Source organism: Dromiciops gliroides, chromosome 1, assembly GCF_019393635.1.
Source record: "Dromiciops gliroides isolate mDroGli1 chromosome 1, mDroGli1.pri, whole genome shotgun sequence".
In the NCBI taxonomy this organism is placed as follows: domain Eukaryota; kingdom Metazoa; phylum Chordata; class Mammalia; order Microbiotheria; family Microbiotheriidae; genus Dromiciops; species Dromiciops gliroides.
Window position 1 is genome coordinate 735748554 of NC_057861.1, and position 576716 is coordinate 736325269.

At 38.5% G+C, this 576716-nt stretch overlaps 2 protein-coding genes across 3 annotated transcripts; both read right to left on the reverse strand.

Annotated features, from left to right (window-relative positions):
- Positions 1 to 50468: 50468 nt before the first annotated feature.
- SNTN (sentan, cilia apical structure protein) lies at positions 50469 to 70225 on the reverse strand. The gene is made up of 4 exons (XM_043977785.1): positions 70093 to 70225; positions 69324 to 69358; positions 56180 to 56319; positions 50469 to 51581 (listed from the first exon to the last, which is right to left on the reverse strand). The coding sequence occupies exons 1-4, from the start codon at positions 70200 to 70202 to the stop codon at positions 51423 to 51425; spliced, it is 444 nt and encodes a 147-aa protein (XP_043833720.1). The 5' UTR covers positions 70203 to 70225; the 3' UTR covers positions 50469 to 51422.
- A 19099-nt stretch (positions 70226 to 89324) lies between these two features.
- SYNPR (synaptoporin) lies at positions 89325 to 484389 on the reverse strand. 2 transcript variants are annotated; one of them, XM_043978574.1, is made up of 6 exons: positions 484097 to 484389; positions 483840 to 483905; positions 227369 to 227493; positions 157247 to 157445; positions 100321 to 100512; positions 89325 to 91007 (listed from the first exon to the last, which is right to left on the reverse strand). In XM_043978574.1, exons 1-6 carry the CDS (start codon positions 484112 to 484114, stop codon positions 90750 to 90752), a joined length of 858 nt encoding a protein of 285 aa, XP_043834509.1. In that variant the 5' UTR covers positions 484115 to 484389; the 3' UTR covers positions 89325 to 90749. The 2 variants fall into 2 exon arrangements, with proteins under 2 accessions (XP_043834509.1, XP_043834510.1); XM_043978575.1 differs by lacking the exons at positions 483840 to 483905; positions 484097 to 484389 and adding an exon at positions 283243 to 283640.
- Positions 484390 to 576716: the final 92327 nt, after the last annotated feature.

Here is a 576716-nt window from a genome sequence, read left to right on the forward strand (position 1 = left end):
TCTATTTACTTTGAACCTGCTCAAATCTCACTGAGAAGATCCCAGAGTCTCCTGAAGGGAGACCAATTTCCCTTTGAAGATCATAGTTAAAGAAATATTGCTCTAACTGGATGTGGTACTCCCTCAAATAGACTTAAGAGAATTTGCATATCAATCATTTTGCATTCCCTTCTCTGCACTTCTCCCTGGGACAAAGGCCTATGGTCTTAAAAGCAATATTCTACCCCTATTGTTATATGGCTGTAAGTCATGGAACACTGCAGTTCCCGAGGAATTTAAAATGAATATCCCTTTAAGCACAAAGGAGAGGCATATGGTAGGGGAGAGCAGGCTTCAGCACATAGCAAATAAGCAATTACAAAGAGCCAGAATAAAATATATTATTAAAGAAACATCTGATTAAAAAGGAAGCTGGGAAAACCTATGGACAAGCTGACTGTTTCACCTATCTCCTTGCAATGTAAACAGCGTGAGGATGGTCCCTGGCATGTTTTGTGGACATGTGGTGGGGAACTTACAGTAGGCATGGATGGGATGCAACCTGCATCACTGGAGGGTTTAGCCACACTGATCATAGAGTGGTTTCAATATTTGAGTGTGACATGATATTTAAATATATAATCCATTTCAAATCTTTGTTGCTGTGATCAAAACAACTAGCCTCCTGGGACTTTCTTTTTTTTTCTTAAGAAGTTCAGTATCTGGCTTATAGTCTTCATCTCCATTTACATCCCTGTCTTCATACATAAGGTCTTTGATAAACATGTTGATATCCCCCCACCCCCCACCCCAAACACTTTGACCTACCTGGTTTATTAATCTCCATGACCTACAGCTTCACTTCATCTTAGCCATCCACAGGGATGGTCATGTGTGAGATCTCACCCTTGCTTGGAACTATAATCATCTTCATGATTTTGAGCTCTGAAATTTCTCTCCTTGATCATAATCACCTGTCTTTCCATTTTCTGTTGTCTCACTCCTCTTAAACCTGTTCTTTGTCACTATAAACTCTAAGCTCTTAATTCATGAATGTTCTCCCAGTCCATCACCCTACTTCTGACTTCATTTACCTCCTTTCATAGTCCTAATGCTATTGTTAATGAGGTCAACTGTATAACATCCTATTAGAGAGAGAGAGAGAGAGAGAGAGAGAGAGAGAGAGAGAGAGAGAGAGAGAGAGAGAGAGAGAGAGAGAGAGAGAGAAGAAGAAGAAGAAGAAGAAGAAGAAGAAGAAGAAGAAGAAGAAGAAGAGAAGAAGAAGAAGAAGAAGAAGAAGAAGAAGAAGAAGGAGAAGGAGAAGGAGAAGGAGAAGGAGAAGGAGAAGGAGAAGGAGAAGGAGAAGGAGAAGGAGAAGGAGAAGGAGAAGGAGAAGGAGAAGGAGGAGAATATGATGGTGTAATGGGGGAAATGGTTGGTGTGGGAGTCCTTAGGTATTCTTCTTTAAAGAATCACATCATCTCACACACAAATCCAATTAGAATAAAATAATATTAGGGGGCAGCTAGGTGGTGCAGTGGATAAAACACTGGCCCTAGATTCAGGAGGACCTGAGGTCAAATCTGGTCTCAAAGACTTGACACTTACTAGCTGTGTGATCCTGGGCAAGTCACTTAACCCTCATTGCCAGAGAGAGAGAGAGAGAGAAAGAGAGAGAGAGAGAGAGAGAGAGAGAGAGAGAGAGAGAGAGAGAGAGAGAGAGAGAGAGAGAGAGAGAGAGAGAATGAGAATAAAATAATCTTTTATTTAAGTGCTAGAGAAAGGAGCCCTTGAGAGGAGTCTCATGGGGAGATGGCACAGAGATGATTCTCTGAGATACCTAACACCTCAAAAAGGAGAAAGACCATAGCTTTTTTTTCTTTCCTTTTTTTTTTTAGTGAGGCAATTGGGGTTAAGTGACTTTCCCAGGGTCACAAAGCTAGTAAGTGTCAAGTGTCTGAGGCTGGATTTGAACTCAGGTCCTCCTGACTCCAAGGCTGGTGTTCTATCCACTGCACCACCTAGCTGCCCCCTAGACCATAGCTTTTATAGATGATCATGGGGTGATCACCTGAGCTCTTATTGGGAGTGGGCTTGGGGAAGTTGGGCGAGGGGTAACTGCTCAGATCTCTAGAGCCATCTCCATCCCCCTGGTGCCACTCAGGCAGCAGCCATGCCTAATGGGCTTATCTCTCTTGCTTCTCAAGGTTTGTTTGTCCTTCAGTCTAGCTTCTCAAAGAGAGTTACCCCACACCTGTGTCCTTTAGTTTAGCTGGCCACTTTAAACTTCAATCAACCCCATAACAATGGGAAATAAGAAAAAAGCCCGAGTTTGTCTAGAAATATACAGAAAGATGGAGAAAGATGAGGAATAAAACATGAGATGATTTAGAGTAAAATTAGTAGAAGTAGAACCTTATACATATTGACCACAGTTGAACAAATAGAGGTAGTATAATGACTCTGCATCTGGTTTTCTGGTCTTTGCCACCATGACTCAGCTGCCTTTACCCTGAAACATCTCTCAGAGCTTAAGGGCTTCTCACCCTGAAACATTCCTCTGCCATGCCAGGCTCCTTCTCTCATTGATGAATTCCTTACAGGAATCTTCATTTTGTGGATGGGCCCAGACCAACCAAGCTTCATTCTCCTCCTAGCTGTGCTTCTGACACTCCAGACTTAACCACTATGCCCAACTATAGATACCTCTCCCTCTTGTTTTGTTCTCTATATTTATTTCATTGTTTTTTGACAGTTATTGTTTATAATCCAAAAATTTGAATAAAGCCACAATATTGTGAATCCGCCATCCTCTTTCCCATATCTCAGTTCCAACCTAGTATCTATACTAGCTTCCTTCACTTTCTCTCCACTTAGTCCCATCTCAACCTCTTTCAGTCTGGCTTCTGACCTCACCCACTCTTTTGAAATTGGTTTTTCCAAGGTTATGGATGACCTCAAATGCTATAAATGAAGACTTTCCCTCTTTGTCTTCCTTGACTTATCTGTGGTTGTTGATGGTGTAGACCATCTTCTCCTTTTGGGTTCTCTTTCCTCCCTTGGCTTTTGCAACACTGCTTTCTCCCGAAACTCTTGCCTACATTATAATTGCTTTCTTGGACTTCTTTTCTAGATCTTTATAAAATTTCTACCCTCTTGGTCTGGGTGTGGGTGTCTTTCAAAGCTCTGCCCAGAGATCTCAGCTTTTAAAAAATCTCTCTCTGGGAGATTTCATCTACTCCCATAGGTTCAATTTTCATCTCTTTGAAAATAACTTTAAAATCTGTATATTGGGTCCTAATATCTCTCTTGAGGTTCAGTCCCACATTGTCTATTGCCTGCTAAAAATTTCCTAAATCACAATATCGATAAGTTCAAATCAACAGTTGCTGATTTGCATTGAACTGAATGTAAATGTGTTGGACAAAATGTTATGTGACAGATAAAACTTATATTTCCATATTTATAGAGGGTTACTATGTAATTAATTGCAATCTGAAAAAAATGTTATAAACTAATAGTTAATGAATCAATATCATTAAACCACAGAGAGGCAGTATGGTGCAATGATAGGGAGCTGTCCTTAGAACTTTCCATCTCTCATCAGTGGCTCAGCTTGAATTGATTCTACAAGAAGACCATGGATCCCATTGGATAAGATGACTGCCTGAAGTCAAATCTCCATGAAGATTGACTCAGTCTTTGATATTCAACATCTTCTTAATTTCCTCAGTAGTCTCTCTGTGATTGGAGGACTGGAGGGTACAGCAATAAACTCTCCCAAAACCTTCCTTCCTTTATAGAAGGCTCAGAACTTTCCATCTAACTCTCCATTTTCCATCAGTGGATTTTCTTCATTTCCACTTCACTGAATATCATTTCCCTGTGGCAGGAAACCCTTGGTGTCACCCCCTTTAAGCTTCCTTTTGTGTATTATCTTCTTTTGTTAGAGTGTAAGCTCTTTGAGGGCAGTGACAGTCTATTTTTTAATATTCATATCCCAGGGCTTAAAGGCACAGTACCTGGTACATAGTAGGCACTTATGGCAAAATGAGGAAGGAATAAGCCTTTATATAGTGCCTATTATGTACTAGGCAATATGCCTTTATAAATATTATCTCATTTCATCCTCACAGCAACCCAGCAAGGTAGGTAGTTATCTCCATTTTTCAGTTGAGAAAACTGAGACATACAGAGGTTAAGTGACTTGCTTAGGGTCCCACAGCTAGTAAGTGTCTGAGGCCAGATTTGAAGTTAAGTCTTCCTGACTCCATACCTGGTGCACTATTCACTGTGCCACCATTGAGTTGAATTGAATTGAGAACCAGGAAGATCTAGGTTCATGTCTTGTCTCTGACATGTTGATGTATACTTGCTTTGTGACCCTGGGCAATTCATGTCACCTCTCAGGGCTGCAAGTAACTCTCTTAAGACATTTCAGAAAAGGTGAAGACCTTCATTGTTAGACAAAATTCCTAACCCAAAGCTCTCTTGCAGAAATTAAAATTTGAGCTGAGTCCTTACAGGCTCATTAAAAATAACAGCAATAAAGAACCAATGAAATGAAACGTGGAAAGGTTCTTTTTATTTCTTTTCTTGTTTTTTATTTAAATTTAAAATGAATTTTAAAAATTACAAAAAATGAGAACCTATCAGCTTTCATGACGAGAGGAAATTGCAGGTAGATTTGGACTCCATATAAAGAAAAATGGCCTAACAATTAGAGCTGTCCAAAAGTAGAGTGGGCTGCCTTAGGAGGAAGTTGATCCCCATCACTGAAGGTCTCTGAATAGAAGTTTTATGGTTATTTTGTTCAGATATGAAGGCCCTACTCTATCTGGTCCCAATCTATCTTTCCAGTCTTAATGTCTATTATTCCCTTTCCCTAACTTGCTATCCAGATCAAATTGAATTTTCCTGATCATCTCACACAACTCTCCATATCCAATATCCATTCCCTTGTACTGGCCACCTCTGAAACTTGGAATGAATTCACTCCTTATCTTTATATCATGAAGTCCCTTCCTTTATTTAAGATTCATCTCAAGCACTTTATTCTACTTGAAGTTTTTACTGATGTCAAATCTGCTGATGTTTCCCCTCCCAAGTTTACCCTGTAATTTAACTACTTTGGATTAATTACCTTGATATTTATGCCTTATTTGCTTTTATATGTACTTGCTATATCCCCGATTAAGAATGTTTCGTTCTCTGTACTTGTATCCCTAGCACCCTGGACAGTGCCGGGTAAATAGTAGGCCCTTTCTAAATAATTGTTGATTGATTGTTTGATGCTGTAAAGGGCTTCCTCTGCATGTATAGGTTGCACTTGATAGCGTGTCTGGATTTCCTTCAAATATCTGGATTCTGTTATTCTATTTTTATTGTTTTGAAATTGCTTTCAGAATCAGTTTTCAAGCCACACAAATTGGTCCTGTTGTTTATCGATAGACCTCATTCCTCACCCCAAAGGGTGTGACACAGCTTTGATCCTCTGCTATATTTTGATTTGGGTCAGGGAAGTTGGTGGATTTCCTCATAAATTGAAGGTCTCGCAAATTTCAGAAAACGTCTCTACTATGCTTGTTTTGGAATTATTTGGCCCCCCAAAAATGAATACTTCAGTGGTTGATGATGATGATGGTTATGCAGAAGAGCTAAAGTCAGGGGAGTCTGAAGATGTTTTAGGGGAGTCCACTTGGAAATAATAATTTGATTTATCCTTATACAGAGGCTACTGGGGCTTCTTATTTCTGGCTACACATGAATAACTTCAGGTAGAAAAAACCTCTTTGAGGAAAGCTGGCACTGAGTCTAGGGCTCCGTGTTCCTCTGAGGCTAAGAAACTTTAGAATCATAATTATAGCATTAGTATGAGAATGCTAATACTTCCTTATTTTTATCCCTTCATCTCAAAGAGGGTTTTTGTTCCCTTGGAAATAGCCTCGGTACTTGAGGCAGTGAAGTAACCCACAAGAGGGGAAGGAATGAGGCAAAGCCTCTTATCCGACCAGAGCCAATCTGGCAGCAGCTAAGATATGGATGGAATGGAAAATCCACTGCTTGACCACTTGAAATAATCCCTAGCATTTTTAATACCACTTTATCCTGTTCAAAGTGCTTTTGCGCATACATAGCAAGGACTTCAAATCTCCTTTCCTTGGCTGGATTCTGTACTGTTCCACCACTTACCCTTTTGGAGGTCTTTTATGGAGCAAAACTGGGGTTATTTGAATGATATAGCCTGGGAAGTGGGAGAGGAATTCAGGGGATAGGAAAGGACAACTGTGTTCTCCTGAACTCTGAGCCCTAATGGAGCAGTAAGAGATAAATCATTCACTTGGGGAGAGAGGAGGAAAACAGCGTCAACTTTCTATCACTGTCCATGAGGTTGAAGAGAGATATTCAGAGAGCAGTGAAAGCACTAAAGATTGCTAGCCCTCTACCCCTTCTCCTAAGAGATCAATTGTGTAAGTTTGGGAACTTCAAGGACAGTGCATCATAGAGTAAAACACTGCAGTTGGAGTCACAGGATTCCTGCTTTCCTTTGGACAAGTCACTTAATCTCTTAGTTTCCTTATCTGTAAAATGAGGGAATTGAACTCTGATCTCTAAAGTCTCTTTCAGTTCTAAATCTATGACTTCATAATGATTTAGAAAAGAAAACTGAAAAGTAACAGAGAATCACCTTTACTGAACCATAAAAGAAACAGCTTTATAGATACAGATTGGCATAGTAAATAAAAGTTTAGGCTCTAGCATTGTAGAATGAAGAGATCTGGCTTCAAAATCCATCTTGGACATCTATCATGGGTAAGTCACCTGACTGCTCAGAGCCTCAGTTTCTTCATTTGTGAAATAAATATAATAATTCTCTCACTATTTGCCTCAAAGGGTTATGAAGGAAAGAAAAAGCAAAACCCCAAAGCATTATGAAAATGGAAGTTATTATTTTGTTGTCTTATGCAGTCCAGGTGGGGCAGTGGATAGAATGCTGATCCTGGAGTCAAAAGGGCCTGAGTTCAAATCTCGCCTCATACTCTGGCTGTTTGACCCTGGGCAAGTCACTTAGTCCCGATTGCCTTAAACATCCAGTGCTGTCTCCTGTTGTCCTGATATATATCTTGCCACTGGACCCAGATGGCTCTGGAGGAGAGAGTGAGGTTGGTGACCTTGCACAGCCCTGTCTCATTTAAATCCAATTCAATGAAAGTCATGACATCACCTAATGTCACAGTCCTCTTTGAGAATGAAGGACAAACAACAACAACAACAATATGCAGCCTATGTTAGTGAGCTGGTCCCCTGGAAAAGAGCATGCCTGCCATCTTCTATAGGAGATCTGAAACACAAAGAACAGTGAGTTGGGCTACACATGATAGAAATGCTGAATCACCACCTCCTGGAAGCAGAGGAAGAGGATAATGGAAGGAAATTCTAATAAAGAGCAGTGGCACCCACTAAGAGAGGAGGAGAGCTGAAGGAGGCAAAGCAGCATAGCACACATAGAGGAGCCATGGAGGGGAGCACTGATGTAGAATAACAAACTTGACAACATCCAAATGGAATCCCACCCAAGGTAGTACTCTAAGTCACAGAGAAGCCTTGCAGGGTAGGGGGAGGGTTGTTCTTTGGCAAGAAGGGTATTCTGTCTTTCTGTAGGATCTGAGTCTGGTTTCTATGAACTTGTAAATAAAACTATTCCTATTATGTGCCTTGTAATCCTATGTGCTTTTAAGAGGATCTGAAATTCTCATATCATCTGAGTGGGGGCAATGAAACAGAGAAGTAGGAGATATCCAAACTATACTGGGTCTCTTTGCAGAAGGCCTCTGACACAGGAACTGCATACATTATTTGATGCTTAGAAGAACCCTGTGAGGTAGGTGTTATTAATTCCATTTTACAGGTAAGGTCACTGAGACCATCATGTTACCACATGGACCTTGCTGCTAGTCTTAAACCTTCTAAAACACTTTTTAATTACAAATCAGCTTCCTATGTCTCATTTTCTTCTCTTCCATGAAATTCAGGGCTTGTTTTGTTTATTGCTTTAGTGTCACTCATTACCTGCCCTTCTCCTTCCACCTACATTGCTCTCCAAAAATAAATGCAGACTTCTAACTTCTATTCCACTCAACTATTTCTAAAACAACCACCTAACTGTTAATATTTTCTTAGAATTTTAACTAATAATAACTATAGGGAAAAAGGCAGGGATTTAGTAGCCAATGACTCTGGTCACTTCCATGAAATATTTTTTGTTGTTGTTTTGTTTTTGTTTTATGGGGTAATGAGGGTTAAGTAACTTCCCCAGGGTCACACAGCTAGTAAGTGTCAAGTGTCTGAGACCGGATTTGAACTCAGGTCCTCCTGAATCCAGGGCTGGTGCTCTATCCATTGCACCACCTAGCTGCCCCTGGAGTATGATTTCTTTACCCATTGTTCATCATTTGGGTTGGTCACCTTGTGGTCTTCATGGTGGGCATTCTCACCATTGGAGCAGGAGTCAGTGGATGTCCTTCATTCCTGCCTCTGGCTCTTGCCACCTGTATGACCTTGGGTAAGCATCAACTTCTCTGCTTTAGTTTTTCATCTGTAAAACAAGGGGGGAGGGAAAGGACTAGATGAACAGTGAGTTCCCTCACAAATTTTGATCTATGATGAACTTATGACAATCAAGGAAGTCTTCACGGGAGCTTTGGAGCTGAGTGTCAAAGGAAGATCAATAATCATAAAAACAGAAGGTGAACAAAGCATGCATTCTAGAAATGAGGCTAGCTTGTGTGAATATATAGAAAGAAGTTCAGGGAATAGTAAGTACCCTAGTTTGGCTATAGCAAAGATTAATAAGGTGAGCCATGGGGGCAGCTAGGTGGTGCGGTGGATAGAGCACTGGCCCTGGAGTCAGGAGTACCTGAGTTCAAATCTGGCCTCAGACATTTGACACTTACTAGCTGTGTGACTCTGGGCAAGTCACTTAACCCCAATTGCCTCACAAAAAAAAAAAAGAAGCTGAGCCATGTCAAATAAATGTGAAAAGGTAGACTGGAATCTCAAACTCAAAATGTCCAAAACAGAAGTTCTTATCATTCTCTCCAGGGCATGCCCTCTTCTGAACTCCCCAATCTCTCTCAGTTATCACCCTTCCCATAGTCACCTCAGTTCACAACCTTGGTATTTCCCTTTGTTACCCTTGCCAACCCTCCATAACCAACCTGTTGCCAACTTTGCCATTTCTACTTCTACAATATCTCTTGCATCTGGCACTTTTTTACTCAAACATCTAAGACCTCACATTAGACACTCATCACCCCTTGCCTAGATTATCACAACAGCCTCCTAATTTGCTCTCCTTGTCTCCAGTCCCCCACTGCTATAGTTTATCCTATGCACAGCTGCCAAAGTGATTTCCTGGGATCACAGATTTGACATTTGATTCCCTTACTCAATCAAATCCAGTAGCTTTCTATTGTCCCTAGAATCAAATATAGACTCCTCTTTTTTTTTTAATTTATTTTTTTTAAGATTCCTCTTTTTAGTTTTAAAGCCCTACACAGTCTGGCTACAACTGATCTTCTCAGTTATATTGTCCGTTATTCTACCCTAATATGTGCCATGCATTGTGGAGGACTATGGGAATACAAACACTCCCCAATCTGCAATCTAGACCAATTGGTCTTCTCTTTCTTTCTCATATACAACACTCCATGTTCCATTTTCAGGGCTTTGTATTGCCTAGTCCCCATATCTGTAATGATGCCCGCCCACTTCTCTTTTCCTTAAAATCTCAGCCAAGGCACCATATTCTACAAGAAGTCTTTCTTGATCTGTTCAACTGCTTTGGGGCAGCTAGGTGGTGCAGTAGATAAAGCACCAGCCCTGGATTCAGGAGGATCCGAGTTCAAGTCTGGCCTCAGACACTTCACACTTACTAGCTGTGTGACCCTGGGCAAGTCACTTAACCCTTATTGCCCCCAAAACAAACAAACAAACAAACAAACAAACAAACAAACAACTGCTTTTGCCTTCCTCCTTCTCAAACTCCTTTGTGCTTAGGGATTTCCCATTTCTTTGTTTTATTCATTTTAGATTTGGTATGCATATACACCTATATGCCTTTGTTGTCTCCTTCATTACAATGTACCTTATGAGTATGGATTGTTTCATTCCTTATAGCCTAGCACAGTGTGAAGCACATAGTAGGCACTTAATAAATGCTTGTTGATGGGTGTGAATGCTGGGTGTACTTTATTATTGAGGTAATAGGAAATTACTGATTGTTCTTGAGGAATATGGTAATGTTCATGCCTTAGGAATGTTATACTAGCAGCTGCTTGAAGAATAGAAAGAGGGTGATTAATACTCATTGTTAAAAAAAAAAAAAACCTTTCTATTTGTTGTAAAAATTGATGCTGGTGGAATTAATGGTGGCCCAAATAAAGTCCATAAATTATCTTTGGATTTTATTTTTAACACTGTTTCTTTATACTTAGATGAGCCTCAAACTTGTCCATCCTAAGCATATGAAGATTTCTCCTGGAGGAAGAGGTATAAGAATAGTAGTGGATAAAGCACTGGCCCCGGATTCAGGAGGACCTGAGTTCAAGTTTGGCCTCAGACAATTGACACTTACTAGCTGTGTGACCCTGGGCAAGTCACTTACCCCTCAAAAACAAACAAAAAAAGAAAATGAAGGACAAACAGTAACAGCAACAGCAACAACAACATGGGAATCACACAATTTCAGAGCTGGAAGGGATCTCAGCCCACCTCTATCTTACCAAAATTCCTTTCTCTAATACTTCTGGGAAATAACTGACTTTCCAGTCATTGACTGAAGACCATAAGTAAAGGTACATCCATTCATCCAAGATAGTCCATTATGTTTTTTGAATAGTACTAAGTATCAGGAAGTTTTTTCCCTTACCTAAAAACCTAAATTTTCCTCTTTGCAACATTCAACTTTCACTCCTAGTTCTGCCTTCTGGAGCCAAGGAAAATAAGTCTAATCCCTTTTCCCCATGACATCCCTTCAAAACTTGAAGATTGTAAAATATCCTTCCTCAGTCTTCTCTTCTCCTGGCTAAGCATTCTTAATTCCTTCAAGAGATCCCCATATGAGATGAACTGAAGGCACTTCATTATCCTTGTTGCCCTTCTTTGGACATTCTCTAGCATACCAATGTCCTTGTTATCCTGTGATATGAGAATTGAACATGGAGTGTGATGAGAAAATAGTACAATGGGACTACACACATCAGAGATTTGGAGCTGAAAGGGGCCTTCCAGGTTGTCTGCTTCATTTTACAGGTGAGAAAACTGAGACCCAAGTACCAAAGAGGTTAAGTAACTTGCCCAGGGTCACACAGCTTATAATTCCAAGTCAAGTCAACAAGCATTTATTAAGTGTTTACTATCTGCCAAGATCTGTGGTGGAAATGTGATAACAGTGCCTGCTTTCAAGGAGTTTACAATCAATGTGCAAACAGCTATGTACAAACAAGATGGCTACAGAATAACTTGGAAGACTTTAACCACAATGTCCTCTGACTTCAGACCTGACAATCCTCTCACTGAGCCATGTAGTATAATGTAGACTAAGATTGCAATCACTCTTTTTTTTTTTTTTTTTTTTTGCTGGGTGATGGTGGTTAAGTGACTTGCCCAGAGTCACACAGCTAATACGTGTCAAGTGTTTGAGGCCGGATTTGAACTCAGGTCCTCCTGAATCCAGGGCCAGTGCTTTATCCACTGTGTCACCTAGCTGTCCCAGATTGCAATCACTCTTGACTGCCATAATAAGACTGATGGCTAATAGTGACCTGGTAGGCCACTATAACCCCTAGCTCTTTTTTTAATGAACTGCTATCTAACCATTCTGACCCCATTTTGTACTCTGAAGCTGATAAGGAAAAGTACCTCACTCTTAATCCTAAAAAAAAATTGTTGAAGAGCAGACTATATATTTAAACCTCAAAACAAAAGCAATGATTATAAACCTGTCTGACCTATATATGGAAACAATAGGCACTGTTTTGGGGAGTTGATGTTAGGGAACTGTTGCTCAAAACTTCCCAGCCACTCAGCTGCTGAAATGTTAACATTAGAGTTTCATTTACACAGCAACCCCTCTTCCTTAATAGGTATGGATTCATTAACTCATCAGGAGATCATTTCTAAGTGATGACTCTTTAGGAGTTGGTGGTGGTGGCGATGATGACAATGATAATGATACTGTTGTTGCCAAAGGACAAATAAATAGATTGGAGAAGGCAACCTTGGGTGATGCTGACCTGAGAAGTCAGAGGAAGAAATGATAGTTTAGAGTGCCTTGGACCAGAATGAAGGAATATGGGCCACTGGAAGAAGGAAGAAAGAGAAGAAAAAAGGAAGGAAGGAAAGAGGGAAGGAAGGCACGAAAAGAAGGAAGGACAAAAGGAAGGATAAAAGTATTTATTAAATGCTATGTGCCAGGCACTGTGCTAAGTGTGGGAACTATATATACAAGCAGAAAACCAGCCCCTGCTCTCAAGAAGTTTACATCCCAACTGGGGGAGGGGGGATACAACAAGAAAAGGTTCAGGGCAGGGAATGAAGAGACCTGTCTCAGAAGTACAATACCAGAAAATCAGGAACAAGACTGGGAAACAGAAAGGAGGAGGGCATCAAATCTACTGCCTGATCATAGGTTTGTCCAGAAAGTCCCCAATGATAAAAATAGATTGAGCATGACTGTCTCAGCGTTTACACTTTCAATACCTGAAATGGCATATGGAGGAATTAAATCAGGTTCTTAGAGTACCTCATTTACTTGAGGTGAAAAAAAATTCTGAGGGACAATCCAGCCATATTTTGGATTTGTTCTTGCCCTACCTGTTTCCCTTTTATGACCTGTCTATAGTATCCTTCTGTTAATCAAGACTGATTTTGAATGAAATGGGCATTTCCATCATTATAAATATAGCTCTCCTAATACAACCTCATAATAACCCTAAGACATTGCTTTTTTAAAGATGAGGTAATCAAGGCTGAAGAGTTGTAACATGTCCATGGTTACACAGTGTGTGGGACAATTATGGATTTGAGTCAGATTAAATTCTGAGGATGGAGTCTGAAAGATACCTATCCCGCCCCGCCTCCCCCCAGAATAGCTAGCCTCTCGTTTTGCCTAAAAGTTAATAGCTTGTCAAATTCTCACTGTCTCCTTTAAGTTTTATTGTTGAGATGATGGATTTGGGACAGTTCTGTAAACTTTGGGGATGGGGTCTGGGAGATATCCAGTCCCCCACTAAGTTTTATTACTTGTCACAGTTCTACCAATTAGCACTATTTACTTTACTTCTGCTTAGTTCCCACATGCCAGCTACACCTTAGTTTATGGCTTTTCATAAACCAGTCGGCTTACTCTTCTCTCACATGTCAAAACCCCAGTCCCTGTCGTGGATTAATTGCAGTCAGATAAGGGAGTGATTTCTGCCTCTCTCTTTCTTTGACATTCCTCAGACTTGTACCCCTTCCCCTTCTCCCCTTTGTTCTTGGACATGTCTCCATACATGGATCATGAGATGGGCATGCACCTTGGGTGAGACAGGATTGGATGTTAGATTGTGAGCTCATCCACCCTAGGTGTACGTGGGGACAGTCCTTTTCAAGATGACTATAAAAACCTAGAGGATCGGGCCTATCTTTGCAAGACTTCAATATGTAATTGGGTTTTGCCCGTCCTCATGAGGATGTAATTAATCTGTCTCTGCTTGACTTGGTGGTCTCCTCAAGTTATTTGGGTAAACTGAGGCAGTTTGTCCCAACAACAGTGAATAGAATGTTCAGGATAGGATTTCAATCTAGGTCTCACCTGCTTTCAGGCCCACCTGTGGATCCTTGCTGCATAGCCCATTCCCTGGTTACCAGTGACTGTTCCCTAGTTAAGGGGAACAAAGTCACAGACTAAAGGATTCCAGGTCTAGAGCTGGAAGTGATGGTAGCATGCTGGACTTGGAGTCAGGAAGACCAGAGTTTAAATCATACCTTTCTCACTTACTAACTGTGTAACCCTGGGCAAGTGACTTAAACTCTCAGTTTCCTCATCAGTAAAAATGATGACTTCTATGCCCCCTTCTAGCCCTAGAACCATGATGCATCTAGTCAACCCCCCTCGTTTTAGACTGGGAACTGAGGTCAGAGAGACCCAGAGAGGAGTAAATTACCCAGGGTCATACAAGTGACAGAGATTAAAGGTAATATTTTAAATCAATTCTGATGACTCCAAAGTCATTGGTGTGCTGAAGCCCAGAAACTGGACGTAGTGGGAGGCCTAGGGCACAAGTAATGAGGTTAGAGTCAGAGGACCTTCCCTAACTCCATCTTTTGTCTTTATTTGTTTATTCTCCATCTCTCCAAGTTCCTTCTCCTTTGAAAATCTGGGGCAAGGCATTTCCTAAAACACTAGTAAAACTATCAGGAGCCAGCTGGTCTGTTTTTTCTCTCTTCCTAAGCATCTCTGGCTACTTTCCTGCTTGCCCCTTCCCCATCTCCATAAACAGGCAAGATTGCAGCAGCTCCCCCTGGCTGCTGTCCTAGTGTTCAATGTCCCCAGGCTTCAAATGTTCCCCCAGTCCATCACCAAGCACTCTGACAATGAACTTGGTGATCAGCAAACAAAAGCATGCCAGGGCCTCTTCCTGTTGACATGGCAACATAACCACTAGCTGGCTCCCACTTGTCAAGGCTCAGCATTTTCAGCGACTAGAAGACTTCACCAGGGGCACCTGATTACCCAGGGAGGCCTTTCTCAGCCACTTCTAGGATTTAAAAAGCACTTCCTTTGCTGCTTGTTAAAAGATAGAATGAGATCCTTCCCTCCCTCCCTACCTCCCTCCACACCCAAACAAGCACTCCATTGAAGTCTAGTTAGGGCACACCCCTGATCATTCCCCCAGGGCCTCCCTCCAGACAACTGCTTAACCCCAGGCTGCAAATAATCTCTGCTCAAAGTCTTCACTGTCTTGAAGTTTCTGCCTGGCTGCCTTTCAAAAGCATTTCTCCCCTACCCCTCTGTTACATCCCATCAACTAAGACCCACTCATCAAGGACTGACAGGGAGGAATAATAGTGGGTGCAGGGCATTAGGCAACCACTTCAGACTGTCTGAAAGCCAATTTTCTTGGGAAAAAGAAATAGCAACCTTGAAGGTTTCCCTCACAGATCTGGGCTGGGGCGGGACACCTCCGGCTCCTAGTTTCACTGATGCCATTTTGGTGGCTGTTCCTGAATAGAGAAGAAGCACTGTCTCTACTTGCCTTAGCAGCTACAAGGTGACATCTTTCCAGTCTGCTTCTTTATGGCCACCCTGGCTTCTTGAGTGATTGCTTAGCATGGACTCTATTTAGGTGTCTGCTCAGCTGATGGCCCCAAACTGACACTGACATTTAGCCCCCAATCTCGTTCCAGTACTGCCCAAAGTGGCGGGGTTTTTAGTTTACTTTTATTTAGTAATTTTTATTCTCAACTTAATGAACACCAAATCAAATATCCATTTCCATACATGAAACTGGAAATTGCTTTTGGCTATTCTTGCCTTGCTGTTTTCAAAGCTAAATGACATGATGAAACCCAACTTCAATGGGGAACAAAGCTACCAAAAATGCAATGGTAATTAATTGCTTTGTGTTTTTTAAATTATGGGTCTTGGAGACAGCTAAGTGGTGCACTGGCTAGAGGTCGGGACTTAGCTCAAAATCCTTAGTCAAACACTTTTGACTCCATGACTCTGGGCAAGTCACTTAACCTTCCTGTGCCTCAGTTTCCTCATCTATAAAAATCAGCTTAATGTTAGCAACTACCTTAACAGGGCTGTTGTTTTGATCCAATGAGAATACATATAAAGTTATGAGAACTTTAACATACCATATGCATGGTATTTATTATAATAATATTTATTATGGTAAGTTAAAGCTACTTGTTAGTCCAGATCTTTATTCTTAATATAGTTTGTCTAACAGAGAGAAAAGAAAGTTAGTGTTCAAGTCTTCCTTCTAGGATGATCTCTAGTTTATGTGTCACATATCTTGTTTATACTTACCTATTTTCCTGTTGTCTCCCTTTTTAGGTTTATGACCCCTTTGAGGGCAGGGACTGTTTTTACCTTTCTTTGTATCCCCAGGGCTTAGCACAATGCTTGGCGCAAAGGGGAGGCTTAATAAATACTTGTTGGCATTTGACAAAGTACATAATAACTTCATTTGGTAGCTTTCAGAGATGCACCGCTTGTCTATGCTTCTTTACAGTTTTCTTTTTGTTTAATTCTCTGACTTTAAGAGAGAAAAAGATGCCTTAATGATACTCTGATTTATTTTCTTTTTTCCTACCCTATCATGCCAATTTGCTTCACCATCCTTAGACCCCTTAATTTGAAAGAGAAAAAGAAAAGAAAAACAAGACCCTTGTAACAAATACACAGAGTGAGGCAAAGCAAATTCTTTAATTGACTGTGTCTGAAAATAAATATGATGTCACACGTTGAGCCAATCACTTCTCTGGAAGGAGGTGCGTAGCATGCTTGAGCATCAGTCCTCTGGAATTGCAATTGGTTGTTACATTGATCAGAGTTTTCAATTCTTTCAAATTTGTTTTTCTTTATAATGTTATCATATAAATTTTTCTCCTGATTGTGGTCATTTCACTATGCATTAGGTCATATAGGTCATATCAGATTTCTTATGTCATTTCTTAAGGCATAATAGTATTCTCTCAGGGAAAAGAAAGAAAACAAAAACAAAATAAAACAAAAACAGAAGGGGACACAAAAAAATTTTAAACTACTTTGTTGAATGGATGAATGAAGAAAGTATTTATTAAGTGATTAGTATATGTAAAACACCATTTTAAGCACTGGGGATACAATAGAAAAGACAGTTCCTGTTCTTGACCTCACATTCTAATTCTGCCACAACCCTAAATATTGCAGTCTGTATGCTGACTATTATGGGATTAGGACAGGAGTCTGAAGTAACTCTCTTTGAGAAGACAGACACACCCGGAAGCAAGAGAGATATGCCTATTTGGTGTGGCTTCTGCCTGAGTGGCCCCAGGGGGACGGAGATGGCTCTAGATATCTGAGTTTCTCTCCAAACTTCTCCCAGTCCACCCCCAGTTGGGGACATTCCAACCTCTGGTGATCAACCCCAATAAGGGAACTTTCCACAGTCAGATGATCACCCCATCTGTCCCTCTACCATCTATCCTCTATAAAAGGTATGGCCTTTCTCCTGTTCGGGGAGATAGATATTTTAGAGTATCATGTCTCTGTGCCATGCCATCTCCCCTTGAGAGAAGTCCAAGGACTTCACTCTTGGTTCCTTTTCTCTAGTGGTTAAATAAAATGAAAAAAAAAATTCTAATTGGTTTTATGTGCGCGTTAAAGAGGACCACATCATCAATTTCCATGTGACACTGATGTTGGCAGCTAGATGGAGTAGTGGATAGTTCACTGGACTTGGGATCAGTGATATCAGAATTGGAACCTTGTTTCAGAGACTTACCAACTGTGTGACCCTGTCCAAGTCACTTAAGGTCTCAGCCAGTTTCTTCATCTCTAAAGTGGTGGTTGGTGATAGTAACCACACCTGCTTCACAGAGTTGTGAAAATCAAAGGAAAGGATTTATAAGGTTGTAAACTTTACAGCACTCTGTATGCTATAGTATTATTGTTAATAAAGATAATTGTTTGTTTCTTAAAAACCAAATTTTAAAAAAGAAAATGAAATCCTGGAGGGCAGTTTACAACAGTAGGAGTAGTTCTGGTCAAAATCCTGAAGTAGCCTGAATTTGAATTTCCCTTCCCCCCAGTTCCCTTTTCATTTCCCCTTCTCCTATATCAGCTTAGCTCATCCCAGAATGTTAGTCTTTCTCCTCTTTCTCCCCTGAGCCTGATCTCAGATAAGACAATACTGGTTCTTTCCAATGCTGTGTGAATTCCAGGCATCATTGATTTAGCCAGAGTCAAAACCTGCCTCTCAATTTACAAAGGTTTTCCCCCTTCAATTAATCAATTAATTTAGAAGGCTCTCCCTCGCCCCTTTCAGTTAGAGAGCTTGGTGATACAGTGGATGGAGTTGCTAGGTCTTCAGTCAGGAAGACTTGATTTCAAATCCAGCCTCAGATATTTACTACTTGTGTGATCTTGGATGAGTCATTAACCTCTATTTACCTCAGTTTCCTCAACTATAAAATAGGGATACAAGTGAGGATCAGATGAGATAATATTTATAAAGGTCTTAGCATAGTACCTGGCACATAGTAGGCACTATATAAGTGCTGGGTATTATTATTACTGTTAATTAAAGAGAACCCCAGGCACCAGCAAGTAAGTAGGAGAGATATCTTATGTGTAAGAGATGTTTTCCTGCATCCTTGAAACTCTCTCCAGAAGGTCTACTCTTCTCAATAGAAAAACCTACAGCCCCCTTCTGGAGAAGCGAATTGGGTTGATTGGGCATACGTTTAGATTTGTCCTGAGACGTTACAAGATCCTAAAATGAGTTTTCTTTGTTTTTTTGTTCCTCCCACAGTATTTCCCAACATGTGCAATTACAGGAGCATGGCAAACTTGGAGCTTTGGAAAAAGCATTGTTGTTTCCAACTATTATCTTACTTATTTAAAGGAGATTTTTCTATCAATCATCTCAGGAGCAGCTCACGATAACCTCTGCCTCATTAGTTACATTGAAAGTGGAGGAGATACTTATGAGTGAATATATATATTTTTTCCTTCCCCAAATAAAGGCTTAGGTATTGCAGTATTTGTCTATGAACTAAGAAGTACCTGTATAGTATCTGGAGCGAAACGAATTTTTTTGTGCTAGGAAGTCATCTCATTCACTCCATGCCCCACAATATAACAATGAGAGCACTGGGGCCTGATTTCTGTTTATGGCATTTTCCTCACTATCCCAACAGGCATCAAAATCTAATTATAAATTATCATGCAATATAAACACATCCCCAATCCTCAAGACACCACAGGGACCTAAATAGATCATTTACCTGGGAGATATTTATATTCATTTCACAATACCAAACCCTTACAATTTATTATTTAGGGATTCTCTTCCTCAGTGAGCAGTTATTTAGCATTTTCTGGCTCTGACAACTTGTGCAGTATTATCAACGTATGCTAATGAGCTCTTTTCTTGAAAGGAAGACCTCGATGTTCATCCGCTAGCTTTTGTTTCCTTTTTATTTAATTTTTCAATTAGAAAGCATTTGTTTTTTCCTCCTCCTATGTCCATTTCTAATTTAAAAGAAAAAAGATGTCCTGGTAACAAGTATGTATAATCTAGCAAAATTGGCTGTATCTGAAAATGTATAGCTCATTCTGCACCTGGACTTTATCACCTCTTTGGTGGAAGGTAGGTAGCTAGCTTCATCATCAGTCCTTGGTTGGTTGTTCTTACAATATTGTTGCTGTCATGTGAAATGTTCTCCTGATTCTGTTCAGCTCACTCTGCATCAGTTCAAATGAGTCTTGCCAGATTTCTCTGAAATCACCTCTTCTGTCGTATCTTACAGCACAATAATATTCCATTAACTTTATATATATCTACATACCATAGCTTCTTTCCTAATTGGTGGGCATTGCCTCCTTTAAAAATGTTTGTCATAGTGGGGTTTAGTGGATAGAACACTGCCCTTAAAGCCAAGAAGGCTTGGGTACAAGTCCTGCATCTGACCTATGCTTCCCTGAGTGACCTTGGGCAAGTCATTTGATCTCTTAGTGTCACAGCTGACACTCTAACAGTTTAAGTTGCAGAACAGGCTCCAATTAGTTATAGGAATTCTCAACTACCCATCATTCATTCCTAGTCCCTTTATACCTATATAAAGACTCATGACCTGAAGTCATGGGGTGGTGGGGATTCTTTCCCACTAAGGGGTCCTGGAGTAAAGCCATCCAGGTTTAATGCTGAGTTGAGTAGGACCCCAATATGAGGGAATCAGGCTTTTCTTATATACTCTGGTTCATTACAGCCCGACCCCAGAATCTTAGGGAAAAAATACTTTAAGGCTTAGGTTATCAGAAAGATGTTCAATACGTAAGGAGAATCAGGTATAGAACAACTATTTATTTCCTCCCTTGGAAAATAAGTGCTTAAGACACAAAAAGCTCATAAGTATATACTAATAAACACTTACATACAAAGGCTTTTTATGCATCTATTGAGATAATCATATGATTTCTGTTGGTTTTGTTATGGATAATGGTCAATTGTGCTGATAGTTTTCCTAATGTTGATTGAGCCCTGCATTCCTGGTATAAATCCCACCTGGTAATGGTGTATCAACCTTGTGATATATTGCCGTAATATCTTTGCTAGTATTTTATTTAAATTTTTTGCATCAATATTCATTAGGGAAATTGGTCCATAGTTGTTTTTTCCCCTCTGTTTTGTCTCTTCCTGGTTTGGGTATTAGCAACATATTTGTGTTGTAAAAACAATTTGGTAGGACTCCTGCTTCATCTATTTTCCCAAATAACTTATATAATATTGGTATTAATTGTTCTTTCTTTCTTTCTTTTTTTAAATAATACTTTCCATCTACTCTGTATTTATCTTATGTGTATTTATTTATTTATTCCATTCATTCATTCATCCATCCATTCATTCATTCATTTTTTTTAGTGGGGCAATGAGGATTAAGTGACTTGCCCAGGGTCACACAGCTAGTAAGTGTCAAGTGTCTGAGGCTGGATTTGAACTCAGGTCCTCCTGAATCTAGGGCCAGTGCTTTATCTACTGTGCCAATTAGCTGCTCCTAATTGTTCTTTAAATGTTTGATAGAATTCACTTGTGAATCCATCTAGTCCTGGGGATTTTTTGCTTAGGAGAATGACTTGTTCAATTTCTTTTTCTAAAATTGGGTTGTTTAAATATTTTATTTCTTCTTCTGTTAATCTAGGCAATTTTAATTTTTGTAGATATGCATCCATTTCGCTTAGATTGTCAAATTTATTGGCATATAATTGGGTAAAATAACTCCTAATAATTGTCTTAATTTCCTCTTCAGTGGTGGTGAGTTCACCCCATTCATTTTTGATACTAGCAATTTGGTTTTTTTCTTTCTTCTCTAAAATCAAATTAATCAATGTTTTATCTATTTTACTGTTTCCCCCATAAAACCAGCTTCTAGTTTTATTTACTAGTTGACTTGTTTTCTTACTTTCAATTTTATTAATCTCTCCTTTGATTTCCAGGATTTCCATTTTGGTGTTTAATTGGGTTTTTTTTTATTTGTTAATTTTCTAGGTTTTTTTTTAAAGTTGCATTCCCAATTCATGGATTTGTCTTTTCTTTATTTTATTGATTTAAGCAGTTAGAGATGTAAATTTTCCTTTAAGTGCTGCTTTCCCATGAATTTTGATAAGTTGTCTCCTAATTTTCCTTAAAGGAAATTATCAAGTATTTCTATGATTTGTTCTTTGGCCTACTTGTTTTTTGTCTATTATTGAATGTAATTTTTATTGCATTATGATTTGAAAGGGACATGTTTATTATTTCTGTTTTACTACATTTAGTTGTGGGGTTTTTAATGTCCTATAACGTTGGGTAGGTGCCACATATTTCTGAGAAAAAGTTATATTCCTTTCTATTCCCATTCCCATATCCCATTTTCTCCATAGATCTATCATATCTAATTTTTCCAGAATTTTATTCACTTCCTTAACTTCCTTCTTATTTACTTCATTATATAATAAACTACCATGCCTAATTTACTCTGCTGAGAGGTTGACTTAAATCATTCAATTATGAAATACTTTGTGGTATTGCAGAAGAGATATTTCACTTTCACTTTGGACCTATACTATCTAAGCCATTCATTTCAGGTCCATACCTTCTGGCTAGCAAGATGTGCATGACATCCTCTTGGCTGTGGTAATATTCTCCTCCTTGAAGAAAACACTTTGTGTTGCCAAGTACCCAGGAACTCCCAAATTCTCAAAATCACAATGTATTTGGAGCAGCTAGATGGCGCAGTGGTTAAAGCACTGGCCCTGAATTCAGGAGTACCTGAGTTCAAATCCGGCCTCAGACACTTGACACTTACTAGCTGTGTGATTCTGGGCAAGTCACTTAACTCCCATTGCCTGAAAAAAAAAAATCACAATGTAGCCACCAAGGTTAGAAACTTGCATTTCAGGATTGCTCTCTGATCACCTATGTTGGGAGAAATAAACATAAATCCAAAGAGACAGTTAAGTAGAAGCATTTTAGAAAAACATGGAAAGGCTTGCATGAAATAATAAAAAGGGAAATGGTAGAACCAAGAGATCAGTATATATAGTCACAGCAATATTGTTTTAAGAATGACTTCGGGGCGGCTAGGTGGCGCAGTGGATAAAGCACTGGCCCTGGATTCAGGAGTACCTGAGTTCAAATCCGGCCTCAGACACTTAACACTTACTAGCTGTGTGACCCTGGGCAAGTCACTTAACCCCAATTGCCTCACTTAATATTAAAAAAAAAAAGAATGACTTCAAGTGAATGTCATTTTGTATATTACAAATATCCAAATTATCTATAAAGGACATGTGAAGAAAGACATTATCTACTTCCAGAGAAAAATGTTAATAGAAGTAAATATAGAATAGTTATCTATAGGTATATATCTATATATGTGTGTATGTATATGTATATATGTATATGTGTGCTTGTATGTTTGTATTCCTATTTGAGTCTAATGGCAGTCATCTGTAGGGGGGAAGAAAAAAAAGAAATTTACATGATAATTTTGTTGTATATCTGAAAAGAATTGCAAGTTGTGCACAGTAGATTTGTGGTTTCATGTACACTCATCTTTTTTTTTTAATTGTACTATGTTATGGAAATTTTTGTTTTATTCCATAAACTAACATTTTTCAAACAGAGACAGTTAAGACCTTGGGCCAGGCTCAAGTTCATCTAGATGATGCATATTCTCACTGACATGGGCAAATGGACACCAGAGCTGTTGGAGTGAGAGGGAGGGGAAAGTGATTCTCTGGAAGTCTGAGGGAGAGTTTGAAAAAAAGAGGCTGGAGCTGTTTTTCCTTTTAAGCCTACTGAGTGGATGACTTCTCTTGGCTCATTGGCCAATTCTCTTTGGCACAGCCAGAGAGGTTTTGACTAGCTAAAGGTTACAGAAGCAGTAAATATCAGAGGTACGATTTGAACCCAGCTCATCTGACTCCAGAGCCACGAGCTCTCCCTACTTACCATGTTAACTCACCAAAGCCCTCATTTTGCAGATGATGACACTAAGGTCCAGGAGGTCAGGCAACTTGCCCAAGGATTCATCAGTATTAAATGTCAGAAGTCAGCTGTACCACACTGACTCAAATATCAAACCACTGTGTGACCTTGGACAAATCACTTACCCTCTGAGATCCTTTGTTTCCTCATCTGTTTTGTTGTTCTGTTGTTTTCAGTCATGTCTGACTCTATGTGACTCCATCTCGGGTTTTCTTGGCAAAGATAATGGAATGCTTTGCCATTTTCTTTTCCAGCTCATTTTACAGATGAGAAAGCTGAGGCAAACATGGTTAAGTGACATGCCCAGGGTCACACAACTAAGTGAGGGCCTAAGGGTGGATTCAAACTCAGGAAGAGTCCTGACTCTGACTCCAGGTCTAGCACTCTGTCCACTGGGCCACCTATTTCAATCTTCCTCATTTGTAAAATAAAGTTAATGTTGAGTCCTGGTTCTTTTCTTTTTTGTCTATACATTATTGTGTGTGGGATCTCTGTCAGTCAATGTTAATATGAATATATGGATCACCTGGATTTGATGGAGGTACCTTATTATCCAAGCAGAGTTTAATGAAACCCCGGATTAATAGGAGCAAAATGTCCTTCAACTGAACTCCAAACCTGAACCAAGATAGCTAGCAGATAAAAGACCTTACCTAGTGACTTCTTTTCCCTCAGGATAGTAAGTCCCTATCTTATGGGGACATCTGGGCGTCCTCATCCTTGCCAAACCCTTTTTTGGAATCCTGTAATCTTATCATGATGCTTCTATATTTCCTCCATACTCGTTATAACTGAAATTGTTAAACTGCTTTTTGCTTCTGGGTTGATTTCTGTATCATACTATTGAAACTGAAAACACCCTGTAATCACTGGACTAAAACCATATATACTCTCAGAAATGGGGAGTCCCCCAGCTTCTCTCTTAGGAGGGAAGTCTCCACATGATCAAGTCATGTTTTCTTTCTTCTGGGGACATAAAATATTAAATTGATATTATTTTTTGTCTGTCTCTGATTTGTTTTGTAGGAGGACAGGTATGGATATCATGTTCTCTTTCTAGTTAGTGGGAGATATTATAAGATATTGTAATTTCTCTGATCTGTTTATTAATTTGTAGGAGAAATTAAACATTATTTCTCTGATTGGTTTGTAGGAGACAGGCAGATACAAAAGCTATATTTTAATATTCAATATCAGTCAGTCAGACAGTCAAAAAGCATTTATTAAATGCCTACTATGTACCAGGCACTGTGCTAAGCACTGGGAATATAAAGAAAAGCAAAAGATAGTCTCTACTTTTAAGCAGTTCATTTTCTAATGTGTCAATTTGGCATCTTAGCCCCACAGCTCACAAAGAATCCACAATAACAGTTTTTAAAAATTATGTTACAGTATTGAATTATTTTAAAGTTGATGAATCCTTTACTTTTCTATAATCATCATAAAAATAAGATCAGCATTAATTCTGAAAAGATTAACCACAGTGAAGGAAATTTCAGATCCTTTCAGGTTTGTCCTTGTCAATAGCTCATAGGACATCTTTTCAAAGTCATTTGGAGGAAAAGCAGCTGGGGGAGTGGCTCTTAGAATGATGCACCTGGAGTCAAGTTCAAATCTCTCTTACTGTTCAAACCTACTGTTTGTGTGACCCTGGGCAAGTCACTTAACTTTTCAGTGCCTCAGGCCATTCTTTAAGACTTTAAGAAGCCAGTACCAACTTGCCCTGTAAGTGAATTTCTTATTCCACTGCAATTACAGGTTAAGAAAGAAAAGGAAAGGAAAGAAAAGAACAAACCTATCCCCCAGTGTTGTTGTGAAGCTTAAGTGAGATAATAAATGTAAAGGATTTTGTGAATTTTAAAGTCAGGTATTAATATCAGTTGATTTTTGGGGTGGGGGCAATGAGGGTTAAGTGAGTTGCCCAGGGTCACATAGCTGATTGGAATCTGAAGATGGCTAGGACATGGGTTACCTAATTAGGGTCAAAGTCTGGAGAGTCAGAATCAGAGTCAAGAGAGGGATGAAAGATAGGTGGCCCGGGCACTTCCTCAAAATTGAGGTTCCAGGAGAAACTCACCATTAGGAGAAGGATACCACAGGAGAGGGGGCACACTGATGCATGAGAATGAAGCTGAGATGTGATGGCAAAGTTTGGAGGTTTGGAAGCAGAGCTGAGAGAAAAATGGAAGATAGCTGGCCTGAGTCCTTCTCAAAATGAAGGCTTCAGGAGAAACTCACCAATGAGAGGAGGGCAAAAGGATGGAAGGACATTCCAGGGCAAGAAGGCTCCAAAGGATGAGGGAGCTTCCAGTGTGAAGAGGGTACATGCTCTGCCCTATCCCCAGGACAGTAAACTGTAGAACAGCAGCAAGTGGCTTTAGTTGAGGAATCTCTTCACCGGTGTTTCCTACACCCATAAAATCATAGGTCCAGACTCACTCCCCAGCCCCCAATTGTGAAGAAGTTTTTTCTGACTTCAAATCTAAATCTACCTCTTTGCTACCTTTGGACATCACTCCTGGTTTTATCTTCTGTGGTCAAGGAGAAAGTCTCATCTCTCTTTTGTGTGCTGGGCCTTTAAATACTTGCAGGGAGCCTGCATGTCCTCTCTGAGAGAGATTTCCTTCTTCCAGTTACAACATCTCTAACTGCTTCACCCTGTCCTTATATGACATGGATTTGATCATCTTGTTCACCTTCCTCTGGTTACTTTCCATATCATCATTGTCCTCTTGAAGCTCTGGCTCCCAGAAGTAATTATTATTATCTTTGGGGGATTAACTTCAGGATCTGAACGATTTACTGACTTTTCTCAACATACAACAGTACTGGGTGAGTGGGCAGTGATGGAAACTCTGTTCAGAACGAGTCCAGATCTGACTTAAATCAGTTGTATTTACTGCCACTTTTTTATGGGGCAATCAGGGTTAAGTGACTGGCCCAGGGTCAAACAGCTAGTAAGTGTCAAGTGTCTGAGGTCTGATGGAACTCAGGTCCTCCTGAATCCAGGGATGGTGCTTTATCCACTGAACCACCTGTTGCCCCTGTTACCACTTTATAATCTCTACGGAATGGTGTCTTAAGCATCAGGTTTATAATAGCATTTAACAGTAAGCACTTAAGTGTTTTTAAAAATGGAATTGAATTGAAACTACAAAGGAAAGATAATTGACGTTCACAGAAATGATCTAAAGGCAATTCTGAATTCATCAAGCAACCATAGTGCATTATGTCTAAAAGGGATTTTAGAGATTTAATCCATTCATTTTACCGAAGAAAAATTTGACAGCCAGAGAGTTGAAGTTACTCCACTAAGGTCAAATAGCAAATAAACAGCAGCATCCTGGCCTTGTGGCTGAAGTGGAGGACTTGGATTTAGGAAGCCCAGGGTTGGAATCCTGCTTCAGGCACTCACTAGAGTTGTGTGATGAAAGGTGAGTTGCTTAACTTCCATCAGCCTCAGTTTCTTCCACTGCAAAATGGGTATGGCAATACCTGTAACACAGCTCCTGGAATTATTGTGTGAATAAAATGAGAAAATATCTATAAAACACTTTGCAAACTTTTAAGCCCTGTTTAAATACTTGCTATTATTAGTATTATCTTGGACTTGAACCTAAATCTTCTGATGCCCAGGCCTTTCCATTATACCAAACTACATTGGTATAGTTTTATTTTAAGCATATTCTTCCCCCCGCCATTGCAATCAGTAAATCAACAAAATATACTTCAAGATACCAGAATGAGGGTGACAAAGAGTCAGTGGGTTATAATGGAAAGAATGCTTTCTATTGGTTAGAAGACCTGTATTCAAATCATGCCACTGTTGCTTACTATGTAACCTTGGGCAAGTCATTTAAATTCTTTGCACCTCAGTTTTATCATTTAACAAAGAAGGAGCTGGAACAGATGACCTGTGAGGTCCCTCCCAGCTTTAGATCCATGATGCTATGAATAACATATAGTACTTTCCCTCTAGGTCTAATCGAGGAGGTAATAATATTGATAGTAACAATAATGTGCTTTACAGTTTGCAAAGTACTATACACAAAATGTGTAATATACCTATCATATATACTACATGCAATACATACACATAATATGTATAACATGTACATATAACACACACAAAATAGTATATAATATACTACATATAATATACACATTATGCATTATCTATATCTAACTATGTCATCACATATATATTTATGGTGAAAATAATAGCACCTACCTCTTAGGATTATTGTGAAGGGCTAATGACATAATATATCTAAAGCACTTTGCAATTCTTTTTTTTTTTTTAAGTGAGGCAATTGGGGTTAAGTGACTTGCCCAGGGTCACACAGCTAGTAAGTGTTAAATGTCTGAGGCTGGATTTGAACTCAGGTACTCCTGAATCCAGGGCCAGTGCTTTATCCACTGCACCACCTAGGCGCCCCCACTTTGCAATTCTTAAAGTGATAATGCGGCTGCTAGCTATTATTATTGATAATCTGACAATCTGAACCTTAGGATAAATTGTTTATTTTCTAAGCAAATGATTTTGAGGTGAATTAGTTCAGGAATGAAAATGGTATCTCTTTTCCCTTCTGGCTATTTTTTTTCTTTATTGCAGAATTACAAATGAGGGAATTACAGCATGTGCTTGCATATTGAGAGGAACGGGAAGCTAATTTTCATACCCAGCATCCAGCCTTCCAGGGTCTGCCCTCTTGTAGCTGTTTGCCCCAGAAACTTGGGGAGCAATTTCCCTTCCAGGGCTCAGACTGTTCCATGCATCATCCTCCCTACCCAGGGTGGATGCAATGGCCAGTCATTCAGTATTTGGCTTTGAACCTATTTGAAAAATTTTAATTTGTTGAGTTTTCAGATTGTGATGCTCCGTGGATACCCAACCAGGCACTGTGCTGTGGGCTCATCCCACTAGGGCCTGCATTATGAAGTCAGACAGTAAAATTTAATCATGAAAAATCCCCTACAGAACAATATTTATATAATTGTTGGAGCAGTGTGCACCTCTGAGGAATTCAATAGTGACTTTGAAAACAATGCATTATTTATTACCTGGCAATATAGTTGTTAAAAGTGGATATATTTGTAGGATTTCACCATTTGAGGGGCAGATTCTAAATCAGTGTTGCTCTACTCTAAGAGATGAGCTGATATAAACGCAGTGTTCAGAGCAGAGGAAGATCAGCAAAATCTTACAGTTCTTGAATATTAATGACAAGATCATATTAATGACAAAATATACTGTATCACCCAGCTGCCTCTGTTGGTTGACAAAAGACCTTATTGCCCCCATCTTTACCTTAGTTGCAAATACATCAAAGAAGCATAGCTAAATTTGCTTTTTTCCCTCTAATCCCTCACTTTCACTCCTCCCATCTTAAGTCAATTGCCAAATCTTAGAATATCCCCCTCCCCCACAAAATCTCTCATTTACCTCCCCTTCTCTATATACTCACAGCCACCTCCCGAGCTCATAGGCCCTCATCATTTCTATCCTGGACCACTGCATTAGCCTACTCATTGGTCTCCCTGATTTAAGTCTTTCTCTACTTGGATCCATCTGTCCTCAGCTTCCAAAGGGACTGTTGAAGCAGACAAATGAGCAAATCACCTCCCTACCCATTAAATTCTACTCGTTCCTTTTTGCCTTCAGAATCATTTCTGCATCCCTTTGTTTAGCATTGAAAGCTCTTCACAACCTGGGCCCTTCCTACCTTTTTAGTCTCTTCTTCCATTCTACTTCCCTCCATATACTCTAAGATCTAGTCATGCTGGCATACTCGCTGTGCCTCAAATATATTGGATCTCCCATCTCTATGCCTTTGTAGTTGCTGATCATCACCACAAATTCTTTCTCTACTCCTCCAAATCTTGGAATCTCTTCCTTCCTTTAATACCTAGATCAGCCATTCTTGGTTCCTCCAGATGCTAGGTCTCTCTCCTCTAAGGCTGCATTCTAATTTTTCTGGATTTTTCTTATATAGTCTCTACATGTTTCCTCCTTGAGAGTAGGGATATCTATTGTTTTTGCTTTCTTGGTACCTCCAGAATCTCACACGGCAGGTAGACTGATACAGTGTATGTGCTTAGTGAATACTTATTGATTGACAATGTAGTTATTTCCATTGCTCTGCAATTCAAACCCAAGCACTGACTGGTTGGTCTGTCATCATTAAGTGGAGGCTTGACAACCTCAGGTTGGGGATTTGTGGAAGAGACTCTCAGGCCAATTCCTTCTCTTCTCTGAGCCTCAGTTGCCTCATATGTAAAATGGGAATAATAATATTTGCAACAATTACCCCATAATGAGCAAAGTGCTATAGAAATCTGAAAGCACTACACAGATGTCATTTATTTTGGGTCAGTGATGGATTAGACTGGATTCCCACTGGGCTCTTTCCCAGTTCCTAGATTCCATCATTGTCTGGAAGGGAAGAATCTCCTACTTAGGTTATTTAAGGAGTATAAGCCAAACCAGAATCTTTAGCACAAACCTTTCCTACATAATATCACCACCACCACCTCTACCATCATCATCATCATCAACAACAACAGTAAAAGCAGTGGTGGTGATGACTAATACTTATATGGTGCTTTAAGGTTTACAAAGCAGTTTACAAATGATTGCATTTCTCAGTTCTGCAGCCCCAGTAACTTTTAGACAAGACCAATAGAGTACTTTTTCCAGGACCCACTCCCACTTTTGGGGGACCCAGTCTCCCCAAAGAATCACACAAGTTAGACCCAAGCCTCACACATTGCGTCCCAGCCCCTTCCAATTCATTGCTATGGATATCTCTAAATGATCCTTTCTGAGTCCTGTCTTCCCATGATGCTGGCAGCCACTCCAGATCACCAGCAGTGAAATATTCCCAGATGAATTACCTACAGAGAACCCAAACTGACCCCTAGACCATACTGCCTCATTCCCATGACCACTCTAGTGGCAGGGACTGTAATTTTCTCATCCATAAAACTAACCTGACTTTTTCCTTTCAAGATTTCTTTAAAATTTTTTATCCTTTTTAGTTTTAAAACCAGATTGTTCTCTAGGTAAGCTTCCTTAAATGTCACACATCAAATTATCATCTGTCTTTTTATAGAATTCAGTGGTTGATTGCATATTCAATGACAGTGCTGAATAGCTTCTTCCTGGTTCACATCAGAACTGATGGTGTCTCCAAGCCTAGTGGCCTCAGGTGAAATCCATCCAGGGCTTTTCTTCTGAAGCTTTTTGTCCCTTTGGGGAGTGAGCAAATAGCAGTGTTCAGTGAAGTCTTTTTTTGTCTCTGAGGTGAAATGGAACCTGGAAGGCCTCTTGTGACAAGTGGATCAAAAAAATGGCCTTTAGCCTAAGGAGTCAAGAGACCATCTCCTCAGCTTCCTGCCTTTTGGCCTGCTGAAGTCTGTCAGAGATGATCATAAAGCCTAATTGTCAGTGTTTGAATGTGACTTGGATGGAGAAGCAGGTAAACAGGAAGATGCTGAAGAAAGTGGCTGTTTATTCTTTACTCAGAGGCCACAGAGACTGTCCTAAAGTGCAGGTGACCGTGTCACTCTCTTGTCCCATTGAATGCCAGTAGCCTCCTATTGATTACCACTAGTATCAAATGTAAAAATTTCCATTTGTAATTTAAAGCTCTTTGCAACATGGTCCCTTCCTGCCTTTATAAACTTCTTAAAATTTATTCCCCTTCATAGATTCCATGTTCTAGGGATGGTTGTCATTCTTGCTGTTTCACAAATAAGATACTCTATCTCCTGACACTGTCCTTTCCTTGGCTGTCCCCCAGGGCTAGGATGCTCCCCCTCCTCATCTCTGCCTCCCAACTTTCCTGGCTACCTTCAAGATTCACTTTAAGTCCCTCCTTCTTCAAGAGGCCTTTCCTAGTTCCTGCCTCTTCCCACCTCTGGTGCCCTTGTCTTCTCTCTGAGATTATCTTCATGTATATCATCTCTATCTCTGTCTCTATATTTAGCTAACCATCTTTAAATAATCTCTGTTTATCTATCTATCTATCTATCTATCTATCTATCTATCTATCTATCTATCTATCTATCTATCTATCTATCTATCTATCATCTATCTATTGTAACAATTGGAGTGATGCCACCTGCTGGAGAGTTACTATAGGAAAGCTCTGCCATGAGGAGAAGGCATCTGAGGGCAAGCCATGTAGCTTGGGAGGTCAGTTCCTTGGCGCCAGGAAGTGATGTTTGAGGTTTCTGGTTTAGACAGGAGGCTGATGGGACGAAGAAGGGGTGAGGCTCACTCTCGCTTTCTTTTGCCAGGACCTCATGGGGAGTGGAGCTAGAAATGCTGGCTCCCTGAGATAGATAGAGTTAGGCATCTAGGCCTCTCTCTCTTCACCAAATTCTTATGCTCCTTAATAAATGCTTAAAAGTCTAAAACTCTTGCTAAAGCTTCTAATTTATTGGAAACCACTCATTAGATATTTTAGACAGTATAGCTAGATAGCAACCTTACATTATCTATCTATCGATCTATCTTTTTTTTTTTTTTTTTGCAGGGCTATGGGGGTTAAGTGACTTGCCCAGGGTCACATAGCTAGTAAGTGTCAAGGCCAGATTTGAACTCAGGTACTCCTGAATCCATGGCCGGTAATTTATCTACTGCACCACCTAGCTGCCCCCTATCAATCAATAAATCAATCAATCATTCTATCTATCTATCATCTATCTATCTCTGTATCTTGGTCTTTTGTACATATATAGTTACTTGCATATTTTCTTTCCCATTAGAATGTAAGCTATTGAAGGCACAGCACCTGGAACATAGTAGGCATATAATAAATACTTGTTGACTGACCAAAATAATGGGGAAAGTTGATCATAGGTAGGGCCTCATAAATCATCATCTCCCTCATTTTATGGAGAAAGAAACTTATCCTTGGATGCTAAGTATTATACTATCCTGTTGGAATTAGTAAGTTGAGACAACTATCTTCAGATAAATCAGATCATAAAAAAATGTCCATTATAGATTGCTTGGCCAATGTGAAAGAAATTGTTGAAATAATTGATTTTTAAAATTGGAAGGGACTTTTAAGTGAACAAGTGAATGAAATTAAAAAGCATCTATTAAGTACCTACTATGTACCAGTCACTGTGCTAAGGATTGAATAATAAAATACAAACAAGCAAGATGGTCCTCAATCTCAAGGAGCTTTTTTTTTTTTATTTAGTCATTTTTCACTGGTCAGAATCTTTGTGACCCCATTTGGGGTTTCCTTGGCAAAGATACTGGAGAGCTTTGCCATTTCCTTCTCCAACTCATTTTACAGATGAGGAAACTGAGGCAAACAGGGTTAAGTGACTTGCCCAGGATCACCTATCTAGTAAGTGTCTGAGGCCAGATTTGAACTCAGGAAGATGAGTTTTTCTGATTCCAGGCCCAGCCCTTTATCCACTGTAGATCCAAGAGTCCCATAGCCAGTGTCCACATTTAAGTAGAAAGTGGATATAGAGGATGACATTATGTAGATGGCAAGGTTGAGAAAAGGCCTGAGAAATCATCTAGCCCACCCCTTCATTTTAAGCAAAATAATTTTTATTCATGCAGTGCACAATCATTGAGGTTTTTCACTAACAACAATTTTACAAGACATGTATTACAAATAAGTTGTAAGAGGAGGTGCCCCGATGATACCTCAGCAAAGGCCTAAGGAAGGACCTGCAGATCTGTTTTGTAAGACAGAGACATTGAAATAGAAAGGGGAAAATCTTTAGATGGAACATAGACATTCCCCATTCTAGAAAGGGTGAGAAGCTTGAATATATTAATATCACAAAGAGGCAAATGAGACAATGAACTTACCTTCAGGGGATAGATTATATTGTACTTTTTCCCTTAGCCACCTATCTACATAATATCCCAAAGGAATGTGGGAGGTGAAAATGACTGAATTGAAAGTAATCATCCCATGGCAACATGGAATGATTTACTTAGAGAGGATGCTTTAGAGATAGGAAGAATTTGTCAATTAGAGAGGTAAATTTTCTCTCATCTGCTGCCTAAAGGTGACAAATCACCTCAGAAGAGAGTCAAAGAGAGGAACCTTTTGAGTATCCTTAACTAAGTGTTGTTTTTCTTCCTGAAAGAGCTCTGTGGACCTCCAGCTGAAAAGAATATGGTACACTCTAGACAAAGGAACTATAGTACCGACTAGCAAACCAGCAGTTGAAAATGGAAAAAACCCCAAACAACAACAAAAACAAACTAGCTGCTTATCTACAGGAGAGATTGAGCCCAGGAGACAAGGAGACTGACCCATCTAGCAGAGATGCTATGCCCTGAAAAGTGCACAGTGGTTGAGCAACCTACTCAGTTCAGCTTGGTAGTAGCTACCCAGTAGCAGAATAATTTGCTCTTTCTGGTAACTACTGTCCACCAGCAGTGTGTCCCAGTCCAACAGAAGTGAATCTGGGGGAGGAGCCAGCATAGCCACCAAATAATCTAGTGTAGGCTAGAAACAGATTGGACCATCCAGCCAAGACATTGTATCTTGGGAGCAGCAAGGCAAATGTTGTGAGGACCATCTAGAGAAAGAAAGAACACTGAGGCCCTGAAGTTGTGTAGTTATGAATTTCCTTAGTCACGTATGTTCCCTTTCATGTATGCCTCACTCCTATTGTACTTAAAGTTAAATGTCCACTCTTCCCTGCTTATTGAATTCTGGGCATATTTATGGGAGAGTGTACTCTTGGTGTTGAGGGAAATATTGTTCTTGCTATGATATTTGAGTAAATATCTGCTAGAGAACTGTCTGTTGGATGATTGTTAGTCCCGACACTGGTGGGGACTCATGATTTAGAGTTTAGGAGGGTAGCCTCTCACAGAATTGAAGTCTTGAAATCATAGCCACTGGAAATATGAATTGGGTAAATGGGCCCTTAGAGAGAATTACAATTAGTATCCCCAAATTATAAACAAGGATGAACAAGAAACTCATACATTAGTTTGGGACTCAAAATGACTGAGAATCTGAAGGCTTGATAAGGTTGAGTATGTGATCCTACTATTTGGATGAATACAGTAGGATCATTGATTTTAGGCTCTGTAGATCTATACTCCCACCATGATGAAATACTGCAGGTTTGAATATTATATAACAATGGTAAAGACAAGAGTGACAGGGTGGTAGAATACTAACTACTTTTTCCTGCCTGGATTTCTCAAGTCAAGCCTCTGACCTACTTCCTTAGGCACAATCATGAGAAAAAAAAATCAGTTAATAAAATGTCTCTTGCCAACCTTTCTCATTCTCTCTTGGTGGGGGGAGGTTCATCTTTACAACAACCTGTGAGATGGCCACTAAAGATATTAGCCCTCATTATCATAAGAGAAAATGCTTTCTAATGCATAGACTACTAGATGACTGCTAAATAGAAACCAATCAATCAATGAATAAATGAAACAACAAGCACTATTTAAACCCTAGAGATACAAAGAAAAAGCAAAATTAATCCCTGCCCTCCACAAGCTTATAATTTTATAAGGGGAAACAACTTATACAAAATAGGTATATACAAGATACATTTGGAGTAGATGGAAGATAAGCATAGAGGGGAAGATATTAGCTGCAGGGGTATGAGCTATGGAAAAACCAGGAAAGGCCTCCAAGATTTGACTAGGTAAGGGGAATGGGTGGCATTGTGTTAACCCAATAACAGTGTTCTGGAGATGTTTATTCCAGATACATAAAGTCTTAAGATAAGACAAATTTGCGTTCAGTATTTTTTTAAATGGAGAGGTGCTAATAATGGGGAATGATTCAGGCACTTTCATTTAAGATAGATGACTATATTGCTAGTTTTCCTTCATTGTTTTACTTTGTTAGAAAAGATTTTTTATAGAGTGGGGATAATCTGTAAATGTTTGTACAGTAATATAAAAACACAACATCAATACAACTTTAAAAATACCCCTACTTTCACACACATTTGTTCTATCTATCTTTACAAAAACCCTGTGAAGTGTCTCAGTTATTACCCACTTCCCCATGGAGGAGGAAACCAAGGGGCAAAAAGGTCATATGACTTACCTGGTCACAGGTCACACTGGGCCTTTTTTTTTAGAAGTCAAGCTTCTCATTCCTAGTCCATTGTTTATTCTGCTCCATCCATTGGCTCCCCCCATATCAACTAAAAGATGTCTCATCCTTGAATCAGTAGGGCAGGAAAAATTTGCTTCTCATCAGGAATTAGACCTGGGTCTTTCAAACTTCCTTTGTTTTCTTTTCTTTTTCTTTTTTTCTTTTTTGGTGAGGCAATTGGGGTTAAGTGACTTGCCCAGGGTCACACAGCTAGTAAGTGTTAAGTGTCTGAGGCCAGATTTGAACTCAGGTCCTCCTGAATCCAGGGCAGGTGCTCTATCCAATGTCCCACCTAGCTGCCCCTCAAATTTCCTTTCTGAACTTTGTGGTTTTGTAAGGTGAGCTTGTTTGCAAGGGAGACTTGAGCCATGAAGAGAGAGAGTGTGGTCCCTCCTTTTCTAGGGATGTTGGACATTGTGTGTATGTGTGTATGTATGTACTATAGATTCAATATACACAAGAGTATCTGATTTGTATATATGTACACATATGTGTACATGCATAGAATACCCATATATGTTATACACACATGTATTTCCAAGTATCTATACAATACACAAATGTTCACATGCACATATAGCTCAGACATGTACAAACACACGTGCATGCATACATGTACTGAATGCATATACATATATATATATAGTTTGGATTTATACACAATAGGCAAGTATTATGTATAGTACACAGTACATGTATGTATATTTGTGAGGGTATACAGACACACACACATAAGTATATTGTATGTATTCTTGGACATATATGTGCATACATGTATATGTATGTGTGTATGTGTAGATAGGGAGGTCTTAGACATGGATACACATGTATGTATATGTATATATGAACAAAACAATAAATCAATCCTTTATTTGTAGCATTTGCTGATTTCTTAGGCACAAATAAATGCTCCTACTAAAAATTTAACAACCAGATTCTGTAAACTCATAGGAGGTAGCTCCAGCATACCTCCTGAATATTCTTCTTCCAGTATTTTCCACCTTTTCAAGGAAGGAAGAGAAGTACTTTGCATCTGTTATTCTCTGGGTCAAAGCTTGGTCATTATAAATGTGCAGTTCTGTTGTTCTTTCTGTTTATATTTGTTGTGATGAATATTGCTTTGCTGGTTCTGCTTCCTTCATTCTTCATTAGTTCACATAAATCTTCCCATAACTTTATGAATTCTTCACATCTGTCATTTCTTATAGCACAAAAATGTTCTTTAGATTCAGGTGCCACTATTTAACCATTCCCCAGCAGACGGAATCTCCCAGCTTTGTGACCCTGGGCCCTGGCAAAATACTTAATCTTATGGTGTTCTTAAGCAATTCTAAGACTCTAAGTTGCAGAGATGGTTTTGACCTTTGAGTATCCTATACTAAAGAAATCTCAGGTACCACAGGTGCAGTTCTAGTCTCAGTCCATTCATATACAACGATCCCTTAATCCATTCCCCAACTAAATGGGTACCCATTTAGTTTCCAGTTTTTTGTTACAGCAATAGAAATGAAATTAATGTTTTTTTTCCTTTCTGTCTTTCACTTCCTTCATATATGCCTAGGAGCAGAGCCAAAGGGCCTGGCCATGAGTCATTTTTTAAAAGAAAGATTTCAAAATTGCATTTAACAATGGATAGATTGGACCAATTTGCAGTTTCACCAAGTACATTAGTGCTCTTGTCTTCCCATTGACTGCTTTAATGTTTTGCCATCTTTGCCAATTTGTTACCTATAAGGTCAGCTCCAGAGTTTTGATGTATATTTCTGTAATTTGAAGCTACGGTATATAAGGTTATTAATAGTTTGTAGCTCTTATTTTCAGAACTGTCTGTACCATGGCTCTTTGAATATCAAGCCCTTACCAGTGTGGAAAAATAATGGAATTTGGCAGATACTCAAAGGCTCACCTGGAGATTAATCTAAACTGATTGAATTGAGTGACAGTGATTGACTTTGCTGATTAGCTTACTTAAAGTTAATTAGATTGCAACCACACCTGGCCAGCCCTTAAGAGGGTATTGTTCTCAAAGGTTAAGGACTTTGAACTCAACTGGAGACCACCTTCAAGTCCAGTGAACTAATGGGTTTGGATGATGCCTACCAATCAGCTTGAAGCAGTGTGTAAGGACTGCCTCTGCTCCAGACCTATAAAAAACTTCCACTCTCAGTTTGAGAGGAGTTCGTGATTGAAGCAGCTCCTGGTGGAGGACTTGAGGAAGAACCAGACCAGGCTGGAACTCTAGGCTAGATAGGCCTTTTCTGAACTTTCTGAACTCCACATGAATACCTGGTATGCTTTAATAAATGCTTAATGCCCGAAGACTGGTGCTAAAGCTTCTAATTTAAGGTGATCACACATTTAGATTTTAAACATCATACCAGAGATATCTGATACCAAGATTTTTCCAATTCTAAAGTTTTCCTTATCTTAGTTGTATTGATTTTGTTAAAGTCAAGTCAGATAAAATAGAAAAGCATTAAGGGCTTACCCTATGCCTGGCATTGGGCTGAGCACCAGGTATAAAGGAAGGAAAAAGACAAGTCCCCATCCTTGAGGAGCACACAAACAATGAGGGAAATGATGTATAAATAACTATTTACTAACAAGGTATATGGAGGATACATTGGAGATAATATCAGTGGCAAGGTTGAAGCATGACCAGAAAAGTCTTCTGGCAGAAAGTGGGATTTTGGTTGAGACTTGAAGCAAGTGTAGAAGTGGAGACATGGAGAGAGAAGATTTGAGGTCTGGAGGGATAGCTATTGAAAAGGCTTGGAGGAGGGAGATTGAGTGTAGTGTTCAAAGAGGGCTTCCAGGAGGCATTTGTGACTGGATCATGGAGTTTGTAGAAGGGAATAAGGTATAAGAAGCCTGGAAAGGTGGGAGGAAGGGAACATACATCTATTAGTGACTGACACTGTGCTAAGTGCTTTGTAAATAGTATTTCATTTGGGCCATGTTATAAAGGGCTTTAAAAGGTAAACAGATGATTCGGTATTTGATCCTTGAGGTAATAAGATGACACTGGGGGGCAGTGACATAGTTAGACCTTCATTTTAGGAAGATCAAATTGATAGCTAGGTGGATGATGGACTGGAGTGGGGAGAGATTTGAGGCAGGCAGCCCCACTAGGCATTGGGTGACAAGGGTGTTAGTGGTAACAGTGTCAGAGCAAAAGCTTTTGAATTTCATGCAATTAAAATTAAAAAGAAAAAACAATTGATTCCTGCCTTTGAGGAGCTTACATTCTGAATGGGGAGATAACATGAGCATAAATAAAACAAATGAAAATACAACATCAATGGAAATTGTGTAAAGGATAGATAAATGTTAACTTGGGAGGGCAAGACTGCAGCTGGGAATGGAAAGGGTTCAAGATTTTACTGGATGGGGGCAGCTAGGTGGCACAGTGGATAAAGTACTGGCCCTGGGTTCAGGAGGACCTGAGATCAAATCCAACCTCAGACACTTGACACTTACTAGCTGTGTGACCCTGGGCAAGTCACTTAACCCCCATTGTCCCACCAAAAAAATATATTTTACTAGTCAATGATAATAGACTTTCTGTTAATACAACAACAACAACATGTTTGAGACATTTTATTCCAGATCAATAGAATTTCAGGTTAGATTGGCACCCAACAGCTATATAAAAATAAGGCCCATACTATCTATTGGGTCCAATTCTCCCAGTCAAAGCTTATCCTTGTAAATCTAAAAAGGTCGGAATAAAAGTCTGAAAAATGAATCCTAATTCTCATCGGGAATCCATTTTGCTGGTTAATTTCCTTTTTGGTAAATCAGACCCCTCTTTCTGTTGAAATGTGTGGATCAGTTGGTGGGGTCAAATAAGATGTGAACTAGGGGTCAGAAGACTTTTGTCTTTTATGATTTCTTTTATCCCTCATTTGTGTCTTGCCTCTGGTCCCACTGCCCCTGGACTCTGTGTTGGTTTTGTAGGAGAGGTTCTTTATCCTGTGGCCTTTGGACTTCTTGCTGAATTTTTTGTGTAGGTTTTTTTTTTTTTTTTTTTTTTTTTTTTTAGCGAGGCAATTGGGGTTAAGTGACTTGCCCAGGGTCACACAGCTAGTAAGTGTTAAGTGTCTGAGGTCAGATTTGAACTTAGGTCCTCCTGACTCCAGGGCCAGTGCTCTATCCACTGCGGCACCTAGCTGCCCCTTTTGTGTAGTTCTGAAATCCAAGAAAGTGGAGTTTCTTCTTGGAATTCTTGGTCTTCCTTTTTTTTTTTTTTTTAGTCTGGTTTGATATGTGGGTGATCTGCCTCCCACTTGTGTAGCCATCTTTGCAGGAAGTTTGATGGGAACTTTCACAACAAAGTGACTATCCTTTAGAGGCTTCTCCCGTGTAGTTTAAGATGCTGGCTTAATTAACCCCATTAAAAAACAAACAAACTAAACTGATTTCCAGTTTTCCCAGCACTTCTTATCAAATGGAATTTTTCCTTGAGTGTTTAATGTTCCAGAATTTATCAAATGTTGGATTAATATTGTTGCACCAACATCTTGCACCCATATTTATTGGGACATATTGTGCATTATCAGAAGCAGCAGGGCATTGTGGGTAGGAGGTTGGCTTTGAAATGTGTACTATACTGATTCAAATATTGCCTCTGAAACATGGCGACTGTGTGACCGAGGATAAGTCATTTAACCTCTCAGTGGCCCAGGGAATTTTCCAAGTCTGAAAAAGGCAAACAAGTCACCAATCTGTATTAGTGGAGGGAGCTCTGTGAGCTGATGATATCACAGTCTTGTCTCTGTCTCTACCTTCTGAGCTCATAGATTCCTTCAATTCCCCTCATCCAGCTTGCTTTTCCTTTTGATCTCCCTCTTGCGCTAAATGCTTCATTCCCTTCTGGTCATCTAGGTTCAGAGGATGAGTCATTTGCCTTTCTTTGCAAGCATTTCCTAGTCTTCTCCACCCCCTTTCTTCCCCTACCTCCATCCAATTGGTGACTAGATCCTTTTGATTCTCTCCTTTACAAGGTCTTCCAAATCTGTTCCTGGTTTCCTCTCCAATTTCCATCACTGTGGTTCTGGCCCCATCTCACCTTTTGTCTGATCTGAGTGATTCTTCTGCCTGAAGTCTCTTCCGACTCCAATTCATCTTACCTAAAGACATAGCTGCTCAGCATTGACAGTGACAGAATCATTATCCCAATGCACTGTCCCCAAAATGCCACTGTTCTGCTCAGAATTCATCAGCGGGTCCCCAGTGACCAGAGAGTAAAATTCAAAGTACTTAGTATGTCAGTTAAGGCCTTCAATAAACTGTCCCCAAACTGAGCTTTCAGGCAAATATCCCAATCTCCCATAACTCACCTTCATTAATTTTTCATTTTAGTCAAATTGTATCCTTCCTTGTACACATCTTTTACTAAAAAAAACCAAAAAACCAAAAGAAACTACCAAAACCCCCCCCCACAAACAAACCCGAAAACAAATAACCTCTAGACTCATAACTATTCCAACTAATAGCTCAAATGTTTGCCCAGTGTTATGCCTACATCTTCCCATCTGAGTCTTGCAACAACCTTGTGACCTAGGTACTGCAGTTATTATTATACTTATTTCACAGATGAGGAAACTGAGTCTGAGAGACAACGATTTGTTCAAAGTCACGTGCTTAGTAAGTATCTGATAACACCTCTTAGCCTAACTTCACTCCATATTTGGCCCTCTACCCACTCACTAGGTCATGCTGCTTTGATTTACTTTTCCTTTGGAGATTGGAAGCTCCAATCTTTCTTGCACCTGTAGTTTCTTTACATGATCTTGAGTGGGCATGTTATTTTATCTTTGTAGAGCTCATTTTTTTTTTTGGTGGGGGAATGAGGGTTAAATGACATTCCCAAGGTCACACAGCTAGTAAGTGTCAAGTGTCTGAGGCTGAATTTGAACTCAGGTCCTCCTGACTCCAGGGCTGGTACTTTATCCACTGTGTCACCCAGCTGTCCCTGAGCTCAATTTTTTTTTTAGCTATAAAATGGAATTAGACTAGATGACCTTGTGTTTTTTCTGTCTCTACTATCAGATGATTTTTGATGTAATCTTTTCCAAACCCTACCTATCCTTCAAATGCTACCTCTTCCATGAAACCTTCCCTGAGGGCCACCTTCACCAATCCTTGCGGTTAGAAATGAGCTCTCCTTATTTTGAACTTTCATTGTGCTTTGCATCTTTTCTATAGACTCTATTATAATTTACATACTTTTCATCTCTATGGTCTATGTAATGGGGATGGGAGGTGGTAAATGGCTATGGGCTCACTGTGAGCCAATCTGGAGTAGAAAAAGCTCATTTGAGAAGTGCAAAAAGAACAAATATCCTTTGTGTGAAGGATGGGGGTTTGGGCTTTGGGCAGAAACCATGCAGGTTAAGTAGGCCAGAGGTACTCAATGCCTAAAATAGGGGAAAGAACAATGAGGTACAGATTGCTGGTCTTTTACCTTGCTAGGGCCTCTTCTAGGATCTGGGAACTACATATGTGTCTAGGAAGTCAAGGAAGGTAGTTACTCAAAAGGAGCTGAGCATCTTGACTTGGATTGGTAGGTTAAGCATTTTCAGGATCTTTTTGTTGTTGTTGTTGTTGAGTTGCTCTTCAGTTGTGTTGGATTCTTCATAGCCTCATTTGGGGGTTTTCTTGGCAAAGAAAGATACTGGAGCGGTTTGCTATTTCCTTTTCCAGTTCATTTTACAAATGAGGAAACTGAGGTAAACAGGGTTAAATGACATTGGCTGTCTAAGGCCAGATTTGACCTCACGAAGATGATTCTTTCTGGTTCTGCTCTATCCACTGTGAAACCTAGCAGCACTCTCAGAATGTTTTATCATGTAATAAAGCTGTTCTGAGTTCTGAAGCCTTATTAGACTGAATGCTTATGAGGGAAGCTGTTGGCATCCTTCATAGAAATGCCAGCTACTAACGGAAGGATGATGAGTCAGATAAGTCCCTAGAGTAAATAAAGGCCCAACATCTCAGTAGAAAACTTTCAACACAAGGATCCCATGTGTGTGTCCCATAATGCATCACACAGAGTAGCATGGACACATTGCATATGAGAGGTGCTCAATAGCTGTTGACTGACTGAATCCCAAAGGGCCATTGGCATCATAATCTCAGGTATCCTGAGAGAGAGAGTCAAGAGCTCTGTCAGCTTCCTCGCCTACCTGTCCTCCTCAGTTCTCTACCTTTCACCTCTGGCTGTGACTTTTATTATGAGTCATAGGCAGGCTAGGTCTACTCAGCACCGAAAATTTATTTTTCTTTTCCAGTGACATCATAGTATTCTTGCCAGCAACAACCAGCCTTGGGTCAATGCTATTTTTATTTTCTCAGAGGAATAATTAAATTTAGGCTCCTTTTCTATTCCCTAAAGATACAGCAAGAAGGAGTATACTGGATAAGTGGATGAGAAGGTAAACCTCTGGCAGAACAGGGCTAGGTCATCATTCCAGATGTTCAAGATATGAACACAGACATCTGAAGAAACTTGACCCCATAAGATAGGGTTCTTTTATACTAGGAAAATAGAGTGAAAGCTGGAAAGTGAGCATAGGGATTGTATTTAAAAAATTATTGCTACTACTGTACTTTATAAATTAATTGATTGCTATTAATTGCTATTACATCAAGTTTGGTGGTAAGCATTTATTATTAATTAATATTATATATCAGTAAAGAATTGACCATGTGTCACCCTAGCTTCTCATGGTCTCAGGCCTTCACACCTTCATTGTGCTAAGAGGAAGAGCACTCATCAAGAAAGAGCATTCAGAGTCAGGAGAGCAGGTCCAGAGAGGGCAAAAAGAGAGACTGACTCTGGTGTGGCCAAGGGTTTTATCCTCTTTAGACAGAGGTGGCTCATTATACATTGGTCCAAGCTAATTGGTTATAGCATCATTCAGTTCCATTGAATGACATGACTTGAGGGTGGTCTAAATTAAAAATGAACTCAAAGAGTATGCAAAACAAGGGTAAATTCCAGTATCTAGGTATGGTTCTTCATTTAGCTAAAAAAAAAAAAAAAAGGATCCATTTCTTTTGTTCCCTTGGGTTTGGCCCTGACAAGATTTTCTGAAGTTCCTCAAGAACTGGACTTTCTGGAGCTGGGGTAGGGGGTGGGGTGGGGTGGGTAGAAAGGATTGAAATTGATCTCTGGGTCGATGCAAGAAATTCATTATTTTATCTATCTATCTATCTATCTATCTATCTATCTATCTATCTATCTATCTGTTAAGGGTTAAAATTCTAGCTAGTCTGTCTAAAATATCTAATGAGTGGTCGCCAATAAATTATAAGCTTTAGCAAGAGTTAGACTTTTAAGCATTTATTAAGGAGAATAAGAATTTGGTAAAGAGAAAGAGAAAGGCCTAGATTCCTATCTATTAAAGGGAGAGCACATTTCTAGCTCCGCTCTCCGCCAGAGTCCAGAGGAAAGAGCGCGAGACTGAGCGCCAGTCTCTTCCTTCCTCCTCCCACTAGTCCGCGTCACTTCCTGACTCCTGGTCTTGCCCTCAAAGACCTTCCCTTCATGGGCAGAACTCTTCTACAGTAAGTATCCAGCAGGTGGCGTTATTCCAATCGTTACATATCTATCTATCTATCTATCTATCTATCTATCTATCTATCATCTATCTATTTATTTATTTATTTTTGCCGGGCAATGAGGGTTAAGTGACTTGCCCAGGGTCACACAGCTAGGAAGTGTCAAGTGTCTGAGGCCAGATTTGAACTCAGGTCCTCCTGAATCCAGGGCCAGTACTTTATCCACTGTGCCACCAGCTGACCCAAGAAATTCATTATTAGTAATTATTTTCTCACAGGTCATCTAGTTGAGTTCTTTCATTTTCCAGATGAGGAAACTGAGGGAGGTTAGGAGAGATAATTTTCATTTCCAAAGGTCACAGGAATGGTAAGAAGCAGAGTTGGAGATTGAACCCATGGCCAGTCATCTGACTAAAATTTAGCACCTTTTCCTTGGAGCCACATGGCTTGCTAGCCTTGGGATTAAAAGAATCATAGAACATTAGAATGGAAAGACAGTAAGTAACCTTAGCAGTCATCCAGGCTAACTTTTTCATTTAACAGATGAAGAAACTGGGGCCTAAAGATGGAAAGTGATGTAGTCATGGTCTTGGAACCAGATTATGGTTAAATTAGGACTATAGTTCAGAGGTCGCTCAGTTTAGAGCTGCAAGGCATCTTAAAGCCCATTGGCTCTAATCCCCTTCTTTTAGAGAGAAGGAGAATTCGGCTTAGCGTCAATAAGTGACTTGTCCATATTAAGTGTTAAAAGAGAGATCTGAATCTAGGCTTTCCTGACTTCAAGTCCAATATTTTAATCTGTTTCTTCCATTCTGATGGAGGAGGCTGAAAGGGTAAACAGATAACTTATCAACGGTCACTAAAAAGGGTTAACAGTTAACCTAAGACTTGATCCATAGTATCTAGAAGGGTTAACAGAGAAACCAAGATCTGAGTAAGTAGAGGGTTACTATCAACCTACACTATCAACAGAAACTTAGACAGTAACCAGGGACCATTAACCATTAATAGCCATTAATATTCTTAGATGACAGGACACCTAGAAACCAGATCTTAAAGTAAAAGAGATATCATAAACACAGAGACCCTCTGGCTTTGAGAAATTTAAGCATGTTTTCATGAACATGCGCAGAGAAGGTCAAATGTGCCCTTAGGTTACCTTATGATGTTTAAACCCCCAAAACACACCCCTAGTAAAAAATGTACCTGCTTGGAGGATTTCTCAGGACCCCAGGAAGTCTGAATTAGGGTAAGACCTCCCAGGAACCTCCCACAAGGAGGAGATTAGGATAATGAGGAGATAACCTGCTTTTTCTTACTATAAATATAACAATCTTTCTTCCCCCTATTCAAGATATCTTTTCTTTTCTCCTATGGTATTCTCCCTGTGGCCTCACGGTATTCTAATAAAACTTAGGAAACTGAATCACTGATTCTTATAATTATTTTGGGACACCTCATGATCAATTTGATCAATTAAATCCATCCTTCCATCCATCCCATCCCATCCCATCCCATTGTACAAACAAATATTAAGCCTACACTATATGCAAAGCATTTCTGGGTAGTAACAATGCAAAGATGACAAAGTACCCAGACCCTGACTTCAAGAGATTTACAGTCTGATCCAGGTCTTCTGACAGTGGAAAGAACACTGGTTCTGCAATCAGAGAATATGGGTTCAAATCCTGCCTCTGCTACTCATTGGCTGTGTGAATCATGAGTAAATCACTTAGACTCATTGCAACTCAGCTTCTTCAATTGTAGATGAGGGGATTGAATTGGACAGCCTCTAAAGGCCCTTCCAACTTTAAGCCTGATCCAATGATCCTATGATCCTATGAGTTGTACAGCCATGCTTTATTTACTCTATCCCACCTCCATATTGGGGTCCTGGTGTTCAAAAGTACAAGGGGGCGGGGGGAGCGGCAGCTAGGTGATACAGTGGATAGGGCACCAGCCCTGGATTCAGGAGGACCTGAGTTCAAATCCAGCCTAGGACACTTGACGTTTACTAGCTGTGTGACCCTGGACAAGTCACTTAACCCTCCTTGCCCCACAAAAACCCCAAACTATCCCCCCCCCAAAAAAAACTGCCTGGGTTTACTGATCTTATAGAATAAAGCTCCTACCATTTGGTATGGTCAATAATGGCGCTTTACTTGATTGGCATTCTTCTCTAATCCCCATTACTCCCAGGCTCAAGGATGAATGAAAAATTGATAAAATTCTAATAGGGACCTGGACCAGACCGTCCCAGCTCATCACAGCACTGGGACCAGCACCAGGGGTTCACAGTGGTTTCCTCTGGATTCTCTTCTCCAATAGCTAGCATCCTTATTTTAGAAAGCAGTGTGTAGTGGGGAAAAGCAGACATGTGGAGGCAAATTAGGCATGAATGCTTGATGAAAGCCTAACCCCATTACCATACTTCTAAGTGTCTGAACTCCTCCACATAGGCTATTTTGAAGACTCAAGATATTCTCCTTGGAGACATTTGGGCTCTGAAAAGTGTCAGAGAAATCAAATCTCCTCTAGATCAAGTGTATCTGATTTGCCTGCCTTGCTCTGGTTGTCCCAGTTTTAATTTCTTTGTTGATTTTAATTAATCTCTCCATAGGCACCCCAAGTTCCAGGAGCCTTTTCTTCAAAGAGAGAGCTTTTTGGCAAGGCAGATACTTCCAAGCATTTCTGGTCTCTGTCCTCTGCAGTGGCTATGAAATGATGAAATAACTCCCCTGATATCAAGACCCAGAGTTAATATAAGAGCTGCTAAGGCTGCTTCGGACATGTATAATAATAACAACACATAATAGCTAACATTTATAAAGTACTTTTAAGTTTGTAAAGCACTTTATACATGATCCCATTTGATCCTCAGGAAAAAAAAAACACCTCTATGTGATGAATGCTAGTAGTATTCCATTTTCTGGATGAGGGAACTGAGGCTCTCCGAGGGGTTAAGTGACTTGCCTAATGTCAAACAAGTAAACATCTCAATTAGAATCTAAGACTTTGTCTTTCTGACAGCTCTACAGTTACTATTAGATCTTGTTAATTCCCATCTAGTTCTATTCTGTAAGGATATTTAAATGACATTACTAAGGCAATGTGGCATGATACATAAAGAATTGACTTTAGGATTGGGAAGACCTGGGCTCAAGTCTCATCTCTGACACATAATGACTGAGTAACCCTAGGCAAGTAGTTTAGCCTCGCAGTGCTCTGGCCCAGATGTGCCAAACACACACAGACGGGGCTCACAATGCTCCCACACTGGACAGAATCAAATTAAAATGTAATAGGAAAATATTTAACAAAATACATAAATATACAACAAAACATAAGCAATATCAATATGTGGTTTTTTAAGTTAATATGTGGCCCATAGGGATCCTTATGTATGTTTTACATGGTATACATTTCTATTTGAGTTGGATACTGCTACTCTAGCTAGACTCTAGCTTCTTAAACCATGGATGGGGTCACATAACTGAATGTGGGGATTGTGAAAAATTTGGCAACAGTAAATGATTATGTATATCTATTTTATATACCTATATACCCAAGGTCACATAAAAATCATGAGTAGAAAAAGTTTAGGAAGCCCTGATCTGGGCAACTCTCTAAAGACTGCTGACCTGCATGGGTAGAGGGAGTTTCTCCCTACCCACACAAAATCACAGTTCCGTCCCTATTTAAATGCCATACTTACATGATGAAAAAATGTGCTATTCCAGTTTTATATGTATAGGAGCCATGGAGCACAGGGGAAAAAAGTAGAGACTCTGGAATCAGAGGACCTGGGTTCAAATCTTTCCTTTGATGTTTATTGGACAAGTCAATCACCTCCCTGGGCTTTGGTGTTTTCAACTGTCAAATGGATTTGAAGGCTATGAAGATCCCTTCCAAATCCTTTGAGAATCCTTGGAATCACATAATTCCAGAACCTGAAGGGATTTTTGATCCTGCCAGTCCCTGGATCATAGAACCAAGTGGTACCTTAAAGACCACCTGGTCCACTTGCCTCATCTTATAGTGGAGAAAACGGAGACCTAGAATGGATAAATGACTTCCCTAAGGCCTCCTAGCTAGGAAGTGGTTGAACTGGGACTGCCACCTTAGTGTGGGGTTTGCCCAAGTTCTTAATGCCTACTTCCACCTGGCACAACTGGGATGATTTGTATGGGTAGCTTCAGTTCAGCCCTGAGGTCCCAAGCTCATCTTTGCTCCCTCTTCATTCTAATACATGTTGTGTGTCTGGGTTCAGCACCAAGACAGGGTAGGACCTAGATTGGCCAAGTCATTTTAAAATGAGGGAGTTGGATTGGTTTCTGAGAGCCTGCAGAACTGCAGGCCCCTGATCCTGTCAAACTCTGTAAGCCTCAGCTTCTTTGTCTGGAAAATTAGAGCCTCTGAGGACCTTTCTAAATTTAGGATGCTAAAAAATTGAATTTAAGCTCCTGGAGGGCAGAGACTGTTTGCTTTTTATATTGGTATCTTCAGGGTCTGGAGAAGTAGTGTGCAGTTGCTAAATGTTGGCTAGTTGATTGATAAATTAAATTCTTGAAGGGATGGCCAAGTTCTGAGTGATTCAATCAACCAATCAGTGAACACTGATTAAGTACCTGCTTTGGGCTGGACACCATGCTAAGTATTGGGGACACAAGAGAGGCAAAAGATAGTTCCTGTCCTCAAGGAACTTCCGATCTAATGGGGGAAACAACATGCAAATAGATCTATACAAAGCAAGCTATACATAGGATAAATAAGAAATCATTAAAAGAAGGAAAGCCCAGGAATTAAGAGGGGTTAGGGAAGGCTTCCTCTATAAGGTTGGGACCAGAAATCCTGTATAAGCTGAATTGAGAGTCAAAAATACTGATACTCTGGGAGTCACAAGGCCTCCTTAACCTCCAGTGGCACTGAAGGGTGCTTAATCAACAGGCTGCTTGTGTCTTTCTCTTTCTCCCTGCCCTCCTCAATCCCCTCCTCTCCCCAACACTTCTTTTTTCAAGACTATTTAAATCCTGAGTCATGATCTCATACTTAGACCCATCTTGAGACCAGAAAAGAAAGAAAATTAGGGGGTTGTAAAATCAGTCCTGGTTCTGTCAAGCTCACACAATTACAAGGATGCTCCAGGCCCATGTGTGGGAAAGCTGGGTTATGCACAATTACAATAGAGATTTCTTGGTCAAATTGACATCTAGACTTTGGCTGAGGGTGTACCACATTTTACACAGTGAAGATGTGGCAGGGTCATTGTGATGGACAATGTGATGGGGTAGAAAATCCTGGGGAGTCAGCAGGCCTAGCTTCTTGGTCCGGCTTGGCTCTGTGTGACCTTGGAAAAATCATTATTATCAGTTACCTCATTTGTAAAATGAGGGGGGGGCAGCATAGATGGGCCTTAAGGTCCTTCCAACCCAGAACTGTCAAAGTTACAGGGGATAGTCTTATGTGGATGTTTTGATGCTGACTTGTCATCTGTGACAAAGCTGGGTTTGCACTGAATCATCTATATTTTTTCCCCTTTTCTCATTTGTGCTCAAGGGAATTTTCTTTTCTTTAAAAAATTCTTTTAAACAAATCTGAATTTAGAACCAGATAATGGACATTTCCATATGTATGTATGTATGCATGTATGCATGCATGCATACATACATGTATACACATGTGCATGCACATGCATATGTATATGTAGATGCATATGTAGACATATGCAAACACACACATACATGCATCACAACCTGGCTTCAACCCACCTTTCTGACAAGTTTCACGTGGCTTCCCTTCATGCCTTCTATGAACCAGCCAAATTGGCCTTTCTGACTTTTTCCTAAGCACTGAATACCATGTCTGTGCTTTTGCTGAGTCTCTTGGAGGGTAGTCTTTCCTCACTTCTTCCACTCATAATCCCTAGATCCCTTCAAGCCTCAGCTCTGGCTGCACATCCTAAGGAAAGGCTTTCCTATCCCTCCTTGTGCTTTTCTCCTTCCCTCTTCAGTGGATCTGGTGGTTACCTTTCTGTTTTCTTGTTGTATATAACACCACCACTGTTGGAATATATGCTTTTGAAGCTGGTGGTCATTTTTCATTTAATCTCTGCACTTCTCCCCCAACACTTAACAGTGTTTTGCATACAGTAGGCATTTACTCAATGTTTATTGAATGAATGAAATATTTTGTGGGTACTTAACTGCGTACTTGTGCCCACTAGCCTTCTCTTCCTCCAAGTAGAGTAGGTCAAGAATTATTTTAATTTTATTTCCCTCCCCTTTGTGTCTCCAGTGTCCAGCATAGTTTGAGGAGCCTGATAAATGCTTAATAAATGTTTATTGTTGTTGAGTTCCATTTTTTTTAGCCACTGTCTTCATTAAACACCAAAAGCAGACAAACAAAAACAAGTTAACAGCTAAACACTCAATTTCACAAAAAGACAGTTTTTACAATAAAAGTATTTCCAGCATTGCATAATTTGTTTCCTCTCTTGGGGGGGTAGGGTGGGGAAGGGACATTGTAACTGCCTGGTTAACTAAATTATATAGAGAGCTAGTCAGATTTAAAGACCCTCCCCGCCCCCCATCCCCAATTATTTTAGGTCTGAATTATTCAGAATAGCTAACGACAAGAGTCTAATAAATGAGAATATCTCAGCTCTGTTCACCCCTTAACTTTTGTGCTATATAGACATGATCCCTGACTCTGAGCTGGAAACTGTATCAATCCCTTAGACCTCCTGGTGCCACTTAATAAGGTATTAATTCAGAAATGATTTAATGTAACTTCTAGCTATGATGTGATTTATATTTCCTGAAGCTAAGTTAGGGAGCCTGGGGGCAATCATCTAGTCTCCTAGAGGCTCAGCTACTTTCTGGCATTAGTTTTATAAATTACTGCATCAAAACACAGAGTGAGGAGATTACTTGTGTCTAGAGCCTTTACTAGCATACAGTGACTGGGACATTCTCTTCTGTGTTCCCAATAGCTATAGCTTTTGGTGAAGTCAAGGTGAACATATTCTGGTTGTACCTTTAATTTTTCTAACAAAGAAGGCTCACAGGTTGAGAGCTGAATGGAACTTGGAGGTCATCTTCCTGATTTTACAGATGAGAAAAGAGAACTCGAGTCCTTTGGTTCCTTATCTAGCCCTGTTTTCCTATAACCCAGGAGAAACTGACACAGTAGAATACACTTGGAAACCAGGATCTATTTGGTGATAGAAGTCGCCTTTGGACTTCCACCATTAAAGGGAGAAAGAAGTGGATATGAGAGATGGAGCTGACATGTAACAGAACCAGCCTCATAAGGAGGCTTTATTTTGTTTTTGTTTTGTTTAAAACAGGTTTTACACCTTTGAGAAATTTGCAATTGATCAAAAATAAGGTGGTAACAACCTTAATCACCATCTTCTACTGCCCGGGTGTCTTCTAAGCCATTTTGACATGCTATTTCACTTGGTGATTTTTAATGTCCAGATTTCTTGGAGCAGATCTGACATCAGAGTAATACTTAAGAGCAAGATCATGAAATCTTCAAAACCCAGCTTACTTTCCATTTGCTCCTCAAGTTCAGAAAGGATCTCTTTGTACTTGGGTTTGTTTTCTTGTCCCTGTGAGAATAACAATTTTAAAAAGTCCTTAGAGCATTTTTGACATCCCATATTTGTAGGTGTTTATAGATTTTCCATTTTCAAAAATTTAATCTGCTTATTTGTAGAGCCAGTGCCTAGAAAGCACTCATATAGGTCTGCATTTCTGGGTTCAAGAATAGTTTTTTTTTTCATCTCCCATCTCCCCAAACCAAATATGATTGCCAAGAACTCTGAAATATAATTACCAAGAGAAAATATATGTGCTTTGGAAGACCTTCCATATTCAATTCACTCATAAATCAAATCCAAATACACAGTTCACATAAACAGAAAGATTGACGGTACAAATATGAATCACATTATTAATGGAGGGTCTCTTCAGATCAGACTATAACTCATGAATAATCTTTGCTGCTAACACTGCAAGCATTAAGGTCATTCCACTCAGTATCCCAGCTATTTGTATTCCCATTTATCATCTTTGGCTTAATCACCAAATGCTCACCCACATGGTAATTGTCAAAAATAATCATGATGATGACTAAAAAATAACTCCTGAAAGCCCCCAGAGGGAATAAAGCTTCTGCACGTAGGGTGGAACCATGTTTCTTGATTCCAATCAGGAACCACGTCATTGTCATTCTACTTTCACACATTTTCCCCATTTGTCCCTTTCTCTGTAGTCATAGTCTAAATTCCATCCAAGCTGTTCTGCTATCTGCTATCCCTGAACAATTTCCCATCTCTTTGCCTTTGCCTGGAGTGTTCCACATCCCTGGTATGTCCTCCCTTGAGAGAAATGATTATCAGTAACCAATGATTTGGGGAGATTCAGATTTCCCCTTTTTTCTTCTATCCTCATTTCAAGACCTCAGTCTCTGAAAGTCGAGCTAACTTTCTCCTCTATCCAGACCTCACCCAGTTGGGGCGAGTGGCCACTGTGCTCTACTCAGGTTTGGGTGGGGATAAATTATTTGAATAGATTGCCCAAGGCTGGAGGTAACAAATAATAAATGACACAATCAAAGTTCAGGTCCAGCCCCTTATTGTAATATCCATTCTTTCATTAACTGTTAACCAATCAGAGTTGATTGACACCCTTGGGAACACCCAAGGGTGCTTGGGAATGCCAATGGGCATATAAGCCATGAATCAGTCATCATAACTGTCTTTGGTCTTAGAGAGGGAGGACCAAATTACCATATTTTTATTAAAATGCTGGCATTATTATTAAGATGATTAAATTACTCAGAAATTATATCTCTCTAACCTTTTTTAATACCACACCCTCTTTAGCACCACTACCTCTTGGATTCTCTGGTGCCTTTTAAGACTCAGTTCAGATGATATCTCCTACTTGAAGCCTTTCCTGACCCCTTTCTACAGTTTCTTCTTACAAGTATGGTCTTATTTTGTATTTTGCTTCATATTTACTGATTTGGATTCAATAGATGGTAAGATCCTGGAGTGTCTGGGTTATTTAATTTTTTTTTTTAGGTCCAGTGCCAGCACAGCACTTTGTATTTAGTTGGTGCTTAATAGATGCTTGCTGAATGTATGGATGAAATAGACAAGATTGTTTTTTCTCCCTCTAAGACTATGGTTCCCCACAACAATACTGCTCTCTATGACTGAATGGATACATGGTGCTTGTTTCTATACTGACTGTGTTAAAATATCCTATAGACTTAGTAAAACAAATACAAGGAACTTTGGCAAAACAAAGAACTAAACATTGAAATAAAAAATTCAATCAGTTTCTTCAAAAGCCTAAGTCAGACTCACTGCCTGACATGATGTAGATGATGTTTGGTTGAATTTTTGACTGAATTGACAGGTGTTTGGGCATTGTTTGGAAACTCTGGGTTTTTCAAGCAACAAGCCAGTGGGGTGCCCTACTCACCTGTCTGATCAGAGAAGTATATCTTTTACACTTCCCTAAGGATCTCTTTTGTGAGGTCCTATGAAGAACTGGGTAAGGGGAAAACACATGGTATGATGATAAGTTCTGCTCTTTATAATTTTGTAAATTCTCATGCTTTATATTGGAATCTGAACAGGGTTATAGAATAAAAGGCAGGGGAGAAAAAGATTATTTACCAAGCCCTTTCCAATCTTATTTTTCATGAAGATGGTGGGTTGTGAGTTAGATTGCATTCCTAAGGCCATTTGCTTCTGGGAGTTAGTCCTAGGTGGTTCCTATTAGCTTATATTTCTTTCTTCCTTCCTTCTTGCTTGTAGAAGACACTTATTTTCAATGAAATAGGATACAGCTAGTACTTTAGACATTTTCACCACCACCACCAAGGAGGTCAAGAAAAAAAAGGGTCCTTTGGAGTACATTGAAATAGTTTCCTCATGTGGAAAGTAAGTCCAACATAATAGGTGGCATCATTAAATTGGATACTGTGTATATTTATTACTATAAAATGTGAGTAATTATAAACTCAATTTAGGTGATATCTTCTACTCACACCAAGGACATACTACCTACAAATCCAAAGAAACTTGGGATTGGAAGGGACCTCAGAATTCACTGAGTCTAATACATATCTAAACAGGAATCCTCCTGGCATCACTAATGAGTGGCCATCCAGTCTGTGCATGAAGCTACTTGTTAACTGGGAACTCACTATTACCCAAAGCAGTTGTACCATTGGACTATTCTAATAGTCTTTCCTCATACTAAACTTAAGCTTGCCTCTCTACACTTTACTTACCTTATTTACAGAAGCATAGGTTTAGAGATAGAAAGGACCTCAGAGACCAACTAGTCTAACCCCCTCATATTGCAGTTGAGGACAATAAATCGAAAAGAAGTGAAGTGATTTGCCTAAGGTCACATGGGTAACATCAGAGGCAGGCTTTGAACCCACATCCCATAGAGGCAGTGCTCTTTTGCATATACCATGTGATGTCTGTTCCTTTTCCTGTCCTCTTGAGCCAAGCAGAATAAATCCATGTTCCACATGACAACCTGTCAAGTTGTTGAAGATAGCAATCATGTCTCCTCCATCTTTGCTTCTCTAGGTTAAACATTCCAAGTTCCTTGAACTGATTCACACATGGCATCATTTCCAATCCTCTCACCATCATGATTACTTTATTCTGGACATGCTCTAATTTAGGGGTTCTTAATTTTTTGTGTCTGGACTTCTTTGCCAGTTTGGTGACTACTATGGCTCCCTCATCAGAATGATGTTCTTAAATATTTGAAGGAAATACTCAGTTTCCTTGAAATTGTTAGTGAAAATGAAGATGTAATTTTTTTAGCATCCAATTTCATAGACCCCCCCCCCACCCCAGTTTCAGAATTCCTGTTCTTGTATGCCACTGTCCTTTCCAAATTGTGGTGCCTAGTAAATGAAACAAAACTGCTCATGTACTCTGTCCAGGATGGAGGACAGCTGGACCCACACCTTCTTTATTCAAGCATCGCCATCCACATGTAACCCTTCCCCAACTTCTTTTATCCTCACTAACCTACTTTGTGTTTTGTGTTTTTTATGCATTCGGTGTGTGCTTGCATATGTGTTGATAGAATGCAAGTTCCTGGAGAGCAGGGTCTATTTACTTTGTACCCACTGACTACTTGGTATATATTTTGTATGTACTTGATGGTGTGTATGCTATCTACCTTATTAGAATGTGAACTCCTTCAGAGCCAGTATTGCAATTTGTTCCATTGGACTATACATATTTATGAGAAGGGGTTTGTTTTGGGGAGAACTGAGAGGGAGAGAAAATACATACTTGTTAATTGAAATTATAAAATAAAATTTAAAAGTGAGTTCCTTTAGGGGAGGGACAATGTTTTTGCCCTTTTTTTTGTACCCACAAGGTAGCACAGTTGCCTGTCATGCAGTAATAACTTTGTAAATGCTTGTCGACTGATGGACTGAGTAAGAGCTTACTAAATAATCGATTGATTATTCTGAATGCTTTTTGCTGCTTAATGCAGTCTAAGATCACCATAGCTTATTTGGTTGCCATGTCATATTATTGTGTACATCAAGGTTGTTTTTCTCTAGAATGCCTAATCCTTTCTCACTATGACCTGCTGTCTATTCATCCTTCCTCCATCCTGAACTTGGGTAGTTGATTTTTTGAGGCTAAGGGTAGGACTCTTAAATTATTCTAATTCAATTTCATCTTCCTGGAGTCCACTAATAATGCCAGCCTTGATTCTCAATAGTTCCTGTTTATATTTCTTGATCATCCTAATCTGTAATCTTGGATCTCTAGAGATGGTGATGAATACCAATAAGGCAATCCATCTAACTGCCTTCTATCATATTCTCTTGTTTTAAAAAGTCACTGAGGATTTGACAAAATATCACATAAGCGGCTTGCTCTGACTCACTGGAAACAGACACCCACTAGCTTCAGAATTAAGTAAAAATTTTAAAGGGCAAATATTAAAAGATATCCTCTAAGGAAAGTCACCCAAAGATAACACTTTCTGTCTACTGGTGGAAAGTTTTCCCCAAAGTAGTTATTCTTTTTACTATCTGTGAGGTGAAAGAAAAGCAAATCTTGATTTAAGATAGGAAATGTCCCTCTAGCAAGGCTATATTTGTGGCTCGGACACAAGCTATATGCTTTAATCTCCTTACCTGGATGAAATTAATAAACTGGGTCTTCAGTAAGTTTTTGGCGACAGATTTACTGAGTTTACCATCTGGGTCAGAAAAGTTATTATAAATCAGAGCTGCAGTAGCAAAGGCTTTCTCCAGGTCTGAGCCTTTCCCCAGAGCTTTAAAAGAGATTACATGCAAAGCTGTGTTACATGATGGAAAATGAGATCTAGAGATACAAAAAGCTATCCTTTCTTTTCTTTTTTGCTGTGCTTCTTTTATTTTTTCTCAATTACATGTACAATTAAAAAAATGTTCTTTTAAAAATATTTTGAGTTCCAAATTCTCTGCCTACCTTCTTCTCCCCTCCTAGAGAAGGCAATCAATTTGATATAGGTTATACATGTGTAGTCATACAAAACACATTTTCATATTAGCCATGTTACAAAAGAAAACACAGGCCAACCCCAACAGCCCAATAAAGAAAATATAACAAAATATTCTTTGATCAGCATTAAGACTCCATCCGTTCTTTCTCTGGAGTTGGATAGCATTTTTCATCATAAGTCCTTCAGAATTGTCTTGGATAATTGTATTCCTGGAAAAAGTTGATCATCATACAATGTTGTTACTGTGTACAATGTTCTCCTGGTTCTGCTCACTTCACTTTGCCTCAGTTCAGATAAGTCTTCCCAGGTTTTTTGGAAATTATATTGTTTGTAATTTCTTATAGAACAATAGTATTTTATACCAATCCCATAGCACAACTTGTTTAACCATCCTCCAATTGATGAGCACCCCCTCAATTTTAAAATTCTTTGCTCCACAAAAGAACTGCTATAAATATTTTTGTACATGCAGGTCATTTTCCTTTTTCTTAGATTGCTTTGGTATGCAGAGCTATTGGTGATATTTCTGGTTTAGAGGCCATGCACAGGCTATGTATGCCCTTTAGGCATAGTTCCAAATTCCTCTCCAGAATGATGGATATGTTCACAACTCCACCAAGAATGCATTAGTTCCCAATTTTTCCACACCCCCTCTAGGATTTGTAATTTTCTTTTCTTGTTATGTTAGCCAATCTGATAGGTGTGAGGTGGTATCTCAGCATTGTTTTAATTTGTATTTCTCTAATCAATAGTGATTTAGAGCATTTTTTCAAATGGCTATAGATAGCTTTAATTTCTGTTTCTTAAAACTATCTATTCATGTACTTCGACCATTAATCAATTGGGGAATGACTAATATTCTTATATACTTGACTCAATTCTCTATAAAATTTTCCCTCAGTTTCCCTGATTTCTTTCCGATCTTGGCTCCATTGGTTTTGTTTGTGAAAAAAACTTTTTAACATAATGCAATCAAAATTATCCACCTTATATGTCATAATTCTCTCTATCTCTTGGTTGTTTATAAATTCTTGCCTTATCCATGGATATGACAAGTAAAATTTTCCACACTTTTCAAATTTGCTTATGACATCACTTTTTATGTCTAAATCATGTATCCTTGTGGAATTTATCCTAATATACTTTGTTAGATGCTGGTTGATATCAGTTTCTGCCAAACTGCTTTCCAGATTTCTAAGCACTTTTTTGTCAAATAGGGAATTCTAGATTACTATAATAATATTCTACTATATATTGTGTACTTAATCTATATTGATCTATTGCTCTATTACTTAGCCAGTAACAGGTGATGGATGCCCTCTCCATGGGGGCATTGGCTACAGCTAGGTTGCACAATGGATAGAGCACTGGCCCTGGAGTCAAGAAGACCTGAGTTCAAATCTCACCTCAGACACTTACTAGCTGTGTGACCCTGGGCAAGTCATTAAACTCCAATTGCCTTAAACATCCAGAGCCATCTCCAGTTATTCTGATATATACTTCCCCCCCCCCCCATATATATTTTGCTATTGGACCTAGATGGCTCTGGAGGAGAGAGTGAAGTTGGTGACTTTGCACAGCCCTCCCTCACTTAAATCCAATTCAGTACAAGTCATGACATCACCCCTATGTCACAGTACTCTTCTAGAATGAAGGCCAAACAACAGTCTGTAACAGATTGTTTTGATGATTACTGCTTTGTAATACAGTGTGAGATCTGGTATGTCTAAGCCACCTTTCTACACATGTTTTTTCATTGATTCCCTTGATATTCTCAACCTTTTGTTCTACCAGAGGACTTTTGCTATAATTTTTTCTAGATATATAAAATAATTTTTTTTGGTAATTTGATATGGTACTAAATAAGCAAATTACTTTAAGTAGGATTATAATTTTTATTATGTTGGTTAGGTCTACCCATGAGCAATTAATATTTCTCCAGTTCTTTAGATCTGACTTTATTTGTGTGAAAAGTATTTTGCAATTGTGTTTATATAGTTCCTCAGTTTGTCTTGACAGGTAGACTCCCCAGTATTTCATATTGTATGCAATTATTTTAAATGAAATTCTCTTTCTTTCTCTTGCTGCTGGACTTTTTGGGTAATATTTAGAAATGCTGATGATTAATATGGGTTTATTTTATATCCTGCAACTTTGCTGAAGTTATTAATTATTTCAATTATTTTAGTTGATTCTCTAAGTATGTCATCATATCATCTGCAAAGAACGATAGTTTTGTTTACTCATTGCCTATTCTAATTCTTTCAATTTCTTTTTCTTCTCTTATTGCTATAACTAACATTTCTAGTACAATATTGAATAATAGTGGTGATGGTGATCATCCTTGCTTCACTTCTGATCTTATTGGGAAGGATTCTATTTTTTCCCTCTCACAGAAAAGGCTCTATTTATTCCTATGGCTTCTAGTTTTTTAAAAAATATGAATGAGCATTATATTTTATCAAAAGCTTTTCTTTCTTTTTTATTGAAATAATTATGTTATTGTTGTTTTTGTTATTGATATGGTTAATTATGCTGATAGTTTTCCTAATATTCAACCAGGCTTGCTTTCCTTGTATAAATTCCATCTGGTCATAAGGTATGATCTCTGTGATATATTGCTGTAATCTCCTTGCTAGTTTTGTTTTTACAATTTTTGCATCAATTTTCATTAAGGAAATTGGTCCATAGTTTTTTTTCTCTGTTTTTGCTCTTCCTGGTTTAGGTATCAGCACAATATTTGTGTCAAAAAAAGTTTAATAGGACTCCTTCTTTGCCTATTTCCCCAAATAGTTTATATAGTATTGAAATTAATTGTTCTTTAAATGTTTGGTGGAATTCACTTTTGAATATATCTGGTTCCAGTGAGTTTTTCTTAAGGAGCACATTGATGGTTTGTTCAATTTCTTCTTCTAAGAGGGTTTTTAAAGTATTCTATTTCTTTTTATGTTACTCTGGACATTGTATATTTTTGTAATTATTCATCCATTTCACTTAGGTTGTTAGATTTATTGGCATGTAATTGGTCAAAATAGCTCCTAATAATTGCTTTAATTTCCTCTTCATTGGTGAATTATTTTCCTTTTTGATACTGATAATTTGGTTTTCCTTTTCCCTTTTTTAATCAAATTAACCAATGGTTCATTTCCCCCCTCATAAAACCAGATATTAGTATTCTAGTTTTATCTATTACTTCAATGGTTTTCTTGCTTTCATTTTATTAGTCTCTCCTTTGTTTTTCAGAATATCTGATTTGGTGTTTAATTGGGGATTTTAATTTTTTGTCTTTTTCTAGTTTTTTTAGTTGCATGCCCACTTCATTGATCTGCTCTTTCTATCCTTTATTGATATAAGCATATAAAATTTCAGCTGGACTCCATAAATTTTGGTATGTTTTCTCATTGTTATCATTATCTTTAATGAAATTATCAATTATTTCTGTGATTTTTCTTTGACCCACTAATTCTTTAGGTTCAGATTATTTGGTTTCCAATTAATTTTTAATCTATATTTCCATGGTTCTTTATTTAATATCTTTTTATTACATTATGGTGTAAAAGGATGCATTTAATATTTCTACTTTTCTGCACTTGGTTGTGAGTTTCTTTTGCCCTAATATGTTATCAATTTTTGTGAAGGTGCCATGTATCTGAGAAAAAGGTATATACCTTTCTATTTTCATTTAATTTTCTCTAGAAGTCTATCATATCTAAATTTCTAAAATTCTATTCATCTCCTTAACTTCTTTCTTTTTTGTGGTTAGATTTATCTAGTTCTGAGAGGGAAATGTTGCCCCCCCCCCCAGTATAGTTTTACTATTTCCTCCTATAACTCATTTAACTTTTTCTTTAAGAATTTGGATGCTATGCCATTTAGTGCATATATGTTTAGTATGGATATTACTTCATTGTCTCTGGTACCTTTTAGCAAAATGTAATTTCCCTGCTTATCCCTTTTAATCAGGACTATTTTAGTTTTTACTTTATCTGAGATCATGTTTGCTACACCTGCTTTTTTTTTTTTACTTCAACTGAACCACAATATATTCCATGTGTGTCTCTCAGATTCAAATGTGTTTCTATTTTTAAAAAAATTCTTTTCTTTCTTTTTTTCCAGATGTGTTTCTTATAAACAACCGATTACAGGATTCTGATTTTTAATCCACTTTGCTACCCATTTCCATTTTATGGGTGAATTATTCCCATTCCCATTCAGAGGTATGATTATTAACTGTGTATTTCCCTTCATCCTATTATTTTCCTGTTTGTCCTTTTCTCTTTTTACCCTGTCCTGTCTCAAAAGTCTGTTTTTCTTCTGACCTTTATCTTCCTGTCCACTGTACAAACTTTCCTTTCGCACCTCTTTTAAAGGAGCAAGGGAGGAGATGGGGGTGCGATGTATTATGGACATGGTTTCCTGGGAAATAGCATGTGCTGGACTGGTTTGTCATTAGTCCTTTGTAGTTTGTTTGATGGGTACGAGTGGGTGCAGTGCTGGGAATGTTTTACTGACTCCTTCCATACAAATTTATACTCTGTGAATAGCTGATGGGAACACAGCACTGTTCATGTGTCAATTAATCAATCAGAATTTATTAAGAGCTACTATGTACCAGGCACTGTACTAGACACTATGGACACAAAGACAAAGAATGAAACAATTCTTACTCTTAAGGAACTAATATTCTACCAGGGAAGACACAAAGACATATATATATATATATGTATATATGTATGTATGTATATATGTATATATACACATACATATGTATATATACACATACATATGTATATACATATGTATATGTATATACATATGTATATGTATATACACACACACTAAGTATAAAGAGAATAAATACAAGAAAGAAAATAAATATATTAGGATGTCAGCTCCTTGAGATTAGGGACTGTTGCTTTTCTATTTGTACTCTCAACATTTAGCACATTTCTTTGCATACAGTAAGCTCTTAATAAATGCTTTTTTACTCATTCACTTATACAAGGTTGTTGAAAATGCTAAAAGCCAGTAGTATCAGAATTCAAACATAGGTCTTCCTGCTATAAATCCTTGGCTCTTATCACTGCATTTAACTATCTCTTTTTTCTCCCTACACTAAAATTCATGTGATGCCATGCAGGAGATATTATGGTGGCAGCAAATGGAATGTGTGCTCAGGAGAGACTGATGACAACTGGGACTTGAAAGCTGCAGCTTGAGAATGCCTGGCTTTTGGCCTTGGGTCTCATCCCCTTGTGCTATCATGGGCTACCTATGGTTATCTGTGCTAGTTCAGGGTCATGTCAGGCTGTACATGGTAGGTACTACAATTCAGGAATGAAGAAAAGATAAATGCTAGAGTTAGAGTCAGTCCAGAAGTGTCAGCTTGAATTGCACAAACTCAGAATGGTACAGTGAAAAAAGAACTTTGGATACAGAGGGGCAGAGGAAATGGGTTGAAAACTCAGTAGTGTCACAATGTTGGATTCAAGGGCCTCTACAGTCCCTTCTAGCTGAAAATCTATGGTCCTATATGTGACCCTGTGCAAGTCATATCTCTGAACCTCAGTTTCCTCATCTATATAATGAAAGATTGGATCTGATAGCCTCTAAGACCTTGCAGCTCTAAATGTATGATCCTAAATGTGACCTAGGACAAGCCCCATCACCTTTCTGGGCCTCATTATACCTATGAAGAAGGCTTCTATGTTTCTGTCTTGATCTAAAGTTCTGATGCCAATTTTCCGTCCCTATATTAGAGTGCCCAGCATCAGGCATACTTGGCACTGCTGCCTCATATTGACCTTGAATGAATTGAGACCACTGATTAATTACTCCTACAGATCCTGTCTCATCAGCTAGTCTAGACTACTCCCCATTAACCCTACTCTTTGGCTTCTCATCCATTCTCTATGTTCAGCCACAAAATTCCTATGATCCTTATGCTAATATATCCACTGCCCTCCCTTGGTTATGCCCAATACACTAATTTTTGGGGTGATGCTCTTGACACAGTGAATGACCTTTCTTTATTCACAGACAAAATGCATTGGATTTGACAGGTGTATTTCTGAATATATTAAGCAATACATTTCTGAATGTGCTAATTAAGAAATATAACTGTCAACGTCTTCCAAAAGGAAAGAGTTTGTCTCTTTATGTGTTTAATTTTTAAACTTTAGTATGTATAGAATGTCTGCAGTCCTAAGTCTGCCTGGCTGAGAGATGAGCTGTGCTTTATAAATAGATCAGCCTTTAAGAAGCAGACAGTTTCAGGAAAAAAAATCACTTCTTTGAGATAAACATGCTCTCCCTAATTGGCCTAGCAAGCCTCTTGTTTTGACCTGTTTTTAGGACTGAGAAGGTTGGTTGCTTTCATACCACTTGCAAAGGATAATTAGGCAGTGATCTAAGACCTGAGCATGTTGGAACCTGAAAAGTTCTTAGCGATCATGGAGTTGGAACCTTTCATTTACAAATGAGGAAGATGAGAACTGGAAAAACTCAATGATATAAGATCAGGAACTTCTAGTGAAAAAACTCCTTAAAGATTATCTTGTCCAGTCCTCTCCTTTTATAAATGAGAACTCTGAGCCCTGAAGAAATTAAGTGGTTTGCCAAAGGTCATTGGATCATGGATTTAGAGCCAGAAGGGGCCCAGAGACCTAGCTCCATCATTGAGTTTTATAGATGAAGAATTTGAGCCCTGCAGAAACTGAGAGACTTGCCTAAGATTATTCCAATTTTCCAACAGATCTGTGATCTCACCAGCTTGGATTCTTTCTCAGATGGTATAGACTATCATGCCTGACTATTGTGGGTCAATCAGTCAACAAGTACTTATTAATTTTAAAATGTTTAATCTGAAAAGGTGGGGGAGGGGTGTGCTGGGAAGTATATATATATACATATATTATATATATTTATACACACACATATATTTTGTGTACTTATGAGTTATTTAGGTATAATTTATATAGTAATTATATTTAAACAAATTTGTCATATATTATTTATATAAATTGATATGTATTTGTTATTTATGAAACAGTTATTTAAAGAATTAAAATACTAATTTATATGTATTAGAATATATCTAGGTATATCTAAACGTAATAATGCAGAAAATTTGAATCATATATGTGTCTTTGTGTATATTATATCTATGTTTTACATATGTATAAAATATAATTATATATCACAAATAAAATAAAAATACAAAAAAGTCCCAAGTACTTATTAAGCACCGACTATGTTCCAGGCACTGCACCGTGCTAAACACTAGGAACACAAAGAAAGACAAAAGACAACTCCTTCCCTCAAGGAGTTTCTAGTCCAATGGGGGAGACAATATGCAAACAGTTGCACACAAACAAGAGAAATGCAGGATGAAGTGGAGATATCTACCAGAGGTAAGGCACTGGCATTAAAGGAGATGAGGACAGATTTCTAATAGAAGGCAAGCAGCTCTTATATGTGTCTTCCCCTAAGTTCACCACAGCCAGGCTTGTCCACATGTTAAGGAACTTCTTTTAATTCTCTGGACATTTCAAGGATATCAGTGAAGCACACAAGTTGTCCATTGGTTATATGATTTTCAGTCAAGAAATCAACAAGCATTTATTAAACACCTACTATGTGCCAGGGACATTTCTAGGTGCTGGGATACAAAACCAAAGAAGAAAACAGTTTTTATTCTTAAGAAGCTTACATTCAATTGGGGAAGACAACATGTACATGTATAAGCATGTATAAAAGTCTAGACACAATAAATGTGGATGATTTAGGGAGGAGGGGCAGTAGAAGATGAGGGGATCATCTTGAGCTTGAGTTCATTGTGAAAACAGCAAGGAATTCTATGAGAGAGGGGAATGATGAGAGGAGGGGAAGGGAAAAGGGATAAACATTTATGTAGCACCTACTATGTGCCAGGCATTGTGTTAAGTGCTTTACAAATATTATATCATTTGATCCTCACAATAACCCTGTGTGATAGATGTAATTATTATATACATTTTACAATTGAGGAAATTAAGGTAAACAGAGGTTAAGTGATTTACTTAGGGTCATGTAGTTGTTGTTTGTCCTTCATTCTTGAAGAAGACCATGACATCGGCTGATGTCATGACTTGCACTGAATTGGATTTAAGTGAGGCAGGGCTGTTCAAGGTCACCAACCTCACTCTCTGGCTCCAGTGGCAAGATATATATCAGGATGGGGGGCAGCTAGGTGGTGCAGTGGATAAAGCACCAGCTCTAGATTCAGGAGTACCTGAGTTCAAATTCGGCCTCAGATACTTGACACTTACTAGTTGTGTGACCCTGGGCAAGTCACTTAACCCCCATTGCCCCACAAGAAAAAAAATGTATATATATATATATATATATATATATATATATATGTGTGTGTGTGTGTGTGTGTGTGTGTGTGTGTGTGTGTGTGTATCAGGACAATTGGAGATGGCCCTGGATGTTTAAGGCAATTGGAGTTAAGTGACTTGCCCAGGAATACATCATAGATAGTATGTGTCTGAAATGAGATTTGAACTCAGGTCTTTGTGACTCCAGGGGCAGTGCTCTATTCACCATGCCACCTAACTGCCTTCAGAGGTAAAGAGAGAATATATTTTGGGAATGAGAGATGGCCAGTAAAAAAACATGAAGATAAGATATGAAGTGTAAAAGATGTAAGGCCAGTTTGGTTGTACTGTAGAGACTTGTTTGAGGTTGTAGAGTTAGTAAATGGGAATATGAGAAGTAGGACCCAGAGGCCTGCTGCTTTCCCAATACAACTATTGAATTTTTGACTTCCTTAAAAGAGGGAGAAATAATCACTAGAAAACTAGAAAGTGTGCTTGGACTCTGTCCTTGGGATGAATTTGCAGAATGTCAGTTGTTTTGGAAGAGCTACTTCTACAGAGGGTCTCTAAATAATAACTGGAAAAGTTTTGCTAACATTTAGTTGTGTCTGACTCTTCATGAGTCAGTCCATTGTTGGGTTTTCTTGGCAAAGATATTACAATGGTTTGGCATTTCCTTCTCTACTGGATTAAGACAGAAATTAAGTGACTTGATTAGGGTCACAAAGCTAATGATTGTATGTGAGTCTGGATTTGAACTAAGTCCTTCCTAACTCCAGACCCAGTGCTCTATCCACTGAGTCATCTAGCTGCCTCAACTGGAAAAACTAGTAGTATACATGTATGGGAACATGAAAGTGTGATTTGTACAACCCTTTTAAGATATTTGAGTCAGATTGGATTCCAAGGGTGGGGAACTTCTGTTATAAGCACCCCTGACTTTCAGGGTCCTGAGGCAGCTCTTCCTGAATGGTTAAGTTTGATGGTTTCTGATTTTGAATGATGACTTCAGTAAACTGAACAGATTTCCTTTGAGCTCATGACTGGCTAAATTTCCTCTTGTTGCAAACAGAACTAACAAAAGTACTGTGAAATAACATAAAACAAGAACTGTATTGTCACTGTTCAGGAGGCACCTGGCATTTTGAATCTGATTGATTCTCTTTCTAGAGGGGTCATCAGAGTAGGTTGTAATAGGGATACATTCTGAGACATACCATAGGACTTGAAAGTCAGCATAGCCCAGTGGGCAGAATGCTGAACTTTGAGTCAAGAAAGCTTGCATTCTTTGACACTTGATACTAAGTACCTGTGTGACCTTGGGCAAGTCACTTAGCCTTCCTAGGACCTATCTGTGAAATGGGAATATAGGAATGATGATAGTTGCAGCATTATGGGACTATTGAGAGTTTCAAATGAAAGTGTTTTGCAAACATTATGGTCTCATGTACACATCAATTATTCATATGAAGAGGTTGGACAGGGGACCTCTGTTTTTAGCAGCTTGAGTACAAGTACTGTTTTTGCCTTTCTTTGTATTCCCAGTACATGGCACAGCATCTGTCACATCATCAACACTTAGTTGATCCTTATTCATGATTGATTTTATGCTTCTATTTATCTGCATCTAGGGTGACATAGGTTGTATATACCTAACTAGACAATGCAACTTATTCTCAAATGATTTTGGTGGGTTTATTTTGGTCCTCCATGGCTTATCAATTTAAAAATTTGTTTCTATCTTTGTTTTCTCTACTGATCGTGGACCTCTACTCTGAAAGGGAACAATAGAAAGGAGAGAAATCGACAGCCTATGGAAGGATGAGGGGACAGTGGAAGACAACAGAAAATTTGGTAATGAAACATGTCTACAGAAATTCCTTTGTTCTAAATCTTCAGGTGATACAAAAAGGTGAGGTTCTGCTGAACTTGGAATAGGAAAGAACTGGGTCCAACTCTTGCCATGTCAATCGGCCATTGTGACAAATTCAGTGCCCCAGGTAGTTCTTAGAATCTATATATTATGGGGTAGCTAGTTGGTGCAGTGGATAAAACATTGGCCATGGATTCATGTGGGCCTGAGTTCAAATCCGGCTTCAGACACTTGATACCCTCATTGCCCCACAGAAAAGAAAAAAAATCTATATATTACAAAGGAAATCCTGATCTGCAGAGGTAAATGGAGTTTCCATACTTTAAATTTCTTTTAACCAATGAAATCATAGATATAGCCCCCTGAGAAAATACAGTGCTTAGCATATAGTAGGTACCTAATAAATGCTTGTTAATTTTCTGATTTATTGCTACATGTGATAGATTACAAATATGGAAAAATAGAATCTTGTACTTATGTGATGAGACATTTTTACATGTAACCATGTTAGGGATGGGAATAGGACCTGTGATTCCACTGATAAAGGAACTCCCTGGTGAGGAAATAACTTCTACAATTGCAGGTCAGCACCTTTTCTGCCACTTTTTTTTTTTTTTGGTGGGGGCAATGAGGATTAAGTGACTTGTCCAGGGTCACACAGCTAGTAAGTTCTCAAGTGTCTGAGGCCAGATTTGAACTCAGGTCCTCCTGAATCCAGGACCAGTGCTTTATCCACTGTGCCCCCTAGCTGCCCCCCTTCTGCCACTTCTAGTCTTAGAAAGTTGCTGAGATTATGAGGTGGTTGAGTGATTTGTTCAGGATCACACAGCCAGTATGTGTTAGAAATGGGACTTGACTCCAAAACCAGAAAGGAAGGAAAGGAGCATTATTTAATTACCTACTATCTGCCAGGCACTGTGCTAAGTGCTTTACAAATGTTATTTCATTTGGTCTTCACAACAACCCTGGGAGGTAGGTGTTATTATCATCCTCATCTTACATCTTGAGAAAATTGAGGCAGACAGAGGTTAAGTGGCAAAGTCATAAAACTAATATGTGTGTGTGGGGGGGCAGCTAGATGGCACAGTGGTTAAAGCACCGGCCCTGGATTCAGGAGTACCTGAGTTCAAATCCAGCCTTGGACACTTGACACTTACTAGCTGTGTGACCCTGGGCAAGTCAATTAACCCCCATTGCCTAAAAACAAAAACAAAAACATAAAACTAATATGTGTCTGAGGCAGGATTTGAACTCACGTCTTCCTGACTCCAGTTCTAGCATGTTATTCCCTCCACTTCCTAACGGTCTCAGGTTATAAAATACATAGGAAAGGTCAGACAGAATGGCCTGATGAGTTATTCATAGGGTGCTGGGGGTCACTTCTACTTTGAGGAATCAAGGAAGACTTCAGGAAAGTGTCTTGGATGAGGGGAAGAATGATAACAGACAAAGATGGGACAATGTGGATGCTGTTCCCTCTATGAGAGGCAGCAAACCAAAAAGTTTGGAGGGACAACTGCTCACCCTTAAAAACAAATTCCCAACACAAACAATAGCTAGGACTTCATCATGGGCGTTAATCTCAAGATGACAGTCATATTTTTGTTAAGAGAAGGTTTGAGGCAAGTAGTGTGGTACAGTATAAAGAATATTAGCTCAAGTGCCATGGGAGCTGAGTTCAAATACTGCCTCTCGACAAGTCACCCAACCTCTCTGGGCCTCAGCTTCCTCTTTTGTTTTTGTTTTTGTTTTGTTTTGTTTTGTTTTGGGGGTGAGGCAATTGGGGTTAAGTGACTTGCCAAGGGTCACACAGCTAGTAAGTGTCAAGTGTCTGATGCCGGATTTGAACTCAGGTCCTCCTGAATCCAGGGCCAGTACTCTATCCACTTTAGCTTCCTCTTTTGTAACAGTAGGGGTTTGGACTACATAGCCTCTGACCTTCCTTCCAACTCTATCTTTGAGAACTTAAAAGAAATCCTTGGATCTAACTCATTTTTGCTGATCTAATGGAATGGGAATACAACACCCAATCAGTTCTTGATATTGTACAATGACCCAATAGTAGAACTTGCACGCTGTTTCCTTATACAGATATATTGGTGGCAGTGGTCTCACCTCTATGGAAATGTTACCTGAAAATCTGCATTCCAAAATCAGACAGAAAAGGTTTGAGGCTTCCCTGCTCCATTTAGTAGAGAGATATTTGGATTGATTGTGAGAAACCATGGAATCTTTGAATGTTAGAATTAAAAGGGGTCTTAGAGGTCTTTGAATTCAACCTGAGGCAACTGAGGCCCAGTGACTTGTTGAGACCACATAGCTAATGACTGGCAGAAGCAAGACTAGAACTTAGGGCTCTGGACTCCCATTCCAGGGCAGGTCTCTTTGGATTTGCTCAGGCTATTGCATGTAGCATACTTGACAATATTGGTCCCAGATTCTGGGTGCCCCAGAGAGTCACCCCTTTGCATTGCTCTAATTTCTGGCATGGCAGCATACTCTTTCAATCCAGAGAGGATTTTTTTATTAATAACACTTGTTTGTCTCTCTTTGCATCTTACCTTTCACAGAAGATAGTTGTTTGGATATCGGGATACTGTCAATGAAAATGAAAGCAACATTAGGATTCAGGGAGATTTAATTGGGGGATTACCATGTTAAAAAAACCCCAAACTATTAATAAGTTTCTGCTTTCTTTCATGTAAACCATGACATGACCATGACCAAATTTATATATGTATATGTATGTGTGTCTCTCTATGTGCCTGTGTGTCTGTATGTGTGTATATATGTATATATGTAAACATATATATTTACTTTTTTCAAAAAACCATGGAGCAAACCAGAAACAGCTTCCATTCTTAATGTCTTTGTTAAAGACAGTCCCCAAAAGGATAGGAGAAGGAAATGATTCCTTTCTCTCCCACTGTGGAGTCAATAGACATATTTTACATATTTGAATAGCCTGAAATAATTTCCCCTTGCCATGGGTCAGCTGAGATGGCTTGTTTACCTCATAGTAGATTTTCTCTGGAAAATCATTATCAAAATGCTTCAGCCTCAAATATCTCCCAAGAGGTGAGTTACATTAACTTGGGTTAATCAGATCATTCTCAGTTAATGGAGAGAAAAGTTTTTATTTAAAAAAAATTTTTTTCGAGGTCAAAGTTGCAAGATGGTCCTTGTGTTCTTTCAATTCAATTTAAAGGTGGATTACTGTGGTTAAAGGCTCCAAGCTTGCAATCCACAAGCTTCGAGGCCTTTGACATTAACTTTTGGTATTGGAGCAGCAGGCTAGAATGAAAATGGAAGTCAAGCGGGACCACTGACCTTTTCAGCATTGTCGGAGTCAGGGAGGTTGCTGTAGGGGATGCTGAAGGATGGGTTTCCCCTCTGGAGCTGGGCTTTTGATCCTTGCTGCTCACAGTACAGCCACACATTCTCTAGACTCTTGTTGTGCCTGATCATCCCTAGGCAACAGCAACTAAGGGAAGCTGATAGGAGTGTATGTGCTGTGGATACCATGGAAGAATAGAGGAGTGTGTAATGGGCATGCAATCACCTATAATGCAACTTTCAAGCAAGGGAAATAAATTCACAACCTGCCAACCTGTGCAATAGATTGGGGACAATATTGGAGACTAGTACAATAATAATGCCAGTCTGACCATATCACTACAGATTATAAATGCATAAGTACAGATCAGAGAGACAATATGATGTAATGAAGGGAGAGCTGGCCTCGGAGTTAGGAAGAACTGCGTTCAAGTTCTATTTGGGACATATATTGACTATATCCAGTGGAGCCCCTGAGCTGGCTATGATCAGTGAGATAGAGACAACTGTCAAATTTTCAGTGTGAACATTTATACCTCAGAAATTGGCAAACTTTACAAATCAGGGCTTGCTTTCTTATTCTGTTGATTGTCTAGAGTTAAGAAAGTCATGGAAAAATGTTAATGTAGATTAATTTTAAAAATGTGTGACATATACATCCCCTCCCCCTCAGTCAGTTGTTAAAGATTTAGCATTGTACCTCTCTACTAAGCATGACCCTGGGCCTGTTGAATAAGCTCAGTGCCCCAGGTAATCTCCCTGTGTCCCCAAATATCAGAGATATTGCTGCCATGCATTGGGAGAGGAGGTTTCCTCATATAAATGAAATTGGAATTCTGGGCCTATCCTATTTGTCCACCATGATTTCTTTAAAAAATGCAGGTAATGAGCAGCTTGGGGTTCTTGAAAGCTCTGCAGTTTCCCAAATGTGATTCAGTCCCATCTCCTCTTCTTTCATTCTGAGTACCGCTAATTGTGCAGCTGCAATTCATATTCAAGACATGCTCATGTCCACAAAATATTAAAAGGACTGAAAGACCTCTATCACACTCAATGGGTATTCTCCAGAGGATTTGTGGAGAGACTTAATGACAATTACACAGGATCAATCAATTGATCAGCAAGCATCTTTTCAGCATGGACTATGTGTGAGACACAAAGTGCCTGTCCTCAGGGTGGTTATGTTTGAATGGAGGAGACAATATGTATGTATATGAAGAATATATTCAAAATAAAAACAAGGCAGTTTTTGGGGGGAGCCAGTGCTAGTTGCAGAGTAGACCAGGAAGGCATGAGAAAATATGAAGGGGTTGAGACCTACACAAATGGAGAGAATGCCTGCATCAGGCTTAATGCATTTTACTCCTCTTCCCATACTCTACGGTCCAGCCAAACTAGCCTCCGTTCTGTTCCTTCCAGAATGGTCTCTCAGCCCCATGCCTTTGCCCAAGCTATTCCTCATGCCTAGAATTCCCTTTTTCCTCATCTTCAACTCTTAAGACCCCAAGCTTATTCCAAAGTTTAGCTTGAGTCCCCTTACTTGGTGACCTTTTTTTGTTCTTCTTTCTCCCACTCCCTAATTAGCACCATCTCTCTCTCTCTCTCTCTCTCTCTCTCTCTCTCTCTGTGGGGCAATGAGGGTTAAGTGACTTGCCCAGGGTCACACAGCTACTAAGTGTCAAGTGTCTGAGGTCAGATTTGAACACAGGTCCTTCTAAATCTAGGGCCAGTGCTTTATCCACTGCACCACCCAACTCCCCCTATCCATATCTCTTTGTCTATGTCTGTCTTTTTCTGTCTCTGTTTCTGTCTCATCTCTGTCTTTTTCTCTGTCTCTCTCTTGAAATTGATCTGTATTAAGTTGAATTTCCTTAGTTGCACAGAAGTTGGCTCCCCCTTCTCTGCCCCCTGCTGGTGTCCCCAGACCCTTGCACAAGTCTTGCACGAGATGGGGTTTAATAAGTGTTTGCTGAACATTTAAGTAGCAAGTTTCCCCTGTAAGCAGCAGGAGATAGTAGACATCATACTACAAGGCACCATGGCTTAAGAAAGACAGTGACTAACTGGATAGTATTTTGAGCAGGACAGTTAGGACAGTGAAGGGCTTGGAATCCATGTCATATGAGGAAATGGAATCATTTAGCCCAGAGAAAAGTAGACTGGGGGAGAGGGGAAGGAGTGAGTGCATGATGACTATCTTCCAAGCATTTGGATGCTGTTATAATGAAAATGCAAAGGATTTAGGCTTCCTTCATCAGCCTACAGAGGGCGGAGCTAGAAGCAATGGAGGGAAGTCGAGTAAAGGTGCATTTAGGTTTGATGTCAGGGTTTGTTCTTGTTTGTCCTTCATTCTCAAAAAGGACCATGGCATTGGGAGGTGATGTCATGACTTGCACCACTGGATTTAAATGAGGGGGTGCTGTGCAAGGTCATCAACCTCACTCTCTTGTACAGCCATCAGTGGCAAGATGTACTTCAGGATGACTGGAGACAGCCCTGGATATTTTAAGACGATGGGGGTTAAGTGACTTGCCCAGGGTCACACAGGCTAGTAAGTATCTCAGGATGAATTTGAATTTATGTCTTCTTGATTCTAGATCTAGCATCCCATTACTGGATGTGCCAATAGCTGCCTCCTGATGTCAGGAAAATCTTCAAACAGAGTTTCCCCAGATAAGCTGGGCTGCCTCCAGGTATGGTGGGTTTTCACTCAGTGGAAGTCTTCAAATGGAGACTGGATGATTACCTGTTGAATATTATATATGGAATTCCTTTAGAGTGCAGATTGGACAAGGCAGTCTCAGAGATCAACTCCAACAAATTCTGTCATTCTACGAGTCAGGAAAAAATGGATTTAAATCTTGCCTCTGATACTTATTAGTAGTGTTTTAACCCTGGAAAAATCATCTAATCTTTTTGAACTTTAGTTTCCCTAACTATAAAATCAGCATAATAGTTGTATGCACTTTGTAGGGCTGTTTTGAAGATCAATTAAGAAAACATATGTGCATTGTCTCTGGGGTTAGAGGTTCAAATCTGGCCCATAGTACTTACTACCCCTGTGACCTTGGCCTCTGTTTCCAAAACTGTAAAATGAGAAAGTTGGACTAAGTGGCCTTCTAGGTTTCTTGTAGCCCCAGATCTATGATCCTAATCAGCCTATATCAACACTTTGTAAACCTTTAAGTGTTACATAAATGTGAGCTGATAAACTTTTGGTTGACAGAATTCATCACAGGTACAATGTGGGCGTTTTTACCCTGAATGAGTCCCCTATTTTCTGGCCCTTGGAGGGAGAATAGGTGGGCCCATGCTAATAATAACTCACATTTCCATAGCAGTGTGCCATTACAACATACTTCACATACATTATCACATGCACTGGGTGGGTGGTGAGGAGGCTCTGTACTGATGCCCAGGATGTCCTCCTTCTCCATTCTAGTGGCCAGTTCCTCCTACACATGGGCAGGGAAATAGATTCATTTTGTCTTCTGGGAAGCAGCCTTGGCAATATTGCATTTACATATTTTATGCAAGAGTTCTACATCATTTTTTAATGAGCCAGCTGTTTTAAATTTGTTGTCCCGAAGCCATTGGGCATCATGGAAAAGGATTGAATGACTAGTGTCTAATTCCTAGGCCCGCTCTTTGGTTAAAGGACAAGGATCCCCAACCCAGCCAGACTGTGACTCTATGGCCCATGGCATGCAAAGAGACCAGAAACAGATGACCTGGGGAATTGACATGCCTTCCTGATCTTAGGGTAGCTTAGTTACTCAAAGATGATGAATAAGGACACTTCACCACTTTTACTCTCCTTGGATTTTAATTATCTCAAAAAGTAAGGAAAAAATAGCTCTTAATTTTCTGTTTAGGAATTACTCAGACTTTTCTGATCTTTTTTAGGGGTTTTAGCAGCTTTAGACAATCAAAAGTACCTTTTGGGGGGAAGAAGAGGCTTCACTTATGAATAAAGTGTGCAATGTAATTTCAATGATAAAAGTCAGCACATATACAGAATTAATGCTTATTATCCTATCAATTAACAGAGAAAATGAAACAGGAATCTAGTTATCTTCAGTAATCATCCAAATATGACTGGGTTAGTGGATAGGACACTGGACTTGGATACAGAGAAAACTAGGTTTGAATTTTACCTCTGACACTTAATAGCTTGATGATCCTATAAAAGTCACTTCAGTTATATGAACCTCACTTCCATCATCTGTAAAACGTGGATAATAAGAGTCCCTCCTTACTTCGAACCTACTTCATAGGGTTATCATGAGAATCAAGGAGAGAAAGCAGGCATTGTGAAAAGATCTTAGCTAAAAAGCTGGAAAGCACCTCAGAAACCAGTTAGTCCAGCCTCCTCTTTTTTCAGATAGGAAAATATGACCCCAGAAAAGTAAAGTGATTTATTTAAGGTGATACCAAATAGGAAGCATGCTTTCAGAGAAACATAAGAAGACATGAACAGATGCAGAGGTAATTTGGAGGAAAAAGCATTCATTTGGGTGTAAAAGATTAAATATAGTGGTTAGTATGTACCTTTTCGGTTTCTAAAGGGAATTATATCTAAAATTCGCTTCATTCATTCATTCCCCTGATAAGATGCAAGAGCAGAGGGCTGTGTTATCTACTCTTTGTATCTCCCCAGCATTTGCTTTTTTTCTTGTTAATATTTCCATCCACATTGTTGTAGTAACTGTATATATTATTCTTCTGGTTCTGCTTACTTCACAGTGTATCATTTCAAAAAAGTTTGATGATCCTTTCTGAATCCTTTACAGTCATCTTTTCTTATTACAGTTGTTTCTTCATTTTTAAGAGGACCAATGACATCATAGGGTGATGTCTTGACTTGGATTTAAGTGAGACAGAGTTGCACAAAGTTGTCAACCTCACTATTCCAGAGTCACTGAAGTCCAGTGACAAGACAAAAATCAAGATGATTGGCAATGGCCCAGGATGCACTGGATCATCTCGGTGTCTTCACTATCTGACCAAGCTCTTTAGGCTTCATGACCACTGGAACAAGTTGTCCTCATACGTCTTCACAAGCTTGGGATAGACATCTCTCTACCTCAATAGTGAGTAGATTACTGTTGACCTGGTTTAGCTTGTTTATTGACATGGTTTTACAGGGGCATGGTGTTGCATATGCCATAGCTTCTTGATCTACAGGTAGGAGTTGGATGGCAGGTGGACACCAAAAATGGAGGAGTAGCTCTGAAAAGGGTTCACCAACCCCTCATACCAGAGGTGCTAGGAATTATGTTTTAGGGGATGTGATTCAATTGGTAATAATATGTAGTTCATATAAAAATAATATTTCAAGGTTTACAAAAATATTTTAATACATTTATTTGACTTTCACATTAACTCTATAAAGCAGACCTGTATGATGGATAAGGAAAATGAGGGTTGGGGAGATTAGAGGCCTGTGTAATTTTCCAATGCTACTAGGTGGCAGAACTAAGACTCAAACCCACATTTTTTTTTACTCCATGTCCAGACAAATTTTATTTATAGTAGTTCTAAGTTTGCATAGTAGGGTAATTTTTAAATGTGAAGCTTGGAAGGGCCTTTAGGAAACATAATCCGTAGAAAAAGAAACTCAGAGTCAGAAAGTGACTTATCCAAGGTTACACAGTGATCTAGCAGCAGAACTGAGATTAGAAACTAGGTCTCCAGAATCTTACTCAATTACTCTTTTCCCAATAAGAAGAACAAGCTATATTTGAAGCACTGAACTGTACTCTGGGTCACATTTTCCACATGGCATGAATTGTGTCTGTGGGCTCATCATTTAAAAAAAATCATGGAAATAAAATTCAAAATGAGTGAAAATAGGTCTTTTATATTGGATGTTAGAAACTGGACAAAATAAATTAAAAAGTTGTAAATAGAAATAGCCCATCTTGAGACCAACAAAGACATAAATACTGCAGTGGATTCTGTCTTGAGGAATTCTAATTTCTATATTTGTGTATGTTTGCTTCTGGGATTTTTGCCCAGGAAAACTTAAAAGCAGCAAAGTCCATTACACTGCCTAGTACTTGTCACCATGATTTATTGTTGCACTGCACACTAGTTCAAGAAAAGCCCACCATTCCTTTTGAAATCAACCAATTCCTGTCTATATTTCAAGATGCACAGATTACATAAAAATGATACCCAAATGAGTGCTTCTTAATGGTATTCCCATTACCATCAATCACTATCCCTCACATTGGATGTGGATTTCAATTGGATTTCTATTTCTTCACATACCTTGGAATTTAGCCTTCTTTAAATATCTTGGTTGGCACAGCCTCCCCCATTATGTTTTATGGCAAGATGTGGTGAGACATTCTATTATTGAATGAGAGGGTCTCGAACTTCTCTACTTTGGTCAAGTACACCACTAGCCTTCCAGGCACCCAGGTGTGCAACCTCAGATTAATTCTCAATGCCCCATTCTCCTTCACTCTACAGATAGCAGCAATTGTCAAGGCTTGTTGATTCTACATCCACTATATCTTCCTCATTTCTTTCTCTGTCTCCATTCTTGTATCTCCCACATCAGTGCAGGGACTTATCCCTTTCCTGGATTCCTGCAAGAGCCTCCAAATTAGTGTCCCTACCTTGATTCCCTTCCTCTTCCAATTCATCCTTCACTTGGCCACCAAAGTGATTTTCATGAAGTACAGGTCTAACCATATCACTTCTCATTCAATAAGCTGTGGTCACTTTCTATGATTTTGTGTCAGATATAAACTCATCTCTTGGACAACGCAGCCTTTACCAAGTTGGCTTTCTAGCTTTGTCATACTTTAGTTCTCTTCAAATGTTCTACATTACCTTCAGACTGATTTTCTTTGTTCTTCAGTCATGACACTCAATCCCCCATCTCTGTGCCTTTGTACAGGGTGACCCTTATGTCTGACATATACTCCATTCTCACTTTTGTCTCTCAGAATCTTGAGTTTCTTTATCTTAAGCACCATCTCTTAGAAGCCTTTCCTGATCCCCTGATCCACCGCTCACCCCCAGCAGCTAGTGGCTCCCTTCCACCTAATTACCAATACATCTATCCTCATATATTTACATGTGTATTTGTAAGTTCCTCAAAGGGAGGCTTTATTTCATTTTGACTTTTGTCCGCAGTGCTTCAGACATATTTATTTATTGAGTGATGGATTTTCAGGTATTAGCTGTCCCAGAAATATATCATAGTTAACATTCCCCAAATGATGTCATCATAGAATACTATGATTTCAGAAGGATCAGAATTTCAGGGGAACCAAAGGGCAAAAGAAGGGTGCATGGTGAACAGAAGTAAATTGAAGCATATTGCCAAGTTAGATGTGTGGGAGAAGTGTAAAGGATATCATACTACCTCCACTATTTCTCCCAGCACTACCACATCCACTACTACCACCACCTCCTCCTCCTGCTGCTGCTGCTCCTCCTTCTCCACCACCACTATCATCAGCATCATCACCATCACCACCACCACCATCATCATTGGTACCTGCTTTGGGCTGGGCACCATGCTAAGTACTGGGGATACAAGAGAGGCAAAAGATCATTCCTGTCCTCAAGGACACTTTACAAATATTTCTCATTTAATCCTCACAACAACTTTGTAAGGTAGGGGCTATTATTTTCCATATTTTACGGCTGAGGAAATTGATGTTGAGAGAGGGTGAATGCCTTGCCCAGAGTCATATAGCCAGTAACTATCTGAGCCAAAATTTGAACCCAGGTCTTCCTGACTCAGCCCATCACTCTGCTTGCCATATAAGAACAGAAAGAAATGAGGGATATCTATCTATCTATCTATCTATCTATCTATCTATCTATCTATCTATCTATCTATCTATCTATCTATCTGGATAACAGATACATAGTCAGTTACAATGGTATTTATAGCATATCATAAGAAAAGGAAGACTTCCAGGGAATTGATGCCTCCTTTACAGGGAAAATATAAAAAAAACAACAAAGATCAGGAGACCACAATATTTGAATGAGTTATTTTTCACAAGCTGAGAGACTTGTAGGTCCCAGATTAGTGGAAATAATGAGTCTGCTGAAATGGTGGCATTATTTGAATGCACACTACACCTTTCAAATGGACTATAATCAGTTTGCATACTTATAACTTCAAATAGTACAAATTTGAAAACATACCAATACCCTAGGGAATTCATTATTCACACTATGAATGTCAATAGACATTTATTAAGTGACTACTATGTGCCAGGCATTGTGTTAATGAGAACCTACCTGTAGATCATTGGAGGGGAAGAACAAATAGTACATGTACATTTTTTCCTCCTGGAAACAGTAGACAGGACTATGGATAGCACTATCTTTAGTGAATAGGACCCTTTCCAAGTTCATCTCTTGTGTGAGTCTGTGTCTTCCTTGGCATCAGCCTATTTAGAGCTGTATGAGAGAAACTCACTTTATATGAGAATAGCTCCAAGTTCCTCTAATTAGACTTATGCAGGTAGGTAGATATTTGGTGCTCTTCCATCTCTACTTTTCAGGTACATCATTTAGGGAAAAAGATAGGATTTTCACATACTGGTTGACAAGTTAAAAATTAGTTCACTAAGTGTTTTGTTTCCATACCACTCAACAATCAGTTTGAGTGACTTCCCCAGCAAATTGTCTTGCGGGTATCTTATAGACCAGGAACTCTTAAACTGAAGTCCATGACCTTTTAAAAAATGTGATGACTGCATTTCAGTATAATTACTTTCCCTTATAATCATGCATTTTATTTTATGTATTTAAAATGTGATTCAGAGAAGGGGTTCACAGGCTTCCCTTGACTAACTGCCTAAGGGGTCCATAACACAAAAAACATTAAAAGCCACTGATATAGCTAAAACATTTTTTTATTCCTTTCTGGTTTTTTTTTTTAATTGAAATGGTACAAAGCGGAGCTGGATAGTTTACACAAAGAAATTTGTACAACTCCTAAGATATCTGGTCACTGGGGTTATGAGTAGAGGGAGAGGTATGATACAGTGGATAGAGTGCTGGGCCTGGAGTTAGGAAGATTCTGCTTCCCAAGTTCAAATCTGGCCTCAGGAACTTACTAGTTATGTGACCCTGGCAAATCATTTAGCTCTGTTTGCCTCAATTTCCTCATCTGTAAAACGAGCTGGAGAAGGAAATGGGAAACCACTCCGGTATCTTTGCCAAGAAAAGCCCAAATGGGGTCATGAAGAGTTGGATGTGACTGAAAGGACTGAACAACAATGTCCTTGCTCCTCAGTGCATTGGAATTCAAATGAACTGAATTCAAGAAGTATTTATTGAAGTTCTATTATGCTTTTCACATTCAGTTAGTTGCTATGGAAAGGAAAGTGAAAACCCCCCCAAAAGAACCAACCAAACAACAACAACAACAAAAACCTCCTACATTCTCCCATTGGAAGACTGATCGGGAAGTCAAAGGAATTTATTTATAGCTGTTTGCTACTACTACTAGCAGCAGCAACAGCAGCTACTGCTGCTGCTACTACTACTATCAATGTATTACTAAGTTTTTCTTTTTGCTTTTCAGTCATGTCCAACTCTTCAACAAGCCCAGTGCTCTATCCACTGTGCCACCTAGATGCCTTTATCCTAACACTGTATCACATTTCCATAACTATAGTTTGCAAAGCACTTTGGGCATATTATTTCATTTGAGCCTCACCACCTTGTTTTTTGTTTTTGGTAGGGCAAGGAAGGTTAAGTGACTTGCCCAGGGTCACACAGCTAGTAAGTGTCAAGTGTCTGAGGCTGGATTTGAACTCAGGTCCTCCTGAATCCAAGGCCAATGCTTTATCGAGTGCACCACCTAGCTGCCCCAAGCCTCATTACCTTGTGAAGCAGGGTTTATTCATTTTTATCTCATTTTATAGTTGAGGCAACTGAGGCTCAGAGAGATTAAGTGATTTGTCCACAGCTATGCAGCTAAGTGAGTATTACAGGTAAGATTTAGTCCTACGTCTCCTGATCCCAAGTTCAGCATCTTAAACACTCTCTCACACTGCCTCTCTACTATAGTGTATATGTGTTTCCCAATTGGATTCCTTTGGTACCCACATTATGGATTTACTTTCCAAATGATCTGTTCATTTCTTCTAGGAAAAAAAGTAATGGTTGACACCTCTAAAGGCTAAATCTCTCTCTCTCTCTCTTTCTCTCTCTCTCTCTCTCTCTCTCTCTCTCTCTCTCTCTCTCTTTTTGCTGAAGCAATTGGGATTAAGTGACTTTCCCAGGGTCACACAGCTAGTAAGTGTCAAGTGTCTGGGTCCAGATTTGAACTCAAGACCTCCTGAATCCAGAGCCAGTGCTACATCCATGGCCCCACCTAGCTGCCCCTGGGCTAGTACTTTTGAGTGGCTTTTAGTTTCTGGAGGGAATTCCACACCATTATAAGAGTCATTCTTGGATGTGTTTGGCCTGTGGAGAGAAAGAAATAAGCAAAAATGACACAGATAACATTAATACTTACCTAAAGAAATAAAGACTGTAAAAACATAATTTAAAAGTGCTAAATAAGCCAACATTAGACATCAAGGCTTGGAACTCAATGATGGAATTCAAGCTTTGGATCTTGAATGGCTCCAAGTTTCAGTGTTTTGACAAAAACTCTTCATGTCAATCATCCACAAGACCCTGTTTTCAATTTCAGTTTCTTAAGGAAGTTTGTCAGTGAGGAGTCCCAATGAGGTATACCAGTGGTAACAAGGATGATTCATGACACTGTTGTCTGGGGAATGGAAAGAAGACAAGCAGGATCTCTCGGAGGGATATCAGCTACTGTCACTCGTCAGTGCACATGACCTTAGAGAGCTATATAACTGTGGAGGATGATGGTGGTTGTGGTGCTGACTCGGACACATGCAATTTCATGGCTTGTTTCCATGCTTTGCCCCCCAAACTGGGCCCCATCCCTGGAATGCTCTCCTTTGGAAGAGGTGAGCATTCACCTCGTAGGATTCCCAGCTTCCTCCAGAGGAAACTCAAGTACAACCTCCTACAGGAAGTCTTTCCTAATCTTCTCCTCTTTACACTGACCTTCCCCCGTCTCCTATTACCTTCCTCATCTGCAATGGAAATTACCTTGGCATTTTCTATGTATATATTTTTATCCATGTATATATAAGCACACCATGAGCAATGATGCCTGAGGGTCCAGAGGATGTAACAGATAGGCCTCATGGTCCTCAGTCAACCAATAAATTAACAAATGTTTATTAGCTGCCTCACTATATACCAGACTCTATGGTGGGGGCTGTGGATACAACTATTTTACTAGAAAGGTCATGGTTTGTGCTTCCCTTCTCATGCAGTACGAGTGGCCATATCTTCTCTGTAAGGGGAATGCTCTGTCCAAGAACCCTGGGCTTTGTCATCTTCTCTGCAGCAGAACCATCTGAATTGTCTCCCCCAGTTAGAATGAGAACTACATGAAAGCAGGGTTTGTCTGTTTTTTTTTTTTCTGCTTGTATCTGCAGTGCTAAGCACAGTGCTTGGTTGATAGGAAGTATTTAATATATGCCTTTTCATTCATTCATCCTTTTTTCCTTCAATAGAGTGGGAAATTCTAAGGGCAGAGACAATTTTTTGTCTATATACCCCAAGCTCCTAGAACAGTGTCTGGCATGCCGGCTCAGTGGAGAGAGTGCTGGACCTGGAGTCAGGAACATCTGAGGTCAAATCTGACCTCAGACACGTATTAGCTGTGTGATCTTGAGCAAGTCATTTAACCTCTGTTTCCCTTAATCCACTGGAGAAGGAAATGGCAAACCATTCCAGTATCTTTGCCAAGAAAATCCCATGAATGGTGTGGTTCACAGAGTCACAAACAGTCAGACATGGCTAAATGACTGAACAACAACAGGTGATTAATAAATGCTGTCTGAATGGAATTTTCTATTATACATAATGTAATATGAAAAGCAAGGTGATATTCATAGGGGGAATAGATTGATTTTAACCTAAATCAACTATTTAACTCACTTAATTTTGCATTCTCAGTGCCTAGTTCAGTGCCTGACATAAGAGTTGAATCAATGTTTGCTCTCTCTCTCTCTCTCTCCTCTATCTATCATCTATATATCTACTTATCATCTATCATCTGTGTCCATCAATTATCTTTCTGCCTACTTGTACCTCTTTCTGTCTGTAGCTGCAACTGGGAGACAGGATGGGTAAGGGCATACTGACCACCCTGAAGATCCTAATCACTGGGGACAGTGGGGTGGGCAAATACATCCTTCTGTTGAGATTCACTGTTGACCCCTTTGATCCAGAGCTTGCAGCAACAATTGGTGTTGACTTCAAGGTGAAGACTATATCAGCTGATGGAAATAAAGCTAAGCTTGAAATATGGGTCTAGATAGCATTGACTATAATCCTAATTATAATCCCTCATGTTATTATCATAGCAGTAGTACCTAATAATACAACTGGCTGGTAAAATAACCAAGGTGCTCTAGGTTTTTGCAACAAGTCTTCTGTAGTTTCTCTTAAATGGTACCAGAAAATAAAGGCATGAATCATTTTTGATATAGAAAAAAATGGGGCAGCTAGGGGGTGAAGTGAACAGAGCATTGGCCCTGGAGTCAAGAGGATGAGTTCAAATCCAGCCTCAGACACGTGACACTTACTAGCTGTGTGATGCTGGGCAAGTCAGTAAGAATAACAATATCTACTTTTCTCTTAAAAGGCCTTCCTGACTTTTTTTTCTCTCTAAAGTACATTTTGATAAAATGACAGAGGCTGTTACACTTTTTCTGTATCTGAATTGAGGCCCTGGAGTGTTGTAGATATAAATAAAAAAATCTCATGAGGTGGGGAAGGAGGTGCTTGCTGAGTTGAGCTGCTTTTTCTCTGACTGGCTATCATACTGGGGGGGGGGCAACAAGATTTATTATGGATCTGGCTGCAGTAACAAGACTCCTCAATCCCACACAAGGTGCTCAACTGGGAGTTGCCATCGATTTCTCATAATAGGTTTGCAGTTACATTTTCTTTTGGGTAACTTGGACACAACTCCTGGAAATGTTGGGGATGTATTCCATTTTTCAAATCAGAAGCTTCCCTGGGTATTCTGTTCGCTCCTCTAATGATTCTGAATGACAACAGGAGGAATGGCTTTTTAGAGAGTATTTGATCTTTCACTACATGTCAGAATACACCTAATCCCCATATCCTTATTATCTACATCTCAGAACTCCCCAGGGGCTCATTTTAGGGAAATCCATCATGTAGTCAATGACTGCTTTCCCTCAAGTGAAACCTTTATTTTATTTCAATTAACAAGCATTTAATTTATCTCCCAGCTCCTGTGTAAAAAAAAAGAAAGAAAAACAAAATCTTTGTAACAAATATGTATAGTCAAGTAAAACAAAGTCCCATATTAAGTCTTAAACTACATTCCCAGAAATGTTAGCTATATAAACATTACTTCAAGGCAAAACTGTAACTAGCATGGGGAAAACAGGGTATGTGTCCCAGAACACAAATATTCTGAGAGGGGAGACTTCCTCCCCACTATTTGTTTCTGTGCCTCGACTCATGGTCTTCCATTGGGCTATACAGCTGTGTGTTATAAACACTGCCTGGACCATTTCCTTTAATTCCTTGGGCCCCCTTTGCTATGAATCCTTCTCATAGGGCCTGTCTTCCCATAACACCCAATGGCATGATGTGCCCAGTAGAGAGTAGAAAAACAATAATCAGCAAAATATAGCATGATAACATCATCAGAGGATCTTAGCAGGGCTGGGGCTTTGAAGGCAAGAAGTGACACACCATGCATGTAAACCCTTAAAAAATTCTAAACTAATTTATCAGTGATTTTAGTCATTTTCCCCCCAAAACTGGGTGGGGGGACAGATTAGAACCCACATTTAGAATTTTAAATTACACAGGAAAAATGACATACTCAAGATTAGTAATAGAGGGGGAATCTTAGTTTAGGTTGTCCTGACTACAAGTCCATCACTCTGACCATTGGGCTACATTGGTGTTTCATGGGACTAACTATTATGGAAGCCCATAGCTTGAGAATCTCCACTAAATCCCACTTCAATGCTAAATCAGCATGATCTGCAGTTTTCAAAGGAAATTGCAGTAGAGCACAGGTCCTATGTGTCTGGGAAGTGCTGGGGGTAGACCTAAGGAAGTGCTACTTGTCTGTTTCTTGAAGACCAGCCTCGTTCAAGATCATCATTAGATTGGCTGCAAGGACATGAAAATTTTGGCCACTGTAACCCTCAAAGACTACCCATTAATTTAAAGAGGGATTACTATCTGTGCTAGTAGATAGATTATCTACCCTGAGGAAATTACAGGCCCTTGAAGTGTTGAAGTAAAGAATTGAAATCTATGTAGAAAAACCCATATCCTACTTAAAACTCTCCCTAGAATCAGGCCCGAGCATTAGAGCACAAGAATTATCATTTAGGGAAACATGAGTGAAAAGTTCTAAAGAGAAATAGGTAATTACTTATGTGGAACTTTTCATAGCAGTTCCAAAAGGTGATATTGGGCCATTATATTGGGTGAAATGTGCAAGTCTTGGAATAATATCGCATTTTGATCCATCAGAACAGAGTTTACTCACTAGAAGATAAAATATGCAAGAGAAATTGCAGAAAGACCAGAAGGAAATATTTGAAAGCAAAGGATCTGTTGAGTTATATAACAGGAACTATTTGCTATTTTATTTCTCAGGGGTACCATGAGAGGTAAAGGTAGAAATAGGGTTGACTGGGATGACTTTTTTCATCAGAACACGTGAGATTTTTAAGGGACAAAACTCTGTTTAAGTTCCAATGAGCCAAGTATTCGAATTCACAGCATGTGTGAGCTAGAGGTAATGAAGCCACAGGAGGTCAAGTGATAAAAATATGAATAAAATAATAGGAGCCGAATGTCTTATTCTAGTTCAGCCTTTTAGAGCCTGTTAAGACTCATTACAAGCCACTTCTGGGGTAATGTGTGCCACTAGCTCTGGTACTGAGATGAAAGATGGCCCATCTAAAGGAAACATGCAACCCAATTTCTAATACGGGCCATAGAAACAAGGCTTTGGGGGAAGAGCCAGAGTTGCCCTGTTTTCCTATCTTTATCTTTTTTATAAATGGCGCATATTATTCACATGGGTGAATGAGTCTAATGAATCAGGGAATTACTGACACACTTTGAAATGTCAACTGTACAATGTCCCAATTGACTCTAGATCAAGAGTTCTTGGCCTTGTGTGTGTGTGTGTGTGTGTGTGTGTGTGACCCTTTTTGGCAGTCTGGAGAAGCCTGTGGATTCTTTCTCAAAATAATACACAAAATATATAGGATTACAAAAGAAATCAATTATATTGAAATAGCCACATGTGTGTGCATGTATACGTATATCTAGATGTGTGTGCATAAAGTTCATGGATCCCAGCTCTAAAGAATGTTCCTTCAGCCAAAAATGAATGCAAATTAAAAATCTATAAGAAGGTATTGGGATGGGATTATACAAAATCGGAAATTCATCATTAGTTGAGCTGGAAATTGTACTTGATCTATCCACAATCCAAAAGGAAATGAAATTCATTGACCTTGACTACATCTTCACATATAAAGAAAAGCCTAGCATTTAGGACTGGGGAGGCAATTCATTAGACTATATCTAGAGTATTGCAGTTAGTTCTGGACACCTTTATAAATGGAGAGTGGGCAAAATATGGCAATCAGAATGTTCATGTCACATGAAGAGTGATTGAAAGACCTTGACCTTGGAGACAACAGTGGGGGTGGGCAGTTGTGGTATGATAGCTTTCTTCTTGTATCTGAAGGACTGGCATGTGGCAGTGGGAACAGAATTGTTCAGTTTGGCTTCAGCGAGTAGAACTAGAAGGAAATTCCAAAGAAGGAAATTTCAGATTGGCGTAAAGGTGAACTTTCTAATGGTCAAGGGAGTATCCTGAAGTAAAAGGGCGACTGTAAAAGGTGGGAGATATTCCCTAATGAAAAATCTTTACTTGCTGCCTAACTTGTTGAGTTTATTGTTAAAGGGAACTCTGATTCTGGTTAGTGGGAGATTCAAAGGCCCATGAGATTTTTTCCTATTCTGACATGCTATGAATTTGCTTCTGCAGATGGTACCATAAAGGATCTCTAAATGATGGTACTTCTAGTTTTGGTCTAAACATTCAGTGCCATTTGGTAGGTATTCTGTTAAGTGCCTGAATGAACTCCACATGTTCAGAAAATATTGATTGGCCTGACTTTAGAAGTATTGTAATAACCATTGCCATTACCATTTGCTATTTTATATGTGGACATAGCTTTAGTTTGTATGTAGTAGGGGTTGGATTAGTGGGTGGGTGGGATCCTAGCCCCTAAATTTCATCACTGTGGGGAATTACAAGTATTTAATACACCCTCCACCAAAGATATTGACAACTCCTTGTAACTGTATTCTTAAAGACTTGACTGAGAGTACTAAGAGGTTGAGCGACTCCATAGTTTTAGTGTGTGTGTGTGTGTGTGTGTGTGTACATGGTGATTGCATCAGTGAGAGGAACTCTCTGTATGAAATATTCCCTCCATCAATTAATATGAACAACTCCTTTGTAATTTATAGTATTAGAGATGTCGAGCTACTGAGAATTGATGTGCTCAGGTTGTGTGGGTGTGTAAGGGGCGGGGGAGAGACAGAGACAGAACCAGAGAGACAGACAGAGAGAGAGGGGAGAGAAAAAGAAAGGAGAGAGAGTGAAAGTGATAGAGAAGAGAAACAGAGACACAGATTAAGACAGAGACAGAGAGGCAGAGAAAGAAAGAGGGAGACACAAAGAGGAGAGATAGAAACAGAGAGAGAGGGGAGAGGAAAAGAGAGAAAGGAGAAAGAGAATGAGGGACAGAGAAAAGGGGAGAGATAGAGACATAGAGAGGCAGAGAGAAACAGAAAGAGAGAAAAAAGAGAGACAGAGAAAGAGAAGACACACACACACACACACACACACACGAGGTGATTTCATCAGTTTAAGGAACTTCCAGTATTGAGATTCTCACCCAATGCAGGTCAGCAAATTCTTAATTTAGTGTCTTGCAGAGTTGCTCTGGGCTTTGAGAAGTCACAGTTAAGGTTAATGAACAGCAACAGGGCTGAGAAATGCTGGGTAGACTTCATGGAGTGATTGAAGCAATGAACTAGGATTCAGGATGCCTGGGTTCTACTTTGACTCTTGCCATCAACCAGTATTTGTGGGATTCTGGGCAAATTGCTTCATTTCTCTAAGCCTTACTTTCTTTATCTGTACACATCTCCACATGCAGCTTTGCCTCATCTGCCTTGCAGGTTTGCTACTTGGACCATGAGACTATGTCAGTGGGTAGCCCCGAGATGTAGAAGGCACTATGCAAATGTGAATGACTATACTGATGTCAGTGATTCAGCCCCTTCCCCTTCAGCCCCTTGACAGTTGCTGCTTTGCTGCTCTCTGAGGTTAATCAAGCTAGGGTGATCTCTGTGCATTAGAGTCTGCTAAAGTGCATGCCTAAAGGGAATGGATGCTGAGAACAATAAGGGTTAAGTAGTACTCCAAGGACCTATGTTATTCCTTCACTGATGGAGATAAAAGCCATCTATAACTTTAGCAGGTAAGCCTTACAGAGTTGCTTGAGGCTTTGAGGGGTTAATATACTGATGCAAAGAATTAATCATGATTTAGAAGCCCCATCTCAAGCCTCAGCTAGCTGGGGCTCAGGTGAAGTGCTCCACTCACCTCCCACTGATGCCTATGTGGGCCTGGCCAAATTATAATGATGGGAAGCCAGGTGAGGGCAGTCAGGTGACCTTCAGGGTGTGGAAGCTGGGAGGCTGGCCATTCTACAACCGTCTGTTAATTCTGTCAATCAGGGCTGCCAGCCAATTAGCTTCAGGCTGTGTGTGTGACCACCCTGTTTCCTGTGAGAGAGGGGGTTGCTGGTAAGGAGAAGGGAGGAGATTCGCCATTCTGGTTTTGGAGCTGGAAAGAGACAGGATGCAATCCTATATTCTGCTGAGTCCTGGGCGGTGGTGTGATTCAGGTCGTATTATCTTCCTTTCCCCATTCCTTTTTTCCCCTTTCCCTTAATTCTACTAATCTTACTTGTATTTTTAAGTTTGTTCTTATTAATAAACCCTTTTCTGTTTTTGAAAGAGGCTGTTAATCTCCTTCCTTGCCCCAATATTGCAGCGAGCCACCTAACTAACACTCCCCAATTAAAATTTGGCCCCTACAATGACTCAATCAATTTGGAGGCAGAGGGTCTAGATTCGAATCACAATGTTGGGCAAGTCTTTTAACCTCTATGGGACTTGGTTTTCTTTGTGAAATGAAGCTGTTGGATGGATGACCTTTGAGGTCCCTTTCATCTCTAAATTTGGAGTCTCTGGTATGAGAGTTAAGATTTTAACCCATGTCTTCCTCAAACCCATTCCAGGTCCAGTACACTAGCTTCTATAGCACACTGCCTCTCTTGACTCAAATGATGTGAAATTGAATTTTGATATGGAAGAGTGTAAGCTGATCTATATACTGAGTTGTCATACCTTGTGAGAGACAATGATTGACTTTTTTTGGATGGAATTTGCTTTTTCCTCTTGAAATTAAAAGTATTATCCCAGATGAGGAAAAAACTCAGCTGGATTATAATTCCTTTTGGCAAGGATACTATAAAATATAGAATCACCATTCCCCTTGAAATAGCCAGACATGGCTTTTCATTGATCAAAATCTAGAATGTTTGTTCTTTTGTAAAAACTAAACCTGGTAAAAAATAATGGCTGGTTACTAGACCTGGTACCCTTGAGGGAGTGCAAAACAGCAGGCTATTCTCCATTTGAACAATGCAAGTGGAAAGAAATTGAAATTAGCCACCCACAGTGGGGGCAAAGAAAGCACTGCCAGGAGTTTGGGAAGCATCCTTCTGCCAAGCAATAGCATATCTGAATCATAAAGAGAAAGGGCCATTAGAGCAATGGACACATTTTCTCATCAAAGAGTGTTATAAGCATTTCTTTGAAACCCCATTATGTAGCACAGTGCCTGGCACAAAGTAAATGTTTAAGTGATGCTTGTTGACTGACTGACCAATCAGCCAAGATGATGCCATGCATCTGGGAACACTGGACATTTTGCCAGAATGTTTTCATCATAGAAGGGTGGAATCACTTGACTTTACCATATTTGTATGCAATAACTTTATTAGAGTCAAATAGATATCACAATATAGATTCACCAAGTAGCCAGAAATTGGTTACAATTATTATATAAGATGCAATGTGGTTAAAATGCTTCCAACACTACAGATCATACAGTGATAATATATCTAGGAAGGTAGATACTTGTTTTTGCTAAACCTGCTTCGTTCTGGTTTTCAAATCATTTAGAACCCAGAGGTGAAGATTGCCATATTCTTGATCATGAATGGGGCAAGAGGAGACTTTATGAGTAATTCTTTTTGCACTGAAAAAATCCTTGTGCTCCCAACATTTCTAATCTATTGGTAGATAGAACTGCTCATTGGAGAACTGCAGTGAAACTTGGGAATTTTGACAGCTAGCTAGGTAGAACCATCACATTATGACACTGATACAGGTCTGTTAAGTATTATGAGTCCTGTGAGTCATGAGTATTTTACAACATCATATAGAGTCCAGGGGGACCTATTCTTAACGAAGTAACTGACAATCTTCACCTCCATCCACCATTGACAGAAATACCTCCTGAATTAGAGGAATCACAGGCTACTTGGTTTTTATCATCCATGACTCACATGAAAAACTTCACAAAAAAGCCAATTCACGTTATAATGGGCAAAACTACTGACTTTACATAGAGGGTATACATATTGGTCAGTTACAGTACACACTCTTAAATTCCCCCTAGTTGGGAACATACCTTTATTACAATGCTTTAAGAACTTGATTAGAACCAGAGAGCCAAATTCACAAAATATACACAACAGGCAGTTCATTTCCTTAAATGTATAATTACTAGAGTAGGGTACAATTGGGAAGTTTCTATAAACACAGTTCAAACATTCAGTTTGAGAGAAAATGCCAATTCATGCACTAAATTTTATCATCAAAGGGAAAAAAAGGAACAGTTATCTAAAATAAATACTTACAAAGATTCACAGACCGGCAGTGTTGTAAACTTAGTAGTAATATAGCATGCATTTTGTGGTCCACACCAAGTCATCGCTTAGAAATAATATTAAAATTTTGTTTCCCATTGAAATGGATAAGAAAACTCGATACAATTTTATTTATGTTCCAAATATGACAGACTCAAGACTTTAGGCTACAAAATACTTCTACTACCTTGGTACACATACAAAACTACTGTAAAATTATCTGTACATATAAGAAGACACTGTCCAATTAACCACCTATGATAAATAATAGATCATCTCAACTAATCTCAAAGTACCATTTATCACAACCTAGGGCCTTCCTTGTTTAATGAGAGCTAGGGAGCTCTAATATGCACGAAAGACTTTCTATATTAATATTTGATTCCAGCTCTTAATAAAAAGAAAATCCTTGTGCCATTGAATTATATCATGGTGAATGATCTCCAGAAGAAATCAAACTCTGACATATTAAATCTGATTGGCAAAGGAAGTGGGGCCACTAGGCTGCTGGCCAAACTCCTCAGCAGGTGGCCCCAGATTTGCTGGCTGGTTATACCCGCCACTTGGCCCATAGCTGTCTCGGTTGTATCCTCCGTGGCCATAACTGCTGGACTGCTTCTCCATTGGCTCCGAGAGATGCCTCTGGCCTGAAGAATGCCATCCAGTCTCCTTGAAAACAAACCAAATGTTTCCTGCCCAGAGAACAAAATTTAAGAAGCCAAAGACCTGAAGGAGAAGGAGAATATTAGATTACTGGGATGCATTTGATGATCAAAAGCCCAGAGTTTCTACCTAGAGAGATAATGTAGTGCAATGGCACATCCCCTGGCCCTGGGTTCAAATACTGGCTCTGCCACTTCTTCTTGAGGGACACTGAGCAACCTGCTTTTACTTCTTGGGGGCTCAATTTCTTCTTCTATAAAGATGAAGTGGTTGGATCAGATTGTTCTCAAAGGCCCCTCCCCACTATAAACGTGTGATACAATTTGTTACATACCCGAAGAACTCAAGAGAAAATTGAGGGAGGAGAAAGCATATAAAAATTAGTCTCTGGAAAATGTCCCTTGAACACAAAAGGACCTATCAGAGGATCATGTATACTCTCTCTTCTAAGACTCCAAATATTGTTTGTTTGTTTTTTTGGGTGGGTGGGGCAATGAGGGATAAGTGACTTGCCCAGGGTCACACAGCTAGTAAGTGTCAAGTGTTTGAGGCTGGATTTTAACTCAGGTTCTCTTGAATCCAGGCCGGTGCTTTATCCACTGTGCCACCTAGCTGCCCCTTTTATTTTTTATTTATTTAAAGTTTTATTTTATTTTTTTATTTTCTAGTTACATGTAGAGATAGTTTTCAACATTTTATGTATTTATTCATTCATTCATTTAATTAATTAATTAATTTAATTTAATTTGCAGAGCAATGAGTGTTAAATGACTTGCCCATGGTCACACAGCTAGTAAGTGTCAAGTATCTGAGGTCAAATTTGAACTCAGGTCCTCCTGAATCCAGGGCCAGTGCTTTATCCACTGTGCCACCTAGCTGCCCTCCCCAAAATATTATTAAATTTACCTCAGAAAGAACTTCAACTCATAACAGCATAGTGCTGGAAGGAACCCCAGTGACCATTTTATCCAATTGACTCCTTTTACACATGAGGCAATTGGGATCAATTGGCTCCCCCAGGTCACTCAGACAGAGCTGGGATTAGAACCTAGGGCTTTGGCGCTTTGCTACATGGCCTTTGGCACTTTGCTGTGTGGCCTGTTCACACTACTCCTTATCAGTGAAATTTAATTTTAGAATCATTATTTTAGTTGCGGTATCTGCTCATTATCCTCAATATTCTCTCATTACAATTTATTTTCTGCTCATTTCCTGTCCCCTGAATGTGGATAATCCATCTTCCATCTCTCTGTGTTTTTTGCAGACAGGCTGGCTCTCATGACTGGAATGCTGTCATTCTTCACCCCCTTCTACCTCCTGGAAGTCCTTCAAGCCCAAGTTCAAAAGCCACCTCCTTTAGCAGCCTTTCCTAATCTGTCCTCCCTCCCTGGGTATTAATCCTATCCCTCCCTCCTCATTACTGTGGATACAGTCTGTAAGATGTTTACTTATCTGGGAACATTTTTTCATCTCTCCAGTAGCACATCGGATCTTTGAGGTGAGGGATTGAGGTGAGGCACTGCTTTCTTTGTATCTTCAGGGACTAGCTCTGTTCCTGACATATGGTAAGTGCTTAATAATTTCTTTTTGATTAAGTGATTGGTATTTTCCATTCTTTCTCTGCCAGGGATATTATCATTATTGCTTTGGACTGGACCTGTGATTTCATTGATGTAAGGAACTCCTGAAGAGGAGAGTCCCTCTACCAATGTAGGTAGACTACTGTTCTCCAATGAATAGTGTCAGAAAGTTGCCTGCAGACATTTAGGAATGAAAACTTGAACCCAGGTCTTCCTGACAGTGGGATCTGGCCATTTATTCATAATGCCTGTTTTCCTAAAACCATGAAAAATACCACAGGCACACATAGGTGTACACACATGCACACATACACACACATACACACTTCAACAACAATATAGTTATCATGACCCAATTTTTATCCAGCTTAGAAACAAAGGCCATGGTGAGTAAGATTCAGGTTTCCTAAAGGTGTAAAATGGTTCACAAGGCAACTGTCATGGATATGTGAAATTTAGATGGAAACTCCTGTTCTTCCCAGGAGGGTGTTGGTGATTTAGAAGGCAGGTGCTACTTCTCTGCTTCAGCCCTAGTCATGTGATCAGTGTTCTGCTGGGAGCTAATGAACTGTTTCCTAAGTTAGGCTGAAAACAAATATCTCATTTTTTATTCTTTTTTTCAAGATGTGAATTTACTTCAAGAGTAAGGAACGCACAGGGAAAATAGGAGCATTTTTAGCATAAAAGTCCCCTTTTGAGGCTTAATGGATCTATTTCTCATTTCCTACCCAAACAGATCTCTAGGAAGAATTATAAATAAAAGAGAAAGGACTGGGGAGGGACTTTTGGCCATTAGGAAAAAAACTCACATGGCCACCCCTCCTGTGCAGGACCTTATCACCTCTTGCCTGGCCCATTGCAATAATCTGCTACTTGGCCATTTTACCTCCAGACTCTTTCTTCTTCAATGCATTCATCACTCGGCTGCCAAATTGATATTCTTAAGACAGAAGTAATCTTGTCATTTTCCCTGCTCAGTAGCCTTAGTGATGAATTATTGTTCCCAGGATAAAATATAAACTCCTCTATTTGGCATTTAAAGCTATTCACAATCTTCACTGAAACCTATATTTCTAGACTAATTTCACTTGGCTCCTCATGTACTCTACATTCCAGCTAAACTGGGACTATTTGTTGCACGCCATGATATTAATACCATCTCCTACCCACAATTCTTTGCAAAGGCTTACCCAGCCTCCTATGCTTGGAATGGTCTCTCCTCACCATCACTTCTAGGAATTGCTAGCTTCCTTCAGGGTTCAGGTCCAATATCACCTCCTACAGCAGCCTTTCTTGACCAGCCCTATCTCTCTTTACAATGCTCTAATAATTACTTTGCATTGACTTTGCCTAGACTTTTTAATTTCCCTCCCATTCAAATGTAAACTCTTTGAGAAGGGTTTTGTTTTTGTTTTTGTCTCATTCTCAGTGCCTAGGATTGTGCTTTTTCACAAAATAAGCATTTAATAAATAGGTGTTGAGTTCAATTGACTTATTCAATATCACCTATCAAAATGAAAAAAAACACAGGACAATGATCTATCTTCTGGATATTGGTCAGGTTAGCCATATCATTTATATGCATCCAACCAACCAATAAACATTTATTAAGGGCTGATTTGGGACAAGGTGCTGAGGATGACTCAGGAGGAGGTCAGCATTCTGATGAATGTTGTATTTGAAGTCAAGGGATCTGAATTTGAATCCTGGTTCTGATACTCCCTCCTTGTTTGACCAGATATACCATGCGTGATTTCTCTAAGCCTCAATTTCCTCTGGTCCTTATACTCTCCCTTTCCCAAGGTTATTGTAAAGGAAAGAAGTACCCTTAAAGTGCTATGTAAATGCAAGTTGCTATTATTTTTGTAGTCTCTTTGCCCTCCAGGGGATAATCCAGTATGCCTTAAATAATCAATCAATTAATCAATAAGCATTTATTAACCACCCAGGAGACGTCTATCATTGTTCTAGGTGTGAAAGTACCAATACAAAGAAGGAAGAACAATTTCTACTACAAAGAACTTTACATTCTAATGGGGAATACAATCAATTAACCTAATTAACTGGCACCTGCTACAATTTTTCCAGCAATAGAAGGATATTATTTTAGGAAGAATGGGAAAAATGACTTAAAGGTGCCCATTTGGGCATATCGAGATTGTTGGGGTAAAAGGTACTCTGTTGTTTTTCTTTACACAAAGAGATATCTGGCTCTCTTGTTTCCTACTCTCCCAAACAAGCAATTCATTCACCCCAGTATAATAGAACAGACTAACAAGGGTTATTGTAGATTATACATACATTTATGTACTGCCTATATGATAGCTTTGGCAGCTAGGTGCTGTAGTGGATAGAGTGTCAGGCCTAATCTGGACTTGGAATCAGGAAGACTCATCTTCCTGATTTCAAATCTGGCTGTATGACCCTGAGCAAGTCACTTAACCTCGTTTGCCTTGATTTCCTCTTCTGTAAAATGAGCTGCAGAAGGAAATGACAAATCAGCCCAATATCTTTATCAAGAAAACTCCAAATGGGGTCACAAAGAGTCAAATACAATCGAAACAACTGAAAAACAAAAATAAGAGCTATATACCTGACATTTCCTAGGCTCTAAACGTTTTCCTATTCTGTCTGGTGTGTGTGTGTGTGTGTGTGTGTGTGTGTGTGTGTGTGTGTGTGTGTGCGCGCGCGCGTGCGCGTGTGTGTATGACATGTAGGACCCTAACACTGAATTCTGACACTAGGTTTACTACTTTCTGATGGTGACAGTCAGATTACATTTCAATTTCCTTAAAGGACCCTTTTTCTTGAGAGAAAACACTTTCACAAAGCCAGGTAGACCCAAACTTTACCCAGAATCTGGCCATTTAAGCAGAAATTTCTTATAGTTGTACCTTCCTGTCCTGTGATTCCTCTGACTACTACTAATAAAATCTAAGTTCTTTGACACTAGGCATTGTTTCATTCCCTAATGGCTAGTACATTGCCTAGCTTACCACAGAGGCTTAATAAATGCTTGTGGATTGATATGTCTTTAAAGTTTGCAAAGAGTTTGACATATTCTTTCATTTTCTACAACACTCTGTGAGGTAGGTTTTAGTATTATCTCCATTTGACAGATGAGGACATTGAAACACAGAAAGATTAGCTGACTTGACCGCAGCTACACAGTTAATAAGTGCCTACAGTAGAACTTAAAACCAAGGCTTCCAGATTGTCAGTGCCCCTCTGTATCCATGGTGCTATACTTACTGCTACATCATATATGCCAGCTAACAAGATTAAAAAAGTCAAGTCAAAAAACTGAGACCCTTGTTCCACAGGCTGAGTATTGGGTGTCTGAGGTCAGGTAGAAAAAAAGCATTGGGCTAGAAGTTCTAAAATCTGGGTTCTAGTTCAGGTTTTATCACTGATGATTCACGTGATTAATTAGTTGTTTAATTCCCATTTCCTCATCTATAACAGAGATAATAACACCGTGTCTAGGGGCAGCTAGATGGTGCAGTGGATAGAGAACGGGCCCTGGAGTCAGGAGGACCTGAGTTCAAATCCGGCCTCAGACACGTAACACTTACTAGCTGTGTGACCCTGGGTAAGTCACTTAACCCCAACTGCCTCATTTAAAAAAAAAAAGACTCTAAAAATAACACCATGTCTACTTAATTCAGTCTGATTGTAAAATTACTGATGTGAAAGCATCTCCTACAAGGAGAAATTTATTAGTCAGTCACTAAAGATTGATTAAGTACCTACTATGTGCCAGGCTCTGAATTATATGATGAGGATACAAAGAAAGGCAAGAACATGGTCCCTACCCTCAAGGGGCTGACAGTCTAATGGAGGAGGTCATTATCTAATTATTATTATTATCCTATTATCTTACCTGAATAAACCAGCTGCCCAAGCAGCATATGGGGCCTTCCTTACAGATTTCATGATTAACCTACTGACCATTTACTGCATGAGTGTGGAGAATAGAGTTGCTTTGTTTTCTTCCCCTCGATCTCTCATTTGTAACTATAACTAGAAATTTTGGCCTTTGGGGACAGTAAAAAGGGGAACAGCTAATAGCTGACATTTAAATAGAATTTTAACGCTTGTGAAACATTTTGTGTATGCTGTCTCATTTGATCCTTCCACAATTCTGAGAGATGGGGGCTATTTTTACCATTATTTTACAGATGAGGTAACAGAGGCTGAGAGAGGTTTAATGATTTTCCCAGGGTCTTGCATCTAATAAGTGTATGAGCTGGGATTTGAACTCACATCTTCCTGATTCCAGGTTCAGTATTCTATGCAGCATACCAAGAAGCCCCTGGGTGGGGGCAGCTAGGTGGCACAGTGGATAAAGCACCAGCCCTGGATTCAGGAGGACCCAAGTTCAAATCTGAACTCGGACACTTGACAATTACTAGCTGTGTGACCCTGGGCAAGTCACTTAACCCTCATTGTCCTGAAAACAAAATGAAACAAAACAAAACAAAACAAAAACAAACAAACAAAAAAAAAAGAATACCCCCTGGGAAGCACCAATTTTGTTCTGACATAAAGTTAGAATTTCATAATATGAAAATAATTCATCAAGGGAACAATAGTAATTGCTGATATTTTATAACACCTTAAGATTTACAGAGTGATTTTACACTATCTTATTTGTTCCTCACAACAACTTTAAGGTATAGGTCTTATCCCCATTTTGCAGATGAGGAAACTGAACCCAAGTGAGGTTATGTGACTTGCCTGGGATCTGACATCTTCCAAGACTCAGGTCTTTTTGACTCTAAGCCCAATGACTTCTATAATGTTGGAGGAGTGAATATTTTATATTTTTCTGCCCTCTAAATTTGATGCCCCACTGAGCACCATTTGCCCTTCCCTGGGTATAGGTCTCTTCCAATTCCCACGACATCCGTTATGGACTGTTTAGAGATATTAGAAGTGGATTTTAAAAGGATTCTGTTGAAGGCCATAGCTTTTCTTGTTTATTGAAAGCCTTCCATGTGTATGTGTTTTTATATAGCCAAATAAATCTTCAAATTCTCCGTGATGACTTCTTCTAAAAGAAAAACATCCAACACTTTATTTTACTTTTCATAGATTTCAAGGCTCGGCTTGGATGCCACAGGCATCTTTACACACTGTGCATTAGAGAAATCTGTAAGCAAGGCAATAGCTTTTTAATGGCCCCCTTGAAGTTATTGTCCACAGGTGTGGTCAGGGATAAATGAAAATGATTGTCAACCCTAATACATAATTTATCTCCATAGCGACTATCTCCCAGAGACAGCATTTGCAGAGTCTAATCACTGAAAACTGTTTTGGAACTTTGTTCCTTCTTCAATGCATCCCCAGATTGAATCCCAGAATGCTGCAGGAACATAACCTTGAAGCAATGATAATTATTTTTAGAGGCTGTTCAGGCAGGTCGTTCCTTCCACAAACCCAGCTGAACTTGTGTAACTTTGCCATGCTGCAGACTGCATTTTGGACCAGGAAGACCCAAACATAGTTCTCTTCTCCTCCAGCCTCTGGCCCCACCTGTCCCTGATCTTTGTGGCAAAGCTAACTGGTCACCAAGTCTGGGTGAAGTTCAGGGCCCAGACACAGGTCTCTTGTCCTTCCTTTCTTTGCCATCCCTCCTTGTCACCACTAGGGAACTTGGCCACTAGGTTCAGATAAGAGTCAGAAAGCACCTCCTCACAGTCTCTACCCAGGATGAAAAAAACAATTAACTTTGGCTCTGGGCTCTATGCAAGAGCTGCCCTCTTTGGATAGGATGGCTGATTAAATCTCAGTTGTCCTTGCACACTCTTCTACATGAATTGGCTTATTATCTGCACCCTGTTTATGACATTCTGTCTCCCATCTGTCTTTTGCACAGACTATTCTCCATGCATGGAATGCCCACTCATTGTCACATCTGTCTCCTGGATTCCCAATTTTCCTTCAAAGTTCTTCATAACCTGACCTCCAACCTTTCCATGCTTCTTACGCTTTGGCCACCCTCAAGTTCCCCATGTACTCTTTGATGCAGTTCCTCAAACAAGACCCTCCACCTCCCAACTTTGGGCATTTCCACTAGAAGATTCTCCCTCTTCATCCCTGATTGTTGCCTTCTCTAGCTTCCTTCAAGTCACACCCAAGATCCCACACTCTATAGGAAGCCTTTCCCAATCTCTATGAATTCTAGTTAGGTGCAGTTAGGTGGTGCAGTGGATAAAGCCCTGGCCCTGTAGCCAAGAAGACCTGAGTTCAAATTCAGCATCAGACACTTACTAGCTGGGCAAGTCACTCAATCCTGTTTGCCTCAGTTTCCTCATATGCAAAATGATGTGGAGAAGGAAATGGCAAACTACCGCCAAGAAAACCCCAAATGAGAGTCACAAAGAGTTGGACATTACTGAGAGATACTTAGATTCTAGTGCCTTACCTCTGTTAATTATTTCCAATTTATTCCATCTATACTTTGTTTGTACAGTTATTTTCATGTTCACTCCCCCATTAGACTATGAACTCCTTGAGAATAGGGACCATCTTTGATCCTTCTTTGATTCTCCAGAGCTTAGCACAGCGCATGACAAATAGGTGCTTAATAAATGTTGATTGACTGAAAGACTTAAGAGCTGCTTTTCTCAATAGGCTCTCCTTTCTCTACCCCTCTTAGTGTTTCATGCTCTGAAATCACTTTGTGCTTATCTAGTTTATATTTTGTTGTTGACATCTGTGTACATGTTGATTCCTCCCAATAGAGTGTTAGCTCCTTGGGGGAAGGGATTACTTTTGTTGTTGTCTGCAGTGTCTAATATAGTAACTACTTAATAAATCCTTCTTGAATTGGATCAGATTGTTCTTATAGGCTATCTCTTCTATGTATATGACAGATTTTTAGAACTAACAAAAAGTTAATTAGAAACTAGAACTTCAAAACTAAAATGTTGACTTTGTGTTCCTGCCTAACTTGGGATAGTCTGAGAGTCATTGTTGGCTTATTCTATTTGACGATAGCATCCTAACTGGACTCATGGCTTCACTCTCTAGTCTCCCTTGGATTGCACAGAATTTAGTATACTGGGAAGAGAACTGAACTTGGAGTCCATAGCCTAGGATGTAACTATCAGTTCTAAGAGTTATGCAACCTTGAGTAAATCACTTCTTTTTTTTTCTGCCTCAGCTTCCTTATTTGTAAGACAAAGGGGTTTTTGTTATCAATCATTAGTTCCCTTCTAGCTCAAGGGTCTTATAATTTTATTTGTTGACTACTTTTCCAAATAACTCTTGCAATTATTACAAGCAGAAAAAACAAAAGTATGAATATAACTCCTTGTGTGTTTTTTAATTCCATGTATTCTTTTCAACACCCCAGCAGGTCTGAGAACTTTTCTCTAGGCAATCAATTGGACAGGTTCTAAATACCTGGAGTTTGAACACTTTTGTTTGCAGCCAATTTCTATGCCTTCAAATATTTCTTTCAACTTCTGCCAGTCTTAGACCTTAGCATTCACATTTTATATCCACTTCTGGGTGAGAATTTAGGTTTGATTTTCATCCAAGCAGTTGCTAATACCTGCTGGGTTCTTATTAAGGACTCCATAATTGGATATATTAAAGTCTCCACATTCTGACAATTTGAAGCTGGAAAGTGCACAGATTAATCTTCTTCATGGAATGAAATGTCAACTTTCTGATTGACCTAGTTTTGGAAAAAGAATTTCTTTAAGTTTTTGGAGATGGTGGTGGTTCTTGATTCAGTCACAAACAAAGGGTTCAGGGTCATACATACAATGAAAAATACTTACCACAGAAGTATTTAAGCTTGACATAACAGGGCTATGGACAGCCATGCACTTGTTGGACTGTTGTTTGCAAGCCGACATCAGTAACAAAACTTCCTTTGGATCAGTTGCCACCTTGACATCAGACAATCCTTTTGCCCAAGCCGATGAACCAACCAGCCACAGAAAGGAGAAGACTACAGTGACGATGAAATCCTAGAGAATGAAAGAAGGAGAAAAATGGTGTAAAGGGAAAAGGCAGAATTTATTCCAACAAACATGTCTTAGCACAGGGTCTGTCCTACATTGTAAGCATTTAATAAATGATTGTTGACTTGCAGCAGCTACTATGTGCAAAGACCACTGAACACTTTTCTTGAGGAGAATGCAAATCTATTGATTTCTTGTTTTCCATACATGACTGTGGTTGCTGAATGGGATTACAAAGCAGGGGAGTTGTCTGGGTGGGAGCCTTGATTTCATACATCCCATCAATTTTCATGGACTAGCTTTAATACTGTCACATAACATAGTTCGGTGGATGTGTTTAATTATGTTAGAATTTTGGTGCCCTTTCAAATTTCTGAATGAAATATTCAAAAGAGCTAAGTATAGTATTTAGAGATGAAAGGGAATCAAACTATGTGAAAAGGATGATGTCCCCATTATGGGTTTCCCCCCCTCCATCCTACTGAAACAATGGATCTTTGCCTTGCCCAAAGAGTTTCCATTTGTTCAAGAGATCCAGAGGGAATGCTAACTTCTTTTATTATCTGTGGACTTTTAGCAAATAGAGGGAGACTGACCAGGGAGAATCTCATTGGGTGGCCAAGGTTTGAGTTTTGTTTTCAGTGCTGAGTGAGACAATGGAAACTATGCTGTATTCAATGTTGCACCATGTTCTCCCAACTTCCTAAATCCATTTCAGATCAACTGTTCCTTCAGTTGGCACTATTAAGTCCAGTCAAGTCAACAAGTATTTATTAAGTGCTTACTATGTGTCAAGCACTCTGCTGTGCTAAGAATACAAATTCAAGAAGAAAGAAAACAAAACATCTGTCCAAGTTTAGACATTTTTTCATTTTCAATCAAAGCCAGAATTTCGAAGGTTCGGATATCATGAAAATAAAATCTCCTATGTGTCTGTGATAAGAAGATTTTACGGTGAACAAATAAATATTCCCAAAGACTCTGTGACCATAAAACGTAATAAAATATGGAGAGGAAACAATATTTCTAAGAGTCAATTAACATGAATCCAATATGTAGAGATTAATTAGAAGCATTTCATGCTAAGGTTAGGGGCTTTAAACAAGGAGATCCAGGTCTCCCTTCCATTCAATTTCCATTTGAATTCACATACTATGTTCCTGGCACCATGTTAGATCTTGGAATTCAAACAAAAAATGGAAAACAGTTCCTGACCTTCAGAAGCTTACATTGTATTGGAGAAAAACAACATTTACATAGAGAAGTCAATCAATATATATCTCTAAAAAACCTACTAAGCACTAGGCACTGTGTGCTGGGGATACAAAGACCAACATGATACAATCTGCCCTCAAGGAACTTATATTCTCTGTGTGTGTGTTTATTTCCAAGATAAATATATTAATGGAATGGACAGAATGCCAAACTTGAAGTCCTGATTTGAATTTGAATCCTATATCCCACACTTTTTAGCTGTGTGACCCCTGGGTAAATTGCATAATTTCACTCAGTCTCAGTTTCCTTATCTACAAAAGAGGGATAATAATAGCATCTACTTTACAAGTTTGTAGTGAGTATCAATTGAGATGACATACAAAAAGCTTATGCAATTGTAAAGGACCCAATAAATGTAGCTATTCCAATGATATTAATAATAAGACATTACAAAGTAATGGGAAGGGCAAAGCCTTAACAACTGGGGGTATCGGGAAAAGCCTCCTATAATGAGTGGCACTTGAACTGAGCCTGGAAAGTAGCTGGGAGAATGAAGAAATGGAGGTGAAGGGTAGCATGCCAGGCATGAGGGAAACATTGGTACAAAGGCATGGAGATGCAATGTCATGTGTGGGGAACATCCAAACATATTAGTTTATAACTAGTAAATGTAGACAAGTTATTTAAATCCCTTGGGTTTCTGATTTTTGATCTGCCAAAGCCATGGTGATGAAATGACAGTTCCCAGTGAAATTCATAGCTTAGTTTCTTTGACATTGTTGAGTTACAAATGTATGTAATATTGCTCAGGTAGTTCTTTGATCTCATCCTAGGGCAGAACAAGGATCTACCATGCTCTGAGAACAGTGATAAAATCAACACTACAGTTCTTGGAAAGGATTCACCAATCTATCGCCCAATGCCTTCAATCACCATCCCTGTGACTTCCCTGTCCAAAACACTTCTCCCTTACTATCATACCCATATAAAGTTGTCTTTATTGACTAAAATTTAAACTCCTTTAGGGTAGAGGTGTTCTTGCTTGCTTGAATGAACTTGAGCCATTTTTCAACCTGGATTCCCTTCTCTAAGACACTTTCCAACTTACCATCCTCCTCCCCCCCCAAAACACACACACACACACACACACACACACACACACACGGTCACAACTTTCCATTACTATATTCACTGTGTCTAGTACTTAGTACAATGCTTCCCATAGTGCTGTTGTTGCTGTTGTTTCAGTCATTTTCAGTCGTGTCTAACACTCTATAACCCCATTTTTGGTTTTCTTGTCAAAGGTACTAGAGTGGTTTGCCATTTCTTTCTCCAGCTCATTTTACAGATGGGGAAACTGAGGCAAATAGGGTTTGAGTGACTTGCTCAGGGTCACACATCTGTCTGAGGCCAGATTTGAATTCAGGAAAATGACTCTTCCTGATTCCAGGCCCAGTTTCTATCCACCATGCCATCTAGTTGCCCTGCCACATGGTAATCACTTAATGAATGCTTGCTTGCTTGCTTGCTTGCTTGCTTGCTTGCTTCCTTCCTTCCTTCCTTCCTTCCTTCCTTCCTTCCTTCCTTCCTTCCTTCTTTCAATGGCAACCTTATATCCACTACACCATACTCTTTCTCATCCCACTTTATGGAGAAAAAATTGAGGTCTGAAAGACTGAGCAATTGAAGCTATATCAACCACCCTAAAGCTTTGGATTTGGCTATTTTCCTTACAGTTTGGGGAAAAAAATACTATGGTTTTGGGGGGGGTAGATTATACATTGACTAATAAGCCAAGGGATTGTTGGTACCAGCTGTTTTAACTTACATATTGCTTATTTGGAAAATCCCATCATGAAACTGCCCATGCTTCTATAGCAAATCTCAACTCCTAAAATTCATTCATTCAACCAAAACATTGGGGACCTCCTACTTAGCCTCTTGTGTAAATTAGCACATATCCTCTGGAAGCTAATTTCTCTTTGAACTCAGCTGGAGAGCTGAGCAGGGAAAAGACACATGGAGGTGGGAAGGGAGATGGAAATCAGACTGAGCATTTTTTCCCCAATACCATCTGTAGCTGGGCTCAATTTTCCAAATACATTTGTTATTTTCCTTTTGGAGGTAAGCAGGATTCAAGCAGCCAATTTTTTGACCCCATCCAGATGCTAAGATTGCATGTTTCTCAGTGTTATTCATTTGGGAGATAGCTCACAGAATCTTAAATTTGTTTTATTTTTATCACTTAGAAATATTACTGCTCGCATCGTCAATTAATCCAGTTTTTGCCAAAGGGAAAAAAGAGGTAGATGACACCAAGATTCCTTTATTTACAAGGGAACTGGGTAATAATCTATCTTCTCTTTTCATGCTTGAGTGGCCCTGTTGATCCTTTGAGAACTGCTGTAGGATTTCATTTCTTTTCCCCTTCAGTTAAATTTGATTCTGATTGACAGACTGTACTTTTCATTTGCTGCTGTCTTTCCTGAACACTTTATCCATTGATTTGTGGTTGTGTAACTACATTTCTGAGGCCTCATGCATTTTCTTCTTTCTTTCTTGCAAACAGTGAAGTATCCTCGACATGCTTATAAACTTTCTGCACTGTTTGGTTATTGCTGATGCAAGTGATTTTATGATTATTGTGCAAAATGGACACCATGGATGGAATAGGACTCCAACCATACAGTTAATCATATGCAATAGACCCTACCAAATACTATTTTGGGGGAGTGGAGGGAGTGTTAAGCCTTATACTACTGTGGTATCAGACTCCACCAGTAAAGATCTCCCTTAATCAAAGCAGATCAGCCCCTTTCTCTGTAGCTCTGTCAGCAAAGCCCCACTTTGTTAGTATGGGTCACAGGCAGGATTTGAGTCCTAGTTTTCCTAATTCCAAAGCCAACTCTCTCCACCATGATATGTTTCCTCGTGCTTGATGTTATAACTCCAATAATAGCTAATATTTATATAGCTTAAGGTGTGAAGTGCATGACATATTTTATCTCATTTGATCTCACAACAATCCTGTGAAATAGTTCTTATTATGGATTATTATTTTATATTATTATTTTATAGATAAAGAAACTGAGGTTAAACAACTTGCCCAGGGGCACACAAGGTTTGAATCCAGAACCTTTGATTCCGTATCTAATCACCTAGCAGCCTAGCATGGTATAACAGGAACCTTACTAGACTGGAGATCACAATACCTGGGTTCTAGGTCTGCTTCTCCTATTTATTTGTGATCTTTTGTAAACTATTTACCTCTTTGGAATCCCAGTGCAAGCCAATAGGCATTGCTTAAGTCCCTACAACATGTAAAACATTGTGCTGGGTACTGGAAAAACCAGGACAAAACTGACCAGGATCCTTGCCTCAAGAAACTTACATGGGATAGAAGTGAGGTGGACAAGGGAGATGTAACATGACACCCAGAGAAGAGAGGACTTAGCTGGATTTGGTGTTACTGCACACGAGCTCAAATTCTAGCTCTACTACTTTCTTCCAGAGAAATTTTTGGCAAATTTCTTCATCTCTTTGGATTTCCGTTTCCTCACATATAAAATGAAGGGGCTTGGATCTGATGACTACTAAAGTTCCTCTGAGCTAAATCTGTAATTCATGCTGTAACCACTAATGGTACCAGGAAAGGTTTTCTACAGAAGATACTACAGAAACTCAGGGTTGGATTTTTGACCTTGAACATGCTGGCATTGGACTAGGTCAGGGCTTTTTAGCTTTCTTCATGTTATAGATCACTTTGGCAGTCTATACAGGCAGACCCTACATACGCCTTCTCAGAAGATTCTTAAATGCATACCAACAATAAAATACATAACACTGGAAAGGACTAAATTATTTTTAATTTAGTTATCAAATTGTTTTAAAAAACACCAAGTCCATAGACTCTAGGTTAAGAACCTCTGTATCACCAAATGATATTGGTCTCTTCTAGTTCTTCCATTCTATGTTCTATCCTTCTATAATTGATGAATCCTAGGACACCATGAACTTGGGAGTATTAACATGATAAAAAAAAATCATGGGACCACAGAAAGGTAAATAAAGAATATAAGCAGGCCAAATGAAACATGTTACCCAAGATAATTTGTGTACAAAAAACAATATGAAAGACATTACTGAGGACTTGATATGCCTGGAAGAGAAGAAGGTGGTCTAGGAATAGAAAAAAAAGTCAGACATAGCTGATGCATTTCTGGGGTGAAGATACTAAAAAAGCCAGAGGTAGGGCATTGGATAGATCTGCTGTGGTGGATTTCTAAGAGAATAGGGATAAGAAGGGAAAAGCATGAAATCGAAGGACTCACAACCTGCACTCTCAGAGGAGAATCCACATGAATAAAATCATTATTTCAGCAACACACCAAATTTAAAACTCACATTAAGTCAGTTTAGGCTCCCTGTTTGTCTTCTCCAATATAAACAGCATTAGCATTCCAACCTGAAATGATCACTCATAGTCTGGATGGCATGAAGAAAAATCCCACTGGGTTTCAGGATCATCAAGGTGAACACACAGAAAAGTAAATTGATGTAAGCAAATGGGTTGTCTTTTTTGAAAGGCCACTGGTCAGGTGTGGGGAAGGTTGTGTCACTACCAATCCAAAGCTTTAGCTGCATCTCAGATTAATTTTGAAGCCAGTTACTGCATAGAGTTCAGCCCTAATTCACACTGCATTTCTTACAGAAATGTTGAACTGAAGATAGAAGGATTTCCATACCTACAAGGTAAAGCCTCAGATCCATTTCTGTCCAGGACTCTGTCTTGGACACAGTGAATATATTATGGAAGGTTTTGCCCGTGCTTCACATTTTAGAAGGGACAAGAATAGTTGAGAGACAGTTTAGAAGAGGACAACCAGGATTGAGAAGGGCTCAAATTCGAGTCATATAATAATCAATCGAGAGAACTAGAGATATTTGGCCTGGAAAAGAGAAGACTTAGGGAGGATATAATAGCCACGATCAAGTATTTGAAAGGCTGTCCTATGGGGGAAGGATTGCACTTGTACTTACAAGGTTTAACGAGGAATGATGGCTGGGAAAAAAAAAAAGCAAATTTAGGCTCAACAAAATAAAAAAAAATACTAAGAATGAGAGCTGTCCAAAGTGAAATGGGATATAGTCATTTGCCCATATTAGAAGTCTGTAAGTAAAGGCCTAGATACCTGGGGATACAGGAGATGAGATGATTTTTCAGGTATGGAGGGAAGTAGATAAGTACTTCGTTCTTTCCAACTCTGAAACTGCGATTTGTGTTGACGGTGTCAGTGATTAATGACATGCTAAAAATAACCCTACTTCCCCTTAATAATCCATTATGGATTTGTCTGCAATTGAATTTATCAAAATCCTTGGAGAAAATATCCCTATTTCTATCCCACATATTATAATCTTAGAATAACATAGCTGAAAATGACCTTTGAGATCATTTAATCTACTCCTCTAATTTTATAGAGAGGAAACTGAGCCCACAGCAGTTCAGTAATCTAAGGGCGCCTGTCCAAGCTGCAGACTTGTGACTGGAGCCCAGGGCTTCTGATGACCCCTCATTAATTCAATTTAATTTACCTCACGTAAATCCAATACATTTTATTAAGTACCAACTATGGGAAAGGCACCATGTTAAGAACACAACTGTTCTTTTTTTGGGGGGGAGGGGGGGAGGCAATTGGGGTTAAGTGACTTGCCTAGGGTCACACAGCTAAGTAAGTGTTAAGTGTCTGAGGCCAGATTTGAACTCAGGTCCTCCTGAATCCAGGGCCAGTGCTCTATCCACTGCGCCACCTAGCTGCTCCCACAACTGTCCATTTTTACTCTCCCTTCTGTCCCCAAATAAAAAATGTGAAAGTTTTATGATTTTCCTGGAATTTGTTTAAAAAGGGAACTCTGTTATGCAGATAATTCCTTTTCACATAGAGATTTCGGGCTTAATTTCTTTCAAAGTTGATTGAATTTAAGAGATGAAGAAAGTAGATGTGGTTTTGGAGCTTAGTGGCAAATCTGTAAACCACTTGCCCCTTAACATTTATGTAAAACCTTCTGTTTAGAAGAAGAAAGTCTTCTGTGATTTTTCCCCTGTGCAAGTGAGCAAACTGCATTAACATCAAGAAGGTCAAGAAAGAAGCTGCGATTTTTCAAGCTTTTCTTATGCCTTATGAGAACGGAAGACTCATTACATTGCCATATATCAACCCATCTGTCAGTCCCTGGCAGATGGGTAAAGGGTAGCACTTATGGCCTACTAGAGATTAAATTCTTCTGTGCTGTGGTTGCCCCAGCTCCAGCTGAGTTTGCCTTCACTATAATCCCCCTGTCACCTTTCAACCCATAGGAAAAAACCAGAAGGGCTAAAAATAGTGCATTTGACTTTCAAACCAGAAGCAGGGCTTTAGGAGAGGAATAACTAGAAGTTGAATGCTGAAGTCATGTTTACTTGGCTGCCTCTGTTCCTTTCTGTTTACCTGATTATAGGTTAGAGCAGGTGTGAATGTTCTGGAACCATGTGATGTATACATTAAGTCCCACTAGGGTTCTAGAGATAGGGAAAGTATCTTTGACCAAAGGTTGTCTTTTATCTCCCATAGCTGTGGTGTTGTGGTATAGCAGGAGGTGGTGAGGCATCTGTGAAGAGAAGGCATACCAGGAGTGTGTGTGTGTGTGTGTTTACATGCATTTATGTATGTGTTTATATGTATGTGTATACATGTGGGTATGCATGTGAATGCACACACATGCACCTGCATACACACATGTACGTGAATGTACATTTCTATATGCATATGTGGGAGTATATGTATGTGTTGTGTACATGCATGTATGTGTGTATATGTACTGTGTGAGCATATGTGTGAGTATATGCATGTGCGAGTATACATATGTTGTGTGTATGTGTGTGTAGTGCTTTGGGGTGAGGGGGAAAAAAAGCTCTTACTTCCTAAAATCCAGAAGTATTAGGGAAGAAAATCCTTCCCTGAATTTCAGAGCTCAGATTTTCTATTTGACTTGGATTCCAGCCTCTCCGTGACCTCTTCCTTCTTTGACCTTCTGTTGCCTTTACATCATATACTGCAACTGACTGCAGAATTATATTATCTTGTATTATTTAATTACTACCTCATTACTGTGTGGGCAAGTTCCTTTGGGGATGTAACAGGAAGATCACCTAGAATGATAGGTGAGTGTCAGGGGCAGCTAAGTGGTGCAGTGGATAAAGCACTGGTCCTGTATTCAGGAGGACCTGAGTTCAAATCTGGCCTCAGACACTTGACACTTACTAGCTATGTGACCCTGGGCAAATCACTTAACCCTCATTTCCCCATTCCCCAAAAATAATAATAAAGAATGATAGGTGATTGTCACATGCCTTGCATATTTGACCAGTCTGTCTTCTCAATGAGATAGTGTTCAAGAATTTGTATAAAAAATGTTTTCTTTGTCTGGACCCATGATTTCATTGGCATAAACTAGGTACTTAATAAATGCTTGTTTCGTAGATGTAGGGAATTCACAGTGGAGGAACTTGACCAATTCAAATCCACCAAATGCCAAATGTAACTTAAAGTCCTAAAGAATCCCCAAGAGTCATGGAGGGGGAGGTAACTTGCTCTGGGCCACAGTCAGCAGCTGATGTCACTGGTAGGGCCAGAAGCGGCTTCTCTTTGCCCCTGAGTCCAGCTTTCTGTTGACTCCAATGCCTCTAAAAGCACGACTAATTAGAGCATGGCTTCTGAACATCTGCGTGGCATGGACCTTACTTTGGCTGTACTTAGTCTTATCTTCCCAAAATGATGGTGCTAAATGCAGAAAATGAAGTATGGAGGGTTAGAAAGGACACTCGGCTCAATGAAATTCTTATTAAAATATGCGCACACCCATGTGTGTGTCCGTGTATGTGTATATGTACATACCCATGGCACATATACACTGGATAGGTATAAAGCTATAATTAGAGGCATACACATGTACATATATGAACACACATTCATGTGCATGTATACACACACCAGCCTATACCCACTCACATTCAGGGACTCTGAGTTAAAGGATTAAAACCTCTGGAACGAGAAGTAGAGAAGCTGGCACCCTGCTTCTCTTTCCTAACTACTTAGTGAATGGCATAGACTTGAAGCCAATAGTGGCCTGGGTTTAGAGCTTTGCTCGGGTATTTTTTAGTTCTGTAACTTTCAGTTAGTTACTTTAAACGGCAAGTTTCAGTTTCCTTCCCTGTAAAATGTAGGTAACAACATGTACCATGGACCTCACGGGGCTCTTGTGAGTATCAGTGGAGAGTTAATATATAGGATATCAAGCCAATATATAGGATGTCAATATATAGGATGTCAATTATCCTATATTATTAAAGGATGATGATTGTTGTTGTTAAGTTCTTTTCAGTCATATCTGACTCTGTGACCTTATTTGGGGTTTTCTTGGCAAAGATACTGGAGTGGTTTGCCATTTGCTTTTCCAGATCATTTTACAGAGGAGGAAACTGAGGCAAATGGGGTTAATTGACTTGCCTAGTATCATACAGTTATAAGTGAGGTCACATTTGAACTTAGGGCTTCCTGACTCAAGGTGGGCACTTTATGCAATGTGTCCCCTAGCGGTCTTATTATGTAATAGTGGGTTATTTTAAGTTGGTCTCCAGAAGCAAAGATTTAGGAAACAGGAGTAACCTCATTTTAAGTATTATAGTTGATCTGAGATTTTATTAGTGGCAGATAGTTATGCTAGAATGACTGAGATGACTTGTGTGGTGTGGTACACGGAGAGTTGTCCTTGATGACAGGAAAACCTGCCCCACCTCTGACACACACACAGGCTTTGTGACCCTATACTGGTCTCTGTGCAGCTCTCTTAAGACTGAAACCAGTGTTGGTAATCAATGATTGATCAACACGTTGATTAAGGGTTGACTGTGTCAAGCATTTTATTAGATCCTGGGGATACAAGTACAAAAAATAAAACAGTCCTCCCTGAGTGCTCCCTATGCCAATTAAATCATCTTTATATCCCAGCAGTACCTGGTATACAGTGGGCCCTTAATAAATACTATTTGACTTGCCTATTTTAGGTTTGTCAATTAACACAGGACAATGACCACATTGGAAAACAATTGGCAGACCTAAACGATCTAGGTATTAGACCACAGTTGGGGGACCCACAGGGTCTAGGTATTTTGATGATTTTGAAAGATGGTGAAAGTTAATCTAGCCCTTGGTTAGGCAGGGACTTGGTTATAGAACTTAGAAGTTAATTCATCATGGGTATTTGTTTTTATTAAGCCTCTGTCAAAGGGTGCTCTTGTTACTGCTGCTATTGCTTTTGAGTGCTCCAAACTGGTTCTCTGTAATTGGCCCAGTCCCCTCTGGGAGGTTTCCCCAAACTCATCTCAACTGAAACACTCCCTTGATGCATCTCCATGGATGGATAGTGTGAGGGCATTCACAGCTGATCCACAGCATTTTGGCTTAGGGCTGAGTTGTTCTGATGCTACAGATAGAGAGCCTGAAGTAGAGTACACTGTCTGGCATTCACTTCTTTCACTTTCTTCACGTTCCAGGGTTGGCATTTTTCTTGCAGACATATACAGAATTTACAGATGCCCAGAATTTTTTGAATGCTATATTCTAAGCAGAGAGAGCTTTCTATCAAACTTATTACTTTGCGGGGGGGGGGTGTCAAAAAGATTTTGTCAATGTTTGGTCAGATTGTGAAGCATGAAGTAAGATTTGCCTTTGTTATTCTTGCCTTTTTCCTTTTTATTATTTTATTTTATTTTTGCCTTTAAGCATCTCTTCCAGGTGTCATGGTGGATAGAGTGAGGAAGACCTGTGTTTGAATGCTGCCTCAGACATTTACTAGCTATATGAGTTATTCAATCTCTCTGAACTTCAGTTTTTGCGTGTGGAAAATGAGATGTTAGATTTGATGACCTCCAAAGTCCCCTCCAATTCTAATATACAATCCTATGATCTTCTGCCTTAGGGAAATAGAACTTGATAAGCTAATTTGGGTCAGCTAGATGGCACAGTGGGGAGTGGTTGCCAGACTTGAAATCAGGATGACTTATGTTCATATGTTACCTCTGATCTGACTATTCTTTACCACTAAGTAAGTAGTACTTACTCAATTCTCTACTACTACTGAGAGTTAACATTAATATGCTTCCAACTCTTACTACTAAAAATGATAATAACTAACATCTATTCAGCATCTACTATAATATAGGTACTGTGCTAAGAACTTTATGGTTATTATCTCATTTGATCCTTATAACTACCCTAGGAGGTAGGTACTGCTATCACCCCCATTTCAACAATGAGGAAATTGAGGCAAAGAAAGGTGGAATGATTTTCAAAGGCCCACAAAAGAAGTAAGAGTCTGAGGCCAAATTTGAACTTAGGTCCCCCCCCTCTACTCCTTGACAGGGAATTTCTGGGTGCCAGCCTCAGGGGCAAATACAGGATGAGGTACTTGGGAATGGAAATTGAGAAGGGAGTTTTTAATGGAGTGTGATGTCAGGCATGCATGGATTTTTTCATGGATTTAGGACAACATGCTTTTCAATTAAGGGAAAAGAGTAGTAATGATGCCTAGCTAGTTGCCTCTCTGCATTTTTACCCTCCAGCTGCTTGGACTGGGCTAAGTGATCTAGGCTGGCAATGCTTTGTGGTACTTTCTGGTGTGAACTAATATAATTCCAAGTCCCTGCAGTTACTGATGGAAGGAGATCAAAGGCAGAGACATGAAAGCATGGAAGAGGAATCAGGGTCTAATCCCAGTTTCTGAGAAGGACTTTTCCAGAAGGTGAGACTCCAGCTAAGAGTCTATTTGGGTAAATTTCTAAACCCCAAACCCTTAAACTAATTTTATGAATGATTTTACCTACAAAATAGGTAGAGCACAGGGGAAAAGGTAGCCAGCTTTTTGAGAATGATGGAGAACCTAGTGTTATCCCAGTAAATCTTTGAATATTTATTAAAGAGTACATAAATGCTCAGGTAAACAAGTGAATGATAGCATTTTCCCCTTGTCATTGAATAGGATCAAGCAACAAATCAACAACATCTCACAGTGTTTAAATATTTATTTGTGTAAATGTTGCCTACATCGCATCACCCCCACAGAGTATAAATTTCTTGAATATTGATTTTCATTTTCTTTGGAGCCAAGTCCCTAAGTGCCTTGAATATAGGAGGTGTTTTTAAATACTTGTTGAGTTGAATTGAATACAGAGGACAAGAAAGAACCAGTGATAGGGAAACCCCCTTACCCAGAATATGCCCTTATGCCCCCAATATCTGAGTTCTTTGTGTTTTGTTAATAGGCATGGATTGGGAGCCCGTGTAAATTTCCTGGGCCCAAATATATCACTATGAATTTGGGAATATGCCCAGTACTTGACTCTAGGGTAGAGAATAAACACTATGGTATAAGCATCACCTGGGCCAGATTGAACCTGAGCTAAATTCTCTTCACACTAGATGCTTTGTCTGGAGATCCTTTTAAGCCCCAATTACCACAATTTCTCCTTCCCCCCTCCCCTCAGCACCAACCAAAGTCTTTATACTACTGTATCCCAGGTATTGGGACTGATGGGGCCAGAGATCACAGAATTTTAGATTTTTGAGCCTTAAAGGCCATGAATCTTAGCATTTCCCCTTAGTCCCTATGAAGAAACTGAAATACAAGGAGGTTAAATTATTTCCCCAGAGACACACAGTAAATATCTGAGGCAGAATTCCAAGCTAAGACTGCTTGAATCCAAGCCCCTGTACCTTATCCATTCCATGTCACTACCTCTCATGGGGACCATTAGAGAGGAACTTTGACTGCCAAGGGTCATTTAGAGACTGCTAAAATCTCTTTCTTTTTTCTAATCTCATGTATCCTTCAATGAAATTTATGCAAACACACCATGATAAGCATCTTACATCCAAATGTTGGTCATTTGAAGCTTTTGAACCTAGTACCAAGGCACTATGAAAAAAAAATCACAGGAGATACCCATATTTGACTGCAACTTGAAAGGATCAGTCTCTCAATCTGCTTGGTATAAACAAAATAGTTGATGAAGAGTTATTTTCAGTGAACTATTTGATGACTGGTTTGACTAAATCAATTTTGGCATAGTACAGGCAGGTTTGAGGTTTACATTATTTGGTACCATATAAACAAGCCGGCTGATGGGTTGTGGAAATCATCCCCTTTTCAACAGGTATTGTTGGCAGTGGGTATGCAGTTTTTAATTAGCATTTTCCCCAATTTATTTTGTTACCTTTAACCTCTTCTTAGTCTCCCACAGAACATGACTGAGTTAGAATTGTATTAGTATGAGTCAAGAATTGTTCTTAAAGTGTTTTGGGGGTTATATTCTTATTTACGAGGGAATATGATTTTTAGCGTTTTGGTGAACAAAAATTCAATCTTCTATTTGTCAAATAATGTGGTCATGTTGGCTGAGTCTTCTCTACTTTACTCTGGAAGGTACATTTCCAGTGACATACGGCTCTCTCAAATGACAAGCCCTTTTCTGAAGAGGTGTCTAGTTTGGGTGAACTTTGTTCATGAAAAAGTAATGAACACAGAGCTTGCTTTTTCTTAAATTCACTAACAACTCTGTTTCCCCATACTAAACGACTGTGGCATTCTTCTCCTGTAGCCATTAGAGGATTCTAAGTTCAACGGGGGCAGGGAGTAGCTATTCAAAAGCTGTAATAAAGGAGCTTCTTGAATAAGAATTTGTTATTCATTTTAATGTCTTCAAAAGGTAACATTCACTTCCTTCTCCCACCATGACTTTGAGTTCAAAAAAAGGGTGACTCAACATTCCCCATTACTTGAAATAAGTAATACACACTGCTTTTGAAACCAACTGGCAAAACAAACTGAATAACAAAAAGAGACTAAATTTATTTGTGCATTGTCTCTGTACTCCAAGTAAAGCAGAAAATTGAGACAGTGACTCTGGAGTGCTCCCCCTCTCCTCCAGAATCCTTAGCTTCCTTCAAGGTTGGATATCATCTTCTTTACTGACATCCCCAGCAACCTGTTCCTTTGGTTGGCTTAGATTTATTTCTTTGTGTACAGGTCATATCTTCCAGTAGAAGGCCAGCCCTTTCTTATCTCACTGTTCTTCTTACCTGTTACTCCCCATCCATGCAATCTATGGATCAGCCATTCGAGCTTATTTGTTGTTCCCCACATATCATGAGTGTATCTCTTCTCACCTTTACACTAACCATCCCTTATGAGGTCTGAAATCTTCTCTTTCCTCACCACTGCCTCTTAGAACCAATTGTTTCTTAAAGAGTTGACTCCAGGTATTTCTTCAGTAGGAGGAAGCTTCCTGGTCTCGTTCCTCACCAACCCCACCTCTCTGTCTTGGCACAGTAGAGAACCAGACATGTAGTCAGAAAGACCTGGGTTCAAATATAGCCCCAGAACACTTACTAGCTGTGTGACCCCGGGCAAGTCACAGACTGTTTGCCTCAGTTTCCTCATCTGTAAAGTGGGGATAATAATATTATCTACCTTGCAGGGTTATTATCAAGATAAAATCAGATAATAATTATAAAGCATTTAGCACAGTGCCTTTTAAGTAAAAATGCTATATAAATGTTAGTTATTATTATTATTAATTATTATTATTATTCTCACTTCCCCATTGCCTCCTTCTCTAAGATTACTTTCCATATACATATGAAGCCAGGTCCTAATTATTTGAAATTACAATTGTATGTAAAATATAAACATTGGTTCTAGTCCAGTGGAAATAGAGAGAGCAAATATGAATAATGTGGTTATTTCACAGGATTCATTACTGGCATTAATTGGCACTTAGTTGTATTCTTTTAAATTAAAAAAAAATTACATGTATTTATAATCTGAACTTCCAACTTGTACCCCCATTGACTCTATCCCCATTAAATAAACAGATTAACCAGCTAAAATCTCATAAAAATAAATAAATGTGTGTGGAGCAAAGTTTTACATTGACCATACCTGAAAAAACTTTTCTTTCTTTCTTTCTCTTTCTTTCTTTCTCTCTTTCTCTCTTTCTTTCTCTCTTTCTCTCTTTCTTTCTCTTTCTCTCTCTCTTTCTCTCTTTCTCTCTTTCTTCCTTCCTTCCTTCCTTCCTTCCTTCCTTCCTTCCTTCCTTCCTTCCTTCCTTCCTTCCTTCCTTCCTTCCTTCCTTCCTTCCTTCCTTTCCTTCCTTCCTTTCCTTCCTTCCTTCCTTCCTTCCTTCCTTCCTTCCTTCCTTCCTTCCTTCCTTCCTTCCTTCCTTCCTTCCTTCCTTCCTTCCTTCCTTCCTTCCTTCCTTCCTTCCTTCCTTCCTTTTTCTGTCTGTCTGCCTGTCATCTGTCAGTCTGTCTATCTTTATCAATATATCAATCATCTATCATCTATCTTTCTATATATGTATCTATACCTTCCTATTTTAAATTCATCAGATCTCTGGCAGGAGATGAATGGTGTGTTTCTTCTTTGGTCTTCTCTTCCATATATGCTTTATGTAACTTCCATCTACCTGTTTTTGAATATATTCTCTTCTCCATTAGAATGTAAGCTCTTTAGGGCTTGGACAATATTTCTTTAGAGAAAACTGGTGGTGCAATGGTTAGAGTGCTGCGCCTGGAGTCAACAGAATCTTAGTTCAAATTCAGCTTCACACATTTATTAGTTGTATGATCCTAGACAAGTCATTTAATCTTTGTTGGTCTCAGTTTTCTCAACTGTGAAATGGGGATAATAATGGCAGCTATCTCATAGGATTTTTGTGAGGATGAAATGAGATAATATTATAAAAGCATTTAGCACAGTGCCTGGCACATAGTAGGTACTATATAAATAACTTCCTGTCCCTCCTCTTTAGATATTTAATACAGTGCCTGGAGCATAGTATACATTCAATAAATGCTTTCAGGTTGATTTATTGATCATTTTTCTCTAGTAGAATGAATTCCCCTTGAAAGCAGGAAGTATCTCTCTTTTGTCTTTGAGAGAAATGCAGTTAAACTGGCTTGATTTTATTAATATGGATGGAAAAGGATAGAGTTTATGGGTTTGGTTAATGTAGAAGTCACTTGATAGGTATCTCAACAATTATTTAATCACTGATAACATACATTTTTTCACTTCCAAAATATTTCAAGACTAATGTACGTGTATATATCTATATCTATATGTATATAGATATAGATATAGATAGACAAAAAAGTGTAACTAAGTGCAGGCAGTAGGAGTATTAAATCAAGATGTTGAATTTACAGTTTACCTGTATTCCTTGAACAACATAAACACCTTGTCAGCAAAAATAATACATTAAACAGATAGTGTGTTCAGGGTGAGCTCCTCACTATGTCTTACACTGCTATTAAAGGTTTTTATGTGACCTCAATAAGATAATGCTCCTTTCACACCTCACCCCCTGCTCCTTCTCACTTAAATTACCAAATGGAAAATTTCCAAGTTAGGCTCTGTGTAGACATGGCTATAATGTCCTGTTTAAACATGATCCTTATAGATAGCTTTGATCTTCATGGGAGAGCAGTCATCATTATCATTCCTATTTTATAGAAGAGAAATTTGAAATTCAGAGAAGTTATATGAATTGCCTAAAATTACACAGCAAGTGAGTGTCTAAGGTGCTACACTAAATTGATCACACCTTACTGGACAAGGGCCTTCAGTTTAATTTAATTCACTTCAGCTAACATAATAAATTCAGCCTATGTATTTCTTTGGAGTGTGGCATAGCATAAAAAGCTGCCTATGGGTCCAAGATCTGTCCCTGATACATATTGATGATCTGACAATAGGCAAGTCATTCACTGTGATAACAGTTTGAAGGGGTGTTAAGGTCAAGTGAAGGAAATTTTGAGAATGAGGGAAACCTGGGCATGTTTATAGGCAGCAGTAAAGTGGCCACAGTGTAGGGAAAGGTTGAAAATGATGCAGGTAGGCCTTTACCAAAGTGAATCTTCTCAATCTACTATGTTTTTTTTTTTTGTTTTTGTGAGGCAGTTGGGGTTAAGTGACTTGCCCAGTGTCACACAGCTAGAAATTGTTAAGTGTCTGAAGCTGGATTTGAACTCAGGTCCTCCTGACTCCAGGGCCGGTGCTCTATCCACTGCACCCACTAGCTGCCCTTTCTAAATCCACTATGTAATAGATGAGCTCTGTCCCAAGACAAAAATTGACTTGCAACTTGAATGTTATCTGAGAGAATTCAATAAGTTCAGAAAATATTTATTAAACAATTGTTGTATACAAGGCAGTTCTCTAGGTGTGGCAGATATACAAATAGAAATAAAACTGTCTCTTATAATTCCATTGGGGAAAGCAATAGAGACATATATATATATATATATATATATATATATATAAATGCAAAATACATAATCCCATGGAGACCCTTATCATAGAAAGGAAGGGGAGGGAGAAAAAAAAGAAGGGGGGAGAGTAAGAGATAATGAGAAAGAAAAAAGAGGGGGAGAAATAGAGAAAAAGAGAAATAGAGAGGAATGGATAGAGAGAGGAGAGAGGGGGAAGGGAGGAAGGAAGAAGGAGGGAGAGAGGGATAGGGAGAGGGAAAGAGAGGGAGGGAGGTAGCGGGAAAGGAGGGGAGAGGGTGAGACAGATTGAGAAAGCAAGAGAGAGGAGAGAGACAGAGAGATTGAGAGAGACAGAGACAAGGGGGTTTAGGGAGGGAGGAGAGGAGAGAAGATTAAGAGAAGAGAAAAGAGAGACAGTGTGCTTAAATCCTAAACACTTGCGCACTACAGCTATTGGGGAATTTAGAACCTGGATGCTGGTTGTTTCCCCCAGTAGACTGTAAAATCCTTGGAGGCAGACAGTTTTGTTTTGTCATTGTATCCCTAGTGTGAACCTGTGATTTCACTGGACTAAAGGATTTTCAGTGAGGAAACTCCCTCTTGCATCTGTTCTACAACTTTTATCTAGGTTCAAAGAAATTCTTGAGAGTACGGAGAAGGCAAATGACTTTTACAGGGTCATATAGCTATGATGAGGTGAAACAAAAACCTAGGTTTTCCTGATTTTGAAACTAGCACCGTAACTTCTTCTCTCAGCTACCTTCTGTCTGGCAAACAAAAGATCCTTAATAAATGCTTGCTGAACTATGTGTCACTTACATCCAAATCACTTGCAAGTCGAGACCTCACCCTCTTGAAATCATTGGTCCTCTTCAAGAAAGGACAAACCAGAAAAGAGAATTGTGTAATCTGATTGCAGATTGAACCATACTTTTTATACTTTTGTTGTTTTTCTCTTTTTTGAGGTTTTCCCCTTTTGTTCTGATTCTTATTTCACAACATGACTAATGCAGAAATATGTTTAATGTGATTGTACATATATAACCTATATCAATTGCTTTCTGTCTTGGGGAGGGGGGAGAGAAGGGAGGGAGAAAATTTTCGAACTCAAAGTTTTATAAAAACAAATGTTGAAAAATATCTTTACATTTAACTGGAAAATAATATAACACTTTATGAGAAAACACAATAAAAAAGAATGAAGGACAAACAACCACAATCAGAATTGAATTGTAATGCCTTGGTTTTTTCTTTTTCTTTTTCTTTTCTTCTGATTGAATGTTATTAGTGTCCTATGGTCATTGTTTGCATTTCTGTTAGTGCTATGGTAACTAGGTTAGTAGGTTAGCTATAATAACTAGCTCTAGGTTTGTTTTAGAGTTCCCCAGTTTGATACCAGCATAAGGGCTTGAGTTTCATGAAGCTAGCAGAAGCTCCTTTTCCTCAACTAATCAAGCTATCGACCCAAGTCTTTGAAGGGCTGGTATTTGTTGTTGTTTGTCCTCAGTTCTCAAAGGGGACCATGACATCTGGAGGTGACATCATGACTTTCACTGAATCGGATTTAAGTGAGGGAGGGCTGTTCAAGGTCACCAGCCTCTCTCCTCAAAAGCCATCTGGGTCCAGGGGCGAGATATACATCTGGAAGGCTGGTGATGGCCCTGATTCAGTTGGAGAACTTCTCCTTTTTAAGCTAAGTTCTTTCTCAGGTCTAAGTTGTCTGAGGCAACACCCATTCAATGATTAAAGCTAGGTAAGGGAGGCAGCTAGGTGGTTCAGTGGATAAATCACTGGCCCTGGATTCAGGGGACCTGAGTTCAAATCCACCCTCAGACACTTGACACTTACTAGCTGTGTGACCCTGGGCAAGTCACTTAACCCTCATTGTCCCAACAAAACAAAACCTTGAATAAAAGAAAAAATTGAAAGAATGAAAGTAAAGCTAGGTAAGGAAGAATCAGGAGAGATGTTAATTCAAATCTCACCTCTGAAACTAGTTGTAAGACTCCTGGCACTTAATCCCTCCAACCTTTAATCATATGTCAAATGGAAATAATAACATCCTTAGGATAAACCAAGGCAAGATTTTGTGTGTACTCATGAATCAGATGGGATAAAGTGCATACTTATACTTCAGTGTCAGCTATTATCATTGGTCAGGCAAAAGACTGAGGTCCTCTCTGAGCTGTGACTCTGTGATAATGGGTCATCAACTTTCCCAGACATAATAGGTCTGACCTTTCAGACTAAGTCAACCTGCCAAATGTACAATTTTCAACCTCTCCTATTAACCCAATGGTCAAACTAGCTCTGTGTGTGTGTGTGTGTGTGTGTGTGTGTGTGTAGGGGACACAGACTATAGGCACAGCCCACATCCCTTCATCTTCAAAACAAAGATGAACAATTGGGCTGACCTGCAGGATTGTGGGTAAGAAAAAACAGAGCATTGGGGTGAATTTAAATTCCTGACCTTCAGAAAGATCTTGCAAAAGAGTTCTACTTTGGCTTACTGCCCACAGAAACAATCTCTCCATGGACCAAGGGGGAGGGTCTCTTCTCTTTCCTTGAGCCCCCAAACACTGCTGGGAGGCCATTAAGCTCATGCCAGTAAACAATGACTTTCAAGTACTTGGACAAATATCAGGTGCTATGTAAATGATAAATAGTCATTATAAAACCCCATGAATATTTTAGAGCTCATCATCCATGGAACAGAAAGAAATGAGCCCAGATGGTGAGGAAAAATTGCTCAACAACAAAGCATGGCTTCCAGTGGATATCTCTGCCCATTTGAGAGTTAGGACCATAGTGTATTATGGGAAATAAGGATAATAGCTTCTTTCCACTTATAATCCACTTCATAATTTATCAATTTCTTTACTCTTAACAACCTTGTGTGGCTATTATTATTATCCCCATTTTACAGAAGAGGAAAGCTGGGGCTGGAAAATGGCTTGTTAATAGTTATGCAGCTAGCAAGTGGCTAGCTAGGGGTCGAACCTAGGTCTTTGGATTCCAAAGACAATGATCTGATTACCATACCACGCACTGAAATATCCCTTTAATATGCCCTTCTAAGTACATATCTGTTAAAAGCACACAGCTGAGTACCTGTTTTGAATATCTTTTTGCCACATTGTGTCTATATCATTGGCGCCATTATGAAAATGCATCTCTCAAGTGCTATTAATTCAATGCAAGAGATAGCAAGGATAAAGAAGATGTGAAAAGATCAGTGGTTTTGAAGTTGGAGTAGTTGGCTTCAAGAAATCAAAATCAGATGAAGTTAAGTATTTCCTGCAGTTGGTACAGGGGATAGAGTGCTGAGCCTGGTGTCAAGAAGTCTTGAATTCATATCCATCCTCAGACATTTACCAGCAGTGTGACCTTGGACAAGTCAGTTATCCTCTTTTTTTCTCAATTTCCTGAATTGTAAAATGATAACAATTACTTCCCAGGGGTATGGTGACACAGGGTAGGCACCATACTTTTTTTTTTTAAGTGAGGCAGTTGGGGTTAAGTGACTTGCCCAGGGTCACACAGCTAGTAAGTGTTAAGTGTCTGAGGCCGGATTTGAACTAAGGTACTCCTGACTCCAGGGCCAGTGCTCTATCCACTGTGCCACCTAGCTGCCCCGGCACCATATAAATTTTAGCTATTATTATTTTTGTTGTTTTTAAGTCCTATCTATGACACTTTACCTATGGATCTTGGTGGGCCTCATTTGCCTTGTTTGCAAAATGAAGGGTTGGACCAGAAGCCACCTGAAATTCTTTCTAGTTCTAGATCTAATTTCCTATAAAAAACAAAAGAAAGCAACTAATCCCAAACACATTCTTTTTATGTCAGCCTGTGGCCTCTGGCTGTTGGCAAAAATAGTTTGCTAATGTAAGGGTGGCTCTGGTCTGTATTGTACCTGACCCTTGACAATCTGCTTTCTTCTCTCTGTGTTTTTACTTATGGTCTTCCCTCTGCCTGGAATGTATTCTTCCCTTTTATCTTCATTTGTACTTTTCTGATTCCTACCCATCCTTCAATACCCAACTTAAGTCTGAGCACTTCCATAAAGCCATCCTGAATCTTCCTAACCAGAAATGGTCTTCCCATCATCTCTATCCCATAGTGCTGGCTTTGTAGCCTTCTTAATGTGTTTTTTTTTTTTTTGCATTTTTCAATAGAGTACAGTCATAAAAACCTTTGGTTACTTTGGGTCTGGGTTAGGTATTTTGTTTCTGGCTGCCAGCACATTGTATATACATAATAAATATACATTGAATTGAATGACTTAAAGATAGGAAGCATAACTAACTCTGGAATATAGAGATAAAAAGAAAATAATACCTGCCCTCAGTGATCTTAGATTTGACTAGGGGGTGAAACAATATGAATGAAAATAAGGTGAGTCAAGGAGAAAGTCTTATAACTGTTATAAACAGGAGGTGATTGGGGAAGCTTAATGGAGGAGCCTTAATGGGGGTTAGAAAGATGGAAACTAAAGACTCATGGTCAGGAATGGAACCTAACAAGGAGTAGTAAGAATGTATCTACCTGGAGTTGTACAAAGTTAATGAAAAGGACTTTATATTGAAAAGGATGGAAATGGTCTTCAATCAAGGGCTGGATTGTGATTCATCATATATGTTGCAGAAGGGATACTTATTTAGGTATGGATTGAATTCAGTTTATCAGTGTCTCTTCTGAAATATGGCACCAGGATGAGACATAGGACACTCTATATAGTGTGTGTAAGGTAGAGTTCAGCATAAACACACACACACACACACACACGTATATATATATATATGCATGTCTCTTTGTGTGTATAGCAACTAAAATTTATAAAGAACCTATTATCTGCCAGGTACTGGGCTAAGCATTTTATAGATATTATCTCATATGATTCTCTGAATTTTTGGAGATATTATAATTACAATTTTACAAATGAGGAAACTGAGACAAACCGTGGTTAAGTGACTTGTCTAGGGTAATACAGCCAATAAGTGTCTGAGGCTGGATTTGACCCCAGGTCTTCCTGACTTCAGGCCTAGCACTCTATCTTCTGAGTCACCTAGCTCACCTTTTTATGTATTGTATTGTATTTTTATTTATTTTGTTAAATATTTCACAATTTCATTTTTTTGTTTTTGTTTTTTTGGGGGGGGCAATGAGGGTTAAGTGACTTTCCCAGGGTCACACAGCTAATAAGTGTCAAGTGTCTGAGACTGGATTTGAACTCAGGTACTCCTGAATCCAGGGCCGGTGCTTTATTCACTGTGCCACCTAGCCACCCCTCACAATTTCATTTTAATCTGGTTCCCCAGTACACTCAGGAGTTTGGCAGCATTTGATAACTCTGACTAACTCCTTTCCTTTAAAGGGAACTGAATCCCAGAGAGGGGATTTGCCTGGGGTCATTTAGCTAGAGAGTTGCTGAGCCAGAATTTGTACTCCACCTCTAAATCTAGCATTCTCTCCATTAGGATAAATCACTGGCCCTGGATTCAGGGGACCTGAGTTCCAATCCACCCTCAGACACTTGACACTTACTAGCTGTGTGACCCTGGGCAAGTCACTTAACCCTCATTACCCCAACAAAACAAAACCTTGAATAAAAGAAAAAAAATTGAAAGAATGAAAGTAAAGCTAGGTAAGGAAGAATCAGGAGAGATGTTAATTCAAATCTCTCCTGTGAAACTAGTTGTAAGACTCCTGGCACTTAATCTCTCCAACCTTTAATCATATGTCAAATGGAAATAATAACATCCTTAGGATAAACCAAGGCAAGATTTTGTGTGTACTCATGGATCAGATGGGATAAAGTGCATACTTATGCTTCAGGAATTCTTTTTTTTACTCCATTTATTTAGAATTCTATTTCCCCCCAAATTATATGTAAAAACAAAATTGATTTTAAAAACTTTGTGTTCCAAATGCTCTTCCTCCCTCCCTCCCTCCCCACCCCACTCAAGAACTCAAGCAATTCGATATAAGCTATACATGTGTAGTCATGCAAAACATTTCCACATTAGAAAAAGGAATGAAAAATTATGTTTCAATCTGTATTCCAACACCATTAGTTCTTTCTCTGGAGTTGGATTGCATTTTGCATAAGGCCTTCAGAGTTGTCGGATTATTGTATTGCTAGAAATAATGAAGTCATTCACAGCAGATCATCTTACAATATTGCTGTTATTTTGTATACAGTACATTTCACTTTTCATCAGCTCATGCAAGTCTTTCCAGGTTTTTCTGATTAGCTCACCTTTTTTTCCTCTTTTTTTTGGCAGGGCAATGAGGGTTAAGTGACTTGCCCAGGGTTACACAGCTAGTAAATGTCAAGTGTCTGAGGCCAGATTTGAACTCAAGTCCTCCTGAATCCAGAGCTGGTGCTTTAACCACTGTGCCACCTAGCTGCCCCTAGTTCACCTTCTTAATCCTGCAAGTTGCACCTCTCTTAATGCCATCCAAGATGATATTAGCTTTTTGGGCAGCCATATCAATTATCTATTCACATTGAGCTTGGAATCCACTAAAACCCCAGACTTTAAAAATTATTATATAACTATGCCTCCCCTATCTTCTAAATGTGAAGCTGATTCTTTGAACCTGTATATAAAACTTTATATTCATTTCTGTAAAATATTATCTTACATTCAGCCCAATGGTGCCCCAATAACTAAATCATAGTTCAGTGGATTTTGTTTGTTAAACATGTATAGAAGGCAGTCAATAAGCCTTAATTGATTCCTACTATGGGCCAGGGAGTATGTTAAGTGCTAGGGATACAAAAAGAGTAAAAAAGCAGTCCTTGCCCTCAAGAAGCTTATAATCAAATGCAGGAGACAACATGCAAACAACCCCAGAAATGCCTGTATTTTTATTTAGATAGGACAAAATGGTCAGAATCCCAGTGTTAGCCTCTACAAAACAGCTGTGTGTGCTGATTGGAGAGTCCACCCTTAAAAATGACTCCAAAAAGATTTGTGCTATTTGCAACAATTTTTTTTTGTTTTTTTGCGGGGCAATGGGGGTTAAGTGACTTGCCCAGGGTCACACAGCTAGTAAGTGTAAAGTGTCTGAGGCCGGATTTGAACTCAGGTACTCCTGAATCCAGGGCCGGTGCTTTTATCCACTGCGCCACCTAGCCGCCCCAATCTGCAACAATTTTAAAGCAAATGCAAAAAAGGGAATTTTTTTCCTTCTAAGCTTTTAAAAACCTAATGTTTTGTTGTTGTTTTTTCTCTTTAGGAAGAACCCTATATCCATTACTTATTAAACACTGGGAAACTGCCTTGGGAGACATCTAGAGGTCTGGGTTCATGAAGCAAGAATACACAAAGACAGAATAATATCAGATTCCATAATTACACCTTTTCATTCCTCTAGCACCTGGAGTGACATAGGCTTTGATTTGTACCAAGTTAATAGATCCATTCAGATTCAAATCTATTTCTTCAATTCTACTTAGCAGTTGTTAAATTTTCAGATGAAACAGATTACTGTTTCCTCAAATTTCAGAAGCCCCTGAGAAATGACTGAGAATTTTGTCTGTCTAAACAGCTAGTAGGCAGACATTTCCTTTCTGACCTCTCACCCTTAAAGGACTCAGGAAGGAAAGGAAAATGTCTTGAGGGTGAGAGAGTATTAGCTAAGTCCTAGAGGTGAAGGAGAATGAAAGGGAAATGTACTTAAGAAATGAAAGATGAATTTTTACAATGACATTAGAGCATACACCTGGCAAGCTAGTCAGGTAAGAGGCATGGGGAAGTAAGTGACAGAGAATCACCGTTAGTGGAAATTTTGTGAAAAAGCATGCAAGATGTATTTCAGATGGAGAAATTCAGTTTTGGAAATGCAAAGACCAACTACAGAGATTTCGAAGCTAACTGGAAGCAAAAGTTCAAATTGTTCTCATCAATTCTATCCCGGGTTCACATAGCTCTTTTGACTAAATTCATAACTTACAATAGTTTTGTTTAGGTTGGAAATATCTAGATGTTTTGAGCCTATACCCTAATGAATGTTCCATGCAGAAGGGACAGGACCTGAAACTGACCTGGGACCCTTCCTTGAAGAGCTCGAAGTGTTCCCTGATGCACTAAATTTAATGACAGGATGCATTGAATTGCTAGTGTTCCCTCTCTTTTCTTAAAAAAAAAAAACCCTTGATGTATATATTTAACTTTTTACATAGGGTTATAGATTTGCAGCAAGAAGATGAAGGTCATCTAGCTCCATCCATCAAGTCCAATTTATTTTGCTGGTAGTCTGTATGTAGTAGAATGTAAGCTCCTTGAGGGCAGAACCTAGTTGCTATTGTCTTTGTATAGCTAGCATCTACCACAGTTCATTGCTCAATGCAAGGTGCTTACTGAGTGCTTGTTGGATTGGCTTTCTATGTATATATTGGTTCTCTTCAATGCTCAGAACTCAAGGCATAGGACATTCCAAAGTCTGTGAGTAAGGGAAGATGAAGAGGCTGAACAGGGGCAGTGGATGTGCAGTCTTTCTATTTCTACCCTGGCTTTTCCACTAACTTTCTGTGTGGCTTTGGAAGCCATCTGAACTTTCCCTCTGTTGTACTGCAAAGGTTTAATGATGTTACTCTGCGCTCATGAATGTTATGCAAATGCTAAGTGTTATTCTATATGCCAGTACTTGTAGTGGAGATCTAAAGACAAAAAAAATGGACTCTAGCTATAGGACTTAATCAGTCAACAAACATTTATTAAGCCTTTTTTATTTTATTTTTTATTTTTATTTTTTGCAGGGCAATGGGGATTAAGTGACTTGCCCAGGGTCACACAGCTAGTAAGTGTCAAGTGTCTGAGGCTGGATTTGAAATCAGGTACTCCTGAATTCAGGGCCAGCACTTTATCCACTGCACCACCTAGCTTCCCCCATTTATTAAGCTTTTTATCATGTACCCATATTTTTTGTGAGGCACTAGGGATACAAAGACAAAATCAAACAATCCCTGACCTCAAGGAGCATACATTCAGTCAATTGACAAGCATTTATTCAAGACATATTAATTTCCAGGCACTGTGCCAAGAACCATGGATACAAAGGCAAAAACAATTCCTGCCCTTAAGGAGGTCACATTCTAATAGGGAAACTGCAAACAACTACATACATAGAAGGTATATGCAGGGTCAATTGGAGGCCCCCAGGAAAGTCTATTTATGCGTTGTTTGAGAGGATCATATAAAATTAAACCTCTCTCTTCCCAAATTCCTGTTACATTTATTCTCACATTTGGACTAGTGACTATGCAAGAGGATCAAATGATGGGGAAATGTGTCCCAACTTAGGCATTGGCCTAAGCTTCACCACAAATTCCTAGAAAAACTGAAGATCTCCCAACATAACAACTCTGGTGATTTTTGTTGCTTTTTATATTTTGTTATGCCTGGGATCAGTCTTAACCTCTTCCTGTATGGGGAAGGGGAAGGGGAAGGGGAAAGGGAGTACAGAGACTCAATTTTACTGGAGGAGCTGAATTATATAAACTTTTTCCTAATTGCTCAAAATTGAGAGTTCTTAACCTAGAGACCACAGATAAATTTTAGTAAGTCCTTGAGCTTGTATTGGAAAAAAGCACATCTGTATTTTATACTGAAATCTAATTGAAATTTTAGCATCTTCTTCAATTATGAATATAGGAAACAAACACTATTCTGAATAGGAACTTATTGGCTTCACCTGATTGCCAAAGGGGTCCATGACATATAAAATGTTAAGAACCCTGTCTCTAAAGCAAAAGAAAGCAAAAAGTGCTAGCTAAATGGAAAGATGGCTTACATGTCCTCCCTGAATAAGCAAGAAAAGGAAAGGGCAAAAATATTCTTATCATAAACTCAGAGACAAGAAGAAGCATTATTTGGGATGATAAATGCATATTATATATGTAGGTATGCACATATACACATGTATATATGTGTATTTACACATAAATACACACACATATATATAGATATAGATACAGATATATAGATACATATATAGATACATGATAGATAGATAGTTTTGTTTTTCAGTCATCTGACCACACTTGGGGTTTTCTTGGCAGAGATATTGGAGTGGTTTACCATTTCCTTCTCCAGCTCATTTTACAGAGGAGGAAACTGAGGCAAACAGGATTGTCACTCTTGTAGGGTCACATAGCTAGTAAGTGTCTGAGGTGAGATTTGAATTCAGGGAGATGAGTTTTTCTTCTTCCAGGGTCATAGCTCTATCCATTGTGCCACCTTGCTGCATCTCTCTCTCTCTCTCTCTCTCTCTCTCTCTCTCTCTCTCTCTCCCTCTCTCTCTCTCTCTCTCTCTCTCTCTCTCTCTCTCTCTCTCTCTCTCTATCTATCTATCTCCATATTTATTTCATGGGATAATTGATGGATGGTTATACTAATACTAAGTATTTGCAGAAAGACCACTGTGAAAATAGTTGCACTTTCTACACCAACATCAGTTAGTGAGGATGAAATGGTAGAGACTTGATAAGGACTCAAAGGACCCAATAAGATACTTAAAGTACAATTAACATTCATTCTGACATTTGTTGATTTCAATGCAAAAATGGGAAAAGGTTGGGTGGGGAGAAATAATGGGAAAACATGGTTCAGGAGGAAGGAACACGAGAGGTCAAAGACGTCATTTATACAGATGTTTTATGTCTTTATATCCTGACTTTTTCCAAGAAAAGAAATGGTAGGTGGCATTTATAGCCACCACGATCAAAATACCACCAAGAACAAAGTAGTATTATTTTAATGGACAAGGACTGCCATAATTGATGTGGGAGTTATCCCTGAGTTATCTGTCTGTATATAGTTAGATCATTGACTTGTTAGAGCTAAGATCAGAATTAGTTTTTTTTTAAGAAGAAAGAATAATGAGAAAATGATATGACATACAATAGAAATAATTTAAACTTGACCTATTTAAACAAGCAATTAAAACTCAAAAAATGGAAAAGTGACAACAGAAATTACATTGCCACTGGCTACAAAAGTTTTTATCCAGACGTTCAACCAATGTAAATTTAATTGTCAAAGCAAGGAGACCAAAAGAGCCCAGAAAATATCTATATCAGCAAAATTCTGACCTGCCAAATGGAGGGAGAGGAACGCTAAAAGCAACACTAGGTTAGACTATATAAACTTGCTTGTAGAACCTTACAAAAGAGAAGCACAGAGAAGCACTGGAAGGTAAAACTATTTTATGGAAAAATTGGCAAACTATCCAACTAAAGAAAATCATTCCAATGGTATGCAAAACAAGAAAATGAAAGTGTGACTAGAAACAAAAGAGAAATGGAAGACATTTGTGAGATTCATCATACCAAACTCTGCTCAATCGAGGATAATGGAATGGTCAGTCACAGACTCTAATGTCACTATTACAGATGTGTTTATAGAGGAGATATAAATGTTACTAAAGAGAACAAAGTTTTTTTTTTAAACAGCTAGATTTAGACATAGTATAAATAAAAGTGATACAATTGTCAGGTGTTAATGTTTTGACATGTGAAGTAGCTAAAGGGGAGAAGATGCCAAAGGCTTGGAAAAATGTTAGATCTTATTAATCCCAAAAAAGAAGTTGAATGAAAGACTATCAAAAAGAGCTCTCCTATCTATCTATCTATCTATCTATCTATCTATCTATCTATCTATCTATCTATCTATCTATCTATCTATCTACCTACCTATCATCTACCTATCTATCATCTATCTATAATCTTAATCTTTATAAGAGTCATCAGTGCATTAAGAAAGATTATTGTTGGGTTTTTTTTGCAGGGCAATGAGGGTTAAGTGACTTGTCCAGGGTCACACAGCTAGTTAAGTGTCAAGTGTCTGAGGCTGGATTTGAACTCAGGTCCTCCTGAATCCAAGCCCAGTGCTTTATCCACTGCTCCACCTAGCTGCCCCCCAAACAAGGTTATTCTTGATGAAGATATTAATTAGGAAAAAGTGGGGTTTCGCAAGGTATATTCAATAATTGGCCACATATTTACCATTTCACAATTAACCAAAAGATGTGGATAATTGCTTATTGGCTGCTGAGTATGAAAAAATATTTGATTTTGTAGAACAAAATGGCATCCTGAAACATTTTTATAGCAATGTCTCCCATACATACACACACACATATGTATATATAAATTTAAGATTCCATGAAAGATAGAACAACAGGAATGACCCTCTTCAATGATTCTCTTATAATAAGCAACATAACAGGGAAATAGATGCTTATTAAAGATATTTGTCCTTGTGATGGAGGAGCTTCAGTGTAGGGTTCAGTTTGAAGAGGGTTTCCCTGTGGACAGTGATGTCTTCCAAATGTTACTATTTGAATGATGGTAGATCAATAGGAAGGAGTATAATATGGTTCCCTCTCATCTTGGCCACAAAGAGCTTGAAAATACACCATACCAAATCCTGATAAGTAAATCTACGGAAAAAATTACAGTTAGGTATTTCTCTAGCCCTGAGCAATGCACAAAGAAAGATAAAGAGGTCAACAGACACTAGAGATGGAGTCTGGCCAGGAGTGCCCCTACTTGTAGTACTCTAATACCAAGGGATAAAAAGAGGACCTCAATCGTGAACAAGCACAAGAAGCATTGTGGTAGAAAAAAGTCCCAAATGGTCTGAAATAAAGTACAGTGCAGGAATAGGTACCATATGATGGCTCTGCTGCTCAGTGCCCAATTCTGGGTTATATATCCAAGGTGGACTAAGGAGGAGACGTGCTTATGGATGGCAGAAAGAAGTGATCATGGTCACAGGTTCTATTTGTACAGCGAGTAAAGAACTCATGCAGAAACAAAGAATAGCTGTGTAGGTCTGACCTCAAAAGCAAATCATGGACTGCACTTTAGCCTCCAGTTCAGACTGAAGCCTGCAGTAGAATAAGCAGGGCAAGAATTCTAAACTAAAGGAGAGACTGTAGTTTGCTCACTTTGAATCTTCAGAGCTTATCAGTAGACTGATAGTGGTTGAGTCCAATAATAGTCTACTGGATCTTTCAACTAGGGACAAGCTGACAGGCATCTTGCTCAGATTCAAACCTGGGTCAGCAACTTGCAGAATTCAGAACAGGAAGTCAATGAGCAGACTATGCCCTAGATTGCATCACAATAGGAGCAGTGGAAATGTGCAGGTCCTTAGCCTTAGTTGTGAAAGCAGCAGAAGGATGCAAGAAGACAGAAAGCTCAGCCCAGACTTCTCTACCAAAAGTCTATAGAGTCCATCCCTAACATCAGATCCAAAGTCAAGAAGTAGTCTGAAAGAATGAGCAAACACAAAAGAATTCTACCATAAGTAGCCATTATTGTGACAGGGAAGTTCAAGTTACAAACGCAGAAGGCAATGACTCCCAAACATCTACAAACAAAGCTTCAAAGAAAAACATAACTTGGGCACAAGTCCAATGGATTTCCTGGGAGAGATGAAGCAAGAGTTATAAAAAAGCTAAAAATATTTTAAAACTCAAATTAGAGTGGTAGGGGGACAAATGGGAAACAAAGTGAGAGCTATGGAAGAAACATATGAAAAGAGAATTATCATCTTGAAGAAGAGGTATGAAAAATTTCCCAGGAAAATAATTATGTAAAAATTGGTATTGACAAAACAGAAGCTAATGACCCCAAGTAATATTAAAAAATTAATAAAAGTAAAAGTAACAGAAAATTGAAGAAAGTGTGAAATATCTCATAGCAAAAACAGCTCTTCTGGAAAACAGAATAAAGAGAGATAATTTAAGAATCTTTGGACTATGTGAAAGCCATGACCAAAAATAGCCTAGACATTATATTTCTAGAAATGGTGAAAGAAAAATGCCCAGATTTTTTTAGAAAGAGAGGGCAAAGAAGAAATAGAAAGAGTCCACTCATGCATGGCCTCGTGAAAAACAAAATCCTGAATAAAAACTACCAGGTATATTACAGCCAAAATTCAAAGTTCCTAGGTCAAAGAAAAACTACTATAATCATCCAGAAAGAAAGAATTCAAGTATTGAAGAGACACAGTCAAGATACCATAAGATTTAGCAGCCACTACTAGAAAGGAGCAGAAAACTTAGCTTATTATATTCCAGAAGGCAAAATATCTAGGCTTCCAATAAAAAATAAGTTACCTAGAAAAATTGTATATACTCCTACAAGGGGGAAATAGACAAATAATGAAATAGAGGACTGAAACTCACTTTCATCTGAACTGATCAAAGGAGGAAATCATACATATACATATACAATTACGTACAAAAATACATTTCATACAGCAAGGAAACAGGAAGGAAAGGTGTTAAGGGAAAGGAGAGGGGACCAGTGGGAGGGTAGATTAAGGAAGGTGTTAGAAGCAAAACAAACTCTTAAAGAAGGTATGGGAAACAGAGAAGGCAATTCTAAGAAAATGAGATGAAGGGCAACCCACGATTAATCATCATAACTATGAATATAAATGGGAAGAATTCACCTATAAAATGGAAACAGATATCAAAGTGAATTAGAAACCATAATCCAATATTATGTGGTCTATAAAAACAATTTGAAACAGAAAAAATCTACATATAACTAGAATAAGGGACTGGAGAAGGATCTATTATGCTTCACCTGAAGTAAAAAAGGCAGAAAGAGTAATCATAATCTCAGACAGAGCCACAACAAAAATATAACCAATTAAAAGAGATAAATATGGAAAATGAATTTCACTGAAAGACATCATAAACACTTAATAGCAATACTAACCATATATGCATCAAATGCTATAGCATCTAAATTCTTTGAAAAAAGTAACAGTGAGGGACCTCAATTTACTCCTCTTACACCTTAATCATTCTAACCCCCCCCCAAAAGAAATGAAAGACCTGAAGAAAGTTTTAGAAAAGTTAGACATGATAGACATAAGGAGAATATTGAATAGGAAAAGAAAGGAAAATTTTTCAGTTGTAAATGGCACCTTCACAAAAATTGACCATATATTAGAACATGAAAACTTCACAAGTGGAGTTAAGTATAAATATAGAATTGAATAAATATAGTCCAATAAGTATAAATATGAAATGCATTTTTGTGGATCATAATGCAATAAGAATTATATTGAATAAAGTTCCTTTAAATCAAACATTAAAATTTAGTTAGAGATTAAATAATAATCCTTAAGAATGTGTGGGTTAAAGAACAAATCATAAAAAACAATAAGATAATGACAATGAGGAAGCATACCAAAATGCACTACTTAATTGAAAATTAATATATCTAAACACATCAGCAAAAGAAAGAGCAAATCAATTAATTGGGTACAGATTAAAAAACCCTAGAAAATTAATAAACTAAAACTTTCAATTAAACATAAAATCAAAATCCTGAAAATCAAAGAGGCCAAAAAAATCAAGAACAAATACCTCCACTGAATTAATAAATAAAACTAGGGATTAAAAATAACCAAATAAAATAAATTAGGTATTTGCTAGCTTGATTAAAAAGAAAATAAAATTACTTATGTAAGTAATGAAAAAGGCAAATTTACAAATAATGAAAAAATAAATGAAATTATTAAAAAGTATTTTTGCCTAATCATATGCCAATAAAACTGACAATCCAAATGAAATAGATGAATATTTACAAAGGTATAAATTTCCCAGATTAACAGAATTGGTAATAGAAAGCTTAAATAACCCTATATTAGAAAAAATAAATGTCATATATGAACTCCCAAATATTTCTGTTTGCAGATGACATTTCATCAAACCCCTAAACATTACGAAGCCTCTGAATGACATATCTAAGGACTCAACAGAATTTGGTCTATATATCTACATAGAAAAGACAAATTTGGATGAAAAAAAATCTATTATCCAGATTTCAATATGTATTTTGATGGCTACCCTATAGAATTTGTCCATTGGTAATTTATCAATGATAGACAGTATACAGGTAGACAAAAGGGTTGGATCAGAGTCGAACAGGGGAGCAGGCTCTATTGCTCTCAGGAAATTGAAAATCTCCTTTACTGACCTCAAACTTCCCATGAAAGCAAAGACTCATCTTTTTCAACATTAGCATTTTACTGGTACTGTTATATGACAGTAATACATGGAACACGGTAGCCTACAAAGAATTAAAAAGGAGAAGCACACAGAAATCAATAGAGAGGTGCATGGTGGGTGGGTGTAGCCTGAAACAGTCTAATTCTTTGGGTTCCACGAGAGGAGTTTCCATGAACTTTGTGTGATTTGAATTTCAAGTTTTTGAAATCTTATTATCCATAATTTAAAGTACCTTCAGGAAAATTCTAGGACTGTGTGGGAGATGGTGAACCTAGGTCTAAAAGGAATCTCCAAATCCAGAAGCTCTGCAGAGGCATATTTTGCGGAACCCATAGCAGCTGAGGCTGAGGTAAAGATACCACCTGCTCACCCCTGTCCCAGACCATCTGCTTGACACTTACGGGGCTCAGCCCCACCAGCAGTTTAGACACCCTGGGATGCATTCCATTATTTTGTTTTATAAAAACACCCAATAAATAACTTATCACACGGAACTTCTTTGTTGCCAGAAAGGCTGTTAATGGCCTTGAATCTCACTTACCAAGCATCAGTCAGATAGAACACAGCAAAAACAAATGACATACAGAAGAAAAAGATGAATTTCCAGCTAAGATGTCCTGTGGATTAATGTCTGTCTGGGGGATTTTTTCTTGGTAATTAAAATCAGAGCTTTTGAATACTTAAACATATCTTGCATTGAATTTTTGATATCCCCTTAGTATCCCAGGTTTCAAAGGAAATTATTTGATACTACTCTCCTCAAAGCAAGTTTTCTTCTCTGTAGCCAAAATTCTTGTTTCCAATCTCTGGAGACCTGTGTTCATGCACATGTCAGTGTCTAGTGGAGTACCCAAACATTTGGTTCACATTATTTGATGTAGATATTGGAGAATTTTGCTTAGAATGTATTTCATATCTGTTTCTCCCTGAAACACTGCTTAAGAACCACGGTTTATAATGACAAAAAGTCAATGAGGTTCTAAGGTAACCTTCCTTCACTTTGCTGAATGTGAGCCATTATATGGGCAGATTATCTTTTCCCAAAATGGAGGAAAATTTCAGATCAGGGGAAAAGGAGGATAAAAGGGGAGATGCAAGAGTGATTATTCTGAGGAACCTTAGAGTTACAGGAGTGGGAACCTTGCAATAACGTTGGAAAACAAAGTCTCACTTGAAATTCTAGTAGGTTTTGGGGCAGCAAGATGGCACAGTGGATAAAGCACTGGTCCTGGATTCAAGAGGACCTGAGTTCGAATGTGGCCTCAGACACTTGATACTTTACTAGTTGTGTGATGCAGAGCAAGTCACTTAACCCTCACTGCCCCACTTTTTTTTTTTGTGGGGCTATGAGGGTTAAGTGACTTGCCCAGGGTTACACAACTCGTAAGGACTACCCTGCTTTAAAAAAAAAAAGAATCTCTAGTAGGTCTAAGAGAGCTCACTCCTAGACTCAATGATCACCAGCACAAACTATAGACAGCAGTTGCTCAACTTGTAGCAAAGGAGAACCTCTCCTCCTTACCTCATAGGTGACTGTGACAGCTTCATTTCAGTCCCTGTTGATAATGACTTTGCATAAGATTGAATCTGCTGCATTGTGGGTTGTGTTATCTATTCCTACATTACAAGGGCATGGAGACTGGACACTATTCCTCAGAGGCCAGCAGGGACTAAATTTGAAGACTTAGGCTTGAACCTTCTGACACTTGGCAAGAGTGCCCATTCTTGGAGCATGTTGAAGGATATTATATATTATAGAGTTCCTTTGATGGAGAAAGGCCTGTACTCCTTTTCCCTCATAGATCTTTCTTAGTAGCTTTTCAAGTTTATCTATCTATCTATCTATGCATTCATTCATTCTTTTATTATTATAAACTTGGTTTTAAAGTATGTTTTCTAAGTAAAACACATGCACATTTATCTCAATATGTTTTTTTTCTTTCAGTATATGGTGTAGCCTGTGAGGAAATCAATAGTTATTGTTAAGATGACTAGGCAAATGTCAAAATTCCTTCTTATCTGGGGTCTGCATGCTTATTGTTTCAAATAATGAGAATACACCTTTGAAATTTCAGGTGAAATTCAGTGCAACTTGGGGAGGTATGCAAGGAGTTTCAAGCATGAGGTTATAGGGATTGTCCTGTCAGAATAGCAGCCAGGGATGTTGCCCCTGAGATGTGTTCTAAAGAAACTCCTCTGCTCCTTCTAATCACATCCCTCAATTATTACCACTCTGATCATCCATTGGAATTTATTCCTGAGTGTTCATAGGTTATTTTATAAGGGGCTGCCTTGTGTGTGTTCTCTTTAATGTGATGCTGTGCCAAATAGCACAGAAATGGAAGTGTCCTACTGGGATGAGGGGCTAAAGGGCAGCACCCCACAGTGATGGAGATGGCCTGTTCCAGCTTTATCCTGGTGTTTGGAAGTCTAATGAGCTGTGTGTATCAGAGCAAAACCTCCCCACGAGTCAAGCCACAAAGTGATGGTGGCTATAGAGCAGTTGTGTGTGCACGCGCGTGTGTGTATGTGTGTGAGTGTTTGTGTGTGTATGATACAGCTGTGGAATGTGTATATGTAGTATGTATTGGTTTGAGTATAGTGAGATACATATAAAGTATGTATCTGTTCTTTCAGTGTGTGCTGAAACATGTCTTTTGGTGGTGGTGGTGGTAGTGGTGTGTGTCTAAGTATGTAATGTACTTTTAGAATGCATGTAGGGGCAGCTAGGTGGCACAGTGGATAGAGCACTGGCCCTGAATTCAGGAGGACCTGAGTTCAAATTTGGCCTCAGACACTTAACACTTACTAGCTGTGTGACCCTGGGGAAGTCACTTAATCCCAATTTCCTCACCCCCCCCCAAAATAAAATTAGAATGTGTGTGTATACTGTTTAGTGGTGTGTGAATAGTTATGCATATAATGTTTGTTCTTTTGGTGTGTGCTGATATAATGTGCCCTGTTGGTGATTTGTGTGAATGTGAGTGTGTGTTTGTGTGCGCTATACAACTATAGAATATATATGTATATGGTTTGTATTGGTGTGAATATAGTGAGATACAATGCATATAGGATATGTGTGTATGTGTATACATTTGGTGGGTACAGTGGAAAGAGTGCTCAACTTGTAATTTCCAAACCCAAGTTTCACCTCCAGCTCCATCCCTTACTATTGTTTGGTCTCGGGCAATTCACCTCACATACTCGGGACTTTGTTTCCTCATCTACAAAAGAAGGGGGCTGGCCAAGAAGGCCTTTGAGCTTCCTTCTCCTCTAGCTTTATGGTCTTAGATGTTGCTACAGTGAACATGGTGAACATTCATCTCTTTATAAACACACATCCATAGATCTGCATACAGTGCTCAGCAGCTCTTATTGTTCTAAAGGGTGTGTGTGTATTATTGCAGAAGGTCTCTGTATTCTCCTAGACATTGTACACTGGTAGAGGGTATGTATGCATGTTCCTGTAGGGCATGTTCTCTCTGTCTCTGTTTCTCTCTCTGGTTGTCTACACACACACACACACACACACACACACACACACACACACACACACACACACACAAACATCCTACATACAATATCCCACCTTCTCCCTCCCTCCTTTGCAAGTACTGTTCCCTATAATTCCCTTCATGTCTACTTCTTGGAACCCCTTGCTCCAGTCAAAGCTCAACTTGAGTACTCCCTCCTATAAGAGGTTTTCCCTGCTTGTCCTCCCTGCTAGTCAGCTTCCCAACTCTCTCCTCCTCCAATCACTTTGTAATGACTTTACAAAATCCTTATATTTATAGATTACTTGTGTGATTCAATGGTGAGAGAGTTGGACTTGAATCTAGGTAGACTTGGCTCCAACACATGAAATCTGACAGATCCTGGTTGTGAGACCCTGGGGCAAAGCAAATCACTTCTCAGTGATCTAGATAACTCTCTAAGACTAGGATTTGCAGAGAATGTGGTGACTTGAATTGGTAGAGGAAGTTTTTCTCACTTGGGAATTTCTTATACCAGTGAGATCACAGGTTCAATCCCTATCCCTGTAATTTCTATTTCCATGTCAGTCGACTCATATTATTTTGCTGTCAAGTACAGTGTAAGCAACATGAGATAAGGAACAATTTATTTTCTGTTTTTATATCCTACCTAACATATAATTCATGCATAAAATTAAATAGGATTGAATTAAATGGGAGAGTCAGACACCTTGCTTGACTATATGGTATTTAAAAGACACTTTTTAATGTCATTTTTATGCCAAGTCACCTAGTAGTCCTTGATTTTTAAAAAATAGGGGGAAGGGTGAGAAAATTAATCCCTTCACATTGCTCTCAGTATTTGGAGGTTCCATTATCTGTTGACTGTAACCTTCCTTTTGGTAATCCCTATCACATTCTCAGATAATTGGTTTTAATTTCTATCAAAAAAGTGGTTCTGTCATGAGAAAATGGTGGCTTTAATTGGAAAGCAGATCTTTCAAGAACAGTAGATATAAATCTGTCATAAAAGGTTGTACTTCTTAACTTGGGCTAGATAATTAACCACATGTGTTTAAATGCATGGTGCTCTGGCATGGGGACTCATTTTCCTCTGTTCATCTTGATGCAATAATTCACCAAGCATTTATTAACTGCTTACTGTATGCTATGCACTAGGCTAGGCACTACAAATACAAAAATAATAGTTTCTTCTCTGCAGGGAGCTTACAGTCTCCAGGAGTATGATATAAAATAAGTATAGCACAAGGAAAATGGAGGGCAGGAAGGAAATTCACAGTGGTGGAACCAGATTTTTTTTTAAGAGTTGGAAATGAACTCAGCCTCCAAAATCCATTTCAGTTCCAAATCTGTGATCCTGGAATCTGGACCAACTTTCTTAATTTATACATGAGGAAACTGAAGTCTAGAGCTCCTAACTAGCCTTCATTTGAAGCTTTCCAATAAAGAGGGTTGTAGGCATCTCTCAAATTTGACTCTTTATAACTTCCATCCATTGTTCCTGGTTTTGCCTTCAGAGGCTGAACAGAGCAAATCTACTCCTTCCATGTAACAGTCTTTTAAATACTTGAAGACAGCTACCATGTTGGTCCCAATGCTTCCCTTCTCCAGGTTTAACATCCCAAGTACCTTCTACCTTTCCTCATATGGCATGGATTCAAGGTCCATCACCATCCTGGTTGACCCCATTTTCTTCTCCAGGCTAAATATCTCTAGTTCATTAAACTGATTTATTTTGGTTCATATACTGCTGAAACTGGAGCCCAGAAGGAATATGACACAGAGCAGACTTGTTTCAATATTGGGGAGAAAGGAAGGACAGGACATGAAACATTGTCAAGAAGGTTAGGCCAAGTTAGGCCACTTCTAAAGGGAATAGGGAGCTCAGATTTAAAGGGAACCAGATGAGGGCATCAGGCATTTGAGAGAAACTACAAGAGAATGAAAAAGATCATTTGCTGAAATGGATGCTAGGGAAGGTGTCAAAGATAGTTGTTTCATTTTTGTTTTTGTATCCCCAATATTTAACGAAGGGCTTGGGAAAGAGTAAATACTCAATGAATACTTATTGATTGCTTGGCAAACTCCATCTACTTCCTAAAGTTATCAAGGGTGGTTCTATATTCAATTTAGAGGAAGTAAGGAGGAGGTTTTGTTGCCTCTGGCCAATGATTTGTCCTGACATTGGATGTCAAAAGATAGTCAATTATCTCAAGGCTGTGGTCTCAAAGGATAAATACATTCTGTAGAGGATGGTTGCCCCCAAAACAATGCACATTGTTTTCTGCCTAGACGGGGTTCTTGGTCTTTGTGACAGAGCTTTTTCCTTTCCATTGTTAGGAAATGCTCCTCATATAACCCACAATAAAAAGATCCCATTGATTATAGGGTTGGTAGAGGTGTTTAGCTGTTGAGACTTTAAATACATTTCTTTTTCACTTGGTAGAGTACTGATACAGGCTAGTTAAGTATAGAGGGCTTATTGGTGAGTTATTAACCCCATTTGCCAAACAGAAAATACTGAAAATCTCATTGTGTGGATAATTACCCAAGCAGAATACTTTTCTTTACCTTTCAAAGTGAATGACTTTTCCCAGGGTGTATTAAAAATGAGTCACCTAGAATTGTTTTTATCTCTCAGGCTAGGCTGAAGAAATTGGCTCCTAACTGAAAAGTTAGTTTTCTCCCCATTCTCAATTTAGGACACAGATATATTTTCCCAACTTTTAAATAAAGAAAAACAAAAGAGGGAGAAAGATGTCATGTTGTCATTGATGGTTGTTCTCCCATTTTTTCTAGAAGAAAATGAGACTAAGTGAGAACAGGTGTGAATCCTGAGTGAGAAGCCTGATAACTCCTGTCCACCCCTATTCACAAGACATGTCATCAAGTACATCCATACTGGTTCAGATATTGTTGGAGCTGAAAATGACCAGTGGGATCATCTGAGACCATAACAACATAGGTGTATATTTTTTGAATTGGAATGGACCTCAGAGGCTTTTTAGTCCAGCTTTCTCATTTTATAAATAAGGAAACTGAGGCTCAGAGAGATGACTTTTGTTGAAAATACCAGATGACAGAGGCTGCTAAGTGGCAGGAGACAGCTAAGTGGCACAGTGGATAAAGCACAGGCCCTGGATTCAGGAGGACCTGAGTTCAAATCCTGCCTAAGACACTTGACACTTACTAGCTGTGTGACCCTGGGCAAGTCATTTAACACTCGGTGCTCCACAAAAAAAGTAAAGAAAAGAAAATACCAGGTGACACAGTGAAACTTGAGGTGCCATAGGAACTTGGTGCCTGGTATTTGTCATGCTTGATTCTAAGGGAAGCTCTTTGGGATCATCATGGCTCAGGAGAAAAAAATTTAGCCTATATATGAGACTTCAGAGAGCATATTTTCAGCAAAAATGATAATAATGATAATAGCTAGCATTTATGAAGTACTATAAGATTTATGTAGTAATATATGTGCCATCTCACTTTATCTTTTAGAATTATAGTATTGATAGTTAAAATATATGCCAGGAACTTTATAATTTTTATCTCACCAGATCCTTCCAACAACCCAGGGATTTAGGTACTATTATTATCCCTATTATGCAGATGAGAAAACTAAGTCAAACATGGGTAAAATAGCTTACTGAAGGGTCACATGGCTAATAAGTCTTTGAGGCTGGATTTGAACTCAGGTCTTCCTGATTCCAGGCCCAGTGCTCTATCTATTGAACTACCTAACTGCTCTATCACACCACTTGAATCTAAGAATCTCAGATCTGGAAGGGACCTGAAAGATCCCTGAACAAGAATTCCCTCTATAAGTATCCAAAGGGATGAATGTTAAGCCTCCCATGAATACCTAAAGTTACAGGGAACACATTAACTGATGAAGTGCTATATTCAAGTTTGGAACATCTCTAAGCATGGCCATTGTTTTTCCTTTCATCAAATAGAAATCTTTGCATGGCACTTTTTACTTGCTGAAATTAGCTGCACCCTCAGAGACAAAGGAGAATTGATGAACCAACCAATCAATAAAGAAATGTTTATTCCCAAAGGAAAGGAAGGGAGCAGATGTGCAAAACACTTTACAAATTTTGTCTCCTTTGAACCTATCAACAATTCTATGAAATAGATGCTGCTATCATCTCCATTTTACAGTTAAGGCAACTGAGACAGAGGTTAAGTTATTTTCCCAGGGTCACACAGATAGTAAGTGTCTGGGGCTGGATTGGAACTCAAGTCTTCTTGACCCCATGAAGTGCTTACTGCGTGGTCTTGCATGGTTTGAGGAGTTAGGGACAAAGATACAAAGGCAAGAAAGTATAAAAGCTGTTCTGTATCAATTCTACTATTAGAAAAGAACTTCTTGGGGCATTTAGGTGGCGCAGTGGATAGAGTATCGGCCCTGGAGTCAGGAGTACCTGAGTTCAAATTCGGCCTCAGACACTTGACACTTGCTAGCTATGTGACCCTGGGCAAGTCACTTAACCCCAATTACCATACTAAAAAACTAAAAAAAAAAAAGAAAAGAACAACTCTGAACTTCTTCTGCCATAATCAAATACAATAGCTAGCATGGTGCTGCAAGGCTGGCATAGTAGATCGATAGAACTCTGGCCTTTCAGTCAGGAGACCTGAATTCAAATCCAGTCACAGACACTTACTGTCTGTGTAACCTTCAGCAAGTCATTTAACATTGTTTACTTCAATTTTCTCATCTGTAAAAAGAGCTGGAGTAGGAAATGGCAAACCACTCCTGGATCTTTGCCAAGAAAATCCAAAATGGCATCACAAAGAGTCAGATATGACTGAAAAACAACTGAACAATCACATAGTACCACAAACATAGAGATATCATAAATTATAAAGTGTGTAGACTGCATATTAATTAAGGATAGATAGACCAGGTTAGTTTGGGGCACTTACCAATAATAGCATCATCTCTATGGCTTGTGTCCCTATGCAGGATTTGCTCCTGAACACTTTGACTTCACCTTGTTTATAACTCTCCTTTAGTTTCCTTAGAAACACTGAGTTAACAAATATGGATCACAGAGTAAGTTTGTTCCACAAAGTGCAAAATGCAAAAAGAACTCCTTCTCTGAGACCAAATACAACCAAGCAAACTTCCTTCTGATTAAGTCCCACTTTTCCTCGGGATCCCATGTCATTGTACTGAAGTTGAAATTTCACCCTGGGATTTGGACCTCTCAAATGAGGAAAGGATTTTGAGATTTCTAGATAATCTAGCAAATCTTGACTCTGGCATGTCCCAAGTTCTTTCACGGATTATACAGTCCACATGACTCAGGGAACCACTGAAGAGCAAAATCTAAGTTTGCACCTCCACATCATGTGTCTGGGACTTGCTAATCTTTGGCCAAGGACCTTTCTTCTTGCTTCACCTTCCATTCTTTTCTTTCAAATTTGAAATGCTCTGCAGCTGGTAATACTCCCTGAACTCTGACTTCACAGGGGCTTTTCATGGTATCATGTGATAGAAAGAACACCAGACTTGAAATCAGAGGAAATTGAAAATCCCAGCTCTGTCACTTGCTACTTATGTCACCTTGGGAAAGTCACTCTGGGCCTCAGTTTCTTGACTTGTAGAATGAGGGACTTAGACTAGTGGGATGCTGACATTCCTTCCAACTCAAAATCTGTGATTTACTGATCCTACTTCCATTGCTTTGGCTAATGCTTCCATGGCTTCTCTGGGGAAGTTCCTCACTTTTTAGGAAGACCATCATCTTGGTCAACATTTTTGGAGTGTAGTCAACATCCTTTTAGTTCTGTTGTTAGTTAAGCCTACTGGGATCCTGTAAAGAATTAATTTTTATTTGAGGTTTTTATGCCTCGGGCGCACACTGGCCTGGGGCTCTGCAAACCGCATGGTGCTCCACCCACTGGTTGTAGCCGTTGCCATGGCGCTGGCACCTCACATCATCACCACTCCCCGATGCCTACATGGGCCAGGCAAAATTATAATGATTGGAAGCCTAGTGAGGGTAATCATGCGACTGTCAGAGCAGCCATCCAATTGGCTGGGGGCTGTGGGGTTTCTGGGATTGGGGGAGGAGAATTCGCCATTCTAGCTGGATGCTGGAAGGTGACAGGAGCTCTGCTGTGTATTCTCCACTGATTCCTGGGCAGTGGTATTTCTTCAGGTTGTATAATTACCCTTTCCCCATTTTATTTCCTTTCCCTTGATCCTACTGACGCTGTTTGTGTTTTTTTAAGTTCATTCTTATTAAAATAAATCCTATTCTGTTTTGAGGGAGGCTGCCGGTCTCCTTCCTTGCCCCAATATTGCAGCGAGCCACTTAGCTAACACTCCCCAATTAAAAATTGGTCCCCACAATCCAAAGGAGTGGCTCAGGCAACTGTCAAAACCTCTTAACCCTTCTTTTTACTTATATATTCTCATAGGTAAGTAAGTTCCATGTAACTAAATTCCAATCACCTCTACTTTGCCTTGGAGTTTGACACAGCACTTACTACTAAGTCTCTCTGAGCAAGAACACTTATCCATTTCCATGTACCTTTCTGATTCCCATGATGCTCTAGTCCTAGATTCCTCAGACATTCATAGAATCATAGATTTAGAACCAGAAGGAACACTAGAGAAATCCTAATGCAATTCCAACATTTTTAGATGAATTTACTAAGTCCCAGAGAGATGAAGTAACTTACTCAGGGGCATACAGTCAGTGGAACAGTGGTGAAATTTGAATCCAGATCCTATAACTACATTTTGAATTCTTTCTCCATTGTGCTATGCAGGGGGAGGGACCAAGTTGGATATGACCACAATTATTTCTACTGTTGTGGGAAATCCCCATTTCCTTTTTAAAAGTACAGTGTCAAATATCAATAGTGTTAACAAAAGATGGGAGACCCTGTCTCTATCCTCACACAACTTATTTTGTTGCTGTACCCCCATGCCAAATACTTCTTTTTTAATTTTAAAATTTTTACTTTTTTATTTTTACTGGGCAATGAGGGTTAAGTGACTTGCCCAGGGTCACATAGCTAATAAGTATCAAGTGTCAGAGACTGGATTTGAACTCAGGTCCTCCTGAATCCAGGGCCAGTGCTTTATCCACTATACCACCTAGCTGCCCCTCCAAATACTTCTATTTGTAAAATTTGGACTAGAGCCATAAGCATGATCTTTTAGACTTGGGAGTGGTATGGACAGGAAGTGCCCTTTGAAGTTGGATTTTTGATCAAGGCTTTCTTGCCACCCAATCCTCTGGAGAGAAATAAAGCAAATAGTACAACTTATGAGTGACCTTCCCTTGGGCCCATCCATTTGGGGTTCATTGTAGGTGTTACTGAATTGAAAAAGGAGTAGATTCCTTTTCCCCCCTCTCCAGCTTAGTTCGAGAATTTCATTATGCTGTATCAGACACATTTCACATTTAATTTCCTTTTAAATTGAAAAATAAAGAAAAAAGGACCAGGAATGGCATCTTTGGGGTTGTGCCAATTTCTCTTCAGGAACTCAGTTTTCTAACTGAATTATAAGTCTCCTAAAATTGGAAGAAGTCTGACAAGATGGCTGATGTGCTGACAAGGCTTTTTACTCCCCCCTACATAGACTGGCTCCAGATGCCACATCACAGGGATATTGGTATGTGTATTCGAGTCTCAGCTCTCATTCCATGAGTAATTCATTGATGTTTTAAAGTCAACAAACCCCCAAGTTCAACATTTTTGTTCCATTTATCAACTGGGGAGAGTGCTACTGGATACATAGGGAGTTACCACTTATTTGAATTGTAATTAAAAACCTGTTAGTGAGGAAAAAAAATCCCTGGAAAATATCATGAAAATGTGCAGACTGATCAAAACTGTAAGTAAAAGATGTGATCTCAAATGAATTCCTTTAATCACCTCTAACACAGATGTTTATTATGAACTGTAGTTGTTTGTACAACATTTATAGTAATTAATCAGTCAATCAATAAACATTTGTTAAGTGTTTACTATGTGTCAGGGAAATCACTGGAATTAAGAGAGGTCAGAGAAGGTTTCTTGTAGAAGGTAGAATTTTAGCTGGGACTTAATGGAAAACAGGGAGGTCAGTAGTTGGAATGGTTGGAGGAGTATCATGTCAGGTATGGGGGACAGCCAGAAAAAGTACATGGATCGTGGGGGCGGCTAGGTGGTGCAGTGGATAAAGCACCAGCCCTGGATTCAGGAGTACCTGAGTTCAAATCCGGCCTCAGACACTTGACACTTACTAGTTGTGTGACCCTGGGCAAGTTACTTAACCCCCATTGCCCCGCAAAAAAAAAAAAAAGTACATAGATCTGAGGGATGGAGTGTCTTGTTTTGGGGACAGGCAGCAGGCCATCATCACTGGACTGAAGAGTTGTCTTAGAGAGTAAGGTATAAGAAGACTGTAAAAGTAGCAAGGGGGCTAGATTATGAAAGGCTTTGAATTACAAACAGTGCATTTAGTATTAGCTCCTGGAAGTGATAGGGAGCCATTGGAGTTTAATGAGTAAGGGGTGTATGACATCATGGTCAGGTCTGTGTTTTAGGAAAATAACTTTATTGGCTGAGTGAAAGATAGGTTGGTGTGATTAGAAATCTGAGGCAGGTAGACAGACCAGCAGCTATTGCAATAATCCAAGAGTGGGATGGTAGGAGCCTGTACCTGAGTGGTGGAAATATCAGAGGAGAAAAGGGGGTATATTGGAGAGATGTTGCAGAGGTGAAATCAATAGACCTTGGCAATAGCTTGGGTATGGGAGGGGGGTGAGTGATTGTGAGGAATCCAGGATCACTCCCAGGTTAAGAGTCTGGGTTTCTAGGAGTATAGTATTGCCCTCTATAGTAACAGGAAAGGTAAGAAGGGGGAGAGTGTAGGGGAAAAGATGATGAGTTCTGTTTTAGATAGACTGAGTTTAAAATAGGTCATGAGGGCTAGGGTTGAGAGAGGGGAGTCAACAAGACCTTCTCCCTTGGCCTTTCTAATGACAGAGCAGGGCTTCTTAAACTTTTTCCACTCACAATCCCTTTTTGCCTGAGAAATTTTTACATGACTACGTAAGTATCTAAAATAGGTATACATAACCTTTTCTTGTTGCTAAATATTTTGCGACCCCCACATCCAGTTACACCACCCCATGTTGGGTCGCAACCCTGAGTTTAAGAAGTTTTGACTTAGAGAATTTGAGGATTGAAGGGCCCTTCATGGTCCCCTGAGTCCATCTGGACATAAAAAGAATTGTCCCCAGAACGAAAAGACAAATGCCCATTGAGCTTAAATATCTATAAGTGGGGTAGCTAGGTGGCACAGTGGATAGAGCACTGGCCCTGGATTTAGGAGGACCTGGGTTCATATCTGGTCTCAGACACTTGACACTTACTAGATGTGTGACCCTGGGAAAGTCACTTAACCCCAATTGTCTCACCAAAAAAAATCTCTAAGTAAGGAAAACCAACTACTTTGTGTGTGTCCCCTAAAACTCTGGGACCACTCTAATGTTTAGGAAGCAGATAGGCAAATGCTCAGAGAATGAGCATTTGGATCCAGATGGCCAAACTCTGTGACTACCAAGATTTGATGTAATAGGAATTGTCTTGAAATAGAGGTTGAACCAGGTAGCCTCTCTGGTCCTTTGTCTCTCAGGAATCTTGTAATTCAGGATTCTTTGGAGGTGCCAACAATCTGGCACCCAGGACCCCTATTTTAGTCCCAAAGACATTTTTGCTTCCTTGCCTTTACCACATATTCTACATACTTTTTGCTTTACCATATTCTTAACTCTAGCCAAATTGTCCATTTGCTTGTCCATACACATTTGCTTATATGTGTGCGTGTGTGTGTGTGTGTGTATACACTCACATATATTACTTTCTGTGCCTTTGTTTGCACCATTCTTTCTTCCTAGAATGCCCTGTCCTTATTTTTGCCTCTTGAAATCCTACCTACAGCTCAAGCGCCACATCTTCCAGGAAGCAGTCTTTATATCTATTAGTAGAGTCAGTATCTATTAAGGGCCTACCATACATCAGTCATTTTGCTAAGCAATGAGGCTACAAATTCAAAAGTGGGCCAGTTCCAGTCTTAAATGAACCTACATTCAGAAATGTAAGTCAGAAATGATCTCTGTACCCTATGCCTCACTCCTTCCATATGCAGTTATCTTGTTGTCTTTTATATAAATGAGATACATTTCCTATCTGAGTTCATGGACCCTTGGAAACCTATACAATGACTTCTTGGAGGTCTAGGGACCCAGAATAAAAGCTCCTGTTTCTCCAGTATCCCACACTGTGCCCTTACTTAGTGGATACTTAAACAAAGCTGTTAAATTGAACTGCATTGCCAATTTGACCCAACATTTGTCAAACATCCACTGTACATAAGGAACTGGAGATACAAAGACAAATGGAAAAATAATTCCTGCTCTGAAGGAGTTTACCATTTGGGAGGGATGGGAAATATAATATGTAGATAGATACAACATGTAAAAAATAATAATTTTACAAAGTGAAAGCCAAAACATGTAAATACAAATATATAATGCTTTGAGAACAAGATGTAATCCAGGGATAAGAAAAAGAGATTTTTTTCACCTGGGTTTTGATTTGCCCATTTTAAATTATAGTGGGCAGCTAGGTGGCACAGTGGATAGAGCACTGGTCCTGAAGTTGGAAAGACCTGAGTTAAAATCTGCAACGATTGGAATGATGCCACCTGCTGGAGACTTACTGTAGAAAAGCTCTGCCATGAGGTGAAGGTCTCTGAGGGCAAGACCATGCGTCTTTTCTTTGGCATCAGGAAGTGACCTTTGCTTGTGGGAGGAAGAAGGGGGGAGCCTGGCACTCTGACTCTCTCTCTTTCCTGTGGTCTCTGGTAGAGAGCGGAGTGAGAAATGTTCTCTCCCTTTAATAGATAGATAAATGTAGGTCTTTCTCTCTCTCTTTATCAAATTCTTATTCTCCTTAATAAATGCTTAAAAGTCTAACTCTTGCTAAAGCTTATAATTTATTGGCAACCACTCATTAGATATTTTAGAAAGACTAGCTAGAATTTTACCCTTAACAAATCTCACCTCAGACGCTTACTAGCTGTGTGAACCTGGGCAAGTCACTTAACCCCAATTGTCTTAAACATCCAATGCCATCTCCAATTGTCCTGATAACATCTTTTGTTTGTTAGTTTGTTTTGTTTTTTGTTTTTTCAGGGCAATGAGGATTAAGTGACTTGCCCAGTGTCACACAGCTAGTAAGTATCAAGTGTCTGAGGCTGGATTTGAACTCAGGTCCTCCTGAATCCAAGACCAGTGCTTTATCCACTGCATCACCTAGCTACCCCCTGTCTTGATAACATCTTTGCCACTGGACTCAGATGGCTCTGGAAGAGAAAGTAAGGTTGGTGACTTTGCAAAGTCCTTCCTCACTTAAATCCAATTCAGTGCAAGTCATGATGTTTGTCATGATCCACTTTAAGAACAAAGGAAAAATAGCAACAACAATTGTACCAAACCAAAGATACAGTTAATTATTAGGAAATATTTATGGACCATTTCAAAATCCAGCACTAGTATTTACAGACCTCCTTTCTTCACACAGAGCTAGGCTATACCTGTTTCCAGAAGAAGTAAGCCTCATACTTTTTTCTTGTCCTCAGTCTTTCACTGGATAGAGACTTGGCAATCCCATTGGCCCCACTCTTTCAGAACCCCAGGGTTTCAGTTGTATGGCTCTGGCATCACTTAACCTCATCAAAGGCAGCTATGAGTTCTCATCAGTCTCCTCTTACATACAATACAACAATCTGACACAGGTTGAGAAAACTACTCAGAGTTTGTGACTGTGGTAGAGATTAGTTTTATAATTTTCCAGTGAGGTTCATGACCAAATGATATAACCAGACATGACAGTTCAATTACACAACAATGCACCACACTGTTAGTCATCTCTCTGTTCTAGGCTTGGTTACTTACGCATCTGATAAAAGATGTCACTTAATTTATTAGTACATAGTGGATACCTGAGTCTTGCCTGCCTACTTTCTAACTTGTCAGTCAGAAAAACACCAAAGTCATCATTAATAGTCCTGCTGTTTATAAACAGACTCGTATGATCTTTGTTACTTGTGGAAATTTCTGCAAGTGTATTAATTAGTAAGAGACAAAAAAAAGTAATAAAAAAAATGAATCCAACTTTTTGGGTCTGCTTTATGAAGCCATCAGGGAATTTCTAAAAAATTATCTGTATATTCAGTTCAGTTCAATTAAATTAAATAACAGTGATCTCTTAATTGTCAAATCCAATGACCTTTTCTCGGCCTTATTCTTCTTTGCCTCCACTGCAATTGACATTGTTGATCACTTTCTTTTTCTGTCTAATCCCTCTTCTCTGGGTTTTTCTAACACTGCTGTTTCCCAGTTCTCTTTCTACCTGTCCCATTACTACCTATCTCCTTTGCTAGTGTTATATGGAATGACCACTAACCATGGAAGTTTTCTATAGCTCTGTTCTGTACTCTCTTTTTTTTCTTTTTACTATCTCACTTGGAGATCTCATTAAAACCCATGCTTCAAATATCATCTCTGTGCAGATTATTCCCAGGTCTATATATCCAGCCCTCACCTACCGTTTGAGCTATATTTATGCATCATTAACTGCTTCTTGGACATTTCAAACTTGATGTGCCTCACACATCAAACTCAACATGTCAAAAACAACTCATGATTTTCCCCAAGCCTTTCCCTTTTCCCAACTTCCATGTTATTGTCTATGGAACTGTTATTCTTTCATTCAACTCCTCACTCTCACTCACCCCATATATCCAATCCATTGCCAAGTCTTGCCATTTCTACCTTCTAATTTCTCATATGTTTATGTCTTACTCAATTCATATAACAACAATTATAATTCAGGCCCTCATCACCTCTCACATAGATTCTTTTTTTTTCACTTAATAGTATTTTATTTTCCAATAACATGTAAAGATAGTTTTCAAAATTCATTTTTGTAAGATTTTGAGTTCTAATTTGTTTCCTTCCTTCCTTCCCCAACCACTCCCCAAGACAGAAAGCAATTTGATATAGTCATCTATGTGTATGTAAAATCACATTAAAATATTTCTACATTAGTCATGTTGTGAAAGAAGAATCAGAACAAAAGGGAAAAACCAGAAGAAAAACAAACAAAGATCCAAATAAAAAGTGAAAACAGTATGCTTCAATCTGAATTCAGACTCCATAATTATTTGGCTGGATATGGAGAGGATTTTCCATCATAAATCTTTTGGAATTTTCTTGGATTATAGTATATCTGGGAAGAGCTAAGTTTATCATGGTTGTTCATCATGCAATGTTGCTGTTACCATATACAATGTTCTCTTGGTTCTGCTCACTTTACTGAGCATCAGTTCATGTAAGTCTTTCCAGATTTTTCTGAATCTACCTGCTCATCATTTTTTATAGCACAATAATATTCCATTATATTCATATACCACAACTTGTTCATCCATTTCCCAATTGATAGGTATCCCGACAGTTTCCAATTCTTTGCCACCACAAAAAGAGCTGCTATAAATATTTTTGTACATGTGAGTCCTTTCCTCTTTTTTATGGGATTTGGACCTAGTAGTGGTATTGCTGCATCAAAGGGTATGCACAGTTTTATGGCCCTTTAGGCATAGTTCTAAAGTCTTCTCTAGAATTATTGAATCAGTTCACAACTCCATCAACAATGCATTAGTGTTCCAATTTTCCCATATCTTTTTCAACATTTATCATTTTCCTTTTTTGTCATATTAGTCAATCTGTTAGGTGTGAAGTCTCACATAAATTCCTGCAATAGCTTTCAACTATTCTCCCTGTCTCAAGCCTTCCCCCACTACAATCCATTTTTTTTTATTGCAATCAGGATCAGTTTGGTATTTAAAGTTTTTCATAACCCAGAATCTTCCTACCTTTCCAACCTAATTATGTTTACTCCTCACATACTCCAGCTATTCTGACTTATTTTCAGGTCCTAGGACACAACATGTAGGGCAGATAGGTAGTGCAGTGCATAGAGTACTGGGCCTGAGGTCAGAAAGACTTGAATTAAAATTTGACCTTGGACACTTACTAGGTATGTGATCCTCCTGGGCAGATCACTTATCCCTGTTTGACTCATTTTCCTCATCTATAAAATGAGCAAGAGAAGGAAATGACAAACCACTCCAGTATCTTTGCCAAGAAAACTCCAAATGGGGTTAGGAGGAGTCAGACACAACTCAAACAACTGAACAACAACAACAAAGAACAACTTGACATCTCCCATTTCTCTGCCTTTACACTAGCCAACTTCCATGGCTAGAATACTTCGTCACCTCATCCCTACCTTTTTGTTTAAAAGATTCCTTCAAGACTCAGCTCAAGTCTTGTTTCTTGAAGTACATCTTTCTCCATCTTCCTCCCTCTTTCTCCTGGTCCCCTCGGTGCTTGCCTTTGGGACTAACTTCCATCTACTCTTGTTATTTTGCATATATCTAGTTACTTATAGATTTTTTTCCTTCTTTTTGAATATATATTTCTTGAGCTTAGGGACTATTTTTGTCTTTCTTTGTATCTCCAATTCTTAGCATGGTGCCTGGCACATAGTAGGTGCTTAATAAATGTTTGTCAATTGAACTCAACAAACTTTTATTAAGTTCCTACTATATACAAATGGACTAGCAGCCCTAAAGACATCTTTAGTTTTTAATCCAAATGTTCCAACTGCTGTATGGTTCCATTTTCTTCATTGACTGCCTCAATGAACCAAAGATGAACTTAAAATTTAGACCAACCAGGTCTCTCATCACCTTAGAGGGCAATAGGAACTTGTGAGTCTGAGGTCTGACTTCATTTCCACAAGAAGAGAATGCTATCTTTCTTTTTATTCCTTCTATTTCCTTCTTTCTTCCTCTCTCCCTCCCTTCCTTCCTTTTTCCTCCTTCCCTCTTTATCCCTCTTTTCCTTTTATGCATTTTGTTTTTATATGAGATTTCTGAAAATATTCTCTCTCTCTCTCTCTCTCTCTCTCTCTCTCTCTCTCTCTCTCTCTCTCCCCTTCTCCCCCATGTGTCCTTCTCTCTGCTTCTTTTCCTTTTCCTCTCCAAATTGAACTACTTCTTATAACCAAGATAACAAGCAAGCATACAGTCACCAAATATATAAAACATTTTGTTCTAGTAGCCTTCCATCTCTATTAAGAGTAAGGGAATCTTTTATTATTTGTTCTCTGGAACCATTACTTTTTTTTTTTTTTACTGCACAAAGTTTGACTTACTTTCAGTGATATCTTCACTTACATTGTTGTAGGCAGGTATATAGTTTCTGCATTTCATGCTATATCTACTGTTTTCTTTTTATAGGTTGTTCACATTTTAAAAAAATTATAGTTTTCTCATAATCCCTTTTTGCTTTTTCACATTTGCAGGTGCTGTTTATTTTCCTAGAGCTTGGAGGAGGAAGGAGCTTACTGTTAATATCTGGGAGATGAATTAATATAGCAGGGAATCTGCTCTCTTACTTTTAGCATGATAATTTGCTCAGGGCACCATAAACAAATAGAACAAAATCTCATTACCTAAGATTCACTGAAAGAGGAAAATTTGAATAATATACTACTTTTGAAGACTGGCATTAAAAATACATGGCATAACTACCTTTAATGGATCCGTGATCTCACTAATGTGCTGTCTACATGCTGGCCATGGTCCTCATCTCAACATAATATTAAACTTTATTTTTTACTTTCTTTCCAGGATCTGATAGATGATATTTCATTTTATCTTTCCCATAACCAGGCCTCCATGTCATTTCTTGGTTGTTTCCACATCATGCTGCAGTGTCTAGCTACCCTTTATGAGCTATCTTCTTCCATTAAAATGTAAGCACCTTGAGGGAAGGGACTTGTATTTTTATCATCAGCTTAGCATAACATTTAGCACATAATAAGAGCTTGACAAACATTCTACTTCTCTATATCTATCATCAATCTCTCTCTCCCACCAGCCATCTATCTATCATTATCTGCCATAAATTTATCTGCTTTTATCATCTATCTATATCTAAGGATCTTCTTATCCATCTATGCATCCATCCATCTATCTATCCATCCCAATACATTGATGCCTACCTGTTCAGTTTATTTTCTTCTATGTCTACTTGTAAAATTGTCACCAGCCAGATCCGCCCAATGTGCTGGCGGCCTTCCTTGTGTTCTCTTGATATTGTGAAAATAATAATGGAATATGTAAGCTAGCAAAAGGGGGGAAATGAATAAAATGCTGACCAGTAGTGATCTTTTGTGAGCATGGCTTAATGAAGCTAAGCGGCTCGCCGCAATATTGGGGCAAGGAAAGAAAGAGACCTGCAGCCTCCCTCAAAACAGAACAAGATTTATTTTAATAAGAACAAACTTAAAAAAAAACAAACAAACACAAAGAGGATCAGTAGGATCAAGGGAAAGGAAGTAAAAAGGGGAAAGGGAAATTATAATACCTGAAAAAATACCACCGCCCAGGAATCAACCGAAAATACGCAGCAGAACGCCTGTCACTTTCCAGCTTCCACCTAGAATGCCCAATTCTCCTCCCCCAAACCTAGAAACATCCCACACAGCCCCAGCCAATGGGATGGCCACTCTGACAGTCACATGACTGCCTTCACTAGGCTTCCAATCATTATAATTTTGCCAGGCCCATGTAGGTGTTGGCGAATGGTGATGACGTGAGGTGCCAGAGCTCTGGCAATGGCTACAACCAGTGGGTGGAGCATCGTGCAGTTTGCAGAGCCCCAGGCCAGTGTTCGTCAAGGCATAAAAACCTCAAATAACAATTAATTCTTTACAGAATGGTTGAAAATTAACATAATAACTATTTGAAAGTGAATGAGTCTTCTAAAATACCTGAAGAAAATTCTCTTACAGACTCCAAAGAACTAAAGCTTAGGTTAACCAGAAGGGCAGTGGAGAAGTGCATGATGGGCATAAGTATAACACATTATGAACAGGTAAAGCAGCATTGTCACATTCAAATAAGAAGGGGCCCTAACCCATACGTAAGGATCCCCTGTGGGCCACATGGCAACTTATAAAGGATATATTAATATTATCGATGTTCTATTTTATTTTTTTTGTTACATATTTCCGGGTTACATTTTGATCTCGCTTGGGTTACATTCAGGAGTGCTGTGTGTATTCCTCTGTATTGTGTATTCGACACCTCTGAGATAACCTCATTTGAGACATATATGACTGGAAATAAAGGTGGCTGGCAAAGAATAATCTATGACTGTGAATCAAGAGTGGCTTGAAAGAAAAAAGAGTGGATTGAGATTGGATATGTCATTTCACTGGCATAGGGAATGTCTTCTAACAATGTAGGTTGGCACCTTCTCAGCAGCCAATCCTCTTTGATAGCTAGTCAGAACACTGTGGGCAAGAAAGTATAAGTGATTTGTCTAGGATCACCTCATATATGTTAGAGAGAGGACTTGAACCCTGATCTTCCTAGATTCAAGGTCAGCACTCTATCCACTATGCTACATTACTTCAACCAATGAATTGCCCTTGGAATCCATTAGTACCCATACAACATGAAGAGAAATTAAAAGGTATGCAAAATGAGTGTCTTTATGGATGGCTTATTGGAGGCACTGGCCTCTAGGTGGCACAGTGGATAGAGCACTGGCTCTGGAGTCAGGAGTACCTGAGTTCAAATCCAGCCTCAGACACTTAACACTTACTAGCTGTGTGACCCTGGGCAAGTCACTTAACTGCCTCACCAAAAAAAAAAAAAAAAAAAAAAAAAAAGATGAGAAAAATGATGCAATCAAAGGCTAAGTGACTTGCCCGGGTTCACATAGCTGGTAAGTGTCTAAAAGCAGATTTGAATTCAACTCATTTCTTCCTAACTCTAGTCACTGTACCACCCAGCTGGCTCTTGGATCTTTCCTTGAACTTTGGACTATTGTTTTACTCCTATCATATTTTAATTGCCAGCGTTTCATTACATCAAGTCAACAAGCATTTATTGTCTGTGATATGCTAGGCTCTGTGCTAAACACTAGGGATACAAAGAAAAAAATGTCTCTGCTCTCAAGGAGCACACAGTCTAATGGGGTATGATGACATGCAAACAGCTATCAGCAAATAAGGTATAGACATGACAAATTGGAGACAATTTTGGAGGGAAGGGAGATCGGGAAAGACTTTTTGCATAAGGTGGGATTTTTAACTCTGACCTGAAGGAAGTCTGGAGATGAAGGAGATGGAAATAAGGAGGGAGAAAATTTCAAGCATAGGTGACAGCCAATGAAAATGTATGGACTTAAGAATGGGGTCTATTATACAAAGACTATATATGGCACAGTAGATAGAGTGCCAGGTCTGGAGTCAAGAAAACCTGAGCTTAAATCTGGCCTAAGACACTTACTAGCTATGTGACTTTGATTATCACTTAACTCTGTTTGTCTCAGTTTCCTCATCTGTAAAATGATCTGAAGAAGGAAATGGCAAATCACTATAGCATCTCTGCTAAGAAAACCCTCCAATAAGGAGTCACAAAGAATTGGACACAAATGAAAAGTGATTAAACAACAACAATAATAATATAGAAAATAGGTGTTCTTCATCCACTTGGTTTTTCTGGGATACACAATTGGGCAGGCCCTTTTAAGAGATTATGGGTATCATTTTGGAGGACCTCCAATGACATCTGAAAACAGAAGCACTTGGAAGATTCTTCAGTCTATAGTAAATCTTTCTTTTATAAGAACTCTGCTCTGCACAAACATCCTCCAGTAACAGTTCCAAAAATTTGTTCTTAGAGTTAATCAGAGAGATACATAGACCAGCCAAGAAGTAGGACTGGTTGTGTGGACAGAACAAGGGATAATTTACAGATAGCCAAAGGGCTCTATTGTTAGCCACATAATACAAAAAAAACCACAGACCAAAAACTAGGAGAAGGTCTATACTATAGCACATTGTATGACCCCTTTCCAGAGGATTTTATTGATGGCTATGACAAAGGGTTACATAGAATGAGAGGCTATACAGGGGTAGCAAGATGCACTATTGAAGAGAGTACCCAACCAGATGATATCAAAGATCCATCAAAGTACTGAGGAAATAAACATATTTCTTTTCAAAATATCAGACAAAGAATGAATTTTTGTGTTATTCCTTTCCTCCCTTTCCCATCCCAGTGGTAGAACTTTGAACACTACCCATCCCAAAACAAGATCCTACAATTTTCTATGTCATCTTTTTTTTTTCTTTTTGCAGGGCAATTGGGGTTAAGTGACTTGCCCAGGGTCACACAGCTAGTAAGTATTAAGTGTCTGAGGCCGGATTTGAACTCAGGTACTCCTGAATCCAGGGCCGGTGCTCTATCCACTGTGCCATCTAGCTGCCCCTGTAAGTCATCTTTAATCAAATTAGTTCTATAGAGAGCTATATACTATATACTAAAGAAATAGTTCATTTCAAACTATAACAAGCCACTCTTCATCTAAAACGTTTGTCAAAAATGTTGAACAATCTCAAAATATTGTGCTTCATAAAGGAAAGAGTAGATTTAAAGGCACTTACAATGAGTGGGCCTCTGTTGTTTTCACGATACTTGTTCTGGAAGAAAATGTAAACCACGGTAGCAGCCAGCGAATACAGGAAGGCAAACACTGCAATGGTGACAAAGAATTCTGCTGATGATGAGAAGTCACCGATCAAGGCGAGCTTCTCTCGCCGTTTTCCTTCACAGGTGGGCACCTCAAAAGTCACCTGATGCAACCTAAAAGGAGATATTTAAGGAGATAAATTCAATGGCACCATCAGTAGAGAAACAGATTGTATCCACCATTTCTAAATTCAAAACAAGATGGTGTTCATGCAGACTTGAATCCTAGGAATGACTGGCCTGTTCCTCTATGAAATAATATGTTAAAAGGGGGGAGTTATCTGTTGCGATAGCATTTCCTCCAACAAGGCTTAATCATAGCCAGTCACTATTCTGATAGCTAAACTTTAGCGGTTCCTGGAGATGACCAAACTGGATTCTTTTTTCTAATTGTTCAATTAGTAAAGAGCAGCCCCAGTGCTTGGAACATTGTAAGCACTTTGCAAAATGCTTTATTTCCCTCACTGAATTATTTCCCCTGCTTATTTAATAATTAATATAAATTTAAATACTTAAGTATGTGATCATTGACTTTAATTCAACAAAGATTTAAAAGGTGCCTACTATGTTCCAGGCATTGTATTAGGTACTAGGGATACAAAAATAAAAATTGTCCCTTCCACTCAAAGAGCTTGTACTCTAATGGGGCATACAATATATTCAATATAAATAAATATATTATTTTTGAAAAGTGGTCGCTAGCAGTGGTAGGAAGGAAGTGAAGAGTACCTCAGGGTCAGGCTACATCATTTTTATTTTGTGTGCCCAGAGTCTCCACTTAAACTCCTGTTGAATTGAATTGAACCCTGAAGGAACTCCTTGAAGTAGCATGTAAACTGGGCCTTGAGGTAAGTGAGGGATTCCAAAAGGGAGTGGTGAGGACAAAGTGTGTTCCGGCAATGGAGGAAAGGGGAAGCAGACTCAACACAGGCACAGGGGTAGGAGATGGAATTTTGGGTGTAAGGGAAAAGCAAGTTGTGTTTTAGCCAAAAGAGAGATGAGATGGAGATGTCTCCCTGATGAAGTATAATATAATACATTACTTACTTTCTTCCTGTGGAGAAATGAAGTTACTTCCTGAGAGTAAGGCATTTAAAACTGGGCATCCATGAGACCCATGCCAGCCAACAGAGCCCAATTTGGTAAGCTGTCATAAGGTACTCATGGTACAAAAAGGATTTGGGCATCTTCCTATTTCCCAAATTTCTCCCCCCCCTCCCCCGCAAGTGCTTATGTGCACATCAGCTTTGGATTCATTTGAAAGACACATTGTCCATGGTCCCAGCTCCGCAATTAGGCAAGTCCCTTGTGTGCTAGCATCCTGACAGCTGTGCCTGTCCAAAATCAAATAAAATGTAATGTGTAGGCTCAGGCAATCATTTTAATACTTGGCAATGTATACATAGCTATCTAGGATAGATCAGAACCCTGGACCACTTTGATTTCCAAAGTGATTTTTTTGTGTGCCATGACTTATGCAGATAATTGTCTCAATTGTTTTTTTGACTTAGCCTGTGGGTGCATAGCCTTAGTCATAGGTAAAGAAATGTCTTTCTTTTGACACATTGAGTGGGGGTCAATTTCAACCTCATTCATGAAATCAAATGAAGAGTCACAATTTTATCCCCATGGCCCTCAATGGAAATAATTTAGAAAACACATTAACATATTTCTCAATAGTACAGCTGGTCTGCAGGAACTGTTAAAACAGAAATAGATTTCCCATCATAGGCCATGCCAAATGCCTTGACATAGATGGTTTACATATCCTTCCTTGCCCACTAGTTTCAGTGTAAAGTTGCCTTTGTTTATGTATGACGTGTACCACCCTACCTGTCTTCAATAGTGTAGCAGAATCTCAAGTTACAGTAGAGGAAGCTGAGGCCCCAGCACTGAAGTGACTTCCCCAGGCCAGAAGCTAGTAAGTGATAAATCTAGTAGCCTAAGTTGACCACTTTACTTCTAATTTTGGTGTTTCCACAAAGGAGATGCCTATGTTGGAATCATAGGACAAAGGACAAGGTGAAGGAATCAGAGTATTAGGGGACTTTGGAGCTCACTAGGTGCCAAATCCTCATTTTATAGATGAGAAAACTGAGACCCACCCACAAAGTGGAAGTGACTTGTCTGAAAGTTGTACAGATTAATAATAGTAGGAAAGGGATTTGAACCAAGGGCTGTAGATTCCAAATATAACACTCTTTCCATTGTCCCAAGCTACCTCCTGGAAAGTATCATAATTGGTAAACAAACTAATTTATAAGGTGCTATGATAGGCCTCCGGATTAGTAGTCTCAAATGCTCAATGTCAGGCATTTCTCTCATGTAACATGCTGAAGCTGTTTTTGAAATATTTGTATATTGTTGAGAGAGAAAAAACACACACCCTGATTATCCTTTTATGCAATCAGCATAGAGGCAAGTTCTGTTTCCATGATGTTAACTGCTGGGGTTGATTTGCAAGAAATGTGATTGCACTAATCAGTGTGAGGCAAAGGAATCCCCAAATGAGCTGTTGTGTTCATTAATATCGAGTTAAGGAGCACAACACGTAGCCCACCAGTCACACCCAGGTGGGATGTGCTGTTTAAAGATGAACAAGGAGATAAGATCTCAAAAAAATGCAATTTGAGTTAGTCCTGACTCTCTAGGATAAAGAAGCATTAAATACTAGATAAGACTATACTTGAGGACAGTTTGGTTGACCGGGTGTGTGTGGGTAAGACACTTCTCAGAGGATGGTTCTATGACAAAAGTAGAAAAAAGTAGTACAAGAGGTAGTAAGTCATCTGTCAGATTCCCATTCTTAAAGTCTATGGGGATTAGTAGGAAGGTGGGACCCTCAGTAGCCATGGATACAGGATGTTAGCATGGTGCCTGAGGGAAGTTGCATCCTGGGCCAAAGGCCCATTGACTCTGGGCTAATAAATAACCTCTTTAATTTCTAAAGCAAAAAGTGGATTCCCAGCAGACACAGATCAGAGGGAATAACATATTACTATCATTGGTATCACGAAGGTTGAAATTCTAAAACTGACATTTATCCAAAGCATAGAGCAGAATCACTGTGTTTTAGACAAGCAAGAAAGCATAGAGGTTGTCTACTCTAAACTCTCAGTATAAATGAGGAAACTGAAGTGCAGAAAGGGGAAACTCAGTTCAGCAATTTAAAATACTTATTAAATACTCACATAAACATTAGGCATACTAAGAGTATTAAAGGAACCAAGGATGGTTAGCCTGGAGGAGAGAAGACTTTTTTGTGTCATGGACCCTATTAACAGTTCACTGAGGCCTATGGAATCCTCAGCATCATGTTCTTAATTGCACAAAATAAAATCAAAATATGAAATTACAAAGGAAAGCAATTATATGGTTCGCAAAATGTTTTTAAAAAAGCAAATTCATGGGCCTCAGGTTAAGACCTCCTGGCTTAGAAAGGGATATGAGTGCTGTCTTCAAGTATTTGAATGAATGGAATATGAAAAAAAGATTGGACTTATTCTGCATGACCCCACATGGTAGAAGCAAGGGCAATTTGTGGAAGATACAAGGAAGCAGAATTAGGCTTGAGTTAAGAAAAATACTAGAGCTATCCACTAATGAAAAAGTCTTCCTCCATAAGGAATGGTTTCCCTTTTAATTGAGGTTTTCAAACAAGGATTGGATACCCATTTTTCAGGTCCAACCTAGAGGGGATTCTTTCTCAGGTATGGGATGGACAAGTTGAGCTGTGAGGTCCCTCCCTGCTCTGATATTCTGAGACAAAAGTGAAAGTCCCTGTCCTTGGGGAGCTTACAATCTGTTGAAGACTCTTAAGGGATTTGCCCCAAATCCAACAGTTAATTACTGGGCAGAAGACCAGAACCAAGACCCATTGGCCTTCTGTCCAATACTCTCTACTGTGCAGTGCAGTCTGTTTGTCTGTCTTTAGAAATGAGCAAACCCCCTCCCTTCTTAAGCAACAAGTGATTGATTTGGGGCCAGTTTTATAGTCAGCTAGTACTTGGCAGTTCTAGATTTTGGAAGCAAGGATTGCTCATTTAAAACAAACAAGGAAAGAAAACACACACACTCTTTAGAAGCATCTTGCCAGACAGTATGCAAATGGAAACTTGGAAACCAATTAGATAAGCATCTAACAGTCCTCATCTGAGGGAAAGGTGAGAAGCAGTTGCTGAGGCTACAAAAGTGACCCCATCCGATGTGCTGATTTAAAATATCCAGTTGGAAGTGATGCTAAATTGAAACAATTGGAGTGGAATGGAATCTTGCTGGTTTCCCATTAGTTAGTCAGCAGAAAGCAGTTAGCATTAGACTCATAAAACAAAACTAATGTTAACTTGTGTGATGTTTGGGAAATCACTGCACCTCTCTGGGCCTCAGGTCCTCTTCTACAAAACGAGAGGGTCAGATTTGATGTTGTCACAGGTCCTTTCTAGTTCTAAACCTATAATTCCATGTTCATTTTGGAAGTCACCCAGCATCACTTTAAAATGCTGTTTGCAGTATATGTACTTCTTACAGATGGAGAGACCCTCTGCTTTGTCTTTATATCCCAAGCAGCCTAACAAAATTCCTTGTTCATAGTATGTGCTTAACAAATGATTATGCAATCGAATTTATTGGATATCTTTCACATTTTATACTTTAGTAAATATTTTTGTTGTTTTGGTCTTATTTTTGCCAAATGAATACTTTTTAATTTATTGCTATTATAATTAAATTAGGGGGGCCATGACATTTTGAAATGGACTTAGATGTTGTGAATTTAAATCTTTGCAAAAAGTGCATGGAAATTCATAGAGAGATGCTGTTTTTTTCATATTTACCCCCAATTCGATTCAATTTAATTTAATTCAAGTGCATAGAATTCTCACCAGGTATGTGTGAAGGGATCATTATTATTGGCTCTTCCTAATGATCACCATTGGGTGTAGCAGCTCACGTGTTTTATTCACGCTTGTTCATTAGTTAAACACCAAATATTGCTAAGATTAGAGACAAGGAGTCAGACAAAGAGGCTGGAAAACCTGGGTTTCAAGTTATGTTATCCTACCTGTTCAAGGCTATGTTATCCTGGAAAAGTTATTTAATTTCTTAGTGCCCCAGGAAACTTGTTAAACTGAAAGTTGCAGAGAACATACTGATCTGCATTGGTAGATAGAATTTCCTCATTAAGAGTTCCTTAGGCCAATGAAGTCATAGGACAGGTATAAAATGAAAAGTAAAAAAAAAATGTGGGTAAGGCATTGGGGATACAAAGAAAATGCAGGATTCCTGTCCTCAAGGAACTTTGGGTCTGTTCCAAAGTAGAAGGAAAAGCAAATCTAAATGGGTCATTTGTTCAAAGTTCAATCAAGAAATCGATATAAAACCAGCACCACATGAAGTGAAAATAGAATTAGGCTTCCAGTGCCTAGAGCAGTAGATACTACTTTTAAGGTGTCTAATAAAAACTGATTAATTGATTGATTCAAATAGACTTACACTATTCCTCTAGAGAAAGAAGAATTCCCCTAATAGACATGATAAAAGAGAAGGCCCTTAACATAATTGTAGAGAAATTGAAAAAGAAGTGTGGGTTGGAACACAGGTTACTTATAGTGTAGTATGGGGAATTTGTTAAAAAGAGGTCACACTGGGGCAGTTAGGTGGCACAGTGGATAGAGCACCGGCCCTGGAGTCAGGAGTACCCGAGTTCAAATCCAGCCTCAGACACTTAACTCTTACTAGCTGTGTGACCCTGGGCAAGTCACTTAACCCCAATTGCCTCATTTAAAAAAAAAAAAAAGAGGTCACACTATCATATTTCAAAGGCCATACTCATTGGCCAAGGCACACATAGAAGTCATTATCATGGTGATGGAAACAGAGTTTTCATTGACTTTTGGATAGAAAGATGTTGATGTGCTAAGGGAGAGATCGAGGGGACCATTGGCTTAGAACTGTGTTAAGGATGCTCTCTTTTTACTGTTTTTCTCATTTTAGAGTCTCTCTTCATTGACAATGGGACAACTCACCTTTTTATTCTCCTCCCTGCTTTCTTATTATAATACAATGCCAAATCAATGCACTTTTTCTTTTGTTTTAGGCTTTCTGATTGTTTCTTGAGTTTATATGTTCATATCTATAACGTTCATTCCACTCACACTCATTGGACAAAAGCTTAGGTTTTCCCCTCCCACTGCTTCCCCACCCCTAATCCTATTCCCCACCATAAGTTACTGTTCATAGATGAGGCACTGGGGAAGTAGAGCACACATAAGAGTGGTTGTCAGGATCACAGAGGGCATGAAACTATGTCAGACTGGACTGCCAGAAAGAGGGAGATGCTGCATCAATAAGAACAACCAAAGTAAGTTATGAGTCTAGTCTGGGTCAAAGATTTATGAGTAAATAGTAGACAGGTTTCTGTAATTACAAAAAAATTACTCCAAAAACTTCACTTAATCCTCCGTTCACTTAAATCAATCAATTAATCAATCAACCATGTTTATTAAGTTACTATTATGTGCCAGGAACAAAGAACAAAACAGTCTCTCGAGGGGCCTACTTTTCTATTGAGAGAGACAATAGGTACAGAACATGTGCACAATAAAAGTGGTTTGTTGGGAGATAAGAAAAGGATTCATGAAGAAAGTAACTTCATGTGTTTGAGATGAGTTTTGAAGGAAAGGAGGGAACTGTGAGGTTAAGGTAAGGAAGGAGTGTCTTACAGGCTTTGGGTACAGTCTGTACTAAGTCAGTTAGATGGGAGTGTCCTACATGAAGAATAGTAATGTAAAAAGAAAATAAATAAAATTGGACGAAACAAGAAAATCATAGAAGCCTGAAATATTTTACTTGTTCACAAAAGGGGAAATGGAGTCAGATATTTCTGAACACTACTTCAATTCCACACAGCACTGCTTTATATTTTTATAAGTTTAAAATAAGGTGGCCAGTTACCTTATTTAAAAGCCAGGGTTTTTTTTTTTTTTTTTTTTTGGTTGTTGTTGCAGGAAATACATCTAGGAATTGGAAGGTGTGTGTGTGTGTGTGTGTGTGTGTGTGTGTGTGTGTGTAAAGAAGATGACAAAATGTGCCTAGGCATGTAAATGTAAAAAGGTAGCTTTTCTGTGCTCAGATTGCAAAATTTGAGATAAAAATGTAAAACATGTAAAGGGGACATTGTGTCATTTTGTCAGCAAGAGGAAATCATTGGGTGGGGCCTCACCTTACAACTACAGCTCATATTCTGACTTACTAGACAGGATCATTGATTTAAAGTTTGAAAGGTATCTTAGGGGCCATCAAGGTCAACCTCTTAATTTCACAGATGGGGAAATTGAGGTCCAGACAGCTGCTCCAAATCACATAGGTAGTAAATGACAGAACCGGGATGTGAAACCACATCTCCTGACAATCACCAGAGTTCTCTTTACATAGGGCAAATTCTAGGCTGTTGCTTTTAGAAATTATGAAGTGTTATACAGTGTAAAAAATTAATTATTCATAACTATAACTAAGCTGGAAAATTATATATAATTTGATTTATGAAAAATTATGGTTATATGAAAAATGATAAATTTAGAAAAATTATAATTGGGCCATAAATCCCTTCATGGTTGCCATTAAATATTGAAATATTTTTAAATGACTAGCCTAATTTGGGGGGGTGCTAATCTGACTGGAGGACTAATCTGGGGACTTTTGACTATTTGGCTATCTGACTTCGTTAATTTAATATGGGCCATTTATAAAGTTCCACCACACTGCTCCCAAACTGATAGACTAAAGATTAAGAAGCCTCATAAACAAAGCAGAGTTTATTTATGGGATACTATTTCAAATTAGGAATACAGGGAAATAAAGTACAACCTGACTGCTTTCCTGCGGTCTCTTTCCACTTGCTACGCCTCTACCTTCTTGAATAAAGTAAGGGCCTTAGCCGCCTCTGGCCTCAGGGCACATTACACTTTCCCTGGTTTGTATTAAGGCCTGTAACCTTGTCAGACCCTTTCCAAACCGAACTCTCCTCCGTCCTTGTCCGTGATCCCCTCTAGTCAGCCCCTCTATCTAGTCCGTTCTGGCTCCTTCTTTAATCTAGTCTGTCTCCCCCCCTCCTGTCTCACTCCCAGGTCTATATATACCTTTTCTTCTCTCCACTCAAATCTCAGGGCTTCCTTCGCCCCCACAGACCAAGCTAATCCGCCAGCCAGAGCTGCAGCTGGTGGGGGGGAAGGGGTGTGTGCTCTTGAGCCTCATGCCTCAGCACAGGCCATCCTTCAGATAGCTCCGCTCAGGTCGGAGGGAGCTGGGGGCTCTTTTTCCCCCCAGCTGTCTGACCTGGCATCTCGTATAGCCCACGGGGCTTTTGAGGAGGAGGGGGAGAGACCCTGAGGGCCTAAGGCTTTCTAATCTCAGCCTAAAGGTAGGGTCCCCAAATCAAAAAAAATTTCCACAACAGCTAGTGTCACAAACAGGATTTTAATCCAACTGAGGCCTTCTTGGTTTTAGGATCAGCATTCTACCCAATTTAGCATATTGTCTTATTCTGTAAAATTTCTCCTCCCTCCATCCCTCCCTTCCTTCCGTCCGTCCATCCTTCCTTCTTTCTTCAGCTTTTCTCTGCTCTTAGGTCAGCTCTTTCTTCATTATGCTTCAAGATAACAAACATTTACTAGGTATCTATTAGGTGGCAAGCACCATACTGAACTCCATATTCCCTAAAATAATCTTTTAATCCTTTCTGTCCGAAGTATTAGAAGCTTTCTTTATACATCTTACTAAGAGTCAATCTTATCTGAAACAAAGTGAAAGTTTATGGGTATTTTAGGGAAAAGTTCTCCTCCGCTTTATGCCCTTCCTCTACTCTAAGCCAACAATTGAAGAAGAAAAGTAACTTTTTTTTTACCTCCCAGACTCTAGGTTTCTTGGCTGCCTGTAGCAAATGGAGTTGGTAATTGCTCACCTGTCCAATTCACTTTGCTTAGGTAGAACAAACCACTAGAACTGCCCATCTGTCCAATTTTCTCAAACTGATCAGTCTGTTTACTCAAGAAAAAGACTATTCAATTCAAGGAGAGAAAATTAAGTCTGAATCAACCAACAGACTGAACTGATTAGTTATTGTGAAAAGCATTCACTCCTGTTCCTTCTACTCCCCCTTCTTCCCTCCTCTGCAGCACTCTACTTTCCCTCTCTACCACCCATTTCTGCCTGTTGAAATCCTAGGTATCCTCTAAAGCAACCTCCTCCAGGAAAAAATCCTCCCCTTGCTGCCCTACCAGCTGAAAGTGATCTCTCTCATACTGCATCTTGTTCCAATTTCTCTTTGGCATTTACATTCTATTTTATATTATAGTTATTTGAAAGGTCCAGTAACTATAGGAACAGTTAAATGGCACAATGGGTAGAATAATGGACCTGGAACACATACAAGCTGTGTGATTCTGGGCAAGTCACTTTAATTCTGTCTGCCTCATTTTCCTTACCTTTAAAACCTGCCAGGGTTGTTGTGAAGATCAAACGAGATAATTGTAAAGCACTTAGTATAGTGTTTGACTATACAAGTTCTAGTTATTATGATTATTATTATGATCACTATTATCAATACATTGTGTTTCTGCCATCTTCCTTATTAGATTGTAAATTTCATATGATCAGACACTATACCTTTGTATATTTCTAGTTCCTCCATTATCTAGCATTCTGATACTCTAAGAGATTTATTATATTGATGGTGTGGATATTCCCTGCAGTGATGCAGATAACCAAATATCTTTATCTGCCCATACTGCTTAGCTCTTGGCCATGACAGGGATGATGGTGGTTCTGCTCAGTATGTTGGGGCCTTCCTTGTCTATTTGGCACCTTATATGCAACTTATAGCTTTAGAGAGATTCCCAGAACACTGAGATGATAAGTGGCTTTCATTATGGATCCCAGGTGGGATTTGGACTTAGGTCTTCCAGGCTTCACTATTGGCTCTTGATTCACAATGCCATAACTTCCTCCATTGTCTTCTGACTCATTAAAAAACAACAAACCTCCACAAAACCCAAACCTCCCTCATTTCTTAATTTTTTTTTTGCAAAACACCAAATCTATATTTACATCCACATATAATAACATACCTTGGCTAAACTGAAATATATCATAAATTAAACGAGTAATGTCTACTGCTTGACAAACTTGAGTTTTAACAATTAAAATAAATCAAACTGGAATGAAATAAATATAAACAAAATTCCAACAAATTGTACCTCTATACAAATGCACTTATCTTAAAGGAGAAAATACAAAACTAGTAGTATCCCAATAGTTAATACTGATGGGCAAAAAAGTACTTTGAAGTACAGGGCTGTGGAATTGTTGACATTTGTTATGCATTTAAGAAATATGCTTAAAAAGGAAAAATCTGAAAACCCTGAAAATTGCAGCATAACATGAGTTGATTGTTTTCAAATAGATTTGGTAATTATATTTTTACAAGTTTAAATTTCAGCCCTCTGTCACACAACCCCTTAGGATTTGAATATCTTTATGACATGGATTCCATAAGATCCAGCAAATCAGACAGATATTAGGCCAACCACCTTCCAAATATGTTCATTTTGAAAGATAGGCTATAAAAAGTGCAAAACTATGAAAACAAAATCCAGATTATGTACATATGGCTCCGCTTATGAACAGGAAAAAAGGTAAATAGTGTACAATTTCCTGATACACAGCACTTCATTAAAATGCCAGTTGACAGATCTCAATTAGGTCCCCTTTAACACAGGAGTTAAGACATACATCAAGGATGTCTTATGTTGCAGAATGAAAACAATAGTATTTCTAGGTTTTGCTACTATAGGACATTTGCACTTTCCTTCATTTCTAAAAGACCCAGAATAGAGTTCTTAGAGCAGTCAGGAGGCTATTCACATAATTTCTGGGAGGGATGATGGGGAACTGACTAGGATGGTGGCTATGTGAGTGGAGAGAATGGAATGGATGGAAGAGAGGTAGGGGAGATAGAATCAATGACTTGCCAACTGATTGCATATTGGGAATGTTTCCACATGTTTCCCAAGTCTAAGGAGTTGGTAGCATGTTTAAACTTATCAATAAGATTACAAAACCCAGAATATTAGAAGAGTATTTCCAGACTCTGTTAGCCAGAGTAGGGATTTCACAAATATATTGCTATGTCAAAAGTCATGGTATCAAATCATGATTTGGCTCTTGTCTGCTGTGAGTTCTTGTCCTTCTATTCATCACACTACAACTAGTTTCACATGCATACTGCACACAACATAAGCATTTGACAGACTCTTGCCTGGTAGGAAATTCAATACATCTGCCTCATTAAGATGAAATAAACTGTAATCACTTGCATGTATGGTACAAAATGCAATCTTCTTGAACCCTCCCAAGAAGCTTATTTCCTTGTCAAAAAGTCATGAAATTATAAACCCCCAATCCTTCTTGTGTTAGTTATCACCATAAACACGGAATCCTTTCAAAAAAAGTGACTGAGACACAGAAAACATGATTCACTTGAATTAAATAGGAGCAGCTTGCTTGACAGATTTATCCTCTGGGAACAGACAAAAAATGTGTCCTTTGTTACCCATAAATAGAATGCCACCTTTGTTTTCAGTGGTTTCCCAACATTCATGGGATTCATTAAATTCTTTCTATGCCATGCTCACATAATGGCACTCAAGGATCACCTTGAAGAACATGACTTACTGGCAGCTGCCAACATTTTAACTATATGCGATTAAATTCAATCCAATACAAGAAGTGTTTACTAAGCATCTACTATGTGCTTAGCATTGGGCTAGGCCAGTTGGCTCAGAGACAAACGCAAAAATGTGCATCTTTCCCTCAAGGAGTTTTCCTTCTATTAGGGGAGGGGTGAGAAGGGAATAATCTTAGAATAGGAATCTTAACTTCTTTTGTGTGTGTATCCTGGGCCCTTTTGACTATCTAATGAAGCCTGTAGACCACTTTTTGGAATATTTTTAAATGCATGACATAAAGTATATAAGATTACAAAGGAAGCTAAATTATTGATAATAACAATATGCATTTTTTCCAACCCAAATTTATGGATCCCTTGAGGGAGCCATGTACCCCATGTTAAAGAATCCTATTTTACACAGAAAAGATGGCATAGTGGATAGAGTACTAGATCTAGAGTTAAGAAGTCCTGAGTTCAAATCTGACCTTATACACTTACTAGCTATGTGACCTTTAGTAAATCATTTAATTCTGTTTCCTTCAGTTTCCTCAATGGCAAAATGGGAGCAATAGTAATATCTCCTTCCCAGGTTTGTTGTAAGGATCAAATGAGGTAATATTTGTAAAGTACCTAGCACAGTGCCAGTCATATAGTATTATATAAATGCTAACTATTATGTTAACTATTATCATATCAATGTTAGCTATTGCTTTTCATCCTTCATTTTCAAAGAGGACCAATGACCACAAAGTGATGTCTGACTTGTGTATGAATTGGATTTAATGGAGGCAGAGCTGTGCAACTATTAGCTGTGGGACCTTGGTCAAATTCCTTCAGTGTGAATGTAGGGTTAGAGTTGGAGTTAGAGGCTTTGGCAGAATGTAACCTTCAGCCTCTTGGAGCGACAGGTAAGAGTTAGGTAAAAGGTGGACATTAAAGATGGATGACAGCCCTGAAAAAAAGGCTCAGCAAGTCCTCACCCCAAGTAGAAGTGAAAAGAAACAACTGACTGGATAAGGGAGAGGGGAAAAGAGGCAGCTAGGTATTACAGTGGATAGAGTACCTGCCTTGAAGTCAGGAGGACCTGAGTTCAAATCTGGCCTCAGACACTTGACACTTACCAGCTGTGACCTTGGGCAAGTCACTTAACCCCAACTGCCTCACAAAAGAGAGAGAGAGAGAGAGAGAGAGAGAGAGAGAGAGAGAGAGAGAGAGAAGGAAGAATCAAGGCTGTTAGCTATTATTAGAAATGTAAATAAAACATGTTCAATGTTCAATGTAATTCAAAGTCATTTCAAGAGGAAGAGAACACTAAAACCCTGTAGAGAAAAATAGAGCTATCAGCTTTGAAAAAAATTAAAGTTAAAAAGATGAAATTTGTTAAAATTCTGAATGTAAATTGAGAAAGACCTGAACAGTGCTTTGATAGCAATCTGAAGAGGCTAGGAGGAGGTGTTGAGGAGGAAGAACATTCTAGGTATGGGTCATGTGAGAAAGGAATTAGACACAATGATGACATTTGGGGGCACAAACTAGCAAGCCAATCTGCTAACAATGAAAAGTACTTGAAGGAAATCTAGGACCACAAGGGTAGGAGGGGAACAGAATATGGATATGTTCAATTGACAAAGTAGCTGATGGCTTTCTATATTATCCTAGAGGCAATGGTGATCCAGTGAAGATATTTAAGTGGGAGAATGATATCCTCAGATCTTTGTTTAATTAGTATCAATTTTTTTTGGGGGGGCAGGGCAATGAGGGTTAAGTGACTTGCCCAGGGTCACACAGCTAGTAAGTGTCAAGTGTCTGAAACCGGATTTGATCTCAGGTCCTCCTGAATCCAGGACCAGTGCTTTAACCACTGCATCACCTAGCTGCCCCCTAATTAATATTAATTTTGCAGCTACGTGGATGGTCATTGGAAAAGGAAGAGATTTGGATGTAGAGTGGCCATTTAGGAAGTCTGCTGCAATAGGACAAGTAAGAGTTTCTTTAATTCAGGCGCCCTTCATTCAAGCCCACCTTTCTGCTTCTGTGCACTGTGGTTTCACAATTCTGTACAACCTGAAAACTTGACATTTTGGCCAGGACAGCATGGGCTTAAATGGAAGAAATCTTGACCCTCAATGCAACTAGAAGCATTTCTCATTTGCAGGATGACAAAATATTCTTTTCTGGATAAAGAAAAAAAACTAATCAGGGCAGCTAGGTGGCACAGTGGACAGAGAACCAGCCCTGGAATCAAGAGGACCTGAGTTCAATTCCAACCTCAGACACTTGACACTAGCTGTGTGACCCTGGGCAAGTCACTTAACCCCAATTGCCTTACCAAAAAAAATAATCATTGGAAAGGTTTCAAACAATTATTTTTGTCTAAGACTGAAGATGTTATTCTTAGAATTGGATAACAGTACATTTCATAGCATATGAATCTTGTAGATTGTAGGGTCTTAATCTGGAGTCCCTTTCAGAGTCTGTGGATAGATTTTAGGGAACCAATGTACTTGGATGGAGAAAAAATCATATCTTTATTTTTGCTAACCTCTAACTAATATTTATCATTTCTTTCAATTATGAACACAGACAAGAAAACATGATTCTGAGAAGGGGTCCATAGGCTTCACCAGACTTCCAGAGCGGTCTAGAACACAAATAATGGCATGACATACTTTCTATAGAAAGCCCCTGAATGAAATGCTCCTGGAATGCAATACTATAAATCAGTGATGTCAAACTCTAATAAACCCATGGGCCACCAAACCATACAAAAGGACCCCTGCAAGCAACACATTGACTTAGAAAACCACAGATGAACATCATATATGGTTTGGTATATTTTCATTTATTTTATTAAATACTTCACAATTACATTTTAATCTGGTTTAGGGTGCGCTTGGGAGTGTTTTAGGCTACTGGCTGCCTGTGGGCCTGGTGTTTGACATCTTTTGTATAAATCATCACTGAGTCATTTTTCCATATACCCTATGCCTTTTCTAGAGAGAGGAACCTTCAGCTTCAATGTTTTCTAGTCCCTCTACAATTTATTTTATTAAGTGACACTAAGACTAGAGGTATAAAAAAAGGTGAAAGTGTGGGAAGCCCAATGGAAAGAATGTTATTCTAACCTACCTGGGGGAGTAGTCTGATAACCAGAAAGGGGCAGAAATACCACATAGGTGATAGTGAGACTGATAGAACTTTGATGATCTTTGAGATTATTTAAATAACTAAGTATCAGAAAAATTGAACAAGCTATAAATGAAATAACAAAAGAAAGATATAATAAAATGAATCAAGGAAACAGTGGAAACCTGATATGAGACTTAACATAACTTTTTTAATCATTTCATTTATGTCTGGTTCTTCATGACTTTCTTTTTTTTTTTTTGCAAAGGTCTCAGAGGGGTTTGCCATTTTCTTCTCTACCTCATTTTTATGGATGAGGAAACTGAAGCAAACGAGGTTAAGTGACTTGCCCACAGTCACACAGCTAGTAAGTGTCTGAGGTTAGATTTGAACCCACAAAAATGAGGCTCCTTGACTTCAGGCCCATTTTCTGCCCAAAGCATGCCCTAGTTAGATTAAAAACAAAACAAAACAAACACAGCATGATTTTGTAAAAGTAAGACTTATTTCATTAGCTGTGGGTCTGAGGCCCACACATTCCTTTCTGATCCATTCCACTTATTCAAAAATATATAGAAACCTTGAAATTTGTACCAATTCCTGAAGCTTAGCAGTTAAAAAGCAGATGTAGTCTATATCAAGGCTTTTTACACCTTTTCCACTCATGATCTCTTTTTTACCTGAGAAATGTTTATGCCACCCCAGGTATATAGGTATATAAAATAGGTATAGAAATCATATTTTTTTTTTTGCAAACTCCACATTCAGTTATGCAACCAAATATGGGGTTGCAACCCACAGTTTAAGAAGCTGGGGTCTACATAACCACACAAATTCTTACACATACAATAATTAACAAGCATATATACTGGAAGATTAGCCAAAACTGTGACTCTGAGAACAGAAAACTTCAACTCATATAAACATCTATTAATTCAAAAAGATCTTTTTTTTTTCTTTTGGTCCATACCTATGATTGTATCAGTTTAGGGGATTTCCAGTGTGTAAATTCCACCTACTAATCCATATTGGCAATTGACTTATTATATGGTCTTAGAGTTGCCTGGAGAACTGAGAGGCTAAGGCATTTGCCTAGTGTCATATCTCCAGTATCTGTTGGAAGAAGGATTTGAACCCAGGTCTTCCAGATTTCATGGTCAGCTCTCTACCACCCTCTACTGCCTCATCCATATCATATCAATATCTCTCTCTATAAAAACATATAGACATATATATACACACATATAAACACATACATACACATATATGTATACATATATACACGTGTATATATACATATACCCACAATGTATAATGTATACACATAATTTATAGCAACATATATAACAAGAGAAGCAGAATGATCTAGTGGATAGAGTACAAGGCTTAAAGTCAAGATGAACTGGGTTTAAATTCATTCTTTGAAACTTACTAGCAATATGGACATTGTTAAGGCATTTAACCCCCATGTGCCTTGGGGATTTTTCTTTTCTTTTCTTTTTTTTTTTGTGGGGCAATGAGGGTTAAGTGACTTGCCCAGGGTCACACAGCTACTAAGTGTCAAGTGTCTGAGGCCAGATTTGAACTCAGGTTCTTCTGAATCCAGGGCCAGTGCTTTATCCACTGTACCACCTAGCTGCCCCCAGAAATTTTTCTAGGATTAACTTAGTAAGTCACAAATGGGTTGCATTGTGTGATGTTGGAGGACATTTTCATACCAGGAGTTCCATATAGTGATAAAGATATATTTGCACAATAACAATGATAACTGGCATTTATGTGATTCTTGCTCTCTACAATGTCAAATTGCCCCTAAAATCAAAACAAAAATCTTGACATTCATATAACATTTTAAAATATGTAAAGTGCTTTATCTAAGTATATTGTCTCAATTGGGCCTCACAAATACCTGCTAAGGTAGTTGCTACAGGCATTATTGTCCCCATTTTATCGATGAAGAAGCTGAGTCTCAGAAAGATAGAGACTTGCTTAGGGTCAAACACTTCATAAATGTTGGAAGTGAGAGTGAACACTAATCTTCTAGATTCCAAGGCCAGCATGCCATCCACTAAGTCTGCCTCTCCAAATTATTTCAAATTGGCACCAGTTGTGGAAATATTAGAACCTTTAAAGTTCTACTGAGATCAATTTCATCTCCTACCCTTTATTTGCCCTTATTCTGAGTGGCTCTCAAGCGTTTTATTTATTTCCAAGTGTCCTCTTGACAGGACAGCTGTATTTTAACAGGACATTAGACCTGGTGTACGATCTAAACACATTCTTTTTTGAATATATTTTTAGAATTTTTTTCTATGTTTATATTCTCCACTGCTTTAGAAGACCTGCAAGAGTAGTTCCCCACATGGTCAAGTATCACAAGCCAGCTGTTCCTCCCCACAATCTAGTCTATGGCCCATGAAATTGAGCAGAGTAGACTTTGAGATTGATGTGAGGGAGTAGGTAGGGAGAAGAAGAAGAGTCTCAAAATTAAGGAAAGCATTGATGAGGAAAAATTATAATTACTGGTCTCAACAAAGTGAAAGCTTGTCAAGAACAACAAGGAAGTAGTACTCCAAAGCTGAGTGTTGACTCCTACAATTTAGAGTTCTATTTACCTATTTGTAACAGAATTTCTCTTAGTAACAGCTACCATTTATCTAGTACTTTAATGTATCAAGGGCAGCAAGGTGGTACAGTGGATAGAGTGCTGGGTCTGGAGTCTGGTAGACTAATCTTTCTGAGTTCAAATCTGGCCTCAGGCACTTGCAAGCTATGTGGCCCTAGGCAAGTCACTTAACTTGCCTCAGTTTCTTCATCTGTAAAAGTATCTGGAGAAGGAAATGACAAACCACTCCAGTATCTGCCAAGAAAAACCCCAGAGGGGTTATAGTCAGACATGACTGAACAATAACAATTTTCTCTTTACAACAAACCTGTGCAGTGTGATATGCTTTATTATTATCATCCCTATTTTATGGATGATGAAATTAAGATGGAAAAGTTAAGAGATTTGCCCAGGACCACACAGGTAGTTAAGTATCTGAGGTAGGATTTGAACTCAGGTCTTCCTGGCTCTCAAGTCTTGTACTCTATTGTGTCACCTGCCTGGGGGGCTTAACACTTGTGGTTACATAAAGCTTGGTAATAGACAACAGGAACCCATTTGAAATCCTTTGGTCTGTACAATTTTGTGTTAATGTATACAGACTCAACCTGAAAAAGATCAGCTAAACTCTTATCACTAATTGCCCCCACTAAAGGTTTCCCTAGTGAAATGTTCAGACAGGGTACCAACTCATGATCTCAATTTGTTTTTCTCAGAACCATACAAACATGGAAACTCAAAATTGTAAGGGGCCACTTTAATAATCTAGTCCAACCCTTACCTGAACAAGATTATGTCCAGATCATTCCTAGCAAGTGGCCATTTTTAGTATTCACTCGAAGACCCCTAGTCAGGAGAAATGTGCTAATTCCCATAGCAGCCCATTTCCCTTTTGGATAGCTCTAATTGTGGGGAGGATTTTCCTTAGGCTAAGATGAAATTTTCCTCTCTCCAATTTCTACCCATTGTTCCTAGTTCAATCTTCTGGGATTAAGAAGAAGTCTAATCCCATTTCCATAGGACAGCTACTTCAAGACAGTAATCCTCCCCCTACCCTTTACCACCACCCCTAGCCCACTGAATCTTCTTCCCCTAATGTTTCCTGTTCCTAAACTAATCCTTGTATAAAGTGCTTTTAAAGTAATTTAACCTTCAGTTCAAACTCCTCTGAAGGTTCTTGAACTTCTGGTATTTAAGAGGAGTATGCAGGGGGAAAAAAGCACAATTGCCTATATATAATCTGAGCAAGGCTGAGTAGAGTGAGATTCTATATTCTGAAGATCAATCTTTTAAATACAACCTAAATTTGCACTTCCTTTTTTATATGTCATCCCACTGAGTCATGTTGAATTTTTGGTCCACTAAGATCTCTGGGTCTTTTCCAGATGAATTAATAGTTAACCATGCATTTTATACTTGTGAAGTTTTGTTGCTGTTGTTTTTGAATGCAAGAGTAACACTTTACATTTGTCTCTTTGGTCTAGCCTTTCAAGGTCTTTTTGGATCATGACATCATATAATATAGGATCATGGGATCATAGATATAATGATGAAAGTAGTCTTCAAGGTCATCAAACCCAACATTTCATAACTGAGGAAATGGATGGCTATAGAGGTTAAGTGACTTGCTTAAGGCTCTACTTCATGGTTATGTCTTCCAGCTTTGAAGTGTCCCATGATTTTATCTGTTATTTATATGAATGAATAACACAAAGCCATGCATGGATCCACAAAGCACTTCACTAGAGACCTCACTTCAAGTCAACACTGAGTCATTAATCATTCCTCTTTCTGTTAAATCTTTTACCAGTTCTGAATCTAAAGAACTATAGTTTGTCTAATCTAAAGCTCTCCATTTTTTTTCATAAAGCTAACATGTAAGACTGACAGATGCTTCCGGAATTAGTGGATAATTTTATAAGTAGGAGCAGCAGCAGTAAGTAGTGTAACACTTTTTCTGATCTCCTACTCTAGTAACCTTGTTAGAGAGGGAAATACATTAAATCTGTAATGACCTGTTCTTGATGAAACTGAAACCAACTTGGTTCCTAGTGACCACTGTTTCCTTTTCTAGATGTACCCAAACCATCTTTTTCATTATTTGTTTTAGAATTTTGCCAGAAATCAAGGATAAATCCATTGGTGTGTCATTTACAGATTTTATCTCCCATCCCACATCTCTTTAAAAAATAGTGGCATTTGCTCATCCTGTACTCTCCATTTCCCATTCTTCCTGATTTTTCAAAGATAACTAACAATGGCTCAGTAATCACATATGTCAATTCTTTCATTACCTTAAAATGTGGTTTGTCCCAGCCTGGTGACTTGAACACACCAAGGGCAGTCAGATGCTCTTTCATGATCATTTCTATGGCTCAAAAGTATCAATATTCCTTTCTTCCCTGGATTGTGTTAGCTTTCTTATATGCTAGCCTGCTGCCTTTACCATTTTCACAATTGGGGCACCCATTAATAGAATAACTCTAGTCAACAAACAACTGAGTGTTTATCCCTCTACAGAAAGTCTTAACAATCCACATTGAAAATACCTACTGTCCAGTGGAGAAATCCAATAGATTTCACCAGGATTCTAGCCTTCTCATATAAAAGTAAGAAGGACAACATTCTTGGCTGGAAGTAGCTATGGTTAAGAAAATTGTCATTTTTCATCAGAGGTGGCTAACCTTTTGTCAACATATTCTTGGATATGACAGAAATTGTATATTTTACTAAGTCACCAATGATTTCAAAGTTCCCTTCACTCAATCATGGAGTAAAGAAGAATAATTTTGATTCAACAAAAAGAAGCAACTATTCAGGGCAAGATACGTATGCTCAATTGCACAAAAATAAAGTATTCCCATACAACAAAACAGTATAATTAAAATAAAAAGTAAAATAGACTGGGAAAAACATGTATAGGGGCAGCTAGGTGGTGCAGTGGGTAAAGCACTGGCCCTGGATTCAGGAGGACATGAGTTCAAATCCAGCCTCAGACACTTGACACTTGCTAGCTGTGTTACCCTGGGCAAGTCACTTAACCCTTATTGCCTTGCCCAAACAAACAAACAAAAAAATGTGTATGACATATGGCATATGTGAGATAAATATTGAGATTTAAACGATATTGTGATAATTTTTAAATGGTTATGTAATGATTGGAATGACATCACCTGCTGGAGACTTACTGTAGGAAAGCTCCAACATGAGGAGAGGGCTTCTGAGGGCAGGACCATGCAGTTTTTCTTGGGCGTCAGGAAGTGATGTTGGCTGGTGGGAGGAAGAAGGGGGAGGCTGGTGTGCTGGCTTGCTCTCTTTCCTGAGGACTCTGGTGGAGAAGGGAGCTACAAATGCACTCTCCCTTTAATAGATAGATGATTCTAGGCCTTTCTCTCTTTACCAAATTCTTATTCTCCTTAATAAATGCTTAAAAGCCTAACTCTTGCTAAAGATTATAATTTGTTGGCAATAACTCATTGGACATTTTAGATAGTATAGCTAGAATTTTAGCCCTTACAGTTAAATGGTTAAAATGTGTGAACAAATTTCTTAAAAAAGAAACAAGAATTAATTAAACTGCAGCCAAATAAAAATGAAAAGATATAAACAAAAACAACTTTGAGGTACCATCCTTGGACTTATAAACTGTGTAAAAAAATTAAAAGCTTTTAAATTTAACGTAAGTGAAATTATCCATTTTACACCTACTTTGCTCTCCATCTCTTTTTTTATTCATAAATTGTCTATTCACAAGTCTGATGAGTAATATGTTCCATGTTCTAATTTTCTTTTAATATCCCTCTAGGCCATCTATCCATTTTGACCTTATCTTGGTAAATGGTATAAGATATTGGTCACTATGTCCAATTTCTGCCATACTAGTTTCCAGTTTTCCCAACAATCTTTGCCAAATAATGAATTTTTATCTCAAAATCTTAAGTCTTTACACTTGTCAAATACAAGGCTATTATATTTATTTGCTGCTATAAATTGTATGTCGAAAGCTCAATGCTGGTGAGATTGTAGAAGAACAATTATACTAATCCATTGCTGATGATACTATAATCTTGAAGAATCTTTTTTAAAGCATTCTTCTAGTACCCAGTAAAATAATAATGATGATAATGATAATAATAACAATGACGATGACAAAATATCCTTTAACCTGATAGTTCCATTGTTGGGAATATATCTAAAAGTATTATTTTTCATTTTTGGGAGGAGGGAGGGGAAAAGAGGGTTAAGTGATTTGTCCAGGGTCACACAGCTAGTAAATGTCAAGAGTCTGAGGTGGGATTTGAACTCAGGTCCTCCGGAATCCAAGGATGGTTCTTTATCCATTGCACCACCTAGTTGCCCCTAAAAGTATTATTTTTCAAAAGAGCTATCTAAACAAAACTTTCAGAGTAACAATGTTTATAATTGCAACCCCTCTTTGTAAACAATTTAAATATTAAACAATAGGGGACTATTTCAATTAATTGATGTTAGTTAACATTTAAATAGTGCCTCCTATTGCTAGACATTGTGCTAAGTGCTTTACAAATATCTCATTAGATCCTCACAACAGACCTGAGAGGTAGATGTGATTATTACTTCCTCTTTACAGTTGAGGAAACTGAGTCAGAGGTTAAATTACTGGCTGTTCCTTGAGGGAGCCAAGATGGCAGATGAAAGGCAGTGAACTCTCGAACTCATGACATGTTCGCTCCAAAAAAACCTCCAAATGATGACAGAGGACAACTCCTCGAGCAGTAAAATCCACAGAGATTAAATTACTTACACGGGGTCACACAGTGTGTGAGGCTAGATTCAAAGTCAGATATTCCTGACTCCAGGCCCAGTGCTCTATCCACTGCACTACCTAGCTGGTACATTAATGTAAGAAAGTAGAGAGACAGCGTGGAATAATGGATAGAAAGTTGCGATCGGGGTCAGGACGTCTTGGGTTCAATTCCTGTCTCTAACATGTATTGATTGTGTAACCTTGGGTAAACTTAATTGTTTAGTGCCCTAGGAAGCTCTTTTTATGACTTCTGAGGTTCCTTTCTGATCTAAATCTACAATCTATGAGCAGCAGAACATGTGTTGGTCTGCATTGGTACAGAGGAGTTCTTCATCAGGAGTTCCTTATACCAAGGAGATCCCAGTCCCCATCTTCCCACTTCAGTAATAATGCAAACATTCATTCAGTCTACAAGCAAACTTCTAAGTTGGGCATTTAAAACTCTTCAAAGTCTGACTCCAGATAAAATGGTATTTATGTACAATATGTACATTTTGCAATAAATAATGAATGATAAAGAGAATAAAGCAAAACAAACAAAAAAACCCTTGTGCTGACCTCAGCATCTGAGGACCTGCGGGCATATCACTGTCCCTTTTTGGACTTCAGTTTCCTTGTCTATGAAAGGAAGGGGCTGGACTAGAGCTTAGTTTCTTAAATTGTTGGTCGCAACCCTGTATGAGATCTTGTAACTGAATTTGGGGATCATGAAAAAGTTGGCAGCAGTAAAAGGTTATGTATATCTATTTTATATACCTTATATACCCAGGGATGGCTAAAAATTTCTCAGGTGAGAAGGGGGCATGAGTGGAAAAAGTTTAAGGAGCTATGGTCTAGACAACTACTCATATCCCCTTTACCTTGAAACCTATTTTCCTATGACCTCAGGCAATATTCTTCTTCATTGTCCATTTGGGTTGACTGAACTTGAAGTGGAAGGGAACTGGGTTTGAATTCAGTTTCTGATGTTGACTAGCTGAGTGAACAATAGGTACATCACTTGATTTCACTGTGGTTCAATTTCTTCATCTGTAAAGTGGGGATAATGAATCTATGGATAGATGATTTCAACAGGGCAAGGAGCTCTTTGTAGAATCTCCCTCTAGGGATGCAGAACAACTTCCAGTCTTAGAGAACTACCTGGGGGCAATGAGTGAATAAGTGACTTACCCAGGGTCACACATTCAGTGTCTGTCAGTGGCAAAGCTTGAACTCAGGTCTTTCTTACTCTGAGGTTAGGTCTCAACCATCTATGCTATGCTGCCTTTCCAGTGGAAGGGAACACTATACTCCATCCAAGAACTTTGAACATCTATAAAAGTTTGACTTCTGTAGAAAATTGGTGCATGGCTGCAGCCCACTTGGGAATCTTGAACTTGTGAATGTGACAGACAAGTTTGGTTTATTTACAAAAATAACTTCACACATTCCTCTGTGCATTCATCACATATTAGCAAGAAGTCAATGTCTGATGAATGACAAGTGTTAACAGATGATTCCAAAAGTTACAGAATTCTGATTTTTTGAGTGATGCAAAAAGAGCAAACAATGAAATCAAACCAACAGATGTCCTAATATTAAGTTGGCAACATGTTTGGGAAAAGAGCCTTTCAGATAAATGGCTTAACCTCCCCCCCGCCCCATTAGAACCGTAATAAAAAGGGTTAGGATAGATAAAACATGTTATTCACATTACTTCCATGAATCTCCAAGGGTTCCATGGATTCTCTACATACAAATTGATATTCCTAAAACACCATCACTACCATACCCCAAAATTTTCAGTGCCTTCCTATTGCCCCTGAATTAAATATAAAACCCTGACTTTGATGTTTAAAACCTTTTCAGTTTTATTTCAAATTACTCACCTTCACAAATTCTTTGTTCTAGCTGAACTGGCCTGCTAGCTGTTCTCTGCATACAACATTCTACCTTCTGACTCCTTGGCTTTTCATGGCTGGTCATCTATATTCTGAATGCTCTCTTTCTAACTTAGGCTCTTAGGATTTCAATTTCCTTAAAGGCCCATCTTGGGTGTCAACTTTTCCTGATGCCCTTAGTTGTTAGTGTTCACTCACCCTGGAATTACTTGTGGGTATAAGTAAGACATACATAATGCATGCATACAAAGACAAAAAAGGGCAGTGGGGAGGCGAAGGAGGGAGAGAGAAAGTATGTATGTGTATTGTGTGTGCACATACATATATATGTACATACAAGTCTGGACAAAAAGTAAATAGGATCATAGATTTAAGGCTAAAAGGTACCTTATAGTCTAATCCTTTCATTTTACAGGTGAGGAAACTGAGTCACAGAGATGTCCATAGTCATACATGTAGCATCTAAAATTTAATTCAAATCCAGGTTTTCTAATATGGATATATTTATGCATTTTTTGGGACCAGATCTGTGATTTCACCAATGTAAGAAGCCCCCAGTAAGGGGCTTCCTCTACCAATGCAGGTTGGTATCTGTGAGGTAGGAGGCAAAAAGGGGTTAATAGAAAAACCTAAGACCCAAACTCTAGTACAGATATTAGCTCTAAAAGGGAGTCAGATCCCAGTTAATGGATAACTTATATTAGGTTCTCATACCCTTAGTGATCAACATCCATAATAGACCAGAATGGGTCAGGTCAAAATAACAATAAAGGAAAAAGAAAACCTATAGAAATTCAAATGAAAAATGATTATATTTTGAAACTAGCCATGGGAATCAGAAAGAGACATGTGCAGAAAAGGCCAAATTTGTCCCCAGATTCACCTTCTGACGTGTAAACCCCCAAAACACACCTCCACTGAAAAAGGTACCCACCTCAGGGGAGTTCCCCTGGAACTCCAAATTAGGATAAACCCTCTCTTGTAACACCCCTAGGTGGAGAATATTATAATGAGTAGGACAGGCCTTCCCCTGTACCTCCCCAAGGTGGAGATTATTATAATGAGACTGATAATGAAATTATCCATACTATAAATATAACTGTCTTTTCTTTCCTTATTTGAGAGATACCTTTCCAATATCCTGGTTCTCTCCCTGTGATCACTCACAGTATTGCAATAAAACTTGGGAAACTGAGTCACTGAGTCTTGTAATTCTTTTGGGATGACTCACAATCAATTTGGCCCCCATTTCTAGCCCATATCATCTGGGCTCTGTAAGTTAGAGTCTTGAGAGTTGCTTGATTTACTAGAAGGTTAAAAGTGACTTGCCTAGGGTCACACAGTTAGTGTGTGCCAGAAACAGGACTTGAACCTAAGTCTTCCTGAATCTTAGGGCTGCTTTATGTCCCTAAAGCATTCTTTGTACTTCCCTCCTTCCTCCATCTCTATATTTCTCAATCTCTCTGCAATATATGTATGTATGTACATATATTTATATTCTCTCTTAATACATATTATCAGCATATATGTCTTCTATTCATTTAAATTTGTACATATTTTGTATTTCCTTACTTATTTGCATACTTTGTCCCCACCTCACCCCCAGTAGAATGCAAGCTTTTTGAGTGAAGGGATTATTCTATTATTGCTTTCATTTCCACAGTGCCTAACATATTGCCTAGAGCTTTAAAAATGCATGTTGAATTGAACTTAATTGAAATGTAGATTCAATGTTATCTGGAACTGGGCATAGACTAAATTACCTCTGGTAGTCCCTTCTATCAATACAATTCTAATAGCTTCTTAAATAAGTCACACAAGTAAAATGCAATCACTTTGATATAAGTCCATTTCAAGAAGCCTTAACTTTTTAAAATTTGGAACTCACTGCCATATCTAGCCCTAAGAAGATTGGTAGGTTTTTATATGTGATCAGTAAACCATTGGAGATCATGGTCATCAGTCTATGTCACAGCTAGTTCTTCCCTTTGCTCTTAGACAGCTCACATTCATCGACTAGCTAGCTTTATATTTCTCTCTGACAAATGTCAACCCACTCTATTTTTAGAAATTGTCAGAGAAAGACTCTCCCAGTGCCCCTTAAGCCATTTCTGACCCCTCTTGCTATCTGAAGGTTTCTTAATGTTAAATCTCCATTCCAATGTAACTATAGTTAGCTCTCTCTTCTCTTACTCTACACTTAGCAGAGAAAGAGAAGAGCTGGATATTATTGTTTGGCTTAGGGTCATCCACATAGGGATGGACCTCACCTTACACTAAAGCTGTGTTCTTCAAGTTGTTTTTCAGTAGTTTCAGCTGTGACTGACTATTATTCCTTTTGGGATTTTCTTGGCAAAGATACTGGAGTGGTTTGCCATTTCCTTTTCCAGCTCATTTTAGAGATAAGGAAACTGAGGCAATTGGGGTTAAGCGACTTGCCCAGAGTCACACAGCTATTAAGTGTGTGAGGTCAGATATGAACTCAGGTTCTCCTGACTTCAGGTCTAGTACTCTTATCTACTGTACCATTTAGCTGCTTATGTTTTTGAAGAGTTGTATGTAAATTATGTACTTGTAAATCAAATAATTTAAAGGAACACTAAATTGTTCTTTTTCATAAAGTGAATAATTATCTCTTGATTTAATGTTTGCATGAATCTAGATCTTCTATGTTATCCACATAGGAGGTGCTCAATAAATATTTATTTTATTTGATTTTTAAGTGTCACAGGGTCAGAGATTGAGAGCTAGAAGTGACTTTAGAATTAGTCCAACTCTTTCATATTACAGATGGGGAAATTGAAGAATGGAAAATGACAGCAAACATTTATTAACTATCTATTCCAGAGAAAGGACTGGGCTTGGAACTATGAAGATAAAAAGAAGAAAAAGTCATCGTCTCTGCCCTCAGGGAGTTTAAAGTCAAGAAGAGGAGTCAAGACATGTGCAGTTACTATGTACCAGGCTTTTTTCTAAGGTCCTGAGTATAAGAAGGCAAAAATGGAATACTCCTTGCCCTCAATAAAGAAGGTGCAAACTGCTATGTAAATCTAGAAGAGGAAAAGAACCTAACCAATGAGAAGGTACAGTGGATAGAGTGCTGGTCCTGGAGTTAGGAGGGCCTCAGCTCAAATTCACTTGCATATGGATTTGAACTAGCTGTGTGACCCTGGTAAAGTCATTTAACTTCTTTCTGTCTTGGTTTTCATATCCACAAAATATAGTTAATAATAGCATCAATCTCCCAGTATTGTGAGGATAAAATGAGATAAAGTTTGTAAAATACTTTGCAACCTTGGAGTGTTAGATAAATAATGGCTATTTTTATTAACTTTGAGGACACCAGAAAAGGTTTCCTAGATAAGGTGACATTTGATCTAAGCCTTGAAGAATGGGTATTAATTTAATCCAGGTTGCCTAACACTAAATCCAACACTCCACTGTGCTGTACTGATGTCAGACTAACTCATTAATCTCTCCTGCCCAACTGGGGCTAGGAAGATTTCATTGTAGGTAGCTTGTGGTCTCCAGGCAGAACCATGACAGGGCACTGAGACATTCTAGGCAATGTCTGAAAATTGTGCTCCCTCTGTGTGACTGGCTACTGGCATCTTGAGCCTTTGTTGTAATGCTTATGAGTCATATCATAAAATAAGTATGTGTCATGGAAACTGGAATTTCTATAGGATCAAATTTTAAAAACATCCTTCGTTGTTTCTCTTTCTTCCTCACCACATGTAGCTTCTTACCTTGCCTACTCTGGTCTACGTTTTATCTTTAATGCTTTAATAATAATATCTAGCATTTATATAGAGCATTAAGAGTTGTCAAGGACTTTATATACATTATTAGAAGTAGACAACAATGCTATGAGATACATGCTAAATGTATTCTTATCAACCTGTCACAGGTGAGGAAAATGAGGTTGAGAGTAGTTAAAGGATTTGTCTAAGTTCCCCACCTAGTCAAGTATCAAAGTATTTGAATCCAGGATTTTCTCACTCCAAGTACAAGGTTCCAGAGGCCTGATTCTCTGAGTCTGGGTCTGGATCTTCATGGTGAGGCTTGGATCTGCACTCCACTCTCACCCCAGTATAACAGACCTTTCCTGCCAACCTTCTAAGCCATCTTTGGCTGGAAAATTATCTCACCCTGTCCTTTTGTGGGGTCTACTGCTCCAGGAATTGTCATATGGAATTATTTGAAGGGGTTTGGAGGGTTTTGGGGGAGAGCTCCAAGGAGTCACTGCCTTTCCTCCACCATCTTGGCTCTCTGATTCCAAGTACAACATCTTCTGCTGTTAAGGGCTAAAATTCTAGCTAAACTGTCTAATATCTAATGAGTGGTCGCCAATAAATTATAAGCTTTAGCAAGAGTTAGACTTTTTAGCATTTATTAAGGAGAATAAGAATTTGGTAATGAGAGAGAGAAAGGCCTAGATTCCTATCTATTAAAGGGAGAGCACATTTCTAGCTCCCCTCTCCACTAGCGTCCTCCGGAAAAAGCCCCAGAGTCAGCGCCAGTCTCTTCCTTCCTCCTCCCACTAGTCCGCGTCACTTCCTCCCGCCAAAGAAAAGACTCCTGGTCTTGCCCTCAAAGACCTTCGCTTCATGGGCAGAACTCTTCTACAGTAAGTATCCAGCAGGTGGCATCATTCCAATCGTTACACTGCACTATATCTATCAAGTTATCTTCTAACTTCTCTCTAAATTCTCAATATTATCCTTAAGCTGTCAATCCTGGAATTAGTTTCTTTATTATAAAAGGATCTGAGCCCATTTGAATGCCCTCCTCTATTTGAGAATGATGAGGGAAAGCCCACTTAAATAAATTTCATAGTTCACCTTTGTAGCCTCATGCCCAACGATCATTTAACAAATGCTCAGAGAATAATTACCTAGAGTGGAAGGAGGTTGCAAAATTAGTTTTGACTCATAGTACAAAATGATTTATGTTCCTAGGACAAGTTACTGTAGTTCCCTAATGTGAGGCCTGATTTCTTGGCTCCTCATGTACAAAGGTGTTTCTGACTTGTGGTCCTGAGAAAATGAGTATGCTAAATTCTCATATTTGGAATCAAGGTACTAGGACTTAAAAGCATAGTTTTGCAAATTTCTACCATTTTGACCTTGGGCAAATTACCTTAGCTCTATTAGCCTCAGCATCTGTAAATTGAAAAATAGACAGGAGGATTATCATGGTGTTGTGGAAAGATAAGAGGCAGTTAGATGGCCCTGTGGATAGACCACTGGGCCTGTAGTTAGGAAGACTTGAGTTCAACTCTGGCTTCAGACACTTACTTGCTGTGTGACCCTCAGCAAGTCACTTGACTTTTGTTTGCCTAGGAAGCATCTGGGAACTCAGTGGAGAGAACACTAAGAATGGGATCAGGAAGATCTGAATCAAAATCTGGCCTCAGATTTTGTGTGACCCTGTGCTAGTCACTAACTTCTGTGTCTTGATCAACTGGAGAAGGTAATGAAAAGCTCTCCAATAACCTAACCAAGAAAACTCCATGGAGGGTATGGTCCATGGGATCATAAATAGTGGGACATGACTGAGTGATTGTATAACAAGAAGAAAAATTATTGAACTTAGCATTACAAGATCCACTCTGTCGCTTCCTACCTATGTGACCTTGTTGCAAGTCACTGTGCCTCAGTTAATTTATTTTCAAAAAGCAGGAGGTTGGATTAAATTGACATATAAGGTCAATTCCAGTTCTATATATGATCTCATGATGCTATGACTTCTAAAGTTCCCTCTAAATGTAAATCTATGATCCTATTAGTCCCCTGTTTCCTCTGTGCATTTCTAGAAAATGGTAAATATAATTTGAATGCCAGTGCTACTTAGGGACAGAAACAAAGTGCTAAATTGGGGTCAATGTGTTTGTTTGCTACACTCAATTGTTGTATTTTTTAAAAAGAAAAAGAAAAGAAAACTTGCCTTCTGCAACTACATGAAAATCAATCTCTGAACATTAAAAAAAAAAGTCCAGCACCATGGACAGCAGTGATCTGACCTGGTCTCCAACTGGTGTTAAAATGGATCTTCATTCTGATTCCTTTCATCTTTGCTTTAGCCTGCCTCGACCCTCATCCCTCCCAACCCATTATTTCTTCCCACAGTGTGGCCAACTTTCTCTGTCATTTTAGACCTAGAAAGAGTTTGCAGTAATTAGCTGAGAAGGACAATCAAACCAGCAGTGTGAGCTGGAAAAACTTATTATTGCCAGTGGCAATCCTTGCTGGAATTTAGAAGGAAATGCTCTCTTCATGTTGGCAGCCTCTCAGATGCAAGAAAAGCAGTGTTATTTGAGACAGAAAAAGTTGTGTGTAGAAGTAACAATGCATTAATTTATCTTGGCAGTGAACACCTAATAGAAAAAGGGGAAAGACACTTAAAAATGTTCCAATTTTTCAACAGGAAGATGATTCATCTCTAAGAAATAGTCAAATGCCCATCTCTTTGAGGTCACAAATCTCATCTTTTTGTTTATTTTGGTCATCTTGTGACTGTGCAAGGACATAAATGTAAATGGAGGGCATCTATACTTCTTACATAGTTATAAAATTTTCTGTAACCCTTTTTCTGTCCCTTGATCAACACAGTGACCACCAATGGCTTAAAATTATGATAAATGAAACATCCCTCCCATTTGGGAGCAGAGAGGTTATGGACCAAAGATATAAACTGAGACATCAATATCTATAGATTAGTAATGTGTTGATTTGTTTTGCTTGACTATTTCAGGCATCTGCGATGTGGGTCATGTTGACCCAAAGGAGATACTAATTTCAGATGAAATGTAGTTTCTTGTCCTCCTGTAGCTCATGATCTAATATTACTATCTATCTATCTACCTATCTATCATCTATCTAATCTTTCTATGACATAAAAATCGAATTCTAAAAATAGCTCATATTTATATCATGTTCAAAGAACTTTTCTCATAATAATTCTTTGAGGTAGAAAGTGACAGTATTATCACCCCCATTTTACATACAAGAAAAATGAGACTTAGAGATGGTTAAATGACTTGTCCAGGTTCACACAGTTAGTGAGTATGAGAGCTAGGTCTCAAAGGCAGGTAGGTCTTTTGGCTCCAATAGTAATGCTGCTTCTTTCCACTATAATATGAGATATTTAAAACAAAATGTTTTATATAGATCCTGGTGTGTGTGTGTGTGTGTGTGTGTGTGTGTGTGTTGGGGGAGATGAGAAGGGTTTGGAAATGTTGATAACAATTAGAGGGATCAAGAAAGGCTTAAAAGAAGAGGTAGCATTTGAGCTGGACTTTAAAAATGTATAAGAATTGGGGCAGCTAGGTAGTGCAGTGGATAGAGTACCGGATCTGGATTCAAGAGAATCTGAGTTCAAATCTGGCCTCAGACACTAGATATTTACTAGCTGTGTGACCCTGGGCAAGTCAATTAACCCTCATTGCCCCCCCCACCGCAATAAAAAGAATCTAAGAGATGAAGAAGGTAAGGGTAACCATCCTGAGCATATGCATGTGGGGACTAGGAAAAGTAATCCAGTTTAGCTAGTTTAAAGTATATCAGTGGAAATGGGAAGAATTAGGACTGGAAAGGTAATGTGCAAAGTTGGGGTGGGGTTGAATACCCCATAAAAGTATACTAATGTTGTTCAGAAGCCACAAAGATTTTGGAACAGAGAAGTAACATGGGAAATTATGCATTCAGAAAATTGGTTTGCCACCATTTTAAAGATTGGACTGAGGAGAATAAGAGTAAAAGCAGGAAGGCCTCTTAGAAGACCGTTACACTATCCCAGGAATGTGCTATAGGGGCCCTGTACTGGTTGGACACAGTAGGAACCAAGAAGAAGGGTTGAGTAGGAGTCATATCAGAGAGAGAATTACTAGGATTTGGTAACTGATAGCATTTAAGGGATGAGGGAAGGAAAGAATGAACAAGAACATGACAATTTCAAACAAAGGTGCCGGGGTGGATCAGAAAGACTATAAAGTATAGGCAGAAAGTTTAGATAGACACATTTTTAGACATGCTGAGTTTGGAGTGTTGGTGGGCCATACAAGTGGAGATGTCCTGGAGGCCACGGGAGATATGGATTTTCTTGCTCACCCACATTCTGCAATCTGCCAAATAATGTGGCTGATCTCCACACACTGCACACCAGCAGTTTCCCTTCTGTCTACTTTCCTTAAATACTGTAACTATATCCTTAGGTGGGGTCCTGATGCAAACTGCCTGCTGCGCCTCACCCAGACTGGTCCCCGCAGCCCAGCATGGCAGAAGAATCTCCTGGCAGTCCTCACATTTCCACCTGTGTGTCATCTCTTCAGCCCCCTCATTATGCTATGTTTCCTTCTCCCACCATTCTATGCCCAGGGAGTCACAAGAAGTAGGCTTCTCAACAACGAAGCATGGTTCATTGCAGTATTTTTATTATATTTAGTTTTTTTAAATGAAGCGTTTATGAAGTCTAGGGTAATGGTTTTTTTGTTTTTGTTTTTGTTTTTTTTTTGCGGGGCAATGGAGGTTAAGTGACTTTCCCAGGGTCACACAGCTAGTAAGTGTCAAGTGTCTGAGGCTAGATTTGAACTCAAGTACTCCTGAATCCAGGGCCGGTGCTTTATCCACTGCACCACCTAGCCGCCCCCTAGGGTAATATTTTAAAGGTGTGTTTTAAAACTTTTCAAAAGGCTTTTAAATATTGAATATTTTAAATATGTAAAGATTGGTTGAAAATATTTATTTTATGGAATTCTTTTGTTCATAGTTCATTGTGGTCCACTTGTCTAGACTCTTTGTGACCCCATTTGGAGTTTTCTTGGCAAAGATACTGGAATGCTTTGCCATTTCCTTTTTCAGCTAATTTAACAGATGAAAAAATGAGGCATACAGGGTTAAGTGACATACCCAAAGCCACAGAGATAACAAGTATCTGAGGTCAGATTTGAACTTAGAAAGATTCCAGCCTTGTGTTCTATCCACTGCACCAATTAGATGCCCTGTTTTTTTGTTTTGTTTTGTTTTTAGTGAGGCAATTGGGGTTAAGTGACTTTCCCAGGGTCACACAGCTAGTAAGTGTTAAGTGTCTGAGTCAGGTACTCCTGACTCCAGGGCCGGTGCTCTATCCACTGCGACACCTAGCTGCCCCAGTTCCCTGTTTTTCATGCAAGATAAAGTCAGAAGATCTGCATTCATATTCCTTCTCTAATGGTTATTTAGCTATGTAACCATGAGCAAGTCACTTAAACTGTAGCTTCAGTTTGCTTAATTGAAAGAGTGGAAAAATGAAACCTATGGAACCTTCTTCCCGGGATTGTCGAGACACTCAAGTGAGATAATGTACAGAACGTGTTTGACAAACTTTAAAGCCCTATATGGTTAGTATTATTATTTCACGGAGCATCTTGCTGTTTCTCTTGTTGGCATATAATATGAACTAAAGGAAAGTCAATTTTTCCATTTTGTCTAATCTAGATGGGTATTAATAAAAAAGAGGCAATGTATGTAATCTCATCAAAGACCACTTACAGGAATATTGCAACATGTGCTTAATTGACAACAATAATTGGTTCAGTGGATTTCAGAATGGAGTTAACAAGTCCAACTTTACAAATAACTGCTGCTGGTGGTTAACTTTAGTTTATTCTCTGATGAATATGAAATGTACCCCAAGCTTCCTGACTTTTCAAGGCTCTTTCCTGAGTGCCTTGATAATGGGGGCCTTCTGTGCTAGGGCTAAGAACAAAGGACCATGAAGACATGAAGAAAGAATGTTACACAGGGAAGAGACTGAAGCAGGGAGGCCACCTTGGAGGGGTTCCTTTATATTTATTTGTTACCAATTACATAAACTAACTCTGTCTTTTCATCCCATACTTGAGTATACCTGCTAGATTATAAAATCCTTGAGGGCAGGGATCATGTCTTATTAATCACTTTCCCCAGCACTAAGTATAAGGCCTTAATTGTGAAAGGTGCTTTACATAATTGAATTTAGCTCACTGACTTTGGATCACCAGACAAGTAGTCATATGAGCTTAGCAGAGGGTTAAGAGAGTAAGGAAGGTTCAGTTGCTTGTTCCACAGTTTCTTTTACATTTCCTAGCTGCCTGGTCCAAATCCCTTATTGAAAAACAGAGGTCCAGGAGACTTACTCTATAGATTTAATTTCATGGACCATAAATTACTTGGAGGCAGAGACTATTTCCTTTTTGTCTCTGTGTCCCAAGAACCAAGAATAGTGCCTGACAGTAGATGCTTAAGAAATCTATTTATTTTGTGATTTCCCAACTGGCAGGTATATCAAAATGAGAGGATAGATGGGTGGTTAGGCAAGAACAGTGCATACTGGGAAAAGTAGAACTTCATTGTTTAATCCATCATTCCTTAATCCATTCCTTCTCACTTTAGCTAGAATCTTCAGGCTTGAACTGTAACTCTAGACAGAGACCCTGGACAAAATAAGTAGAACTTTAACTGAGGTGCTTTGGGAAGATTGAGTGTTATATTTAAAAGTCTCCTTTTGAAAAGCAAGCAATATATCAATATAAGAATTAAGTGGAAGTCTTAGACATGGGTGTTACACAAGACTATTGCACAGGATATTAATTTCTCAATAGGGATCTGCTTGGGAAAATGCACAGCCCTAATGGGAGGAAGAGGGGGGCATTGTTCGCCTCACAAAATGGGAAGGAACTTTTGAAAGTATTCATCATCTCTCCTCCAGCTTAAGTATGGTGCCACAGTTGTTTAAAGTCTGGCTAGAATGAGTGTTAACTTCCCACTTTGGGTGTAGTCATGCTCTTGAAAATGATAAGGGCAGGATGATTGTGATTTCAAGAGCTTGAAGAGTCATTAGAAAAACAGACTCAGTAGATCAAAAATCAGTAGAAATGCTCAGGGCTCTGGAGAGAAATTCTATTGTTATCCTACCTTTTTCATGTCCAGAGTTTGCAGGCGATGAGGGCCAACTAGTAAGGCAGTGTCTGATTGCCATTTGGGGTTAAATGCTAGCAATGAAATACTTTGGTTCTTCTGATATTTTTTCTATGAAATAAGGGATTTGATGTTGGTTGCTTTTCAGAGACCCTTCTGTAATTTCTGCTCAGTGTGAGAAAGCAGACCCAATCAACAGTGATGCCTAGCAGCATTAGGAGATGATGGATGTTTAGCCTGATTTTCAAGGGAAAGTTTAGTTTTGAGAAATGTGAGGTCTTACAGAAGTTTTCAGCTAAAATCTATCAAAGTCTTCTTATGTATCTATCTTATCATATATGCCTCTAGGTATGAGTGAAAATATCTCTGTGCTTCCTTCCATTGATTTCATCAGTGAGGGTAATCTATTTACTCAGAATGCAAGCTAGCCATGGTTTCTCACTCCGAGGTTTTGGTCCATATTTTCCCATAAATCTTCAATGTATTAGAAGCCTTGTTCTTTTCATTATCTCAGAAGTACCAAGATAACACTCACTAGAGTGAGGATGGAATCCATTGTCATGTCAAATGTTGGCAATCCATTCTTACTCCCCTTAGGATTTGACTTGGAACATTTGAGAAAACCATGAGGATACAGTTTAGTGAGGCAATTTCCAACCTCTATGGGCCTCAGTTTCTCATCTATAAAATTAAGGAGTAGATTAAATCACTTCTATGGTCCCTTCAAGATCTAGACCTCCAATCCTATGATTTGCCACCCCTTTTTATGTTCTTTTTCCTTCCATGGGGAAACATTATGGTAGATTAGAAAGAATTTTGGCTCAGAAGTTAGAGAATCTTGATTCAAATCATGCCACTGATGCCTCAAATTCCTTAACCTCTCCAGTCCTCAGTTTTCTCATTTGTAAACTGGGTGGGTTGAACTACTTTTCATGAGAGGGAATACGCATAGAACTTGAGCTATGGCATTGTGTAATTGAAAGAGTGTTGGGGTCAGCTAGGTGGTGCAGTGGATAAAGCACCGGCCCTGGATTCAGGAGTACCTGAGTTCAAATCCGGCCTCAGACACTTACTAGCTGTGTGACCCTGGGCAAGTCACTTAACCCCCATTGCCCTGCTAAAATAAAAAAAAAGAAAGAGTGTTGGATTTGGAGTCTAAGGAGCAGAGTTCAAATCCTTTCTCTACCCCTTACTACCCCATATGAACCTTTTCTCAATTCAGTTCTCCTTATTGTACAATTGAGGATTTTATACTATATGACTTTGAGGTTCCCTTCCTCTTCTGATTAAGCAGTCCAATGATCTCACTTAGTACTAGAGGGACTAAAGGCTTAACATTCATGTGGAAGGGGCAACATCTGTTTTTTTTTTTTCCCCTTTGGCTGGGTTGTTTTCCCTTAAGGAAGCAAGGGGGTCATTTTTGGAATTTGATTGATTAAGAGGACTAGTGGCACAAAACTATTGAAGTGGGGCTTGATACCCAAGATAAGTAAGATGATACTTAAAGGAGTCCCTTGATAAATTTAAGTCGGCTGATTCAGATGAACATTACCCTTAGATCCTAAAGGAGCTGGCAGATGTGATGTTTGAAAAATCACAGGCAACAGAAAAGATCATATATGATTGAAACAGAGTGAAATCTAGCCATGTTTTCAAAAGAGAGAAGAGAATTAAGTCCTAAAACTATGGCCAATGCATTTGATTTCAATTTCTAGGAAACTCCTTGAACAAATCATTAATGAGATGATTGGTAATAATATTGAAAGGAAGGCAGAGAGGGAAAAGCCAAATTTTGGTGTTACATGGCTTCATGAAAAATGGCTCATGACAGACTAAGGTTTCATTTCATCTTGGTCAGGTTTGTGAAATCAGCAGTTGAGGAGAGTGGTGTGAATATAGTTTACATAGATTTTTAGCACAACTTTTTCTAAAGTTTGATTCATGATTTGACATGACTTGTAGATGAAGATGGAGAGTTGGATTTTAAACTGGTTGGATAGCCAGATTCCAAGAGTAGTTGTTATAGGTTTAATGTCAACCCAAGAGAAAGCCACCAGTCGAGTATCTCAGGGATCTGTGCTCAGCCTTGGACTGTTTCACATTTTTATCAATGACTTGAAGAGAGACACAGTGGGTAATGGAATTTTGAGGACTGGCTTCTTGTATCATTAAAGGGAACCAACTTAGCCTATACAAAACAGTTGCTGTTCTAACAACAATGCTTATTTGTATGCTTACCCTCAAAATATATCTCTGGAGCCCAGGAATTTCTAATTCAAAATATGAATCATTATGCTTTCTTCTATAAAGATAAGGGAGTAAAACAGTCAGGGGAACCTTATCCAGTGATTTCATTGACCATATGGTAGCTCACCAAGCCTGTACTCAATCCTTGGTACATGTGGCTAATTTTAGATGTTGAGAAGCTTCTTTTGGCACCCTGAGCTAATTTCATAGTCTGATATTTTAAAAAATTAATAATAGCTTATGGATTTCTCATTTGAGAATTGAATTTAAACCCAGAGAGAGAGAGAGTTCCTTGGGCTAAATCTCTGCCCGAGAGATCTCCCTTATTGGCATGTTACAGAGGGAATTCTTATTCTAGAAAGGGAAGGGACTCCAAAAGTCATCCAGCTGAATTTACTGTTGGGGTAACTGAGGTCCAGACAAGTTTGGAGTTGGAAGAAGATTCAGAAGTCTAGTCCCATCTCATTATTTTAAAACTGAAGCAACTCAGCTCCAGGGAAAAGAAATGATTTGCCCAGCATCACACAGTTCAGTGTCAGAGGTGGGATTTAAGTCCAAATGTGCTGACTCCAGAATCAGTGCTCTTTCTTTCCCCTGTCCCCAGTGCCTCTCCCTTGTACCACACTGCTTCCACATATGAATTGGACTAAATGGCTACTGAGCTTCCTTTCCATTCTGAAATTCGGTGATTCCATGAGTTCATCCATTGCCCCAGGGCATCCATTACATATTCTTCTGGCTTGTTTTTTCCTTCTCCACATCTCAATCTTCTGTGGAAGACCAAGGGAGAAAAACTGGGCATGAACCTTTCAGCTCAAATCACCCTGAAGTTTTCATTGGAATCAGTTGGTCTGGATGATCTGCTCTCCAGAGAACTTTCATGCTCTCTGCCCTTATGAAAGTGATCTTCAGATGTTGTTGTTTATGGAATTCACATTTATTGCTGTTAGATAGCACAGTGAGTAGATTGCAGAACCTGTGGTTAGGGAGACCTGAATTCAAATCCTGTCTCAGACATTAACTTTGTGACCATGAAGTCACTTAACTTCTGTCTTTAAGTGGGGACTATAAAAGCACCTATCTCCTCAGGTTGTTGTGAGAATACAATGAGATGCTATTTGAAAGTACTTTTTAAACCTTAAAGCACTACATATATTCTCATTACTCTTATTAATATTAATATTATTTGCCACAAGGAATTTCAGGCCAGTTGAATGTTTATGTTGGCAATATTATTGGAAAGGAGACTCCCACCTGCAAGTATCATATCCATACAAAATGGTAGGGGCCCTGGTCATGTGCAGATGTCAGTTTCTTATGAATCAAGGCTCATTCACTGAGAAAACAATAGTCTATAACTACTATTTTACTTGGGGTGGGTCTAGGACTCAAAAATCTTCATAACTTGGGAAAAGATTGGGCCTTACAGGACAACCTGTTACTATTTAAAAGCCTTCTGGATATCAGGTGCCTGCAGAGAAACAGAACAGATGCCACAAAGAATGTAGTGAGCAATCATACTTACGTGTTTAAGTATGAATATGAAGCCAGAAGGATTTTTCTCCTGAATATTATTATCCCCAATCAAAACCCAGGGAAGCTGGTAATTTTCCCAAGTGTATTCACAAATGGCTGCTATGCAAACATTTGTCTTTTTACAAAAATAAACACATTACATACATAAGATGGATTGGCATGGCAGGACAAGCTGGTGATTTGACCTGGGTTGGTTCACCCCTCCTTTGGAAGCCTAGTAGACCCCAGCTTGTGGGAGTTCACCATATCAATTTAGGATTTCATGTAGAGACCTGCACGCTGAATCTTAGAACTCCTGAGATCATACAATCCACCAACTTTCCCCTCCCCAGTGTCAGGTATTAAATCCACATGCCATCATGCCTGATAGAAATTTCTACTTAAGTGTAATCTGGGCCAAATAATCTTTGTGGTCTCTTGTGTTTCTAAGTTCTGTCACATTGTGGTTAGAACACTCATCTTCAACTCTTTACCTCACTAGAAATAGCTGTACTTTGAAACATGTTCATTTTAATTCGGTTTCATATTTAAGTATTTATTAAGCACCTCAGGACACCAGGCAGGGGCATGATCATATGAAGAAAAAATGAACAATATGTACTAGAAGAGTACATACTGGTGTGTGGGGGTGGAATGATGATATAGCATGTGCATAGATAGGTGCAGATAAATAGAAAGATAGAGATAATGCGTTTTTTTTTCATTAGGGAATAGATAACTGATACCTTTAAGATTAGGAAAGGTTTTGCATAGAATGAGGCACCTGAGCAGCTCTTTGAAAGATGATAGTAATTCCAAGAGACAGATATGAGGCAGTGAACATTCCAAGTATGGGGAAAAGGTTGTAAAAAGATGCAAGGACCTGAGATGGAACAATACAAAAGAGGAACAGAATGTAGACCAATTTGATTGGAAAGTTGAGTACAGGAGGACTCATGAAAAAAAAATGTGGAAAGTGGGCTAGAGCCAGATTATAGCTGCACAAAGATTGAGGAGAAGGACAGAGGCAAGGAAAAGCAACAAACATTTATTAAGGTTTTAGAAAAAAAGGCATTGCATTTGGCAGTTAAGAGACAATCAGAGAGAAGTGTGATGATAAGGAATTTGACAAGTGTGTGTATGTTAGAAAGTGAGGCAGAGAGTGCAGGTAACCCCTTTTTTCTAGGAGCCGAGGAGTCAAATAAGGAAAGATATAGGGCAGTAGCTTGAGATGGCCAGGCCAAGGCAAGGGGCTATAAAGATGTGGGAGACATGAACATGTTTTTAAGCACCAGGAAAAGCATCAGTAAATATCATGAGGTTTTAAAATAAGAGAGAGAATAATTGGTAAAGCAAGATCCAAGAAAAGATGGGGAGGATGGGATTAAGGGTACAAGCAGAGAGTCTGCCCTTTACACAGAAAAGACAGAAGATGAGAGTTTTGAGATGTGGTGGATGGAAGCTGAGGGGGCTTGATAGATGATCTTAATTTTCTCAGTGAAGTAGGAGGCAAAGCCATCTATTGGTATATAGTGGGATGAGGGGGGAACATAGAGGGTTTGAGGAGGAAATCTGGCAAAGCTCCTGTGGGGAGTGTGATGGAGAAGGGGATAGATATAAGCAATGCTGTAGAGGCCCCATTCACATGACTTGGCAACTGAGTCAAAATGGGGAACAATGAGACAGGAGTCCTTGCCCAATCCAAAGCTATGAAGCTGGGTAACTGGAAAATGGAAAGTAAGGAGAAGAAGATCATTCCCTGGAAGGAAGATAATGATTTTAGTTGGGGTTATATTATATTTGAGATGCCAGTGAGAATCCAGTTGTAGTTATCAATCAGGTAGTTGGAGACTTAAGACTGGAATTGAAGAAAAGGTTTGGAGTTCAATTTGGGAGCCACTTACCTCCTGTAATGTGCATGCCAATGGATAAGCACATATAAACACAAATACATAGAAGGTATTTATCAAAGGCTTGAAATGGAATGTGTGCTATGCCAGGGTCAGAGAAATTATAATTATTAAGTAAGGGTTGGGTTCCATGAAGGTGTCATGTTTCATACAGTCTCTGAATTTTAAGTCCCCGTGTATTGTTTTCTTTTGCCCAGTGGCTTTCTCTTTCTCAGGGACCACTTAGGTGGTCATTCCTTTCTTCAAGAATCAGAGAGCAACTACTTATTTTCTACAAGGCAAATATTTTCATTAAATCCTTGATGTAATAAAAACTCTTCTCTCTTATTTACTTAAAAATTAATATATATTCATGAAGTGTCTTCATGATATCATATCTGGGCTGTTGTTTAATGTGCATCTCAGACTGACTGTTTACTGAAAAAGCAGGTCTTCCTTTGATCAACATTTTGCCTCCACCATCAGGGTACTTTCACTATATGAAAACTGACCTGTTGTCCTTGGAGTGAATGACATGAGGAGAACTCAATGAGTTTGAGACTAGAGTTTGTTCCCAGGCCCCATTGAGAGTGATGTAACCTTATGTCCATAAAATAGAGGGGAATAAAAGAAACAAGCTGGGTTGCATTCTCTCCCTGCTACCAGGCCACATGTACAAGGGCATAGGATACTTCCCTTAGAGAGTATGTGACACATTGGGAAGAGCACTGACCTTGAAACTTGAAGATCTCAGTTTGACCTCAGCTCTGTCCCATACTGGCTGAGTTATATCCACCAGGGTAGGAGAACTCAGGAGCAATGAATCTGGATTACATTACTATACCAGTCAAGTTAGAATCACAGAATCAAATTGACCAATGATGTGTATTTCCATTCTGCCATTACTCTGCTCACCCTCGGGTGTGACCCTTGGGATGAGTTGAGGCAATTGCTGTTAATATCCTTGTGTCCTTCATCTTTGGCTATAATAATAATTTGTTTTCTTTATCAGTGAACCTCTCTCCTTTAGTAAAAAAATGTCTCTATTGATATCTGAAAACAAAATAGATTATTTCAAGGGGTAACAAAATCCCAGTTAATGATATCAATGCCAAAGTGTTCAGCATGACCCCAAGGCCCACATATTAGCAGAAATTGAAGAGTGAAAGTGAGTCATGTTATGTCCTAGTCATTAGTCAACAGAGTGATCATCTCTGTCTGCCTGATTCCTTGATTCCCTCAGCCATTTCCATCAGTGTGCAACCTTTCTTCTTTCAAAATTCATTCATTTAGTTCCATCTATCTTCATTCTACTGTCCATACCCATGCTATAGGCTTCTATTTGCACCTTCTTTCTTTTCTCAGAGTTCAGCAACTGATTGGCTCATAGGTTTCTTCTCTCCTCCTGTCTCTGAACTCATAGTCTGGAGTTTTGTAATACATATGGGTTTCATTTCCAGTTAATCTACATCATCAATTCCCATGACCTATAATCAGGTCCTCATAAACTCTTGCCTGGACTATAGTAATTGGTCTCCCTCCTTCCATTCTCTTAATTCTTCAGTCCATCTTATAGACAGATGCCAAAATTATCTTCCTAAGCCCAAGGTACAATAAGGCCTTTCCCTTGCTCAAATATCTTCAATGGCTTCCTATTATATTTAGGACAAAATGCAATCTCCTTAGTCTGACATTTGAGCTCTTCTTCCTCCTCCTCCTCATTAATGATACATAGTATTTAATGTTTGCAAAGTGTTTACCTAAAATATCTCTTTATTTATCTTTCTAGTTACCTCACATTACCCCTCTTCAAACTGTGAGAGTATCAGCTAAATGAGCTCATTGTTTGTTCCCTTAATTTGATAGTCTGTTTCCTGCCTCCATGCATTTGCACAAGCTTTCCCCTATGCCTACAATGCACTCCTTAGTAATCTGTCTTTCAGAATTCTTATATTCCTCCAAGATTCAGTTGACATGTAGCCCCCTCCATGAAGTCTTTTGTGATTTCTCCAGTCATTAGTCTTCTCTCCTTCCTTCGATTTCTCAAGAACATTTTTTTCTGATTTTTCCTTTGTTTCCCTCACTCCCTACTGTGTGTATAATCTGAGCCTTGAAAGAACATAAGGATTCTGAAAGACAGAGAAGAGTGGGAGTTCTTTGTACCATAGATATCTGGGTTCATCTGGCTTCCTCCCAGTAGAATGGGAGCTATTGTCTTCTTCCCTCTTTCCTTCCCTCCCTCCTTTCTTTCTTTTTCTCCTTTCCTCTTTCCCTTCCCTCCCTTTTTCCTTTCTTTCTTCCTTCTTCCCACCCTCCCTTCTTCCCTTCCTCCCTCTTTCCCTCCCTTCTCTTCCCTTCCCCCTGTCCCTTCCTTTCTTCCTTCTTTCCTTTCTTCCTTTCTTTTTTCCTTTATCCTCCCTCCATCTCTTTTTTTCTTCCTTCCTTCTTTCTTTTCTTCCTCTCCTTGCCCCAGGCATAAAATTTATTGAACAAATGAAATTTTCATTGGTAAATGAAATCCTACACTGAGAGCCCCCTGTGTTAATGAAATGATAGTTTAAAGGAAAAAACACAAATTATCTCTAGTTGACTAAATAGAATTTGAATCCTTCATAAAGTCTTATGCTGATACCATTTTGCAGTATCTTAGTCTTTCTTAATAATGTATTACAAGGGGCAGCTAGGTGGCACAGTGGATAGAGCACCGGCCCTGGAGTCAGGAGGACCTGAGTTCAAATCTGGCCTCAGACACTTAACACTTACTGGCTGTGTGACCCTGGGCAAGTCACTTAACCCCAATTGCCTCACTTATAAAAAAAGACTAAGATAGAAGAAGTAGTTTGTAATCCCTACCTTAACATTAGAACAATGTCCAGAGTCTTCTCAACTTCTCAAATGAATTTGTTTTCAAAATTTGATTTGAGTCTTTTCTATGTTGTCCGACCCAGGAATCAAAACTGTTAGTTATGTCTCTGTATATGGCATGGAAATTGTGCATTTTTCTGTGAGGTTCATTGCATTAATTTTCAACACCAGGCCCAGATCAGATACTGAAGAAAGGGCTGCTGCTTTTATAACTTAAGCCATCATTCCTTTTGCCACTTACTCCTGTCTTCCATAATGCTTTTTATGCTTAAATTTTGCCACTTCTGGATAGGTTTGCCTATGAGTACCTTGTTTTTCTAATTATAGCAAAAACTGAAAATGAAAGCATTTGGAAATAAGTGTAAGGCTGAATCCTACTGTGTGGGGTTCAGCAGGAGAATCCTTCAGAGCACATAATTGTGACATTTCAACACAATTTTTCTGCATTTCAAATGCGCCCAGGCTCAAGGCTTTTGTGTACTATATCATTATTTTGGAGATCAAGGACATGCAAACATTAGTTTATGCTTTATTTAAAAAAAAAACCCGAGCTATAGTTTCTACAATACATGGCACTTTTATAGCTACAGAAAGAAAGAGAACTTGGGCAAGAAGTGTGGTGACATGTTGACTTAGATGCCATGATATTAGCTTTACAAAGAGAAGCCAATGAGCTCTTTGTCTTGTCTTGAGGCTGGGTTTTTCTTCTCATCAGCAGCCACATCTAAATAGCTTTTAGAATGGAAAATGATGTTATCTTGGGCCTGGGCAGCTATGTCATAAGCAGGGGCTATCAGTGAATAGATGAGTGTACCCAGGAAAGAATTAGATGAAAGGAAAACCCCATTCTTGCCTTTGCATTTGAATCCTTGGAATGACTTACATTTGATTTTCTTGCTAAGTATTCTTGTTGCTGGGGAATAGCCTGTGATGGATTTTGAAAAGCAAGTCTCCTGCCCACATTCTTTCATCTGCCTTAGGCTCCCAGTCATCTGAGCTAATGGGGGCATGGGTCAGATCATCCAAGACAGTAAGGCAGAGTACTTTGAATCAGTTACATTTACTCTCAAGATGGAAAGCCTTCCAATAGAGCAGTGCAGGCCTGGTGATAAGCTTTGTCTCTTGCTTGAAGAGGAATATAGATGTTTGAAAAGACTAATCAATGTCGGGCTGCTGGGTGATATCTATGTATTCTCCACTTCTATATATGTACTTATGCATGTGTGTATGTATGTATACACATTTAGTTGATCAGCTGCGCATAATTCTTTGTGACCCCATAAGGGGTTCTCTTCACAAAGCTGGAGTGGTTTGTAATTTCCTTCTTCAGCTCATTTTACAGATGAGGAAACTGAGGCAAGCAGGGTTAAGTGCCTTGCCCAGAGTTACACAGCTAGTAAGGCTGAATTTGAACTCAGTTTTCCTGACTCTAGGGCCAGCACTTTATCTACCACATGATCTATCTACCTCATACTCTCTCTCTCTTTTTCTTTCTCTCTCTCACACAGACACACATAGACACAGACACAGACATACACACACACACACGCACACACACACACACACACACACACAGACATTTAACCATAGTAGCCTTCAAAGAGTATCCACTGTCATAGGTGAGTGCTATATGTGTGGGTGTAAGCAGTACCCACATAAATGAAATTGTGGGTTCTTGGAAAAAATGACTGAGCCCCAGAATCCCAGAATAAGAAGGCACTCCAGGGAGCATCTAGAAACCAATTTGTACTTAACTAAAGGTACCTCCTACACTAGATTTGCTACAGAACCATATAACATTGAGATGAAGATCGCTGATCTTCCAATCTTCTATGGAAGCCATTTTTTGATAGCTTTCCTTATTAGGAAGTTGTTTTTCTTCCTTTTCTGACTTTATGCATTAATTATCCTTCATTTAACTTTTATTCATTGTTCCTAGTTCTGTCCTCAGGGGCCTACCACAATTATAATTCTGCTCCCAAAAGACAACTGATAAAATATTTGAAGATAGTCATCGCGCGCCTCATTAATCTTTTCTTTAATGTAAATATCCTTTGTTCCTTCAACTGATCCATGGATGGCCAACACTCAAGGCCTTTCGCCATTCTATTTGCCTTTCTTTGGATTTCTTTAGTTTGAAAGTGATATATTTAACTTGGTAATACATTGTATGCTTTTTATACCCTAATTGCTGCAAGAATACTATTTTGCTCTTCTTTTGGGGGAGGTGGGGCTAGAGTGTCCAGACTCCTGATTTCCTTCTATGGGCAGCTGGAAGCACAGTGAATAAAGTGCTGGGCCATGAATCAGGAACATGAATTCAAATACAGATTCAGACATTTGCCAACTCTGACCCTGGACAAGTCATTTCACCTGTTTGCCTCAGTTTCCTCATATGTAAAATGGGGGTAATGATAGTACCTACCTCACAGAGTTGTTGTGAGGATCAAATGAGATACTAGTAAAAGTGTTTAGCAAAATGCCTGGCATATAGTAGATGTCCAATAAATGTTCATTCCTTTCCCGCTCACTTTCCCTTATTATAGGAAATTCTTGGTGTGGAAACTCCACTGAATCAGATTTGTAATTCATAGTCTTATAGAGTTATTTGGACAGAAAAACTGTTAAATACCTTGCCCAAAGTCGCCAGCCAGCATGTTTAGAGCATAGTCCAATCTTCTGGACTTCAAAGTACAGTAAGCACCCTCTAACCACTATACTATGTTTCTGTTTTGCTTAGGTTGGCATTAAAATTACTTTGCATTTCTCAGATACCATAGACTGCTAATGGAATGAGTAGCTTGGGAGAATTCTGAGTGACCAAAGGAAGGGTAGGATCAAATAAGTCATGATGCAATTTATCCATTGGAGTCAACAGTATGTTTTTATGTGCCCTAAATGAAATGCCATGGTTCTCTTATCTGGTCTGTCTTTTCAGCCCAAAGAAAAAAGCTCCTCCACCCTTAATACTGTATATCACACCTTCCTTCAGATCACCCATAAAATCAATATGATATAGAAGTGAAACAAACGAAATCACTATCTTTCAAAGTTGACCATTCAAGGGTTGTGGTCAACACTTTCATCAAGGATTAGACTCTAGCTTTCTGGTGCCAAGGATTGCTAAATGTATTTATTGCAGCAGATGTCTAGAAGCATCTGCAGTGAAGTAAATAAAGAATAAACCTCAGAGTCAGGAAGACCCATGTTCAAGTCCTGTGTCTATCACAGATTGGCTGTGTGACACTGAGCAAGTTCATAAATAGTATCATATACCAGGAAAGCTTCTCAGATTTTTCAGTTGCAAAGTAGAAGCAGATTTACATTAGTAATGGGAATTTTCTCATTGGTAGTTTCTATTCCAATGAAATCACAAGTTCAGTTGGGGAAAAATAGCACAGGTATTTATCAGAACCCCTTTATCTATACAACACAAAGAAGAGTGTACTGGCTCCCAACACAGAGAATTGTCCTTTATATAAGGGCGGACCTTGAGAAGGGAAACGTTGAATGCTCTGAAGTTGAACAATGGTAGAAAAAAGAGTAAGAGAATATTACATAACAGAACTATTAGAAAGACATAGAAAAAGAATCTCTTTAATTCATTTAATTAAAATGACAAAAAAAACCAATTGTGGAAGGAGGGAGAGGGGAAGAAAACCTTTGCAGCAAAGTTCCTTGATAAAGATCTGTTATTCAAGATATATGGCATATTGCTTCAAATATATAAAAACAATAACAAAAACAAATATATAAAAACAAGAGCCATTCCCCAAGAGATAAATGATCATAAAATATGAATAGGTAGTTCTCAAAGGAAGAAAAGAAAGCTGTCAATGACCACATGAAAAATTCTCCAAAATTTGAACTATACCCCCCAAATCACTAAACTGTATTTGTATTTTAACTCAATAACACCACTACTAAGTATATTCCCCAGAGACCACAGAAAAAGAGAAAGGACTTGCTCATATTACAGAAAATATTTGCATGCTAAGTACAATTGCATTTTTAGTACTACTTCTTCTTGAATCTCTCTGCAGTGTTTGATTCTGTCAAACAGCCCCACTCTTATGAATGGTTTCTCCTACTTGGTTTTGTTGACACTGCTTCTCATGGTTCTTTTCTTACTTGGTTGACTAGTTTTTCTTTCTTTCTTTTTTTTTTTGCAAGATCATCACTCATATCTTACCCCTGATATGAGGGTGTACCAAAGAACACTGTGCCAAACCCTCCACATCCTCTCCCTACATTCTCTTGGTGATCTCATGACATCTCATGATTCCAATTGTGCCTGAACATGTGCCCTGAATCTACATATCCATATCTCCTCCTTTCTGAGTTCAAGTCCTATATCTCTAGCTGCCTATTAGACATTTCCACCTAGTTATCCTGGAAGAATTTGGAATTTAACATGTTCAAAATAGAACTCAGTCATTTTGCCCTAAATCATCCCCTTCTCTAGCCTATGCTCTATTCCTCAAACATGATAACATTCTATCTTTTGTCTCAATGTCCTTGTTCTGGCTATCCCCCATGCCTACAATGTTTTCCCTACTCACCCCTTGGAAATTCCTATTAGTAAATGCTTAATGATTGATTATATCCATGGATATTATTTAAAGAACAAAGAAAATACAGATGTTTAACAATATTATATTTGGAGTTAGAGGACCTGGGTTAAAATTTGATTTTTGTGACCTTGGGCAAGTATTTAATGCGTTCAGCCCCCATTTCATTGTCTGTAAACTGTGAGACAAACCAGATCAGTTCTAAGGTCCCTTCTTGCTCTAAGTCTGTATAATACCTCCTTTAGGTAGTAGGGGATAGAATACTATTGCTAATCCATATCTCCTGAAAGAAATCATGAGAACCCATCTTAGAGAATGGAATAAGTTGTAACTCTGGTCACTGGTATTTTCTTATACATCAAATAAACAGATCGGATGTACACACCTCCCTGGAATGCTTAAGGACTGAGAACTCATGTAAATCAATCTCCAACAAATAATATTTTTAACTTATCTAGATGGAGGAAGTTTTTTCTTTGTACCCAGGGAAGTCCTCTAAGGGAACTCATAACAAATCCTATGAAATTGGCATCATTGTTCTTTCTTTGGGGTGGAAGTCAGCTGAACCCTGCCTGGAGAAGCATCACCAGGGGTTCAATCCATCAAGATGAGTGGAATGCCTAAAAATAAGCATTTTAAAAATCTAGCCATTAACACTGGGATCCAGTTGAATTACTCCCCAGTACTGGATACATGAGGAGGGCAAAGGCTTGTTCCTTTCAGAGCCTCTGCTGTATGCATTTTCTCAGTGCATTTGAATGGGGTCATGGGTCATGCTCTGGGAAACTCTCCAAGGAATCTCCTTGTAACACTGTGATTTATTTTTAATGTTTTCACTCTGTCAAAGATAAAAGTCTTTTGTAATTCTGAGTGGCAGATGGCATTCTTAAAGTTATAGGAATGATATACATATCTGTGTTTTGGGTCCCCCGTTATTTGAAATATTGATTGTCTTATTTCTGAAAAATATTCATAGTATTGATAAGTTCTGTATGCCAAAGGCTGCATTTTCTAGTCCTTCTTTTCTATTACTTTTATCCTTTTCAGCCATTTTCTCCCCCTTCCTCCCATCCCCACCCCCATTTTGTAGGTTTGTTTTCTGCCCCCAAGCCTCAGCAAGCTTATTTGATTCCTCATTTTCCCTTTCATTTTTTACTTGTCTTCATCTCTTTTCTTTCTCTCAGATGCTTTCATCTTCCTCCTTGGCTGCTGAGAGCCCCCTCATGGCTTCCAGATTAAATCTCCCACTCTTGTCATTGTCCTCATCACTTTTCTTAACTAGATAATATCTGGGATGTACTTTGAAGATATAAAGTACTGTACAAGTGCTGAATAAGATAGTTATTATGATCCCAAATCTTTATAGAATTCAGATTCCTCTTGCCTCTCTTGACTTTTCTGGAACCTCTGGCATGGTACAAAAAGGTAGGGTGGGATATAATGTCCCTGTGTATTTATGGGAATATATAAATATAGCTGTCTTTTCTCACATAGCACGGTACCTGGCACATTGTAAACTCTTAATAAATGCTTGTTTCCTTCCCTTTGGCCCTGGCCCATCCATCGGGAAAAATGAATGCATATTCATATGCATTTCCTTTGAGGAGCGTGAGCAGGGAATTTTTGAGAAATCAGGACAAAGGGCAGCAAGACTTGTCAGACAGCTTAGTTATGAGAGAATTCATGTCAAGTCTTCAGGAAGCCTCTTTCTCTGTTGGATTTTCTTTGGCGAATGAGATGTAATCTGCATCTGTTAATATCGGATCAGGGTATAGCTATATGGGAAAAACTCCAGTAGGAGTCTGGGGACTTTGCATAAGAACTCCATCCATTCCTCCAGGTTCTCTATGACTGGGTACAGACAGCCTTGCTGCTCCATATGGACTAGAGACCTAGCTGCAGTGAAAGTTCATAGGATTCATTTTTAGAATGGATAAGGAAGTTCCTCATTTCCTTCCTTTCTTTCAAACATCTATTGAGAATCAATCGTTCAACATTCTTAAACTTATATCACTTTCTCCCTTAGAATTCTGTAATCACTTGATTTAATCCAGGTGTTCTTATATTTTCCTTGTTGTTGTTCAGTTGTGTCTGACTCTTTGTGACCCTATCTGGGGTTCTCTTGGCAAATATACTGGAGTGGTTTGTCATTTCCTTCTCCAGCTCGTTTTACAGATGAGGAAACTGAGGCAAACAGGGTTAAATGAATTACCTAGGGTCACATGGCTAGCATGTGTCTGAGGCCAAATTTGAATTCAGGAAGATGAGTCTTCCTGACTCAAGTCCCCACTCTATCCACTGCACTATTTAGCTGCTTTCATCAGTATAATTGTTACATACTTATTCAGGGTTTCCTAACATGGTAATTTCACTTTCTTTGATGAACAAAATATTTTCTGATGGATATTTTTATGGACTTTTGCCATTTTTGAAGGGGTCTTTTCATCATCCTTCACATTTCAACCTTAAATGCCCTCAGAAAGATATAATGTACTTGAGTATTTCGCCAAAGTGCTTTTGATCATAAGTTCCAGGGTATCAGGTCCTGGTTCTATTTACTTATCTCTATAACTACCTAACTTAATATCATTGAAATTGGGGGCCATGAACTCAGGGAAGATATGTTCTTTTATTCAAAATTTCACAAATTGGCATTAAGTGCCTACTGTGAATTGAACATCCTGCTTAGTCCTGTGGGAGATACAAAGATGAATAAGTACCTGCTCTCAAATTGCTTATGGTATAAGGCATTCTTATTTCCCAACAATGTTACAAAAGCTCCCACAGAGATTGAATTAATAAATGCTTATTGACTGACTGATTAAACTACTCCATTTTACTGATGTGGAAGCTGAGGTGCAGATAGGTTTAAATGACTTGCTCAGGATTACATAAGTAGTAGAAACCTCCAAATCACCTCTTTGGGCCCAAGTTTTCTCATTTATAAAATGAAGGGAATTAGATTAGATGAATGGAAAGGTCCCACACATCTCTAAATTATGATCCTATTATTATTTGTGCTGGGGTTTTTTTGAGAGGGATTACACTTGTTTCTCATGAGATGTGTTAAAGGGTTTATGGGTAGTTGGCTGCTGCCTAAGCTGGGACAAATGCAGGAGCTGCTAGAAAGATGAAGATTTTTGTGGAACATTTGAGAAGGATATGAAAGCATAGTTTGCAGCAATGCGCTTGATGAAAATTAATGCTTTCCGTTTGTACTGTCTAGGCATGGGGAAATGCCAATAGGAAAATAAGCAGTTATCTTTCATCAGCTGCCTCAGGCCTTTCCCATTATCCATTGAAGCTTCAGCAATTCTGTCTCTCAGGTTTATACAGCTCCCCTGAATCAGGAAGAAACTGAAGTGTAGGACTCAGTCCCAGGGGTACTGATGTGTGCTGGAAAAAAGTCATGGGGATTTTTAATGTACAGAAGTAATGACCAAAGAAACACCAGGCAGTTGTGCCTTCATGAGGAGGGGCAGAAAAAAATAAAAAGCAGTCTAGAGGAATGCAAAGAAAAGGTCTCTGGGAAAGACAAATGTCATTAAATGGGCTCACCCAAGTGTTCAGATGGCGATCACTTCACACTGAAGACAATCTTTAGAGATCACATACATTTCTATAGCTATGTATTGAAGATACACAAATAAAATGGTCCTTGTCCTCAAGGAGCCAATATTTTAATGAAGCATTAGGATAGAATGCTGTTTAGTCATTTTGTAAGTCATGTACCACTCTTTGTGACCCCATTTGGGGTTTTCTTTGCAAAGACACTGGAGTGGTGTGCCATTTCCTTCTCCAGCTCATTTTACAGATGAGGAAGTGAGTCAAGTGGGGCTAAGTAATTTGTCCAGAGTCACATAGCTAGTAAGTATCTGAGCCCAGATTTGAACCCAGGAAGATGAGTTCTTATGACTTCACTCAATCAAAATCAATACAAAATTGTTGGGGGGGGGGAGGTCACTGACAACTGGGGAAAGAAAGAGTCCTCCTGAAGGAGCTAAGTTTGGGTTGTATAAAGGCAGATGTAAGGAGAGAGAGCATTCCAAGAATGGAGGATGCCCTATGCAAAGGCAATGAGGCAGGAGGAAGGAGAATGTTGAGTATTGAACACACCAAAGGCAAGTCAGCCATTTTGGCCCCAACAGAGATGCCAAAGTAATTTTATGAAAATGCATGTTTGACCATGTTTTCTACTCCCTCCTTAGTCAATTCCAGTGGCTCCCTTTTTCCTTTAAGGTAAAATGTAAATTTCTTTGTTTAGTAAATGTAACTATTTTGTATTTAACTATTTTTACATTTTTTCTGAATGTAATAACAATAATAATAGCATTTGTCTTATACTTTAAGATTAGAATGTGTTTTATTAATATCTAATTTATTCTTACAACTCTGTAAAGTAGAAACTATTATTACTCTTATTTCACAGATGAGGAAACTGAGGCATAGAGGTAAAGTGACTTGTCCATGGCCACAAAACTTGTAAGTATCTGAGGCAGAATTTGAACTCAGGTCTTCTTGATTCCAAGGCCAGCACTGAGAGCATGTAGCCTCTTCCATAAGTACATGTAAGCTTTTTGAGTGTAGGAATTGTTTAATTTTTTGTCCTTATATATCAGACCCTGGCACAGTTCCTGGCACATAATAAACATTTAATAAATAGGTGTTGATGAATTGATTGAAAGTTATAGGTAACCAGACTGAAATAATAGGTTGGAGACAGATTAGGCTCTAGCTGCCAAGCAGAGAAGTCTGTATTTTTTCCTAAAGGTACTAGGGAGACACTGAAGTTTATAGAGCTGAGGAGTAACATGGTCAGCTTGGTGCTTTAGGAATATTCCATTTTCAATCCTATGGAGGACAAATTGGGAAAGGAGAGGTTGGATAAAGGGCAACCAACAAGGAGGCTATTATATTAGTTCAAGGAAGAACTGAAGAAAGGATTTAACCAGGGTATTGGCTATGTGGGAGAAGAGGAGATGTTTTAGAGATAGATTCCTGCTATGACATTGCCCTGAAGGACTCCTTGTGTAGGAATAAAGTTTGAATTACTAGCATTGTCCCAATAATGCATGTTCATTTCTATAGTGGAAAAAACAATTGATTTCAAGTTCAGAAGTTGTAGGTCTGGGACCCAGATATTTTCCTTGAGAATACAACATGTGATAGTGGGAATAAATGCTAGACATGAAGTTAGGAAGCCTGGATGTCATCACCTGTGCAACCATGGGGAAAAACTTTAATGCGTTTTAGCCTCAGTCTTCATATTTATAAAATGGGGATGATGGTATTTACACAACCAGTATTTCAGGATTGTTATGAGGCTAAAAGGAAAGAAAAGAAATAAAGTACTTTGTAACCTTAATGCATGCATTGTTGTCAATCCAGAAGTAGCTTGGTTTATGGGAGAATAGGTAAACCTTATAGCTGAGAAGTCCTGGGTTCAAGTCCTACCCCTGATACATTTTTACCTCTGTTACCATGGGCATGTTCCTCAACTCTTCAGCTCCCCAGGTAATTTTCTAGAAGATAAATGATCAATGAGTTGCCCATCTGCATTAGTGGAGGAAATTTCCGTAGGAGAGTTCTCTACACTGATAAAATCACAGGTTCACATACAATTATTATTATTATTTAGAGGCTAGTTGGGATTTTTCCCTTTTCAGCATTAGTATTCTCTGTTATGGAAATTATTGGCTAACAAAAAGTAAAAAAAAAAAGTTCCTGGCTTCTGGATATTATCTCAAGCTCTTCATAATTCATTTGGAGTAAAAGGACTGGCAGCTCCAACACCAAAGGCTTGAGAGATGACATTTTGATAAAGTTGAGTGATAAAGCAAGAGTTACCCTGGGAAGAAGAAAATAAACCTCCAGCTCCCACAAAATAAAGAAGTAGGGACTTATCACAGAGCTCTAGTATTTCATGATAGCATTGGTGGAGTAGATCCAGAGAAGTAGAGACGCAAATGCTAAAAAAATGGAATGTGTATCCCTTAAAATGTGTCTTGTATCCTAAAACCATTTGGAATCCCCTAAAGAGTCATGAATTGCTTCCTCTGAATTGGGAGGATCTTAGAGAGAACCTGATCCAACCTGCATATGACTATAATTTCCTTCTGAGGGCAGTTCCTGCTCTCAAGAATTTAACACAATCATATGTACATGGGTAAGTAAATACAAGCGATATCTCAAATAATGCAAAAAGTAATTTCAAGTGGTCCAGATCATATACAATGAAAAGGACTTGGACAAGAGGTGGGTCACAGAGGAAGTTAAAACAGAGCTGTCTCTTGAAAGAAGCTGGCCTTTCTAAGATGTAAAGATGAGGAAAGAGTACATTCCAGACATGGGGTAAATTGTCTGGAAAGGCAAGGAGTTTGCAAATTGAATGGTTTGGGTACAAAATAGTGATAGCTTTGTTTAAGTGGAATGGAGGGGATATACAGCATAGCAATATGAAAAGGAAGGGGAGAGCCAGACTTTAGACCCCTTTAAGTATCAGAATAAGGATTTAGAACTTTAACTATCATAAGTTGAGAGTTAATGGAGATTTTTTGGGGGTGGGGCAATGAAAGTTAAGTGACTTGCTCAGGGTCACACAGCTAGTAAGTGTCAAGTGTCTGAGGCCAAATTTGAACTCAGGTCCTCCTGAATCCAGGGCTGGAGCTTTAGCCATTGTACCACCTAGCTGCCCCCTGTAGATTTTGAATAGGTTAAAAATACAGGCAGGGAGAGGGGTGCAGCTAGGTGGCACAGTAGATAAAGCACTGGCCCTGGATTCAGGAGGACCTGAGTTCAATTCCAACCTCAGACACTTGACACTTTACTACCTGTGTGACCCTGGACAAGTCACTTAACCTTCATTGCCCTGCAAAAAAACACAGGCAGGGTCATGTGTGTTTTAGGACATCTTTTTGGTCAACTGTGCTTAGTTTCCATCAGAGAGGAGTGAGGTTAGAACCAAGAATACACAATAGGAGGCTCTCCTTCCCTGTTTCTCTTTCTTTCTCCTCCTCCTCTTTTTTTTTTTTGTAAAATGTCAGGTTTTTAATGTTTCAATTAAATAGAACCTCCTCTCTTTCTCTCTCCCTCTCTCCTTTGTCTCCCTCCCTTCCCAAATCTTTCTTCTCTTCTTTCTCTCATCTCCTCTTCTTCCTTTATCTTTCTCCCTTCCCTCCCTCCTCTCCCTCTCTCTTCCCTTCCTCTTCCTCTCTTCCCCTCCCTTTTTTCTCTTCCTCTTTCTTCCTCTCTCTTTCTCTCCCTCCCTCTCTCTGTATGTATTTACACACAAATACACAATATAGCTATTAATTTATCTGCCTATTCAAAGAAACACAAATGTATAGAATTTATTACAGATTTAGGATGAACTTACATCCCCCCCAAAATTTATCATATGTGAAATATACATTTATAAACGTATCTTTTCTATTAATGTTAGATAATGAGGAAGATTTCCCACTTGCATCATAGGAAGTGGAATTTATATTGTACTGGATTTAGAATCAGGGCAACTTGGTTTCAGATCTTGTCTCAGATACTCCCTATGTGATGATGTGCAAGTCATTGAACCTCTCTGTGCCTCAGTTTCCTAATTTGTAAATTGAGGGAGTTCACTTTGCAGGTGTGTACAATGAAATTTATTTTAGATATAATAGTAATAACAGCCAACATTTACACATAATTTTAAAGTATGCAAACCTCTTGACATACATTATCTAATTTGAGTTGCACTGTAGTCTTGTGAGGGAGGTATTGCTATTGTCCCCATTTTATAGATGAAGAAACAGATGAAAATAGGTTAAATGATTTGTTTAGGGTCACAAAGCAATTCATCAAATGTGGTAGGATTTAAACCCAGGTCTTCCTAACTCCAAGTCTAGCCTTCTATTCACAATGCCACCTACCTGACTCATGTTAGGTTTGGGGTGCCTACTGGACATTCAAGAGGAGCTATTCAGCAGACGATTTAGCAAGGCAATTTTTTTCAAGCATGAGTTGTTAAGCCCAATGCCCATTGATTTATGAGGTATTCTCTGGAGGGATGTCCGTGTGGGTAGGAAATCAAAAGTCCCCAAGTCAGTGAAGATTCTTGCTCATGGACAGTAAGACTCTTATAGAAAGGCTGAATGGACTTTTATTTTTAATTTTTGCTTGTTTTTGTGTTTGGTTCTGCATTCTGTTTCCTTTCCAGAAAGCATTATGGAAAGTGCTTGAGAGCACACCAATGATTTGGCTACAGACGCTGTGTTGAAAATTGAAGTGATTTTTAAAATTATAGAACACAGTCATCTGGGTACTAGTGATGAACCAGAGCTAGAAAGCAATTCACATCCCATTTTCATTTAGTCTTGCCCAACATAAGGTCCTTACATTTATTTCCTCCACAGCATGCTTTGTTCCAAACAGAATATTTATGCATGGGGGTCTTGTTGTGGTTGTTTTTTAATCTATCTTTGGAAGAGGGCTATAACCCTCCATCATTCCTCAGAGCACATGCTTCATGCTGAGGACCTCCTCCATTTCCTGGCTGAGGACTTCATTAAGGAAAGCGCTAACTCTAAATGCAAAAATAAAATATTTTTGTGCTGATGTAAGCTTTTGTTTTCATTGCCTGGTGGGAAGAGGGGGTGCAGAAAACTCACAGAGATCACTTCTTAAATAGCATATTAAATCTTTGCAGTGATTGTAACATGGCCATAGGAACCAGATTTTTATAAGTACTTTATTGATGCCAAAGGTTGTTGAGAATATATTTCTTGTTGTTGGCTTATAGCAACTACCAGAGACAAAATCAACAATTTCAGAATATCACAAAATAGACCCAGAAGGGACACAAAGTCCTGTAATAGGGAGACAGAGACCCTGGGACACTGGCTTCTGCAGCAGTAGACCTCAGAACTATAGGTACTGACCTTGTGAAATCAGGACACCACAGCTGGGTAATCCACCTTCAGGCCAGGTATCAGGGTGGGGAGGAGCAGACCTGGGCTGGGGTAGCCAAAGAAGGTATATATGGGGTAATCAGCATTTTGGTAACTTCCTATTTTACCAATTAATCATACTTAGAAGGAACTTAGCTCAATTGTTTCTACCTTACCAGAACTTGCTTATTTTTGCTCCAATGGATGAGGGAAACTCCAGTTATTTTCACTCTAGTTTTGCAGTTTTTTTTTCTATGAGGAAGAATTGGGACCTAAAAGGGAGCTCATTTACTTCTGCTTTTATCTTTTCATCACTTAGCACAGTCTCTTTCAGACAGAAAGTATTTAATAACTATTAAATGAATGAATAAAAAAAAGCAAGTGCTTTTTTCATTCTTTTTTTTTTCCCCGTGGGGCGATGAAGGTTAAGTGACTTGCCCAGGATCACAGTGAGTAAGTATCAAGTGTCTGAGGCTGGATTTGAACTCAGGTCCTCCTGAATCCAGGGCCAGTGTTTTACCCACTGAGCCACCTAGCTGTCCCATGCAAATATTTTTAATCACCTACTCTGTGCCAAGGATACAAACCCCAAAGTGAGAGTCTTTGTTTTCAAGATGCTTATATACAAATTGGGGAGAGGGAACCCCTAAGAGAGCAGTGGACAGAAAAGCATGTCCTGGTTTATAAATCATGGAAATGGTAGATGGGATTAGGGAGCAGTGGATTGTCTAGACCTTTTCCCATTAATGACAGTACTAAGTGGATTACTGTTCCTAGTGAAATAAGTAGAAAGTAGGGGAGGATACCCATGTACCTTCAGGGCAGATGGCAAGATGTCCCCAGGGTTCTGGCATGGATGGATATGAAATATGATCTGGTGGAAATTACACCTGTTAGGTGATTTTCCATTTACTCACTCACCAATTAAGCTCAGCCTGAGGACAAAGTTGCAAAGCTGATTAGGCTACCTCACTGCAGGAGGGAGGCATGGTCTCTGGTCCAAGTGAGCGTGCTATTGCAGGTGAAGAATGGGGGGAGGGTCAGCAGTACAGTAGATGATTCATTTCAGCTAGCTCAGAATTTTTAAAAAAGAAATGTTCAAAAAATGGAAGTGGGTGGGCAATGGAAGTTCAACATACGAAACTGACAGCCTTCTAAAACAGTACTAGAAGTTCTAAGGTTCTGAATGATGTCTGGCAATGGAAGCTAAGAGCAATAAAAAGAGATTCTGAAAGTTACTTTGGGAGGAAAGGAGGCTCAGAAAAGGGAGAGGACCCCTGATTGGGGCAGATGGAGTGATAATAACTGGCTAAAGAGTTCCCTTCTGTTTCTTTGCTAAGAAGAATAACCTTTCCACTGGAAATGACAGAACAAAAAATGTTTCACAGGGAATGGTTTTACCTGAGATAATTAGGAAGAGAGTACGAGAGCACCTCATTGCTTTATATGAATTCTGTTGGCAGAGATGAACAACATCTCTGATATTGAGAAGAAATTGGCAGATGTCATTGTGGAGCCACTGTCGGTGATAATTGAAAGACTGGAAAAGGGAAGAAGTACCACCATATTGGGGAGGACAATTTTTCAAAAAATAAGAAAAGTTTATATAATAAGTAAACAATTGAGCTAAGTTCCTTCTAAGTATGATTAATTGGTAAAATAGGAAGTTACCAAAAGTTTATATAAATAAGTGAGTTTAATTTTAATTCTTGGGAAAATTTTGGAATTCATCATCAAAGAGACAGCGAATGTCTGGAAAGGAAATTATTCATTATGGAGAGGTAGCATGACTTAATCATGAGCCAGCTGTGCTATCTTCACCTTATGTCCTTTTTTGACAGGAAGGCTAAACTGGTAGATGAGCAGAATGCTTACCTATTATTTGCCTAGAATTTAGCAAAGCATTTGATAATATAGCTCATCTCCTTGTGGACAAGACAGAGAGATGTGAACTAGATTATAAACTAGACGGAATCCAAACTGGTCAAATGACTGGACTCAAAGATGGGTTTTTATTGACAATGTCAGTGTGGTGAGAAGTCTCCAATATAGTGCTCCAGGGATTTGTTCTTGGCTCTGTGCTGTTCAGCAACTTTAATGGGCACATGCACAAACATAGATGATATGCTTAGAAGTGCAAGATGGGGGAAATATAGTTCAACAATGGTCTTTCTAAAAAAAAGATCTTGGTTTTCAGTAGACTTCAAGGGCATTATGAAACACCAATGTGATGATAGTCATAAAAGCTAATGTGATTTTTGCCTTCCTTAAGATAGGCATATCTTTTAGGAAAAGGGATGTGATAGCTCCTCCAAAAAATGTGATAGCTCTAGGCAGAGCACATCTAGAATGTTGTGGTCAGTTCTGAATAACATAATTTAAGAAGTCCATTGATAAGACAGAAACCATTCAGAAGAAAACAACCAATTATGGAGAGTGTGTGGCATATGAGTATTGCTTTGGGGGAAAAGGCATTTTTTTCTTTATTGAAGATGAAACACTCAAGGGAGACACGATAACTCTTTTCTTTCTTTTTTTTTTTTGCGGGGCAATGGGGGTTAAGTGACTTGCCCAGGGTCACACAGCTAGTAAGTGTCAAGTGTCAGAGGCTGGATTTGAACTCAGGTACTCCTGAATCCAGGGCCTGTACTTTATCCACTGCACCACCTAGCCGCCCCTATGATAGCTATTTTCAAATATCTGAAGGGCAACCATATGAAAGAGGGATTAGACTAGTTTGACAATACAGAGAAGAATAACAAATAATGGGTTGAAGCTGCAAAGAAGAAAATTTAGGCTTGACCTTAGGAAATACTTGCTAACAATTAAGTAGCTCCAAAGTGAAATCAGTAGCCTTCAGAGATGGTGGGCCTCCCCTCCTTAGAGGGAATGGGCTTCCCCTCCTTTTCAAGCTAAACACTGGATGAGCACTTGCCTGTTGTGTTTTAGGAAAGCTTCTTCTGGAGGCATGGATTGGACTAGTTGGTCTCTGAGGTTCTCAAATCTTGTGATTCTGAAAATGGAACGTTTATGAAGTTCCTGATGTGTGCTGGTGCTATTTACTTTTGACCTTTGTGAAGATTTCTTTCTTTTTTTTTTTGTGGGGCAAAGGGGGTTAAGTGACTTGCCCAGGGTCACACAACTAGTAAGTGTCAAGTTTCTGAGGCCAAATTTGAATTCAGGTACGCCTGACTCCAGGGCCAGTGCTCTACCTACTGCGCCACCTAGCTGCCCCCGTGAAGATTTCTAAGAAGTCAGTGCTGTGAAGTTAATTTGGTACCATATTCCTGATAGTAGTATCACATTGTTTTGTTTTTCACTAATTCACTAATTTCAGTCATCTATAATGGGTCTCCTAGTCATTAGTGGAAATTATCCCAGTTCTACTCTAATTAGGCACCATGTGGCTCAGTGGGATAAGCATAGGATTAGGATTCCAGAGCCCTTGGTTCAAGTCCCAATCTGACTAGGAGCTTGCTGCATGGCCTAACATGAGTTACTTGACCTTTTTGTGTTTTTGCTTTCCTTCCCTGTGCCTGAGAGAGAGAGAGAGAGAGAGAGAGAGAGAGAGAGAGAGAGAGAGAGATATTCTAGGCACTCAGTAATGTTTTTGATAAAGAATACTCAAAGCATTTTAGAAAGGTACAGTTTACGAGTATAGTGAGCCAACTGCTAAGACAAAAATATTGCAGCCACATATCATTGCAAATGGGGTGGGTGGGGAATTGATAGAAATGTTCACCCTAACAAAACAATCAATAACTCTGGGTCATTGGTTCATAGATCTTAAACTGGAAGGGACCTCAAAGTTCATTCAACTTAATCCCTTCCTTTTAAAAATAAGGAAACTGAAGCACAGATACATATTGAGTAAGTCACACAGATAGTAAGTGTCAGAAGTAGAATTTGAACCTAGTTCTTTAGATTTCAAAGTCAGGCCTTTTCCCTCTCCATTTTTTTTTCCCTGAATCAATATTATCAAAGATGTTTAAAGGGTAATAGATCTATCTCCAGAAGGAACCTAAAGGCCATTTAATCCAACTTCCACCTTTTATATGTGAGGAAAGGGAAGAGAATAAACATTTAAAGTACCTACTATGTACCAGGCACTGTGGGGAGTGCTTTACAAATATCATCTCATTTGATCTTCATGTTAATTAACTTACCCAGTTATCTGAGTAGCATTTGTATCTATTTCTTAAAGACATTTGGCAGTACTCTTCCAGGCTGAGCATATCTAGACTTCTGTGATCAGTTTTAGACACTACATTTTAGGAAGTATAGGGAGAAGTTGGAACTCATATAGATGAAGATGATGAAGAAAGTGAGGTGATAATATCATGATATACAAGAATCCATTGATGTTTCCAGAATGAGAAGGAGGGTGGGAACAGAAGGAGGAGGGAGGGAGAGTGAAAGAGACAGAGACAGAGAGATGGAGAGAGTCAGAGACAGAAAGACAGAGACAGAGAGACACACACAGAGACAGAGAGATACACACAAAGGCTTGGACTTTTTTTTTTCACATCCTTGGCATACTGACTCTAAGATGAGCTTTCTACCACCACACTATGCTTCTTTTAAAAGTATTCTTAATTCCTCAAAACCACTATAAAACAATTTCTCTTTCCCCTCTCACCCCAACTCCCACACTAATGGGAAAAAAGGACCATAATTCTACCAGGCAGTGAGCATGGATTGATACTCAAACTCATACTTCTAAAACACTGGATGGAGGTATAGTAGAGATGGCTATCTTGATTCACCACTGAAACAGTGGTCCAGGGGTCTACTTCCCCTCTCTGAAGGCTCTTCCTCCAATGCCAATCACATCCAGCTCCAGCTCCAGCTCCTCCCTGTAAGTTGCTTCCTCTCTGCCTCTATTTCTTTCTTTCTTTCTTTCTTTCTTTCTTTCTTTCTTTCTTTCTTTTCTTTCTTTCTTTCTTTCTTTCTTTCTTTCTTTCTTTCTTTCTTTCTTTCTTTCTTTCTTTCTTTCTTTCTTTCTTCCTTCCTTCCTTCCTTCCTTCCTTCCTTCCTTCCTTCCTTCCTTCCTTCCTTCCTTCCTTCCTTCCTTCCTTCCTTTCTTTCTTTCTTTCTTTCTTTCTTTCTTTCTTTCTCTCTTTCTCTCTTTCTCTCTTTCTCTCTTTCTCTCTTTCTCTCTCTTTCTTTCTTTCTTTCTTTCTTTCTTTCTTTCTTTCTTTCTTTCTTTCTTTCTTTCTTTCTTTCTTTCTTTCGGGGCAATGAAGGTATAAGGATTGCAATGATGCTACCTGCTGGAGAGTGACTGTAGGAAAGCTCCACCATGAGGAGAAGGCATCTGAGGGCAAGCCATGCAGTCAGGTCTTTGGTGTTAGGAAGTGACATTTGTTTGTGGGAGGAAGAAGGGGCGAGGCTGGCTCTCTCGCTCTTTTTTGTTAGGATTCTGGTGGAGAGTGGAGGTAAAAATGCGCTCTCCCTTTGATTGATAGATGAATCTAGGCCTTTCTCTCTCTCTTTACCAAATACTTATTCTCCTTAACAAATGCTTAAAAGTCTAAACTCTTGCTAAAGCTTATAATTTATTGGCAGACACTCATTAGATATTTTAGACAGACTAGCTAGAATTTTAGCCTTTACAAAGGTTAAGTGATTTGCCCAGGGTCACACAGCTAGTAAGTGTCATGTGTGGGAGGCTGGATTTGAATTCAGGTCTTCCTGAATCCAGGGTCGGTGCTTTATCCACTGAGCCACCTAGCTGCCCCTCTATTTATTTCAAACACCAAAGCCCTCTCCTGTCTGCCACTGACCACTGAACCAACAACATTGCTGCTTATCTCAGGCTTCTTGGCTTCCATCCACTGATGCTCTACTCTTTCTTGCTGTTGATTCAGATAAATGATCTGATATCTGTGGGTTATTTTTCTTGCTCTCTTGGAATTAGCTCTTTCAGAGATCACCTATGGGCTACATGCCTGTGCTCCACTTATCACATTCCCTGGACTTTTTTTTCTCCTGCCTTATTGCTCACCCTAAATATCACTAGCAAAGGGCCACTCAGGCCATTACTCTGAGATACTTCCTCCATGTGCCCTCTTCACAAAGGTTCTCTAGCCTAGATTGTTTTCTGATTTAAGGTTAGGGAATTTACCTTTGCTTGCGTATTAGACTTGGAGCTAAAAGAGAACTTGGAAATACTTTATATTTCACATAATGAATCTGAGTCCCAGAGACATCTAGAGACCTGCTTGAAAGTCACAGAGGTAATTAGTATCATGGCTCATGTCTGAACTTATGTCTTCTGATTTTTCCATTGCCCATGTCATCCTTTTTTCCATTGCCCAGTTTGGCATCATCTATCTTCTGCATTTCAGCAGTTGAGATAGCTTTCTATGTTCTCCGAGCCTCATGCTTTCCTGCAGACCATTCAGCTTCAGTGATGGCATTATTATATAAATATTCTTTGTCTAAATACTAGGGAAGGGAGAAGTCTCTATTAGATCTCCTGCCAGCACAACAACTTTCTATCCCACTTACACAAATATGCCTATTTTTTCATAGGTTATGTCATAATGAGGAAGACCTAAGTTTAAGTCCTCCTTCTGATAGAAACCAAATGTGAGACCATGAACAGGTCACCCAACCCTTCAGGACACCAGGCAACTGAAACTCTACAAATTTCAGATAAAGGCACCCATTTGCAATATAGATAACATTCCTCACTTATAGCTCCTATAATTTAGGTCCAGTAAGGGAAAAATAGTACTATTTGTTATGATTAATTGAATACAAAAATCACAATTTTTGTCAATCATGAATTTTAACAATTAGTAGATACTAAGGGCATAGTGAGTCAGCTAGATGGCATAGGAAATAGAAGACTGGAGCTAGGGTCAAGAAGACCTAACTTTCAATCTGCTCATAGAGATTTCCTAGATGGCAAAGTGAAATAACCCTTTTCAGACTCATCTTCCTCATCAAATAAGAGAATATTTGTAAAATGTCTTTAGCAAAGTACCTGGTACATAGTAGCTATTATATAAATGATTGTCTCTTTCCCTTCCCTTCCCCCTCATCTATAAAATGGGGATAATAATAACATTGAACTAATAGGCCTGTGATAATCCAGTGAGGTAATATACACAATATGTTTATTTAAAATTTCATAATATGTTTATTAAAAAATTAAGTGCTGTGGAAATATTAGCTATTATTTTACAATCATGTGATGATGTCCATGAAACTTTTTTTTAAACATTAAATAGGGGTCTTCATATTTGAAAAGATCTATGCACTGATTTATGTTATTTATCACTGAAAGGATCTCCTTTCCTTCTGAATCATCTAATTTCCAAAGTTTAGGTCACTTAATCATCACTTGCTCTATTGAAGATTCAACTCTGACACTAACTCTGGGATATTCTGCCCCAATGCCAAGTCCCAGGGAAAATACAGGGACTAGTGGCACCATAGGTGCTTCTACTTCAAGTCATTCAGAAAGATGTGACTTGGTGCTCTTGATTCCATTATAATATTGAAGCCCAGTTTCAGGATCTGGGCTTTTACCTTGTCTCCATTATCTGAAGCCTTGTCTCCATCTCTTAATTGTTATCCTGGTTTCTCCAGGGCTGAAGCACTATCATGCTCACTCCATTCCTCTCGGGGGCTTAGTCGTGTTCTCCTCAGCTTAAGTCCCTATCAGTGGGTCCTTCTATTTCTTTCAGAATACTGTAATGTCACTTACCATTCCAAAGACAACAATGGCTGCCCCACCTTTACCATCATGAGCTTTGGTGGTCATACATAAATACAGACCCTCTCAAGTACAATTTCTCTCAAGGTTTGATAATCACAGGGATCATAGATTTTGAGTTGGACACTTCCTCAGAAATCATGATGTCCAGTCCCTTTCTTTTACAGAGAAAGAAAGTGAGGCACACAGGAAATCATTTGCTCCATATCTTGGAAATCAATCCTAAAGGGAGTTTAACAATAATGGATTCTATTTATATTGTGTCTTATACTTATAAGAACCTTTAATACATTATCTTACTTGAATAATAAAGAAAGCCATTGGAAGATCATCTGCTAGGCACTCCCCAAAACCATATTTTGTGCTATTTTGAGTGATGTCATTAACTATGGATCTCAGAAATTGGCAGCAATGAAGAATAGCAAACAATTTGTACCTTTCTTATTTGTTGTCTACCTATAGCCATTCTGCATGTCAACTAAAAGTCAGAAAATCCCAAACCAATCTGATGGAATTGCTAATGATCAAAGAGGCTGCCTACTGAGCCAGGGCTAAAGTCATTTTCAGTGCTCATTTCTCTTAATCAATTCTTAACCATGACTTTATACATGCCCCAGTTTTCAATCTCTCTGTGGTAAGACAATCTCTGAAGTCCCTCCTGTAGGCCCTGGGGAGGTGGGGTGTTTACTTCCTATTCCCTTTTATTCTTTCCCTCCTAGAAGATTTCATTATTTTACTTTAATTGTCAGACAAGATAGGTTAGAAGATAATAATTTCTCAGTGGAGAAATAAAAATGGAGTTTCAAAGAACACAAATGAATGTGGGACAATTAAACATAGGGTTGTCTCAATTAAGAGTATCACAATGGGGGAGGGGTTGTCAAGGGGAAATAACAGCATACTTATTGTTGGTAAAAACCTATTATAATATCCAAAGGTGCCTTTCCCTTCCCTGTGAGTCATAAACTTCACTACTGTTGACGTAGAGTAGTAATTTCTAATTTAATTTTGAAAGGAATGAATTGAAGATTGAAAGAATTCTCAAGTTGGCAAAACACAATGTGAGTTACTGTGCTACAGTGAACTCAGCCCTGGTGGGAATTGTTGGGGACCAGTGGTACTCTAAACTTACTTATTCTCATACAGACTCTTCGTATCCAACCTGTGGTAGAGCCTCCTGAGTTTTTATTGGTATGATCAGCCACAGCCAGACACAATGCACACTGACCCTGACATCAGGTGTCATCTTGATCTTCTTTGAGCATGAAGGATAAAAAACAACAAATTTATTCATTTTGGAAAACAAAACCTTAACACTTCCTGAAGGTCATTCATCTTCAAATAATCAGAAGTGATTCATGCCACCATCTCCTTTGCTCATTCACCTGCAGGGCTGAATCAGCATGGTTATCAGTTGGCATTCTCTGCATAGGGCTGATTCAATGTAGTGAGGGAATAGTGGTTTTGGTCTCAGTGGGAGAGTGATTAAAATACCCATGGAGGCACGGACACATAGTGGGACTAAAAACATAGAATAAGCCCTGAGAACTAAATGGAACACTTGGAGAGACCTTGACTCCCTTGAAACTATTAGCCATCTATAAAAATGTCTACACTTAGCATTCATCATGATGTCAGTCTAATATTAGTCAGTCTTTCTGACTTCAAGGCCACTTCTCTATTGACTACATCACACGGTCTCTCAAAGCATTTATTAATTATTTGCATTCTCTCTCTCTCTCTCTCTCACACACATATATGTATATGTATATATATATGTGTGTGTGTGTGTCTGTGTGTGTGTTTATATGTCAATATATATATATCATGCAATAGTAGTCCATAACCTATATTAACACATCATTATCATTTCCCATCAGTTTAGGTCACTTTATGGAATGAGTGTTCCTTTCACTGCTCTCTCTCTCTCTCTGTATATACATATATGTACATACATATACAGATATTCATAAATTCACACACTTATAGTTATTGATTTATTTGTCTATTCAAATATACACATATATAGATTTTATTCCAGATTTAGGATAAACTTATATTCCCTTCTTAAATTTACCATATGTGAAATATGTATTTATACAAATAGATTTTCACTTGATGTTAGACAATGATAAGGATTCCCCTCATGCATCATAGTAAGGAGAATTGATATTGCGTTGGATTTAGAGTCAGGACCACTTGGTTTCAGATCCTGCTTCAGATAGTTACTACCTATGTTATCCTCAGCAAGTCATTGAATGTCTTTTTGACTCAGTTTCCTAATATGTAAAATAAGAGAGTTGATTTCAATGGTCTCTAGTGTCCTTATATTTCTAAATCTCTGATATTGTGGGATGACTTTCTCTCTTTTGGATAATCTTCAGCTAAGAATTCCTGTGAAGATGTCGCAGACTCAATTTTTTATTTATATCCCTAGTTCTTGGACCATAATATGTCCTTAATGAATGCTTTCTGTTCATTTATTTATTCACTGGAATTCCTGTGTGCCTGCCTTTGGATACACAATCTGTTTTGGATCAGTCAGATTTCAACCCCAAGTATTATTCAGGCCAATGAGCCCTGATTGAATAGTTCTAGTGGGCTGCTTTGGAGCAGAGTTCTTATAGTTCTTCTGGTTGCTATGGAACACCCATGGGATACTTTCAAACATGACCCTTGGTCCCTTAATTTGGACAGTTCACCCAATTATTTTATAATACACTTGTTAGTGCAACACTAGTCAACCAAATGATTAAACGTCTGGTGGTAGTATAGGGTTGAGATAGGGTTGAAATTTTCTCATTGACCAAATGGAATATTCAAGCATTGTAAGAATCATAATAAAATTACATATTAGATAAACACAGAGTAAATTGCAACCCCCTAGTAATGTTACAAAATGAAAAGATAGCAAGTTTTTATAATTAACTGGAAAAAATGAAACATTATTGAATCTGAATTACTTTTATTATAAGAACAACTTTACAAATTTATTTTTAATATGTTAGCCATAGAAGTCAAGTCATTTGGTGTGTATTAATTGTGACCTCAAATAGAAACAGATTGCTATGGATTGCATATTTACTTAGAAAATCACAAACTAACATTATATATGTTGTATTGTATTTTAATTTATTTTTCTATAACTTTCCTAATAATATTTTAATCTCATTCAGCTGTAGTTTTGTGGGCTGCAAATTTGACACCTCTGCTGTAGACAGAATTGTTGGTAGAAAGAATCAACACACAGACACACACAGACACAGGCACAGACAGAGACACAGACATACACACAACACACACCTTGTAACTCCTTTAAAGTTTCTTAAGATTACATCATTGCCTATTCTGACATATTTGTCTGATAACCTATTAAATAGCTTCCTTGAATATGTCATTTAAAGACTAATTGCTTTTGTTCAGATGACTAGGCAGCAGATTTTATTGTCTTCTTTGGTACACAATGAACTAAGTTGTCAGAAGCAGATGAATAAACACTGATTTGGCTTTTTAAGATCAGAACCAATGTCGGTAGTATTAACTTTTAATGTCTCAGGAGAAAATAACTTTTAAATGATTCAAATGGCCAGCATTTCACTGTCCAGATTCATCTGTAATGAGTGCTTTTGAAATAACTATTTTGCATTGGATGACTTATAACTGGTGGTAACTCAATTTTGAGACTCAGGCCAAGAATAAAATCATAAGACTTTGCAAAGTTAAAAAAAGAAAATTCAGCCATAATTATAATAAAAGAAATGGAGACTCTTTGGAGTAGCATTGATGTTCTTCAGAATGAAAGTCATGGAACAAATTAATCATCATTTTAAAATCTTGGGAAGTTGGTGTTCCCAAATTGTTCCAAAATGAAGAGAGCACTTAGCTATGTTTAATAAATGGTCAGTACTTGAGACACTAATTATTATGGCTGGGAAATGAGGCAGCAAAAATTTCTCTTAGGAAGATAAACACTTCTAAAAGGATAAACAATAGTTTCTAACAGCATTACCTTCATGGTTATAGATTGAGATTAATGCTTTATTTTTGTTTGTTTTTTTAATAAGAATAAGAGGAGGTGGGCATAGTAGAAAGAACACTAGCTCTGCTTTAAAATCTCTTATGGAGCAGCTAGGTGGCACAGTGGATAAAGTACCAGCCTTGGATTCAGGAGGACCTGAATTCAAATCCAGACTTGGACATTTGACACTTACTAGCTGTGTGACCCTGGGCAAGTCACTTAAAACTCATTGCCCCACAAAAAAAATATTCAGTGTAAAATATATTACCTCTTACCTCATTATTTGTGTGACCTATGTAACTAATTTAAACTCCTTGGGCTTCACTTTTCTCATTTGTAAAATGAGGAGATTGCCCTAAAAGGCTTCTGACTGCTTTCTTTATTGCTTGCTTTTTTATGGAGCAATGAGGGTTAAGTGATTTGCCCAAGGTCACACAGCTAGTAAGTGTCAAGTGTCTGAGGCTGGATTTGAACTCAGGTCCTCCTGAATCCAGGGCTGGTGCTCTATCCACTGCACCACCTAGCTACCCCCCTGACTGCTTTCTTGAGGAGGCTATTAGGAGCAACAAATCCTGGGATTGGTCATCTGAATATGTGAATAGTCTTTGGAACCTTTACTCCCAGCATGGAAAAGGACTACAATTAATAATTCCAACTACCTTGGTACTGAAAGCACCAGATAAATCGTTCTAGTCTAGTACTGTGGCTTTTTAGGCTTTCCATGCCCCTATTGGTCTTCCAAACTTGTTGGGGCCAGACTAATAGCAATGCTGTTTTGCATGTTTATCAACAGATTGACCTTTAAGTCTTAATTGGTCAATCTCTTGCCTAACCTCTTCTGGAGTGATCCCTTGTTTGAATTAAACCTTACTACTTCATGGCACAATGGAAAATGCAGATTTGCAGGTAGAGAACCTGAATTTGGATTCTGGATCTGCAACTTATTGCCTTTATGACACTAGCCAATCCAATTTCCTTGTATATAAAATAATGGTGGTTGGACTACATGACCTCAGAGGCTTTATATCTAGATCCCATGAAAAAGAAAGACCCTACCTCAAATTTTTGGGGAAGCACTAAACTCATTCTTTGTTCTTTGATATTTCCTAGGGTTCTACTGACCCTCAAGGAAATCTCTAGGCCTTCATGGAACTTCTCAATTTATCAGACACATACTCAAAGAGGATAGCAAGTTTTTTGAAGAATAGAGCACTTGGAATTACCTGAAAGGATAGGCAAAATCTATGTCGATGCTGAGGTCACTCTCGGTTTTGTTGGCACAATCCACGCTCAGCCTCAGTGCGCCAGAATAACCACCACATGTTGCAAATGCAAAGATTGCAAAAAGCTGAAAAAGATAGAGAGGGGGAGAGAAAGTTAAATGAGCTTTGAAAATTTGAAAATGAGCAGAAATTATTTCAGATGACTCAAAGTATTAGACAGTCTAATGTTACAACTTGGTGTTTTTCACTCAAAGGACATCAACATTCACATTGTGGCATATACTAATGGCAGCGAGTGTTTGGTCTTGTTCACTGAAATATCTAAAGAACCACGGTTGCAAGAAGGGCAGATATTGCAATGTTTTTACTAGTAGTATCAATCAAGGGGCTGGTTCTCCTTGGTTACAATACCCAGAGGCTATGATCAAATTTGGTGAATGGTTCTGGATGGATGTGACATGCCTACCCATGCCTAATTAGTCAGACAACCAACCACACAATCAAAACCACAAAACCTAATGGTCTCAAGTCTTGCTCCTCAGACTAGCCAGTTGTGTTCGACCTCAAACATTTTATTGCCTGGAACTCAATCTATCCATGCTTCTGCATCAATAGGACCATGCTAAGTGAGAGTCCTATATTGGAATCTTCTCTCCTAGATAGAGAAGTCTTTGAAGCTATGGCCTACTTTAAAAAAAATCTCTATATCTTATATCAAGCACATTGTAAATAGCAAGCATAGATATATGTTTGGGGAATAAATAAATAAATGGGCATTATTCAAGTACCAGAAAGGCTACCATGTTGGAAATGGATTGTGCTACTTAGACTTACTGAGCAAATCTAAGTTTAATGGGTGGACATTTCATAACAACACTTTTGATTTGATGCAAGGCAAATCTATGTAACAGTTTGAGGTGCTCAAAGTATCTACCTTAGGTATACATTGTGAGGGAGTATATTTCCTTACCTTTAAAAAAAGACCTACCATTAAAGGTTATGTTTTAGAACAGATTCTTAACCTGACATCCATGGACCCAAGAAGTCAGTAGATAGATTTCAAGGGTTTGCGAACTTGAATAGGAAAAAAAAAGTACATCCTAATTTTCACCAACCTCTAAGTAAGAAACAATATTTCTTCCAATTATAAATTTGAAAAATATACACTAAGAAGGGGTCTACTGGCTTCACTTGATGCCCAACAGGGTCCTTGACCCCAAATAGTTAAAATGAATCCCTGTTTTAGAAAGATTACAGGATCATAGATGTAGAAGGAACCTCAAAGGTCACCTAGCTCAATGTACTCATTTTACATATAAGAAAACGGAGACCCTGGAAGATTTAGTGACTTTGTGGATGTGACACAAATATCAAATTCAAAGGCAGGATTAATTCAGATTCTTTGACTCCAGGGTCAGTACTCATCCATTGTACCACACTGCCCTACCCCACTGGCATGCTGAAGCTCTCTCATTACTTCCTCTACCATGCAGCCTGAGACCATGAGACATGTGGTCAGTCCTTTACTGATATATAAGTAATAATATGCTTACCCTAAACTGAGACCTATAACAATAATAATTATTTTAAAAAACACACTGTACCCTACAACCCCCCCCCCACACACACACACTATGCACCTTTGCTTAAGTCATGATAAAGGCATTGGACTTGGCAAATGGGGCAGAATTGTTTAATCAACATTTAGATTGTAGCTTGAAAAGAATATGTGCTCTCTACATGATGTAAAGGAATAAAAAGTGCCAAAAGAGAGTGCTTGGGAAACAGTGAAGGGAAGAGAGGCAGAGAAAGAGAGAGAGACACAGAGAGACAGAGACAGAGACAGAGAGAGAATAAGGGGGAGAGGGGGAGAAAATAAGAGGGAGAGAGGAGAGGAAGAAGGTGAAAAAGGAGAAGAGAATAGGGGAGAGACAAAGAGAAAGAGACAGAGAAAAGGTCACAATTGTGGGGTATATAAGAAAGTACATTTAGCATATTAGAGTGAACTTAAGGAAAGATCATTGGGCTGGGAAACAGACCTGAGTTCTAGTCTTGACTCTGAGCTTCCATTTTTTTCATCTGTAAAATTATAGGCCCCACAGGGAACCAAATGATGTCTAATTCCCCTTCTTTTTTCTAATATTAACCCTTCCACCATGTAAGCCTTTAAACCCACTCCCATAATTTTCCACCCTCTTAATCTTTGTTCATCAAGGCCCATTGTTACTGGATTCATTTTTATGCTGTAGGGACATTCATAAATGTTGGTGACAAATTTGTACTTGCTTCTTCCAACAGCGCTGTGACATTCTTATAATTAGAAGCAATTGACTTGTCTCTGGGGGTCTGTCAGCTATTTCTAGTGTCAGTCATTATAAAAGGCTTTGAAGAGAAAGGGCCTTCTGAGTGTGAGGCACAGAAACATTTTTCTTCCAATTCAATTCAGTTCAATTCAATGCACAGAATCAGAGAAGGGAATTCAGTAGCTACATAGTTCAAACCACATATGAAAGGAATTTCTACTACAATATAATTGACAAGTAGACATGTAGCTTTTCCTCTGAATTGAATTCTGTTCGGGGCAGCTAGGTGGCACAGTAGACAAAGCACTGGCCCTGGAGTCAGGAGGACCCAAGTTTAAATATCACCTCAGACACTTACTAGCTGTGTGACCTTGGGCAAGTCACTTAACCCCAATTGCCTCAAACATCCTGGGCCATCTCCAGTCATCCTGATGTATATCTTGCTACTGGACCCAGATGGTTCTGAAGGAGAAAGTGAGGTTGGTGACCTTGCACAACCCTCCCTCACTTAAAAATCCAATTCAGTAGAAGTCATGACATCACCCTATGTCATAGTCTTCTTTGAGAATAAAGGACAAACAACAGCAACTAATTCAGTTTAATTTAACAAACATTTCTTTGCATATCATGTACTGGGCAGATAGTAAACATTTAATCATACCAATATTGCCTGTCTCTTTTTTTGCAGGGCAATGAGGATTAAGTGACTTGCCCAGGGTCACACAGCTAGTAAATGTCAAGTGTCTGAGGCCAGATTTGAACTCGGGTCCTCCTGAATCCAGGGCTGGTGCTTTATCCACTGTGCCACCTAGCTGACCCCACCTGTCTTAATAATAGCTACCATTTATATACTTAAAGTTTTCCACTTATAGTTTTGCAGTGCTCTTTACATATGCTATCTCATTTGGTCTCTACAACAACCCTCTAAGATAGGTGGTATAGTTGTACTCATTTTACCCGTGGGGAAACAGGTTTGTAAAGATCAAGTAATCCTGTCAGAGACAGGATTTTAATTCACATCTTCTTGACACCAAGTCCAACCTTCTATCCACTGTGCCACCTAGCTGCCTCAAAAAATGTTTCATTCATCCATCCATCCATCCCTCCATCCCTCCATCAATCCATCCACCAGAAATTTTACAGGCCTAACAAAACATAGGCTTTCTTTTTCACTTGTGTTTTTATCCCCCTACCTCACTGTTCTTTCTATTGTGGCCCAACTGGGAAGTAGGCAAAATTTAACAGCCTCCTTCTCTCATTTCAAGTCAGTATTTCCCTTTGTTTGTTTCCAATTCCTTCATCCATTCCAGAAATTAATCTAGTGTCCTTTTACCTGAGCATCTTGACCTTAAGTAGTCAGCTGTTTAATGATCCTTATTGAGTTAGTGTGAAGCATTACCCTTCCTGGGAATAATTTCATATTAATGGAGGACTCTTAAAGATTGAAAAGCCTTGATCCAATCCAAATCCAAATCCAAAGGAATAGATCATTAATGGTAGAATTTTGGGTAGTCTGGCCAGAATGAAGAACTAATATAGGACAGGGACCTTCCTGGTATTTTGGGCCTTTCTTTCTATCCCTAAGGTTTAGTACAGTGCCTCACACATAGTAAGTGCTTAATAAATGCTTGTCGTTGGAATAACTGTTTTCTTTTGAATGAAGCTATATAAGCAATCAGTTAGTCTACACACTTTAAGAGCTGGAAGGAATATTCTCTAGCAAGTCCAACTCCTTTATTTTTATAGGTGAGGAAATTTGAGGATCAGAAAAGATGCAGATTCCATGGGTTCACTTTCAGCGTTGAACAACTGAAAACCCACCACATGCCATGTGGGCCAAGGTAATTCAGCATGATGTATCAGATGAAGTACTCAATTTGATCATGAAAGAGATCTGGGTTCAAATCTTAGCTCATACTTATTAGCTGTGTGATTCTGGGCAAGTCACTTAATTGAACTCAGTCTCAGTTTCCTAAATTGCCAAATAGAAATTTGACCTATTGGGTGAGGAGGTATTTCCAAGAGGGAATAATTAAATCTGGGGGGGAAGATATAAAATCTGCCAGTAAGTGTCATTCAGAGAACCAGTAATTCTCATCTCAAAATTCATAGACTGCCAAAGGATACAAACCTCAGAGGCAGAGAATCATTAGTTATATACCTGGAGGGGATCCCAGAGGTTATTAAGTTCAACTTCTTTTTTTTACAAATGAGGAAATGAAGGCTCAGGAAATTTAAATAACTTGCCCTAGGTTTCAGATGTAGGGACCAATTTGGAGTTATCCTCTTCCATTCCATATCCACATGAGATTGAGGACTTTGAACAATGTCTGTGTTAATCACTGAACATTTTGGAGGGTATTAAAGGAGCAGGTATTAGAACCTGAGGCCAAGCCCTAGTCCTCGGGTTCCAGATGTGTCTTGCTAAAAAGCACTCCAAAGCTGCCAAAGTATGTATTTGAATCCTGCTTTTGACAGGGTAATATTACTCATTTCTTCTTTGCACCTGTATTTCTAGCACCTAGCACAAGGTTTAGCAAGCAGTAGATAGTTAATAAGTATTTGTGTTTTTTTGTTTGTTTGTTTGTTTTTAGTGAGGCAATTGGGGTTAAGTGACTTGCCCAGGGTCACATAGCTAGTAAGTGTTAAGTGACTGAAGCCGGATTTGAACTCAGGTACTCCTGACTCCAGGGCCGATGCTTTATCCACTGTGCCACCTAGCTGCCCCAGCATTTGTTGATTGATTGACTCCACCTCACTGGGTCATTGGGAGGGAAGCATTCTGTAAACCATAAAGCACTATACAAATGTGAGTGGTTTTTGTTAGGAGATTATTCTTGGCAAAGAGGTAGAAGTTATTCTTTTCTCCTGCAGGAGCAAGTTGGCACCACCCTTCCTCAGGTGTGGCAATCAAATCTCAGTCTGTACATGCCCATGCAGTAACATTGGTCCTGCCGATTTGGAAATCAGGGGCAGCTAAGTGCATACAACAGCATGATGACAATTCTAACTTGCTATAAAATATATCAAGGCATTGACTTGAAGGTAATTGGACCAATCTGATGACTTGTAATGGATTAGGAAGTTTGGCTCCTAGAAGGCTGCTTGTCTTTTCTTCCCCATATTGAATTAAGGATTTAGGAAACAGATGATGGAGGTTTTTTTGGTCATACACACCCATAGGCTATGTAAATACCAAAATTTGTCCCATCGATAAATGTGATCGTTGTGAGAGGGGCAGAGGTGGAAGGCAAATTGGCAAAGAGGAATCAGGAGATCTGAGATCAAGTCAATGCCTTGTTCCTGATTGGTCCTACAATTATGTATATATTGTTTCCTCTCTCTGGGTCTTAGTTTCTTTAACTGTAAAATAAGAAGGCTGAACTACAGCTATGTTTTCCAAAGTACCTTCTAGCCCTGAGAATTTATGATTTCAATTTGAATAATTATGGGCTGTTTTTGAACTCTCCCTGGCTTCAAATTAAGATAATAGATGTAGAACTGGAAATGATGGCTGAGGCCATGACCATATAGTGCGATGATGTCATTTTACGGAGAAGGAAATCAAGTCATCTGAGGAAAGTCCTAGGATCCCACATTTAAATTGGTATGGTCCCTCAAGACCACTTAGCCCCATCCCAACATTATGCAGAAGAAAGAACTGGGGCCTAGAGGGGTTAAATATCTTCCCCACAGTTACACAGATAGTAGCAAGCAGGAATGGGATCATATTGCACTTGCCCATATCTATCTCTCTTTCATGAGTTATTCTAGAGTGAATGATTGTCTATCTGTGGAGTGCATAAACTCTGTGAGGCAACGTTGTCTATACTCGGGCTGGTAATAGACTAATAAAGTCATTAGTTAAATAGACCTTCATGCTCTTTTGATCTAATTCCCTCATTTTACAAATGAGGAACCTGAAATCAAGAGAGAGGAAGTCTTTAGTGATCCAATTCCCTCACATTCAGCTTTAGGGTTGGAAGGGATTTCAGGGCTAATTTAGTCCAAACTCATTTTTCACAAATGGAAATGAAGTCCTAGAGAGTTTAGGGGATTTGCTGAGGATCACATAGCTGGGCAGTGAAACACATTTCAATTCAGGTCTTCTGACAAAATGTTTTAGGGCCATCTACTACCTGAGCTTAAATCCTGCCTCTGACGCTATCTGATTGATGATGGTCAAGTCACTTAACCTTTCTGAGACTCAGTTTCCCCACCTGGAAAATGAGACTTGTTCTATTTATACTACTGATCTCAGAGGGGTTTTGCAAGCCTTAAACTGCATTACAGAAAGTTGCCTTCTTTTCCTTATCAACAAACATCACCTCAAAAGTCCAGGAGATGACGTATTTTTACAGTCCTCATGAATACACATTGTCATCCCATTCTAGGAAGGGAGAAGGGGGTACCATGAACTTATCAAATGAATTGAAGAAGATTACCCATTTCAGATTTTCAATCAATCAATCAATCCACATTTATTACATTCTTACAATATGCTTGGCACCATAGTACAAAATAGAGATAGAGATAAAAAGGAAGAAGACCCTGCTCCCAAGGAGTTGACATTCCATCAGGGAACAAAACATACACTCTCAAATATGTGCAGAATAAATATGAAAGAAACGCAAGGTAGTTTGCGGACAGAGAGCATTAGCATTTGGGAGAATCAAGGAAGGCTTCATGTAGAAGAAATATGAGGTGGCACCTAAGGTGAAACTTGAAGAAAGTAAGAGATTCCAATAAGAGGAATGGCTGAGGAAGGAGTACATTCCAGGCATGAAAGCAAGCCTTAGCAAAATCACAGAGGTGAGAGGAGGTGATATCCTGTGTAATGAATAGTAGGAAGACCAGTTTGGCTGGTCACTAGAGTGGTGGGAGGCAACTAGTTTTAATATGGTGCCATGTTTAGAGTCAGGAAGACTCATCTTCTTCAGTTCAAATCTGGCTTCAGACATTTATTAGTTATGTGATCCTGGGCAAGTCATTTAGCCTTGCTTGCTTGAATTTCTTCATCTGTAAAATGAGCTGGAGAAGAAAATGGTAAACCACTCTGGTATTTATGCCAAGAAGATCCCAAATATGGTCACGAAGATTTGGATGCAACTGGAAACAACTCAACTACAATAACAACAAAGAATGTGGGAAGGTGGGAGAAATGTATAATGAGACTCGAGAGGTAGGTTGGAGTCTCATTGGGAAGGGCTTAATTTTTCTTCATCCAGACTTTGGGGATAATAATCAGTTTTGAGGCTAGTGATACAATCCTTCATTTTTTTTTTCTTCAAAGAAAATAATCTTTCTAAGTAGTGGAATCTCTATCATTTTGACACTCCACATTCAGTAGTTCTCAGCTCTAGGATAAAATACAACCCTTTCAGCACAGCATTTAAAGCCCTCAAATTGAATCCCACCTACCTATCCAGACTGATTACTGTTCTTAGTGATCTCTATGTTCCTCTTAGCTATTCCCAGAACTAAACATCTCCATTCCTGCTCAAAGGAAAGGACCCTCCTCTTCCTCCCTCCTCACCTGCATCTTAGAATCCTGAACTTCCTTCAAAGCTCTGAGTAGCACCTTCTCTCATCTCTTTCTCTGGTTAATGCTCTTCTTTCCATTTTTCATGGTATTTGTTTTTTTACTTATCTAAGGAAATGTTTATCTCTACAGTAAATCATAAGCTCCCCAAGGGTGGTGACTGTTCCTGTTTTGTTTCTGCCTCTGTATTCCAAGTCCTTACCATAAGACCTTGCTTTCAAAAATGCTCATTAAATTGAATTGGAAATGTATATTTTGCACAGTGAGAACCTATGGAAAGAGCACTGGATTTAGAGTAAGAGGAGCTGTGAATCCTGGCTCTGCAACTTATTACCTGTGTGACTTTGGGGAAGTCACTTAACACCTCAGGGTCCCCAATTTCCTTATCCATAAAATAAGGAGGTTGGTCTGGATCATCTCTGAGGTCCCTTCTAGGTAAACACCTATGAAACTGTGATACTATAACAGGCTAAGCCATGGAGCTAAACCCTGCTTCTAACAGTAAAATCCACTTACTATGTAATTCCCTAACTGTTGCCAAAACACAATGAGCCCAGACATTTTATGCATTCCTAGCTTAATTTAAAACATTGTTGGGCAAAGGGGAAACAAGATCTCTACCAATTATTCACCCTTCTCCAAATTGGAGCCCCCTAGAACAGAAAAAAACTCTTTGAAATCCATTAATGATACTGAAGAATCTCCACTGGGAATATAGCATAAGGGGTCTGCTTTTGGAGATTAAAAGAATATAGATGAAGTTCCTAGGTTCACTTGCAAGACAAAACTGGGAATCTTCATGTTGGAAGGAGTCTGGAAATTAAGGGGTACCATATTGCCATTGGAAGGGACTTCTAAGTATCTAGAGTGGAATGAAGGGGAGGAAGTCATTATAAAAGACTGGTGTACAAGAACTGAAGTGAAGGGTGGTCAAGGTCTTTAAAGGAGCAAAAGAGAGAAGAGCTGGGAGCTCAGGATAAAGGTAAGTACCATTTCTCATGGTCATCATGACATGAAAGGAGGGTGTTTTAGCAAAGGTCGGGCTAACCTCCAGATTGTCCCTTCACAATCACAGAACATGAGAACTGGAAGGTAACTAAGAAATAATAGAGCTCTTTGGCCTCCTTTAACAGAGGAGCAACCTGCAAATTTCTGTTGGAGACAAGACCAGACCTGGTTTACCTGATGTTCACATCAGTGCTTTTTCTTCTGAATCAAAGTAATTTTAATTCTTTACACTTGGTTGTGGTTAGAGTGGGGGAACATGTCAGGGACAGAGGTGCAAAAAGATGTCAACTATGATCTTGCCAAGCCTCTTTGTATTTCAGCATTCTATAGGTTGTTGTTCAGGTGTTTCAGTCACATCTGACCCTTCACAACCCCATCTAGGGTTTTCTTGGCAAAGATACTGCGGTGATTTGCCATTTCCTTCTCCAGCTTATTTTATAAATGAGGAAACCAAGGCAAACAGGCTTAAGTGACTTGTCCAGGATCACACATCTAGTAAGTGTCTCAATTGAACTCTGGAAGATGAGTCATCCTGATTTCAGGCCTGGTGCTCTATCCACTGCACCACCTAGCTGCCCAATTCCACAGGTTAGATTGTGCTACAGGGGACAGAGTCAGGGTTCTGAGTCAGGGTTCAAGTTGGTGGGACCCTGGGCAGATCACTTAAGGTCTCAATGTTCCCAGAATCTCTCTAAAATGTTAAGCTGCACACAGGTGCCACCTATGGTGGTGTTTATTCCTCAAATCACTTCCTCAAGAAGTCACCTAAATCCATCACCTAAATCACAGGTATGGCTAAAAAAAACTACAATTATTCAATTCAACCACCATTAAGCAGTAAGACAGACAAAGAAACAACAGCATTCCCTATGCTCAAGGAACTTATGTCCTATTGGGGAAAAGTTAGGGAAGGAATACACGCAAAATTTATAAATGAAGATTCCTTTCCTATAAATGTTTCTTGAAGCAGCCTTTTATTTCTATATCAGCTACACTACTTTGAGTCTGTGGAACAACATGGGTACCAGGGGAAAAGAGCTAAATTCAAGCTTAATTTTTTTTTTTTGAAAATCCTGATGCAGTGAGGTTATGCCAATTAAAGTTGATGAGTCCCTCCACATAAGAGTTATCCACCCACAGTCAGGCAGGTTGGCTTATTGCATTTGGCAGGCACAGTCATTAGATCTGTTAAATATCCATGAGTGTAATAACCTCTTCCTTCCCTATGAACCCCTCTCTCTTCCTAGCCCTCCCTCTCTTGTGCTTTGTCTCTGGATGATGAGCCATCTGTCCTCTTGCCCCCAGATGGCGTTTCTGGAAACACAGCTGTTTCCAGAAGACAATTGGCCCATCAGCAGCCCTGCTTTGGAGTGAGTCACGTTGTCAGTACATTTCACTAGGCAAAAAGGAAAAACCCCAACCTGGGCTCAGGAGTGGGGTGATAAGCATCCTTTCTTGTTCAGTCTTCCATGCTATCCTATGCCCAGGCTCAAGACTAGTTTTTGTCCTTTTTTTCTCCTCCACTGTTACTTAAATGTTTCTATGATATTGATCAAACACCTCAGCTACTGTAAATGACATTATCCTCACTGGTTCCAGGAAGGCTTACAAGAAAACTTCATCTCTAAAGCCTGCAAGGGGAGTTGCATAAAATAAAACTTCATGATGCACCTGGAAAGCATTTTAATTGTGCCAGTTTGAGCAAGCTGGAAACTTTTGTCAAAAGCCCTGCCACGTATAGGCATAGTTCCTTTCCTATAGTGTCTATATCAGTGTCACAAGCCATCATTCCAAGACTCACTCTACCTGTCAGGATCGGGCACTGTGCTCTTCCAGGTGCCGCTTTTCTCTGGGAAGGCTAAAGAGATAGAAATATGCTTTCCATTGACACCTGAAGATTTGTTATTGTCCAACTTTATTAAAAATCTAACAGAAACTACAAAAACAATTATTTGGCCAGTGTTTTTTGCATGAATGAGTGTACATGGAGAACAGCGAAGTGCAGATTGAAGTCACAAAGGTTATCAGATGCTTGATAGCTAAATCCTTCCCCCCTAAATTGTTTGGATCATGACTTCAAGGAAAAATGTAGCTATGTTTTCCACTCTACAAGGTAGAGGAAGTAGACTTATTGACACTTGTACATCTCTGCTAATAACATGAAACAAAGTAAATCACACTGAATTCTGCTTTCAGAACTATTCAGAAACCAGAATTACATTGTTTCTCTTGACTACACATTTGTTATGAGGATTTTGATTTTTTTTTAATGGGCGAGGTGGCAGCAGCAGAAAGCTATTGATAGTGTTGCCAGGAAAAGAAAGAAAAGAAAGAAGGACCACTGAAACATTTTAAACATTCACAGCAAAGAACAAGACTGTTTGAAAGTTACACAGTAAATTTGTTATACATTTTAAATGAAAAATGAGCTAGACATAATAGAGATTTGAAATATGTATGATCCTCTTTTGCTGTTTTGTTTAGTATATAGAAACTCGTTTTATTTGGTGTTTGTTAAGTTTGGAATTAAAAAAAAAAGAATAGAAAGCAGAATCACAGCATTTGAGTCAGAAGTTACCTTGGGAATCACCTAGTCCTACCCATACATAAAAAGAAAGCCCACAAGTCGTGATCTTTTCGGCTCTGTCTGAGTAGCTCCAAAGGGAGTTGAGGGAGGCGGGATCCACCACCTTCCAGGGCAAGCCATTTTCCTTTTGGACAACTCTGATTTTTAGGAATTCTTCCCTGAAATCAAGTCTAGATTTGCCTCTATGACTTTAACCAGATTCCAGATCCTGCTTCTCTCCTCTAGATCCAAAAGGAAAAATTCCTCTTCTGCATGAAAACTCTTCAAATATTTGAGACAGTAGTACCTCAAAGAGAATGGCTAAAACTTGATTTTGCACATTCACAAAACTAAATTCAGTGCAAGGATCATCTAATCAGCGACTTCTAACCACATGTGAGCCTTTAGGGATCTGTCCCAGGATACCAAAATTTAAAAGTCTTAGGTAGTTAACAACACTCCTTCACAGACAGAGGCAACTCAGCTTGGCATCTATTTGTAAACAATAATTAGTTAAAATAAAAAAAATCTGATGTTAATTTATTCCCTCCTCTCTCCAATAGCCCAGGTGGGCTCCTTCTCTGCTGGGTCCTGCTCTTCTGCTTTGGCTACTAGTAACCTCTCCAGTGGAAGCCTATCATCTTCCTGCATAGAAGGGAGTACTAAGTTTCAGCATCTCTGCCCCCAATGGAATTTGTCTTAAAGAGTTGATTTGATGGCTGTGACTGACTTGGCTATTCTCAGCAATACAGTGATCCTGGAAAGCTCTGAAGGACTTGTGATAGGGGATATGGTTCATCTCTAGAGAAAGAACAGATAGTATCTGAATACATATTGAAGCATATATATTTTTTAATTTTTCTTGAGTTGTTTTGTCTGTTTTCTTTCACAACTGGACTAGTGTGGAGATGTTTTGCATGCCTTCACATGTATAACTTGTATTAAATTGCTTACATTTCTAAGGGAGGGGAGAGAGAATTTGGAGCACAAAGTTTTAAAAGTGGACAGTAAAATTGCTTTTACAAGTAATCAGGGGAAAAGAAGATTCTAAATAAATGCAAAAAATGTTTAAAATTTTAAAAAGAGTTGATTTGAGATGATCTTTACCCAGTTTGTCCTGATTGGCAAAATTTTCCATCATGACTCTGCATTTATCCATCCATGTGCACTTATTTCTATAATAATGATAATTTGTGGTATTTTGTCTCCTGGCCATGCTGCAGCAAAGACTCTGCCCCAAGTTCTTAAACTAGCATTTTTACAAAAGTTTTCCATAAATTTTTCTTCTCACCTGATAGCTCAGAGACAGGATCCCCATTCTTTATTTAGGTGCATGCAATTTAAAATGGGCAGTAGCAAAAAATGCCAAGACATGCTGCAGAGTCACTGCCAAGATGATGAAAAACCCTATCTGCAATTAGGAACAGAGTTATATGTTGGTGTTGGTAACAGAGTTACCAGGTGGTTTTGGTGTGGCAGAAAGTACATAGTGAGGCTGTAAGTAATGATAAAGGATCAAATGAGACAATATTTGTAAAGTGCTTAGCATAGTTCCTGGTTCATAGTGGGTGTTTATTGAATGCCTTTTCCCTCCCTCCCACAAAAAAAGAAGAAAGGAAAAGTATGTTTACTAAAATGTTAAGAAAATATACAGAAGAAAAAACAGTTCAGAAAGGGATACAAAAATAGGATAATTTTGTAACTACTGTATTAAATATAATACACACTTAAAAAGCTATGTATATATAGATATCTATCTGTATCTATCATCTATCTATCTATCTATCTATCTATCTATCTATCTATCTATCTATCTATCTATCTATCTATCTATCTATCTATGTATCTATGTAATCAGAAAGCAATGATTTCATGTTCAATCCTCTTTTTGTTCTTTTAATATTAAGATGTTTCACCTCCTTTCTTTCAGTTTTGCCCACTGTCCTGGGATCTGCTCTCATAATTGTTGAGTCCCTGGTCAAGACCCAGGATTTCTTTGCTTTTTAAATCATAAGAGTATTTTTAAAATTTTCCAGTTAAATGTAACAATAGTTTTTGACATTTGTTTTCATAAGATTTTTAGTTCCAAATTTTTCTCCCTCATTTCCTTCCCTCCTCCCTCCCCAAGACAGAAAGCAATCTGATATAGGCTATATATGTACAATCACACTAAACATGTTTCTGTATTAGTCATATTGTGAAATAAGAATCACAACAAAAGGGGAAAATCTCAAAAAAAAAACACTCAGAAACAAAAGCCAAAGTAGAAAGAGTATGGTTCGATCTGCATTCAGAATCCATAGTTATTTTTTTCTGGATGCAGAGAACATTTTTCATTATGAGTTCTTTGGAATTGTCTTGGTTTATTATATTGCTGAGAAGAGCTAAGTCTATCACAGTTGATCATCACACAATATTGCTGTTATTGTGTGGACAATGTTCTCCTGGCTCTGTTCACTTCACTCAGCATCAGTCTACTTAAGTCTTTCCAGGATTTTCTGAAATCTGCCTGCTCATTGTTTCTTGCAGCACAATAATATTCTATTACATTCATATACCACAACTTGTTCAGCCATTCCCCAATTGATGGGCATCCCCTCAACTTCCAGTTCTTTGCAGGGCCCAGCATTTTATGAGGAGCCCTAGCCATACTCATTTCAGTCCCACCTCAATTCATTCTCTGATTGTGGGCTGCTCTACCTCCTCACCAGGAGCTTTTCAATCTTGGTTGAGTTCTAACTCTTTCTTTCCCTTCTCCCCTCCTCACCTTTTTCCTTTTGTTTTGACTTCCCTGTTAAGAATGGAAGCCAAAGGGGGCAGCTAGGTTGCACAGTGGATGAAGCGCCAAGTTCAAATCGAGCATAAGACACTTGACACTTACTAGCTGTGTGACCCTGGGCAAGTCACTTAACCCTCATTGCCCCACCAAAAAAAAACAACCGAAAACAAAAGAGAATGGAAGCATGAACATAGGGATAGTCCTGTTTTGTTTTTTGTTTTTGTATTTGTATTTGTATCTCCCACACAGCATAGTTTACTAGCTCTAGGCACTATCCTCTCTCTCTCTCTCTCTCTCTCTCTCTCTCTCTCTCTCTCTCTCTCTCTCCCTCTCTCTCTCTCTCTGATTGTCAAATCTATAATAAATTTAAAATATAAGTATGTGTATATCCATATGAACATGAAAATATATTTATTTCATATTTTTTCATTTGTTAAAAAATTGTCCCAATGACATATAGTATAAATTAAGAAAAAAAAAACGCAGGACCTTCATGATTCTAACCTTTAGTTAATGGTGACATGCTAGGAACAGGAGACAGAAGGACTGGTTGAGATGGCTTGAATATGCAACTTTTACATTTCTATTTTAAATGTCATTTAAAAAAAAGTAATCAATTTGATAATGTAAATGGAAAGACTAAATAAAAATATGTTGAATGTCTGAGTCTTGAGATATGAGGTAAAGAATTAATGAAGTAACTTCTAGGAACCAAACCCTTCTATTCATAGATAGGGAAACTGAGTTCCATCTAGAGAGGTGAAGTGAGTGAGCACTAGGCTTTGAAGCTAGACCTCCAGAATCTAAATTCAAAGCCCTGTCCACTGGCCCTTACTGCATGGATGAGCTGTATGATTGAGAGTGTATGAAGAGCAGAAGATCAAGAATTAATCCCTGGGGAAAGACCATAGGAACAGGAGAAGAAAGATGAGTCAGCAAAGGAAATATAAGACATGTGTCCATACAAAGCCCATTGCAATAGAAAAGGTGGTGGGGGTGGGCAGCTAGGTGGCACAGTAGACAAGGCACAGGCCTTGAATTCAGGAGGACCTGAGTTCAAATCTGACCTCAGATACGACACCTACAAGCTGTTTCACCCTGGGGAAGTCACTTAGCTCTCATTGCCCTGCCCCGCTCCCCCTCAAGAAAAAAAAGAAAAGGTGGCATGTTTCAACCTACTTCAACCAGTTTTTTTTTCTGTCACCTTTGCCTACTATTGTGCCATTAGCTATGGGTTAGAATTGGAAAGGTCCCATGTTTTTTATTTAACTTCTCATTGGGATAAAATTTTCAAATAAAAAGCAAAAAGATAATTATGTAAATAATTGACTTTTTATGACTTCAATACATTGTGACTTTCTCCGTCATGATTTCAATATATAGTAGTTTGGCATAAGAAATTAAATGGGAATTTTGGGGAAATTTTTCAGAAGCCACAGATGATATGTAAAGGCCAACAGATGACACAGAAAAAGTTTAGAAACCCAGAAATGCATAAAATATAGGAATAGCATTTTATAATATCAGCATATTTTATATTTTAATTCCATAATAATTCAGACTTCTTCTCTGGTACAAAGGGAGGGCCAAGAATTTTTACATGGATTTTCCAGATCAAGGGGGCAGTCATGCCACCAGTCCTCTAGATGTGGAAGGGATAAGTGGAGTATTTATTCATGTTTGGCTGTTTACCATTTGGATTGTCATGTCCTCTTTCAAGTTTCATTTTGGGTACGCAATTCTACAAAGTTGAGTAAGCTTTGATATAGGGAACTGCTGCTGTGGGGAGCTCCTTCCAGCACTGGAGATCACAACTTTTAGGACTTAGTAGCTTTTGTCTTAGGAAATTGAATGAGGTTAATTGACATGCCCAAGGTCACAATGAAGTAAGGGATGCCATTCCAAGTACACTGTGCATTATAACATAGTATCCTATCCATTTTGGATAGGAAAACTAAAATAACTATAATTTAGTTAGAGCAATTGTAGGGTTTTATTATCATATCTAAAAATGTATTTTAAAACCAGAGGGAACATGTTCAACCTCTGAACTATTTCAATGCAATTAATATTTTATCAAGAATATTCTTAGAACCATTTCGCCCACTATTTCTATAAAAATACTCTTCCAAAGTTCCTTTTTTATGACCAAGGGTTTCCCTTCAAAATGTACACTGCAAACGAAAGTCTGACTTTGGACTTCTCTGTCTTGCCTTTTATTCTTATTTATATCTTCAGCACTTACCACAGTTCCTGGAAAATAGTAGGTGTTTAATAAATACTTATGAATGGAATGACAGTTTACCAAATAGGATAAAAAGATCTTATTGCATTTCTTTTGAAATTGGTATACATTTTTTAAAAGGTGGGTGTATCCTCATAGAACAATGAGAGGTGTGGATCAGTCAATCAATAAGTATTGATTAGGTGCTAAACCTCCAAAGAAGAATGAAAGCAAACTATTTCATAAAGAGATATATCAGGGAACAACCATTGTGAAACAATCAAAAAGTATGCCTTTTTTTTACACACACACACACACACACACACACACACACACACACACATACACATGCACAAGGAAGGGGTGGAAGGGGAAATGAACCATAATCTTCCTGTATCTGTCATAATGGAAAAACAGATATAAAATAAAGATTAAATTAAATATTTCCCTTAGAACTGACAATACCTCTTAGACAACTTGATTAGGGAGCTTCTATGGATGCAAATTGTTTTCTATCATTCTATCTTAAAACTTGGCACCTTTCCTGGGTAGTTCTGAGATGTGAAGTGCCTGGAATGACTTATTCCACTGAAACTATCACTTACAGAATTTAAGATGATCAGGTTATTGACTTTGGGATTCCTAATTTTATACTTCTGATTGGCTGTTAAATTAGAACTAGATAATGTTATATTAATTCATTCCTCTGTGCATTCATAGAAAGGTGGTAGGTCTATTGCTGCTGATAAGATATATTTCTCATTAGATGTATAGGCTACATTTTCTGAACATCATTTGCCAATGTTTACAATATTTGCACCTTTAAAGCCAAGCCAGAGCTTAAATCTTACTAGATTGAATACTTTCAATATCTTCATACCTTTAAACTGTAATGATTGGAATGATGCTACCTACTGGGGACTTACTATAGGAAAGCTCCACCATGAAGAGAATGCCTCAGAGGAAAATGCCATATGGCTTTTCCTTGGCGTCAGGAAGTGACGTTTGCTCATGGATGCTGTCTATCAAGGCTACCAGCCAATCAACTTGAGGAGCCTCCTATTTTCTGGGAGGAAACAGGAAGGAGGAAAGAGGGCCTGCATGGAGAGCTCTCTCTCTTTTGGGTTCCTGACTTGATGGTGGTGGCGGTGGCAGAGGACTTCACAGGAAATTTGAGGAAAGATAGGAATGCCAGGCTGTTGGAATTCTGTTCTCAACCTTTCTCTTTCTATTTTTCAATAAACCCTTAAAAACTTAAACTTGTTTTATCAGTGATTTTAGTCAGTTTCCCCCAAAACTGGGGGAACAGATTAGAATCCACATTTAGAATCTTAAATTGCACAAACCTCAATGTTTAGTGCTCCTTTGTTGGAAAATAAAGATGGCATTTGCTTATTCATTTAGCTTTTGCATCTCTGTAGGGAACTGCCAGTTTGGAGACTTTTTTCCCAAATGCATATGAGCAATTCAGTTTGAAGTTCTAATCTCAGGGAGTTCACTGGAGACATTGAGTGACTTGTTATGGTCATACAGTTAGCATGTGTCTGAGGCAGGACTCGAAATGTGGTCTCCCTGACTCTGTCTGGCTATTTGTCATTATGCAACATTGCCTCTGAAAATTATGTTCATAGTTTCTGTGTAGTAGAAAAATTAGATTTCAAAGTATCTTGAGCCTCTCTTAGAAGATTAGGATGAAATGGATTCAAAGCCCAACTCAGACACTTGCTTAACCCCTCTGAGCCTCATTTTTCTCAGCTGTAAAATAAGGGGTCTTTACTAGATGACCTTATGAGCCTACATATTCTAAATGTGTGTCTCACCTTACATAACCAAATAGAAGTTCATCAAATAAAATTATATATGCATATATGTATGCATATATATATATATGCATATATATACTATATATACATACATGTGTGTGGTTATAATCAATGGTGGTTAATAATTAAATTCCAGTGGAAAACTGAATTTTATAAAGGAATTCCATATTAACAAATGTACTGGGAGGGTAGAGATTGGAATGATATATTCTTCCCAACTTATGCTGGGTAAGGAATAGGAGATGTGACATGTAAATACACAGATGTAACACATGGTAGGGCATGAGTGGAATGGAGAGTGTCAGACAAAATGCTTTAAAATACTTGAGAAGGGAGAAGATATGTTAAGTTTGTGGATGACAGTTGAGATATGTGAGGGAGAGAGAGGGAAATTATATTGTATCACTCAAGTAATTTTAAACATTTAAGTAATTTGGGGCAGCTAGGTGGTGCAGTGGATAGAGCACCAGCCCTGAAGTCAAGAGGGCCTGAGTTCAAATCCGGCCTCAGACACTTAACACTAGCTGTGTGACCCTGGGCAAGTCACTTAACCTCAATTACCTCACCAAAAAAAAAAAAAAAAGGAATTTAAAGGAATTAAAAAATAAGCTAGGTCACCATGAGTTTTGTTGTATTCAAATGATTTTTTTTCAGAATAGTTTTAATGTAGAGAAAGTGTGATAAATCAATTAGGGATCTGTTTTCCCGTCAAGTTTACCTTAGGATGAAGACATTGTGTCTCTGATGGCTACAACTAGATTTCTGTTGAAAGAGATTTAGATGGTACTTAAGATTCTCCTTCCTTCTGAAAGGAGGGTCATGGATCTTTGAATCAAGGAAGACCATAGTCTTTGCATCCAACAAGATCATATTATGTGAGCAGCTCATCAGTTCACTGACTAGAACAATGGCTTTAGAAAGGAAAAAAAATGAAATGATCCTTCCAGAGTAAGTAGGATATGGCAGTCATGCTTAGATTCATGGTCTTATTGTGAAGGCGCAAGAGTCTAACTAGATTTAGAGCTAGAAGATGCCTTAGAGACTTAGCTGGGCAAACTGCCTCATAGGGACCTGAGAACGAAAAAGTGGCTTGCCCAGGTTCATATAGACAGGAAGTAATAAATTCAGGATTTGGATCCAGGTTCTTTGACTCCAAATCAATTGCTTTTTCTGCTGCACTGACCTTCCCCCTAATTCCCTGATGTATGACTGGTAGAACTTGTTAATGTCAGAAGATTGATTAATTTTATGAATAACTGTCCATGTGGATTTTAAAACACTTTCAGCATATTACTTGGCTTGGAATATCTCACATGAAAATTGTATTGTCTAAACTGAATGAATCTCAAGAATTAATAATAATAAATTACAACTACAATAAAATATGAAATAAGAATAATTCACAATTATGTGATTTACACAATGCTTTAAAGACATTATTTCTTTTGACCCACGCAGTAACCAGTTAAGACTGGTGTGTTATTCTCCCTGTTTTACAGATGTGGAAACAATGATAAAGAGAGATTAAATGACCTAGCCCAGGGTTTCACAGTTAGGAAATATCAGAGGTAGAACTTGAATCTAAGTCTCTTTGATGAGAAGATTTTATGATCCTTCTGTGGCTTAAGAATGAGAACCCAGACCTGAAAATTTTAATGCATGATTATCCAATTGCTTCTTGGCTTATTCTTGCCTCCATTAGACTGAAAGATTTTTGATGGCAGAAATATCTTTTTAGTCCTTATTTGTATATCCATCATTTTGCACAGTGCCTACTACATAGTAAGTACTTAATAAATGTTAGGAGACTGATTAAGTACTTAGAATTATTCCCTCATTTTGCTCCTTGCTTTGTAGCTTAAGAAGCCATCACATCAGGCTATCTCTTTTGAAAAATTACCTTTAAGCATCAAGAAGAAAGAGGTCTAAATTTAGATGTAGATGGCACTAAATTCAAATCCCAGTTCTAGTACTACCAATGTGACTTTTAAAAAGTCATTTAAACTCTTTGAACCTAAGTTTCTTCACTGATAGAGTTGGGGAAAGGCATACTAGATGACCTCTAAGGATCCCAGGATCCTTCACATTAAAACAAAAAACCTCTAAATAAAAGGAAGAATTTGGATATAATACTTTTGGAACCATTTAGTGGATGTGCATTTTAGGGATTCAAGCTCAATTTGTTTTGCTGCAAATTGTATCCTACTTTAAAGAAAATTGTCTTTTTAATAATTTTATATTGATTATCATAATAACCCATTTGCTTTTGCCATATAATGATAAAGGAGTCTTTTCTCATTATATTTTAATGGGATGAAAGACAATTATGACCTACAGGAGAATACATCTGAGGCTAAGTATAATATTTCTCAAGATAAAAAGAAAAAAAAACTTGCTTTCAACAATATTTTTCTATTGATTAAATTCTAGCAGTTAATAAAACAGATTAAATCAGTAAATGTTTCCTAGATTGGCCTTAGGGTGTGAGTACTAAAGTTAGTTAAGTGCAGTTCATGTGGAGCAAAGCTTATATTGATAGAGGCATGAGTATTGTTCAAGCAATCCCAGCATTGCAGGGAGGTTGTTGTGGTTTGTCCTTCATGCTTGAAGAGGACAAAAATGACATCACAATGCCAGGGGAAATATATAGTATGGTGTCGAATTGTGGCTGATCATACCAATGGCAATCCCAGCATTGCAGGGAGGTCAAAAGGGATGCAAAGAAAGACTAAAAGCAGAAGGGGCCTTCCCTTTATTTTGCAAGAAAAGGGTAAGTTCAGACTTTCTGAGATGCTAGCTGAGGCCTAGAATTTAGATGACATCAGTATTGAACAAATATAGTGTTCTGGAAACAATGCTATTAGAGAGTCATTTGCCAAGGACTTGGGAATAGGAGATTATGAAAAATACTGATCATAAAATGAAGAGTGGTTCCATTAATTCCTGGCCAACAAATTAAATATCTGTTGAGTCTGGTTACTTTACCATTTGGCCACTGATTTTTATAGGTTCAATGGTCACACCATCCCCTGTGCTTGAAATTTTGTCTCCTAAGAATGTTGAAATTCTAGAATTTGAGAATCATTGAAATCTACCTCATCTTTGAAGATGCAACCCAAGTTCAACTCCTCTCAAGAAGGCTTTCTTCCTTGATACCGCTGGTCAAAAATGATGTCAATCAATCAAGAAGCATTTGTTAAGGGTTAATACATGGTGCCATGCATTGTGTTAAGTGCTAGAGATACAAACAAGACATTCTTTGGAACTATCATAGCACTTTGTACCTCATTCTATTTTGTTTCATAGTCATCGATGTATGTGCCATCTTCCCTACTAAACTACAAGCTCTCTGAAGGCAGGGAATGGGTCAATCTATTTTTTTCCATTTCTTTCAGTGTCTAGCATATTACTTAGTACATGGTACCCACTGAATAAATATCTGGTTGAATGACTATACAAACAAAGGTTTTGGTACTTCACCTCCTGGAACTGTGAAGTTAAGGAATTAGCCAAGAGCAGAGGTCATTGACCTAGTAGAATCAAAGATGTAGAGATGGGAAGGGATTTTTGCAATCAGCTAGTCATCCATAAATCTCATTTTACAGATGATATAAAGGCATGAAAGGACAGCACTTGAATGCTGCTCAATTTTTATGGCTCTATTCCTTTCTTTGCTTACTTTTGATTTGTAAAGACATAATTTTCATCTTGCCCTTGTCTGGGAAACAGAGTGGAACAGATGAAAGACAAATTTCAGAACATTAAGAATATTTTGTTTTCATTTTGCTAAGAAATGGAGGGAGAATATATTATAAAGAAGAAGTGTACTTAAGAATGCAAAGTTTTAATGCCTCTCTCTTGGTTCAGCCACAATTGAGGTAATTGGAGATGTCCTTTGGAAATAGATGTTTTCTACTTCATTTCCCATTGTCACGAAGTGAAGAAAGGCTGACTACCTAAGATTTCATTATAATGGATCTTAGGAATGTGGTACACAGAAGTTTGGGGATAAAGTGCAATTAGAAGCACAGAATGAGAGGTTGTCCCAGCAATGCTTGGCTTAGATGTCCCATTATGTTTTCCTCTTACCTGGCCATACTCCAAACTTTCTGATTTCTATGCAGAGTACCAGCATCCTTTTAGTGGCCCAGGTTTTTATCCTCAAAGGGATTGCAAATAGGATTATGAAATGGAAAAACAAGACATTAGGGGGCTTCTCCCTTTCCTTGCCTTTGTTCCTCCCCTAAGTCTGCCCCTCCCAGCTCCTATGTGATGTGGCTGGGCAAGTAAATGTGAAAAGCCCACTCACACTACTTGAATGTATACATATAATCCATCATCTATACTTCAAGAGGAGTTAGGAATCAGCAAATTGTGGTCAGGACCAAATCTGGCCCATCACCTTAGTGAGCTAAAAATGGTTTCTACATTTTTAAATAAAGTTTTCTTGTGCTTAAAAATGTAGAAACCATTCTTAGCTAGGCCCACACAAAAACAGGTGGTGGACAAGATTTGGCTCACAGAAATAGTCTGTCAGCTCCTAGATGGAATGGAATAAACATTTATTAAATACCTATCATATGCGGGTCACTGTATTAAGTGCTTTACAAATATGATCTCTTTTGATCTCTGAGATGAAAGATCACTAGATATTACCTTCTGCTTGGCCACTGAACACTGATATCCTTCAGATCCTACCATCTGCCCTGACTCTACACCCTCTTCCGGACCTCCCCTCTATGATATGTTACCAGCTGATGACCATAAGGACCCCAGGGCCTGGCCATCTGCTCAATAGGCACAACCATAAAACTTCCAGGCCTTTTCATTCAAATTGTTGCTGAACTGTCTCATGTGTGTTCTCTATCCAAATTACAGTGTGAGCCTTCCACCTCCATGTGATCTGGCTATCTTCATTTTACAGAAGAAGAAACTGAGGCTCAAGAAAAGGCGTATGACTTGTTTGAGCACATGTGGTTATTAAATAGCAGAGCAGATATCTAAATCCAAGGCTCTTTCCACTATGGCCCATGAGCTTATCCAGCTCAGCTAGAGAAGGTGACATTGTTTTCATTTGATAGATAAGAAAAGCAAGGCACAGAGAGGCTGAAATGCATTGTTCATGGACATCTAATTGGTCAGTGAAAAAGCTAGGACTAGCACTGAGGTTCACTGACCTAGTACTCTGTCAACACTGCCTTCATGGCCATTGACTCAGCACTAACAAAGGGTAAACACAGAAAACTCATCCCTTTCAGCTACCTCTCACTTCAGGCTTAGATAAACAAAGCAGATGAAAATGAACTGAAACCATCTCATGATAAGAAGTTTTAGGAAGTTTTTGTTTGTGTAATTCTTCCTTCCTCATCATTTCCCTTGACAAAAGTTAGAGAATGATCCAACTTCTTGTGTGGAAAAAAATGATTCATGTTGAATCCATTAGAATGGGAAAAGATCTTAAACAAAATTTCATCATTGGAAAAATATATATAAGCGTGCCTCTTCCCTAAGCTGAAAGTCTCCCCACTCAAAGGAGGAAGCTCTTGGATTTTGCTTTTATCAGCTGATGTGTTTGTGTTCTTCAGCAAAAACTGGTAGCACAATGCCTGGGGGAGACAGAAAGTGCTGGGTAATGAGGAGTTAGCTTCACATAGGAAACTGAATTCTCTAATGATTATTGCTATTATGATGTTCTCATTTCTTAGTGCTCCAAATTCAATGAAAAAAAATGAAGACAATGAAAAACAAATCAGATTGTCAAATGTGAGAAGGATTGTCTATAATCTCTGACATTTATACCCTGCACTTCTAAGCTAAGTATATGCAGTGGCAGTAGGGGGCAAGAGCAAGTCCCTTGGGTTTGGGCATACTTACTTTGGCTCCAAAAGAAGGGACACATGTGCTCTGACCCAACCCCCTCCCTCCATATGCAATCTGTTAACTTTGTTCCTATTAGGGGATATACACTGGCTATTAATGGGATCAAGGTAATTTTAGGTATGTAAGTAATCTCAGAAGAGGAGAGACATCATTGTAGAACTCTACCCAGAAATCATTGATGGACTCAATATTCAATTCAACAATAGGATTTGTAGGGACCAATTTTTAATTGGGGAGTTTTAGCTAAGCGGCTTGCCGCAATATTGGGGCAAAGAAGGAGACTGGCAGCCTCCCTCCAAACAGAACAGGATTTATTTTAACAAGAACAAACTTAAAAAATACACAAACAGAATCAGTAGGATCAAGGGAAAGGAAATAAAATGGGGAAAGGGAAATTATACAACCTGAAAAAATACCACTGCCCAGGAATCAGCTGAGAATACACAGCCCTGCTCCTGTCACCTTCCAGCTTCCAGCTAGTATGGTGAATTCTCCTTCCCCTTCCCAGCAAACCCCAGCAGCCCCCAACCAATTGGCTGGCCACTCTGACAGTCACATGACTGCCCTCACTAGGCTTCCAATCATTATAATTTTGCCAAGCTCACATAGGCGTTGGAGAGTGGTGGTGACATGAGGTTCCAGTGCCATGGTGACGGCTACAACCAGTGGGTGGAGCACCGTGCCTTTTGCAGAGCCCTAGAGGCCAGTGCCCGCACCCAGTTTTTTTTTTAATTCTAGCCAACAGATGGGGTCATAAAAACCTCAAATAACAATTAATTCTTTACAGATTGATGTTGTGGTGTGGTTAATAAAGTAGTTAGGAAGAAATGGGTGTAAATCCCATCTTATGCACTTACTAGCTGTATGATCCTGGCAAGTCATTTAATTGTTCCTTAGTTTCCTCATCAGATAAAATGAGGATATTGTATTCAATGACTTCTAAGGTCACTTCCAGATCAAAATTTAAAACAACAATAACCATAATAACTAACATTTATATAACGCTTTAAGGTGTTTTTTTTTTAAATGCTTTACATATTTCTTGTCTTATCCTCCCAATAGTGGAGGTAAGTACTATTATTCTGATTTTACAGATGTGTAAACTGAGGCAGAAAACATATATTCGACAAGCCAGAGTCACACAGCTATTAAGTATCTGGGACTGGATTTGAACATATGTCTTCCTAACCCCAGCCTCAGTGCTCTAACCACTGTACCAACAGGCACAGAGGGATTAGGAAAGCACTGTGGTTATAATGCTGGACATGTAAACAAAAACCTATGGCATAAGTTTGTTGTAAATTCAAAAGATGTCCTGCTTTATAAACTTTGATGTGCTATTAAAATGTCAGTAATTCTTGACTTAAATCTTCTCAAAAATACAATGATCTAAGACAATCCCAAAGGACTATTGATGAAACATACTATCCACATCCAAAGAAAGGACTGATATTGATGGAACACAGATTAATGCATCCTATTTTTCACTTTCATTTGTCTTATTTTATTCAAGTTTTCTTATACAAAATGACCAATATGGTACTGTTTTACACAATTGTACATGTATAACCCATAATCTCATTGCTTACCACCTCAGGGAGGGGGAAGAGGGATAGGGGAAGGAGAGGAGGGAAATAAAATGGAACCCAAAACAATAAATAAAAAATGTTTATTACTTCAAAAAATAAAATGTTAGTGATTCTTATAGTAGCATGATGCAATGGATAGAGAGCCAGCCATAATCAGGAAGCACCGAGTTTAAGTCTTGCCTCTAACACATACTAGCTGCAAGGCCTGAGCCTATAGCACTTAGCATCTCAGTGCCCTGAGACAACTCTCTAAGACTAAGTGGCAGATCAGATGTAGATTTTCATCACCAGTCCTATCAAAATATACATTTTGGTGGTTTTGGGCTTGTGCCTACTATGTGTTAAGAACAGGGGACATTCAAGCATTCCGGTTCTCCAATGGCTCTATGATATCATTAATTTGGATCCTTCTTTGAACCCATCTGTACCTGTTTATCTTATATGGCTTCTCTTCATATCCTCTCATAAATACACCTCAGTGGGGCCATCCAAAGTGTTTGAGACCTTCCTCACATTTTCATGATATCATATGAGTACCAATTATATAGGATGGGAGTTGTCCACTGCTTAGCTCTCATTCTTGCTATACTCTGGTCCCACTTTTTCATAGGTTCTTGGAGCTAAAGCTAGAAGGGACCAGAGAGGCCATGAAATTTTATCTTCTCATTTTACAGATGGGGACAGGGCATGTGTGTTAAATCAATATAAATAAATAAAATAAAAGAAGTAATAATATTTAAAATAAACATAAAATATTAAAATATGATATTCTGTACAAATACATAAATAATACAATGAAGTTAAATAAAAGAAGTAATCATATTTCACCAGTGGTATCCTTTCATCTACAGTTTTCCTTCTACTTATCTATAATGGGTCACATTCTATTCATCTCAACTATGCTTCTCTCTAATGCCTCAACTTCAGTTCTTCAGAGTCTGCACTGATACATGTTTAATAATTGGCTCTCTGAAAAATATATGTGTGATAACTTTAAAGTTTAATCTGCATTATTAATATTTCCCCATAATTTTCTTAAGTCTCAAAAATCACCAAAATGGTAAACCAAGCCCTGCTTTGTAGTATTTTTTACTTTCACAATGTAAATATTCCCATTGAACATTGAAGAATTGAAAAATGAACATTGAATAATTAACTCCTGTGAGCTGGTTTGAACTGGTACTAGCATACTAGTATACTCTATGATTTGCTGTCCTGCTGCACAGATGTGGGCCATATCTATTGATATTTATCATACAAGAAATTAAAATGGATTAAATTTTAAGATATTTTTTAATTAATTCGATAATAATAATAATAATAAATCCATTATGTTAACATGTTATGGAAATATATTTTCAAAAATTTGCGAGAATGGTATCATTATTTTACATATTTTTGTAAATATATTTAATATCTGGCTTAATAGAAAACAATTGGGTTCTCATATCTGCTTCTGCATTCATTCTGAAACTGTAAGGAATTAATTGCTATTTGGGGTTTCTATGACCCCATCTTTGTTTCATTATGGTCAGACTGAAAAAATTTAACCTTGAAAAAGCCCCACCTAGGAGTTCCCCCCACACCCACATGGGCCTGGCCAAATTATAATGGACACAGCCCAGGAGGTATGTTGAACTAATTGGAGACTCAGAATGGCTAAGAACTGCCTTTCCAGTGGGAGAGGCAGGAAGGAAGGGAGAGGAAGAGGAGGGAGAGAGAGAAGGAGAGAGAGGGAGAGGGAGAGGGAGAGAGAGGGAGAGAGAGAGGGAGAGAGAGAGAGAGAGAGAGAGAGAGAGAGAGAGAGAGAGAGAGAGAGAGAGAGAGAGAGAGAGAGAGAGAGAGAGAGAGAGAGAGAGGAGCTGGGTGTGGTTGACCTTCAGACTGAACCAGGAGACACTGCACAGCTGATTCTCCTTGAAATTACAGATTCCAGGTGGTGGTGAGTTTTTGTTATTGAAGGGAGGCCAGCTGAGCTGGAAGCAAGTTTAGGGTTCGAGTCAGTTTTTGTTTGAGCTAAGCTGTTCTGGGTAGCTGAAGAAGCAGACCTTATTTGAGGTACCTGGGGGCCTTTTTACCCTAGAGATTTAGATTCTAATCATCTGGAAAGTGGGTCATATCTTTTCCTTCCCCTATTCCCTTTCTCATTGTCCCTGAGGGCTCTATTACCTTCACTTGTGTTGTAGATTTGTTCCCATTAATAAAACCTGATTTGTTTGTGGAAAAGAGGCTTTTAATTTCCTTTCTTATCAGTCTTAGTGAAATAACTTTTAAAAAAGGCAGTTTGGAAGAGAGGAGACTCTGGACCTAGAGGTCTGTCATTATTTTCTGAACCACCCAATTAACTGTCCCCTTACTAAATTTGGCCCCTACAATAGGTTGTTGTGATTGAAGTTTATGATGAAATCTGGCCTTATACAGGTATGTAGTTAGGAAAAATGAGTATTTTAATATGCAACAATATCTTGGTATTATTATAAAAATAGTCTTGACCCTGTGGAAAGGATCTCAGGATCCCCCAAGAACACAATTTGAGAGCCACTGTTGTAGTTGCTCTGGGTCCCCTTGCTCTTTAAAGGTTCCATCTCCTCTGAACTTTCACTGGTAGGGCCTGTGGCTTTGTTGCAGATATCAACAGCTAAGGAGTATATGTTTCCTGAAGTGGTCCAGACACTAGCCTTGAGGTTGAGAACAGGGATAACAATGCTTAGAAGAGAGTGAGGAAGCAGAGCTGGACAAATAAAGATCAGAAAGGTAGAGGGGAAGAGGGGAAGGAGACACACTTCCCTATTTCAAAGCATGAATAAGCCTTTTGTCTTGCTTCCTTCCCATGGGTCACCTGTTCCTTTCCCCCTACATTGCCCCCCAAATTTCACTCAGAAACCAGGATACCTAGCTATGTCTCTGAATCTCGATGCTGATCAGTATTTTTCCCCTATTTCCCCACATCCCAAATCCAATTTCATCCTATTTTTGCTATTTCCCCAGTGAATCCTTTTGTGTAGTTTTCAAAGTACTGACCCATAACTGGATTCCATGAGAACATTCCTGCTTGAAAGGAAGGCATGGCAACTAGGTAAGAATAAAGAGATATGCACAGTCAGGGATTTACTCTTACTCTGATCCAGGACCGAGAAGACAAAACACAAATCCACAATGATGTCAATAATGCATATTTATTAATAAGCCCTGACTACTCCAGCCAAGCCTACAGTGTTTAAGAGGCAAGGTCCTAGACATTGCCAGAATAGAACAGGGGCTATAAGTAGGCAGGCATACAGGAAATAACTTCTGCCCCACTATGTCCTTGCATCCACCTATCTCTAATGTATTTGGCTCAGATGCTAGGATTCCTGTATCCATGATTTGATATGTTTTACTATATTTCAATTCCTTTCTCCCTCAAAGGTTATTTCAATTCTATCTCCCAGCCCAGCCCCATCCATCCATGGGCACCTCCCCCCATGTACATATACTCAAGCTGACTAAAATGAGCAGAACCAGAACACTGTACATAGTATCAACAACATTGTGTGATAATCAACTGTGAGAGACTTAATTCTTCTCAGCAATACAATGATCCATGATAATTCCTAAGGCCTCATGATGAAAAATTCTGTCCACATCCAGAAGAAAGAACTCTGGAATCTTGATGTAGATAGAAACATACTGTTTCTACTTTGCTTTTATTTTCCTTTTTTGAGGTTTTTCCTTTTTGTTCTGATTCTTCTTTCACAGCATGACTAATGTAGAAATATGTTTAATTCGATTGTACATGTATAAGCTATATCAGATTTCTTGCTGTCTTGTGGAAAGGGAAGTAAGTGAGGGAGGAAGAAACATTTGGAACTGTAAATCTTATAAAAACAAATGTTAAAAAACTATCTCTATGTGTAACTAGGAAATCATAAAATACTCTTATGATACAAAATAATTATTTTCTTACAGTATCTCACCTCTTTCCCCTTAATTTGCCATCATTTAATCAAGAGACCAACTAGAGGAGAGGAGCATCACCTGCTGGAAATTTATCCTTTATTATTATTAGCCCATTTTTCTAATCTTATACCTATCCTTGAATTTTCCTGTTTGCTCAAATTTGTATTTATTTTCCCCCTGTTTTATTTTAGGATAATGCAGCATCTACTCTCTATGCTTTTTGGGCCAAAGTGAGTTTCTTGAAGCAGGCCAACTTGTTGGACTTGAAGATCAGCTCCATTTTAGATAGGCATTCATTCCTGGTAAGTTTCCAACCTCAAGGAAAATTAATAATATGGAGGCCTCTTTAATTAATAACTATTTTCTAAAACTTGAAGTTGTTTTCTCTCTGAGTTACTAAGATGCTAAAAGTAAAGACAGCCAAAAGATATAAAGCCAGATTGGCTTAGAAAAATACAGAATTGGACATTGGAATATTGAATTGTCATCACCCAAGAGTGACTAAATGAAGTTCCATAGCTTTGAGCATGTTCAGAACTTCAAGCCAATCAGAAAATATGAAATTCTTTCTCTATCTTTTTTTTTTTTTTGCGGGGCAATGGGGGTTAAGTGACTTGCCCACGGTCACACAGCTCGTAAGTGCCAAGTGTCTGAGGCTGGATTTGAACTCAGGTACTCCTGAATCCAGGGCCGGTGCTTTATCCTCTGCACCATCTAGCTGCCCCCATTTCTCTATCTTTTAAAAGAGAGATATCCCTAATAAAAATGATAGCTCACCAAATAGGAGAGGGGGAGGTATACATTAGAAAATAAAATTGTTGCAGAAACAAAAGCTATCAATAAGATAATTTTTAAAAGTAAAAAAAAAGATGAGGTCCTCTTTGGCTAGAGTTCTACTGACCATAGCTATTTATCATGTCTTAGCTGTTGGTTGAAAAGTAGAAAAATTCACCTCCATCTCTGAAGGGACTTTTGTATAAGGGAATCTAAATGACCAAAGTCCAAATCTGGACTTTGCCACTTATTGCTTGTGTTGCCTTGGGCATGTCAGTAAGTGTTTCTGAGCTTCCACTTCTGTGTCTGTAAAATGAGATGGTGGTGGTGGGTTGACCTATATGTCTAATATTAGCAATGTAGGATTATAAGGCTTCACAATAAACATGTGAGGTCAGTTCCATAATCACTCTCTCCATTTTACAGATAAGGAAACTCAGGATCAGAGAGGTCAATGAACATGCCTGTGGTGTCAAAGCCAATGTCAGAAGTGAACCTAAAGCCCACTTCAAGACTATTTTTCTAATGTCCCTTTCTTTTCTATACATGAACAAGGCAAATATCATATACTGTGACTTTAACTAGATGACTGTTAATACTCTGGCTTATGTCAGTATCTTGAACCAAAGAGAATGTTAAAAAAAAAGAAGAAAAAAATTTCCATCGTCTCATTGTATTAAAAATTCTTGTTACAGGAAAGGCCATTGCCCAACAGTGGTGTTCTATTATTTATGAACTAATTATTGCTTACTGACAAGCTGAAATTATACTTCCGCTAAGATGCCTTTTCTTGAATGGAAGAGCACTAAATTAATTTATGGTCCATCACAAATTTGAGGCTGTGTCTATTAGAAAACATTAAGGCCTTCTTCTTGGTATTAGTGTGTTCTTGTTTAGGGTGGTCAGATGTCTCAGATGTCCTGGGGCATTTCACTGCTCCATCTCTCATACTCTGCCAAGTTCCTCTTTCCAAAAAGAAAAGGAAAGACATATGATAGCAACAATGGAAACTGGGAAGGGGCTGGGCAATTAGAACAGATGACTTTCTTCATTATTTTAAAAATGAAGCCTTGGCAAAGTGAACTGATGATATGCTTATATTCCAGAGAGTATAATATAAATGTTGGCCTCAGGTTAATATGATGACCAAATTCATAAAACCATTCTAGAGTATAGTGATTGAAACGCTTGTCACTGGAATCCAATAGCTTTCTCATCATGCTCCATGTATTCCCATCATAACTGAATAGAATTTGGGTTTTTTCCTCTCTTACCAGATTGCCTCTCCTATTTTCATTTCTCATCTCACTTTAGACCCCGCTTTGCTAGATAGCTAGAGTCATACTCAATGAAGACAGGGATACTAAATCTTCATCTGTTCTATTGGGCTATTTGACTGGTGGAACAGAGGACAATGTCTGACCAGTCAGAATTAAGTGTAGCCAAAGGAACACCTTCTTACTCAGTTTAAAGGTTCATAAAAAAGATGCAGTTTAAACATATTAAAGAAATAGATAAAAAACTCAGTTACTGGTCTCTAAAGACTGAGTTTTAAATTGAAATTGCCAATACCTGCAGCCACATCCAAATTCAGAGAGATAAAATTAATTATATGCTTAATATAAAATCTTCAGAAATTTGAGTATATGTTCTAATAAGTGCTCAACTTGTAATTAGGAAAACAAGAGTTTGAATCCTGAATCAGACACTCACTAGCTGTATGATGCTAGGCAAGTCACCCAACTTTTCTCAGCATCAGTTTTCTCATCTACTAAATAGGGACAATGAAATCTAACTCACAGGGTTGTGGTGAGGATCAAATGAAGTGCTTTATGCAAAGCCCTTTTAAAACACACATATGTGTGTATGTGTGTATACATGTATACATACACCCTATATAGGTAGATGTTTAAATATATGTATATTTAACTTTAATATTATGATTTGAATAGATTTTATGTGGAGAGGAATAGGAATTATTCTGCTAATCTCTTGTGGGCACAGCTTAGAGCAAGGGGAAGAAGTAGCTTTATGGGGTTCTTTTCTGATCCCCCTCTCATCTGCTAGTGCCTTTCCTCCAAAAGTTACTGTGAATTTCATTTCTCTATATTCTGCATACAACATTTTCTAAAAGTCTTAAGGCAGTTTTAAAATGTAATAGCTTGAAACTACCCTAAGACTCTTGGTACACTTTGTATATGTGTATGGTGTCTGAGCTATTACAATGAAAGCATCTTGAGAGCAGGTCTGCTTTTTAAATTTACTTTGTATTCCAAGATCCTAGAACAGTGGAAAGCACATTCCAATAAATACTTATGGAATGATTGATTGGTGTAGGTAAAAATTTCTTAAAACCCAGACCTATACAAGGAGTCAACCAAGGATTGATTGGTCTGCTTTGGGTATTTGCATGCTACTCCTCATTGAAGATCTTCAAGTGACTTCAGATGACAGCTTGTCTGGAATGTTATACAGGTCTTTTTAAAAATCAGATATGGGGCTGGGGGTGGAGCCAGGATGGTGGAGGAAAGGCGGTAACTTCTCAGAGCTGCTGACACAATCACCCCCCAAACTCCAAATAATTCCATAAGACAATTTCTGGAGCAGCAAAACCCCCAAAGTATGGGCTTGAAAACATTTTCCAGCCAAAGACAGCTTAGAAGGTCAGCAAGAGAGGGCTGCTGTGCTAGGGTAGGAGTGAACCCCAACCCAACCCTGTGGTTGTGCCAACACAGATCCAGCTCCAGGCAGGCCATAGAAGAGAACTTTATCCCCAGAGCCTCTGAATTGTCTGCAGCACCAACATCTTCTGGAAATAAATCTCACAGTCTGGTGAGAGGGTAGAGTGGTTGGCCAGATGGAGATTGCAGGAGTCTCTGCTGGACTTGAGGAGGAATTAAGTTGTTCTGCCCCAGCTGGGAACCAGAAAGAAATCTTGAGTGGTGGACCCAGGTGGGGGAGAGGCCCAGGCTTGCCTGAACTATCAACCCAGAAAAAAAAATGTTGCCTGGTTGAATAGCAAGTAGGGTTGGGGTTATTTACAGACCAGAGCACAGGCCAGGCAAGTGAAGAACCTGCCCCTCCTCAAATCATACCACCTTGGACCCCCTGAAGCTTGGGACAGTGCATCCTAGAAGCAGTACCCCACGTTAAGAATGAATTAAAAGTCAAGAAATAGGCAGGAAAAATGAGCAGACAGAAAAAGATGCAGACCATAGAATGTTTCTTTAGTGACAAGGAAGATTGAAGTGTACCCTCAGAAGAGGATAGCAATGTCAGGGCTCCTACATCCAAAACTTCTAAGAACAATATGAATTGGTCTCAGGCCATAGAAGTGCTCAAAAAGGACTTTGAAAACAAAGTAAGAGAGGGAGAGGAAAAAATGAGTGATGCAGGAAAGTCATAAAAAATAGTCAACAGCTTGAAAAAAAAGAAAAGCTATCTGAAGAAAATAATTGCCTAAGAATTAGGATTGAACAAATGGAAGCTAGTGACTTTATAAGAAACAAAGATACAATAAAGCAAATCCAAATGAATAAACAAATAGAGGGTAATGTGAAATATCTTCTTGGAAAAACAGCTGACCTGGAAAATAGATCCAGGAGAAGTAATTTGAAAATTACTGGACTACTTGAAAACTATGATGAAAAAGATCATCTTCTGGGACAGCTAGGTGGAGCAGTGGATAAAGCACCAGCCTTGGATTCAGGAGGACCTGAGTTCAAATCTGGCATCAGACACTTAATACTTGCTAGCTGTGTGACCCTGGGCAAGTCACTTAACCCCCATTGCCCTACCAAAAAAAAAAGATCATATTCCAAGAGATTGTCAAGGAAAATTGCCCTGATATTCTAGAAACAGAAGGTAAAATAGAAATTGAAAGAATCCACTGATCATCTCCTGAAAGAGATCCCAAAAGAAAAACTTCCTGGAATATCATAGCCAAATTCCAGAGCTCCCAGTTCAAGGAGAAAATATTGCAAGCAACTGGAAAGAAACAATTCAAGTAATGTGGAACCACAGTCAGGATAGCACAATATCTAGCAGCTTCTACATTACAGGAACCATGGGCATGGAACATGATATTCTGGAGGGCAAAGGAATTGGGATTTCAACCAAGAATCACCTACCTGGTAAAAATTTGTACAATCTTTCAGGGGAAAAATGGGACTTCAATGAAAAAGAGAACTTTCAGGTATTCATGATGAAAGCATCTGAACTGAATAGAAAATTTGACTTTCAAATATGAGACCCAGAGAAGCTTATAAAAAGGTAAACAGGAAAAAGTATTCATGTGGGATGGCAAATGGTTAAAGTGTTTACATTCCTACATGGGAAGATGATACATCTATCTCATAAGAACTTTCTCAGTATTAGGACAGATGATAGTAATAAATTTAGAGGGACGGCACACATAGGGATTGATTATGAAGGGATGATATCTGTAAAGCAAAAAAAATTCAGATATGTGTTAGAGGAAATGGCCTATGAGGCTCTTCACAGATGGGAAATTTGTTGATTCTTCTTTGGAAACACCAAAATACCTATGACTTGGTTATCACTTGGCCCCAAAATATCTTCCCAAATCATTATGCTATCACAATAAATTAACATGGGTCCACTCTTTACACACACAAAAAATTCTAACTGCTTAACTTAGAATATGCCTATAAGTAAGTTGTTCATTGTTGCACAAGTGGAAAACACAATTAAGAAGAGCAGATTCTTTTTGGGAAGATGGCCAGAGGTATCACATTAAATTACAATTATATTTAAGATTTACCTTAGGGCTTCCTAATGCATTTTAAATGTAATTCCAGTGACAAATATTTGATTTACAGGCAACTTCTCTGGAATACTGAAAAGCTATTCATCATAAACATCTCTGTAATAGTGGAAAGAACAGTGGATTTGGTATTATAGGACCTGGGTTCAGATTGAAGTGCTATTACTTGCTATCTATGTGACCTTGGGCAAATCCCTTCATCTCTCCAGCCATCTTTCATCAGAATTGTAATTAGGATAGAGTCATTAGGGCTTTTCTCTAGGATGGAACACTTTTTAAAAAAATCTTAAAAGAATTTTATTATTTCCCAATTATATTTAAAGATAGTTTTCAACATTTGTTTCTATAAGGTTTTGAGTTCCAAATTTTTCTTCCTCCCTCCCTTCCCTCCTCCCTCCCCAAGACAGAAAACAATCTGATATAGGTTATATATGTACAGTCACATTAAACATATTTCTGTATTAGTCATGATGTGAGAGAAGAATCAGAACAAAAGGGGAAAAGCTCAAAAGAGAAAAACAAAAACAAAAAAAGTAGAAACAGTATTGTTCAATCTGTGTTCAGATTCTACAATTCTTTTTTCTGAATGTGGAGAGTATTTTCCATCATGAGTAGGATGGAAAATGTAAAAGCACATATGAGATATCCATCCTCTTTCCAATCCTTCCCCTGCCTGACCTAGGAACCAGGTGGTGGTGACTTTATCCCAGGATAGGTTTCCAGTGACCCCTCTTTCTCCTCTCCACTTATAGTTTCAGCTAATAATTTAATAACATTAATCCCTCACACTTTCTCAGGATATACTTCTTCCCTAGTTTCCAGGCCCCTTTCCCAGCAGTGACTGCCCTCCATGAGGCTGGAACCACTACTTTACCTCAGCAGACACAGAAGATTCTTTGCCCTCAGGGCATCACTTAGCTCCCTCTGAGAAGGGAACAGATCCAATCATTACCATTTGATTGATGAAACAGATGAAAGAGAAGAACTACAGCTAATATGGTATGGACATGACTTTGTCCCAGGGAGATGATAGAGGAGAATGCTTCCTCTCTAGGAGGCCCTCCTTGTGGTGACTACTGTGATCACCATCCCTATGCCTTGCCATATGCCAAGGTCTGCTTCCACATAGTATAATCAACTTCAGTATGATTAAGGGTTTGGTGCCATTGAAGGTGGAGACAATTTGGCCTTTACCCCTGTGTTTATACTCTCTCTCCTGGTGTAATAGATCCTGTGGTTATACTTTCCTCTATGCCAATCATCTTCAATGTGGGAGACATAGTAAACTTCAAGGAGGTCATGGCATGTTCTCAAGAGGGAACCAATCTGAGGGTGAGAGAATGGATTAAATATTACCCCTGCTACAATCACAAAATGTGGGACGTGTCTCTAATACAATTACACCTATCCTTGACCCATTATACTTAACTAATGTCCAAGCACACATTGCAATAGCTACACAGAGTGATTGCTCATACCCACCTTCTGCTCTTCAGATCAGTTCTTGGTTATAGCAGCCCCCTACTGAGAGTAGAATCTTTGCTCAAGGGCAGTGAATGGTTAGTAAGACCTCTCTTCCTACTACTTTGTTTTGGGTTGGACCAAGTGAGTCTTACATTGGGCCACTATATAATTTGTAAATAAATATATAATTACTGGGAAGTGTACATGCAAAAATTTATTGCTGATACAGGTGCATAATAAAAAAAAAAAGTTTGGAAACCACTGCTCGATGACATTACCACTCCTTCCACTTCCTGCCCATTGCTTTTACTCCAGGTAAAAATTGTCAAACCTACAGCTCTGTCAGCTAGCATCAGAACCTGGGCTAGAAGCCCAGGCAGTCCTTCCAATGTTTTCTAGATTCTACTGATGCATAGCATGGTGTGGTAGAAAATCTGAAAGTCAGAAGAACAGCATTTTCTCCAAGGTCTAGTTCTATTTGCAAGTCATTCTCTCTCTCCCTCTCCCTCTCCCTCTCCCTCTCCCTCTCCCTCTCCCTCTCCCTCTCCCTCTCCCTCTCCCTCTCCCTCTCCCTCTCCCTCTCCCTCTCCCTCTCCCTCTCCCTCTCCCTCTCTCTATCTTTCTGTCTCTCTCTGTCTCTATCTCCCCCTCTTTTCTCTTCTTCTGCATCTATCTCTATCTCTTCATGTCTCTGTGTCTCTCTGACTCTTTCTCTGCCCATCTCTTTTCCTGTGTCTGTCTCACTGTCTGTCTGTATCCCTCTGTGTTTTTCTCTCCTCATACCCAGACAATGGTGATAATAATATGTTAACACCTAGAATTTTTGTGAAGATTAACAATGAAAACATAGATAAAATAAGCTTAAATATTTAACGGTTTAACCAAGTATAAGATCGTATTACCTTCAGAAGCAATGGGTCCTCAAAGAGTTGTTTTTAAATCAGTATTTGGTCATGAGCTCCCTCAATTGAATCTTTCATAGCATTATGAGTTGTGATATGGTGTGGTTGTATTTTTATTTCTGGCAAGAGATAATGGTTTACTTAAAATTATTACAATCAGCTAGAACAATAACAACCCCAAATATCCTTACTGACTCAGTCCTTGTTCTTTTCTCTTTTCATTTTTTCTAGTGGAAAACTTAGTCATTCTCAAAACTTCAATTCTTTCTAGATTACCCTTAAATAGAACTTTAGTTGTAAACCACATACTTCAGCTTCAATCCAGTATCCCCAACTCTTTTCTAGGTATTTTAATATGGATACCCCCAGAATTGCTTCTCCCATGCTTGTTAATTCTTCCTCTTTCTTATATAATCCTCATGATGCCTAGTTTAGTGATAGGCATGAAGTAGACATCCCATGAAAGCCTATTGAAATGAATTGATATATTGTTAAGAGCAAGGGCCTTTTCTTTACTAATATTTATGGCTCTTGATATGGATATTTTATGGTGGCAAGTTTAAATAAATGGGAAAAAAATGGTCAATGGGTTCAATTTTTTGATGAGGAGGTCCGCAGGGTAGGGGTGGGAAAAGTTTGTGAACTACAGTTTTAGGTGAAATCAGGATGGGGAGACAATGTGAGGAATCCAGTAGTAAAAAAACTTCCAAACATGTCAAAGGCTTCTAAAAGAGTCTTTGGGACCAAATAACAATATTGCCAGCATTTAGTGATAGAAGTCTCTGAGCAGGAAAGGAGTTCTAGTTGTGGTGGAAATGTGAACTAAAGAAGTTTTATGTGAGAAGTAGCTTTGATAGGATAATTAAAATGATATTTTTCCTTTACTTTGTCAGCATAGATTAATGAGGTGATTTCTTTGTTGGAGTAATGGAATTAACTAACAAGAAAAAAATAGGAATTTAGTCTCTGCAGTGAGTAGCTTGACCAATAGGCTGATATTATGGGAGATTTAGTTTTTGGAATGAAGGAATGGAAGAAATGGAAAGCTCAGTGGATGGCAGGGGAATTGTTTTTATACTACACTCCTGGGAAAAGCAGAGATTGGGTGATTTCTGGATACCATAAAACAATTTAATTGAAAACATAAAGTAAGTAAGTAGGGAGCAAAGAGAAAGGAGGCTGGAATCACAGATTGCTAAAGTTGAAATCAGTGAGAAGTGGGTTTGAATCTCACCTCAGATACTTTCTACCTTTATGAACTCAAGTAAATCATTTAACATCTTTGAACCTCACCTTCTCCTTTTGTAAAATAAGGGGATTGGACTCAATGACCTTCAAGTTCCCCAGTGTCCCTTTTACTTCTACATTCATGGTATTATGAGTTGCATTCCCTAAGAAGAGAATTAGTGTATGGTAATAGAAAGTCTTCTGAACCAGGGATTAGGAGAGAGCTGACTTAAAATCCTGCCTTGATATTCTATGACCTGTGCAACTATGCCCATGTGACTGAGCATCTCTGAACATGTTTCCCCATATAAAAAAATGGAGATCATATACTTACAACATAAAGCTTCTGTGTAGATAAACAAAATAATATAGCCAAAGTTCTATGTAACATATAAAGACCTATTTAAATTTCTGTTATCATCATCATCATCAACTAAAATGTAATTTACATGCATGCCTTCACCATCATTACAAATAATAGAATCCAGGATACGTGAGAAGAACAAGAGTCATGCAAAAAGAAAAAGAAAAAAGCAGGAAAATATTTTATGTGACATTTCTTTTTGGAAGCTATAGTAGAGAAGCACTTTACTCATATAACCTACTTTGCAGTACAGTAGATAGCATGTACTGTGCCAGATTCTATTTATTTGAGTTGCCATTCTAATTATGATGTGCTGTCTCAGGGATTTATAACACGAGTATAAAAGGTCTTTCTAGGAAAAGATTAGTTCACCAAGGTATTTTGGAGCTCCCTCACCCTTTTCACACCTGCAATCATTTTTCTAGTTGAATAGGGACACTATTTCTATTTGCTTTAAACAATCATATTCAAAAAAATTAAAAAAAACAAAAAAAGCAATCATGTTCAATAAAAAGTGAAAAATGATATAAGAATGGGCATAGGCAGCACAGGTGAGAGAAAAATGAGGTAATGTAGACAAGGTAATTTCTTCCTCCACCCCAATAAAGATCACTAACTTTCACTATCTTTACTCAAGGAATACCCATCCCAAACCCTCTCTTCATTTTCTTGGATGACCTTTGAGCTCTCCTAGAATATCCCAACAGTATTAACAGAATATGAAGAAGTGCTTAGTGGAATTGATCTCTGCTTTTGGTCCATTATTGTGATAGAAACTCTGAAGAAAAATGCACATCAAAGGTCTTTTGTGCTTTGGACAAGTTACCAGAGGCCATTAAGGATGATTATTATGGCTTTGTATTTTTCAGTTAATCGGTTATAAGCTACCAGTGGTAAAAATCACTCAAGTCCTAGAAAAACAACTCCTGATTCAATTTATCCCACAGGGAGAATAATGGACACGTTCATAAGTCTTCCAATTACTTTTCCTTTCTAACTTCCAAATAAGGGTCACATGACTTTGTGGCCTCTAAATTCAGACATTTGAGTCCACATAAAATTTACTCGTGAATGTGAGGTTGACCATCAACAAAGGAAACACGTATCCTTACTTCTAGGGAGAACAATGGTTCATTAGGTACAAGACAAATATAAAGACTGCCATATTATGTCTTAGCAATGACCAATCTCTGATTCTGACATTTCGGGATGGAGACATGACCAGAAGTGAAGCCAGGGAGATAACATGCTATCAGCTAAAAGGGTTAGTGATTTACCGCCAATATCCTGAATTTCATTTAATAATGGATAAGTAACTAATGCATATTAATTTATGTTATGACTCTCATAATGCTAGACTTGTAGTCAATAGATCTTTAGATCCTGCCTAAGACAAGTGAGGTATATGGTCAAAGCATTTAAACTCTCATGGTCTTAGTTTCCTCATCTGTAAAATGAGGATCATTATTGCACTAACTACATTGCATGGTTCATAGTTGCTTGGGAGGCAAGTGCTTGACAGTTCCTAAAGCATTACATATGATCCACTCACACATATATGTGAGAATTGGAGTGGTGCCCCCTGCTGGAGGGATGTGGCGGCAGGAGGGGGGGGTCCGCCATGAAGGGAGAACATATGATTTGGAAGACATGTGACTTTAACATCCCAGAACTCTCATTTGTAGAGCTGCCTGTTAGACTTGTCAATCAGAGCTACCAGTCATTTAGCTTGGAGCTGTGTGTGTGTGTGTGGACAGCCCTATTTCCCGTTGGAGAGGAGGCTTTTGGGAGGAGGAAGGGGTGAGGGCTCTCGCTTTTTCGCCCAGAGCCTCTCGTGGAGTGGAGCAGAGATGCTGGCTCCCTTAGATAGATAGATGAAGGCATCTTGGTCTCTTTCTCTCTACTCACCAAATTCTTATGATCCTTAATAAATACTTAAGAGTCTATACTCTTGCTAAAGCTTATAATTTATGGTGACCACTCATTAGATTTTTAGACAGTCTAGCTAGAATTTTAGCCCCTTACAGATAGCAACCTTACATATATAGAGACATATATACACACATGTATATATGAATGAATATGTATTCACACAATGTACTTTATATGTTGCTATGATTTTAAAAGCCAACAAGATTCTCCTAGTTATATTTTTAGCATGGACCATTCTTGTGATGGCATGTTCCATACAGTTTATAGAAAAGTAATGGGCTTTATTTTTTCTAAACCTCAACCAATAGATTCACCACCTTCGTGCCCTGTTCTAGTATTAGCTGATTTTTTTAAAAAAAGTTCATATTCATATCTCTATCCTTCAATATCTTAAGGCTCTGAGGGTCTCTCTTCTCAGTATTACATGTTTCTGGAATGAAAAATTCCTATTTCTTTGGTCTCCCATCTTAAGAAAACAATGAAGAAATACTCATGATGGGAGTGAGTAGGCAGCAAAGGATTACTAAAGAATAATTATAAGAAATATGTATGTGCAGATAGAGTTTTTACATAGCAAGAATAAGATATAACCAAGGGCTAGCTCATGTACTTAGTTAATATCCCAACAATGTTAAAAAGTCTAGGGGATGCAGTCCCATTGTGTTAGATAGACCCTGTACAAAAGATTTGAGAGGACATGGACAATCCAAACCTGGGATGAGAGAGCTTTGATGGGTTATGATTCACAGCATTTAAGGAAGTATATATATATATATATATATATATATATATATATATATCACTGAGATGACAGATCTATCAAAGCATCAAGGTATTCTTAGATGGAAGACCTAAACCCTTCACAATTTTAGGTGCCTATTCCCTGAACCTTTCTAAATTAATTTTTATTTCCCAAAATGCAATGACCAGATGTGCATATGATATTTTCAGGTGTAACAGTAGAATTTTCTACTGTGACAAAAGTCTGATGTTAAGTCTTTGTAAAGTATAAAGTCTGATGTTCCACTTTTCCCAGCCTCATTTAACCCTGATGATGTCTGTATATTTTTGTTTGCTTTATTGGCCCTAGTAAGCACATCAGAGTCCATGGTAAAATCTCAATTGACATCTTAGAGGTGAAGTCACCTCTTTAAGATCACACAGCTACTATGTGAGTGAGATTTTCCCCACCCCTTAGTTATAAGTGATTTAACTATGGTAATAATCAGTATATTAACTAAAATTGTGGTTTAACGTATCAGTATATTTTACTTTATTAGTAGATTAAGTTAGTAATCATAGATTAGTTCAGATAGATGTCAGTAAGATTATCCACATACTATACTGAAGTTTTTTTTTTTTACAAACACAAGCTGTCAGCTAAATCCACACTTAGCTAGTCAAATTCACAACTTAAAAGGTCAACTAACAAGAATAGTAACTCCTGAGCTAGATAGACCAATCAGGATTGATCATCCACTATGATCCACCTATTTTAGTTATGGAACCCCCCCACTTTTCTTATGTTCTGTGGTTTAATTATTTTAATTATGTGCTGATAGGTATTACTTTGAGTTTGAGTATGTTTGTCTGACTGAGATTCCGCAATACAATTACCCTTAAGCCTTGTTGTATGTCTAAAATTAGTATTGTATAAATACTTTACAGCCCTGTTGGGGTACAAGAGCAGCCAAGTGACACTATTTGGGGTCTTCCAGGCCCTATCCCTGACTGACCGGCTTTATTATGAGATAGGCCCTTTATCAAGATACCTATTTTTTAACGGCTTGGAGACTTTGCTGTTTCTTTTCCTTCGTTGGACTTAGAAATTTTCACGACAATTTACAACCAGATATTCTGGCTCTGTTTAGTGTTCTTTCTCATACATCATACAGATGTTTCATTAATTCAATAAATATCCATGAAACACACACACGTGGTGTTATTGATACATCATTGTGCTTATAGGCTCATAAACTTAGAACTGGAAGGAATAATTTTCCAGTTGAGAAAAGTTAAATGACTTTCCCAAGGTCACACTGCTAGTAAGTATCTGAGGCTAGATTTGAACTCAGGTTTTCTTGAATACAAGTCTAATGCTTGATCCACTGTGTCACATAACTACCTCATTTAGTATAAGGAGAAAGGGTGGAGATGAAATTGTGCCCTCCTTCCATATAAATATGTCAAATGAGCTGTCTGCAATACTGATACTAGAGAATGCTACCATTTGTACTTACTTACCCATCCAGAGACATGCCCAATTATGTATACCTTTTGTTTTCTGTTTTTAAAACAGTACCCATGAATGAAAATGCATTGACAAGGTCAATGCAACTTTAAAAAAAAAAACCCTTATGAAAGGTTTTTAAAAGTCAAAGATTTAAAAAAGAAAACTTATGTAAATTATAGTCTTTTGTCCTGCATTTACTTACCCTCTTACAGAACTACCATGAAATTATGTAGGCATGATTTCCTTTTAAAGAAATCATATTGTTTTTAGCTAATATGATATGCTGACCTTTGTGTTCGGTGATAATATTCTTAGTCAGACATTTCACCATCTTGTCAGGTAGAGAAATGTGACTCACTTTTCTTAGTGAAATCTCCCCTAGATAACTAAATTGAAGTATGATAGAAAGACCACTGGGCTTTGCACCAGAATATCTGGGTTGAAATGTTTGCTCTGGCATTTACCCATGAGACCTTGAGCAAGTCATTTCACTCTGTAGGTCTCAGTTGCCCATCTGCAAACTAAAAATGGACAAGTGTCTGGTGATTTCCAACTTGAAATCTATGAGCCTAATGCTGAGTCTTTCTAGACTATTTGGTCCAGTATGAATACTTTCCCATTCTTTTCCTTCATCTCCTTTGCTTCCACTTACTCCATCCCTCAATATCTGGTGCATACTAAAAAAGACTTAAAGAGGAATTTTTGTGGTTTAGAAGTTCTCATCTTTCCAATTAAAAATTGCATCAAGACCTTAGCTGGGGGGTGGAGCCAAGATGGTGGAGGAAAGACAATAAGCTCACAGGGCTCCTGATACAATAACCCCCAAAATAGCAATAAAAGAACCCTTGGGGCAGAAAAACACACAAAAATACGGGCTGAGAGTTTTCTCCAGCTATAGATAGATTTCAGGGGGCCATGCTGGGCCACGAATAAAGCCTAACCCAACAACCCGGCCGACACACCAGACACCCGCCAGAGGAATTTGCCCCAGTGCCTCTGAATTGGCTGCAGCACCGGTGTCTTCTGGAGCCGAGCACGCAGTCGGACTGAACGGCTGGCCTGGGTGGGTAAGTGCAGGGGTACCAGTGGATTGGGGGAAATGATTCAACTGTCCCACCCCAGCGGGCAACCAGGAAGAAATCCTGAGTGTCGGGAGACCCAGGTGGGGGAGAGGAGCAGGGGAGCAGTCTCATTGGAAGCTGAGAACCACACCACATAAAGCTTTGCTGGTTGGTTTCTTAGTAAATAGGCCTGAGGTTATCTCCGGACCTGAGAACAGGCCAGGTGAGATTAAAGCCTGCCTCCCCCCCAACCCAAAACACCTGGGACCCTCCGAAGCTGAGAACAGGAATGGAGCCGAGAAGCAGCACCCCCCCACACACACCTCCCAGTGGAGAGTTTAAAATCAAAGGAAAGAGAGGCCAGGCAGGCTGAGAAGAAGCCCAACCATCCCCCAGGCCATGCTGTAGCTTGAACAGTGTGTCCTGGAAGCAGAGTTAAAAGACAAGAAATAGTAAGCCAGGATGAGCAGGCAGAGAAAGCAGAAGACCATCGAAAACTTCTTTGGGGTAAGGTAGACCACAATACAACCTCAGAAGAAGAAGATAATAACAGGGTCAAAGCTCCAACATCCAAAGCTTCCAAGAAAAATGTGCACTAGTCTCAGGCCATGGAAGCTCTCAAAAGGGACTTTGAAGAGAAAGTAAGAGAAATAGAAAGAAGATATAGAGTAAAGGAGGAAAGAATGGAAAGGGAAATGAGAGTGATGCAGGAAAGTCATGAGAAAAAAGTCAACAGTTTGAAAATCCAAATGGAAAAGGAGATTAAAAAACTGTCTGATGAAAATAACTGCCTAAGAATTAGGATTGAACAAATGGAAGCTAGTGACTTTATGAGAAACCAAGACACAATAAAGCAAATCCAATTGAATGAAAAAATAGAGGGCAGTGTGAAATATCTCCTTGGAAAAACAGCTGACCTAGAAAATAAATCTAGGAGAGATAATTTGAAAATCACTGGACTGCCTGAAAACCATGACCAAAACAAAAACTTAGACACCATCCTCGAAGAGATTGTGAGGTAAAATTGCCCTCATATTCTAGAAGCAGAAGCTAAAATAGAAATTGAAAGAATCCACCGATCACCTCCTGAAAGAAATCCCAAAAGGAAAACCTCCAGGAATATTATAACCAAATTCCAGAATGCTCAGGTCAAGGAGAAAATACTACAAGCAGCTAGAAAAAAGGAATTCAAATACTGTGGAGCTCCAATAAGGATAAAGCAAGATCTAGCAGTTTCTACATTAAAGGACCGAAAGGCATGGAATATTATATTCCAGAGGGCAAAGGAACTGGGACTTCAGCCAAAAATCACATACCCAGAAAAACTGAGTATAATTGTTCAGAGGCAAAAATGGGATTTCAATGAGAAAGAGGTCTTTCAAGCATTTGTGATGAAAAGACCTGACCTGAATAGAAAATTTGACTTTCAAATACAAGATCCTGGAGAAGCATAAAAAGGTAAATAGGAAAAAGACTTCATGAGTGATATTAAAAGATCAAACTTTTTATATTCCTACACATGAAGATAATACTTTGAAATCATAAGAACTATCTCAGTATGAAATTCAGGGGCAGCTGGGTGGTGCAGTGGACGGAGCGCCAGCTCTGGACTCAGGAGAACCTGGGTTCAGGTGTGACCTTAGACACTTGACAATTGATGGCTGTGTGACCCTGGGCAAGTCACTTGGCCCCGGTTGCCTCACCAAAAAACAAAACAAAACAAAAAAATTCTTCAAAAGAAATTCACAGAAGACAGGGCTGAACTGAATATGAAGGGATGACATCTGTAAAGCATTTATGATTTGTTCTTTGTAGGGCAGACGTGGAGGGATGTCTTATGTATGGGGCTGGATTTGGGCTTGGGTCAGGCTCCTGGGTCCAGGGCTGGTGCTTTGTCCACTGTGCCACCTAACTAATCCATGATTACATCATTAAAATAGGGTTGAGGTGTAGGAGGAATAAACTGGGGGAGGGAGAAAGGGAGAGATGGTCTGGGGAGAGGGATTTCACATGAAGGAAACAAGAAGAAAGCTTATGGAGGAGCGTAGAAGAGGGGGAAGGAGTTGGGGAGTGAGTGAACCTTAATATCATCAGAATTTGCTCAAAGAAGGACTAACATACATACTCAAATAGGTATAGTAATATACTTTTGCCCTGGGGGGGGGAGGAAGAAAAGGGGGGCAGAAGGGAAGGAGGAAAGGGCAGATTGGGGGAGAGAGAGCAGTAAAAAGCAAAACACTTTGGAGGAAGATGAAGATGTTCTGCATTATTGCACCAGTATGACATATTGAATTGCTTGATCTCATAGGGAGGGTTGAGGAGGGAGGGAGAGAGGAAGAAAAATTTAGAACACAGAATTAGCTCAGGGACCCTGATCTCATTGGAGTGGGCTCATGGAGGGAATAGCTTTCATACTCAATTGGGAAGAGCAATCTATTTAACCCTGCAGGAAAATAGGAGGGGAAGAGGAGAAGGAAGGAAGGGTGAAAAAAGGGAGTGCAGAGCGAGGGAGAGGATAGTCAGAAGTAAGGCATCTCTGAGGAGGAATAGGTAAAAAGAAGATAGAGTAAATGTCATGGGAAGGGAGTGGGATAGAGGGAAATAGTTATGATGATTGATTATAATGGCAAAATGTATGGTACCTACTTTGCTGGGCTTTTGTGAAGAAGATTCTCTGTCAAGCTTAAGGTACTATATAGAGGTCGTGATGAACAGGATGCTATTGGGAAAACCTGGAGAGACCTACATGAGCTGAAGCAGAGTGAAATGTACTGTATACAAAGTAACAGCAATAGTGGGGGATGATCTGCTGGGAAGCATGTGGTTGTTTTCAGCAAGGCAATGATCCAATGTAACCCTGAGGGACTTATGAAGATTGCAGCCCATCTGCAGAGAAAGAACTGATAGTATCTTAAAACAGATGGAAACACGTTTTAAAATTTTATTTTTATTTCCTCTTTGACAATTCCTTAATCTGAAGTTTGGGGTTTTTTGACTGTTTTCTCTCACAAATAACTAATATGGTAATTTTTCACTGACTACTCATGTATAACTTATTTTGAATTGATTGAGTTCTTGTGGGTGGGGGGTGGGAATGAGGGGGGAAGAGAAGTTGGAACACAAAGTTTTTTAAAAATTGATGTTAAAATTTTGTTTTTAAATATATTTTGGAAAATAAAATTCTCTTAAGAATAAAAGGAAAAAATGGAAAAAATGCATCAATAACCTGTATTATAAATAAAAGGAAGAATATTAGGAATGAAGGTAGGCCAAGGATCAATTTGGCCCGGGTACTGTTGTCAAAGTCAACCAGGAAATTCAAAGCAACACGGAATTCGGCTGTATATGCTTTGTCTTCTTTATTCTCATTTTTCCTTATTATTTGTAGCATCTAACCCTGTTGTGAAGAATCTCTATCAAATCTCCTTAATTTTCCTTCTTCTGTTAGTTCTATAAAAGGGTCAGAATGACCTCCTGGAATCGAAAGCAACAAGTAGCCCACAACATAATTTGCAAAAGAGAAACAGCAATCAATCTGTCCCTTATGATCATCCCATTTCAAAGGACCAGAATGAAATTAATAAGCAAATGGCCTCCCTCTTGCCTCCTTTTCTGAGAATTTAATATACATTTAGTAAGTGCCTACTATGTGCAAGGTACTATTCTGACCCCTGGAGATAGACAATAATGACTAATGTGCTGTCATCATTTTTTTGCATATAATCAAATATCTTGATGGAATAATTCAATTGTGCTATGAGGAAAGCAGGCCAATCTTGAAAAAGGCCATGCCAAATCTAGAAGAGGAGAGAAGGAAAACAGGCCATTGTTCTGAGAATCTAAGCAAAAAATGAATGAATAAGTAAATGATAAGTTTTTTCTCAAAAAGCCAGACGTAAATGAACAACAACAAGAAGAAAAGGTTTTTCCTCAGTTTTTTTCAGGGAAAAACATTTGGAGGGGGTCAGATTTCTAATGAGGGTAGTAGGACCCAAAGCCTTTTGTAGCATTTTAGACATTCTCATAGTAGTTAATTTTTTTCTTCTGGTGCACTGAATTTGTCTTAACAACTTTTGAGGGTATTCTTTCATATAATGGATTAACGAGTTGATTTTTAGGCTCATTTTGTGCTGTTGGTCCTGGGCTTGATTCACATTGATGGCCCCAGGCACATTTTATACTGTGTTCTGTGGGTACTAAAAATGGCTAGTTACAAACCTTGTTTGGGAGTCAAAGTATTTGGAAATTTACATTGGTTTTCTACTTCCTAGCATAGATCAAAGACCTTGCAGAAATGGATGAATTGTTCAGCAACTGGAAATAATTCCTGATACCAATGTGTTTGTAAAAATAATTCCAACCCTGCAACAAGTTCTGGATAAGCCACTTCTGAATAAGTCCATATTAGTAAAAAGAAGTTCAGAGTTAGCACTGTGATTCCTATAACAAACACTGAATCATTGCTAGAAATATCACACTGAAACAAAGTCCCTTTAAGAGGATGTGGAAATTCTGTTAGTGAGATTAATTTGGGTATGAAAGAACATTCTGTCACAAGATTTACAGCTAGATGGGATCTCAGATATTGTGAAGTCCCACAGCAATAATAACAAGGTAGGCAGAGTGTGTACAGGACCTCCATTGATCCTCATAACAACCTCATCTGGTAGGTACTATAGATTTTACACTACCTTTTTTCACTGAAGAAGAAACTCAGGCTCAGAGTGATGAAGCAATTTGTCTATAGTAACACAGCTAATTAAGGCTAAAGTTAGAATTTGAATCCAGTTCATCCTGACTCCAAGTTTAGCATTTTATTCACTATGTCACTCTATATTCATTTTATAGATCTATCTATTAAGAAACATTTAATAAGTACCTAGAATCTGCTGGGAACTAGAAATGCAGAAACAAAAAATAACAGTCCCTACCTTCAAGGAACTTATATTCAACTGAAGGAGATGGCATATGAATAATTACAAAACATGTAATTAATTAATATATGCTTTTTTTTAAGGGAAGGGTACTCATGGTTGGTGGGGGGCAGGAAAGGCTCCATGGTGAATTTCCAGCAAAATGTTGAATGGAACAAATGATTCTAAGAGGCAGAGGTGATGGGGAAGTGTGTGCAGGCATGAGAGACATTTATTTCCAAGGTATGTCAGTGGAGATGGGGATGGAGAGTTGTGTGTGAAGAATAACAAGAAAGTCTGCTTGGCTGGATCATAGTGTGCAGGAAAAGGAGTAATGCACAATAAGGTTACAAAGGTAGATTGGGGCCAGGTGGAGAGGGGCTTTAAAAGCTAAATAGAAGATTTTAAATGATAGTCATGCCCTACTAGTCTCCAAACCATCAGTGGAATTTTTAATGGCTCCTACATTGTAAGCCAAATAGGTTGGTGATAGGGAATGTTGTTGCAATTATTCCTAGAAACAAAATAATGTCCAATTCCATAATGAAATTAATCTCTCTAAATCAGGACCAGCTTCTTCTCAAACTGTAGTGACACCTATGTTAGCATTATTAATGACATTGTCACCTTATGGCTTTTGAGGACTAGAATTTCCTAAAATCACAATGGTACAAGCACAGTAATCCATTTGCATTCTTTGGTTTACCTGATAGATTAGCAATAGAACAACTCCTATGTTCACTCCCTCTTTACATTGGAAACATTTACAGAATGATTCTATCAGGAGTTCTAAAGCTTTTTGTTGTTCTTGGGCCCTTGGACAGTTCGGTGGAGCCTATAGACATCTTCTAGGAATCATGTTTTTAAATCTACAAAATGAAATATGTAGGAGCATGAATGAAACTGATGATGTTGAAATAGTCAACAAAATATTAAACAACAACACAAATGCATGTTCACAGATATCAGGTTAAGAATGCCTGGAGTAAATGATCAAAAATCTATCAGCTTTATGTGACTTTTTGTTCTGGTTTTCAGTCTCAATATGAAAACAGACATGTCTGTGTGTGTGTGTATGTACTTAAAGTATATATATACATGTATGTGTGTGTATCTGTCTTTCACATACACAAAGAAAGAAAAGGGAAGAGAGGGAGAGATAAGAGAGAAAGGGATGGTGAGAGGGAGAGAGCAAGAGAGGAGAGAGGGGGAGAGGGAGAGAAGAGAGAGGGGAGGGAAAGAGAGAGATTGCTTTATTTTTAAACGATCTGTCATTTTGTTAGCATATATTTTCCTTGTATTAATCAAAATCAAAACATTCTCCATATTGTCTTCATGATTTCCATTCACTAAAAAAATTCACCACCTGGTAACCAACTCTTTGGAAATGAGCTCTGCTCAGCCTTAGCAGACATTGTCTGTCATTGGGCAGATATTCAAAGCCTAACTTCTTAAGACCTGCTAGAGCTTCTAGTTCATAGGTGTAGCCTTTGAACCTAAGGGGTCACCTCCCTTGAAACCATGGAGAGGCACCAGAGTAGGATCTGAGTGAAGAATCTGCTTACATATTACCCTCAACATAAATAGAAGAGCACGCACATGAGCATGCACACACGCACACACGTGCACACACACATGCACACACACACACACACACACACACACATGCACACACAGATGTGGCTCACTTCTCAACTGTCTTTTAGAATCCCTATCTTTTTCTAAGGCTTAGCTTAGGTTCTACCTCTTACCATCGTACCTTTCCTGATCTTGTCAATTATCAGTGCTCACCGCTCCCCTCATTAGTAAGGATTTATACACTATTTTGTACTTATTTCATATTTACTTGTCCTTGCACACATTGATGAGAAAGAATGTTACAATAGAAAGATTTATTGCTTTGGAGTCACAAGACTTGGGTTCAAATACTGACTCCACTACTTCCTACCTGTGTGATCTTGGTAGCATCATTTCCTCTTTCTAGGCCTCATTTTCTTCATATGTAATATGACTAGATGACTGTTAAATGCAATTCTGAATTAAGGAAACTATGATCCTTTTGGGTTTTTTTTGTTTCCCTCCTCAAATCCTCATTCCAACTTCAAAAGAAAGTATCAGAATGACATATTTAGAAAGTATTTTGTGAACCTTACAATGCCATATAAATTCTAATGATGATGGTGGTGGTGGTGATGATGAAGAAAGCTCCTGGAAGGCAGGAACTGTTTCCTTTTTGTCTTTGATACCATAGTATTTCTAACCCTGAGTATATTCAATATTTAATAAATACTTAAGAAATGAATATACACACATGCATAAGAAATGGTACCTAAATCTTTGCTTTTTAGCTCCAATTTGACTTTGAATTTTTACCCTCAAACCACAAGCAGGTGATCAAATCTGTCAAATACTGATGCCAGAGTGCTGCCCATTTTCTTGGTTTTATTGGCCTTATTGCCCCCCCCAGATAGCCTTCAGTCATGCCTAAAATCAAAATCAGCTTTATAGTGCAAAGCCACAATTATAGCAGAACCACATGGTTGAAAAACAAGAAGTGCTATTTCTTTTGCTCTTTATTTTGGACTCTATTATGTCTCAGAAGGAAGGCAGATCTTATTATGGTCCTGAAAAATGATCAGCTTTAGGGGACAGTCTATACAATCCGTTCTAGGAGATGGCCTCCATATGGTGAGACACAAGTTGGGCACAACTTATTTAATTAAAAGTAAATAATAATTTGATGGCAGCAGGCACATGGTCTTTTTAGGACATTGTTTTACTGCTTTGGATGTGTACATTGATTGGTGTTTCTTTATTAGCACCAGTTCTACTGCAATTTCCCCAGATACAGTATTGCCACTTAACAAAAAAAAATAGACATACACACATACACACACAAAAGTGGACAGGGGCAGTGAGCATGAATATTATGATTTACCAAGCTTGTTTTTTTTTTAATGCCTCTTAGGTTGAAACCACCTTTTATTGTTCACTCTGAACTCCTTTTAATTAAATCAGTGTCTACACAGAAGGCATTTTAAAGCAATATGATGTGGGAGATTACTTCAAGAAGTTAATATGAAGTTAACACTTCAATATTTGACTTTGAACACATAGAATTCAAATTGCTTTGGATACCGCAAGCTATTTGTATAGAATCTTACACAGGTGCAGTGACATACAGTAAGTATGTCTTCCAGCAACAATTTCATCATTTCGATTTCTTTGCTCTCTTGTCAGAGGACTGAAAAAACCAGGTTTGCCCCAAGGATAGCAAACCAACAGAAAGATTAAAAAAACACACAACATTACTCCCTTCTCCCTACACTCAAATTGAATCCATTTTAAGAGAGATTTCAAATATATTGATTGAATGTGAGTTGCAGTCTCCCCCCATGAGAATCATCTGAATTGCATTGGGCCTAAATGGATTTCAAATGGTGAGTTCATTGTTCAGGTACAAAAAAAAATATGCTTTGAGGTTCTCAATTTACACTTTGTCCCAGTGCTCAGAGTGTCTATTGACAGCTGTGTTCATTTTCAAATTATTCCTGTTGTATAGACAGCTTCCAATATCAAACCTGAAGTGCCCCAAGCCCTGTTAAATGATCCAAAGATGGGAAAAAAATTGTTGGGCAAGGAGGAGAGAAACTACAAAGTTTTGCACAAATAAATCAAACCATATATAATACCATTGGGAGTAGACAAGGGTAGGGGAGATATGACAATTTCAGAATAGTGATAACAAAGGTGATTATTATTAGTTTTATTCATTTAAAATTTGCCTTCATATGAAAAAGAATTGAAAGATGAGAAGATGACTCTTATGATCATTTTTTTTAAAAGACGACTTGATAAAGCCACATTGTCCTCTCACCTATCTTTTCTCTGTATATTACAGTTGCACTTACAGCTTTGTAGCTGCAAGGACTAGAAATGACATACACATTCCAAAACCTCAAACCTATATTTTTTATAGTCACAGAGGAACCTCCACAAGAAGAGGGAGTTTCTATGGCTGTTAGAATGAGAAAGAAAGAAGGAAAACAAAAGACAAAAGGGTATATCATTTGCCAGCCCCTATCAACTGTTAAAAATCTGGTAGTTTCTTTTCTGCATAGGTGGCATGTCTACAGCCACATGGCCATAAACTCAGATGAGAATCTTGTCTGAGGAAGTGAAATTCCAAGAGGGAAATGTCATTTAAGGATGTTGATTCAGCTTTGCTAGAGATTATAAGCACCATCCTAAAGTTATGTTGTGTGTGTGTGTAATAAATAGCCCATTTAGCTTTTCCTTCAACAGAGTTCTACCAATAGCCCTCTCGATTTGGTTCTTTTCTCATTCTGGCCTGAAAATCAGCTTTTTTTAGCATGATATTTTGGTCCATTCAGGACTAAAACTCAAGAACTCTACAATTAGCTCCGAATCACAAGCTCTTGTCTTTTTCTCAAATATCCAGGGTTTTGGTCAATAACCCCCTATATACATCAGCCACTCTATTTAAAAGGGGGAAACAAAAATACACCCGTTAAACCTAATGCCCAGATCCCCAAGGAAATGGGCAACCTGTGGAACAAGACAGATAGAATGAAATAGATACTGCCCTCTCAGAACCTCTGCAAGGATTTATGTCCCTGAAATTGCCTGAAAAGGAAGATAAGCTCTGTTTACAGCTAATGACTCTCTCCCTAACCTGCTACAACAGCTGGGAAATGAGGACGATTGTGGGAAATGTGAACAGTCATGGGGGGGAAAGCCATGATCAATGTCTTCAAGCTTGCATAGCAGTAATTGCTAAGTCCAGAGATAAAAAGTTGCGCAGGAACAGAATTTCTGTTGCAGAACACTGAGCATCCATCCAGGGTATATGCCTTCCTAAGGGTAATGGGTGACATTTGCTTCTTTTGGATGCAAACAAGGCTTTTTCAGGGTTTTTTTTCCCCAAGGGGAAGTAGATTAACTTGACACCCTTCTACTTGGTACAAGTGTTATCTTCCTTGCATGATGTTAAGGGAGCAAGAGGGAAGAAACCTCAGCTGGGAAAAGAGATGAATAATGACACATTTTCCAGAAGCCCATTACTATCTTCAAGTACACATTTTTAAAGGGCTTTGGAATTGCAGTATTGTTGGGAACATCCTAAAGGAATTCTGTGCCTCTGAGCTAGAGACATGACAGTTCCAACTTTGAGATCAAATTCCCTGGAGATACCTGGCCACCCATTCATCTCCTTAACATCCTTTATGACTTCAGTTTACGTTTTAATGCAAGGGTTCATAATCTGGATTCCACAGGCACCCACTCAAAGGATCTGGATATAGATTTCAGGGAGGGGGGTGTCTGTGAACTTATTTGGGGAAAATTACATTTTTATTTCATTCTGATTTGCTTCCTTTGTAATCCTATGTGTTTCATTTTCCAGATTGAAAAATATTATTCTGAGAAGAGGTCCATATAGTTTACCAAACTGCCAAAGGGGTCCATAACACCAAAAACAACAACAAAAAAGAAGAAAGGTTTCTCATTGTTAATTTGAACAATTGAAAGACATGGCATTAATTAATATACATTCAAAATAAAAATTAAAAAATAACATGCTCCTCCCTCCAAAATGACAAAAAAGGGGATTACCAAATTATCATCTGGGGCTAGCACAATTATATTAATGGACTTTTCCCAGACTGGTCAAAAACTGTTCAACAAAGCTGATTTCCCTCTTCTCCCTATGAAGAAGACAGTTAAGTGGGAGCTTCATGGCTCATAATCTAAACTAATGACTATTTTACAGTGATTGTATTTTATTTTATGCATACTTTTCTTTTGTGATGCTTCAGCTACACCAGCATTAGGGCAGGGTGCCAAGGGATTAGACAAAGCCTGGCATACCACATACGATGCAAAAAGAAAAGACTGAGCAGAAAAAGGATTCCAGTCAGTCTAGATTATGCCCTGCCACAGAAGGGGGAGATGGTCTAATTGAGATTTATTTGAATGATCAGCACTAGTTTTCATTTCTACAATTTTCAACCCTCCCAAACCCACACAGACATCCCGAATAAGCTTTGTGGGAAACTTGTCACAAGTGCTCTACCTAAGTATTAGTACCGATGTAATTCACAGGCAACCTCCATGTCCCTCAGCAGCATTTGTGACTCCTTAGTGGACTTAAGACAAAAATGGAAAAATCCCAGGAGAGCCACTTGTAAGGAAACTTTAATTAAGTGGTAAGCAGGGTGAAGCACAATTATTGTATCTGTGACAATGAAAACAACATTTCATTTTTATGGAGCAAAGGATAAGTTTGCTCAAATACTTTTTCCCCTGTGAGGCAGAGACCACATTACACTATATACTCACACATACATAAATACATACATATATACATACATATTTCAGTTGGACTTATTCAGAGACCGCCAAGAATACGAGGTTGCAATCATAGAAAGATTACTAAAAAGGTCCTTGGGATAAAAAGAGATAGCATAGTTGCATGCGTGCATGAAAACAGATAAGGGTTATTGGAAAATGCATCCATAGCTATTCAGATAGATATAAAACTTACCGGAGCAAATATCACCATACACATTTACAAAACAATTGATAATCCAACTTCCCTCTCCAGAAAGCAAGCAGAGGTTGTCTCATGCTAAAAAGGAAGACTCCCTGAGCTTCTCAGTCTCCAGCCTCACCAGCGTCTTGTCCCTCTTGCTTATTTTTATGAAGCAGATAAGGAGAGCCAGAAAAATCAATGCTGAGGGAAAGTGAGATGTTATACCAATCAGGCGGCAGCTTCAGTCTTATTTGCAGGGGGATGGCAAAATAGTCATATTATTAGACAGTGACTGCACACACACACACACACACACACACACACACACACACACACATGCATACACTCACACACAGAGAGACAAAGTACAGGAATCTGAGACTTTCCCCCTGGTGAGATGTGGAATTCTTTGTTGTGCAGTAGTTCTCTCCACTGTGGGCTCTCTGGTTTGGCTCATTACTAACTACTATAAATGCAGAGCTGCTTTTTATGAACATACTCCCTCATTAGGCTTCCCCATCCCTCAACACAGGCATGCCTAGGGGAAAATGGGCAGGGAAACAACATTTTTTGGAGGGTGGGGAGGGAAGAATTTATACAAACCTTGTGAGTAGATTTGAATATATTATGTGTTGGGAGTATTTATACATTTATCTATCTGAAAATAATAAGCTACACTCCCCTTATTTTCCCAGAAAATAAATGTCAGGGTATCAAAACATTCTGAAATATCCTGCTCATAAATGATGTTAAATATGAAGAGGAAACATAAGCTTCTTGAAGACAAAGACAACTTCATGTTTTTGGTCTTTGTAACCGCAGCATCAGGCTCTATGGTGTACAGGAAGTGCTTAATAAATGCTCATGGAATTTCTGATCATTCTTCTACCCCATGTAAGCTTCTCAAGGCAAAGACTATTTCTAATCTTACTTTTGTCTTTGTAGCCCCAGCATATAGCACAGTGTCTAGCACATACAAACACCAAGAAGTTTAATAAATGTTTATTGAATTTTCTCAGGTAGAATGTAAGTTTCTTGAGGGCAGGAACTATTTCTTTGTTGTCTTTGTAATCTTAGTGCCTAACACCAAATACACATTCATTAATTGATTCATTTCTCCTAGTAGAGTGTAAATTTCTTGAGGGCAGGCACTAATTCCTTTTTTGTCTTTTTATTCCTGGAGCCAGCAGGATACATGCCACATAAAAGGTACTTAATAGGGGCAGCTAGGTGGCACAGTGGATAAGATTCAGGAGTACCTGAGTTCAAATACGGCCTCAGACACTTGACACTTGCTAGCTGTGTGACCGTGGGCAAGTCACTTAAACCCCATTGCCCCTCCCCCCCAAAAAAGGTACTTAATAAATTATTTCTGACTTGAATTGAACACATTTGCAAAAGGAAAGAAGGAAGGGGTGGAGCCAAGCAGAACTCTCCCAACATTCCCCTCCAAGCAACCTTAAAATAATGTTTCAAATTAAAATTTGGAGTGGTAAAAGACAACAAAAACTCAGGAGATATTATATCTACCCTAAGAAAACTAAAGAGGTAGGCAGGAGAAGTCTGTAACACTGGGGTAGAGGTCTGGTGGAGATCTGCTCAGAGCATGCACACACAAGCATGCACAAACACATGTCAGCAACATTAGCTACCACTGCCAATGCCACTGCCACAGCAGCAGCAACAGCAACAATAATTGCCCATATGCAGTTCTGGGTAACAGTTATGGAAAAAGAGGAGCTCTGGGGTTAGTCACAAAGGAGCAGATATTCTGGTCACAGTACCAAGCAGAGAGGAACATCAGTGGTGTAGCTACAGAGAACCAGGGGCTCTTCCTTGGTGAAGACCAGAGTCCAGAAAAGGAAAGCATAGACCATGCCTCTTCCAGGATTATGCCACGTTAAAAGCACCCAAAACCTGCAAAACCCCCAGAACTAGCTCTGAAGAGCAACACACATACACACACAAATCTGAAGCTTTTGACTCATCACACCTAGGTGAGCAAAGCCCAACTTTGACATAAAGTTCAAAGTCAAGTAATAGTATAGAAAAGTGAATAACAAAAATCTATTTGAACATAAAAAATACTATGGTGGCAGGGAAGACCAAGACACGAAGTCAGAAAACAACAATATGAAAATAGTCCCCCCCCAAAAAAAAAGCCTTAAAGAAAAATTCTAATTAGACCCAAGTCCAATAAGAATTACTGGAAGACTTAAAGAAAGAGATTAGAATGGTACAAAAAAAATTAGGAAAAAGAAAATGAGAGTGATGCAAGAAAATTATTAAAAGAAAATTAACAGTGGGGCAGCTAGGTGGCACAGTGGATAGAGCACTGGCCCTGGAGTCAGGAGTACCTGAGTTCAAATCCAGCTTCAGACACGTAACACTTACTGGCTGTGTGACCCTGGGCAAGTCACTTAACCCCAATTGCCTCATACCCCCCCAAAAAAAAAGAAAAGAAAAGAAAAAAAAAGAAAATTAACAGCATGGTTTTTAAAAAGTACAAAAAATACTGAAGAAAAAAACACTAAAAACTCAGAATTGGCCTGATGGAAAATGAGGTACAAAAATTCACTGAAGAAAAGAACTCTTTAAAAAGTAGAATTGGCCATTTGGAAAAAGAGGTACAAAAGTTCAATGAAGAAAATAATTCCTTAAAAATTAGAATTGGGCAAGTGAAAGCTAGTCTCCATGAAAAATTAAGAAAAATAAAACAAAGTTAAAAAAATGGGAAAAATAGAATAAAATGTGAATCATCTCATTGGAAAAACAACTAACTGACCTGGAAAGTAGCTCAAGGAGATATCATTTGAGAAACACCATATTACTTGAAAGTCCTGATCAAAATAAAGAACTTAAACATTACACTTCAAGAAATTATAAAGGAAACATGTCTAATGCAGAAATATGTTTATTGTGATTATACATATATAACATATATCAGATTACTTGCTGTCTTGGGGAGGGGCTAGGGAGGGAGAAAAAATTGAAACTAGAAATATTATAAAAACAAATGTTGAAAACTATCTCTAAATGTAACAGGAAAATAAAATATTTATATGAAAAAAAGAAATTATAAAGGAAAACTGCCCCATTATCTTGGATCCAAAGTGTAAATTAGAAATAGAAAGAATACACAAATCAACCCCTGAAAGGGATCCCAAAGTGAAAACTCCCAAGAATATTATAGTCAAATTCCAGAGCTCTCAGGTGAAAGAAAATATTACAAAGAACTAGAAAGAAACAATTCAAATATTGTTGAGTTGCAGTTAGGCTTACACAAGATTTATCAGCTTCCATATTAAAAAAGTAGAAAGCTTGAAATATAGCATTCTGGAAGGCAAAGGAGTTAGTATTGCAACCAAGAATAACCTACCCAGTAAAAATGAGTGTAATCCTTCGGGGGGAAATGGATATTTAATGAAATAGAGGACTTTCAAGTATTCCTGATGAAAAGACCATAGCTGAATAGAAAATTTGACAGAGAAAATTTGAAAGAGAAATCATAAGGGTAAAATAAAGTTAAACTATACATTCATATACGGGAAAATACTTGTAACTCCTAAAACTGTTATTATTAGTTAAATACATTTTGTTGTGGGCCTATGACATCTATTTAGCTAAGTAACCACCAAGGATAAAACAAGTAACATGAAGTCATGACTCAAATTAGAGCTTTTTGTTCATAGTTACAATGGCATTCTCTGGATTCTCATCTACAAATTCTCTGAAATGGAAAAAAGATTCTCAGTTTTTATTTCACTTGATTTTCTGTGTATGCTTGTCCATGTCTTACATTCATGCCTCTTCTGACTCAGATGAGACAGAGTCTGAACTGAAAAAGGCAGAGACAGAACTGAAAAGGAGTCTGCCTTGTTCTAAAGAATCATAGATTTTAAGTTGTATGGTGACCTTAGGGCCAATTGAGTCAAATTCCTTCATTTTACAGTTGAGAAAACTGAGGTCCAGAGACATTAAGTGACTTTCCCAGGGTCACACAACTTAGAAGTATTTGAGGCAAAATGTAAACTTTGGCTTCGTCTAGCTGACATTATCTCTTGACCAAAATAGGAAGAGCAAACAAACTGGCCTAGAGGACCCAATTTTTTTAAGAACCCAGAGTCCCAGATATACTTTCCCTAGGGCAAGTCAGAACACAGTCCTGAATACCTCATTATTGCCTGTAACCTAAGATAATATTTCTTCATTCATTCAAGATCCAGGTATTAAACACCTGTTACATACAGCATTATGTTAAGTGGGGATACAAAAATAAAACAAATATGGCCCCTGTCCTGAAGGGTAGTCTACAGCAGATAGACAGATAAGTAAATCCCCAATAATCTGGGGAGGGACAGAACCCTAGCAATCAGAAGGATAAGTGAAGGCTTTTGATGGTCCACAAGCTGAGTTGTTAAGGAACACACATTCAAAAACATAGTAACTACAATATAATTTGAGGAAAGAGAGAGCAATAACTAAAGGAGATCCAAAAAGTCTTCCTATACGACAAGACACATGAGGTGATCCCTGTAGGAAGCTATGGCTTCTAAGAAACAGAAGTGGGGATGGAGTATATTTTAGGTCCTTGTCCCATATGTTGGAGCTTAGGTCTTTGTCTTCTTGACCTCTGAACCTCACTCCTTTTTCAAACTTCAGAGGTGCTAGTGAAAATGGATCTTCTTGAGAAAAGATAAATTGGTGTTGTGTACAAGGATAGAACAAGCAAGTGGCCAGCTAACCTAGTATGGAGTCCTCACATTTTATTATCAGTTATATTACCCCATTAACTGAAAAGAGTGGCCACCTGGATTCTCAGGCTTCCCATCACAGGCTATTATTGTCCACTCTCTCCCCATGAATGCTCCAGGGTAAGTCTCATGATTATACCAGTTATACATTCTTTTTCATTGAGGTTAACCCTACTGTGTGGGTGTAACAGCAGTAACAGTACCAGCCATCTCCTACCTGCATACCTTTGCTCAGGTTGCCTCCTTTCACTGTAATTACTCCTCCAGATGAACATTCTCCCAACTCCTCTTGGGCTATCAACTTCCATCGAAGACTAAGCTTAAGTAATATGTCCTATATGAGGCCTTTTGATTCTCCAATTGTCAGCATTTATCTTGTATTCACTTATCCCTTTATATGTTGTTTTCCTCCAGTAGAATATAAGCTTCTTGAGGACAGAGACTATTTCATTTTTATTCCTACAGCCTTGGAGTTGAAAATATTGCTTGGCACATATTAGGTGCTCAGTAAGTGCTTGTGAAATTGAATTGAATGAAAATGAAAAGTTGGACTATATTCACCACTTCCCCTCCCCGACCTAGTTTTTTCCATGACAGTCAAGGGCCAAGAATAAGATTAGGTGAAAGTTTATGTAACCCTCCAAAAAGAAGCAATCTACATAAATGAATGCCTTCCATGTGCCTAGAATTGTGCTATCCTAAGTTTACTTTTGACTTAACTATCATTAGTCACCAAGAATACCACCTATCTGATGCTACCATTGTATTCTGAACCAGTGTAAGCAACCAATGACAAATAGATTATTGAATATTTGTGATATTTTATCAGTCTTCATATGTACCTTTCTCTCACTTTCAGATGTTCTTCCTCCATATCTCCTCTCTCTTTCTCTTCTTCTTCTTCTTCCTCTTCCTTTTTCTTCTAAAAGATCATTAAGGCTTCTAGCTTATACTAAATGAAAATCAAACTAACTGGGGGTGGGGGGGGGTCATGAGTAATTGTATTGAAAACCTCAGCTCTTCAAGGTTATCCCTAGATTCCTACAGGATATATTAAGAAGATATCTTTTAGGGATTCAATGTGACATTGCCAATATGAATTGGTCCCAGAGTGGATATTTTATTTGAAATCTAAGTTTTTAAAAGAGCTCACCCTTAACATCACAGGATATTGATGTGGATTTTAGATATCTAAAACGTGACTATAATATAAGATACTGAACTGCCAGAATTCTTACTATACTTTTGAGAATCTGCATTCTCCCCTAAAGCTTTCTCCAGCACTCAATTATATCTCTCTATGATCTTATTTTTAATTATCATAGACCATAGGTCATAGATTCTTTTCAGAGTCTCTTTTTTAAGTTTAAAATTATAAAGACCTTTGGAGATATTCAAGCTAAAACATCTCATTTTATAGATGAGAAATGTGAGACCCAAAAGGAAAAGTGATTTGTCCAAGGTCAAACAGGGCATTTGTAGCAGAGGTGGGGATTCATGACAACATCATAAAATCATAGATGTGGAGGTAGAAGATACTTTAGAGGCCATTGATTTCAACCCCTTCATTTTACATCTGAGGAAAATGAGATCAAAAGAGGTGAAGAAGCAAGCCCAAGTTCACACAGATAGTAAGTGACTGAGACAGGATTTGAATATGTCTTCCTGAATCCAAGTTCAATGACCTGCCCACTCAACCATACTCTAAGTGTAGATGGTGGAATCCATCTCTGCTTTTAGCATAGATTCCTCTAATATCTGTGGAAAGCCATGGGAAAGCTGTTGTTACTCTTCTGGTGCTTCTGGATAGACCAACAAGGTATACTTAAGGGGGCAGCTAGGTGGCGCAGTGGATAAAGCACCGGCCCTGGAGTCAGGAGTACCTGAGTTCAAATCTGGCCCCAGACACTTAACACTTACTAGCTTTGTGACCCTGGGCAAGTCACTTAACCCCAACTGCCTCACTAAAAAAAAAAAAAAAAAAAAAAAAAGTTATAATTATGGGCCACATCAGGTTTGCTATGAACTATATATATTTTTAAATGTCTACTCATATATGGACCAATACATTGTTTCACTATCTGCCCTTCTACTTATGAGATTATGAGGTTAATCTTTATATTTTAAATACCTGAAAATCACTATCAAATCCTTCGGCAGGTTTTTCTTTCTGGGGCTAAACACGACCAATTCCTTCACCTGATCTTAGGAACATAGAGCTGGAAGGAACCTCAGAGGTGCACAATTAAATCCCCTTTATTATGAGGAAATTGGGATTCATGGAAGTCATGTGACTTATGCAGGATCACAGAGCTGGTAAGTGTCTGAAGCCTTCCTGACTCCAGGTCCAGCTCTGGACCCACTGTCCATCATTGTCTATACAGCACCTTTTGGGTAAGTGATTCCTTTCCCTCATTATTCTGGTCTTCCTCCTCTGGTCATACTCAATCTTGTCACCATCTGTCCTAAAATGTTGTGCCTAGAACTGAGCACAATAATCCAGATGTGGTTGACCAGGGTGGAAGATGTTCAGGTCATAGATATCTCCATTTCTCTATATGCATACCAATAAAATAAAGGTTAGATATGCATGTTAATAACCTTCTGGGCTTTATTTACTTCAGTTCAATGTAAAAGACACCCATTGAGTGTCTGCTTTAGAGAAGACTCTGTACCAGATCCTAGAGATACACAGACAAGGAAGAAAAAATGAGGAATTTACATTCTACTAGAAGGATGAAACACACACACATATTTACACCTATATGTATGTATGTGTGTATGTATATGCATATGTATATGTGTATGAATGTATATATGATATATAATATATTATATATAGGTGTGTATATAGGTGTGTGTGTATATATATATATACATATATATACATATATACATACATACATATATATATATAATACAGAATGTAAGTGTACCTAGGTGCTCAAAGCTGCATAAGATGCTCCTCATTGGTGGAAATTGGTTGCTTTTTCACTTGCATGAAGTGTGGACTTGACAATAACTTAAGAGAAGAGAGACTGGGGTCTTCTATCTTCTGTCTTCAAGAGAAAGGACACATGATTCCAGGTTTTCTTCAGGGAAAGGTCCCTGAAAGGAAAGATTCTGGGAAGAAGCTGACATGGAGAAGAGCTGGCACCTAGATCACATCCCTATCCTCAGCTTACAACACTAGAAACTTTGGGGAATTTCCCCTTGTTTGAAATCTAGCTTTCTCCTAGTTGAGCTGAGCTATCTTGCTCCCAATGAGCAATACAACTTGTGTGTATTGTCTGGCATAATCTCATCTGTATAACTTCTCTGATTTCTGTTTGTTACTGGCTGGGACTAATGTGTTTATTAGCTATTCAATATGTGTAGTCTTTGTGTAATTTGCATTGGGTGGGAAGCTAGTCAAAACCTATAAAACACAGTGTCTGTGTGTGTATATGTAATATACACATATACATATAGATGCAGATATAGGTGTATATGTGTGTTTTCACACAAACATGTATATATACATCTCTCTACATCTATATGTATACATATATGCATATGTGTGTATGTATGTGTAGGTGTGTGTGAGTACATATATATGGGGCGGCACTCCTCCCTGATTAATGGATAGTAAGCAGGAATGAAGCTTGAACCTAAAAATAATTTCTCCTAGATTAACAATATTTAGGGGAACAGATAGATATAGTTCTAGTTTGGCATCTACTGTCTCTGAGGAGAGTAGAGTAGTCAGCCCTATAGTCCTCCTAGATGGAATCAAAGACTTCTTGGAGAAGGGTGGGAGGAAGAGACTCAAGAGATATCCATTCATACCTCCCTTTAAGCCACATACAGACAGATCCATGTGGGCATATATAATTTTGATATGCACACCTACCCTACATATAAGAAGTAATACAAAGTAGTTTCAAGAGGGAAAAAGAACTAATAATTGGAAGAAGGAAAAACTAAGTAGGAGCAGCACCTGTCAAAACCAAAAACTGTCCCTTATACAAAGAGTAAGAAACTCACGGTACACAGGACAAGGCACAGTTCATAAGACAAAGCACCAACTTATTATTCTAGTTTAGCAAAACATGTATACATATGGAGTTTCTCCCAAAAGAAATGAACTCACTGTAACTTGGGGAATGAAAGTATTTAAACCTTTGAGCCATGGAAACTGTTGAGGAGAGGGTGTTGCAGTCCTTGGACAATTAAGTTGTATATCTTTATTGATATGTCAGTCAGGTCTGGATTGATTAAATCCTTCCTTCCTGGTTTGCAACAGGATGCTCTTAGTTCCATTTGCACAGTACAAATCAGCATGACAATCTAGATCTTGAAAGCAAACAATGTGATAGGGTGATATGAAATGGGGCAGGGCATTTCTTTGCAGATAATGATATCTCTTGCAAGGTCCATGAAACCCCAAGTGGCTCATGAATGTTGGGGAGGTGAGACAGGAAGGCTCTAGCAGACAAAAATAAATGGATCTGGAAGGACCATAAACCACCAAATAGCTCACAGGAGAAGTCTCTGCAGATAAGGATACTCTGGTAGATAAAATATGTCTCTGGATCTGATTGGTATGTGCTTTTTGTTGTCCTCAGGAATTTCTGATTATTTACATATCTAGGCAGGTTCAATCTCTGTCACCACAAAGGACCTTTGATGTGTTAGGCCATGTTTTCATACAAACAAATCCAAATGCTTGGTATAATTATTAATCATCTCATTGCCACACAAATTATTAAATTTTGTACACATGTGAGTTCTGTTTGAAGGAAACTAGGAATTCTGTGGAATAGAGGTTTGAAGGGAGTATATTCAACCCTGTGCAAAGACATGAAGGCAAGGATTGAAAAGTTACACGTGGGGAAGACGTAGCCATCTTGTTGACCTAGAATATAGCATGCATGAAAGGAAACCACACCAAAGCATCCTAGAAAGGGAAGGGGAAGCCATATTGTGGATGACCTTAAAAGCTATGTTGAGGAGTTTGTATTTCATCTTTTTTTATTCCATCACTCTCATTGCATCCTCTCTGACATCCTATAGCTTTACAGTGTTTCCCTGACCTATACCATTCTATTCCATCACACTACAGGCACACAATATGGCAATCTGTAGCTCCACAGGAATTTCTTTGCCCCTGTCAAGATACTCTTTTTGGCACCCTCACCAAACCACCCTGCTCTCCATCCACACACAGCTGCCAGATGCCCTGAACACTTCTACTTGAGGCTGAACCTCTGTGAACAACAATAATTTACTGTGAGGGCCAAAATTTGATATACGGAGTGTTATTTGGGTGACTAGCCTTAATATTGGGATCCCGGAAATATGAGGGACCTTTTAGGTTTACCCTCCCCTCTGAACTGCCCTTTTAGATGTTTCTCCCAGACCAATAAGAAGGGAACCTTTAATCTTTAGTTCACAAAAGGATCTGATTTTATTACTTTGGAATTAATTAAACAACAAAGGTGAAACTAATAAAAAAATCAAAGATAAGGAAATAGGAAAATAGAAATACAGATAGATAACTCCAAGCTTAACCTGTGCAATCCCGAGACTGTTTCCAATTAAGCTAGTTCACAGGAATTTAGGGTTTTCTGTAATTAACTCGTTGAACCTGAAAGTCTACAGTTGCTCATGCCACCAGAGACAGCTAACACACACCACCACCACAAGCGCCAAGCACGAAAAAGGCTGAGTCCTAGAAGCAGCCTAGCATTCTGGAAGCAGTCTAGTGTTCCAGAAGCACCCTCTGCCTCCCTTCAGGGAGCATTCAATCTTTCCTTCCCCAAAAGGGGAGGTCCTTCAAAAGCTGCCTATGGAGAGTTCTCTAATTTTTACCACATTACCTAGACTCATTCCTCAATGATTAACATATTCCATACCACCATACCTGCCCATTCTGAACCCCCATCTGCCATTGTTTAAATGCCATTGTTCGTCCCCCACTGACCCCTCAATTATTCCAATTTCCTTCAACTCAATGTCCTCCCTGGGCAAACTCCAAGTTTAAAGCTAGCTGAGCCTTTCATTATGCTCTCTAAAATACTCAATCCATAGGCAGCAAACTAGATTTCACCTTCAATATTTCCCTTTCTTACTCTTTTTAATCTTCATATACTCATTGAGATGTGGCTCCTTCTTGATGATATTTTCCTTAGCCACCATTTTCTAGCACTGGCTATACTTTTGCTCAAGCTCACTGATTCATTGTGGGAAAGCCAGATTACTCTTTGCTCCACATTGCCACTTCCAAGCTCTCCCTCCTTTAAGGTTCATTCAATCTATATTTATTACCCAATCAAGATTCTGGCAGTCAACATCTATAGTCTTTCAGGACACTCTCCTTCCTCCCTCAAGGAGTTCAGTACCTGGTTCATATTCTTCAAAATATATAATGCTACTTCCTCAAATCCTAACCTCTCAATTCTTTTATTTGGACAAATGAGGTGGCACAGTGGATAGTATTGGGTCTAGAATCAGGAAGACCTGAGTTTCCATCTAGCCTCAGACACTTACTAGCTATGTGACCCTAGGGAAGTCACAACCTCTGTTTGCCTCAGATTCCTAACTGTAGAATTGGATAAGAGTAGCACCAGCTTCTTACAGTTGTTGTAAGGATCAGATGAGATAATATTTACAGACTGCTTAGCATAGGGCCTAGCCCAATAAATGCCAGGTGCTCTATAAATGCCAAATATTGTTGGTTATTTTTTTTTACCATTTTTATTTAAAGTTTTGAGTTCCAAATTCTATCCCTCCTTCCTTCTCCTCCTATCTTCTCTTTCCCAAGCCATGCCTACATTGGCTAAACTCTCCTCCCTTTATCATCTTGACACTTTTGTGAATCAGGTTAGTGCTATGATGTTTTCTTCTCTCACGTCCTTTATTTTATTGAAGCTCTTGTGCTGCCAAACTTCAGCCTTGATTTACTCTTGCTTAGCCCCCTTTTATGCACTGCTGAACACAGCTGGAAACTGTGGATTATGCTGACTGGGTCCACTGCAAGTTTGTGTTTTTGTTGTTTAGTCATTCCAGTCATATCTGACTCTTTGTGACTCCATTTGGGGCTTTTTTGGGCAGAGATACTGGTGCGGTTTGCCATTTTCTTCTCCAGCTCAGTTTACAGATGAGGAAACTGAGGCAAACAGGATTAAGTGACTTACCCAGAGTCACATAGCTACTAAGTGTGTAAGGCCAGATTTAAACTCAGAAAAGAAGTCTTACTGATTTCAAGCCCATCACTCTATCTACTGCACCACCTAGGTGCCCTAAGCTTATGTTATATAACCTCAACTGGGCTTTTACAGCAGCAAGGCAATCCTTCACAAATCCTTAATTGAATCACTATCCCACACTCACCACAGTGGCTTTTCCAAACCTTTTCATCATTCCTCAAATCTCCCATACTTCTCCCTTCTTGCATCTGCTCAGTTGAGAACCTTCATATTTCACTGAAAAAAAATTGAGCTAATTTAAGGAGAGCTCTATCTTCTCTCCTGTTCCTTATCTTATATCACTCAGATGCTTTCTGACACTATCTCTTCCTTCATACCTGTTTCTTGTAAGGAGCTTCCCTTCTTCCTAGCCAAGGCATACATACATACATACATACATAGATTTTCCCATCCCATCCTGGGTTCTCCATAAGATTGTCCCCTAAATCTCCCCTATTCTCTCACTAATCTCAATGACTCTCTGCTTACTAGATGCTTCCCTATCTACAAACAGGCTCATGGCTCCCCCTTGCTCAGAAAACCCTTATTCAATCTGTGCATCTCCACTAATTATCACCCAATATCTCTTCTGAGTCATTTCCTCAAGAAGGCATTTACTATCCGTGTCTCCACTTCCTTTCACTCTTTTCTAAAGTCTTGGCAATTTAGATCCCAACCTCATCATTCAACCTATCCTCTCCAAAGTTACCAATGATCTCAGTTCTCCTTTTTGACCTCTCCACAGCCTTTAACACTGTTTAGCATCCTTTTCTCCATCATACTTCCTTCTCTATAGTGTTCTGTGCCTCTGCTGTCTCCTGTTTCTCTTCCTTCCTATCTCACCACTCCTCAGTCTCCTCTGCTGAATCTTCATTAAGGTCAAGCTCCCTAAGTGGGTGCATTGCCCAAGGCTCTATTCTGTGCTCTTCCCTTTTCCTTCTATATTATTTCACTTGATGATCTCATCATCTCTGATCAATTCAATTATCATCTCTAAACTGTTGACTTTCAGATAGATTTACCTAATCTTACCTTCTCGAATAACCTCCAATCCTACATCTCCAATTTCCTGTTAGATTGCTAAAACATAGGCATCTTAAGCTTAATATGTCTGAACCTGCACTCATTATCCCACCCCCTTCTAACATTCTTATTACTTCCAAGGGTATCATAATCCTCCTAGTCACATAGGAGCACAACCTAAATGTTATCCTTGACTCTTCACTTCATTACCTCCTAAAGCCAACCAGTTGTCAAGCCCTGTCTTTTCTGCCTCACTAACACCTTTTGTAAATGCCTCCTCCTGACCTCAGACCCTATAATCCCCCTGGGACAGGCCCTTATCACCCTACACACGTAGTATTACAATTGCCTGCTGATTTGTTTCTGTCTGGAGGCTCTCCCCACTGCTGTCTGTCTTCCACTCAGTGGTCAAAGTGATCTTCCCAAAATGCAGCTCTGACCTTGTCACCTCTTTATTCAACAATGCCAATGGTTCACTATGACCTCCAGGGTCAAATATAAAATCTTCTGTTTGTCTTTCAAACTCTTTCATAAACTGGCCCCTTCCTGTCTTTCCTATCTTCTTATGTTACTCTCCTCCATGTCTTCTGCAATCTACCAACACTGGCCTCTATGCTGTTCCTCCATATCTTGACTGAGAGCATCTTTGCCTTTGTCACCTATACCTGGAATGCTCTCTCTACTTATCTCCCCCTCCTGCCTTCCCTGACTCCCTTAAAGTCTCAGCTAATATCCTACCTAATACAAATCTCCCCAGTCCTCCTTAATCTTAGTGCCTTCTACCCCCATTTTATCCCATCTATATCTTGTTTGCTCATAGTTTGTTCACTGTTTCCCCCATTAGACTGTGAGCTCCCTGAGAACAAAGACTATTTTTTTACCTTTCTTTGAACCCTCAGTGATTAGCACAGTCCTGGTTCATAGTATGTACTTAATAAATGCTAGTTGGCAGACTGATCTATCCTAGAGGCAATAGGAATTCATTATCAAATTATAGGTGGGGCAGAGAAAGAGATGGTGACATTTTTTGTGTTAAGAACATTACTTTGGCAGTTGCTTAGAGAATGGATTAATGATGCAGCCCTTAGTTGGCTGGTATTTCCTTTTATACATTAGCCTCTATTTTTTATTAGGTCAACACTCTCACCAGCTAACCACCTAACATCTTCTTACCTTCATATTGATCAGACATTTCGATCACAACTCTCTCAGGCATACAACTGGAACTGACAGACCCTTAAGCAAAATGCTATTATTTTATGAAACTTGTTTAGAGGATAATATTAGCCTCATTGCTGTTGTCTTAAAAATAACATTTGTCCATTATGACAATATTAAAAATAGATGTATACTATTTCCAAAGTGAGTCTGGTACTTGGAAGGTTAAGTAGATTAAAACCATCTGTGATTCTCCCCCAAGTCCACAGAAGATGAAATTAGCAATGCTAATTTTCAATATGGTTAGATCTCCAACCCCATTCCTTCAACTGGGCATGACCTTCACACAACTTCAAACAGAGGCCCAGCTCAACCTTTTACACTGCAAGCCAGGGAGCTTGTGGGTCCTAGGGCTAACTCACCTCCTGATAAATGCAAAGGATGTTTCTTTCTTTAACTGTGCCATTTGGAAACATCTGGCATCTCAAAAGGGGTCCTTTCAGACCTGCCCATTATAGAGTCAGGCTGGTGGGAAGCCAGGCTTTGTAAAGATTTAACATCCTTGCAGGAGAGCAAACAGCGTGGGGAAAATTCCAGAGCCACGTGGACAGTTCCATTGTCAAGGAGTAATCGAAAAAGAAGAAATCTATTTAGCTGGACAAGCAAGCAACTCATGGGACTGGGGGCGCCTCATCCATCTCTCTTAAGGAACAATTTCAACTCTAGCTCACATCCTACTGCACATTCAATCCACTTAGGGAGCAATTTCCTGATCTTGAACAACGCCTTCCCCATTCTAAGTGAACACAGCTCCTAGCATGGGGTCAAATGCAATCAGGAAGCCATTCTTGTCAGACCAGACAGGCCGTCAGCTTGAGAGAGTTGGGAGTATGCCATCCAGGGCTCCCCCCTTCCCTTCTAACTCTTAGTGGAACAGTAAAATGTCATTTCTTTTCTGCTTTCTTCCTTTCAAAAAATGAACACGAGTAAAGTAAGATCGGTATCTTGTTATCTACATGAATATTTATCAGATCATTAGATTACTGCAGCAAAGAAACTCAAGGCATGGCATAGAGAACTCCACACTTATTTAAATGTTGCAAAGCAGAAAGCTGGTGAAATTGGGTAGGGAGATGAAGGGAAAATCAAGGGAAAACAGAGAAAAAGGAAGCATAAAATGAAGGAGAGAGATCAGACACCCAGGGAATTGAAAGGCAAGACTAAATTTATGCAGGACAAGTATTAGGAAGATTTGGAGACTAGCTTCTAAGGAGATGACTTTAGATCAAGGTATGAATGGCTTTCGCTGTTTACCACTAGAGGGCACCACTGGACACTTTTTAGCTTTACTACCAATGATGGATTTTGACACTTCTGCAACCATTTATCATCTTCTTCCTTATTCTGTGACCCAAAGATCATTCCATCTGAGGCCCTGGTAATTTTTCCTTCCTCCAACATCCTTGTTCCCCATGCTATTATACTGGAATATTTTGTTTTAGATCTAGACCCTTCCCTTGAGTTTATTAAAATGAGCTATATAATGGTCTACAGGTTTATTCATTAGCAGTCTTCCTGATTCTTTTGGGGACTACCCTCTCCTCTTCCATTATTTATGAAGGACTTGACTGTTCTATGCCTAGTTCCATAGGAAGCATAATTATGTATTAACTTAGGTAACATGTAATGCCTCTATTGAAAGTATCAATATGTTAACATACTGATCTGCCTTTAGCCTCTACTGTAAACACAAAACATATGAGTTCCAAGAATACTTGTGGAAATTAAATGAAAGGATAATTCAATGGTTTTCCCTAAGAATTGCAATTAGAGAAGAATACTTAAATTCAATGGCACACATGATTACTGTTGATACAAAGGATAAATATAATCCCAGTTAATGAATTTGAATTTGCTAATTGTTCTTATCTACCATGTCTATTAGTACACGTTCATTTTAATTTGAGAAAATATCATCTCCAGGGTGGAGTGAATGTAAAATGTCTTCCTTAGCAGATCACATTTTTTTCCCCTCAGCCAATAGCCCCAACAGAAATTTACCACAAATTGGTTATTAAGAAAAATGCCCAAAGAAAGTAGATTAAGAGAGCCTTTACTGATCTCTGGATACAAAAAAAGTTGCCAATGACTGAAAAGACTTTTATCTCTTTTAACTTTTCCATGAAACTCACTTTAAGAAAAGATGTATCTCTATATGTAACTAGAAAATAATGAAATACTTTTTTGATTAAGAAAAGATGACCCTGCATAAAATCTAAATTCAGAATTTCCTGCTGATAATATGAGAAAATTAGTTTTGCCTATTTTCAAAAATATGGATCCTTTTCCATTTTTAATCTCAAATATTATGTAGATAGGTGTCTCCCTTGTTGGGGGCCACTACAACCCATTGCTGACAAGACTTTTGGTGATTTTTATGGTAAGAGGAGTATGTTGGTTTCCTTTCTTTGCTTAATAATGGGGAAAATGTCAGTAGAAAAAATATTGATAGGTGGAAACTGAGTTATGGTTTGAATTCACAACCAGGAGACAGAAAATAAGGGGTCTGAGTTTTGTTGTGGGAAATGGAGGATTATTAGGTCAAACATTCTTTTATTTTCTGGACAGTTATAGGCCTTGGAATGACTCCAGTAGGATGTGACTGTATGCCATGACACTGGCTTGTGGTGGGGAAAAAACCAGGAGATTTAGAGTTGAATTCAAATCCTTCCATTAAGTCTACTTATGTAAGACCTTAGATAAGATCTTTCCTCATTTTATCAATGAGGAAACTGAGGTTTGAGGAATTGAAGTGACCTCTGAGACACCATCTAACTCTACAACTATGATTGTATGAACTACAACCATAATAACAATGAACATTTCTATAGCATTTACTATGTTCTAAATACTTTACAATTATTGTCTCATTTGATCTTAACAGCCCTCTGAGGTAGGTGCTATCATTTCCCTTATTTTACAGATGAAGAAACTGAGGCAAACAGAGGCTAAGTGACTTACCCAGGATCGCACAGCTAGTAAGTATCTGAGGCCAGATCTGAACTCAGGTCTTCTCAAGTCTAGCTAGCATCTATTTATTGTGCCACCTGGCTGCCTATCTCATTCTTCATTTATTCACTTATTTATTTACATTCATTCAATAAGCTTTTATTAAGTATTTATTTTAGGCCACTAAGGAGACCTACACTAGATATCAATTCCTTCTAGTTCTAGATGTATGATCCTATAAATCAGATTAAAATCCCAGGTCTGCCACATCCCCCCTGTATGAAGTCAGATACTTCTCTTGGCCTCAGTTTCCTCACCTATAAAATGAGGAAGCTGACCCATAAAGGTCTCTAAAGTCCCTTCCAACTTTAAACCTCTGCTTTTAACTATTCTTTTTGTTTGTTTGTTTTCTCTTTTGGGGGCAGGGTAGGGGGTGTTCTGCCACATTGAAGGCTTAGTTGGTCAAAAGTTCCTGTCACATGTCACCCATCTCTTAGAGGGTGGTAAAAAAATGTAAAAAGAAATGGATGTTGTCATAATTAACAATAAAGACTTCACATAAAGTGAAATACCCAAAGGTCAGTCTTCACAGGAATTTTTTTAGTGCTATAGTTAAAAAAAGAAAGAAAGAAGAAAATGTGATTTTTTTTCTTTTTTTACAAATGTGGCTAGAGGAAGCAAAGGATTGCATCTTGGCCCCTGAGTTTTGACTTTCTTTCACCTTCTGCATCCTGAATAAGGGCTATGAGAATGGGAGTTTGGGGCTTGATATAGAATAATTGTCATTTTAGTCCAGATGCTTGGGGATCTCCATCTTTGTATGTAAGACAAGAAGAGCCGGTTTCTCCTTGGAACCTTTGATTAGATTAATTGCTGAAACCTACCTTGGAATTGTAAAAATGTTCTATCCCCATACAGGATAAAGGGTTCTTAGGCAGAATTGATTACCTCTTTAAATAGCACACTTTCCCAACAGTTTCCTTAAGATGTCAGATCCTCCTTAAACTATTCATGAGTTTGAAATGACACAAATCACTAAGAAATAGAACCTGCAGAACAGGACATTCTAATATTTCCTGAACACTGCTTACCTCAAACTAAAGATTTACTTTTTCCTGGGAAACTGGAGATACTGGATCACAGAAGAATAGCATCCCAGAATTACAATAATCAGTCTAACTATGCCTTCAAGTTAGTCTCCTCTATGGCACACCAAAAAAGATGTCTTACAGCTTTTGGTGTAGAGGGGCAATTCAGTGGAGAAAGCACTGGACCTAGAATTAGGAAGACCTGAGTTCGAATCCATCCCCAACTTACTTATTAGCTGTGTGAGCCTGGGTAAATCATTTAAACTCTACTTGCATCAGTTTCCTCTTCTGTAAAATGAGAATTATTATTATAGTAATTATAATTACTTCCCGGGGCTTTCCAGGACTGTTGTGAGGAAGAATTAAATAATACTCAGTGCTATATAAATGCCCACTTTTATATTCCCAACCGCTTAGCACAGTGCATGGCAAATAGTAGATACTTAATAAAATGCTTGCTGATTTGACCTGAAGACCAACAGTTTCTGGGAAATCTGAAGTAGACTGAATCTTCTCTCTTGGTATTGTTGCTGTTCAGTTCTGACTCTGTTGATGGCATTTGGAGTTTTCTTGACAAAGATACTGAAGTGTTTTGGCATTTTCTTCTCTAACTCATTTTAGATGAGGAAACTGAGGCAAACAGCTTAAGTGACTTACCCAGGGTCTCATAGCTAGTAAGTATCTGAGACCAGATTTGAAGTCAGGTCTTACTGACTCCAGGCCCAATGCTCTGGTCACTGGGTCAACTAATGGCTCTCTTGGTATCCTCCCAGTCAAAGCATAGTACCTTGCATACTTGCATAATGTAAGTGCTAGATAAATGCTTATTCAATCAAATTGAAAAGAATAAGACATAGGCAGGATGTACAAATGTGGAGCTCCAGTATAAAGGAGACCCCAAAACAGGAAACCCTAAGGTAGGAGAGAATGTAAAGGAATTGGTGGTGGGGGTGGGGAGACAGAGTGGCAGAGACTTTGGGACAATAGCCCTGTTGGTGAAAATTCCTTAAGGAACAAGGTGGGGTTAAGCTAAAGACTAGTTTATGTGGGAGGTGGCTGCTGGGGAGAGGAATTTAGAAGGCTAATTCCAACATAATTAATTATTCTGACTAACTACTTGATTAATTTAGTTATTCCTAACTACTAAGTGCAGTCAGTATCTTGTAAATTTTAATGTCCTGGGACAAAGCCCTGATCACACCACCATAGTTACTGCTCTGGCCACCGCCAATTAGTGAGGCACTTATGATGCAGTGAGAAAAAAAATGTTCTTGTCCTCTGCCCAGGAAGAGAGATTCCCACCTCCAAATAGGTACTAGCTATGTGACCATTTGTCAAGTCACTTAACCTCAGTCTCAGTTTCATTAACTACAATATGAATATAATAGTAGCTCTAGAACATAAAATTTCTATTACAGGATGATGTATTCAACACCATCTCCAAACTTTAAACACTTATACATGTACAAAGCAAGCCTCAATGAACTAGGCTGAAAGAATGCAAGTGTAGACAACTCAAATGAATGTAGAGATTTCTTGATCCTCCTTAGCTTTGCTGTGTTAGTTTAGTTTTTTGAGGAAAAGAGATATGTACTTACACGGATGTGTTAAAGAATATTTGACTCTCCCTTGTATGCTTTAAAAATCCACTAGTCCATTTGGCTTGATTGATTTCCAGTATTCCTTTTCTCCACCTCTCATATCTCATTAAATGCCATTTCATGACTTGGCTGAAATGATGACTCAGAAAGATTTCATTAGTGAATTGACATTGGTGAGTTGACAAATAGACTTTATTGGTGAATTGACATTAGTGAAGATAGATTGGGAACTAAGAATGCTGGGAGTTGTCTCTGACCAAGATAAATTTGGCTTCTGGGGTTTGCCTTTATAGCTTTGACTGTAGGGGCCTTCTCCCCAGTAGCTGCTCAGAATGACCCTTGACTTCCTTCCACCTTTCCTCTGTGACATTCCACTTCAAATCTCTGAGCAATGTAAGATTTTGAGTTAAAAGGGATCTAACCAAGTCATTGTGTCCAACACCCTTACTTCACAAGTGAAGAACCTGAAGATTAGGGAAGGAAAGTGGCTTACCCAAAACCACGAAGGTAGTAAGTGGCAGAGGGAGGATTTGAACCCAGGCCTTCTGGCTTCAAATTTCACATGCTTCCAACTTCAGGAAACTCTTTATTTGGGCAACCAACTATTGGAAAGGGGAAAAATGGCTCACTATCTCAATGGTTATAATAAGTCCTCATTGCTTGTTATATATGTAGACAAGCTGACAGCAAGAAGGAACACCTGAAGAGGAAGGTGAAATAGACAAAGTATAACAAGTACACATAAGCACTCTAAAGGTACAACTGCCCAGGCCACTTTATGGAGGAGCAAATAGCCTTACTTGCTTCAATAGAACTCAAAGGGCTGCGGGTCTCATTTCATGACAACACAATAACAGTAATAGCATTTACAATGATGCTCTTGATATCCTCTAGGAGAGGCTAAACCATATTAAGCTAGGTAGTGCAGTAGATAGATCTTTGGGATTGGATTTAGGAAGACGAGTTCAAATCTGACCTCAGATATTTACTAGCTAGGTGACTCTGGGCAAGTCACTTAATCCTGTTTGCCTCAGTTTTCTTATCTGTAAGTAAAATGAGCTGGAGAAGGAAATGTCAAATCACTCCAGTATCTTTGCCAAGAACACCCCAAAAGGGGCCACAAAGGATCAAACATGACAATAAAAAACAACTGAACAACAAGGGTATTTTGGATCCCTTTAAGACTGTATCCCATCACTCCAATAAATTATTAAATGACATATTTTAAAGCTCTTAGCACAGTGCCTGGGACATAACAGACCCTTAATAAATGGCATTTATATAGTGGGGGAAGTCCCGGTCATAAAGCAAGAGATTGGAAAGGAGGCTCTGAGGGAGGCCACATGGAATAATGAAAAGGACACAAGCCTTGCAACCAGGAGAGATCTGGATTTGAATTCTGCCTTCACATCTTATTAGCTGTATGGCATGAATGTAGAGGCAGCCATGGCATATGAGAGAGAGAGAGAGAGAGAGAGAGAGAGAGAGAGAGAGAGAGAGAGGGCACTCCAGTACATGCTGGCTGTGTGATTCTGGGCAAGTCAATTTCTCTCTGGGATCAAGGCAATTCTCTGAGCCTAGATAAGTTGCAGGGAAGGTGCTTACTAGAATGGGTAGAGGGGATTTACTCCTTTGGGAGTTCCCTATATCAGTGAGGTCATCGATACAGTCCCTACCTCCATGAACCTAAGTCATTTAATCTCTCTCAGCCTCAGTTTCCTCACCTGCAAAATGGGGCTAATAACATCTGTAGTGTCTCCCCCACACAAATGTTTTCAGGAGCAATATAAAACAGGATTATAAAGCATTTTGTAAAATTCATCATTGCTGTCATGTGTGCATCAATCAACAAATCAAGCAGCACTTATATTCACATGTGTTACCTCATTTGACTCTCATAACCACCCTGTGAGATGTGTCACTTTTATCCCCATTACACAGATGAGGAAACTGAGGCTGGGAGAAATTAAATGATTTGCCCAGGGTCCCACAACTAGGACATATCTGAGGCAGAGTTAGAACTGAGGTCTTACCCACTTCAATTCTATCCACTGTGCTCTCTGGTTCCATCCAGAATGCTACCCAGCTGCCTACTATTGTTCATTTGCCTACTATTGTCTTCACTTGCAGTGAATTAGACTTATGTGAAAGAGGGCTGTGCAAGGTCATCAACCTCACTCAGAGCCATCTAGGTCCAGTAGAAAGATATACATGGGGGAAGGCTAGGTGGTACAGTGGATAAAGCTCTGGCCCTGGACTCAGGAGGAACTGAGTTCAAATATGACCTCAAACACTTGACAGGTACTAACTGTGTGACCCTGGGCAAGTCACTTAAGCCTTATTGCCGCCCCCCCCCCAAATAAAAAGATATTCATTAGGATGACTGGAGATGACCCTAAGGCAATTGGGGTTAAATGACTTGCCCAGGATCACACAGCTAGCATCTGAGGTGTGATTTGAACTCAAGTCCTCCTGACTCCAGGGCCACTGTTTTATTCACTGTGTCACCTAGCTGCCCCTCCCTACTATGCAACATGCTAGGAGATGGAGACACAAACATGAATTACCATGCTATAGCTTTCCTTCAATTGATACATTGGTTTCCTTGGTGGTCCATACAGCCCAGCCAAGCCTTTGGTTGTTTGCATTGTTATTCTTATTTGTTTATCTATTTGTCTTCCCTCATTACCTTCTATTTCCTGAGGCTAGATTCACACAACTCCTCCTAGGAAGGCAGGGATTTTAGAGAGAAAGTATTCAAGGGCCATGAAAGGTTAGAAATGTGCTGAAATCCTTGGTCTAAATCATTCACTTTTTTCTCCAAGGGTAACCTCAGCCTCATCCTAGTCAATACATATTTTATGCTATGAAAGTGATCTATGTGAAAGCTTAGTGGCTCATGCCTTCTGAACTGTAACTGGAGTAAATCTGACATCCACAAGAGCTGAAATATACAAAGCGATGATGCAGCAGCATATATAACAACAAATAGCTTTATGTCCCGTTCAGAGATCAAGGGAGGATTTTTTTTTTTGTCTCCTTGGGGCTTGGGAAATACTTTTTCGTTGTTGAAGAGTGTGCTCCTTTATCTTGTTCAACCTTTCCAGATAAATAGCATGAGACATTTTTTTCCCTCCAGCTGCAAAGGTTGTAAGAACATTGTTCCTTTCACACCATTTCCCAGGAAATCCAGTATTTGAGATGGATACACCCAGTGACCATGGTTTTTATAGAATTGGATGACTTGCTATGGTTTCTGGGAAATGTTTTAAAATTATTTTAAATTAAATGTGAAGTTAAATTCAAACACTAAAAATCTGTAGCTTTTTTCATCTATTTAAAACCTGGGCCAATTTACCTCCCTTCTTCCCCAACCCAAAGTTGGCCAGCTTCTACTTATCAATAAGGAAATGTAATTCTGCATCTATGGACTCCTGAGGGAAGGTAGCAGTGACCCTAGGCTAGACTAGAGAGCAATGTTTCTATAGGGACCAAGTGCCATCTCCCTGTCTACCTAGCCTTTAGTCATGGGTTGCCTTTAGAATGTATTCAAACTAGTAGCTCTGTTTTCCTTCTCTAGATTAAAAAAAAAAAAAGCTGTGATGCAGTATCAACAACATTGTGTGTTGATCATCTGTGATAGACTTGATTTTTCTCAGCAATACAATGGTTCAAGATAGTTCCAAAGGACTCAATGATGGAAAATGCTCTCCAAATCCAGAAAAAACAAAACAACAATAAGAAAACCTGTTGAATCTGGATGCAGATCGAAACATACTATTTCTATTGTTTTTGTTTTGTTTTTCTTTTTTGCTCTGATTCTTTCACAACATGACTAATGCAGAAATATGTTTAATGTGATTGTAAATATGTAAGCTATATCAGATTACTTGCTGTCATGGGGAGGGGGAGAGAAGGGAGGGAGGGAGAAAAATTTGAAACTAGAAATCTTATAAAAACAAATGTTGAAAACTGTCTCTAAAAGTAACTGGAAAATAATAAAATATTTACATGGAAAAATATATAAATAAATACATTTTTAAAAGCTGTGATGGAGAACAATGCTGGGAACTATCAAATGGACTTCTAGGAGAAAAGGATTTGCATTCATGGTTTCATGCTCTGGGTATCACTGTGTTTAGTCAGTTTTCAATTATGTTTGAATTTTGTGATCCCATTTGGGGTTTTCTAGGCAAATACTGGAGTTGTTTGCCATTTTCTTCTCTAGCTCATTTTACAGATAAAGAAACTGAGGCATATAGGGCTAAGTGACTTGCCCAGGGTCACACAGTAAGTATCCAAGGCTGGAATTGAACTCAGAAAGATGAGTCTTCCTGACTCCAGGTCTAGCACTCTATCCATTACACCACCTAGCTTCTATTGCCTTCTCCCAATCTGTACTCACCTACCACCACTCATCAGTTCCTTTGATGTGTGAATGTCTTCTGTTTAACATTTAAAGCCCTTCACAATCTGGATGCCACTTTTCTTCCCACATTTATTTTCCATGACTTCCCCTCGTGGAGAATTTGGTTTGATCAAATTATATTACTTGTGGTTTCCTATATAGGATAAACCATCTCCTACCTCCTCACCTTCTTACAGTCTGCTTCCCATGCTTAGAATATTTGCTTACTTATCTGAGAATTCTTAGCTCATCATCAGTGAGATTCCAGGCCTAGTCCCTCTACCCCTCCTATATGATGCACACTGTGCTAGGCACTGGGATTACAAAGGCAAAAGTCAAACAGCCCCTGACTTCAGAGAGTCCTCATGCTCATGGGGAGACAACATGGGCATACATAGGCATATACAAAATAGACACAAGATAATAAAAGTTAGCCTTGGGGAGAAAGGTACGAAGACCTGAGGGCATCAGGCAAAGCCTTATTCAGAAAGAAGCCCTTGAGCTGAATTTTGAAGGAAACTAGTGATATGAAAGGCAGAAGTGAAGAGAGAAGGCATCCAGGTATCAGAGTAAGTCATTGCAAAGGAACAGAGATGAGAGATGGAGTGTTGTGTGTGACTTCTAGGAAAGAGACCAGTATGGCTAGATTGTAGAGAGCGTAGAGGAAAGGAATGTGTCAGAGGGTAGAAAGGTAGGTTGGGGCAGATTGTAAAGAATCCCAGATGCCAAAGTCAGGAAATCATAAGTAAATAGGAGTCACTGGAGTTTGTTGAGTGAGGGGGGTGACATGGTTAGATCTTGGCTTAGGAAAATCACTTTAGTGACTATATGGAGGATGGATGAGAGTGGGGAGGGGACCAAAGCAGGGAAACCAATTCAGAGTCTATTGCCCAGGTAAGAAGTGATGAGGGTCTGAACTAGGGTAATAGCTGTATGATTAGAGAGAAAGGGGCACATTAAAGAAATGTTGCAGAGACAAAAATAACATTTCTTAAGTCATTGGTGATGCAGGATGAATGAAGGGAGGAATCAAAGATGACACTGAAGCTATGAATCAGAGAGCTTGGAAGGATCATAGTCCCCTGAGAAAAACAAGGAAGGTAGGTTTGAAGGAAAGATAGTGAGTTCTGTTTCAGATATATTGAGTTTTAGATGTCTATGATACAACCAATTTGAAATATCTAGTTGATAACTGATGAGGGAATTAAGTTTAGGAGAGATATGAGGACTGTTTTCTATAGGCCAGCTAGTTTTGATTGAATTCATGGGGATTGATGAATTCTTCAAGTAGAAGAAAAAAAAGAGAGGAAGAGAAAGGAAAGCTTTGGATATACACTCACAGTTAGTGGGCATGGTGTGTATTAACAACCAATGAAGGAGACTAAGAGGAAGTGGCCAGAGAGGTAGGAGGGAAGCTGGGTGAAGTGAAAGTATCTTGGAGCAGAAGTCAGTAGGTTAAGTCAAATGATGAGCAGTTAGGGAGTACAGCAGATAGAGTACCTGGTATGGAGCCAGGAAGACTCATTTTCCCGAGTTCAAATCTGACCTCAGTCACTTATTAGCTATGTGACCCTGAGCAACTCACTTAACCCTATTTGCCTCCCTTTCCTCATCTACAAAATGAACTGCAGAAGGAAGTGGTAAATCACTTCAGTGTCTCTACTAAGAAAATCCCATATGGGGTCACAAAGAGAAAATGACTGAACAACAACAACAACAACAAAAAGTTAAATAATTCACATCCATAAAGACAATGATTAAGAAAAGACCTTTGGATCTGACAAGTAATAGATCATTTCTAACTGTATAGAAAGGAGTTTCAGCTGAATGATGAAGTGCAAAGTTCGATTACAAAGGGTTTGGAAGAGAATAAAAGGAAAGCGTATAGAAAGGTTTTTTTTTAAAGGTATTCTGTCTTTGTATCCCCAATGTATAACCCAGTGTCCTAGCATTTAATAGGTTCTTTTTGGGGGGTGGGGCAATGGGAGTTAAGTGACTTGCCCAGGGTCACACAGCTAGTAAGTGTCAAGTGTCTGAGACCAGATTTGAACTCAGGTCCTTCTGAATCCAGGGCTAGTGTTTTATCTCCTGTGCCACCTAGCTGCCCCCATTTAATAGGTTCTTAATAAATGCCTTTCAAATTGAATTGAACTAAAGAGAAATAAAGATAGGCTCATAGGACATGTTCACTTTATAAATTACGTAGCATAGAGTTTACAACCAAGATATGTTTCCAAATGATTTATGTAGCCTATGAGTAATTCAGGAGAAAAATAAGTTATGTTTAGGACAAATAGAGAACAGTTCCTCAGAAAGGTATTTCTTGAAGAGAGGTATAGGAGTACTAGGGACTTGGTTGAGGTCTCACCTGTGCTGGCTAGGAATGGAGTATTTCACACTCCCTCTCAAGTCTAGTACTTCAATGTCACTACAGAGAAGATAGGGTACATTACTCTGTGAATGAGTTAATATGATTACTTATTCCCTCCCCAACTACTCCCAAACTTAGCCATCCACAGAACTTTGAGCTATAAAGGGGAATTGATAAACCTCAAGAAGCAGCTCCCTATGATATGACAACTCAACTCAATAAAAATTTAAGTACTTACTATATGCAAGGAAACATGCTATGCACAGGAGATATGAAACAGAACTTATTTGAAGACCTCTGTGTTTTATGAAAAGAGTTGTAACCACTTTATAAGTGAGAATCACTTAGGCTTCCCTCACTATATTTGTGAGAATGTAGGGCAAAGATTTCTAGCTTCAGTGCCCTGAAATGTTCTCTTATGGTCAAATGTAATTATTTTCATGTAAATTTGAATGACCTTGGCATGATCTGCCACAAGAATGATGGGAATGTAAAGAAACTTACTAACATTGACCCAAATATCAATTATGTCTGGTGAAATGACCACTAAGGGGGAGCAAAGTGATGGGAAAGAAAAATCTTGACATGAAGTTGGTTTTTTTTTTTTGTTTGGTTGGTTTCTTTTTTTTTTTTTTTTTTTTTTTTTTTTGGTGTTGGCTGGGTATGACTGTGGGCTTGAATAATAAAAAAAGCTAAAGTAGCCCTACACATAGGCAATCAAGGAACAAAAAGAGAACAATAATATTCTATTTATGAAAGTAAAGGCCCAGCAGTTAAAGACAGTTCCATAAGGGAATAGGTCCCCTCATTAGGGAAGAAGATGCCCAGTAACAGATGACATCAAATCCCCGGAGAAGAAGAAGACCAGTATGAAATGATGGCAGCAGCCCAGGGTAAGAATCAGTATAAATGACAGCAGTAGCTATGTGGGGAGGCAGCAAGTGGTAACTTTGAAAGGAGAGATGAATGGCAGCTTGTAGAGATGATATGGAGCAGCAAAAAGGCAGAAAACTGGACATAAGAGATATTTTAGGCACGATAAATCCCTAAGATTCTGTGGTTATTCAAGGACTTCTCTATCTACCACTAATTAATCAATCAACAATATTGCTTCAGCATTTAATATAAACTAGGTATATGCTAAGGGTACAAAAAATGACATAATTCCTGCATTTAAAGGGTTTCTGTTCTATGAGAAAAGACATACATAGCTAACTATATATAAATTATCTAAAGAGGATTAAAACATTAGTTGAGGGGGATACTAGTATCTGGGGGGAACATCAGGTAAGGTCCTATGTGAAAGTTTTGAAATTTGAAGAAAATTAAAAATTCACAAAAGCAGATATGCAGAGGCTGATGGAAATATGTTAGAGATTATATTCTTTTGCATATGGGGGAGAGGGTGCCTTGTGATTCCCTTTGCTATTCTATCCTAATGAAAAAGTTTACTTATGGTTCATTTTATTTAGGTTTTAATTTGGTGATAGAAAATAAACTAGATGGGGACTCAAGTGATATTTTTATAACTATGACTCCCCCAAACACTCCAAACCTTGAGAGTAATGATCTTTACAGAATACATAATAAAGCTCATTCAAAATGAAGCTAGATGTCTCAAAACTGCAGTGTAGATGGAGTTGTCATCATAAATGATTCCATAAGACAGTGATAAAAATGTTAAGTAATTCAGGGAATCCAAAGTGTGCCCATTAACAGGATTAGTACAGTTAGGGAGCAGATGAGCCTAGTTTGTAGAATCTGTTACACAACAACTCAGATAGTCAGTATTGATGGCTATAGCATAGGTGAATTAATCAGACAACGTTAAAGTGTTTTAATACCACAAAATCCCATATCAATGCCAAACAAAATTATTGTCAATTTGCTAGCTTAGGACACTTCACAGAAGGATGCATTTAAAAAAAAAAAGACTCATACAGCAACTCTATTCTAGGTTGCTTCTTGCAAATGCCATTGATTCTTAATTCCTAAAAGATGTTACCTGGATCAAAAGACTATTACTGCAGTTATTACTTATTGATTAGTAGGCTACCTCCCACAGCATTGGTTTGGTCTCTTTTTGGTGTCTGAAGATAGAGAAAACCAAGGAATGTTGTCTGTTCTGTTGAGCTGAGGCAGCTCCATTAAACAGTTGCAAAGCTTGCTACATGGTTGTCCCAGGAAGCTTAGAAAGAATCTTTGCATAGAGAATGGAGGTGGTAGCACCACGTATGTCTGGCACATTTTAAATAATTTAACCCATGCTTCTACCTCTTTATTCCATCAGAAATCAACCACCCCTACAACCTACCAATACCATAATAATGGAATAGTTGTCCATATTTTAATTATTTGCTGAAATAGGACAGATAGCACAAGAAAGGGAGTATAAAAGATCATGGTAATTCTTATAAATTCATATTGACAAAGCATTTCTCTTACAACAGCCTGGTTAGATAAGTTATATATGTATCATAATTCCTGTGGTATAGAAAGAAATGTAACACATAAATTTTACCACAGTTGCAGAATAAAAATCTGTGATTCAACCCTGGATCATAGGATCATATAGAAAACACCAAACAGGGACCTTGAAAGCCATCTAGTCCAAACTCCTCTTTTTTATAGAGGAGGAAACTGAGGTTCAGATTGGTTAATTGGTTTGGCCAAGGTCATATGGGTAGTGATAGAAGTGCCATTTGAACTCCGGTGCCTGGACTCCAAACTCTGTTGACTGTAAGATGGTGCTTCACCAGGTCTCCTGCCTTGAGGGCCAGTATTCTTCCTAATATCTTCTCTGCCTTTTAACATAAGTTGTTCACTTTAGCCTCTGAAAAGGAAATAGGGTAGTCAAAATAGTCAAGAGACTTGGGTTCTCATCTTTTATTTTCATTAACTGACTCTGTGATTTTGGACAAATCACATAACCTCTCTGGATTTCAGTTTCCTCATTTATTAAAGTCTCCATTATATGCCAGGCACTATGTAGGTGCTCAAGATATAAAGACAGAAATGAAATATTTTCTGTATTCAGGAACTCACATATCTTGGGGGAGGGGTTGGTGGGAAGGGGATGACATGGATAACACACACATACAAAGAACATAAAAATAACTTCCAGAAGAGGGCACTAACAACTGGATGAGAGGGATAGAAATTTAGGGCTAGAGAAGTTGGACTTGAGGAGAGAGTTTAATCAAAGGCAGAAGGGCAAAATATGGAATGTCCTTTGTTATTGTTTGTCTTTAGTTTTGAAGAGGATCAATGACATGGGGTGACGACTCATGCATCAACTGGATTTAAGGTAGGTAGAGATGCACAAAGTCATTAGCCTCACTCTCTCTTCCAGAGCCATGGAAGTCCAGTTGCAAGACAAAAGTCAAGATGACTGGCAATGGCCTGTGATGCAATGGACCATATGTCTAACCAAGCTTTAAGAACTCCACAGGATCTACTTCAGCCACCTTCATGTCTCATTTACCCATTTGAATGGGAGAAGTTTTCACATGCTTGGGGAATGTCTTTTACACAGCAAGGGAGTCAATCTGGCTGTATTATACAGTAGGGAAAGGAGAACAATATGAACAAAGCCTGCAAAGGTGGGCCGGAATCAGACTATGAAGAACCTAAAAAAACAAACAAAAGAGGTTGTATTTTACCCTAAAGGCATTGGGATTTATTGAACAAGAGACTTATGTGGTCAAACCTATGTTTTAGGAGTCACAATCTGACAGCTGAAAAATGGGATAGATGAACAAAATGACCTCTAAGCAGAGGCCCAACTAGTTCTTCGTATTCATCTTATGGGATGAACCTACTGCTTTAAACTCCTATCAGAATGGAATGATTTTAATTATCTGGAGGATCATCTAATTTCACCTGATGTACATTCACTAACTTGTGTTTGTCCCTGTGTATATTTTCTTTGGCCTGTGAAAAACACATTAGCAAGTAGTACTGACCTCGTTAGTGCATGGTAGGCAGAAGTAAATTGTAAATAGCACAAATGCAATGTTGGTGGAGGTCTCAGTAGAAAGGCTGACGGCTGAGTGGTCAGAGGAGGCAGTACTGTGCCTGTGGTCTCAGTAAAAGGTTTTTTCAGGTCAGAGGTTGAAATACTTACCTAGGGCTCATACAGAACAGACTATTTGTCCTGCACAGTAACAGAATCTTTCAGTTCACAGTCCTGTCCATTTGATATTATATCATTAGATCAACTATATAACATATATATCATGTGGATGCATGCAGGTGTATGTGTGTGTATTATGTATGTGTATGTATATGTACATATACATTATATATATGTATGTATATAAGATAGATGTGCGTGTAGATAAATTATTTCTAGATGTATCTGAGTGTATTAGGGGAGAGACAAAAAGTAGAAAGAAATAAGAATATTTTATCTACTTTAGAATGTGAGCAAATTGATTAGGTTAAAATTAGAGATAATCAAACAGAAACCTAGAACTAAGGCACTGATGGGATGCTCCCCAATCCCTATCCCTCCTCCCTGATTGATTCAATATTGATTAAGTGGCAACTGCCTCTACTCTTTGACCCAGCAATATCAATACTAGGTTTGTTTCCCAAGATATTTAGGGGAAAAGGAACAGAACCCACATGTTCTAAAATGTTTATAGCAGCTCTCTTTGTGGTGGCAAAGAACTGGAAACTGCAGGAATGCCCATCAATTGAGGAATGGCTGAACAAATTGTGGTCTGTGATCATGATGGAATACTACTGTGCTATAAGAAATGATGAGCTTGATGATCTTAGAAAAACCGAGAAAGACTTTCACAAAATGATGAAGAGTGAAATGGGTAAAACTAAGAGAAACTATTTTAAGAACAATTTTGAGTGACTAAGTCATTTGGACTATTATAAATACCCAAATTTACTACAAAGGACCTATGAAGGAAAACACTATCTGCATCCAGAGAAAGAACTGATAAATAGGACTATGTATTGAATAGTTTTACACACACACACACACACACACACACACACACACACACACACACACATTTGTGCTTAATGTTAGCCATCTTTAGGGTGGAGGGGAAGGAAGAAAAAAAGGAAGAAAAAAGTTATATGATGACTATTATATATTCTAAAAGAATAGCAAGTTGTCCATATTAGATTTGCAGTTCCATGTACAATCATCTTTGCCTCCTCTTCTATTGCTACAGAAATAATTTGGTTTATTTCTTAAGTTCAGAATAAAGTATATACAATTTAAAAAATAATTCAGTGATGTAATTTTAAAAATCGCAATTGTGTGTACAGATTATGTGAGAAACTTTAGAATATAGAATGTTTAGATGAAGACACACACATTTGTGGCTTGGTAGGGGAATAAAACAGACAAGGTAAAAGGTAAACTTTTTGAAGGTAGGAATTGTTTCATTTTGAGCTTGTGTCCAAATGCATAGCACAATTCTGGGTAGATAGAAATTTAATCAAAGCATGATGATTTATTTATTTGCACATAGATAATACAATAGTTATACATGATAAGTACATAACAAATGCTATATGATCAGATTCTCAGCTTGGGAAAAAGAAGGGACCCTAGAGATCATTTAGTACAACTTTCTTCATTTTACAAGTGAGAAAATTGAATCCCAAGACTTTAAGCAACTTGCCCATGGTATTCAATGGCAGTCCTGGGATTTTAATCTAGGATTTCTTACTTTCAAATCTATAAAAATCTTTCCATTTCACTTTGCTGTTCTCATTTTAAGGGAGATGTGTCTGACAAACTGCTATAATTAACATGGGACAACTGGGACTTTGTTCCAGGGCACCAAAATTCAGAGGGGGCATGAAAAGCACTGACAGTTCTTTGGTAGCAGAGAATCAACTGAGCTTAAAACTCATAGAACCCTTAAAACCTAGTTATCAAGAATAACGAGTTAAAATGGAAAGATACCAGATGGTATCTTTCTTCCCTGGCAGTCATATCAATTGTCCTTGTAGGCTTGCCCTTGTAGGACATTATGTCCTCACCAGCAGTGGCCTCACAGTGTCCTAGAGTCTCTACCTCTCTCCTCAACCCTTTCCCCATTAGTAGAATTGAGTTTTAATTTGGGTCTGGTGGCCCAAGGACAGAAACTACTAGTCACAGCTCTGTTCCATTAGCAAGAAAGAACTGCTCAAGCCATGGTGGCCATGAAGTAGCAACCAAGCTTTTCCTAATTCCCTTCACAATATTTGGTGGTGTTGGGTTTCAGCAGCCCTGCTATCAGTGGAGGTGGGTTTTCAAAGTCACAATGTTCAATCTGAATATTCACAATATTTCTGGGGCTCAGCTCTGAAGCGACAACATTAGGTTTTTCAGCTGGAATTGTTGACATCCCCCTACCATTGTTCTCGTGTTCCAGAATGCACCTTGTTCGTATTCAGTACAAAGTCTCCTTTAAATTTCTTGAAATTCTGTGGCACAGACTGAAGGCCAGATATTCACAATCTGAATAATAAAAACTCTGAAGAATAAGAATTTATCTGGTGGGCTTCTATTGTATTTTCCCCCACAGATATTTAAGTTGTTTTTTTTTTAAGGGGGAAACACACACACACACAAAACTAATTACTGTCAACTGTATTTTAAGTTTCCAGATATCGAGCCTGCAGAGGGTTGTTATTAAGCTACTGTATAATTGCCTTCTGCATTTGCTTCCCACATAAGAATCATTCTTTTACTCTCAGTATTGGCTTCATAACAGAGTCTGTCAATCAAAATCCCCAAGTTGCTGCCTACAAAAAGCCGTAGGGCTCTTCTGGGGGAGCTTCTCCATGTCTGTGCTTTCCTAGAATCTCTCATTCTCACCTCCAGCAGTTACTAGGGAAAATGAGTGAAGAAATACTCTTCATAGCTAGGCATCTGTGGGCTCCTTTTTTTTTTTTCATTCCGAGTTTATGTCTAAACCTAAGAAGGTATTGAACCGGATTACTTCGAAAGTCCCCGGCAGCTTTATGATGCCAAGATTCTATTGCTTCTTATGTGCCGCTCCCTAGTCTCCTTTTAGCCTAAATGGGATTTTCACAAAGGGAATCTTTTGCAGTTAGGTAATGGGGCAAGGACTATTGGTAAAATGGCTTATGTTTTAGTATGACCTCCACAGACCTGCAATTGAGAAGAAGAGAAAAGAGAATCATATCCTGATAATAGCAGGATGGAGGAAATGCCATTGGGTGGTGCAGTGGACAGAACACCAGTCTTGTGGTCAGGAAGACCTGAGTTCGAATCCAACCTCAGACACTAGCTGTGTGATCCTAGGAAAGTCACTTACTCTCTGCCAACTTCAATTTCCTCAATGCTAAAAACCATAATAATAATAATAACAACAACAACAACAACAACAACAACAATAACAATAATCCTGCCCCCTAAGGATATTGTGAGGAGAAAAGGAGATATTTGTAAAAAGTGCTTTATAGGGGCAGCTAGGTGGCACAGTGGATAAAGCACTGACCCTGAATTCAGGAGGACATGATTTGAAATCTGGCCTTAGACACTTGACACTTACTAGCTGTGTGACCCTGGGCAAGTCACTTAACCTTCATTGTCCCACCAAAAAAAGTGCTTTATAAACCTTAAAGTACTATACAAATGCTAGCTATTAGTAATAATATACTAAAGCTCTGGGTTGTTAAAATTATAGAAGCAACCTGGGAAGGAATGTAGGTATTGCAGTGGATTAAAGCACTGGCCCTGGAGTCAGGAGGACCTGAGTTCAAATCTAATCTCAGACACTTACTAGCTGTGTGACTCTGGGCAAGTAACTTAACCCCAATTTCCTTAAACATCTGGAGCCATCTCCAGTCATCCTGATACATATTTTGCTACTGGACGCAAATACCTCTGGAGGAGAGAGTGAGGTTAGGGACCTTGCACAGGCCTGCCTCACTTAAATCCAATTCACTTCAAGTCATGACATCTCTCATGGTCCTCTTCAATAATGGAGGACAAACAATAACAACAACAACAAGCAACCTGGAGTAGTGGACAGATTCCTGGGTTTGGTATTAGGATCACTTTACTAGCTGTGTGATCTTAGACAAGGCAAATCCCCATGTGCATTAGGGAACTCTCTAAGACTTAACCCTTAGGTCCTAGATGACTTGTCATCGGTGTTGATGGAGGGAATGCTTATGCTGGGAATTTCCTATCCTGATGATAATATAGATTGTTCATGTGGTATTTTGAGTCTCTCCCGGAGATTTTTTTGAGGTAATTTTGTTCTAAAACCTCTCTCTCTTCACTTTCTTTGGTCCTCATTATCCACATGAGTAATATGTATGTCTACAGGTCCGAAATTTCAGTGATGAGGCTGTTCTGTCCAATAGTTCAGATTTTGGCCCATCCATCATGGTCCTTTGTGCCACTCTCCATGTTCTTTCACAAAGATCTCCCCAGCATGATATCTTAGATCCCTTGACCTTTCCTGGACATCACTGACAGATGGGATCTTTCCACTGGTTATCACTCACTCATGCCATGTGACTAATCTACCTCCTTTGCCTTTCACATCTCTTCTTGAATATATCTGTTATGCATCAGGTGCTGAATGATTCTTCATTGGCAATATGTATGCAACAATTTGTATCCACCATAACTTTTCCACTGTTTTATCATTGACATAAAGCTTTCATTCTTCAGAGACAGTGGTTTCCATCATCTGTACCTATAATAGCATTGTACAATTCCCCCCAAATGCAATTTAGTTCCTCTTTTCCTATTCGATTTTGGGCCTGCTCAATCATGAATCCACAGTGTCTAAGAGATAAATTCTGATGGACTATCTCTGTGCATAACATATTAAACTGAATATCTATCTAGGCAATTGGCATTTTTCATCCACTTGGTTTTTCCAAGCTGATTTCTTCTCTTTTTTTTTTAATTTCACCTAGGAGGCTCTATGATGCTCTAGGGCTTAATATAGTTGAAATAAGGAATATCTGAAGGAAGTTACCATCTATAAGGAATTCTTCCTCAGTTTGGACCCTGGAGTATATCTCTCCTGTGTCCTTCTTTGGAGGAAAAGAACGTTCCATTTTATACCTCACTTGATATTAGTAATCAGAGGATCATTGAAATAAGTTAACTCTGTTATTGAACCCATCTTATTAAAATAGTCTAATTATCAATCTTTCACTCCTCATCCAGCTTTATTCATAGACTGATTTGACCATCACACAAGGTGATGGGGCGTCTTTGGGCAGCTTTTTTGTCAATTCTTTCAAATAAGACAAAATGACATTGTTACTGACAATCCTTCTGAGCAGTGGTGAGTTGTGAGTGAAGGGATGTAAGGGAGAAAACAACAGAGGCAGTCAGTCATCTCTTGGCACACCACGAGTCACTGAAGATGATGGACAGTAATGGGCATCAGCTAAAGAGAGATTAAAAGCACACTATTGAGAGCAATTTGCTATGTAAAATGCAAATTGTTATTTAATGAGAAAGGCATATCGAAAGAGATTCAACTATTTTATAATCATTATCTATTGAACAATGAGGGATTTCTCCCAGACTTCAAGGAGGGCTATACTTTCCTTGGTATGGGTTGACTTTAAATCAAAGAAGGTCCCAAGTCCATCCATGTGTCCCAACTCGGTACAGGTTATGAAATGAATTTTTGTGCCCAAAAAGGACATTTTTTTGGTGCTTAGACCAGACTTAGCTCTGATGAGCTTTCATTCTCAGATGAAAGGCATAGAGGCCATCACTGTAGATTGTGGAATTTTTCTAGGTTGGTTATGGATTTTCATTCATTCAACAAATATTTATTATATGACACATGGTGTGCAGATAATAGAACTCTGGAATCTTCTAAAGGTTGAGAAGTAATTCAGTTGCTGCACTTATGGAGCTCACAGTCTATTAGGTTGATAAGACATTTTAAAAATTATAGACCTGTTATTTTCTCAGCATAAGGAACTACTGATGAGGAAACTCCATTTACCAATGCAGATTGGCACCTGCTCTGCAACTTAGAGTGTTAGAAAGTTGCTTGAAGGCACTGAGAGGTCAAGTGCCCTGTCCAGAGCCACATGGCTAATATATGTCTGAGATCAGATTGGTCTTTCTTTTCTTTTCTTTTCTTTTCTTTTCTTTTCTTTTCTTTTCTTTTCTTTTCTTTCCTTTCCTTTCCTTTCCTTTCCTTTCCTTTCCTTTCCTTTCCTTTCCTTTCCTTTCCTTTCCTTTCCTTTCCTTTCCTTTTCTTTTCTTTTCTTTTCTTTTCTTTTCTTTTCTTTTCTTTTCTTTCTTTCTTTCTTTCTTTCTTTCTTTCTTTCTTTCTTTCTTTCTTTCTTTCTTTCTTTCTTTCTTTCTTTCTTTCTTTTGGCAATTGAGGTTGTGACTTGCCCAGGGTCACACAGATAATAAGCATCAAGTGTCTGAGGCTGGATTTGAACTCAGGTTCTCCTGACTCCAGGGCCAGTGCTCTATCCACTGCACCACCTAGTTGCCCCATGAGACCAGATTTGAACTCAGTTTTTCCTGACTTGGAAGCCATCTCATCAAGTATATTACATCTCAGACAAAAATACCAATAATTATAGCTTGCAACAATGCACAATACATATGTTGGAAAAGTATAAAGAGAAGAGTGGATGGATGTGATGGATTCTACAGAGGTAGACTTATTTTTGTAGTTATGCCTATGCATACAAACCATTTCCTAGCAGACTCCAAGCTACAGTAAACATAATTTATAATCACATACTTCTATTGTTTCTCACATGTCAATAAAACAGTTCTTTTCTTGGCATATCTTCATCTTCATTAGAGTTTAGTTTTTTGATTTAGAAACCACAAGCAGCTAGGTGGTGCAGTGGGTAGAACATCATCTAGGGTCTGGAAGACCTGGGTTCTAATTCAGATGGACACTTGATAGCTGTGTGAAACTGGGCAAGTCACTTAACTCTAGTCCCTTCAGCTATAAAACCAGGACAATAATAACACCTACTTTGTAGGGCTGCTATGAAGATGAAATGATATTTGCAAAGCACTTAAAGGTGCTGACACTTAGTAGGTGCTTAACAAATGCTTTTTCCTACTCCCTCATTGAGTAGAATAAATGTGGTCAGAACTACACCTAAAAACAATGTTATTGTTAAATAAGTACTTTTGCATATAAAATGCCTCGTTTTAACTTCCACAAAATTATGGGTTTACAGAAGCATTCAATTAGCCAACAGTAATTCAATATTTCAAGAATCCATGATTTCTTTCTTTGGTTGGGGAATGACCCTGATATCAGCTCCTCCACATCTGGTCTTAACAAATTACAAGACTGGGGGAAAATATAGAATCACCTATTGAGTGATGATCTGTTGGGAACCTCTCAGGACTTAGGCTGGTTATCAGAAGACAAATAACCTGAGCTTGACTTGGTTTCTTTGCTATTTTTTTAGGACCTGTCAGCACTCAGATTCCACTGGCATGGTCTTTGAGAACCCTGATTCTTCTTTATATGGTGATGAGGGCTTCAGTAGATGCAACTAAGCAAAGCTTAAAAAGAATCTAATTAACCCTCATTGCCCTGGGAGAGAGAGAGAGAGAGAGAGAGAGAGAGAGAGAGAGAGAGAGAGAGAGAGAGAGAGAGAGAGAGAGAAAGAGAGAGAGAGAGAGAGAGAGAGAGAGAGAGAGAGAGAGAGAGAGAGAGAGAGAGAGAGAGAGAGAGAGAGAGAGAGAGAGGTGGGGGAAAGGAGAGAGAGAATCTGAAAAATGGACCACCAGTAAGTATTCACCTTAAAACTTTAAGGCAGACTGATGGTGTGTGGAAGTGGTGGAAGGAGGGGGAGAATTCTCTTTGGAATAAAGTATTCTGTCTCATCATGATTTCCCTCAATATATACTGTATACTTGGATGCTGCTCAGCTATTCTCATAATTTGTTAAGAAACCTATTTTACTATAATTTTATTTCATTGTAATTTCCTTAGTAACAGGCTGCTCTCTTTTTTTCTTTTAAAAACTATTAAAATGTCATTCACATCACATTCTGGATGTGTATCTAGCTATTTCCAAAAGCTATTCAAAAAACATAATCACCATAATTACTGTTGACACCTAATTAACATTCAACTTCCTTTCTACAGCAACTACAGCTGGACAAACCATCTATTCCAGGATAAAAGTAATACTTGGTTGTTTTAAGAGAAAAAACAAAACAATACTCTACACCTGTGTCCATTTTTTAAATTTTGTTTGTTTTGGGAAGTTTGCTAGCTAGACAGGATACACTGAGTAAGAGTATTACAAATGAACATGTAGCTATTTATGAGAAATTAAAGACATTAGGCTCCATACACAAATGGAAATTATAATCTTCAACAAGAATATTGCCTCAGTAATAATGACTCCTGAAGAGCTTAGCTTTCTTGGTGGTTACTGACTGCTTTATTACTTTTAGCTAAATATGTGGGGCCAGCTAGGTGGCACAGTGGATAGAGCACCAGCCTTGGATTCAGGAGTACCTGAGTTCAAATCCGGCCTCAGACACTTAACACTTACTGGCTGTGTGACCCTGGGCAAGTCACTTAACACCCATTGCCTCAATAAAAAAAATAAATATGTGTCATAGAGTTTAATGTCTTTGAACGGTATCTTGCAGAAGCCTGTGTGTGAGTCAACAGGTGATGATGTTATCCCAACATGGAGTGGTTGGATAGGCATGTTTTAGCAGGTTTAGTTTACAGAAACTGCATCTGAGATTTCAAAGGTTTGAGACATAGACTATGAGGCTGAATGACAAAAATGGAGAAAACAGGGTAGGACAATTGAAGAGCAAAAGGAGCAATATGGACTTCACCAAGATGTCATATTCTTCCTGTTGTATGGAGAAGCAACACTTTAAGAATGATTGAGGTTCACTGGTCCCCAGCTTCCTTTGCAGAGAGGAAACAACATTTTCTATAATGTTCCACATTTCTTAAACCAATACCCTGATACCAGAGCTTTAGCCTCTGCTGCTATGCTTAGCTTGTTAGTGTACTCATTTCTGCTTCTACAGTTGCTAATCTAACTTTGTAACATCTTTGGACCATGCTATCTACATTCTTGACTCTCCCCTCCTCACATCTTTCTCTGGAATCTCCAGTTTTCTTCAGAGTTCAGTTTAAATGTCACCTCCAACAGTTATTATCATTCCCTCACTATATATATATATATATATATATATATATATATATTTGGGGGTGGGGTGGGGCAATGGGGGTTAAGTGACTTGCCCAGGGTCACACAGCTAGTAAGTGTCAACTGTCTGAGGCTGGATTTGAACTCAGATACTCCTGAATCCAAGGCCGGTGCTCTATCCACTGCTGCCCTGCTTTACATTATTTGTAAAGAGATAGTAGTGCATGAGGTGTGTGGTGAGTTGACCTTTGGAGTCAATAAGAATTGGAATTTTAGCTCAGACTGGAAGAAAACCAGGGAGTGGAGAAAAAATGGGCGAACAATCTAAAACAGTGGGAAGAATACTGGATTCTTGGCACAGAGTAGGCACTTAATAAATGTTTATCGATCGATGTGGAGTCCAAGATCCTGAGTCAAATTATGGTCATGTTTTACCTATGGAGAAGTCCCCCTCCTCTGACAAAAAACATCTATGTGACTCTGTATATGTCAGTTACTCTCTAAGTTCTTTATGCAAATATTTAAGTTACAGACAAGATGACAAACTGAAATATTAGAGGTGATGACCTAATCTAAAAGGTTTATTGCATTTTTGTAATCATGTATAATTCCCCATACCTAGCCCTCTTACTTCAGATCACCTGACAAATAATATAAATTCCTTAAAGACAGGGAAGCTTATTTTTAGCTTTGTGTTCTCAGAACCTAGGACAGTTCCTGGCATATAGTGGGTGCTTAGTAAATGCTTGTTAAATTGAATTCAAGCCAGCAGTGAGACTTGTTAGACATCATTCCCTCTTTGGCATGCTAAGCCAACAGTGGGGAAATGACAGCCAAGACTATCTTTCCCTGGGAAACTTGTGAGAGCAATGACATCTTTGGTGAATGGGCAGTGAGAGCCACTGTAACATGATTGAATTATCATCATCATCATTATTATTCTCTTTAATTTTGTTTTAAGTAGCATGCTGAGTTGCATTGTGGTATCATCTGATTTATTCTGGGTTAGTTAGGAAAGCTTTAGTGGAAATGCTGGTATATGAGCTGTGGAATGAAAAGGATGATTACTCCTTGCGTCCCAACTCTTGGAGACTAAAATCTAAAATTCGCCACATCCAAAACTGAATTCATTAACTTTCTCATAAGTCCTTACCTCTTCTAAACTTTCATATTTCAGTTCGAGGAACCATTGCTATTCTAGTCCTCCAGATTCATAATCTTAGCACAATCATCCTCTCCTCAGGCTCCCTCCCTTCACCATTTCCTGAACTTCCCTATTTCCTTTATAGGCACCATTATCCTTCTAGTCACCTTGGTTCATAAGTTGGTCATCACACTCTACTCCTCACTTCCCCACAAATTCAATGAGCTGTTTGATCCTTCTGTTTCTACTTTTACAATATTTGACCCTTTCTTTACATTCTTCATATAGGTACTACACATATGAATATATTTACATACATATATATGTATATGTATTTATAGTATATATTTGTGTAGATAGATATAGATGGATGATATCTGTACACATACTTTTTATCTGTATTAGAAGATAAGCCCCTTGGAAGTAGGGATTTTTTAAATTCTTAGTGCCTGGCAAAAATAGGGACTTCATAGATGTGTGCTGATGCATTGGATGATTGATAGCCTTGGCAGTAGCCAATGGGAGCCATAGGAGGGGCCCTGGATACTTTATATCTACATACCTCTGTGAATTGTTGATCTCTTAATAGAGAATTGATTCCTTGAGTGTAAATGGCCTAAATGAACTTTCAAAATAAACAATCAAATAAGTTTGTGGAGTAGTTAAATTTGTTCTTTGAATATGCACACACATATGATCAGCTATCATTTTATTAAAATCATTTTACAGAATCCCTCCCTATCCACTTTAAGCAAGTTTTTGGTCTTGAAGCAACATTCTGTGCAGTTGGCAAATTAGATCAATCATTCTCTGAATTCCCAAAAGAAGGAACAGATGGTCACTGGCTTAAAGTCAAAAGAAAATAAAAAATACAGGCATGCCCCAACCAAGGTCATTTTTCAGTAACGTCATTAATACATTATAACTAAACTCTGCCATAATAGTGCAAAAGTCCCTCAAGAATGGAGTTATGTTGATAGCATTTGAACTAATTGCCCATTATAATATTGGACTAGCTAATGCTGTTGTTTCAAGGAACCAACTAATGTCAGATAGGTGTAAACTTATAACAAGTCTGCCTAAGTGATAGGGGTTGGTGCCAGTAGGATATTTTTGTTTGGTTTTCTTGCGGGGCAATGAGGGTTAAGTGACTTGCCCAGGGTCACACGGCTATTAAGTGTCAAGTGTCTGAGGCCATATTTGAACTCAGTTCCTCCTGAATCCAGGGCTGGTGCTTTATCCACTGAGCCATCTAGCTGACCCTGCGAATAGGGTATTGAAGAAATGCAGGTATGTTCCAGGCAACTTCTGCAATCCAGTTCTTTAATGTGACATTCTTGGGAATTATTTTGTAAATCCTAATGTATTGACTTCAGCAGTATAGGCAAACACAATCCGGTTATGATATTTTGGTGTTAGGCTGTCTTTTTTTGCAAAATCCTTTTAATATCAGGGACAGTAAGCATTTCAAAATGAGATACTAGTCTAGCACAGAACTACTATCTGATGTCACAGAATCCCAAGAACTTTAGAAATGATTTAATCACCACTTCTCCTCATCCCTCACCATTTTATAAATTTAAGAATTGAGGCTTCTATATTTAAAGTGCTTCATCTAAGTTCATATACACAATAATAATAAATGTTAGCATTTATATAGAACTATGACTTTTGTCTAATGTTTTCCCTTCACTACAACCTGGGAGGAAGATTCTATTATTATTCCCATTTTACACATGAGGAAACTGAGACTGAGAGAGGTGAGGTGACTTGACCATCAGCACAGAGCAAATAAATGTCTGAGGTAGGATTTGAACTCAGGTCTTCTTGACTCTGGGTTCAATTCTCTATCCACTGAGCCAGTGCTGAACAAGGCATTATGTTGAGTGTTGGGGACACAAAAAAGGGGGGGGAGGAGGAACCAGTCCCGGCCTTCAAGGAGCTCACATTCTAATAGAAGAGAAACATACTAGGAAAAAAAAACACCACCCTCTATGTACATATAAGATTGAAGGTAAATCAAGGTAATCTCAGAGATAACACATCAGCATTGAGTGGGGACTAGGAAAGACTTCTTGAAGAAGGTGGAGCTGCCAGCTGAGATTTGGAAGGATACCAGGGAAGCCAAGCATCAGAGAGTAGGAGGGAGATCAAGCTAGAACACTGGAGAAAGTACTAGATGTGGGGCCAAAGGGCAGGAATGTTCAATTTACTACCTGGCTGACCCTGGATAGTCAAGATCATGTTTCTAGGTCTCACTTTCATCATCTTTTAAATGAAGAGGGTTAGACTACTTTACCTACAAAGTTGCCTTCAGCTCCATGTTTCTTATCCTAAGTCCCAATATCCTTAACTACAGCTTCCTACCACAATTTATAGTTTCTATTTCCACATATCTAAAGACCTGTAATCGCTATTAAAAAACAAAACAAAACAAGTGGTAGCATTTGTCAAGGAAGACATTTTTCATAGCAAGTAATATTAAAGGAGAAATTAGAGAACAGGTATGAAAGATTAATTTTTTCTACCATTCTCCCTTTGTCATATTTCCAACTCTACCTATACTTAAGCCCAAAGAGAGCTGTGTTTTCACTCATAGATAATTTCATACCCAAAGTACACATGTCCCTGGCCCTCCCCAGTAATGCTCTTGGCATGCCAAGATGAAGACAAATGGCATCATCTTAGGGATTGAAGATGTTTACAAAAAAATGTGCTACCCAAACGAGCATTGTCTCTGAAAACATTGCTGATTTAGTATGTCTCCAAGGGACTGATGGGAAATTTCTCTCCCTTTGCTAGGGCTAAAATATTGACTTACAGAAGACCTGATCTAATGTCCATCCACAAGTTTTCTTTGCCAGAGATCAATCTTTAAAGTTTTCTACTTCAACTAATAGCATTGTCTGGATGATGGATCTTTGGGCATTCATATTTGGGGTTGAACCTGGCGAAAATTATGTAGTTTACTGGAAGGCAATTGTTCCCATTTATATGGTATTTCAAGTTGTGTAAAGTGCTTTATATACATAATTTCAATTGGTCCTTATAACAATAGGAGAGGCAGGTGGATTATTGCCCACATTTTATAGATGAGGTAACTGAAGCTCAGAGATGTTAAGGGATATGCCTAGGTTAACCAAACTATTCAGTGTCCTAACAAGGATTTAAGCCAAGGTATTCCTCGAGGCAGTTTGGTATTGCAGTGAATAGAGTACTGGGCATGGAGTCAGGTAGACCTGACTTCAAATACAGCCTCAGAAATTTATTGTGACCCTGGCTAAGTCAATTAACCTGTTTGCCGTAGTTTCCTTAGCTGTAAAATGGGGATAATAATAGACCTACCACCTGGGTGGTTACAAAGAGCATTTAGTACAGGAAGTGAATAAAGGTTTGTTTCCTTCCTGACTACCCACTATGCAACCCTTTCTCTAAGATAGCTATTTTCTTTTTTAACAATGAATTCCATTTGAGAAACCCTCGATGATTACAAAAAGTCTTCTAGCTGACTTGATTTTCCCAACAACCTTCAGAGGGAATCAATAAACTTCCTACAGTGGATAGAGCACTCGACTTGAAATCAGGAAATCCTTGTTTCAAATCTGGCCTCAGATACTTTATTTAAGTGTGAAAGTGTAGGCAAATCATTTCCTATCTCACATCTGGAAAATGGGGATAATAATAGCACTGACCTCACAGAGGTTTTGTGAGGCTCAAATGAAATAACACGTAAGGTTCCTTGCAAAATTTAAAGTGTTATATAAATTATTTCTTGTTGTTCAATCATTTCCATTGCTACCCATCCTTTGTGACTCTATTTGGAGTTTTCTTGGTAGAGATACTGGTGAGGTTTGCCATTTCCTTCTTCAGTGGATCCATTTTTTTTCAGGCAATCTGACAGTAAGTGACTTGTCCAGGGTCACACAGCTAAGAAGTATCCAAGGCTGGGTATGAACTCAGATATTCCTGACCCTAAGCCCAGTGCTCTAGAGCCATCAGCTGCCTCCATATAAATGATAGCTATTATTATTACTATCATTACTATTATTATTAGCCTTATTACTACCTCTAGGATAAAATATAAACACCTCTGTTTGACTTTGAAAGCTCTTTACAATCTATGTATGCCCTTGCAGACTTCTTCCAGAGCATTCCCCATCATTCATTGAGTAGCTCAGTCATGCTGGTTCACTTGTTCTTCCTCATCCATGATGCTCCATTTCCCATCTCTGTGCCTTTGCACAGGCTGTTCCCATGCCTGGAATGCTCAGCCCTCTCACCTCAGCCTATTAGAACCCACGGTTGCCATCAACCTCTTAGCTCAAACACCATCTCCAATATTAGGGCTTTTCAGGTCACCTGAGTTGTTAGTACCTTTCCCTCTTTTGTTAGCTTGCATCTACACAGTCTGTTTCTCGTATGGTGTCCCAAAAGCCTTAGATTGGTTTTTAGCTTTACTTGAAAATGTAAACTTTACTAGCTTTAAACTGCACTAAGGCTTGGGACACCGTGTATATTGTCTCCTCTGTTAGAGTTTAGCTCCTTGAGGGGAGTGACTGGTTTTGCTTTTCCTTTGCATTCTTAGCTCCTAAAATAGTGTTTGGCACAAAGTCAGTGCTTAATAAATACTTGGGCTACCTACCTTCTGCAAACCCTTCCAGTTACACAGCAAATTTCCAATACGTGAGCGTTTTGTCTCAATTACTTAGATGACTTGCTTATGGTCCCTGGCTAGCAAGTTTGAGAGATGGGACTCAATTCCAGGTTTACTGACACCAAGACCAGCATTTCTGATGCTAAAACATTGAGGTTTAGAGACTCCCTTCAATGGAGGGCTTGGTATATTTCAGGTATGGACTATGGGCAGCCCATGGCCAGACATGCCTGATCTTCTCTGATCTTGGGAGATAATCTGGCTAGAACATGGCTAGAACATGCTGAGAGTAGTGGATTCTGGAGGACAGGGAGGCAGGGGGTGGGGGGGGAGGGGGGAAGGGGGAAGGGGGGGCATTGTTGTTGATGAATTACTGGGCTCAGCAGCCAGTTCATTTCTATCTCTGACACCATCTGTGTGACAGAGTGATTTACTATCTGTGTCTTAGGTAACTCTCCAGGACTGATCAATGATCAGTTACCTTTCATTATATGAGCAGATATATGTGTATGTGCATGTAGATATGTATGTTGTGGTAAAACTTTTTTGTGGCAAAGATTAATATCAAAAGTTTTAGCTGAATCATTTGAGAGGGGCCACCCTGAGATTGTGCATGCTACTTTTGAAGGACCTCCCCTTTTGGGGAGGAAAACTCGAGGAACTTCTGGGACGCCAGCTCTTAAGTAACTTCAGAATGGAAGTTCGCTCTCTCTGGCTGTTGACTTAGCCATGCTGGCACTCTGATGAGAGGAGCTCGGAAGCACATGTTTGGTGTTCGATCTTGGGTGTGCTGGTTCTTAGCCTGGTGGGCAGTTTGGGATTCGGTGAGTTTTATAAAGGCAAATCCTAAATTCCTTTAAACTAGCTTAATCTCTGTATAGACTAATCTTAGATCTAAGAATATTCATCTGTATTTCTACTTCCTTATTTCCCTAATTGGTTTCACCTTTGTGGCCTAATTAATTCCCAAGCAGTAAAACCTGATCCCTCACAGATTAAAGCTCAGAGGCTCCTTTTCTTATTGGCCTGGGAGGTATATATAAAAGGGAAAGTTTAAAGGGGAGATTAATGCTCTGTATATCCAATTTTGACTCTCACAATGTGTGTGTATATGTGAGCACATATATGTGTATGTATTTGTATATACATATTCACAATTACAACCATAACCACACACACACACACAGTGTCTCCAGATTCTTTGTCCAGTTTTCTGTGAATAAAAGCTAAAAATTACACTAAAGATTTTAAGACACTGTATAGACAAGACATACATTCTATATTATCACATATAATTACATATTATTTTGTTATATAATATATAATAATATAATAAACATACTTGTTATTTACTTTTACATGTATAGGCACCCCCCACCCCCCAAGATAAGTTTAAAGTTTCTAGAGGGAAACATGGTTTTAGTTTTGCGTTGGTATTTCTAGCAACTAGCACAGTGCCTGGCTCATTGTAGGTACTAAATAAATGCTTGTTAAGTAATGGATCATTTTAACAAACTTTTCATAAGCACCTACTAGGAGACAGGCATTGTAAATGATTCTAAAGATGTAATGATAGCACAGGAAACATTCCCTGCCCTCAAGGAGCTTACATGACCTGAAAGGAGGAAGGGGAGACAACATGCATGAAGATGTTAATAATAATAAAAAAAAAGTTAAAATTGTTTTGGCCTATGTCAGGGAAAGGGCACCAACGACTGCAGGGATAAGAAAAGGCAACTGAGCTAATCTTTGAAGGGTAAAAGGGATTCCAAGAGATGGAAGTGAGAAGGATGAGCATTCCAAGTATAGGGGACAGCTTGTGCAAAGGTACCAAGAGAGGTAGGAGAGTGGGGTGGGAGATTAACTGTTCTGTACCTTTATCACAGACAATCATATGGAAACAGCCTGGAAAGGGAGATAGAAAACTAGATGATGGGGGCAGCTAGGTGGTAGAGAGGATAAAGCACCGGCCCTGGATTCAGGAGGACCTGAGTTCAAATCCAGCCTCTGACACTCAGCACTTATTAGCTGTGTGACCCTGGGCAAGTCACTTAACCCCAATTTCCCCCCCCCCAAATCCCCCAAAACCAAACGAAAACAAAAAACAACTTGATGATTATGGTCATTAAGTTCCCCCAAAAGAAGAATCCTTTATCCAATCACAATTCCCTGTGTTTACAAAATCCCAGTGCCTTTACATATATACCACCTTACCTGGCAAACAGTAAGTGCTCAATAATTGTCTTATTTTTGTTGATTATTCATTCACTCTCAAGTTTTGCCCGTGGATTTATGATGTCCTATTCACATGAGATTTGTAACTCAAGAATTGACAATTATTGAAAAGGTGATGATTATTCTAATGATTTCCCTTTGATTTTAAGTAACATTTAGTTTAGGCATTTTAACTCAAGATAGATTCCTACTTCCTGCAGCTTATGATTCTGGGGAAATGATTGTATATCGAACTGGGCAGAGTGTTTCAGCTTGATTTTGTTATATAGCAATTTAAAAGTCCTCAGAGCAAGAGGAAATCAGGGGAACATTTCATCTTCCAAGGAGGCGGCAGTAAAGCCTTTCTACAGTTGAAAGGTTGGGGGTGGTTTATTTGAATAATGAGGGGAAAGCTGGTTGGGTCTGTATTTCAAGAACTGCTTAGGCATAATGCAAAGAGCAAGAGTTGATATTACATTTAAAAAAATGCAAATTCTGAAAGCAATCTATACTAGAGGCACACTATAGCACTACCTTCAAGGGCTATGCCACAGGAGCACATTAGAGAGCTGGATAATGGATTAAATGCTTTCTATGTGCCAGGAACTGTGCTAAGCATTAGGATTCAAATACAAGCAAACAAAACAGTTCCTACTCTTATCCTAGATGGGAGATGGTCTGGGAGTGAGGGTGGGGCAGGAGGGTAACCAAACAGGGTGAGGTTGATGGTGGCAAAGAGTTGGAGTGATCTGAGCTTGGAGTGAAGTAGGAATAACTGGGGGTCCTCATGAAATAACAGTACCAGACAGAGACTCTCCGAGTCAGGAGAATAGGTCCCACCTAAAAGAAGAAAAAAGGGTGTAACAGTCTTCTGGTGTGTCTTAGGCAGCTAGGAGGTGAAGTGGATAGAGTCAAGAAGATCTGAGTTTGAATTCTGCCTCAGATATTATCTGTATAACCCTGGAAAGTCTTTTTGCCCCTTTTAGTCTTAGTTTTCTCATCTGTATAATGGGATAATAACAGATCCTACTTCATAGCCTTATTGTGTGGATCAAAGGAGATTATATAAATTGTTTTATAAACCTGAAAGTACTATGTAAATATTAGCTGTTATTACTATTAATATAGTTAACATCAGCAACATCATTGATATTATTATTACTCAGAGCTCAAGCTAGGTTTTTGATCAAATTAGGTGCTAGAGGGGGTACTATTTACAATTAGGTTCATGTCTACAAATAAAGGGTGGGGGCTGGGAGGAAGCAGTCAACATTGGAATTTTAAAAACAGTATAGATAAAAAAAATAGCCTGGTCTTATCTAAAGGCTGAACCTCTCTACTAATGTTCCATTAAAGAGAAATTTGAGAGGGGCAGCTAGCTGGTACAGTAGAAAGAGCACTGGCCCTGGAGTCAGGAGGACCTGAGTTTAAATCTGGCCTCATGCACTTGACACTTACTAGCTGTGTGACCCTGGGCAAATCACTTAACCCCAACTGCCTTCACCCCCCCCCCGAAAAAAAAAAGAAATTTGTACACGGGTGTATATGTGTGTGTATATATATATATATATATATATATATATATATATATATATATATATATATATATATATATATATATATATTTGGGGGGGGCACATGAGGGTTAAGTGACTTGCCCAGGGTCACACAGCTAGTAAGTGTTAAGTGCATGAGGCCAGATTTAAACTCAGGTCCTCCTGACTCCAGGGTTGATGCTTTATGCACTGTGCCACATAGCTTCCCCTATAATATATTGTGATATGTGTGTATACTGATTATATAACATTGATTACAGATCAACTCAGGTTTAACTAGAGAATTGTACTCTCAGAGTTGGAAGAGATCTCAGAACTCATCTGTTTCAACCTGAGCTTGAAGCAGAATTAATCTCTACACCATCCCTATTAAAAAGTCATCCATCCTATGCTTGATTATGAGAAGGGGGGAAAGGTACAACCCTCAGGCAGACCAAGCAGTAATGATTTAAATGTTTCTATTAAGCATTCACATGCTTTAGCTATATTACTTAGTCAGCAAGGTAGGGAAAAAAGAGAAAACAAAAACAAAACATTCTCTAAAGTGAAATTTCCCTTTGGGAATGTGTGCCTTCATCACCCACTGCAAGATAGGAGAGTTAATTCTACCACTGTACCACTGGGTAGGAAATAATGGTTGTGCCATTAAGCAGCAAATTGAGCAGTTTGGACATAACTCATTTTAGGGAGTAACAGCTGTATCCTCTAAAGAAAGAGGTTGTTTAGAAAAACAGCAGAGGACCAAGAATTCCTGCAAATAGAAGATCACCATTTTCTTAAGGTTGATTCCTGGTCTTAATATGAGAACCTCTCCCCACTTTTGGTTGGGAAAATGAAAGGGGAATACCACCATCAGAGGGACAGTCAAACATATTCCTGTTTTTTGTTTTGTTTTGTTTTTTGCTGGGGCAATGGGGCTTAAATGACTTGCCCAGGGTCACACAGCTAGTAAGTGTCAAGTGTCTGAGGCCAGATTTGAACTCAGGTACTCCTGAATCCAGGGCTGGTGCTTTATCTACTGCACCACCTAGCTGCCCCCGAGTCAGACATATTCTTTAGATTGAACAAACATTTATTTTAAAAGATTCTCATATGGTGTGGACTTTTTTTTTTACAACCAAAATTAGGTATGTGTAAAGATAGATAAACATAAATGTAAGTATATACAATCCTATTATTCATAATTATGTATGTATGTATAGCTATATATTCATAATCTTCCTGAATGAGGAAACTCTCTTTACCAGGAGAATTTTGCCTCCATGTCTCACTTTCCCAGGGTTTTCAGCATTCTCTACTTTCCTCCTTTTTTTCAGCCCCCCCCTTTGTCAGTCTTCCCCCTTAGAATGTAATTTCCTTAAGGACAAGCATTGTATTTCTTTTTGTTTGCATTTGTATACCCAGTTTTAACACAGTGAACTGACACATAGTAAGTGCTTCATAAATGTTGACTGACTGAATAGGTCTTCCATTATATAGTCTGAGAGAGTGTAGGATTGTACCTCTGAAACCCGATAATGCCATAGATTCCAATATCCTTGACTCCTACTGTCTAAGAGCGGGAAACACAATCTTCTACCCTGAGTGTGCTTAATGTGGAACCTTATGGGATCGTCAAAGAAGCTAGTTTCAAAGATTCTACCTGCTTGTCTTCTCTTCCACTCCCAAATAGGTTTATCATTTTACAGATTTTAATTATTGATAATGCTTTCTAGTCTGAGCAGCTGATTGAGTTTGTAGTGGGAATGGAGTTGGGCCACACCATGGTAACATGAGCTCCCAAAACATACTTCAACTCTCCAACATCAGCTGTTAAAGACAAAACTGGCTTTTAGATGTAGGATTTTCAGGCAGGGAAAAAACAACAACAACAAAAAAAACCCAAAACATATGGGTGGGTGCTTTCCATAGTGTAGATGGTCTAACTGGTGCTTGAAGAAATAGAATTAAAGCTGATTAGAATGATGATACAAGGAGACAAAGGGAGCAGCTCTTTGGCTCTGGCCCGTAGATCTAATGCACAACCCTAGACAAAGAAAATCAGAACCACCCTGCCTGCCTTTTGGTGGCAGCCATGGAAAAAAAGAGATTTTGTAAAGGGCTTTTCTACTGAATGAAAGTAAGTCATTTGGTTAATGCAATGGGATTGTCATTGGGAAATGAGTGTAATTCTGCAACAGTCCAATTAGATTTAAAATGGTCTTTTTTTTTGGGCTTGAGAAAGTGACTGAGAGGTAAGGCAAGGACTTTTCCCCTGGGGAGGAGGTGAATTAGACATCTTCCTCCCAGAACAGAATGAATGCAAAAGCTTTTATAGAAGATAGATGGGGTGACCACCTGAAAATGGAAAGCTACTTTTGGGGGTGGAGTGGAAAAAGCTTGGATACTTGTCATATTCCTGAGAGTCAGGGGGATTTTTTCTTTTTGTTGGGGGGGGGGGGATGATGGGCCTGACTTCTGGGGTTATCTCTGTCTCCTAGCTCCAGTCAGGTAGTAGCCACACCTAAGTGACTTTCCTGCTATAGAATTTTATCTCCCCTTACTTCTTAGGTGTGTCTGTCCTTATATCCATTTGGTCAATCTAAACTTTAATAGTCCCTGATTCCTTGATATGTCTGTCCTGTTATCTGGTCATCTGGTTTTGCTTCTCATAGATAAACTTCTTCTGACTTATCCTAAGCCTATGTCAAGATTGGGGATTTTGGTTGGAGGAATGGTGGCTGTTGAGCCTGAAAAAGAGACTATTTTCAGCAAAGGGTGAGGAGATGATGATTCTTTTCAAGGAAGTTTGTTGAGGTTGTTGTTGTTGTATTACCTAGAAGAGGGACATAGCCTGGAGTACTGGGTGCAGGTGGCAAAAAGCCTGAGTGAGAGGCTGTCAAAGTGATCTTTCTAAAGCACAGGACTGACCATGTCAGCTTTCCCCACTCCCCATTCAATAAATTCAATGGCTCCTTATTATTTCCAAGATCAAATAGAAAACCCTCTGCTTGCCCTTTAAAGTCCTTCTAACTGAGCTCTTGTCTCTGTTTCCAGTTTTCTGACACCTCCCTCTCCTCTCACCCCACCATGTACATTATACACTTCCTCTGTGACACTGGCATCCTTGCTGTTTCTCACTGAAGATAACCATCTCCCAACTCCAAGCAATTTCACTCAATGTCCCTAGTGCCTGGAATTTGTTCCCTCTTGGTTTGTACCTTCTGGTTTCCTTCAAGTCTCAAATCCACCTTTTGCAAGAAGCCTTTCCTATTCCCTTGATGCTAGTGCTTCCTCTAAAATTATTGAGAGTTTATCCTGGGTATGTCTTATTTGTTCATAGCTGTTTGTTATCTGTTCCATTAGACTGTGAGATCCTTTCAGGCAGGGACTCTTTGCTTTTGTTTGTATCCCCAACACAGTGCTTGGCACATAATAGGTGCTGGATAAATGCTTGTGAACGTGACCTGACATGTAAGGAAAACCAAGGAATTCAACAGTGGGCTGCCTCTGGAAGTAGTCTGTTCTCCTTCCCTGGAGGTCTTCAAGGTAAGGGTAGATGATTGCCCTTTATCTTAAGGAGGGGACTTTTGGTCATCTGAATTGAATTAAATGACCAGAGAGGTCTCTTCTAACAGAGATTCTGGGTGAATAAGGATAAAGTACCCAAGATGAATAAATTCAACAGTCATTTATCAAATGTCCATGATTTGACTGGCACTGTGCTAAGTAAACCTGGGTTTATAAAAGCCTTCAAGGAATTTGCATCCTATTCTGGGAGACATCAGAGAAGTAGGTAGATAGATAAATAGATGGATACAGACTGAATTGTGATTTCATTGATTCAGGAAACTTGTTGTCTTCATGCAGCTTGAAATATTCTCTCTAAATCAGTTTTAGAGAACTGCCTATGGAGCAATGAAACATTCAGTGATTGGCTGAGGATCACACAGACAGTAGGCATCAGATGGTAGGACTTGAACCAATATCATCTTGGCTTTTGAGTTCACTACTATGCCATAAAAAAGATACAAAATAAATTCAAGGTAATTTCAAAGGGCAAGTGGCTTCCAATTAGAGGAATCACCCAAGGCGTCAGGTAAAGGTGGCTTTTGAGCTGAACTTTGAAGGGAATTGTGGATTCTGTGAGGCAATAATGAGGAGGGAGAGCATTCTTGGGATAGGCACAGACAATGCAAAGGTATGGAGATGGGAGATGAAGTGTCATAAAAATGAATAGTGAATATTGAATGATAAATTTTTGAATCAGAGCCAAGATGAGAAAGCATCACTAAAACTGGAAAAGAAAAAAAATAAAGAGACATAAAAATAATTCAGTTCAATCCAACAAACCTAATACATACAAAGTACCTTACTGGGCATGGAGGCTACAAAGACCAAATAACCCTTCCCTCAGGGAGCTTACACAGGTCTAAAGAATTAGAATGAAGAGATAAGTTTGAGGACAGAGTTCACATATTCCATTATCACCTATGGCCTAACTAAGCCATAACTTTCATAAAAATCTGTTTCACTGAGTTTGGAACTCTGAGAGGGGCACTTAAAGGGAAAAGTTATTCACTCCAGACTTAAAGCTAAACATACTTATCACTGAGTGGCTCCTAAGTGAGATGGGGGGGGGGAGCCTGAAGAAAGAAGATAGTAATAGGCAGGGCCATCCCTGGCGAGGGTTCTGGGTGTTTTCTTTCTGGCATTAAAATTAGGATCTAGAAAGCACCTGATTATAGCACCCTCTCTAATTGAGGTGAGAGATAGATAGCTTTCAACATGTCTGAGTTCAAGTTCAGTTAGTTCTGGGAAGATAATGCAACTGAAACTTAATGGATTGTATATTCTGCATGCACTAAAATCACTCCAGTAATTAGGTAGGCACTTAGGGAGGTCAGTGATCCCTTTTAGGCCATTAGGATTGGTGCATTTGGTCAGTGCTGTGTTCCTTCCTGACCAGTATGTTGACCCTAGGAGAGGTTTCAAACAGCAGAGTTGACTTATAGGGCTTTGAACTCAAAAGGCTAATGATGTACTATCATGTGTCAAAAGAATTAGGGCTCTCCTCCCCCAATGAGTGGTATAATTAGGTCATGGATTCAGGGTTTTGGGGGGATCCACAAAATGGAAAGCCTGGACTTATTCAGGAATGTTGAGCTTCTAGGGAAGATTTATCCAGAACATGGGTGGGTCAATTGAACTTTGCCTGAGGGTGCCAAATTTAGAAGGGGCATTAACAAGCATTAAGGGTACCTGAATTAAAGCCATGGCTGAGTGGGTCTGTCATCACTCCATATGTTATAAGTGGAGATATTCTGTTTAATGAAGCCAGTTAGGAATATAATCTTTTCTTTTCTATACCCTTAGTCATGTGCCTTAGAGAAGACATACTCCTCTTTTAGAAAGCAGTGAAGTATCTGAGCCATGAATTTGGTCCTGGTCTAAGACACCTGTTGCAAATTTTGGCCTAAGTTGAGTCTCTGAAGATTTTCCCAAGTTCTAATACCAGAATTCCCAAAACAGCTCTTCCACAACTAATAACTTTCAATGCCATCCAACAATCTGATTCATTAGGTGCTTTCTGGCAAAAGGGATGGGGCAGATGGATAGGGGCTTTATAGAGTCATGTTCTTTGGCAGCATGGAAATTGTGGACTGGATGAGGTAAGGGTACAGGTTAATGGAAGCCCAGGGTGGCTGAGTCATATCAAAGAGGCCCCTGAGAAAGGGAAAGCCAAGATGGTACACAGGGCTTTCTGATGAGGGGCAGCTAATAAGGTAAACAGGAAAATAGAGCCTAAAAGTCAGAATACAAAGGACTTAGGAACCTCAGGAAACAGGACTCAGGAGTTCCCCAGCTAGTAAGCTGAATTTACATGCTTAGAGTTCTGTGGCCTCTCCCTATATCTCATCCCCTTTTCTTTCCTATTCATGCACTCCTTCATATGCATGCTGGCTTTGGGGTACAGATGATTTCTTCTCTCTTTTTAATTGTTGCCTCCTGCTTCTAATGAAGAGTTACTGGATGATGTTAAATGTGAAACTGTAGAAAACATAAATGAATGGGAGAGTGGGGCTAATTATGTAGCCAGGTGCTTATTTAATGGCTCACATTATAATTAGAGCTAACATTTACATAGAGCACTATGACTCCCCAAGAGCATTCTTCACAACAACTCTTTGAGGTATAGTTGCTAGTGTAAATACTCTCCTGACTTTACAAGAAGAGGACATTGACATGCAGAGAATATAATTGTGCACAGGTGCCTATAGTTCCTCTTCCTGCCTGTGTTGGAGCCCTGGTCTATTGAATGAGAATCACAAAACTTTGGAGTGGGCAGGATCCTCAATGGCTCTCTCATTCAACCCATACCTGAAGAAGGATGCCTGATAAATGGACATCTAGTCCTCACTTGAGGATCTCCAATACTGTGAAACCTAAGACCTCCTAGTGTGTGTGTGTGTGTGTGTGTGAATTTCACTTTCGGACAGCTCAAATTGTTGGAAGTTTCTCTTGACATCAAGCTGCAGTCAGCTTTTTTGCACCTTCTTCCCATACTCCTAGTTTTGCTCTTGGGGCCATAAAAAAGTCTAGACTCCACTTCTATCTGTTGTTTTCAAGTCATCCAACGTTCCATAACCCCAACTGGGAATTTCTTGGGGCAGATATCCTTCATTAGCTCATTTGACAGATGAGGAAACTGAGGCAAACATGGTTAAGTGACTTGCCCAGAGTCACACACATAGCGAGTGAGTGAGGCCAGATTTGAATTCAGGAAGATGAGTCTTCCTGACTCCAGTCTTCCATGATATCCACTGAACCATCTAACTGCTCTTCCACGTGACAATCCTAGAAATATTTGAACTATCACACTCTTCCTTCTCCCTGAGGTTGCTCTCCTCCAGGCTAATCACCCCCCAGCTCCTCAGGCTGATCTTCACATGACACTGACTCAACAACCTTTCCCATCATTGCATTCCTCTGGATGCTTCCCCAGTTACTGGTGTCCTTCCTAAGGTATAATCTATCTTGGGATTTTTTGCCATTATAACTCCTTGACTTACCTAATATTAACCAATGCTCCAAGTTTCTTCAAATTGAGTACATAAACCTCTGGTCAACAATTAAATGCCCCCAGCACTTAGCACAATGTTTGGAAAATAGTAAGCGCTCCTTTAAATTTTAATACACTTTAATGGCATCACCTTTTCAACCTTCAGCCACTTTATCCTGTTCCCCTAAAGTGGTCTTTGCAAGATTTTAGCTGCCTGTTTTAGACTTAGATGTCTAACTGGAAGTGCTATTCCAGGGGCTAGTGACCTGTGCCTTTATCCTAGGGGAGACTGTTTGCTGTTTCATTTGATGAAGCCTAGTCTTGTGTTAGTGTCACTCCAGCACATCCTTCAGTGATTCATCTGAAACAGACTTAAGAGCCATTTTCTCAGGTGTAACCAAAGGTCTACCATCTTCATCCTAAGTACACATTGGAAATTATTGTTTCCTAAACACATTAGCTTAGCCTTGTCTTCTTTGAGGCTCATGTGACACTTTTCTGCACATTCAGATAGGGAGCAGGGCTTGATCTGTGATTTAATTGTTAGAATTGTAAGATAAGGAAACTTCCTCTGCCTGTTCTCTTCTTCCCACTGAGAATGTAATTATCATAGCTAGAGGCACACAGTGAGAGCGTGTCAGAGGAAGGACCTGAACCCAGGTCTTGGAGGCTCTCAGACTGTGCCTCTATTGGCTATATTGCACTGTCTCTCCAGGCTTATCATGTGATTTCTTATTACAGTGCATCCTGGGAAACAACATTTTATTTTTCCCAAATAGCTCAGTGTCATCTGGAGATGTGAAAAAATTCAACGTGCCCTTTCTTTTGTAGATCATCTAGAAAATGTTCATTTAAAGTATTTTCAACATTGGTCCCTTGCAGACCTCATTTTGATTTTTTTTTCTATTCAGAAAGATGCTCTTTTCTCCCAGTACTTTGTCATTTTTAGTCATCTTCAAACTTAAATGAAATGCTTTTTTTCCCCCAAACCCATAAGAATCTCAAAATTAACTTCTGGGGCAGAGTATTCACTAATAATCTCATTGTTTTATAGATCTGATAATGGCATCTTATAAACAATTTCCACAGAACATAACCCCTCATAGTTTAACTAAATTATCAAGGCTTAAATTACAGAGATGGTGATAAACTGCATGCCTACTAGCAGAGGAAGTTAAGTGACTTACCCAGGATCACACACCTAATGTCTGTGGTAAGATTTGAACGCACAATTTTCTGACTCTTTTGTCCAGACTTCTTTCCATATTTCATGATGCCTCTTCAGATCTTTTGATTTATTAAAAGATTGGGGCAAAATCTTGTCAAAGGCTTTTGGCAAATTTAAATATATTGGAAATAGTCAATCTTATTTTTCACAATTACATAAAATGTTTCAAGGTACTTGAAAAGATGAATCAGGCAGCATTTTATCTTATGACATATTGTAGTTTTCTCAATTTTGCTGTTCAGGTGTTTTAGTTGTGCCCCACTCTCCATGACTCCATTTGGGATTTTCTTGCCAGATACTGGAGTAGTTTGCCATTTTACAAATGAAGAAACTGAGGCAAACAGTGTCATGTGACTTGCCCAGGGTCATACAGCTAGTAAATGTCTAAAGCTAGATTTGAACTCAGGAAGATGGGTCTTCCTAACTCCAGGCCTGGAACTCTGTTCATTATGGTGCCACTTAAGCTGCCTAAGTTTCCTCAATAGTTTATAATAATAGACACTTTTACATAGTACTTTAGATACATAGTTTACATAGTTTTGCAAAGCACTTTAGTATATGATAACATCTGAAATGTAAAACAACTCAGTAAGGTAGACAAAGTACATATTATTACACCCATTTTGTTGTTGTTGTTGTTTTTCCTTTCTTCTCAAATAGGACCATGATATCTGGAGGTGATGTCATGACTTGCAGTGAATTGGATTTAAGTGAGGGGAGGCTATGCAAAGTCATCAGCCTGACACTCTTTTCCATTTTACAGGTGAAAGAATAGCTCAGAGAGATTAAGGAACTTGACCAAGGTCACCCAGATAGTAAGTGTCAGAAAAAGGCTGTGAACCCGACTCCCAAGTTCAGCACTATACCACATTACTTTAATTTTGGTTCTGTTCTGCACAACTCATTTATTAATGTTTCATACTCATTAGTCTAATGAATTTTCTTCAAAGTAGTTGTATCAATACTTCTAATTCCAATAAAAAGCTAAACTAAGGCAACAGACTTTGGGAGCTATTATTCATGACTTTGTTTTTAGGCCTCAATCTTTGAACCTCCAGATACGCCTTTTATACTCTGAACAGAATTTCCCAGTGTGCCCCACTCTTCGGGTTTTTGCACTACAGTAGGATGTGTTGCCTCTTTGATGGTACATATATTTGATCTCATATGTAGATTTGCAGTAATTACTAATAGCAAACTATTTAATGGCTTCTTCTGGCTGTAAGGCCATAGATGTTAAACTTCATAGATGTATCTCAGCAGAATCATAAATAGTAATATGATTTTTATTATTAGTCTTTAGAGGAAAGCATTTGTTCTCTTATCTATTATTATAGCTCTTTGGCTTTCCTGATGAGGAAGAAAGACCTCCTAGTCTAGAGCTCAAAGGATCATTTTTGGAGCCCTTCTAATAGATAGATGGAGTCATTCCAGCCTTCAGAAGAACTACCATTTGTAATGACGTGTTATCCATTTGGTGAACCATTTGACAATTTCATTCCCACTATGTGTCCTTGTTTATTATCTTTGTCTAATTTAGCAATCAGATCTAGAACATTCTGATCACTTATTCACTGTTTAATACCTCTGATCTGTCTGTTTCAGGAGGTAGGTCAGAAATATTCTTCTTAATGATTTCTTAATAAAGGAAAATAATCAATTTCTACTACTAAAAAAAAGTTAGGGACAGACAGGTCCATCTAACCTGGGATTTTCTTGGCAATGGAGGCCCCAAAAGATACACATCTCTCAAACAGAAATTAAACTACCCATTTGTTCCTATCCATCAAGTACAAAAGATAACTCAGGCAAGACTACATGCAGCATGTGAATGTGTATCATATGAACATTACTCATGCTATCTAGTGTAATTTACAGGGCTAGCAAAGTTTTGTCTAGAGCGATAAACATAGTAGCTACTATTTCTTCCCTATCTTCTCTGTCACTGTCTCTGTCTCTGTCTCTGTCTCTCTGCCATTTGTGAAAGTAAAATGTTATCAACCTAAAGACATACTTACAGAGGATGGGGCTGGTAATGGATGGACAAGATAAAAAGGAAGGAAGAAAGGAGGGAACAGAAGAACTGAAGAAAATGAATTGGTGGACCTTGGAAGAGAAGGAGGACTCTGATGGTTTTGTCTTTATTTTGCCTAAAGAAGATAATCCAGAAAATAGGAGCCCCCAGAAGCTCATCATCATCTTACTGGAGAGACCATGAAGATGAGGTGGTTGAACTCTGGAGTAGAAAAAAAGACCTGGAGATCAGAGATTTGTGGTGAATAAGACGACTTAAAGTTGACTTAGTTCCACCACTTCATTTTCTCAATAAGGAAAATGAAGCTGAAAGTATCTAAGTATCTTCTCAAGTTCACAAGGGTGGTATGTGGTAGAACTGAGATTTGAACCCAGGTCCTTTGACTCCAAATTCAGCATCCTTGGCATCACCCCACAGTGAATGATGGGAAAATATGGAAAGATGGGTAGATAGATTGATGGATAAAAAGAGTTAATATGTTTTCACATACATACACACGTACATATGTACAAATATGCTAACATACATACTTACAAATACATATAGGATGACACAAAAATAAGATAGTGGTACTATTTCCTTCTTTTGTAGTCAGAATCCTGCAGTTAAAGGGAAAATTTGGGTGAGACTTTTGCCAGAGGAATGTGGGACTATTATTCTTTGGATTTATATTGGGAAATCTTCATTTCTAATAGTTACTAATTAAAGATGTTCGTTTTTTTACCTTTTAAGAATATCTTATTATGTAATATTGCAAACCTTCTGGTTGCAAGTAGGGAATCCGTCTCAGTATTCAGAGAGAGCACATAGTTAGAATTGTTCAAATTACCTAGATAGGGGCATTGGAACCCAACAGAAAAAAAGAGAGAGAGAAACTTCCTTAAAGGGTACTTGCCTGTTATGAAACTCTCTTATGCTTTTAATTTTTAGTCTCTAACATAGGAGTTACATGCAGCCCCTTTGTTACATTTTGGGTGAAGAATTCCTTATATTATTATTGGTATAAAAGACTGATTTTATCTGCCCTAACCCTATGCTTGTTAACTTTCAAAGGGGATTTTCTCATTCTAATATGTCAGTATCTGATGAGCGAGTGTGTGTTTATTACCTCCATGTGATTTTGTAGCTTTGGAAGCCAGCCTCCCTCTCCTCCCCTCCTCCCACCCCTCAGCCTTTGTCTAGCTATAGATGAGATCAAATTTACAGTCTTCTGGATTTTATTTTTTTTAATAGGCTTTTAAAGCCTTCCTACATTTCTAGTGTTCTTTCCATTTTACAAATGAAGAAACTGAGGCAAACAGTGTCATGTGACTTGCCCAGGGTCACACATCTAGTAAATGTCTAAAGCTAGATTTGAACTCAGGAAGACTAGTCTTCCTAACTCCAGGCCTGGAGCTATGCTCACTGTGGTTGCAAGTGAAGAATCTGTCTCACATTTCAACACATACCCTGTGAGCTAGTGGTATTGACCTCCTTGCTGTTCCTTGAACATGACATCCATCTCCTGGCTCTGGAGATTTTTAATGGCTGGCCCCCATCCCTGCAACTCTCTCCTTCCTCATTTCCAGGATTCCCTGGTTTCCTTCAAGTCTCTGCTAGAGCTCCACCTTCTTCAAGAAGCCTTTTCTGACCTTCCCTCAGTGTAAGTGGCTTTGCTCTGTTCATCATCTCCAATTTATCTTTGTATGTATCTTGTTTGTACACAACTGTTTGCATGTCATCTCCCCCATTAGATTGTGAGCCCCTTGAAAATAGGAACTGTATTTTCCCTTTCTTTGCATCTCCAGTGCTTGGCACACAGCAGATACTTACGAAATACTCATTCATTTGACTTACCTTGACTTTCATGACAAATCTTTTCAAGTACTTGATTACAGTTTGATGTATCTGCCCTTCTTTGGTCCTTTTTCTGGTTACATTAATTTTTTCTTAAGACCCTGGTGCCAAATGAAAATAGTATTCCAGGTACCAATGTACCATCATTTTATTTTATTTTTTTCTTTTGGTTTCTTTTTGGTTTGTTTTTGGGTTTTTGTGGGGCAATGAGGGCTAAGCAACTTGTCCAGGGTCACTTAGCTAGTAAGTGTCAAGTGTCTGAGGCTGGATTTGAACTCAGGTTCTCATGAATCTAAGGCCAGTGCTCTTTCTACTGTGCCACCTAACTGCCCCCAGTACCATCATTTTATATAAGGAAAAGCAGAAATGTTTGCTGCTTTGCTTCCAGTACTACTGTAGTTGATGCTATTTAATACTTTGAATTTCATTCTTTGGGCTGATTGTATGGTTTTTAAAAAATAACATTATATATATACATATATATATGTGTGTATATATATATATATATGTATGTATGTATGTATGCGCACACACACACACACACAAACATATAACCAATATCAGATTACCTGCTGTCTAAGGGGAGGGAGAGAGAAAAATTGGAAATTGGAAATCTTATGAAAACAAATGTTGAAAACTATATCTACATGTTACTTGAAAATAATAAAATACTTTTATTAAAAAATTTTAAAAAACAAAATAAAAAAATAATAACATTGACCTAAGCCATGAGGATTCCTAAATCCCTTTTTAGGTTAGCTCAAGGCCCTTCATTTTAATCATTCAAATCATGATGCTTTATATACAGTAAGTGCTTCATAAATGCTTTTATTATTCATCCTTTCTTTGTTCATTCATCTTTTGATAAACACCATCCAGATGATTTATTCTTATTCACCCACATTACAGCTCATCCACTTGTCCTTTTTGAATGGGACTTTTTTTTTTCACCACATCATCATATCATCACTACTATCATGTTACCCAGTGAATTGGCTGTTTTTCTGCCTTGGACACAAAGGCCACAAGGGACCACCTTAGGCAAGCATATTAGCCGTATACTAATTCACCTTATCAGGCAGCTAGGTGGTACCATAGTGCACAGAGCACTGGGAATGGAGTCAGGAAGCCTCATCTTTCTGAGTTCAAATCTGGCCTCAGACACTTACTAGCTATGTACTAGTCTGTCTTACCAGGCTAGTCATTTAATCCTGTTTCCCTCAGTTTTTTCATCTGTAAAATGAGCTAGAGAAGGAAATGACAAACCACTCTAATATCTTTGCCATGAAAACTCCGCAAATGGGGTCATCAAGAGTCAGAGAGAAATGAAAAACATCTGAACAGAACAGAATTCACCATATGCTTCTTCTGAAAAGAGACTGGATTGAAATTCTCTCTACCTCTGTGCAATCTTTGGATTGTGATTTTTTTTTTAGCCAACAAAATTTGGCCACTTATTTATCATGATTTGGGGAGAGAAAAATATTTTCCAGTTTTCACATAGGGCTTAAAATTAAATTCTAAGGAAGGAGGTAGTGATGAATAATTCCTTTGACTCTCTATGAGGCTTATGGAAAAAGCTCACCAAGAAAAATATAAATCACTGTGTCTTAATCCCACTTATGGCACTGGAACTAGACTCAGGAAGGCCTGAGTTCAAATTCAGCCTCAGATACTTAAGTAGCTGTGTGGCCCTGGACAAGTCACTTCAACCTCTGTCAACCTCTTTTACATTAGATTTCAAATGGGGATCAAAATAGCATCTATCTCTCAGGGTGGTTTTGAGGATCAAATGAGATAATACTTCTAAATCACTTAGCTCAGTGCCTGGCCCATGGTAGAAAATTAATAAAATGCATGTTCCCTTTCCCTCTTCCACCCTTAAACATTTAGTTCAAATACAATATCCATTAAATGTTCATAGCGTCACAGAATTTTACCATTGGGAGGGACTTCAGTAGACATCTAATCTGACCCATATATGGAAAAAAAAAGACTCTCCTCTACCACATACCCAAATGGTCTTCTGGCATTTGGTAAAGGACCTCCAATAAGGAGAAATAATCACCTCCAAGATAATTTCATTCCACTTGGTGATAACTCAAATTGTTTTTCCTTACATCAAGCTCAAATTTGCCCCTTCATCATTTCTACCCATGGGTTCTGGTTTTGTCCTTGGAGGCCAAACATAATAAATCATATCTTTCTTCTATGTAATATAACTTTAAATACTTGAATACAGCTATTACATCCCCCACGAGTCTTTTCTTTTCTGGGTTAAATGTTCCCACTTCCTTCAACTAATCTTCATAGCATGTGAACATGAGGCTGTTCAACCATCCTGGTCACCACTTTTTTAATGTCCTTAAATATGGTGTCCAAAAAGGAATACAAGTTTCCATATGTGGTCTGAACAGGGCATGAGACAGATAAAAACTGCCCCTTCCCTTTTGAAAGAAGTTCACCATGTCTTAAAGACCTGACTTTTAAGCATCTATAAGCTTAGCTCTGGGTTGATGTAAGAGGACAAATGAACAAAGCCCCAAGCACTGAAGCACAGGAGATAATCCTGACTCTAGAGATATGACCATTTTAAACAAATCTTAATTACCCTGAGAATGAGAGCCAAGGCTAATTCCCAAATACCTCTCCTTGAAGAACAATTAAAGCTGAAAAGTGGGCCTTGTGAAAATATCCTCTTGTGTCTCTTCAAATTGTAGTGATTTTTGGACTGAATATGACCTAATTTGCTGATCTGCTGTAACTTACTATATTGTGCTATATGGTGTTCAATGAAAGGTTGCTGGCTCATACCTTCCCCAGCTAAGTATAGATGGAGGCAGAACAAGCTCTTAAGGCAAGTGTAATGTCAGTCACCCAGAAACCAAACATCAGAGCACACAGTGATACTGAATCAAATTTGCATGAGAGATACAGACAGAGACAAAGAGACATACAGAGAGAGAGAGAGACAGAGAGACAGAGAGAAAGAGAGAGAGAGGGAGGGAGGGAGAGAGAGTGGGAGAGAGAGAAACATAAAGACAGAGAGAGAATGAGAGAGAGGGAAGAAGGAAGGGAGAGAGACAGAGAGAGGGAGGGAGAGAGAGAGAGAAATATAATCCAACTCTACTTTTACTCTTATGGAAGATAATTACAACTGAACAGAAAATTAAATGTCAAGGTGCCAGGGTATATTGTAATTAAACAAACACAAACTGGGTGTTATGAACATTAAGGATGTTATGCAAGCCACTCCTAGAACGCTTGTTAATAACTAAGGCAGAAAGTTTGTGATGACTCTGGGATGCTGATGTGTGCCAGTGTCTCATATAGTCCAAGCCTGCTGTGGAACCAGGTGAAGGGAAATGCTTTCTACCCCTGGAGAGCAGTCTGGATCTGATGGAGGCATGTGGCCTTAGGGACAGGTATGGGCTTCTTTTGTCACTTATATTATCAACTCCTTCATCTGTACCTCCCTCCACCACCACCTTCTTTAAGAGAATTTCCTCATTTATGTGCCTCAAGTACAAACCATAAACATCCTCTGAATCTTTAATGATCTGTGTTACTAACAAACATTGAATCAATGTTTAGAAAACCCAGAATATCAGGAGTAGGGAGAAAAGCTGGAAATGTAGTGCTATTGGTAAATCTTGATGTTTATCTTCTGTTTTCTCCCTTTAATGTGAATCCATCCATCCATCCATCCATTCAATAAGGACCTATTAAGTACCTACTATGGTCCATGCACTGTGGTAGGCACTGGGAAATGAGACTTCCTGTCTTCATGGAGATTATATTCCATTGGGGAAAACAATGTATATACAAAGTAGTAAATAAAAAAATATATATAGTTTATTAAACATAAAACTGCACTTTGGGGATACCCTGTATACACAAAGTAAATTTTATGTGTATATATACACACACGCGCGCGCACACACACACACACACACACACACACACACATATATGAAATTTATTTTGATTTGGGGACCCTACCTTTAGGCTGAGATTAGAAAGCCTTAGGCCCTAAGGGTCTCTTCTGTGTGGGAGGTGCTAGTGCCCCTCCTCCTCAGCTTCAGCTGAGTCAAAAAGTCCTGTGGGCTGTACAAGATGCCAGGTCAGACAGCTGGGGGGAAATAAAGCCCCCAGATCCCTCCGACCTGAGCGGAGGTATCTGAGAGATGCTGGGCTCTGGCGTAGCCTGTGCTGAGGCAGGTGAAGCTGGAGTGCACCTCCCCCCCCCACCAGCCGCAGGTCTGGCTGGTGGATTAGCCTGGTGTATGGGTGCAGGAAGCCCCGAGATTTGAGTGGAGAGAAGAAAAGGTATATATAGACCGGGGAGTTAGACAGCAAGGGGGCGGACAAGGATGGAGGGGTTCGGTTCAGACAAGGAGATGGGGAGCTGAGAGGAGGTCAAGAGGGCGGCTGGCGAGAATAGAAAGGTTGTAGTGTGGCAGACTACAAGGAGGCAGTGGAGAGCACAGAAGTGGTCAACATAGGGTATAGGTTGGAGAAAGTGAAGATTAAGAGGAGTTAGAAGAAAAGAGCCGAGCAGGGAAAGTGTAGCATGCCCTGAGGCAGGAGGCGGTTTAAGGCCCTTATTGTATTCAAGAAGTGTGCAGCAGGTGGGAAAGCAACTGCAGGAAAGCAGTCAGGTTGTACATTTTATTTCCCTGTATTTTTAATTTTAAATAGTATCTCATAAATAAACTCTGCTTTGATTATTTAGTTAAGAGGCTTCTTAATATTTCGCTTATCAATTTGGGAGTGGAGCAGTGTGGTGGAACTTTATAAACGGCCCACATTAAATTAACGAAATCAGCTAGCCAGATAGTCAAAAGTCCCAGATTAAGTACCCCAATCAGATTAGCCCCCCAAATTAGGCCTAGTCATTTAAAATATTCTTACTATACACACACACACACAGACACACACACACACACACACACACACATATATATATATATATATATATATATATATATATATATATTGCTGGGCAATGAGATTTAAGTGTCTTACCCAGGGTCACACAGCTAGTAAGTGTCAAGTGTCTGAAGCTGGATTTGAACTTAGGCCTTCCTGAATCCAGGGCCATCACTTCATCCACTGTGCTACTTAGCTGCCCCTAAAATATATATTTATGCAAGAAGGTCACCAATGAAGGCTTCATGGAGGATGTCTCACTTGAGCTGAGCCTTGAAGGAAACTCAGTTCTCTGTAAGACACAGGTAAGGAGGGAGAACGTTCCAGGTAGAGGGGAGAGCCTGTAGCAATGCTGGAGATGCAATGCCTTTTGTGGGGAAAGGAGAGGAGAATAGTTTGAGCACAATGCGTAGTGTTGAAAGAAGAATGAGCAATAATTCTGGCAAAGAGCCTACCCCCTCCTTAATGATAGTTACCGTAGCCTCTTATGAAATAGGCTTAAAAAGTAAACTTTCTCTTATGTTTGACCATTCCATGATGACAATGAGTGCTGCATTGTATCACCCTGGATCTAACTGTCCAGTCAATGTTTATGAAAATCAGAGAATTATAGAAATAGAAGAGCTTTTCTTAACTCTTCATGATGAGAAGAGGACTGTTCTGGGTCCTGTGGTGACATGGAAGGGATAGCTCATAGGTTTATGGCTAGATGGGACCCACTGAATCCAACCCCTTTATTTTACAGATGAGGCAACTGAGGCCCAGAAAAATTAAGTGTGCCTCAGGTCACATGGTTAGTAAGTGTCTAAAGCAGGATCAGACTCCAAACTCAGCACTTGATCAAGACTGTCTTGTCCATATGTATTCCTTCCCTCAAGAAGTTTGGAATAAATACTAGCTGTTAGTATTTTTATTACTATTATTATTATACTGGCTAGCAACGCTGCAGGGAAACATTTATATAAGATATGAAGGTCTTCAACATTGTCCCCATTTTGAATCAATCACAGTCTCAAATTCACCAAAATTCATGGTACTATATTAGAACCATGCTCACTACAAAGTTGGCATGTGATTCTGGGTCTGAGATCTTCCAACCTGATGATCCCATCTTGAGAACAATGCATATCCTGGAAACTGTTTGGTTCTAATCCTAACTCTTTCCTCAATACTTTTGTGATCCTTGAAAAGTCACGTTGCCCTCTCAGACCCCAGGGAAGGGGAAAAGAAAAAGCATTTATTAAGTGCTTACCATGAGAAATTTATATATTTTCATTGTTTAATATTCACCAGAATCTGCATCTTTAAAAGTTCTTAGCACTTGCCACAATTTTTCTTCACAAAGTCTGATTTCAAATTCAGTAATGACTACTGAAGTTCAATTCACATTTCTAACCCTGGCAACTAGTGCAGAAGAGCCCACTTTGAAAGTTGCTACAAAGGTGGAAAGGACTTAACAATGAGCCTTCCTAAGTTTGGAAAGGATCTTCAACAAAGAATTGGCCACCAGCTTATGGTTGTTTTCAGCCAGAGCAACTCATGAAACTGAGTAGGGTGAGGGTAAAGCTAGGAGCTCTACCCATGGAGGGAGGAAACATATAGATGAAATTACTACAGTAATAATACACTTTGACTATATACCTCAACAATGACCATATCACACACAATCAACTGCTCCTCTTCTCCCATGTTACAAACTAATGGCATTCAGATTTAGCAAAAACTACCTTCTTTATGACTTTATATCTAATGGGCCATTTAGTGGTAGAGTGAATCGAGTGTTGAAATAGGAGTGATGAAGATCTGAGTTCTAACCTAGTTGAGTGGCCCTGGGCCACTTTTCAGATAAGAAAACTAAGGCTGAGAAAGGTTAAATAACTTACCCATGCTCACATAGCTACTAAACAACAGAAGTGGAATTTGAACCCAGGTTTTGTCTGATTCTGTATCCAGTATTATTTCCATTCCTAAAGTTCAATCAGTCAATATATTAGCTAGACTTTGTTGAGTGCCTATTGTGTATGCTTGGCATTAGGGATACAGAGATCAAATAATGATGTCTTTGCCCTTAATAAGCTCATATGCAATTAATCAAAATTTACTAAGCACCTATTGTATATAGGCCAGCCACTGTGTTACGTGCTGATAGAGACACAAAAATAGTTCTTACCTTCAGGATGCTTACATTTTGTATGGGGAGATAACAAGCAAACAGATTAGTAGATAAAACAATTTCTTGGGGTGGGAGAGGTTAGAAACTAGCAGCTGAGTGTTCAGAAAAGGCTTCATGTAGGCGGGAGCTTTGAGCAATGTTCTCTTATCTCTCCTATTTCTCTTAAATGTGATGTAGTTGATTCAACTCAAAATTTGTATAAAAGCAAAAAAAAAAATATGTAGAGTTTCTCTCCTTCCCCCCCTCCCCACACACTAGTCACACAGCTCTGAAAATCATAAAACCATATAATTAGCATTTTTGTCAAGGAATGTACATTTCAATTTTCAGCAAGATTTTTTTTTTCATGAAGTAGCAAGAAAGGGAAAAAATCCTTTAAATGTGCTTTATTTGGTTTGCTTTATGCCATTTTATTATCCTCTAATAAAAAATATTTTCACCTTTGATTGTGTAGGACACTAAAACAAAAGCTTAAATTCAAAGTAGGTGATTTCATTAAAGATGATATGTTTCACATAGCTTTACCAAGAACTACCATTGCCTGGAGATATTTCAATGTAGATTTCCAGTCTGTCAGTTTTAGTTAAAGCCAATAATTAGATGGGTAAAATGAAATGGCTTGTCTTACCTGAAAGCAACATCTAACATAGTAGCAAGCTGGGTTTTTTTAAAGACTAGAATTACAAGCATCATTTGGTTTAAAGTGTTGGGTAATCTCAGAGATAGCTATGGATGGACCAAGAAATGATGTTGCCAACATCTCATGGTCTGTTGAACCTTTTGAATAGAAAACATATTTTTTAGGTGAAAAACACTGAATAAGAGTTAGAGGTGTTTGATCATATTCTTCTTCATTCTCGAAGATCAGAGGCTATAAACATTACACTGGCTCTGGTATGGGACATCAAAGAAATCCTTCAAATTGCTATTCTTATTTTTACATGAAAATTTAAAATAGTTTAATGGCTATAAAACTGAAGCTAAATGTATTTTTTTAAAAAATCATTAAATGTCAGAGCCATAAGACACCTTACGGGCCATGAAATCCAACTCATACCTGAAAATAATCTAAAACTTGACCCAGAATGGAAGATGTGATGGTACAGTGGCAAGAGTGTTGAATTTGCAGTTGTAAGAGAACTATGATTTGAATTGGATCTTGATCACTTACTCCCTGACTAACCCAACCCCCTTGGCCTCAGTTTCCTCATTTGTAAATAAAGGGGTTGGCTTACATGACCTCTGAGGTCCTTTCCAGTTCTAAATCTATGATCTTGCAATCATTTAACCTTTGCCAGAAGACCTGCAATGAGGCAGAGCCCATTACCTCCCAAAGAATTTCTCTCTAACTTTAGGGTAGCTCTAGATGTTTGGAAGTCCTTCCTTATATCAGATCTAAGACTTTCTTTAATAACTTCAATCCATTATTCCAATTTCTCTCTTCTGGTGCAAAGCAAAACAAGTATAATTTCTATTCCACATCCCTGTCCTTCAGACACCTGATGAGAGCAGTCCTGTTCCCCTCCTTCCAAGTTCTCTTCTCTCCATGTCTGCTCTTTTCCACAGTAAATATGAACCTCATATGCCATAAATCAAGGGCCTTTTCCCACTCTGATCATAGTTAGAGATGCTCTAAATGAGATTATTCCCAAGAGAAAAACATGTAAGAGCTGTTGTTGATTGTCCTTCATTCTCAAAGAGGAGCATGACATCAAGGTGATGTCATGACTTTCACCAAATTGTATTTAAGTGAGGGAGGGCTATGCAAAGTCACCAACTTCAGTCTTTCATGCAGAGTCATCTGGATCCAGTGGCAAGATATATATTAGGATGACTGGAGATGGCCCTGGATATTTAAGGCAATTGGGAATGAGTGACCTACCCAGGGTCACATAGGTAGCAAGTCTTTCCAACTTCAGGGGCAGTGCTCTATCCACTTGTGCCACCTAGCTACCCCCTATGTGTAAGAGCTAAGCTGGCTATGAAACCAGTATCTAGTAGGGAAGGCATTTATATACCACCTACTATGTGCTAGGCACTGGGCTGTGTCTTTACAAATATTATCTTATTTGATGCTCACAACAACTCTGTGAAGGAGGTACTGTTCTTATCCCCACTTTTCAGTTGAGGAAACAGAGGCAAACACAGGTTAAGTAACTTACCACATTCAAGCTATTATGTCTGAGGCTAAATTTGAACACAAGTCTTCCCGACTCCAGGCAGAGCACTCTATACATTGTACCAACAGCTACTTCTGGAACAGGTATTTATTAAGCACCTATTACATGACCATTTAGAATACTAATACTGATGTATTAAACATATATTAAAATTGTGCTCTTATTGCTTTATGAATAGAGTAGGATTTAACTGTAATTCACACCAAGCAACTTTCCAATGAAAAGAACAATCTTTCGATCTAAGTCAACTGGAGACCGAGGTAGTCAGGACAGAGATGTAGAGGATAACCTGCAAGGTCTGGGCCTTATAAGCTAAAAGAATTTCAGGCCTCTGTCCTAGAAATCATTCTACGGGAAAGGAAAGTCCTCCTAACTCAACAAGGGATATTTACAGGATGTTTTCAGATATCTTCAAGACTTCAAATGTCATTGCGTCTGTAAACCAAGCACTCTTCTGCTCAGTGCCCTAACCTGACAGGTGGCTGCTGCTTGCTAATTTTAAGTGACTCACCTTGCTGGATGGAGGTTAATTACTTATGTGCCCCTGGTCTGAGGGTGGAAAGTGCAGACAGTCTCCTTTTTCTCTTATTGTAGGTTAAAAATAACAAGTGAAGAATCTTTGCATCATGGGAACAGTGGAGATGGTTTATTTTGTAATTAAAAGAGCGCAAAGGTCCCCCTTCCTGTAATTTTGGCTTAGGGCAGGAAATTTTTACCTGTGCCAAATGAATCTTTTATCTCAGTGTCGCTGTGGGAAAGACCAGAATGTTAATTCTGTCCATTTAAAACTGTTGAAAATCTACATTAAGGAACCTCAACAGAGCAGGGAAAAAAAAGTTCTGTACCTGAAACTAGGAAACCTAGGTTCAAATCTTCATTTACTCATTGTGTGAACTTGACAAGTGACTTCCCTTCTCTTTAAGAAGTTCGGTCATGTCCTTTCTAAATTTAAAGGTTTGAATTAGATGACTTCTAACATTCTTGCAGCTGTAAGTATATATGATTATATGATCTTATGATCATACTGAGAGTTACAATTGCCTGCATCACACACACACACACACACACACACACACACACACACACACACACACACACCCCTTCAGTAGTTCAGTTGTGTCTTACATTTTGTCCATGGGGTTTTCTTGGCAAAGGCACTGGAGTGGTTTGCCATTTTATCCTAGAGGTAATAGGGAGCCAATGAATATTCTTAAGCAAGAGAGTATGTGTGAGACACACTTTAGAAAGCTACTTTTTGTAGTTGTGTGAACATGATTTTACAGGAGAGATCCTGGAAGGTGAGAGTCCAACTAGGAGTCTGTGGCTATAGCCCAAATGAGAGGTGATGAAGGTCTGATCCAAAGTGATGGCCATGTGAATGGAGAAAAGGAGGGGCAGATATCAGAGATGTTGTGGAGTTAGAATTGGCAATACTTAGCAACTAACTAAATATGGGCGATGAGGACAAGGGAAGAGTCAAGAAATACTCGGAGGCTGCAACTCAGGTGACTGAAAGAATGTTGACATCCTTAACAGGAAAAGGGAAGTTTGAAGGATGTGTGGATTGGGTTAGGACTGGAAGAGATTGGATTCCATATTAAATGTATTGGTTTTTTAAATGCTTACAGGACATCCAGTTGGAAATGTTTAAGAATTGCTTGCTGATGTGAGGCTGAGAGGCCAGCATTTGGTATATAGATCTCAGGATCACCTGATAAAATGACCTTTGAACTCATGGGAGATGATGAGATCACCAATAAGAGACAGTATATGGAGGGCAGACTGAGGGGTCCAGGGCAGAGCCTTGGGGAAATTCATGTTTCGGGCAATATGCTCATATCTAATAGATGTACCTTTTGGCTATTCAATTCAATTCACTTTTATTCAATGTTTTTCCTGTAGAAGAGACTGTTCTAGGGGTTGGGTCAGCAATGACAAATGTGACAATCACAGAATCCCCCAAACAGGTGAAAGGACCTCAGAAGACATACAGTCCATGCCATCCCTTAAAGAAGAATCCCTTTTCCCCATACACCAATGGTCATTCAGCTTATCTAATGCACTTGCTACCAAGGCAGCCCAAACCCATTTTAGATAGCTCTCCTTATTTGGAGATGTTTTCATGTGAAACTGGAATTAGTATCTTTGAAATTTCTACTACGGCTCCTAGTTTGGCTCCTTGGGGCTAAACAAATAAGTTGAATCTCTTGCACAAAATAACCTTTAAGACACCTGAAGGCAACTATGATATCCACTCATAAGGCTTCTGATCTCTTGCATGATCCATCTTGAGCCTTCCCTTTTTTCTTTTTTCTTTCCTTCTTTCCTTCTTTCCTTCTTTCCTTCTTTCCTTCTTTCTTTCTTTCTTTCTTTCTTTCTTTCTTTCTTTCTTTCTTTCTTTCTTTCTTTCTTTCTTTCTTTCTTTCTTTCTTTCTTTCTTTCTTTCTTTCTTCCTTCCCTCCTTCCTTCCTTCCTTCCTTCCTTCCTTCCTTCCTTCCTTCCTTCCTTCCTTCCTTCCTTCCTTCCTTCCTTCCTTCCTTTCTTTTTGATGAGGCGATTGGGGTTAAGTGACTTGCCTGGGGTCACACAGCTAGTAAGTTTAAAGTGTCTGAGGTCAAATTTGAACTCAGTTCCTCCTGAATCAAGGGCTGGTGCTCTATCCACTGTGCCACCTAGCTTCTCCTTTGAGCCCCTTTAACAAACTACTTACCCTCTACTGGACTCTCTTCAGCTTATCAACATCTACCATAAAATGTGGTGCTTAGGCACCAGACAATACAGACACTAAATACAATATGCCAGATAGGTTCCAATCATTGACTTTGCCCTCACAGAATTTACATTCTGTTTGATAGAGACACAACTAAGATTCTTAGTCCCTGGTGTTGGGACCATAAAAGTCATTCTAATCTAGAGTGGAGAGAGGCATATGATATCTCATGATGGGAGATAGACTCTGAGATTCCCTGAGTCCACTGCTGGGGAGTCTGCCTATAGGGAGCAGAATCAAGCCACTTGGTGGCTTCCTATTTAACTAATTTACTGTGTTTGCTAAATTATTTGTGGCTAGGCTATGCTTTCTAAAGTTATTGCTACTTATAAATTAATGGCTATTGTACCAGTTTGAGCAGTAAGCATTTATTATTAATTAATATTATGTACTATTAAAGTATTGACCATGTGGCAGTTAGCACAAAAGGAGAAAAACCCCAGACAATCTCCAGGCCTCATGGTCTCAAGGCCTAAGCACCTACATACCCCTAATCTGGAGAGCAAGCAGAGGACCAGAGAAGAGAGCAAAAGAGAATGACTCTGGTGTGCCCAGGTATTTCATCCCCCTTAGATAGGGGTGGGGCATCATATATTGATTTAAGCTAATTGGTTATAGCATCATTTAGCTCCATTGATTGACATGACATGAGGGGTGATCTTAGAAAGGGTAAGTTCTCCTACCTAAAAAAAAAGAATCAATCTACATTACTTTTGTTCAGGTGAACTCAGGGTTCTGAGGAGACGGGGAGAGAGCAGCTAAAACTAATGTTTGGGTTTCTCCTAGAAATCCATTATCAATAATTATTTTCTCACATTACTAAGTGCTAAAGTGCTAAGTGCTAAAATGTTGCAACATACTCAGTTTCTAAGAAGATGAAAGTAGGTCTACTCTAAGTTTCCATGGGATAGTGACTTCTCATGCTTTTGGGAGAGGCACACCAGACCTATTTATATGCACAATTTCTGGGGGAACATTTGGAATGACAGTTTCCATGAAATACAGTTGCTTTGGGGGAAAAGATAAAAGAAGGATTAAAGCCATCCACTTCCTCTCCAAAATCCTCAAAGTACTCCTCCAAGAGGGGGGTTAAATATAATCTAACTTTTCTTCTTTTTTATGGAAGAAACTGAGGCCCATATAGGAGTAGTGACTTGCTTAAGGTCATAAAAGGAGACTTGTTCTTCTCTTATTTAAACAGAGGCTGAGTAAAACCAGCCAAGATGGTAGAATAGAAAGAAGTATGGTCAAGCTTTCTTCCCACAACTTCTACCCAAAGATTCAAACAATACATGTGACCAAATCTAGATTGGGAAATCAAAAAAATAAACAAACAATCCAGCATGCAATTTTTTTTTCAGTCTGGGTCAGCATATGGAGGGAGAGAGAGAGAGAGAGAGAGAGAGAGAGAGAGAGAGAGAGAGAGAGAGAGAGAGATCGAGATCGAGATCGAGATCGAGATCGATCTATTGATACTGGAGAATTGGAGATGGAACCTAGTTCAGAACAGCCACACAGAACCTTCCAGTTTGGTGACTGAATGAGGGTCTGTCTATTGATATACACCAAGCAAGAGGTCCCAGATATAACTCAGAGGGTCCTGACCTTATGCAAGGAAAAAGGACACACACACACACCACACACACACACATACACACACAATTGGATGCAGGAAACTCAGGATTGTTTTGATTTGAATTTCTTTCATTGATAATTTAAAGCATTCTTCTATATGGTTGTTAATAATTTACAGTTCTTTGGGAATTATTCCCATTTGGTCTATGGGGTAATCGCTTTAGGTCTTAAATTTTCCTGCTACTTATCTATATAGACTCTCTCTTTTATTTTTGGGGGCAGGGCAATGAGAGTTAAGTGACTTGCCCAGGGTCACACAGCTAGTAAGTGTCAAGTGTCTGGGGCCGGATTTGAACTCAGGTCCTCCTGAATCCAGGACTGGTACTCTATCCACTGCACCACCTAGCTGCCCCTATATAGACTCTTATCAAAGATATTTAATACAAAAATTTTTCCCAGTTGACTGTAATCATGGAAGAGGAAGGAGCCTGCTCCCAGTTACCAGTCACTTTAACTCCCCATTTGGCTACCATGTGTTTGTGAATACATAGTATCTCTGTCTCTGCTCTGTCTTTTGTGTTCATTCCTCCCTGATATTAGGTGAATGAGTTTCTGAAATGAACAGTTAGGTCTATGGTCTTATGAGATTTGAAAGCTTGGTTTTCCAGCTATAAAGTCTCTAACAATTTTGTCAGTTCTCTATTTCCTTTTGTTTGTCTTTCCAGAAAATTTGTCCTACTTTGATAGACAAATATTTGTCTACTACTACTACTACTATTATTATATATTATGATTACTGTTATTGCTATTATCTATGTCTCAGCAAGTCAGTTAATTTTCCTTTATGACTTTAGATGGCTTGCCATTTGTTACATATGTTTAATACTGACATTGGTTTCTTGTCTATGGTTCCTTAAACATAATGTATTTTTTTTTTGTTTAATTCTGTTTATATTGTGAAATCTTACTTTTGCTATATCTGATAAAATGCTTGCAACTCCTGCTTTTTGGGATTTACCAAATACATAGTAAATTTTATTTTAGATGTACTGGGCCCCAAAGTTTGTGCCAAAATGTTTAAATTCCAAGGGGATATATGTATTTTTTAGTTTAGCTACAACTTTTTGAAATAAAGTCAAAGTAAGTTAATTGGAAAAGTCACTTAGCTCTTTTCCCTGGAGATTGTACTAGGAACAAAAGAAGAAGTTCCCCATTCCCGCTAGAAGTCCTACAATTAAAAAAAAATGAAACACATTTAAAATACAAAGTCTTGGATTCCTCATGGAACAGCCATCACAGCTATTTTTAGGTAGAGAATGGAATTGAATAAAGTTGAGGAAATTGAGATGAAGAGGTTAAGTGACTTGATTTAAAGTCAAGATTTGCAGCACCTGATCCAGCTGACACAGCAGAGGAAGGGAAAATTTCAGTCTCTCAATTTCCTTCTATTACAACTTTGCTTTTCAGATGTGTTTCTTTTAAACAACAGGTTGTGATCATGTCTTCTTTTCCATTCTGCCACTCCCTTTTGTTTTATTGGATAATTTAATCCATTTACATTTAAGCTTATGTGAGTTATGTTTATGTTTACTCCCATTTGTGTTTGTAGTATTGATTTTTTTAAAAATCCCTTCAGTTTTTAAGTCAGTTCTCCCTCCCATTTCCCAATTAGTTCTTGTTGAATAACTTTGATTCAAGTGCTATTCCTGCAAACTCTGTTCATAAATTCTGTTTATGTTTTATCAATCCTTTTGTTAGTTGGAAGAGTTTTACTTAAATCATTGGATTCTATTTCTTTTTTTTAAACTATTTTTCCCCTTCTATTTTTTTTCCTTCTCAGTTGAATGCTTAGTTCAAAACCTGCCCTCCCATACACCAATTCTTTTGTTTCTTAGTCTCCCCAATCTTCTTCATTCAAATTTGGATATTTAGCCTTAAGGTGCTTTAGTTCTGTTCTCCTACTTTTATTCTTTCTTTTTCTTTATTTGTTTCTTTAATTTATTGATCACCATTTATTAAGTGATTACTATGTGTCAAACATTGTGCTAAATGCTAAGGATACAAAGAAAGATAATAACAGCCTTGGCCCTCAAGGGGAAGAAACAACCTACAAAAAATTATGTACAGGATAGGCCAAATGTCAGGAATATTTAATAAATGCCTTTTTTTGTTTTTAATTTACAATACCATAGCATCATATATAGTATACATAAAAAGGAATTTACATTACATGTGAAAAATAAAATCTCACGAATGGCAAAAAATAAAGAAAAATAATTTTCAAAAATGTTATTAAAATATCCCACCCCTTTGTGACGTTTTGCCCAGCCTGTACAAATAAGATATATATCAAGAACTACGTGGAGGTAACCTCAAAGAGTAGACACCAGCAGGATACACCTATAATTTTTAATTCCATAAGTTAATATGCCTCTTCCTCTCTTTAAAAAAATCTCTATAGATGGAGATAATTTATTAAATTAAGTATTTCCCCCTTAGTAGTTTTACTTATATATCTTTCTTATATTTCCATTATTTGGAATGTTCTGTTCTTGTGGAATTTTATTCTCCAGAAAAAGCTTCCAAGGACTCTACTGAACATCCACTTCTTTTCATTGATTATTAGGCTCAGATTTACTGGACATGCCATTTTAGGTCACATATTGAGCTCCTTGGATTTCAGAACATATTCTATTTCCTTGTTGCTTTCGGGTGGATATAGGATAGTTTTCAGTTACTTGAAATTCCTTTCCATTATATTTGAATATCTTTGTACTGGCCACTTGAAGAATTTGTTATTTGCTATTTGAACTGTCCAGTTTAACTATTATATGTCTTACAGTTTGAAGCATAGATTTCTTTTTTTCTTTTCCTGCAGGCAATCTGTGTATTCTCTCAATTGATGCCTTGTTTGGTGGTTTTAGAAGTTCTGTGTAATTTTCTTATACTATTCCCTGCATGGCAGCATTCAGAGTTTTTTTTTTTTAATTACACATTTTCTTTTTTTTAGTAGAACTAGAATCTTTGTTGTCTCTGCACATCTGTCTCCAGAATCAATGACTTTTGCTTGTATAGAGATCAGCTGTTCTTTTATTGTCTTCACTGTGATAATTGGAGTGATGCCACCTGCTGGAGAGTTACTGTAGGAAAGCTCTGCCATGAGGAGAAGGCATCTGAGGGCAAGCCATGTCGCTTGGAAAGTCAGTTCATTGGCGTCAGAAAGTGACATTTGCTCGTGGGTACTCTTGATCAAAGCTACCAGTCAATTAGCTAGGAGCTGTGTGTGCGTGTGGTTGGGATGTTCCTGGTTTCACTGGAGGCTTGTGGGATAAAGAAGGGGCAAGGCTCGCTCTCTTGCTCTCTTTTGCCAGGACCTCATGGGGAGTGGAGCTAGAAATGCTGGCTCTCTGAGATAGACAGATGTAGGCATCTAGGCTTCTTTCTCTTCACCAAATTCTTATGTTCCTTAATAAATGCTTAAAAGTCTAAGCTCCTGAGAAAACTTCTAATTTATTGGTGACCACTCATTAGATTTTTAGACAGTATAGCTAGAATTTTAGCCAAATCACAGCAACCAACCATTCATCACCTTTTGCTTCTCTTCTGCCAGATTGTCATCCATTTTAGTAAATTTTATTCCAAATCTAGTTCTCTCTGTCTCTCTGTCTCTCTCCCTTTTTGTATAAACTCTTCTCCATAAGTTTATCTAATTTGATAATGAGTTCTTCTGTGAAAGCTGTAAATTCTCACATTTGCTCCTTTTTATTATTTTCTTATGATTTTAATTTCTCTTTTGAGCCCTTCTTTTTTAAAATTGTTTATGCTTCCTTAAGGGTCCAAAGTTTTCTATGTTTCATTAGCGTTGCTTCGATTTCCTTAATAGTTATTATGGACAGCTAGGTGGCACAATGAATGGTTATTATGGACAGCTAGGTGGCACAATGAATAGAGAGCCTGGTCTAGAATTAGAAAGACTCCTCTTCCCAAGTTCACATCTGGCCTTAGACACTTACTAGCTGTGTGACCTTTAGCAAGTCACTGAACTCTGCATCAGTTTCCTCATCTGTAAAATGAGCTGTAGAAGGAAATGGTAAACCACTCCAGCATCTTTGCCAAGAAAACCTCAAATGGGGTCATGAAGAGAGGGAAACAACTGAAATGACTGAAGAACAACATAATGTTTGTCAAAAGAGCTTTGTCATCCCTTTATGTGTTGAGAACTGCCCTCTCTCTTTTTAACTGAAATTTTCTTCCTTATGAAATCTTTGATGTTTCAGCCTTTTGTCTTTTTTCTTTTCCCACATAACTCACTTTCTGACTCATCTTCCTTTGATGGTAGTTATGCACCCCTTCCCTTGCTGTACTGCAGAGTTGTCCCAGCCACATTGGGGGATTTACTTTTTGCTAGGCTAAATTCTTGCCCAAAGTAGCTTCAGGACTTTGAGGAAGAACTGGCCTCATCTGGATCTCACATAACTTTCACCCATGCTGGCTCCCCACTCAAAAGTTTAACACAGAAACTCTGGTGGAACATTTCTTTCTATGCACTTTGTCCTCTCTCTTTTCCTTTCAAGTATCATTTTGGGGGGAGTGGATAAGGACCCTTCATCCCAGTTGCCCTGTATATCCTTCCATCCAATCTATGTTCTGGATGATGCAATATCATCAATAGAATTGCTCTGTTTGTGATGTGATGAGGTGGCCTGGAGTCAGGAAGACATGAATTCCAATGTGACCTCTGACAGTTCCTAGCTCTGTGATTCTGAGCAAGTCATTTAACCTCTATTTGCCGCAGTTTATTCAATTGCAAAATGTGGAATTGTTTTGAGGATCAAATTCAATATGTGTAAGATACTTAGGAGAGGGCCTGGATCATCAAAAGCCCTTAATAAATATTAGTTTTCTTCCTTCTATTACCTTACTTCAGCTAAGGAGTGGAGCCACAATACCTCAAAAAATAGACCCTTGAAATTTGTGCGGGTAGAGTTTGATCAAATTTACTTTGCATTGCTTGATTTCTTTTACAGCCTGGAGAAGTGTTCAAGTATGTAACTATTCAAGTTATAACAGATACACACTCCTTACTTTTAAATCCATAAATGCTTTTTGTCTCCTACGAAACAGCCCAGTTGGAAGGGAAAAACAAAGATATTAATTTTTTCTTCGATGAAAGCCTTGGAAAACCTGGATTCCACTTGAACTCCACATGTAATCAGAGATTACATATGGGTTAATGAATACTAGAAAAAAAGCTAATTAAGATTCGGCCTCCCTTGCAAAAAACAAAAAGGATTCTGCATAATTCGGCTTTGAAATCTTTTGTTGACATAATTACCACACGCAAATATTTGTGAGTTGCATATACAATTTTCAATATTATTTTAAATGAGCACAGAGTTCTCAATGCAACAAAAGAGACAGTGAATAACCATGGAAAGCTTCCCACAGACCATTTTCCTACCATATTCATGCAAAAAACAATCAGAATATGAGATGCATTCATATTAATAGACCCATCAAACTAGCAGAGTACACAGGGGCTAAGAGTTTGCCCTGCTTTGCAACTGAATGGGAAACTGGATGAAAAGAAAGCTGCCTTAGAGTCAAAAGACTGAAGGTACCTTTCTGAATAATCACTGCCTCTTTCACCCCCTTGGAAAGAATTTCAAACAAACTAGTGAGAAGAACATCAAACACATGCTTTATTCATTCAGCTTCTGCCTTCTGTAGGAGGAGGCAATGGGATCAAACTGTGGGTACCTAGTCTGGAAAGCACCATATCATTGGGGTTGGGTTTCATTCTTGCTAGTTCTTCCTATCTCTGAGTTTTGAATTAGAATTCACAATTGCGTTGTCTATATTTTTTCAATATCTAGTTCCTTCTTGATTTTTAGAATCTCTAAGTTAGTGATCACTTTATGGGTCATCTAGCCCACACCATATCAGAACATCATACAGGACACATGGTCCTTCTGCTTTTGTTTGAAGATCTCTATCAAAGACAATCCACCATATCCAGTAGCAGCAGCTCATTCCATTTTGAGGCAGCTCTAGTTTTAAGGTTTGGTTTTTTTTCCCTTCCTGTTATCAAGTCTAAATTTGCCTCTGCATCTTCAACCCATTGCTTCTTTATGCTTTCTAGGGCTAATTAGAACAAATATAATACTTTTCTACATAGCAGCCCCTCAAAGACTTTGAAGATAGATATCACGTGCTTCCTATATCTTCTCTTCCTTGGGTTAAACATTCCTCTTCCTTTGAATTGATCAATGACACATCATGATCTCAAGACACTTCAACATCCTGATTGCCTTCCGTTGGACATCCTCTAGCTTATCTATACTAATGGATGGAGGGGGTTAGACTAAATGATTTCTAATTTTCCCCCAGTTCTAAAATTCTATATTTCTATGATATTTTAGACTTTCAGGCATATCCTGAAGCCACACTATAACTTTTGAGGAATTGGACAGTTCATTTTCTGTATCCTGTCCCCTCTTCCATCCCTCTCTGCCATTCATCCTATGCTAGGAGCTGGCTGAAACATAGCACTAAAAATAGTATAATCATTATCCTTCTTTTCTTTTTGTTGTTGTTTGTTTGGTGAGGTAATTGGGGTTAAGTGACTTGCCCAGTGTCACACAGGTAGTAAGTGTCAAGTATTTGAGGTCAGATTTGAACTCAGGGCCTCCTGAATCCAGGGTCAGTGCTTTATCCACTGTGCCACCTATCTGCTCCCTAATCATTACCTCTCAAGTCTTTCCTTGAAGAAAGAAAATGGTATATATCCAACATATGGGATACTTACTGGAAAATTTGACATTGAAATGAAGACCTCATTCAAAGTTAGAGTAAAAAAGAGAATATCATGTTAATGAGGCAAGTAATGGAGGAACATTGTACCAATTCCCTAAAGAGATGTCAACAAAGCAAATAATAAAACAGGGTAGAAAAATTGCTGCCAAAACTGAAAGCAAGATTTCCCATGGAGGAACCACAATACCGGTAGATAATTCAGATAATTTATACTTGGTTCCATATAGTAAGCATCAATCAATCAGCATTTATTAAGTACCTACTATGGGCTGGTCATTAGGCTACCTGCTTGTGGTTTTTTTGTTTGTTTGTTTTGTTTTTAAGGACCAGAAGATGAAGCAGTTCTTCCCCTCAGGGATCTTAAACTCTACAGGAAAAATAACACATACACACATAAGGAAAAGAAAAGCATATATGAAGTAAGTACTAAGATATATACAAGACATGTAATATCAAGGTTATACAAAGCAGATTCAGGTGGGCATCAATAGTTGAGACCACAAGGAATCATATTAATTTTGTTGTTGCTCACCTGTGTCTGACTCTTGGTGAGCCCATTTGGGGTTTTCTTGGAAAAAATACTGGAGTGGTTTGCCATTTCCTTCTTCAGCTTATTTGACTGATAAGGAAACTTCGGCAAATAGGGTTAAGTGACTTGCCCAGGGTCAAACAGCTAGTAATTGTCTGAGGCCAAATTTGAACTCAAGAAGATGAACTTTCCTGACTTGATTATTCACTGTGCCACCTAGCTGTCTGTGTAAGGTATGAGATGCACATAGATGGGTTTAAAGGCAGCTAGGGATTCTAAGAGGCACAAGTGAAAAGAAAGTAGAGGTATTCTGGTAAACATTTAACAACTGGCTTTCCCACCAAAAATGTACTTACAACACTATTTATTAATTGGCTCACTTATTTATTTATCCTCCATCCATTTATTTCTTTTTATCTAGTTGTTTATTCATTCATCCATTTATATATTATGTTCGTTAATGTTATGGGCTTAGGACTATTAAAGTTTAGACTGCCAGCTGACATGGGTCTTCTCCTCAAGGGGTGGGGGAGACTGGCATGATGGGTGGTGATTCTGGAGTTATCTCAGTCCTGAGCCATGCTGCTTATCTCTCTTATTTCAAGGTATGTCTGTATTCTCAAGGAGAAGATCCATGTCAGGTTGCCAGTTTAAACCTTAATAATCCTAACCCCATAACATTTTAATAGGCATTTCATTTATTTTGGGGGGTTGGGGCAATGGGGGTTAAGTGACTTGTCCAGGGTCACAAATCTAGTAAGTGTCAAGTGTCTGAGGCCCGCTTTTAACTCAGGTCCTCCTGAATCCAGGGATAGTGCTCTATCCACTGTACCACCTAGTTGCCCCCTTTAAGAGGCATTAAAAAAAATTGAGTTCCAATTTCTCTCCCTCCCTCCAGGCCCTTCCCCACCCACTGAGAAGGCAAATAATATGATATCGGTTATATATGTGAAGTTATGCAAAACACATTTCCATATTAGCCATGCTGAAAAAAAAAAGCATGAAAAGCAAAGTGAAAAAAGTATGGTTCAATCTGTACTCAGACTTCAATAGTCCTCCTTCTGGAGGTGGATAGCATTTTTCATCATGAATCCTTTGAACTGTCTTGGATCATTGTATTGATTGGAGTAGCTAAGTCTTTCACAGTTCAAAACATACTTTAAAGTTTAATATGTATTAACATTTTTTCCACTGCTTTATTAAGCCTAGACACCTAATTTAAAAGTAAATCTTCGGGGCAGCTAGGTGGCGCAGTGGATAGAGCACCGGCCGTGGAGTCAGGAGTACCTGAGTTCAAATCCGGCCTCAGACACTCAACACTTACTAGCTGTGTGACCCTGGGCAAGTCACTTAACCCCAATTGCCTCACTAAAAAAAAAAAAAAAAAAAAAAAAGTAAATCTTCCCTGACTCAATTTTTGAGATGTAAATTTTCCCACTGAAAATTTAACAATTGCCTTTAGGAGCCAGGTTCAACCTGGGTCCAGCACATCCCTGGGAGGACATGTATTTCAGGCATGTGAGACTGCCTGTATAAAAGCAGGGAAGTAGGAGATAGAATGTTGAGTATTAGAAATAGTCACATTGTCAGGTTGGCTGGATCTTAGAGTGTGTGAAGTAGAGCAAGGAAAAATAACTGTGTAGTAAACAAATACAGTGAATTCTATCAGGGCTGGCAATCTCCTTTCAGTAACAGTTTTTTTCCTCAGAATTGTTCATAGAGCTGAATCTAAAATATTACATAAGTAATTATCTTATTTCAATACAATGCTGAAAGGGTTATAGAGAAGCAGATATACCCATGCATTGCTGGTAGACTTGCAGACTTTAGAAGCTTTTTGAAAAGCAATCTTTGATTAAAACTTCTACTGTTTGGAAATAACAATTAGTCATAGCGTTTGTCCATTTTTGAGATGTAAATTTTCCCACTGAAAATTCAACAGTTGCCTTAAGGAGTCAAGAAGACCTGGGCTCAAGTCCCGGCACTGGCCGTAGCCAGTTGGCACAATAAATAGAGTGCTGGAACTACAATGAGGAAGAATTGAGTTTGAATCCTTCCTCAGACACATATCAGCTGTATGACTCTGGGAATGACACCTAACCTCCTAGCCTCAGTTTCCATTTGTCAAATGGGGTAGTAGTACCTACCTCACAAGATTACTGTGAGGACAAAATGCAGTAATATAGGGAAAGTGCCTCGAAGACTATATTGTTGTTGTTTGTCCTTTGTTCTTGAAGAGGACCATGACATCAGGGTGCAGAAAATTAGATTTGAGTGAGGGAGGGTTGTGCAAGGTCACCGACCTCACTCTCTCCTCCAGAGCCATCTGCGTCCCATGGTAATATATATATATATCAGGATGACTAGAGATGGCCCCAGATGTTTAAAGCAACTGGGATTAAGTGACTTGCCCAGGGTCACACAGCTAGTAAGTATCTGAGGTGAGATTTGAACCCAAGTCCTCCCAACTTCAAGGTGAGTACTCTATCCACTGCACCACCACTGCCCCTGGAGAGTGTAGAATGCTATATAAATGCTGGCTGTAATTACTGTTACCTAACCTCTTAGAATACCAGGCAACACTCTAGGGCTGGATCTTCCAGAAAGTTTGCATATCTGCCTTAGTGAAGGGAGCTCCCTTCCTTGAGATTCTCCACAGAAACCAAACCATGGGCCCTGATTTAAAAAAATCAAAAAAGAAGTTACTAAGCAAGGTAAAAAACAAAACAAAACAAAACACAAACACATTTAATTCAGCAAATTTGAAAAAAAAAAAGAATGTCCAGACAATACTCTCTCTTCTCTACTGAGGTTTGTCATTTCTAAATAAAGACTGTATAAGTTTGTATAAAATTATTTTTCAGAGTCTGAGGCCAAGAGTCACAAATGATTTCAAAAGGTAAAATCAGGGCATTAGTGTCAATGACTCCTTGAGCACAGGGATTGTTTTGACCTTTCTTTGTACCCCTAGCATATAGCACAATACCTAGTGAATAGTGAATGCTTGATAAATGCCTTTTGATTGATAATAATATCCAGAGAAAATACACTCATGCATTGTATAAAAACAGGTAGAGAATAATCTTGACAATCCAGATCCTAAAATCACTTATAAGAAGTATTCCTATAGATCAATTGGGGAGGGTATTATGCATTCATAAATTGTTGAATAGTAGCTGGGACCCTACAGATCCTTTTCACTTTAAAGATAAGGAAATTGTGATATAAAGAGGGAAATTAAGTGACTTGGCCAAGGGCACAGTGCTGTTCATAGGTTGCCAGACTTCTATATACATTTTCCCACACTCCACCATACTGCACACATGTGCAGAGGTGTTCACATAAACCCAGAAGAAAACTTAATCAGAGCTCCAAAGCCAAAGGCCAGAAGACTAAAGAACAGCAGAGCTGAATTTCTTTTAGCAGGAGATTTTCAAAGGATGGGTACCACGGGGTACTGGCTGATGAAAGACTGTCCTGCACACCACTGGGGAAAATGAAATTGGAGAGAGATACCGACTTCAAAAAGAAAAGGGCAGAGCTCCAAGAGGGCGGGCAGGCAGACACCAGCCTGAAAGTTCAGGCCGAGCCACCGAGGGATGGGGAATGTAATTTTTCAGTAACATGACAATTTCACATTGTGTTCTCTCCCCGCTGTGGGAGGCTGGGATGATGCTGGGGGACTTGGGGTGGGGGATGTGATTTTTCTTTCCAAGAGCCCTGGCTTGGCTTGTGGGAGGGAAATGGAAAAACATGAAATTGGCCACTATTTCTGGCATTATTTTGAGATGCTCTTGCTATATAGACTCCCAAGCTAGGCTATTAGGTGGATTCTTAACCCTCTTATTTGGGATGTCTAATCAAAATGACAGGTGGCCAATATGACACTGTGATTCTTCAAATGGCCAGAGTCCCTCAAGAGACATGGGATCCTGATATAAGGTGCAACTGAGTAAAAAGCCATCTTCATCACTGGGAAGTGGCGTGCCTTGACTTTGCTAGAGGGGAATCTAGAACACTGAGGATCAGTCTCGTACAGCATGTTGAAGTGGAAAGAAAGATAGATTTGGAAAAAAGAGGACTTGGGCTTGCAGCCAAGCTCTGCTACTTACTATCTATGTCACCTTTTACATGATCTATACTGCCTCCTGACTTCTGTTCTGTCATTGAACTTCAATGACTCTGGAAGAGAGAGTGAGGCTGATGACTTTGGTACCCTTGCCTCACTTAAATCCAATTCATACAAAAGTCAAGACCACCCATGATGTCACTGATCTTCAAAAACAAAGGATGAACAACAACAACATGGTCTCAGGCAAAAGCGACTCTGTGGCCTTCAAGTTCCTCTTCTATAAAGTGATGGGTTTGGACTAGGTGAATGCTAAAGTTCTTTTCTGGTTCTAGATGCATCATAGGATAGCTGCTACTAAAAGAATGTTACTCTAAAGCAGTTTCACCTGTGTGTAGGTGACCCAGTATTTTGTTCATATAAGCCCCTTCTTCTTTGGTGGCTATTACAGGTTGGAGTTTTGACATACATTTAATCTTTCATGTTCTATAAAATATAATTAATTAGGGACAGCTAGGTGGTGCAGTGGATAGAGCACCGGCCCTGGAGTCAGGAGGACCTGAGTTCAAATCCAGTTTCAGACACTTAACACTTACTAGCTGTGTGACCCTAGGCAAGTCACTTAACCCCAATTGCCTCACCTATATATATATATAAGTACCTTTGCTTCCAATTTCCTCCCTCCCTGATTGTTCTATGTAGCTGCCAAATGATATTCCTAGAACACAAATCAGACCACACCATCTCCCCATAGTAAATAATCATCTATGGCTCCCTATTCTCTCTTGGATAATAATAATAACTCATACTTATAAGGTGATTTAAGATTGGGAAAGTTTTTTATGTACTTATTTGATCCTCACAATAAGATCTTCTCTGCCAGGTAAGTTTTAGTATTACAGATGAGAAAGCTGAAGTGTAGACATTAAGTGAATCACCCAAGGTCACAGGACTAGTAGTAAGTGAGAGTCCAAGACAGGATTCAAATTCAGATCTTTCTAACTTCCAAGTCTGGGACACTGTCAACTCTTCTTGGCTGTCAAAAGTGAAATATCTAAATATCAAATATTCACTTTGGCATAGAAGGACCCCCAAAACCTGACTCCTACCTACTTTTCTAGAATTATTTGCTATTTCCCCACTCATATACCTTCTATTCCAGCCTATTGCCAATTCAAGTTATTGTCTTGTCACAGTGCCTAGTAAAGAGCAGGCACCTATAATTGATCATTGGTTGATCATCTTCCACCTACATGCCTTCATACAGGTGGATGTCAACGATATAGGATGTAGTCTCTGCATATCCTCCACCTTGAATTCTTAGTTTTCTTTGAGACAGTTCAAGGGCCAACTCCTATACAAACACTTCTCCATCCTCTGAATCTTTCTCTTTCTTGAAATTGTTTTCTGTTATTTTATATCTTCTTTTAAATTTATTTACCTGTGTACATATTTCCAATTTTCTTCCAGTAGAATGAAGGGCAGGGACTGTTTATTTTTTTCTTTGCATCTTGTGTCCCTCACACAGTGCTTTTCCCATACCAAGTGCCTTGCAAATATTTGTTGTTGAATTGAAATGTCCTTGGGAAAATTAGTTCCCTTCTTTGTCTCAGTTCTCTTATCTGTCAAATGAGGAAATTGGAGACTAGATAGATGATCTTTAGGGTCTCTTTCAGATCTAAAATTTCATCATTCAATGAACAGTTCCATCTTTCCCTGAGAGTAGAGGAGTGACAAGTTGTTTAGAAGAACTCGGGAAAAATGATCAGAGCTGCTGGTCTGGGCTAGAAAGGGCTTGATCAGTCACTGAGTTCAGAGTATCTCAGACATCTGCAGTCCACAAATCAGCTGAGTACTGAGGTACCTTCCTCAGACAGGAAACAGGAATGTTGTGTGTATATTAAGGATGAGCAATAGGAAGAAAAGCCATTACAATGAGTGAAGAGGGGATTCTGTTTCTGGATATTCTAGGTATTCTCTGATAAAGAAAGGCTCTAGCTATGGATGATCTAATCCAATCCAAATCCTACAAACATTTATTAAGCACATGCTACATGCAAGGCAGAGAGGCCTTGGAATTGGAGAGCAAAAACTAGCCTTGCAATAAGATAAACCAGGGTTACAATACTGCCTTTGACACATATTGGACAAGTCCTTTACCCTTCAGTGCCCCTAGGGATTAATATTTTAAATTCCAAGGCAAATGTCGATTTTCATTAGTAGGGGGAGGTCCCAATGAAATCAAAGGTTTGATCTAAAATATATATAACTTGGTGTGATGCGGTAGATACAAGATCTGACCTTGGAGTCAGGGAGACTTTTCTCTGATGCATGTTTGCTGTGAAACTGTAAGCAAATAACCTACCCACTCAGGCAATTCAGGCAACTAAGACTTCAATTACAGACAAGTTGCTGATTTGTTTCCAAACTGGGACTTCTATATACTGAAGAAAGCACAGGTCCAAACTCCATCCTTTCTGTCACCAGCTTGTCCTACTGAAAATACAAGGCATTATTCTAGGCACCAAGAATGCAAAAATGAAATAAGAATCTATTTCAAGGAGTTCGTTACTTGGGACAGCTGAGTCCAGGTGCTAGATTAGAATAATAAATGATGTACTCTTTCCATAAAAGTTAGAAACAGACAACTGTCTGCACATCAGATAATCAGGAAGGAGAGAGAAGCAGGACTTGGTATGGGTATGGACAATAACCATAGAAAACTTTAGCAAAAAGAACAAGGAATTAGGAAGAGAACCAGGAAGCTTCATTTTCACAAAAGCCAAGAAAAGAGAGCTTATCAAAATGAGAAGATGGTGTATAGAAGTGTCAGAAAAATTTAGACATTAGTATTAGATTTGAACATGTAGGAGGTTAGAGATGCATCAATTTGGCCTCTACGTTAAGAAAAGCCACAATTTCAGTTGCTTTGGTCACTTTTGTTCATCACAGAGTCAGCAGTACAGTTAAATATACACCAGTCTATGGGCCAGGCAACTTGGGTTCTAAAAAATCTTGGCTTAGTCAATAACTACTTTTATGAAGTAGAACAAGTCAATTGCATTCTCTGGATCGCACTTTTCCATCTACCAAATGAATAGGTCAGACCAGATTATTTCTAGGTTCCCTTCCAGTTCTAAATTTTATGAATCTCTGGGAAATACTCTGTGTCTCTAGTTCCAACAGCTTTTCTAAAAGTGACTTGAATCAGCATCACTTTATCTACACTCTCTTGTGACCAAAGAGCATCCTTACTTGAAATATTTAGGGAACAAAGGCAAGTTTGGCTGAGCTTGCCTTAACTGAACCCATGCCTCTGGCCTTATTCACCCAGTGTTCCAGTCAACAGGGTGTTTCACATTCACGAACCCACACAGCTCTGAGGTAAGGATTTTGTAATGACTCAGGTAGTGAGATCAATGCAGACAGATTTATTGGATGATTCAAGTCTTAGAGAATTATACCTATCCCTGATTCATCTGATGAATCAGTAATCCATCTCTACACTACTTAAGAGAACCAGCCTTGGCCTTTGTGAAATTGCAATTTAGTGTTCTAAGTAGCTGAGTTAATCCAAAGAGGCTGTAGGTGATGATGCAAATAAGTTTTTTTTGAGTGAGGTTTTATGATTTGTGTTCTATTGGCACCAAATGATCTAACTAACCTGCTGAGTTCTAAGTCTGTTCCAGAGAGTCTCCCAGTCTCTAGACTGAAACTTCATCTCATTTACCACTCCCATGTCCTCCTTCCACCACCCCCTTTAGTACAAAGCTGGGCTAAATTTCCCCTCTGCATCTCCCCTATATCTTATCAGAGTTTGAGAGCTAGAAGGGGCCTTAGAGGTCACCTGGTACAACTTCATCATTTTACAAATCAAGAAACTGAGCCCCAGGAAAGTAACTGCTCAATATGGTAGTAGATCACCAATTCAGCATTTGAATTTAGAGTCCAAAACCACTTCAGTCTCTTGTTACATACTTCCCTGGCCCCTGTCCCCTTAGAGAAGGAAGGCACGTTTTTTTAAGTCCCAAGACTCTTCTGAGCTGGCTATCACCCCATTCTCCTTCTATGTCTTAAATGAAAACATTTCTAGGATACTGCCCTATACTATTCTCTAAATTCTCATACTTGATAACTTTAATCTGCTCCAATGGTTCCAATTATTACCCTTCACAGTTGACTACCAAATTTATATCATAACAGGCTATCTTTAAACCTTCAGTCTCATATTGCCAACCATATTGCCTGATAGCTTTATTTAGATATTCCACCAGCTTGACACCCTCAACATGCCAAAATAGTACTAATCATCTTCCCTGATTAGATCTGTCTATCCCATTAAATTGTTTCTGTTGCTGACACTACAATCTACCCAGTGTCTTGGGCTTTTGTTATTTGGTCATGTCTAACTTTCTGTGACCCCATTTTGGGGTTTTCTTGACAAGGATACTGGAGTAGTTTGTCATTTCCTTCTCCATCTCATTTTACAGAGTTAATTGACTTGCTTAGGGTCACACAGGTAGTGAATGTTTGAGACCAGATTTGAACTCATGAAGACAAGTCTTCTTGATTCTAAGCCCAGAACTCTAACCACTGTGCCACCTAGCTACTCCAGCTTGTAGTCTCAGCTTTATCTGACTTCCATCTCTCTCATCCTACATATCCATTCAATTGCTAAAGCCTTTATTTTTTTCCCCCAAACAACATAAGATCATAGATTTAGAGCTAGAAGTAACCTTAGAGGTCACCTAGTTCAATCTCACTCTTTTATACAAGACAACATGGAAGGTCAAAAGATATATCCAGAATCACCCTGGTAGTAAATAGTTGAAATGGAATCTAACCCACAACATCTGATTCCAGATGCAATATTTTTCTACTGTACTACTCCCTCTCCCCTTCTTTTCTCCTCTCCTATATCTTGTGGTAGTATGTTTTTGCTGGGTTAGGAAGCGCTGGTTTTGAATCCCCACTCTGACACTGAGGAGTTATGTGGATCTAGGTAAGTCGTTGAACTTTTCCTTAGCAGATTACTGGGCTCACAGGATCATGTGGCACCATATATTTAAAAGCAAGAACAGACTTTAGAAGTCAACTGGTCTAGCTCCCTCGATTTACAGAAATAGAACTAAGGCCCAGAGAAACTAGTCATTTACTTAAAGTCATCTAGCTGGAGAGATGGTGTCATAGGAACATGGATATTCTGAGAAAATAATGGAATTTGGCAGATACTCAAGGCCCTGCCTGGAGATTAAACTGATTGAATTAAGTGAGAGTGATTGACTTTGCTGATTAGCCTACTTAAAGTTAATTAGATTGCAACCACACCTGGCCAGCCCTTAAGAGGGTATTATTCTCAGAAGCTAAGGACTTTGAACTCAATGGGAGACCATCTTCAACTCCACTAAACCAATGGTTTTGGATGACGCTAACCAATCAGCTTGAAGCAGTGTGTAAGGACTGCCTCTCCTCCAGACCTATAAAAAGCTTCCACACTCAGTTTGCTTGAGCAGTTTGTGGTTGAAGCAGGCTGGAGGTGGAGGACTTGAGGAAGACCCAAACCAGGCTGGAACTCTAGGCTAGATAGGCCTTTTCTTAACTTTGTGAACTCCACATGTTTTCCTTTTTACTAATACCTAGTATGCTTTAATAAATGCTTGATGCCCAAAGACTGGTGCTAAAGCTTCTCATTTAAGGCGACCACACATTTAGATTTTAAACATCACAATGTAGACCTAGAAGGAAACTTTGAAAGCATCTAGCCCAACCTCCTTATTTTATAGAGGGGGAACTAAGACCCAGAAAAGTTATATGACTTGCCTAATGTCACAAAGCCAACAAGTATCAGATTTGGCTTTGAACCCAGGTCCTCAGACCTCAAATCCAACACTTTTTGCGCTTTACCAGTCTTGACTTTCCACTAAGCCACAGATAGGCTGGTCCTTCCTTTTGACTCCACTGTAAATTCCTTTCTACTCCATTGTAACCACCTTGGCTCTGGCTCTCATCTCTTTTCATAGTGACCATTGTAATACCCTACAGCTGGTCTTCCTGTCTGAATAATCTTTTATCTTACCATCATGATTTTCACTTTAAAATTTTCAGTGGCTATCCACTATCTACTGACAAAGTATAAATACCTGAATCTGACATTCAATGACTTTCACATTCAGACTCTACCTGTCCAGTTTTACTTCATAATTTCTTATACTTGCTATATTTTATGTTCCAGCCAAACTGGACTATTCTTTATCCTTTCCTCTCCTCCCCCTCCTATTTTTGTGCCTTTAGTCTCCCCATCACCAAACGGAAAGCTCTTACCCTCCAGAACTTACATTCTATTGAATGATACAATATGCACATGGCAAATATGTGTAAGATATAATACTCTGCAACTGGGAGGGAAGACCTGGCTGGTCTTTCTTCTATATCTATTCTGTCCCCCCCCCCCCCATTAAACTGTAAGGTTACTGAGAGCAAGGCCCAGGTCTCTTTATTCTCCCAATACTTAGCACATAGCTATGTCTATTTCTTAATAATTTTTGTCAAATTCAATTAAGTAGAGTGAAAACCTATTTGGGGCCAAAATCATGTGCAAATTGTCTTTATTCTCTATGATTTCCCTCTGCCAAGATGACCCTGGCCTAAATCATCTAAAGGTAACCTATAACTCGTGATTTCTCAATGAACGTTTGAGGGGGGGTGGGGAACAAATCAGCCAACCCTAAACTCTTTTATAAAATGATAGTCTCCAGTGGCCATTTGCACTTGATTTGAAAAGCAGACCTGACCTCTACTGGAGTTTTGGGAAATTGCGACTTGAACTAAAAATGTCAAGTCTCTGAAAGCCCAGCCTGGGTTTTTGCCTTTGAAATGAGGAAGTGGATGAAGCCAATGATGGGAAGGATAAATGAGTTTTCTTGCTCTCTGGACATGTATACAGCCTGCAATCACCACTCAAAATGCCCCAGTGGAGACACCTGCTAAATTTCCTTCGATCCAGGAGTAGCTGGTTCCTTTGGCTGTTTTTTTTTTTAATTGTATTTATTTTATTTTCAATTTAAGAAATAAAACAAGCATTTCAAAAACATACAATAGAAAAAAGATGATTGCAAAAATTCAAATCTATTATATACAACTTTCTATTCCTTTTATGTCTTTTTTTTTTTTTGGTGGGGCAATGAGGGTTAAGTGACTTAAGCTCGTAAGTGCCAAGTGAACACAGGTACCCCTGAATCCAGAGCCGGTGCTTTATCCACTGATCCACCTAGGTGTCCCCCTATTCCTTTCAAATATATAATAAAGTTCTGTAACTTTCTTTTATTCCCCTTCCTTCACCCCACCTTAGAGATGGCTACCATTAGACACAAATATGTATATATGTGCTTGGGTGTGGATACTATACACACATAAAATCATTCCAGGCATAGTTCTGTTTATCAGTTCTTACTTTGATATAGAGAGTCTTCCTTCATATGTCCTTTGTACTTAATTTGGGTATTTATTATAGTCAAAACAACTTAGTCACTCTCAATTTGATAATTGAATGAAGAAATGAATGAAAAGCATTTGTTTAGCACTTTTATCCCTTTAAAATTAAATTTTAGTTTTTCAGTGAACAAAACCACATGTAGGCAAGTGGTGGGCGGGGAAGAGAAATCTGGTCTGGGAAGTCCCCCAGAAAGGTGAATGGAGCCACAGGAGAGTTGATTAGCTTGCCCATCCAGAAGCAATTGTAGTATTGATTTGAATTAATTGGAGAGGGTGTTGAGGCTGGGGACTGGCAAGTTAGATGGATTGAAGGAATGTGAACCATGGGTTACCAATTAGGAGAGCTGTACCTAATGGTAGGGCATTTTCCCTGGAGGTCTTGGTCTCTGGAGATCCTGTCTTTTGGAGGGTGCAATAGCCAGATTGTGATGCAAGTAGATATTTGGTGTGGATGGGATGTAAAGTACAGTGTCTAGCCTGGAGTTGGTGAGATATATATGGGCTGCTGAGGGAAAATATAGATGCTTTTGAATTTCAAATGAGGTGGCATGGCATAATAGACTTGTAGTCTGGAGCAAAAGGTTCAAACCCTTCCTGAGACACTTTTGTGGTTGTGACTTAGAGCAGTGGCATGGAGTACTAGGCAGAATGGTACAACTTCTGGAATTCTTTCAACAACAGAGTGCCCTCTTGGGAATGCAGCTTGGGTCCTCAAGGGCTAAGACTTTTTTCATCTTTGCTTACTGCTGCCAGTCATCCAAGGACAACCAAAGCAAGGAGGCTGGTTCAGTACAAAAGTGTGTGTGTGTGTGTGTGTGTGTGTGTGTGTGTGTGTGTGCGCGTGCGTGCGTGTGTGTGCGTGCGTGTGTGTGTGTGTGTGTGTGTGCGCACGCGCGCATGCGCGCACCCCAAACAGCATGGCTGGAGAGTCCCTAGAATGTGGAGTGGTCACATAGTTCAAGTTAAGTCAAGAAGTCAATGAGCAAAAGTTAAACCTACTGTGTGACAGGTACTGTGATAAATGCTAGGGAAACAAAGAAAAGCAAAAAGTGAAACACAACAAATCAGTCCTTGTCCTCAAGGAGCTCAATGTTTAATGGGGGAAGGGACAACAAAAACAACTATGTATAAACAAGATAGATAGATAGATATGATAATTTGGAGATAATCTCAGGGAGAGAGGGCACTAAGTATAAGGAGAAAACTTTCTTGTATAAGGTGAAATTTTAGGTGAATCTTTAAGAAAACCAAGGAAGGAGAGGGGGCCTTCTCATTTTATCAGAGCCCAGCATCCTAGGAGACAGAGTGTGAATTCTGGTGGGAAGCATGTTTAACAGGATGAGATATTTCCAACAGTTTTAGTCTTTCCTATCTGATTATACATACTGAACTCTCAATAAGCTAATTCTGCCACCTTTTCAGGATGGGCAACATCCAACTTCTACTTAAAATCAATCTCCATGCACATGCTCTTGGAAGTTTTGAGTAACTGACACTGCATTTCAAAGGTACTGTCTCATTAGAGAAAATTATGAGTCTCTCTAAGAGCAAAATTCATAGATTTTTGATGACCTCTATTGGTACAAGCCTTCCATTGTTGTCCTTCCCTGGGTATGCATGAATGAACATTGGCTAACAAGTCCTTGAAAATTAATGTATGCTTTTTATCTCAGAGGGTCTCTCTGTTAAGGATATCTCTCTGTGTTTATTATTATTATTATTATTATTGGGCAATGAGGATTAAGTGACTTGCCTAGAGTCACACAACTAGTAAATGTCAAGTGTCTGAGGCTGGATTTGAACTTAGGTCCTTCTGAATCTAGGGATGGTGCTTTATCCACTGCACCACCTAGCTGCCCCCTTGCTCTTTATCTCAATGATCTCCTTGTTTGTTCAGTTTCTAGTGAGATCTCACTGCATTAGATCTCCTATCTTTTAAAAGTAAATGTATAAAATAGCAGCCATTTTCAAGGCCACGTGCTGATAAACTTGGAAGAATAACTCCAAGGCAGACTGGCCTTCTCTTTGTCCCTTCAGAAGGAGGCCAAAGATAGAAGGTTGCATCTTCATTAATTAAAATGCTGAATAGTTCAAAGTGCAAATTGAGATGAGCCAGAAAGAATGCATCAGAAAAGAGTGCCCTAAAGTATAATGGCATCAAGACTGAGCCACTATGCATGTTTTCTTCATGAATACAATACACTTTGAATCAGTGTGGTACTCAAGAGCAAATGTGCCTCTGGGAAGAATTGGAAAAGTATATACACGGGACTGGGTGGGGGGGAGGTGAAGGAGACAGGCCAAGCCACGATGTATTACTTTAATTATAACTAGTCAACTACAGAGTATGTTCTTGGTATGTTGCTGAATTAAAGTGCGGCAGGTTTTAGGGCCAACTAAACCCATGGTGTTTTTTTAGGGTGTTCTCCCTTTTTTCTCCCTTCCCCCTGCTCTCTCTCTCTCATCTATCTATCTATCTATCAGCGCTCTCTCTCTCTCTCTCTCTCTCTCTCTCTCTCTCTCTCTCTCTCTCTCTCTCTCTCTCTCTCATCTATCTATCTCCTTTAAATTCCTCAAATAAGTTCATCTTATCATCATTTTGGGAATTTCTTCCCATGATACAGATTTCAATTCATATGTACCTGTCCATCTTATATAACACATCTGGGTTATCCCAATAGTTCATCAAAGGGTTTGTGTCTGATGTGTCAGAGCCCTTCTTTGCTTTATTCTGAGGTCATGTGGCACTGTCTGGTCATCCCTCTGTCATCCCTCATTCTAAGCACTTGACTAGCTACTCATTTATTTTTTTCATACTGTCATGCAATGACAGCCTTTACTCCTGTTATTCAGAAACTTCCAGTTATATGTCACAGACTGCTCACTCCCATCATGTCCCTGTTCATTGCTCACTGTAGGATGCTGAGCTTTATTTCCTTGGAAGCACTGGGTTTCCAGGTTTCAATGGTATTCAGCAGCATTGGTAAAAATGTTTGTATTGGAAAAAATGGACTTTTAATGTTAAGGAAAACTTCAGGTCAATAAAAGTGCTTTCCAAATTTCATTGAAAGCAATCCAACCCACCTTCCTCCTCCTTTTCTGATTCTAATTTCCTAGATTTAAATAAATTTCTAAGTCATCAGTGATACAATTTATTAACAATATAACAAGTAACAATATGAAAGCATGAATAATTATTTATAAGGACTTAGCTATGAGAAAGATCTCAGCCAGAGTTACTTCTAACCATCCCATGTTCTCTTCTCATTTTTGGGACACAGATCCATGGTAGACTGATGAGGGGACCTTTGCCAGGGGAGATGTTCCAGCATGAAGAAATGTTATAGGTAATAAATTGTATATTGAAGTAGGTTTAGAAGCAAGTAATAACTGTCTTGCTCTGACCCCAGGAGAGGCAGAATCTCAATTTCAGCCTTCAACCAAGTCTGAAGCTTGCAGGGAATAATCAGGAAAAGAATCCCAGAACAAAGGGGAGTCTGTAGTTCTGTCAATATGAACCACTGAGCTTTCTAGCTAGCTGATAGCAGCTGAGTCTTGTAGGAGACTACTGGAATTCCAACTAAGGACAAGCCCACAGGAGGGCAGTCATCATACTCTGTTTTGGATTAGATCACCATGGGAGTGTTTACATATCTCCAGCCTAAGCTGTCCCTGAAATTCTGATATGGCACAAATTTCAATGCCCCAAGAAAGCAGCAGAAGGACTCAAGAAGACATAAGCTCAGTAGACACTCCCCCCAGCAGTGTGCAGAGTCTAGCCCTAACATAAAGTCTAAAGTCTTGAAATAGGCTAGAAGGACAAACAAATATGTCTCATCCACAAAAGAATCCCACCATAGATAATTATTATGGTCACAAGGACTTTTAACACACAAGCCCTGAAGAAGAGAATGATTCTAAAACATCTACAAGCAAAGCCTCACAGCAAAACAGAGCTTGAGCACAAATTCAACTTCTAGCTCCTGACCTCAACTTCCCAAATGCTAAATTTCACCTCCAGGACTAATCTATTTAAAGCACTGCAAAGTGTAGGTCATTTGTTTTTGACATATCCAATAACATTGCTCTGTTTTTGACTTAATGAGAGAGATAGTCATATGTTGTAGAGGGCTGACAGGGTTTTAATGTCTTACTTACCTATTAAAACCTCATCATTTGTAAGTATATCCTATAACTTCATTAACTGAACTTACAGGGAGAAATGCCTCATTCACATTCATCATTCTAAAGATGACAGTTCAGATTCTGAATTTCCTCACAGATTCATCAAGAAATGGTATGTATGTGTGTATATATTTATATATTTTTTGCATATGTATATATATATTACTCTTTAAGACCCCAAAGTCTTTTAAAGAGAGAGTCTTTGGAAAAGCTATTGAAAGGCTTCATTTATGTTACATATCAAGGACACACATAAGTATGTATGTACATGTATTTATGCATCATTGTTTATTTTATTTCTGTGATGAGGGGCACTGTAAGTTTTTGCTTAGGTACAGATTTCTGAGTTGAGAAAAATCATGCTCTCTTATCTTGGCAAAGGTTTCTTGGGTTCTAGGTCATGTGAACAATTACATTAGAAATTTTCTCTAATCCTTGTGACCTCTCAAACCTTTCAAAACAGAAATGCTGTGCCAAAGATAAGGTGACCTCAGCTGTATCCATGGTGTAGGATACCCAAAATCCAAAGACAGTTTAAAAAGAACCCTAGAACCCATCAACTAACACTCACTGACCCTGAGCTCCCTAAGCACCTTTACATACTTCCCCTGCTACTGGCAGCAAGCATTGCACCAACAATCTCAAAAATTTGACACAGGCTCACAAACAAACCCACCCCCACATCTTATGCTTCCCCTCCTCTTTCCAGTGCCATGGAGACCCCAACTCTAGGCTGCTGAAATCTGCCTTGGCCACAAAGGACAGCCAAGTAGCTGTAGCCTCTTTAGAGCAGAAGTCTGTCAGGGCCACAACCCCATAGCACTGACACTGCAAACGTCTAAAGTCCAGGTGCTAGTCCAGAGAACTAAGGAATAAAGTAAGTGGGACAGAACACCAGGATAAGATTGTGTGTGTGTGTGTGTGTGTGTGTGTGTGTGTGTGTGTGAGAGAGAGAGAGAGAGAGAGAGAGAGAGAGAGAGAGAGAGAGAGCGCACACGTGCACATAAGTGTATGCTGGGCAACACCCCACTAAACCTGGGGAAAAAAAAGCAAAGCATACAGCTATGGTAAGTTTTGACCTCCTAAATGTTATTTGAAGCAGAAATCTAGACTGGTGAACCATCAATTGTCCAGTGATGAAGGATGCTGAGATCATTTGAGATCTAGTCCCAAAGGAAACTACAATCAGAAGAGAGGGAATCAGAAAGTGAATGATAAGGGGAAAATAAGGAGAAAAAAAGCCAAAATTATCGACTATTTTAGGAAGAGGAAAACTCAAAGACCTTGGATATAAACAAATAAACGAATGGGAAATACCATAGCAACAGATGCATATATGACTTCCAAATATAGTAAATGAGTTCAGGCATCTAATGAATAAATACTGTTAAAAAAAGGAAAATGATCCAACACTTGATGAGACAGAGGACCCTGTGAAATTTGAGAACATGGAACTACAATATACTATGCTCATGTAGTTCAACCTCTCTGGTTCTCAATTTTGTCGTATATAAAGTGAGGGATTACAACTAGATTGTCTCTGAATATCTTATAGCTTGATATCTCTATTTTAAGGATCTTTCATCTTGGTAAAGGTTAAGCATTATTTAGGTTCACTGGAGCACAATAATTCCTCATCAACCCAATCTACCCTCTGATTACATCTTTGCACCATTTCTGGAATACACTTCCTTCTCTCCTCTGACCCTACCACCACTCTGGTGCAGGCCCTCATCACCTCACAACTACATTATTGTAATAGCTCACTGGAGGGCCTACCTGCCTTGTCTCTCCCCACTTCTACTTTATTCCTTCCATGCTTTATTCAGCTACTAATATCGTACATGTCCTAGCTACTCAATATATTGACCATAGGATTAAATACAAAATTCTCTCCTTGGCATTCAAAGCCTTTCATAATCTAGCCCCGCTTCCTATCATTTTAGTCTTGTGACACCTTACTGCCTTCCTCTTATTCTTCAATCCAGTACCACTGGCCTCCTTGCTATTCCACAAAAAAAAAGGTACTCTATCTTTCTCTTGGCATTTTCTTTTCTGGCCACCCCTTTATGCCTAGAATGCTCTGCTTCTCTTCATGTTTGCCTACTGGTCTCCATGTCTTCCTTTAGGTCATGACTAAAATCTCATCTTCTATAGGAAACTTTTTTCAACCTCTCAATTCTAGTGCCTTCATATTGTTAATTATTTCATTTGTTTTGTATATACTTTGTATATATTTGATTGGGTTTTTTTTGTCTTCCTTCTTTGGTTGTGGTGTCCTTGAGGGCAGAGATTGTCTTTTCTTTTTCCTCTTATTTACGTCTCCATATTCTCTCTGTCTCTGCCTCTCTCTCTCCACACACACACACACACACACACACACACACACACACACACACCCCCAAGATAGGTAAAAACACAAGTGAATGATGTGACTAGGAGTAATTACCATACACAATATTAGTTCCAAAGAACAGAGGATAAAACTTCCATCTCAGTGATAGAAAGGTAGTGGGTTAGCATGTCATTTACCCAATTAGACATTATTTTCTTTAACTATTTTTCTTTGTTACAAAGAGGAATTTAGTGATGGTGGATATAGGAAGTGATTTCAGTGTAAAAAGAAAAAAAAATGGCAATTTAAAAAAAGAATAGGGGCAGCTAGGTGGCGCAGTGGATAGAGCAACGGCCCTGGATTCAGGAGGACCTTAGTCCAAATCAAGCCTCAGACACTTATCAATTATTAGCTGTGTGAACCTAGGCAAGTCACTTAACCCTAAACTGCCTCACCAAAAAAACCCCAAAAGGAATATAGTCTTAATATATAACCATGAGATTTCTGAGTTGTCTACAACTTTTTGGTCTTTTAAAATTTCCATTAAAGAAATTTTATCTTTGTTACATAGTTGATCTACAGTTGTAAACAAAAATAATAAGGGTGTGTCATTATTTTCAACCGATGTGATCCTATGGAATTATGTGTAAATGAGAGATTTAAAAATGAAATCTTATTGAATTCAATTTCACCAACTTTTAATAAGTACCTAATACACTGAGTCCTCCTTTCAGCCCTTATTGAGACACAACATTTAGGTAAGAGACATTTCCTTCCCATGGAGCTCAGTCTATTCCAATTACCTTCTGTCCTAAAGTCATTAGTCCTTTATATTAATATTTTTTAAAAAATACTAAGCTATAGTCTAATGATTAACATTCCCTACTCCTCTGTTTCTTTCTTTTTCTTTCTTTTCTTTTTTCTTTTTTTCTTTTTGCAGGGCAATGAGGGTTAAGTGTCTTGCTCAGGGTCACACAGCTAGTAAGTGTCAAGTGTCTGAGGCCATATTTGAATTCAGGTACTCCTGAATCCAGGGCTGGTGCTTTATCAGCTGTGCTGCCCCCCTCTGTTTCTTTTTATAAAATTTTATTGATGTCTATGCATCTCAACTATTTCAACCCTACTCCAGTTTGAATGCCTCCTTGGGAAAAGGGGAAAAAAATAAAAAATAGTTGATCAATTACTCAACAAGCATTTATTATGCAACTATCTTCCAGGTGCTGTGCTAAGTTCTGGGAATATAAATAAAGTAACAAAACCTGTCCCTGTCTTTGAATACTTCATATTCATCCATTCTTATGGCATAGTTAATAGTCTATAACATTCTGATACCCCAATTTTTCTAGTTATTCCCCTCAGTTTACCCCAATTTGTTTCTATCTCTTTGATGCCATAAAAATATTGCTGTGAATAATTTGTGATGTCTTAGACCTTTAATTTTTTCTTAATTCCATGGGGGTTACACTTATTCTAATTTTTTAAAAAATATCTGTTCATAATGGCTTTATGAAATAATTTTTTGTCAAGGTCCTATGGCTGGCAGAGAAATGTGTGTATTCTGTAAGACTCCTTTTCAGAAGTTGCCATAATTTAGTCAAGTCTACTTCATCCAGAAATTCATTTGCATTTTTATTTTCCTATTTATTTTTCTTCTATGGTGGAGAAATATTAAAGGCTCCCATTATCATTATTTTACTATCAGGTCTTTTTGCAATTCACTTACTCTTTTTGTTAAAAGAACTTAAACCTTTTCCAACTTTTTGGTCATCCCCTCTCTCTCTCTAAGTGGGGCAATAAGGGTTAAGTGACTTGCCCAAGGTCACACAGCTAGTAAGTATCAAGTGTCAGAGGCTGGATTTGAACTCACATCCTCCTGAATCCAGAACCAGTGTTTATCCACTGCACCACCTAGCTGCCTTCTGGTCATCCTCTCTTATGCCCTTTTTTTTTCTGCACTGACATCATTGATTACTAAGGTTGATTTAAAATGGAGGATCTTTTATCTCTCCGATCTTTGGAAAGGAGAACAGTTTATGACCAAACAATGGATAGAAAATATTATGAAATGCAAAATGGATGATTTTGATTATATTAAATTAAAAAGGGGTTGTACAAACAGAAGCAATGCATCAAAAATTAGAAGGGAGTTAGAAAGCTGGGAGACAGTTTTTATAGTTAGTGTTTCTGACAAAGGCCTCATTTCTAAAATATATCAGGAACTAAATCAAATTTATAAGAATCCAAGTCATTCCCCAATTGAGAAATGGTCAAAGGATATGAACAGTCAGTTTTCTGATGAAGAAATAAAAGCTATCTATTGTCCTATGAAAAAATCCTTTAAATCACTATTGAATAGAGAAATGCAAATTAAAACAACTCTGAGGTACCACCTGACACCAATCAGATTTGGCTAATATGTAAAAAAGGAAAATAATAAGTGTTGGAGAAGCTGTGGAAATATTGGAACACTAATGCATTGTTGGTGGAGCTGTGAACTGGTCCAACCATTCTGGAGAGCAATTTGGAACTATGCCCAAAGGGCTATAAAGCTGTGTATACCCTTTGACCCAGCGATAACACTACTAAGTCTTTTTCCCAAAGAGATCATAAAAAAGGGAAAAGGACCCACATGTACAAATATATTTATAGCTGTTCTTTTTGTGGTGGCAAGGAATTGGAAATTGAGGGGCTGCCCATCAATTGGGGAATGGCTGAATGAATTGTGGTATATGAATGTAATGGAATACTATTGTGCTGTAAGAAACGATGAACAGGTGGATTTCAGAGAAACCTGTAAGGACTTACAGGAACTGATGCTCAGTGAAGTAAGAAGAACCAGGAGAACATCGTACACAGTATCAACAACACTGTGTGTTAATCAACTTTGATGGACTTTACTCTTCTCAGCAATACAATGGTCCAAAATAGTTCCAAAGGACTCATGATGGAAAATGCTCTCCAAATTTAAAAAAAAAAAACAACTATGGAATCTAGATGCAGATTGAACCATACTATCTCTATTTTTTTTGTTTTTCCTTTTTGCTCTGATTCTTCTAGCACAGCATGACTAATTTAGAAATATGTTTAATGTGATTGTACATTTTTCTTGTTTTATAGGCTTTCTTGGCCAAATAATTCATCATCTAGTAACCAATCTACAAGTGGTAAACATATGACTGAATGAGTGAATTCATTCATTTATTCAACAAGCATTTATTATTATGAACAATTTGTATGAATATTGCGCTATGTGTTAAGGATAAAAACAAAACAAAAAGTAGTCCCTCCCATAAAAGAGATTACATTCAACTAGGAGAATACATCATTTAAACAGATACAAAAATACATTATAATTCAAGGAGAAAGAAATCACTAACAACTGGTGTGACCAGGAGGTTACTTGGAGATGACTCTGGAGTTTAGTCTTGAAAGAAGGTAAAGATTCTGGAGGGGATATGCATTTCAGGCATGTGGGACAGGCAGTGAAAAGAAATGGAAGTATAAGGTGGACTATCAAGTTTAGTGAACAACACATAAGTCAGTCCTTAGCTAGGTCAGTCTATGGGCAGCTGCTAAAGTCTGTCATGAGGACCAGCCTTGGACTATATCATCCGCTAGATGAAAGAGCCTGATAGGATTTGAAGTCTGAGTCCTTCCTATGCCATAATGAGGGACTAGACAATGAAATGACTAAACCAGCAAAAACTCATTTAAAATCTCAGACTTATGGACATTATCCTAAAAGTTAAACGGGAAGCTAAAGAGAAGAATGCAGAGAAAAGAAAATAGATACTCCATACCTAAGGGGCCCCGATAGGCTTTATTTTATGTACAGAAAGCTTGGAGTGAAAACATTGTTAAAATACTATCAATTGCTTCTTATTAATATGTATTGACAATGTCAGAGGAGACAAAAGGAAAGATGGGAGATATGATTGTAGACAGCTTCTCAATGAGTTTAGCCATGAAAGGGGAGAAGAGATATTGGATAATATGCCAGGAAGATGGAAGGATCAAGTGACAGTTTTTGAGGATGGGGAAACCTGTGTGAGTTTGCAGCTGGTAGACAAGAAGTAAAATTTCATCAGTAAAGTAAAGGGGTTGGATGACATGACCTCTAGGATCTTTTCCAACTCAAAACGTATGGTCATGTGATCCTATGATCTTAGAATAACTCATTTTTAAGTCACACCTAAATGCAATTGAATGAGTCAGACTTGGGAAGTTCTGTGACTTTTTTCTTGGTTCCACTTTGGAGTCTTTTTTATTTAAGAATTCTTGGTTATAAGACAGGCAGGATAGTACACTGGGGAAAAATGCTGAATTTGGAGTGAGAGGAACTAGGTTAGAATTGCAGCTTTGCTACTTATTGTGTGACCTGGGACTTCCCTGGGCCTCACTTTCCTCATCTCTAAAGTGAGGCGTGTCTGGGAAAGCTAGGTGGCACAGTGGTTAAAGCACTGACCCTGGATTCAGGAGGACCTGAGTTCAAATCCGGACTCAGACACTTGACACTTACTAGCTGTGTGACCCTGAGCAAGTCACTTAACACCTATTGCCTACAAAAAAAAACAACAAAATAAATGAGGGGTAGTCTGATGGACTAGATGGAATTTGATGTTCCTTCCAGCTCTATGACCCCAGTGAGCCTGTCCTGTTGATCCCCAAAGGTCTGTTAATAAGACCAATCAAAATGATGTCCACAGAACAGATTTTGACCTCAGATGATCATTGCAGTCCTGCACTCTTTCTATTCAAATATTCTCTGTTGTTGTGATTGATTGCAAAGGAATCAAGAATGAAGAGAATAGGAGAGGAGCATATAACACTTCTAATGATGGACATCTGTGAAGCTTCACTAAAATTAAGTCTTGCGAGTTTGAATGCATTTACATCCGCAACAACTCTGCAATTATGGCTGTGCTGATTTCCGGCTTCAGCCTATAGAGTGTGAATTGCAAGGCCCAGGTTTCCTGCTTTGGAATTCTTCCAAGATCCTGAGTCACCATCATCGACATCTGTAACACATTAGACTGTACTTTTGTTGTTTCTTAACCCCCTGAACAATGGCCTGAGCTTTTGTCTAAACAAATCATGGAAATCTTTTGCAGGAAACTCTCCTGAATCAGGCAGGCCTTCTCAATCTAAATCTAATCCTCTTTCCTTGAAGAAAACTGAAAATGGAGCTGGGATTGCATTTTGATGTTAAGGGATTTATTCAAACCTTAGAGCCTCAGGTGTATGTCTCTGCACATCAGATGAAAGGGGGAATGTGCTCAAGATTGCATGAAACTGAGCAGATGATATATAATGCACACCTGAATGGTGATGGCTAGAATCTGCAACAGATGCTGGTGAAGGTTTGGGATTTTAATTTATTAGAGAGCTTGCAAATAGGTGGAGAAAGGAAAGGCAGAGGTGCATGAAATGATATAACCAAGGAAACAGTATTGGTACAATGGACTGATCTGGAGTCAGAGGATGTGGATTGGAATCTTGACTCTGCTTTATGATGTGGGTGAACTTTGGTAAGACACTGAACCTTTTGGTAATCTACCTTCTTTATTTATGAAAGGGGGTGAACTAGGTGATCCCTTAAGTACCTTCCCTCTCTAAATCTAAGATCTTCCATCTACACCAGCATATCCTGGTCATGCAATAAATCAATGGACATATGAGCTGTTGCAGAATTAGGCTTAAGGCTGCAAGATGAGTAAATATTGTTGTCCTCCATATGAGGAAACAGAAGCAAACAGGACTAAGTGACTTGCCCCGGATTACACAGCCAGCAAGTGTCTGAAGGTGTATTTGAACTCAGGTCTTCCTGACTCCAGGCCCAGCACTCTATCCACTGTGACACCTAACTGCTCATGATCTGTAAATAGGACAAATTATAATGCATGGTATGTACTGTATAACATGGGGTCAGGTTGGTAAGATTCATGGAAAGGCCATGGTACAGGAATCTTACAAAAATCACTGTTCTGTGATGATCTGGATATTATACTTTTAGATGACTACTGATGAAGATGAAGTGTTAGGGAATTCTGTCATTCTCTCTTGTATAGGATACTCCAAGTCTTAGAGCTGTCTCAATCTATTAAAACTTTAAAGTTTTAGGCTATTTAAGCTTAAAACTACACTAAGACTTTTGGGAAACCCTGTATTTAACTCAACAAGTATTTATTAGATATCCTCTGGGTACAAAGTGAGATATAGCACATTGGGCATATATTGGCTCCATAACCCTGGTGGATCATTAAGTTCTTAATGTCCCAGGCACTAATCACTAATGAACTACCTTATGAGAGGATTTTTACTCTGGGCATTCACCACAAGATGAAATCACGGGTCTGGATTACCCCAAAAGAAGATGTGGAAAATACAGTGCTGGACATTTCATACATAAAGACATAACAAAGAAATAAAAACAAGTCTCTTCCCACAGAAAGTGTATATTCTAATAGGAAGATAAAATTTACATACACAAACAGTGAATGTAAGATAATTTGAGGAAGGAGAAAGCACTAACAGCTTAGGGGATCTGGAAAAGCTTCCTGTAGGAGGTGGTAACTGAGTTGATCTTTGAAGGAAAGCAGAGGTGAGGAGGAAATGGCTTCCAGGCACAGGGGACAGCCAATAAAAAGACAGGCAGCCATGAGATGGAATGTCCTGTACCAGGAATAGAAAGTACACCCACCTGCCTGGAAAATAGAGTGCACAAAAGAGACCAGTGTAAAATTAGTGTGGAAAGGTTGGCTGATTACGAAAGGCTTAAGTACCCAGCTGAGGAATGTGTACTTTATTGTAGAGTCAATAGGGGAACACTGGAGATTATTGAGTAGGGAAATAACTTAGGTCTGTGCTTTAGGAAGATGATTTTGATAACTCTGCAGAAGTTGGATTAGAGAAGAGAGAGAGAAAGAAGCTGAATGAAAAATTAGGCAGATTTTGTAACTGACCATATAAGAGGTGATGGGGCTTGAGATGGGAAGAGATATGGGAGATATACAAAAGTGCAAAATGTAGAGGAGACATGAGTTAAGAGAAAAGATCATGGGGGTAGCTAGGTGGTGCAGTGGATAAAGCACCGGCCCTGGATTCAGGAGGACCTGAGTTCAAATCTGGCCTCAGACACTTGACACTTACTACCTGTGTGACCCTGGGTAAGTCACTTAACCCTCATTGCTGAGAGAGAGAGAGAGAGAAAGAGAGAGAGAGAGAGAGAGAGAGAGAGAGAGAGAGAGAGAGAGAGAGAGAGAGAGAGAGAGAGAGAGAGAGAGAAGTTCATGCATTCCATTATTTTTTAACATTTTGAGCTGGGGTGCTACTGGGCCATCCAAATGAAGATGTCTAGTAGATGACTGGTCACGACAGATTTATGTTTAAAAGAGGAGTTAATGGTGGATGTAGAAATTAGACATCCATCTCTACAGAGAAAACTGAACCTGTGGCAACTGATAAGATAAACAAGAGAGTGGGTGAAAGAAAGAAAAGAAGGGGGCAGCTAGGTGGTGCAGTGGACAAAGCACTGGCCCTGGATTCAGGAGTACCTGAGTTCAAATCCAACCTCAGACATTTGACACTTACTAGCTGTGTGACCCTGGGCAAGTCACTTAACCCCCATTGCCCTGAAAAAAAGAAAGAAAGAAAAGATTTGGGGTAACATCTGTGTTTGGGGTACAGGGCATGGTAAATGATTCAGGAAAGTACACTGAGGAAGGAACAATCTCATGAAAAACCAGGAAGGGGAGGGTATCCAGGAGTAAGGATGTTTAAACAGTGTCAAAAGCCACAGAAAGGTAAAAAAGTATGAAGAATGAATGAAGAAAGGACATTATATTTAATAATAGTAACAGTAATAACCAGCACTTACATAGCGGCTTAAATTTTGAAAAGTACATGCTATCACTTCACATTCTCTCTCCCCCCTCCCCTCTCTCTCTCTCTCTCTCTCTCTCTCTCTCTCTCTCTCTCTCTCTCTCTCTCTCTCTCTCTCTCTCTCTCTCTTTCTTTTAGTGAGGCAATGAAGGTTAAGTGACTTGCCCAGGGTCACACAGCTAGTAAGTGTCAAGTGTCTGAGGCCAGATTTAAACTCAGGTCCTATATCGTTGCCCGCATCCTCCACCAAAAAAAAAAAAAAAACCAAACCTATAAACAGTGCAGATTAGATTATACTTTTTCACTTACTTTATTTTTCTTTTAAATTTTTTGGCAACATGGATAATATTGAAATGTGCTTTGCATGACTTCACATGTATAGTTGATAATCATATTGCTTGCCTTCTCAATGGACGGATGCAGGGAAGGAAGGAAAGAATTGGGAATTCAAATTTTTATAAAACAAATGTTCAAATAAAGTATAATTATAAAAAAAACACTTGAATTAAAGTTGCAATGATATTACCCAAGAGTTAACTATAAGAATGTAAACTCTTTGAGGAGAGGGATAGTTTTGTTTTAATTTTTGAATCTTCAATGTGTAGACATCATTTTGCACATAATAAGTGCTACACACACACACACACACACACACACACACATACACACACACACATATGTATATATATATAGGTAAACCAACCATTTTATTTTCCTCTGAGTAGTTCAGGAATTTTGATAGGCAGATAGCTCTTTACGTTGGCTTTGGAGGGGGTCTGGGGGCAGCATCAGCAGGTCTGAAACAGGGTGTCCAACCCTTTCATCCCTCACGAGACAGACTCGTCACTACCTTGCTGTGGATCGTGCAGTTCACATATCGTTTGGGGAGCACACAAGAGTCAAAAACACTGGCCTCAGAGATGTCCCTGATGACCATGGCTTCCACAATGCTGCGGATGACCAACTTCTTGATGGTCTTGCCCTTGGGCACGCATCGGGCACAGGTGGAGCAGCTGATGGGCTGCACGTGGCCACGGCCCTTCTTGGCATGCCTGTTGTTCCTCCTCTTCTTGATCATCTTGTAAGTCAGAAGCCAAAAAATGTGCTTAATATATTCTTGTTGAAAAAGTACATCTTCTTAGGTGCCCCATTTATACCTAAATTTGAGTGCATGCCCCTTCTTTTGTTAGTAAAATTGTCAATTTTTAATCCATTCAAGATCATTCCACAATTTCTTTTTCTAAAGATACTATTATGCAAAGAATATTTAGGGAGGTTGTCTAGAATGATTGGGAAAACTTCCTAATTATTAGGAAACTGTCCAAAATGGGGAAGCTTAGGGGGTTCCTTAAACCTACTGGTTCTTATTATTGTTAATTATAGCAACAATAATCTTCTAGCCTTAGAAGAGGTTCTAATTTCTTATCCTCCTTGTCTTCTCTTTTGTCACTGTTCCTTATAGTCAATTTTCTCCAATTCTCTTCCCTTTCCTTGCATGCCTTGCATTCTCCTAATTTTCTTCCTACTTATCCTAACATTTTTCAGTTTGGTTGTTGTTGTAGTAGTTCACCTATCTATGATACCCCCTAAACATGAATATCTTCCAAGGATTCATTCTGGGTTGTAACCTCTATCTATGATTGTCCTCTTTCTCCACATTCTTTTCTTGGTGAAATCAGCACATTTCTATGTAAATGACTCCCCAAACTCAATACCCAGTCCCAATCTCTCCCCTCAATTCCAGTGTCACATTTCCAACTTTATGCTGGGCATTTTCAACCAGGATATACTTTTAGCATCTCAATGTTAATATTTCTAAAATTAAAGCTCTATCTTCTCCCCAAAACTCTCCACTACACAAGGCTTCCCTATTTCTATGAATGACATAACTATCCTTTCAGTCACCAAGGTTTATAACTAATCATTCTTTTTTTTTTTTTTAGGCAGTTGGGGTTAAATGGCTTGCCCAGGGTCACACAGCTAATAATTGTCAAGTGTCTAAGGCCAGATTTGAACTCAGGTCCTCCTGAATTCAGGGCTGGTGCTTTATCCACTATGCCACCTAGCTCCCCCTATAACTATTCATTCCTGATTGTTCTCCCTCTGTAATCCCCATATACAATCAGTTGCCAAGTCATACAGTTTCTACATCCATTCATTCTCTCATATGTTTGCTTCTGTCCCTTCACCTTGTCCCAGCCTTCATTCTTTATATCCTATAACTTTGCTAAAGTTGTTAATTATTTCAAATAGTTTTTTAGTTGATTCTTTGGTATTCTCTAAGTATACCATCATATCATCTGCAAAGAGTGATAGTTTTGTTTCTTCTTTGCCTATTCTAATTCCTTCCTTTTTTCTTCTTTTATTGTAATTTTTATTATTTTTTTTTTGGTTGGGGCAATGAGGATTAAGTGACTTGCCTGGGGTCACACAGCTAGTAAGTGTCAAGTGTCTGAGGTTGGATTTGAACTCAGGTCCTCCTAGATCCAGGGCCAGTGCTTTATCCACTGTGCCACCTAGCTGCCCCCTCTAGTACAATAATAAATAATAGAGGTGATAATGGACATCCCTGTTTCACCTCCGATCTTATTGGGAATGCCTCTAACATTCCCATTACATATAATGTTTGCTGATGGTTTTAGGTAGATTCTACTTATTATTTTAAGGAAAGCTCCACCCATTCTTATACTCCAGTGTTTTTAATAGGAATGAGTGTTGTATTTTGTCAAAAGCTTTCTCTGCATCTATTGAGATAATCATATGATTTTGGTGAGTTTTATTATTGATGTGGTTGGTTATTTTGATAGTTTCTTAATGTTGAACCAGCCCTGAATTCCTGGTCTAAATCTCACCTGGTCATAGTGTATTATCCTGGTGATGAATTGCTGTAATCTCCTTGCTAATAATTTATTTAAGATTTATGAATCCATATTCTTTAGGGAAATCAGTCTATAATTTTCTTTCTCTGTTTTGGCTCTGCCTGGTTTAGGCATCGATACCATATTTGTGTCATAAAAGGATTTTGTTAGAACTCCTTCACCTATTTTCCTAAATAATTTGTATAATATTGGAATTAATTTTCTTTAAATATTTGGTAGAATTCATTTGTAAACCCATCTGGTGCTGGAGATTTTTCCTTAGGGAACTCATTGATGGCTTGGTTCAATTTCTTTTTCTAAAATAAGCTTATTTAAGGATCTTATTTCCTCTTCTGGGCAGTTTATAGTTTTGTAAATATTCATCCATTTAATTTAAATTGTCAAATTTATTGGCATACAGTTGAGTAAAATAGCTCCTAATTATTGTTTTAATTCTACTTCACTGGTGGTGAATTCACCCCTTTCATTTTTTTTTTAGTGAGGCAATTGGGGTTAAGTGACTTGCCCAGGGTCACACAGCTAGTAAGTGTTAAGTGTCTGAGGCCAGATTTGAACTCAGGTACTCCTGACTCCAGGGCTGGTGCTCTCTCCATTGCACCACCTAGCTGCCCCCCAACCCTTTCATTTTTGATACTTGTATATACCTTTTCTTTCTTTCTTTCTTTCTTTCTTTCTTTCTTTCTTTCTTTCTTTCTTTCTTTCTTTCTTTCTTTCTTTCTTTCTTTCTTTCTTTCTTTCTTTCTTTCTTTCTGTGGAGAAATGAGGGTTAAGTGACTTCCCCAGGGTCACACAGCTAGTGTCAAGTGTCTGAGAATGGATTTGAACTCAGATCCTCCAGAATTCATGGCCAGTGCTCTATCCATTGAGCCACCTAGCTGCCCCATGGTATATACATTTTTTCCCAGCCTTCACTCTTACTGCAATAACCTCCTAATTAATCTTCCTCTCTTGATTCCAACTCATCTTCCACAAGCTGCCAAATTAATGTTTCTAATGTACCAATCTGATCATGCCATTCAATCTCTTAAAGTTTTTCAGTGAATCTCCATTGCCTAAAAATAGAATATACACCAATCAATTCAACTCCAAACTTACCAGTTTTATTTCATCAAATTTTTGAGTTGGAGAAAGCATCACTGGGTTTGAGTAAAAGTTCATTTGTAAGCATTATGGAAGAAGATGATGAATAAATATAAGCAGTATTCCCTACAAACTAATGGAAAAGAGGTGACAAGGGTCTTTTCTAATTCTTATGCCTTCTGGATAAAGGAGAAGAATTTAACACACAGTAGTGGTGTAGGTGGTAAGAGTAGATATGGCCAAATGCAGGGAGATTATTATTAGATACATTTCTTTTGTAGTAAAATATAAAACAAAATGCCTCCAGCATTTGCATTCGAATCTGCCAAGTAAACATAGAATTTTTCTTGACGGGCCAAGCTGGGGAGGCAAAGAAAATAGCTAATGGAATGCTTACCTGGAACTTATTATCCATTGAGTAAGAAGCCCTGCAGTCAGATTCTGTCTTTGGAAGAAAAAATAGAGCACGTGGGAGAATAGGAAGTATTTTGTGTTGGAAGACAAAACAAAACACTGGATACAGACTTACCTCTCCTACTAACAACCTATGTGAACTCAGATAAATCAACAACTTCTCCATTGGTTAATGAACATACTGTAATAGCTACCCTAGCTGGCCCAAAGATCATGACTTCATTGATGTGAAAGTACTCTGAAAATGTAGACATTATATTAAAAAGTAATATGTAGGGGCAGCTAGGTGGCACAGTGGATAGAGCACCAGTCCTGGAGTCAGGAGGACCTGAGTTCAAATCTGGCCTCAGAAACTTAACACTTACTAGCTGTGTGACCCTGGGCAAGTCACTTAACCCAAATTGCTTCACACAAACAAAAACAAAAGCAAAACAAAACAAAAAAAGTAATATGTAATCATAAGTGAAGGCAGCTCAGTGGTGAAATGGATAGACTGCTGGGTTTGGAGTCAGAAAGAGCTTAGTTTAAATCTTGTCCAGACACCTAATAGCTGTGTGACCCTGAAAAAATCACTTAATGTCTCTTAGCCTCAGTTTCCTTATCTATCAGTTGGAGGTGGTGGACTTAATAACCTCAAAGGTCCCTTACAGATCTAAAATCTCAGATTCAATCTATAATCTAGTCCAATTCTCTAATTTTACAGCAGAGGAAATTAAGAGAAATGATATTAAAGAGAATGAAGGGATTTGCCTAAGGTCACGTAGCTTGTAAGTATATGAGATATAATTTGAACCCAGATCATTTGATTCTGGGCCTTTTTTCATAGCTCCATTTTGAAATCTTCGCTGTTTCTGCTTTTCAGAAAAGTAGACTATGTCTGTAAGGTGATCTTAGCATCTCATCTTTGCCTTTGTCATTAGGAAGACTGCACTGGTGCCATCAGATTTCCCTTCAGAGTTCCAGCAATACAGGTGGGCCTGGAGTTATCCTACATGCAGAAGGTAGCATAAAATATGTAAGATGGAAAACAGTCTCTAATGCATAATCAAGGGCCAACTGTGACTCTCTGACTTCCTGAGTTCCATGTCTATCTGGACCTACAGAAACTTCCCATTTCTTCTACACTTTAATGATTTCCTGAGACTTGATCCCTCATTTCCCCAAACCTATGGCATCTCATTCTCTTTGTTGGCTGTATTCTGTGGATTCATCTGCTCATGTGACTAAGCTTTAGCATCTGCCAAATCCCTCATGCTTAGTTGGACTCCTTGGTTTTATCCCTTTTCATCAGTCCTGTTCCAGTGATGCCCACAGTCCCAATGTGATGCAATTGTTAGAGAATCACCCCATACTAAAATAACATGAGTTTTTTTCCTTTTCAACATCATTCCAAGGTCATTCCTGTTTGAGGCACCCCAAGGATCTAGATATCAAATATTTTTCTCTGTTGTCTCCTGTAGGAATCTCCAATGCAGAAAATATATTAGCTACTTTTCATTCCACTGCTAAACATTTGCAATTATTCATGCCTGCCCTACTCATTAAAACAGCTGTGAACCAAAAATACTTCATGGTGTGCAACGGAAATAGTACAGATTATTCTGGGAAACATGCGCACGTGCACACACACACACATACACACACACACACATTCTCTCCCCATCATTCTGGAAAACATTATGAGGTCTGCCACCAGGTGTCACTAAGTTCTTTATTAATACAAGACCATATTTTTGTAATAATGTCTAGTTAGGCAGCTTATTTTTTTCACCTTTAGTTTTATCAGTATAAATTAAGAAACTGGTTCTAAATTGTATACCTATTTTTTAAAAAAATGAGAAAATAGCACCTCCAGTTGCAGATTTGAATTGGTGCCTTCTGATTAGCAATTGCTTTTCAGAATGGACAAAATGTTTCACATCAAAGAAGGAGAGTCACATGGGGGCACTGTGAACATAAATCTCTTCCTCACAGCCACACAGCTAGTATATGCCAGAGACACAGGAAACCACTATGCCAAGCTGACTCCTCCAGGTCTATGAATTATAGACAAGTTGGCAATCTGAATCAGTGGAGGGAGTTTCCATACCTTACATTCCCAATGTTGATGACATGACAGAAGCTGATAGTACCCCTTACCCTCTACCCCATACCTCCTATGTAAAATGAGACAGCTGAATCAGATAACCTATATAGTCCCTTCTAACTCTAGATTTAGAATCCAAGAATCTTACAAAATTAAAAAGTTGTTTCTTTAAAACTCTGTCATCAAGTAGCCATATGACCTGTCAGCCTTGTGACCAATAAATGTCATATCAATGGTAGCCAAATTCAATATACATTTATTAAATATCTACTATGTACAAGTCACTCAAAATTTCAAAAAATTACATGGTCTGTGCCTTTAAGGAGTTTAGAAAGTAGTTGGAGACTATATGTATTAGGAGGTGATTAATTGGATAGAAGATCTCAAAGACAGTTAATAAGATAAGGAAGTAACATGGAATCAGCACTGTCTTTGGAGCCAGAGGACCTGGGTTCAAATTCATTCTCTGATGTTTATTCCTAATAGAGTGACCCCTGAAAAGTCTTTTGACTCCCCAAGGACTCAGTCTCATCTTTAAAGGAAAAGGATTGAACTAGATGGTGTCTGAAGCCCCTCTGGCTCTAATTCTCTGATCCTCTAATCAGGGTGAGAAGGATCACCACTGTCTGAGGACAACCACAGAATGCTTCTTGGATAAGGCATCACGTGAGTTTAATCTGACTGGTACAAATAGTTAAGTGGCATCTGAGTTCAAATGGAGAAATTATGTCACTTTGTTTATATTTAAGAATGCAGAGGTCAGGAAGACATGGATTCAAATCCTGTCCCTAACACTTATTATCTATATGTATGACCCTCCCTGGGCCAGGAATTATTTACAAAGTCATAGATGGGTTGCTACTTGCATTGTGGGAGGGAGTTGCTCACACTGACAAAATAACAGATCCTTCAGTATTTGTGTATAGGAATCTAAAAGATGGAGTGATCATTGTAACCACTGGAGGTATGGTATGGCTTCAGAGAGACAATGAGGTCTATCATTTCAAAAAGATAAATAACATTTACCAAGCGATATTTTCAGATTTGCCTGGCCGCTGTGTGCAAGACACAATGGAAGCATGTTGAAGATAGATATTGTTTTTTGCTCAGGACCTTTGATTAAGTGAGTGTTTACTGTATAGTTGTTGGAATAGCTTGATTTGGACTGGGCTAGATTATATGGGTTAGAAAGGGAGAGGGAAAGAGTTCTGGAAGAAGACATTGAATTTTGATTTTGTCATGGAAGCCACCCAAAGTTTCTAATTACATTTTGTCACCTAAAAGCCTGTTCCATTTTGGGCATTCCAGAACAGTCAGTACTGCCAATGATGCCTATCCCCAATGAGGAAATGTCATAACAGGCTACCTGTATGCTGTTTGTTGTTGTTCAGTTGTTTCAGTCACATCCAACCCTTCATGATTCCATTTGGTGTTTTCTTGGCAAAGATACTAGAGTGGTTTGCCATTTCCCTCTACAGCTAATTTTTTATATAAGATATACTTTAACTTACTTCTCTGGCAAAGACCAACAAACATGTTCTTTTGGCCTGCATAGGACTGACCTGGTGAAAAAGATTTCTATTTCTTAGGGCATGTGCAGTACACAAACTAAACCCTTCTTTCATTCTGTCACAGAGCATTTAATAAGTATGTATTACAGACTTGGCATTGTGTTTAGGGTTGGGCATACAAGTACAAAGAATGAACTCAAGTATGGTCCAGGTTTCTGTGCTTCTAACCAGGATATTCACAAGAGCACTGTCAGCCAAAAGTCGATGATAGTCAGTTGTTGCTTTGCTGGGCAAGTGATAACACATCCAGCAGGGCTCACAAGTCCCCAGGGAGGAAGGTTTTCATCACGCATTCAGTCTGCTACTAGGAGATGAAGTGACAATTCACCCAGTGGAATAGCTAGGACAGGATAAGTGAGATGTCTGCCTCAGGGGAGACACTAAAGAAACAGTGTGTGTGTTTGTGTGTGAGTGAGTGTGTGTGTGTACACGCACATGCAGAGGCTGGAGAAACTTAGACCTAGGATTCCATCATGAAGTAGTATGGTATAGTGTGTAGAGTGCTAGAATTAGAATCAGGAAGAACTGGGTTCAAATCCTACCTCTGAAGCTTCCTAAGTAACTGTGAACAAATAAGTCAGTTAACATTTCAGCCAGTTTCCTCCTTGATAAAATGTAGACAATAAATATCTGTAGAAATTGCCTCACAGGTTTTGTTGAGAGGTCCAAATTCTATGTGTAAAACATTTTTCAAAGTACAGCATTATTTAAATGCCATAGAAATCATAGCTTTAGAGTTGGAAGGGTCCGCAGAGGCCATTTGGCTCCACCCCTTAACTTTATAGATGAGGAAAGAGGTCCAAGGAATTTAAGTAACTTGCCCAAGTTCACATAGGTAGTGTTGGAAGAAGGATATGAACCTAGGTCCTTGGACTTCAGTGGACCAGTGCTTCACTATTTCCTAACAACAGCAGTGGTCTATTCAGCAAGAAGCCATTAGTTAGGTTCTTGATGTGGTAGCCTTTTTCTGTGGCAACTGTCAAATTAGAATAGATATTTTCAGAGGGGCTAGGTTATTATTGGACTCGATGTCAGGAAGACCTGCGTTAAACTTCCACCTAATGGAGGACCTAGGTGGTGCTGTGAATAAAGCACCGGCCCTGGATTCAGGAGGACCTGAGTTCAAATGCAGCCTCAGACCCTTGACACTTACTCATTGTGTGACCCTGGGCAAGTCACTTAACCCCCATTGCCTGGCAGAGAGAGAGAGGGAGAGAGAGAAAGAGGGAGGGATGGATGGAGGGAGAGAGAGAGAGAGAGAAAGAGAGAGAGAGAGAGAGAGAGAGAGAGAGAGAGAGAGAGAGAGAGAGAGAGAGAATATTCCACCTCAGACACTTGCTAGCTGTGATTTGGTGAAAGTCACTTCCTTCCCTAACATCTCAATTTCATCTTTAATATGAGGGGGTTGGACTCAGTAACTGCTATGGTCCCTTCCAGCTCAAAATCTATGATCCTTAGGAGACAGGGAAATTCCCTTTACTTCAGGTCTTCAAAGAGACGTTTAAATGCTTTACTTGTCAAGGATATTATAGAGGGGATTCTTGGTCAGATATGGGTTGAATTCAATGACCACAAAGTTTTCTTCCGACTCTGAAATTCATCCCCCCTTTTCCAGACTCCCTGATGTCACTTGAAAATCCTCAAAAATACCCTCAGGTAGCAAAATAGTTCCTCATTGTGAGAAGTGTAATGATTGGAATGACACCACCTCCTGGAGAGTTACTGTAGGAAAGCTCCACCATGAGGAGAAGGCATCTGAGGGCAAGCCATGCGGTCAGGTCCTTGGCATCAGGAAGTGACATTGGCTCATGGGTACTGTCTATCTAAGCTATGAGCCAATTAGCTTCGTGCTGTGTGTGTGTGTGTGGGGGGGATGTTCCCAGTTTCAGAGGAGGCTTTTGGGAGGAAGGAGGAAGCATTGGGTCCTTTTTGTTCCTGACCTTGTTATGGTGGGTTGGATGATGGGGTCTCTTAGAAATAGTTAGATTTTTACCTTTCTCTCAGATCCTAATGCTCTTTAATAAATGCTTAAATACTCTAGCTAAAGCTTATAATTTATTGGTGACCACTCATTAGATATTTTAGACAGACTAGCTAGAATTTTAGCCCTTATAGAAGAAACCTGGTGCCTTTTAATAAGGAAGAGCAGGCTGGAGAGTTAAATAACCATGCTATTCCCTCCAAATAGACTCAATTTAACCACAATGTAATCTTACTTAAACACAATGCACTAAAAAATATAGCCAATCTATTTGACGATGATGGGTTTGGAGCAGTGATTTGTGGACATTGGAGATGTTGTTAGCAAGCTCAGCTGGCAGTCCAACCATTCCTCAAGTGCATTATTTCTCTTTAGATGCCTACAATATTCAGGCTACCACAGCTTTCCTCCTAGATCCCAGAGCCCTGCATTATTTTCTGAACTGCTAGTTACTATTCTTAGTTACCAGCAATTTAGCTTTTATGCTCATTCCCTTGTCCATTCTTGAACCACATGATGGTGAGTCAAAGCCTGGGGAGAGCAGCAGTGTGAAGGGAACTGGGGTCCTAGCATTGAACTTAATGAGTAGTCTTGGGTATTATCCCACAGCACTTTCAGCTTTTATTCTTTTAAATATGGATGTGGTTCGTCTGAACACACTGACTCACTCTCCAACATGTTGAATAGATCATTTGCATGTCCTATAACTTACAGCCCAAATCATGAAAACTGACTAGAACATAGTGGACTAAATGGGGCACTGGAAGCCTGGGAGCTGGGGGTGGTATATCAGCAAAGGCACATGAAGACAGAGAGACTCTATTTGTTTATTTTAGAATTTTGCTCAGGATCTTTGTAAGAAATAATTTACTAATGTATGAAATGTTGGATTACAAGACTTTGTCATTGAGAACCATAAAGAATCTGATGTGGACAAAAGTATACTTCATATTTGTAGGATATTTCAAAAGTAATACAATGAAGCAAATCTCACTTTCTGCAGGGGGTCCTTCATGGAATACACGCCCCCCCCCCCCACAACACACACATACTTTCTTCCCCTCTAACCCAACACCTGTGCCTACTTGCTGGGATTTTGTTTCATTTACATTATTTACACACAAATCCATCACAAATACATTTTTAGTATCTTTTTCTCCCCATTGGAAAGAAACATTTTGAAGAAAAGAGACTAACATTTTTTCTTTGTTTCGCCAGAACTGACAACACAGTAAAAGCTAGGTAAATGTTTGCTGATAGATTGAAGAAAACACAGAAATTGGGGGTTACCTTATAGCTGCTCTCCAGCAAGGCACTGATAGGGTCTTTCCTATTATTTCTATAGATGAGATGGAGAGATAATGGTCTAGTTGTGTTGAATGAGAACTTGGTTTATAACCAGTCACAAAAAGTTATGATTAATGGCAGCTGAGAGGGAGGTTACATGGATTTGTCCTTGGACCTGTTTTGTTTTATACACACACACACACACACACACACACACACATTCACACACATGCCATGTCACTGACTTGGATGAAAGCATAGATGGTGATCACTCATCAAATTTTCAGAGCATATGGAGGAGAGAGAGAGAGAGAGAGAGAGAGAGAGAGAGAGAGAGAGAGAGAGAGAGAGAGAGAGAGGACTATCATGATTAATAGCATAAATATGAAGCCCTACCCTTGAGTATAAAACAACAATTGTACAAATGTAAAGGAGGATGATCAGGGTACTCTAATAATGGGATCACAGGGCACAGACCTTGACACAGGTATCTGGAGAGCAATCCCCATGGAAGCAGGCAAGGGTCCTATAGTCTCATCAAGTGCAGTGTGGGAACTCCCAGGGATGCTGCTGATCAACACTCCTCTTAACCAAGTACAAAGTCAGAGATATGTGGCTGGTTAGCGATGAATGTGCCATTGAGAGGTTGAACTAATCCATCCAAAGAAGGGCAGCCAGAATGGGTAACAGATTTAAAATCATATCATTAAAGTCATATCAATGGAAGATTTTGAGATGTTTAGCTCAGAGAAGAGAAGACACAGATGGTAAATGATCACAGATATCAAGTGTGTAGAGAGGGGGACTAAATTTATTTTCTTGTCACTAGAGGGCAGAACAAGGAGCAATGGGCAAAAGTTTAGAGAAGTGAATTTCCACTCACCAGTTTCCAAACCCATAAACATTAATATATCCCAAGCCTCTGGCCCTGGGCTTTCTTTTCTCTATCTGTATCATCTTTCTTCACAATTCTATCTATTTCTATTGGTTGCTTTTCATTCCTAACCACATTTAAGAGGTTGTGTGATGTAGAGGATAAGACATTTGCCTTGGAATCAGGGTGACCTGACTTCAACTATTTTTTTTCGATGCTTAGTTGTTGTTGTTTGTCCTTCATTCTTTTTTTTTTTTTTTTTTTTTTTTTTTTAGTGAGGCAATTGGGGTTAAGTGACTTGCTTAGGGTCACACAGCTAGTAAGTGTTAAGTGTCTGAGGCCGTATTTGAACTCAGGTACTCCTGACTCCAGGGCCGGTGCTCTATCCACTGCGCCATCTAGCTGCCCCGTCCTTCATTCTTAAAGAGGACCATGACATCAGGGTGATGTCATGACTTGCAATGAATTGGATTTAAGTGAGGGAGGGCTGTGCAAAGTCACTAGCCTCACTCTCTCTGCCAGAGCCATCTGGGTTCAGTGGCAAGATTTACATCAGGATAACTCAAGATGGCCTCAGGTGTTTAAGGCAATTGGGGTTAAGTGACTTGGCCAGGGTCACAAAGCTATTAAGTGTCTGAGGTGAGACTTGAACTCAGGTGCTCCCAACTACAGGGTCAGTGCTCTATCCACTGTGTTACCTATCTGGGTCTAGATACTTAGTAAGAAGGAAATGGTAAACCGGGCTAGTATCTTTGCCACAAATGGGGTCACGAAGAGTTGGACATGACTGAAAAGTGACCGAACAAGAACAAATGATTCTTGGCAAGGCACTGTCTCCCTGGGTCTCAATTTCCTCTTCTGTAAAGTGATGATATTGGACTTGATGGTCTCTAACCTTTCCTCAAATGCTATGATTGATTGCTTCCTGAAGATCTGCCTATATAGCACAAATCTATGTAGTGTGCTGTCCTGTTTAAGAAAATTTGTTCTTAAGTGTTTTCTGATTTTTTAAATGGCCTACAAGTAATTTTTGGATACAAGAATATAGAGGAATGACATCCTACTATCTTGTACTACAAGCACCCAGCACAGCCTTCTCTTGGTTATGGCTATCTTGGAGTAGCCCAACAAACTCCAAAGGACCAGTATGGGAGCCACTGCAGGATCAGAGTCAAGTTTGCTTTGAAAATCCCAAAGAAAGAAATGTGACACATGTGAATGAACCACATCACACCTTTCCTCTGAACTGTTGCTGAGGTTTTCTCCTTAGCTCCAAAGAGAGCAGTCAGTCACTGTTCGCCATCTGTCCCAGTTCATTTTGGTCTGCTGCAGCTGCAGCTCCATGGCTAAGCAAAGCTCTCAACCCTCTTCATCCCAAATACAAAACGTGCAGCTGCTTGTCCAGCAGAGTCCACTGAGGGATGTTTTTCCCTTTTCTGTAGGTCTAAATTTCTCAGAGCAGCTCATCACTCTGCCAGTCTTAGGCAAAAGCACAAGGCACACATTTGAGAATGAGTCCTCACCCATCCCATCAAGACCCAGGGTTTTTGGACCATGTTTGGAACTGACAGTGCCTCTGTTGGTATGTGTATGTGTGCGTGCAAAAGAGAGAGAGAGAGAGAGAGAGAGAGAGAGAGAGAGAGAGAGAGAGAGAGTGAGGGAGGGAGGGAGGGAGAGAGAGGGAAACAGGATAGAAGAAGAGAGAAAAAAACAGAAAGAAAAAAGTAGAGAGAAGAAGAGAGGGAGAAAGGGGGAGAAGGATGGATTTTTTTTGTTTCACCGTGCATATTTTTCTGAGTTTTCTTTTCTCTTTTCAATTGGGGTAAAGAGAGAAAATAGATTTTTTTTGGTTGATTGAAAAAAATTCAAAAGATAGAAAGATGAAGGAGAGAGAAGACTGCACTAGGGGAAAGAAAGGACTAGAGCATGCATCATTTTAACACTGGCAAACCTCAGGTGGGAATGCAGTCATACTTTTGTCTCTTTCCTTATTGCCTCTGGCTCAGACCTGAAGAATTATACCTTCAGAAGGAGGCATTATTCATGTTCAACATGCCCTGAGTTGGTCTAGAATCGAATATCAAAGGCTTTTCACTGAAGACAGTCACGCATGCTCTGGAGCAATTCCCAGCTTACGTGAATTGTACCATTGCTATAGAACTGGTGTTTTAATACAGAGTCTCTTCTGGACTTTTGAAATAGACCATATAATCATAGCTTTGCCTCACATCAATATGTTCCCCTTGCCCAGGGGAGCATGTTCTTGTTCCATGACATGTACATGGCAGATGCAACTCACGGCACTCTTTATGACTTCAGAGCTACTCTCAACAAGTCAAATCTTGTTTTGACAGACTCTGAGGGCCAGTCTGATTGCCTGGCTGTCCCTGTGACTTTGTCCTCTCAAATATTCTGCATTAAATTTTAGGGAACTATTTCACAAAATCGTTCAGAGAAGAGGTCTCACCACATCATGGCCCTGCCCAAAAATCTTCCCTAATTCATGTAGGATAAAATACAAATTGCTCACCCTGGCATTTAAAGCCCTTCACACCCCAGTTCTAATGACTCTTGCTAGAATTTTTTCATGTCATTCCCTTTCACACACTCTATGTTCCAGCCAAACTGGCCTACTTCTTGTTCCTCAAAATTGGCATCCAGTGTCTGACCCAGTGTCTTGGTATAGGCTGGCCTGAATGTCTTTGTAACAGCAGTGATGCTTGTGAGTCGTGTTGTTTGGAATATCCTTCTCGCCTCTGTCTTTGAGAATCTTTAACTTCCTTCAGGGCTCAACTGAAATGTTTCATTTTGTAGGAAACCAGGCCTTATTCTAAGTTCCTCTTTCACCTCAAATCATCTTGCATTAATTTATTTTTGTAAATGTAAATCATCCCTTTCCCCTGTAGAATTTCTGTTCCTAAACTCTTTTTTTTGTTTATTTTGCCTTTTTGTTTCTAGTACTTGTCATTGGACTTAGCACAAAAGAAGGCATTAGTAAATGTTTGCTGCATTGAATACATGTGTTCTATCTCTCTGAACTAAAGGATAAAATCTCAAAGGATAAGGGCCATGCCTTGTACATTTTGTATTCTCAGTGTACAATTTAAGGGTGGGAATAAACCTCCATTCTAATTAATCAGAGAAGGCCTAGATGCCTTGATTGAATCAATTAATTAGTTCTGAGAAAAGTGCTGTGAATAATTTCTTAATCAGTATGAAGGAATCATACGGGGCGGGGTGGGGGGGACTCTTTGGGTCACTGGAAGAAAACAAACAAGAGATAACTTCTTATTGGTTGAGGAGAAGCAGTCACACCCTTTCGGTTAGTGGATATAATAGGAAGCCAATCCAGGAGTTCAGGGGCAGTTAAGTAGATAGAGTGCTGGTCCTGGAGTCAGGAAAACTCATCTTCCTGGATTCAAATCTTCCCTCAGGAACTTAATAGTTGTGTGACCCTAGGGCAGTCACATAGCCCTGTTTGCCTCAGTTTCCTCATTTGTTAAATGAGCTAGAGAAGGAAATGGAAGACCATTCCAGCATCTTTGCCAACAAAACCCCAAAATGGTGTCATGAAGAGTCAAACACAACAGAAAAATGACTGAAGAGCAACACCCAGTAGTTTAGCAATTATAATGGGAGGTTAGTCTAGTGGTGATTGAATCTAGTGATGAAGAACTCCTGCAAATGATCGTTAAGGAGATATGAGAGAGTTCTCTCTCCTCAATCTCCCTATTGACCAGGTGATGACCCTGTAGACTTTGAAATTTTTTTTGGGGGGGGACTTTGAAAAAGTCTATTCAGAATTTCCATCAGCATTCATATATATATATATATCAGATTGCTTTTCATCTTGGGGAGTGGGGACAGAAGGGAGGGTGGGAGAAAAATTTGGATCTAAAAGTCCTATGAAAACAAATGTTGAAAACTATCTTTCCAGGTAACTGGAAAATAATAAAATACTGTCAAAGGAGAAAAAAGAGAACTCCACAAAGAGAAAAGAACTTCCAGTATCCAGGAAGTTTGCATTTACTTTTTAGGTATCTGTGTTATCTAAGTTTGAGTCCACGCTCCCAAAGGAAGAGTATTGTTGTGATTCAGGGACCAATTTTATACCTGGTTAATACCTGACTAATAAATACTCTTCCTAGATTATAAATGTCTGGCTAATAATCAATGAGAAGTAAAGTAGTATAGGTTCATTAGGGGCAGCTACGTGGTGCCGTGGATAAAGCACCCAGTCCTGCATTCAGGAGGACCTGAGTTCAAATCTGGCCTCAGACACTTGACACTTACTAGCTGTGTGACCCTGGGCAAGTCACTTAAGCCTCATTGCCCCGCTCCCCCAAAAGTAATAGTAATCTAAAACTCAGGCCCTCATGGTTACCTCCAGATCCCTAAGTTGGAGTAGAAGCCACCTCATGAGAGCAAAACCCATTAATGTTAAATTGGAGTTAGAGAAGTAGCCATGGAGGAATTGCTAAACTACTTTGGTACCCCACACATGGTAGGCACTCAATAAATGATTGTTGATTATTCAACAACAATTATTTTGCACAGGATTTCTCATGTGTAAAAATGTTATTTTAATGAAACTTTTCCTGAACTCAGCCAGCATGGGATGCACAGAATTAGCTACCAATCCACACAGAACAGATTCAATGGATAAAAGCCTTAGCTATCCATCAGACCAACAAGAGACATATGATAGGAATACCACACTTTCTCAGTGAAATGTCTTGAAACAAAGCTAATTGACTCAGTAAAAACACTGGGATACCATGACAGGAGTGTGGTCAATGTCCAAGACAAACAAACATAAACACAATCTCCTTGGGACTGAAACTGCTAATTCCCTGCCAAGCAACCTGACAATCCTTCCTTTGATAGTCTTTGAGTACAGAGCATCAGTGTTTCCACTGTGATCTTTCTAATGTTACTCATGGGTGAAGAGACAGGAGAGTCTCCTGAAACATGGTCTAAAGAATATCTGATCAATAAGTTTGTTTGTTTGTTTTTGGTTTTGTTTTTTGTGGGGCAATGAGCATTAAATGACTTGCCCAGGGTCACATAGCTAATAAGTGTCAAGTGTCTGAGGTCAAATTTGAACTCAGGTCCTCCTGAATCCAGGGCTGGTGCTTTATCCCACTGTGCCACCTAGCTGCCCAATAAATGTTTTTACTAGGATTTTAAAGGGTTGTACATATGGGAAGGTGTCAGTCCATAGAGAGAAACCCTCTGCAGAGGCTAGGAAGAACTAGTATTCTTTTCCCTATAGAGGTGGAAGAAAAGGCAGCTAGGTGGCATAGTAGATAGAGCACTGGAGCTGAAGTTGGGAGGACCTGAGTTCAAATCTGAACTCAGACACTTACTAGCTGTGTGACTTTGGGCAAGTCATTTAACCATCTGGGTCCCTCTCTAGTCATCCTGATGTATACCTTGCCACGGGACCCAGATGGCTGTGCAGGAGAGAGTGAGGCTGATGACTCTGCCCAGCTCTCCCTCACTTAAATCCAATTCAGTGCAAGTTATGACATCACCTGGATGTCATGGTCCACTTTGAGAACAAAGGACAAACCCCAACAACAACAGGAGGAGGATCCATGGGTTTATTTCTAGGTAGCTCCAAAGAGCAGATCATATTGTACCACTAGAGTAACAGATGAAGATGTGTACTTGGCAAGCACCTGGGTAAAAGAGCAGGCTCTTAAATAAGAGCACTCATGGGAAGAATGCTTCTCTTTCTTCATGGATCTTGTGAAGCAGACCCACCAGAGATCTTATGACACTCAGGCTTTATCACACTCTTTTTTATGCCTCATGTATTTTCCCTTAGCATTACTTAAATGTTGAATATACTCTGGAGGCTTTTTTTTTTGGATAGCTAATCCCCCCACCAACAAACCAAAATCTTAATCACAACTATCTATGATGTGTCCAAAGGTCAACATACGCTCAATCTCTATAACTTGAGTTGATTATGTTTGTTGAAAGCATTAGAATATATAGTGGATGATTCAGGAACTGACACAGAAACAAACATTTACTGAGAAGGTAAGTAGGTCATTGATATAGGTGCAGAAAAGCGATCCATGAGGGACAAAGAGCTGGTTACTATCATACTATCTTTCCATGCAGGGTCATAGCATTTAGGAGACTAATTATTCTCCACCCCTGCTGCTAGTTTCAATCCTCTGTAGGGGTCTGAAAGGAAGAGAAGAATGGGAGGAGAAGTCTGGTGGAATCAGGATGAATATGAAGGGGAGAATCACATCAAACTGAGAATTCCCCATGACACCCCCACCTCCATGACATTCAGATGACTTAGGACACATCAAGTGTGTGTATAATATGTTAAATTATATAAAATATATGATATACACATGTGTGTGTGTGTCTGTAACTTCAGAGGAAAGGCACTAGCATTAAAGAGGATCATAAAAGACTTCCTGTAGGCATTTTTTTTTAAGTTTAAAGAAATCTGGGCAGACAAGAAGTGGAGATGATGAGGCAGAACACTCTAGGCATGGAGGATGGCCAATGGAAGTGCTCAGAGTTGGGAGGATTGTCATGCTCAAGAAAAAAAAAGGTCAGTGTCACTAGAACACAGAGTACTTGGTGGTGGATAAGGTATAAGGAGATTAGAAACATGGGAAGTAGGGGCAGCTAGGTGGCGCAGTGGATAGAGCACTGGCCCTGGAATCAGGAATACCTGAGTTCAAATCTGGCCTCAGACACTTAACACTTACTAGCTGTGTGACCCTAGGTAAGTCACTTAACCCCAATTGCCTCACTTAAAAAAAAAGAAAAGTCAAAGAGAGGGCTTCATATAGAGGCAATAGGGAGCATAACACGGTCAGATCTGTGCCTCAGAAAGATCAGTTTGACAGCTAAATGAAGGATGGCCTAGAGTGAGGAAAGACTTGGCCAGGAGCCCTGCCAGAAGTCCAGGTGTGAGGCAATGAGGGCCTGCACCAGGATGGTGGCAGTATCTCAAAGAAGGGGAATGTATTTAGGAGAGATGTTATAAGGGTAAAATTGACAAGATTTGGGGGCAGCTAGATGATGTAGTGGATAAAGCACTGGCCCTGGATTCAGGAGGACCTGAGTTCAAATCTGGTCTATGACACTTGAAACTTACTAGCTGTGTGACCCTGGGCATTGCCCACCAAAAAAAATTGACAAGATTTGACAGCAGATTGGGTATGAGGGGTTAGAAGGAGGAAGGTGTTGAAGATGGCACCTGAGTGAATCTGGGTGATTGGGAGGGACAAGGGGATAGAGGGGTAGGGGTAGATATTGAGTTCAATTTTGTATGTGTTGAGTTTAAGATGTCTGTGAGACACTACAAGACATCAGAGTTTGTGAACAGAAAAAAACTATCTTGCACCCAGTTTACCTATCCAATTACAGTTTATTTACATAAAAGTCAACTTAAACATTTACTAACATTTCAGCACGTGCTAGTCAATGGGTGCTAAAGATATTATGATATAAAAAAAGAAAAAATCTTTTATGCAGCATATCTTCTTTTGAGTGAACATAATATGTATATGGATTAATAAATACAAGACCATTTCAGGAGAAGGGGACATGGAGAATGGGAAAGGCTTCCTGTCTTTTACAGGAACCTGAGCTAAGCCTTGAAGGAAGATAGGGAGTTGATTGGAATGAGGGAAGTTGGAGTTTGTTTAAGGTGGGGCGTAGGGGCAGGGTCTGCTAAAATGTGGATGTGGAAAATAGAATAGCTTGTGTTTTAGCTTGGCTGGAACATGGACACTTCACTGTGGCATATGGACACTCCCTCTTCTCCATTCCAACTACTAGCCTTCCTGACTTCGTTTATTTTGTTTTGTTTTTAGCAGGGCAATTAGGGTTAAATGACTTACCCAGAGTCACATAGCTAATAAGTATCAAGTGTCTGAGGCTGGATTTGAACTCAGATTCTCCTGAATCCAGGGTTGGTGTTTTACCACTGCGCCCCCTAGCTGCTCTCTTTGACTTCCTTTAAGTTCCAACAAAAATCCCACCTTTTATAGGAAGGCTTCCTTCACCCCTCTTAATTCCAGTTTTTTTCCTCTTTTAATTATTTTCTATTTATCCTGCAGCTAGTAGGCACAGTGGCCTTGGAGTCAGGAGGACCTGAATTCAAATCTCTCACCTCAGACACTTACTAGCTCTGTAAACTTGGGCAAGTCGTTTAGCCCTCTTTGCCCCCCTCCAAAAAAAAAGCCAAATTCATTTCTGCCAGCAGATGGGAAAAGTAACAAAATGCAACCTTTCCCTCAACATCCATGTTCATTTTTTAAAAATTGAAACATACTTTTATTGATGGGAAAATCATAAAGTTTGAGCTGGAAGAGAACTCTGAAGTCATCTGCTCCAACTTCCCCCTTTGGGGTTTTCTTTGGCAAAGATCCTGTGTGGTTTACCATTTCCTTCTCCAGCTCATGTTACAGATAAGGAAATGAAGCCAAATAGGATTAAGTGACTTGCCCAGGGTCACACAGCTAGGAAATGTCTGAGGCCAGATTTGAACTCAGGAAGAATAGTCTTCCTGACTCCAGTATCAACACGTTGTACGCTATGGCACCACCTAACAGCCCAATCACCAACATCCGTATTGGGAAGGGGTTGATTAAAAAATCAACATCAATAAGATTAATGAAGGGGTAGCTAGGTAGTACAGTAAATAAAGCACTGACCTTGGATTCAGAAGGACCTGACTTCAAATCCAGCCTCAAACATTTCACACTTACTAGCTGTGTGACCCTGGGCAAGTCACTTAACCCTCATTGGCCCACAAAAAATAAGATTAATGAAAATTAAACTGTTAAAATAGTCATTCATGAAGAGGAAATTCCCTCTGATTCCCCACCAGCTCCTCTGGGGAAGAGGCCTTCAACCCATTCATTTCTAGTTACTGGTGAAGGCATCTCCTCCGTCCTTGTTTGAGAGGAAATCTTTACAAGTGGAAGGTCTATTATTGGGTCAGGCCTCTCCACACTAATTTGGCCTCAATTGACCTCTCCCCTTTCCCACCTGGATCTAGTAGTGAAATGCTATTTCCTCCTCCTCCTTCTCCTCTTCCTCCTTTTCCTCCTCTTCTTTTTTTTCCTCTCCTCCCCGCTGATCCATCTCTTCTCCTGCTGTCCACTTGTAGAGTCATATCCTTATATGTGGTTTTGATTACTTATACTTTGCAAGATATCTTGGGGTTTGGGGGCTAGATTTTATTGACTTCCATATTTATTTATTCCATTATTTTTTTCCACAAAAAAACTGGAACCCTTTCATCTCAAGTACTTTTTATTCCCACTTTTCAGAAATATGGCTCTGGTAAACCAGACTTTTTTAAAGCCTTTTGAGATTCAAATGGACCTATTAGATTATGCCTTTAAACCCAAATCACTCTGGTTCTCACTGACTGGTCAATGAAAGGTCCCCAGTCCAAGCCTCACTTGTTCATTGTTTAGGTTAGATGGCTCCAAGCGAATGTAAATAACAATTATTTCTGTTCTAGCCAGAAACTCTGAGGGTCTTCCCCTCCTAGACTAATTATTTTGAGAACTCAATGTAGGCCATCTTTTTCCTCATTTCTTACCTAGGCTTTAATTACTGAAAGAGTTTTGCCTTAGACAAACTGAGACCTGGGAAATACCTTACTTTAAAAAGTCCTGGGGGCAGCTAAGTGGCACAGTGGATAAAGCATTGGCCTTGGATTCTGGAGGACCTGAGTTCAAATCCAGCATCAGACACTTCACACTAGCTTTGTGACCCTGGGCAAGTCACTTAACCCTCATTGCCCCCCCCCCAAAAAAAAAAAAAGGTCCAAGGTCTCCTACTATATTCAGGGCCATCACCAGTCATCCTGACTTCTGTCTTTCCACTGAACTCCAATGACCCTGGAGGAGAGAATGAGACTGATGATTTTGCACAGCCTTGCTTCACTTAAGTCCAATTCATTTGCAAGTAAAGACATCACCTTCCTAATGTCATTGGTCCCCTTAGAGACAGAAGGATGAACAAAACCAACAACAACAGATAAAGAACGAAGGCTCCTAGAGATGCCATGATTTGCCAAGGCCTCAGAGAGAGTTGTCTGATTCCAGAGGAAGAATGTTTTCCCACCACAGCACATGGCCTCCAGGAACATCCTTTTAAACCAGAGGTGAGAGAATGGGGTTGTTATCACTTCATCAGCTGGGATATGTCAAGTTTTGACTATAGAGAACTCTCCATTTCTGCGAATGTAGGTTACATACTGGAGTTTAAGAAATAATGAGCTACATTTTAATGGGAGCCTTCTTTATCAATTTCTTTTCATTTTATATTTTTTAAAAGGAAAAGAATGCATACAACTCCAGGTTTCAGGGTAGAGAAATTGCCCCTTGTCATCCTATCTTTTCTATTTCATGTGAAAATATGATGATTCGATTCTCTATTTGAAGTAAATGCACACTGTTGAGAAAAAAGAACAGAAAGATTTTTTCATAGAAACATGGGGACCTTGAAGTAATCCTTCTGAGCTTCAGAAATGTTTTTAAAAAGGCTTTTATATTTGCAAATGTCAATGTATCTGTGATCTCACCAATGTGGGTACTCTCTCCATGAGTCAGAGAGCAAAGGAAGCATGCTTTCTCCTCTTGCCTGATGTTTTTTTTTCATGACCCTTGATGACTTCTTGAAGCTGCCCTGTGGTTTTCCTCACCTCTCATGGGTAACATTTGAATCCAGGATTCATTTGTATGATCAGAAAGCAAGTCTTCAACTGAAATGGGGCCAATCTGGAAAGAAATGGTCCAGGAGGCTTTAGGTGTGGGCACTTATCCAGGCTTTGCTCTTAATTCATTGAGTGATTTTTGGGCCAAGTTGTTCAATTACCCTTGTTAATATGAATGTATGGATCACCTGGATTTGATGGAGTTGCCTTATTATTCAAAAGTACTTTTTATGAAACCTTGGGATTCATAAAATAGGAGCAAAATGTCCTTCAACTGAACTCCAAACTGATCCCAGATAGCTAGAAGATAAAAGACCCTACCTGGTGACTTCTTTCCTCAAGATAATAAGTCCCTATATTATGGGGACATCTGGGCATCCTCATCCTTGCCAAATTCCTTTTTGGAATCCTGCAATCTTATCATCATGCTTCTATATTTCCTCCATACTTGTTATAACTGAAGTTGTTAAAAACTGCTTTGCATTACATCCATTCTTGTTATAGTATTGCTTTTGGGTTGATTTGTGTCAGGCTAATGAAACTGGCAGCACCCTGTAACCAGTGAACAAAAACTTATATACCTTCAGAAAGAGGGAGTTCCCAAGCCCCTTTTAGAAGGGGTCTCCACATGATCATGTTTCTTCTTGGAAAAAATAAATTGGTATTATGTTTTTTCCTGTCTGTCTCTGATCTGGTTTATTAGACATGTTCTCTGATCTGTTTTTTTTTTTGGTAGGAAGACAGGTATGGAAACAAATTGTTGGAGATATTAAAATTAATTTCTCTGATCAGTTTATTATTTTTTGTAGGAGACAGGCAAATAAAAATTATATTTAATTTTCAATACTCTAAGTCTCAGTTTCCTTCTCTGCAAAATAATGATAACAATAACAACTATCATTTATATCATACTTACATCCCTAGAATTTATGTACTACTTCAAGGTTTGCCAAGGCCTGTACATGTCATGATATTTGGTCTTCACAAAAATCCTCAGAAGTGGATATTGTTATTATCCCTATTTAATGGATAAGGAAATGGAAGCTGAGAGAGGTTAAGTGACTTATCCTGGATCACACAGCTAATAAGTATATAAAACAGGGTCCATACTCAGTGCTTAGCACAAAGTAAAAGAAGTCACTTAATAAATGCTTGTTGTCTTGACTTAAACTAAGATTTTCCTGACTCTAGGTCAAACACTCTATTAACTGCATCACATATTGTCTCTAAGATATGAATTCTTCTCTTTAAGGTTCCTTAAAGATTCAAAGGCAAAAGAGATTGGTTAATTAAAACATGTCAGAATCCGTCCATGACTTGAGCACTGTCATTCAATTGCTAGAAAATTTGAAACAGCAAGCATATGTATGAAAACAGACTGTATTCAACCATCCAGATGTTCTGGGCACATGTTCAACAATGAGGAATTTTCACTTTATTTCCTTGGCAATATTGCAGGAAATATTCCTGATTTGGCATGAATTCCAATCACATTTTCTTTATATAATCTTGGTAGCCTGAGTTCTAGTCTCCGATGTGCCACTTACTATCTCACATTGAGGAAATATATTTTTTGTATCCCCACTGCTTATCACAGTGCCTAGTACACAATGAATGCTGCCTGACTTTCTAGTCTACTCTTCAGTTTCCTCCTCTATCTAATGAAGGACTTGGATTAGATTAGTTGTTTTTTTTAAAACCAAACCCAACCATACTTTGGATTGACAAAAACAAAAATCATCTACTGTGGGTGAGTAAACTTAAGGTTGATCTAAGGAAAACCTTCCTAACAATCAGTGCTATTGAAAAGTAGAATGGGCTGCCTCAGGAAGTAGGTTTTCCCTTCATTAGAGTTCTTACTGCAAAGGTTGGATCACCATTTATCAGTTCAGATGTACTAAAGAAAGGATTTCTGGCCAGAGATGAATTGAGTTACATGTTTTTTAAGGTCTTTTCCAACTCTGAATTTCTATGATGCTGTAATCTGCTACTAGACAAACCTAACATTCTTTTGATTTCTCCAAGTCAAAATCTTGAGTTGAGTGTAACTTTTTTTGTATGCTGAGGTATCTAATTTATTACTTGAAAGGATGGCTATCCAAAACAGAGGAAAAAAAATTATGGACCAATTTCTGTAATGAATATCGATGGAAAAATTTTAAATAGAATATTTGCAAGGAGATTACAGCCATTTATCACCAGGATAATACACTATGACCAGGTGGAATTTATACCAGGAATACAGGGCTGGTTCAACCTTAGGAAAACTATCAACATAACCAACCACATCAATAACAAAACTAACCCAAATCATATTATCATCTCAAGAGATTCAGAAAAAGCTTTTTGACAAAACACAGAACTCATTACTATTACAAACACTGGAGGGCATGGGAATAAATGGAGATTTCCTTAAAAATGATAAGCACTATCTCCCTAAAACCATTAGCAAAAATTATATGTAATGGGGACAAGTTAGAGGCCTTCCCAATAAGATCAGGGGTGAAACAGGGATGCCCATTATCATCTCTATTATTTGATATTGTACTAGAAATGTTAGCTTTAGCAATAAGAGAAGAAAAAGGAATTGAAGGGATTAGAATAGGCAAGGAGGAAGAAAAACTATCACTCTTTGCAGATGATATGATGGTATACTTAGAGAAACCTAGAGAATCAACTAAAAAACTCCTTGAAACAATTAACAACTTTAGCAAAGTTGCACAATATAAAATAAATTCACATACATCATCAGCATTTCTATACATGACCAACAAAGTCCAGCAGCAATAGATAGACAGAGAAATTACATTTAGAGTAACTGTAGACAATATGAAATATTTGGGAGTATACTTACCAAGACAAACCCAGGAACTCTATGAAGACAATTACAAAACACTTTTCACAGAAATTAAATCAGATCTAAATAATTGGAGAAATATCAATTGCTCATGGATAGGCCAAACTAAAGTAATAAAAATGATAATTCCACCTAAATTAATTTACTTATTCAGTGCCAGGACAATCAGACTACCTAAAATTATTTAACAGAGCTAGAAAAAATAATAACAAAATTCATCAATAATTTCAAGGGAACTAAGGGAAAAAAATGCACAGGAAGGTATGCTAGCCAACCCAAATCTGAAGCTATACTATAAAGCAGCAGAAATCCAAACTATTTGGTACTGGATAAGAAATAGATTGATGGATCGATGGAATAGGTTAGTAATCTGGTACTAGACAAACCTAACATTCTTTTGATTTCTACTGTGTCAGGAGATACAGTAGTAAATGACTATAATAATCTACTTTTTGATAAACACAAAGTGTCCAGCTTCTGGGATAAGAACTCATCATTCAACAAAAACTTCTGGGAAAACTGGAAGATAGTATGGCAGAAAGTAGGTATAGACCATCATTTTATACCATATATCAAATTAAGGTCATGATGGGGACATGATTTAGACATAAAGGGCGATGCCATGGATAAATTAGGAGAGGAAGGAATAGTTTACCTCTCAGATCTATGGAGAGAACAATTTTTGACCAAGCAAGAGACAGAGAATATTATGGAATGCAAAATGGATTATTTTGATTACATTAAATTAGAGTTTTTTGTAAAAACAAAAGCAATGTAGCCAAAATTAGAAGAGAAATAGAAAGCTGGGAAACAATTTTTACAGACAATGTTTCTGATAAAGGCTTCCTTTCTTTCTTTCTTTCTTTCTTTCTCTCTTTCTTTCTTTCTTTCTTTCTTTCTTTCTTTCTTTCTTTCTTTCTTTCTTTCTTTCTTCCTTCCTTCCTTCCTTCCTTCCTTCCTTCCTTCCTTCCTTCCTTCCTTCCTTTCTTTCTTTCTTTCTTTCTTTCTTTCTTTCTTTCTTTCTTTCTTTCTTTCTTTCTTTTTTTTCTTTCTTCCTTTCTTTCTTTTTTAGATGAGGCAATTGGGGTTAAGTAACTTGCCCAGGGTCACACAGCCAGTAAGTGTCAAGTGTCTCAGGCTGAATTTGAACTCAGGTCCTCCTGAATCCAGAGCCAGTGCTTTATTCACTATGCCACCTAGCTGCCCCCTCTAAATCACTATTGATTAGAGAAATGCCAATTAAAACAACTCCAAAGTACCAACTCATATCTATCAGATTGGCTAATATGACAAAAAAGGAAAATAATAAATGTGGGAGAAGCTGTGGAAAAAATTGGAACACTGATGCATTATTGGTGGAGTTGTGAACTGTACCAACTATTCTGGAGAGCAATTTGGAACTATACCCAAAGAGCTATGGGACTGTGCATACCCTTTGACCAAGTGATACCACAACTAGGTTTGTATCCCAAAGAGATCATAAAAAGGGCAAAGGACCCATATGTACAAAAATATTTATAGCAGTTCTCTTTGTGTTGACAAAGAATTGGAAACCGAGGGAATGCCCATCAATTGGGGAATGGCTGAACAAGTTGTAGTATATGAATATAATGGAATATTATTGTGCTATAAGAGATGATGAGCAGGCAGATTTCAGAAAAACCTGTAAAGGCTTAAGTGGACTGATTCTGAGTGAAGGGAGCAGGACCAGAAGAACATTGTACACAGTAACAGCAACATTGTATGATGATCAACTGTGATAGACTTGGCTCTTCTCAGCAGTGCAATGATCCAAGACAATTCCAAAGAACTCATCATAATGGAAAATGTTCTTCACATCTAGAAAAAAAGAACTGTGGGATCTGAATGCATATTGAGCCATACTGTTTCTACTTTTTGTTTGTTTATTTTTTGAAGTTTTCCCCTTGTATTCTGTTTCTTCTTTCTCAACATGACTAATGCAGAAATACGTTTAATATGATTGTGCATATATCAGATTGCTTTCTGTCTTGGGGAGGGGGGAGGGAAGGGAAGTTGAAAACTATCTTTACATGCAACTGGAAAATAATAAAATACTTTTATTGATTTCAAAAAAGAAAAAATGAAAAGATGGCTATCAACATGCTCGTGTATCTAAAGCAAATTTTGCATCTTCAATTCAGTCAACAAGTATTTATTAAGCCCCTAATCTCTGTGCCAAGCTCTGCTACAGAATAATTTTCTTCAGTCCTCAAAGTACAAAATAATGTACTCACAACAGTAACATCAAGAACATGTTATGGCTCAAATTAGCAGAATGATTTGCTAGGATAGGCTTCCCAAATTTATATTTACATGGCTTTTGATAAGGTTACATATAGCCTATCAACTGTGAGAATCCACCATGATCCATCTAAGCCTAAAATTATTTGTTAATTGAAAAAGCTAATTAGGCCATTTAGGATTATAGATTTCATGCTGGAAGGCATCTTAGAGCAACTGAGTCCAACCTTTCATTTAAGAAATCAGAAACTGAGGGCCAGAGGAGTTAAGCCACTTGCCCCAAGTCATAAAGCGAATAAGTAAAAGAGTAGGGATTTGAATTCAAGTCATTTGACTCCAAATCCAATATTTCTTTCACTTCACCACAGTATGCAGATTTGACTTTCTGTGAGTATTGCAAAGAAACATGAAAGCTCCTTTCAACTCTCATAAGGGTTGTTTAGAAGGAGTCAGATTTGTTTGGTGTGATCCCAGGAAGAGGAAGAAAAAGAAAAGGGCAGAAATTGTCAAGAGGTGAATTTAAATTTGATGTCAGTGAAGTCAATAAACATTTATTTAAGCACCTACCATGTGTCAGGCACTGTGCTATGCACTGGGGAAAGGAACTTCTTAATAATTAGAACTTCCCTAATGTTAAATAGTCTATCCCAAGGGATGGTGGGTTTACCTTCCATTGGGGTCTTCAAGCGAAGGCTGGATTCCTTTAATATATGGGTTGGAGTAGATGGTCCCTCCCATGTCTCAACATCTCTACTTCTAGTTCATTAGCCATTAGGTCAAAATTGTAGAAAATATATAATTCATTTTTATATCAGTTCTCTCCTCAAGAACATGAACAGACATTTCAGAAAGTCTTTAACTGTGAGTGGGAAACAGACAACTAAAACATATTTCAACTTCAGAACAGAAGGAAGTGAAACTATGCCCAAAGTAATACAACCTAGAGAATGTATAAAAATGTTAAACATCCCTGTAGATCGATCTTCAATAAACAGTGCTCTGCTTGGGTTTGCTAGGGCTGATGAAAGAGAACACACATCCCTTCCCTGGATATCAGTCATGCTCCAGTGATGTTTGTGGCATAGGTTAATGATTTTCCAATAAATGTTTTGATTACAGCACTCAAGGCCCATGTTTGTTTTTGTCATGGGGCTTCAAGAACTTCAATCAGAAGGTGGACGTTATTTGGTTATTTGATTTCACTACCTGCAGCTACATAATGCAGTGGTTTGAGCTGTCAAACAGGGGGAAAATGGTCTGATAACAGGACTATAGTCCTTACTAAAATCCCATATTTTACTGGAAGCCCTGCATAAGCTCCCCTAATTTTAGTGCGTTCCTTTTGTTCATTATTTTCTCTTTATCCTGGATATAGAATGCTTGTAAATATTTGTTTGCATGTTGTTTTCCCTGTACTCAGCATCAAGCCATTCTGAAATAAAATGGATTATACCCAGTATTAAGGCTGAAAAGAGAAATAGACATATAGAGACAAAGGAGATAGAGGAGAAAGAGGGAGGGAGACTGACAGTGGCAGAGGGATAAACAAAGATGGAGAGAGAGAAAGATAGAGACAGAGGGAGAGACAAAGAAAGGAGAGGGAGCAGAAGTGTGAGGGAAATAGAGACAGAGAGTCAAATGGACAGAAAGAGACAGGAAGAAACAGAGAGTCAGAGAAAGAAAAAGAAAAGGAGAGGAAAAGAGTGAGGGAAATAAACAGAGATAGAGAGTCAGATATGAACAGAGACAGAGGGAAAGACAAAGGCAGAGAGTCAGGAAGAGAAGGAGAGGGAAAAAAAGAGATGGAGGAAGAGGGAGAAATAGGGAAAGGAAGGAAGGGAAGGAGGGAGAGAGTGTGTGTGTGTTAAATACTTAGTCCATGCCAGGCATTTTACTGAGTGTTAGGAATACAAACACATTTCAGGAAGACAGTCCCTGCTCTCCAGGGCCTTACATTTAATGGGGGTAGATGCCACCTGAATTCTGACTCAAAGGTGGAGAAGGTGGCAAATGCAGTGGGAGTGATGATGTAACACAAAGTCTCATCTCTCAGAGACAAGGGTGATTCCATGGGCAGAGGCAAAAGTTCCAGTGGGGAAGAGGTGGAGATGAGGGTCTGAGTGGAGCCAAAATGATTGGCAGGGAGTCTCCAAACTGCCAATCTCTAAAAGTTCTGCTTTTATTTTTTCTAAGAGATTCAGATAAAGAATTACTTCCAAGGATGAAAAATGGATAGCATATAGATAGATCTGTTCAGCTGTGTGAAAGAGTCAAAGCAGGCTGGTCTGTTAGAAGCCCGTCTGCTTATCTATTCTTCGCAGTGCCATGGGCTTCTATTGGCATTTTGTTTACTTTTTAGTTGTTTAGAATAAGGGGCAGGAAAACCGATCTTTGGAAAGGGAACCCATGATTAGAGACAGGAGGTCACTTTTTGTAATGAACAGATGTCAAACTCTTTGATTTAAGATCCACCTGCCCCTCAAAAAAGACAGTACCCCTACCACCAACCTCTGATCTAGTATGGAGTTATGAATGCAGAAGGTGGGACCTTCCCTCAAACCCACAGGAGAGAACTGAAGGAGCAGACTCCATAGGTTGAAACATTGGATACAAATGGCCTGACAAGACATGAGGGAGTAGGAAGGACCTGAGAATTCCAAGCAGGGCAGTTTGTGACTTCCTTTAGAGTTCAATTTCTGAAGGACAATAAAGGAGGTAGCAGTAACAATATTCTTCCTATGATTCCATTCGGTTTTCTTTTCTTTCTTTTCTTATCATCTCAGAAGAGGCCTAGCTGAGACCAGGTGGGCATTAATTACTCATCTAATTCTCTCTTATTATCTTATTTATAGAAATCCTGAAGTGTCCATATTTCTAGGCTGATTGTTATCCTATAGAAGAATTGTTGATAGATTTCTATGTACTAAGCCAAAAGACAGAGAAAGATATTCTCATTCTCTTTCTCTCTCTCTCTCCCTTTTGTTGTTGTTTTCAGTCATGTCCAACTCTCTGTGATCCCTTTGGGAGTTTCTTGGCAAAGATACTGGAGTAGTTTGACATATCCTTCTCCAGCTCATTTTACAGATATGGAAACTGAGGCAAAGAGGCTCAAGTTACTTACCCAGAGTCTGAGGCTACATTTGAACTGAGGTCTTTCCTACTCAAGGCCTAGCACTTTATCTACTACACCACCTAGCTGCTTGCTTTGAAAAGACCCCCAAAGACTATGGGTTTGAGACACTATATATAATGTTAATTTTGTTCATTTTTACAATCTGCATCTCCTCTGTTTCTTTTTCTATTCTTTATTATAAGGGATAAATAGCATTGGTTCTAGAATCACAAGACTTGAATTCAACTTCCACTAATGTAGGCAAGACATTTCACTTTTCTTGGCCTTAGTTTCCTTATCTGTAAAATGAGGGGGTTGGATTAGATGATCTCTGAGGCTTCTTCTCACTTTAATCTTCTTGGTTTTTTCCTTCATTCTTTTTTTTTTTTTTTGGTGAGGCAATTGGGGTTAAGTGACTTGCCCAGGGTCACACAGCTAGTAAGTGTTAACTGAGGCCGGATTTGAACTCAGGTACTCCTGACTCCAGGGCCAGTGCTCTATCCACTGCGCCATCTAGCCACCCCCTTTTTCCTTCATTCTTGAAGAGAGTCATGACACCAGGAGGTGATGTCATGATTTGCAGTGAATTGGAATTAAATGAGGGAGGGTTGTGTAAGGTCACCAACCTCACTCTCCTGCAGAGCCATCTGGGTTTCAGTGGAAAGAATTACATCAGGACTGGACAAAGCCCCAGGTATTTAAGACAATTGGGATTAAGTGACTTGCCCAGGACCACACAGCTAGTAAGTATCAAGTGTCTAAGGTTTGATTTGAACTCAGGACCTCCTGACTCTAGGGTCAGTGCTCTATCCACTGAGTTACCTAGCTCCCCCAGCTTTAAGCTGTCATCCAATAAAGATGATACAAAAGTAAAAGATAACATTTTTTAAACATTTTTTTAAATGGGAAGACTGGAGGTATCAATTTTAAACCCAAATTCTCTCTCCAAGCAGTCTCATCAATACCTCATACACAACTGTAATAGCTGTATTAGCCCATTTGAATTGGCTCATCAGCTCTCCAAACTTAACCCTCCCTTCTTCATAGGATCATAGATCTAGAACTGGAAAAGGCCTTTACAGGTTATCTAGTCCAACCCCTTCATTTTACAAATAAGGAAACTGAGGCCCAGGAAGGAGAAATTGTTTGTCCAATACCACATAGCTAATGAATGACACAAAAAGAGAGGATCTGAACTCCAAGGTCAGTGCCTCTCCCATCATGCCATGCCACCTCCAACATCCCTGAAATGACCACTTCTTCCTGACTTCTAAAAACAGAAGAAAAAAAACTGAGGAAAATCAGCTAAACAATGGCAAGGATGAGGTTGAGCCTCTCCCAATGCAGTCAAAAGCAGGCACTGAGGAGCTGATGAAGGAGCTGGTCACATGGCTGCCAGATGGAACTTGATGGTCTCCACTTCAGAAAATGTTTACTCAGGCGAACAGGCTCCATAGTTGTGGCAGCTGCACAGTATTTGCCACAGAATAGACCCCTGAAATGCGCTCTGTTGTCATGCGAATGCCAGTAGAACAGAAGAGAAGGAGAAAGGACTATGCCGCCAGCCTTTCCAAATCTTTTCCATTTGAATTGCAAATCTGCACAAACACACAACAAAAAGATCAAGCTTTCATTCTAACCTTGTCTTTTACAGAGAACTCTAAGACATCTAATGGGAAAAGAAGCTTTATGTTGGGTTTTTGGACTATGGCTTTCTGATTTCTCTCCCTCCCTCAGTGATTCATAATGTCAGGAAGAAGTTGTAATGGAAAGGGTGTCAGATTTGGGGTCATAAGATCGGAGTTTGAGTCTTTGAATCTCAGCTCTGTTACTTCCTACCTGTGTCACCTTGGGCAAGTCATTTCTTCTTCTTCTTCTTCTTCTTCTTCTTCTTCTTCTTCTTCTCCTCCTTCTTCTTCTTCTTCTCCTTCTCCTTCTCCTCCTCCTCCTCCTCCTCTTCCTCCTTCTTCTTCTTCACCACCAATACTACCACCATCACCATCACCATCCTTATGATAATAGCTAATGTTTATGTAGTGCATATTACATGCCAGGCACTGTGTTAAGCATTTTACAACTCTCATTTGATCTGTACAGTAGCCCCAGGTGGTAAGTACTATTATCATCCCCATTTTACAGATGCGAAAACTAAATCAAATTGGGGTTAAGTGACTTGTCTAGGGTCACATAGCTGATAAGTATTGGAGGCTGGGTCTGAACTCTGATCTTCCTGACTCTTGGCCCAGTGTTCTAACCACTGTACCATCTACTGCATCTTTCTGGATTTTATCTCCTTATCTGTAAAGTGGGAGGTTTGGATTAGATGACCTCCAAGATCCTTTCCAATTTCAGATCTAAGATTAAATGATCCTATGAATCACTTGGATTCTGTCCCCTGGATCTATGTTTTTTGTTTTTTGTTTTTTTGGGTTTTTTTTTTTGCGGGGCAATGGGGGTTAAGTGACTTGCCCAGGGTCACACAGCTAGTAAGTGTCAAGTTTCTGAGGCCAGATTTGAACTCAGGTACTCCTGAATCCAGGGCCAGTGCTTTATCCACTGCGCCACCTAGCCGCCCCTTATGGGTTTTGATACACAAGCTTTTGCCTTATCTTGCATGGAATCAGGCCTCCATGTCACTTCCTGGACCTTTCCATAGCATATAGGTTTAATTGCTCTTTCTTTCACATCCCCTATATCTGTTGCTCCTCTGGGAGAATGTGTGTTCATTGAGGCCAGTCTGTTGTACATGTTTTTATTTATTCCAAAAGTGTTTAGCACAGTGCCTGGCACATAGTAAATGTTTAACTTTTTTTTCATTCACCAATTTACCCCAACACAAATACTGAGCACATGGTAGGTACATATTAATAACAACAACAACAACTAACATTTATATAGTACCTACTATGTGCCAGGCACTGGGCCAATTGCTTTACAAATACCATCTTATTTGATCCTCACAACAACCCTGGTAAGTAGATGATAATCATCTCCACATTACAGATGAAAAACTGAGACAAATATAGTTTAAGTAACTTACCTCCTTACAGTTGTAAGTATCTGAAGTCAAATTTGAACTCAGGTTTCTTGGATTCCAGGTCCAGTGCACTATCTATTGCACCACCCAGCTGCCCTAGCTTAGAATAATATACTCATTTAAAGTACAAGAAGGAAAAAAAAAAGAAAAGAAAAATCAGGGCAGCTAGGTGACACAGTGGATAAAGCACTGGCCCTGGATTCAGGAGGACTTGAGTTCAAATCTGACCTCAGACCCTTAACACTTACTACCTGTGTGACCCTGGGCAAGTCACTTAACACTCATTGCCCTGCAAAAACCAACCAACCAACCAAAAAAAAAAAGTACAAGAAGAGAGTAACTGTGAGTAACACAAATTACAGTATTGTGGGCTGGTCATTCACTTGTATGACCTAGACCAACCCACTTCAAGTAACTTTTTTTTTTTTTTTTTTAGTGAGGCAATTGTGGTTAAGTGACTTGCCCAGGGTCACAAAGCTAGTAAGTGTTAAGTGTCTGAGACAGGATTTGAACTCAGGTCCTCCTGACTCCAGGGCTAGTACTCTATCCACTGCACCACCTAGCTGCCCCCTCAAGTTACTCTTGAGTTACTTATACTTGTATCTATCATATATTTAACAATTAACAAAAATTAATTAATTGAAGCTAATCACTGACTTCAAGGAGATTATGTTCTAATTAAAGAAGAAGATACACATAGGCTTGTGGTGGTGAGGAAGGATTTAGTGTGTTGGGCAGGGAAGTTACATGGTGATGTTTGGAGTCATCTAAGCATCTGATTGATTTGTCCTTTCCAGAATGATATGAATGTGCCATCTGCCAAGAAGATTGATAGAAAATAGGGTAATGAGTCTGGGTCCAGACAAAATGAAGTGAATGGTTATCAATCAGTTGCTTAGGGTCCAACCAAAGGGAGGACTTCAGTTCTGTGTTGGAGGTATAGATTGCAGTGCAGAACCATGGCAGCTTGATGATTGCTGGGAAAAACATCCATCCATCCATCCATCCATCCATCCATCCATCCATCCATCCATCCATCCATCCATCCATCCATCCATCCACCTTTCATCTTCTTTCCTTCTTCTCTCTCTCTCTCTCTCTCTCTCTCTCTCTCTCTCTCTCTCTCTCTCACCCTCTCTCCTACCCTTCCTTCCTTCCTACCCTTCTTCCTTCCTTCCTTTCTTCCTCTCTCCTTTCCTCTCCACCCTCCATCCCATAAAGGTGTAATATAGTGCTGTATTAAAAAAAACAAAGCAAAACTATAGACTTTTTAAAAAGTCTATTATTATCAGGTAAGTGCCAATGATGTCATATTCTTCCCAGGAAATCAGTTTCTTGAGGAAAAGAGGATGGGAAACCCACAAGATTGCCACTCTGGAAACAAAATAAGAAAATATTTCATTGAGAAAGAAAAAGAGAGGTGTTATATGATGTAACCATAGATCAGAGCTTAACACAGAGGTTAACATGTTGTGTTTAATGGTTACTGATTGATTCATTGACCGAGGAATATCTTTAAAAGAAGATTATTTGTAAATATAGGGATGAGGATTAGACCTGAAATTTCATTCATTTAGAGTGAAGGAACTCCCTTTATCAGTGTAGGTTGGCACCTTCTTTGCAAATCTATCTATATTAGCACATAACATATTAAAAATGAAGATTTATGGGGCAGCTAGGCACCGTAGTGGATAGAGCACCAGCCCTGGAGCCAGGAGTACCTGAGTTCAAATCCGGCCTCAGACACTTAACACTTACTAGCTGTGTGACCTTGGGCAAGTCACTTAACCCCAATTGCCTCACTAAAAAAATGAAGATTTATGCTGGAAAGAAGAATATAATATCATCAGAGAATTGGAGGAGCAAAAAAGAGATGAGACAGTAATTAAATGAGAATCAAGGTTATGCAACACAAAATCCATAGCCTTCCCAGTTATCTCTACAATATTAAGAGATCTATTGGGAAGGCCTCCAGCATTTTACAGGGACCTGTGTGGAATATTTAAGGGAAGAAAAGAACAAGAGTGATGCAGAATGGGAAGACATGAATGGGTTGCTTATCTCAATTGCTGAAGGAAGTATTAACATCAGTAAGATGCCAGATCCATTGAAGATTATACCTCTATATACACATGTGTATATAATATTTACATGGCATATACACGTGAATATGTGTACACATATTTATTTTGATGGTGAATAGTGTTTAAAAAACGAAATGGGATACCATGTTGAAAGCAAACAACCTTTAAAACTGACTTAACAGTAGGAGTAAATATGGGTTGCTATTGTTATACATATACATATACATAAACACACACCCATGTATGTATATAGAGAGACATATATATAACAACAAGAAGTCATACTTACTTGAAAGTATACATTTGCTCATAAACATCTCCTCATGTAATATACATATTCTTATCTCAACTTTACAGCTGAGAAAACAGAGGCTCAGGGAGTGGCTTGCCCATACCGTTACTGTTAGTAAGTCAGTTTTAAAGGTCTTCTGTTTTCAACATGGTACCTCATTCATTTTTTTAAACACTATTCAGCAGCAAAATGAAATCTGTCTCTGACCTATTGAGGATCCACTGAATCAAGTCATCTCTCTCTAAGTCCCAAGATCAAAGCCACAGGTTTCCTAGGTGATAAGCCTTTCATTTGTCTCAGAGCCATCAGAAACCATGCAATGAAAGCTAACTCCATCTCAGAGGAAGGAGGCTGAGTTCTTTGACAAGTCACTTTGCATTTTGTTGTAATGATTAAGCCTTTTGATTTTTGCCATTTTGATCTTTATCATTATGATGAGCTCTTTATGTGAATTTCAATAGCAGTTCTACCAGCAAATTTTATATTGTTTAATCCATGGTGATGAACCCTACAGATGCCACAAACAGGTGTGCCCAGAAAACTACCCAGACATTTATATAAAACTGCAACTCTTAACTGGCAGCCAACAATTCTTCAACCTTAGCCTGCCAATATTGCTTAATGTGCCAGAGCCCTACTTAGAGAAAGGCAAATGCTAGAGGACATGAGAGGAAATCATACCAATCAATATCCTATGAAGTAATAGAAATGAAGAACAGTTGAACCCATTGTCATCAAGAGAAATATATATATATATTTTCATTTTACCCTTTAGCTTCATCATCAATAAGGCCACACCACTTAATGATTTGAATAAGGAAGCTATCTACCTTGCCCCAAAAGACCAAATGAACAACAGGCAAAAGCCGAAAATAAGGCCAGCATCTTCCCATCCTAGATCAGAACTGGGAAATCTGAGAGAACCCATGTGCTTATATAATCCAACTGCCTAATTTTACACTCATAGAAACTGAGGTACAGGGAAGAGGGACACATATGTTAACCCAATGGCATACAGATTTTGACAGAGCTGAGATTAAAACCCAAGTCTTCTATCATTGGCTACCATTCCTTCTGATATGCCAAGATGCTTCTCATGTTTGTGTTTTTTTTTTTAAATTATTTTTTAAAAAATTTTGCAAGGCAGTGGGGATTAAGTGACTTGCTCAGGGTCACACAACTACTAAGTGTCAAGTATCTGAGGCTGGATTTGTACTCAGGTACTCCTGAATCCAGGGCCGGTGCTTTATTCACTACACCACCTAGCTGCCCCCATGTTTGTGCTTTTTGATGTAGTGGGGTGGGTATTCAGTCATAGAAGATTTTCATGCCTGATTACAAGTTTGTCTTTCCAATTTTTCCAGTGTCGTACATGTGATTTTTTAAAAAAAGTAATTGTGATGCTTTTGCTCTCATAAGAGAACGTGTTATATATTTTTTATGAGTCACTTGCATCATTCTCACTTGTGATATTTTTAAAGCCTGAAAGTCAGTATTGATTTAAAATATCTGTCAGGCATGGAGAAGTAAGAAGGTAAGACAAACTCTCATTTAAAGGACTGTTTATAACTGCACGAAGTGTTGAATATTAAATATAGTTCTTATACCCATCCTCCTACAAGATAATTAACAGGTCGGAGACATCAATAATATCTCCTACAATTTGTTCACCCAGATCAGAGAAGGCCATTTCTGCCTCTCTTACAAGAAGTAGGTACTGCACAGAAACCAGATCAGAAAATGGAGAGGAAAAATATAATAACAATTTAATATTTTGTCCCAAGAAGAAATATATAATACATCATCATGTGGAGACTCCCCTCCTAAGAGGGAAGCTCAGAGAGCCTCTCCTTCTAAGGGTTTTTAAGGTTTCTTTTGTCCACTGATTAAAGGGTGCTGTCAGTTTCAATACTGTGATAGAGAAGCAAAGGCAGTTTAACAATTTTAGTTATAACAAGTATAGAGGAAATACTGAAGCATCATGATAAGATTACAGGATTACAAAAAAAGGGGTTTCGCAAGGATGATGATGCCCAGATGTCCTCATAAGACAGGGACTTACTATCCTGAGGGAAAGAAGTCACTAGGTAGGGTCTTTCATCTGATAGCTATCTGGGTTCAGTTTGGAGTTCATTTGAAGGATATTTTGCTCCTGTTTTATGAATCCCAGGGTTTCATAAAAACTACTTTTGGATAATGAGGTACCTCCATCAAATCCATATGATCCATACATTCATATTAACAGAAGTTAGCATTGGAAGGGACCATGGGGGTTCACCCTGCCCCCCTTCCTTTAAACAGATGAGGAAACTAAGGTTCATGTGTCTGAGTGTGACAACAGTTTGCTGGTGACACAGGACTAGTTGAAGTATCACCTAGCTTGCTAGTGGCAAAATGCAGATCTGACACCATTTATCCTATTCTGGTAGCATTTTCTTGATATTTTCTGGCAAACAACATAAGACACATACCATATTAAAGAAAACTCCCCTCCCAATTTGTATATCACCACCACAACCACCGGCACCCTCAACACCACTAACACCTAGTCATTTAAAATTCTCCAAAATATAAAATTATATATTTATAATTAGAAGCAGAGATCCGCAAATCTCACCTCACTTCTCATTTTAGAGATGAGGAACCTATAGACAAAGGGGATGAAGAGACTTACTTACCCAACGCTACAGAGGCATTAAGCAGCAGAAAGAAGAATTGGATGCAGGTCCTTTGGCTCTGTGTCCACTGCTGAACAAGAGTACTTTGGTTTGTTCTCTTCACTCTCATTTTATTTATAGAACCACAGAATGGAAGATTTTGTTGTTCCTATTGTTTAGACCTGGAGGTCTAGTAAAAGACATTGCATTTATAGGTTTGGTTGGTTCATTTCCATGGTTGGCCCCTTTCCTCCCAACTTGGTGGTGCCTTATCCCTCTACTTCAAGTGCTCCCTCACTAAAATCTGCTCTTCACAAAAGACACAGTCATTTCCACATCAGTGTACATTTAAGATGAGAGTGAACTCTCCTATGCTTACTTACCACCAAATCCATATTTCTGATAAATGTTAGAACTCACAGCAATTACAAAGGAGGAGGACTCAGTTTTAAAAAATAAATAAGGTGACATGATGATAGTGTAGCTAGAGAAATGGTTTGAGTGCTTGTAAACCTACTTTTAGTTCTAGTTCAGGGGTCAGTTTGGAGACCTGGGCTCTGGCCTTAGTTAAGGGGTCAGTTTGGAGGCCTAGAGAGAGGCCTGGCTTCTAGTCCCAGTTCCAAACAGAGTTTCTGGTGATAATTTTGGTCCATATCATCACCATCTTGTAGCTTTTGTGAGCATGAGCAAGCCTCTGAGACTGTTTCCTCATTTATAAAATGAAATTATAATTTAAGCACCTGAATCATTAGAAACACTTTTTGTCTTTATAGCACCAGCATCTCGCCTAGTGCTTGGCACAGAGCAGGTGGGCAGCAAATACTTTTTGTGCATTGAATTAAATGAACAGCGATTCAAAAATGTTAAGTAATCTCCTGGAATTCTGAATTAATAGGTGACTTTGGTCTAGCAGTTACTGCCCATCGCTGAATCTGTAGAATGAAGACCTTGGCTCTTTGGACCTCTCAGAGACCATCCAGTTTGATGATTCTGTAGAGAAAGATTTAAAGATGGAAGGGGCCCATGAAACCATCTAGTCCAAACTCCTGATAAGGAAACTGAAGCCCATAGAGGGAAGGTGACTTGGCCAATGTCACTCAGGAAATAAGCACAAAAGGTAGGATTTGAATCCAGTCCGTCTGATTCAATAGATAGAGCTCTTTCCACTGTACCATGGCCCTTCCACCTTTTTCCCCCCTCACAGAAGGTAACACACACAAAGAACAGATCCAGTGTCTCCTGATGTTCCGGTTTTTTATTTGTTCTACATCTCCAGTTGGAGAAGCTAAGAACTGGCTTTGGGAAACCAAAAAGAAGGACCAAGTCTCCAGTGCCTTGCCCTGCTTCTGCCTGCCTTGGCTGATGAAGAATTCTCATTCCCTTGGCTACCAAGAGTATTTCCTTTGATCCATTTCAAGATTACAGGGAAAGAACATTTCAATAACCACTTAGCAGCTACTCCAGTGGGTGTCCTAGGTTCTGGGGGCTCTTTGGGGGTACAGGAAGATGGTGATTATAACTTTTTCTTGGTCACTAACATAGTTTAAATGCATGAGCCTCAGGCAGGGGAATAGACCTGTTACCATGCAAAGACAAGGTAGCCTTCTGAAGTTTTCTGAAATTTGGAAAAGAGTTCACATTTCTAGTGTGCTTTGGTATTTGCAAAGCACTTTGCAAGCTTTGTCTGATTGGAAATTCAACAACTCCGTGGTAAGGAGCATAGTTGCTTTAATTGCCAATCCCACTTTACAAAGGAGGAAGCTGAGACTAAGAAAATGATCTGCCCAGGTTTATAGTTAGTAACAACCTTTGGAGGGAGGTACTTTAATTATAATTCTCATTTTACAAATGAGGAAACTGAGGCTCAGACTCACAAAAATAGTACTGACATTATTTGTTAAATACTTTATTCATCAACCTATTTTTACAGATGGGAAAACTGAGAAGCCAAGTGATACTCATAGAGTGTTTGACATGGGAATTGAACCCGGGTCTTTCAGACTTTGAGCACAGTGCTCCATTCATTTTGCTGGCAAAAAATAATTTCTCTGTGTTCTTAGGTCATTAAGGCACATCGCATATAAAAAATAATTGCTTAAGTAGGGGCATGTTGTACTGAAGAAACAAAATTCCTCTAAAAATGTTCTGACTTTGTGAGACAACCAAAAGTACCTATACAGCTTGGGTCATCAGCAGAGACTGGATAACGAACAGAACGTTCTTTGAAATTTATACAAGGTATGCTATGAATACAAAGGCTTTTTCCAAATAAAATAATAAACCTAGAAGAGCCCTTGGACATCATCTCCAAAACTTCCCTTTCGTAGGTTCTTAAGATTAGAGCTAAAAGAGATCTCAAAAATTGTTTTGTCTAACTCTCTTTTATGGGTGAGAAAAGTGAGGCCTGGAAATATGGAGGATTTCCCAAGGGCACACAGTTACAAAGCTGGGAAAAAAGGTGAAAACAACTGTGGGCTACAGAGGCTGCAATGTCACAGAAAGGGTGTTATTTTCACATTTCTGATTATCTAGAGCTGTCAAAAGAAGTATAATTTAATCCCCAGAGAGAAATGTGAAACTTCCTAATGTAAAGAGAAAGAAATAAAAAAAATAAGAATTTTTCAAAGGCACCAATTTGAATAAATTTATAAGTGCTTACTATGGGCCAGGCACTATGATGGGCACTATAGACCCAAAGATGAAAAAAAGACAGTACCTGCCCTCAAAGGGCTTCCAAACTAACAAAAAAGAACCTGCCTCTCTGGGTTGTGAGGATCAAAAGAAATAAGAATTATAAAATGCTTAGCAATGCTATCCAAATGTTAACTACGATTCATTTTTATTCTTTTAAGAGGAGGCAAAGCTTTATTGCGGGGGGGGGGGGGGATAACATCAAAGCGATGGCTGAGCAAACTGGTGAGTAACTCAAAGTTTAACAGAAGGGGAGAGAAGCTTTGTCAGGGATAGAATAAGCAGTTTCTGCACCCAGAGCAAGTCCTAAATTCATCTGAGGTCAGCAGTGACTCTGAGGGCACCAAAGGATAGGAGGAAAGAACAGGCAGATCAGGGTAGGCACAGATTAAGAAATAGAAGTAAAGTAATTTCCTATTTTAAGTAATTATTTTTGTACCAATCACCCCACTCTAGTGCTTGCCAAATCTGGATGTGAATTGGTAGAATTTATTGGCCCTAACATTTGAACTATATAACCACAGCTTGTTTTTATACCCCCATAGGGTTTATATATTCCAGAATTGCAAATAGGGAATGTTCTCCCAGCATTATAATTTTTTAAAAATGGAAATTAGGTTAAAAAGAAAAAGACTCCCAGCTTTAGAAAAGAGGAAAATCTCCAGAAGTGTGCACATGTGATATACTATTCCTGTGGTCTAAGTAGCTCAGGACCAGGGCAATTCTTACAGGGGTTTGCTACCCAGGGTTATCCTGGAAGGTGATTCTGGAAGGTCAAATCACCTCTCATGACCCCAGAACACTTTTATATGGGTGAAATCAGAATTAAATCAGCATTAAAGGTAGCAGTGGAATGAGGAGAAGGTCAGAAAAAGAGCAATTAAAGTATTTGTATAGAGGGAATCAGAATGTAAGAGGCAGAAGGGTTCTCAGAGACCACATTATCTGACCTATAGCCTTCCAAAAAAAATTCCCATCTATAAGAGCCCCCAAATTGCCCAAGTAGGGAGAAAAGAGTAAGCACATCATTTTGCAAGAGCTTTATGGACTAACAATGTAGAAATCTGCAAATCACCTGATGGCCTATTATCAGAAAGTCTTTAATCCCTATGCAAGGACACAATAAAGCAGATGGTCTCATCCACTCTTGCAACAACTACTTGTTTTCCTTGGATAAAGGACCCTGTGGTTTTGTATAAAAGGATTTTTTCCACGACTGTAAAAGTATTTGGTCTCTTCCTCTTTTCTTCTGCCTTTAAACAGAAAATGTTTGAATATTTCAACAACAAATCTTACAATTTACATTCCTAATATTCCCCTTTTCTTCCTTGGCTGATCTCCCTCTTTCTCTATCCCTCCTTCCCCTGAGAGTTACTTTAGTTTTCTGGCTTAAGTTAGAAAAGAATGCTGGTGATTGACTATGAAAGTTATAAAATCCAAATCTGTACCCTAGAAAGCTGAAGCTCCTATTCAGTGAGAAGAGCCTTAGTATGCTAATAAATCTCTTTGCTTTCTGTTTAGCTTCCTATCTTTGACCCAGTCAAATGACTCTTGATAATCGCAATAATGATAACTAATATTTACATAACACTTACTATGTGCCAGATCTTATATTAAGGATTTGACAACCATCATCTCATTTGATCCTTACAATAAATTTGAAAGGCAGGTGGTATTATTATCCTCACTTTACAGATGAAGAAACTGAGACAAACAAAGGTTAAGTGATTTGCCTAGGATCATGCAACTAAGAAGTGTCAGAGTCTAGATTTGAACTCAAGACTTCCTTACTCCAGCCCAGTGCCACCTACTTGCTCCTATGAAGATAGGTACACTCAACAAAGAGGTCGAGAGATTCCCTCCTATTTTTACAAAAATATGTATAGTGGTTCTTTTTGTGGTGACAAAGAATTAGAAATTGAGGGGATGTCCATGTATTGGACAATGACTAAACAAGTTGTGGTAAATGATTATAATGGGATATTAGCATGCTATAAGAAATGATGAGCTAGCAAATTTCAGAAAAACCTGACAAGACTTACATGAACTGATGCAAAATGAAGTGAGCAGAATCAGGAGAACATTGTTAACCATAACAGCAATATTGTGTGATGATCAACTATGAATAACTTAGCTATTCTCAGTAATACAATAATCCAAGATGTCCAAAAGATTCATGATGAAAAATACTAGCTACCTCCAGAGAAAGTACTGATGGATTCTGAATACAGATTAAAGCACATGATTTTTCACTTTCTGCATTTTTAGATGTTTTTCCCTTGGGTCTGTGTCTTCTTTTACAACATGATTAATATGGAATTATGTTTTGCGTGACCGCACGTGTAAAACATATAATCAATTGCTTACTGTCTTAAGGAAGGGGGAGGTAAAGGAGGGAAAGAGAAAATTTGGAACTCATTTTTTAAAAATGAATGTTAGAAATTTTCTTTATATGTAACTGGGGAAAAATAAAATATTATTAAAAATAATAACAAAAATTATCCTCTCTTAAAGACCACATGTGATGAGGAGAAACCTACCACCTCTGCAGGCAGTCCATCCCACATCAAGGCAGCTCTAATTGTTAAGAAGCTTCCACCTGTATCCCCAAATTTGTCTCTTTAAAGTCTCCTTCTATTGCTCCTGGTTCTGCCCTTTGGTGCTAAATAGGACAAGACAAATGCTCCCTACAGATCAAACTTCATTGACTAACCCCAACCCACCTCACATGTTCTACATTTAGCCAAACTGCACTGTTAGAATATAAAATCCTGGATAGGAGGCATTGTTTCATTTTTGTCTTTGTATCCTTCGTGTTTAGGATGCAGTACGTGCTTAATAAGTGGCTGATGAGTAATTGATTGATATCCTCACAGACAAGATGGAGAGGTGGGATGGATGATAGTACATTTGGTATATGAACACGTGTTCAATTGATCACAACAAGGAACAGTGATACAGTAGAGTACCATAAGGATCTATCCATGACCTTGTTCTTGCATTGTGTGATATAAGCACAATATCCTTCAAAGGTTTATGTCTGCTGTATTCTGCCCTTGTTAGACCACAGCTGGAGCATTGTGGTCAGTTCTATACTCTGCCTTTTAGAAAGGGCATTGGCAAATTTGCAAATGTCAAGAGATCAATGATCCAAAATGTGACTCTCTCATTCTACAGCTTGGATCCATCATCCCTTTATCAAGAGATAAATAGCAAAGTTCATCATCAGTCCTCTGGAAACATGATTGGTTATGACATGGTTTAAGATTCCTTCAGTCTTTCAAACCTCAAATCCAGCCTTTAAAGTACTGCAAGGCAAAAAAATATATACTTCGCATATGCAGTAGATGATAACTATCATTTGTTGATGAATTCATACCAAGATCCTCTTAGTGAATAACAAACAACATTTACCAAAAAAATGCCCCATGAAGGAAAGCTGTTCTCTTGCCATCATAGGTATTTTTCTTAGAGTTAACATCTCCGCCATCAAAATTAATGCTATCTGTCTTCCTAGAACAAGAATCCCTCATTAGAGAGATTTTCTAAATTATTATAAGGTGTCTATAGTCATTTCATGTGATCTTCTGCTTCAACTTTCAATCCCAGAAGCCTTGGATTAATTTCTTATCAAAGTGGATCTTTTTTACACTTAAAAGAGGTCAATGAATGAATCGAGCCATTTAAACAATCCTGGACCACTATAAACTATAGAAACCTGAATTGTTCCTGCTCTTTGGACCCGTGAAGCACCTTGTACCTTCATGAGATCTGGCAAAGTGGACAGAAGACTGGCCTCGTAGGCAGGTAGAACTAGGGTTGAGTCCTGCCTCAAATCCAGCCACCTTGGCTCTAGGACCTTGGACAAGGACTTAACCTCTTATTACCACAGGCAACTTTCTAAAATTATAGGGTGAAGAGAAGGTGCTGACCTGCATTAGTAAAAGGAGTCTCTTCACTGAAAACGCCCTACACCAATGAACTGATGACCATACTTTGGTTTGTTTACTTGTTTCTTTAAGCTAACCTCTTAGGTCAGTACTTCACAACCTTGGGTCTCAATTCTGTCATCTGCTAAATGAGAGGCCTGGCACTCATGACCTCTAAAGTAACCCTTAGCACTAAATGTGTGATCCAGTGTGAGATCTGAGTGCTAAACATCAGAATTCACAACTATGTCTATGCAGAGAAAGTAGAATTAGCAATTATTTTGTAAACTTTGACTATAAGGATGGCCAAAGAGGCAAAAGATAGTTGTTGCCCTAAAGCAGCTCACACTTAATGTAGGGAGACAAAAAGCAAACCATTATATATGAGGTGAATAGGAAATAGTCATTATAAATAAGGAATGATTTACTTGAGTGCTAACTCTTTCCCAAGAAGAACTAAAGCTCCCAAAGGGAAGGTATGATTTGGGATTTGTCATTGTATTAATAGCAGGAAGGCATGCTTGGGAAAGGCTTCTTGTCTGTTGGATTTTGTTTGGGATAGAGAGCATTCCAGACAGTGGGGATAGCCAGAGAAAATGGCCAGTCTTGAGAGCTGGAGTGTCTTGAGGAACAACAAGAAGGGCACGGCAGCTAGGTGGTACAGTTGATAAAGCACCAGCCCTGGATTCAGGAGGACCTGAGTTCAAATTCAGCCTCAGACACTTGTCCCTTACTAGCTGTGTGACCCTAGGCAAGTCACTTAACCCTAATTGCTTCACGAAAAAATAAAATAAAATAAAGAAGGGCAATGTTACTGGATAAAAGAGTACATGGTGATGACTAAAGTCTGAGACGACCAAGAATGTAGGAAGGGGTCAAGGCGTTGAATGCTAAGCAGACAATATTATCCAACCATAGTCTCCATCCATGATTTTGGCTTCACTTTATTTTTTCTTTTTTTATAAATGGAACAAAGAAAAAGAAGAGAGACAGATTTTACTGCGGTGCCTGAGTAAGAATTGGAATCCAGAGGGAAACAGGAAAGGGGTTAAATAAAATATGGCCCACATATAGATATACATATATGTGTGTGTGTGTATATATACATATATATATATATAATATGCCCATATATCACATATGTCTATGTATGCATACATATACATAGTTATATATGTATATATGATTACAAGATTGTCAGAAGGGGAGTTAATTAATTAATTGGGTTTTGAGTAATTGGAAGCAGACAAGGGAGAGAAAAACTTGTGCATGATTTTCCTGAAGATAGTATAATTCTACATGAATCTACTGAGAGAATATTTGTAAAGCATTTATATAGTACCTAGAACTGATAAATTAAGAAATGTTTTCCTACTAAAGGAAAAGAAAGGTGGTAACACAGATGAATTCACTGTACTGTTTGTTATAGTCCCAGGACAGCTCCCTTGCTGTCTGAGGCCAGAAGAAGTGGAGAATCAACAGTTTTAGGGTGGAAATAGGGAATGCCAGCTGTTTGTAAAGGATACTGACTAATCCAGTATTTGTGACTCAGGGAATTTACATGCTATAGAAGCACAGAACAAAATCTTATCTAGAAAAAAAATATCTGGGGAATTTCTCCCACCCCTCCCCAGTATGTGTGCTGTACACGTGCATGAACACACACACACACACACACACAAACATGGAATTGAACATTTCTAGACACAATTCTGAAAACTGACATGAGAAGAGTGTCAAGATTGCATCACACATTTTCTCTTTCATCTAATTACCACTCTCTTACTCCTTTCAAAATGTATTTCCATGCTAATAGTACTGCTCATATGGCCTCTGTCAAAACATTACCAGACTATGTTGCTAATCCTAGAATAAATTAATGTCTCACTGTGATTTGTTGATAACTCAACCTGGAGGAAACTATGTCTAATCTCCTTTTATCAGGCAACAAATCAAGTGACCCTTGATTTCAGCATGGCTTCCCAAATCGAGTATTCATGATCTCTTTTTTAATCAATGCTATTAATATTTTGGGATATTGTATTAATATATTAATGGAAAGTTCTATCATGTCTTACAGAGGAATGAATCCTTAACTCAGACCATTGGTTTCACCAATACAGGTATTTCCTCTGGGACTACAGATTAAAACACATCTATACCTCTCCTGACTGTACTAATCTTCTCTATGTCTTCCTGAAAAATACTACAAAGGGGCTCCCCCAGGTGCTGGGGACCTTCTTTGCTGCCTTTTGCTATCTCAGGGATACTAATAATGCATAAAGACCTTTGACATGTAACTAGTCCATCCTCTTTTTTTGCTTCTACTTATCTTTGATTATATTCTATACACTCCTAATTCCTTATTTATATAATATTGCAACCTGCTCACACCTACTACATGCTTCTCTATTGGCCTTTGGGTGATTGCAGTGTTCTATGACTCATAGCCAAACAGCAGTTTTTAAAATTATATTATCAGTACACAAGAGGTAATTGTCAGCTTTCATCTTCCTAACAATGTCAAGGACTTATGAAACTGGTAAATTAATTGAAAACTTAAAGTCTAGAAAATATTTGGGATTTAACAACAGAAATTTATAAGCCACTCAATACAGGTGATGCTCATTGAGTCAATGAATGCCTTCACATTTATGCTCAAAGAATTGTATAAAAGAAAAAAAAACTATTGCCTGGGAAGTAGACAATCTCAGAATTTGTCAGAGTTGGAAGGGACTTAGGAATCCATGTACTGCAACTCCTCCTTGAAAATATGTCATCACTATAACATACTCAATGTGACTCTTTTTTTAAAGGTTGAAGACTTCTAGCAAGGGAGAACCTACTACTTCTACAGTCAGTCCATTATATTTTGGCATAGCTCATTCCTTCTCCTATTCGTATTTCCATCATATGAGACTCTAAGATTGCAGAGAAAAAAAAAACATTTGGAGAAGCCAGACTAAATGATCTGTAAAGCTCTTTCTTACTGTCTTACATATAAGATTCAATTATTTACTCCTGAAATTTGAGACAAAAAATCAACCACTGACTCAATCCTCACTTTCAAATCTTTAAGAGCTAATGTTTTAAGATCTTAAATATATAAAATTTAAAGCCAACATGTAGTCATTTAAATGCTGAACTAACCATTTCTAGCTGGTAGTAGACATTTCTCACTCCAAATGTTTAGAACTGTTTAGTATTTCTCCCTACCTCCCAAAGCACAGTAGATGTCTTTATAATGAAAACCAGAAGGATTGACCATTTCTCCATGATTTGCTCTTTCCAGAATTACCCTTTTATTCATTTGAATTCTATTATTCAGAGTTGGAAGGGATGTCAGAAGCTATCTAGTTTAACTCATAACCAAAAAAGCAGCTCCTTCCTCTACAATATATTTAACAGGTGATGATGTCTACCCCAAATATATGAAGCCTTCCTCTGGTAAAATAGATGAATAAGAATAATTTATTACAGTGACCATGAAGATGGCTAAAGCAGGTGTTGTGGAATGCTCAGTGCTTTGTCAGACATCAAAGATGCCAAGGTTATCCACTGAGTCCTGGGACATCACCAGTCATTTTGGCTTCCGTCCTGCCACTAGACTTTGATGAATCAGGAAGAGAGAGGTAGGGTAATGACTTTGTTCAACTCTCCTTTACTTAAAAGTAATTTGCCTGCATTTCAAGACATCATACTTATGATGTCATTGGTCCTCTTTGAAAAGGAAGGATGAACAACAACTCAACAGGTTATTACTCAGCCTGTGCTTAAAGATCTCCAATAAAAAAAGAAACTCAATAAATTTCAAGTATAGCCTATTCCATTTGGGGGACTTTTTTATTTGCCTTTTCTTCAACATACAAACATGGCTCCTATTTCTACTTGTTAAAGGCAAGCAGAACAATTTAATCCACATTCCAGGTGTTAGTCTTTCAAATACTTTAAGACAACTGTAATATCTACCCTTAGCCCTCTCACCTTCTGACTGAATATTCCTGGTTGCTTTAGCTAATTTTCATATGACATAAAAGTAGTGTCCTGCACCATCTTGGTTGCCCTCCTCAGCATCTACTTCAACTTATTAATACCCTGCCTAAAACATGATACCCCAAAATAAACATTGCACTCAACATGTATTCTGGCCAGAGCAATGTTTTGTGGAATCAGCAAGTAATAACGAGATCAACTATATGCATTTATGGAGTTTCCTTAATTATTTCTACTGTAGTTCTCTTCAAAACTGATTGCTTCCCGAACCCCCTACAAACTGGTATGTAAAAGCATCCTGAGACAATTAATTAACTCATCCAAAGTCAACATTTTACTACTAAGGTAGTAAGATACACTAGAAAGAGCAATAGATTTTGAGCAATGACCTGTATTAAAACCTTGCCTTTGCCCTTTACTACTTGTGGGCCTTTGAACAGATCATTTAACTCTTCTGCTTTCAGGCCTCAGTGTTTTAATTTGTTAAACGAAAAGGCCCTGGGAAAATGATGATAGGATCATTGATTTCAAGCTGGAAGTTATAAAAGTGGTCTTGTCCTCACATATGTACAAACACATAGGTATCCACATATATGAATCTCTGAAGATATTTTTTTTGTATCTTATTCAATGTAAAATAAAAAGGATTGCCGAACCTTTGATTTCTGTCACTCAAAACACTAAGCCTAATTTATTCTATGAATAGAATTGTGAAGGTGTCAATCCCAAAGTGCTATATATAAATATTAGCTATCATAGTTATAGGAATACATATTCTTATATATTCACTTACAATAAAAATAGAGCTAGGGACTAAACCTGAGATTTCATTGGTTTAGGGAAATCCCAAGTGAGCTAGCTTCTTCTACCTATGTGTATCAACACCTTCTCTGCAATTTACAAACCACTTAAATATTAAGTGACTTGCCTAGGGTCACACAGCCAACATGTGTCAGAAAAACGACTTGAACTTGGGTGTTCTTAACTTCGGGGTTGGCTTTCAATTACTATACCACACAGAATTTCAGCTAAGATAACAACTGAATTTATAATGTAGGACTGGAGCCCTTCTTCCACATGGGAAGTTCCTCATGAGCTACAAATTGAACATACCATAGGAACTGATCTGATAGTTCTCTTTATTAGGTCTCTGATTTGACATAGTTACAACTGCTCAGAAAATACTCAGTATTGAAAAATCCATTTTTAACCCATATGTGAAGAAAGCATTGAGTATGGTAATTTTCTATCTACCTCTGGGTTTGTGTGTGTGTGTGAATAAAGAAGCTATCTTCTGAATGCTAAAAATTATATGTAGCTCATATTACAGTTCTTTGAAAAAGTAAAACATGAGCATTTGTATTTTTCACTGTAAACACAGATCAAAAAAATGCCAGTCTCAAAGAATTTCAAACCTAGTTCCATTCATGATTATTATGACATAAGAAGATCTTTTTTTTTAACTTCAGGGTTAACAGCTTCTACAAAACTGTGAGGAGCTCAATCCCACTTGTATGACATTATGTGCAGGCAGGCCCTAACTTACAGATGGTTATGTTTGAAAAATTCATTTTGAAGTTGGTTGTTTTGTAACTCAAAATGCATTTCTCCATTAAGTCAGTATCACATATGGTATTTAAGACTCTAGGCCAGCCCATAAAAGTTTCAAAATATACCTTTAGTGAAAGACTATTCTAACAATACTGCATATTAGCCAATGAGGGGGAAGTGATTACTGAAATGATGGGAACCTAAGAAGGAAGTAACACTTGACTTTTCCATTTATAATGGACTAGATGAAGAATATGGCAGTAAAGCCTAGCACGTGTCCACAACCTAGGGAGACCCAGATTCAAGACTTCAGAGAAAGGATTGTTCAGTCCCCTATGCTAAGACTCTGCAGAAATTGGATCAAGAGGACTGATGTGTCACATTCTCGAAGAAAATATAAACTCAGTGAAATCGTGGATTATTTCACATTGTCTTTCTATCTCCAATGCCTAATACACTGTCTGACATACATGAAGATTTCATGAAAATTTATTAAAGGATTGATTTGAAGAACTAAAGTCTGACAACAGAAACACAAATGATCCAGAAGTCACAACCTTCCTGGAACTCAGTTTCCTCATCTATAAAGTGAAGGCATTGGACAAGACTAATTTTTACTTCACTTTCAGATCTACACTTATGATCCTAAGAATTTATGATGCCAAGAAGGAAGAAATGAGGAAAATACTGAAAAAGACAAATATGGCTGCACAGGGAACTCACTGAACTACAGGAATTTTAAAAGGACACATACAGGATACAAAACCAATGGTAGATAGTTGAGGATGAAGACAAAAAAGTAGGAAAAAGACAAAAAAAGTGTCATGGTTATGTAAGAATATAAGGAATTCTTAAAGCTATTATGAATTGAGGCTTTCCATGAATGGTGAGGGCAGCATTTTAGGGTCAAGAAGAGGAGAGAAAATATTAGACTATTTGCTACTTGGGGCCAATGAGATAATTGTAACAGATGTTAGAGAAGGCATAGATACTCAATGACTATTCATTTTTTATTTTCACCACCGAAGTGAATCAATTTTGGATTAAGAAAAATAGAACAATAAAAAAGATTAACAGATTACCAAAGGCCAAGATACGTGAAATATTAAGATGATATATGCCTGTCTTAATGACTAAAAATCAGGGCATAAATGAATTACATTGTAGGGTGCTCAAAGGTAGATGTGATTGCATAGCTGTTTTCAGTAACCTTTAAAAATCATGGAGTAGAAGAATGTGCTACAGGACTGGGGATGGCAAATGCTCCAGTGTTTAAAAGGGCAGATTTTTTTAAAACAATAGGCAAGAGAATTTAACCTTGATTACTGACAAAAATGTAGAATCTATTAATAAAATGCTTGGTTATGAGTAAGAGAAGTGTTGATCACTATAAAACAAGAAGAGGTAATCAGGATATGAGAGAATATATATTTTTGAAGTAATAATAGAGAAGTAGACTATTATAATGTCATAGATGTAGTGTACTTTGGTTTTAGCAAGGCATTTGACAATGTTTCACAAAAGGTCTTCATTTGGGGGTAAGATAAAGGTAAGCTGAATGATGAGCTATTTAGGAATTTCTTTTGTCCATGTTGACTCAAGTTTGGTAATTAATGAATGCATATCAAACTAGATAGATGACTTTAAAGCACTGCTCATGAGATTTTCCACTTGTCCTGTGCTGTTCATTGTTTAAATCAGTGAATCGTTTGAGAGAATATGAAACATATTAGACAATTGTTCTGGTGTCATATAGCTTAGAAAGATAGCTGACATGTTACATGACAGAATGAGGATCCCCAAAGAACTTAGCTATAATCATCCTTCGTTTGGAATCTTAATATTCCAAAGTAGTCCTATTGAACTCTTCCTTTGTCAGACCAAGTCTGGGGTCTTGTTTTCAGTTGAAGGGGCATTTTAAAAAGATCATTGAGAAGACAGATTACATTCAGAGAAAGATGATCATGATGGTGATGGCTTGCAATCATGCCATATGATAGTCAGCTTGAGGAATTGAGTATATTCAGTTTAGAAAAGAAAAGATTTAGGAGGGATATGATAGCTGCCTTCCACTATTGGACTTAGAGACAGTCATAAATAAATATTGATTAAATACTTACTATGTATCAGGCAATGCATTACAGCTGGGGATACAAAGAAGGGCAAAAATACAATCCCTACCCTCCAGAATCTCACAGTATTAATGGGGACTTCACAATCTAATGGTTCTCTATTTGTGGCAATGAATGAAAGTTCAGACATCTTTACAAGCTCCAGATTAGATATCCCCTTGTGTATGTTGTGCACCTCAGATATACATACTTCTGTATTTGTAAATATAGATGATAAATGACATAGATAGAGATGAAATAGCTGTAGAGAGATGGTATAGTTATAGGATGTAGATTATATGGATATTGATGTTTATTCATACACATTTTGTCTCCCTGAGAGAATTCTTGACAGCAGGGAGTGACACAGTGGATAGAGCACTGGCCCTGGATTCAGGAGGACCTGAGTTCAAAACTGGCCTTAGACACTTGACATATACTAGCTGTGTGACCCTGGGCAAGTCACTTAGCCCTCATTGCCCTGCAAAAAAAATGACATAGCAACAAGATATGAATGGGGAAATAAAGAATAAGAGTCCAGACAGAAGTACAACAATAATAATGACAATGCCAACAATAACAGTAACATAAATTTGCTTTAAGATTTGCAAAGCACTTAACAAGTATCTCAGATTTACAAATATATCAGAATTTTATCCCCACCACAAACCTGGGAAGTAGATTCTATTATTATTCCCACTTTATGGATGGGGAAGTTGAGGCAATATAAGGGCCAACAGCTAGTCATTGTCTGAGCCCACACTTGAACTTCAGTCTACCTAACTCCAGATGTAGCTTCTATTCAAAGCTCCACCTACTAGGATAAGTCAATGCAGTATAGTCCATCCACTAACCTAAGGAGAGGTTAAAGGAAACAGGAATTATGGGTATAATTAACTAACTATGGAGAGTTGGTAGGCTCTGAAGGCTCACTTGGGCTTCAGTCTATGCCTGAGAGACAGTTTGATGTATGTGCAGAATGAAGAATCTAGAAATACAAAGGGTAGAATCTCTGCATTGCCACTTCCCAGTTGGGTGACCTTGGGTAAATCCCATCTTTGAGTCTCCCTTTCATATCTGTAAAAGGGGGATGATGATACACACAATACTCATATCACAGTGCTTAAGGAAAGGAATTCCCAAACTACAAAGTGGTCTATAAATATGAATTATACTGGCTCCCATTTTTAAACCTATTCTTCACACCTCATGTAAATAAAGCTCTGGCTTACATGGGCATTGTCAAGTATGGTTGGCCCATTTTAGTATTTAATTTTTAAGACTGAATCCAAGGCCGGGTTCTCTGCAATTCTTTACTCTTGGGGGTCAAATAGAGGCACTGTGTGACAGTGGATAAAAATCTGACTTTAGAGTTAGGGGATTGGGTCCAAGACCTGATTCTGCCACTATGTGACATTAAACACATCAATCAACTTCTATGGCTCTGGGTTTCTTTCTTTGTAAAATGAGGAGGTTGGACTAGATGGACTCTAGGGTCTCTTCCAGCCCTAAATCTATTATTTTACCTTCTGCATAAAACCCGATGATATTATACAGTCTGACACCTAGAAGCAATATTAGGTGATAGGAAGGGTTATAGAATTTGGACTCAGTGGACCTGCAGGCAAATCCCAACATTGTTGTTCACCATTTGCATAGACCATACTCACATAGTGCTTTAAAGTTTGCAAACAATCCTGGTGAAGTAGATATCGCAAGTATTTTCTTCCCATCTTACAGATAAGGAAATTGAAGCAAAGAGATGTTAACTAACTTTTCAATGTTTACACAGCTAGAAGGTACCAGAGCTCGATCCTAACACGGGTCTTTCTCAATATAAATGCTAACAGTCTTTCCCCCTAGACCATGCTACTTAACCGTAGGCAAGTCACTTCCCCTGTTTGGGTCGGCTTGCTCATCTGGAAAATTAGAACACCACATTAGATGACTTAGAAGGTCAGTCCTTGTTCAAAATCCTATGAATCCCTCTGGTCATATAGCCCTGCCCTTTGGCAAAGTCATTTGTGGTAAACAACAAGAAAGAAAAGACTATTGTGAATATTTCTAAACATCTAATCTACTTGTTTACGATTTTTAAAAACTGTGGGAGGAGTTTCTGTGAATGAAACTTGACATTTTAAAAGGCAGCTAGGGATCTGAAATACCATAAAAGAGTAACTGGAATGATGATATTTACTCTTAAAGTTCACATCCAGCTGCTAATAAATACAGCTCTGCTCCCCAGGGTGCTAGAATCCAGATTCATTATCTCTCCATGAGAAATGACTGATCTTTTTTTTTTCCTTTACATTTCATGCTGTACCAGGGAGGCAGATGTCTTTTTAAGTGAATTTCAAACATGAATTCCTATTATGTAATGAACATGCCCTGCCCAGAACTGACTCAGATCTGCAAGTCTGCCAAATGAGTCTCTTAAAGAAGTACGAGATGATGAATATGACATGAATTTATCTCTCCTCCCTATCCCACAAAGGATACAGACCCCGGAGATTGAGACTATATAATGGGAATATATATTACTTAGTTGCTATAGGAAGCAATTGAGTAGCACATTTCTAAATGCAAATCCTACACAGATTGAATTATTTTCTAAAATAGGAGAGAAACAAGTCTATAAATTTACCTATTTTTCCTAATCTCATCTCTTTTCCCTAAACAAATCTTAACACAAAACCACTAATCATTTCTCTTTCTTAGAGCACAGGTTTTTACCATCATTTTGAAACCACTAGTATAAATTGCCAACATATACACTTTCCTATATGAAAAAAGAGAGCAAGAAATGGGAGTAAGTTGTAGGCAGATTTTGGTTAGAGGTGGGAAAAAAGAAAGAACAGTGTAAAAGTATAGATAATTCAACTTTAGAACTATGTAACAAAAGAAGTTATACATTGCAATATTAAGTCACCTGTTTTTTAAGTGTTTAAAGAAAACACCAGTTAGTGGGAGGGTGGTATACTAGATAAGACCAAGTGTTGACAGGAGGGAGAGCATTGAATAAGGGAGAGAAGAGAATAACAGTGGTAGTAACTGCCTGATGAGAAGTACTGAGGTGGCTTTTTAGCAACCAGGTAAGAATAATGGAGAGGGTCTGTTAATTTCCTAAGGCATCAGTCCAAAGTGTGGCGGAAAACTTCCTAAGACTTGACAGATCTTATGACCATTGATCATTTTGGGGATTTATGGTGGGTGCATATGAGAGTGTTGAAAGGAATTGAGAAAGCACTAATAAAAATTATGAAGTATTGAGTAAAAAATTGAAGATGTTGAAGTATTATTTTAATCACTGACACTGACTGAGAACAAGAATTGAGAAGAAAACAGTAGACACCTTCTGAATAGCAGAAAAATAGGTAATATAATGACCACTAAGAATGGGATTTGGATTTAACAGTCACAGATTTCACATTCATAAAAAAATAAAATTACAGATTGCTATCCAGGGATGGAGTGCAGATAATGAGGGCTATCATAATATCAATTTTCCAGGAACCCTGTATATTGGATCCAAAGATAACCTCAAAACAATAGGGGTGAGTTGGGAAAAGAAAACTGTATATGTACATCCACCAAATTAGATGCCATAATGCATCGGTACAGTATAAGAAAAAGAGCAACATAGATAGTCATATATTAACAAAACACAGATGATAAGACAAGTTTTAACAATAAAACCCATGATTTTGCATTTCTATCCATAAAAGTACAAAGTAGAGATAACAGACAAGGTGAAACAAATTTATTTTTGACCTCCCACATATCACTGTGGCTTTGTGGCATGATTAAAATATCACACTGGAAGGATGCACTTCATTATAAGGACAAAGAGGGGCAGCTAGGTAATGCAGTGGATAAAGCATCAGCCCTGCATTCAGGAGGACCCGAGTTCAAATCCAGCCTCAGACACTTACTAGTTGTGCAACACCAGGCAAGTCACTTAACCCTCATTGCCCCACAAAAACAAGACAAAACAAAACAAAATAAGGACAAAGAAACCAGTTGTGGTGACATATGCCTTGAGTTTCTGCTACTGGGAAAAGTGAGGTTTTTAGATTGATTGAGTATGGGAATTCTGAGCTGTAGTAGTACTAAAGCAGAGCAGTGTTCACACTAAGTATGGCATCATTTTGGGAAGCCCTAAGGTCACTAGACTGTCTAAGGAGGGGGAGGATAACTTGGGTTGGAAACAAAGGTAATCAACAGAGTCATGCTAAGAGTGGCCACTGTACTTCCAGTGTTGGTAAAATTGAGAGACCCAATCTAAAAACAGAACAAAGCAATATGGCAGACCAAAAAAAAAAAAAAGAGAGATAAGGAAAGGTAATAGGGAGGGGGTTAAATCAAACTGAATATTAGGAATACATATCCATGGAAGGAATTTCAGAAACAGAGGGGATAAACATGGAGGAGAACATTTGAATGAAGATCAGTGGAAGTCAACAGAAGAGATACTGAATTAAAAGAAAAAAACTAAGGAGTTTAAATAATAGATCACAAGCTTGGTATAGATATAAGAAAAAGTAGGGATAGGAAACATCAATTATCAGAACAAATTCCAGAGCATTCTCTCTTCCCAAATCAGAGCAAGCTGCAGATATTAAAAAAAGAAACTTGTCATACTGATCATGTATTTCTTCCATTGAGGGAGGCTATTGTTCTGGAATTGATTCTCAGAAGGAGGAACAAAATTCTGGTACGAAATTGTTGGCAACTTTGAGAAGAAGTGATCACTCAAGTTTAAGAGTTTTTGAATAGAGGGAGAAAAAGATGGGCATGATACAATATGTGACCTAGATTTGAGAACAGATTTTTAACAACTTCACAAAAGGATCTCATGGACTAAAATTATTCTGGGGAAATAATCCCAGAAGCTTTTGAGAATGAAATTCTGAATGCACAAAGTAAAATCATTCTCAACAGGAGCAAAGAATGGGTGTGAATGGGAGGAGCTATCTAAAGAGACTGATGTGGCTATGCAAAGAACTTATGGACCAATTTAGGTATTACAAAGGCATGCACAGAAGCTACAGGCAAGGATGAATACCAAAACATGACACAATCCTATAAGTATAATTTTAGGAATGCTAAATCTCATAATAAGCTAACACTCTCAGGAAAAGCTAAAGAGAGCAAAAAAAGTTTTTCATTTAGCTATATATCAGGGAGAAGAGGAAAATCAGAGAAAGTATAGGACTACTGACCTGGGTGTATGGGATGAAGCTACTTGGATAAGAAAAAAATAACAGCAATTCCTATTTCTGACTTTATATCAGGTCTCTCTGTCAACTAGAATGATCTTTGAGGTGGAAAGAACAGAACAACAAGGGCTAATAGGAAGCTGATGCCTCAGATAAGGCAGAGGATATTAGGAGAGCACTTAATTCTCCTCGATAAGTTCAACTCATCAGGACTAAATGAAACTATATCTTTGGTTAATGAAATAATCTACAAGAACTGACATATATGATTAATGAGCTGTCATCAGTCATCTGAGGAAGAGTGTGGAGAATGGGAGAACTACCATAGAATTACAGAAAGGTCAATTTTCAAATGGAGTCTGGAAACTACAGACCACTTGACTTACCTTAAATTTTTGGCAAAATTCTGTGGCATATTATATTCAGGATGATGGGTTAATATTTAGGAAATGAAAAGAACCATATGACTTCATCAAGAATTACTTATTCCACACATATTGTCTTTCTTGGCAGGGATAGCTCAGAGAATAATATAGCTAGAGTTTACCTAGATTTTCACAGCACATGGGACAAACTTTGTCTTCCTATTCTTTAGGAAAATATGAAGAGATGTGGGCTAGATAATATTATCACTGGGCAGATCTGAAACTGGTTAAATGTCAGTGTAGCTATCAATGGTTCAATATGAGGATATATCCTGAAGAATATCTCAGGGACACATTATTATGTGTATATGCACATATCTATATATGTATGTAATCAACAACTCATATAAAGTCATGGTTGGAATGGTCATCAAATTTTAAGATAACAACATTTGGAGAGATGGCTAAATTGGGATAAGAAATTCAAGGTCAAAGAATTAAATTTAATTTAATAAACATTTTTAAGTACCTACTATGAGCCATACTAAATGCTGGGAATAAGAAAATAAGAAATAAGAAAAATACAATCCTTGCACTCATGGAGCTTACAATTGAAGAGAGGAGACAGAAAAAGGAAGCTAAAAAGGTGGGTAGAGGGCAACACAGGGTACATAGTACAAGGATGTGATGGAGTCAAAACCAAGCAGAGCTGCTGGTGGAAAATGGAGAGTTACATGGAAAGTTTTGAAAATTATGAGCTCTCTTTGAAAGAGAGTTTGAAGTACTGAGTCCTCCAATCAGAGGGGGGAGATAATTGAAGGAGTTGAAAAGGTGTTGAGTATCAAAAACTTAATTAATCTGCATGGTGATGAGATCTTGATAAAACAGTGAGATGAATTTAACAAGATTAAATTCAGTGGAGATTCATGTCACAGTTTATTCTTGGGCTCAAAAATATCAACTTCTTGAGTAAAAGAAGAGGGCTAGATAAAAGCTTATCTGTGGAATATTTGAGGATTTTAGTGCCTGAAAACTCAATGGAGTCAATAGAATAATATTATTTCTTCAAAAAGAAATATAATTCAAACTTAGGCTGCATTAAGAAAAGCTATAAGGATGGACAAAGGAAGTGTTATTCCTACTCTACTCTGCCATACTGGAAGATTGATTCAATTGTAGTGACCATATTTTAGAAAAGACACTAATGATATAGAGTTAGAAGTGGAAGTAAACAAGGTGCTTGAGATCAGGCTTATTTGAAACTGTCGTTGCTGTTGTTTGTCCTTCATTCTCAAAGAGGACATCAGGGTGATGTCATGACTTGCAGTGAATTGGATTTAAGGGAGCGAGGGCTGTACAGGGTCACCAACCTCACTCTTTCCTCCAGAGATATCAGGGTTAAGTGGCAAGATATATATCACAATGACTGGAGGTGGTCCCAGATATTTTAAGGCACTTGGGATTGTGTCTAAAAACCCATTTTTCCTCATGAAAACCCAGTTTTCATGAGAAACTATTAAAAGAACTAAGGATATTTATGAAGCCCAGTGATGATTCAGGAATTATATGGTAATTATCTGCAAGAATTAGAAGGACCATCACCTGAAAGAGGGATTAGAATTGATCTGTTTGACCCTAGATGGGCTAAATTAGGAACTATGGGTAGAGGTTAAAAAGAAAAAAAATCTCCTGACATTAGAGATATTACAAAATAAAATGGGCTGCTTCAGGATGTAGCAAAATTCTCTACTGGAGGTCTTCAAGCGAAGGCTTGAGAACTTCTTTTGGGAAAATATTATAGAGAGAATTATTTTTCCAGAAGAGTTTGGACTTAGTGGTCCTTGAGATCCTTGTTACCTCTGATTCTGTATTCTTGAGGACTCTAAACACTATGGTTTATGCTTTTCATCACCTTGAATAGAATCTTCACTAAAATATCATTTTCTTTTAAAAATTTTATTTATCTTTCTCTGAATTTAAGAAATAAAACAAGTATTTCCATAACAAAGTAGAATAGAAAAAACATAAGTTGTACATGAAACTGAAAATCTCTTATGTATAACTTGCTATTCCTTTTAAATGTATAATAAATTTATCAAATAACTTTCATTTTCCACCTATTTTTTCTTCCCTCCCACCCTACCCCAGAAATGGCTACTATTAGATACAAATATATATGTATGTATGCATGCACACTATATATATATATATACACATATATATGCACATATACACATATATACATACATACATACATACACACACACACACACACACACACACACACATATATATATATATATATATATATATATATATATATATATATATACTTCTATTTATCAGTTCCTGAAATATTATCTCCCACAGTAGCTTCTGGACTTTGTACTCAATAGACCATTCTCTAATGTACTTCCTATCTTGCCTTCCCACATTTTTAGTTCTTTTACATCACTGATTTAAGGAAGATTTGGAGTGAGAAATCTGTCTGCCTGGTTTATTCAAAATAATCAACTAGTTCAATTTTTGTATATACAGCTAGCCATTCTAACAGAGGAACAGTTGGCTTTGCTGGCATATTCTCTGTAAGTCTATAGGGGGAGTAATTTTTTTCTTGTTTGGCAATTCAAATGCTCAGGCTTAGAAATCCACTAAAGGAATTCAAACCCAATCCCTGAGTGAATGCAATTTAAATCTAAAGTAGGGAGGCAGGAATGGTTAATTTGCCCTTCCTTTATCTATGCTGTAAGCTATCTATAATAATTTACCAAGCAGTTAAAAAAATAAAGTTATAATAACCCCCAACTTCTCCCTAGACCAAAGAAGCCTATTTTAGCACCATATTTAAAAACACATTGTAAACACCAATATTTTCCTTGTTATGCTAAATGACTACAAAGCATGGCATACCACAGTCTCTGAAGAATTAAAGTGATAAGTCACATGTAAGGCAATGGGGAAAAACTGATGGACAGGAGCAAATATCAGTATATCACCAAAGTATAATCAATAAGAAAAGTGGCAGAAGAAAAAGCTTAGCAACTGTAATTGTGATAAGAAAAACAAGTGGGCCAGTCATGCAGTGAGGGTAAGAAATATCAATTGGAAACCCTTTGTACTCCATTGGCACCATGCAATATCAACAGATTTAGGGAATGTAGATTAAAGCAACAAGGTGGCCCAGTAGCTAGAAGACTGAACACTGATTCAAGGAAGAAGTGAGTTAAAATCTAAGCTCAGATACTTTCTGGTAAACAAGTCACTTAACCACTGTCTATCTCAGTTTCCACAACTATAAAATGGAGACAGTAATAACACCTACTTTCCAGAGTTGTGAAGATAAAATAAAGTGATATTTGTAAAATGCTTTGCAAAACCTAAAGCACTATATGAATGCTAGCTCTTGTTGCTGTCATTAGCTATTATTAGGGGAAGGTGTCCAGCACCTTGGAAGGCTCTCATGTGAAAGATCTGTGGGAGAAAGAATTTCACTGGATGAAACAACAGAAATGCTGTGAATTGAGAAAACCTGCATCAAGGAGAACACAGATACATCAGAATATCACAACACAACGGTAATATAAAAAAAATTCTGTACCATATTAAAGTTACAAAGTAATTTTACATATGATCTTATTTGAGTCTAGCAAAACCTCTAGGACATGAGAGTGCAATTGTTATCATTCCTATTTTACAAATGAAGAAAACAAGGCTTACAGAGGGGAAGTGATTTGTCTTATGTCATGAAGCTCATGCTGAAATGGCCAGGAAGAAAAAAAAATACAAATGCAGCTAAATTAACTCAACTTCACCCCCTTTGGGATGATAATGAAGTAAATAAATGTCTAAAAAGTTTGCTGATATAAGCTATCTTCCCCCAGGAGAATGATTCTCCAAACATGGACTAATGACTAGAAAAGAGCAAAAAATGCTTGGCTAAGGCAGGTGTATTTTAATTTGGTTTAACTTTTTAACCTTTTTTGTCCTCTAGATGTCATTCATTCTTGTCTCATCTAAACATAAGGCAAGAAATGCTAAGAACACTAGACTAACTTATATCTTTCTATTTCAAGATAGTCTCAGAATAATAATTGATTAATAAGTATTCTTTTTCATTTTAACCTGAAGTCAGTAATGCTGGATTAAAGAATTCAGTGGATGAATTGGCTAACCAAGTGATTCAGTGGTTAAGTTTCTTTGCTCATAATCTATGCAACTCCATCTTGGGTTCTGCCAACAGCAGATGTCTTTGCCTCCTACTTCACAGAGAAAATAGAAGCCACAGTGAGCTTCCTCTTTTCCCCCATGCCATACTTCAAAGTGCTTTTACGTCTTTACTCATCTTCTCTTTTTGCTACTATTCCTGGAACAAAGAAATGGTCTTTCTCCTTGCCAAGATTAACCACTCTATCTGTGCCCCTGCTTCCTTCAATTCACATCTTTCTCCAGCATCCTTCCTCTTTCTTCTTTGCCCATCCCACCTCTTTTCTTTGATCTTTCCTTATTTAGTGCTCTTTTGTTGTCTGTAAACAGGTACCGTTCTACTCTATTCTCATAAAACCATTACTTGAATGTCATCCTCTTGTGACAATTGGAATGATGCCACCTGCTGGAAACTTACTGTAGGAAAGCTCTGCCATGAGGAGAAGGCCTCTGAGGGCAAGGCCATGCAGGTTTTCTTTGGCGTAAGGAAGTGATGTTTGCTTGTGGGAAGAAGAGGGGTCGAGGCTGGCACTCTTGGTCTCTTTTGTGAGGACTCTAGTGGAGAGTGGGGCAAAAGATGTGCTCTCCCTTTAATAGATAGATGAATCTAGGCCTTTCTTTTTCTCTTTACCAAATTCTTATTCTCCTTAATAAATGCTTAAAAATCTAACTCTTGCTAAAGCTTATAATTTATTAGTGACCACTCATTAGACATTTTAGACAGTATAGCTGGAATTTTAGCCCCTTACACTCTCAAGCCATGATGCTGTATTCCTCCTCTCTTGGAAGAATGCTCCATACTCAATGTCTCTGCTTGATCACCAGTCACTCATTTCTCATCACCTTGCAATCTCATTCACAACCCTAACACTTGATTGCTAAAGCTTTTCAAAAATCACCAACTATTCCTTAGCTGCTCAATTCAATCGCCTTTCCTCAATATTTATCCTTCTTGATTTCTTGTAGCTTGTATTTTCTTGACCACCATCCTCTTAGGTACTCTCTTCTCCTTTTGCTTCCATGACACACCTCTCTCTCTCTCTCTCTCTCTCTCTCTCTCTCTCTCTCTCTCTCTCTCTCTCTCTCTCTCTCTCTCTCTCTCTCTCTTTCATTCTATTTGGCTACTTCTCAGTATTCTTTGCTTAACCATCTCCTGATCCTCTTAACATGCCTGTTTCTGAATACTCTATTCTGAATCATCTTTACTTTTGTCTCCACAGTCTTTCCCTTGGTAACCTAATTGGCTGCCGTTGATTCCAGTATCATCTCTACAAAAACAAGTACTCCCAGATATATGTATCTGGCCCTCATGTCTATCCAAAATTCCAGTTACCATCAACTGTCTTTCTGTATATTTTTTCCTGGAAATTCCATGGGAATATCAAAATCACATGTCTAAAATTAAACTCTTCTTTCTACCTAAACTCCATCAAAACTTCCTTCCAAGTGTTGTTGTTTTTCATTAACTTTTAAAGAGTACTATGGCATCTGGAGATGATATCATGTCTTGTAGTAAATTGAATTTAAGTGAGGGAGGGCTATGCAAATTCACCAGCCTCATTCTTTCCTCCAGAGCAATATGGAACCAGTGGCAAGATATACATCAGGATGACTAGAGATGGCCCTGGATATTTAAGGCAATCAGGGTTAAGTGATTTGCCCAGGGTCACACAGCTAGTAAGTGTCAAGTGTCTGAGGCTGGATTTGAACTCAGGTCCTCCTGACTCCAGAGCAAGTGCCCTATTCACTAGACCACTTAGCTGCACCTCCTTCTATCTACTAAGAACTCCATCATTTCCCTATTACCCAGGTTTCTCACCTGATACTAATCATTCAATCACTTTGGTTCCTGAAAAACAACTCTCTATGCCAACAATTCAGGAAAGGAGAATGCCTTAGTGCTGGTTAAAAACAAATCTAACCTACACGTGTTTCTCCATGTGAATCCATCAAGGACACTAAACCAGGAGTCATGTGTGAATCTTCACAATGCTATCTTCTCTCTCTAAGAATGCTAGCCTCTCCCTACAATTCAATATCTTGCACAGTCAAATAAGTTAATTTTTCAGCTCTTGGTATAATAGCAGAATAGAAATGGGATTCTAAGCAGGACCCCTGCTTTTAAAAATAGTAATTATTTATATCTTAGAATGATTTACACTTTGCAGAATTTTTTTTCTCACAATCATCCCACAAAATAAGAACTGTAATTTTAGTGCGGGATTAATCAGGAGATTGTCTGATCAACTGAATATTACCAATTCTACTTGATTAAATTATAGAATCAGAAAGGGACACCCCACCAAGGACCTAGATAAGCATGCTAGATCCACTCTGGGGAACATTCATCAATCAACATTTATAAAGCACCCACTATGTGCTAAGTACTGGGGATACAAAAAGAGGCAAAAGATAGGCCCTACCTTCAAGGAGCTTATTATCTAAGGGGGAGACAACATGAAAACAAACAAATTATACATATATATGTATATGTATAAATGTATGTACAGACAAACATATATATATATTAATATATATGAGAAATGGGAGAAAATTAATAGAGGGAAGGTACTAGGTTTAAGGGGAGATGGAGAATGCTTCCTGTAGATGGTGGGATTTTTATTGGAACTTAAAGAAAGCCAGAGACATTAGTAGTCAGAGTAGGGGGGAGGGCATTCCAGTCATGGGGGACAACCAGATAAAATGTTCACAGATGAGATTTTGAGTGTTTTGTTCACAGAATAGCTAGAAATCCAGTGTCACTGGATCAAAGAGTACATGCTAGTGAATAAGGTATATGAACTTTGCAAAGGTAGGAGGGAGCTTGGTTATGAAGGACTTTGAATGTCAAAGAGAACACTTTGTATTCGTTCCTAGAGGGAATAGCCACTGGAGTTTGAATAAGGGAATGGCATGATCAGATTGCAATTTAGGAAAATAATTTTAGTGTCTGAATGGATTGGGGTGGGAAGAGACTTGAGAGACTTGAGGACTCATTATCCAGCTATTACAGTAATCCAAGCATGAGGTAATGAGGACATTGTAGTGGTGGCAGTACCAGAGAGAATGTCATCAAGAAATGCTGCAAATATGAAATGGGCAAGCCAAGCTATTATTGTTTATGAGGGATAAGAGATAGTGAGGAATCCAAGATGGCTCATAGGTTGTGAGTCTGAAGGACTTGGAAAAATGGTTTTGTCCCATGCAATAACAGGGTAGGTAGAAGGGGAGGGTTGGTATTTAGGGGCAAGATAATGAGCTCCATATTAGATATATTGAGTTTAAGTTGTGCACTAAACATCTAATTGGAAATGTTTGAAAGGCAGTTGGAGATATGAGACTGGAGGTCAGCAGAAAGTTTGGGCAGGAAAAGTAAATTTGAGAATTATTAACATAGATAGTAATTAGATCCATGGAAAATGATGAGATCAAGTAAAGAAGGAGATATATAGACAAGAGAAGAGGGCCTATGACAAAATGCTGGGAAACAACTGTATGGGCATGATCTGGAAAATGATCTAGCAAAGGAAACATTACTTAGTGGTTGTTGTTCACTTATTTCAGTCGCGTCTGACTCTTCATGACCCCATTTTGGGTTTTCTGGGCAAAAATACTGGAGTGATTTCCCTTTCCTTCTCTAGGTAATTTTATAGATGAGGAAACTGAGGCAAATAGGGTTAAGTGATTTAAGTGTCTAAGGCTGGCTTTGAACTCAGTAAGCTGAGTCTTCCTAGCTCCAGGTCCAGTTCTCTATCTAGTATACCAATTAGCTGTCCACTTAGTGGTATGACACAGCAAATACTGATTGTTCCCCATGATCAGGAGGTTGTATGAAAGCTCATCAGCTATTGAGAGTCAAGAAGATAGACTCTTGTGAAATGATACTATTTTATTGGCAAACAACAACAACAAACCAAATCTGGGGCTCAGGGAAATTAGAAAGAAGCCTTGCCCAAGCTAGAATCTTTATCTTTTTCCCAACTTCCATTTTACCACTCTTTCAGAACTTCTGAAATTCATCTTTCAATCACATGATAATGAGACATTAGATGCCATTATAATTAATGTGTTCTTATTAATTAAATATCAAACTGGAATTAACATAATGATATATAAAAACTAAAGTGGAGCACATATAGGCATAGGGAAATTAATTTTTATCTCTTGGGAATCCTTTCCAGGCAACGCCACTTTATTCTTCCTCAGCAGTTTTCTTTCAATGGAATAGATGTTTTAAGCACAGCCCCCATCACTGGGCTGAATTACTAATGGCATCCCTTCTGAGAGTTAACGATAGCAATCAATGAAATGTTCAGTTAGCTGGTACTTAATTAATAATGACACAAAAGCAGAAGGATGAGATTTTCTGAGAAGGTTGACAGCACTTTCTGAATCTCTTTTTCACAAATATAAAAATGATTATGTAAATGTGATGTATAGTAAAAATTTAGTTTTTACTATTTTTTGAAGGTCACATAGGTTATCACACATTCAGTGGGATTCTTTGGAACATAGTCAATATTCAGAGGTCCAGCAATGCAATTTTTGTATCATGATAAAATTATCCTAAAGGTATTTTTCCTTAGAGCTACTGAATTTCCAAGATGGAAGCAACTATAGAGGTCATCTTATCCTAACTAAACCTATTTAGGAATTCACTTTTGTTATCCCCAACAAATGTTTTAGAGACTGATTGAATCCAGGAGAGGGAAAATCCACTCCCATCCCAGATAGCTCATTCCATTTTGGGAGAGCTCCCATTATTAGGTATCATTTCCTGACATCAGGTTAAAATCTGTCATCCTCCAGGGATAAGCATAAGAAGTCTAAACTGTATATTAAACGTCAGCTCTTTAAATATATGAAGACTACTATCACGCCCTCACAAAGTCTTCTCCAGGTGAAATATCCCCAGTTCTCCCAACATATCCTCATATGGCATGATCTGGAGGCCATTTACTATTGTGACCACCCTGCGCTGGACTCTTTGAAACTTAAAAGTATCTTTGATAAATTGTAGCATGTATAACCATGCATAATGCTGTGTAACAAGTACATAGTACTTAGCTTAACTTTGCTAAGTATCCCCAAAGAAAATAGAATATTGTCGAATTCCCTGTATAGCTCATGAAATTGTACTTTGTTATAGCTTTTGGGTAGCTAAGCGGCAGAGGGCATAGAGTGCGAGGCCTGGAGTCAGGGAGAACTGAGTTCAAATCTAGTCTCAGATGCTTATTAACTATGTGGCCCTGGGCAAACCATTTAACCTTGTCTACCTCAGTTTCCTCATCTATAAAATGAGCTGATACAGGAAATGGTAAGCCACTCCAGAGTCTTTGCCAAGAAAACCCCAAAAGGGGTCATGAAACATGACTGAAATAACTGAACAACAAACAACATAAGTCAAAAGCTTAGGTTTCATCAAATCCCACCCACATTTGCATGATAAAAACAACACAGGGCTGCCAAAGTGGCAGCAGGCAGTGGAAGTCAGTCACTTACAAAGCCAGAGGAAAGGTACATAGATGAGTTTTAAATTCCCATGATCCTTCTGTTACTCAAATGCTTCTCCCACCCACTTCCCGTATTGTTTACCATTCGTCTGATTGGGGCATTTCATATATTCCCCTTTATTTTCTTGTCTATCCTTTTATGCACCCTTCTGTTCCTCAGTTTAGGAAAAGAGTAACAACATGGATTCACTCATAGATGGGTTTGTGAAATTTCCTCCATGGTGTTCCAGACATGTTCCTTCACCTTCAGTTATTTCATTTAAATTATGCTTTCATGCCTTTTTTTTTTTTTGTAAACTTTTCAAAAGAAATCTCTGGTATTTTGTTTTTGTTACTACTATTAGTTTGTAACCCTGCAGTTATCTTTCTCTTTCTAGATTTTTTTCCCTTCTAGAGTAATTCATGATGTTAATCATATAATCCTTCCATTGTGTTTGTTTCCTTTTCTTGTATTTCTGTTTTGTGTGCTTCCAAAGCAAACAATCTGCTTACATCTGTTTCTTCCCCCTTTGGTTTGTAGAAATGTTTAACATGCCTGTTTTTTTATTGAACATTCCCCCCCCCCATTTATAATTATATTCTGGTCTTCAAGGTATGTGACTGAGTTCCATTTGGAATGCTTTTGCTCTTTGGGAAATATTCCATTCCCTTCTCTGATTTCTGGTAGAAGAATAGTCTTTCTTGTTCAAAGTTCCTTTTTTTTATATTTGATGGTCTTCTGGTTGTAAAATTTATTGATTGATTAAATTTAACTGCTATCTAGGAGTCGTAGCACATATTCTCCTCCACCCCAGAAGTGATCTGTGGATTCTTAGAAAGAACTAAATTCTGTATTTTATGCTCAGGATTTCTAGCCAGGTTTCTCCTTTGGTTTCTTTCTTCTATTATAGTGTTCAATGCTTTTGTTTTTTAGGAGGACCTAGAATCCTTAATTTGTCTCTATGCATCTCATTTCTAAATTAATATTTTTCTTTAATAAAGATAATGTTTTCTTTTGCCATGTGAGAAAAAAAATCGTATTAATAATGGATACCTAGGAGAAATCCATACACTGTCCCCCGGTCCCCCCCCCCAAAAGGAATGCAGATTGACTTTCCCGACTTCCTAAAGAAAGTTAACTCACCTTGGGGACTCTTCCTCCCCAGCCCCCCAAGTCATGTCAATCAATTGAATTGAATGATACTGGCCAATGGGCTTGGATCAATGTGCAGTGACCTGCCTCTACCTTAGAGCCAATAAAAATCCTTGGGGAAAGAAGTGTGGAGCTCTTTGCCTCTTCTTGCTGTGCCTGTTCCTGATACTGATTTACCTTGTCCCTGGGCTGGGCTGGCTCTTCCCAGTTCCCCTCCCCCCCCCCCATTCTATGCCGGGATTACACTCAGTTAAGTTAATAATAAATGCTTAATGCCCCAAACTGGTGCAATAGCCATTCATTTATAAGTAGCAATATATTAGAAACCCCAGCTAAGTTCCCTAATAACATAGAAGAAAGACAGGCTTCCCCCCAATATTTTATATGACATGACCATTATTATTTTTTTTCTATTATACTCTTGTATTTTCCTTCACTTTACTGTATTTGCATTCCCATTTAGTTGTTATCTTCTTTGTTTCTTTGGTGAGTTTTGCCACTGTGGATTCAAGTTTTTCTATTATGCTGATTATATCTGCTGTACAGGCCAAATAGTCTGTGTTCATAGCACTTAGTTCTCTCTTAAGCCTTTTGGAAACATCCTACTCTGGTTCCATGGTCTCCTAGGAATTCATAAGGTCCCCTGCCTCTTCAGATGTTGATTCATTTGCTTTGTCTTGCAATGTTTATTCAGAGGTTTTTTTCAGTTTTGTTATCAATTCAGTTCATAGTCACTTTGTTGGGGGCAGCCACTGAAATCACAGCAAGAGAATGGTATCAGAGTACTCAAAAATTTTCAATGGCTCCCTGTCACTTTTAGGACACAGTATAAAATCTTCAATCTGAAATTTAAATCCTTTCACATTTTGGCTTCAGTCGTTGTTTCTAGTATCATTTCATACCATTCATCTTTATGTGTTTTCTACTCAAATAATTCTGACCTATTATACATGTGATTCTATCTCTCACCTTCGTGACAAGAAGAACAAAGAAGCAACAAGACATAATGGAAAGAAATATGGAATATCATATATGGTCCCAAGTTCAAATCTTAGTTCTTCTATAAGTGTATTCATGGGCATGTCATTTAGTCTTACCATGCCTCAGTTTCATTAAAATGGGGATAGTACTACTTGTGTTTTCTATCTCACAGAAGTACTGTGATAAAAGTAAGGTTTATGTGTCTCTAGAAATGTTATTGTTATTCACAATTGTTCTTAATCCCCAGCCAAGGATAATATCACAAAAATGTAACTTTCTGTATTTTGGGTCACTTTTTTACCTGTTTGGGGGGAAATTAGTTTTGGTCAGTATTTTATCCTGAATTTTATTCAGTCTTTAATCTCCATGCATTTGACATGTTGTTCCCCATCCCCAAAACTCAGCTTTTCTTCATCTTCTTTAGCTTTGTTTTCATTTAAAACTCAGCATAATCTTAAACAGAAACTCTTTTTTGATTCCTTCAGCTACTGGTTCCTCCCCTACACAACTGCTTTGCACTGATTTTGTATCTATTTTTATTAGTCTTATGTACGTATCTAGTCTCACCTATTAGAATAAATCAATCAATACACATTCATTATGCACCTACAATATGCAAAGTACTTTGCTAATTCAGTGATCCTTGAGGGCAAGGACTATTTCATTTCTGTCTTAGCATCCCAGTGTGTATCATGGTACCTAACATATAGTAGGGGTTTAATAAATGATTGAGTGATTGTTGGATTTGTTCCTGGAGGCAACAGGATTACAAACTGGTCTGTTTGGCCTTCAAAGACCTTCATAACCCCTAGCTTCCTCCCACCTTTCCAGGTTTCTAACATCTTACTCTTCCATCCATTGGCCTCCTGACTGTTCCACAAACAAAAGACTCCATCTCTCACCTTTGACCATTTTCTCTGGCTCTCTCCAATGACTATAATGCTTTCTCTCCCCTGACTACTGCCCTCCCTTGCTTGCTTGAAGTGCCAAGTAAAATTTCACCTTCTATAGGAATCCTTTCCCAACTTCTTTTAATTCCAGTGCTTTCCCTTTTATTTCTTATTTATCCTGTAAACACACACATATATGTACATGTGTTTATATACATATACATATCTGTGTATATGTGAATATATGTATGTATTTGTTTGCATTTTGTTTCCCCCATTAAATAGTAAGCTCCTTGAATCAAAGATCATCTTTTGCCCCTTTTTGTATCCCCAGCATTTAGTATCATGCCTGACACATAGTAGACACTTCATAAATGTTTAGTGAATTGAATTGAATTGACTTTCAAGGCCACAGTAGTTTAGTGCTAAGAGAACTATATCTGGAATCAAAGGAGTTGAATTCAAACCCCAATTTTCTTATTTTCTATTCCTGTGACTTTGGGCATATCTTATAATGTCTCTGGGGTTTTTTTCCACATCAATAAAATAAAGATGTTAAATTTGAGACTATCTCTCAGGTCTTTTCCAACTCTGACATTCTATGTTGCTTTGAAATCATGTATTGACTTAACAAACTTGAAAAAATAACATTAGGCAACAAATTCATTGGAAAGCTAGAAGCTGATCCTTGTGGGGAAGTACAATCTATTGATTCATACTCAGATTGCATGTGATTTTGTTCCTAATTGAGAGGCTAGAAAGTTATAATTAAACCCATATTAATGTAACTTGGCAATTACCACAGACCCTCATTGGCAGATTGCATGTGGATGGTATAAATAATATTTCATCTAGATTCACCTCCCTTTTTAATGCTTAGGGAAAAAGATAGCCTGACTCACAGAATGACAGCTTTTTAAATTTTAACAAGTTGTAAGACCAAAAAAAAATGACCATAAAAATCAGGGGAATAGGGGCAGCTAGATGGCGTAGTGGATAGAGCACTGGCCCTGGATTCAGGAGTACCTGAGTTCAAATCCGTCCTCAGACACTTAACACTTACTAGCTGTGTGATCCTGGGCAAGTCACTTAACCCCAATTGCCTTACTAAAAACAAAACAAAAAAAAATCAGGGGAATTAATTAATAATGAAAAATTGAACTTTCTCTTTTTTTCAAAATTACATTTAAAGATATACAATTTTAGTTGAAAGAAAAAGGCACTTTATATTAGTTAATTAAGAACATAGCAAGTAAAGTCAAAGACTGGTAGAGAGTTAATGTTGGTCTAATTTACCCCAAGATACCACTAAACTCATATATTTAGAAAACTGGGTGCAAATATTTCTTCACCGAGTATCAGATAAATCACAAAATGCAGTAACTTCATTTTGGCAAGCACTGTCAGGATCATGGAGCTGCAGAGAGAGAACACATGTAGGGGGAGGTTAGAAAGTATAGTGGGTAGTATTGGACTGCGAGGCAGGAAGATCTGGATTGAAATCCTACCTCTAATACTCCAAAAGCAGTTATGAAGTATTTACTATTTGCCAGGAACTGTGTGTGATGCATAGGGTATAAAGACAATATTGGAAGAATCTTTGCCCTTAATTTCTTCATCCACAAAAAACTATGTGTTAACTATGTGCCTGATACTGTGCTAAATGCTAGGGATACAACAATAATATCCCCTCTCAGCTGTTTCCCCACTTGGCACTTGGACTGAAAGGTGATTAACTACTACTCTCTTCAGGATTCCAGGGGTAACCCTGAGATGTGTTTTTTGACATTGTAACACGAGCTCCTGCTGTTTTCTTACTCATTATGAATCAGAATCAATTTACCTCTATTAGCTGTTAGAAAAATCATATACTGACAAGGTATGATAATGATATTTACTCCTTCCCTTGACATGCTCAGTTGGTGAACTTTTCCCTTGCATGGACAAGAGAGCCTTGGGAACTCTGAGCTCCTAGGTAAAGTGTAGAAGACACATGTGGCCAAGGATTATTGCCCAATTCATGGATTCACAAGTCCTATTCACTCTTCATGGAGTCCTATTGAGGCTTTTCTTTAGGATATTTTTCTTCTGGGTCAGAGTCCATATCCAGCATCTCTCTGTTGCACCAAATATCACATTCCCTGAGGCCATCATTCTTCTTTGGTAACTGTCTTTCCAATCTATCTGCAACTACTTCCTCTCTTCTAAGTCCCTGTAATCATGTAAGGGCCTTTGGTAGACTATGCTACTAACTCATGATGCTGATGGTCCTTCTGACCTTTTCAAATTCACAAGGTCATCTGGACATTTCTACCCTAGTGACACATATATCAGGGGGAAAAAATCACACAAAACTAAAGGGAACATATGATAATGGATCCTGGCTGCGACTTCCTCATCTGGAAATCCACAACAGTTTTTGCCTATTTCTTTGCAAGGAAAGAAAAAAAAGAGAAGGCTGAAGGACGAGTGAATCTAGGAGTGTGCCAGTAAATGTTTAACAACTGGCTCCCTGGGGAAAAAAGTATGTATAACACACTTTTAAGTTTAACTTGCACTTTAAAATTTTCCCATCATTTTCTTCAGCCTAGACAATCAACAAAAAAGAATAAATTGAGCCTTGATTTGTAGTTTTGACAATTTCTGATGTGTAAATGTCACAATGAAAATTATCAATTGTTTCACATGAAACAGTATAAGCTGGCTCCAACATACCCAAGTAAATTTCTTCCTCTGTATGTATTTTCAGTTCCAAATCTCATATTCCTAAGTCATTAGTCCATCTACTTCTTCAACCAACCTAAAGATTCTTCAGCTCTATATCATCTACAATACCAGTCCTTTAGTCAGGCACCAAGCTTCCACAAATCTCTGGAAGCAGGAAGAGAATATCTGAGAATAGTGTGCTGTTGTTTGATCAGAGAACATGTTTTATTGAGAATTAGATACAGAGCAGCACATCCTACCATATCTGGAAAAGAGTTCAGCTTCTGTATAAGAAAATCCTTTACCCCTCAGGAGAAAATTCCTAGCCATCTTGTTTCTGTAATTGACATTTTACAGTAAAATGGAAGCTTGGAGCTGGGAGCAAAATGAGGGGAGACACCACTGAGCATGCTTGAAACCAGTCCCCAACAGACCCATGAGATTATAAATATTATGTGGAAGGTAACAAGAGCAAGCCACAACTGACTACAGTTGTGGACATTAAGAAAACAGTATTTCACTCACACACATTCAAAAAAAAAAACCAGTAAAACACACCAGGAAAGGAAAATCTGGGCATGCTCAAAGGACCAGTCTCTATATGGTCAGTCTTCCCATTACACTCATAAACAAAAGCAACAACAAAAAATTCATGCTCTAATGAGATTCCACTGGAATGGGTCAGACATCATCTATATAAATACATAGAATATAGTGTTAGGGAAAATAATAGCATCTACCTGAGAAGGTTGTTATGAGGCTCATTGGAAATGATGTATGTTAAGAAATGTAATTTGTAAACTTCTAAGTACTCTCATAGAGAGAAGGGATGTCAGAAATCATCAAGTCCATTCTCTTCCTTTTAAAAATTAGGAAACTGAGTTGCAAAAAGATTAAATGATCTAATGTCATACAGGTAGTAAGTAGAAGAGTTAGGAGTTCAAATTTTATGCTCATTTTATCATTTCACATTTGATAACTGCTAATGACTGAGGTTTTACTGTAGTGTACTCTTACATCTCTGCCCACTACTTACTTGTTTCTCTGCTTCATCTGGTCTATTTCTTGATCCAGGATGAGGCAAAGAACAAGTATAAAAACACAAATGAGAATCTACAAGGAAGCCAGAGAGAGAATTGAAGAGCCATGGAAGTTAATTAAAAGTTTTACAGCAGAACTAAGGAGGTGGGAACAAGGGGACAGAGCTACTGAATTAGGGAAACCAAAAGCAGGTAACCTAGGAAAGCGTTAAATGGGGCAAGATACAAAATTTGAGCAAGGGGGAAGATAAATTGAGATGGACCTTTCCTATCATCTAGGCCAATGGGAATTTTCATACTATCTGAATTTGTAAATGGACCAAATAATGGAATGTGTGTAAACCATTTTATAAACCATAAAGCACCTGTAATGAGGGCATACACACTCCATGAAATGGCATCTGCTGGCTCCACTCCAAAATATTAGCCCTTCCCCAAATACTCCTATTACTAAAGTATATAGATGGTAGTTAATATCATTAAGGCAGCCAGGGTGCACAGTGGTCAGGATTCTGGGGCTGTACTCAAGAAAGCTCATCTTTCTGAGTTCAAATCTGGCCTGGGCTGTGTGACCCTGGGCAAGTCATTTAACTCTGTTTGCCTCAGTTTTCTCATCTATAAAATGAGCTGGAGAAGGAAATGGCGAACCACTCCAATATTTTTGCCAAAAAGAACAATACCAAATGGGGTCACAAAGAGTCAGACACAAATGAAAAAATGACTAAACACAATCTTCATCATGTCATTGTCATCATCATCATCATTCAGAGTTGCAAAGTAACTTAGTGGATCGAGTCTTGGTCTTAGAGTCAGAAAGACCTTGGTTTGAATTTCACTTCTATCACTTACTCTCTGTATGATCATGGGCAAATCACTTAATCTCTACAAACCTTAGTAGCCTCATCTATAAAATGGGATAATAACAACACTTATCTTACAAGGTTGTTATAATACTAAATGAATATATCTATATCATCTATATCTATGCCCCTGATGAATATTAACTATTTGGATCATTCTTGGTCCTTAGAAAGCTGAATAGTAGGTCTTGTGATCCTGTATTGCAATAATTGATCAATATTTATTAATCACCTAGTGTGTCAGGCACTGTAATAATAGCAATGACACTGAAAGAGGCAAAATTCAGGCCCTGCCCTCAAGGAATTTAAAGTCAAATGAGAGAGATTACATACAAACAAATATGTACAAAGCAAGCTATCTATAGCATAAATAGGAAATAAGAAATGGAAGGAAGACACTGGAATTGAGAGATGTTGGGGAAGGCTTCTTGTACAAAATAGGATTTTAGTAGAAATACAAATTGAAAGTTGAAGATCTCATCAAATAGAGGAAAATAAGAAGGCTAGGGTGCAGGTGGGGATAAGTGAGTCAAGCCCTAAAATAGCCAGAGAAGTTGCAAGAAATTTTTAAAAAAGAAAGACAAAAAGACGTGATGTGGTTAGAAAATGAAAGGACAAATACAAATGAGTTAATGATACATAGTACCAAATTCATCTTGCAATATCAGAGGGATAAGAAAACTCACAGACCAGAGTCTAATTTACATCTGTGTAACACTCTCCTTCACATAATATGGATTTAGGGAAATCTGGGAAGATTTGTACAAAACAATAGAAAATGAAAGCGACAGAACCAGGAGACCAATTTATACAATGAATAAAGTATTTTAAAGAAAATAATAATTTGGAAGATTTAAGAACTGGTCATTATAATAACCAGTTTCAAGGCTAGAAGAGAGATAATGAATCATACATTACACTTCTTGGTCAGAGAAATAATGGGCTACAGGAGAAAAATAGGGAACACATTTCCAGAGACAAACAACAAGTGGATTTTTGTTTTGCTTGATAACAGTCACATGTTTTAGTGAGTTTTTTTTTCCTTAAGGAAGTATTAGTAGAGGGAATGATGATAATCTCACCCCTCACCCCCACTGTCAAAAAAAAGGATAGAATAGGTCAAAGAAACATTTTTTTTAAGAAATGCATAGAAGATAGCAAAAGGAACTTCAGAGGAGAACATGAACAAACAGGACAAAACTGGTCAGTGAACTTCCTTCGACTGAGAGAGAAGCTATTACCTTTTGAGCCAGCCCACTTTACTCTGGGAAAGACCTCCTTATTAATAAGTTTTTTCTTTTTTAAATATGCCTAATTTCCACAACTGTGAACAAACACAACATAGCCAATCCCTTTTCCATATGTCAGTCATTTAAGTACTTGAAAATAAGGATCATGTGCTTCCCAAATTTCTATTTCCAAGCGAAGCATCCTAAATTCCTTCAGCTGAGTACCGATGTCTATGTGACCTATACCTAAAACTCAAGATCCTTCCCCCAGCCATTCTGGTTTGTCAGTGCCATATATAGAAAAACTTCAGAGATCTATAATTTCATGAGTAGGGATAGTCCCTCTACTGCTGCAGATTTAAATCCTTCCATAACTTAGAATATGATTTTCAAATGTTTTTGTGCCTAATTTGTCACCCTGTGGCCAAGCTGATAATGAAATTTGCTAAACTCAAGTCTGAGTATGATCTTCATGTAAGAGACATGGAATAATCTTCAGATTCACATTTGAAGTCTTTCCAGCTTGGTAGGAGCTTTTGGAGTTTGTTTCCCAGTAACAAGAATCCAATCTCATTACCAAGAGAATAGACCTTTAGTTGGATAGATTTTCTAATAAGTAGCACCAAGTTGAACAAAATACTCTATTTGTAATCCAATATGTTGTGAAGAAAAATTATCATTACCCCAGTCCTGGTCACCATGTCTCTAAACTTCTAGATGCTAATTAAGATAATTTGATCTCACACGGCAGCTAGGTGGTACAGTGGATAAAGCACCGGCCTTGGAGTGAGGAGGACCTGAGGTCAAATCCGGTCTCAGACACTTGACACTTACTAGCTGTTTGACCCTGTGCAAGTCACTTAACCCCAATTGCCTCACCAAAAAAAGATAATTTGATCTCTCTGTGTGTATGTATATATGTATGTATATGTATTGTAATGATTGTAATGATGCCACCTACTGGAGACTTGCTGTGGGAAAGCTCTGCCATGAGGAAAATGCCTCAGAGGCATTGTGGCTTTTCCTTGGCTTCAGGAAATGACGTTTGCTCATGGGTGCTGTCTATCAAGGCTAACAGCCAATCAACTTGAGGAGCCTCCTATTTTCTGGGAGGAGACAGGAAAGAGGAAAGGGAGCCTGCATGGAGAGCTCTCGCGCTTTTGGGTTCCTGACTTGATGGTGGTGGTGGCGGCAGAGGACTTCACAGGAAATTTGAGGAAAGATAGGAATGCCAAGCTGTTGGAATTCTGTTCTCAATCTTTTTCTTTCTATTTTCCAATAAACCCTTAAAAACCTAAACTCATTTTATCAGTGATTTTAGTCAGTTTCCCCCCAAACTGGGGGAACAGATTAGAATCCACATTTAGAATCTTAAATTACACAGTTTATATATACACATATACATATACATGTATATATGTGTGTATACATACATGTATGTGTGAATATGTATGGATGCACACAGATACATATGCTTAAATACATACATATCTCTGCCTAAGTGTTAGTGTGTGTCTTAAGTATATATATATATATATATATATATATATATATGTAAACACAAAGTGATGTCCATGGAACAGGACTTCTATGAAGGATATTTTGATAACAATATAAAAGGAATTGAGAAAGGATGATGGAAGGAGACAGAAAAGTAGGGAGGGTACACCTGAAGGATGGCACATAGATTGATGGAAAAAGCAGGAATAGAAATGGGTGGCCAAGAAATAAAGCTCCTGCCTAATGAAGCCTGCAGTTGACAATCACAAGAATTCCCAGTTCAGCCAAAGGGCAGTAGATTGCCACACTATTCAGAGAAACAACAGTAATTTTGATTGGATCATCAATTCCTGAGGTAAAAGGTAGGAAGTAGGGGAATGAGAATATTCATAATAATTCTAAGACATGCCCCTAGCATGTTGGGAAGTTCCCCTGTGAGGTCTCATGTGAACATACAGGCAAGAGTAGCACAATATGTGAGATGTAATACCTTGACAATGGACTGGATATTGGAATTCCCCCAGAAGAGCTCACAGATCCATCAAAGGATCACAGCATGATGGAACTTTCACAGAAATTGTCTCCCAGATAATCCTATAAAGCACCAGACTTACATAGAATCTCTCTTTTTTTTTTTGTTGTGGCCAAAAAGACCTGAAAGTTAATATAGAATCCATCAATTGGGAAATGGATGAACAAATTGTATATCACTGTGCTATAAAAATGAGGGAAAAGATGGATTCAAAAAGCATTGGAAAGTGTTGTGTGAGCAAACTTTACTCATTTCTACTGAAATGAGTAGAACCAGGACAATTTATATCATAACAACATTGGGAAAATAAGAAATTCTGAACTACATAATAACTCTAATGGAAGAACCATGGTACCAGAGGACTGATCAAGAATGTTGTCCACCTCATGATGAAAAGATGATGGGGTGAATATGCAGAACAAGAAACATTTTTGCATGCAACTAATCTGGGAATTTGTTTTGCTTGACTTCATTTATGTGATATAGGGGCTTCACATCTCTTTCTATCCATCCTTTCCCTCTATCCCAGTAGATGAGGGTTTGGGGAGGGAGAAAAGAAATGAATGCTAGATATTTTGGGGAAAAAAACAAGAAAAGGAAAGTGATATTTCTATCTTACTTCACTTCATCATAATTCTTTATATTTTCTACATTCATTAGGAATGCACTCAACAAATTTTTATTCTGGTAATCTTTCTTCACTCTATTTTGAATAACATAGCTAATTGTTTTTCTAAAGATAATTTGATACCAAAAGGGACATTGATGGCCACTAGGCCATTCCCATTCAACAGTAAAGACCAGGCACCGGTCCATTCTAATGATTAAATAGTCCACCCATCACCAAAGACAGCTCTTCTCTTTGTGGAACTGGAAAGCGGTTCTCAGAGAGCTGGCTCTCTCTCTCCTAGATTTTCCCTTTTATGAGGGTAACAGTATTTCTTTCATGAGTTTAAGGATATAGTCCAGTTGGATTGGGGCATTTAGACTTAGGAAACCTTCTTCTTTTCATGTTGTTTCAATAAAGTTACACTAGATAAGTAAAAGAAAATCAGCTTAAATGTATATAGTTCTTTACTCAACCATATGTGCAAAAGGAATAAAATAATCATATATCTTAAAACAACTGCTATGTGGACTGTACTCCTATCTCTTCTTTCAAACCCAGGTAACAATTGACTAGGCCATATATACACATGGCTTAAACCCAAGAGCTCCTGAGACATAGACACACACCTTTTTGTCAGCTACTCCAACCAAGAGTGTATTCAATTACTTTTCTCTTCTACTTTCTGACCATCTCAACGCCATAGCAGCTGCTCTCCAGCTTCCACCTCTAAGTATGGTATACTCTGGATTGGTGTTTTCAACATGGGAAATTCAATGATACACACATCCATTTAACATGCATTTATTAATTGCCAACTGTGACTACAGTACTTTGCTATCATTAAGAGGATATTTTTCAGAAGAGATATGTCTTCTATCCTCATGGAGCTAAGACTCTAAGAAAGAGGGGATAAAAGAAAAAAAATTGATATTTAAACTCATTGCTGATAATGATAAAGAAGTGGAGGGACTTTTCTCTCCTCAATTTGTTTTTGTACATTTTTCATGTGGTTTAGTCATTTTTTTCCAAGTTTGCCTGACTGTGACCCTTTGAGGGTTTTCTTGGCAAAGATAATAGAGTGGTTTGGCATTTCCCTCTTTAACTCATTTTATAGGTGAGGGAACTGAGGAAAACAGTTAAGTGACTTGCCCAGGGTCACAAAGCAAGTGTCTAAAGCCAGCTTTGATCTCAGGCTTTCTTGACTCCAGAGTTGATACTAGGGAGCAATTAAGACCTATTTTACATTTCAAGTGATCAAGACTAACTAACTCCATATTTAAAGTTATGAAGGCCAATTGACTAAATGGAAGAAGATAACATTCATCATTTTCATGAGGATGAAATAAAAAGAGCAAAACTGCTTTCAAGACCAAAGGAGATTGTGGGTATTCCATTGTCTCTATTGAAAACAAAGATTTACAACAACAACAAAAGTTTTAGCACCTGAGATAGCAGAGCATTTATGTTGTATTTATCAAATCCATATGAAATGAGTTGTCAGGACCCTTTTAGCTTTAAAATTTTATGAGTCTATAAAGTTCAGTAGACTCTCATAAGACTCTTTTTAAAATAGTGTGACAAATTCAAAATGGATTTCCATTTATCACTCAAATAAACATTCATACATATTCCTTTTCTTAAATTTCCAGAACCTCTTATAAAACATTCTACTAATGATCCAAAACCCCCAATTAAAAAACCCCAGCAATTTGTAAAAACAAAACAAACCAAAAAACCCCTAAAACAAAAACAAAAACTGTACCCATTTTTCCCAAAGTGAAATAGTCTAGGAGATAAGAATTAGTGGCATGCCCTGAATTTTAGGTTGGTCCTAAAAATGCAAGACCATGTGAAAACATGGAGTTTGATCATGGCAAGACTAGCCTTGAAATTCACAAATAAAAAAGATTCTTTAAAAGTTATGACCTGTTTCATTTTATTTGGGTTGGTTTCTTTTACACATCTCAGAAAGTATTTTAGAGATTGTATTCACTGATCCCAAGGGTACTTCTAGTAATCTGAGGAATAAAAATGTAGTGTGGAGTCCAGATGGTGGAGGAAAGGCAGTGACTTGTCTGAGCTCTCCCTAACACTCCTCCAAATACCTTCAAATAATGCTTTAAGACAATTCCTGGATCAGCAGAACTCACAAAAAGACAGGGTGAAATATTTTCCAGCCAAAGACAACTTAGAAGATTGGCAAGAAAGATCTATTATACTGGGGTGAGAGTGGAGCAAAGTCCAGCCACAGCCACCTCAAATCAGAAGCAGACCTTGGAAGCCTCTGGATCAGCAGCAGCAGCAACTGCTTCTGGAACTCAGCCTACAGATAGTAAGGGGGTCAAACAATTGGCCAGAAGGAGATTACAGAGATCTCTTTGCCATCACTGAGACAGGATTCTGTTGTTTTGCCCATATTCAGATCCAGATCACAGTCTTGGGTGGCACTTCCAGGTGGGGGAGGAACACAAACACCCTAGAGCATGTGGTCACAGTGGAGTGGAGTGGAACTCAGTTCATAGTTCCGGGGAAGAAAAACAGGCCCACCATTGCTTGCAGACCAGAGCACAGGCCAGGAGAGTAGGAAATATAAATACTTAAATCATACAACCTTGGAAGAATTAAAAACTTACAAATTCCTAGAAATATCTCTGAAAACAGTTGCACAAACCCCATGAAGATTAGGACAGTGTGCCCTTAACCCTGGAAGCAGTGCCCCACTTTAACAAAGAGTTAAAAATCAAGAAATAGGCTGGGAAAATGAGCAAATGGAAAAAGTGCTGTCTATAGCAACTTTCTATGGTGAAAAGGAAGTTCAAAAAACACTGTCAGAAGAAGATAACAGAGGCAAAGCTCCTATATCCAAAGCTTCCTAGAAAAAGATGAATTGGTCTCAGACCACAGAAGCACTCAAAAAGGACTTTGAAAATAAAGTAAGAGAGGTAGGGGAAAATGGAAACAGTAATGAGAGTGATGCAAGACAATCAAGAAAAAAGTCAACAGATTGGTAAAGGAGACACAAAAAAATACTGAAGAAAAGAATACCTTAAAAACAGACTGGGCAAAATGGTAAAAGAGGTACAAAAAGCCAAAGAGGATAAGAATGCCTTGAGAAGCCAAATTGGACAAAAAGAAAAAGAGATACAAAAGCTCTGTGAACAGGCAGCTAGGTGGCATCGTGGATAAAGCACCAGCCCTGGATTCAGGAGGACCTGAGTTCAAATCTGGCATCAGACACTTGACACTTACTAGCTGTGTGACCCTGGGCAAGTCACCTAACCCCCATTGCCCCACCAAAATAAAAGAAAGCTCTGTGAAGAAAAGAACTCCTTAAAAAATAGGATTGAGCAAATGAAAGATAGTGCCTTTATGAGAAATCATAAAACAATAAAGCAATATTAAATGGATGAAAAAATAGAAATATCTCCTTGGAAATACAACTGACCTGGAAAATGGATCCAGGAGAGATAATTTTAAAATTACTGGACTACCTCAAAGCTATGATCAAAAAAAAGATCCTAGACATCATCTTCGAAGAAATTGTCAGGGAAAATTGCTCTGATATTCTAGAACCAGAAGGTAAAAAAGAAATTGAAACCGATCACCTCCTGAAACACATCCTAAAATGAAAACTTCCAGGAATATTATAGCCAAATTTCAGAGCTCCCAGGTTAAGGAGAAAATATTGCAAGCAGCCAGAAAGAAACAATTCAAGTATTGTGGAGCCACAGACAGGATAACACAAAATTTTTCAGCTTCCACATTAAAGGACCAGAGGGCTTGGGATATGATATTCCAGAGGGCAAAGGAACTGGGTTTACAACCAAGAATCACCTACTCAGCAAAACTGTGTATAATCCTTCAAGGTAAAAATGGAAATTCAATGAAAGAGAAGACTTTCATGCATTCTTGATGAAAAGACCTGAGCTGAATAGAAAAATTGACTTTCAAAAACAAGACTATAGAGAAGCATAAAAAGGTAAACAGGAAAAAAAATTGTTAGGGATATTGAAAGGTTAAATTGTTTACATTCCTACATATGATACTTGTAACTCATAAGAACTTTCTCATTATTAAGGAAGTTGTATGGAGTATATTTAGACAGAGGGCACTGGTGTGAGTTGAATATGAAGGGATGATGTCTTTTAAAAAATTAAATTAAGTGGTGAGGGAGGAATGCATTTAGATAAAGGGAAAAGGAGAGGTGGAATGCCCTAAAGTATCACACATAAAAGAAGCAAGAAAAAGCTTATACAGTAAAGGGGAAGATCAGGGAGGTGTTGGGGAGTGAGTGAACCTTACTCAATTCAGAATTGGCTCGAAGAGGGAATAAGACACACACTCAATTGAGTATACTAACCTATCTTACCCTTCAGGAAAGTAGGAGGGGAAAGGGATCAGGGGTGTAATAGAAAAGAGGGCAGATTGGGGGAGGGGCCAGTCAGAAACAAAACACTTCTGAGGAGGGAAAGGGTGAAAGGTGATAGAGAATAGAGTAAATGACATGGGGAATCAATTGGATGAAGGGAAATACAGTTAGCAATAGTAATTGTGAAAAAATTTTGAAGCAAATTTGTCTGACAAAGGCCTCATTTCTCAACCACAGAGAAAGGAGTCAAATGTATTAAAATAGAACCATTCCCCATGTGGTAAATGATCAAAATATATGAAGAATTTTCAGATGAAATAATCAAGGCTATCTATAGCCATATAAAAAAAAAGCTGTTCTAACTCACTATTGATTAGAAAGATGCAAGTCAAAACAACTCTGTGGTACTACCTCATACCTATTGGATTAGATAATAGGACAGCAGAGAAAAATGACAAATATCATAAGGGAAATGGGGAAAATGAGAAATTAATGCATTATTGGTGTAGGTGCACACTTATTCAAACATTCTGAAGAGCAATTTGGAACTATGACCAATGGGCTATAAAACCATGCCTACTCTTTGACCTAGTAATACCACTACTAGGTTGCTATACAAAAAGAGATAAAAACCAAAAAAGTTAAAGGACATATATGTACAAAAATATTTATGGCAGCCCTTTTCTGGTGCAAATAATTTGAAATTGAGGAGATGTCCATTAATTGGGGAATGACTGAACAAATTGTAGGATGAGATTATAATGGAACACTATTATTCTGTAATAAATGATGAGCAGGATGCTCTTAGAAAAACCTGGAAAGACTTACATTAGCTGATACAAAGTGAAATATACTGTATAAAAAGTAACAGCAATATTGTAAAGTGGTCACCTATGAATAACTTAGCTTTTCTAAGCAGCATAATGATCCAGGACAACTCTGAAGGACTTATGAAAAATGTGATCCATCTCCAGAGAAAGAACTGACAGTGTCTGAATACAGATTGAAGCATAATATTTTTAGTTTCTTTTTAAAAATTTTTAAAATTTTTTGCCTGTTTTCCTTCACAACCTGACCAATATGGAAATGTTTTGCATGACTATACATATATAACTTATATTGAATTGCTTGAGTTATTAAAAAGGTGTGGGGAGGGAGGAAGAAAATTTGGAAAATTTGAGAAAGTAATCCTTTTCATAATGAAAATCATCTATATACTTTTATATATAATATGATATGATATGATATGATATGATATGATATGATATGATATGATATGATATGATATACTTTTCTCCCATTCATGAGAACTTGGGAAAGTGAGAACCATAAAGCAATGTAGAATATTTGAATTGACCTAAGAAGTGAAAAATGGGGGGCAGCTAGCTAGCACAGTGGATAAAGCACCAGCACTGGATTCAGGAAGACCTGAGTTCAAATGCGGATTCAGACACTTAACACTTACTAGTGTGACCCTGGGCAGGTCACTTAACCCTCATTGCCTCTCCCCCCCCCAAAAAAAGAAGTGAAAAATGATAGCTCCATGTTTATTACACTATGATAAAGAGATTCTTTTGGAGCAATTTAATGATAGATTCATATGAAATCAAGTAACCACAAAACCCAGGAGAAAATAATAAGAAAAACAGTCCAGTATCTTAGATGGCATTTTCATTCAAAGTGCATTTTAACAAACAAGCAGTAGCCACCTCCCCTGCAGAAATCTGAATCAGTGATAGAGAAAGTGGGGTGAAAGAGAAAGGAACATTGGATGAGTAGTCTGAAGATCTGAGTTCTGTTCTGAGCTCAGTCACCAACTAGTCCTGTGATTTCTACCAAGTACCTCATTTTCTTGGGTATTTAATTTCCTCATTTGAAAAATAAGCAGGAGGAAAAGAGGAGTAAAGCAGAGATGTCAAACATGAGGCCCAAATTAAATCAAAATGTATCAGGAAATATTTAACAAAAGAAATAGAAATACAATAGACCATATATAATGTTAATATGTGGTGATCTAAGTAAAAACAAGTCCAAAAGGGATTCTTATTTACTGTTTAGTTGCCCCCTTTTCTCCTTAAGTTTGACATGATTGAAGTAGAGGATCTCTATGCTTCAGTGTAACTCTATAATTCTGTGATTTTCTAAATGGAATGAGTTTACCATATAAGTGCACTCTTTTCCCCATGAAATATGTGCTGAGGACAGAGCATTAATCTCCCAGTTCTAGAGGTTAAAATCTTCTATTCAGCTGTAAAGATGGTAAAGCATGACTATCATAGACTTCCCTATTCGTATTCTTATCATGCCTCTAACTTACACTGTCTTGATAGAAGTGTCAACATCATTCATTTTAACCTCTCTCCTAATGGCTTCCTTGGTATTTGCCATATTTCTTGAAGCATAACAGAGAATCAATTAGATCGCTAACAGAAGTTATTCAAATAAATTTCATTTATTCTTATGTGTATGCCACAAATGATGAGAACTGAAGCAATTATCCAGAAAATTCTGGCCAACAGAAACACACACACATAAACACAAGCCTATGTACAACTGTAATATACAGACACTTGAAGCAAAAGGGAACCTTTTCTTTACTAGCTGCATATGTACGATTATGTTGATTTCCCAATTCACCTTATATAAATAAATGAATATACTGGATACAGTGGAATTGTGCGGTTTTATATAATAAAGTGGGTAAAATGGTGTGAAAAAATTGCATGAAAGACAGTGATAAGTCCAGTCTTCATAAGAAGAAAATAATAATAATATAATAATTAACATTTATAAAGCAGTTACTGTATGACGGTGACTGTGTTAAGTGCTTTATAATTATTAACTCCTTTAATCCTCAAAATAACTCTGAAAGATAGGTGCTATTATTCTTATTTTATAGATGAGAAAACTGATGCAAACAGCCATCATAGGGCCCAATAGGATCAAATATAAGTATGGATCTACTGCACAAAAAAGTGAAATGGTGAGGTGAGGCAATTATACAGATGATTTATCCACCTTTCCTCTTACAAAAAAAATCAGACACTCATTATTATAAGAAATGAATTTGAAGAGCTGCAATTCAACCAATCAATCAACACAAATTCATTAAATACCTATTAAATTCCAGGCACTATGTAGACATTGGTGAAAACAAAGATAAAGATGAAAACAGTCCTTGCCCTCAAGAAACACACATTCAATAGGATAGAACAATATATACAGAAATAAGTATACACAAGGAATATATAAACCAGATACAAGGTAATTTTACCAGGGGAACTCACTGTTAGCAGGTAGAAAGGACATCTGAATTTTGGGGGGTTTTTTTTTGTTTGTTTTTGCAGGGCAATGAGGGTTAAATGTCTTGCCCAGGATCACACAGCTAGTGTCAAGTTTCTGAGGTCAAATTTCAACTCAGGTCCTCCTGAATCCAGGGTCGGTGCTTTATACACTACTCTACCTAGCTGCCCCACTATATCTGAGTTTTGAAGGAAACTAGGAACTCTAAGAGTTGAAGATAAGGAAGGCATAGGGAAGAGTATACAGTAATTCAATTTATTAGGTTGCTTAGTTTTTCATGAACCTTAGCATATGAGTTTTATTTCCTTTTATTTTGAGTGAAGAAGCAGCAAAACAAATGAAAAATAAACTTTAAAAGCCCAGTGACCCCCACATGAAGTCCTTGTTACTTTGAGTCAATTGGAAAGAGTGATAACTTGAAAACATGTTTATGAAAGGACATCATAGTATAATGGGAATTTCAGACAGGTTAGATAGAATCTTGTATATCCTGGCCAATCTCCTCCTTATAAAAGTGAGGAAACTGATATTGTAGCATATATTATCATTAAGTATTCCACTATACCTGTTTTTTCCTATCAATCATCCATGCTCTAGCAAGACATCTTCCATATCCCAATCTTGACCTTATGTCTAATCAGTTCAACTATCCCATAGTCTCCAATTCCTTACACTTATCCTATTGAAACTCATTCCTTGCTAAACCAAAATGCTAGTTTACTCCAAATATTCACCTTTCTTTTAATTCCCTGGACATCATTAGAGAAATCATACATCTTGGCTGTCTGAGCCTACTACCTTTTTATGTTAGCTAATCTCAACTGAGCCCCAACTGCTGCAATGGAATCCTCTTGTTCTTCACTGATTGACCTACATAACATCTTCGGAAAACATCATTTTATCTTTTCAACTCACCTTTCCTCCTTTTAGCAGATGCCCTCGCCCCATACTTTATTGAGAAAATCGAGACCATTCATCATAAGCTTCTTAGCTTTCATTCTATACCTCCTATCTCACTATCATCTCCATTTTCTCCTTTACTTGAGCACATTCCTTCCTTTCTCATTTCAACTCAATAGTAGAGTTTTCTCCGTTGATTATTTCCTCTTGCTGACTATCAAATATCTTTATCCACTTGTTTCTTTACTGCTGCTACAAACATGCTCAAATCTCCCTCTACCTTAGAAAACCTTTTTACCTGATGCTGCTACCCCCTTAAATACAGGTACTATATCTTTCTTTCTTTTAATAGCCAAATTTTTAGAAAAAAGCCACCTACACTGATTCTTACACTTCCTTAACTGCCACTTGTGTCTTGTCTTCTGTGAACACCAGTCTGTGTTCTGACAACACCACTTGACTGAAATGGTTCTTTCCAACAAAACCAGAGATCTCTTAGCTGCTAAAATTCTATTCGTCAGAACTCACTCTTTTTGACTTCTCCGCAACCTTTGACACTATTGACCACTTCCTTCATACTTTTTCCCTGGCCCAAATCTTCATTACATTCATTCCATTTCATGTGATGAGCATTCACATGGTTCTATTCCTAACTAACAGCTTCTCAATTTCTTTTGATATATGATTATCTATAGTCTTTTTCCTATGTATGGTTGGACCTGAGGACTCTCCCTTAGGCCATGTCTTTTTCTCTCTTTGTATTCTCCTTTGTAGTGATCTCATCAACTCCTGTGGGTTTAATGGTCATCTCTCTTCAGATGATTCCAATATGTATATACTCATCCCTCATATCCCTCTTGAGTGCTTATACCATATTAACAGCTTTCCAGCTGGATAGCTCTACCTGAATATCATATCTTATTTATCTCAAACTCAATATTTCCAAAATAAGATGCCCTTTATTTCCCCCAATTTTGTCAAAGATATCCACTTTTTTTTCAGGCACCAAGGTATACAAGGTATGAATCATCCTTGGTTCTTCCTTGTCTCTCACTCCACTCACTCAATTGATTGCCAATTCTTCTTGATTCTATTCTATTCTATTCTTATAGACAACATAGCTTGCATCCATTCCCTTCTCTGTATTTACAGTCACCACATAACTTTAAACTTTCCCTTATCACCACCCCACCCCGCTATTTTCCCTACTTTCATTATCTACCCTCTCTAATCCATCCTTCATATATTTACCAGATTGCAATTACTAAAGCACAGGTGACTGTTACTCCTCTGCTCAAGAATCTTTAGTGACTCCTGATAGTTGCTGAGATAAAATACGGACTCCTCTGTCATTTATGCCCTTCACCATCTGAACCAAGCCCACTTTTTTTGATGAGTTTCACATTGTTACCTCCCATGTTCCAGCCATATTGACCTTATTATGGTTGCCTGTACATGATATTTTATCTCACAACTCTGAGACTTTCTATCAGGTTGTCTGGAGTGAGTTTAATGCTCTTTAACTTCACTTCCAAATTTTGAAATTCCTATCTAACTCCAAGAATATCTCAGATGCCACCTCTCATAACTGGCCTTTCTTTATTCCCTCAGTTATAATGTTTACTCCTCTGGCACTAGATATTGTCTTATACTTACTTGTATTTATGTTATATTTGCTTATCTGTGTATAGGTTGTATTCAACCAGAGAAATCTCAACTCCTTGCAAGGATTATTTTGTTTTTTGCCTTATATCCCTAGTACCTACCACTCTAGCCTTATTTAAGTAGCCAAATGCCTATTGAAGTAGTCAAGTTAGTAGCAAAAGTAGGACAAGAAACTAGCTTTTCAGACTGACTTTCTACTCTATTGATTTCTCATTTGAATAGATGACTATTTAAGTCATATTGTTTCATAAAGGGAATAAGAGAATTTACTTAATCAGACCATAAAGCTGTGAAAGTTATGAGACTGGCCATGTAGTGTAACACCCTTTTTGTCCAACAAATCCCCAGTTCAAGAACTGCAAAACAATGTTTCCTGGAAAGTGGCCACTTCCTACTTGTTTAACTTGGCCTTATGTAGAAAGCAGCCCAGAATGCCAGGCCCAGAGACAGCAGATCAAGCCTTCTGAAAGCTGTCTTGACACATGGCTAATCAATGTCCAAATGCATTCTATTGGGATCTCAAAACAGGGCCAAGATAGAATGTCCCAAAACAACACTATCACCCATAGAGTCAGACACAGGAGTTTAGAGGCAATATGTGGGATCACAAAACACATACACTTACATAATTTCCCAACCACTCAGTGCTTGGGGAATGTGATTAATGCTAGATGACGTGCTTTGAACTTTTCGTTCAGATAGGTTCTTTTGCCTTCAAACCTCCTGGCAATGAATGCCTTGTGACCTGCAGATTTCACTCTTAATAACCATCATCTGAAGCAACCCTGGAATTGTCTGGATAACCATTTATTTTCCTTACTGTTCTGTTCACAGTCAAGTTTATTCACAAGCATCAGGGTGGCATTTATCTATTTACTTACTTATTTTAAATAAGGGGTTAATTCACAAAGGAGAAAAAACTCTACAGAGCTCAACACCTTCCATCTCACAGAGGAAAGGCATAAAATCAAGGTGAATTTTTATTCCTAGTCAAATAAAAGAGTCAATGAGAGGTAGTGGAGGGAGAAGCCAACAATGTGTGTGTGTGTGTGTGTGTGTGTGAATGTGAGAGGGGGGAAAGGAGGCGGGGGGGGGGAGAGGGAGAGGGAGAGAGAGAGATATTACAGCTCTTAGTTTTCCCCTTTTTCATTTTGATCCAGGTTTCACCTGCTGAGGACCAGAAAGAGCAGCTTGGGCCCAGAGAAGAGGGAGCTGTCCTGGTGCTGAATGCTTTTAGGAAGCCAGTCACGGACTTCCAGGATTGCATCCACCTCACGGAATCCAAGAAACCCGAGCTTTGCCCCACATCCTCATCCCTACGAGCCGGCTAGGCTCTTGGGACATGCGGCTCCAGATGTACCAGATGTAGGCGAGACGATCTAGCTTCAGCTCATCTTTCTCCCAGCCTCCCAAGGGGCTTCACCTGCCCTGGCAAAGACTTGACCCTCAACCACTAACAAGCCAGCTGACAGCTCCCCTCTTTACCTGTCACACAGAAAGGCAGCTGACCCAGAAGAGCCCCTCCCCTCCTCCGCCATCTCCTTGTCCAACCCCCAAAACCCCACCCCTGCGCTTGAGGTAGGGACCGAGATAGTGGAGACCCCAGCTCAGGTCCTCTACAGAGAGAACAGCCCCTGCCCCAAATAACCCTGACGAGCCCAGACCCACCCAGCACATAAGACTCACCCATTCCAGAGCTCGCAAAAAAGCGAGGGGTTCCTTCAGTACCCGAAAGGTCCCTGAAGAGGCCAGCTGCAGATAGATTGGGGGTGGTGGGGAGAAGAGAGAAGAAATAAACGGGGTGAAGGGTTGAGTAGCTCCAACGCCCCATTCCCTTACCCTGCCCCTCGCCCTCGCCCTTGCCTCAGCCATCTCGGTAGCCAGATCCCGCAGCAGCTGGCTAGAGCACGGGGGTGGTGGTGGGGAAGGGAGGTTTTGCCTACCTGATTAACAGGGTCCATGGCTGCTCTGCTCTTTGCCCCTCCCCAAACACCCGCCCCTACTTTAAAAAGAGGCGGGGGGGTAAAGTTCAATTTCTCCGCTGCAAACACCCGCCGAGTCCGGGGCTCTGAAAAGAGAGGCAACCCAGGAACCAACTCCCCGGGCGAAGGCAAGTGAGGGCAGCAGGGCAGGCGGGCAGGAGGGCTGGCAGACAGTCTTCCCGGGAGCTGGGGCTGAGACGCGCGCTCGGCTGAGCTGAGCTGAGCTGAGCTGAGCTGAGCTCGGCGATTAGCCTCACTCCCCTCTGCGCGCAGGGAGCAGCGGCGCGCGCCCGCCACAGACCAGAGGGGATGGGTAGGTTGGGGGTAGGGGCTCCCGAAACAGCCACCAAAACACCGGGGCCGGCCCCGAGCGGGCTGTCATTGGCTGGCCAAGCGCCTATTAGGGGCGGGCGGGGAAGGAGAGAGAAAGGGCCCTCCGGGATTGGTGAGGATTGGGCCGCGCGGGCGCATGGAGAAGATGAAGCACAGGGGCGCTGGGCAAACTTTGGGGTCTGAGTGTGGGAGGGGGGCAGTTATGCTGAGTTGGATGGGAGACAGGGAGGGAGGGGTCAGGTAAATGGCGCTTCTCTCCAGCATGGGAAGAGAGGGAGAGAAAGGTGAGGGAGAGAGGGAGGGAGTGAGAGAGGGAGGGAGAAAGAGAGAGAGAGAGACAGACAGACAGAGAGACAGACAGAGACAGAGAGACAGACACAGAGAGACAGAGAGACAGAGACAGAGGAAGAGATAGAGACAGAAAGACAGAGACACAGCGACAGAGGCAGAGAGAGACACAGAGAGACACAGAGAGATGCACAGGGAGACGCAGAGAGACAGAGACAGAAACGAGAGAGATGAGGGACAGGGAAATAGAGAGGGAGAGGGAGCCACAAAGAGGGCGAAGGACGCTGAATTCACAAGTGGTCTTTGTTCCTGGATTCCAAAGAAAGAAAACTCATTGTTCATTTGGTCCGGGGTGGGGGGTTCTAAGGGAACAGGGAATATTAAGACTGGACGAAAAGCAAGGTGTAGTGGAAGAAATGCTGGATTTGGAGTCAGCGGACATGGGTTCGAATGCGGATTCAGCTACTTATTACTGGGTCGAAGTGCAAATCACTTAACCTCTCTGGACCGAAGCGTCTTCTGAAAAATGAGGAATCTGGACTCCACCAGTCCCTTTGAATTCTACATCTATTATCTCATGAGAGAGCAACTTCCCTCCTCACCAATCAACTCTGAACAGATCCGGTTTTCCTGGGGCTTGGAATATTTTATGAATATGTAGTGTGGTGTCTTTATTCCTGGACTTGGAGTCAAGAGAGACCTGGAATCAAATCCTTCCTCTCCCAATCACTAGGAGTGCGCCCCTGGAGAAGTCGCTTTTATGTCCTGCAATCACCACTCATACAAAATGGGGCTAACAACAGTACCTTGGAGAAGTGGATATAGAATGAGCTTAGAAGTGAGGAAAACCTGCCTCTGACTCATCCTGGTTGGTTGACCCTGGGCAAGTCAATCTCTCAGTGCTCTAGTCTAGGCAACTCTTAAAGACTGTCAATTGCACCTAAGGTGCTAACAATTGGTAGAGGGAATTTCTTCACCTGGGAATTTCCTTTGCCAGTGAAATCAGACTTCTATGTAAAATGCTTAATAAACCTTAAAGCATACTGTAAATGTCAGCTATTAAGTAATGCTGGGTACAAATTTTCTCCTCAACCTGGTAGCCACTCTGCTGTGTATCCGCCTTTCTTCTCTTCCCCTTGGAGCAGGTTCCACATAAGAAGTGGTCTCCAAGCAACACAAATAGACAGCCCATCTGTTTACCACTCAGCTTAGCCAAAAAGGTTGTGGTTGTGTGTGTGTGTGTGTGTGTGTGTGTGTGTGTGTGTGTGTGTGTGAGTGAGTGTGTGTGTTTGGAGTTTTTTCTTGGTTTTTTTTAGATGATATACAGCAAAGGGGTACAGCACAAAAACAATTTGCAAACTGCGAGATGACAGGGAAATTTGGGGAGGGATGGGTGATCCCATGCCTTCTGTCATTGTATGAGATCTGTTCAGGGGATTTGTCACAAGGATGCTACAACTCAGAGAGGGCTAACAATTCAAGGACCATTCAGTCAGGTGGCCTAGGTGACACATTCCTTCTTCCATACATATATAGAATCTATTACCAAATGAAAATAATATATTTTAAAATAAAACAGGTTCTTATTCTACCCTATATATGAAGCAACTGACCCTTAGTTTCCTCATTTGTAAAACAATGAATGACAGGGGCAGCTAGGTGGCACAGTGGATAAAGCACCGGCCTTGGATTCAAGAGTACCCGGGTTCAAATCTGTCCTCAGACACTTGACACTTACTAGCTCTGTGACCCTAGGCAAGTCACTTAACCCCCATTGCCCGGCAAAAAATGTAAAAAACTAAACAAAACAAAACAAAACAATGAATGAGTTAGAATAGTCTTTGATTTCTCTTTCATGTGTAAATCAATGATTCATAATCTACTATATCATTGTACAAATTTCATCACATCAATTGATCCATGCTCTCATCCATGAGGGTACTTCCTTTAGTGCTTTGGCTTCATCCCACATATGAACACTTTCTCATCGTCTGTGATTCTGCTTCAAAACCTCCTGTTCATGCTCAGTAGTGGATCTACCCACCATTGTGGAGGTTCTTTTAGCATGCCCAAGGCACTAGTGCAACACTGGTGCATCTCTTTTCTGTTATTCTTACTATGTGACAAGCCCATCCTACTTCTTGCACTCATATCATCATTGGCAATATGCTATACCCTACTTATCTCTCCATCACCCTTTGATTCATCTGCAGCCTCAATTTTACATTGACCATGAAGTTCTGTGGTTTTCAGTCATAGAGTATCCCCAGAAGAACACCATTTTCAAAAAAGAGAAGGGTTTATATTAAGCATAATTAAGCATAATTGAGGAGGTGTCAGGAACAAGATACATTTAAGTACATCTGCAAATTGCTTTATTTCCAGAACATGAACAAAAACACTGCCAACTTTATAGTTTAGGAATATTATCTATTCAGACCTAAGAAGCAGTAAAGCTTGGGAGATAGAAATAAATATAGATATGTGTATATACACATATATGTATGTATGGATATATGTCTATAAAATTTTCCTTTTTAGTCATTTAAAGGTTTCTCTACTGAAACAAAGCTTTCTGCTTTGATGTTTCCATGTGATATGTAGGTGACCATTAGCTTTTAAAGTTTGTGCCAATGTTCCTACCACCTAGTATATCTATGACCTTGTAGAAATAACATTTTCTCTGTGTTTCATGCTCCTCTTTTGTAAGAGGAGGTTAGATCCTTTCTCCCAGATTTTAATAAAGATCCAACAAGAACACTCTAATCAAACAATGAATGATCATTTAAGACACTTATTTTGTGTCTTGCAGTGTAATAGACATTTTAGAAACAAATATGAAGAATGAGTATGAGCCTGGCAATGTACTATTTGTCTTCTGTGTGTAGATGGTGGGGATGGAGGAGGAGTGACATCCTAGTTAAATTACAGATCTCCAACACCAGGTTAGCCATAGGGTAATAAATTATTATTCATTCACAAAAATGCATAAAGGCCATAGCTACCAAATTGTAGAACAATGTGACCTAGGTCAGTGGAGGGAATGGTTATACCAATAAGACCATGTATACTTTAAGTGCTGATGCATTAGAGTAATTTGTAATATCAGTATTGGTAATTTCATAATCCCCATTGTCATTGGTCAGCGGATGCCTTTCATATCTCATTTGTTCATCAGCATCACATGAGCATTAGTAAAAATAATCCAGGTTTGAGAAATACCAAGAAGAATGGAGTAGTAGAGAGAAAGCTGGCCCCCCCAAGATAGGAAGACCTGAGCCTGAATCCTGCCACATCTTCATATTTGCTGTATCACCCTGAGCAAACCCTTTAACCTTTCACTTCTGTAGATGGTGCTTTGAGGGTGGATGTTGCATGGCAGGTACCAACTTGCATTGGTAGAAGGTGTTTCCTTAGTCTAGAGTTCCCTTTTCTAATGAAAGCACTAATCTAGCTCTTATGACAGGAAAAAATATCTACAAAGGTTAACATTTTATTGACACAAATTACTTGACAAAAACTACCTAGCTCTGAGACTACATGGTGCTCTCTGGGGGAAATGGAAGAAGAAGAAACAGAAAGGATGGTGTTAGCTCTTTCAAAAGACAATTTTTTAAGTTACAGCTTTTCTCCAACTCTCCTTTCCCACCCCAGGATTTAGAGTTGGCAAGGACCAACTTTATTACTATTATCTAGTAAAACCTTATTATACAGATGAAGAAACTTGGACAAGAGAAGTTAAGTGATTTATTCAAAGTGCCATAACTAGTAAGGGGGTAGGGCTGGGATATTAACTCAGTCAGGTCTCCTTATTCTAAATACTCGCACCATGCACCACTATTACATGACACTACTGCTCTCTCTTTTCTCATAGTAAGCACGTGATATGTAAATTTTCATTCATTCTCTTCCCTCCTCCAGAATAAAATAGTATCTTAAATGAAACAGGGCACATTCTACTATAACAACTCCTTGGCAATCATATTAATATGTTTAGGGAAAGGAGCAATATATAATCAAGGATTTAGAATGAGAAAGGATATTAGAAGTAACCAAACCCAACTTCCTCTTTCTAGATCATTCCTGTCTTTCTTTTCCTTCTCTGGGTTATTTATAGCAAAGATGGAAGAATTAGTTCAAATTTTCTCCATACAAGTTTCAGATAACAGTGTTACATATTAGCTTTTGGGGGGGAAGGGTGGAAGGGGATGACATGTTGAGCTATATTGACTCATATTGACCTTACTTTCCATTAAAAACTTCAGGTATTTTTTTCAGGGTTAAAACCTGACCTCCCCCATTGTGAAGTTGATTTGTTTCCAATTCAACTCAGCCCATGCACACACATATATTCATGTACTACTACATGGAACATACTGTTCTGGATGCTAGGAATACAAAGACAAACATAAAACAGTCCCTTCCCTTAAAGATTATAAATTCTACTGGAGGGATACTGCACATATTCATTTAGATAAATGTAACTACAGAACAAAATTTCAAGAGGGAAAGAGTTCTATTGATCTATGGGGAAGGAGGTGAGGAATTCTACAAAATGGAGGTGGAAAGGGAGTACATTTCAGATGTGAGAAAACATTTTAAAAAACAAGCAAGCAGAAGATTGAGTACCATGCATGAGAAGAATCTAGCAGACTAGCTTCCCTAGAATAGAGACCGTATGAAAGGAAAAATATAAAATTACAATGCAAATTTATTAACTTTTCAGTATGTATTACATCCAAACTACCAGCAATACCAAAGCATTACAGAATCTGAAAGCTAAAAAGGACATTAGTAGTTATTTAGTTTAATTAATAAGAGTTCACTTGACTGCCTTTTTTTGCAGGGCAATATGGGTTAAGTGACATGCCCAGGGTCACAATTAGTAAGTGTCAAGTGTCTGAGGCCAAATTTTAACTCAGGTCCTCCTGAATCCAGAATGTTACTTTATATTGAATCCTTTTTTATATTGTCCTGTGTATATGGAAATATTTTTTTTGTCTTTTTATATGTATGTTCAAAATAAATGAATGTAAAAACCTCAACAATGTATCACTAGACCGTGGCATCTTGGGACTATGACTTCTCATGTTCTAAACTCGATGCCTCTCCTATTTTAACCAAAGGTCACATTATCTTTGGGGGCTGCATATCTCACTGATGACTAATACTGAATTTGCCTGACATCCATTAAAATACTCAGACCTTTATTACACAAACTTTTGCCTAGTCATACCTTAATAATCTTAAATTCATGGAGCTTTAAAAAAAACTTAACTAGATCATTTTAGACTTATGGTAAAAAAAATTCATCTTACTGCATTCATTTTATTGTTCTAGCCTAATGAAGACTTTATTCCCAACCTTTCTCATTCAATGTATGAATAATCGATCACATCTTTGTTTCATCTATAAATGTAATATATGTGGCATATCTATCTTTATTCAAATAAATAACAAAAAGGACGAGCCCAGTACAAAAACCCAGGGAAATCAGATTGAAATTGCCAACACAGTCGACATTGAACTATTAATGTCTGTTCTTTAAACACAAAGTTTTACACATTTCTGAATTGTATTCTCTAGGTACCATCTCTATACCATGTCTAAAGCTTAGCATAAGAGACAAACTCAAAGCATGAGAGAGTTAAACTCAAATGATTTGTGGAAAACTTGGTAAACTATGTCTGGGCAACTCCAGTCCAGTAATCTCAGAAAAAGAAATTCATTTGGTTTACCATGATCTTTCAAGACATGCTACCTTTAAGAGATCCTACATCTCATCTTCCTTTTTGAGATGCTCACTGACCATTTGTTTTTAGGAGAGGCAATGTAATATAGCAGACATGGTGATTAACATGAAGAAGTCACTTAAAATCTATCTTCTTACTAACTGTGTGTCAATGGGAAGCTCAGCAAAGTTCTCTATGCCTCTGGTTCCTCATCTCTAAAGTGTGCTTAATGATAGCTGTAATAACTACCTCACAGAGTTGTGAGAGTCAGAGGAGATAATTAATGTAAAGGTGAAATTCAAGGCACAATATGTCAGTTATTATTATTATTATTCCTAAATGCTTTTTTTTGCTATTTACTTAAGTTCAATTCCCATCTTTATAATTATGTATAAGCAAATAATAGAGTATAAGCTGGGCAAGTTATTTAACTCTCATTGCCCTGCAATAAAAAAAAATGAGTATAATAAAAGGAAATATTGTGCTAGAGAAATATAAAGCAGTAGTAAAAATATTTATAAACTATAAAAATATTAATTTTAATTTAAAAAATAAGTGCAATGAGCTCTCCACAAGTGGGCATTTGAAAAAAAAATGAATTATTTGATTAATATGTATTTATTGGCCACTTGATGTGTTCTGGGCCCTGTCCTGAGTGCCTCAAAGATTTAAGAATAAGAATGACAGTCCCTACCTCTAACATTGGGCAGGAAAAACTAAAAACATGTATCAAGGATTGAAGGAGAGATGCTCATACATTGATAGAGCCTGAAGACACATAAGAGGACAAACCACTCAATCTACAGATGAAGAATCTAAGGTATAGTCAAGTGAAATGCTTCGTTCCTGGTTTAAAGATCTAATAAGTGGCAGATCTAGTTCATAGTTAAGGTCAAAGTCTTATGATACGAGGCCCAGCATATAATTAATAGCTAACTCACGAAGCTCTTTTAAATTTCTATGACATTATTGTTCATTTGAAATTCAAATCAATAAAATTCACACAACTAATTATCTCCATCTAGCAGTGGGTAGTGTCATGGTAGCATGCAACATTCTTCTTTGTCTCCACCAGAAATTATTTTTTATTATCTCACCTTTCAACTTAAAGAACTTTCCTTCCTAGTATTCTCTCCCATGATAGTTGGAAATTGTTTTATTTTGATTGTGACATGATTTTACCTGTATCATTATATTGCCTTTTAAATAAAAGGTGCTCAATAAATGTTTGTTGAATGATTATATAAAAATGCAAGTCTAGGCTTCACAGAGTTAAAGTCATATTGGGTCCTATTGACTGGTCCATAATCAATACAAAATCAAAAGGTGGAAATGTGAATGATGATAATGAACTTATCCACAAATGTGACTGCTTATTTTGAATCCAGATTTCTTTTATATGGAAACTCTGTTTTTAAAAGTGGGACCATTATATATTGACAAATGGTTATGATAAAATTTGACTGGATATAAAGGAGAAGCCCAGATGGACCTTCAGAAGGTTAACAAGCCTGGCTTTCTGCTAAGAAAAAAAATTAAGAAGTGGGCTTGGTCCCAAGGAAACAAGAGTTGCTTTTTATCTTCACATGTTTCCAACTAGAAAATTATACTCTCTCCACAAGAAAATCTAGGGTCAATAAATCTTAAGGTGGAGGATTTTTATACTACAACTTGAGTTAATTTGCATTTGTTGAAATTGAGACAAAAAGAATATTATCTTCCTTATAAGTACCCCAAGAATATCTCAAGAGCATATTCTAATTTCTCAATACAAATTCTTTTAATCTTTCATCATTGGATATGCTTTCCAATTATGCAGTCCTTTTAAATTTAATTCAAGAAGTATTTATATAATACCTTCTGTATTCAAGGTACTCTACTACCTACTGAGAGAAACATAGATCATAGAAACACAAAGATCATAAAATCATAGGGTCATAGATTTAGGGATGGGAGAGCCTTCAGAGACTTCAGCCCAGCTCTCTTATTTCAGAGGTAATAAAACTGAGAACCAGGGAAGCTAAATGACTTGTCCAAATTAAATAGTTATGACTCATGATAAATCCAGGACATGAATATAGGCCTCCTGGCACCATATTGACTTCATCATATTGCCTTCCAATCTCTCTCAATTTCTCCAACCCCAGGACTCAAAATAAATCCATATTCAAATGAAGTCTACCCTCATACATATTATGTTGGAGGAATTCTTTTGACCTATCTCTGTTACCTCCTGCTACCCCTCCCATATACAGTATTAAACATCAGAACCTTTAGCTTCTCAGGTAGTTGTGAAAGCCATACACTTGCACAATGTCCTCAACTGTCTTTCCTTCTATTTGTAGGGTATATGATCCAAAAGCTTCCATCTGCAGATCTTCCTGGTTGCAACTCCATGGAACAAGATGACTCTCCCAGAGTAAACTATTCACTTTTAATCTCACCAATGTGCTGACAACTCAAGTATTGGATACCACCTCCCTTAGCCTCCCTTCTCCTCAATCTTGAAGGCTGGAAGGAGGAGTACTAAACTCCTCCCAAAGCTTTCCTTTATGGAGGGAAGAAAATGGATTTCTAGATCACCTCTCCTTCTATTTGGAGTCTGTCTGGTTTTAACTCTAATGAATAAGACACATCCCCCACTGCCAGATATCCCCTTGTGTCCCTCCCCCTGGTTCCCAGCTTCCTTTTCTGTGTTGTCTTCCCCATTAAATTGTAAGTTCCCTGAGGGCAGAGATTTGCCATTCCAAAGGAGCAAGGGCTCTGAGTAATGGTGATGTTTCTGGTCCCTAGGGTGCAGGGGCCCTGAGGAGCAGTATCAATTGAAATCTTAAGGAATTAGGGGCCCTTCCTGGGTAAAGACCAGAAGAGTGGTGACCACACTTCTACACAGATCATACTACCATGGAAGCACCCAAAACTTTCAAATCCCCAGATACTTCTGAAAACAGCAATGAAAAAAAAAATCCTGAAGCTTGAGAGAGTGACCCTCCCTAACTCCATCCTGGAAACAGAGCTCAACAGAAATTTCAACGTCAAGAAATAGACTGGAAAAATAAGCAAACAACAACAACAAAAATAACTTCGTCATTTTAAAAAAGCGTACTCTGTTGACAGGGAAGATTAAGACACAAATTCTGAAGAAGACAATGATGTGGAAAACCTATAAGCAAAGCCTAAAAAGAAAATGTGAATTGGACAAAAGCCCAATAAAAATTCTTGGAAGAGCTAAATAATTATTATCAAAATCAGACTGGTAAAGGAAAAAATGGGTAAAGAAATGAGTGAGGAAGAAAATTATGTAAAGACTCCTACTGTTAAAGAGGCATAAAATACTGAAGAAAATAACACCTTGAAAAAAACAGAATAGGCCAAATGGAAAAAGAGCTACAGAAAATTGTGTATTAATGACTTGGACAAAGAAATGCTAGAAGGTCTGTTTATCAAATGTACAAGTGACACAAAGCTGGGAGGCAGACAGATGATAATAAAGGCAGATTCTTGAAGGATCTTGATGAGATAGAAGCTTTGACTGAATCTAATAAGATGAAACTCAATAAGTTTAATAATTCTTCTACATTCAGAAATGCAAAATGTTTTTGTTGGGAGATGTGATTTGTTAACATTTGATATAAAATGATATGGAGTTCCTTGTGGTTCAGTAGTATGATGTGGTAACCAAAAAACCCTGAAACAACCTTGGGAATCATTATAAAGGTCATAGCTTCTAGGAACAGGGAAGAGATAGTTCCACTGATGGAAGTCATCCCCCTAATCAGACCTCATCAGAAGTACTGTCAGTCAGTAAAGTCAGTCAGCCAACAAACATTAAGTAAGTGCTTACTATATAACAGACACCATGATAAGTTCCGGAAATACAAAGAAAAGCTAAAATACTGTCCCTGCCCTCAAGGAGCTCACATTCTAATGGAGAAGACAAAAAAATTCTACTATGTAAATATCTACAAGATATATGGAATAGATGGGCATTTCTCTCAGAAGAATGGCTGGAAGATCAGGAAGGTGGGGAACAAGAAGGATCTGCAGAAAATGAGGTTTCAGCCAAGTCTTAAGTTAAAGCAGAAAAGCTAAAGGTGAAGCAGGAAACAACAGGAAAGTTAATGAAATTGCATAGAATCAGAGATGGAATGGTGTATGTGAGGAATAATAGGTAGCATGGGAATGGAATAAAGCAGAAGAAGATTAGGAAAGGAACCAGGCTGTAAAGATATTTAAATGCCGAAGAACATACACATTTCATTCTAGATGCAATAACGAGCCCCTGGAGCTTGGTGAATAGTGGGATAACATGATCATAATTACACCATGGGAAAGTCATGTTGGCAGCTGAGTGGAAGATGGATTGAAGTGGGAAGAGGTGAGTTAGGGAGACCAATTAATAGGATACTGTAATAGTCCAGTCCAGACTTCTAATTATTCTCCCAAACTCAACTTTCCCCAGTTCAATACATTTTTCACTCAGCTGCTAACACTTTCATGTAATGTAGTTCTGATGATAGATTAGATTAGATAGGATAAAGCTATAGATATAATTTAAGTATATATATATATATGCATATTCACATTATGATTTTTTGAAAAGAAAGTCTAAATATATATTATATGTGAGTAAGGCAAATGACTCCAATATTGTAAAGCTGTGTGACAGAGAATGGTGGTATTCTTGAAAGTAAAAGGAAAGTTGGGAAGAGGGAAGGATTTGAGGGTGGAGGTGAATTCTGTTCTAGGTGTGTTGCATTTCAGATATCTCTAGGATATCTGAGGGGTGGCTACATGGTGAATTATACAGAGCACCAGGCCTAGAGTCAGGAAGATGACTTCATATCTGACCTCAGACACTTATTAACTGTTTCATCTTGGGCAAATCAATTCACCCTGCTTTTCTCAGTTTCCTCATCTGTAAAATGAACTTAAGAAGGAAATGGTAAACCACTCCAGTATCTCTGCCAAGAAAACCATAGATGGGATCATGAAGAGTTGGGCAAGACTGAAAATGATTAACAGGACATTTGGTTTTATATATTCAAAAAATAGTTGTTGATATGAAATAACAGCTTAGGATAGAGACCAAGACACACACACACACTCTGTGTGTGTGTGTGTGTGTGTGTATGTGTGTGTAGGACTCATCTTCATAGATATAATAACTGAATCACTAGGAACTGATGAGATCATCAAGAGACATAGTATAGAGAGAAAATAAGAGGGACCAGGACAGAGCCTTATAGGAGACCCAATAATACTATACGTGACCTAGACAATCATAATTTGAAAGGCATTGAAAGAAATTCCATGTTGAAGCCCCTTCCCACTAGACAAAGAACCAGAAAATGAGACTAAGAAGCGGTCCAAGAAGGAAGAGGAGAAACAGGAGAGATCCATGTGACAAGAACTTAGAGAGGAGAAGAATGATCGACAATGTCAAAGGTTGCAGAGTAGTCAAAAAGGATGACTGAGAAAAAAATTACTCAATTTGGCAATTAAAAGATTGTATTCTGTTTTGTTCAACATAGTTTATGAAAGAAAAGCTAGAATATGCCCATAGGGCCCTTGACTTTCTTGTCATGTGAAGATTACTTGAAGGAAATGAAGATGTTTAGTTTGCAGAAGAGAAGAGTCAGGGGAAATGTGATAGCTGACTTCAGTTGTATGAAGGGCTGTGAAGGAGAGGAGAGCTTTAATATGTTCTATTTAGCTGAAAAGGACAAAACCAGGAACAATGGTTGTAATATGCAGAGAGACCAGTTTGGGCTTGATGTCAATTAAACAAACAAATTAATAAAAACCCATACGAATGAACAAACAAACTTCCTAATGGTTAGAACTGTACCAAAATGAAGTGGATTGCCTGGAGAGGTTGTCACTTCCTATTCCCAGGAAGTTTTTGAGTAGAGGTTAGATGACCACGTATCAGGTATGTTTTTGGAGGCATTCCTTTCATGTATGGGTTTGTAAGGGGCTAAAATTCAAGCTATGATGTCTAAAATCTAAAATCTAATGAGTGGTTGCCTTAAATTGGAAGCTTTAGCAAGAGATTAGATTTTTGAATATTTATTTAAAAGCATAAGAATTTGCTGAGGAGAGAGAGAGAGAGAGGTAAAAATATAACTATTTCTATGAGACCCCAGCATCTGACCTGGCATACCGAGGTCAGGAACCCAAGAGACCCCAATGCTTCCTTCCTCCTCCCAGAAGACTCTTGTGAAACAGGAAATAGGGCTGTCCACATACACAGCTCCAAGCTAATTGGTTGGCAGCCCTGATTGACACAACTAACAGGCGGCTCTAGAGATTCAAGTTCTGGATGCTGGCCAGCTTCTGGATGCTAAAGTCACATGGCTTTTCATCATATGCCTCCTCCTCATGGTGGAGCTTCCCTACAGTATCTCTCCAGTAGGGGGTGCCATTCTAATTCTCACAGGTTGGACTTAATGGTTCCTGAAGTTTGTTCCAATTCTCAAATTCTATGATTCTTTTTATTACCCCATACCTTGAGAAGTGTTGCAACAGGCTGTCAATGATTCTCCCTGCTTCCAGTCTCTTCTCTCCAAACAAGTGCCCTTACAATTGCCAAATTAACTATCAATAATGCATCTGAATATATTATATTTCTACTCAAATATCTTCAGCAACTCTGTAGTGCTTGAAGAATAAAATTAAAATGTTTCAACTTGACATTTATAACCCTCTAATGAGTTGTTGTTCAGTTGTGTCTGACTTTTCATGATCCAGTGGACTAGATTGTCCAATGGGTTTTCTTGGCAGAGATATTGAAACAGTTTGCCATTTCCTTCTCTATTGGATTAAGGTAAACAGAAAATAAATAACTTGCCTAGGGTTACACAGCTAGTAAGTGTATGAACTCAGGTCTTCCTGACACCAGGCTTAGTGTTCTATCCACTAAGCCACCTAGCTACCTCTTCTGCTCTGTTACTCATCTTCTTTTAGAGCCTTATTTCATAGTACTCCTTTTCACAGGCACTGACTTCTAGCTAAACTAGCTTACTACCTTTTCCCCAAACTTCACATGCTCTTTCCTGTATCTTTGAGTTTGTATACACTATCCTTCATGCTAGAAATTCTCTTCCGCTTTCTCTGTCAGTCCCTATTTTCCTTAAAAGTTCAGCTCAGTTGTGATCTCCTCCAAGATACCTTGTCCTTCCTGATGTTACTTTCTAGTCATTTATCTTTCTATGCTCATATTATTTTCTGTAGCATATAAGCTCCTTGAGGTGAACAATTGTTTGCTTATTAATCCTTGCATGCTCAGTGCCTGGAAGAGTGCCTGGTACACAGCTCATGCAAAATCTGAAAGCCACTGAAAGCTGTTGCATATTGAAGCCCCATTCCCACAAGAAGATCTTTTTAGGTCTTTTTTTCTTTCTCAGTTTATTTTCTCTCCCTCTTGCCTGCTGATTTTCCTACTTTTTTTGCAAGGCAATGGGGATTAAGTGACTTGCCCAGGGTCACACAGCTAGTAAGTGTCAAGTGTCTGAGGCCAGATTCAAACTCAGGTCTTCCTGAATCCAACGCTGGTGCTTTATCCACTGCACCACCTAGCTGCCCCCGATTTTCCTACTTTATTCATTCCTCTGCTCTGTCCTCGTCATTCCTCATTTTTGTCCCTTCCTTTAACTTTAGTCTTTGGCCATGGTACTCAGGGAAATAGTTTCCACTTGTTTGATGAGCCTGAAATGCTTTGCAAAGGTCCTTCTGTGGTTCTCCATACACGCATGATTGCCATCCATTATCAAAACTGCACCCATGAAAATGCAACATTAAAAAATCATTTTCCCAATAATTATTAGAATAACTTGGGGAAAAAAAGAATAACTTGGGAAATGTATTCAGTAGGCATTTTTCCTTCTCAAGAAAAAAAAAAAAGATGGACTGGTTATCCTGAGAGTGTGATGAATGTACCACCTACTTGCTGTTTCATTATCCTTTTCCTACTAAAAGAAAGAGAAGCTCTCTCCTAGCATGTTGTGGTGAACTTTGGAAATGAAAGACATAACAAGCCCAAAATGGGCAAGAAATGATGGGTTACAATTTACATAATTGGAGGGAATAACACCTTCAAGAATATCAGAAATCCACTGAGTTTGTGTATTTGAATATTCAGGGTGTTTTTTTTTTTAAAGAAAGTCTAAGTTTTATAATATTTGTTTTTATTTTTGCTCTCAAATATTTATGGATGAAAAATTCACAAATGATGAAGATGATGGAGTGGAATCTATTCAATTCAATTTAACAAGCATTTACTTTGCCTTTAATTTTTTAAAAAATGTCACTTGAGTTCCCTTCCTAGTTTTTCCTTTATTAAGCTCTCCAGATGGTTGTCAGCACACTTGTGTTTCTCTGTGGCAAAATCTTTTTCACATCTGCTGTGATTGAAGGCAAGAGAAATCCTTATCTAGTATTTTTTTCTGAGGGGCTGGGGGATTTTAAACATCTTGTTCACTTATTCATTAAACTTATTTTACAATACAAAGGACTCTCTACAGAGTGGTCACCTTTTAGACCTTAGATGATCAGGCAGGCTTCTTTGCCAGTTTTCCTTCTTCCTTTTTCTCCCAGGTTCGCACACACACTGACATATTTGTGAGCCTTTTGCAGAAGCTATGCACTATAGAAGAGACAAGCAAAAATTCAATGACTAAAATTAGGCTTTTGCTAAATGAGATTGCACTGAACTTCCACACCTGCTTGGCAAGCAGTCCCCAGAGGAAAGGTACAATTATTGAAAATCTTTACCAGAAAGAGGAGACAGGTTAAAGGGACCAATTGAAGGGGGAAGGCATGCTTTCAGCAAGATTACAAAGTAGGTACTACACACATTTCTGTCAGAGAGCATTTGGTTCCTGGGGAAAGTGACAAGGGTTCAGTTTCATCACTAGACACCTGTCAGTATCAACATATTCCCTGAATAGCTAATTAAATATTAGGGAACTTGATTTATCATATTCTTTATCTTCAAATGCTCTCAAGTCCCAATCACATTATTACTGTAGTTTAAGTATATAATTTGGTTCTTAAAATCCACTTTTCATTTGGGTTTCCAAGTACTGAAAAGGACTGCATTCCAAAGACCTTTAATTCAAATCGTCATTGTAGTGATTTAAAGTGTTTTGTTTACCTTCTTTAATTTGATGCTCACAATAACCCTGTGAGGTACAATACGTAGTGCAAGTAACATCATTATCACCATAGTTCCACCATCATCATTTGTAATAAAAATATTACTGGTCAACAATATTGTATACAGTAAGAGTGACATTGTGCAATGATCAACTGTGATAGACTTAGCTGTCCTCAGCAATACAATGATCCAAGACGATTCCAAAGAACTCATGATGGAGGATGTTCTCTACATTTAGAAAAAAAAATCTGTGGATTCTGAATGCAGATTGAACCATACTGTTTCTACTTTTTTGTTTGTTTGTTTGTTTTTTGACATGTTTCCCTTTTGTGCTGATTTTTCTTTCACAGCATGACTAATGTAGAAATGTGTTTAATGTGATTGTACATATATAACCTATGTCAGATTGCTTTCTGTCTTTGGGAGGGGGAAGAAAAGGGATGGAGGGAGAGAAATTTGGAACTAAAAAGCTTATGAAAACAAATGTTGAAAACTATTTTTACATGTAACTGGAAAAAAATAAAATACTTTAATGATTTAATAAAAATAAAATTATTACTTCTTCATACAAAACACTCTATTCTTTATTTCTTTACCATTGTCCTAGCTGTCTACTCTGTTTGGGATGGGTTCCTTTATCTACTGATACATGTGCCTGTTGTTCTCCCCATTAGAATATAAAATCCTTCAGGGCAGAGACTCCTTCACTTTTTTCTTTGCATCTCCAGCAGCAAGTGCAGTTCTGGGACATAATAGGTGCTCAATAAATGTTTGGTGATTGATTATCTCTGTTTAATATAAGAGGAAATTTAGGTAGAGAATACATCAATGATTTATTAGAGCACATCCAAACCATCTCAATACAGATAGGATACATTGTGATGTGGGAAGGTTGATTCTTTGTAATTATGTCACTAGTGTTTAGCAGCGAGTACCCAGTACATGCTAGGGACCCATTAAATAATTGTGGATTGATTGATTTATAAAGCACCTAATATGTATATAGCACTCTGCTAGATCCTGGAAATGCCAAGACAAAATGCTAAACAAATTTGACCCTTGAGGAGTTTATAGTCTACTGAGGGGATAAAACACATAATCAAATAAATAAATAAATGTGTAGTAACATGAGGAAAGAGAACTCACAATTAAGGGCTTTTAGTCAAGCATTCATGAAGCGTCTACCATGTTCTAGGCATGGTGCTAGGAATATGAAGTAAAATTCAATACTCCATCCTCACAAGAAACTTGGAAGGAACCTGAAAAGTTATCTAATTCACTCCCCCATCAAATTTGTTCCTCTTTCCACTGCTCCAATGTAAATTGTTTTAAAATTTAAAAAATAAGCTATATGTTTTGGCTTTTGTGTTTTTCTTTCGGAGATGCAAGTTGTTGTTTTGGAGGTTAGATGTAGATTCAGAAAGAGCAGATTGGACTCCAGAAGTCAGAACTGACTGTGTGTGTAGTCCTGGCTAAATCACACCCCCCCACACACCCTTTCCCCCTCAGGACATTAGGAATAATGTTATCTCCAATGCCAAATCAACTGTATTGTACTTGAATGGGTAACCCAAGTATCATTCATAAGAAAATCTAGCAATACCTTATCTTCCATTTCCAAAGAAAACCATGTTCTAGCAAGCTTTAGGCAAGAGGAAACTGCTGAGCTGTTGAGCTGAATAATCCATGCCTCAGTAGGACATATCTAATTAAGTCATAATACAGAAACCACCTTTTCTCTAAAATGGTACAAATAGAATCACCTTTGCCATTAAAAGTAAAGATAAACTTTATGTTTGTCCAGATTGGCTCCATACCTCAAAAGTACTCCTTCCTAAGTGCAACAATTTCAGTTTAAGGACCTCCTTCTGCAGGAAGCCTTCCTTGATCTCTTGAGCTACTAATGCCTTTCCATGCCCCAACAAACTGTTTAGTATGTGATTTGCATTTACTTATATGTGTATGTGATCGTTCCTTGGACTGAATAGAAACATCCTAAGAATAAGGATCATTTCATTTTTGTCTTTTTACCTTACTGTCTTGTGCATATGGGAGAGGTAGCTATTTATATAGTACCTACTATATGCCAAAGCACTGTGCTAAGCACCTTATAAATATTGTCTCATTTGATCATAGTAGCTACCAAACACATGCTTATTAATTGAGAAACAGTGATGCATATTTAAGAGGGATTTGCATTAGTAAGATCTGTGTTCAAATCCTGCATCAATTATTTAGAATAAACAAGTCAGTTAACATCTCTGAGGCTCAGTTTTCTCAACTTCAAAATGGAGGGGTTGAACTTGATTTCTGAAGTCTAAATCAGTGATCCTATGGATCAGTTTACTGCCCATAAATGAAAGACACTGTGCATTTAGAGAGAGGCTGTAAAATGGTGGATTGTGTTCTGGGATTGGAGTTAGGAAGGCATGAGTTCAAATTCTGATTTTGACACTAAATAGCTATGAGATACTGGCAGCTAGGAGGCCTAATGGACAGAACACTGGGCCAAATATCTGGAAGATGTGTCCTCCTGAATTCAAATCTGGTCTCAGACACTTAGTAGCTATGTGACCCTAGTCAAGTCACTTAACCCTGTCTACTTTGGTTTCCTCTTTTGTAAAATGAGCTGGAGAAGGAAATGGAAAATCACTTCAGTATCTTTGCTAAGAAAACCCTAAATGGGGTCACAAAGAGTAAGACACAAATGAAACAACTCAACAACAAGACTGGCAAGACATTTAGACTTCAGGGGGCAGCTAGGTGGCACAGTGGATAAAGCACTGGCCCTAGATTCAGGAGTACCTGAGTTCAAATCAGACACTTGACACTAGCTGTGTGACCCTGGGCAAGTCACTTAACCCTCATTGCCCCACCAAAAAACAAAAACAACAAAGACATTTAGACTTCTCCAAGGCTCAACTTTCTCTTCCAGAAAATGTGTATAGTATCTGTGGCACTTACCTCCCGGATTTGGTGTGAGACTAAAATTGTATAAAGTACTTTATAGACTTTAAGGTACTATGCAAACATTGGTTATTTTATCATACCTATCAATTTTTTTATCTTTATAAAATTTAGTTTAGATGCTTCATAGTACAACAATTTCAAAGGTGCTTTTGAAATCTCTTTCAGGTTTCCCAATATTCAGTCATCCTAAGGAAATCACCATAACTTGAATTCAATTCAATTCAATGAAACAATGTTAGGTGCCAGGAACAATGCTGAATTTTTGCCTTTGTACCCTGAGGGCCTAAGTAGAGTGGCTGGTATGTGGTAGGCACTTACTAAGTGTTTACTGATAGACTTATTCAAGTCCTTGGTTTTTTAGTCTTCAATCATGAAAAGAAACACAGTGGTAAGTAAAATCAAGCAAGTGAAATCTTTTTGGTGGGGAGGTGGAAGGAAGAGTTGTAACTTGGTCTCCCTGGTATCCTACACCTATATACCAGATGGAGAAGAATTAAGCAATGAGAGTAGTTGTTCCTTATCCGACACTTTGAAGTTTGCAAAAGGCTTAACCAACTTTATCTCATTTGTAGTATAGGTATTATAGCTATCATTAGCCCCATTTTACAGATAAGGAAACTGAGGCTTAGTGAAGTTGAATGACTTTCCTATAGTCAGAGTATTAGAAGCAAGATTTGAACCTGGAGTTTCTCTGTACTTGAAGCCCAGAGATATTTCCTCTATACTCTGCTGCCTCAGTGATGAGTTTAATGTCGAATTCATCTGGACCTAGAGATTCATAAGGATGCTACATAATCCTACCTAGGTATAATTGAAATGCACCTGGACTCTGGCTCCATCTCCAAGGGTGCATTTAATTGGCCTCATCAAGACCTCGTATGAGCTCTAGCTTGGCCTAGTGAACAGCTTATTGAAAATAAAGCCAGGAAGGCATAATTTCAAATCTTCTCTCACTTACTAGCTCTGTGATCCTCTACTAGTCACTTAATTTGACTGTACCTCATTTTCCTCATCTATAAAAATGAGGCAGTTAGGGGCAGCTAGGTGGTGCAGTGGATAGAGCACCGGCCCTGGAGTCAGGAGTACCTGAGTTCAAATCTGGCCTCAGACACTTAACACTTACTAGCTGTGTGACCCTGGGCAAGTCACTTAAACCCAATTGCCTCACTAAAAAAAACAAAGACAAAAACAAAAACAAAAACAAAATGAGGCGGTTGGGTTCCATGGTCTCTGAGGTTCCCAAAGTCCTGGTTCTATATCTATGACCCAATAATAATGGCTATGTTACTTGGGCTTTATTTTTTTTTAATGCGGCAATGAGGGATAAGTGACTTGCCCAGGGTCACACAGCTAGTAAGTACCAAGTGTCTGATTTCAGATTTGAACTCAGGGCCTCCTGAATCCAGGGCCAGTACTTTATCCACTGTGCCACATAACTGCCCCTACCTGGGCTTTGTTTGAGAAGTTATTCCCTGGGCAAATCATGAGAGAGAAGTCTGACAGGTAAGAATGACTAAGCTCTTAGATTCCAGAGATGCTAAAAGTTATTCTTTGTGATAGCTAATACTGTAAATAACACACTCTAACACAGAATTTGAAGCTGGAGGACCTGGGTTTGAATCCTGCCTCAATTGCTTAACATCTTTATGAGCAGAAACCAAATGCAACTTTTATAGTCCTCAGTTTCCTAATTTGTAAAAGAAGGAAGTATATTAAACCACTTAATCCTTAGATTCTGTTTGGTAAAATGACAAAATTGTGAATGAGTCTAACTTCCCAATCTCCATTGTCAAAGACATGCTTTAAAGAGACATGGATTATCTTTGTGAGTAAAAGGATCTGCCTTCATATTAACACCAAAGACCTGGATTTGCTGGAAAATCGTCATCTCTATTCTCCAGTTTGAGGGTGACTCTATAAACTACACTAGCTTTGTTGTCCTTCATGGCAGGGGCCACATGATTGATTGTTGAACTCACTGATCCTGTTGCCTTGGAAAAGTTAGGGACTTGTGCAAAAATATTATAGATTCACATTTAGATGGCCCTTTGCAGTATATAAACAGCTTTCTTACCCAAAACCCTTAAAGGTGCCCCATTTGACAGATGAAGGAATGGAGAGTCAAATAGATGAGATGACTTATCTAAGATCACATATTAAGTAAGCAGAGACTGACCAAACAGGGTCTGTATTATAGGCTTGGGTTTGTTTGCATTTGTCATAAATCCTTAGGTTCTGACTGTAATTTCTAGGCAGAGGAAAAAAAGTAATGTTAGATTGAAGTTATTTTCTCTCCTTCTAAGGTCTTAACCTACATATCAGCAATAATGTTTTACTTAATTACAGGAAGGAAAACCATTTAAACTGTCTTTTGAAATTATTTCATAGAGGAGAGAGGTAAATTTATGGTTTTGTTATTTTTTTAACAAATCTCTATATTATTTATTTTTAAGATTCTTTTCTTTTTTAAATTTTGAGTTCTAGATTTTTCCCCTTCCACCTCTCCCCACCCCTGCTAAGAAGACAAACAATATGATATCAATTATACATGTGAAATCATGCAAAAATATTTCCATATTAGCCATATCAGAGAACCAGCAAAAGAAAGAAAATTATACTTCAATCTGCACTGAGAGTTCATAAGTTCTCTCTCTGGAGGTAGATATCATTTTTTTATTCATCAGGAGTCCTTTGGAATTGTCTTAGGTCGTTGTAATGATCAGAATAGACCATTCTTTCACAGTTGATCATCATTACAACCTTGTTGTTACTATGCACAGTAATCTCCCAAATTCTCACTTCATTTTTCATCAGTTCATATAGGTCTTGCCATGTTGTTGTTTTTCTGAAACCACCCCCTCATAATTTATTAGAGCACAAGAGTATTCAATCACAATCATATGCTACAACTTGCTCGGGCATTCCCCAATTGATGAGCATCCCCTCAATTTCCAGATCTTTGCCACCACAAAAGAGCTGCTTAAATATTTTTACATACAGCACCTTTTCCTTTTCCTTTGATATCTTTGGGGTACAAACATAGTAATGATATTTCTGGATTAAAGGTTATGTACAATTTTATAGTCCCTGGGACCTAGTTCTAGATTATTCTTCAGAATGGTTGGACCAGTTCACTACTCCACCAACAGTTTATTAGTGTTCCAATTTCCCTTATCCCATTTGGTATTTGGTATTTCTGATACATGTGAGGTGATACCTCAGAGTTGTTCTAAATTGTATTTCTCCAATCAATAGTGACAGAGGATTTTTATATGACTATAGATAGCTTTATTTTCTTATTCTGAAAACTGTCTGCTTGTATCCTTTGACCATTCATCATAATTGCCAAATGGCTCTTATTTTATCTATTTTACTCAGATTTGAAATATGAGGCCTTTATCAACAATATTTCATGTAATTTTTTTATTATTTCATTATCTGTAGTACCTATTAGCAAAGTGTAATTTCCTTGATTATCTTTTTAAAATTAGGTATATTTTTTGCTTTTGCTTTGTCTGAGTTCGTGATTGTTACTTCTGCCCTTTTTTCCCTCTATTTTAGCTGAAGCATAATAGGCTATGCTACAACCCTTTGATTCAACTCTGTGTTTGTCCTTTTTCAAGTGTGTCATTCTGTTTTCTAATGCATTCTGATATCCAATCCAATTTTATGGGTGAACTTATTCCACTCACATTGGCATTCATGATTACTGTGTGTTTCCCTTCATCTTATTTTTTCTATTTATCCCTTTCACTCTTTTTTGACCACTATCTCTCTTAATCCATCCTTCCTTTGATTATCTCCCCTATATCTTAACTCCTTCCTCTCCTACTTCCCTATTGGGTAAGACATATTTTTATACCCAGCTATATGAGTGTGTTCTTCCCTCTTTGAACCAATTCTGATGAGAGTGAGGTTCAAACATTGCCCACCATCTCTCCATTTCCACCTCCACTATAAGAGCTTCTTCTTTGGTGCCTTTTCATGTGAGAAAATTTTCTCCATACTACTTTTCCCTTCCCCTTCCCCTTCTCCCACTTCGACCATCCTTCTCACTTCTTCATTTTTTGGAGATAATCTCAACATAAGCAACTCACACCTGTGTCCTCTGCCTATGTAGACTTCTTCTAATTGTCCTAATAATTATAAAGTTCTTAGGAGTTACATGTACTATCTTCCCATATAGGAATGTAAAAAGTTTACATTGAATCCCTTATGATTATTCTTTAATGTTTACCTTTTAATGTTTACCTTTTCATGATTTTCTTGATTCTTGTATTTGAAAGTCAGTTTTCTTAACTTCTGGTCTTTTCATAAGAAATGCTGTCAATTATTTTATTTTATTAAATGTTTATTTTCCCCCCGAAGGATTATAGTAAGTTTTGCTGGTTGTACATCTAACTCCTTTGCTTCTAGAATATTATATCCCAACCCCTCTGCTTCTTTAACATGGAAACTGTCAAATCTTGTGATCCTGACTATAACCTCACAGTATTTGAATTATGTCTTTCTCCTTTTATGACATTTTCTATTTGATTTTTGAGCAAGCTGTGAAATTTGACTATAATATTCCTGGGAGTTTTCATTTGGGGAACTCTTTTAAGAGGTTATTTGTGTATTCTTTCTCTGATGTTTAAAATCTAAATTGTGTGGTCACCTTATATTAGAAGCTTTAGCACCAGTCTTTGGGCATTAAGCATACCAGTTATTCATGTGGAATTCAGAAAGTTAAGAAAAGGCCTATCTAGCCTAGAGTTCCAGCCTGGTCGGGTTCTTCCTCAAGTCCTCAGCCAGGACCCTGCTTCAATCATGAACTCCCCCTAAATTGAGTGTGGAAGCTTTTTATTGGTCCAGAGCAAAGGAGGTCCTTACACACTGCTTCAAGATGATTGGTAGGCATCATCCAAATCCATTGGTCACTGGACTTGAAGGTAGCCTCAAGTTAAGTTCAAAGCCCTTACCTTCTAAGAACAATACCTTCTTAAGGGCTAGCCAGATGTGACTACAATCTAGTTAACTTGAAGTAGGCTAATCAGCAGTCAGTCACTCTCTCAATCACTTTAGATCAATCTCCAGGTGGGCCTTTAAGTTTCTACTCAATCCCATTATTTTATCATATTTCCATTTCTATTTTGATCTCTGAATCTAAGATATAGGGGACAATTTTCCTTTATAATTTCTTGAAATATGATGTCTAGATGCTTTATTTTAAGTATGGCTTTCAGGTAGTCCAGTAATTCTTAAGTGGTCTTTGGTCTATTTTTCAGGTGAGTTGTTTTTTCCAATGAGATATTTCACATTTTCTTTTATTTTTTCCATCTTTTGGCTTTTTGTTTGTTTGTTTCTTGAAGTCTTGTGAATCCTACTAAGTTTTGGGTATGTGATGTAAATAACTGAACTAAATTCCAAACAGATCTAAACTTCAGTTAGATCTGGACAACCTACTTTTACATATGAGTAGTAATGGTAAAATAGTGACTCTAGGCTAAGAACTATATGGAATAATCTACGTATAACTCATACTGTGCTGTTAATTCAGTTTCAAGACTGGAATGAAATGAAACACTTGTAGGTCATTCAGTGGTTAATAAGACAAAGTTAAACATAGTGTCTTACACATAATAGTTGCCTAAAATACTTGTTGACTGAATGACTAAGCCATAGCATGGAAATTATATTCGGTAAGAATAAAACATTTGAGTTAGGTAGGTGAATTTCCCATTATCTCCAGAAAGAACTGCCTCTAGTCAGAAACCCATTGTTTGTTGATGCTTGGGATGGCTGTTGAGTCTAAAAGGCAATGACAACACATGGTCTGGCCTCTTTTATGCTGTTAGATGATGACAAAGTTGTGTGAATGGCTATATAATTTTGTTTTGTTTTTTTTTGCAGGCAATGGGGGTTAAGTGACTTGCCCAGGGTCAAACAGCTAGTTAGTGTCAAGTGTCTGAGGCCGGATTTGAACTCAAGTATTCCTGAATCCAGGGCCAGTACTTTAACCACTGTGCCATCTAGCTGCCCCGAATGGCTATATAATTTAAGCCTTAGACCCCTGGGACAATCAAGGCTTTGGGACAGGTTTTTGTTTTTTTGTTTTTACCTTTTAGGGAAAGAATCAGCTCTACTGATGTGATGGAAAGACCCTAGTAAAATGGTCCCTATGATATCCTGCTGCATTGGTGCCAAGATCATCAAGGCCTCGAACCATAAGTTGAAGAGCAGGTACAGATTTATATTGGTAGAAGCAATTTATCATGACTCCACATTTATAAAATCAAAGGTCTGAAAGCAATAACAACAGTAACCCTTTCTTTGCTTTGCTTCATAACTAATGATCCTTTTGTCATTCCCATCTGAATGCAGCTGCAACCTCCTAAATGTGTTAACACCCCCCTCCCACCATGAAAATATGAGTTCTTTAAGAATAGGAATTATCTTATTTCTCTTTTTCTATTACCAGTGCTTAACATAAACTTTATAAATGGTAAGTACTTGATAAAGTCTTTCTCATTCATTCAGTCCACTACTTTAAGGGTTTCAAGGCCATTACTGGGTAACCTTAATCTTGAGGACCATGTGAAGCAGACTTGGCTTAGACTCAGTATATTCAGGTAATTTCATTATTTAATAGCATTTTCCACTTGAAGGTCAAGTACCAGGCATATTCCCAGATTTCTGTGATACTTGCAGGGTGAGACAAAATATCCTGTCTCCTTAGCTACACTTATTTCCATCAAATCTGGCTTTATGTGCTTTCTAGCTGATCTTACTTCTGTCTCTCCACTCCAGGACATTTAAAATACATCTAATTCTTTAAAAAAAAACCTTAAATTCTTTAAGTTTATCTAGAGTTGAATTAAAAACTCAAAACACTCTTCATATCATGTACTCATGAATAAGTAATACTTCGCAGGCTTGAAATGGAACTGATTTTTCCCATTGACTGTTTACACATTTCTTATAAAGGATAGAATTCTGTTTAGTATTCAGCTCTAGAATCACCTTAAGCAGTTCACTTTCCTGCTTTATGCTGATAGTGGTCATTTGGTTTATAATAAAGTAACTTTGCACTTGGAGCACTTTCCTTCTTAAAAGCTGTACATGTCTAGCTGCATACTTATGAGGATATATTTGCATGTCAATATGGAATTGTTAAAAAAAATCACTGAGTGTCAGTGGACTGTATTTCCTGAATTTCTCTTTGATTTTTCATGCTTAAATTGCTTCTTTGATGATTCACAAAGCAACATGATGACTTCTTAGTTGTTCTTTTACTCTTCTCATCTGCAAATATATTCAGCCCCAATTCATTCATCTCCTAATCTAATCCTTACCCTTTACCCCTCTTCTTACACTAGAGTGATTCGCCTTTCACAACCAATAGCACCACTTAAAATCTGACAGAAAAAAAAAAAAAAACAAACCCTGGGAAGTCTGCACATAAGTTTAAGATATATATGACTCTGGAGAGAGCTAGTTCTCTAAGACCATTAAGTTGATAAATAAGAGCTATTCTACATTGGGAGAAGGAAATTCATACCTGGTGCTCTCCATATTGCTGAAATAGCAAGTCTGCTTTAAAAACAACAATGTTTTAGATAAGAAAGTGATGTGAAATATAATCTTCACTATAAGGTGCCTTAATAATAGAGTGCTGGGGGCAGCTATGTGGCACAGTGGATAGAGCACTGGCCCTGGATTCAGGAGTACCTGAGTTCAAATCTGGCCTCAGACACTTGACACTTACTAGTTGTGTGACCCTAGGCAAGTCACTTAACTCCAATTGCCTCACCAAATAAAATAAAATAAAATAAAATAATAGAGTGCTGGATTTAAAATAAAGCAGTTCTAGGTCCTTTCTCTTCCTCTTACTAGATAAATCCTTCTTCCAATTACTAGATAAGTGACACTTGGCCTGTCATTGAATCTCTATGAGATTCCATTTCCTTATCTATAAAATAGTAATAATGATCATAATAATAGCTGAAGTGCTTACCCCATACAGTATTTTTATGGCTTAAATGAGATAATTGTGTAAAGTTCTCCACACATTTCAAAGGGCTCTGGAAATATTACTTGTGTCAGTTATCATTTAGTCTAGTACCCTTATTTGATGAAAGAAGAAAGGGAAGACCAAAAGTAGAAATGATGTGCTCAGTGTGATACTTCCAATCCATTGTTGGGTCCCACACTGTCCCTCTTAAGCCCTCAAATTCCAGGCTACTTCAAGACATTACATCCATTGTCAAAGGGTAAAGTTTTGCCATTTCTAAGGGTATTCAAATGAAGTCGTGAATCAGTTTCTGACAGCATTTCTAAAATAAATGCTTTGAGGGTTTATACCAAGAATGCTGATCTCACCATCCTTATGTATATGATAGTTTTTTTGTCCCCTTCTCAATGTCTGTGAAAGGAATATTGGTTACTACACTATAGCTGGAAAAAAGAAAACTGGACTAATTTTCTTTTGAATATTTTTGCAATGCAATATTTCACAATTTTTATTCTTTTCCATGAAATTATGGAAAATAAAATTCAATTTAAAGGGAATTTACAATTCAATAGAATTCAAAGGAATATCTAGTCAAACCTGTTCATTATACAGGATATGCCAAAGGCATTAGTGCAAAGCATTCTACTAAAACATTTGGATCACTGTACAAATGAGCAAAATTAATTTCAGAGGGATTATATGAGTTGTCCATGTATACACAGTTGTTTACTAGCAGAGGTTAGACTAGTAAATGAGCAGTACATTGCAAAGCAGAGTCAAAGGAAGAAAAATAGTATTTTAACTAAGTCTAAAATGTGCCATCTAGAATCTAACTTTATGTATTTCTCAGTCATAGGAATTAGAGCTAGATGGAATCTTTAAGATTATCTAGTCCAACTAATTTACTGTTTGTAGAGTTGGTGAAGAATAATTTGGAATTATACACAAATTTGGGCATACCCTTTAACCCAGCCATACCACTACTAGGTCTGTGTCCTGAAGAAATCAAAGAAAGGGGAAGGACCTATTTGTTAAAAATATGTATAGGAGCTTTTCTGGTAATCACCAAAGACTGGAAATTGAGGGGATATCCATTAATTGGGGAATGGCCGAACAAGTTGTTGCATATGACTGTGATGGAATATTATTGTGTTATAAGAAATGATGAGCATGGAGGTTTCAAGAGAAAAATAGGAAGACATATATGAACTGATGCTTTTTAATGGTCATTAATTTTTCCATCTATAATTCATTTTAGAGTATTATTATTATCTGTAGTCCTAAATATTCCACACTCTACTAAGTCAATTTGACCAAAAGTCACTGTCTACTATGTGTAGAATAGTGTATTATATATTTGACATTAAAACACCCTGAAAATTTGATAATTTCCTTTAGTCAATAATAACGCTCCATATTTATAGAGAACTTCATAATCTGCAAGATACATTTCTCACGTAGCTCCTATCTGTTATCCTTGGGCCTCTCTCCATTAAGATTACCCAGGTGCCATGGGGCAGTTCAATGAGCTCTGATGATTCTTTAGTGGCTTAAGCAAATGAAGTAAGTAGGATAGAAATTGTGTAACATATTCTTATGTACTAGTTACTTATGTAACTAATGGACATTCAACTAGTTATAATGGGTGAACTGAGTAGAACCAGGCAAACATTGTACACAGTAATAGCAATATTATAAGAATGATCAACTATGAAAGACTTGGCTATTCTGATCAAGGCAACAATCTAAGACAATTGCAAAGGACTCATGATGAAAAATGTTATCCACTTATGGAAAGAGAACTGATGAACTCTGAATGTAGATTTAAGTATACACTTTTAAACTTTATTTGCCTTATTTTATTTTTGTCTGTGGTTTATTTTGCAAATGGTTAAAGTGGAAATGTTTTTCATGACTTCAGATATAAAACTGATATCAAATTGCTTGCCTAATCAGCGGGTGGGGAAGGAGAGAGAATTAAGAACTCAATTAAAAAAAAAGATTGTTAAAATTATTTTTACAAGTAATTGGGAAATATTTCCTTCCCTACCAAGGTCATGCATGTACTAAGTATCAAAAGAAAGATTAAAACCTGTCTTCTGTTTCAAGTATTATGTTCTCACCTCACCACAACATCTCTCTTTATTCTTTTGTACAAAGCTAGGATGTCTAGAATAAAGAAGCAGTAACAAAAGTAAACTCAGAAACGATGCATAACTTGAGTCCTTGGCATGTGTGGTGTTGGGTTAGCAATTCCCTAGCGCTCTATCAGAATAGCTCTTCTCCCCAATGCAGAGTTTATGTTCATCAAAAAGGCATTCACTTTTATCCTCTCTCTCCTGCAGCCATGTGTGAATGAAGGATAAAAAAAATCACTGAATATCCCATAAGCATTCATAATTATGCAAAGATTCCAATAACTAATTAGCACAATGGATTGTGGTCTTAACTCTGATGTTCACACAGCATACATTTTTCTCTCCTTATGGTTCTCACTTTGCAGACTATTTATAAAGGTCTTCCCTCCAATGAGAAATTTGTGAAAGGAAGGGGGGAAATTATAAGAAAACAAAGATAGTTAAGTATTAATTGGCTAACATTTTCCCATCATCAAGATGTGGCAATAGCTGAAATGTATATATGTGTGTGCATATGTATACATATGTATTTCCCATGAAAAGAAATCACTTTGCTGTTTTCATACTTTAGCATCCCCATCCACTTCTGCAGACATCCATAATATGCTACCCTGATGCTCATCACGAATGCAGTGATGACCTTGGTCAAGAGACAAGTTTACAATAAGGTTGGTACATAAGAATATGTTACATAATTTCTATCTTACTTACTGCATTTGCTTAAGCCACTAAAGAATCATCAGAGCACATTGAATCACAATTTGTAGTCAAAGAACTAAGGGTTGAGGAAAATCTCACCTCACTCACATTATCCTTAGCACTTATCACCATGCATGGTACTAAGTAAGTGCTTAATAGATGCTTTTTAATGATCACGCATTTTTCCATCTCTAATTCATTTTAGAGTATTATTATTATCTGTAGTCCTAAATATCTGACACTCTACTAAGTCAATTTGACCAACACTCACTGTCTCCTATATATTTGACATGAAAACACTCTGAAACATTAGATAATTTCCTGTCAGTCAATAATAACATTCCATAGTTATAGAACTTCATAATCTGAAAAATACATTTCTCATGTAGCTCCTATCTCTTATCTCATCCTTGGGCCTCTCTCCATTAAGATTACCCAGGTCCCATGGGTCAGTTAGGTGACACAGTAGATAAAACAGTCATCCTGGATTTAGGAGGAACTGAGTTTAAATGCGGCCTCAAACACTTGACACTTACTAGTTGTGTGACCCAGGGCAAGTCACTTAACCCTTATTGACCCACAAAAATATTAACTAGGTCCCAGGTACTTTGTAAGTTAGAGTTCTTTCTGAAACATAATTCAGAAGTCCATACTTAGGCATTAACTTTTATTAGTGGCACACTTCATCCAAGGGAAAGAAATTTAATAAATAACATCAGAACATTTCCTTCATAGTCCAGAAGCCATCCTGGGTGGTATATTTTCACTTCAGAGGAAAGAGTAGGTATATACAGGGATTGTCATTAAGACATTCATGCATATGGGCAGGGCATTCATATGAGAGAGTGCATAAGAAGAGAATGTATATCACTAGGTCACATACATCGAGGGGAAAGTTTGCTCATGTTTGCTGTTGATGCATTGCTCTCTGTTGGGACTTCTTGGCATGTGCCATATCTCCATTCCAATTGGTTTTTCATATATCTAGAAATCTTCAGGGCTACCTACATGCTATTCATCATCCAGTGGTTAGTAAGCCTTTCCTCTGCAAGGGAGAAGCAAAGCTCTTTCAGGCATGTCTTTGAACTAATGGCACTAAACCATTCTTCCCATCAGGCTGAACCACAGAAATTAGTAGAGGGCTGGGCTGGGGTCATGTCTGCTTTGTGAAATATGTTCAATTCTACTTTCTTTTCTTATGTCCCCACTTCAAATTTAACCTGATATATAGTTTAAAAAGCTATTTTAAAGGGCAGCTAGGTGGCGCAGTGGATAGAGCACCGGCCCTGGAGTCAGGAGTACCTGAGTTCAAATCCGGCCTCAGACACTTAACACTTACTAGCTGTGTGACCCTGGGAAAGTCCCTTAACCCCAATTGTCTCACTAAAAATTAAAAAAAAGCTATTTTAGTTCTTAGTTCTTGTAGCCCACTGACCAGGACATATTATGAGGGATCCCCTTACTTAAAAGGAAAATAAACACAGTAAAACTGTGTGGTGAGGAAATGTCTTCCAATCTTCTCTATCATGGCCCTTGTTCTATGCAAATCTAAAGATTTATACCAGTTGGAGAAAACTGATATGTCTAATGAGCTTTATCCCACATTACCTCCCCTCTACTAGCAAAAGATTACATCCAAACATACCTCTAGCCTTTTTCTACTGGTCTATTTATACTCACAATAATCTTGTTGATAGGAAGAATAAGTATATTTATTTCTATTTTGTGGGTGATTAAATTGATGGAGATGATGGGTAGCCCAAGGTCATACTGCTAATAAATGGTGGAAACTTGGATTTGAAGTCAGATTTCATAACTACATGCCTATTCCTCTATTACATAAAAAAGTATTCTTGATAAGGGATGGTGATCTTTCTAAGCAAACAAAAGATAGATGCTCAAATACATTGCTGGAATTTGTACTATTTCAGGGTACTTCAAATTTTTCCTAAATAACTATCATTGGGAAGACCTCACAGTATGTTATTTTTGCTTTCAGGAAGTTGGCTGACTCTTCAATGCTTTGACTAGTTCTGTTTAATCATGCCTAACAATTATAAGACTAGCTATGTTTTAGGACAACCCAACTACCTTTCAAGCAAGGACAATTTAACTAATTCAAGAAACAATCTCAATCCCTTACTCTGTGAGAAGCAATGGGATCTGAACCCAAGGAAATATTTCTTCTAGGAACTGCTGCAGGTGGGCTATCTTTGAAGCTTTGTTCAATCAACCAGCAAATACTTACTAAGCACCTACTATGGGCTGTGCATTGGACTAAACAGTAAAGCTATAAATATAAAAGTTGCTGAAAGGAGGTTACAATCTAATGGTGGAAAATAAGATCGTATAAAAGTATCTATCATCTACTGGTGTATACATACACATACAAATATAGTAAAATACAAGGAAGTTTTGAAGGGAGGTTATTAGCACTAGAGAATATCAGGAAATTCTCATGCAGAAGATGATACGTTCTCACTCTCCTGGGTAGGTCTAATACATAATCGTATTCTTTGTCTTACTGTACCTTTTGGATGACTCATGGGCACAGATGGAAAAGGACCTCTCCTCAAAAGTCAGAGGTTTCTTTCTCAAGTGAAGAACTTGGCTGTATCCAAAAAGAAAGGAATTGAACCTGTTCTGCATGAAATGAATTTTCCAATGCTCTGGTCAAAAACAAAACAAAACAACACATCATTTGAAGCATCTATGACTTAAGGCTTTAAAATCAAATTATTCAAGAAACAGCTTTTCTCTTTTAATGAAGAGAATCACAGAATCTTCAAGTTGAAAGGGACCTTGAGGTCATTTAATCTAAGCATTACCTGAATAGGTATCACCTCTAAGGCCAACTGAAATGTAACCATACTGGGTCACCCATTCTACTTTGTGAGACTGCTAATTGTGAGAAAATGTTTCCTTCCTTTGAACTGCAATACTCCTCACTGCACAGTCTAGTTATTGCTCTTCCCTCTGCTTTCTGGGATAAACTGGAACAAATTTAATCCTTCTTCCACATGACACCCTGAGGCATTGTCCAAAGTCCTGGAAATTTTGACTGAATCCAATTTCTTGGCGAAAATACATTTACTAAGTTGTTGATTCGGCACACTTATTGACTAGAGATTTTTTTTTGACGCATATTCAGGAAAATATATAGGAGTTTTATACTAATGGAATCCCAGAAATGATTATGGGAACAGTATCCACATGGGCCACATTTTTTTTTCTTTAGAAAAGTCCTGATTTCAATAAAAAAGAAATGTGCTTATAATGAACATTTGTAAAAGAAATAACCCCTGTCACACTCTGTGTTCTAATTCTTACTTCATAAGACATTAATTATGGTACATATAACATGTACATGTATATATGTATGAATATATACATTTATACATACCTATGTATTGCATGTATCTATTACTAATATGCTCAAATATTCAGATGGATCTGTGATTTCATTAATGTAGATTTTCCCTCCAATGATACAGATGTTCAGAACTGTCCATATTCACCAATCCTGGGCTACTTTTGACCACATCCTTCCAAAATATGAACAGGAGGGATCACCATGTTCTGAGAAACCTCTTTCTTTTCTTCTCTGTCTCTGTCTCTCTCTCTCTGTCTCTGTCTCATATCTACACATAATATAGGATATATAACATAATGAATTATCTATCCATACCTATACATACATAATATATTTATATGTGACAAAAGTCACAACATTTAAGTTTGCTATCTAGTCAAACCCACACATGAAAGAAATACTGATTGTAGCCTATTTGACAAGTAGTCACCACTCTCTGATTAAAGACCTCCAAGGAGGGGCCTCCAGTAACCTTTCAAGGCAGACTATTTAATTTTTTGGAAAGATCTAATTATTAAGAAGTTTTTCCTGACATAAAGCTAAGTTGACCTCATTTCAACTTTCACTCACTGCTCCCAGTTTTGCCCACTGTGGCCAAACCTAATGAAAGTATCTCCAAGTCTTTTCTTTTGTGGGCCAAACAAGCCCAATTCTTTCAACTAATCCTTATATTACATGGACTAAAAATCCTTCAATATCCTGCTTCCTCTACCATGGAAACTCAACATACGTCTAAAACTATGGTTCCTAGGGCTGAATACAATACTGAAGATGAGCTCTGATGAGGACAGAGTACAGTGAAACTGTAATTTGCCTATTTTTGGAAGCTAAACATCTATTAATGAAGCCCAAGACGAATGAGTTTTTCTGACTGCTTTATCACACTTTCAATTTATTTTTAAACTTGAAGTCTACTAGCACTCTCACATCTTTCTGAAAACAACTATTGTCTACAGCTGTCTCACCATTTTGGACTTGTGAAGTTGATTTTTTGTATCCAACTGTAAGAATTTGCATTCATCCCCAGTCAATTTCATCTTACAATAGCTAATGCTGATTTATCACTTTAAAGTTTGCAAAGCACTTTACAAATATTACCTCATTTTATCCTCACAACAACCTTGGGAGGCAGGGGCTAATGTTAATGATATTTTACAGATTAAAAAAAAAAACCTAAGGCACAGTGAGGTCAAGTGATTTATATTTTGTTACCCAGCTAGTCAGTGTCTGAAGCAAGATTCAAATTTACATTTGCCCTGACTTCAGATTGAGCATTCTATCCACTGCATAGGTTAGCTGGATGAAAATATGTGTTGTAATGTGTGTGTGTCTGTACATACATCCATATACATTTATATATACCTGCATATGTATATATAGATCCATATTCTTGATCATGTTATAGGTTTCTTCCCACTCAAGGATACCTATGAGATCACATTTCCCTTTTCTACTAGGACTTCCAGTTCTTCTTGTTTGCTGTCCAAAGTTTGGAAATTTGTGTATAAGTATTTGAGACCATGATTTTTATATACCTTCCTTTTTTTCCTCTTGCGAACTTTCAGTGTCTCACTTGCACTATCCATCATTCTTCTTTGTAGTTACTTTCTATGACTTTGTTTTTGGTTGTTCTTGAGTTATTTTTCAGTCATGTCTAACTCTTCATGACCGCATTTGAAGTCTTCTTGGTAGAGATACTAGAACAGTTTGTCATTTCCTTCTCCAGCTCATTTTATATATAAATGAAGAAACTGAGGCAAACAGGTTAAATAACTTGCCCTTGGTCACACAGCTGGTACATGTCTGAGGCCAGATTTTAACTCAGGAAAGTGAATCTTCCTCACTCCAAGCCTGAAACTCTATCCATTTTACTACCTAATTGCCTCAAAAGACAATCCCTACCTTCAAGGATCATTCTAATGAGAGACACAATATAAATAACATTGATGTGGTTATTCAGTCATTTCCATTGTTTCCAACTTTTCAAGGCCCCATTTGGGATTTTCTTGGTAAAGATACTACAGAGCTTTTTTTTTTTTTTTTTTTGCAGGGCAATTGGAGTTGAGTGACTCGCCCAGGGTCACACAGCTAATAAGTGTCAAGTGTCTGAGGTCAGATTTGAACTCAGGATCTCCTGACTCCAGGGCCGATGCTCTATCCATTGTACCACCTAGCTACCCCTGATACTACAGAGCTTTGAAATTTTTTCTCTCACTCATTTTATAGATGAGAAAAGAGAGGAAAACAGGGTTAGTGACTTGCCTTGGGTCACATGGCTAATATAAATATGAATATAAATATAAATATAATCAACCTGGTCTGAGACCAGATTTGAACTCAGTCTTCCTGAGTCCAAGCCTGGTGTTCTATCCACTGAGCCACCCATCTACTAATGATTTCTAACTTAAGGATAAACAAGCAATCTTTTCTTTCCCCCAACCATTTTAGTTAAAAGTCCTTTTCATTGGATTCACAAGACACCAAGCAAATATAGTCTTAACAGTTCTTGTTAGATATACTTCATTTCTGGTCAGCTTTGCCATCCCTATAGTGTACTTTAAACTGTGATCTAGAAGACTAAATTCCAAAAACTACTTTCATAATAGTCACTTCCTACCTTAATCTTTACTCTACTTCCCTTCAATGCACAACAGCAGTGAAAATGCAAACTGAGATCATGTGATCTTCAGATTCTTGCTGAAGACTTTATAATGATTGGAAATATTTTGAATGCCCCTTCAGGTGGTATTGATTGTGTTCAAAAGAATCACCAGAAGTATGGGGTTGTCATTCATTTTAGAAGGTCTTGGATATGTGCTGCAGGAAGACAACAGGCTTCTCTATTAGTACTACCAGGCAGACAAATAGCTTTCTGACCTTTTCTCCCTTTGACCCTTCCTGGATGACCTAATAGCTTTGGGGACTGTAAATTATTATTTGGAGGGGAAAAAAAAACGCATCTCTTTTGCCCAAGCAGGTTACCATCCTTTTCTGGAAATGCTCCAAATTTGTTCAACAACCCTGGGAGTTAGGTATTATTATTATCCACAATTTAATATATGTATATATTCATACACATATAAATGTATATGTCATAAATGCATTGTAACATAATGGATCTGGCCTCCAAGACCAGAAAAACTAGGTTTAAATCTCACCCTTGGAATAAAATGGAAGTAGGACCCCATTTTATTCTTCTACACAGGGGCTTCTTAAACTTTTTCCACTTGCAACCCCTTTTCACCTGAGAATTTTTTTCTATTCTGTGCATATAGGTATATAAAAATAGGTATACATATACATAACCTTTTATTGTTGCCAAATTTTTCACAACCTCCACATTCAGTTATGCAACTCCATATGTGGTCATGACCCACAGTTTAAAAAGCTTTGTTCTAGACAACTCACTAAAACTAAAGTGTCAGAGAAGGTGCTGGTCTGCTGTATTAGAAAGAGTACCTTCACTTGTGAGTTTTCTAGGCCAATGAAATAATAATTCTAGGATGCACACACATGTACACACATGTACACACATGTACACACATACATGCCATACATTTGTATATATGTACAAATAGATGCACATATGTATGCAATACAGATATACCCACATATGTACCCATATATGTTGGAATTTATTATTTTATATTCTAGATTAAGTCTTATTTAATAAAATTATTTTTTAATAATGTTGGTTCCTAGCACTCAGGTAAATAAGGAAAAAATGGGGAGTGGTAAATTAGGATATATATTAAAAGCTGGAAGATATCTTAGAATTCACCAATTCTACTTACCTCAACTTGCAGAAGAGGAAACTAAAAGCCAGAGAGTTGAAGGGAATTGCCCATAGTTATGTAGTCACACTTGAACTCAGGTCCTCTAACTCCAACATCTAAGTCATGTTCACTGACATGTTGGGCACACAAATTGGGCACATCACAATCCCTACCTTTTGGTCTGCCCCTCTCTGGTAGTCTGTATTTCTACAAGTCAATAGGACAAACATTCAGAGAGATTTATGAGAAGTTAAATTTTATGTAATTTGCCAAACATTTCTTCCCTCCGGGTAACATTTAGGAATGAAGTGCTCTTGATTCTAGCATTTATTAGTTTTTTGCAAATATATGACATAATTCAATTACTCAGAGTCTATACTTTAATCAGTAGCACATCTAATGAATATTCAGGTATTTCTCCTTATTAGAAAATGAGATTTCTTGACAGAATTTTTCCATCATTGTCGGAAAGACAACCAGAAGAGGGCGCTGCTGCTCTTTAGGAAATAGAACAAAAATACAGAGTGCCCTTCGGTGATGTTCTGTTATATAAACCATCAGAAAATCAGTGATCAGAGAATCAGAGAATCACAGATTCAGACTTGAAAAGGAATTTTGAGGCTATTCAATCCAAGCTTCTTATTTTATAGATGAGAGTCTAGTGAGACTAATTGAATTACCCAAGGTCACACATGTCTGAGGTGGTATTTGAACCCAGGTCCTCTGACTCTTCAAACCATATTTTTAAAAACACACTATACAGGGGCAGCTAGGTGGCGCAGTGAATAGAGCACTGGCCCTGGATTCAGGAGGACCTGAGTTCAAATCCGGCCTCAGACACTTGATACTTACTAGCTGTGTGATCCTGGGCAAGTCACTTAACCCCAATTGCCTCAAAAAAAAGCCCCCCACACACTATACAAAAATACATGAATAACTACTGTGAAGAGGACTTAAGCAGTAAGTCCAAAGTCACAGGAAGTTTAGTGCTTCTTAACCAATCACTGTTATCTCAAGGCACTATCTTTATTTTCTGAGAATTTAGACAAAATTATGGAGGAATGCAATGCACTTAAACAATAACATTCAACCCCAAGAAATAATAATCTATTAATATGGAATCACATAGAGGGGCAGCTAGGTGGCACAGTGGATAAAGCACTGGCCTTGGATTCAGGAGGACCTGAGTTCAAATCCAGTCTCAGAAACTTGACACTAGCTGTGTGACCCTGGGCAAGTCACTTAACCCTCATTGCCCCACAAAACAAAACAAAAAAATATGGAATCACATAGAATCAAAGAATTTCAGATTTTGGAAAGACCTTAGTGAACAATTAGTCCAATGCACAACTCAAAAACATTTCCATCTGCCAAACACCCAAGTGCTCTTTCAGTCTTTGGAAATGTCCTAACCCCACTTTGAGCTGTTCATTTTCTGTTGGATACTTGGATGCATTCCTCAGTTTTCCCTACTGGGGCCAAAAAGATGAAGCCTAAATACCTTTCTACCTTATAACCCTGAAATACTCAAACAGAACTATTCTGTCACTCCTCAGGCTTTTATTTCACAAGTTAAACACTCCAGGCCCTTCAACAGATCCTTATGTGGCATACTCTAAAGGTACTTCTTGAACTCTTCAGGATATTCTTTAGATAAGTGTTCCTTAAACCTTTTTCCACTTGAGACCCCTTTTTTGCCCTAGAAGTTTTTAGGCAAGTCCAGGTATATGGGCATATAAATTAGGTATACACAAAATTTATTGTTGCCATATTTTTGTGAACCCCACATTCAGTTACATGACTCCATATGGGGTTGCAACCCATAGTTTAAGAAGTTTTGCTCTAGATTATCATTTCCTTCTCTGAATGCAGTATCTAAGGGAGGAAACACTACTCCAGATGCAGATGCAGTCACACCAAGACAGAGTGCTTTAGGAGTATCAACTCCTCATTTGTGGGAGCTATGCCCCTCAAGGCAACATAAATGTCACTAGCTTTATGAGCTACCACATCACAACACTGACTCATATCCACTTTGTCATGAACTCTCTCTCTCTCTCAATGTGTATCATATCTCATCTTTCTAAATCTTCCCCATTGTGTGCTTATGAAGTTGATTTCTTGAACTCAAGTATAAGACTTTATATTGCTCCATATTTAATTTTGTCATATTTGAGTTGGCTTAATGCACTATCACCATAAATGTTCACTGATGAAAGTACTGTGGCATTTTTAAATAGTTGTGATCCATTCTGATTTTTCATAAATTTATTGTTCTTTCAACAAATGTTAAACATTTTCTTTGTCCCATGCTTGATTAATCTCAAACAAAATTATGTTTTAAAGAAAAAAAGCATCTACTTCTGTTTGGCTGTGTTATAATATTCCTTTCAATAAAAGGACTTTTCTTTTAGGAATAGCAACTAATTCTTAGGAACTTTCCAGGCCAACCCAGCTTAAGATTACCTTCGTATACACTGAATGTTTTAGGTGCATTTCTACATAATTACATGTTATCTCCCCATTACATAGTATACTCCACATTAGCAGGGGCTGTTTTGTTTTGTTTTACCTTTCTTTGTAGCCCAAGTGCTTAGCACAGTGCCTGGCAAATTTCTGTTGTTTTTCAGTTGTTCCTGATTCTTTGTAACCTCATTTGGGGTTTTCTTGGCAAAAATACTGGAATGATTTGCCATTTGCTTCTTTAGCTCATTTTACAGATGAGGAACTGAGGAAAACAGGGTTAAGTGACTTGCCTAAGTGACTTGCCCAGGATCACACAGCTAGCAAGTGTTTTTGAGGCCAGGATTTGAACTTAGGAAGATAAATCATCATGATTCCAAGCCTAGTGCTCTATCAACAGCACTACTTAGCTGTCCTGCCTAGCACATAGTCAGTACAAAATGAATACTTGTTGGTGGAACTAAAGAAAGATCTATGGTATGTAGGCTTGATTCTTTATCAAGATTTATAGGAGGTCATAGACAACAGTTGTGTAGAATAAGGGCATGGATGGCCAACTGCATTTTGGGAGGGAATACACCAGATGGCAAAATGGATATAGTGCTAAATTTAAAGTCAGAAAGGATTGAGTTCAAATTCTGCCACAAACACTTCCCAGTTCTATGACCATGGGGCCAGTTACTTATCCACTCTGTGCCTCAGTTTTCTCCTCTGTACAGTTTAAATGAGGCATCTGCCTCACAGGGTTATTGGAAGGATTAAATAACATATAAAGTTGGGGCAGCTAGGTGGCACAGTGGATAAAGCACTGGCCCTGGATTCAGGAGGACCTGAGTTCAAATCCGGCCTCAGACATTTAACACTTCCTAGCTTTGTGACTCTGGGCAAGTCACTTAACCCCAATTGCCTTGCTAAAAAACAAAAAAACAAAAAACAAAAAACAAACAAAAAAATAACATATAAAGTGCTTTGAAAATCTTAAAGTTCTATATCAATTCTAGCTCTTAATATTTTCATCAAATGAACTAGGGCATTTCTGAATCTTTCCCCAAAAGTATATTCTGGGTAGACAAAGCCTTTGAAGGCATTTCTGACCAAAAACATTTCACTTATGCCCAGAGAACACACACAACTCCCTTTGGTTCTGAAGGTTGTCTGAGCTTCTCTGTCCATGGTTCTGACTATTTGCCTTGTGATGAGAAATATGAAGTGGAGAAGTAATGAAGACTGTAAATTTCCTGCAGGCCAAATAAAATGCAAATGAGAATCTTCCGGTGTCTGACAAAGTGATGATCTTCAGAATACAAATAAGGAAAAACCTATGCTGACAGCAAAAGCTATTTTTGTATCCTGTTAATGGCTTCTAGGCATAGCAGCTTTAGCAGGACAACATCTGGATTCCAAATTCCAGGCAAACCAAATGCTCTGAAATGAAGCTTATACATAGCAGAACGGGGTTGAACACAGAGGGAAAACTACTAATAGTTTTTAAAGATGAAAGAAGAATCTTTTCATTATTTTCCACTCATGTCAACACCAACTGAGACCTAAATAGGAGAAAGTCAAACAGTTAATGCACTAGGGGAAAACAGCAGACAGGAAACCTCCTCTGACCTAAACATGTTCACACTCATACTGAGAAGAATCTCCAAGATATTGTTTCTTACACAGGCAGTTGAGTTAAAGCCTTATCCCCAGGGATCCCCATGCAATCTTCTATTCTGTAACAATGTTTGTAGGCAGCCTCTTTTGTCCTATCCTGACCAGAATTTAAGTCTTCCATAACCACCCTAAGAGCAGCATATTAGGTTGGGAAAGAAAAATGGGCCTTTTAGAAATATGTACAGGTAATCTTCCTCATTTGCTCCTATCCCACCAGCCCTTCTATCTAGTCACTATTTCTTTCCCTTAATCAACACATGAACAAACCTCTGTACTCAGAGAATATATATGAAGCCTCTTCAAGTTGTATTGTATCACAGATTTGGAGCTGAATAGGATGTTAGAAGTAATTGTGTCTAGCCCCTTCCTTTTATAGTGGAAGAAAATGAGGCCCCAAGAGTTGAAGCAATTTATGCAGAATGAAGAAGGGGGAAGAATATTTCTTCCTTTTGTGCTGATTGCACTGAACTGTATAATATTGTAGGGTTTATCGAAAGATATTTTTTATCCACTGAAAAAGAGTTTAGATTGACTGTTGGCAAGTGAAAGTCCAAATGGATGAAAATTTTCTGTTGCCTAGATTATGACATCCATATGGATAAATAATGTATAGAGCAACTGGTATGTATTTCTTGGGTAGATGATATAAAAGGACAATGAGCTGTACTTCTTCTAGAAACTTATCTCACTTTTTCAATGGCAACATTTGATATATATGGTGTATCTATATGGATTAGAGACAGGGAACAAAATAGCTTGTGAAGAATAGAAAATGTATCTCACAAAGATGGTAGTGGGAAGAGGCATGCTGTTTGTGAGCAGTCTACCATATATGAACAATGAGGAGCTCGAAGAAGAACAAGAGTAAAAAAGTATCATCAGGAAAATGTATGAGAGTGGAATAAGTTAGGGCTGGTCATGTAGTGATGATATGGGATAATGGATAGATAGTCAGAATACTTCATTCATATACTTCTGATGTCAAGTGTAACTAAGGAAGGTCTTCAGAATATTAGATGTAACATCCATCCCTCCCTTTGATATACCTATCGGAAGACACAGATAAGAGTTACATAGGATGAGCAGGCATAGATGGCATGGGATGTCAGAAAGATAGCCAAAGCATTTCATTAATACGCTCCAGATGGCAGGCATAAGCAAGGAAAGCATCCAGCATATTGAATGAACTGCACCCTCCCCCACTGGTGAAGTTGTGGGAGGACACGGATAAGAATTACATAAAATGGTCAGGTGTGGATGGCTTACAATCTGTATCTTTGGAAATCAATGAGCTCACCAATCCATTTGTGTATTTGCGTACTTATATTTATCCAATCTTCTTTCCTCCCCCGGTTCAGTTCTGGATTCAATTCATTGCTCATCTTCTATGTCTGCACATATGTGTATTGATAACTGTGTACTCCTTATTATGGTCTGGACAATAGGTATTCTCAATTTCTTTTGTTTTTTTTTTCCTGGCTAGATAGTTAGGTCAAATATGTTTGATTGTTTATGGATATCAAAAGGAGCTTTATGCCATCTCTACAATGTCATGTTGAAATATGAAAGCCAGTTAAAACAGACTTGCAAAAGGAATCCATAGACGTTTTAAAGAGAAGCAGGGATGGGGCAGCTAGGTGTTACAGTGGATAAAGCACCAGCCCTGGTCAAATCTGACCTCAGACACTTGACACTTACTAGCTGTGTGACCCTGGGCAAGTCACCTAACCCTCATTGCCCAACTTATAAAAAAAAAACAATTAAAGAGAAGCAGGGGAAAAGGTAGAAATAAGGTCTGAGGATTTTCCTGCACCTTTATCATCCTTCCTCCCTTCAGATACTCTGAGAATCAATTCTCTAATTATCTGACAATTGTGTTACCTTCAGCATAGACATCCGCTGTGTCCACTTACTCTTTTTGAGCTTCTTTTTTCTACTTTTGTTCTTTTAAGGGCCATTTATATTTAATCTATGAGCATGAACAGGATTGAACAGTAAGACTTCAAACATGGTGACTACTTTGGCCTTGATGATGAAAGAAGCTTTAATCAAAAACTTGGCAGATATTTTCTATCTTCTGTCTTCTGTCCTTCCAATTTCATCCTTAAACGTTCTTAGGAAAATCTTGTATAGTTGGTTGCCTTGTCAATTTTTTTTAAAATTGGGTTTACTTTTCACTGATTCACTCTTTCATGTAATGATTCTGCCCATAATCTTCACCGAGGTTTCTCTGAAATGCATACATACAATATAATACAAACAGACATACATATATCACATGTCTGTTAAATGTGTTATATATACACATATATGTTAAATATGTTAAAATTTATATTCTAAATCACTATTGGCTTTGTGTTATTTTTTTCCATTTGACAAATAATGTTCTTTGCTGACTAATGTGTTTTTTATGTTCTTTTGTTTTTTTAATTATACCAACTGATTTTCATAAATTAAACTTCTGTATGAAATGATAGTAATTAATGCTTATAACCTTTCTTTTATACATATTACATTTTTAGCATCAATAACACTTAGATGGGCTGCTTGGTGGCACTGTGGGTAGAGCTCTGAGCCTAGAGTCAGAAAGACTCCTTTTCGTGAGTAAAGATCTGGCTTTAGACACTAATAGTATGAGCAGCTACAGAGGTCATTTAACCTCATTTGCCTCAGTTCCTTATCTGTAAAATGAGTTGGAGAAGGAAGTGGCCAACCACATCAGTATCTTTGCCAACAAAACCTCAAGTGTGGTCACAAAGAGTTGAACACAATTTAAAAAATGATTCAATAACCACAACAAAAACAATTTAAATAGATTAAATTTAAATTATTTCAAATTGATAACATTTAAAGAAAATATGGTCTGCTTCTTTTAGTTTTGTGTTATTTGTAATTTTTTCTCTAACAAGTAATTGCTTTAACTTTGAAGACAACTGATTGAGGAATGATTCACATATCAATAATTAATCAGTTCATGTGTATTAAATATAATCAAGCTGTATTCCAGAGTCTATTTTCAAAAACTGAGAAAGAAAATATACTATCAAATTCATTTTATGAGTCAAATATAGTAATAATTATTATAGTTGGTAAGGATAAAGATGACTATTACTAATGAATATTCAACATTTTAAATAAAATCATAGCAAGAACACAGCAACTTATCAAAAAATCATTCACTTTGGTCAAGTTGAAGTTTATATCAGGGATGAAAAAAACATTCAAAATTGGGAAACCAATTTACATAATTAATTATGTAGAAAATAAAAAAACAACCAAAACTTCATGAATATATCAATTTGTGCAGAAAAGGACCCTGATAATATGTCAGTCTTACTTTTGCTAAAAAAATAAAAGAAAGAAAGAAAGAGAAAGAAAGAAAGAAACATTTAAAGTACTGGCACAGAAAGATAACATATATTATTTTTAAAGGACCTAAAGTATAGAAAATTAAAGTTAGCATAATACAAATTACAAAACTATAAACTTTCCTAAAAAATACAGATGTAAACTTGTACATTTTTCCCTTTCCCCTGCTTTTTGACACAGATCTAAAAATTTCAACATTAGTAATATGATGAAAGAAATTAAAAGCATAAAAATAGGTAAAGAGAAAATTAAACTATCCATATTTTGATGGTAACATGCTGGTTGGTCTAGAAAATATTAGAGAATCAGTGCTGTCCAGAGCCAGGTAATATAGTGTCTTCTTTGTGGAACAGCCAGGAGGTCAATGTCACCAGATTGAAGAGTACATGTCCTGTAGTAAGGTATATGAAAACTGTAAAGACAGAAGGGGGCTAGATTTTTACTATTATTATTATTATTATTATTATTATTATTATTATTTTGCAGGACAATGAGGGTTAAGAGTCTTACTCAGGGTCACACAGCTAGTAAGTGTCAAATGTCTGAGGCCAGATTTGAACTCAGGTCCTCCTGAATCCAGGGCCAGTGCTTTATCCACTGTCCCACCTAGCTGCCCTAGGGGGCTAGATTATGAAGGACTTTGAATATCAAACAACATTTTGTTATTTGCTCCTGGATGTAATAGGAAACCACTGGGGTCTATTGTGTAGGGAGGTAACCTACATACCTGTGCTTTGGGGAAATCCTTTTAATTGGATAATGAATTGCAGTGGGAAAAGTATTGAGGTAGGCAGACCCACCAGTAGGCTACTGCAATAATTTGAGGCATGAGGTGATGGGGGCCTGAACCAGAGTGGTGGCAGTGTCAGAAGAAAGAAGTGAGCATATTTGAGAGATGTTGCAAAGGTGAGATTGGCAGGCCATGGCAAGAGCTTGGATATGGGAGGGGGTAGTAAGAGATATTGAGAAATCTGGCATAACTCCTAGATTGTGAGCCTAAATGACTGGCAGGATGGTGTTGCCCTCTGTTGTAATAGAATTGGGTTCATGGAAAAAGATAATGAGTTCTGTTTTAAACACATTAAGTATAAAATGGCAGCTAGACATCCAGTTCAAGATGGCTAAAAAGCAGTTGGAATTGCAAGATTGGAGGTCAGCAGAGAGACTGGGGAAGGAAAGGTAGATTTGAGAATAATAAGCATAGAGATGGTAATTAAATCTGTGATAACTGTTGCAGTATTGCTTTCATTCAACAGTGAACTTCTCTACTGTAGGCACCACATTTTTTCATTTCTTTATATTACCAGGACTTAGCACAGAGCCTGGCATATTGGTACTCAATAAATACTTGTTGACTTAACTTGACTGAGAAGTCAACCAATAAACTAAACTGAAACTGGTTCATTATCATTAGCTAAACTGGTGCTAATAATCATCCAGACATAAAATTCACCAATAAAAATTTAGACACAACATTTTAATAGATGTTTCCATGCCAAATACTCATGATTATATAGAACACTCTCTCCTCAGCTCTGCCAACTAACTTTCTTTGTCTCAACTAAATTTCCATCTTCTACAGGAAGCCTTTCCCAATTCTTAATTCTAGTGTCTTCTCTCTATTAATTGTTTCCTGCACATTGCTTGTTTGTACATATTTGTTTCCTTGTTTTCTCTCTCATTTAACTGTGAGTTTCTTGAGGACAGGGATTATCTTTTGCTACTTTTTGTATTCCTGGTACTTAGTGCTTGGCACATAGTAAACCTTTAATAAATTCTTCTTGATTTTACTTCTTGACTTTTATACAACATAGTCTTAGAGAGTTTCCTAGAGAAAGCCAAGAGATCAAATAACTTGCCCAAAGTTACATAGGCAGTGTGTGTCTGAGACAGGATTTGAATCCATGTCCTTCTGATTTTGAGTCCAGTTATCCACCCAATATACCAAGGAACTAAAAACTTGAATAGGAATAATAATCACCATTATGACCATCACTATATTTGGAAAGAAATATATATTTTTAAAAAACCTCCAAGAAAGCAGAAAGTACACAGTCAGCAACTACGCATTTTAGTACAAACCAATTCAAAAGTTGAATTCAGGATCCTGCTGGATGGCTCTTCTTGCACTTTCTACAGTGGCCACTGGATGGAGCCAAATGGTTAATTCTAAATGAAGAAAACTACTGGAAAGTGTACAGATAGCTCCTATTTTGTTTTTCCTCTAGCCAGGACAACTTGCTAATGATTGAGGTTCAAATTATGTAGCATGCATGAAGACAAGTAGGGTTTTTCCAGGCTAAGGGGATATTAGTTTCTGAGAATGGGATAGCTGTTTCTAAAATGAGGGGAAAGGGGATTTGGAGTTGCATGGCAAGTAAGAGAGAAATGAGGGGAAGAGGAATTAATGTCCAACAACTGGGGATTACTCCAAGATACTTGCAATATCAGTTTACTTCATTTCAATTCAATGAGTATTTATGAAGTCTCTATTTATTATTCCAGGCACTGGAGGTCCTGGGGATACAGAGCAAAATGAGCCATTCCATATTCTTAGATAATTTACATATTCAACTAGGGAAATACAACATTTACATAGAGAAGAAAATGCAATGTATATAGAAAGTAAATATGAAGTAATTTCACTGGAGAGTTCTTTAACAATAGGAAGAAATCAGAAAAGGAGTAAGGTAGTAGATAGCCCTTGAGCTGAGTCCTGAATGATCCTGGGAATTGTAAGAGAAGAAAATGAGGAGTTTCAGGAATGGAAGGCAGCCTATGCAACAGCCTAGAAGTGGGAGATACAATTTAATCAATTTTTAAGTGACAAGTATATGACATATGTTGTGCTAAAAGCTAGAAATTCAAGTACAAATCATTTTTTAAAAGAATAGCAAAAATCCATTTTTTCTCTCCCCTACCTTCCATCCTATTGGAAAAGGAAAAAGAAAAGCAAGATTACTTGAACAAATATACATGATCAAGTGAAACAAATTCACTCATTGGCCATCTTTGAAGAGATATGTGACTCATTCTGTTCCCTGAATCCATTACCTCTCTGAGCAAGTGGATAACAGGCTTCATCTTTGGTCTTCTGAAATCATAGATGGCCACTGTTTTGATTAAAGACTTCAAAGTTGTTTGTTTCTTACAATATTGTTATTGTAAAAATTGCTCTGTTCATTTCAGTTTTCATCAATTTATAGAGGTATTCAAAACTTTTCTTTGTAACTATTAATGTAATAGCATGATTTATGTTTTTGATTCTGCTCATTTTATGTTCCATCAGTTCATATAAATCTTTATATCTCTATTTGAAAGTAATCTATTTCTTCATTTCTTACAGTACAATAGTATTCCATTGCATTCACAATCTGAGATAAAGAAGTGAGCTTCTTGAGCAAGGAAGTGAAATGGTTAGACTTGTGTGCTGGGGTACTGATAACTACAAATTTACTGAGAACTGACTGATTCCTCACTCAGGCCCCCTACCCAGGCAGTTGAATTGCCTGGGGCTGACCAGTCTTTATCAATTCCAGATTCTTGATCAACTTATGGACCTTCCCCCAAGCAAAATAATCCCCCACCTTACTTCCTGTACTTTATGTTATTATGTAAAAGGGTGCACCAATATTAAGTAGTTTCTATTTAGAATTCTATACTTAACTCAGGAACAGTTCAATAGTTTCTTTTGTTAAAGGTTCATTTATATTAAATAGTTAGTAGTTTCTGTACTGACTCCTGTGCAGTCTTTTGGTTCCCTTTATTCTGTTACCCCATAAAAACCCTGCCCTCAGTTCCCATCTTTGGGTATTCCTAGCTTCTTGCTTTGCAATACCATGAGCTATAGTTCCTCTGCCCTGATTAAAAACCTTATTTTCTCCTATTGATTGTTTCCTTAATTTACAGGTTGACAGTATCAGTTTGGTAGCAGTTTGGAAGCTGCATTGGAGAGGGAAGAGACTAGATTATAAGTACTAGGTAGTGAAATAATGACACCATTATAGTAATCCTGGTGAAGATTGATAAGAGCCTCTACTAGAAAAATGGTTGAGTGAAAAGAGAGAAAGCAGATAGAAAAAAATGTTGCAGAATTAAAATAGATAAGACTTATCATGTGATTGAATATGAGGTTGGAAGGAGATTGATGAGTTCAGGATAACTGACTGTTAAGTTGGGTGACTGAAAGAATGATGATGTCTTTGACAGAAGTAGAAAAGTTAGGGAGAGGGAAAGGTTTGGGGTGGGGCAAGTATAATGAGTTCTGTTTTAAATATGTTGAGTTTAGGATATGTATGAAGATATTCCAGTGGACATGTTTAGTAGGTAATTGGACATGTGCAACTATTACTCAGGAGAATATTAAACGTGAAGTTTGTAGATTTTGTAGTCATAGACAAGATGTCATTTAATCCATAGGATTGGATGAGGTTAACACATAGGAGGTTATAGAGGAAGAAGAGGACTCAGGGCAGAGTCTTAGAAATACCCCCATGAATGGAAGGTAGAGCATAGACAATGTACCAGAAAAGCTCAAAAAGGAACAATCAGACAGGAAGGGAATCAGAAGACAACAAGTGTAACAAAATCCAAGGGAGAAGGGTGTATCCAAGAGTTGAGGGTGACGAGTCAAAATGCCTCAGAAAGGTCAAGAAGTATAAGAAGGCCATTGAATTTCAAAGTTGAAACCCTAATAAAAACTTTCATCTCTTATATTGTCTTATTTCAAGATTCAATTAATTTATCATAATTAAGTCTTGGTCAGTTTTCTGTGGTTCTTTGTGGAACATTTGACTTGTCTATAAAATAAAGATCATTCTAACACATGCCTAAAACAGGGGCTGGATATGATGGCTTCTATAATAGCCTTTTTTGACTCTCAAACGTAAAAGTGCATGAAATAACTTTGATTTACTTTGTACAATATCTAATTCATTTTGTATTTTGTTTGATTATAGATGCCATGATTTAAGAACACTGACAAATTGTAGCAGATCTAAAAGAAGTTATCTAAAGCATAATGAGAAGATAAGAGACTATGAATACTGGTTGAAATAACTAGGGACATAGAGCTAGGATAGAATGCTTAAGAGGCATGGATGTGTCTTCAAGTATTTGCCTTCAGGTATGTGTCTTCAAGTCTTCATTGGAAGAGGAGAAATATGTATTCTGGTTCTTGCCAAAAATCAAAACTAGTAGCAAGAGGTACAAATTTAGTTTTAGAAAGGCAGGTTGTTGTTGATAATGGTGCTGGTGGCTAGCATTTATTATATAGCACTTCAGGGTTCAGAAGTGGATTGATAGGAATTGGAGTGAATTCCTCACGACAGGAATTCTTCAAGTGGGAATGGCATGAACCCTTGTTGGGCTCTGACAGAAGGAATTGCTTCTCAGATCCTGATTGAACTAGATGACAGTTAGTGACAAGGCAAGGTTCATGCCGTTCCCAAATAAAAAATTCTGTGATTCTTTGAAATATTAATCTAAGAAGCCTAAATTACTGCTTCCCATGTGTTTTATGATGTGACAAATACTGGGAAGCATACAATGAATAATTCAATCTGATCCAATTCAACAAGCACATGCTAAGTACAAGATGACATATTGATGCTGGGAAGATAAAGACACAAAGATAACTGCACTCTGCTTAAGGAGCTAGTATTCATTCTACTGAGGAGATACAATAAAGACCCAGAGTATAGAACAAGGAAGATTGACCAAATCATAACACTTGATGCTGTTCTGCATAAAGCTAAAAATCCAATCAGGATTTATTTATGCTAACTAAAAATAGATGTGGAAAGGTAAATGAAAACAAATAGACACAGATGGAGAGCCCCAGGATTGGAATCTTGGTCCTCACCCATCTTCCCTTACCCAACCCCTGCTAGAAATTTATGTATTAAGATTTCAGTTTAGGTGTCTGGAAGAAGTCAAGGAGAAAAAAAGCTCTTTTTTTCCACACCCCTTTGGAATAATGTCAAAATGAACACCCGCTTTTCATTCCTAAGGCTAGGACCCTATGCCTGGCTACAAAAATTGAAGACCCATGAATGAATTATCCATATGGAGAATGCCCCCTGTCATCCTAAGTAAACAGATAACAATGTCTCTTCAAAGACCTAGAATCAAGAATCATGAACACAACAGCCCATAAAAAGCAATAAATACCATAAAAGTAAATTTAATCCTGACCTCTCTCCAGCTGAGCCCAATGTTGCATAGGCCTAGGAAACAAGAAAATCAATAAGAATGAAGAATGTCAGAACTCACATGAGGAAGCAAGACCTCTTTTCCAAGGTAAGGAAAGAAGTCCTTCTTCTTTTTTTGTTTGTTTGTTTTTGCTATCAGTGCTTACCCAAACAGTAGGCATGATGCAAAATTTCCTTGAGCCAGGAAGAACATTCCTCCTACCTGAAAAACTTGAGGGCCTCAACAGTCATATTCCTTCAAGGAAGCATTGTTCAGTAGTGAGCACTGGATTCAGAATCAAAGAACCTGAGTTTGAATCCAGGTTACTTGCTTCCCTATGTAATGATGCCTGAGTGACCTCATCTTTTTAGTACACAGTTTTCTCATCTATAAAATGAGAAAGTTGACCAGATGCCCTTCAAGGCTGTTCCCAAGGATTAAACAACTACACTACGAAATAACTTTAAATCAATTTTTCTGAAGGTACATGTTTTGTTGGACTGCCTTAATTTTTTCTAGCATAGCCAGATTTTGGTATTTTGCTAGATGCTATAATCATCCATTTAGAAAGCATTTACTTTTAAACAGTAAGAGAAAAAGCTAAGATAGCTCAAGCCCTTCTCTAGTATCTAAAACTCTCACAACTCAAAAATTCTTTGTATGTGTACAAATTCCCAAATAAATGAGTCAATATTATTTATTTAAATTTATATTATTTTTAATTTATGGAAGAAAACATTTCCATTATATAGTAGAATGAAAAAGATTATTGCACATGAAATGCAAAACTATTATGCACAATTTGCTATTTCTTTTAAATATATACTACAGTTATTATGTAAATTTCTTTTTTTCTTCCCTCCTACTGCCTTAGAAATGGTTACCATTAGGCAAAAATATGTATATATGTAATATCATTCTATACATAATTCTATTTATCATATGAGTCAAGATTATTTTTAACTGAATTTGAAATATATAGAGAGGAGGGTTAAGCATGTTTGGAATAATCTGAAAGGATTTCATGGAGGAAGAAGTCTAGTATCAGGTATTTGTAACTCTCCTTATAACTCCTAGTGCTGAGCAGTATTTAATATGTGCTTGTAGGAGATGCCAATAAAGGGTAAGAGGAATACTTATCCATTCAAATCAAAATTGAGATTAAACCAAAATGCTCCTCCTCGGACCACAGGCAATTTCAGGGACTAGGTTGTCATCAATCACCGACCAGCAGCAATCCAAATTCCTACTTCCAACATGACTTCTCAGCAGAGAGCTTCATTATGGCCTCTGGGAAGCTTGAGAACAGGCTATTTTTTTTTTACCTCCAAATTGAAAACAGCTTGAATTCTCTAAAGCTTTTGTCATCTACTGAGGCAGATAGACACTTAAGAAAGCAACAGTCATAAAAAAGGATAAAATAGAAGGATTAAAGCATGAAGAGGGGTTGTAAACTTTAATGTATTCAATAACATATCCGAATGTTTTTCAGCAGGGCCCTAACCTTGAGTGTCCTTGCTCCAGTCTCTAAACAGATAAAAGACAAGGATGACATGACAGCATCCTCTTCATCAGTTGAACTTATGATAACAAATTTCTTACATAGAAAAGAGGAAGCAATGCATCACTGCTCTAGAACAAACCATGACTTTTGTCCATAGCAGGGATATTGATGCAGCTGATTAAATCACAGAGTTCAGAAAGGGGTGGAGGAGGGAGAAAGAAAACCAGTTGTTAGCTTACCCATCATTTTACCAGGATTTTTCATGTAAGAAAGCTGTCTGGTATTCCATTTTCCCCAGGGTATCAGATGGATAGAGTAGAATTAGTGAATTCTCTGAGCTTTACATTTAGAAAAGGACCAAATGATCCTCTTTGGGGGTTGGTTTTCATCAGGGATGACCCCACCTTTTAAATCTGGCAATGATCATTTCCCTGCTTCCCTTTGGTGACCTAAAGAGATCAAGAAATTTGGGAAAAAATGAACAAAAAAAGTGATGAGAATTCTTTTACTTTCAGCATGTAGAATGTAAGATCTTTGAAGGGAAAGACTAATTCAGTGTTGTATTTATATGCCCAATACATAGTAGAGTTCTTGACACATTTAATCAATATTTGTTAATTGATTAATATGACTTAGTGATCTTACTGCTAGGCATACATACTCAAATAAATCAAAGGCACACAATTTCATTAACACTAAAATATCCATAGCATCATTTTTATGGTAGTAAAGAACTGGAAATAAAATTGATTGGCAAATGGCTAAACAAAATGTGGTTAATGTTAATAGAATATTATTGTATTATGTTTTAAGAAACAAAGAAAATGAAGAATTTGAGTGAACATGGACATATTTCTATGAGATAGTGTTCAGCTAGGTAGTGCAGTGAGTAGAATGCTGGACCTGGAGTCAGGGAGACTCATCTGGGTCTAGAGTAAAGGAAGACCTGAGTTCAAATGTGGCCTCACATACTTATTAGCTATGTGGCCCTAGGCAATTCAGTCATTTAATCTTTTTTTGCCTCAGTTTATTCATCTGTAAAATTATCTGGAAAAGATAGAGCAAAGCATTCTATTATCTGTGACAAGAAAATCCTAAATGGGATCATGAAGAGGAAGACATGACTGAAAAATAAGTGAACTCCTCCAAAGGCAAAGTGAAATAAATAGAATTGAGGAAACATATGTCTCAATGATGAAACATTTATTATTTTTTTTATTATTTATTTATTGTTATTAAAATACTTTTTCTGTGCCAGACATTGGACAAAGACAAAAATGAGATTGTCCCTGACCTTGAGTTTAGGAGGTGAAGATTACATTACATATGAAGTTATATACAAAATAGACAAAGGTGATTTACAGAGAATTCAGTTGAACACTATGGGGATCAAGAAAGACTTCATGTAGGAATTGACATGTAAGCTGAGACTTCAAGAAAACTAAGGGTTCCACAAGCTGAAGGGAAGGAAGAAATACATGTCATTCATGGGGGATAGCCAGTTCAAAGACATGGAGGTGACAGAGAGAACATCATATCTGAGGAACAGTAGGAAGTCAGTTAAGCTGGAGTACAGTAGTAAATAACTATAATGACCAACATTAGTCCTACATAAAATTTGAAAAAGTGTACCTCCTTGTTTGCATTGCAGAGGTGAGGGATTGTGAGTATGGAGTACTGCATATAGTGCAATGTGGGATATGTTTTATTCTTTCCTTGTTTGATGTTTGTAACTAAGGATGATTCCCTGGGTAGTGGAATGCTATATATTAGGAAAGTGAGGTTGTTAGAGTTAAGCCTGATGCTGGTGCCCTATTAATTCAGGTTTGACTTAGGGATGAAATGAAGCACTCAAAAGTCCCTAAACAGGTCCCATTTGCAACAGGAATACAGTGACATTTACTTTCTATAGGCATGACTTTCCTATTTCTTAAGCTAGGTAGGTCAGTGGATAAAGCACCTAGAGTTAGGGAGTTCTGAGTTCAAATCTTACCTCACTCACCACTGTGTAACCTTGAGTAAGCCACAGCCTCTATCTGTTCTCTCAACTGTAAAATGGACAAAATATTAATAACTACTTCCCAGGTTATTGTGAGGATCAAATGAGCTATTTGTAAAGTGCTTAACATAATGCCTGGCACATAGTAGGTGTTTTTAAATGCTTGTTTCCTTCTTCTCATATAGGAATACATGTGGTCATCAGGAGACTGTGTGGTGACTCATATATTTGTTAGGCATTCACCAGGTTAGAAGAGCCCTGGAAAATATCAATTTGTATGTATACAAGAATATATCATTTCCTGTTATGTAGCATGCACTAGCCACATGAGATTTAATTGATATAATAGGCATTTGGGAATTGACTGAATCCCTGGAATTTTTAGTTCATAAGGACAAATATTGGGGGCAGCTAGGTGGCACAGTGGATAGAGCACTGGCCCTGGAGTCAGGAGGACCCGAGTTCAAATCTGACCTCAAACACTTAACACTTACTAGCTGTGTGAACCTGGGCAAGTCACTTAACCCCAATTGCCTCACCAAAAAACAAAACAAAACAAAACAAAAACAAAAAAAGAAGGACAAATATTTTATCTCATTCCTTTTCCATAAACCAGAAAGCTACTAAGGTAGCTAAGTCTTTTCCAGGAGTTCTTAAGGGAACACAGAATAAGGTGTGTGTGTGTGTGTGTGTGTGTGTGTGTGTGTGTGTGTGTGTGTGTGTGTGTGTGAGAGAGAGAGAGAGAGAGAGAGAGAGAGAGAGAGAGAAAGAGAGAGAGAGAGAGAGAAAGAAAGAGAGAGAGAGAGAGAGAGAGAAAGAGAGAGAGAGAGAGAGAGAGAGAAAGAGAGAGAGAGAGAGAGAGAGAGAGAAAATGAGAGATGGATGGATGAATGAACAAAGAGAGAGAAAGAGGGAGAGACAGACATAAAGACAGGGACAGACAGACAGAAAAGGAAGGAAGGAAGGAAGGAAGGAGGGAGGGAGGGAGGGAAACAGTGTGAATCTTAAGATTATATAACAGTAAAAGCTATAGGTCATCAATGGTATTGAAGTTATGAATATACCGATTATGAAGACTTAATATTTGACTCTTATATGATTCCTACCCGTGACTTAGACCCAGGTCAATTTCGATTACTTGAAGTTGACAATCGAATGGTTCTACCAATAGAACTCTCAATCCGTATATTAATTTCATCAGAAGACGTACTCCATGCATGAGCCGTACCATCCCTGGGGTTGAAAGCTGATGCTATCCCAGGACGACTTAATCAAGTAACCCTTACATCTACCCGACCAGGTATTTATTATGGTCAATGCTCAGAAATTTGTGGCTCCAACCATAGTTTTATACCAATTGTTCTAGAGATATCTACGCTAAAATATTTCGAAAAATGGTCTTCTATGATGCAATCATTTTTGAGTAGAACCCAAATACTGCTAGTATTTTAAGGAATTAAAAATCCCTCAAAACCCATGCCACAATTAGACACTTCAACATGATTTCTAACTATTACCCTTATGATTATTTCCCTTTTCTGCATTTATCAACTAAAAATAATGAATCAAAATATAATCTCTATTATAGCACAGGATGAAAAAATCAAACCTACAAAAACAACTTTACCCTGAGAGAAAAAATGAACGAAAATCTATTTGCCCCATTCATCACCCCTACTATCCTAGGTATTTCAACACTACCAATTATTATATTATTCCCATGCCTAATTTTAACAACCCCAAAACGTTGATTACCCAACCGAATCCAAATTTTACAAATTTGATTAATTCGCCTAATTACCAAACAAATAATATCAATACACAATCAACGAGGCCGATCATGAGCCCTAATACTTATATCACTTATCTTATTTATTGCATCAACAAATCTACTGGGTCTTCTTCCATATTCTTTCACCCCAACAACACAGCTATCAATAAATATTGGTATAGCTATCCCACTCTGAATAGGAACAGTAGTTATAGGCTTCCGAAACAAACCCAAAGTCTCTTTAGCCCACTTTCTCCCTCAAGGAACTCCTACCCCACTGATCCCTATACTAATTATCATCGAAACAATCAGCCTATTTATTCAACCGCTAGCCTTAGCAGTCCGACTAACAGCCAATATTACTGCTGGCCACCTTCTTATTCACCTCATCGGCTCTGCAACATTAGCCCTGTCATCCATTAGCATAACAGTATCTACAATTACATTCACTATCCTATTCCTCTTAACAATCTTAGAGCTAGCAGTAGCTATAATCCAAGCCTATGTTTTTACTCTCCTAGTAAGCCTATATTTGCATGATAATTCATAATGACCCACCAAACCCATGCCTACCATATAGTTAACCCCAGTCCATGACCTCTAACAGGGGCCCTCTCAGCCCTCCTAATTACATCAGGACTTATTATATGATTCCATTATAACTCTTTATCCCTATTAATCATTGGCCTCACTACTATACTATTAACAATATATCAATGATGACGAGATATCGTTCGAGAAGGGACGTACCAAGGTCATCATACCCCTGTTGTCCAAAAAGGTTTACGATATGGCATAATTCTTTTCATCCTATCAGAAGTTTTCTTCTTCTTGGGGTTCTTCTGAGCTTTTTATCATTCTAGCCTAGCTCCAACCCACAAGCTTGGGGGTTGCTGACCCCCAACGGGTATCCACCCCCTAAACCCACTAGAAGTCCCACTACTTAATACATCTATCCTCCTTGCTTCCGGAGTATCAATTACATGAGCCCATCATAGCCTTATAGAAGGAAACCGCAAACAAATGATTCAAGCACTAGGCATTACTATTATTCTAGGGATGTATTTTACAGCCCTACAAGCAGCAAAGGTGCAAAACTCAAAGAAAATGGAGGTCTGACATATGTAGGAGTAGGGAGATTTTGAAGAGACTCGTTGGTCCTCAAAGGAAGTTGGAGCACAAAATTACATTTCAGACTATTGGTTGTATACACTTCTTCAGACTAATGGAAGTTCAAAGAAGTGTGTTTTCCCCCTAACTTACCACAATTACATTGTGAGTTACTTGAGCATGGAGTCTTTTCATTTGATTTGTTTTCCCAGTGATTATCACAGAGCCTGGCATACAGTAGACACTTACTAAATGGTTATCAACTGACTGACTGACCAGTCTTTTCATGAACAGAAATTGTAATGTATTCTACTTGCTTTTTTACTATGACATTTCTAGTAACTTGAATTTTGTCTCATCTATAAAGAAGCCAGGGGTTAGCTAGATATAAACATGAATTTAAATTTGAAGAGAGTCAAACCTATGCCTAAAGGTTAGGAATTTTCTTAAGTGTGGGATCTGAGCTATTGTGGTTATATTTATAATTTGCAGCTTAATATAAACTTCATAAAATAGCTGAGGAGGGGACTACAGGAATTTGAGAGGACATTATGTTACCCTTTGCTAAAAAAAAGAAAAAGCAAGAAAGACACCTATTGTTGTAATATGTGTGACTGACTAAATCTCCAGAGGCAGTGTAGAGAAGAGAGCATGCCAATTATACCATCTACAGAAATGTCCACAGGAACCAATAATATGTTAAAAACAACAAAACAACAGCAAGATCAGATCCTATACAGAAAAGCATAACAGTTTCATGTTCTTCTGGATTTCTGTTGATTTAATGTCCAAGACTGCTGGTAATATTTATGTGGAAGAGGAAAACCTAAATTTATTTGTATTCTTTTATTTATTTTTCTACCAATTCACATTCAATCTACAAAGGTAGATTCAAAATCACCTCACCCTACCCAGTTCCAATTCTTGGACAGGTTAGAGCACATTGTTCACTAGGAATGAACAAGGTACTCACACTTCCTTAAATCAATAATATACATATCAATTAGGTAAGACAGGAATTATCTTCTAATTGATCTGTGGACTTGGTAATACCCTGTGGATGCCATACAGAACCAGAAACCTACTTTAGAACTCAAGAGATTTAAGGAAGTGGAGAAGAGAAGGTGCTTCAGCAGAATGAGAAGAAATTGGTTGTGAGAAGGATCAGAGACCTGGAAATCAATTTCATCCTAACCCCTTAGTAAAAAGAAAACCAGGCAAGCTTTGAGCACCTGGAGGATTTTTTATTTCCTATATTCTCATTTTAATCACAGTGATTCTCATGTCCCACAAGGCTCTGTACTAAGCCCTCTTCTCCTCTCCTTTTACTTTACTTTCCTTCATTACTTATTGCCCATCGTTTCCATGCAGATGATTCTCATATCTATATATTCAGCTATAGTCTATCTTCTGAACTCCAGTCCCCAATATCCACTGTCTTTTAGTTATCTCAAATTGGATGGTTGTAGGCATCCAGAACTCAACATGTCCAAAAGAGAACTCATATTTACCAACAAATCCTATCATTTCCCAACTTTTCTATTACTTCTATTACTTTGTAGGGGATCACCATCTTCATAGTCACCCCAGCTCACAAACTTAGTTTCTTCTTTAACTTTAACCACCTTGCTATAATATTTTTCGAAGATGTATCCCTTAAAATTTTAATCAATTCATAAAAGTCACACTGCCACCCTCTATATCTAACTGTATTCATCTCCCATGTGCAATTAATTATCATATTTCCTTTTTTAAAAAACGTTTTTAACATTTATCCTATATATCACTTCTTTCTATTCACAGCCACAACCTGGTAGGACTCTCATCCCTTCTCACCTTTATTATTGCAATATTCTTCTAATTGGACTATCTGACTCATTTCTTTCCATGTCAATTTACTCTTTACTTGGCTGCCAAAGTGATTTTCCTAAAGCATACGTCTACCCAGTATCATTCCATTTCACCTTGCACTTAATAGAATCCAGTGGTTAACCTCTTACTCCCATTATTAAATATATATATCCCACCAGCATTTAAAGTCCTCAAAATGTGGGCCCTTCCAAACTTTACAGTCTTCTTATACTTATTCCCTTCCACATACTTTATTACCCAACCACACTGATCTCCTTGCTATTACTAACACTCCACATTGCATTTCTCAATGCTATGTATGTCACAAGCTATTCCTCATATGCATAATGCTTTCCCTGTTCTCTTCTACCTCTAAATTTCCATAGATTTCACAAATAATTACCGCAAATCCCACCTTTTTGGTAGGTTTTCCTAGTTCCCCACATTGCTAGTGCCTTCCCCTCTTAGATTGCATTCTCTTTTATGTATATTTCTTTTATGGACCTAGTAATTGACACATGTGATGCCTGCCCCCACCCCCAGGCCAACTGCCCTTAGAATGTAACATCCTTGAAGGTGGGAATTCTTTTTGCCTCTTGTTTGTTTCCCCAGCACTAAGCAGAGCTCATGGAATGTAGCAAGTGCTTCCTCTATTCATATTGAGTTACTGACCATTGGTAAAGCTTCACTGGGACTCAGTTTACTCATCTATGAGATAAAAAGTTTGAACTATATTTGCCTCTGACATCCCTCCTAGCTCTAAAGCTATGATTCTATGATTTTTCCTTGAAATAAAAATATCAATGGCTCATGGAAGTAAAATGAATTGTCCAAGGTCATCTCCATCCTTACCCTACTGCATTCTAATTCCATCAGCAGGAATTTTAGGTCTAGGTTTGTATATTCAAACCTTTACCTCATCTATTATCAGGTATTATGCTTTGTTACCAAATAGTGTTCCACAGGCAATCAATTCATTTCTAACTGAGGAGCAGGTCAGGATATAATTTCAACATAGTCTATTGCCTCTATAAATAGGAGAAAGAGCCTCAGCTGGTCTTCTGAGGACCATTTAAAATACAATCATTTTTTAGAGTTAACCACATTTAGTTCCCCAGAATCCTCTACCCTCTTCTTCTCCCAAGACATTGTTGTCAGCTTGGGGCACAGGGGCATACCCCATGACTCATTAAAGTGATGTAGACTTTATACAAAGCTTAATGCTTTCATGTCAAGCAGAATTTGCAGTTCATTGTTTCACAGTACAGCCTTAGAGAGATTTACTGACTAAACAACCTAGCTATATTTAGAAGGTTCTTATTAGGACCAGAATTTATCCAATTTATTTTGCTACGATGTGATGTGCTTTTTGTATTGTGTTGTTTTTTCCTCCTTTGAAACAAAGATAACAGAAATTTCAAGTAGACTTCGTTCCTTCAAACTCTACAAATCCTCCTGTCCTAAAAAAAAAAAATCTATTAACCTATACTGGGATGTTTTTATTGTTTGTTTGTTTTTTTGGCAGGGCAATGAGGGTTAAGTGACTTGCCCAGGGTCACACAGCTACTAAGTGTCAAGTATCTTAAGGCCAGATATGAACTCAGGTCCTCCTGAATCCAGGGCCAGTGCTTTATCCACTGTGCCACCTAGCCGCTCCTGCGATGTTTTTATTTATTTATTTGTTTGTTTGTTTGTTTGTTTACTTATTTATTTATTTATTCATTCATTCCTTTATTTATTTGTTTGTTTGTTTATTTATTTTTAGTGAGGCAATTGGGGTTAAGTGACTTGACCAGGGTCACACAGCTAGTAAGTGTTAAGTGTCTGAGGCCGGATTCGAACTCAAGTACTCCTGAATCCAGGGCCAGTGCTCTATCCACTGCGCCACCTAGCTGCCCCCTGGGATGTTTTTAAAGAGAAGAAAGGTATAATTCTATATTTCTCAAGGAGATGCCTTTTGGGTTCATTTTATACTCTAATTCATGCTAAGGGATTTTTGAAGCCACATTTTCAAAAGGTCTTTGTGGGTAGAATGAGTATGTGTCCCTTAAAATTCTAATCAATTCATAAGTCACAGTGCTACCCTCTACATCTAACTACCAAAAGGAAATATTTGTATTTTATTCTAAAGACAATAGGGAACCACTTAAACTTCTCAGCAGGGGAATGGCATGGTCATACCTTTTTTTTTTTTTTAAGTAATTGAGAGATTATGTGGAGGATATATTGGGAAAGGAAGAGACTGCATACCAAGAGAACAACTAGGAAACCACTTCAATAATTCTTGCAAGAGGTGATAGGGCCCAAATTAGAGTGATTGTGGTATGAGTAGAGGGTCAGGGACAGAGGAAATGGATCACATTGAGGTAATATCAACAAAATTTGACAAATAAACATGAATCAAAAGTTCAGCAAGACTCTTCAGCCTGAAGAATGGTGTTGGCGTTTATAAAAATGAAGGAATTAAAAGGATGAGTTCTTTTCTAAGAAACTTCCCATAGACATCAAAATAGTTATAGCTGCAGACCTTTTTTGCCTGTGACAGATGTAGACAATTCAGAGAAACATGGAAATATATACATACATATACGTATGTGTGTTCATATGCATATATACATACATATACATATATATCATCAATCTCTCTGCCTATCTATTTACTAATTCAATGTGAGGAGGGCAGGACCAAAGGAATGATACCCATTACGAGTAAGATAATGTGAATGAAGATAAGTACTAAAAGATTGAAGAGCTCAGGTTGAAGACAATGGTCAGTGTTTATAGATGATAAATATAATCCTTCCTTTCTGTTCAGACATGATGAACTATAAAAGTGGAAATTTTTGTGCTCTCAATTCCAATCATTAAGTGAGACTATTTGTCTAACTGCTTCTTTTAAGGAAGGGTATTATGTATATGTGTTAATCGGGGGTGTAATTGAGAATGTGGGGACCAATTTTTAATTGGGGAGAGTTAGCTAAGTGGCTCACCGCAATATTGGGGCAAGGAAGGAGACCAACAGCCTCCCTCAAAACAGAGCAGGATTTATTTAACAAGAATGAACTTAAAAAACCACAAACAGGATTAGTAGGATCAAGGGAAAGGAAATAAAATGGGGAAAGGGAAATTATAAAACCTGAACAACACAACCACCCAAGAATCAGCTGAGAACAGACAGCAGCGTCCTGTCGCCTTCCAGCTTCAAGCTAGAATGGCCAATCTCCTCCCTCTTCCCAGCAGACCCCAGGCGGACCACACAAAGCTCCCAGCCTATTGGCTGGCTGCTCTGACAGTCACGTGACTGCCCTCACTAGGCTTCTAATCATTATAATTTTGCCAGGCTCATGTAGGTGTCAGCGAGTGGGGTTAAAAAGTGACACTTGAAGGAGGATTCAATTCTAAAGTCAGTGGTACACACATTTCCCCATGCCAATCTCAGAGACAGACTGCTTAATCTTTCCCAGAACAGTTTATGCTTGATGCCAATTACTGAATAACTGTGTCTTATGTTGTCTGTCTTAGTGTGATCTAAATTTTAAAATTATATCTTATTATTGTATGTGTGGGGCTAATTAGAATGCCCTTCTTTTCACTCTACAATATTTTTATGGTATCTTAGATCTACAGCTATAAGGGATTTCATAGGACAGTATATCCAACCCCTCTCATTGAACAGCCAAATAAACTAAGGTTTGGGCAGGTGATATGATTTGCTCAAGGTCATGCAGGTAGGGAGCATCTCTGATTTTAGAGTCTAGAACCTTTCAACTCTACTACATAGTTTCAATATTGATAAATTCCATTTAATATATACATGTACATGTTCATGGGTCTTTTATAAATCAAGAAAAAAGCAACATTAATATTATACTTTCATTGATTTTGAGTAACTGTATTGAATAAGATTCTTTAGGAGACACGTGGAAGATACAAAAATGAGTTAGAATCAATTCCTTCCAGAAAGATATTTACAAAATAGTTGAAAGGGGGTACAAATAGACATCTGCACATAGTTGGAATATAAGATCAAATATATGAAGTTCAAGATTAAGCTACAAATATAATTCTATAAAGGTAAAGATGAAGGAGATTTCATAATAATAGATATTAGCTTAGGCTTCCTTGGTGATGTGGTTTTGAAAATGGGTCTTGAATTATGGGTTGGGTTTAAATAGGTGGCAATGGAAGGGAAATATCCATCAAGGGATAGATCAAATGAAGACCATATATGGCAACCAATGAAAGAAAGAAGAGTGATGAAAATATACTCCCCACAATGAGAAGTGTTATGCTCATCATCTGAATTACCTTCCTATTTTGTATGTTTTTTATGATACTGTAGGGACCAATTTTTAATTGAGGAGTGTTAGCTATGTAGCTCACCACAATATTGGGGCAAGGAAGAAGACCGACAGCCTCCCTCAAAAACAGAACAGGATTTATTAACAAGAATGAACTTAAAAACACAAGCAAGATTAGTAGAATTAAGGGAAAGGAAATAAAATGAGGGAAGGGAAATGATACAACCTGAATAACACCACCGCCCAGGAATCAGCTGAGAACACACGGCTGCGTCCTGTCGCCTTCCAGCTTCAAGCTAGAATGGTGAAACTCCTCCCTTCTTCTTCCTAGCAGACCCCAGGCTGACCACACACAGACCCAAGCCAATTGGCTGGCAGCCCTGACTGACAGTCACATAACTGCCCTCACTGGGCTTCCAGTCATTATAATTTTGCCAGACCCATGTAGGTGTCAGCGAGTGGTGATAATGTGAGGTGCCAGCACCATGACGATGGCTACAACCAGTGGGTGGAGCACTGTTCCATTTGTGGAGGCGCTGTGCCTGAGCCCCAGGTCAGTGCATGCGCCACAGTTTTTAAAATTCTACCCAAAAGATGGGGTCATAAAAACCTCAAACAACAATTAATTCTTTACAAGACTATCTAATTTTATTCATTATTGTTGTTTTTGTTATCCTGCCTATTAGATTATAAACTGCTCAAGGGCAGGGACTATTTCTTACACACCTTCATATTCTCTACATTATCCATCAATTAACTGTCAGGAAAGAATCTTAGAGATCATTTAGCTTAAGCTTCTCATTTTTATAAGAGTTCTAGTTCAAGTTCTTCCATAAAAGATTCAATAACCCCATTGATTTGAGCTCATGAAAACTAGGATGGAGTCATCTTATCTGGCCTCCACTTATCTCTCCAGCCTTCTTTCTCATTGCCTTTTAAGCCCAAATCTACTAATCCACTTAGGCCATCATCTCTACTGTTTCTGCAACCTACCACTCTCATTCTCACCTCCAAGCTCTTGCTCCAAAAGTCCTACTCACCCTGGCCCCCCTCCCCTGCTAATCGAATACCTTCTACTTTCTCAGCAACTCCCTCCTAAAATTGAAAATGAACATCACACAGAAGTTAATGGAGAAAGGGTTTGGTGAGTATGCAATATATAATCAATGAGGAACTTTAAAGAAGAAGAAGAATAGGAAGGTGTCATTAGGAAAGAAAAGAGGAACAAATAACATGGTGACAGGTAGAATTATCCACTTGTGGCTTTTCAACATCATAACAAAATGAAGGCTTCCAGTACATTGGGTGGACTTCTAGGAGAGGAACTGCACCGAATGGGTCAGGATGGAAGAGTTGCAATCCTTATTACTAGAAGGAATATCCAAATTGATAGGTTCACAGATCTGTTTGAGTATTTGACTGTGTTAACCCAATGAGAACAGACCTTAATTAGGCTAATGTGTTTTTTCCTTGCAGTAAAGCACTGGGCTATTTCTATACCCAGGGAAGAGAATGAGGAAGTCTGGGGAAGCTGTAATGGGTCTTTTGAGACATTTTACTTCTGACATGAAAATATTCCAACTGCAATAGATAACACATTGTGTGATGCCATCAGAAAAGAAACTTATATCTATTGGTGATAACAGTAATGAATGTGAACGAGATTTCCTAGACACAGCCCAGTAATCATCGAAAATCAGCCTCCAGAGACTTATAGAATGAAAATGGCAAGACTTCTCTTTCTGAGTGCTTGTCAAGGAAGGGATATCAACATTCCATAAAACATACAGGGCCTCACTTATTCAGATATAATGTATTATGAAAATCATTTAACTCTCTTTCATGGAAATGATGTTTCAGTGTTTACAGTGATAGGAGCCCAAATGGCCCTTCAGAATTCCAAAGATGTATGCCTTCTTGGTGTGACTGATATTGAGAATACGTGACTGACACATTAGGGTTCTTTATTCTGTCTTTAAGTACTAGGGGCTTTGGGGGCCTGATGTGGAAAGAGTCTAGCAGCTATTTTCTTTCTTTTTTTTTTTTTTGGCGGGGGTAATGGGGGTTAAGTGACTTTTCCAGGGTCACACAGCTAGTAAATGTCAAGTGTCTGAGGCCGGATTTGAACTCAGGTACTCCTGGATCCAGGGCCAGTGCTCTATCCACTGTGCCATCTAGCTGCCCCAGCTATTTTCTTTTAGAAACTGTGGGTGATTAATATCCTTAACAAAAATAATTATTAGAATAATAACCATTATTTGTATCACATTTTATAGGCTGAATATGTTTTTCATACATTTATTTCATAACTTTGATGAGAAGTAAATTAATCACTGAATGGAGTCAAAAGACAGGTTCAATTCCTGGCCACACCATTTCCTAGCTGTTGGGCAAATCACTACCTCTCTGAATCACAGCTTTCTCATTTTTAAAATGGAGAGCTGAGGTTATTCCCTATTGCCTCTAAAGTATAATACAGAGTCCTCTGTAAGTCATTTAAAGCCCTTCAATCTACATTTTACATTTGATCTTCCCAGGTTTATTATACCTAACTATCCTTCACATAACCCATGCTTCTGCCAAGTTGTTTTACTTGTCCCCTCCACCCACTATATCTGACCCTCTATCTCCAGTCTCTGTGCCTTTGAACAAACTGTCCCTCATGCCTGAAATGCACTGGTCAACTTTACATCTTAGATTCCCTTGTTTCTTTCAAGGCAAAGCTCAAATGCTGGCTCCTCCCTGAAACCTCTCCCAATTCCTCTAGTTGCTATTACCCTCTCCACCAAACTGTTTGGTATTTTCTGTATACTTATCTATATATGTGCTATTTACCCCAAGCAGGAAGCAAGTTCCTTGAGAGTAAGGAGTGTTATTTTTATCTTTGTAATCTCAGTTCCTAAAACAGTGTATCAAACATAGTAGGTACTTAATAAATGCTTCTTGATTTCAATCAATTGGCATTATAATTACTTAGACAACTTTCTTGTAAAGGTAGCTGCAAGGAAGGTTTTCTGTAAACTATAAAGCTTTATATAAATGTTATTCATATTTTAGAGAATCATTTCCATATGGTATAAATTTCTTCCATTCTAATTCTTACCTTCCCTTCAAGACCAGAGACAAGATGGCAGAGCAAAGGCAGGGACTCCTCTGCCCTCTCATAAATTCCCCTTCAAACAACTTTAAAATAATGCCTCAAAATGAATTGTAGAGTGGTAAAACCAACAAAAAGATGGGGTGAAATAATATTTTAGTTCAAAACAACTTAGAATGATGTCTAACTAGAGAAAGTGTGTGTGGGGGGCAGTTGTAGTCTAGCATATGTGGTGCCTGGAAAGCCAGCAATGAGTGTCCACACCCCAGAGCAAACTAGCAGCAAGGTCCCAGAACACTGCACAAGGCAGTCAGTAATGGACCAACCCTTGTACAAGTCAGCAGCAGGCTCAGGGCCTACTGAATCTGTAGCAGTGATTTCCAGAGCTCACAGCTCTGTCAAGGGCTGGTCAAAAGAATCCTTTGCTGTCACTGGCTGCAGGACTGTTTCATTGTTCATACTCAGTTCTGAGACATAGTCCCAGGGTGAGAACAAGCACTAACACATTAGAACTGTCAGCCACAGGGAAACAGAGACCCTAGTTACAGTTCTGGGGCAGAAAACAGTACTTGTGGTCACTCATGGACCAGAGTACAGGCCAGGAAAGCAGTTACCACACCTCTCCTTAGATCATACCACCCCAGAAGAACTGAAAACGTACTCATCCCCAGAACTAGCTCTGTAAAGAGCAAAACAAAAAGCTTGAAGCTTCAGATAGTGCCCAGGACTGGAGACCAACTTTAACATAAAATTCAAAGTTGAGAAATAGGCTGGAAAAACAAGCAAGCAACAGGAGGGAGGATTGAGCACTGTTGTTTGTGAGAACAGAACTCAATGTCTGAAATAGTTTTAGAAATAAATTTATTGGGTTATTTGGTAAAGGAAAATGAGCCAGAAAAGAGGTATGAAGCCCTCCTGTCTAGGGCCTAGAAGGTTTACATTATATAGGATTTCAAAATATCCTGACAAAGATTTTAATCCATTAAGTACTTTTGCAAGGCTGAAATTACTTAAGGTAGAGAGAGACAGAAATGAATAAATGTGAATATTCAAAACACAAGTTTAGGTGGATCTAAAACAAGACCTGGATGTGGTCCTCCAAAGCAATAATGCTTTGGATGGATCTAGGACCTGCGGGAACCCAAAAGATATTGTAGATACCTCTAGCATTCCTAGAGAGTTACTTGGGTCAGGAGATGTTCTGGGTGTTCACAACCTTTAATAACATAAAGCTGAATTTAACTACAATAATTTCCCCCAAACAATAAAATAAATTATTTTCCCAATGATATCCCTTCAGTTTTTAATTCTTTGCCAGTATGAAAATAGAGTTGTTATAAATATTTTTATACATAAATCTGTCTATTTCCTCTGTCTTTGATCTCTTTGGAGTATAGACCTAGTACAGTCTTGCTGTTTTGAATGGTAGACACAATTTAATAAATTTTTGAATATAGTTACAAATCGCTTTCCAGAATGGCTGGATCCATTCCTAGCACCAACAACAGTTCATTAATGTACCTATTTTCTCATTATATTTACCATTGGTCAATTTTATTTTTTGTTAACTTTGACAATAAAATGGGCAAATTTTGATTTATCTAATTATTAGTGATTTAGAGAAATTTTTCATATGGCTATTGATAGCTTGGATTTCTCCTGAAAACTGCCTTGTCATATTCTTTGATGTTTTATCAATTGAGAAATGGTTCTTATTTTTGTAACTTTGACTATGTTTTCTCTGTATCTTAGAAAATAGATTTTTATAAGAGAAACTTGCTCCAAAGATTTTTTCTAATTTTCTTCTTCTCCTTGAATTATAGCTGCATGCTTTTCCTGCATCCCCCAAATTGTAGTATTATATCATTGTCATAATCTCTAACAAAATTATTTCTATGATTGTTTCTTTTGCCCATCATTCTTTGTGATTAAGTTATTTAGTTTCCAATTAATATTTAACCTTAGCGTCGAGGGCCCTTTATTGAATATATTTTATTACAATATGATCAATAAAAATGAATGTAATATCTCTGCTTTTTTGAATTTGTCTATAAAGCTTTAATGTCTTGATACATGGTCAATTTTTGTGAACTGAACAGCTCAGAAATAGGTATTCACCTTTCTATTTCCATTCAATATTTTCCAGACAGCTATCATATTGATCTTTTCTATTTGGGCACTTCATTTCTTTTTTTTTTTTTAATTTTTTGGTTAGATTTATCTGGGTCTGAGAAGGGCAAATTTAGGTCCCTCACTATTATTCTTTTCCCTATAATTAATTTAACTTTTCCTTTAATAATGTAGAGGTGATATCATTTGGTACATATACATTAATTTACTGCCTTTGGTACTTTTCAGCAAAATGTAGTTTCCCTATTTATCTGTCTCTCTCTTTCTTTTTTTTTCTTCAGGGTTAAGTGACTTGCCCAGGGTCACACAGCTAGCAAGTGCCAAGTGTCTGAGGCCACATTTGAACTCAGGTCCTCCTGAATCCAGGGCTTTATTGCTGCGCCACCCAGCTGCCCCCTATTTATCTCTTTTAATTAGATTTATTCTTGCTGTTGCTTTATCTGAGGTGATTATTGTTACCCATGCTTCTTTGTTTGTTTATCTTTTTGTTTCGAATGTGTTTCTTATAAACAACATATTGTTTGATTCTGGTTTTATTTGTGGTGAAAACTGATTAACTGGTATAGTCCCACTCCCCATTTCAGCCTTTTTTTTGGGATAGAAATATTACGACTAACTTTCCTACTTTCCTATTCATCCTTCCAACTTCTTTATTAGGTAACTTAGAAAATACTTTTATTATACTGATTATATAGATAGAAAGGTAGTCTCTGTTGGTATCTTACTGGTTCTTTACCTAAAATGATGCATAGGAGGCAGCTAGGTGGTGCACTGGATAAAGCACTGGCCCTGGATTCAGGAAGACCTGAGTTCAAATCCAGCCTCAAACACTTGACACTTACTAGCTGTGTGACCTTGGGCAAGTCACTTAACCCTCATTTCCCCACCAAAAAAATTAAAATTAAATTTAAGAAAACTATAAAATAAATAAAATTATGAATAAAGTCAATCTCTGAGAGTCTCAAGGCCTTTGGCTGGAGCATGAATAACAGCATCCTGTGCTGCCCTGTGGGCTTGGATGCCATACATTATGACTGTCACTGCTAGCAGCTGTTTTTCTGCTCCCTCTATGAGCATCAATAAAATTTGTTAAAGCTACCTCTCTATGAAATTACACTTTTCATTTGATCTCCTCTGTGCTATTGGTTTCTAATGTATTCTGCTATATTCTTCCTTCTTATAGGTGAGTGTATCCCATTCAAATTAACAGCAATGACTCTTAATTATGTATTTCTTTGAAAGCTATTCTCTGATGCTTTTTATTCTCTTTGTTTTCCTTCCTATTTTATGAGTTTATTTTGTTAATCTCTCCCATAATCTACTTTTTATTCTGTTCTTCCTTTTCCTCCAGCCTCTCTTCTTTCTATTTCCCTATTGGGTGAAATTATATTTCTCTAACCAACTCAGTGTGTGTATACATATTCTTTTCCTCCTTTGACAAGTTCAGATGCGTTTTAAGTGTTCCCACTCACTCCTTCTATAAACTACTTGTGCACCCCATTTCACATGAGATAATCTTCAATATTATTTCTCTCTTCCCTCTCCTCTAGTATATTTCTATTTCCCATCCTTTCCATTCTTCTTTTAAGATCACCAAAGCATAATGGAATAATGTCCTAGCCCTCTGTTTAGTTTGACTCTCTGTATGACCCATGATGATGATAAATATCTGAAGGGATACAGGTACCATCTCCCCATATAAGAATGAAAATATTTTAACCTTGTTTAGTTGCTTATTGTTGCTTGCTCATGTTTATCTTTTTTCTGATTCTCTTGATTCTTATGTTTGCATGTCAATATTTTCCCCTCAGATTTTTTCTTTTCATCAGGAATACTTAGAAGCTTTCTATTTCATTAAAGGTCTATTTTTCCCCCTCCTCTAAGACTTTATTCAGTTTTGTTGGGAAAATTATTCTTGGGTATAATCCTAGATATTTTATCTTCTTGAATATCATATTTCATACTTTCTGCTTCTTTAATGTTAACTTCTCATTACATTATTTTTTGTTTGGGCTGCTTGAAGTATTTTTTCTTTGCCTCACAAGCTCTAGATTTTGACTATAATATTCCTGGGACTTTATTTTTTGAGTTTTTATCATAATGTGATCAATAATTCTTTCAGTTTCTGCTTTGCACTTTCATTCTAAGAAATTTAGGCAGTTTTATGATTTCATGAAATATCTCTAGATTTTTTTTTAGTGGGGCGGGGTGTGTGGCTTTTATGTAGTCCAATGATTCTTTAACTATCTTTTCTTAATCTGTTTTTCAGGTTGGTTGTTTTCTCCTATTTTTTTAGTTTTACTATTTTTTTCTTTTAGTATCTCTTCATATATTCTCTTTCCATACTTTCCTGATCCCCATTTCTCCATCCACCTCAATTTGGTTTTAAAAATAGATTTAGCTCTTGTTTAAATGCTTGATTTAACTTTTCCAGAAATTCTTGTTGGACCTGGGCTTAAGCTGCTTTTTTATTTGAAACTTTTTATCAGTTTTTAGTTATACTATTGTGCATTTATAGCTGGAGCTTTCCTGTTTCCAACATAGCTCTTTATGGTGGGATTCTTTTTATTTTTTAAAAATTTTTCCAGGCTACTTCTGGACTTCAGATTCTATGTTGTGAGTGAGCTATGCACACTTCTAGTGTGGATGTCTAGGCTGAGTGTCTGTCCTACTGGTACCCTTCATCTACTTTCCTGGGGTATTGGGTATTATGTTCTTCCAACATCTCTGGGATAGCTCAATCTGGGGATTTGTAAATTATCAGTGCTTCTAAAAGGATAAGATCTATGGTAGACTGCTTATTTTCCTCTTGGTTTACGCTCTGCAAGGTCCTGATCCAGGGTGCTTCTCAGCAAGACATCTATTTGGTGTGTTCTTCATTAGGAGCTTTAGCAGATTGCTGCAGGACTCAGCCACTATTAACCCTCAGGGAGACTCTGCAGAATGACAGAGACTGAACTGTAAGCTCTGCTTTGCTTTGAGATTCCTGTCATCATTATTCTTTTAAAGCCTTCAGCTTGGGCTAGAGGCTAGAACTGACTTGTTGTTATCATCCTAGGGTCAGAGTCTTAAAGTTTCTATTTGCTTATTAATTTGTTCCTCATTCAGTATGTGGCTATGAACCTTGACCATGACCACTTCTAAAAGTAATAATGAAAACAATAATAGCTTTCAAATTGATATAGGCCCTACTATGTACTAACTGCTTTTTACAGATACCCCATTCAACAGTAGTAGGGAACTATCAGAGTTAACTGAGCAGGGGTCAGTGACATGGTCAGGTATGTGTTTTAGGAATATTATGTTGACAGTTTCATGGAGGATGGATTACAGAGGGTAGGAATTGGAATCAGAGAGACAAATGAGGAGGCCTTTGCAATAGGAAAAAAAAAGGTGATGAGAGCCTAAACTAGGATTTGGTTGTGTGGATGCAAAGAAGGGAAAAGAAGCAATAGATGTTGCAGAGACATGTCAACCCATCTCACCTGGCATAGTGGGGAAAAGGAAGGAATTCACTCAAAAGGTGTTAAACTGAGTGACTTGAAGGAGTGTAGAGGCTTCAATAAAAATAGGGAGGGTTTAAGAACAAAAGCTCAGCCAGCCAATGTGTCAAAACTAGGAGCTTGGTACCAGTTGGGTTTTCCAGGCTCTGAGGCCAGTCCTCTATCCACTACTCCAAATAGTCTTGGAGCAACATTACTTGAGACTTATGTGAATACTCTATGCCCTAAGAACTGTCCCTCAGTTTTGTCATCTTTCAAATAGATCTTGTTCCTGTTCTACCAACTTTTCAAGGCTGCTGTAGGGTTGTTGTGGAGATCAAATGAGATAACAGGGTATTGAGCTAGAAGGGGCCTCAGAGCTTATCTCTCTAGTCATGCCTCCTTCATTTTTATATAGCCTAGAAAAATTAAGTAACCCATTCAATGTCACAGAAATAGGATATAACAGAATCAGCATTCAAACCAAGATCCTTTGACATTTGACCATAGAACCAGTACCATCTCCAGTAATATCAAAATCTCTCTGTAAGAGACATATGAGGACATTTGAGTATAAGGCACCATGCTAACAAAGTATGGTATTAAGAATAATAGCTCCTATCTCTATAGTTCTTTAAATGTTAACAAGCTGTTTTACATGTATGATCTCATGTGCTCTTACAATAATCTTTTAAAATAAGTGGTATTCAGGCAGCTAGGTGATGCAGAGGATAGAGCACCAGCCCTAGAGTCAGGAGGACCTGAGTTCAAATCTGACCTCAGACACTTAACACTTACTAGCTGTGTGACCCTGGGCAAGTCACTTAACCCCAACTGCTTTGCCAAAAAAAAAAAAAAAAAAAAGAGTGGTATTACTGTCTCCCTTTTACAGACAAGGAAAGCGAGGATGACATAGGTGAAGTGACTTGCCTTGACTTCAGGTCTAGATTTAAAGTTTGGTGTTTTCTCTCTTAAACCAAGTTGCTTCTTGGAGACTATTGTGTTGTTTAAAAATCTAAATGTGGGTTCTAATCTGTCCCTCACCCCAAGTTTTGTGGGGAAGCTGGATAAAATCACTGATAATTCACCAAGAGTTTAGGCTTTTGAGGGTTTATTAAAAGATATAAGATAGTAAAGAGAGAGAAAGATTGAGAACAGATTCCTTATAGCATGGAAACCCTAGCCTTCCTAACTGCTCATGTGAGTTCCTGCCACCAAGCCGATGTATGGAACCAAAAGAGAGAAACCCTGTCTGCCAGTCTTTGCTTTCTACTTCCTGTCCTTCTCCAGAAATGGGAGGTTCTTCAAGTTGGTTGGCTGAGAGTGGTCTCCTGTTGATGGCACAGTTCATAGCCTGGAGAACATGCTCTCCTAAGGGTTGGTTAAATTGAAATTCAAGATCTAATCACCTTTAAGTGGGTACTTAGTAGTTCCTCATTCACACCCAATTCAAACACTACTAAGTCAATCAAGTTGACCCCTGGGCGTCTACCAAATTCTATTATTTTAACACACTATTATGATTCCATTTGGGCAGTCTCTTAACATCATGCTTTCCAATGTCTTGAGCTAGAGAAGGACAACTTCTTTTTACAGCTACAATCCTTACTAACATTACCTTCATTTTATATAACCCCTTACCAAGAATTGGTTTCTGTAATATTCATGGCTGGGAAAGAGAAACTAAAAACCCGCTGTATTTCATCCAGCAAACAGAAGGGGGCACTGTAAGAATATTTTAAATTATCAGGTCTTCTCTATACCAAGCCTATTCCTGTGAAATGGGTTTTGAATCCTACAATGACAGTTTCTTCCTAGGCACTTCACAGTAGGGTATAATCTCACCAGTTCCCCTTTGGAAATCTTCTCTGAGGCTTCTTAAAGTCATAAGTACAGTAATGAACAAAAGAATGAACAAGGCAGTGACAGGAACAGAAGATAGAAATAAAAAGATTACATTTGTCCCAGAGATAATAGGGTATGGCAGTTTAGAGGGTAACATTTGGCCTCAGGAAGGTTTGGGTTTGATTCCTCCCTCTAACACTTGTTATTTGTCCTTCATTTTTGAAGAGGACTATGACATCAGGATGATATCATGACTTGCACTGAATTGGATTTAAGTGACTGAGGGCTATGCAAGGTCACCAACCTCACTCTCTTCTCCAGAACCCAAAAGAGATAGACAGACTGGAGATGGCCCCAGATGTTTAAGACAATTGGGGATAAGTGGCTTGTCCAGGGTCACACAGCAAGTAAGTATCTGGGGTGAGGTTTGAACTCAGGTTCTTTCAACTTCAGGGCTGGTGCTCTATCCACTATACTACCTGGCTTCCTACGTGTGACCAAGGGCAAGAAATGTGACCTCTCTGAGTTTTAGTTATCCCCATCACCCAAAATGACAGTTGTGATATACCTACCTCCTAGGGTTGTTTTCAAGCTAAAATGATGCAATGTATAATAAGTGATTTGAAAGTATGAAAAATATCCATTTCCTGTTTCCCAAAACAGATTCACTTCTATTAGGTCATCTGATTCTTACAACAATTACATAAAGTAGGTAGGACAGTTGTTTTTGTTTGTTTTGATCAGCCCAATGATTGTCGGGAGATGCCAGGGAAAAATTTCACTCCGTTCTCTGCATCATAGTCTTAGAGAGCAGTCTGGGGTACCGAGTGGCTAAGTTACTTGCACAGGGTCACACAGCCAGAGTGTGTTAAAGGCCACATTTGAAGTCTCATCTTTCTGATTCTGAAGCTAGCTTTTTATCCAAACATGTCAGGCTATTTCCACAGGGGTTATTTATTATCTGCCTTTGACAGGGAAATGGAGAGTTGGGGAGGTTAATCACCTTGTCCAAGGTTATACAAGCTACTAGTGTGAGTCAGATCTTATCTCCCTAAGCCCAGTACAGTGTCCTTTTTGTTACACAGAAGAGAATCACAGAACCACAGAATTTCCAGAATGGAAGGATCTCAAACACCATCTTTCTAATCCCTGCTAAATCAAGAATACTCTACCACATACCTGCTAAATAGTCATTCTGTCTTTGTTTTAGGACCTCCAGGAAAGGGAAAACTATTACCTTCTGAAGCAGTTCCTTGTACTTTGGAAGAACTAGAATTGTGAAGAAGCAACTACACCTTCTTCCCTTTGCATGAGTATAGCTTTGGTCACTCCTCTGGTGGATGTTGCTAAAGAGATAGACACAGGAAATACCTGTAGGTTTGGGCCAAGATTTCCCAGCATCACCCCTCCTCAGCTTCCTTAGAGAATTTTGCCCTGACCTTGAAGTTGAAAATACTTGTGGGAGCAAGAAGCAGAAAGAGAGAAGGATTTTTTGGATCTGCTCATTAAACCTCCTTAGGAAATGGTGATAGTGTCATTCATTGCCAATAAATGGCAGAACCAACTTTTTTTTTTTTACTCCAATACAGTGATCTCTCCCCTGTGATGCTACTAAGGAGCTGTTGTTCCTTTGACTTCTCAAGTACTTGATTTGTGCTTCTCCTCATATTTACAGTGCTAGATATTTGCATGTGTGCCTATCTCCCCCAATAAACTGTTAGGTCCTTGAGGGAAGGCAGTGTGTTTTAAATCTTTTGTGCTTCTCACCACCCCTATCCCTCTAGTAGGATTGTCTAGGATCTGTGATTCTCTGGATGTGGGAGCTCTGTTAATCAACTTAGTAGAGAAGAGAAGACTTAAGGAACATAGAGATTAAGTAACATGCACAGGTTCATAATTGTCATAGATAGAATTTGCACTTATGTCCTTCTAAATCAAGTCAACAAGTTAACAAGCATTTATTAAGCACCTATAGTGTGTTAGGCATCATACCAAGTGCTGAAGATACTAAGAAAGGCAAAACCAGTCTCTGCCCTTAAGAAACTCATCACCTATCTATTACACCATGCTGCCTATTTCCTCCCCTCCTCTCCCCTCTCCCCCTTCATTCTCCTACTCTCCTTTCCTCTCCATCTCTCAATCTTTAGTCTGTATCTATATTATGCATGCATACATATTAACATATATATGTACTATATATTAAATGTAGCATTTTATTTAATAGAGAGAGAGAGAGAAAAGAAGGAGAAGAGGAGGAGGAAGAGGACAGAGAGAAGAGACAGAGACAGAGAAGAGAGAGAGAGACAGGGACAGGGACAAAGAAAGAGAGTCCATTTCATTTGAGGGGAGACACTGGGATCGAGGTGTGGGGCATTCTAGATTTTACTCCATAATTGAATTGATGGAAACTTTTCCAATGTTTTTTCTGTTTTGTTTGAGAGTGGGGTTGGGAAGAAACAGTGATCAAAGGGTCCAACTAATAAAGTGAAGAGGACAACTTCAGGACATAATTAAAAGTATTTTCATGAAAAACAGAAACACATTACTCTGGCTAACAAGCCAAGGATTAAAAGCCTAGGCATTTTTTTTGTTTTTGTTTTTTTTGGTGAGGCAATTGGGGTTAAGTGACTTGCCCAGGGTCACACAGCTAGTAAGTATCAAGGGTCTGGGGCCGAATTTGAACTTAGGTCCTCCTGAATACAAGACCGGTGTTCTATCCATTGCACTACCTAGCTACTCCATCTTATTCAAATAATCAATCAATTGATTAAAAAGCATTTTAAAAGTGCTTATGTACTGAGCTCTATGCAAGGTGTTAGAACTACAAGGAAAAAGCAAAAAAGCAAAAAAAAAAAGTGAATCCAGAGCCAGTATTCTCTCTACTGTGCCACCTAGCTACCACCCCCCCCCCAGGCATTTTTTTTTTAATTTTTAAAAAAAGTTTTTATTTTAAGTGAGGCAATTGGGGTTAAGTGACTTGCCCAGGGTCACACAGCTAGTAAGTGTTAAGTGTCTTAGGCTGGATTTGAACTCAGGTACTCCTGACTCCAGGGTTGGTACTTTATCCAGTGCACCATCTAGCTGCCCCCAGGCATTTTTTTTTAAAGAGATTTATTATGGTGAGAGGAGAGAGACTTGGGAAGAAAACAGATCTCATGACACAAGGCCCTATTGTAGGAGAGACTTAACCAGATATTGTCCAATTAGGGAAAGAGTGAACCAAGACCTTGGGAGACCAAGTGATACCCTAACTCTGCTCCTAGGGAGACTAATATTAGGAGAGGAAAAAAAAATCAGAGGGCTAGACCATGGGCATAGGAGGAATTCATCTAGCTCCTTTCTGTTTGTTTCTTATCTTATTCATTTTTTTTTTTTTTGGTGAGGCAATTGATGTTAAATGACTTGCCCAGGGTCATACAGCTGGTAAGTATCAAGGGTCTGAAGCCGGATTTGAACTTAGGTCCTCCTGAATCCAAGACCTGTGCTCTATCCATTGCACCACCTAGCTACTCCATCTTATTCAAATAATCAATCAATTGATTAAAAAGCATTTTAAAAGTGCTTATGTGCTGAGCTCTATGCAAGGCGTTATAACTACAAGGAAAAAGCAAAAAAGCAAAAAAAAAAAATCCTTCCCTTGAGGAGCTTATATTCTCAGGGATAAGAAAATATGCATATAAATTGTATGGATATGTACATGCAAAATACTTACTGGGTGCATGGAAGGTAACTTTAGTGTAAGGGGCTAAAATTCTAGCTATACTATCTAAAATCTAATAAGTAGTTGCCAATAAATTATAAGCTTTAGCAAGAGTATTTAAGTGTTTAAGTATTTATTACAAAGCATTAGGATCAGAGAGAAAGGTAAAAATCTAACTATTTCTAAGAGACCCTATCATCCAACCCACCATGGTGAGGTCAGGAACCAAAAGAGAGACAGAACCCCATTACCCACATCTGCTCCCTATTCATGTCCTCCTCCCAGAAATGGGAGGCTCCTCAAGTTGATTGGCTGGTAGCCTTGATAGACAGTACCCACAATCAAATGTCACTTTCTGACGCTCAGGACCTTGACCACATGGCTTGCCCTCAGAGGCCTTCTACTCATAGCGGAGTTTTGCTACAGTAAGTCTCCAGCAGGTGGTATCATTCCAATCATTACATCAAAGAGGAGAGCTGAGAGAACTGGGAAAGATCTACAGAAAGTGTCATTTGAGTTAGATCTTGAAGGAATTCTGAGATTTTGAGAGGTGGAGGTTTGGATAGAAGGCATTCCAGGGATGAGTGACAGCTTGGGAGCCTGCCATGGGAAACAAGGGCCAGATACAGGAGATGGAGACTGGTATGTGAAGAATAGCAAATGGGCCCTTGTGATTGGATGGTAGAGAATGGGAAGGAAAGCAATGGGTCAGGCTGGACAGATGGGAGGGGTCAGGTTATGAGCTTTAGATGCCATACAGAGGCTGGGCAAGTCACTTAACCTCTGTTTGCCTCAGTTCCTTTATCTATAAAATAGGGATAATAATATCACCTACCTCCCAGAGTTGTTATGAAGGTCAAATGAGGTGTTGGTAAAGTCCTTAGCATAGTGCCTGGCACATAATCGGTACTATATACTTCCAAGTTATTATTATTATTTTCATTACTGAGACCTAGACTTTAGGAAAATCACTTCTGCAGCTATGTGGTGGGATTGTAGTGGTAGGACAGGAGTTTGGGAGATCAATTAGGGAGCTGTTGCAACAATCCAAAAGAGATGTGCTAAAGGCTTGAACTAAGGTGGTGGCCTTGTTAGCAGATATATAAAGGAATACATATGAGACAAAACCAATAGAGAATTGTTGTTGTTTCAAATCTAGTTACTAAACGTCATTTTGCCTATCTGCTGACAGAGTAGAAGTAGATGCCCTGGTACAATCCTCCAAGTGCCACATCTTAGTTACAGCTCAGAACCACCTAGAATGAGAGCATTAATTAACTCTACCAATTCCTGTTAAAGTGTCACCCTTTTTGATGGTTTTGAAAAGTGTAAAAAAAAGAAGTGTTGGCAATATGAAATAAACTCAGTTTTAGAAATGGTTCTGGGGAAAACACGAATATCCATATTTATGAATCCTAAATACCAAATTCAGTCTTTGGATTAAAAAATGAAAAATATCTGTCTTTTTTGTCAATATAGAGACTCTAAGAGAGTGAAAATTGAAGTAATATAAAACAAACTTAGCATGAGCAATTTGGGGAGCTGTTTGTCTCCTTACTTAACCTTATTCCATCAGGCCCAATTTTGAAGGTTGGGAAGAAACAATAAAGCCCCAAATTGCCCATCCCATTATTCTAAGTATGGGCTGCTTAAAACATGAGAGTGCATTAGGAAGATTGCTCCTACACCACCAAGATAAGAGAAGCTGAGCATTACTGTCAACCACAATGGAATCAAAGAGGCAGAAAGAGTTTGAAGAGGAAGACTATTCTCCTTTAGAGAAAGGATGCCTATCCTGAATCCATTTTTAAATGTGATTGTTTGCTTGATCTACTGAGCCAATTGCTGTTTGTATTATAGGGTTCTTGATCTCTCCCTTTTTTGAAAATTGGAACACTCATTCATCTTCAATCATGTGCTATCTCTTTGGTCTTCATTACTAGAAGGACCAATGGATAAAGAGTTGGGCCTGGAGTCAGGAGGACCTGAGTTCAAATTTGACTTCAGACACTGACTACCTGTGTAACCCTGGACAAGTCACTTAATGGTTTGCCTCAATTCCTCATCTGTAAAATGAGTTGGAGGAAATGGCAGATAACTCCAGTATTTTTGCTAAGAAAATCCCCACTGGGGTCATGAAGAATTGGTTACAACTGAACAACAATAAATCTACCAATTGTTTACCATATTAGAAATCAAATTTTCCAAGTTTTATTAGGAATATAGTTTTGACCGCATGGATCTCCTGAAAGGGTCTCAGCGACCCACAGTTGTCTGTAGAGTGAGAAAAAAACCTAGACCTTCATCCTACCTCTGACACATATTGTCTGGGTGAGCTGTTCTCTAAGCCATGAAAAAAAATATTATACTATTATATTAATAACTAACTATTGATTTGCAATCCACTCCTTTCCCTTCTATTTTCTGTTAAGTCCCAGCTCCTGAAAAGGACAGTTAGTATCTGACAGGCCTGGCTGAGGGATGAGATTGATCCTAGCCCTCAAGGCACATGCTCCTTAATTTTGGGCAAGACCCTATCCAACTAGGTGACCTAATTTTTGTTTAGAGTATAAGGAGAATCCAGTCTGAGTGAGCTTTTACCTGAAGGAAGAACTCCCTGTCCTTGATCACCTCAAGTGTTCCTGACTTTAGACCTACAACTCTACACTGTGGTACAACCCAGCTTCCATCAGTTTGTAGATCATTCCACAATCCCTCATGCTTAACTAGTCTTATATTTTAATGATATTATTCCAGTGATGCAGCCTGGTCTCATGTCATACAATACCAGTTTCCAAGAAATAAAAGTTAGTGGTCTCCCAAAGGACAATGGAGATGTGAAAGCACTATGACTTGTACAGCAAAGGTACTTGAGAAATGGTTTATTGAACTGAGGTGACTGGCAGTTGTGAATAATGGAGAATAACACCAGAAGAAGAAGTATGGAGGATGTCCGTGGGGAGAAATACAACTAACAAAGTAAGTGGACCTCGATGGTAAAAAGAGAGAATATGCCACTCGTTCCACTAGTATCCATGCCATGCTAACAAGAAGGCCTTAATAACATTAAGTGGATGCCCTATGGCAAATGGAATCCAATCAGCTTCTCAATAGGGTGTAATAATAATTGTAATAGCTAGTATTTATATAGTGCCTACTATGTGCTAGGCACTATACTAAGCATTATCTTATTTGATCCTCCCAACAAACAACACTGAGAGGTAAATGTTATCATTATCCCTATTCCACAGTTGAGGAAACTGAGGAAAATAGCTCTTAAGTGACTTTCTCAGGGCCACATAGCTAAGGAAGTGAATGAGCTTGCATTTGAACTCAGGCCTTATAACACCAGGCCCGGGGTTCTATCTATTGTACTGTGTAGCTGCCTCTTGGATTTAAGAAAGCAAAAACAACCAAGAGTATTCACATTAGTGAGAAAACATCCATTACACTATCTAGGTACCTAGCAACAGTAATTCGTCATCATCACCATTACCATCACCCCTGCAATATTTTACCCAAGGACATGAACCCTAAGAAGTACTTAAGGCCACTCCATACCTAATTTTGTTCAACTAGAGAAAAAACAAATTCACAGATGAAAATAATTTTTGAATAAGGTGAGGCAGCTTACTACAGTGGATAGAGTGCTGTCCTGGGGACTGTGAATTCTAATCCTTGCTCTACCACTAATTAGCTATGTGACTTTGGGACAAACATTAAATCTCTTTGGGTCTCAGTTTCTTTACATCTGATGGAATGAGCTTCCATCAAGAATGGTCTTCAATTACCCAGCTTCAACCCCCACCCCATCCACTAAGCCTGGTGAGTTGCTATGCATGTAATAGGCACTGAATATATATTTGTTAAATTAATGAGGGAGATTAGATCAGATGATCTCAAAAGTCCCTTTTGTTTTTCAGTTTTGATTGTGATATAATACACGATTACTCAGAATTCTCCTCGAGTCCTGGCCTTATTAAATTCTATTTATAAAGTCAAATATACACTGAAATAAATATTTTACATATACTGGGGTTTTAGTACCAAGTGTGTATGAAAAGTACATTGGGATTTTAGATTCCAACCCTGTCCCCTCACCTAACACACACCACTCCCCAAGCATATTGAACTCAACTGAAAGTCAGTTACCACCATCAAATGGACATTGAATGCTCCTGATTTTCCAGACAAATGGGAGAAATAGATCTGGCACAGTTCACCAGCATTATAAGGTGACCAACAACAGCACCGGTGAAAAGGATAAAGAATAAAAACAAAATGTCACATCAAGTCACCAAGCATTCATTAAGCACTTACCATGTGTCAGGCACTATGTTGAATGCTGGGGGTATAAACATAAGACAAAAAATCGGCAGTCATCCTCAAAGAGTTTACATTCTATTTGGTGGACACAATCAAACTATGGAATTTACTGGCATTGGATTGGAAAGGAGGCAACGTCTGCAGAATTAAGGACAGTTGGTCTGAGCCCCTCCTCAAAATGAAGGTTCAAGGAAGAACTCACCATTGGGAGAAGAAACCTGCTCTCAGGAGTGAAAGGAAGAATGGAACAGAGGCAGAGTGGTAAAGAAAAAGGGATAAACTATTTGGGAGGTAAATGAAAGACAAAGAGATGAAAGAGAAGCAGGCAAGGCCATCACTTGTATTTTTGTTGCCCTAAGTAAATTAACAAAATGAAATGTTGGTTAGGTAGAACATACCTACACACATCTGATCAACCATTTGTGGGAGAAGGAAGAGAGAATATAAGGAAGCCTCTTGGGACACCACTGCATTGTGGGAAGAGGTCCCAGACACTGGTTTAGAAGGGGAAATCTGGGCACTTGACTCACATTTATGTGCCCTCTAACTTCCAATGTCTTCAACAAAACCTGCTCACTCAGTTGTCCTTAAAGCTATGAAAGAAGGACCGCAAAATGAAGGATAAAAGAAGGCAGAGACATTATTCAAAGTCTATCCAATGAATGAATAATAATAAAAAAAAAGTGTTATTATGTCCCAAGTACTACAGATACAAACATAAATGGAAGATAGTCCCTACTGTGGATCATTTACAGATTGATTGATTGATTGGTGGGGTAATGAGGGTTAAATGACTTGCCCAGGGTCATACAGCTAGTAAGTGTCAAGTGTCTGAGGCAGGATTTGAACTCAGGTCCTCCTGAATCCAGGGCTGGTGCTTTATTCACTGAGCCACCTAGCTGCCCTCCTGTAGATCATTTATTATCCTAGAAGTCAGAAAGACCTAAGTTCTAACCTTACCTCAGATGATTACTAGCTGTGTGACCTTGGGCAAGACACTTAGCCTCTCTAGGCCTCAGTTTCCTCATCTGTAAAATGGGGATAACATTATCACTTACTTCACAGGGTTTTTGTAAGGCTCCAATGAGATAACATGTGAAGTGCTTTGCAAACTTTAAAGCACTATGTAAAGGCTAGTTGTTGTTATATACAAGAAACTAGCATTTTAATATGGGAATGAAATATACATTGGTGAATGAGAATTGGTTTCTGAGAAGTCACAGGGATGGCGACAGGGTAGATAACAAGAAGATAGCTGGGATGGAATGTGAATTCTTTCTGGGACTGGCTAGAGTGGGACCTGTAAGTTTGTTCTCATATATTCACTAATCACGCCAACATGATTCCAAGTCAGGAGAGAATTAAATACCCAAGGGATTTGTCTTTAGAGGTCTGTTGATAATCTGGATGGGGCAGTCATTGGATGGAGGGCAAAATGATGGTCTGGAACTACAAGGAAAAGAATCTATGCTGGCTTTATTGTTCTCTTCTTGAGCCACAGTGTAACATTTTCTGAGGTACAAATAAATCTAGCATTAACTGACATTTACTCTGTCCCTACCATTACAGACTAATCATTTATTGGTTCATTATTATTGGGCTGGTTGAAATAGAAGCACCTAGTGCTATACGGCTATGCTGTGAATCACATTCTTTTTTGCAGAACTAAAGTTTTGGTGACCCGGAGTCAACACGAAGATACATGGTGGTCATAAAGAGGCTGTAGCATATTCCCAATGACAACTTACCTAGAAATAATGTTTTACCAAATATAATCTGTGACATCAATTGCCAGAAAAGAGAAGAGCTACTTTGGTAATGAGAACAAGGAATAAGCAAAAGAACAAACAGCAATAACAAAACCAGACCTAGTTGAGCCTTTGGAATATTAAAAGGTACAGAGAGAGGCCTCCAGTGCATTGGACATATCCTCTAGATAGGGTAAGGGAAATAAACAAATAACAATATCTCAGGAAGAGAAGGGTTAGGTGTGCATTTCCATTCATTCATCCAGTTAGTCAAACAGTGATTAAACACCTACTATCTGCTGATCAATAAGATCACAGATCCTTCAAAGACAAGGAAGGTATGTTTTTAAATAGCACCTGATTAAGGATTAGACTTCTTTTAGCTTGTAATAACAGATTTTAGATGAATTTTAATTTTAATAAATATTTATTATACATTTCAAAGTGGAGCCTTGTGTTTGTTCCCTCAGAACAGTTCGTTAATTTATTACGCCTTTCAAATCAGTGAAAGCTTTAATTTATTTCTATTATGAGTAATTTCCCTTATAATTCTAGCATGATCATATATGCTGAGACTATCTTTTTTTAAGCCTCAGAAGCTCTCGGCATAAGCCATTACCAGAGCAATTATTTTATAAAGAAATGTGCAGGGTATATAACTATGACTTTTAAGAGCTTTACCTCCCACCTGTTCCATTCCTAAATCTTTGGCCATGCATGGAACAGAATGGTTCATATAAGGATGGAACCAGTGACTTTTTATCATTATTATTCTGTTCCAACCACCTTAGGTAACCCTCCATAGACATATTGAAGTGATATTGAGTATTGATTTTCTTTTTACTTTTCAATACATGTGTTCCTTGTTGGAATAGGTTCTGAACAGGAGTGCAGGAGCTATCTTAAATTACACCCACATCCATTAAATGCTACACTATTGTAAACTGTTGAATGTCTCTCCATAGTGATGATACATTCCCTTCTCCCTCTTAACATTCTCCCATTAGCACAAACATTTGGGTGCACAGAGACACATACACAGACACAGAGTGTGCACAGAGTCACCCACACAATTCTTATGGTAGGCTTAGACAACACCCTATAGCATTAAGGCACACATTGTCAAGACATTCGGTGCTGATGCTCTACTATTGTTCATGATATGCTTTCTTTTTCTCTCCCTCTAATTAGTTTTTCTTTGACAGTCTTGTTCCTTTTCTTTTATAGCCATATTTTCCTCTTCTTTCTTCCTTCCCTTCATTAGGTTTTTTTAAAATTGTACCTCACAGACATTGTTTAACCAAAAAGTGTACAATGACCCACAACTTAATCTATCACACTGGACAAATAAAAGAGGAATAATTATTCCCATGGTTGTGAAAACACATCTTGGCTTTAAGTCTTTAATAGCTATACCTTAAAAGACCATAAATTTTTTTTTAATGAAGTATATAGCCCCTTCAGTAAGGAGCCCTAATTTCTAATTCAAACTCAGTCTTTATCTAGCTCTTGATTTTAAGATACTCAGTTTCTGGGGCAGCTAGGTGGCGAAGTGGATAAAGTATCCGCCCTGGCTTCATGAGGACCTGAGTTCAGATCTCATCTCAGACACTTGATACTTAGTAGGTGTGTGACCCTGGGTAAGTTAATTAGCCCTCATTGACCCACAAAGAAGAAGAAGGAGAAGAAGAAGAAGAAGAAGAAGAAGAAGAAGTTATGTAGGAGGCAAAAAAAGGGGCTAACAGAAAAACCTAAGACCCAAGCTCTAATTCAGATATTAGCTCTAAAAGGGATTCAGATCCGAGTTAATGGATAACTTCTTCATTAATATAAGTCAGGGCCTAGCTTCTTGGGTACACATAGTAATCAGTACCCATAACAAGATCATAACAAGAACATAAAGGGTCAGGTGAAAAAGACTGTAACAATAACAATGATATAGTGACAGGCTATAGAAAATCAACCTAGAAATAAATGAAAAATGAAGATATTTTTAAACTAGCCATGGGAATCAGAAAGAGATGTGCAGAAATGTCCAAACTTGTTCCCAGATTCACCTTATGATGTGTAAACTCCCAAAACACACCTCCACAGAAAAAGGTTCCTGCCTCTGGGGTTGACTTAGGACCCCAGGAATTCCAAATTAGGCTAATCCCTCCCCTGTACCTCCCTAAGGTAGAGATTATTATGAGACTGATAATCCATACTCATATCCACACTCTAAATATAGCTATCTTTTCTTTCCCTATTCGAGAGATACCTTTCCACTTTTCTGGTTCCCTCCCTGTGTTCACTCACAGTATTGCAATGAAAATTGGGAAACTGAGTCACTGAGTCTTATAATTCATTTGGGACAACTCACAATCAATTTGACCCTAATTCCATCCCACATCAGAAGAAGAGACTCACAGTTTCTCTGGACTCCTCCTCTTACTCTTCTTCCTCCTTCTTCCTCTTAGTGAATGAGATCCAGTAGTCTAAGATTCCTTCTAGCTCTGGATTCCCCCAACTCTAACAGTGTCTCTGGTGTTTGAGTGAATGGATCTCCCTTTTTCTGCCTATCTTTCCCTAGTTTATGTCTCTGACTCTCTGCTTGTCATTTTCCCTATATTATTCCCAACATAGAACTATTTAATAAATTCAACATGTAATTTTAAAACCTTTAAAATTTTATAGTTCCTCCTTTTTAATTTAAAAAGGAGATGAGTAGAGTGTTTCATATTTATCTAAATTTGCATTATACTTATATGCCTTGGTTAAGAAAAAATAATGAAAGTACAACTTCTGCTTTCTGCTACCGGTTTTAAGGAAAGAGAAATTAACGAACTCTATTCTGTTGTTTAGGCTGATGATTCCCCAAGATAACCAGTACATAAAGTTACATTCTGTCTCTTGCCTCCATGCTTTTGCACATGCCCATGTGTACCCCCTCCCCACCAATATGCTTCCAGAGACTAATGAGATGGTTGCTTGCCTGAGGAGGGAGTTATCTATTGATGGGGTTTGGGGTTAGGAGAGAATGGCATCCTTTGTCTTAAGTCTGTAAGTACCGAGAAATGGTTGGGACAGAGAAAAGGCTAAGACCAGAGTTGCACTGCAGACAGGTGGGGCATCAGCCACCAGAGGGCAGCATGCAGAGCCCAGTATGAGGGAATGCTAGGGAAATTCTTTCCATTTTGACTTTGCTGGCAAATAGCTGCAGGCATCTTCTTTCTTTCCCTCATTCCCTTCTTTCTGCAGATAGAAGTTTGGTTCTGTTTGGCCTTTTCTTTTTGTTTAGTTGGAGATTTGTCTTAGAGCTTTCTATTTCTGTTAAAAGGGCTCAAGTCCTTTGACTGTGCAACAGTATTGTTTGGTAAGCTTGGTTTCTTTAAATTAAGAGGGTGATTGGGTTTTTTTTTTTCATTGTTTTACCATGACTGTAAATGCTACCTAAGTGTACTAAGGATGTGCTAAGAATGGGGGTAAGTGGGCAAGGGGAGCAGCCCTGAAGAAGTTTTATTTTTTATTTATCTGTCTAGTTATTTGTTTGTTTGTTTATTGCAGGGCAATGACGGTTAAGTGACTTGCCCAGGGTCACACAGCTAGTAAGTGTCAAGTGTCTGAGGCTGGATTTGAACTCAGGTCCTCCTGAATCCTGGGCCTGTGCTCTATCCACTGCACCACCTAGCTGCCCCCTGAAGAGGTTTTATATTGGACAGGATATAAAAGCTGAGATTTCCCTACTAGAAAGTGGTCAATACACCCACCATTGGCGGGTGTATTTTATGAGCCATTTATTTTTTATGTTTCATAGTTAAAAGTCCCAAGGGCAGAATCACACCAGAACCTAGGGCTTTCTTTCTTAGCCTCAGATCACAGACCTGTCTTTTATTTCTATTGGCTCTTGTCACCCACTTTGGCTCCCTGCCTAGCAGGACCATAACCTGGCTAGCCATAGCTCCTCACCCCAGCAGAGCCCAGGGCAGGTGGGTAGAAATTTGTGAAGTTCTGGTCTGGGAATAATTGAATAAGGACACAGACAATGAGCTGCTAAATTAACACCTAGGGACTTCATCTGGAATGCCCTCCTTCTTCATCTCTCCTTGTAATCCTTAGCTCTATTCAAGTTTCAGCCTAAGTACCACCTCCTACTAGAAATCCTTCCTGATACCTCCAGTCATTGATGTATGTTTGTGTGTGTGAACATATGTCATGGATGAGTGTATTTGTATAGTCATTATTTCTCTCAAGTAGAATGTGAGCCTTTTGATAGCAGGAATTATTTTTATTTTTATCTTTTTATCCCTAATGGATAATTACATAATGGACAGAGGGGCAATTTTATAGTCTGGAACAACTAGGTATGAGTTATGCCTCTGCCCAAATTTTCTGTGTGACAGAGAAAGCAGCTTAACCTTCCTTCTTCCAGATGATTCTCTAAGACTATAAGTTGCCCAGAGAGAAAAGGGGGGAATATCTGGTTACCCTTACTTTAGGTTCGGGGGTCTATCCACTACACCATCCACTATATCGTTTGATTAAGTACTCTCTAAGTGGCTGATACTGTACTAAGTATTGGCAATACGAAGACAAGCAAAAAGAAAAGCAAACCCAGCCTTCATGGAGTTTACATTTTAATGGAGGAAGCCAACACACAAAAGGGAAGTGAAAAGGTGGGAAGTGAGGCTTTATGCACGGCTCATTCTGGAAATTCTCAAGTAGAGGTAGGAGGGGAATGGAGATTAGCTGGCCTAATTACCTGGCTCCTTCCACAAATGGAGACCAGAAGGAACTCACCAATGGGAGAAGGTGATTGGAAGGGTAAAGGGATGTTCCAAGGTGAGAAGCCAGACCTAAGGAGTTTAGAAAAGAAAGAGACAAGAGGAAGTAGATGTACCAACTCTAGACAGCTTTCCCAAGGAATTTAGCCATGAAGGGGAGGAGACATGTTGGACAATGTGTAGGTAGGTAGGGATGGATCAGTTTAGGATTTTCTGAGGGTGGGGGAGACACAAGGATGCATGTAGGTAGCAAAGAGAGAGCCAGTAGATAGAGATTAAAGATTAGTGAGAGAGTGGGGAACATAAAGGAGAAATCTACTGGAGGATATGGGATGGCATGGGTTTATTTTTACATGGAGAGTAATTTGCCTTGGCAAGGAGAAGAGTTGCTTCTTCATCTGATGCAAGGGTGATGGAAGAAATGATGGATGACATCTGAGTGATGTAAAATGAGGAAACTGGGAAATGAAGAAGCTCCTTCAGTGAATATGCTCGTTTTTTTTTTTTTTCAGTAAAATAGGAAAGATTTTTCTTAAAGGATGAGAGAAGGGGGGAACCATGGGAAGTTTGAGAAGGGATAAAAATATTTGGAAAAACTGCTTTGGTGAGTGGGATAGTGAACAGATTAGAGAGAAGTAAGAAGATTGACTGTTGAGGTTCTGTAGCATAAATTTGTAGTGGACACAGTCATCACCATATCTTGATTTTCTCCAACTCTACTCAGTGGCCCTTCAGTATGTGAAAGCAGTGAACAAGAGTGAAAGCAGGGGACACATGATTTGGGATCAGATAAGAGAGTAAGGGTCTTGAAGGTAGAGGACAGAGAAGATTGTACTGGTTTACCAAGGGTCAAGATAGGGAAGGGAAGTGGGTGTAGCCAGTGCAGGGGTGACAGCCTCAGAAGAAAGAGGACTCTCAGAGGAGCTGAAAAACTAGAGGTCATGGGGAAGATAAAGCATAGTATTAGGGGTCATAATGCAGAAGAAACTGTGGAATGGAAAGAAAAGGCTATGATCAAATGAAAGAATCTTGGAGTTCATGACTGTGGAAGTGGAGCACTTGTGAAGTGAGGGCAAGATCAAAAGTGTGCCCATTTCTGTATGTGACTGAAATGGAGTGAGACAGTAATTCATGGAAAATGAAAAAAAAAGAGAAACTGGGAAGTAAGAGTGCTTGAAGGAATATCAACATATATATTGGAGTCCCTTAGTATGGGGTATTCAGGGAAGACTAGCATTTCAGGAGTGAGGGCTTGTCAAGCCCCATCCACCTTTGGTGTCCATCTGTCACCTAAGTCTCACCTGTGGCTCCAAGTAGCTGTAACAGTGCAGTGGCCACACCAGGGTAAAACCACCTCAGTAGACTGGCTAAATCAGATAGAAGGTAACTAGGAAGCCTTAACCCATTGGGTAGTTAGGGAGATGTCTATCCTAAACTTGTGAAGACCTCCTGGAAGAATGGGCAGATGAGAACTATTTTTTCCAGAAGCCATGAAAGCTGTTGAAGCAAGGATTGTTGAGCTCTTACAGCTTGTTCAAGATATCCAATATGCCAAGGTCATCCCCTCCATCCTGGGCTATTTCCAGCTAGTTGCCTTGACTTTTGTCTTGCCATTGGACTTAGATGACTCTTGAAGAGAGAGTAAGACTGACAACTTTGGGCAACACTATCTCACTTAAATCCAATTCACACACAATTCAAGACATAACCCATACCCCAACATTGTAATGTCTTTGGCCTGCTTTGAAAATGAACAACAAGGATTAGGGTAAGAGTTGCGGGGGGGGGGGGCAAAAAGACCTGGAGTCAGGCACTGTAAGTCACTGCTGAAAGAAGTGTAACCTGGAGGTCAAGAGATAAGAGTAAGCAGAAGCTCCATAAAGTGATAGATATGGATTGAGTGAATCCTCTTTAAAGGGGGAAAGGTTAGTGAGTGATAGTAGTATAGGGAGAATCTGGAAATAGTGATGGAGAACAAGGAGTTTTTTGAACTCTTCCCATGATCAGTAAGTTAGGAGTATTTGTGAAAGTACAATTTGTGGGGGCAGCTAGGTGGCGCTGTGGATAAAGCACCAGCCCTGGATTCAGGAGGACCTGAATTCAAATATGGCCTCAAACACTTGATACTGTAGATCATTTATTAACCTAGAAGTCAGAAAGACCTAAGTTCAAACCTTATCTCAGAAGATTACTAGCTGTGTGACCCTTGGCAAGTCACTTAACCCTCAATGCCCCCCCCCCAAAAAGTACAATTTGTGTGATATGAAAAGTAATTTGCTCCTTATTAGGAAAGAACTGGTTTTCAGTGAAAGTCAGAGATAAAGCCAGAGATAGAGTGACAAAGAATGACAGAGACAGAGACAAACAGAAACAAATAGGTCAGACATATTGAAAGGGGGGAGGGAGGGAGGGAGGGAGGGAGAGAGAGAGAGAGAGAGAGAGAGAGAGAGAGAGTCAGTCATTCTAGTCATTTTAAAGATGTAAGAAGTTGCAGCTACACAGCCAGTGGGAAGATACTCCTCTTACCCAAATAGTAGCAGTATGCAGAATGTTTCCTTCCAGAAACAAATCCCTACATGGATGCTTCCATCTTAGAGCATCTTGACTTGCACCAAACCTCTATTATCTATGGAACTGCAATCTCACAGGTATTCAGCCTGCCTCCAGTAACAGAGATCATAGTCCTACAATATCTTGTCAAGAGGATGATACAACAGCCAAAAAAACTGGATGTACTCTTTGTCCAAATTAAAAGTACCAATAGTTAAGGGGACAAGAGTTTCCCTGTATGTCCTGGTAAGAACACATGAGATTATGACGTTCAGTACTCATTTCTCTTGGAATGACATTTTAAGAAGGATATTGATGACCTGGAGAATGTTTAGTGGAGGGCAACTGGGATAATGAAGGTCCTCAAGTCTATGCCATAAGAATATTTAGTGAAGGAAATGGAATTTTCAGCCTAGAGAAGAGAAGATGCTGGGGAGAATTAAGAAATGTTTGAAAACACTTGAAGTTCAGTCACAAGGAAAGGAAATTATTTTTGTTCTTATTGGCCCCAGAGGACAAAACAATGAGGGGTGATGCTGCTGAGAGGCAGATTTCAGCTGTTGTTGTTTAGTTGTGTTCAACTCTTTGTGTCCCCATTTTGGGGTTTTCTTGGCAAAGATAATGGAGTGGTTTGGCATTATCTTCTCCCACTCACTTTACAGATGAGGAAACAAAGGCAAATAAGGTTAAGTGACTTGCTCAGGGTCACACAGCTAGTGTCTGAGGCTAAATTTGAACCCATGAAGATGAATGTTATTGATGCCAAGCCCAGTGTTCTATAAACTGTGTCACCTAGCTTGCCCAGGTTTCAGCTAGGTAGGAGAAAAAAAAATGTTCCTAACAATAAGAACTATACCAAATTGGAATGGTTGTATTCAGGAAATTGTGTATTCTTCCTTCATGAAGATAGTCAAGAAAAGATTCAGTGAGCCTTTGTTAAGGATGTTATGGGGGTGAGAGGTTATTCAGGAGTAGGCTGGACAATTCGGGGGACACTCCCAATACTGTTGTTCTTTGAGTCTTGTTTAAATTTTTCTTAAGTCTTCCATACTGAATGTGCATGGCAGGCTGTCCTAAGCCCAAGAAATATATAAAAGGACCACATAGCCCATGATTGAATGAAAAAGGGGACTTGTAGATAATAAATGCAAAAAAATCAAAATAAATAGGAGACAGGATAGATATGTGAGTTCTCTTCAAATATTGAAAATAATAGCCCACAGAGAATAGAATACTTGGTACTTCCAGAGGACAGACCAAAGATTAGAAGGCAAAAGTTGTTGTTCAGTTGTGTTCAACTATTCATGATCCCATTTAGGGTTTCCTAGGCAAAGATACTGGGATGATTTGCTCTTTCTTTCTTCAGTACATTTTACAGATGAGGAAACTGATGCAAACAAGGTTAAGTGACTCGTCCATGGTCTTGTAAGTGTCTGAGGCCAGATTTGAACTCAGGGACATGAGACCTTCTGACTCTAGGCCTGACACTCTATCCACTGTGCCAACTAGCTTTCCCAGATCAGATTCTAAGGTTTTATCTTGTATTGGATTTAATTAGTTATTATATTGTATGTTATTAGATTAAAAAAATTTTAGCTAGATGGCTATACACAGCACATAGTAGGTGCTTAATAAATGTTTATTGATTGATGAAAGATTCAGCTGCAGGATTTGATCCTTGGGCTGTAATTTGCTATCCCTTGAACTAAGTCACACCCACTAACAGTGGGTAGCTTTCGAAGCTCTCTCCAAGGACTTATCTTTTTCTTCTATACAGTTTGCTTGGTAATCTCGACAGCTCCATTGCTTCAATTATTATCTCTATACAAATCATTTCCAGGTCTATTTATTGAGTCCTAACTTCTGTCCTCTAGTCTCGAACTTCCAACTGCCTAGTGCACATCTCTACCTGAATATTCCATAGAAATCATAAAGTCAACATGTGCCAAACTGAATTCATTATCTCTTTCCCCAAATTATTCTATCCTAATTTCCTTATTATTGTCAGAAGGTCTCACCATCCTCCCAGGCACCCAGCTTGGCAACCTTTGCAGCTTCGACTCTCCGTTTTCTCTTCCCCATATCCAATCTGTTGTCAAGGTCTATTAGTATTACCATCACATTTCTCATAACTGTCTTTTTCTCTCCTCTGAAACTGCCACCACCCTGGTTCCCTACAAACTATAGTATCAAATATAAAATCATTTGCTTGCTGTCCAATGTCCTTCATGACATCATTCCTTTTTTACCTTTCCA

Bases quoted from the DNA above. Each gene is read 5' to 3' on its own strand.
- SYNPR (XM_043978574.1), bottom strand. The intron at 227,494-483,839 runs GTGAGTCTTATG...TATCTTTTTCAG, and splicing joins TTTTGCGAGCTCTGGAATGG to CTTTTTGCAATCTTTGCATT. The intron at 91,008-100,320 runs GTAAGTATTTTT...CTTCTCCTTCAG, and splicing joins CAAGCTTAAATACTTCTGTG to GTCTTTGGCTTCTTAAATTT.
- SNTN (XM_043977785.1), bottom strand. From the start codon at position 70,202: ATGTGTGGCTGTACTGTGAGCAGCAAGGATCAAAAGCCCAGCTCCAGA. The intron at 69,359-70,092 runs GTCAGTGGTCCC...TTTCATTGACAG, and splicing joins ACTCCGACAATGCTGAAAAG to TATCCCGATATCCAAACAAC. The intron at 51,582-56,179 runs GTAAGGAGATTA...TTATTCTCACAG, and splicing joins AGTTTATTAATTTCATCCAG to GGACAAGAAAACAAACCCAA.